At 41.7% G+C, this 447,697-nt stretch overlaps 1 protein-coding gene and 3 long non-coding RNA genes across 5 annotated transcripts; 1 reads left to right on the top strand and 3 right to left on the bottom strand.

Annotated features, from left to right (window-relative positions):
* Positions 1 to 18,081: 18,081 nt before the first annotated feature.
* Positions 18,082 to 49,637, bottom strand: LOC137152123 (uncharacterized). 2 transcript variants are annotated; one of them, XR_010919433.1, is made up of 4 exons: positions 49,498 to 49,637; positions 40,624 to 40,716; positions 19,364 to 19,592; positions 18,082 to 19,098 (listed from the first exon to the last, which is right to left on the bottom strand). It is a non-coding gene; the product is annotated as an uncharacterized lncRNA (long non-coding RNA). The 2 variants fall into 2 exon arrangements; XR_010919434.1 differs by lacking the exon at positions 49,498 to 49,637 and adding an exon at positions 42,855 to 43,026.
* Positions 49,638 to 72,091: 22,454 nt separating this feature from the next.
* On the bottom strand, positions 72,092 to 411,552 carry SLC35F1 (solute carrier family 35 member F1). Its single transcript, XM_067546648.1, has 8 exons — positions 411,195 to 411,552; positions 221,971 to 222,146; positions 143,507 to 143,634; positions 124,297 to 124,456; positions 119,686 to 119,842; positions 110,831 to 110,883; positions 104,781 to 104,935; positions 72,092 to 76,573 (listed from the first exon to the last, which is right to left on the bottom strand). The coding sequence occupies exons 1-8, from the start codon at positions 411,365 to 411,367 to the stop codon at positions 76,349 to 76,351; spliced, it is 1,227 nt and encodes a 408-aa protein (XP_067402749.1). The 5' UTR covers positions 411,368 to 411,552; the 3' UTR covers positions 72,092 to 76,348.
* Positions 411,553 to 416,934: 5,382 nt separating this feature from the next.
* On the bottom strand, positions 416,935 to 440,516 carry LOC137152119 (uncharacterized). Its single transcript, XR_010919431.1, has 3 exons — positions 440,451 to 440,516; positions 438,987 to 439,076; positions 416,935 to 417,615 (listed from the first exon to the last, which is right to left on the bottom strand). It is a non-coding gene; the product is annotated as an uncharacterized lncRNA (long non-coding RNA).
* On the top strand, positions 427,334 to 430,469 carry LOC137152219 (uncharacterized). Its single transcript, XR_010919488.1, has 3 exons — positions 427,334 to 427,465; positions 428,956 to 429,042; positions 430,431 to 430,469. It is a non-coding gene; the product is annotated as an uncharacterized lncRNA (long non-coding RNA).
* Positions 440,517 to 447,697: the final 7,181 nt, after the last annotated feature.

The raw sequence follows: 447,697 nt of genomic DNA, 5'->3' as shown, positions 1-447,697 counted from the left end.
ACAGGGGTCTGCTATCTCCAAGGTGAGTGCTCTAACCACTAGGTTATGGGATATTGTCATGTGGGTCTCCCTCAGTCTCTCCTGTTGAATTATTTATCCACCGTGGAACAGCTTCATCATTAGGCCATTGTGAGAGTGAGAATGACTCATGGAGCCTGGAGCAAAGGGCACTCACCTGGGAAGCCGAGGAACCCGTGCTCCTGCTCCAATGACACTTCACATACTTACACGCGCTGCTGCTGCTGAAGCTGTTCCATTGTGTTTTCACTGTTAATGGCTAGCATTCTTCCATGGGAATTTTGTTGTTTGAGGTTTTGGATTTGTACCTACAGGGTCCCCACATCAGAATAGCCCCATGGCTAGGGCACTCACCTAAGAGGTGCCAGAGCCTGCTCAAATCCCTTCTCATCAAGCAGATGGGGTATTGGAACTGGGAGTCTTCCCCGTCCTGGGTGAGTATCCTAACCACTGGGTACATCCTTAACAGGGGTGGGGCTCAGCACACACCCCTTTCTTCCTCATCTCACATTGGCTAGGTGAGGTGACTCCCTGCTCAGGGTGGTGCCTTTTGTGGATCCCATTCTTAGAAGCATCTCTCTCTAGTGTGTAGGGAACCTACCTGCTGAACTCTGGCTGTGTGAATCCCAATGATTTTCTAGGCACCTATATCCTTTTGGGAATCCAGCCTAGCACAGCAAATAGAGAAGGAAAAGGTGTGTATAAAGTACACCAACTCCAGAGCCATGAAGGGAAGGGAAGGGAACTATGGTAAAAAGTATTGTTGGTAATTTTCCTTAGTCATGTTTTTCTCACATTCCAAACCAACCAGCAAATGTAGTAATTCAGACTCCGGGCATACCTTAAAGTGCCACATTGAAGACCATCCAGCTGGCAATGGTTACCAAAAGTCAGCCTGGCCAGCAGCCTTGCAGTTCTCTACTGCAAAAGCCTCAGCTCTCAAAGCCCATGATGTTACAACCCCTCCCCTAGAGACAGAGAGACTTTATAAACTTCTTGTGATGAGTGGCCTGTGTAAACATAACACAATCCTTAGCCCAGCACACCAAAGTCTTAGAAACTGTTTTGCCATCTTTTCAGCCTTCAAAACACAAACAAATACTGCTCTGTACATAAATTGACTTCATGCAAGTGAAGCTCTTTTTTCCTACAAGGAGATTGGTTCTCAGCACAGACTAGGTACGACAACAGGACTGATTAACAGTGAGCCATGAGTTAATGACGGGGACAGATTCAGGTGGGGCGTCAGACCACTGCCTTGGGAAGCTTTTCTGTTGACATGATGCTGTAACTTGTGCTCAGGAGGGTGGCTTATTCACACCCCTAAACAACAGGTGGTAGTGTGTACAAACCCTTAGTAATTAACCTAAACTCTAGGACACTCCCACTTCCCAGGCTGAAGGTGGTGAAGAATGAATATCCTGCTTCTCCCCAGGACTGATTCTGAGATGGGGAAACAGTATACTCTGCAATCTCTTCCCTCCATCCCCCATCAGACCACTGCTTCCAGGGAATGAAGATCCCAAACCCACCAGGCCAAGGGCAGCAGCACCAGAGCCCCACGGAAAGTAGGGCAGAATGGGGGCATCTTTCAGCCTGGTATTTTTATCTGGGATGGAGGGAGGCTCCTTTGCTCTCACAAGAGGCCTTTGAAAACTTAAGATTGCTTCTCAGCTAGGCACAAAGCATAACAATGCTCCTTGTGCTTCTCCTTGTCCTTTATCCCCTAGGAGCCATTCTGGCTGGCTGAGCCTAGCCAGCAGTCTCTATGGGCTGTTCTGGCTCCTAACAAGAGGATAAGAGAACATGCAGGCCAAGGAGAAATGAGAGAGCGCAAGGGGGTGATATGTGGGGCAAGATGAGTCTGTCCAGGGAAGTTAAGGGGTTGGCCAGCTGTATGCTGAAGATCATTCCAAGATGGGTGGTGATCTAGGTCAGACTCAGGTAGGACATCTCAAAGTTGCCCAGAAATCCAAGCTGCATCAAAATGCATGCCCCGTCACAGGACTTGACCCAAAGAGGCTGTCCCTACTTGTGATGTAGAGTTAATCAAAGTGAAATGTGTGTTGGTCCCCACATAACACAGGTTCATAACCAATACAGCCAGAAGCTTCCTAGGCAGAAGACCTGAGGCAGAAGATGGGCCAAAGGAGAATAGCCAACTGGAAATGGCTTGTTGCTTAAAGCAAAGAAAGAGTATTCATCGATATTAGCTGCTCCTGAATGTTTGCAACGCCCTGTAAGAACTCTTTTCCATCTCTAGACTCCTCCAGAATCTCTTTGGCCTTGGACCTCTCAGAGAAGTCCTTTCAGTCAGTCAACATCTCACCTTCCAAAATTTGCACAGAAATCATAATGTACCATGCCTACCTTTCAAAGACACCAACAAATTCACCTCTAATATAATTAGTCAGTGTGTTATACATATTTCAGATCACTGGGAGTTCCCTAGCCCTGTCTGAACTTATAATGAGGCATTTCTAATTGAATTAAAGACTCTTTCCTCTCTATAAAAGTATGTATTAGGTTTAAAATAGATGCCATCTTCCAATAAGGTTGAGCAGTTCATAGAAGATTAACCTTATGAAAATATGATGTATAAATCTTACAATTAAAGAAATTTTAACATTTAGAAAAACAATTCTCAGTTTAAGTATTCTGCTATTGTACACCACAAACGCTGCAGCTCCAAACCTTTTTTTTTTTTTTTGTACAGAGCAAAACAAAATACGAGATACTGTTGCAAAGCTTAGTAGAACTGTCATCTTTTTCTCCTTGTGCTTTACTTGACTTATGCCCAGTTGCCTGTGGCTGCTTTTCTAATTTTTCCTCTTCATGGGAAAAGGTCCTAAGCTTATGGACCTAACAACTTTACTCAACATTTTCTTGGAAGTCCATGACTTAAGTCTACCTTTAAGGAAATTCTCTAGCAAATTCAATAGTTTCAGCTAATACACCTGGAATGTTTTATAAACAGCTTGGCAGTGTTACTGAAGAAAGCAAGCATGGGCATTAATGGACCTGAGAGTTAATTGGATTTGCTAGTCTCACCACCTGTGGCAGCTGTTGCCTACTGCAATGGCCAAGATAAAAAGATGAAGGAAAGAATAACATGACCATAGGAGAGGTAGAGTTCATTTCGTTCCTGCTTTCTGTTTTTAAAAAAAAAAAGACGAAAACATTTTCCTCTGCCTTTGTCCCAAAATTAATTGTTGTGATGGTGCTGAAGGTTTGCACTGAAATAGGGTTACTTTACATTGTGAACATCTCCCCTTAATATAAAAGAAAACAAAATTTTAATATTAAAACAATCTCATTTTCCTAAACTGAATCACAGCAATTTTTAATATATATCTGATAAAATGTGGCTAATTAGCACACTACTGTGTGAACCTGAACTGCTCAAAGCACGCATGGATCTGCTGTAGAGAATAATTTGTGACTGGCAGAGAGATGCACGGGATAACCATCTCAGATTGCTAAAATTCACAAGAGATTACTACTGTAAAGATGGCAGAAGCATTAGCTTTGCAGTTGGCCAGAGGCTCCAAAGTACAGAACTATTTCAGTGGGTTATACCAACATTTCCCAGGGTGAATTGCCACTATATTTCCACCTGTTGCAGCCTTTAATTAGTAGAAAGAGGTTCTCCAAGTGATACAGGCCATACAGCTACATTTGCAAAGGCAGCTAAGGGGCATGGCAATTCCGTACCTTAGCACCGCTTCTGCTTGAGATCTGGAGTCTTTTGTGGCACTGAGCTCTATACCGATTTCTCTATGCTGCCCCTTTTTAAATTTGCAGTGGAGCAGCTGCTAACACTGATTTCACCTTATACATACACTGATGAAAAATGTTTCCATTAATAATAATCATCCTAATTTACAGAGAATAAATGTAAGAAAAATGCTGTTTGAGAAATATAGTCTAATTTAAAGACAGTTAGTTACTTCATATATTTTAATGTGATGTTGACAATGTTTAACAGTTAACTTAGACAATTTAATGACAGACCCTGAGTCAAACCTCCCATAATTTTCTGCAACTGGGAACATTTAAATTAATAAAAATAAAAAAAGCTTAATAAGCATTGATATTATCCACTGAATTTTTTTTTTAAAAAGTAGAAGCAAATTCAGCCAAGCCTAAAAATAAGTTATTTCAGGGTTGAATGTATAGTGCCATTCTTTGGATTTAAAAAAAAAAAAAAAAAGTGTGAAACTGAATGAGTTCAGGTAGAAAAATCACACAATTTGGCCCACTTAGCATCTTGTATTCATGTTCTAGGACTAGCATAACAGAAAGGGTAACGCAGATGAGATTAGAGGTGCCTTCAAAGAATTGTGTGCGTCTTTTTGCATAGACCCCATCTGCATTCTCAATGTCTGACTCCTTCACACAATAATATTTAAGAAAAAATTAAAATAAAAACAATTCAAGTGACAAGCAACAACAATATAAAGCTGCTGGGTTGCTGGTGTAGTGGCAAGAGAAAGCATGAGGCCTAAGACCTGAACTAAAGTCAGGCCCTGCTGAGATAAAGCAAAGTCAGCAAGAGTCAAGCTATGAGCAAAAGTCAGACCCTGTTACAAAGCAGATACTTGCTTGCAGGTTCACTATCCGATACATGAACTTGGCAAGCACCCCTGGGCACTAAGTATTCACGCAAACACATTCCAGAAGGGTAGTACCAGAACACCCCAAAAGGTAAACACGCTCCCAGAAGATAATATAAGGACATGCTGACCCCTCCTAAAGATAAGGTCAGGATGACAGGGTGATGGATAGAGATGTTTTGCTTGAACCAACAGGTCCGTGTCAGAGTGGCAATACGCAAGTTGTTTGTATCAGCGTATCGGAGAGGTCATATAGAAGGTGTCTTTGTCTGGCCGAGGGGGGGAATGGAAAGTCCCGCTGTTCATACACATGCTAGTGTAACTGTAGACATTGATCCAGGGAGCTAGTACCATGCTTTGTTGGCAATAAACCTGGCTGAGCACCTTCACTACTGAACCAAGTCTGTGGTCTTCTTGGGCAGTTTGATCAAGGTCGACTGCGTCAGCTATCTGTGCAGAGCTGGCGCAACACACAAAGAGCGCGCGCACACAGCCAACAACTGACAACAGCTGGAAAGAAGTTACTCTCCTTGTGCAGTAATGATGTTTCTTTGAGAGGTGTCCCCCACTGGGTGCTCCACTGTAGGTGCGTGTGCGTCCCTGCACTGCTGATCAGAGAACTTCAGTGGTAGTGTCAGTTGAGCCCGCACATGCGCCGTCTTCCCTCGTGCTGTGCCACAAGGCTCGCCAGTGTGCATGGGCTACCTGTCTTCAGTTCCTTCTCTACTGTAGAGTCATAATAAGAACTCCAAAGAAGAGGGGAGGACGCTGGGTAGTGGCGAACTCATAGAGACGCACATCTTGAAGAAACATTGTTACTGCGCAAGTTGAGTAACTTTCTTTTTCTTCGACTGGTGTCCCTATGGGTGCTCCACTGTAGGTGACTATCGAGCAGTATCCATTTTGGAGGACTGAGATTTCGGAGTTGGGTTAGTTACCGATGATAGCACTGTGGAGCCAAAGATAGCATCAGAGGCAGAGTTCCCCGGTGATCACATAATGTTTTGCAAAGGTGCAGACTGATGCCCACACTGACACTCTGCAGATCTCTGAGATGGGGCATCTTTAAAGATGACAGATGAGGAGACTCATCTCATGGAATGAGTATGGATTGAGTCCAGAGGGGTCATATTACAGATTTGATAGCATTGTCTGATGCAATTGAAACCCACATGGAGAGTCTTTGGGCTGATATCACCGAGCCCTTAGATCTTTCCACAGTGGACAGGAATAGTCATGGGGACTTCCTGAAGACCTTTGAACTATCAAGGTAGAATGCCAAGGCTCTCCTGACGTCTAAGGTATGCAGTATGGCCTCCATATTGTCTCAGTGAGCCTTACAGTAGGAGGTGGGTAAGTGAATAGACTGATTCATGTGAAAGAAGGAGGTGACTTTAGGGATGAACCTCTGATGCGGCCTACGTGTAACCTTATCCGGGAAAAGAATACTGTGTGTGGGGGAATATGCCATCAATTCTTCTAGCTAAGGTAATGCCAATTAGAAAGACAGGTTTCATCGATAGGTATGCTAATGAGCCAGGTGGCTATAGGTTCGAAAGGGGGCCTCATCAACCCTTTCAGCACCAGGTATAGGTCCAACGGGGGGTAGAAAGTCAAGGTTGAGTGAAAAGATTTGTTATTCCCTTCAGGAACCTTTCAGTGGTCAGATGCAATAGAACTGAGTACCCTGCCAAGGGTTGGTGAAATGCTGTAATATCTGCTAGGTGGTCATTGAGGTAGCTCAGTGATTAAGAGTCGGGGCATATTCTGAATATGCAGAAGAGTTGCTGAGACTGTAGAGATTTGTTGGTATGTGCACCAAGTCTGGAACCTGGACCATTTCTGCAGGTAATTTGTCAGGCGGAGCACTTTCTACTATGTAATAGGACCACCTGTACTTCCTTTGAGCATGAGTTTTCTAGGTGCTGGAACCACGTAGAAGCCAGGCCCTGAGGCAGAAAATCCCCAAGTTGGGATGCATGGTGTGTCCCTTGTCTTGAGAGAGAAGATGCGGAGTGGCCTGAAGAGAAATTAGCGGGCATATCACAAACTGCATCAGGTAAGAGTACCAGCCACGTGGGAGCAATGATAATTACATGAGCTCTTCCTCTTTTTATCTTTAACAGGAGAGGAAAAACAGGGTTACTTACCAGTAACTGTTGTTCTTCGAGATGTGTTGCTCATAGCCATTCCATTATAGGTGTGTGCACGCTCCGTGCATAGATTCCCGGAACTTTTTTCCCTTAGCAGCCCTGCAGGGTTGGCTCAGGTGCCCCCTGGAGTGCCGCGCTCATGGCGCGGTATATAGGATGCTGCGGACCCCGTGGGCCCTCAGTCCGTTCTTTCTACCGACTCCGACAGTGGGGACGGAGGGTGGGTTTGGAATGGATATGAGCAACACATCTCGAAGAACAACAGTTACTGGTAAGTAACCCTGTTTTCTCTCTTCGAGTGATTGCTCATATCCATTCCATTATAGGTGATTAAATAGCCATACCTTGGAGGTGGGTAGGAGTCAGCGTTGAGCTACCCTTTCCAGGACAGCTCTGCCGAAGCCGCGTCCTCTCTCGCCTGTTGTACGATGGCGTAGTGGGACGTGAAGGTGTGGACCGACGACCAGGTCGCTGTTCTGCAGATGTCCTGCAAAGGCACTCTTTCCAGGAAGGCCGCAGATGAGGCCTGGGCTCTGGTTGAGTGCAATGTCACAGCTCCTGAAAGTGGCAACTTCACCTGCTTGTAGCAGGTCCTGATACGTGCGGTGATCCAGGTGGAGATGCGCTGGGTGGAGACAGGTGAGCCTTTCATCCGATCTGCCACTGCCATGAACAGTTGTGTTGACTTCTGGAACGGCCTGGTCTGCTCGATGTAGAAAGCCAAGGCTCGTCTGACATCCAAGGAGTGCCATCTCTGCTCCTCCTCCGAACTGTGCGGTTTAGGAAAAAACAAAGGGAGGAAGATATCCTGGTTACAATGAAACTGAGAAACCACTTTAGGCAGGAAGGCCGGGTGGGGTCTCAGTTGGACCTTATCTCTGTAGAAGTCCGTGTAGGGGGGCTCCGAGGTCAAAGCTTTTATCTCGGAAACCCTCCTAGCTGATGTAATGGCCACCAAGAAGGCTACCTTCCAAGAGAGGACGAGCAGCGGGCATGTAGCCATGGGCTCGAAGGGGGGTCCTGTCAACATAGTGAGGACCAGGTTCAAATCCCAGGGAGGCACCGGGTCACGGACCTGCGAGTACAGCCTCTCCACCCCCTTGAGGAACCTAACTGACATAGGGTGGGAGACAGGGATCGTCCTTCCATAGGCTGGTGGAAGGCTGAAATAGCCACCAGGTGCACCTTCAGGGAGGCCAGTGCGAGACCCTGGAGCTTTAGATGGTGCAGGTACTCCAAAATCGCCTGTATGGGTGAACCGCTTGGCGAGATACTCCGGGATTCCGCCCAATAGGTAAAATGGTTCCACTTGGCCCTGTACACCACCTGAGTGGAAGGTTTCCTGCTGCCGAGCAGAACCTGCTGGACCTGCAAGGAGCAGGCTCTCTCTCCCTCGGTCAACCACGGAGTCTCCATGCCATCAGGTGGAGGGAGTCCAGGTCTGGGTGCAGCAGGCGACCCTGGTCCTGGGAGAGCAGGTCGTAACGCCTCGGGAGCGGAATCGGCGTGTCGATGGACAGGTCGAGCAGCATATTGTACCAGTGCTGCTGCGGCCAAGCTGGTGCAATCAGTATCATGTCCAATCTGTCCCTCTTTATTTTCAAAAGGACTTTGGGCAGGAGCGGAATGGGGGGAAACGAATACAGGAGGGACCCCGTCCAGTCTAGAAGTAATGCGTCGGAGAGGGAGCCCAGCTCGCGACATCGGAGCGAGCAGAACTTTGGGCACTTCCTGTTCCAGGACGACGTGAACAGGTCCAGTTGGGGAACCCCCCACTTTCGGAAGATTGAAGACACCACCTCCAGGTGTAGTGACCAATCGTGGCGGGCTAAGAATGACCTGCTGAGGCGGTCCGCCTCATCGTTCCTGACCCCGGGGAGGTGAGAGGCAGAGACATGGAAGTCGTGCCTCACTGCGAAATCCCATAGTCGCGTAGCCTCCTGGCATAAGGCCGAGGAGCGTGCTCCCCCATGCCTGTTCATATAGAACATGGCCGCAGTATTGTCCGTGAGGACGTGAATCATCTTGCCCTTCAGAAACCTGAGGAAGACCTTGCAGGCCAGGCGGACTACCCTCAGCTCCCTGACATTGATGTGGCGGGCTCTTTCGTTCAGTGACCAAGAGCCCCTGGGTGCTCAAGTCTTGACTGATGTGGGCCCCACATCTGAGGTGTCTGTTATGAGAGTCACTGCAGGAGCCAAGACCCTGAAGGGGACACCCCTCAGAACCTCCCTCGGTTTCCTCCACCAGTCTAGGGAGGACAGTACCTGGGTGGGAACTGTGACCACCCTGTTCAATGAATGTCTGGTTGGTGCATACACTGAGGCCAACCACCCTTGAAGAGGCCTGAGTTTGAGGTGAGCCAGCCTCACTACATATGTACACGCCGCCATGTGTCCCAACAGCTGCAGACAGTGCCCGACTGTCGTCGTGGGGGACCTGTGCAACTCGGTAATTATGGCGGCCATGATCTTGAACCGAGGCCGTGGGAGAAAGGCTCTGGCCTGGGTAGCATCTAGGGTGGCCCCTATGAAATCTGTGTGCTGCACCGGAGTGAGCATGGACTTCTGCTCGTTGATGAGCAGCCCCAGTCTGGTGCATGTCACGCAGGTAAGTGTTAGGCTGTTCCTCACGTGAGCCCTGGACCTGCCCCGGATCAGCCAGTCATCCAGGTATGGAAAGATCTGGACCCCGTTGCAGCGGAGATAAGCTGCTACCACGGCCATACACTTTGTAAAAACCCTGGGGGCCGACGCAAAGCCAAATGGCAGGGCCGAGAATTGGTAGTGGGAGCCCGCTACCATGAACCTGAGGAATCTTCTGTGACTGGGGAGGATAGAGATATGGAAGTACGCATCTTTGAGGTCGAGGGCAGCAAACCAGTCTCCTGGATCTAGGGTGGGAATGATGGAGGCTAGGGAAACCATGTGGAACCTGATGCGTCTGATGAACCTGTTCAGATGACGGAGGTCCAATATGGGCCTCAGACCCCTCTTGGCCTTGGGGATTAGGAAGTATCGCGAATAAAATCCCCTCCCGCATTCCTGTGGAGGAACTTTTTCTACCGCTCCGAGTGAGAGGAGGGAGTTGACCGCCTGTATGAGCAGCTGCTCGTGAGCAGGGTCCCTGAAGAGGGACTGAATCGGGGGGAGAATCCGGGGAGAAGGCCGTAAAATGAAGGGCATAGCCGCTGAGGACCCAATGGTCTGAGGTGATGGATTCCCATTCGGCATAATAGGGCCGAAGCCTGTGGATAAAGGGTCAGGTGAGATCCAGGGGCAATGAAGGAGTGCCACCCTCGTGCGCAACGCCAAAACCGTTTATTCCCATTATTGCCCTTGCTTGGGCCTTGCTGGGGCCCCGCCGAAGACCAATGGCGGTCACAGCGATTGGGCGCCCTGAAGCGATCCCAACCCCTCCTGGGTTGAGTGGGTCTGGGGCCTGGCCTGGGAGGTGGCAGTGGTTGCCTCTCGCGGCCTGGAGGGTGTAGAGCCCTAGGGACCTAAGGGTGGCCCGGGAATCTTTTAGGGCATGGAGCTTCTCATCTGTCTTGTGAGAGAAGAGCCCTTCCCCTTCAAATGGAAGGTCCTGTATTGCTGCTGGACCTCCTGGGATAATCCTGAAGATTGCAGCCAGGAGCAGCGGCGCATGACGATGGCCAAAGCCATCACCCTGCTGGCAGCATCCGCCGCATCGCTGGCTGATTGTAATGCCGCGTTCGCCACTGCCGCTCCTTCCTGGTCTTGGCAAGTTTCATAACCCTCTTGTGCACCGGGAGGGCAATACGCAATGGCCCCATGAAGCCAGATGACCCAAAGAGAGGGTCTTCCTCCTCGGACATCTCTTTGAGGTCCATTCCGAGATTTTCTGCCACCCGTTCTAGCAGGTCCTGGTAGGCCCTGAAGTCAAAGAGGGGGCCCTTATGGTCCCTAACCGCCACCTCATCTGGGGAGGAAGAGGACGACTGCGGGAGGGGCCCCTTGGAGGGACCCTCCTCGGGGTCGGAACCCTCATCGGAGGGGTGACCCTGGACCGGTTGTGCCGGAGGCAGGGGTGCTGGCTGGGTGGATGCAGTACCCTGGCCCATCTGGGTACCCCATGGCCCCCAGTACGACCACTGCCAGGGGCCTTGGGGCCACGCCGTTGCCTGCCCCGGTGCTTGCAGAGGCTGGCGTGCCTGAGATCCGGAGCCGCTAGACCGTCGTTTGCGGCCCCGGGCTGCTGAACGGCCCCTAGATGATGATGAGGAGCGCCAGTGCCGACGTCTCTGATGTCGTCGAGGGGACGAGCTGCTAGAGGAGTGGGATGTAGAACTCCCCCTGCGCCTTGACCTTTTCTGGTGACGCTTCCCACCTCAGGAGTGGGAGCGGTGCCGCCTACGACTCCTCGAGACAGAGCGAGAGCGTATTTACTCCGTGGTACCGAGACAGTCGGTGCCGAGACAGTCGGAGCAGGCGGTGCAGCGACCTTCTCCCGCGTCGGAGATGGTGACCGTTCCAGGCTACGCACCGGAGTTGGGGATCGGTGCCGAGCGAGGCTCCGCACCGAGGCATCGGAACCGGAGCTGTGATCCCCGCACGAGGCAGAAGTGGATCGGCGCCGCCTTGTGCGTTTGCCTCTTGACCGTTCTCGGTGCCACAGTGTCGAGGCGCTCGACGACGACAGAGTCGGAGCCAGGAGCGGAGCCCGCACTCTCGACCCTCCTTGACCGTCTGGGGGGGAGATTTCAACTCCTGTCTCCTCCACCCACTGGGGCAACCCAGCGCGGGTTTACCTCGAGACGCGGGTCCTGGAGCTCTCACCTGAGGCGGGGGACAGAGGGGTGGGCAGGCCCATGAGGGCACATGCTGCCGCGAAAGCTTCCAGGAGTCGGGGGAGGCTCCCTGCGAGGAAATGCCGGTGCCGGAGTAATCTCCACGGCATGTGGCTGGGGCATCTCCTGTGACGCTCCCTGCTGTACCAGTCGCAGGGAGGAGTCCATATGTGCGGCCTCGGGCCGCTTCTTCTTCTTCGGCAGTGCTGGCTTCGGTGCCGGTGCTGTTGGGTCACTCCACACAGAGATGCTCGGTGCCGCCGGTGATCTCGATGGCTCGGAGTCCGGCCGGAGTGCGGACTCCATCAGGATAGCCTTCAGCCTGGCATCCCGCTCTTTTTGGGTGCGTGGCTTGAAGGCTCTGCAGATTTTGCACTTTTCTCGTCTGTGCTGCTCTGAGGCATCGGAGGCAGCGGTCATGAGGATCACTCACGGGAAAAACTTTAGCACACATGGTGCAGGCTTTGAAGCCAGTGGAGCCAGGCATGGCTCTAATGTAGCCCCTAAGGGCGCTTGCTTACTATCTACTAACTGCTAAAGAGTTGTAAATAACACAATCAACAAACAAAGAAAGCACTAAACACTAAGGGAGGCTACTTGCAATATGCAAGAAGCAGACGTTCCAGCAACCGTCACAGGCGGAAAGAAGGAACTGAGGGCCCACGGGGTCGGCCGCATCCTATATAACGCGCCATGAGCACGGCACTCCAGGGGGTGCCTGAGCCAACCCTGCAGGGCTGCTAAGGGAAAAAAGTTCCGGGAATCTGTGCACGGAGCACGCACACACCTATAATGGAATGGATATGAGCAATCACTCGAAGAGAGAACAGAGGGAAGATATAAAGAAAGTCCTTTTCCCATGGGAGAAGGCGAGCATTGTCCAGAGAGCGCTGGCTGATCCCTGTCCTGGAACAGTACCTCAGGCACTTTTTGTTATGGTAAGTGGTGAACATGTCTGTGGATGGTATTCCCCATTGTGCTAACACGTCATAAAAGACTGCCAGGTGTATCTCCCACTCATGGTCCTGTGGGAATTTGCGACTTTGCATCTCTCACAACATCACCCTGTCCACGGCTTACCTCCCAGGCACACACAACTCAATAGAGGACACCCATTCCATAGTTTTATTGCCTCCAAACACAGGGAGGGTTACGTGGCTCCTTCCTGGCAGTTGATATTATATGTACAGGTATGTTGTCCATTAAGACCTTTATATGTGATCTTGGAGGAAACTGGCACAGGCATTCCTGATCGCTCTCAACTCGAGGAGGTTGATATGTAGGAATATCGCTGTAGGTGACCATTTGCCCTTCTGTGAGGCCATTTAAATGTGCACCCCATCCCATGAGGATGGGTCGGTAGTAAGGAGTGACTAAATCGGTGCTTGACGAAAAGGGATCCCCCTTGCCTGTGTTGGCCAGGTTCTTCCACCAATCCAGGAAGTTCCTGATTCTGCTGAGTAGTGAGAAGTTTTAACAGACTGTCCCTATTTGGTCTGTAGATTGAGTCAAACCCTATCTGCAGGCATCACATGTGCAGCATGGCATGCAGAATCACCCCCATGCCTGGCTGCCATATGCCCCAGGAGTTAAAGGCAGATTCTGGCTGGCAGCTGAGGGCTGCATTAAGCCATGTCTATAAGTGATGCCAGGGACAGAAACCTGTCCCAAGATAGAAAGGCTTTGGCCTGTCACGTGTCTAGGTTGGTGCCTATGAACTCTAGATGTTGCACTGGTGTGAGGGTCAACTTCTGGGAACTGATCTGCAGACCCAATTCCGTGAATAAGCATATCGTGCCCTTGGTGGCTTGACGAGCCTTTTGAAGTGACCAGACTCTGAGGAGACAATCGTTCAAGTAAAGGTAGATCATTATATCTCAGACGTAGATGGGTGACCACCACTGAGAGGACTTTGGAGAACACTCTCAGGGCTGATGACAGTCCAAAGGGTAGGTTTTTGAATTGGTAATGGTCATGCCCCAGGGTAAACCTTAGGAAATGTCTGAGCCAGTTATACTGAAATGTGAAAGTTGGCATCTTGTAGGTCAAGGGCCGAAAACAAGTCTCCCTGTTCTAGCGATGGAATAAGATGACCATCCTGAACTTTGAGCTTTGATTAACTTGTTGAAAGCTCTGACATCGAGAATGGGTCTCCAACCTCCCTTCCTTTTGGGTATTAGGAAGTAGCGAGAGTAGAACTCTTTGCCTAGAAGATGCTGAGCTACTGGTTCTAAGACTGCCTCCTGCAGTTAGGAGCCAATCTCCTGCCATAGCAGACTCTTGTGAGATGGGTCCCTGAAGATGGATGGGAAAGAGCATTGTGAAGGGGGTAGAGAGGTGAAATGAATGAAATAACCGAATCTGACTATTTCGAGGACTCATTTGTCCAAGGTTATACACTCCCAAGCACTGCAATATGCTGCCAAAACAGTGGCCAAATGGGTGTGTAGATAGTAATGGGGAATGGTCTAGCAGTACCTCGACTTGCCCATCAAAAGTGGTGTTTTGGGGTGGAGGGCTGGGTCAAGGACCGAGTCGGAGGGCTTTTGTCTCAAGAATTTCTCCTTTTCCCCCTGGGATTCATAGACTTGCTGTGATGAAAAATGGGATGAATGAGGCCTTTGTTGATATTGAGGGCTAAAGCATCTCTTTTGCCCTGCTGTATAGATTTCTAGAGATGTGAGAGTGGCCCTAGAATCCTTCAAAGAGTGAAGAGAAGAGTCCGTCTTCTCATCTAAAAGGTTCATGGTCTCGAAGGGGAGGTCTTCCACCATGATCTGTACCTCCTTCAGGAATCCTGAGAGGTGGAGCCACGGCAACCGTCTCATCACTACGGCTGTGGAGATGGTCCTAGCAGCCTGTCAGCAGCATCAAGAGCTAACTGTAAGGACACCTTCACCATTAATTGCCCTCTTGGACAATGGCCTTGAAGAAGTCTCGGGAGGTCTCTGGCAATTTATTAATCAAATAGTTTAATCTGTTGTTTGTGTAGTCATATTTCACCATGAACGCTTGGTATGTCAGTTCGGAGTTATAAAGTGGCTGAGGCATATGTCTTTCTACCAAAAAGATCCAGGCGCTTCCAGTTTTTATCATATGATGTTGCCCTGGAGTGGTGGTGGTCAGCCACAGGAGTTCACCGTGTCCACCACGATAGAATTGGGTGGCAGATGGACAAATAAGAACCTTGAATCTCTCTCAGGGACGTAATTATTTTTTTCCACCCGCTTGCGTGTCGGGGCCACTGAGGGCAGTGTTTGCCACACCATCTTGGCTGGATCTAAGATGGCCTTGTTGATTGGGAGAGCGATTTTGGAGGTGGCTGATGCCTGAATGATGTTGATAAGCTGATGGTCCATCTCTTTAACCTCCTCAGAAGGTGTCTGGAGAGTATCTGCCACACTTTTTGCCAGGTCGTGGAATAGGCGGAAGTCATCTGCCATGGATGGTGGTGACGGCATGCCTGTTTTGTCTGGGGAATGAGGAGGATATGGCCTTGGGTGTGACCTCTTTCTCTATGTCCCCTTCTTGCTCCTCCACCTCTTGGGGTTCTGAGGCCCACGCTGCTGACTGAGGTAATTTCTCGAGCGATGCCCAGTGCCCCTGAGGCAAGAGGGGTCCCACTATGGTCACTGTGGTGGCATAGGGAGTGGTGGAGGTGATCATGGGTGACCACACTAAGATGGTGGCAGTGCCATCCAGCGGTACATTCCTGGACCCTGTTGGTATTGGGTCCCATATGGAGGCTGAGAGGAAGATACAGAAGCCTTAGGCGGCTCACTCTCTGATCCCTCACTTGACAGTGGAGGGGCATGGCCTGAGTGTGGGGAAATACCCCTTGGTCAGCCGTGGCTTGGTTCTGTGATCTTTTACCACCACCTGATCTTCGGATTGATAGGATTCTGTCAGTATCAAGTGTCTCAATCTCAGTGCCAAGGTGGGGGGAATAAGGACCTCGCTCTTATTGATCTCTCCCGTGCTAACTGGACCAATGTTGCTGGCAGTACCGACACTAGCTTGCGTACCGGGGGGCGGAGGATGGCTGTGGACTGTAGCTTCGGTGCCCATGGTCAAAGCATCTGTAGGCCTATCAGTAGTACTGGAAGTTGACATGAGGCGTGGGTGCTGGATGAGCTCTGTGCCAGCGGTGCCAAGTATACGAAGCAAGATGGAGATGGCTTTTGGTGGGTTATCCCTGAGCTCATTAAGGGGACTTCCTGCTCTTTTTTGATTTGTGAGAGGAGTCCCCTAACCGTTTCTTCAACCCACTATCCTTTCAAGTTGAAGGTTGAGGGGAAGATTTACACCTGCCGGAAGGCTGTGGTCAGAGAGCCGCCTCCATGAAGATGATTTTCTGGCACAGCTCTCTTTCCTTATGGGATCTCGGCCACAGGTGCTGGCAGAGGGAACACTTTTGTTGGATGTGGCCCTCACTGAGGCACTGAATGCATTGGGAGTGTTTGTCTACAGCTGGGATCACCTTGCTGCAAATACGACACTTCCTGAAGCCCAGAGAGCTCAACCCACCCTTGTCCGGGGGTGTCCCTCCTCTTCTGGGAGTCGACACAAGAATAAAGTCTTTTCTGTTTTTTTGGAGGGGGTGGGGCACAGCCAAATAAAAGTCAAAGAAGGCTAAAGGGTGTTTAAAAACCAAACAACAGCAGTTGAAAAGGAGAGTTAACAATCCGCTAATGGACAGCTAAAGGCTCCATCTCTAGCCAGGGGTAGCTGAGAAGGAACTGAGGAGGGTTAGCCCACGTGCACACTGGCATGCTAGCCTCACGGCATAGCACAAGGAGAGAGAGCAGATGTGTGGGCCCAGCAAATACTGCTACCAAAGTTCTCCAATCCGCAGTGCAGGGACACACACACTTACAGTTGGGGCACCCATAGGGACACTACTGGAATAAGAAACAACAAACATTGATGTAATAGATATGTACAGCTGCCTATGTGTCACTGCTACTGAGCTGCATAGGGCAGGTGGTATGCTAGTTTGGTTCAGAGATTTGTCTCAAAGTCCAAAACGAAGCACTTCCTACCTTCACCTACAGCCAGTCCTGCAGTTCCAGCTACATCAGTTACGCACATGCAATCCCACTAAGAGCAGAAAGAGGTCCCCAAATGGTAAAACTTTTTACCTTTCTCTGTCTAATGTTTACATTTTTCACTAACTTGCCAGCCATTTCTCTTTGGAACCTTAGTTATAGCAATCCAGTCTGCTAATTCAAATTTGCATGCAGATATTGAAATTAGCTAGTTACTTGAAATATGTACAGATATTAGGCGATCCTTTGCCCCTTACTTGAAGCATACTCCCAACGTAGGCAAGTCATTACAGACACTATGATCACTAACAAACACCGTGGGTACAGTTAGGTCATCGAACTAGCAGGAGGTTAATAAAGTTCCTCATGAAGTACAAACAAAAGGTTGCCCTGAGGAAATTAAACTTGTAGATTGTGTAGTTAGCACAGGGCTGGCTACAGTTGTAAAGCTGTACAGACTTGTTTTGGTGAGCTAAGATGGAAAAGACATCAAACCTGCCTGCATACTTTTGCACAAAATAGAAAGAGTAGATCATGGATTTGGATAGAGACCTGATCCTGTTCTCAGAGACTCCAGTGGGAGCAGTAGAAAAAAATCCCAATTTCAGTTCCTGAAGAAAGAAACTGAGTTTGCACTAGAAACAAGTCAGACCTATGAACAGGAAACAAAATCACTTTTTCCAATGGTCTAAGAATTCCTTACACATTAATCCCAATAGTGCTTTTAAAAAGCATCACCATCATTGATCAATTTTAAACATCACTGAGTTTTTTTGGTTTAGGCAACCTACTACAATATTGATTCCGTGATGACACAAATTAATTGCTATGCTCCTTTCCATAACTTCTGTATTTATGACTTCGGTGCTGTTGAGATTTTGTATTACAGAAATCAATTTGTATGACAGTGTTGAACAGGTAATAGATTGCTTTATGGTCATTCTGTAGACCATTTAATCATATCCAGCTTCATGATCTTAACGAATGCGTTTTACAGGACAACCTTCACTCAAACAATTAAAAAAATCAACATATTCCTAAATGTACATAAATTAGATTCATTAGAGGTAGGGATGGAAAATACCTACTCATCTATTTGGGTTCATCCATATTTAAGGGCAGAATCTGTAGAGTTTCCAAAGTGACCGACGTTCTGTCTAGTCCAGTATTTCCAACAAAGGCCATTATTTCTTTTGGCTCCTTAAATAAAGCCACATTTTCCATCTCTGCTCCCACCCCCACCCTGCCTCTGCCTTCAACTGAGCATCAGTGCCTGCTCTTTTCCTCCACTTCTGTATCAGATCAGCCCACATATCGCTTTCATGATATAGTTACACCACTTGAAGTGTTCAGCTCACATCTGCAACCCTCTTATCTGAGTGATGATCTGTTCATTTTGGGATAATATTCGAAGTGTTAGTCTAGCTGACAGCTTGTCGTCGTCTTAGCATCTGTGGCTAACAGGGCAGGATTCGGTTCTTACCCTCTTGTCTTGCTAATAATTCTATGTCCGATATAAATTATTGGCAGATTCAAGCCATTACGTCACAAACCATAGCAACAGTTCTACAAAAATCCTTTCTGAAAAATTTAAAAAAAAAAAAAAAATTGCCCAAAGGGGATGTTTTTTCTCACTCAGGCAATTGCTGGCTGGTTTTTTGCCCTGACTGATGAGAGTTTACATCTTTTATTGAAAAAATAAAAAGATTCTATCCACTATTAAGCTGTCCTATATTTGTACCAATGTCCCTACTGCCTAGACTTCTGCTAAGCAATGAAACATTATGAAGTGATTTAGATTGATGGCATAATCTGACTGGCTGAGACATGCTTTACTACATAACACCATGACAATCAGTTCATTAGTCACATTATCCTCCATTATATTAATCAGGCCATGAAAGAGTGAAGACAAGTAACGGGATGGTTAGTTCAATTATTGTTTAAACGTTTAATTAAAACTGATTATATCAGCCTTGAACATTTCTAGCCTCCCACTCAAACTTAGTCACCACAGTAAGATATACACAAGTATATTTTTGCATACAGCCTAGTACATTTTCATGGCAGTTTCAGAGGCCTGGATTCTGTTTGCAGCACTGAAGACTAGCTAGATGTCTGAGGTGTAAAGCAGCCTTCAAGACAATGGATGTGGCTCCGTCTGAGACATCATGGTGTGCAGTGCTGTCCATTTGAGCAGAAGCCGGTCTCGTCACAAAAACTGATATTTCAGCAACAGCTGTTCGCGTGATGTGACAGTTGAAGGAACGGGGGCTGAAGTCTTTAAAGCTTTTCTTTAATTTAAAAAGAAAATTGTTTTCTTGAAATCCTGGCTTTGCAGAAAATACTGGATTCACCCCAAGCTGCTGCTGCTACTCCAGCTTCGAAGGTCAGCACATGGAACAGCTTGAAATAGTTGATTGCCTGAACTGCAAAAGGCTTAAAAGATCCTGCAGGGTCATAAAACCCAGATGCCTGATCATACTGATTTTTAAAATAAACATAGAATAAAATAATTACATTTAAAATAAATCCTGTATTTAAAAAAATAGGGAGCAAATTAAAGCCTAAATTCTGCCCTGATCTACGTCATGCAGCCCTATTCATTTCGTTATGGTTGTATGCCTGGGAAATTAGGACAGATTGTGGCATAAACACATCTCTTGCTTTAGGTTTGTATGTTTCTAGCATGGGCTATTTTTTCATTATACCTACCTACTATGCATGAAGGAAAAATACTTCCATGGTCAAGTATGATGAGGTACTCAAAATACATAAATAACTGTTGTTTCCCTGCGATCTGCTTACACATCTCACTTCACTGTAGCATCTGAACACCTTGCTGTATGAGGCAACTGTCATGTAGTTCAGGAGTTCTCTCTGACTGGGATCGGCAGACAGCCGATGTCCTGATGGCCTTCCCTCCACGTTCCCAGCTGCTAAACTACATTTAAAAAAAAAAAAAAAAAAAAAGCTTAAAAGTCATTAAATATTTTCCTAATATTACTTTTCCATGTCAACGGCTGGTGATGGTGATTGATGTTGGACTAAGCATATGAAATAGCTGGGGTGACTATCTGAGCCATTCTATTCAATTTTTAAGAGAACAAATAAATATTCTGCATAAGGAGATCACAAAAAAGCTAGGTGAAAAATCCCCATTCTTTGCAGTCTCAGAGAAGCAAAGGACCAAACTGCCATGAAGACTGAACTATCACCCCTTCCGAGAGGTGATTCCCTCCTGTGCTGTGCAGAAATGCTGTAGTGTCTAGGTGCTAGATAAATGGAAGAATTAATTCTTAAGGACTGACAACCTGGCTCTCTTCAGGAGTATTAGAAATTCATTTAATTTTTTTCACTGATTTTTTTTTAACCCATGTAACATAGAATTGCAACAGAAATGCCCCCAGTTTCCATTAATGAAATGACAGGCTCAGAATATATATGAAATTATGCTATTGTAAAAGACTTCTTATACCACTGGATAAATCTTGTTGGGGCAAGTGGGACTCACCATCTTTGGCAAGCAGCGCACCTAGGAGGAGGAGGAAAACTCCAATTTCAAACCAAAAAGGTGTCAGGTTTGGACAGCCGACCTGTAAACCTCATCCAATAGATGTGATTGTGTGAACCCCAAAAGGCGAGGGTGCTCCCCGCAAGCAGCATACGACAGCCTTGTCTGACTGTAGTAACTGGGCAAGGACTGCTAAAGTTAAAAGAGTTAGTAAACGGGAATGTAGGAACATTGACTTGAAGAAGTTTGGAGCTACGTGAAGTCTCTTGAAGAATAAATATGGCATGTGTACAACAGACCAAATGGAAAGGTTGCAAAGCCAAGATGCTGATGTAGGGCTACAAAATTCGGGAGGTTTAATGGAATTATTATGATTGAAACCATACAGAGGCATAGGATAGTGGTTGTGAGAAGGTCAGACCAACTGACGACTGTAAACCTGTATTGTGAAGATGTAACTATCCATATAATAAGTGGGAGAGGATCAAAAGGTAAAAAGAGTGATTTGAGTTGTTGTGCCTTGCTGGAAACATACCACCCAATCAGAAGGCAATTATTGGAGTAGATCTAAATGCATATGTTAGAACTGTGAATGTGAATATGAAATAGTCCATGAAGGGCATGACTTTGGAACCAGAAACTCAAGAGGAGGAAACAATTCTACAGCCTTGTCAATTGCAAACAAACTCTTTCAGAGGAGGGAAAGCCATCCCATAACTTATACTGGTAGAGGATGCAAGTCCCAAATTGAGTTCCTTTTTTATAATAAGAGAGAGATTAGAGATAATCAATTGAAGATAGTAGCTGGCCAGTGCATTGTGGGACAGCACAGACTTTCCCTAGTGGTCTTCAGAACGCAGATACTTTGGAAGCACCTGAACCCCTGGGCACTGGAAAGGCCTAAATAGTAGAAACTTAAATATGGGAATGAAAAAACCTTCAAACAAGGAGTAATATATAGACTGCCTGACTACACACAGGAATGCATGAAGAACAACTGGTTCAAACTCAAGTCAACTTTTCTGGAAACTGCATATGAATTCCTAGGAGTGATGAAACCACTGCCAAAAAAGAATAAGAGACACTTGGTGGTGAATCCATTGAAGAAAAAAATGTAACCTTCAAAAAAACTGGTAGGCCAGTGGCTTGAGTAGTGATAAGATGGCATATACAGGAGCAAAAAAGGAGGCCAAAAGAAGTGACAGCTAAAAGTATGGGTTGTGATGAGCTATATAATCCACTAGGAGGACATGACGGAGAGAAGACCACCTAGAAACTCAACAAGTCAACAGAGAAAATGAGGAGGGATGTGAAAGAGTTAGCTTACATTAGAAATTAATATGGTGTATTACAAACAAATGGTGAATCAGCAACATTTGGACTGATAATTCTGAAAAAGTGATGACCAAGGAAGCCAAACTGGAAACTAGCCAGATAGAGGAAGAAGTTGCGGTGTGCATCTGTGCTAAATGAAGTACCAGTGGACGCAGTGAAGTCATCAGGAAGGGAAGAAATCCAGTATCTTACAAGTTTCTTCAACAGTATTCCTCAGAAAGGGACAATGCCAGGTGAATGATGTGAAAGATTTGTGGTGCCTTTTTTAAACTTAAAGATATAACACTGTGCTAATTACTACCCAATTAAGCTGACGTCCCATACTATGAAAGTATGGGAGAAGATTACTGAAAAGCATCTATGTAGACTAGTTGAAATTTGAAAGGGTCAGTATGGATTCATGCTGAGAAGAATATAATTGATGCCATATTTGCATTATGGATCCTCAGAAGTTTAGAGAAAAAGAGATGGCAACTGGGTATGATCTTTGTGGACATGAGGAAGGCATAGGATCATGTACCAGAAGAACTAGTTTAGTGGCATTTCCAATGGAGAGGCATGCCAGGAGGATATGTCCACCTTATCCAAGATGTGTCTGATGAAGTGACTAATGCTGTCAAAACTAAATAGGGCTACAGTAGAGAATTTCCAGTAACCATTGGCCTGCATCAGGGGAAAGTGTTGTTTTTTGTTTGCAGTTGTCATGGATGTGATAGGTGAGAATATACAAAGGGAACCACCTTGGAACATGCTGTTCGCTGATGACTTAGTGATAAATATGGAAGATTAAGACCCTGCAAGCCAACTTTGAACAGTGGCAACACAATTTTGAGTGGGCTGGACTTGGGCTTGTTCATGTTCATTCTATAAAAACCGAGAGTAGGACTCACGATATAGGATATCATAGGCAGAGAGCTTAGAAGAGTGGAAAAATGTAAATACCTAGGATCAATGGCTGCTGATGATGCTGTCCTCCTGAGTGAGGTCGAGCATCATACAAAAGTCATATTCTTCAACTGGTGAGAGCTGACTCCAGTTCTCTGACCAAAAAAAAAATGCCAATAAAGTTAAAAGGAAGAGTGTATAAGGCCTTGTCTACACTAGAAAAATGTCGACCTAACATAGGTTGACTTTCAGCCACCGTACTAATTACTGGGGTGGCTGATGTCCACACTACCCTCCCGGGGGCAATGTAGTGCATCCTCACCAGAAGCACTTCCACTGACTTAAGGGGGGCACAGTGTGGGGAGCTGAGTGCCCAGTCTCTCAGCTCCCTGCTGGGAGCCCCACAAGGCTCCTGTTGGGCTGCCCGTTCCCCACTGGGAGCCAGCCCTGGGCTTTCCCCCTCCCCATTCCCAGGCGGACGCCACCCAGGGCTTCCCACCCTGGGAAGTGGAGTCTAGCTGCCCCAGTTTCTCTTCTCACTCCCCCTGCCCCTTTCTCCCTGGAACACCCCTGTCAATTAAATTGCTTAGCTGTGAAATTGACACTGCTGCCCCAGCACAGCCAGGAGCAGTGTCTAGCTGCTCAGCTCTCAGTGGGCCTTTTTTGTCAGTTTCACCTCTCCAACAGAGCAGTGACATGGGCTATGGGACTGTCATTCTTGTCAATCTAAGAGGGACACAGTATCTAACTAAGCCAACATGAGCCCTATACCTCTCATCAAGGTGGTTTTATTTTGTTGAAAAAACTGGGCAGTTTTGCTGGGGAGAGATTCCAGTGTGTACACCAGCACTTTTTGTTCAAGAAAAGCTGACTTTAGTCCACAAAACAGCCTAGGATAGACCAGACCTAAAACTATAATTGGACCCTTTTTAATGTTCAGAACAGAGACTTGGCCAGTCACAAGAAAGGAAATCAGTATCCTCTCTACCATGGAAATGAAGATGTTGAGAGGGTCAAATGGTTGGACGCTCCATGATAGGAAATGAAATTAGGTTGCAAGTGGCCTAATGTGGATTGCTTCAAATTATGACAAGGTGTGAAGGAGGCTAAGATAGCTGGTAAGGGCATATCCAGCTGAGACTGGAGAGCTATGTTAGTAGAATGGCTCCTTATTATGGACAGATGACGACCAAATGGGAGACCAAAGACTAGGTATCAATGGACCTGAGAGAGACCTATCTGCATGACAGTCTGGCATACAATCATGAGTTTTGAAAGAAGGCTATGAAAGCCACCAACCCCAAATAGGAAAATGGCAAGAAAGAAGAAACAACCCCAGGAAGAGGTCATTTACCAAAGCAACAGATCAAGTCAGAGATCTTGATCAAATGTGGCTCCCTTTTACCAATGACCAGGGGAGAATACTAGTTGACCAAGGATCAATTCCATAACTCTCCCCTAAATAAGTGAGAAACTATACGGCACTGCATTGAATCTAATGGGTCCTTAGCTAGCTCTGCCGCCTCTGGCTGGGATGCAATTAGTCAGTCACTCCCAGCAGCAAAGCATGACTAATTGTTTTTCCCCCTTCTCTAGAAGGTCATGGGGCAGTCACCCCATCACACCTACCTATGTCAGTACTGCAGTTTTGTCAACAGAAGGCAACATCATCACACACTTGAGCGAGACAGTCCATCTTGTAGAGGGAAGTTATACAAATTGGGGGTGGCCAGTCAGAGAAATGTTGTGCATTAGCTAATGTAAAGGTGGGTTCCAATTTCAAAATTCAGATTTGTATTTCAAATGCCTTAGCATTTGGGAGTGTTTAGAACTGAGGTTTTCACTCAGACCCACCTCTGAACCTGACAGCAGCTTTACCATCACTTACTAAAATGGGCAAGAGCATTTGGCAAGTTGACAAAGAAGGGCTGGATTCACAAAAGGACTTAGGGCATTTTTAGGCACTTAAATGCCAGAAGCGGGTCCCAGTAGGATTCATAAAACCCCCACTTAGCTGCCCTCTGAATCTTGTAGGTGCTTAAAATACCTTGGTGCCTAAATCTTTGCAGTAAAAGTTCTCTAAGCACCTATGTTTCTGCCTCTGTGCATGTGAACTGCATCCCCATGCCAGGCATCCAGTCACCTAAGACTCAGAGCAATGCACAAACTTCGGGAAGTTAGACGTCCCACCACGTAACTCACCTGCAGGCATGACCCAGTAGGCATGATCAGACCTTGCCAATGGGATTGGGCCCCTAATGGCAAATTTACCCAAAACGGGGGGAAGAGGAGAAGATCTCCCTCATAACTTCTAGCATAGTGGTTACATTAGTCACCTGAGATCTGGGAGAGCCTTCGTCTAAGCCCTCCCCTTCTACCTGAAGAGGAGAAGGGATTTGACCAAGAATCTGCACATTCAGCTTCTTCCTCCTGGTATGGTGGACAGCCATCCTGGCCAGCACCAGGAGGAAGTTGATGAGGCAATCTTGCAACTTAGTGGGGCCATGAATAGGGTGTGTATAAAGAAGGAAGTGGTGGGGGAAAATGCAGCCAGCACTTGAGGAGGTTCTGGAGGGGCTGGAACCTGGCGCATTTGATGTAAATATGAACCAAGGTCTCCCTCTCACCAGGGAAGGAGCAGGTGTTGGGAGAGGTCATGAACCACGCCAGGTACATGGCTGTTCCTATTGCTCTGTGAAAGAGCCACCAACCAATATGTCCAGAGAGGGTTTGGGGCTGAAAATCTCAAGCAGAGGGAGGTGGGCTTCCTGTAGCCTGGACCTAGCTGCCTACCTCTGAGACTGGACAAGGTTTAGCACACCCTGCTTGGTTTGGCACATCCCATTAGCTAGTTTAGATGACAAACCACCTCCCATGGTGGCTTTTGTGAATCCCATTCTGAGGCATCTCTCCCTCCCCATTCACTGTTATAGGGAGCCTAGGCAATAAATTCAGGCTTTGTGAATCACCATGATTTTCTGGACACCTAGAAGTTACCACCCTGAATTTCTTTGTGAATCTAACTCAAGGAAGAAAACTTGTCATTCTCTCTATAGGAACAGCAGGGTGTTTGAAAAAAACAAAACAAAACAGGGAAATAATTTGAATCACTTTAATTTGCCAATAGGTTTAAGACTGACATCATTACAAATACGAGAATGAAACAGGAATCTGGTTAAATATGAAGGAATCTTTCTTTGGATTAATATTAAAAACAAAAACAACAAGAGTTCTGTAGCACTTTAAAGACTAACAAATTTAATTTCAGCAGGCATAAGCTTTCGTGAGCTTCAGCTCACTTCCTCAGATGCAGTGGGTAGAAATGATACAGCAAATAGGTAACATATATAGGAGGCAACATATACATATCCAAGGGCATAGATAATAATGGGGTAGGTGGATAAAAGCCGGGTACTTGAGGCCTAATGACTACCATTGAGTAGGAGGTGAGAATGGGTGATCAGAGCAAATTACTTCTTGTAATGAGATAGCCATTCCAAATCCCTGTTTAAACCCAGTTTGAATGTGTCAAGTTTGCAGATAATTTCTAACTAAGCAGTTTCTCTTTGAAGTCTGTTTTTGAAGTTTTTTTGTAGAAGTACAGCAACTTTCTGGTCAGCGACAGAGTGCCCTGGGAGATTGAAGTGTTCTCCAACTGGTTCATGGATGTTATTTTTTATGTCTGATTTGTGTCCATTTATCTCTCGTTGCTTTTGCTGTATACAGACTAATATGGCTACCCCTCTGGAACTCTTCTACATTAAAAAAAATGTTTCTTTAAAATAAAAATCAAATTGGGAAAAGATGGCCAGAGGACAGTTGTTAAAAATTCATCATATTAAATTCAACTGGAAATAAAATGAATTCATCAGAGGAATAAAGACTCGATGTCAGAACAATACCAAATATCTTGTGCCAAGAAAAGCTGAACTTCTTGCCTGTGCAATACAGCTTAATAATTCAAAGAGAAGAAAGTACATTTCATCAAAATCTTTCTAACAAGCAGATCCTATTCTTTTTCCAAAGGGAGATAAAAGAGATCAGGAAAAGACTAGAGAAGTTTCATCAAAAGCTTTGCTAAGTCAAAACCAACCTGTTTGATACCTTATGAAAACCTCTCATTCCTATAAGCTTCACTGAGACACAGTGTGTTCCAAAGACATAGACCATAATCAGCTGCCTCCTGTCCCTTGAGGAAGACAGCATCCATTAACGAGTATGTTTGGGGGAGGGCAGAAGAGGGGAGGAGAACAAAAAAAAAACCCCCACAAAAAACATACCTGAAAGCCCTACAGTGAAACTATATAAGCTATGGGCCAATTTTGAGAACTCTGGGCCAGTTTGATGAATGTATATGGATGCAGCAACGAACCTGCACCCTATCTTCCCATAGGAATGCACAGCTACCCATCCTGTCGTGCAAAGACTAGCACATGCCAAGGCAGATGTTTATGAGCACAAAATGCACAAACATTTGGAATACAGCCCTTTACATGCAGTTGCTGTACGTACCTCACTTATTGCTCAGTAAAGTATGCTGCCGGATAGGACCTGCAAAGCGGGAGCCTAGTAAGCCTGGAGCACCACAAGCATAAGAACGAACATGGCATTATCAAACTTTGGATAAGGTACAGAAGAACTGCAAAGATCTGAACACCTCAGGAAGGGAGGTTGTTCATAACTTGGAAATATTCGTAACTCTGAACAAAATGCGGACCCAGGAGCACAGCCAGGGGCAAAGCGTGGGCAGCACCAGTGCACGCATGGTGCAGGCTGTGGCCCTTGAAAACTGAGATGCTCTTCCAGAGCACAAGGTGGTTTGGCCGCAGTTTGGGCACCAGCTCCAGCAGGTCATGCTCCAGGCCACAACTTCTTTGCAATTACAGCAGCTTCTTTTCTAGGCTCAGACTGAGCTTGGAAGCTTGCCCCCGCCTCCAGGCCGAAGTGGGAGGTGGGGCAGACCCCAGTGCTGCTCCTGCTCTGTCTGCTCAGGCTGGCAGCAGTGCCTGTAAACCTCAGTGTCTTCTGGGGACAGGCAGCCCAGATGTGCCTACCTTTAAGATGCAATCCAGGCCCAGTACAGTATTTGCTCTTTTTGGGGGCGTGGGGAGGCGGTTCTGCTTGACTATTTACTTCTGGTTCCACATGGTGTGCGGTTGACTAGTCAGTCCGTAACTCCAGCATTGGTATCTTTGAGGTTCTACTGTAATTCTCAGGGCTAGTCTAAACTAGAAGCGCTACATTGGCACAGAAGCATCACTGCAGCATGTCTGGTGAAGACATTGTATGCCAACAGGAGACAGCTCTCCCATTGGCATAATTACTCCACTTCCATGAGAGGTGGAAAGCTGTATCGATGGGAGAACATTTCCTGCTGAGGTAGCACCATTGTGGACAGCGCTTAGGTCCCTGTAACTTACGTCATGCAGAGGGATGGCTTTTTCACACCCCTGATCGATGTAAGTTACATCGACTTAAGAGTAGTCTAGACCTGCCCTCTGTGCTGTCATCAATAATAGTCAGTCATCCTCTAAAAGAGAACAGCAGAGAGGGCACTGGAGTGAAAAGAGACCGTTCTCTTGAAAAGTGACTTTCACACTGAGGCAAACTTGAAAAGACATTTATGCAATTTACACTTTCCTTTGTAATGTTGTGTCTCTACCCTGTTCTCATTGCAGATCTGGGTATTTAAGTGTGTTGTTCTTCCTGATAACGTAGGTTCTCATTCTGGTTAATTCTCTAGTTAAGCGAGACCATATATAGCGATGGGAAGTCTCAAAGGATTTGGCAAATCAGTTTGGATAAACATCTTGGGAAATTCAAAACTTTTTTTCGAAACAAAGCCCCTGAAGCTCTCCGCCAGCCTATCAGAAGAATGTTTGGAGCCTCTGAGAAACCTGCAGCCATTCCCACCTCTCCACAATTGAGACTCAGGCTCTCGCATCATTTTTTTGATCCTCTAACACACTCCTGGTGCTCTGTGGCCCTCTCTCTCTCATCAACTTCCCCCCTTTCCCCCACAAGCCTTTTACTATTTCACAAACCATCTTCCCATTCCTTGGACAGGGTCCTAGTGATTATTCCAACTAATTCCAAGTACATTTCTGCCAGATTTATCAAGCCACCTCGCATCCTGCACACTTCATTTCCTGTTCATGATTCCCAACTTCATAACCAAAGAAATTATCCAACTTCTTGGACTTTATAGTGTGGGAACGATTAGAGAGTTTAAGTAATTAATCACCAAGGATAATTTAGTCTAGTGATTGCCCTGTCAGCTAAATTATTGATGCGATCACTAATCTGGTCACTCAAATAGCTATTCTATTTCTCTCACAAGGAAGATGTTTTTATAAATTAGCCATTGGTCTTAACTCTAATTTACCATTATAAGAACAACTGCAGGTTTGCTTGCCCTAACACTGCTATATTTGTACAAACCAGCCACGTATCCAGCCTGTAACTCTTACCATTCTAATACTGATCTCTGACACAGGGCAAAATAAATCAGACCTACATAAATAAAGCCTCTTTATGATAAGAAATCAACAGGCACACAAGGTTATTGGGATCAATGGCAAAATTGAGGTGAGAGGGAACCTGGTCAGCCCCTTTATCAAAGGGAAGAAGAGAAGTGAGTGACTCATCTGCTTACAATGAAGTTTTAGTTTGTAACAATATTGAGAGTGATCAGATGTGGTCAAGTTCCTTACAAGAAAGTGTTACAGCTGGTGATGCATGGACAATGCAATGTTTTTAATTCAACAAGCTGTAATAGCCCAAGTGCCTGCAATGAGATTATTTTGCAATATTCCAATGCTAAGCATTTAGTAATAATGTCTATTGACACATCCTCGCCCTTGCAAGAAAACCAACAGGAGCAAACTAGGAGACAGTAGAACCCCTTACATTGTGCATCTGAGGGATGGGATTTATCAGTCTGAGGAAAAGGCCACCCTAAACTTGGTGTATCCTACAGGATCCACGAGAAGCCGGGACCATGCATGCAGAGGGCCTAGGGTTCTGCATGATCTCTGGCTCTGAAAGCTGCCCTGCATCCTGGCTCCATTAGACCTGTGCTACCAACTATTCCCACACTCTCAGATGACCCCAGAATGTGGGGTGCCTCCACCGAAAGGATAAATTAGTCCCAATCTCTACTGCCTTTCCCAGGAATTTTTGTTTAGGGATGAAGGGCAGTAATTACACCTCTCAAGTCCTACCCCTTCCATTCTTTCTCCCTGGCTCATCCACTCTCTTTGAATGGAAGAGCAATTCTTCAGGCAAACCTGCCCATTATGGTAATTTACATCCTTTTCTCTTTTATAGTCAGATTAACAAGAGCATGTACGTTGCATATGCTAGCATTTGGGTAACCGACTCCATCTCTTCCTCACTGTATTTTCAGGACCCTTTTATGAGAGACAGGATAAAGAGTATTGATGAACTGCAGAGAGGAGTTCTTTCCATGGGGAAGAGTAAGTTGCTCTGTTCTTTAAGCCAACATTTCTGTTGAATGACCCAAATTTATTTCTTTTAAAATATGCATGAGGCTTTAATCTTTTCTGAGACAAGGGTTAGGTTCAGAGCAATCCAAGTATCTGTATACAAACAGACATTCAGTGTGTGTCATGTGAAGATATTCATAAAGTAACCTACACACGAAACAAGGCTTCCACTATAAAGCACAATCAAAACAAAAAGATTAGTTACTTTGCTAGCTAATCAAGTTCATATGCTATTTCACAACCTTGCTTTCTTTAAAAAGATGCTAGAAACAATAATACATTTCAGAAGTTTAGTTAAAAACATGTATGAGCTACTACACAACAAGCACAAATCTTCATCATGACTGTTACTGGCAATCTCCAAACCCATTGTTCTTTGAGTTCAGGTCTGGGAGACAGGAATTTCAGATTTTTCAATCAATTTCTGACACTAATAACATCTGAGGCCTTGCACTTAGGGTCATAGCACCACTGAATTCAGTGGAGTTACTCCACATTTACACCAGCATAACAATCAATCAATCTGGCTCAACTGGTCTTGCTAAATTAATAAGGAAATTTTTAAAACTCACAGTAGTGCCATATTTTATAAAATAACTTATTCAATGCAAAGCATACCACCTCTGGAGAACATCAAAATCTTCAAGCACTTTAGCTTCTGAATGATAAAATTGGTACCTCAAATACAAGAAATTAATTGCCACTTACACAGTTTCTTGTTCAATGTATTCTGTTTGAATTACACATCTTTCAGAGCAACATGTATTATTCATCTAATGGACTTCTACATGGAGCACAATTGTAGAATAACCTTTCTAAGACCTTTCCCGTTTGCAAGAATCTTAGGAAAAAGAATTGCAACTAATATCTTTTGCTACACATTTTCTGGACACAGGAGCATTAGACAAATTTTTAGAAAGTCATCAGGGTGAACCCTCACATATAAATACAGTCAGGAACAGCATATAAGGTCTTGATTCCCCCCTTCTCCCCCCCATAATGCAACAGAAATCAGCAGTAGTTAAGTCAGTAAAAGGTCAGACTAGCACTTCAAAGATCCCAATAAAAAAATACTGCAAAGCCCTGACATATTTTATGCAATATACACATGGTATAATGGCAAGGATAAGCTAAAATAATTTCTCATTTAAAACAGTAAAACAACGATTTATGAGAGAATCTACAGACTCCAGGCAACATATAAAAAGATGCTTTGGTTTCTACATGAAAGGCATTACCCGTTTGGATATTGGAGTGTTATGTATTATTTATGCAGTTTCATGTAACTTTTTTTCCTTTTGTTGTTTCTAGATCTGCTCCTAAAATACTTTTATGGAAATTCTCACATGCAAACACTAGGTGCATACTCCTGAAAGAATAGTAGCACCATTTCAGAAGCCAGCTCAGAAAAGTTGCTAACCAAAGAGCCTATTGTCATATTGTTTATATTATTGTAGCACCTAGAAACCCCAACCAAGATTGTGGTCCCCTTGTGCTAGCTGCTGTACAAACACATAATGAGAGACAGCCCCTGCCGAGAACAGCTTACAACCTAAATAGATAAGATAGAGAGAAAGGGAGAGAAGGGAAGTATTACTATCCTCAGTTTTAAATATGGAACCGAAGCACAAAAAGATTAAATTTGTCCAAGGTCATACAGAAAGTCTACATAGATCTGGGCTCTTGAAGAACCCAAAGTTCTTGCCATCCAGCTCAATGTATTAACCACAAGATCATTTGTGGCTCCCTGATGGAACCCGGTGCACTTTTCACCAAAGAAGTGCTTGGTAGTGGGTCTGGCTGGCACTCCAACACCAGCCAAAGTGTGGCCTCTATTAGAAGGAACTTCAGTCTGCTGTCCCTGTTCTCTTTAGTCCTGGGCCTGAAATTCTTGCAGATTCTGCACTTCACTGGCACGTGTCCCTCTCTCAGGCACTTCAGGCAGTTCTCGTGAGGATTGTTCACTGGTATCTTCTTGGGACAGGTCACACGATGCTTGAAGCCCTGGAACCGAGGCAGGCCCCGGAGCCCCCAGCGGGTTAGCAGCACAGAGTGGAGAAGTTACCAGTGGTTCCCAACCTGTGGCCCAGGGGTCAAAAGTGGCCCACGGGAGCTTTCAAAGTGGCCCATCACTCCACTCCCACTGGCTGCAGAAGAGAGCCACTGCCTAGGGACCCAGGTGGAGTGCATGGGGACACAGGACGCTTGCGGTTTCCCTGCTGCAGCCAGGGGAACAGGAGAGCCTCCTTGCTGAACTTCTATCTGGCTGCGGGGGGGCACGGCGGACTGCTGGCAGAGACTGGTGGCCGTTCAGGGTAGTAAAAATTATATCTGTGTCCCTCAAGCCAAAAAGGTTGGGTACCACTGAGTTAAACTAATCTAATCTATGGTACTTAACTATTTACACTACAATACTAACTATTTACACTTAATTACAGGCACAACCACCAAAGGCACTGCTTGCAGAGCAAGAGAGGAATAGCGTTCTAGCGACTATCACTGATGGAAAGAACTGAGGGGATGGTGGGGTGACAGTTCCCTATATACCGTGCCATGAGGGCGCCACTCCAGGGGGCTTCAGAGCCAACCTGGGACATACACTAGGAAAAAGCTTCAGGAGGCAGTGCATGCAGCATGCGCAGGCACCTACATAGGAATAGACATGAGCAAGCACTCAAAGAAGTACGTGTCTTTTCTATCTCTAATTTCTGTGAAAAAGTTCTAGATAAAAGAGACAGCAAATGTGAAAGAGCAATCCCAGAAGACCAAGGTGCAACAGTTTTACCTTACAGAAGAGGAGTCCTGTAGAATTGAGGAGAGATTAAACCAACAGCGTTCTATAGAAATTTTTCTAAAAATCTATACACTTTGAGACTATCCTTTCATTAGAATTGTTCAACAATCCTATGGAATTGAAGAGAATTATGAGCCTCACCCAAAGCTCATTGAAACCAACGGAAAGACTCCTATTGACTTCAACAGACTCTGAATTAGGCTGTTTCCCAGATGATGAAATGTATGTTTGCTTAAAATCTATAGAAAGATTATCATTCTCTATTACATTCCTAAGGGCTGTACCATAAATATATTTTCAGTTTAAGGCACTTTCACTGGTTCTTTGTGGGTAATAGGCCCTCAAAACTTCCTGGAATTATTTGACATGAGCTGTGTGAAATATACTAGGCATAATTTATCCATGGTGTAATTCCATTGATTTTAGAGGACTTATATTAGGAGAAAAATTGGTTCATCGATGAGTTTTTATACTATGATCAAACAATGTATTATGAAAAAGTGTCAGGGAGATTGCAACCACCACCTTAACCCCTACAACACAATTTTGCTCCCTTTCCTATCCTTTCATTTTGAAAAACAAAAGTGTGGTTTCTAGTGACATATGAATACAGGAATTGCCACACTGGGTGAGACCAGAGGGCTATCAACTTTAGTATATGAATGTGACTAGAATCAGGCGCATCAGAAGGTGGTGTAGAAACCTTGCAATAGGCAGATGTTCGATAACCTCCCCTTCCCCCAGTTAGGTCATCTCAAACTCTGATAAGAGACTGACTGATGCAGGAGATTTAATAGGCCTTCCAAAATTTGTTCGCATTAACTATTATAATACTGGATAGTCTAATAGTTAATGCTAACACATTTTGACATTTTTGGCTATCAAGTTTTTAGCCCTTATGGCTGTAGAGATATCTCAAAAATCTGAGCTGAATGTAAACTGATGCAGTGACTCCTGTCTGAAGCAGGAGACAACCTGAAAAACAGTAGTTCTAAAATGTGTGATCTGCCGTATTAATCTCAGTCAAGGCCTGTGGATGTTATGAACCTGTTGTCCATGGGATCTAACATTTTTCTATGATACCACAAAATGGAACATATTTGTCATGGAATTTGTCATTTTTCTGCAGTCTGCCCCATGTTGTTTTTTCTGTCTCCCTGCCCTGCCTCCAGCTGCTTCTCCCCTCAGTGGGAATTTAACTGGATTACAGTACATGCTCACTGCACTACTCCATGAAGCTAGGCACCAGGTCAATCCAAACAACCTTCCTTTCTGCAGTTGTCTGTGACTCTGTCCCTTGCAGCCTGACATGACCTATTTGGATAATGTCAGACAATGTCTCAGACCCACACATGAACCACAGGATTTGAAAGGAGTTGTTGCAGCAGCTGGCAAAGGATTCTGGGGCATGCATATGGCCATTAGAAGGAGGGAGCACTGAGACATTTGGAGGCCAAATGTGTTTTCGTACTTTCAACAGTCTGTTCTTTCAGACAGGTTGTATTGGTATCACTACATTGCACTACTGGAGGTGCCCAGGCCATGACAGGAAAATACTGTGGCTTTACAATTAGAATCCGGTCTATTTCACTCCACACCAACTTTGTTTGGTTCTCCAGGAAGCTTTAGTGGCATAAAGGAGGTCAGTAGAACTGTAAAAAGTATTTGAGGTTGTAAAAATTGTGAATTTTATTAAATGTAAACCCAATGCATGCTTCTTTCCTATTTTATGTGAAGAAGTGAGCTCTCAATACAAGCAGCTCCTCATACAAACAGAATGAAATTCACTGGTTTCACATGGCAAAGTTTTGAATCACGTATTTGAGTTCAGAGAAGAGTGAAGGATTTTCTTTATTGAAAGTGACTCTGCCCATGCAGAATACTGACCAGCATTGGCTTGCTCTGAATCCTTGCTTACAGGGGCAGAATAAAACATGGGTTCTCAGCCTGGAGGTTGCAGTCTGATTTCTGGAATTGCAACCATCCTGTTTTTCCCAGGTGGCTAAAAAGGAATGGAGGTGGGTTCCGGGGCATTTCTGGTATGGGAAGTGTTGAGAACTAGTGTTCTAGGAACCAGCGTTTATTCATACACATTTTCATATAATTTTAATAGATCCCTTCTTGTGTGTATTGATTGCACATTTGCAGTGGGGTTTTCAAAACCACTAAGTTGTGGCCTAGCTCTGCTCCCAGTGAAATCCATGAGAGTTTTAATACTAACTTCAAAAGAAGAGTTAGGTCAATGCTTAAAAGCCCACCCTTGATTTCTGCCAGATAGAAAGAATACTGCTCAGCACTAAAAAAAATGCTTTTTATCTGTAGATTTTAAGTGCTTTACAAAAAGGTGAGTACATCTGATTTTCTTCATTTTACAGTTGATGAAACTGAGGGAAAGAAAGGTCAAGTGATTTGCCTAAAGTCACACTGTAGGTCAAAGGAAGAGTTGGGAATACAAAGCCCAAGTCTCCCAATTTCAAGTCTGCTCTATCCTCTGGACTACACTGCCTCCGATTAGAAAGAAACAATTCGCAGATGTGATGCTTTATCTTTCTTAAAATCTGGATTGCAGTTGGATGCTAAAGTGATTTCAAAGCATTTAGGAGCTGGACAGTATTCATGTACCTTTTGTTAGCATTTGGATTTTTTAAAAGGAATTTTCTTTTACACTATTAAGAGTAAAATCAGTTAATCAATTATGAATCAGATACTAACAAATGACACTGGGCAGACATATTTCATTCCAGCCCCTCACCATATTGTGTCAGAAGCCAGCACAGAGAAGGCTACAAAAAAAAAAAGGAGACTGTTATAAGAAGACATATATTGATTATTCCTTCTACAGGCAACCTCATCCAGAAGATGTCACCAGAACACAGAGAGTGCTTAGTACTCATGGAATGAGAAACATTAATGGAAGATTTTATAATTAGATAAAAACTGCAAACCGATCATAAAGGGTGTCTGAGAAACTACTTTTGGACTCCCTGTTACCTTCTTACTGATAAATCAAACTTCATACTGACTTCAAATCAGAGTACTCCAACATTTTAAAAGGTATATTAGCTATCTGCTACAACTGTAACCTATGTCTGTATCCTGTCTTATGGGAAATATATCCAGATTCACATACAAAAGAATAGATTAAATATTTATTAGCAACATTCCAGCAATCTGCTCCACTGACTCCAGCAGCAGGCTCTCAGGTTACAGTTATATGTTAGACTTTGAAGATAAAAAAAATGATTCAATGATTACACAATTCCTGAGCATTAACTGGAAAAGTCTACAAGGGAAAGACAATGGTGATCAGGGATGTCCTTATTTCAAAAGGAAGCTAAGACAACAAAAATATTAGTTTCCATCTGAAGGAGATGTAACCTGGATAAAGCCTTCATCCTTGTATAGGAATCAAGACAATAATAGAAGATGAGGCTTTGTTTGTTTGAGGCAATGTCAGAGCTAAGGTTTGTTTGAATTTGATGGTACCAACATTTCTCAAACCTGCTCTTTCAAGATTTTGCCCCAAGATGGCAAAAATTTTGCCACATGAACAGCTATCATGCAATTTCCACCATCCTGAATGATGAAATCTCACAAGAACATCTCTTCCTCCTGTGATATTTCCACCTTTTTAGGATGAAATTTCATAACAGTTGTTTCCTGTTCAATTTTGTCTAATATAAGTATCTACCAATACATACAAACTGTACTCCTCACATGGAACCAGAGAGCTTTAGCCTATTCTCAACCAGAAAGGAAAAATGTGTCCTTTCCAATTTTGCACAAAGACAGAATCAAAACCATAGGAATAGAATTTGTATGTGATCTACCCTGAAATTCAAAGATGTTGGGATATGACATTCCAGATTCGGCACATTTTGTCAAAATACATTATCTAGAGGGATTCAGCAAAATACTGAATATACTACCGTATCAGAGAACAGTCCATTTTCTAAAATTACTTTTTATCCTTCTGCTGCACAATATGTCTCCAGAGCCATATTGAAATACTCCACTATATACATATGTTTATATGTATAAACTTCAAGATACATAAACACCTTCTAGTGCATTGTTGTACAAGAAAAAATGTGCTTGAAATCCATTTGCTTTTTCAAGGCTTTAAAATGTCATGTCAAATATTAATCAAACAGGAGTTACTTAAAACTAGAGACCTTCAGAAGAACATATTTACTTTGGTTTGAGGAAGTGAATAGTACAGATCTTGGCCAGGTAAGTTCACAAAGCAGGCAGAGGATCCTAACAGCTAATGAACTTTTGAATTAATACATGGAGTCAAGACATGAAGGAGAGCAAGGCAAGCTGAATAAAAGAGCATGGCTTGAATTAAAAGGAGAGGAGCAGTTTCTCCAACAATCACTATGAAAATTTTAAAAAGGAAAAGTTTAAAAGAAAGGGTTTCATCATATATATGTCTGCAAAAATCAAGAATCCGCTGAACTGGATATTTTTTATATTTTAAATTCCAGACTAGGATTAACAGGTGAAAGTCAACATCTTAGATACCATATAGCCTCAAGCTTCCCACATAGAAATGGTACAACAGGCAGAATGAGTCAAGAAGTTACAAGCAATCAGACAATGGTGTTATACCTGATAACATCATGGCATAATATGACTGGGTATTTACAGTGGGCTGCTGATTTCCTGCAACTATTCAAGTATTGGACTGGCTTAGAAAGACCCGTTCAAGGTGGCTGAGATATATAAAATGTTACCCTCTGAAATGGAAACTGTAATATCCTGGGACCAACATGGCTACAATAACACTGCATACAAAGTCTGGTTCAGACATTTCTGTTACTTTGTCTATGCCAAAAATGACAACAACAATTTTAAGTGGATGAGTGAGAATGGAAAGAGGAACATACAAAATTATTTAAACTGAAACAGGCACTGGAGATCAGGTGAGGGCTGAAGTTATACAAAGGCTGTCCCTGGTAATTAAGGAAGAAATTCTGCCCTTGGTTACACATTCATGGCCCTAACTCAGTACCTTGCTACATTGGGAGATCAGACTAAATGAAAGGTCACTTGCCTCACCAAGTGGTGCATATCCAGGATTTTAGCCACACACAAGCTCTTGTACCTGCAAATCAACCATTAATGAAACCGACAGAATGTACACATATTTATGTGCCAGAGCTGCTATCCTACTTTACTCACAAAATCATTTCTCTTTCTCCTTTGCACAGGCTAAAAGAGAGCGCTAAATGCACTTCTATTTATTATTAATTACTATTGCAGTACTACTTATTATTTTTCAAAAATACCCTGCAGCTTGTGCAACATTCTCTCTTCCTCATCAACAGTATCCGGTAACACTAGACAAGACTGGGCACTAGAAAATAAACTATAGAGGACAGACCAGCACCAGCAGGGTGATCAACTAGATAACCTAAAAGAACATTTCCATTTCCAATTTCTATTATTGTTGATATACACAGACTTCTACAAGCAGAGCTACTGCTGTCCAGACAGGCGAATAAACTAATATAGTTCTACAGTAAGGCTCAATCTCTGCTCTTATCTTTCATCAGAATTCCAACCCCATTCTCAATAGGTGTTACTGCTCCATTTACTGTTGAACACTGGCCAGTGAGTATATCATTCTGTTCCATGATTTGCAGTTAAGTGCAGAACTCATGAATGTTCTACTGGTTCCTTTTTGGTTCCCACAGAGAACGTTTTATCTCTTCAGTATGTTTTAACCAGCTAACCCCGCATCTCTGGCTGGGAGAAAGACTGTCTTGCTAACAGCACGCTCCCTCAATCTCCATCCAATCCCTGGCCAGTCTGTCAGCTCTTGCAGACACCCTCTGGGAAGCCTCCAGCCACTTGCTCAACCCTAACCCTTTTTTAGGTCCTGGGGTTTCTCTAATGTTTTACTGTTCTCTTTGATCTCTCTCTTCTCAGCCCCAACAAAATAGTTACGCCTCTGGGGCTGGGCAGAGGAGACACCTCTTCACTGCTATAAACCTGGCTATTGCATTTGAAGGATTGAGGTCATGCTCCTTATCTAGGCCATTGCTTTACCTTTCCTGCTTGGTTCCTCTAACAATCTCTTTTGGATTTAACTGCATAACAAGTAAGTAATCCATCATAAACAGACATGGAAGTGTACATCATATTCAGACAAAATAATACAGCTATTTCCCAGTTTGTAACGGGTGGAGAATTTTGTGAGGTGGGATCTTCTCCACTAAGAATTAGACTGAACCAGCACCAACTCATCTCACATACATGGCAATGAAGAGTCTTGATTTTAATAACTTGCAGTTAAATAAAACTTGGCTGTATTTGAATGTGTGACAGACAAATAATAGTGCATTATAGAACTTATTTCCTGAGTAACCTCAGGCAAGGCATCTTAATTTTATCCAGATAAACTGAATTTCCAGCTATCATGCAGATATGGAAGAAGAGAAGCAAATATGCACAATAATTCTGTTATATATAACAGAATATGCACAATAATTCTGTTATATATAAAAATGACGTTGCTAACATTTACTACCTGCCTCTCTCCCAAGAATTCACTTCATTAATCAACTTGCATACACAATGCCTTTCTGAATGTTTAATTTGGGAAAGATTTTAAAAAATACAACTGCATTGACATTTAAGCAGTGCTATACAAGCATTCAAGCTGTGATGGCAAATATATATTCTTCCATGTGTGCATTACCTTCACTATGAAAAACCTACAAGACAAGCTGGGACATTGATCAGTGGCATCTGAACACAGTTTTCCCAGGAATTCTTCATTTAGAGTTGATGTAAAGAAGACTAGATATTAGCAGTTACATTTATTTCCCCAAATATAGAATTGTCACATAACAGCATGCACTCTCTCATCTTTCCTCTGCTTTTATTATTTAGCTATGTTTTGAAAATGACAACCACACCTATGAATGGAAAGGAACAGCCATCAATTCCTATATACTCAGTTTGTCCCAGAGCCCTCCCATTCCTTAGTCTAAATGGAAGTGGATTCTGACATGCCTCCTGAGTCATACTCTTCCCTCATCCCAGATGACTGGAGTGCACACTGCTTTATTAGCAGATATAATTCCCCAGAGTTCACTTGGAAAGATTTCATCAGCTTCCTCTCGCTTTTTGGGGAAGAGGAATTAAATATTAACTATACTAAAATGCAGCTAACTCTGAAGCACCCCATTTCAGTTTCATCCTTTCCCTATGCAATGAAGTTATGTGAAAACCAGACAGTGTTTGAAAATCATTGAAAAAGAGTTATGGTAAGCAGACATTGGAGATTATAGTCATTACATTGTTCTAGTTCTGGCTATTATATCAGAGCTAGGTAATTTCCATATTTTCTTACATAAATGATTAAGTACCAGTATTTTAAAAACTCTGAAGGGCTTGTTACAATTCTCCTTTGTCAAAAGCCTTAAATCAAATAATTTTAAAATTATATTTTTAAAAAAACTGACATTTTTATGAAGAGTTTAATGTTTGGGTTTTACTCTTCATTTTCATTACTAACCCCCATTGAGAGTGAATATAAAATTACTCATCTGCACCAATGGCCCTTTTCCATTTAGCAAAATACTATTTTCCCCTTGCATTTTGACAAGAACTAAAATTTATGTGGCAGTTTTTAAACAACAAAGAAATATTTTATTGTACCAGGATTTTTAATAGTCCTGGGAACAGTATCTATTAGTTAGTTACTTGTGAAATGACAGAGGGATCACAAAAAATTGCTCCTATAGGCCATACAAATAACAGATTCTCACATTTTCTGATGATTGAGTGGAAAATTTAAAACAACAAAAGTTTGAATCCACAGGACTCTGTATGTCAGCCCAAACGGAGTCCTGAAGTACCATACATTTTAAAAATGGGATACAAATTTAAAGTAACTATGGACATATTGCAGCTGTTCACTTACCTGTTTTCCTTTAGAGTCCATGCAATCCTATTTGAAACATATTGGATAGCAGGTGAGGGCTGTCAGTGGTGTTTTGAACATTCAGAAAACTACCTTCAATAAAGACACAAGCGTCAGAATAAACCCACAGCTGACATGTTTATAGTAGTCTCCTTTATCTTGCACATTCTTGCTATTTGTGCTTTGCCTGCCTGCCTGCCAGAACTGTTTGAGAGTGATTATCAAAACCCTTATTTCTGATTTCAGTAGTCTGTATAGCCTGCCAATTAAGTCTTCACAGGCCTGTGGGAGTCAGATCTTGCCTGTGCCCAGTTCAGGGGCAGCCAAGGCATTCTATGCATGAATCTCAAGCATTTCTATTATTTTTCACTATGTTTAACCTTACTATGTGCTGAGTCTGGAAGAGTCTTTTGTATTAAAGTTTGCAGTCCATTCACCTACTTTTACTAGATTTTAAGATAGCTTGACCTTGCATGATGCACCATCTCTTGGCAAAACTTGCACTAATGGGAGTTCTTATGTTATTTTCTATTCCAGAGGGAGGGGAGGTCTGAACAAAAAAAAAAGGGCCTCTGGAACTTCTCGGTTCTAAGCTTGGCCCTGACATGGCTCCTTCTGTGACTTTAGGGAAGCAAATAAGGCAAGATATAATTATGTACTTCCAAGGGTACTTGAAGATTAATTAGTCTGACCTCCACTGTAAGTGACAGATAGTGTCCTGTGTTACATATCCTCCCTGAGACACAAAATGCCTCCTGGATCTTCTGGGTGCACAGAAGAGGTATGCCCACCTGCTACACCCTTTAAGGGTGGCCATTATGGGTAGGTGAGGGCAGTACCCTTGCCCCCCCCGCCATTGGAGTGGCTTGCACCAAAGATGGGTACTAGCTGGGAGCCATTCCTGTACTGGGGGGATAAGGATAGGCGTCAGGAGCATAAACATGCCTGGCTGCTGAATTGAACTGCCTATTTCCACATCTTGGCACATGTGCCTAGCGGCCATTAACAATCTGGCTTCTGCTGTTTAGCACGAGTTTAGAAAATGAAAAGCACTAAATATTTTCAGACCCCCTTCTTTTTAAAAAAAAAAAAAAAAAAAAAACCAACCAACCAAACCATCTGGCTTAATGAACAGATAGAACTGCAGCGCTCTCTATCGAAAGAGAGGTTATGATGCTAGCAGTGTAGTGCTGGCTTCCCTCATCCATCCTTCAGTCAACAGCCATGCCATTCATTATACCAGCCCGTGCCTGACAGATTTGGTCCACTTGGACTAAGCCAAGCTGTTACCTGGCAGCTCTGTGTTCTTGGGAAACCAGAACGCAAAACCCCTAGTCTCTCTGGCTCTCATGAATTCTCCCTTTCTCCCCCCAGCCCCTGCTTGAACCAGAAACCAAAGGCATCTCAATATGAAAAGGCAGTGGAAGACACACCTAAAACCCTCCCAACACGGGTGATACAACTCCCCTAGCCTCATCTACAGTGAAGATGGAACAAGAATTAGCATAGCGTATGGAGAACCAACCTCCAAAGCAGGGGCCGCACTGAACTCTGGGATTGGCAAAGCAGGAACGCACTGCATGATGGGCAATCTCTGCTCTTGATGTAAATAAACTCACACCTGCACACATCCAGCTCCGCAGTTATCAGACCATTCTAGTTATTGATATGCAAAACACTGAATCTGCCTGATTGCATTGTGAGCTCCCTTAAGGAACATTGCCCATAGCCAGGAATAATCAGCTCCTTTTGTCCAGCATAAAGAAAACCACTCTGGGATACTTCCTTGAGACATTGTTTACCCCTGGGATACTTCCTTGAGACATTGTTTACCCATAAACAAACCTGGTGGTCTACAAACATCCCTACCCAAGTTCAAACCTGTTCTGATACCTGGATCCAAATTCTGCATCATTTCCACAGGAACTTCCCCTCTTCCTGACTGATCATGTTGGGGGCTCTGCCTGTCTCAAGTGCTCCAGACCCTAAGCTGAACAGCCTGTCTCTGGGGAACCTTTGAGCTGCATGGAGTGGTAAGACACCCCCCCTTTCTCCCCACAACTCACTCACTCTCTCTCTCTCTCTCAGTTCAAGTATAACTTCCTACTTTTGTAATCAAACCTGAGCTAGCCTTCTCCAATACCCCAACTGTAATTGTGTAGTATTGTAAGCATTTGATTGTTTCTCTCTCCTTGTATGGTATTACTATTAGTAAAATAATTTTTATATACCTGGCAATAAAATAACTGTTGTAATCAAGCTGGTTGCCACTCTTTCTGTCTCTCCAAACTGCATTTACACCTTTGTGTTCTTGGCTTCCCTATCTTGCTCCGCAGCAATGCTTCTTTTACCTAAGCCAAAGATCTCTGGAGTGCCCATAAATCCTATGGGGTTTGCTCATCAAGGGGGTTACTGCTAGAATAACTGTAGAGTGAGGGGGGAGACAGCTGAAAAGTGCTGCTCTGCCTAGCCTACGGAGTCCAGGGGCATATAAGGGTGGCCGCTGAAAATGCTGTGTCACCCAGCCTGCTGAGTTCAGGGACATATAAGGAGTCAGCTGAAAGTGCTGATAGCCCGGTCCCCTCAGATGCACTCGGTTAATCTGGGTGTGGTTTATTTAAATCTGGGGCTGGAGGAACCCAGCTCTGAAAACCTTAGGTCCTGCAGGATAGCTCCATTGGGAGGGGATCTGTAGCCATATGAACACACAAGTAACACAAGCAGTACATTAATAGAATCACACACCCCAAGTAACAAAAGCAGTACATAATAGAATCACACACCCCCTCCCAGGAAGGTAGTCTAATAAATGAACATACCCCCAAGGTAATGGGCAAGTCTGGTAACAAAGCCCATCAAAGTCATTTGACTCAGAAGCAGAGTTTAAAACTGCAGATCCAGAAAATTGGTCTTAAAAACTACTCAACTCTGTGAAGAGATCATAAACGCAAGATTAAAGCTTTACAATAAATGCAAAAGTCATCTCCTGCATTGTGTTTCTCAATTATGCCATTTTAAATTCTCTCACAATGACAACAGGCCAAGTCTGCATATTGATATTCTACCCTATGCTAAAGCTGAGCAAGTAATGAAACAACCCCTCTCGAATAGAAAACCAGATACCTGTATCTAATATTGAATTGGGAATCAGTACTCCCTCCCAAGCAGCTACTACCTTAGAATCTTACTCATTTGTAATAATTAGTGGTGTCACCCACACTTTAGCATTTTGGGGCAGGACTGTGAAACATTTTTTGCTCGCCCCCCTACTCCCAAATATAGCTTAGTCTTGTCCTTCATAAATATAACACTATGTAAAGAGGCAGTGTAAAGATATTGGGAAAGGTTAGGAAGAGGACATCACAGACTTAATGGAGTCATTTTATACAGGAACTCATTTATTCTTTCTTTGGCACAGGGGCAACTTGCACTGTAACCAGGAAGCTACAACTAGTAACAAAGGATAGAACTAGAGCAAAAAACTCAGGCGGTGGGGGAAAAGGAAAAAAGATTTTTAGGTCCCTCACGCCTCCACCCCAGCCTCTTGGTCCAGAAGGGGAGCCCAGTTGTTTGTTCCCTGTCAACCTTAGTGATCAGTGCAACACTATCTGCTTGGATAGAAGGGAGCTTTTTCAGGAAGGACAGGCAAGGGAAAAATGGGAAGGTGTTGCATTATACATCAAGGATGTATATGCTTATTCCGAGGTCCAGAAGGAGATGAGAGGCAGACCAGTTGAAAGTCTCTGGGTGAAGTTAAGGGGGAGGGAGAGGGGCAATAATATATAGTGGTCTACTACAGACCACCAAAATCAGGAGGCAGAGGAGGAAGTTTATTTCTAGAACAGAAATATTTAAGATACAAGACCTGGCAGTAATGAGCAACTTTAACTACCCCAGCATCAGTTGGAAAAGTAATGTAGCAAAACACAAAATGTCCAAAAATTCTTGGAATACACTGGGGACATTTGTTTCAGAAGGTGAAGGAAGTAACCAGGGGGATAACCATTTTAGACTTGATTCTAGGGGAGGAATTAGTTGCAAATTAATGGTTGAAGGCAATTTGGGTGAAAGTGATCATGAAATGTTGATTTCATGATTCTAAGGAAAGGAAGGAGTTAGAGAAGCAGAACAAGGCCAGTGGACTTCAAAAAAGCAGACTAATAAATTCAGGGAATGTCTATGCATACAGTGCTGCAGTGTGTGTGGTGAAGATGCTCTTTATTGAGAGGAGAGAGCTCTCCCAATGGCATAATAAAACCACCTTCATGAGCAATGGTAGCTATGTCGATGGGAGAAGCTTTCCCATCAACATAGTAAGGTCCCGGGGAAGAAATCTAAGGGAAAAAGGAGTTCAAGAGGGCTGGCAGTTTCTCAAAAAGACACTATTAAAGTTGCAACAGCAAAGTATGCTGATATGAAAGAAAGATAGGAAGACTAGTAAGAAGCCAATATGGCTCCATCAAAAACTCTTCCGTGACCTGGAAATCAAAAAGGAATCCTACAGAAGTGAAAACATGGACAAATTGCTAAGGATGAGAACAAAAGAATAGCAGAAGCATTTAGGGACAGAATCAGAAAAGGCTACGGCATAAAATGAGTTATGCCCTCCCAAGGAACATAAAAGGCATTAAGAAGAGTGTCTATAAATACATCAGGAACAAGAGAAACATGAAGGAAAGCATAGGTCCTCTGTTTAGCAGGGCCAGAGAGCTAATAATGGATGATGTCAAGAAAGCTGAGGCATTAATGCCCATTTTGCTTCAGCCTTCACTAAAAACATTAATGGTGATCAGATACATAACACAATTAATATTAACAACAAGAGGAAAGGAACACAAGCCAAAACAGAGAGATAACAGGTTAAAGAATATTTATATAAGTTAGAGGTCTTCAAATCTGCACGGCCTGATGAAACTGACCCTAGGGAACTTAAGGAATTATCTGAAGCAATCTTGGAACCATTAATATGAGAGTAACATGAGAGCGGGCTTAGCGCTTGTCTGCACTTCCAGCCCTGCCGCAGTGCAGGTGCACTGGTGTAGCTGCACTGACGTAGCACTTAGTGAAGGCACTACCTACGCTGATGGGAAGGCTTCTCCTGTTGACATAGCACTGTTTACACTGGGAATTCAGTAAGTATAAGTGCATCGCTCAGGGGTGTGGATTACCCCTGAGCAACATAGTTATAATGCTATAAGTTTGTAGTGTAGACCAGGGCTCTTAAATCTTTGCTGAAAAGTGAAAGTAGGCTGAGACATCTGGGTTTTCAGTTAGAATTGTTAGATTGGGAATTAATGACCTGGAATTAGTGAGTTCTAAGGTACTACTGAAGAAGAACGCAAAGACGCCTTTTTTTTCCCCTTTTATTCATACCACTTAAGGTTGTTTAATCCCAGAACCTAAATTCTTAACCAAACTCTGGGCAATACATATACATTAGCTATCTCCTTCCAACTTCAGGGTTACCAATCTTCAAATAATTCATGACCCTGCTTTCTGTACAGGTAACCCACACAGTACATGTATATACTCACTTCTTTAGCGATTTGTCATTGTTTTTGAATAAGCAGAGCCAATTAGGTAGAAGTTCTATCATTTTCCTGTTCTAATGGCTTAGTTATTTGGCATTAAGCCTGACATCTTTTGAAGCCTTGCTATCTTGTAAAAGCAGAACAGTAACACACGATTCAGTTTCCCAGCACACAAGTCACAAGATTCACAACTCAGAGTTATAACTGGCAAAAGACTGTTGAAACCCTATTAAAATGATAATGAAATAATTTATCAATGCTTACAACAAAAAGGTCGTTTTACTTATTAATTCACTGGCGCTGGGAACAGTGTTTGTTAGTTAACTACTTTCTGCAGAACATGCTATTTTTGATGTGACCTATAAAAAGGGGAAGCAGAGAACAGAATAGCCATGGACCTTCCTGGCTTTAGCCTTCTAATAAAAATCGATTTCTTCGGAGCATACTGGATTAAAAACAAAATAAAACAAGACATTTGCCACCAATGCACAACTTTTTTAAACGTATAGCATGTGGGAGAGAAGTCCCCTTTTGTGTCTGAACATCTATGTTCTTTAAACTACAGTTCTCCAATGGCCCATTGACTGGTATATCCTATTTTGGTGAAAGTTTTAATATATGCACCAGCTCAGTGATTAAATAGCTATTATACTAGGAAGCAGAATTTGATTCCTCACCACCTGGACAGCAGGGGCTGAAGAAGGCTGCAGGTCCAACTCTAGCTCAGCTCCCAGAAAAGAGAGAGCTTGATGTCACTATAGCAATTCCCTTTCATGGATTTGTGGAGCAACAGTGAAGAACTCCAGAGGTAGCTGCATCTTTTTGAACATAGAGAAAGGGTTATTGGTAACCAGATATCTGTTCAGAAGTGCTCCTTGAAGAAGAGACTATCCTAGTCTTTAGAGAGACAAGGAGGGTGAAGTAATATCTTTTACTGGACCAACTTCTGCTGGTGAACGAGACATGTTTCTGAACTCTGAAGAGCTCTTTCTCAGGTCTGGAAAAATCCTAGTCTTTGTCCATTTCACTGTATGGAAACGTCAACATCACAAAACCATCTCTGTACCATAGCTGGCAGACTTAATGGGCACTGTCAGCAAAAAGGTCAAAGGCTGTATGGTTATGGAAGTCAAACTACCACCTTACCCCTAGTCACGCTGGCTGGACTGGGGGGGGGGATGCATTTATTATATTATGTAACATCAGTATGTCAAAATCATAATAATTCATGTAAGATATGCCATGTCTGGTACTGTTAGAAAGGTTAGAATATGCTAAGTAAGATGATAATACTTTTGTTCATGTGTTGTGTGTAATGGAAGTTATGGATATATATGATATAGCTGTATTTCAAATTGTGCTGAATGAGACACACCCTAGACAGGGTGGCGGCAAAACAATAGCCTGCTTAATGGCCCACTGAGACATTCACAGATGCAAGGGGCCCAGGGGAAAAACCAAAGGTATACCTGATGAGTCACGAGGACTTGCTCATGTGACTCTGAACTCCATTTTGTTCCTGTAAAATTCCACAAACAGCATGGAAAGGGCCAGAGGGTATATAAGGCAGAGGCCTGGGAATCCATTTTGTTCTTCAGTTGGAATTCAACTTCAGCTACCAACCTACCTCTGGATCAGCTCATCTACAACTGAACTGAAGCTGTGAAGCAAAGGACTAAGACCCATTCAAGTACTGGATGTATACCAGAGGGACTATACAAGCCTGTGAACTCCACAATTCTTCTAAAAAGCTGATGTTTATGGACTTTCAAATCATTTGTATGTATCTGATTACTTTAATCTTTTAACATTTATCTTATGGTTTGTTTCTTTCTTTTTATAATAAACCTTTAGTTTTAGTTACTGAAGGATTGGCTGGCAGTGTGGTATTCTGGGTAAGATCCAAACTTATATTGATCTGGTACTTGGCTGACCCTTTGGGATCAGAGGGAACCTCTTCAGTAAAGAGACCAGTTATTTAAACTCTATGCTCTTTTCTAGACCTAGTAGCTGATTGGGAGCCGAAGACTGGAATGCAGTAAAGGGGGCTGTGTGTATTTGTATACTGGTTTCTTGATAACCAGTGTGGGAAATCAAAAGCTCAGTCTGTGGCTGGTTGGGAAGTCTGGCTTCAGTGCCACCCACCTGTGCTGGGAGAATCTGCTCTCCTTTTACTGCCTGCCCTTACCTTGGCATTCTCAGGTGGCTGCCCTAGGCATGGAAGGGTCACACTCCTAACAATGGTATTTTCAGGTCTAGCTTGCCACATGTTGGTGTAACGGGGCTAGGGGCATTGTAAAATGGGACCCTACTCTAAGTTATCCAACTGGGACAAGCAAACCAGCCATCTCTCATTACCCCAGCATTACCCAGAAGAACAGGCTGGGCATAATTCTCTGCCTGTGGGAAAGGGTGGGACACCAGTAACTCCAGGGGATTTCCTTCCCCTGATCTACCTAGTGAGGCTTCCTACACCAGCAGGCTGGGTCCCCAGAACACAATGGGATTGGATTTAAGGCTGCAATCCAATTACTCTCCCTCTTGCAGGACCTCACAGATGCTCTGAGATCCCGGGACTGAGCCTGAACACTGGAGAAAATGGCTAAGGAGCTTACAAATCATCCTGCCTTGCCCTTTCATAACGGTACTTCCTCCCAGTTGCTCCTCTTCACCTCACAGCTGGATCTGATGTGGGTGAATGCTCCTGCTCTGTTACTAGATAGTTTCCCAATAAAGAACATACCCCTAACTGGGATAGTAGCTTTATATTGAACTAAACTGTTAAAATGAGGATAGACACAAAACACTATATCAAATAAAACATTTATCTTTCTCAGGAAGAGCCTAAAAATGGGAGAAAGATTGTTAGCAGTTTTCAAAATATACTAAGCAGTTGAAAGGTTTTAAAATATACTAAAGCAATCTCTACTTCCTATGCCCTGACAAAAAGAAACACCAAACTATTTACATGTATATGTAACCTTTCGGTGGGCTAGAGTTCACTTCTCCAGGGCCTAAAAGCCCCCAACTCCCAGCAAAAAGCAGCTGGAGACCCAGAATTCAATCTCTAAGGATTTTCAGCAAGGATTGCACAGGGTTAACCTCCCCACTTCCAAGTCCCCAAAAGAATTAAGTTCATTCCTTTTGTTAAGTACCAACTTTATAAACCTTATGATAAAGAAAAATAATTTTAGCTTTTACAACCTAACATGGCTGTGTTGTAATCCACATACTTGATCTTCACAGTTATACATAACCTTAAATAAAGAAAAATTAAATCTAAACAGGTCTGTCCCCACAGTAAAAAAAATTCAGAGTTCCCAAAAACTTAGGTTGAGTTCACCTGAGTGGGTCTTTGATCACCAAATCTACACAGTCTGTTGAGTCAAGAGCAACATCTTCCTTCCCCTTTCTTGTAGAATTTCTCAACTGGAATCCATGCAGACTCTTCCTCCTTCTCCCCTGAAACCACTGTTAGCCAATCAGCTGATTCACCAAGTATATACATTTAAATAAAAAACCCCACAACCAGGAACCCTGTTACAAGAAAAATGCAAAAGGCTTCACAGTTGGAGAAACAGCCTGCTTTCTGCTTCTCCCAACCCACCAGTACACAGGGCCTTTCGCAAAGCAGTTACCCTGACTCGGTGCCCTCATGCAGTCTGAGTTCAACACCAGGGCAACCTACTAAGCATACTAAAAACTACCACACCCAATTCCAGAAACTTCTGAGTGTGAAGTGCTAATTGTGCATCTGCTTAGCAACAAGGACCCAGCTTACCCACCCCACCCCCACATAGATCTCTTAAAGGGGTATCTCCCTATTAGGCACTTGGATTACATATAGATTTAAAAAAAAACCTCACTTTAAAGAGTAACAGTCTCTTTTGTGGCGTGGGTGATGAATCTTGGCTTTTCAGTTTGGTAGTCCTGGAAGAGGTTGAGATGAGCTTAATGCCACAACCACCAGGTTATGGCATCACTCAGACTTCCACACACAACTACAGCAGTGTCCAGACCCCACCCTTTTTTCTCTTTTTGTGCAAGCCCCAAATCTTCCCCTACAACAGAGACAGCTGGTTTGAAAGGTCCCCAGATATTATTCCCCAGCAGGTTTCAGCGAACGAAGACGACCCATCTCTCAAGCAAGTGACTGCGCCAGCCGAGTACTCATGGGGGGAGGAACAGGTTGTCAGCTCACTTCCCTGTAGTCAAGGGGCGAATGAAAAGGAAAGGAAACGAGAAAAAACAAAAATCCTCCTCCTCTGAGCCCAACACTCACCTGCCTGTCGCAAGGCGGGGCCATTGTTGGCCAGGCTGTGCAAAGCTCACACAGATCTTTTCCCCAGGACTGGATGGGAAAAGCCTCTGTAGAACCGGCTACAGTTATCCCACAAGACTCGTCACCTTCTCTCTGGACTCCCCCAGCTGGTGCTAGTCACAGTTCCCTGCAGGGCTGGTTTCAGGGCAGTACGTGGGGGGGGGAGGGGGGGCGTTACTGGGCTCCCTTCCTGCTGCTCCATTCCCTCTCTTTCACTGGGGTCCCTGTGACCATTTCTTGCTCCTTTTACACTGTGTCTGATTCCCCAGGCTGCTGCCTACAGGAACCCCCATTTCTAGTGCTTACTTTTAAGCATGTGCTTAATTACTTTGCTCAACAGGGATGAAATTAAACAATTGCTTAAGTGTATTGCTGAACGAGGGCATTACTTTCCACACAGTGCAGACAGGACCTCATTTTAAAAAATCTAATCTGAATAATGTACACACAGTAAACATGATATAATGCCATTTATCTACTTTGGAAGGATTAAAGGCTGAGTCAACCTTGTTGGCATGCAAATCTGTGGTTCTAGAAAATGTTGGTAGGTATTGCAAAGCTGAAGCTCAGATCGCTAAGCTACCCCTCCTCATGAATTGGTTGTTACTTTGGGGGAATCCTCTTTATGAGAACAACATACTGGACTGAGATGGGGCATGTAAAACTCACACTGGAACTGAAGGGGTTAAGAAGCAATCCAGGGCTCAGGCAGTCCTGCCCATCCCACCTGCAGACTTTGGTGGGATAGTGAGACCTAGGAAGGAGGTAGTCTTAAGGCAATCTTAGGCACTGGATATTGTTACTTCTCACAGGGCTCTGGGCTGGTGCCAGTAGAGTGGGAGGGGCTGGGCTCTTCTACTAACCACTTTGATATGGAAGGCATGAAAACCCTTTCTTCCACACTCCCCCCTTGGGGAAACCCAGAGAAGTAAAGACTTTGCAAACACCACAGTTGGGTTTGAACACTGGCAGGCGCTGCTAAACAGTCTGATGGTGCTCCTTCCCACTTCAGGAGGGCATGGGCTCTGATATCTTCCTTGGGACTCTATTACCACAGAGAGGGATACAGCTAACTGGTGACCTGACTGAAGGGTCAGGTTGACATCCAGCAAAAGGCAGAGACCACCACCGGATGTGACCAGTGAGAGACGCTGGAGTTGAAGCAAGTAGAGACCTACTGCCCTGGACACTAGATGGCACCTGAGCACCTCCCATCACAACTTGGTGGAGAACGAAGGCACTTGTCCCAAATCTGCTGTGCGGCCACAAGGGGAAAAAATCATGACTATAGACAAACTGTTGAAGTGGCTGATGGCCAGTCTGCAACAACAGATGGTCCAACCGCAGCAGCCATAGATCAGCTATTCCAACAAATGGCCACACAACCACAAAAGCAAACAGCACAACAACAGTAGCTTATCCAGGAGTTGGTGGCACAACAGATAGTGCAGCAACAACACCTGGTCCAGCAGGTGGTGAAGCTTTCACACGACCCAGGGCAAGCATAAATTTTGCAGCCAGGATCCTAACCTTATCCCAACCCCAAACCTTCCAGTTAAACTCACAAAGATGGGACCTGGGAATGACCCAGATGCTTTCCTTGTCACCGTTGAGAGGATCTCCACAGTGGCTTGATGCTGGCTTATTTTGCTGGCACCTCATTTTATCAGGCTGGCTCAAGCAGCATAACAGAGCCTCGATGCCGCAGATGCACAAGAATATGTATGGGTCAAGGTGGCCATTTTAGACATCCTGGCTGAGACCCACTGACAGTGCTTTACCAGAGAAAGATTTCCACCAACGGGGCCCAATCTTGGGCAGTGGCCTAGAGCCTTAAAGAGCATTGCTGGCAATGACTCCAGCCCAAAAAGCAGGCTGGGGAAAGGGTGGCCAAGCAGGCTGTGCTGAGCAAGTCACGCAGATTGTCCCAGCGTGGGTGTTGCAATGCAGGCCTAAGACATTGGTTTACACAATAAAGCACTAAGACGATTATGTGGTGGCTGCAGGAACACCCAGGCTGGAAGATGCTCATTCCAGGTAATTGCACACCAGAGTTCTACAGGCCTGGTGAAAGGGACAGCCTTCAGGGAACCAAAGACCAAGCCCAGCCCCCCCCCCCCGATGCTCCACAGCTATTGGAAGACCCTGGAAGCCTGCTCTCACAGGGAACAAAGTACTGGGAAAAACCTGAGCTCAAGGGAAGGCCTAGCTTAGACTCCCAACTTCCCCTAGGGCAGGCGAGCGACAGGGCAAGTCTCTTGACTGGAAGGTGTTTTTCAGTGTTCGCAGCATTGACCGGACACACTCACCTAGCCTATAATGTAGACACTGAGCCAGAGAAAAAAGTGTGAAAAAGGCTGCAATTGCTTCCATGGAAAATGAAGGAAACAGTCCGCCAAGAATGGCAAGCCATGTTGGACTGAGGGGTGGTTGAGGAACCCCATAGTGAGTGGAAGAGCCCCACTGCATTTGTGCTAAAACCCAACAGGTCAATCTAGTTCTGCATTAATTTCCGCAGAGTAAATGTAATATCAAAATTTGATGTGCACGCTATGCCTAGAGTGGATGAGTTGCTGGACAGGCTAGGGACCTCCAAGTGCATATCCACTCTTGACCTGACAAAGGGTATTGGCAGATTCCTATGACAATAGAATTGTCCATCCTGTCTGGCCTCTACCAGTTCAAGACCATGCCATCTGGCCCTCATGGAGAGCGTGGACACCTACCAAACCTGATGAACTGTGTACTTCGTCCCCATGGACTTTATACTGCAGCTTACATTGTCAATATTGTCATTTATAATTCTGAGAAGAAGGATCACTTAAGACACATAACTACAGTATTGCAAGCTCTCAAGGAGGCAGGTCTAATGGCCAACCCTGCCAAAGATAGGGTGGCCAGCTGGGAGGTTGCTTACCTCAGCTATATGGTAGGGTGGAGAGCATCTGAGTCGGCTCATTGGCAAAGTGGAAACCTTGGAGCAATACCCCATATAAACCACTAAAAAAGCAAATGTGGCACTCCCTGAACCTCGCTGGCTACTATAGTTGCTTTGTACCAAGCTTTGCCACCATTGTGGCCTTCCTGATGGATCTGATAAAGAATGTGAGCCATAAGAAAATTCAGTGGTCCAAGGCGTGCAAAAAGACATTCAAAATGCTGAAAGACCATCTAAGTAGGGAACCAGTTTCTCATACCCAGACTGCACAGTTCATACTACAGACTGACAGTGTGGGTTTGGGACTGTACTTTTGCAGGGCTTTGGATAGAAAGAACAGCCCATCCTTTACCTTAGCAGGAAGCTATTTCCCCAAGAAGTATCCTACTCTGTCGTTGACTAGGAGGCCCTGGCCGTGAAGTGGGTCTAGATACCTTACAATATTATTTGTTGGAGAATCCTTTTATTTTAGTGACAAACCACGCCTTCCTCCACTGGTTGAATCTGATGAAAGATACAAACCCTAGGATCATGCAATGGTACATTTCCTACAGTTTTCAAGTACTCCACCTATTAGGGAAGGACCATAAGAAAGCAGACTTTTTTTCATGAACAGGGGGAGAACAGAGGCCCCTGGATGGTACCCCAGCACTGAACTTGAGAGAGAGGGTGTGTGATGGGGTGTATAAACCCCACACTAGAACTGAAGGGGTTAAGGAGCAACTCAGAGCTCAGGTGGCCCTGCCCATCCTCACCTGCAGAGCATGTTCCACTGGAGGTGGAATTTGAAAGGGAGCCAGACATCTCAAAAGGAGCCCGAAAGGGCAGGGAGACCCACCCTGAGAGCTCCTGAAGACAGATGCTACAGAAACCTTACCCTGAGAGAACAGCCTGCCTGCTGAGCCCGGAGGGGCTGAAGACTCAGTTATTCTCCTTTTCTTTGGTAAAGTGTCAAAGTATAAGACTTTGGTGGCATGGAAACCCTCTCTCTTCTGGACTCCCCATTGGGGAAATCCGGAGGGGGTTGAGTCTTTGCAAACTCCACAATTGGGATTAAACACTGACAGGGGTCACTAAAGAGATTGAAGGTACTCCTGCCCTCTGCCCACTTTTGGGAGAGAGTGGGACCTGATATCTTCCTTGGGGCAGGCAAAAAAAAGCACTTCAAGGACAGCCTCAAAGCCAATATGAAGAAGTGCAATATTGACATAAACTCATGGGAAACTGAAGCTCTCAACTGACCAAAATGGAAAAGGACCTTTGGCAAGAATCCCAGTATTCTGAGATCCACTAAGACAACAGGAAATGGAGAAATGGGAAAGAAGGAGAGAACATGCCAGAGTCCGATTCAACAATCTAGATCTGTCCCTTCTACTGGGAAATGCCTGCCCCAACTGTGACAAGATCTGTGGATCCCGAATTGGTCTCATTAGATCCATCAGCAATAACGGCATATAATTTTATGGAAGACAATCGTCCTTGAAATCCAAGGGATCACTGACGATCTGCCTTGGAACTCTGTTACCCCAGAGTGCTGCTGGTGCAGACCAGGTGTAGAAACTATTAGGCTTGCAAAGGGTGTCTCTAAGAGTCACCCTCAAGTGTTTAACTATAAAGCTAAACATATCAGGCAGGCATTTTAAACATGCCCATTGCTTCTTTGGCACCTCCCCTCAGAACCTCTACTGACTCTGACCATCTAAATCACGGAAGGTAGCCAGTATAAGTAGAATACAGGAGAGTAGTGGCAGCAGCAGGAGCAAGGTAAATTGAGCTATGTAGAGACTAATTAAACCATTTTTCAAACTCAAATTGGGCAAAGGTCACAACAGTTTCAGTACAAGTGTGAGAATTCCTGAAACATGTTCAGTAGACACAATGCTGGGACACGAAGTGAATTTTTGGAGATGTACAAGTACACCCATACCCTTGGCCTGAACATTCATAATATCAAGGCTTCCTAAAAAGGAATTTCTGTCCGAGGGTTAGATATACATTTCAAACACAGAAATTTAGATGTTCATGAGGAAAAACAAAATAATAATCAGGATTGACTTGTACTACTTGTTGCTAATGACAGGATACGAAGCCTCTCACCTCTAGAGCCCTGCCCAGAGTGGTACTGGCAGAAAGTCTTTACCTGTTTACTATCTTATCTCTAGAGGGGGGCTAAGTGTTGAGTCTAGGCAGACACTTATCCAGCAGTGTCTCTTATCACATAACTCTCCCATCAACCCCTTTGTTAATGGTGAATGTCACTAGGAAACAACCCTTTCTTTGCTTCTCCCACAACAGACTCTGCATTTTTCTTCATTGTGCACCTTCTGAATGCAATGTGATCCTTGAGCTAGTCCACAAGGCCCCTAGTCTCTTCAAGATCCACTGCCTACAAGAAAATACCACAACGAATAATGACAAGGGAATTAAGGCTCATTTACTTATCTTTCAAAAAAGACCCCAAAACAGAGTGGGAAAATCTTGTATTGATGCAGTCTGTGCTATACCTATGGCCCCTTGGGAACAAGACTATGACGAAAATGTTTGTTCTAGATTTCCAAAAGCATTTAAAGGTTTCTTTAACTTTCAAATTCTTGGCAAGTTTAAATAAAGCTATAGCTCTTCTCAGCACCCTCAATATGCTAAGCTATTCTAAAACGAGCAGAAAAACTTATCACAGAAAATCTTACTATGTATGTAACACTTAGTTCTTTAAAACCACTAAACTAATTTCCTTGAAACTTGGGGTGTTCTTTACATCTCTGTGATGTCTGTACAACAAACACAAGTTTGAACAAAATCAGTTCAAGCCATTGTTGAGTTACACAGGAACAAATTCTCTCTTTGGAACACATCGACCAAGTGTTTGGTTCTACCTTTGTTTTTACAACCTGGCTGAACAGATTTTGCTGAAACCTTCCAAAATTATCTGCCTCTGGCAGGAGACCAAGCATGTGACTGGAAGGGAATGATGGGGGCTGTATTTCAAGCATAATGATAGCAATCACCACCACTATAGTACACACAGAAAGGTGAATTATATCCCTAACTGGGGATTGGGGATTTTTTTTTTGTTTCGTAATATTTTTAGAAATGTCCCAATCCTCACCCAACCCTTGAAAAATCTGTAACAACAACCAGGTTTAAATAATACCACATGATACTGTACTTTTGCTCTACAATGTGCTGCTTAGTTGTGGGGAAGATGTTTCCAGTAAAGAACTGGTATGAATATCTGACTATGCAACTTTCCCCAACCTCAGTGCTCTTCTTCTTTGTTTCACGTTTCACTTCTAGTCCACATCACCTCTGGATTAGTTTAGTCACATGCCCCCTCAGACTGGGAAGCATTAGGCTAATGTGAATGTGTACCATCCACTCTCTACTGGAGGGAATTCTAGACCTGCCAAAGGGTTTTCATTTTGCCTCTAATAGCTATCCTGAAGAAGATGTAAATTCCACTACTAGTTTTACTTTGATGAATTGCTGAGTTTTAAAAAAAAATTATATCACAGATGCCTAGGGGATATGAGATGGGCATCTTTGTGATATAATTCACATTTTTTTGGATGAACTGTTCCATTTAACTGTACAATGCTAACAAAATAGACTCAAAATGTGGGTTGTGTGTTACTAAAATAAAATTGAAAGGATTTTGTTAAACCTTTTAAAAGATGCCTGAAAAGAGAGCGTGAATCTAGTGTAAGTTCTTCTTTAACTGGTGTATTTATTTCCATCAGTGGCATAAATACTAGAAACCGTGTGTTTCTAACGCTGTAACAAGAAAGCTTTAACTACATTTTCAAGAACAGTTGTACTAGCCTGATGTGTTCTTACATATTTGAATTTATTAACTTTTAAAATCAGCTAGGAAAATTAAAAGATTTGTGTTCAATCATTTTTGCTGAGCCTCTATAATATCTGCATAGTGATATGTCAAGAGTAGTTGTAGTCATTCATTCCATTAAGAAAAGATTTGCCACTTACTTACATATATAAGATTTCCACTACATCTCCTTTAAAAGCAGTTGTGTCTGCTGGACACCCAGGCATCCTATTCATAAGCTTCTTTAGAAATAAATCCTCTGTTTGAATAATCACAAATGAAAAGTTAAATCCTGAAATTCAATTGCATTCTAAATTTTCACTGCAGTCCACTATGTTTTAATGAACTGAACATGGGGGGAGGGAGAACCCTACACAGCAATATAATCCTCAGCAAAAAAGGGGAATTTAGATACAGCAAACAGTTTCTCTCAAACAATTAAATACGTTTTTATATGAGTTCTTTATCTTAACTTGTAACCCTGCACAGCTGTTAGGTGTTTTGGCAAAATGAACTGTATTTTCACAATGTGTTAATCCCCAGGCAAAGAATCACCCTGTGAAAACACAAATTACAAGAAAAGAGGAAAGGTATGGAAAGCTATAGTTGGAGTCCCATTGTAAGAAAAGCCTCATCAGAACTAACATGTGGCCATCAATTAGAACTAAATTTACAGTATGTAGCTTATTTAATCCTTTGCCACCATCTCTTACTCCATTTGCAACCTCAGACCTTTGCAGACTTTGAGTTGTTTATAACTTGTGGTTTGCACAGAGTCATTTTGTGTTTTTGTCACATATCACGTCCCTCATTTAGGCCTTAGCAAATTGGGAAGCACTCTCATACAGGGCAGACCCAAAAAAAAATCAATTAAAGTCTATACAAGTAGTTTATGTACCTCAGTATCAAGTTTGAGTGCCTTGATTTCAGGTATATTCAAGTAAGTTGCTGCATAAAAAAGGCAAGATGACCAAATTAACCAATCACAATTAAGGAATTTAACCTCATTTTATAATCGAGGTACAGATGAATATTCCATTTGCAATGGAAAGCAAAGTGGCCATGTTTCCAGTGCTAATGAAAGCCTTAAAACATCCTCCCAGGACTTCTTCATGCCACTCAAATCCAGAACACTTTAGTGGATAGCAGCAGGAAAACTTAGCTGCTGTGGTCATTTACTAGTGGTCTAATTCCATCTTTTTCTGACCAACAGCATTGAGAGACAAAACTGGAATTGGTCTCCTAAGTGCTATATACAATCACAGTCAAGGACAAGCCTTTTAAAGAGGAACCATTATAATTAATGGACTTGAATGAGCAGCAGCATTTGTTCAGGTCAGCAACACTTCAGTGGATGTGCAGAATACACTCCATACTAGAGTGCATTTGAGAGATGCTTAAGTATAGTGTCCACCAAAATTCTACAGCTGCAGAGATTTGGTTTCAAGCCTTAGAAAGTAAATTACACAGTTTTCAGATAATGAATTTCTAACATCTTCACTTTGTTTCTAAAGTGAGATAGTCTTTTGTCAAGAAAATGAGTTATTTGAATAAGTAGCTCATTTTGAACATATCAGGGAAACCAAAGAACACAAAGGCCACCAAGCAGAATTTCCTAGAATCTGGGGAGACAAGAGCAGAATCCCACTCTGACATCTTCTATAGACAATAGCCAAGCAGGTTTAATTTACCTTGTTCTTTTCTTAAATACTATAGGGATGGGTGCTACAGAAATACTTAAAATGTTTGGTTCGATACTTTCTGATTCAGATATTTTATACACCTTATGAAAACAGATAGCAGTTACCAACCTTGATGTGTTGCATCAACATATTCTTTATTCGTTATTTAAATCTCATTTATCATCTCAAAACTGGATATGAAGCAAAGGGATCATCAAGCAAATCAATGTTTGCATATTAGAGTTCCAGAAAGGGTCAAAAACTGCAGCTGTCTGCTGTACGATAACATTTTATACAGGTTACTCCATATGTACAGGTGCCTAACCCTAAAGGCATCCTTAGGGGTGAGGGCAGCACAGGAATTATTAAAATCTAAACTCAGAAAGACCAGTTAAAGGGAAACATCCAGTTGACAGCTCAAAAGCGCAATACATTTCAAGAATCCTCTTTGTGTAAGTATTTTCAATGATTACCCTTTCTATCTAAATGCAGAATCCATTAGGCTGTCCCTATTTTAAAAATAGGAGCAACAGATATAAATGTGCAAAAGATTCAAGTATCTCTAGTAAGAGCAATTCAGTGCTTGCTTTTGTTTTATGTAAAGAACAAAAGAATTCCCATCCTGGGTCAGACCAATGGTCCATGTAGTTCAGTATTCTTTCTTCTGGCAGTGGCCAGTGCCAGATGCTTCACAAGGAATGAACAGAACAGGTCAATTGTCAAGTAAGCCCCCCTCATCATCCAGTCCCAGATTCTAGCATTTGGAGGTTTAGGGATACCCAGCCAAGGGGCTGCATCCCTGACCACCTTGGCTAATAGCTATTGATGGACCTATCCTCCATGAACCTATTTAACTCTCTTTTTAATGCAGTTTTACTTTTGGCATTCACAACATTCCCCCAGCATTGAACTCCAGAGATTGATTGTGTATTATGTGAAGAAGTATTTCTTTATATTTGTTTTAAACCTGCTGCCTTTTAATTTCATTGGGAGACACCCCCCCCCCCCCCCCCCGGGGTAAATAAGACTTCGTAAGTCTCGTTCTTCACACCATTCATAATTTTATAGAGCTCTGGCATATCCCCACCCCAGTCAACTCTTTTTTAAGATGAGCAGTACCAGTCTTTTTTAATCTCTCGTCATACGGAAACTGTTCCATATCTGAAATCATTTTTGTTGTCCTTCTCTGTACCTTTTCCAATTCAAACACTATATTTCTTTTTTTGGGATGGGGCGGGCAGAACTGCACATGGTATTCATCCGTGTGTTTAAAAATTAATAGCTAGACTATACAAAATGGGTCAAAGACAACATTTATCTTAAATGCTTTCTCCACATTATTTTAAATTGCATTCCTTTAAGGATTTTTAGATATTGAGGTGTATCAAATATATCCAACTAAAAACATAATTTGGAAGATTTTTATATAACTGGGTTGACAACTGAAAACTGTTACCACAGTGGGATGGCCATCCCACAATCACCCCTCTTTCCCCAGAATTAGGACTGTTGACTGTCTAATTAGCTGTCTCAGAAGAAAGAGCAAGGACTGAGTGGGTATGGTGTAGGTGTCATCCACAAAATGCAGTGAGCTAACAGCAGACCTGGTTTAGTTACAACAAATAAGTGTTTTTATATGCTGGGACTGAGCCTATGCATTTAAAGGAGCTGCGTAGAATGCAAATTATTTTGGTATGGAACTCTTCTCTGTTTAAACACTTGTGATATCAGGGCAATTTTTCAAAAGTGACTTAGAAGCGCAAATCCCATTTTCAAAACTGACTTAGGCACTTTGTATCCTAAACCCTATTGCGTTTCAGTTAGACCATCCACTACATGTTTTGGCAGATTGAAAATCTTTTCTGTTCATATTTAATATACAATTATTTGTAAGTAAGTATATACATTGAAAAACAACTTTCTGCACACAAAGCCTGAGTAGCTGTCTTTGTGCAGGGAACTAAGCTGTGGGGAGGGAGAGAAGGGTTAAGAATGAAACTCTCCACCACAACCCCTGAACACTGGCTGCCTCTCTCATTCACAGTCAACATCATCTCTTCAGGGCTGCCAATCCCTACAGAATATATCCGTGATGCCTCCAGTCTAAAAATCAAAGGTTTCTATTTGGTGGACAAGGAATTGGGTTCAAAATGGGGCCGTGACTGGGATTCTTTTAAACTTATTTTTATTATTATTATTTACTAATCTCTTTTTTTGAACTGAAAGCTCTTGTTTTGAATTTCTTAAATATATATATCTTCTGGGAGAGAATCATTCACATACTGCTTCTAGTTCATTTTTAATTCCTCAGAGATGTAGAACTGAGTACAAATACTGAAAGTTGAATAAAATATTAAGGCCCTAATCCTGCAATCTGATCCAGATGGGCAGATCCTCAAACCTCCACCAGATCCCATTCAGATCAACTGGGATCATCTTGGGCATAAAGTTCCACCTGCATGGATCACATTGCAGGGCTGAGGACTAAATCGGGTAAGAAAGCAGACTATCTTTATACACAGTCAAAAAGTACTGTGTGAGGGAATAGAGTTATAGTGCGAGGGGTCCCGTTCAGGTGAAGTCTGCTGCAATTATAGGACAATATGTCAAGGACTAGCTATAGGAGCTCAGTAGGAGCTAATGGAATAACATTACGATGTAAAAGGGCAGGTAAACATTGCAATGTCATTAGAAGTTGATGGGAATTATGTTACAATATGAATAAAAATCTGCACTTGATGAGGTTAATAGAAGTAAATGGAAATTACATTCTGCTGTGATGGAGACCTGTTACCTTATAATGTCAAGGGCAGAATCAAAGAAAATGGCAATGAAGAAGAACATCCTCCTTACTACCACCACAAATGTTAAGGCAAAATGTGTTTTCTTGTATTCGCGCCTAATCCTGTCGATGGCACTCAATACCTTGTGTCCATTAACTTCAGCACCTTGCAGGCTGTAACCTTGTCTGAAAAGTTTGTGGGGGCTGGACGCTGGGGACAACTGCCCTCCCTACACAGTATTATATGGTCCCAGTTCTATGAGGCTCCAAGGTTCCCGCTAGCCTCTCTCTCCTATCTCTAAATCAACCCACATGCTCCCTTCCCTACACCATAAACATCCCTCATCATTTCCCTTCCTCTTCTCCCTGACACCCTTCAGCCATTGCCCCTTTTTACTCCCAGAATCCCTTAATTCTCTCAGCTTCCTTTCCCAAGCCCATATTCTCCTCCTGCATTCCCTGAAAGACCCTAGTTGTTCTCTTCCCACATCACACATTTCTCCCCCAGAGAAGATGTCTGCCTCTTCTAACATCCCTCTACCAGCAAGATGTCACAGAAAGCTACAGTCAAGATGTCCACCCATTCCACCACCAAGATACTACTTTTTGCTCCAATTACCCCTCCCTTCTTCCCAGGGTCCCCAGTCCTCTGTCTCCTAGATTTTCCAGCTCTCCCCTTCAAGGCTGTGGCTCCCTGTCCCCTCAGCTCTTCCCTCTTCTGTGCCCAAGGTCCCACTCCTGTTGCTCCCTTTCCAACGAACTCGCACGCCCCCAGCCCTCCTTTGCATGTGTCCACAAGGTTTCCCTTGTCCTCTCACAGCTTCCTCCTCCCCAAGAATTATCTTCCCAATGGCCCCTGACTCCAAGAGGCCAACCAGGTCTCGCCTTCCCCCATCCCCACCCCAAGTTTCTCTGCTCCTCCAAGGCTTCCTCTTGAGGAGACAGGTAGGGTACCTGGTGATAGGGTGCCTTGGGGGGACCTAGGAGCCTCACAGTGGGGTAATGGCTGTTGTGGGGAATTTTCCTGGCCCATACACTACCCCGGTGGAATTGGCTAGCAAAAGGATCTGAGTGCCTACTTCCACTCCCTTTACCCAGAGGCTGGCCTGACCTTGAAAACCCTCCCACTCTCCTCACAACCCTGACAAGGTTGGGCCCAGGACTCTTGGGGGCTCAACTCCCATCCTTGTCACTCAGGACAGGGGCTCTGGAGTTCCCTTTCTGGGGATGCTCTCTCTGCACTGGATGCTTTCCTGACCCACTGAGCAATGTATATAGTTCAAAGCAATACAATGTATTACACAGTAATCAATGAAAAAAAAAAAAAGGAAAAATTAAAAAGGTTAAAGGAAAACACTTAACGCCGACCCCTGGCATGGGGACACCACACACAGCGTCTCTGGACATAAGGGAAGCGCAGCCTGTTTCTTACATGTCGCAGGCCTCCTGCCCCGGCCCTGGCTGTGCTGCAGGGATACTGCGGTTCGGACACTTGCTCTGGCGGTTGCAACACGCCCCCAGGCTCGAGGGGGCAGGGCCCTTCTTCCCAGCATCACCCCCCCACCTGGCTGCATCACAATCCCCCTCCCACTCCAGCCTGTGCCGCCCCGTTGCTGGTGGCATCTCCCTGCGCCGGGCCCTGCCTAGGGCTCCCTCACTCTCCCCAGCTGCTCACTGCACCCAGCTCAGATGGCTCCAGCCCTGCTCTGCTTCAGCATGGCTGCTGCTCTCTGCTCCCGGCCCAGCTCTGCTCCCTGGGCAGCTTCTCTGTGGCTGGCTGCATCTCTTGGTGCTGCTCTGCTCAGCTTAGCTCGGCTCCCTGGGCTGCCCCTCTGGCCCCTCTGGCTTGCCTGGCTCCAGGTGCTGCTTTGTCCTTAGCTGGGCCCTACTCTGCCCAGGCAGCTCCGGCTCACATGGAGGACAGGACCCCCCCGGCCTCCTGGCTCCCTCATTTGCCTGTCCACCCTGCCAATCAGGCTGACCTGGAGTGTTGGTCTCTCCCCACTGGCCTTGGGGGGCTCTGTCTCAGGCTCCTGATTCCTCATTGGCCCTGCTCCTGTCCTTTGACAGGGAGAGATGGCCCACTAAGAAGACCCACTAAGTTTCAGTAAGGGGCCAACAGTCCTCTTACATTCTGTCACTCACAAGGTTCCTGTCTCCAGCCCAAGTGCCTCCTCCACTTCCCCCTTCCAAGGATCAATCCCTCAGGCACCAGACCTGTCTGATAAAAGGGGGGTGGGGGGGAGAAGCTGCTGCTGAGTGGGCAGTCAATGCCCTTAACTCCTGCCTCCCTCTCTCTCAAGCCCTGCAAGTCAGGAGAGGAGACACCCAAGACAGATGTAGGGCAGTCCTGGAGAGAATCTCTCTGGAGCCTCCTGCAGGCCCAGGGAGGCTTCCACTCAGCTGGCCTGAGGCTGGAACATTGTTTCCTGAAGGTTCCCTTCCCCAAGCAGCAGACTCAGTTTGATATCTCTTCTTTCTGGTTCATCCCTACCCTCTTCTGACATACCCACCTGCCAAAACCAGTGGGGAGAGGGAAAGACATTGTAGTTCCCTGAAGTTGAAAGCTGGGGATGGGAGAAGGAGAAATGCCCCCTCTTTAAACCCCTTATAATTGGATCTGTGTTAGTGTCTCAAACAACCTTTTACATCCTGCCCTGCAGCAGTGCACAGTGCTCCACATAAATTCTGATTGCCCCACTTCTGAAGCGGGAAACAGTTGCAAATCCCTCATTTGTGGTCAATGTGCAGGCCTGTACCTGTAACTGTGATTCCTGTTACTGGCATGTCAGGCAAATCGAAGAGGTTTTCTACTCCCCCATTTAACCATTCATATTGTAAATCTCAGCCACTACATGATAAAAAGGCTAGTCACATCATGTACGTGCAAAAAACATTGTAGCAGCATGATGATAATGTTTTTCGATTCAAAATATCGACGCCGTGGGCTTTTCACTGACATCACATCATCTATATGCACAGCAAAGTCGATTAACATTCTGTTGAAATTACATGCTAGCTAAGTCTGCTCCTTACAATGACATCTCTCTTTTCAGAGCGGTGCGGGCCCAAGCTATTGTTGGTGCCAGTGCTGCAGTCACTGTCTTTACTGCAGTAGCTTACACAACTAAATTAAATTGGTGCTTATGAATGATGCCAGACTGACAGCTCTGAAGAGCAGCGTCCTACGTTTACTGAGAAAATTGGTACTCTAAAGGCTGCAGCCGTGCAGGCTTCCTCACACTGCTCTACAGCGGGGCCTCAGCAATTAGCTGGAATGCCCACTTTTAAGGGGGAGAAGGTTGCCCATACATTCCTTGGCCTCTCTGATGAGACTGACAATTTACTCTTGTTTTGTGTCCCCGTTAGGAACAAGGCTAAGATGACTAATTAAAGCCTTCACCTTTTTCAAATCTAGACACACAACACACATTTCCACAATGCTCAAACACGAACCTCAGAGAAACACCCTCTCTGAGTGCCAAGTGGGTTATTCTAGTTGATAATAATAAACACTAAGTTAATTCCCTCTTCTGGGCTTCCCATGCATTGGCTTTTCCATGTCTATTTTTTAATAAGCTATTCAGGTTGGGGTAGTCTTTATTGTTATACCCTGTGCAGCACTAAAGCCATTGCCAGAGCCCAACACCTAATAGTAATGATGGCCCTGATTGCCATCTCTGACGGAGGAGATCCTCTGTGTGCTCATCTCTTGCAAAAAGGGGATGGTCCTCTGCTTCCACAGCACCAGTCTCTCTCATAATCTATGCTTTGCAATGGGAGTGAGGATGAGGAGAGGATGAAGGGTGAGGAAGAGCAGGACAGGACAGGCCACTTCCAACCCCTCCCCCAGAAATTACTGCAGTCAGAAACACTAATACAGCCTCAGGCTATGTATGCACCATAGGCATCCTAAAGAGATTCAGCGAAACTGCACTGCCAAGGACCAGATTCCCTGCAAATTTGGGGCAGGCCCTGGGGCCTTTTTACAGAGCATCAAACCCTATCTCCCATAGGATGATTTTTGGGACGAGGGGAAGGGAGAGATTTCTTTTGCCTGAGCTACCTCCTGTGGATTTTTTTGTAAGAGGAGATGAGCTGGATCAATACAAGCTCATTTCAAATACCTCACTGCACAACTTCCAATGATAATGATCTTTGGTCAAGATCCTTTGAGGCTGTGTTAGAACCAGCGCTTTCAAGCAGAAGGCTGTGTTAGAACCCTGTGCTCCAGCCCCCTAATCATTTTTGTTGCCCTCCGCTGGACCCTCTCCAACTTGTCCACATCCTTTTTGTATTGGGGGGCCCAAAACTGGACACAATATTCTAAATGCGGCCTCACCAATGCCGAATAGAGGGGAATAATCACTTCCCGTGACCTGCTGGCAATGCCCCTCCTAATGCAGCCCAATATGCCATTGGCCTTCTTGCCAGCCAGGGCACACTCAAGCAGAGGACCATCCCCTTTTTGCAAGAGATGATCTGTAGTCCAATGTCAGTACCCTGAGGTGGCCAACCCTCTCAATTTTCATGTCAGAGTCAGTTTTAGCAAATAAGGAGAGAGCTGCTGCCCAGCTCGTCGGTCCCCAGTAGGTCACTTTTTCTTTGTTGAACCTCATTAGATTTCTTTTGGCCCAATCCTCCAGTTTGTTTAGGTCACTCTGTATCCTATCCCTACCTTGCAGGGTTCCCTGTACTCTGTAAGCAAAATGCCACCCCAACATCAATACAATGAGTTCTTCAATATCCCCTGAGCTAGGCTGCAGACACTCCCTCAATATCAGCAGGCCTGGAGTTAACTCTCTGCTTACATCTCCTGTGGCATCACAAGGTAAAGCAGCACTGGAGATTGAAAGGCACACAAACACGGAGGAGTATTGTTGTTTAATATGTGCATTACAATAGCACTTACAGGCACCAATCAGGACTGGGGGCAGGGCAGTTTTTCTGAGTGCTGTACAAACATATACCAGACACAAAAATGTTTGTATGAGACACTGACAAGTAGGTATCTGAGGCAGGCCACCTTAGTAAAGTGAAGGCAGGAGGGATTAAAGTGATATCAGTGGAAAAGTAGGGAAAAGCAGGATTGTTAAGGGCTTTGAGGTGAGTGTCATGCTGGGTAGATGGGGGGGGGGGGGGGAGAGCATCGGTTATATTGTTTGACATCAATATGTCAAAATCATATTAATTCATGTGAGATATGCCATGTCAGGTACTGTTAGGAAGGTTATAATATGCTAAGTAAGATGATAATACTTATGTTCATGTGTAATATGTGAAATGGAAGTTATAGAGATATCTGTATTTCAAATTGTGCTGCCTGGGCAACACCCGGATAGGATGGCTGCAGAACAATAGCCTGCTTAATAGCCCATTTAAGACATTCCCAGGTGCAAGGGGCCCTGGGGGAAAAGCCAGCATCACCAATGAGTCACCAGAACCTGCTCATGTGACTCTGGATTCCATTTTGGTTCCTGTGAAATTCCACAGGCAGCATACCTGATGAAGCACCAGGACTGTCCCATGTGACTCTGGACTACTGGCCCATGTGACTCTGGACTCCATTTTAGCTCCTGTAACTTTTCACAAGCCGCCTGGCCAAAGACAGAGGGTATATAAGATCAAACCAGATATACCATATTGCCTTTGTTCCTGTTCAGTTACTGACATACACCTGCTTCTGGATCAATTCATCTTGCAACTGAACTGAAGGACTTAGACCCACCCAGATACTGGATATGTACCAGAGGGAACTATACAAGCCTGCAACTCCACATTTCTTCTAGAAACCTGATGTATATGGACTTTCAATCATTTGTATGTATCTGATTTGCTTTAACCTGTTAACATTTCTCTTATGGTTTATTTCTTTCTTTTTACAATAAACCTTTACTTTTAGTTACTAGAGGATTGGCTGCCAGCGTGGTATTTAAGTAAGATCCAAACTTGTATTGATCTGGTGCTGTGGCTGACTCCTTGGGGTCAGAAGGAACCTTTTTAGTGAAGAGCATAGAGTTTAAGTAACTGGTCTCTTTACTGGACCTAGTGCTGATTTGGGAGCCAGGAACTGGAATGCAGTAAAGGGGGCTGTGGGCATTTGTGGACTGGCTTCTTGATAACCAGTGTGGGGAAATCAGAAGCAGTTCATGGCTGGTTGGGAAGCCGGGCTTCCGTGTCACCCACCAGCGCTGGGAGAATCTGCTCTCCTTTTGCAGCCTGCCCTGATCTTGGCATTCTCAGGTGGCTACCCTGGGCACGGACAGGTCACAGTGAGAGCAAGAAGTTTAAACTTGAGGAGATGAAGCAGAGGGAGCCAGTTTAGGGAGTCAAAAGAGGCAGAGGGGTGGTGTGATGTGCTTAGCGACATAGACAAAGAAGATGGTAGTAGCAGGTGTCGCTGACTGAATAGACGGAGGTGATGTGGGAGTTAGGAGAGAACACCAGGCAACTCAAAAAAATCAGCTACCCGATAGTCAAAGAAGTGAAGTGCCAGAAATCCAGTGGTTAGATGGCTGTATCATAGCCTGCTGTTTTCTTTCAGTATATAAAGCCATATTTTCTTTTGTTACATGCTGTATGCAGCCTAAACCTCAAGAATAAAGCTAGAGAGAGAAAAGTTGTTCATTGGAAGATTTTGTGTGTGTGCTTTTGTTGGGCAGGATGGCAAGTCCACTTACATACCTATTGTCCCAGTGTCAGTGTGAGCCCCCAGTTGGAACTTATGTCTGCCAACACCTCAAAGTCACTATGTGAAAGCAAATGGCATTGTTCTTTCACAGCATCTCATCAACTTGATTATTAATTGAATTCTAAATACAGAGTGAAATGTGGCAAATCTTTTTAACATGGGCTTAACTGAACAAAGTTTACATCCTGTTCTGTGAGGCTTCTGTTAGCCTAAATTTTAATTTAAAAGAAAAAAGAAGTAGTCTGGGGGACCTGAAAGAGTCATAAAATCCATCCAACCAGTTGCATGTATGTGTGACTGACCTATTTAGCTTCTAAAAAATCTATTTAATGCCAAAAACTGCATTAGAGAATTCAAACAAAAGCTCATGGGGAGCCAGGTAATGAGACTGCTTTGATTATTCTTGTGATTAGTCCATTCCCCCTTCTCTCTTAGGAATTGCATTTAGAAAAGTAGTCATTTTAAGAGCATGCAAATCTTGATTGCTAGTTTGCTGTGAAACAGGCAAGAAGCCAGCCTTCTGTGAAACTTGATGGTATCTGAGGAAACAACTAGCTGAGTTAAATATGTGCTCTCCAGCGTGACTTTGATCCAGTGACATACATTTCTAGTCATTTTACATGTTTCATATCCAACCCCACCTACTATCAGGTTAATTATTCTGGATGCAAAGTATCTCTTAACATTGTGTCATGATCCCATAGATCTTGAAGCTGGTCCACTGGGTTTCCATTCAGCTGTTATCCTTCCTGCTCACACTCACCAGCTTGCTACTAATCAACCAGGCAGGAGAGACCATGAAATCTGACGTTACATCAGGGAGGGCTTCCCAGGGCCTGTCTGGAGGAACACCATGAACTTGGATGGTCAGGAGAGTGTGCCCAACTGGGTTCCACCTGGTTGCTACATTAGACCCTGCCTTTCTCTCTGACTCCTGATCCCTGCCATGCTCCTCATCCTCGCCCTGACTCCTGACTATGACTCTGGCTCCAACCACTAGACCTGTCCACCTATGTCCCGACCCTGACATACATTTTGTAATTAAATTATTTACCACTTTAGTGCTCAGTGATCTTGCAGACTCAAGTAGCTGTCCATTATCCCACCCTCCCCATTATCCTTCTATTTTGGCAAGATCTTGTGTAGAAGTCAATGTGCTGTCTATGCCAAATTCAATATTTTGTCCCTGACAGGTGTGTACATATTTCAAATGAAGGATGGAAAATGGCCTTATACTGACAGCAGCATGACATTTATTTTATTTATTATTATTACTATTATGAAATTGCCTGAGCCTATGCTGACCATGAATGTGGGGAATAAAAAGCAATAGTTTGTATAAATGTATTTGACTGTAAAGTATTAATTGATGCATTATTAGGATGTGGGCAGCACTACACAATTGCCTGAGGGACACTGCACATCATCAGTAGCCACTAAAATGTTGACTGTACATCAAGGTTGTGAACTGAAATCTTAAAAAATACTAGTCTAATAAAATCAGCCTCTCCTTGGGTTGGAAATATAAATATTTGTACAATACATAGATATAGAATATTTATAAAATGACATGAATGAGTTTTAACCTGAAAAATAGTGGACTATACACAGCGGGCCAAAGTCTGCTCTCATTCATACTAGGAGAAATCCAGGGTAATGCCATAGTATTTTTTTCATTTAGAAACTAACTTAAGGGAATACTGTCAAGATGAGAAAAGAAAGTAAGTAAATTATTTCAAAGAAAATGACAGCACTGCATTAGACCGTTAACCCTGAATGCATTTTTAAAAAAGCGATTAACTTTCTACTCTTTGCCCCTGGTTCTTTACTTCTTTCAGTTTGGACCAGATTTTGGCCCCCTGTTCTGGCTACTTGACACCACCAGGGATTATCATTATGTGAGGGGAGCTCTAGGTAGCATAGAGCAGCCATGGTATCTATGCTATCTTTCTCCTAGCCCCTAGCCCAGAGGATGTTTCCAGGGAAAGGGGGCATGGCTAGAATGCCTCTATATGCTAGCTATCCCACGCTGCTGGAATGAGCCTTTGGGGCCATGGGCAGCCAGACATAAAAATAAAAGCACTCTTATCTTATGCCAGGAAGTGTACTCGTCCCTAGACAGCTCCAGATTCCAAGGACCACAAAGGCGTCATAAAGTTGCCTCTGCCTACCCTCAGCTCCCCAATCTGATCTTGTGCCAATTTGGACCTTGCACAGTCATGTTATAAGTGGGCAAACTGGACTGAAAGTGGGTGTAAAACGTGACAATTCTGATTTGTTAGCATTTTATATCCCTTTTGAGCTCACGAGCCACAGTTATAAATAGCTACACAATGCAGAGGAGAATCAAGCTTTTTGGTTACTTTTTTGCATTTCTTTAATCTTAAACGGTGAAACTAGGCTGGTCTGCTCAGTTGCCCTTCGTATTTGCAGATAGTATCACTTCCTCATGCATTGGCACCGTCCGGATAAGCAGTTGACTTTTCATTTCTGACATTGTGGGGTGCTGTTTAAATAAAAGCAAAACAAATTAAGAAAACCCAAATGCCTGTATCCACTGAGAAAAGTGATACTAATAAAAATGTTTCTTGGCATTAGGTTTTGACTAAATTTTTAAAGAAAACGTTGTATGTAAGTTGCTTAACAGTGTTCCTTCACTACTGAAGTATGTGTGACATTCTTCATGTGAAAATACTGCCAAGTGAACAATTATTTATAGAGTAATTTCAATCAATGACTATTATTAGGATTCATACAGGTGGAGGTCAAGTTCCAGCTAGAAAGTGAAGAGAAATTTCTGAGGTGGTGGATGCAGGGATGTACAGGATTGAAGGAAAATATAAAGCCATTGTTAGCACAATCAAACCACACACGCTTATCCATTGCGTAAATGTTGATAACATGCACAATTAACATTGAAAAATGAGATATAAAAGCATGCATTAGCCTAGAATCGCTGGCTTTATGATCTGTGGTACTCCATCCAGCTTCAAGTGGGCTGATGTGAGGGTGGGAAATGGCATCAGGTCACCAGTTTCCAGCCCTTTGTATTCCCAGCACTGGGGGAGGGGATGTGGGAAATCTGGTGATGGATTTTTCTTACAGGAATGCCATGAGAGTAAAACTGGGCAGACACACATCTTGACAAGCATCCTTGAGTTTCAATACATATTCCACACTGAATGCTTTGACTGTAAACTCTAGGATTTCTTCTCTCTCTTCTTCCTAGTCTGCTCCGAAGAATCTCTAGTCTACTCTTCCCCAACTGCCTCAGGGTCCCATCCCAAACCCAGTCCCTTTTCGCTTCTAGTGTCTAATTTCCTTCATCTTCTTTCCTTCTCCCATCTCTGGAGCCTTCACGGAACATTGCTGCAGTGTGGGAGGCTGGGGGTCAGTGAATGTAGCAACCGGAAGCAAAGAAGGAAGCCAGGAGACATGGCTGTAGATGCATAGCAACAAAAGCCACAGGAGCCCCTGACACATGAATATACTGCTCCTAATGAATTCTGGCTAGTTATAAGTTATTTCATGAAGCTGGCTAAAGTCAGGGTTATGTAAACATGGCTGTGTAGCAAAGATATGCTGCCTACACTTGAAAATCATCGATGGATTTTAATTTCAGAACTCCTGATAAATATTCACGTTTCAAGAAAGTCATTTCAGGCTATTTCACAGGCAAGGAAACAGGCAAAGAAACTAATAACCCTGCTTTCATAAAGCATTTATTTTATTTGAAAACATTATACAGGCATTACATTGCCACAGCCAGTCCATATAGGAGCATGCAAATATCAAAACAAAGAAAGGTTTGTTGAGCTTATTGGTGCAGGGTTTGGGGTTGGAGTGTTTTTGTTTGTTTGTTTTTGGTTTTGGTTCATATTTCCATTTCCAGTGTCAAGATTAGTGTGCTTAATTATGACATTTAACAATAAAATCCTACCCATGGGGTAAAATTTATATTTGTAGCTAGCTTGGGAATACTAATTAAAAATAAAAGGGAAAGAAAACAATACTACACGCTTGTCAAAATGTTAATAGCACAAGTTAGCAATACCTAAACTATACATTGAAACTTTTTCATATGACACAGTGGTGCAAAATTTTTAATTGCTTTGTCTATCGTTGTGTGTTTAAAAAGTTTATAGCTGGAAAAAAAGACAAGTTCTGTCTCCCAGTGCAGGTCTCCATCCAGTAGCAGAAAATTATATCAGTTTTGCTAAGGGCCACTCGCCACCAATGGGTAGTAGAGCTTCAGTTTGTTCAAGGAAAAGATACACAGAGCTGGTGAAGTCCTATTTCAACCAGTAGAGTAGCTGCCAGTTGGGTAGCTGGACCTTGCTGGTGTCCACTGTGGTCTGAAATTGCAGGAAATTAAACAGCTAGAAATAATAGTTTTCCCTGCTGGACCTCAGCTTTCATTCAACGGAGGATTTGTAAAGCTATACTACTATTTTCCTTTGAGGTGCATCCAGTTCTGGCAAATTGGAGCAATTCAACTCTCTTTAGCTGAAGAGAAAAAACAAAACAAAATAAAATAAAATAATAAAACAACCCCATACTGTTATCCCAGTGACATGAACCTCTTCATGTGCAAGACACATGGGATGGTTATTGAGTGTACAGTGCATATGTGAACAGTCACAATTTATTTCCATACAATTGAGTCATTTAAAATATCCTATAAAAATTCTTTCTGATGGCACCTCTTAGCCATCAGTTGATTGCAAACCCTTAAACGAGAGTCCTGTAGCACTTTAAAAGACTAACAAATTTAATTTCTGCAGGCATAAGCTTTCGTGGGCTGCAACCCACTTCGTCAGATGCAGGGTTACAGCCCACGAAAGCTTATGCCTACAGAAATTAAATTTGTTAGTCTTTAAAGTGCTACAGGACTCTTGTTGTTTTTGCTGTATACAGACTAACACGGCTACTCCTCTGGAACCTTATATGTATAAACTCCTGGGTCAGTGAACTGACCTGGATATGCCTTCACTCCAGTTGTTCCTAGTAAGACATTAATACACAGCTACAAATTATTGTAATAAAAATGAGAGAAAAGAGAAAAAAAGATTACAAACATTTGGCTTATAAAATAAATACTAAGAATGAAGTAACCCAAAATAATTAAGCAAAATAAAGGAACGTAAACACGGAACAAACATATGTGTACACACTCCTCAGTTTTCAAAGGTCTCGAAACTAACATAGGAATAATGCTCAGAGAAAGGTATTTAATTGGTATAAAAGGTAGCAAAAAGACCAGGAGATGACAGGTGCCCACAAACGCTCTTCAGGGTACCAGAGAGAACAATGACAATTGTAATGCGAACATACTTCTGTGGCTTGAACTGTACAGTCACTACACAAAGACTATGCATCAGTTAAACCCTGATTTGAGGACTTCAGTGGTGCCTTGGACTTGTGTGGACCCTTGGAACAAGGGTGAATTGACTGTTGACCTAAGTCCCATTTAAAACCTATTTTGAGAGCTTAACTGGAAATGGAGAGGCTCAATGCACAAAGATGAATTTGAACAATCTTAGTGTCACCAACTCTCATAATTTTATAGTGTGAATCTCACAATATTTGCATTTTCTCTTAAAGCCCCAGATCCTGGAGTCATGTTATATGAAAATCTCAGCTTTTATTTTTTTAAAGTTTCCAGCCTTCATGATTGCAGGGAAAAGCTTAAAAGCATGAAAACTAAAAGCTCCAAAGCCAGAAGTAAAATAAAAAGAACCCAACATTTCTTATTTTTAAAATCACATGATTGCTGAATAGGTGTGTGTCTGTGTGTGGGGTTTGACAGTATGACAACCCCCTCTTTTTCAACTGCAGTAGAATAATCATAGGCAGCCTAAGCATGACGAGATGGACTATGTCTCTCTTCCTCATCAACAGGAGGAATGAGATGAAACAGATATTCAGTAATTCGTTAGCATTTTGGCATGTCATCATTTTTATGCAAACCTCCTTAAAGCTGCTGCAGAGAAATTCTTTTTGTAGCTTTGCAGAACAGGATTATAAAAGACAAATGTTACTTCAGCAGAAATCCATCCTGCTTGACTGATTTGCATGGCCTTTTCAATCTCAAGAGTGTGCAGTTTCTTTTTCTCATAGAAATAGGTGAGTTGTATATATTTTTTACAGAAAGCCCTACATTTTAATTTAAAACTGACTTCATCAGAATAATATCATTTGACTAAAATACATTTCATATACCCACCAACAGAAAATGCAGCAATTTACCACAACCTGGCTTCAAACCCTGTTTTCCAATACAATGAATATATAAAAGCTATTATAATACTTCCTACTTCCTTGGCTCCTTCTTTCTAAAGATCTTAAAGCCCATTAAAACAATTTAGCCTCACAATACTCTTGTGAGGGAGGTAAAGAATTACTATCCCCGTATATACAGATTGGGAAACTAAGCTACACAAGGGACATGTCTTAGATCACACAAGAAGTCACACAAGAAGTCTGTGGTTGATCTGTGAATAAAACTGAGCTCTCTTGAATCTCTATTCTGTCCTTTACACACTAGACTATCGTTTCCCTTCCTTAATTTTAAGAGGAAAATGAACTGAGGATATATGAAGCAATGACTTTTGTCTTTCACTGTGCTCTTAAAAGGGCAAAAATCAAGACAGATTTGTAGGGTTCTGCTTCAGATTCAATAGAAATGTCTTAAATGCTCCACATTTCTGATGCGTTTCCTGCAGCAGAAGAAGAGCATACCCTTACTTCAGAGGGACTTTCATATTTTCTGGTGAATATCAGAAAACTGTTAAATTCTTCTACTTTTGTAGATAATGAAAAATAATTGGCTACACCCTACACCCTATCTTTCACGCTGCTGCAGTACCACCAGCAGATGGGTCAGTCTTATTCTTAATATTCATGACTTCACTACGTTACCATACTAATATTTATGATTGAGGCATAAGAAGATTCTGATGAAAAATTGACATATTTCCAGGTTGGCATGGTTAGGAAAGGGAACCCAATGCCTCCTGTACCACAGGCTTCACAGAACTGGAGGCTCCTGCATATGCACTGAGCATTTAAAATAACTGCCCTGGTCTGACTGATATATCAACTTACCAATGAGAGTTTCAATATGTAGGAAAATAGAAAATGCACATTTTTGTACAGATTTAATTTTAAAAGTAAGAAATTTGTTCTGTTTTGTTTCTGCAGGTTAGACACAGTACGGAAATGTAATTCCCTGTCACCTGGTACAGCACCTCAGCCACCAGGAAATTCTTCACGGAATGTAAAAAGGTCAATGGTTGAGTAATTCACTTATGTAAATATAGAAAGTCTAAAATGCTCATTTTATACCTATTCCTAGAATAGAGACTGATATTGTAAGCTGTCCCTCCTCTGCACTCACAGCAGAGATTACATATAAGGTGGGCTACCAGATAGATAGTACAGATGAACTCATTAATCCTTTCTCCCAACAGATCCAGATGCTAGCAAAAATGCGTCAGGGTGTAGCTACCTGGAGTATCCCGACTACTTGTGAAAAACAAACACATTTTAAAAAGAGAGAAAATAACAGTGATTGTACACGTGGACTTACTGTAAAAATGTGGCTTTTCCACAACTCTACGTGGCCCTAGCAATAGGTACACAAATACCCATTTGATTTCTATGTAATTTCAGCTTGCATTTTTAATATCTTCACAGGTAGTTTGATAGCAAGTGATTCGTACAGAGCATTCTGTTGTGACCAGCATACTGCTAATACCCTAAATAAGGGACTGGCACCTCTTTGCAAGGTCCACCCAGTGGCAATTAGATTGTACTTTTTACAAGCTTTCCCTATTTGCTACCTTGAAGCCCACCTGTGTAACCGTACCCAGTAAATACCTTTCTCTATGTACAATACAGGGATCATGGATATACAAACGCCACTGAATCATCAGTGGGAGACAAGTGCCTGGGTTTAGGCAACTCTGACATGAGGCTCCTCTTCTGTCTCCTGGCCTAGACTGGAATACGTTACTGAAGGTTCCAGCTGTCCAGTTGCTGGCAAGTCTACAACAGGTCCTGAAGGGTTTCGAAACTGCTTGTACACTCGTGGATCCTGGGCTACATATGTGGATGTGGAGGAGTACAGCACCAGCCCAACAAGGATAGTGAAGAATGACAGCAGATAAAGTCCTGAAAACTAAACATAAATAAGAGTAAAGTAATTAGAAAGCTGCACTGGTTATTCTGTGCTCATGAGAGCTAGTGGAAAATTGAAGGCATAGTTCTTTGTTTTTATATGCACAGCAAACAGGATTGTTAGTCTTTCTTCTCTGGCTGTAGATTTTGAGGAGATGCCATTGCTGGAAGTTTGTTTCCATTAACTTGTACCTCCTATTTTACCAAAAATAGGAGTGCAATTCTCCTGTGGCCCTAGCAATATAAATATGAGTCTGTCAGCTGGGACTCGGGAGATCTGGGTTTTGTTCTCAGCTCTGACACTTATCTGCTTAATGACTTTGTCCAAGTCACTTCACTTCACTGGAGTTCAGTTTCTCCATCTGCAAAATAGGGATAATGGTATTTACCAATATTTGTAAAATATTTTGAGATCCATGGATGAAAGGTGCAGTATAAGTATGAGGTTTTATTGTTTTACATAAGAATGGCCATACTTGATCAGACCAATGGTCTAGCCCAGTATCCTGTCTTCCGACAGTGGCCAATGCCAGGTGCTTCGGAGGGAATGAATAGAACAGGTAATCATCAAGTGATCCATCCTGTCGGCCATTCCCAGCTGCTGGCAAACAGCAATCCCTGCCTATCCTGGCTAATAGCCATCGATGGACCTATCCTTCATGAACTTATCTAGTTCTTTTTTGAACTCTAGTTTTGGCCTTCACAATATCCTCTAGCAAGGAGTTCCACAGGTTGATTCTGTGTTGTGTGAAGAAATACTTCCTTTTGTTTGTTTTAATTTCATTTGGTGAAATTTTGTGTCATTTTGTGTCATGAGATGGAGTAAATAATACTTCTTTATTTACTTTCTCCATACCAGCCATGATTTTATACACCTCTATCATATCCCCCCGTAGTCGTCTCTTTTCAAAGCTGAAAAGTCCCAGTCATATTAATCTCACCTCATATGGAAGCATTTCCATGCCCCTAATCAGGTCTGCTGAGGGCAGGGGATGGGGGAGAAGGAGAGGCAAAGGGGACAATTGCCCAGGGGCATGGCAATTTAAAAGGGCCTTGGCCCGGCCCACACTCCAGCCCTGCTCCACCCCAGGCCCCGCCTGTCCACTTGCTGCTCGCCAAATTGCTCCTTCCCCCCTGCTCTGTCTCTCAGCTGTCGCTCGCTGCTTGCTTCCCTCCTCTTCTCCCCCACTTACTCCCTCCCCGCTGCCTCTCATGGCGTCCCTCCATCCCCTGCTCAGTCCCCTTCCCCCCTCGCCCCCCCGTTGTTGCTCGCCGCCTGGGGGAAGGTGGAGTGTGGAAGACAGGAGGGGGATCGAGCAGGGAGGGGGCAGGGCCTGGGGTGGAGCCGAGGTGGACTGTGAGCGGGGCTGCGAGTGGAAGAGGCAGGATGGGACTGTTCTGCCCTGGGGCCTGGAATTACTGTCGGTGGGCCTGCCCCTAATCACTTTACTTGCCCTTTTCTGTACCTTTTCCCATTCCAATATATCTTTTTTGAGATGTGGCGACCAGATCTGCATGCAGTATTCAAGATGTGGGTGTACCATGGATTTATAAAGAGGCAAAACAATATTTTCTGTCTTATTATTTATTCCTTTCCTAATGATTCCAAACTTCTTTTAGCTTTCATACCATGAGTCTGTAGAGCAGTGGTTCCCAACCTGTGGCCCGGGGGCCAAACGTTGCCCGTGGGGGCTTTCAAAGTGGCCCGTGACTCCCCTCTTGCTGGCTGCAGAAGGGAGCTGCTGCCTAAGGAGCCAGGCGGAGTGCGTTGCCGCACGGCTATAAGACCAGTGCAAGTTCCTTGCTGCACCCAAGGGGATGGGAGATCAGTGCTCCCCTACCCTGGCTCCAGCAGAGAGCAAATCACTCAGCCTCAGTCCCTAGGTGCTGGGTCCCTGATGGAGCCAGAAAGAGGGGAGCACTGATCTTCTGTGCCCCTGGCTTCAGAAGGGTGCCACTGCCTAGGGACCCAGGTGGAGTGCATGGGGCTACAGGATGTGTGTGGTCTCCCTGCTGCAGCCCAGGGAACGGGAGATCAGCAAGGAGGCAGCCTTCCTCAGCAATGGGCAAATGTTTGGATGGTAGAAAGATGGCATAACTGGTGTTATGTTGTCTGCTTCCCCTACATCGGCAGAAGGGGTGAGAATTGCACAACGTACTCTGCTAATCTCCAGCTAGTGGAATGGTCCCTAGTGTGCCATTCTACCTGGCATAAATCAGAGCAACCATGGGGCTGCTCCAGCTTGTGTCAACTGGTCTAGGCTCAGAAGAGAAGTAAATGGGGCTTAAAGTCACCATTACGTTCACCACAAGCTGGACCAAGCATGAGCCCAATAAAGAAAATAAAACCTTCAGAATCTTTAAACAGTACAATTGTAGAAATGGGCAAAGATGTGATGTGAAGGGTGCATGTGCACCCCTATGCAACTTCCCTAGGGGGAAACACCCCCACCTCCAAAGCAATCACAAGTGGTCTAAATTCAAGACTCGCCAGAGGACAAACTGCATGGCCACCTGGTACGTCAAGGACATAGAACTGATTTTGTATTTAGCAGGAGTTCCAATGAAAGTGCAAGTGTTCAGCTGGGGTCAGGAATACAAGAGTGAATGTAAATGCCAACAGCTAACTACAATCCTGTAACCAATTATGGGCTAACTAATGAGGTGGATGTATTATTCTGCACAAAAGGGAGCTGCAAATCTGTTTCCTAATCCTAGCTGACTATGGGACTTTGACAGGTGCCAAATTTGTTTCTCGTGTTCATTTAGATGCAGTGCTAGAAGGCTAGACAGAGTTAAATTATTCAAGCAAGAGCTTGAGCAGTTCCACGTCAGTTCTTTATGCATGTAAGGAAATAATTTTGTCAAATGTGAATTCTCTTTAAAAGTGCTACCTGTTTCCTATTATTAATTTGCTGTCATACTACTGAGCTACAGAACATGTGTTGAACATTTCTACTTGTGGTTAATCCTGATGGCATTTTTCAGAAATAGTCCCTCTGAAGGGCTTTTGAAAATGCTAGAAGCATAACCCCTGATGACAAGTCTGTATCTGCTGTCATTTTCCACAGCGAGCGTGTAATAAATACACTTCAGAAGGGAATGCACCATAATGGGGAAAGTTTAAAGCATGTCAGAAGCACTGTAGATGGGAAGAAGGCAGGGCTCTGCTTTTCGTCAATCATTAATTGCTTTTTTCCAAGCTTGTCACCAGGTCTTCACATGTCATCTGGCAGTGTGATCTGATATAATCACCCAGCCAAAAACACAATGCAGAATGCGAGAGCAGGTCTGCTGAAGGATTCCTTCCATGTGTTACAACCCTGCAAGGAGTGGTTGGGAAGAGATCTCCCCCCTGTGGTAATCAAACCCTAAATCAATCGATCCAATGTATTTTTCCTCTGTTTCATTTTATTTTTCACTCCCTGGGAATGCCCTCCTTTCTCTCCTTTTCTCTTTATACCTGAATTCTGACACCTCTTGGCAGCAGTGGTGGGTTTGCTTTTTAGTGGAGTACTTCTGACTACAAATGAGCCCATACTAAAACAAACTTTCCAAAAAGATTTTAGGGTGGGGGGGAAAGTTTCAAGAATCTGAACCCAAATCCAAACATCTGAATGTCATAGCTTGTCTCTACTGTGCTATTAGGCTGAACAAAAACCCCAAACACCATCCAGACTTCCAGGAGTTTGACTCTGGGTTGGCAGCTGAATTTCATTTCTATTGCTATGTGCTAGGTAAAGAGCACCAGAAATCAAAGAGGGGAAGCAGTCGGAAGGACAGATGTGATTGCCCCCCATCCCCATTTTCTATGCAGGCCTGTAAGTCCCCTTCCCACTGCCAGATGCCTGGCTGTGTCACTGAGCTGCCAGTGCAATTGCCAGTTACAGACATAGTGGGGAAAAGCAGCTCAGGGAGTACCATCATCACGCAGATTGCAGTAGCCTTAAAAAAATGAAGCACAAAACTGTCTTGGGTTGAGGACCCTCACCGAGAACTCATTCCTATCCCATGGAAGCTGTGGGGTACAAATATCTAGGAGTAAGCCAGGAGAGATAAAGAGGACATGGGGAGAGGAGGCAGAAGAAGAAGGTAAGAAGGGAAAGGGGAGAGAACAGGGCATTTTGAAAATTTCATGTTTACAAAAATAGAGCATATTTTGATTGCATCCCTCTTCCCCCACAAGGTGGGGGGAACAAATTAACACGACATGTGCTTTTCCTTCTGAGGCCAGTGAGGGAGACCAATCATTGATTATCAGACTGTTTTTCCAGCAGCTTGAGGGCCTCATCCAAAGGCCACTGAAATCAATGGGAATCTTTCCATTGATTTCATGGACTTTGAAATCACAGCACTGTGAAGAGATTAAGGCACACTATGTTAATCAAATACAAATTGACTACAAATACTCTTCCCTGTGCAGTTTGTTAGATTCCCCAAATGAAATCTTTTTGTTTTATTGAAACTTGTATTTACTGGAGTGCTCTACTGCAGCATCTGTGTAAGAATTTTTTATCTTGACCGGCAAACCTCATCCCTTTACATTCAGTATTAATAGTCAGTAAAAGAGACAACTTCAAAAATAGCTGTTCCTTAAGCTATTTCTAAGAAATGGAGTTTGAGTGCATAATTTTGTAGTGCTACCTTGCATATAACTGAACCACTGAACTGTAAGCTCTCAGAGGTTGTGTAATTCCTCTTGTTGGGTGAAACATTGCTTGAAAAAAGATTCTGCTCTTCATTTTTCTAACTTATCTCTCACTTCCTATAGAAACATATTTCTCATAAGCCTAGTGAAAAATATAAAAATACTCCAGACTTGTAGATCTCACTGAGACTCATTTCCATCCATGATAAACAGGATAAAAATGGAACATTAAAAATGTAACATGGCAAAAAATTCTGTAGTTATAGTTTAGGTAAATATTTATAAGTGGCACCCACAGAGCCTCGGCAACTGGACACCTTACAGGAATCAAAACAAAATTAATACAAATTAAGATAACCAGTGGCAATGTCATCTCACTGAGAGGAAGGACAATCTGCTATAGTTCTTGTGTGACCTAAGTCACTTAATCTCTCGGTGCCTTAATTCCTCATCAGTAAAACAGGAACAATAATACTTTCCGTCTCCCACCATCTGTCTGCATTGTCTGTTTGGATTGCAAGATCTATGGAGCAGGGACTGCCTCCTAATGTGCATTTGTACAGGATCTAGCACAATGTGGCCCTGTTCTAAATTGGGGCCTTTAGGAGTTGTTGTAATCCAAATAATAAACATGAACCACAATTAAGTCAGAGAAGCAACTAAGCTTTGCCCTGACTTCTACAGCTTCCTAAATTGGGTTCTAATGGGTAAGGAGGAGTGAGTTCCAAAAGAGGAAGCTCTCTACCGAGAACATCCTGCCACTGATCCTGCAATGTTGAAGCAGAAGAGTAGCAAGTGACCCAGCAGTTCATAACTGCAGTGATGGGCCAGAGAGAGGGAGACAATCCCCCAGATAGTTTAATTACTTGTTTTAAGCAGAAGCCTCACACCTAGCATCCTGCCCTTCCAAAGGGAAGCATTAGCAATCTGTCAATAATGAACTCAAAACTTCTCTGCTGGCCTTGATCAGCGCAAAGGTTTATCTCATAGTTACCGGGCCGCAATTTCCTTTGAAAAGGGGTTCTCAGCCTTTTTCATACTGCCCGCCCCTCTGTCCACCCCCATTTAGCAATGTGAGAAAGGAACGGTGGCCATGACCCCTAGGTTGAGAACACTTGCCTTAGTTGACCTATGACCACACTTATCAAACACCAGAATGAAATTCAGCAAGAGAAGGTCATACGTTTATAATCTCCTGCCCTGACACTGCATCCACCACTCTGGCCAAATCAGTCAGGAGCAGACAGGTGTTTTTCAGTGATGTAGATGGACATTTCCTACCTGTGAGAAAAACAACTCTGAAATAGAGCTAAAGGAGGCTAGAATCAACATGTTTCATATTTTTGCAAGGGGGACCTTTGCTGATACCAAGGCAGATAAATGATGGAGGCTTAAAACGAACTTCTGTGTATTCACAGAGATAGATCAGAACCTCAGCGAGGTTAATGATAATAACATGGATGAGGGTAATACTTAGAGATCTCAACCAAGACTGGCTCCATTCATTATGCAGGTGATATAGATACCCATGAAAAAGAGACAGTTCCTGTCCTGAAGTTTGATTTCCAGCCTGAATGGGAACTGGAAATGATGTAATGTAATCAGGTTGAAGGAGTGCTTCAAGATGCTCAGTATTGACCACTTTCACCAATTAATGAACAGTGCTGGTGAGTTTCTAAGGACTCCCATCCAGATCTCTTTTACCAGAAAAAGGATGATAGCCACAGCATGGGCCCTGATGACATAAAGCAGGGAAACATAGGGACATCCTCATGGATCTGATGAGGATGCAGAGATCTCTTCTATCAAGAAAGGAAAAAATTACTTCTGTTATAGTTACCTTCCTGATCTCATCGTCATAATGAATGACCATTTTGCAGCTTGACCAAAAAGGTCTGGTTATTTTTAAAAACTACATATGGCTCTAGTTATGGCTGGAAATGGAAATTCCTAAAAACTGTATAAAAGTCTGTTCTTGAAGTACATCTTGCCTATTTGGATCCAAGAAACTCTAGACATTTTGTGAAGAAGCCTGATAGTAGCAAGGTTTCCAAATTTAGTGATTTTTGCATCTAAAGTTCTGGATCTATATCCAGAATGAACCTCTAAGCCTTTCAAAGTTTGCTCTTATCCCCATTTGGTATCTTTGTGCCTTAAAATAAACCAGTTGATAAACTGGAAGCAAAGGAGGGTCCTTGCTGAGGAGCAAATAGTGTATTGGATTTCATCGTTCCTGAGTAACTACAAAGAAAGCAGATGAAAATAAAAGGAAAAACTATAAAGAAGGAGGAAAATGCATTTCTGGGTCTGAAGAGAGCAAGTCATTCTTCACATATCATGCAGTTAGAAGGGAAATCAGAATGAAAGGAAATAAAAGTGCGTTTGTAGTGCAGCTAGAGGGAATTTCTGCTGCAAGGGGGAATTTGCAGACAAATGCTTCTGCCTGTCACTGCTGAACAGAGCCACATTGTTGCTGGCACTGGGGCAAAACAATAGCGTAAGTGACAAAAACAGACAGATGTGCTTCTGCAGAAAAGCCCAGGCAAACAAAGAAACTCAGTGATTTGCTAATTTTGGTTTTGCACTAAACCATCATGATAATGATCATTACCATTATTTTTATGGTTATGAAAATGCAAATTCTCTTTTATCCGGTCCATTGAACTGGAAATAGTCTGCAAGAGCAGAGCAGATTTTTCCACTGGGGTTCTCCAATTACAGTTTTATTTCATAAGAATAGTGGCAGACTAAGCCTCTTGGGGGTTGATATGAAACACCAGACTACCTACCTGCCACCCTAACTGCATTTCTTAAGTCTTGAGATGAGAAAATTTCTATTAAATGACTAGCCAAAGTCAGAAAACTTGGAGACATTATCTGCCTCATATTAAAATGATAAGAATTTGAAATGTAAGAACTGTGACCTTTTTTCATCTCCAGCTGGGAACTGTGAATTCTAGGCATTTCAGCAAAAATGAACAAACAAACCAGGCCGATTAATCCACGAAATGTTAACCCTTTTAGAGAAGTAACTTCCTAAGAATCATGCTGATGAAGAGAGACAAAATCTACACAAAACCTTTCACTAGGGCAGTGTTCACTTCATTCCATACTCCTGTTTACATTCTTGATCCTGTCATGACAGGCAGTCCCCAGCAGTGCTTTATTCTAATCAGCAATCTTGTGTAATTTGATGAGGAGCTCTGTTTGAAAAACTAATTCATTTTGCTGCATAATCTGCACAGCCGATCAAATGGGAGGCCAATGAGGGTTCCTTTACAGACTCGTATCCTTCCCCCTTGGGTAATTTCACACATGAGTACATGAACAGACTCAGCTAAGAGAACTAAAAATGAATTTCTCTCATTATCTTTTATATGGCAGATAGATATTTCCACTTGGTTTGATGAATTGATTGAGAGTTGGAGCTTATTTGTGCACTGTTTTCTATTTTCGCCTCAAATACAGCAAATGAACTGCACTATAATCAAATCCAGAAGTTGCAAGGAGTGAATTTTCTCTGTGGGATGTAAGTCTAGTCAGTAAGAGTCTACAGCTGATATCTGGAGATTTTAGATAAGTGGCCTAATGCCCTAATTTGCATATCTGAACATTATGCATTACCTTATTTACATGAATGACAGCAAATGTCCTAATTAACAGAATTTAAGCGTGACACGGCTGCAGCTTAGAATGCACTCTAAGAACATAGAAGTGCTCTGTTCTTGGCTCTCCCTGGCATCTCCCTGGGTTGGTGTTCAGCCCTTTAGCTTTTGGCCCTGGCTGTCCCTTGTCCAGGACTGGGTGGAGGGCTGTGTTTGGGTGGCTATCCCCCAGTGCTGGCTGCTGCTACCCTGGCTTGGGAGGAGGGTCTGGCTGCTTCCTGTCATTGGCTGAGGATGCTCTGGTTGGGCTGCTGGCCCCAGCTGCCTCTTGCCAGGGGGAAATTTTTCTCTCTCTGCCTGCTATTTCCTGACTTGGGAGGTGGGAAACTATGACCTTAGCCCCTGCGTGTGGTGGGCTCTGGTTGCTACCTTCTGGTAACTGGTCACAGGCCAGAGAATTGTTCTAACCAGAGCACTCCCCAGTGCCACTCTAGAGGACTAACTTCTAGGCTATGTCACAGTGGAGAATCACCCCCGCTGAGTTTTTTATGGGTCCTTCTATGTCCTCTACGACTTTAATCATTGGTATGCTGCACAAACCATAAAGATGCAGCCGAGAATGTCCTCTAAACTCTCCAAGTCAGGAGGTTTAACTCCTAGGAGGGATCAGTGCAGAGACCAGCTGCAGGCAGGAGCACTGGTCACTCTGCTGAGGAGGGCAACAAGGGCCGTAACTGGTGGGTCAAGTGTGCAAACAGTTTGTGTGATGGGGAGCCCTGTCTGTTAGTAACTGGACAGAAGCCACTGCAGGATTGCACACACAGCCCTGCGTAATTATTATATGGCAATGATTTCCAGCCAGGCTGAAACCCAGAGTGAGGACCTGCACCTCACCCTGCACTCTGAGTCAATTAGAGCAGGAGTGGGACTTGTAACCAGAGCCTCCCAGCATGGTTGTTTCACCTACCTGTCCTTGGGCAGGCTCATAAGAAGGTGAAATACCAGTCATGGCAGGAAAAACAAGCTCAGCCCAGAGGGTTCGTCTCAACAAAATACTGAGGTTTGCTTCTGCCAAAATCCAAAACAGAACCTTGCTTCTGTCAGAGTTCAAAACACTGAGATCACCCTTCTTGCTGCTCAGATAAAATGAAAAAGCTAAAGAGAATCCCTCTTCCCCCATCTTAAACACAGGAACAGGGCAATACCTTCTACTGACCATATCCCTTAGCACGGTACTCACTGCTGGTTTATATCCTCAATCCACTAAGAAATCAGGTGCAATACTACCGTTTATGATTGTAATGCACCCCGAGGAATTGTTACTTTCTCATTAATCCAACCTGCTGTGTCTTTGACATCTTGAGTTTCAGGTGGCTATTCCTCTCTACAAAACTGGCTGTTTGGGGTAGTGGCTTACTATGCATTGTAAACAGCTCATCCATCTCATTACAGGTCACTTTGACAATGTGATCAAGAGGCTTAGCAACTATTCAAAAATTGTTACAGATCAGCTTGAATATACTACTTATGGCATGTGCACCAGAGAGCCTGACCTAGTCATGTGAAAAGCTTTCACACTCTCATTTTCAGTATCCCTCACCCGATTTTTAAGGTCCCTTTTCTGCTATTTTAGTATTGTACTGTGTGTCTGATAGAAATGTAGGATGATGCAATGGATCATCTCCCATTATTGCACAATTGGAGGAATTCTCAGCCCAGTTTCCCTCCCTGATATACTGGTCTGCCTAGGGACACATTTTTCTCACAGCAATATGGTTATATGTTAACACTTGTAAAAACAAGCAAGCAAACACCACCACAACAGAACAGCTCATTTAACTCTTTATGACATGTTTTTTTCTCTTCTGTGTATAAAAGCTTAATTAGTCTCTTTAAAAAGGAATTACTAATATAGTCAGCAGTTTGCATGCTAACAATTAACTATATTTATTAAAAAGTAATGGATGTAAGCTCTACTTCTTTTATGTTCCATAAAGTTACACAACAGGGATAATGGGAGGAGAATACTCTTTGGAAATTCTAGGGGCCCTCAAGCTGACATTTGTTTTGGAAAAAATGCAGATTATTTTGCAGGCTCTCCTCAGATGTTCAGGATAGCTGTGGAGAAAACTAAAAGTAGTTGAAAAACTAAAGTTAGTTTTTTCACCTGTCACCAAAACGTCTGTTAAAGTTTGGGAAAATTCATGGTTCTGCTTGACTTTATTTGTGGAATAAAGCAAGTCTATCGATAGAAATGCCAACCTTTGGCCGTATACCAAATACACAAACACTTGTGAAAATGTCAAGCTTTCACATCAGTAGTTGCAGAGCAAAAATAGCTGATTGTGTGCAAATCTGTCTACAGGATCTCAGATTTCACAGATGGGATCATGTCAAAGATCATACTGTGCACTTTCCCTCCCACATACTTACCTGCTAGGACCATGTGTTTATGTGAGAGAGCTCCACTCTCATCCTATTTTCTTCTCTTTTCTTCTTCCTTTCCTGGCAGTTGAGTAGGGGGGAAGGCTAAAAAGGCTACTCTCTCTCCTCTGCCCTCTTCTTCCATCACATCATTGGAACTGGGGAAATGGGTCTGTGTTCAGTACATCTGAGCTGGCCAGCACTCTGTCTAATTCAAATGCACCAAGCAGAAGGCTACTGCAAACAGTGTTTTTACTCATACTTTCTAAGACCTTGTCTAAACAGGAGAGATTTTTTCTGTATAACCTAAAATGCGATTTTAAACTGGTGTAGCTAAGCCAGTATAATTCCCTGAGGGGACACTCTTATTTCAGTATATGAGAGCCCTTTTCTAGTATATCTGATGTTGCTTGGGAAGGATTTTAAGATAAACTGGAAAAAACCATTCTTATACCAGAATAAGTGTTAACAGAGGGCAGCGGTGTATACATATATACCTGCATAACAAAACTGATCAAACTTTCCCCATGTCAGACAAGGCCTAAGAACAGGTAGAGTGCTCTGAAGGATCCCAGACATTAGACACTGCGGGGAAAGCTCTTGTAAAGTTTTCTTCATTCCTTAAAGACAGAGCAAGTGGAGTGCTGATCAGTGGGGCCGTATCATGGGGAAGCAGTACTCTCAGAATCAGGGGGAAAGCATGAGGATCATCAGAAAGAGCTCCATGGAGCTATAGTTTGAAAACAACTTACTGTGTAGCTAAAAGACGACTGTAATACATCGAGATACTCATAAGTGTGCAAATTCTTTCACATTAAAAGGAACGAGGAAGATACTTGCATATGTAACCCAAGCTTCTGTCAGTCACTGTTCCTTTTAAACAGTAGCAGTCAGGGTCTTTTTTTTGGTTTTGTTTTTTGTTTAGTTTTGTCAGAAGAGTGGAACAGCTGTCCACCCTTGCAGCATGCTCAAGTATTTCCAAGACTGGGGGCAATTTCCACTCACAAGTATAAAGAAAAAAAAGGCACCACACTCTCCAGTTGTTCAACCAGAGCCATACCATGGGAAGACAGCCATACCAGAGGCGAGGTGCCCTGAGGGTTGATACTCACAGGCCTGCTTTCACTAATTGCAGCAAGAAGATAACTACAAGGAGAGGGATACCAGTCTAATCAAAGAAATGGGAGCTTGCTGCTTGTTCAGCTCAGGATGGTGTGGTGTCAAATCAGGGGTGCATGTTTTAAATGCACAGGATTTGTAGCCCATGTACCTTTTGGTATTGAAGAAATCTGTACATCTGATACTATTATTTTTTGTTTGTTTAGTATTTGCTCTATTTATATAATAATATTGCATTTAGATTTATGAAGAGTCATAGTTAACTCTCAAATTGTCTTCCTGTAACCTTGAAAATTATTTTTTAAGTCTGAGTAGCTCTGCTACATACATTGTAGTGTTTTTATTCCAAATGGGAGCAACTCAAGGTCCGGGTATCCCCGACCGTCCAAATTTGCATATTTATCCACAGGTAGGAGTTCCGCTGTTAAAACAGACTGAACCCACTCTCTGTTCCTGCAGGAAAATGGAATTATGGTAATGAGTACTTGCGTAATTAAAGTGTAGTGGGTAACACACACACTCCAGATACCTACAGTATTGACCTTCTGAGACAAAGCACACTCAATTAAATTAACATGCAAAGAAAAATCAATGCCAAAAATAGTTAGATTTTTAAATGCTTGTAATACCATGGGACTGAGCATCACAGAAACGCTTATCAATAATATATACTCACTCCCCCTACTTTTTAATTTTTTAATATTCTCTGGTGGTTCATTTTATCAGCTGTCAGTTGTCATGAGTGTTTTTTGTTTGTGTGCCTAGGAATTTAATAAAGCACCAGCTGCCTGCAGTAATCAGTTCTGTATTGCTGTATTTGAGGCTAATGGTGTTCAAAAGCAAGGTTACAGCAATTGATTCTTCTCGAGTCCCTTGGTTATACATTTTCTGCTGAGTGTTACAATACGTGCATATGGTATGGCTTCATTAGAATGGCATTCTTTATCTCAGTCATACAAATGGGGAGCATTCCCACAATGAGACACACAGAATCTGCAGCTGCAACTCATTACCTTTAATGTAAGTTACTGTATATGTTGTTAAGTCCCATAAGTTTTCCCTCTCTAAATACTGTCTGATGGAGGGATTCTTTCGGTTAGCCCCATTTGTGTGTTCCTCCAGCTGTCCAATGAGATGCCTACCATGGCAAATGCTCTGGCTTCATTCTTAACGCATGTCCCAGATATTTTCATATTCTATTCTGGATAACTTTCAAGACAAGGAGTGTTGAATTCTCTGACGAACCTCAGTGTTTTTTATAAATTAATTAATAAAATACCAAATAATTTCATAAGGCATTCGCTTTCAAAGGTATTTAAACATCTGTATCTGCCTACACTTTTTCTCATAATGAAGTTAATGGCGATGCCAAACAGGAGAGGTGACAGACTACATCTTTGTTTGTCACCAGTGTCTACGTTAAACCACTCTCTTGCATTGCTGTGAAATTTAGTTGACTTGCTTTCCAGAATTTCATGCAAATCTTTCTCTTTGTTTCTATTTGTGTGTATTTGCAGCAGCCCCGCCACTAAAATTTCCCAAATAAATCCAAAAACTCAAGATGAAATTGAGTCAAAACTACTAAGCTTTGCTTGGTTTTGGGTGGAAACTGCTGACTTTCAAATAGTGTCCATCCAAAAACTAGATTGTGTACAATGGAAATTTAGTTCATGTTCACTGACTCTTTTAATAGTCTCACGCAGTTTCATCTGCAAGAATTAATTTTTCTGAATAGGAACAAGATCCATAGAAGAAGTGGGATGGATCAAGAAGATCCCAGCTAATATCTGCACTTTCACATTTAGTAGAAACCATGAGCTTGTCTCCTCCACTTTCTATTTGACTCTTCACTTCAGTTTCCAAAATGCAGCTCATCTATTGCAGTATTTCCTTCAGAATGAAAAAGGACTGACCTTGCCTACTTCATAGTTTGTCCTACAGCAATTTTAATGGCGAACTGACCAACTTGGCAGATGAATTTTCTTATATCCAAGCACAAAACTGTCAAACAAAAAAAGAACTAGAAGGTTGTTATAGATAGTGGCTCGAAGCAATTGGTTTTACATTTTTAATGTTCATGTAAAAAATGAAAAAAATATTAAAAAATAAGTCAGATGTCTTTCCAAAGAGCTGACTGGTGGTTGCACAACTGCCAACCCTAAATTACACAGAATGGGCATTTTTTTAATTAGTCCCTAAACGAAGTTCCCTATCTTTCTCCATTTGCTGCCCCTTCTTATCATATTCAAAGATCCTAGTGATGATGGTCTAAATATTCTGCAGGTTGTCTAGCCTTGAAGTGTCATGATCCTGATGTAACGTGTAAAGTCAGCTTCTCAAGATAATTCAAATATACCTCTTCTTTTATTCATCAATATCTAAATTCATCCTCCAAAGAAGTAATGTGGATCACTCCTCACTTGATCCTTCTAGAATCCTAAAAAAAAAAAGTCTTTCACATGATTCTACATGCATAATCCAAAGCCTATTGAAGTCAAAGGAAAGACCTCAATTCACTTCAGTGGATTTTGAACAAGGCTTTAGCACTGTAAAAACAGTTAGTGCTTCAGACTCCCCTTTGTGAGGACAGTAGACCCTCCCGTATAAATCCAATTTTTGGAAAGTCTATACAAAGCTTTGCAAATATCAAAAAGTCAAAAAGTCATTAAAAAGTGACTAATACTGAATGGCACACTGGTTTCCATTAGAACAGAACTGGGATTTATGTATACAGTATCTTTCACCTCAAGGTAATTTACAAAGCAATGAGTTGAATTCCGCTAGTACAGTGCCAGATCACCTTCACTGATATACATGGGAAGGGGATCCTCATTAGCTAGAACCCCACACCTCTTTGGAAGGATGGCATGTGCTGTCTCTGTGACACCACCACTTCTTCATAGAACTCCAGTATATGGTCTTATGTGAGTGCTCTAATCAGTCTTGGGAAGAAGCTAGGGTAGGGGGATTTGCTGCAGAGATTGGCTGTCCCTGAAGAACATCTGGATTTCCACATGGAAATCTGTCTGGGTGTTAATAAAGTTTGGATTCTTGGGTTTCTGGGTCTTCGGTGCAGCTGAAAGAGACATAGCCACATGGTGCTAAGGGAAGAACTGGCAGTGGATCTGCATGGAGGTTCATTCAGCCTAGCTGATAGCTCCTATTTCAGTGGACTTGAGGGATCCTTTCATGGTGGATCCTCTGGTATGCAGGATGAGGGGCTTTCTTCTTTCCCATCTCCACACCTCACCAAATCCCTCCTGTACTAGGAGGCAGTTTACAGCTAAATATATAAGATCAACTTCATGGAGTTTTGCTTCAGTTCTGTCCCATTTCTTCAGGTTTCTTCGTAGGATTAGGTAATCTGGATTTCAGACAAGTAGTCTCACACAGTCTAAACTGTGAGAATCTGTTTAATGTAGAGAAAAAAATATTGGCTTTATATCTTTTAAAGAAATTTCATACACCAATAGGTTCTACTAGGACACACGCAACCTCAGTTCAAAATTTCAGCTGAAAATCAGCATCTCTTGGACTACAAAGCACATGATTTTGGCAATGTACCTTCCTTCCTTCCCAGAAGATAATAGTTTTGAGAATGTAAATCTTTCAGCTCAAGTAAATCTAAGCCAACAATTGTACAATAGACAATATAGTCAGTTAATTTAGATTTTTTTCCTCTTTCCAAATTGTCCATGAACAGACCAAATTTATACATTTGTTTACTACTTGTACTACTTCAACTCATTTTCATGCAAGTATTCTTTTGAAATAGTCAGTATCTGTGATGTGATAGTTGAACTGTCTAACTGATCAGATAAGTGACATGCTATTGCTTCTTTACCCTAACTGGCTAGATAACCTTCACACTATTTCTGCTTCAACCCAAAATTAATTTAGTTTCACCACAAATTTCATTTATGATTAAATGAATTTCAGTTTGCTCAAAGCTCCCTTTTTGTAGATATTTGTATGAACAAAACTGCACTTGACCAAATGATCATGAAAAGTGTTTATTTTAAAAGGAGTGCAAATGTAGTTCAGCTGAACTATTTACTATTCCATCTTTCAGATCATCCACTGTCTTGCATAAAAATCAAGATGACTAAATTACACAAATTGGACTCACCAAAAAGCACTTCAGCATCTCTGATACTGTTGTATTCTCTACAGTACCCCTTTGGGCCAAACATAGTTAAAAATCTCTTTCTGGTGGTGGGATTATGCAGTTCAACACACACACACACCTCTTCTTCAACAAGACAGTAATGCCTCTGTAATGTGTGGGACTGGAGCATAATATGTTTTTGTGTCAATTTTTAATGTGTTGGAGAAGCAACATCTTTCTCTCAGAGGACAGCAGAAAAATTAGCCACTCTGGCTAATGACCAAGGCCCATAGTAGAGAAATCATTAGAATTTGATATACAATTTTGGTGTATCAAAGTACAGAATGCTACTGTCATCCTTAGTCTTTAGCAATCATACACTCAACCTAGAATAATATGAGGTCTCATGCAAGATAGTAGTGGTATGTTGACTCCATAATTTAGATATGGAGTCAACATACCACTATCTTGTATCGGAAAAAAGGTAGATGTAGTACCCTGACCAGGGAGTAGATGCAATCATAGGCTTGCTATTGTGTTGCAGTAATTGTGAGCAGTCTTTTTAAACAAAAGTCCAAAAATACTGTAGGGCGCGCAAGAGCATTGTAACGCGAGGACAGCTTAGCATGGCAAGACCAGGCCCTGGAGCAAGAGCAGGCTTTATGAGCAAAGGTAGGCCTCCTGAGGCCAGGCCTCGGGAGCTGGAAATACCCTCAGGATGAAAACAGAAGTAGGCTGACCACAGAATCAGTTTACACTAGCTAAGGGCCAGCTTTAGCAGTAAAGAACTAACCACATCTTGTTGAGGATCGGTCCCTAGCTAACTGCCAATAGAAGAGGGAATAACAAGCATTAAGGCCCAATCCCTAAGTGGATTGAGATGTAATCAATGAGCTTATTGCTAGAATTAGGGGATGGGGTATATATGGGAACCACGGGTGACGCCCTGCCCAAAGCTCTCCGTAGATCCGTAGAGGTACCAGTGGATGCTACGTGGCAGGTCTGCTCCGTGGTTGCTGCTCGCTTATAGGGTGGTGATGGGCTTCCCCGCTCTTGTTGTGGTAAGTGCCTGATTTCCTGCGGCTTAAAATATCATAATGGCAACTAGTGGCCTGAATAAAACTAACTGTGTGGGCATTTCCTCGTCCAGCTGCTCTTTTCTCGCTACCGAGATCTCACATTATGAACCCTCCGTCTCGGCGGAGCACAAATACCAAATTGAAATAATTCATTAAAACATTACTGTAGCCTATAGTAATTGATGTTTATGAAGTAATTGCATCTGAAAAAGTGATTTATTGGAACTGAAACCTCCATATTACCTTCTGCATTACAGTTGCAGCCTATTATGCAGTATCATAGAATCATAGAAGATGAGGATTGGAAGGGACCTCAGGAGGCCATCTAGTCCAACCCCCTGCTCAAAGCAGGACCAACCCCAAATAAATCATCCCAGCCAGGGCTTTGTCAAGCCTCACCTTAAAAACCTCTAAGGATGGAGATTCCACCACCTCCCTAGGTAACCCATTCCAGTGCTTCACCACTCTCCTAGTGAAAACGTTTTTCCTAATATCCAACCTAGACCTCCCCCACTGCAACTTGAGACCATTGCTCCTTGTTCCATCATCTACTACCACTGAGAACAGCCTAGCTCTATCCTCCCTGGAACCCCCTTTCAGGTAGTTAAAGGCTGCTATCAAATCCCCCCTCATTCTTCTCTTCTGCAGATTAAACAAGCCTAGTTCCCTTAGCTTCTCCTCATAAGTCATGTGCTCCAGCCACCTAATCATTTCTGTTGCCTCTGCTGGACTCTCTCCAACTTGTCCACATCCTTTCTGTAGTGGGGGGCCCAAAACTGGACACAATCCTCCAAATGTGGCCTCACCAGTGCTGAATAGAGGGGAATAATCACTTCCCTCGATCTGATGGCAATGCTTCTACTAGTGCAGCCAAATATGCAGTTTGTCTTCTTGGCAATAAGGGCATACTGTTGTCTCATATCCATCTTCTTGTCCACTGTAACCCCCAGGTCCTTTTCTGCAGAACTGCTGCCTAGCTTGTCGGTCCCCAGTCTGTAGCAGTGCATGGGACTCTTCCTTCCTAAGTGCAGGACTCTGAACTTCTCCTTGTTGAACCTCATTTTTTTTTTTTGGCTCAATCCTCCATTTTGTCTAGGTCACTCTGTAACCTATCCCTACCCTCCAGGACAGTGGTTCCCAACTCTTTTGGCTCGAGGGCCACAGATATAATTTTTACAATCCTGGAGGGCCATCAGTCTTTGCCAACAGCTCCCCTGTCCACTGCTGTCAGAGGGAAGGAGTTCAGTGAGGAGGATCTCCTGTCCCCTGGCTGCAGCAGGGAAACCATGCGGTCCACCTGGGTCCCTAGGCAGCGGCTCCCTTCTGCATCCAGGGGGTGGGAGATCAGTGCTCCCCTCCCTCTGGCTCCAACAGGGACCCAGTGTCTAGGGACCCAGGTGGAGCACTTTGCCATGCTCCTTGCTACGGCCAAGGGGAGGGGAGCACTGATCTCCTGTCCCAGTAACTTCAGCAAGGAGCCTGCCCTGGCAACACATTCCACCTGTGTACTTAGGCAATAGCTCCCTTCTGCAGCCAGCAGGAGGGGAGCTGAAGACCACTCTGAAAGACCCCATGGGCCATGTTTGGTCCATGGGCCATGCACGGGCTGGGAACCACTACTCCAGGGCATCTACCACTCCCCCCAGCTTAGTGTCATCTGCAAAATTGCTGAGGATGCAATCCACCCCATCCTCCAAATTATTAAGGAAGATATTCAACAAAACCGGCCCCAGCACCGACCATTGGGGCACTCCCTTGATACTGGCTGCCAACTAGACATCAAGCTACTGATCACTACTCATTGAGCCCGATGATCTAGCCAGCTTTCTATCCATATTATAGTCCATTCATCGAACTCATACTTCTTTAACTCATTGATAAAAATACTGTCGGAGACTATATCAGAAGCTTTGCTAAAGTCAAGGTGTATCACTTCCACTGCTTTTCCCACAGCCACAGAGTCAGTCATCTCATCGTAGAAGGCAATCAGGTTGGTCAGGCATGACTTGCCCTTGGTGAATCCATGCTGACTGTTCCTGATCACCTGCCCCTCTTCCAAGTGCCACAATATGGATTTTTTGAGGACCTGCTCCATGATTTCTATAGGGCTGAGATGAGGCTGACCGGTCTGTAGTTCCCCGGATCCTCCTTCTTCCCTTTTTTGAAGATGGGCACTATATTTATCTTTTTTCAATCATCTGGGACCTCCTCCAATTGCCACAAGTTTTGAAAGATAATGGCCAATGGTTCTGTAATCACATCAGCCAACTCCCTCAGCACTTTGATGCATTGTATCCAGCCCCATGGATTTGTGCATGTCCAGCTTTTCTAAATAGTCCTGAATCTGTTCTTTCAGCACTGAGCACTTCAGTACATTTTGATGGCCAGAAAACTGCAATTATAAATTATTTCACAATTCACTGATTTATGATTTATGAATAATATATTTAAATACAAGATAGCATTACAAAAGGAGGAACAGTCCCTTGATAATGCACATTTCTCAGAGAACTAGTATCTCAGTGCTAAATTGTGAACAATCTACTGTCAGACTATGAAATGTCTTGTTAGGGAGCATGTTATTTTCCATTTTGTGCCCTCCCCTGAAGTTCACTTTAGAATTTTATACTATGAATCAGCGCTCTCCAGAGTCACACCAGAGGCTAACCTGGTATGGTGCTACCAAAACTAGCTCCTGTTTCCATCCAATGAAGAGAGATCAAAGCATGACAAGGAGTTCTCATTCAACTGAAAAATACTCTAACTCCCTTGAATTGCAAATCAGTTTTTTGAGCTTGGAAGTCAGATTTTTCTCCAGAATAGGTCTCTAATTGTTTGAAAAAACTTTTGAGGCATTGATTTGGAACTCTGTCTGCTCAGATGGAAGGCACATATACAGCACAATTCCACAGTGTTGCTTAATAGTAACTATATTATTTAGAGTGAGTCACAATGAGCAGGATTTCATAGTTGGGGAGAGAAACTAAAAGTAAAATGAATTATCAGGTTGCTGTATATCCTCAATAACTTGAATCACTAACTAATAATGGGATTGGTCATTAGCACAATTATTATTAAATATTTGTACAGGTAGCGCCCAGAAGCCAATCTGTTCAAGCTCAGAGGTAGACATGGTCCCTAGCTCAAAGAGCTTGCAGTGCATACTTATCCATAGAGAAAATGTAGGTTCCTGGCATTTGAAAAATTGGTGGATAACTGTAAACAAATGTTTGGAGTGATAATCATTTGACTGGGACAGAAAAGAAATGGTGAAAGCTTTGCCTGTTCTCAACCAAAAGCAGCACTGCAGTAATGACATGACCCACACACCTGTATTCATTTATAATCCCATTTCTTGTCACTGTTGACCCTTATACCCTGCATTATCTGCTTAGCCTTCCCTGACTCCCACTCAAAGTACAATAATGGACCAGATGCAGAGCACCTGTCAGATCTTGAAATTTAGTGCTCAATCCATTGGGAATTGAAGGGAATGGAAAGACTCTTCTTGACTTAAATCTGCCTTGGTTCAGGCTCTTAGATACAAATGCAACAGAAGAAAAAGCAACATATAGATTGATTCAAATCTTTTCTCCTACTCTGGTTTACCAAAAAAAACCAAACAAACAAAAAAAGCCAAAACCAACCCCAAAAGCAACACCTTTTTCTGAAACTGTCTGATCACTTTCAGATGTTCAGGAAATTCTTTCAAATGATCAATTTGCCTGACTATTGCAAGGGAAAAAATAGACAATATAACCATCTTTTGTGAACAGAAAAAAAGAGGGCTGTTTGAACTCTGTTGTAAAGTACTTTGAGGTTTCTTATTGAAAAAGTGAAGGCCGAAGAATTCCAATATTTTTAACAATTGCTGGCACCAGCTTCATATATATTCTTCATATGTTAAAATGGAGCATATAGGGGTCATAAGGCATCCTTCTCTGTAGTCCTTAAGATACCAAGAACTTTTAGATTTCCTCCTCAAGCAGCAGTCCATTGAAGTCAATTGAAAGACTCTTATTGACTTCCGTGGGCCCTGGCTTAGGCATTTAGAGACTTTTTTTTTTTTTTTTTAACTGAAGCGTCTAATTTTTCTGCTGCAGTTCTAGTTTTTTTAAGAATAGCTTCTTATTCAGGTCCAGATTGCTCAATTAAGCCAGAGCTCATAGATTCTTAGACTTTAAGGTCAGAAGGGACCATTATGATCATCTAGTCTGACCTATTGCACAACGCAGGACACAGAATCTCTTCCACTCACTCCTGTAATAGACCCCTAAGCTATGACTGAGTTATTGAAGTCCTGAAATCATGGTTTAAAGACTTTAAGGTACAGAGTAAGTGACCAGCAGCAAGTGAACTCTGCCCCATGCTACAGAGGAAGGCAAAAAAAACCTAGGGCCTCTGCCAATCTGCCCTGGGGAAAAATTCCTTCCCGACCCCAAATATGATGATCAGTTAAACCCTGAGCATGTGGGCAAGACTCACCAGCCAGACACCTGAAAAGAATTCTCTGTAGTAACTCAGAACCCACCTCATCTAACATCCCATCACAGGTCATTAGGCATATTTACTGCTAGTAGTCAAAGATCAGTTAATTGTACCATCATACCATCCCCTCCATAAATTTATCAAGCTCAGTCTTGAAGCCAGCTAGGTTTTTTGCCCCCACTGTTCCCTTTAGAAGGCTGTCCCAGAACTTCACTCCTCTGATGGTTAGAAACTTTCACCTAATTTCAAGTTTAAACTTCCTGATGGCTAGTTTATATCCATTTGTTCTTGTTTCCACATTGGCGTTGAACTTAAATAATTCCTCTCCCTCCCTGGTATTTATCCTTCTGATGTATTTATAGAGAGCAATCGTACTTCCCCTCAGCCTTCTTTTGGTTAGGCTAAACAAGCCAAGCTCTTTGAGTCTCCTCTCATAAGGCAGGTTTTCCATTCCTTGGATCATCCTAGTAGTTCTTCTCTGCACCTGTTCCAGTTTGAATTCATCTTTCTTAAACATGGGAGACCAGAACTGCACACAGTATTCCAGATGAGGTTTCACCAGCAGCTTGTATAACAATACTAACATCTCCCTATCTCTACACGAAATACCTCACCTGACGCATTAGTTTTTTCATGGCCACATCACACTGGTGGCTCATAGTCATCCTGGGATCAACAAATATGTCCAGGTCCTTCTCCTCCTTTGTCATTCCCAACTGATGCATCCCCAGCTTATAGCAAAATTTCTTGTTATTAGCCCCTAAATACATGACCTTGCATTAGGTTGCATTGGGGTTACTCTGGATTTACACTGGCTTAAATGGGATCAGAGTCTAGCACTCAGTTTGTACTTTTTTCTTTTTCATCATGTTAGAAAAACAGCTTTTTATTGTGTCAGGTTTCTTGAACTCTGCATGAAATACTCAACGGAGAAACTCTGATATTAAAGCTATGAAATATGTCCTCTTCTGAACCAATAATAAGAAAGGCATCTGAAACACTTACAATGCTCTAGTACTAAAAGGGTTTTGAATGTCACACATTTATTTGTGCATTCGTGAGTCCTTTGTAATCCCTATTCTATCTGCTTTTACAGCAGGATTTGTGGCTTTTTTGGTTATCCATGTAATATCCAAATTGTCCTGATTCATAAACTATTGCCATGTCCAGAATATCTGAATTCTCATGGCTAAATCTTGGATAAAACAGAATTTGCCAGAGCAGAATATAATTTATTGTGGTTGGCTTGCTCGGTAATCATATAATATAATGTGACTGGGCCTGCTGGTGCAGAACATAATCAGTATGCATGGTCTAGCTAGTGGAAATGTAAAATAAACTGCTTAGATTATTTAGTGAGAATACAATTTACTTAAAATAACTGAAGTACAGCATATGGCTTGAAAATGAAGAGCATGAAATTTTAAAAGCCAACATTAACATTAAGTTAAGGCTGAGACAAAAGGGGGAAAAAAAAAAAGGCAAAAAAGCCAAACAAAAAACCCATGAAAAATAAAAACTCAGGGATATTAGACATTAATTTCCTGGCATTGATGGTACTGGTGCATCAATGACAGCCAGAGAATACTGTATTCTACAATGGGGAAATTAATGGTTTCATGGAAATAGGCTTTGTCCAATAAAATTGATTTTCATCCTTTGAGGAGATTATAAATTTGGCTGATTAAGGTAACTGTGTGGATGGAATATATTTTGACTTTTATAAGAGTTTTGACTTAGTACTGCATGGCACTCTGACTAAAAATCCGGTACTTTGCAATAGCAATAAAGCACATGTTAAATGGATTAAATACTGGCTAAATAACAGATCTCAAAAAGCTGTCATCAATGGGGAATCATCACTGAATTCCTAATGAAGTTCTGCAGGAACCTGGTGGTGTTCAACATTTTCATCAGTTGTCTGGAAGGCAATATAAAATCACCAATGATAAAATTTACAGATGATACAAAAGACTGGTGGAGTGGTAAATAATAATGACAGGGCAGTCACACAGAGCGAGCCGCATTGGTAATCTGGGACCAGCCTATTCAAACAAAACACATTTTAATACAGCCAAACGCAGTTATACATCTAGGAACAAGAAATGCAGGCCATACCTACCAAATGGGGAGACTGTGTCCAGGAAAGCAGTGACTCCAAAAAGGATTTAGGGGTCACAGTGGACAAACAACTCTCAATCTGAGCTCCCAGTGTAATGCTGTAGAAAAAGGGCTAATGTGACTGCTGGATGTATAAACAGGGGAAAAGTGAAGAGGAGTAGAGAGATGATTTTACCTCTGTGTGGCACTGGTGAGATGGATGCTGGATAACCCTGTACAGTTCTGACATTCACATTTTAAAAACAATGTTGAAAATTTGGAGAAGGTGCAGAAAAGAGCCACAAAAGTGATTCAAAAGCTGGAGAAAATGCATTACAGTGAGTGACTCAAAGTACTCAGTCTGTTTATCTTATCAAAAAGAAGACTGAGAGGTAACTTGATTAAAGCATATGAGTACCCTCATCAGGAGAAAATACTGGGTGCTACAGGGCTCTTTAATCTAGCAGAGAAAGGCATAATGAGAACCAACTGCTGGAAGCTGAAGCTGGACAAATTCAGACGGGAAAAAAGGTACTATTTTTTAACAGTAAGGGTGATAAACCATTGGAACAAATTACCGAGGGAAGTGGTACAATCTCCATCTCTTGATCTTTTTAAATCACATCTTGTCCTCCACTGGGAATTCCAGTGTAGGACCTGAAAAGGAAGCAGGCACCCACTCCAAGCATCAAGCCTTCTCAGCTTCCTTACTCAGGCCACTTAGTTCACCTGCTTCCCTCTCTTCCTAGGGGGTATGTATGTTACCCAGTCTTAGTGGCTGTCTATATCTGGCCTCCAGCCAAATGAAGCACCATCCCACCGTACAACTGACTACGGAGGCTACAGTTCACTCACTGCAAGAGGTCAAGCAGGCCAGGGTCATGTAAGAAAAATCAAAAGAAACAACATCCAAATAAACAAACTGCCTCCTCCATCTCCCACCAAGGGGATACCTCAGCCTGGAAGGAGAGAGAGATTGAGGCAGGCCGTTTCCCCAAGCATCCCCAAGTTGCTGCCTCTTCCTCCTTAAGTATATATTCTGATATGCAGACTGAAAATATGTAATGCTGTGCTTAAATTGTTAATTCAGTAAGAATATGCAGCTACTGGACAGGGCTTTAATAAACATCGCTCTCTTACAAACAGAACATTTGGACTTAATTACTGATTTAAAAAAAAAAAGACTTCTAAAGCATTGGCAGAATTCAAATAGTATGATTTGTTTTTAAACCAAAGAACTGCAATTTGCATATTCAGTTAGAAATCTATCTCAAGTTGCAAGCCACAAATAATTATATTCTAATAATATATAATATGAATTTCTTACATTATTAATACTCCATTAGAGTTGACTCCAAGTTACATGCTATATTTTTGGTTTACTACAGACTGACACTTGGAGAATAGCCAATATAATACAGAGACACTGGTATATGGGGTTCATACAATACCTATAGATGGTGGTTTATTTATAAGCATATTGTCCTGTATATTGAGATAGCATGAGTCCTTGTTGTAAAAAAATGAAATACTAACAAATCAAAACACTTCAAATATAATCTCTTCCTCAGTTTGGTTTCTGAGGCTGTAAACCCAGTAAAACTCATTTCCTGTATTTTCCATGGATTTTCATAGATTTACTGCTGTAAGTGCAATAAAGCTGTCAGATGATAAAAGTAGTGGCACAGAGAAAAAATCATAACTGTTTCTTGAAAGCCTCATAAAATTATATTCTGTAAGGGGCACTAAACCACTCAGATGATTCTAATTTAGCATAAAGCCATTTGCTGTGAAGTGGGGCTTCACCCATTGGTCAACACAGCAATAAACAGAAAGAATAGTGCATCTGAAGAAGAGGTACAGCTGGGCTGGGAACGGAACAGCTTTTCCAAAACTAGAAAACATGCAGAGTACACAGTCCTAGGAGGAGAATTAATTTAGGTCATTTAATGCATATGTATTAGACTTCATTATTTAATGCAAGGAGCCCACTTCACAGCTCTCCTTCATATAAAAATCATGCCTGATAGTAAACCAGAAAAAAGGAAGATCAGATTAAGGAACAAAACAAGAGAAATTAATTTGACATGTAAAACTTTTTCAGACAACTAGAGATGAAATTTTAATCCAGTTGTTTTACAAAACCCTTTTTCTCTTTTTAAATGTTCTTACTCGGTGACTATGAAGATTGTGAAAGAGGACAGATTGACAGCACTGAGATTGGTATTGCATTGGTGCAGAGGCTGTGCAAGCTTCTCCATACTCCCCGAAGGGCTTCCAACTGGACAAATTATGTTACTATTATTACTAATTATATCTATTATGGTAGTAACCAACAGCTTTGACTGGAGACCCAGGCCTCGTTGCACTAGGCACTGTACACATACTTATGATAGAAAATGCATGCCCCCCAAGAGCGTATGAACGTGGATCAATCTGCATGATAACTCAGCTCTCAAAGTCAGGGCTGGGACTCTGGACAACGGTATCATAATATTTTATAGAAATGGAACAAAACTGGAATCATTGATCCATCCCTGTACTTTAGGGTTCAGTTAAAATGGGATTACGATTCAGCACCAGGGTTTGTTTTACAAAACCAAAATCACACTTTTTTTGTCCATCTCTATCTGGAGCAGACATGAGCCAAAACTAAAAATCACGTATCCAATTCTTGCTACCCTCCTGAATTATAATGATTTGGACAAAATGGGACCTGGATCTGATTCTCCTGTTGTGAAACATGGATGGCTTTGCTAAGGCAAAATCTGACCAATGACATTGCAAGACCAAATCCACTTTGGGTTTGCCCATCTCTGTTTTTTGTGATGTGGCCACTTGTCTGCAAAAAACTCCTGATGCCACTAAGCACATTTCACTGTAAGACTTCAAGCAGTCATCAGATAATAACAAATTAAAATCACTACTGATTTAACTGCTGACCTAGGAGTAAGGGACTCCATAGCCCTTTATCGGTCCTGTGCTCCAGCACGTGCCCTCTACAGTGTATTTTTATTTTAGATTTGGATTCTATGTGCAACTTTATTTGGTATCTGCAATGCTCTTGGAGAATCTTTAGCCTGAAATAATAGGCAAATGGGAAATTTTGTTCTTGGGTTGGGCCCTGAAGCTTTGCATGTGGACATTTCCTCACCGTTCAGATATATTAAACCCTGACTCTGGATTGTTTGCCAGGCCCATATCAGGAGGCTTTCACTTTCCTCTACTAGTTTTCAGTCCACCATTTTCCCCATTAAGACACCTCCCTTTTATGAATAAATCATGGCTACATAGCAATCGCCTCTAAGAGCATAGTGCCATTTTTAATTTGGCCACCGAGGCATGGTGCCATAATCCCTTGCAACGGGCGGCCTGGAGTGTGGCCTATGCAGTGTTCTAAGTATGAGAAGGCTTTAGAGCTAGAGGTTTGACTTTAACACAAGTCTCCTTCACAGTCTGACACACTAACAGCCAAGCCATTGGCACAGCTGACAAAAAAGACATTTTCACAGCTATGTTTTGGACGGTTAAGAGCAGTGGTTCCCAACTTTTTTGGCTCAAGGGCCACAGATACAATTTTTACAACCCTGAAGGGCCACCAGTCTCCGCCAGCAGTCCCCCCTCCCCTGCAGCCAGAGGGAAGGAGTTCAGCGAGGAGGCTCTCCCCTCCACCTGGCTGCAGCAGAGAAACTACATGCATCCAGTAGCCTCATGCGTTCCACCAGGGTCCCTAGGCAGTGGCTCCCTTCTGAAGCCAGGGGGATGGGAGATCAATGCTCCCCTCTTCTGGCTGCAGCAGGGACCCCAACACCTAGGGACCCAGGCAGAGTGCTTTGCTGTGCTCCCTTCCACAGCCACCTGGAGGGGAGTGTTGATCTCCCGTCCCGTCGGCTGCAGCAAGGAGCCTGCAGCAGTCCTTTAGCCCTGCAGCAATGCACTTCGTGCAGCAATGCACTTCACCTGGGTCCTTAGGTGGCAGCTCCCTTCTGCAGCCAGTGGGAGGGGAGTGGTGGGCCACTTTGAAAGCCCCCACAGGCCACTTATGGCCCCCTGGCCACAGGTTGGGAACCATTGGTTAAGAGGCATCATGCAAAAAGAACTCAACAGTTAAAGACTATTTCAGATCCAGTATGAAACACAAAACAAGCTCACCACTTTTGAAAAATACGATAGGGGACCTGTTAGTGGTTTATACAGTGACATGCCTCCAGTGCATCAATTTGGATCTGGTCAAGGATGGATGTGAAAAGGTGCTCACATCTGAGGGCTTTTTGGTGACAGTAATCTGGATGAAATGCAGTGATTTACTTCAGCACCTAGTTAACAGGTACCCACATCTTAACAACCACCATTCTTTTTTGTAGTTGGAGCAGGGATTAAGTAGGCAAGAATTAGCTTTTCCCTCAGAGGTGGTCATTCCAGAACAAAGCAGAAGCACATCAATTGGTTTACAGTGGGGGAGAGGGGAAGCCTGCACTTTTAATAAGTAACAACAGGTACATCAAAAATCTTCCTCTTCACTGCATAGACCCACCAAAAAACTGCGGTTCCCATTGTGTTCCTCAGTCTGATTCATCCCTCTGCACTGACACTACTTCAGACAGAGTCATCATTCAAAGACAATCTGATCAATTTACCTTGTAGTGAAAGAGGAACAATCCACAGAATAGGCTGTACAGGTCTGCTGTGAGCAGGGAGAGGTTGACTGCAGTAGCACTGGTTTTCTTAATGACCACTGGCATGAAGCTGTAGAGGCCAAACATACAGGCACTAAAGCCAACATACAGCAAACCTGGGGGAAGAGGAACAAGATAAAATGGTCTTCCACGGTCTAACGTGAATTTGTGGTGCGAGAATGAAGACCACGCTGTTTAAAAGAGAATTAAGAATACTTTTTCAAATAACATTTATTTAAATTATTAACCTGTGTATATATTTATAGACCTACTTGGAGTATTAATATAAAGATGTATGACACCATTGGAAACGAAAAACCCTGTAATAAATCATGCCATTGCTACAATGTATAAATCACACAGGACCAGATCCTCAGCGATGGAAGCTGTTACAACCCCACTGAAGTCAGTAGAGCTACATCAGTGTAAACTAGCTCAGAATATGGCTGATGAAACATGAGAAACATGTGCCAGAGCCTGTGTTCTAATAACTGCTTTGCAGAGATCTTGTCTGGTGTGGAATCAATAGCATAAGTGATGGGACACAGCAAACTACAGTTTTTTCATTCATTAGGCACAATCACACAATAGAGCTTGGTGTCCAATTCAGAATGAACTATTTACTGAACAAATTTCACCTGTTCTTCTATTGAATTGTCTGTGAACACACCACAATTGATTTAAATGTGCTGATTATTCAAAATTATTTCAATAACAAAGTCTCTGAATAATGTTTGGCATGTAGCTTGTTTGACAGGAGTTTGCTGTGAATATTCTAAATTAGAAATTCATGCTGTATTGGTTGGGCACATAGGTTGGGCACATGCTGCCTGCTGGGTGCCCATGTTTTTGTGCCCTGACTGGATGAATACAACTCTTTAATGCTGCTACACCTTAACATCAAATGCTATGGTTGGATACCCTGTCTGGATTGTTGTGAGGCAGTTTGCATTGAGACACTGAAGTTTCGCCATGATATTTAGAGTACCAGTCACTCAAGCAGGTTTTCATCAAAACTCTCTTTACTCATTCAGAAGATCACTAGGTGGGTGAGTGTGGCTGGCTTCATATTTACATGACTGAATATTTTCTTCCCCGCTTAGACATGCTGAGCAGTTATGCTGTGCATCTTGCAGATGCCCCTGCCTTTGAGCAGGAAGCAAGCTAACTACCCACCCCATGCAGATATTGCCTTTTCAACAATTTTGGACCAGTCCAATAACATAAAGTGTTCTGTAGTTCCCATAAGCTTTACTGTTAAAATAGTGCCTTCTATTAATTGTGAATTCCTCTTAATGGGAAATGAAACAGCATGTTCTGGGGCATCCCCCAAACTAGACCTAGTCGCTAAGATGCTGAGCATGCTCAATTCCCACTGAATTCAACAGGAGTTGAGGGGACTCAGCACATTGCAGGATTAGGCCTGTAAAATGGATTATACTGCATTTGCAGAGGAAGTACTGTCCAATAGACAGGGCACTGGCCTGTAAATAAAGAGACCTGAATTCTATTCCTGGCTTTGCCACTGATCTTTCACGTGACTTTAAGCAAATCACTCTACATCTCTGTGCCTCTACTTTCATATTTTTCGTCTGCCTTGTCTATTTAAATTGCATGCTTCTCAGGACAAGGACTGTCGCTTACTATGTGTCTGACGGTTCCTAACACAGTGGGACATCTAGGCACTAATGTAATATAAATAATACATTCTATTAAAAAAGTAATTTAACTTTTAAAAAAGAGTATCTGAAGACATACCAAGGAAGAATTCACACCAGCAATTATTTGGTGGTAAATCCCAAAGCAAGTTTAAAAAAAAGAATCAACTTCTCCACTCATCTGCATTCATGCAAATGATAATTCCACTGCTACTGGATGTTGTGATGTGTGCATGACCTAAATTTGGACTCATGCTAGTCTTTCAGAGGCACTGACTTAAAACTGCAGAGAATCTGACACCTAGAGTCTTGAAAGTACAAAATAGGGAATTAACTGATAATAACAATGATAAAGTCCTTCTGATTTTGTACCTTTTTTAAAAAGCTACTCAGTGGACAAATTCTACCATAATACTCATGTTTTTGATCTTATAGAAGCAGTTCAACAGAAGTATATTTTTGTATGAAACACATATAGAGCTCATCATGAGAGTCAGCAAATGCCTATAGTTACCACACAATGGTGTCTGAGATATCACAGTTTCAACCTATACTTTCAATATGAAATAACTGTTGTGAGTGTTGTATCTGCTGGCAAAAGGTGACTTTTTAATGGTTAGCACTATACATGGGCATCCATGGGATTCATATACAGTACTTAAAGGAGTGTTTTATGACAACTCTGTGTTGGGACAATGATTCCACAAAAGGGAGTTGGTTTGGTCTAATGAGACATTTTTAGATGTAGCATTACTAAATCAGCTTCTTTCTTCCTTGCTTAAGATCAGTTCAGGTGAGAAAGTTATTCCAGCCTCTAGATGAGCAATTCTCAAACAGTAATCTGCAGATTAATGGTGGTCCATGAAACACTTGCTGGTGGTTTACAGAGAGCTAATGAGGCACATGGTGCAAATAGTCATTGCAAAGAACAGTCTGAACACCTATAAAAGCAGCTAGAAATGAGGAATACATCACCTAGCTGTCTTCAATGGGTCTTAAGTATATGCTTAAAGTTAGGTGCTTTGCTGCATTGGGGTCTCAGTGAATAATAGCATTTTACATGATTTTCTTGATACTAAGATACTCTGTCAGGGAATTAACTGCATTTTCATAAAGTCGCTTTTTCAAAGGATGCTCCAGTTCCAGCAGAAGAATGCTTACACTGTGGTTGTAATCTGAAGGGTGAGTGTAAAAATGGCATTTCATTTGCACCTTAACTATACCTATAATCCACCTCAATTGGGTGACAGTTATTGGTGACAATGTGTGAGCCAGAAAGAATGCCATTTGACTTTCACATCCCAAGTTCACAAAGCTATTAGTGGCGAAATTTTTTTTTGTTTATTTGTAAACTGATCAGATTTGATCTGGAGGTTACCGAGAGACCATAAAGTTGGAACCCCAAATGCCGTTTTTACAGAGAGTCAGTTTCAGAGTAGAACTGTCTCAGCATGTTAGATGGCTTTTACCTGCTTGTTTTAGTCTTGACCATTGTACTAGGAAATCCAGAGTCTCACTGGTATTTGACAATCAAGGATCATTTCACACAACGATTTCTTAAACTTGCTTCTCAGAACAAACAACAAAGGACACTAGAGAAAAAGTCATATGTCTTGTGAGGGTGCCTCTCTTTGAGATCTAAATTTACTTCTCTCTCACATCAAACTACTGTTTTCATGTTTGTTATTGTTTTACTATTCACCTACTAATGAATGATAGTGCTCCCACTTAATTTGTACAGTCAAATCATTTCTCTTTGGGACAGATTTTCAGTTGACAGAAGTTGGCATAGCTCCACTGATTTAAATGAAGCTATACTGATTTATATCAGTTGAGGATTTGGTCTCGTGTGCTAAGGAACCATACAGGAGAAGAACTAAATTGCTGAGAGGGATATATCCTATTTAAATGTGTTATATGATAGCTAGGATGGATTTAGGCCTTCCTAATGCAAAAGCATTTCCATTTTACATCAGCTGAAAGTTAGTTCATACATTCTTAATGACACAATTATGGTAGATGGCAAGAGGCCACCTTTAGTTATTTATTAGGTTGCCCACTGTGACTTTTATCACTACCATTCAAAGGGCTGAAGATTTAACTGTGCTAGGCCACAGGTTTAAATCCACTGCACTGGATAACAGGACAAGTAAGGTTATGTCCACCTTGACATAGTCTTGTCAATCACTACTGGACAATCCTGCAATGCTGCCAACTCAATGGGAAATGCACCATGTACAGTGGAAGCCAAGGAAGAATTCAAAACTACACAAAGTTATCATCATCATTTTATCCAGGCTCTTTGGCAACTCAACTATATTTCCAATTATTGCACTAACAAAAGAAGTACAGCTTTATACCATCCTTGGCAGGTTGATTTCCTCCTTCTACCCTTATAAATTATGACTCATTTGGGAAGACATTTTAATGGCAGCATAGATCACTGAGTGTGACTTTATTTTAATGGCACGTTTAACTAATACTGAATTACAACAGAACTCTTATGGAAGCATATACGACATCCACATAACTAGGAGATAAAGTCACTATGATCATTGCTAGTACCATCAATACCAAATGAATTCATGACCATCAGCTTCTTAACACGAAGTATTACCAAGCACTGGTACAGATTTGTTAAGGATCTCAGACAAATGAAAGCAACCTGCAACTGGGTTTGTGTCTCGGCTGATACTTTAACTGCTTTGTCATTTAGTTTTAAATCTCGTGAAAATTTCCAAGACTGTAGTGGCAGTGGCTTCATGACAGATGCATTAATTTATTAAGGTTTAGGATAATTAGAGGAAACAATCAATAAAGCCTTACAGAAAGCAAAAAAATACCATGTTACTTATAGCTCCACTTCTTAGAGATTCCCTGTATAACCAGCTGATGTGCATGTTTCTGAGGTGATACCTTGATGCTCATTTTGAAACTAGATTAACAAGTTGCTGTTGCTGCATTATCAAAGTATGACCTCCTGCTCAGTATTCCAACCTCTCACATGAATGCAATGTTGTGTGTTACCAACATTCCATTAAATGCTTCGATTGTCATAGATACCAACTATGATGTTTTAGGAACTAGCTGTCCCTAAATGTTGATTTTTTAAAAAGAGAAAATTATTTGCTTGAATTATCAGAACGGAGTCTTAGACCCAAACTCATTTTCCAATCTGAAAAGGGAATAAGCAACACAGTACAAGGTGAATCACTGTATGAGTTTCATCGTCCGGCTATGCTGGAAGGACAGGAAGCACTAGATGTGATTTAATTAGGCCACAACTTTATTCTTAACTGTCGGGGAGTAGCTGGCAGATAAAAGTGTACACTGCAGGTTTTCATATATACCCTTCAGCCCTCCCCCTTACCCATCTTGGATCACAGCAAATTTGCTGCTGGGACCACATCATCCCCCCCACCTGAATGAGGATTGCGGGGCGGGATTTAGAGGAGGTGGGGGTTGGCTCTCTGCCATGCCAGTCATAGGAGCCCTGACCCCCCTCATGTTTCTGTTCCTTTAACAAATACCTCCTTTAAATCTTTTACCAATTCATTTTATCTGGTCCAAGTAAAAGAGGGCTTTTCCTGTCCGACATGGACCTATATAGTACCCCTTCTCTTAAGGTTACCTGGGAGGAGGGATGTGTCAGTGTTCCCATGCTGCCGAGCTCTGCAGCTGCTGTAAAAGTCGCTCCATGCCATTCTAGAGCCTTAATGAGGTACACATCTTCCTCCAACAAGCCAGACAAGACCTCCCCTCCTTCCCCACTTTAATCTGCAGTGCGGTCATTGTGCATGATGCTACCAAAAACTTACTTGAAATACAGCATATATCTGTTAGAACTCACTAAGTTCCCTTGGAGAACAATTAACTATTTGCACGCAGAAATGCTCCCCTCAGAAAAGGTTTTATGGGCCTGCAAAATCCAGGGCAGGCAATTTTCTTTTACAGTTTTTTGTGAAGTTTTGTTTTCTTTCTTTTGCACCGAGTGTAAAATGCTGGCATTTTACAGCCACTCCAGTTACTTGTCTCAGTGCTGCACTGAATCTTGGAGCATGAAGTCTACTATTGGTTTAAGTCACCCTGCTGCCAGAATGATCTACTTATGATATTCATATGCTTCTTCTCTGCCTAACCTAATGGTGCAGGGAATAGATAATATGGCAGCAGAGGGTGGGGGGATATATCATTTCAAAAGGTTATGAGGCATGCAGTTCCAACCTTTGACTGTAGATTGCATGAACATAGCAAACCTTGCCTTCTTTATCCCTCCCACACTCCTCCCCAAACATTATTCCTCCTGTTGCTTTCTTCAGCAACAGTCTTTAATAAGGTGAATTATCTTCTTACCTATTTGCCAGTCCCAGGGAACTTTTAACAACTCCTTGTGTTCCATTATTGCACTGGAAAAGAAAAGCAGGCAAAGTTTGATGAGAAGGAACAGAACTTCAATTTATTCCACTCTCACTTCAATTCGTATGGTGGACAAAACAATATGGATAGCCTTATAGCAACAGACTCTGGAAACAGCATTAAGGCCAAATGCAGTCAGACCTAGTTAATCCATTTTGGCTTTATCCCTATATCTTTGTGTTGGAAAGATCTTTAGTGCAGTAATCAGATTTCATAGCATGTAATTTGCCCTGGTTTACCTCCAAACCTCGGGCTGTTAATCCAGAGCTGTCCATCCCCCTCACTTTCATACTAGCTTGTCCTTTGTGACTTAATATTCTTAAAGCTCTTGAACTTTAAGGGTTAACAATCTATCTGCCTGAGTAAGACACCTTTCAGAGCTCCTTTGCAGTGTAGAATAAATAGTGATGGGTAAATCACAGACTTCAGGTGGCAGATTTCATAGGATGATCTTGGGGAAAACATCCAATGCCACGGTTTGTCAAACATTACGAGAGAAACCAAGCAATCACAGCAATAAAACTCAAGAAACAAAATTAAGGGTGGGCCAAACTGAAGAAGTCCAGTTCAGGATTTAGTTCCCAGGCTACCTGAATATTAAAAGCCCATTAACAACTATGCTCTTATTATTTGTATTACTGTAGTGTGTAGGAGCCCCTGTCATGGACCAGGACCCCATTGTGCTAGGCAAAAACACAGATCAAAAAAAGCAATCCCTGCCCCAAAGAACTTACAGAGACAAGAGACAGATACAGACAGATGGGGGAGTATGACAAAGAGGTCCCCATGTCCTAGGGATGTGCTCCTGTGGGTCAGACTCCTCTTAGCTTGTTCTCCACTCAACTAGCCTTCTCTGGTCTCTGATTTGGGGATGAAACCCTGCTGTGCAGGGCTCTTAAGAGTTTGTGCCTCGTAAAGCAAAGATCCCCTTTTCCTGTGATTTACAGAGAGGCTTAAAATAATTCTGAAGCATCTCCCAATCACATTTCAAAAAGCATAATATGCTGCTAAAACCTTTTCTTTATTATTTTTTGTTTCCAGTTGCATCCACCATGCACAAGGCACTGTACAAAGACAAAAGGAGGCATGTTTCCTGTCCCAAAGTGCTTGCACTCAAAAAACCCAAAACCAAATACAGAGATGTATGGTAAAGGAAAGGGGACCCACAGACAAGTGACAGGACACACTATGCATAAGACAAAGTTTTAATGACAATATTTTTGCTTTGCTTTTTAATATATAAGTATTTAAGGACATAAGGATGGCCATACTGGGTCAGACCAATGATCCATCTAGCCAAGTATCCTGACTTCTGACAATGGCCAGTGCCAGATGCTTCAGGAAGGAATGAACAGAACAGGGTAATTTTGAGTGGTCCATCCCCTGTCATCCAGTCCCTGCTTCTGGCAGTTGGAGGTTTAGGGACACCCGCAGCATTGGGTTGTCTCTCTGACAACCTTGGCTAATCGGCATTGATGGACCTATCTCCATGAGCTTATCTAATTCTTGTTTGAACCCAGTCATAGTTTTGGCCTTCACAACATGTCCTGGCTAGCATTCTACAGGTTGACTGTGTATTGTGTGAAGAAGTGCTTCCTTCTGTGTGTTTTAAACCTGCTACCTATTAATTTCATTGGGTGACCCCCTAGTTCTTGTGTTATGTGAAGGGGAAAATAACACTCTCCATATACCGTTCATGGTTTTATAGACCTTTATCATATCTTCCTTAGTCGTCTCTTTCCTAAACTGAACAGTTACACTCTTTTTAATCTCCCCTTGTATGGAAGGTGTGGGAGTACCACGGATTTATAGAATCATAGAATATTAGAGTTGGAAGGGACCTTAGGAGGTCATATAGTCCAATTCCCTGCTCAAAGCAGGACCAACCCCAACTAAATCATCCTACCCAGGCTTTACCAAGCTGGGCCTTATAGACCTCTAAGGATGGAGATTCCACTATCTCCATTCTAGTGCTTCACCACCCTCCTAGTGAAATTCTGTTTCCTAATATCCAACCTAGACCTCCCCCACTGCAACTTCAGACCATTGCTCCTTGTTCTGTCATCTACTACCACTGAGAACAGCTTAGCTCCTTCCTCCCTGGAACCTCCCTTCAGGTAGTTGAATCCCTCTTCACTCTTCTCTTCTGCAGACTAAACAAGGCTAGTTCCCTCAGCCTCTCCTCATAAGTCATGTGCTCCAGCCTCCCTAATAATTTTTGTTGCCCTCCGCTGGACTCTCTCCAATTTATTCACACCCTTTCTGTAGTGGGGCCCCCAAAACTGGTCACAATACTCCAAATGAGGCCTCACCAGGGCCAAATAGAGGGGATAATCACTTCTTTCGATCTGCTGGCAATGCTCCTACTAATGCAGCCCAATATGCCATTAGCCTTCTTGGCAATAAGAGCACATTGTTGACACATCATGATTTATGATATTTTCTGACTTATTATCTAGTTCTTTCCTAATGGTTCCTAATATTCTGTTAGTTTTTTCTGACTGCTACTGCACACTGAGCAGATGTTTTTAGAGAACTGTTCATGATGACTCCAAAATTTCTTTCTTGAGTGGTAACAGCTAATTTAGATTCCATCATTTTGTAGGTATAGCTGGGATTTTATTTTCCAATGTGCATAACTTTACACTTATCAACATTGAATTTCATCTGCCACTTTGTTGCCCAGTCACCCTTTGTGACTCTTTGCAGTCACTTTTGAACTTAACTAGCTGGAGCAATTTTGTATTACCTGCAAATTTTGCCAGCTCCATGTTTACCCCATATTTCAGATCATTTATGAATATGGTGAACAGCACAGGTCCCAGTACAGATCCTTGGGGGGACCCCACTATTTATCTCCATTCTGGAAACTGACCATTTATTCCTACCCTTTGATTCCTATATTTTAACCAGTTACTAATCCATGAGAGGACCTTCCCTCTTATCCAATGACTGCTTAGTTTTCTTAAGACTTTGGTGAGGTACGCTGTCAAAGGCTTTCTGAAAGTCCAAATCCACTATATCTACTGGATCACCCTTTTCCACATGTTCTAATAGGTGTGGCACGATTTTTCTTTATAAAAGTCGTGTTGGCTCCACCCCAACATATTATGTTTATCTACATGTTTTATAATTTTGTTCTTTACTATAATTACACTTTGCCTGGTACTGAAGTTAGGTTTATAGTCCTAGTAATTGCCAGGATCACCTCTGGAGCCTTTTTAAAAAATGGCTGTCACATTAGCTACCCTCCCATCATCTACAGAGGCTGATTTAAGTTAGTAATTGTGCAATTTCATATTGGAGTTCCTTTAAAATTCTTGGGTGAATAACATCCGGTTCTGGTAACTTACTACTTTATCAGTTTGTTCCAAAACCTCCTCTACTGACACCTCAATCTGGGACAGTTTCTCACATCTGTCACCTAAAAAGAATGGCTCAGGTGTGGAAATTTCCCTCCCACCCTCGGCAGTGAATACTGATGGAAATAATTCATTTACCTTATCTGCAACACTCTTGTCTTCCTGGAGTGCTCCTTTAGGAGCACCTTGATTGCCCATTGACCCCACTGACTATTCGGCAGCTTTTGGCTTCTGATTTACTTCAAAAAATTGTGCTGTTAGTTTTCATGTCTTTTGGTATTTGCTCTTTCAAATTCTTTCTTGTCCTGGTTTATTACACTTTTATTGTAATGTCAGAGTTTATGCTCCTTTCTATTTTCCTCACTAGGATTTAACTTCCAAGTTTTAACAGATGTATTTTCACCTCTAACTTCCTCTTTTATTCTGCTGTTTAGCCATTGTGGCATATTTTTTGGTCCTCTTATTGCTTTTTTTTTTTAATTTGGGGTATACATTTACTGTAAGCCTCTATTATGGTGTTTTTATATAGTCTCCATGTAGTTTGCAGGCTTTTCACACTTGTGACAGTTGCTTTTACTTTCTGTTTAGCTAGCTTCCTCATTTTTGTGTAATTCTCCTCTTTGAAGTTAAATGGTAGTATGGTGGATTTCTTTGACATTTTTCCCCCACAAGGATATTAAATTTAATAACAATGTGGTCATTATTACTGAGCCATTCAGCTATATTTACCTCTTGGATCAAATCCTGTGTTTCACTTAGGACTAAATAAAAAATTGTCTCTCCCCTTGTGGGTTCCAGGACAACCTGCTCCAAGAAGCAGTCATTTATGGTGTCCAGAAATATTATCTCTACCTCCCTTCCTGAGGTGACATATACCCAGCCAATATGAAAATAGTTTAAATCCAGCATTATTATTGTGTTTTCTGTCTTTGTAGCATCTCTAATCTCCTTGAACGTTTCACAGTTACTGTCACCATCCTCGTCAGGTGGTCAGTAGTATATTCCTACTGCGATACTCTTATAGTTCAAATATGGAATTTCTATCCATAGACATTCTATGGTGTAATTTGATTCATTTAAGATTTTTAGTTTATTTGACTCTACTCTTTCTTTCACATATAGTGCTACTCCCCCACCAGTGCAACTTACTCTATCATTGCTATATATTTTTAACCCTGGTATTACCATGTCCTATAGATTATCATCATTCTACCAAGTTTCTGCTATGCCTTATTATATCAATATCCTCATTTAATGCCAGGCACTCCTGCTTACCCATCTTTGTATTTAGATTTCTATCATTTGTATATAAGCACTTGTATGTTTTGCCAGTATTTAGTTGCTTGCCTTTGTGTGTTGTATTTAAATTGGACTCTTATGTTTGACTGTTCTTCACTAGGTCCTACCTGTATTTCATCAACTTCTTTCCTATCCTCTTTACTAGGATATATAGTTACCCCTTTAATGAACTCATCCCTAAAGGATGTCTCTGCCCAAATTGTGTGCTCCACGGCACCTGTCAGCTTTCCTCCAGCTCTTAGTTTAAAAAAATCCTCTACGACCTTTTTAATTTTACATGCCAGCAGGCTGGCTCCATTTTGGTTTGGGTGAAGCCCGTCCTTCCTGTATAGGCTCCCACTTTCCAACAAGGTTCCCCCATTCCTAATGAGGCTAAAACCCTCCTCTCTACGCAATCATCTTGTCCACGTTTGAGACCCTGCCGTTCCACCTACCTTTCTGGCCTTGTGGAACTGGAGTATTTCAGTATTACCATGGAGGTCCTGGACTTTAATCTCTAAGTATGGCCTCTACGGCCTCTCTGTTACCTTTCCATATGTCGCAGGTAACTACGTGTGCCATGACCACACACTCCTTCCGAGAACTGTACATAAGTCTGCCTAGATGTCTCTTGAGATCCACAACCGTTGCTCCCAGAAGGCAGTTCACCATGTGGTTCTCCGGTCATCACAAACCCAACTACCTATATTTCTAATAATCAAATCTCCCATCATTTTTATCTGGCTTTTCCTAGTAACTAGGGCTCCTGCCCCAGGAGGAAACCATGACATCATCTGGAAGAAAGGTTCCAACTCTAAGATCATTTCCCTACACTCCAGCTTGATGTTCCCTTCCCTGAGACTTTCATCCTCCTCAGCAACACAGACACTGTCAGGCTGAGGGTGGGACTGCTCTACTGTGTTCCTGAAAGTCTCCTCTATGTACCTCTCCATCTCCCTGAGCTCCTCCAATTCCACCATTCTGGCCATACTGTGTCTCTGCAGGCCATGAGTTGCTTGCACCAAATGCACACATACACCTCATGCCCATGCTGCATTCAGTACAATAAACACTCTGTGATGGACTTCTGCTTGCATTCTTTTTACTTTTGCAGGAGTATTTTTTTGGTTTTTGGGTGGAGTTATCGGCCTAGTTTAGAGTATGTTTGTTAGGTTATTTTTTCCCCTTTTTTCTCATTCTCTTTCCCATTTCTCCCCTACCTCCTGTGTGGTTTTTTGCCTAGGGAGCTTTTCTGGTGCCCTTTTAGTAGTTATGTTATAGTCCCTCAGCCACCACTCCCTGCTGCTGTTCTCTCCCTACCTTACCTTGGTATCTCACTCTATCTTATGCTCTCTCACTCTGTCATGGAGCTCTCTTTGCTTGAGAGCTGGACCAGAGAGCTGGACTCTTTGCTTGAAAGCCTTTTGCACTCCTGCTAAACTCCCTCACAAAATCTCCCTGTTCACTTGCTTCTCTGGTTGCTTTGGAGCTGACTTTTTAAACCCCATTCTACCTGAGTTAGCCCACCCTGTTATCCAGGGATCCTAAAGAGGTTAGGGTTCAAGAAATAGCAGGCTAGAGCCACTTGGCTCAGCACAGAGCCCCCAAAACAGATCATATTATAATCTTCAAGCACATGACAAGCAAACAAGAAATATTTAAAGAAAGAGAGACAAAATTACTCTACGTTTAGTCATTACAGTAGAGCTGTGTCTCCAGGAGAGGTTTCAATAAGGAGAAGGTTGTGGTTTTATGGAATAGCTCAGGAAGGGCTTTCCATGTTCAGGGGGCAGCATGCATAGAATAAGGCCAGGGAATGAGTGTTGGAGAAGCAAAGGGTGCCTCGAAGCTGCAGGGCAAAGAAGTTGAGGGCAAGGTGATGAGAGGCTAAGTGGCCAGGCACTCTGGAACTTGAAGTGCAGAGGATGAGGATCGGGGACAATGATGAGAAGAAGAGGGAGAACTGTGTGTCACAATCAGAGAGGAAGTTAGCTGGTGAGGAGAGGACTGACTGGTCATGATCTATAACCACTACATGGTAAAGAACAGGGACATACAGTTCGATAGGAGTGTTGTTCCACAGAACATAATTTTCTGTCATATATTTCTTCTGTACTGCTTTTGCCTAGACTGTAGCCTTGAAGCAAAGTTCTTGAATTTAACTTTCTTTAAAATTTTGTTCACCAGAGTAACCTCATGAGTTGCAGCAACTTGGTTTCCAGACAATCCTGGGGGACAGCCCATAAACAGAGACATACGTCTCATTCATACAAAGAAATGTATAATTCCAATCTTTTACAGACAAAGTGATCTCATTATTCCATGCACAGCATTAGATTTACAATATATCAATAGCAAACAAATACAATTTCCTCCTCCCCCACACCCTTCAGGATGCAACTCTCCAGACAAGATTAAGCTAAAAGACAATGAAATCCTGCAGCTTTACTACCAAACTTGCTCTCCCTCATTCTAGGTTTTGTAGTAGGTGCTTCATTTTTCAATCTGCGTTTTTCATTTCCACACGACAGTGCCCAGATTAGCATCCATTAATTTCTATCCCAGCACCCCATCAATGCCACCGAAAGAGGATCCACTGCTGACATGCTGGGCAATTGCCTAAGAGAAAAGACAGATTCCTTCTCCAGAGTGTTTTCATCTAGTTTAGCTCTTGATTGCACTGACATGGCTAATAATCATCCACAGCTTTTCAAGCTACGCTTCTATAAATGTAATGCAGCAAATTGGTGTGCCTTTGAAACAAATGGTACATTGTATTATTACTGTAATATAATAATATATAGCGCTTTTCAACCGAAGGTCTTACTGCAGTTTATAAAGGAGGTCACAGTATTCTCATTTTACAGATGGGGAAACTGAGGTAAAGGTGTAAAGTGAGCTCCCAAAGGCCAGCAGCAGTGCTGGGACCAGTACCCCAAACCCTGGAGTCACAGTCCAGTGCTGTATCCATCAGGCAACACCGCCTCCTCGACGGATACATGACAGTTTACATACCCTTAGTAAGACTAAGTCTCCGCTTTGACTGTCTTCTGTATCATTACCTATTGTTTACCATGCATATGTAGGCAATAAAAATGGTTCTCCCCAAGCAAACCAGACATTTTTACCAGTTCTTATTTTCTTTACGCGCTTTAAAAAACAATTTACTTGTGCAGTGAGCAGTTAATTTAAAGCATTTAAGTCATGTGCCCAGATGCCACAACAATGCGTGCACAAAAATAATAAACAAGCCTACTAAACAAAGATAGTTGGTTCAGTGGGACTTAATAGGGATTTATTATTGATCATTCTCTATCCTTGGAGGCTGGGCAGATCAACTGTGTAGATAAACAATCAGTTTTGATTAATAATTACAAGTTATTTTGGGCACCACAATAATCAGATCTGTATAACATTTAGCAATATTACCTGCTGATGGTTTGGGGTGGGATTTTCTTTTACCAGTCACATTTTCAAAGGCTGGAGCCTACCCTCCCGCTACAAAGTTTGTATCTGGGGTGCAAAATGGACACTTGTGCACATTACTGTCCATCTGTGTGAACATATGTGTGTTTAATAGGTGTGCTTTCAATTCATGAGCCAGTCTTTTGAACATTTGGACCTTCATGTGTTATTGCTGCAAAGTAACTGCTTTCGTGTTTTCTTTCATAGCTTTCTAAATACCATAAATAATTTACATGGAGTAAAACTATTAATAAATTACCTTCTGGCAGAGTTAGCATTTCCATCTGTCTATAATTCTAGGTGACTTTTTAAAAACATGAATCACAGTTAGGGATAGGGTTGGCCTGTGTCATTCCTGATATAGCCCAGGATGCTAGATTGCCATTTGTCTTGAAATAACAAATAGGTGGACACTATTTTACATCTGTCTGTCTACAATCGATACTTCTAGGACACCATTCACGGGCGTGCCTAGGTGCAAATTTAGACCATTATTTAGATCATTGTTGAAATTTACCGACCTGACTGGAAACATTAAAACTGAACAAGTAAAGAAGTAAACACAAGCATTTAAATAGTCTACTCTCCACAGGAAATGTCCATCTAAGAAGAAAGGGGTATGCTACCAAGAAAAAGCTAACTGGTGAATTAGTTTCAATAACCCCAGCCCACAAACCCTTCACTTACAGCTGAATTCCACTGAAGAAGGAGCCAAACAATCCAATCATGCCCAAGAACTCCACCCGACTCAGGTTTCGGACAATGTATTCCTCACAAACGTTGGAGATGCCGTAAAGCGTTGCTCCACCTAGTACTAAGAGATCCCCTATCAGCTTATTTTCACCTAGGAATAAAAAGAGAAAAAATACAGGAGGCTTCAAAATAATGATCATTTGCTTAGAGTTGTTGCAAACTCAAGACTCAAGACCTTGCAAAACCGTGCACTCTATAGCAGTCCACACCTTTGTCAACAACCTGCCTGCAAATATACTGTTGTTTACCCATTTGCATTCAAAATTTAAAGCAAACCGAGCAGAGACAGAGGGAGAGATTTAGTTGCTTTGTGAATGAGAGAAACTGGAGGAGGAGGAGACTTTGTAATGCCCAGAAGCAAAATAGCACATTTCAGAAATTTTGGGTTTTTTTTGGTGTGGGGTATAAAGCAATGATGACAGAGATTTTTACACTCTATTTAACAACTGTAGTGCTGTCTAATGCACTGGATACACAGGGCAAAACACACCTGCATGGGAGCCCATGACCTGCCTGTGACTTTTACTAAAAATAACCAGGGGAGGGGTTGGGGTGGGGGATGACAGCTGGAGCTCTGCTGTGGGGGCAGGCGGGCTGGAGAGCCAGAGCCTCACCATCACAGAGAGGGGTACAGCTCCGGCTCATGCCCCAAATGAATTGGGGGGAGGACGCACAGCACACGCAGCTACAGCTCCAGACCCGGCCAAAGGGGGAGGGCACACAACTCCAGTCCTGGCCAAAGCCATGGGGCAGCGGGGGTGCACAACCCCAGTCGCAGCCATTGGGAGTGGAAGGGCGCACAGCTCAGACTCGAGCTGCTGACAGCTGAAGCCGTAAGAAGTCACAGAGATCAGGTGAAGTCACAGAATCCGTGACTTCCCTGACCAAGGTGACTAAAACGTATTCTTACTTATAAGGGTGATGAACTTTGAGCATGTGACTAGTCCCAATTAATTCAATAGGACTACTGACTAGACCAGGCTGGAGAGCTTTCAAAGGAACCATGGTCCATCAGAATATGCAGGTCTGTCAACAGTGAAATGCTTTGGAAAACAGGGTAGATTTTTCTGATATTTCATTTTGGAAGAAAATGGAGGGGGACAAGGTAAAATCGACCTATTTCAACACTTTTGGAACACCACATTTTAATTTTTTTTTTTCATTTTTAAATGACTTTTCATTTTCATTTTAAAATATTTTTTATTTTTTCAATTTGTATTATAGTATGAACAGCACTATGTTAAAGTGCACTAGGGCAGGGGGTGTCAACCTTTTTCTTTCAGATGCCTCCCTTTCCCGCCCCCTCAACATGCTATACAAACTCTGAGGACCGGGGGCTCCTGTCTTCAGTCACCAGGTTTGGTCACCAGGGGGCTTTAGCCCTCTGGGACTTGGGGCTTCTGCACCTCAGAGCATTGGGGCTATGGGTGCAGGGGAGCATTGGGGCTATGGGTGCTTCAGCCCCATGGAGGCATCAGGGCTCTAGGCTTTAGACCTGCAGCTCTGTTCCCAGATTCAGCCCTACCGGGGTGCTGGAGCTCAGGGCGGCGGGCTTCAGCCCCGCATCTCTGCTCCCAGTTTCAGCCATGCAGGGGCAGTGGGACTTCTGGATTTGGCCCTGTGGGAGTGCCGGGGCTTGGGGCTTCAGCCGCTCCCAGTTTCAGCCCTGCAGGGGTGCCAGGCTTCAGCTGCAGGGCCCCGTGGCCCCTGAAACCAGCTTGTGGACCCCTAGTTGAAAACCACTGCACTAGGGAGCTTTTAGTTCGTGCCAGCAAAGTCTATACAGACCAACTGACATGCAACACTTTAGCGTGCTTCAGAAGTGTAGAGAGCATTACCACACCATGTAGATAACCTCCGAGGCACCTGGGTAACTTTACTCACATGAGTGCAATGACCCAGATGCCTAAGTCTTTGCAGGACCAAGTCCTATATTTTTATATACACAATTTCTCCTTCAGTAGATGCCTAGCACATGTTGGGGCACTGTTAACATAATAAATAACATCTTCATGAGAGACTATGCTACAGTGATTTCAGGTATGTCTTGTAAGTGTGTAAGTTTGCTGCCCTTAAACATAAACAGTTTGTGCACAAGAGGAGATGTGATTTATTGAGGAATAATAAAAGTACACTTATTTTTGGTTCATCCCCTTCTTTTGTTTGCCTAGCCATGGAAAATATCCTATGAACAGTGCAGCACTCTTTAATAGTGAAGAGCCTCCTGAAGCCTTTTATATTTCACTGCCTGCATTTTATTTATTTATTTAGTGCCTCTCTTGACCTCTTTACACAAATAGAACCAGCTCATATACTGTTTTCCATTAAAAGGGGAACGTAACGTAGAAGTCATCCCCTGAATCTTAATAAAATCATTTTACAATTTTAAAAGAGCTGTGATGCTTGGCATGAAAGGCAGATGCTTGCGGTTGAATTTCTTCTCCTTGCATACCAATAAACAGACACAGACAGTCCTTCAGGTCTAGGTCTACATTAGAAGTAGGCAATAATGCATGAGTACAGAATGCTCTGGGATCAAAATACCTAATATCCTTATTTGCACGTTACCAATGAATTTGACATATTATACTTGCATCTTGCAGGTAACCTGCAAAGTGACTACCTCAGTCTGAAGGCTTACTCTATTTAGTATGGGATTGTCTCTAACTTTTTCTTCCCCTAAGAAGCACAAGTGAAGTCAAGTGAACTAATTAGATTTGCTAGAGAGGAAGGGCACATAATGGATTCCACACAAATCCAGTTTCAATTTCAAAGTTTCCTCCCGTTCCTCCAGCCTCCTGTCTCCAAATTCCCTGAACAGGTATCTCCATAGCTGAACACCAGCTAAGGATCAGATGATAGAAACCCTGTTCTCTGGCTCCTTTGCCTCAGTGGCAGATCTGTTAGTACCTTCCAAAGGAGCTTGGAACTCCACTGGACAGACTCCTTTTGTGTACTATTCTCCCTCCTCCCTGCCATTTCTCACAGCTGCTTCACAGGTCCCTGAATCACTGCATGCCCTCTCCTCCCTAGTCCACAGCCCTGCAAATTCCCAGTTAGCCACAGCCCATCCACCCAGTGAGAAGCCAGGATGTTTCCTCTGGAGCCTGAGAGTGAAATCCTGACCTTGATGAATTCAATGGAAATTTTGCCATAGACTTCAATGGGCCCAGGATTTTACCCCTTATCTCTAGAAAGTGCGCAGCAGTTAAGGAATATCTCTTGAGAAATGTTTAAGGAGCACACAGGGGAGCCCTGCTCTGATGTAGCTGGGCCAAAATGTTTAAGTCACTAAAGATCTACTGGGCCCTTAGAACAATGAAAACTGCTTAAGTAAAAGGAATGAAAAAAATTGCAAGACACTACCGGTGTTTCTGTAAGGAGGTAGAAGCATTGTCTGATATTGTATTGTATTAAATGAGAAACAGACTATAATCTTGTAACTAAAGATTATAATGCATTACGCACATGCCCATGCAACCTTAACTTTGGTCTTTCCTGACATTTGAGTGTAGGTAACCTTGATGTTTTCTGAATATAGCTTTATTTTTTGTATACAATTATTCTTAATGCAGCTCGGACTTGCTGATTCATGGGACAGAGCAGATCCTCTCCTTTCTAGCTAAGACAGAGTTGTTTCTTGGGGAGGGAAATGAAGTGAAAGTCTTCAGGATAGGAAAAAGAAAAAGTGACAGGACAATACAGGCTGCTACGGTCACTATTAACCTGCCCAGTTTTTGTTCAGCAGCATCCTGGCAAGTGCGGTTTTTACCGCACTTACTTCGTGTTTAGAAAGCTGACTTTAAAACCCCACTGTACTATGCTCAACTCAGAATTCAATATTTATAATTTAGGACGAAAACTGTATCCAACTGACAATTTTTGAAAAGAACTTGTTCTCTTCCCACATCAGTGAGGCGGGCACTAGAAAAATCAATGCAATAGAAGATACTGATTGATGAAACATAACCCTTTCCATACTGCCCATCAGTGTGTTGTAATTGTAGCTAAACACGCATTATTCATATAAGCCCTGAAAAAGAAAGTTTTACATATAAACAAGCTATTTTCAAGCATGATGCAGGCATCTTCATAATTAAGCTTTATTTCAAATTTCATGCCTCACACAATAGGTATTGTTAATTTGGGGGTTGGAGGTGTCTGAGTATCTGACCGGTGAAGCAGCCTGTGTGCAGGTAGTGAGAAAACAGAGCAGAGGGGCTGAGAGAGAATAAGGGGCTGTAGCTCAAAGATGGAGCCAAAAAACTGAGCAAGCCTGATGCTGAGGCTTGAAGTGTTTCAAGTCATCTCCTTAAGTGGCACTGACAATCATTAGTTAGGGCCATTTTCTTTTTTGCCCCTTCCCTCAATGAATGGATGTTGAGCCATGGAGATGGTTGAAAACTCAGAAACGCATTTAACCCACACATGATTTCTTGGGGCCTTTCCCTTCTTTACCCCCTTCCTGACCTCTCAGATCATCTCAGTGTCACAAAGCTTTACCTGAATGAAAAATCAACCACACAAATGTATCCAAAGACTCACCTGCTCCTTGTTGTCTCCCGACAAGGACGTCCGCTCCTGCCATACAGCCCATGCCCAAAATGCAGACCACAATCCCAATGAAATGCACTGCCTTGTATCGGACCAGCAGGAAGAACCAGGACAGTAATATCACCACTGGGATGACAAAACAATCTAGGAGCTGTCAAGGAGGAGGAGAACAACAAAAAAACAACATTGCTGCACAGGTTACTCTAAAAATACTAATCTATTAAAGATTAAAGGAGCAGTACGGAAGGAGATTTACTGATAGCTTTGCTTACCAGAAACAGCATGGTTAAAGCAGAAGATAGGGAGCCAGGAATTCTGCATTTGAGTCCTGGCTGTGCCACTGACTCACTGTGCGGCCTTGGTTAGATCATCTAAGGTCAGATAGTCAGTAATGTTCATCATCCACAATTTGGGCCACCTTTGGAAAATCTGGCCACAAGTTTCACACTGAGAGAGCTGAGCATTTTTGAATATCTGGCCCTTATTATGGGTGAGGAGCACCTGAAAAATCTAACTCTGAGCTTTTCCAAAGAAACAAAAATCATTTATTCATTTCAGCTTTCTCATCCATAAAAACTGGGTAGTACCTCTTTCAAACGAGTCTTGTAAGAATGAATCATTAATTGGCTTGATTTTCAGCACAACCCACCAGCTAAAACGATCAGATCAAACGTTTGTAAAAGAGCTACCAGCATGCCAATGAGAGTCAAAGACTTTGGGCAAAATATTCAAAAGTGCTTTAAGTAACTTAGGACCCTAAGTCCCATTTTCAAAAGTGAGTTAGGCCCAGATCCTCAAAAGGACCAAGTTGCTTAAATCCCATTGAAAACAATGGGAGTTAGGTATCTAAATCCCTCTGAGAATCTCGGTCTTAGTCATATAGCAGAGTAAATCCCATTAATTTCCAAAGAGACTAAAGCTCCTTAGTGCTTAACTAATTTTGGAAAATGGGACTCAAACTCCTAAATCACTTAACTGCTTGTGAAAACTTTATCCTTTGCCTGTTAAAAGGAGAAAATAAAACAGACTGTACTTGAAACTGGTTGTTAGACTTAGGTTATGGTTTTATGTTTCCATAAAAACAGTGGTTCACAGTACAGTTAATCAGCACAATGATTTAATGATGTAGCATTATCAGGGAATAATGCCAACATTAATGCATGTCGATATTGCAGGTTATATTAATTTACTCTTAGGTCTTGTCTATATTAGGAAAATTGTGACCTGTTTTATAGCACTGGGGCCACTGTTTGTTTTTGAACAATTATTGAAAATTCCAGCAACAACAAGGTTGGAAGACAGTATGTCTGCACTACGGAGATTATACCAACATAGCTATGACAGCATAGCCCTGTAGTGCAGACTCAACCTACACTAACAGAAGCCCTCCCCTCCCCTCCTCCAGTGTAGGAACACCACCTCTATGAACAACACCTCTATGTGTTGATGGAAGCATTCTTTCAGTGACATAGCTGCGTCTACACTGAGTGGGGAGTCTGTTGGCATAAATACTATGCTGGGGAGGGGTGTGCTTTTATCCTACCCCTGACCAATGTAGCAATGCTGATACAACTTTCAAGTGTAGATAAAACCAAAGATTTTGAAAGGCATGAAGCAGCATTTGGCACCCAGGGGTCATTAAACTTCAATGGGAGTTGGTGCTGAATTCCACTTTGTGCCTTCCAGAATCTCCCCCCGAGTGTTTTACTGCAAGTTTCCTGGGTGGTAAGGTATTTCACTATCTTGCTTGTCCTTAAAGAAAGGTATTATTTAGGACTCCAGAGTATGCACATTGTTTGTGAAACAAATTGTTTGGGAAGTTTTATTCAGTGTATTTTCTGGATATTATTCCCTTAATTTTTTAAATTTTGGATGATGCAGAATGGCTTTTTTCCATTGGAGCCATGGGCCCACATCTGTATGTGTCTGCATTCTATTCACTCAATGCCAGTAACCATTATACTTATTAAATATTACTGAATAATTACTATATCCCATTAAATTTCTGCTGCCACTTCACAGGATTAGCAAAATATAATTTCTGAAGGGGAAAGGAATCCTGGATAGTTTTCAAGGAATTTCAGTGCCTAAAATGTTTCCTTATAATTAAGATATCTATGCATTCAGCACATCCATTGGTGCTTCACTTTGGGATGGAGTAAAAGAGCCAATTTTTAAATTTAGATCAAAAATGTTTTCTATAGCTTAGTCAAAGAAACAAGTACATGCAATACAACAACATTAATTTCAAAGGCTTCCTGCTCAGAAAGAGTAGCAGCAGCATTTTGAAAGAAAAAAAATTACAAGCATATATTAGATGTAATACACAACTACAACTGGACCCATTAAGGACAGAATTTCAGCCTAAAAACTTTTGACTAAAAAGCAAAATAAAATGCCAAGATGTGTTTCCATTGCTTGACAGCACTTGCTATTTGTATTATGCTTCTGGATTCATGTACTCAGATGAATAGTAGCGCTAGCACAAGCTTAACAATTCAGAATGGTATGTGAATACGACACTGGAGGATTTTATTGATATCTCTACTTACGATTTCAAAATGGAAAGTAAGCTTAAAAGAAGGTGCAGCTCTAAGTACCATGTGCAACGAGGATTAAGATTTACACAAGAGAACAGGCATTTCCCAGATCTGTCACATTAGAAATGACCAAAGGGGAACTGCCAATTAGAAGAGAGGAGGTGGGGGCAGAGAAATCCCCCTCCACACTGAATCTTAGTTCTTAAAGCAACTGCTGCTACACTACCTCAGGGCCAGTCAATGACAGGTGGCAGCTGTGAGGGGAAGCTCTCACCACATGACTTGCTTGAGGGCAGTGCTAATGAGGAGCCTAACACAAGGAAGGGAGTGTGCAATTGGAAGAAAATTCAATGAATGTTTTAAAAGGAAGAATTGGCTCAGCTGTTTCTTGTTGTTTTCCACTGGGAGTTTGCTGACCAATGATTTTTCCTTTTCATATTGATACAGATCAGCAGTTCTTTCTTCACATTAGTGACCTTGTTTCTAAAGCTTTCTGTCTCCCCTTTTCCAGAGACTTACAACACATTCCAGCTACGGCCATGCATGCACACTGTGTCTATACAGATCAGAGAATATATGTCAATGTCTATAATTCACAAATCTGATAAAATATAGTCACTATTCAAAATATTATCGGGGGGGAAGGGGGAATTCTTTCAAATGTCTGTTATTAACCTTGATCCAGAGGCAGTGCAATGGTTTTATAGAATCATCAACCAGCTAAAGAAGTTTTGTTTGGCACGTTAACTTAAGACTATAAGAATTGCCACACCAGAACAGATCAATGGATTGTTTAGTCTAGTATCCTCTCTCCCAAAATGGTTTAAATCAGAATAGTCACTAGAGGAATCCATAGAACAGAATAGCAGGGTCAAGGTAAATTGAACCAACCCCAACCTCAGCAGTGTGCACAAGGAATGCTTTAACTGTGTGCACCTGATATGATGACAAGTTTACCATTTTTCCATGACAAAAAGAAAGGTTTGATTTAATGGTGTCTGATAACCTGTCTGCTTAAAAAAAATGGGTTTGGGTAGAATCAGGTCATTTTAACGTACAAATATGGTATGTTCAGTAGCTTCTTTATAACATTTTAAATTAATTTTCCCTTTGTATGCACATTTAAAAAAATAAAAAATGGAAAATGGAAAAATTAGCATGACAAGATATGTGCTTGTCAAATATTAACCCAGGACCAACTTCATTTATTTCACACTAATCATTTGTTTAAAAAAAAAGTATACGGTGATTAGAATTTCCTGAAGATAATGACAATGTGTCCCTTTGAATTAATTTTGATAATGTAACAAAGAGACTGACAACAAAGAGACAAAATGTAGAAAATTATACCAAATGGGATATACTGTAGTCAGTCAAATTGCTGTATGATGACTGACCTTTATTTTCTAATAATAAGCTAAATACCATAACTGAAATTTGAGTGTGGCACAAGTCATCGTATCAGAGTAAGTACTTTATAGGCAGGAAAACTACAATGGTGCTTTTGGAGATAGGCGGTTTTCTTAATGACTGGAGTAAAAACTATTCTGCTCCATAAATCAATCATAATGATTTATTTATAATGACAAATCTTGACATTGAAAGATAGGGAGATTTTAGGGAGAGCTGATGATTGGGTGAAAACTGCTCAGTATAATCAACATAATTTGCTCTTTTTTTTTTTTTCCATTACAGTTTAATTGAACAACAAAAAGAGCCAGGCAGCAAGTAATACACAGCTTCACAGTGAATTTTGTGTGCAGGAATCAGGATGTATGTTCATTTTTCTCTTCTACCAAATAGATTTATTCCAAAAAAAGACAAAGAATGTGCCATTAGTCCCCCCCACCTCTTGCAAAAATAAACCTGAACAACTGCTTGGCAACATGCACTAATGGCATGTTAAATTAATTAATCGCCAACTGTTCTGCCCTCTAATTACAGATGTAAAATCAGCATAATTCATGGAAAAATATGCAATATAAGCATTATCACATGCATTGACTATGTGCTTATTGATGCTGCTGTTCTGTAGTTAAGACTGTTGGGTCAGATCCTGAACCACTGATGTCAGAGTTTTACTCCTGACTTCAAAGGCACCACAATCAGGTTGTTTGGGTGAGATCCATGAACAGACTGAGGCACTGCAACTCTGAGTGACACAGCATCTAAATTTTAGGTGCCTGGAAGAATCACAGGAACAAAACTGTGATCCACAAAGCTGAGTTAAGCATCTAGATTCCTTACACTATGAACGGGGAGAGAGAGGTGCTTAAGAATGCAAATTACAAAAGCCAGCAGGCTGGACAGAAAACCACCTAACCTAGCCAATGGGAGATGCAGAGGAGAGGAGTGTCCTAACTCCCGCTCCTCTTCTGGAGATGGGCGTGTAGGGAGGCACCTATCTCTGCTTAGTGATCCACAAACTGGAACAACAGTTTCATTGACACTCTCTCTCTCTAGCCCTATGATTGTTCCACTGTGGATAAATAGTAGTCAGTAGACCAGAGAGTGAGAAAAAGAATGAGTGTATAGTTCACTGGTTAGGGCACCCACCTGGGAGGTGGAAGACCCCAGATTCATCCCCCTGCTCCAATGACTCATTATTTATCTACAGTGGAACAGCTTCATCAAGAAAGTGTGAGGGAGCCCACAACAGAATATCCCAAAGCTCAGTAGTTAGAAAACTCTCCTGAGAGGTGGGAGACCCTCTGTTCAAATACCTTGCTCCCCCTCTGCTGGGTAGGGGGATTGAAATTGGGTATCCCAACATCCCAGGTGAGTGTTCTCACGGCTGGGCTGAAAAGTTATAAAAAGCACCACCTCTTCCTCTGGCCACATTCTGAATGGGAACCTATCTAGTAGTTGTGCGCAGAAGCTACTGGATTGGACCCTATATGCAAGATAGGCGGACAAATGCCAACCCTCTGGTGGTTCATGATTCATTCTGGGACTTGGGCAGCAAATAGGCATCGAGGAGCATGATCAGAGGCAAAACATAGATACCAATGGAACTTTTATCTTAAAAACTTAGGCACCAAGTAAATTTAGGCCTCTACAGGGTTAGGTAGGAATTTTGTGGAATGCAGATGAATCAAAACAGGGATTTAGGTGCCTATACCTGAGACTTAGACCCCTAAGGCTGAGGTTTAAACACATAAATACCTTTGTGGATCCCACCCTATGTACCTACTGTAGTGTAACGAGGGTCTATCTTGTTTCTACTGTTTTATCACAGAAAAGAGGCATGTGTGTACACAATAGCATACAGATGCTTAAATATAAACAGAATTTCAGTCTAAGAAGTGGCTTGTTATGCTTTTCATTATCATCTCCACTTCAGTTTGCACACCTCTCTTTGTAAAAGCACATAGATGCAATTCAGCTTTATCTCACACACACAAAAATAACTGAGATGTGAAATCTCATCTCAAATTAGCTTGTAGAGCTGATCTAAAAATTCTTCAGTGAAACAGTTTTCTCTCAGAAAATACTTTATATTGTCAAAATTGAAATGTTCCACAGCAAAGAGGTAGATTTTGATGAAAATTCTGATGGAAAATTTTCAGAATGATTTTCATCTAAATAAAGTATTTTGTTTTGGGCTTTATTGTTTTATTTTGACTTTCTTGCTTCATTTCACTCCAAATTTATCATTTTGTTTTGACTTTTAGTTTTTAATTTTTTTATTAATTATAATACAACACATTCAGATATAATACAAATACTAATATGTAATGTTTTTATATTGTATCAATGATTCAACATTACTGAAACAACATTTCAATAAATTCTTTTCAATGTTTCAGAAATGAAATATTTTGGCATTTCTGTCCAGTGCTAAATTTTGACCTTTGTCCTGATTTGAGGTGAAAAGAAATTTTGAAGTGTCAGAATTGTCCTCATGGCAGAAATTCTATTTCTCGACCAACTCTATTAGCTCTGACTTTCTGAAGCAAACAGAACTGGTAAAATGTGTCACTTCACTGACAAAGCTTCTATGATATTTGTTTTCAAGATTTAAAAGTTTCATGCAAAGCCAATCCTCATCTCCTTCCTGTCCAAAAAAATGTGTATCTATGCATTCTTCATCGTCAATCGTGAGTTATCACATCTTAACTCATTTAGAAAACAGTGTAAAACTCACTTTTGTACTTTTCTGTAACAGTGGACTCTGACATCCAACTTATAATTACTGCCTATGTTTTACTTGCATTTATTTTAATTCTAGCAAATGGAATACATGGTCCTTACCGTTGTGGAATTTTAATCTAAATCATGTAAAGTCTGTCCAGGTACCTCAGTGACAGAGAGAGTATGAATGCTTGTATAAATAAAATGGCAACTGAAAGAAGTAAGAAGAAAGAAGGCTACCATTGGTCTTTCCCTTTCAATTCTTCCTTTGCTTTACAAACCACAGGCAGAAAGATGTCATTTACAGGCATGGGTAGCTGCAAAGGCACTCTGATATTTCTAGAACTCGCTGTCTGAGGGGACTGGAAATGGAACGTTGGAGACTTTCATCTCTAGTTACTCATCAGAATCCTCCCCAGATCAGTGGTGGCAAGGAGTTACTGACAAATATGCAAAGAGTGCCTGGAGATAAGCTTGGCCAGGGAAACTCACTGATGTCTTTCCCAGCAAGCCTTCTGTTTTTGACTTTCATCTGCGATAATGTGCAAGAGGAACACAGAAGGTCAAATTCTCTGCTGTTGTAAATGGACACAGCTTTAGTAACTCCAACTGAATTTTGTACACTTACAGCAGCAGAGGATTTGACCCACAGGAAGTTCTGCTATTATATGTGGATATGTGGGACTCTGGATAACTGGCTATGCTGACTCTAATGGTTTTCTCAAAACAATTTTGAAGGATTCAATTCATCTTGTAAATCATGAGTAACACAGTCACAATGATAAAAAGCACAGCATTTTAAATCCCATTAATAAAACAAAGGCAGGCTACACCTGAAGGAAGCTCTATGTCCCTATTCCTTAGTCTTCCTACTATATGTATGTAAAGTATGTCACAATTCTCTACTCTGCCAGTTCAGGAAGCCTTACTTACATCATGCTATTTTTTCATTAACCAACATATCACACAAAGTGCTAAAATATATCTGATCCTAGGAGCATTATGAGAGTATATGCCTTCTCCTCAAACATTTTCCATTAACCATTGTTGGGGAGAGAATGCTGGCTTAAGTAGATCATGAGTTCCAGTATTGCAATTCTTCTGTTCCTAACCTCCCCAGTCTGTTCTAAAATTATTTCAAATCTTCCACCTCAATGCACACTGAGTCCAAAGTGACCACACAGAAAACAACATCTAGTGCCGTATGGTACTCGTATGATAAGCACTTATTGCGGATTCCTTTTCTTTCTTGGTGTGAGTTACTGAGGTATGGACACTGCCACAGGCAGTTGGAACTGTGATATACTATTGAAGCTTGCAGTGACCTGAAGCAGCTGAATGCTTCAGCAAGGAAAGGTACCTTGTACAGTAGTTCTGGAGTTCTTAAAGATGTTTTGTCCCTATGGGTGCTCCACTTCACGATTTATGTATGCCCATGCACTCTTGATTGAAGGATTTTGTCAGCAGCGTCAATGCCTATGCCCTACACATCCTCATGCTCCAGAGCAAAGATATACACAGAAGGGCAAACTAATCACCGTTCCAGTTCCTTCTCAATCTTCCTTCCTTCTCACAAAGTCCAGAAGAAAGACTCCAAAGCAAAGGGGATGGAAGGTGGAAAGTGGGGTATGTGTAGGGACAAAACTTTTCAAAAGCTCCAAAATTACTGTATAAGGTAAGTAATTTCTCCTCCTTCTTGAGAAATTGTCCCTAAAGTCTCTTGCACTTCAAGAGATTCCTAAACAGTTCCCCAGTTTTGGCAAGGCGGCTGAGGAGGAAGATTTAGAACTCACTGTAGATCAGCATCTCCAAAAGCCATGTCAGCTCTGGAAGAGCATAGTGCTGGGAAAAAGTATGTGCAGATGACCACATGGTGGCCTTGCAAATGTCTAAGATAGGTATGTTCTTCAGTAAGGCCAGAGAGGTAGACTGAACTCTGGTGGAATGGGCAATCACCCTAGGATGATGATGCACCTCTGAAACTTCATACCAGGAGAAAGATGCATCACAAAGCTCATTTAGTCAGTCTTCGGCTAGAGATTGGGTGTCCTTTCATTTGTTCTGTGAAAAGAGATGAAAAATGTAAAGGGAGCCCAGAAGGGCTTAGTTCTCTTGAGGTAAAAGGTGAGATCTCATCTTACATGCAGTATGTGGAGACTAGCTTCTTCTCTTCACAAGTGAGGCTTGGGGTAAAACTCTAGTAGATGAATGGCCTGATTAATGTGGAACTCTGAAGAAAAACTTAGGCAGGAAATGAGAATGGGGATATAGTGTCATGTTATCACAGTAGAACACCATGTACGGTGGCTCAGCCATAAGGGCCCTGAGCTCCCCTGTCCACCTGAGGTGATGGCTATAAGGAACAAGGTTTTGAGGGCCAAATGAAGAATGGAACAACTCCCCATAGGTTCAAATGGCGCTTTTCTCAGCTCATTGAGAACTAAGTTGAAGTCCCATGGTGGAGTAGGCTCTTTAACAGTAGGAAAAAAGGTTAAACAGACCTTAATGAACCTTGCAGTATTCAGGTAAGCCTAGACTGAAAACCCCTCAATGACAGGGGGGGGGGTGAAAAGCTCTGATGACAAAAGCTAGGTGAACTTAACTGAACTCAGAGGTAATCCTATGATTTTTAAATTCAGAAGGTAATCAAGAATGTTAAAAAGACAGGACTCAAGAGGAGGTAAAGCTCAGAGGCGGCACCAAATCTGAAAACATTTCCATTTCTGTAGGTAAATGTTCCTCATAGTGGGTTTTCTACCATTGAGAAGAGCTGTTTAAATTTCTGAAGCGCAGTCCTGTTCTGTGCCAGAGGACCATCTAGTAGCATGCCTTGAGGTGGACCAATGAGAGGTTGGGATGGGTCATGGATCTCGCCTCCTGGGTGAGTAGATCAACTGTGAAGGCAGAGAAGAGGCTGCAGGGACAGATGAACAAGCTCTGGGATACCTTCTTTAGCCACAATGGTGCTATGAGGATGGCCACTGATCTCTCCTGTTACAACTTCTTCAGGAACTTGAGCAATAATTGCATAAAAGGATATGCATATATATAGCAGAAGGGATTGCACCTCCTGTCTTAAAAGACCCTCATGAGAACTGTCTCTGAAAAGATATGGGGAAGGAGAGTAGGAGCTGAACTAAATGGAATAGCTCATGGAAATCACCTCCAGGATCCATATATCTGAGATGAGGAGCTCCCAGGAAGGTGGGAAATGGAAATGATTCCCATAAGGTGAAAGGTTGGTGCAATGTATGATCTGGAACAGGAAGCAGTTCATGACCCTCGACCAATGGGTCAATATGGTTGCTTCATAGAAGTTGCTGGCTGTGATGTAACTGTAGAGAATGGCCCCTTCTTGAGAAATCAAGGTTTCTTTCTGGGAGGTTCAGTTGCTCACAGGGATTGGTGGAGACTACTGAGCTGTCTGCAACCTACTGAATTTTCTTTTTGCCACAGGTGTATAGATACCAAGGGATCATAATGTTGCCTGGTAGTCTTTAAGTGAATGGAGAGACCCATCCGTGGCATCACTAAATAGTTTGGATCCCTTGAAGGGAAGATCTTCCACAGCGCTTTGTACTTCTTGGAGGATGTCTGAGGACTGCAGTCAAGAAGCTCGATGCCCGATTTTGGCTGTAGCCATAGAGTGAACAGCTGTGTCAGAGCGAAGCCTGAAGGGATGCCTGGGCTATCATCTTGCCTTTTGTGGTAAGAGTTTGCAACTGTTCTGTCTGCTCCTGTGGCAGATGTTCAACAAAGTATGAAAACACAGAATAGTTTCTAAATCATATTTTGCTATCAGGGCTTGGTAATTGTCCATTCTGAACTGCAAAGAAGCTAAGGAATAGCTCCTGCAGCCAAGGAGGTCTAGCCGTTTCAGCATCCTGTCAGAAGGGGTTGATCTAGACTGGTATTGTCTGTTCCTTTTGTCAATGGCCTCAATAACCAAAGAGTTAGGAATAAGGTGGGAGGAAAAAAAAATACTCTGAGCCCTTGGGAGGGAGGAATATAGTATTTTTTATCAGCTGCTTTCAAGTGGGTGATATGGTAACTGGAGTTTGCTACGCTGTAGGGGCTTGTGACAGCAGAGCATCACTGAAGGGCAAGGCGATCTCACCCGGGGCAGAGGCATGAAGAATGTCCAGCAAAGAATATCGAGGTTCCTATATCTCTTCCAAACGGGATCTGCAAGGTCCATGATCCTTTTCGTAAGGTTCTAGAAGGCCTTAAAATTGTCTGTGAGGAACGGTGATGGTAGTGAGGGTTGGAGGGGTGGCACGTAACAGCCTCGTCTGGTGAAGAGGATGATTTGTGAAAGGTGGTGTCTCTTCTACACCTGTCTCTTCTGGGGATTCCCTATGTGGAACAGGATCTGGTGCCAGTGGTGATTGTGCTTAACACACCCTCTTACATGAGGGCACCCTGTAAAACTGTTCACCATAGGGGACCCACAGGTTCCAGTAACTCCACTGTGCTGGGGTGTAGTGAAAGGAGGAAGGAATTTTTGTGGGTTGTTCTTGCCAGGTGGATTTCCTGCTGCGAATGTCTTCATTGAAATGAACGTCAAGGGAGGGAAGCTGGAATGGGAAGGTGGAGGAATCTTGTGTAGACACCTCTGAGTCAGAGGATGTGCGATCTCTTGTGCGCATCAGAGACAGTGTGGCAATACTGGGGGCTGTGTCAGTAGCAGGGGCTGGTGAAGGGCCGGTAATCACACTACTACTGGTGGTTGTGCTTCTGCAGGCAGATAAGTTGGCACTGGGGGACAAGTTGATACTGGCGGGAAATCCTTCTTGGTACCTTCGAGTTTCGGAGCCCTGCGTGGGGGCAGTGACTGTACCAGAGGCTGAGCCATATGGGAGGGTAAATTGACTCCGGAAGGTGAGTCAATGTTGAAGAGAAATCTCTCTTGGTGCCCCTCAATAGAGACAATTCATGTTCTTCCAGGATCCACAGGTCATCATAAGAGAGGAGCCTGGATTGCCCTGGGCTGTCTGGAAAATGTTCCTCGGGAGTCCACATATGGGAAGGTACTGGAGAAGGTACTAAGGGGCGGTCCGTGTGCTCTGTGCCATGGCCTAAATAAGATGGTACAGATGAAGTAAAACTTGGCCTTGGGGGATTTCTTGTGCTTCAGAGGCACAGCGTCCAAAACTGACACTAATACTGCTTGAGGTTGCTTACTGGAAGGCTTCTCGGTATGTAGCATGGTCTTTTTAGCTAGGGACAAAGTCTCAATACTAGAAGAGATAGAAGCCTCAGTGGCACACATGCCAGGTGGCAAGGTCTCCTTGGTTCCAGTTTGAGAAGTGACTTAGCCCTTCTCTTGGTTTCTTCCTCTGGAGAATGGGGTCTCTTCTTTTTTGATGCTCTGGACAATTTTGAAGGGTCTTCAGGGCCTTTGCTTACCAAAGCAAAAATGGTGACAGAGGTAATCTGGGCGGTGAAGCCAAAATATGGGGGTGGGGAGACTGGGAACTTGTGGGTCTCAGAAATCGCTCTATAAGAGGAAGTTTTAATCTGTCCTCCCTCAATTTTCTGCATCTGCTTTTAAATCCAGAGCAGACCTTACATTTGGCAAAGACCTGGGGCAAATCTGACAGGGTTTGAAGCCCAGGGTTTTGGGCATAACACTTTAGGAAAGGCTGTGGATAGAGAAGGATGAGTAAGAATGCCGGCCCCAACTAGGCAAAAAAAGGGAGAAGGGCGAACCCCCCTCTCCCCCAAAAGCACACATTTTTGCTAAATAACCAAAAATAAAGAAAACCTAAGGAAAAAAGAAAGAACAATTAAGAGAAGAAAACAGCAAGCTGTATGGATAGCTAAAATGGACATTGTGACATTCCATCTCAAGCTGCAGGTAGTTGAAAAGGAACAGGATCCATAATGGGTCTGCCCTTCCCTTGTGTGTGTGTGTGTGTCTGTCCTCGCTCTGAAGCACAAGAATGTGTAGGGCACAACTGCAGACCCACGGACACTGCTGACAAAATCTCTGAACAACTGATCCCTGTGACCAACAGTGCATCTTGATGTGGAAGCAGCCATAGGGAAAATAACTCAAAGAAGAGCATACTCCAGAGGTCTATAAATTCCAGGTTTTACTACTTCGTTTTTATCATGCCAATCAAAGGCTTAAGTGCCCAAGGAATAAATTACCAGATAAATCACCATTTAGAAAAACGGCTTTGCCTTTTGCAGTGGTCTTTTTTTGGTGGCTCCCATACACATATACTGTAGTATGGTGGCACAGAGCTTTGAAGAAGCAGCCTAATGAGTTGCTTGATGTAGAATAAGGAAACCAATTAATACCAGATAATACAGCAGAACACCATGCACTGCACGTAGATAGGACTCAGGGATTAATTAGGGCTGGTCCAAGTGGTGAGATAGTGTTTGGCTACCATGCTGAAGACCTGGATTTTGGAAACGAATGTGAAATTCTCAGTCTTTAGACAGTTGGGACCAGATTTTCAAGAGCTCAAGCCAGACTTTCAAGTGTTTAGCACCCGTGTATTCACATTTTATTTCCTGCCAGCATCATAGAGCATTTAAACATTAAAAGAGGTTGAATGCTCCACCATCTCACACAAAGATGGGGTATTATTACAGGGGCGAACCAGATTGGAAAGGGTATTTCATCTAATGAAACAGAGCCAGATCCCTTACTCAAGGTGAACTGCACTCTGCTCTGCAACCAATCTCATTGAAATGAATGGGGCTGCTTGCAGAAAAAGAGCACTACTTAATGTGAGTAAAGGGGAAGGGGAAGCAGAATCTCTCTCATAATGCTGTTCAATACAATGGCAAAGAACCCAGCTGGAAGGCAGAGTTAGGTATGTTTGAATCGCACACAATATGTTTAACAGAAAACTTTATAACACTGGTAAGATGAACATGATGTAATACCTTGTAAATATAGTACCAGGAAATTGAAGTTCAAAAAAAATATATTTTATGTGAATACTGAATCTAGACCTAAATAACAAAGAAATTCAGAACTTCTTATTACTTTGGGGGAAAGAATTTTATCTGAAATGGAAAGTGGTATCTCTAACTGTACTTAAAACATCTCTTGAATAGTTATTAAAGCTTCCATAGACCAGGGACATGTAAAAACAGCAAGGATAAACAGGGAAAGCAATACCCCATACAATCCTAAAAGCTGACTATATAAGCTTAAAGTCAGCCCTAAGGGAGCTGGTTCGAATGTACACAGGACTATTAGATGTGCTCTATACACCTGTTACAGCTGAAATGCGAGAGGACTGCACCGCCCAATGCAGTTTAGATTAATTTATCGAAGGCAGACTAGAAAATATTTTACAAGTTCATAGCCATTTGGGGATCATGACTCAGCTGTCTGAGAACATTAAATGTGTTCTACTTACAGTACAGTGGTGCGTCTGGAATGGCCAATTTGTGGTGTGTTCAAATTTACCTATTGGGTGATTTACTTTACACCAAACAATGCTGCCCTTTCTCTTGGTTTGCTGCAGGAATTTTTAAATGAAAGAACATGTTATGAGACATTTCAACTGGGAAGGAACAACTTTTCTATAGGGTAGCATCTGCTGCTCTCATGCTATGCCTCAGTGGCATGATGTAGACCGGCGGTTTCCAACCCGTGGTCCGTGAGACTACCACAGGGGTTCCGTGGAAAAACAAAACAAAACATCCTCACCAAGGAAATGTACAATTTCAAATAAAAATTAATTTCATATAGTTTCTAAAAACCTACTACTGTAATTTATTTTACAACTAGTAGCATGTGGTGGTCCACGAAATATTTGGAAGTTGTAAAGAGGTCCGCACACTCGAAAAGGTGGGAACCACTGAGGTAGACACACAAAGGACACTGAAACTATAAGAGGGCAAGATTGATGTTATGACCATTATGCCACAGTGTCAAGATGCCATGATGGACAATGGAAATGCTGAGTTTTGGGGTACACAACAACTGCCATATTGGATGCGTCCAATGATCCTTCTAGCCCAGTATCTTTTGCTCTAATGTTGGCCAATACCAGATGCTTCAAAGGAAGATGGAAATGGAAAATTATGTAATAATCTGCCCATGGTTCAAATTTCTTCCTAACTCCAGCCAGTTAGTGACTGGCTTATGCCCTGATTTGTAAAATGTAAAGCTGTTATACACAACCTACTCGACAGTGTGTGTCTTCTGACTTTTACTTTATTAAAAAAAAACAAGAGGGAGAATATTGTGGTAGTAGACTGCATACTGCTTTGTTTTCATCTCATGATGGTGCATTGGGGAGCCAACTAAACTGAAAAACATATAGTCAAACAGTGACTGTGGAAGAACCTTGAAATATTTAATCAGAAGCACATCCAGAAATTAATAATATGGCCCACATTCTTCTCTCATTTATGTCAGTGTAACCCCATTAACTTGAATAACTGGCAATTCTGAACAGATGTTATGAAAGGTGTATGAAAAACTCACTAGAAACTTCCTTCAATCCTAACTCAAAGGACCAAAATCTGTTAGGATACGTTTTAGGTGATGTGTGGGTGTGGGGCAGTGGGGAAAGAAGGGTGGCATTTTGTGTCTTTCTCACAGACACTGTAGGATAATGTACACAGAAACAAGATAGAGTTCCTGTTTAAACTGGAAAATCTGACACTCCTAAAAGGTATAATGCTGTTTGGCAAACACCACCACTGAGTATTTAAAGTTGTAAATGGAAACTAAAATGGCCAATCAGTTTTATTAAAAGTTTATTGTTATAATTAAGCTTTGGATTTTTGCTGAGAGCTGCCTAATGGTTCTTTTCTAAAAGTACCACAAGCTCTGTACATTTTCATGTTATTTTTGTGTGATGGAGCAGAGACTCCATGAGATAAAGGGTATATATGCTGGAAAGCTGATTTTCTACTGCAATGGTCTTATGTACCACTGCTATAAAAATATTGAAAGATTTCTCATTCGTTGAATTGTCATTGTCAATCTGTTAAAAAGTACAACAATGTGCTTATTCTCTACATGTCAGAGAAGACTTAGTGCAAAATTGGTCCGGAATAAGATCCTTATTAAACCAAGTCAAAGGGCTAGATTCTCAGCTGCTGCAAGTCATCGTAATTCCACTGACTTCTCATGGAGCTATGCTGATTTGCACCAGCTGAAAGTCTGGCCCAAGATTTCTTAGGACCATTTATGAAAAGGACTGAACGCCTCCTGCTATGTGTTGATGGCATTCCGCATCTCATATGATATATTCTGTTCATTGTAATAATCCTTGTAGGATCAGGTCTTTAGGAAGATACTCTGAAGAGAATAGTCCTGCTCCCTTTCTAATAAATGAGTTCCCTGGAACAGCTTGATTTCATCAATATTTTTACCAACTTTCCTCCTTCCTTCCCTGGTTAGCAACCAGGGAACTTTTGTTCAAGCTTAATGATGCACTATTATTATGATATTTCCTGGGTATAGTGAAACTTGGGCCACAATTCATGAAATGTGTTATTTGATTCACTTCTCATCTCAGCGCATTGATTTATGCTCATCTCACTCTGCCTGGTTTTAGGGCTTGTCTACACTTGAAAGTTAATTTGGATGATATTAGGGTGTGAATTTAAAGCACAATCACTATTTCTGAATGCCATGTGTGGACAAGCCCTAAAACAATCCAGGACAGCTATGGGAATGGGAGGCACTATACTCCCAATTCCTTGGCAGAAGGCTTGATTGCATTTGAGCTTCCAGCTTTTCTCTCCTCCAAGCCATGCAGAAAAGAGAATAGACCCCTTTATCACCTCTGTGTGGAAGAGCACTAAAGGGTCAGCTGTCTCTTCTATGGCATTTCTTCTACTTCCAGCCTCACCACCAGCCTCACCATGGACAGAGTGAGGATCCTGACTCTAATCTCTTTCTGTGTTCTCCCATTGGGGTAAGATTCATCATGGCAGAAACTCAGGGTTAATGAAACAACAGTAGGTTAATTAAATGCATAGATGAGACCACGTTGAGAGGAGCTGTGAACACCAGTTAGGATAAATGATGCAAAGTGGCATAGACAGATTAGAAACATGGGCAGTAAACGACAAAAGAAGATTCAGTTTAGGAAAATGCAAGCTCAGAAATATTCAGTGAGAGGTAGGAACCTGGAAATGAGTCATGTTGGAAGAGACATGGGGTCTCAGTGGGCAGCAAATCAGACAGGAGATCACAATGCAATGCGGCAGCAAAAAAAAAAAAAAAGCTTTTAGAAGAAGTGATTGTATCCCTAAGTCTGTTATGAGCAGGTCAAATTATTTCATCAAGTAATTAATTTGACAACATTTATGATTAGGGCTGTCAAACAATTAAAAAAATAATCACAATTAATCGCGAGATTAAAAAAAAATCGTCATGATTAATTGTAACTTTAATCACACTGTTAAAAAATAATAGAATATAAATTTAAATTGATTATAAATATTTTGGATGTTTTTCAACATTTTCAAATATATTGATTTCAATTACAACACAGAATACAAAGTGTACAGTGCTCACTTTATATTATTTTTTTTATTACAAATCAAAAGACTACGAGTCAAAACATGAAGGTGCATACGAATGTTTAGCATATCTGACACGTAAATACCTTGCAATGCTGGCCACTACAGTGCCATAGAAATCCTGTTCTTACTTTCAGGTGACACTGTAAATAAGAAGTGGGCAGCATTTTCTCCCATAGATGTAACAAACTTGTTTGTCTTAGCGATTGGCTGAATAAGAAGTAGGACTGAGTGGACTTGTAGGCTCTAAAATTTTACATTGTTTTGTTTTTGAGTGCAGTTATGTGAAAAAAAGTTATACATTTGTAAGTTTCACTTTCACAATAAAGAGATTGTACTATACTACTCCTTTGAGGTGAATTGAAAAATACTATTTCTTTTATCTTTTTTACAGTTCAATTATTTTAATAAAAAACAAAGTGAGCACTGTACACTTTGTATTTTATGTTGTAATTGAAATCAATATATTTGAAGATATAGCAAAATATCCAAAAATATTTATAACAAATTAAAATAGGTATTCTATTATTGTTTAACAGTGTGATTAAAACTGTGATTAATCATGACTATTTTTTTAATCTAGTTAATTTGTTTTGTGTTAATTGCTTGATCTGACTGTGATTAATTGACAGCCCTGTTCATGATACATTTGAATTAATTATTTGACAGAGACTCTTTTAATTACTTACCAGTTTTTAGAATTGGGTAAATAATTCACAAACTAGGCTGCTGAATCACATTTATGTGGATGGATGAGAAAGGTAGGTATATAGACATTCAGAGACCTACAGAAACCAGGCACAGGGGGTTGTATGCCAGTATAATTAGTGCAGAAGTTGGCCCGGGGACAGCTATACAAAAGTAGTAGTCTTGATTTTGGTTTTATTGTGATAAGATTTTTCCATTCCATTAGGTATAAAATAACAGAGTTATTTGTGTGTGTGTGTGTTTGTGTGTGTGTGTGTGTGTATTAAGTTCTGAGTAATTTTTCTTGAAAAGGTGCTACAGGTAACTTTAATTGTGTTGTTGGTGCTTCAAAGAAATCTGAAGGCTAAATTCTGATAGCAGATGTACTTGCTCATATTGATTTCAAATGTTAAGTGTAAACCTTAAAACTGCAAAGTTCTCCCCCATTCTTGCTTCTTATTCAGGAATAATTCAGTTTTTTCCCCTCAGTTTTGCTCACTCAGCCATGGAAGAGACGTTCTTAATTATCGCTGTTTTTTCAGGACATTAACAGCTGCTTATATAATTTATTGGCCTTATAGCAAGTTTCAGGCAAGCAACGTGTAAATAAGATACAGAATATCTAAGGGTGCTGGGCTATTTAGAGATTATATACAGTGGAACCATGTTTATTTTTGAACGATTGACATCAATGTGCATAGCCATGTCTAGAGATATATATTTTCCATTATGTATTTCTATTACTTGTTCTCCACTACGGTGGAAAAAACCTAAATCTTTAGTGTTTGGGTTTAAAATTTACAGGCTAGATCTTTAAAGAAGACTACCTGTTGTTGGGGTGGGGTTTTTTGTGATTTTGGTTTTTTCAGTGATTTTTGAGAGAGCCTGATGAGAAATGCACATGATTGTTTAATTGAGGGCAGCAATTAATCTACTCATTTAAATGATATGATTTGCACCCAGAATTAAATATGGAATGCAAAAAATGTGGTTGCAATTTTCCAATTGCAACAGTCTACAAAAAAGGGCATTTACCCTTTAAAATCTATTATTAAAGGACAAGCCAAATAGTTTAGGCCCAAACATGTGAGAATGAGTAATTTACATGACATTTTCTTTTTCCACAGCTTGCAGAATGGTCAGCATTAAAATTAGCAACAGATGAAAACAAAAGACAACATTTTATGAGTGTGAGACATCATAAAGAGGAAGACAGAAAAGGAACTGAATTCCTGATCCTCCCCTGTTGAAGTGAATGGGAGCTTTACCATTGACTTGGTGCAGAATCAGACCCTGGGAGAGAAAATCATCTGAGTACTTACCTGTACACTAGTAAGAGTTGTGTATTGGTAAGCTTTGACTACCAGGTAATTGGCTTCTATATCTATTATCCCCAGGATCATGTACTTCCACCATCTCCGTTTCAAAATTGCCAGCAAGTTTTCTTCTCCTATCAGAAGACAAAAAAACAAAAAATTACATATAAAAAGTCAGAACACACCCACAACAAACTATATCTCATGAGAGATTATACTATCTTTTGAAATCAGATTACTGCATAGATGCAATAGAACATAATCTGGATTTATGATTTAAATATAATTAAAACTGAAATATTTACAAAGGTATTTTAGGTAGGTAAAAACTAACACCTTATGTATCTTGCAAATATCAAATAAGTCAACACAACAAAGCAAACTGGTTGTTTCAGTTCACTTGAGTTTTAAAAACTTGCAGATAAAAACAATTGGCGCTTAAACAATTGTGTTGGTAATATTTCCTAAGAATATTTTGTTGTTCAGTGCATGTATGCAAGTTCTGGCCACAGAATAATAAACACTGTGTGAAACATGATGCAAGAAGTTCCCACTTAAAGAAGGATAGCAACAGCATGTAAAAGTATCAGAGTAACGAAGCAGAATAGTCATCAAGCTGATTATAAAGTTTAAAGGAAAGCTATTGTGATCTCAGGTGCTGATTCAAACACTTCGGACTAGTTTAGAGAAAGGTTGCACTGAGACAAACAGATTTTGCATGACTGCTTCCAGAATCAATTTTTGAGCAGGCAGATTTGTTCTGCAATGCCCTTGCAATGGGATCCTGTCAATCTCACAATACGTAATTCCTACTATGTGAAGACTGTCAGCACAACACGGCTTGCAGATCAAATCCGTAACTTCAGAAAGGTCAGACAGTTCTAATGCTAGGCCAAGGATTATTACTGTTCTCAGTTCAAAAGAAACCAAATATACACTCACTGGGGACAGACAAATCTATTATTTATATGCACTGTGTTAGCGCCTGTAGGCCCCTCTCATGATTTGGACCCCCTTTTGTGAAGAGTTGTACAAACCCATAGTAAGTGACGGCCACCGCCCAAACGAGCTTACAGGCTAAATATGGATATTAGAGCTGACCTGAAGCACTGTCATAAAGCTTGACCTGAACAGAAAAAGTTCCGTCAACCCTTTTATTGTCAGCGGTAACCAATTAACAATGGGAAAAATAGGAAAAATAAAAAATAAACTGAACATTATTGCAAATGGACACCAAAACTTTTGAAAAGTTTGAAACAAGTTTCATCAGCTTTCCCAACCACACACTCATTATTCTTCATTGTCACATGTGCCCCTGCATTTCTAGGTTCTAGATGAAACTGGTAACCGATGTGCTGCCATCTCCTAGGAAAAGTTGGACTCTTGGTATTTCTGGAACAACTTGGAGGAGGACTACCTGAAATCTCATGAGAATTCTAATCTACTGTTGCAGAAGAAAGAGGCAAACACAGCCGTCACTAGGGGAGGGTGAATCAAGGCAACTGCCCCGTGCCCCACGCTTTGGGGGGGCCCCGCGCTTCCGGCTGATCCCTCCTCCCGGCCGGTCTCAGAGCAAAGCTTGGACCTTGGCAGCAGCCGCCCGCCTCCCACGCAGCCTGGCGCGCAGCCAGGCCAGCTGGGGGGTGGTGGTGATTTGCCCCGGGCCCCGCACCTCCCTTAGGGACAGCCCTGGAGGCAAATACTTCAGAAAATCATCCAAAAGCTTGGACATGAAATCGGGTTTCATTGGAGTCTGAAAGAGTTATGCCACTGACTTCCATGGGGCAAGGATTTCATCCCGAGCATTTTCCTCAACCGCACCACTCATTCATAGAATGTTTGTTCATTAAGAAATACACTCGAAATACATACACACTCTTTACAATGGGGGTATCGCTAGGCAGCATCCTAATTATTTGCTGTACTGGCAGTGACATTGAGAATGTAACTTTTGGTAGGTTAGGAACAGACTTTGTTTACTTGCAGAAAGAAGCACAGAAACAGCAGGAGTCCAGACTGTGATTATTTTGCCCAGATGACATCCAATAAGTAATTTAAGAATCTGGATCTGAATGAGTTGGTCCCTTCTACCACATCAGACATTTCCATTAACCTTTATGCTTTTAGTGATTTTGACTACAAAAATGCTCCAATTTATGATGCTGTGTCCCATGCTATATTTGAAACATGAGATAACTTTAGGCCGCTATGTTGATTTGAGGGTGCAAAACAGCATAACTTATTCTTTTGAGTCTCCTTTTTTTAAACTGTAAAATGATGCATTTTCAAAGCAGCACTTTGGGAATTAGTTGCATGATTCCCATTAACATCAGAGCAAGTCATGCAGGTAAACCTTTTCCCGGGATTTTGAAAATTTATCTCCAAAAGTTACAGTGCCAAACTGATTTGACATGAAAAGGCATGTTAAAGCTTTGCTGTGATTTTTTTTCTTAATTTTACAAAAAGAGTTCAAAAATAATGAAATCAAATTCTGGAGAGCTGTAGATTTCACTGAGTCACGTACTGTGCTGCATTATTAGTGGGGGAATTAATGCTGACCTGTGTCAATATTAAAGTACTGTTTCTGCAAAGCACTTAAGCACCTGCAAGGCCAGCTCTAGATGTTGCACCATTATTTGCTGCCCAGAGTTGAAAACATTTTTGGTGAAGCTGGCCAAGTGCAGGAGGAGGGGGAGAGTGAGGAGTGAGGCAGCAACCAATCATTCAATAACAAAAACAAAACAAACAGCTGGCCAGAGTGGCCAAGCTAAAAAAAGGAAAAAAGAAAGAAAGAAAAAAAGGCTTGGTAAGAGAGTGATATGGTACTCCTGGAGGTTAGCATCCAGGAGAACCTTCCTCCTTGCCTGTTCCTAAGGATGGTCCTGAAAAACTGCTTAAATCCATGCCTATTCAGGGAAGCACATAAGCATGAAGTTAACTTTGAGGTGTTGAAATCCCATTGTATATGCTTCAATTCAGGGGTGTGCACAGGAATAAAAATGTGACTGCTTTTGGAGGGGCACTTTCTGTGCCACCCTGCAGCCCTGGGGCTGAAGGAGCTCACTCCCGCCCCCCACCTACCCTGGGGCTGGCTCTCTCCCCAGGGCCCTAGATCCAAAGGAGCTCATTTTCCTCCCCATGGCTGGAGGAGCTGGCTCTTCCCCTGGGACCAGAGAAGCTGACTCTCTCCCCATGGCCAGAGGAGCTGTCAGCTCCCACCCAGGCCCTGGAGCCAGAGGAGATCTCTGCCCCCATCAATTATTGAGGGTGGGGGGACATGCCCCTGCTTCACCCGTTTCCAAAAAGCAGAAAAAAGGGCTTTAGCTTGAAAGATCAAACGCTCTTAAAACATGAAGTGCTTCAGTAACTTCAGCTTGCTAATTCAGGGCAAAGTTATTTACAATTATATTAGGGTCCTCTGTCCATTTTATAAATAGTATTATTGGGAAGTGAGCTGAGCATCAGTGGAGTTGACACGACACTAAACTAGTTTAAACACGAAGGAGTCTGTTCTCTTATGGATGCAGTGGGGAGGGAAGTTTACACAGCTGACGACTATTAATGCTAGAGGGAGTTTGGTCATAAATCTCCTCACGCCAATGGAAGAACTTGTAAAATGAATGGAAAATTACAATAAAGGATGTAATAAAGATTTGTCAGAAGTAAAAAGTGTACTAGACCATGCTGGTAAGTCATGAGCAACAAATAATTTGCTCTAAAGCAAACCAAAGTGGGGCAGATATGGTGAAATAGATTACTATGGCTTTAAATAATTAAAGTTACATATCAGGTAAAAGGATTACACACAATCTGATCAGAATGGTTTAAATTACAGTACCACACAGTATAGCCTATCATTACCAAATTGGCCCCCAATGGACCAACGATGCCATGTTTTCTCTTTTCCTCCTCTTTTTTTGTGATTTAACGTGTATGCTTTCGATTTAGTAACACAAACTGAGAAGAGGAAGGTAAGTAGAGGATAATGTATAATACAAGACCTTGTGTTTATAATCCTGCATGTAACATATACTATTGTTTTTTGGGGGAAAAAAAAGAAACATTAAAAAAAAACAACAACGAAAGAATGGCAAAAGTCACCACAGAAGCCAAGGTCGGGAAAAGTAGAAATCAAGCCGAGAAGATTAAATGAGCAGATAGACTAGGGATATCTAGCCATTGCTATGTAACAACAGGTGCAGTTTGACAATACTGTACAGTATATTTCATATTACTTGCAACTGTACTATCAATCCATTAACATAGTCCCAAAGCTCACTTCTCTTTCAAATGCCAGAGGTTCAAGAGAAGCCAGTTCTGACAGACTATATTACCAGTTCACAGTTTGCTCCCTGGTTTGACCTTCACCTTAGGAGAAACAATCATCTGGCTACCAGAATCAGCCTGCAGAAACAGGTTCTGGTGTTTACTCAGCTGTCTGTTAAAACTAAAAGGAGCCAGGAGGAATAGTTATGGTTTTAACTCCATGTCTAAAATAAAGCTTCCCCTTGTGCACACATTATTCAAAAAGACTCTTTTTAGGGGATTCTACACCACGGTAATAGTGATGTTGGGGGTACTTCCCCATTGCCAACAGTTCTCAGTATTAGCAATGCCAGTATTAAAAAAAGCTAAAGGGGGGGGGGGGGCACATGCATGTAAAGGATCATTTGAACTATACAGACAATAAATGTAAATCCAAAAGATGATTTTTTCCATATTGTGGCTTTTACTCTGCACTTAGGCATAACAATAGCGATTTCCAACTCTACATCCCAGTTCACCCCCACGCTATCCAAATTCACTTCTGACATGGTAAGGCTTTTATTATGACTTTAACTTGTCCTTGTCTCAAACAATGTGAACTCCCCATGTAGAAATGTAATCTCTGGCAGCTCCAAATCCCAGGATGTTAACCTCTGCAAAGTGTTCCCTGCATGAGACTGGTAGTAATCTTAATGTTAGTAATATCCTCTGACATACATTTCTTCAAGGCCAGGACTCTTGGACATCTACTTGTCCTTCATATTTTACATTTGCAGAACATTAACTAAGAGTCTTAGGTTTTTAATCAATCTTTTCGGGAAGAAATTTAGCTGCCCTTCTGACACCTCTCTGAAGTAGAAGATGAGGAAGTTGCCTAAAACTTTCCCCAAAACATCATTCTGTAATCCACAAGGATAGCAGTTCATAGTGAACCTCCTCTAATAGCACCATTGTTCTTCACTGCCTCCACTGGAAGTCTGTATTTTCCTCCTCATTGTATTCATCCTGGTGTGGGGAAAAATAATTGCCTTACTTTGAGACTTTCTACGATTATATTCTTCTCTATGTTCAGCAGAGTCCATTCCTTAACTGGATATGCTGAGGCAGAAATTGTGGAGACCCCAGCTTGTGATAGGTTGTGTTAGCCAGTCTGTGAATTCCAGAACTTTGGAGACTGATCTTCGTTAATGCCCAATGAGCTAAGCCTCGGTCTCTCTGGTGTTCCAATTAGGCTTGAGGCTCAAAACATCTTTCTTCTCCAGTCAGGGCATTACAAGCAGAGATCAGGATCAAGAGATCAGAGATCAAGATCAGGAAGTTATTACTGCAAGTTTTGCTAGAAAACAGAGCAGAAAAATGGGGATATAGTTTGTGGTTCAGCACATGGAGTACAGACTTCATTGCAGGGTCCATCTGTTTTAATAGCCTATGTATTTCATTCATGATTTCTTAGTATGTTAGGGAGCATGAGAACTCACAGATCCCTAGCAGTAGGATACACTATAACAATATGCAACTTGTTTATTTATCTTTTGGGATGAGAGAGGAACAAAGTTGTTGGATACATCTATATTTTCCCTTTGTCATTTTTTCTTTAAGAAACTTTAAGCAGTTTAAAATCCAGAAGACTGAATCACTTTGCAAAGGACTTCAGTAACCCAGATAAGACTTCTTAACCAATGACCGGATGGGCAGACTGGTTAAATGATGGAGTGGTAGATCAATAGCCCAAGATGAATAGATATATCCATACCCTGTTTGTCACCAAACATATAGATTTTTGATCAAGTTGACATTGACTGAGGAAATACCTGTCGTGCCCAGAATCAGTCGTATCAATTGCTAAAGACATGTTTTTGCAATTATAAGAATGTCCAAGATCAATTACTGTAGGTTTTCCTCATGGAATATTGATCATTCGTTGAGAATCAGCAGCGCAGAATCCTTTCATCATGTTTAAAGACTTATACATAGAGACATCTCTTAAGGCAGGGGTGTCAAACATCCGGTCCGTGGGCCAGATATGGCCTGCCAACCTTTTTGGTGCGGCCCCTGGCGGCAGCGTGTGCTGCTGCAACATCTCGTGGCGTTGTACTCTCTGGCGGCATCGCACGACTCTGCTGGGGGTACAACACCGTGAGATGTCGCGGCGTCACGCGCTGCCACGAGTTCTGTGTACTCTGGCGGCAGCGCGTGGAGCGCTGTGTGCACAAGACACAGCACTCCAAAAGGCGGGAGATGGACAGTGTGGTCTTGGGGCATCGCACAGTACTATCATTCTTAATCATTGATCGATTTTTTTAATTCTAAAATAGTAGTTGTAGAAGTGAATCTACTGCAGTTTTTATATCGCTGATATCTAGCAAATAAAATATAATATGACATTAAAAAGGTTGTGCCTAGTATTTCGATTTATGGTATGTAAGGCCCACTTGAAGTACATTTAATTCAAATCTGGCCTGCCATAGCAAATGAGTTTGACACCCCTGTCTTCAGGAATCCCCTTGGCAGCTAGGCTTTGGCAATGTGTTTGTTGCCAGCTTCAGCTTCCAAACATAAATCACTCTGTCTGTGCTGTTTCAGTCAAACCTAGTCAGAGTAAGTTGGCTTTAAAAATGAATCTACAGACATGACATCTGACTGAACAGTGCAGACAAAGCGATGTTTGGATGGAGATGAAACCAGCTACACTTTCAACTGATATTCTCAGTTGTTGTTGCACATTCTCTCTGCCTCTCTGTTTCTTTTGCTTCCACCATCCTTTCTGGACTAACAAAAGAACTTAAAACAAAAACAAAACAAAAAACCCACTTATTTTGAGTGTAGTGTTTAACGAGCTGTCTTTTTCAGAGACAGTCCAAACTGCAAATTACCAGGTTCAACTGAGACAGCTCTGCACTGTGAACAGAATTGATGAAAAGAACTTATGAGGCAATTGTACAGCTGGGTTGGTGGTTGGTTTGGATTCACAGTGTCACCCACTGGCAACCTGGGCCAGTGTACAGAGATTCAGTAGGACTGAAATACAGAATTTATTCCTGACAAAAATCTCTTAATTAAACTGCATTTTCCTTCTCACAACCTTTTTTTGCTTTCATTCACATGCTGCATTTTCTGCCATTTGGTTCACCAGACAGGACTGCCCTCAGGTCATGGAAACTGTTGGGCACACAATTAGTATTTAGTATATACAATATACACACCCAATGGTGTGATTTACAAACAAATACGAGCACAACTGATGTTCCATAAGTGGACTATATACAGACAATGGCTGTAAAGAATCATGATGAAGAGGAAAAGGCAGTCATGTATAGCACTTGTCTTAATTTCATGATTTTTGTTTGATTCCTCCCCAGCATGGTCATCTATTTTACTAACATCTCCTTGATACACTAGTTCTTTACACATGCTGTATATTAAACCTGACCTATCTAAAGTGATCACCAACAAAGAAATATTTTCAGTATATGTGAGATAGCTATTTTCTTCAAGTATTGTCATGAGATACACCTGAACTGGCCACGCACACAGGGCAGTGAGCTGCATCCTCTGATGGAGCGTAGCAGAATGCCTGCTCCCCTCTCTGCTGCCACCCCCTGCATGCCAAAAAGTACCAGAAGGAATGGGGGGGGGTGTGTGAATTTGAGTCTGCATGCACCCCATTGTGGGACTGTATCAGTGGGACTGTGACAGGGTACTATTAATAGCACCCAGGTTCACTGATGTGGCTACAGCATGAGGAAGGCTGCAGGCTCAGCTATGAGCAATTAAACACTTTCCGTTGGGGTGATTAAGAGCACCTGGGTGGTAATCGCTGGGTAATGATGTAGTTGGGAGGCTATCAGTGGAAGGAACAGGAAGCAAAGGGGAGGTCAGAAGTTGAAACTGGGCTGAGAAGTGAAGGCTGTAGGGAAATCTCCTCTTGCTGTAATCGGGCAGTACACTGTTATACCTTGCAAGGAAGAAATAAATACACACATGGTGAATAGGATAACAAGCGGATGTGTGTTTGTGACCAGGAATCCACATGAACTGGGTAGGCAGTGAAATACATTGGTTAGCAACCAAGGCACCCTGTGACGTGTGGGTGCTTGTCTGGGATCATTTACCGTCTCAGCAGAGAGAAGGAAGCTTGAGGGGGAGGGTTGCCAACTTTCTAATTGCTGAAAACCGAACACCCCTGCCCCCTGAAGCTCTGCCCCCACTCACTCCTCTCCCCCTTCCCTCCATGGCTCACTCTCTACCTGCCCCCTCCCCCCCACGCCCATCGCTCACTCCCTCCTCTCCTGGGACTCACCTGACACCTGCAGAGCTAGGCTGGAGGAGCTGCCAAGGAGCCTGCCTGCCCAATTGGGGCATGGTGGGAATCAGTCCCAGTGGCAACAAGCCAGAACAGGGAGAGGTCAGTCCCCATAGCGAGGAGCCAGGGCTGGGGCAGTCAGGGCACATCTGCAGGAGGAGCAGGGGTGAGGTTGGGAGGGGGGCTGATGTGGTGGCAGAATCGATGGGGGGGGGCTGTGGGATAGAACTGATTGCTGGGCTGATGGCTGGGCAGATGTGGAGGTAAAAGCTCTTGCACTGGGGGGTCAAAATCACCTCAATAAATTTGGGAGTGTTGGCAATCTAAGTGTCTCTCTCACCCATACACGCGTGAGATAGGTGGAGTACAGAAATCAAAAGACAGGCCAAAAAACCACAATTTAAACTTTAAAAAACCCAAGACCAAAAAATTGGTTTTGGGCCAATCTCATGATTGTTGGGGGGGTCTGACTCATGGTTTTTTAACCTTTGGGGTTGACAATACTGCTTATTTCCCTTCCCTAGGGGAAGAGGCTATACATGTATACTGGTATTACAGTGTCCACCCTAAGGATATTGTACTGTTTTAACTATATTGGTATAGTGAAAGCAGTACAACTTGTGTGTGTGAACAGTTCTTAACAGAGGGCTTGACCAAAAAACAACTAGTTAATTAAATTAAAACAGTTCCAGGACATTTCAGAGTTATGGTGATGCTGAAACAGTTAGTAGCATTTGTAAAAATAACTATGAAACTTAATGGAAATAAAGCAAATATTATAGCTAATGTAATATTATTTTGTGTATGTGAATAATATAGAGATGTGTGTGCTCAGTATCTCTTAGATGCAAACTCTAATGCCTCGATCCAGCATACCTATATGTACCATGACTGGTAAAGCTTTTCAGGATCCCAGTCTAAAGTAGTATAACTAATTACTGGAATTTTCCTTTAATGTTGCATAATTGAGTTTATAATCCATAAAAACAGCAGAAACTAGTAAATCCAAACAGCATCCAAAATCATTCTCTAGATCTGAAATGTTAGTTATCTCACTCTGTTAAAACTGGATAGAAATATGTTTTTTCTGAATCTGCTGCTAAAATTGTAGTTATCAGTGATGTTTAAATAATTCTTCCATTTGTAGTTAACAGAGGACAGGCACTTCAGTTGATTTGGATTGTTCTTTAATTTTTTGTAATGCAGGCATATTTAATGCATTTCTAGAAAAGAAAAGTAATGTAAGCAAATGTTGGAAAACGTTGATTTCAGAGTGCATACTCAACTGATGAAAAATATTTCTATTGATAATAAAAATGTACAGAGAGCTAAAGAAAAAAGTGGACTAAAACTTAGAGTTTGAGTTAAAAGATATTGTATATTTGTTTTATATTGTAACTTTGTATATTTTTTACACGTGTTGTTGACAATTTGTGCTTTAATGATTATAAAACTAACTTTTTGAATCTCAGCACCTAAAGTAATTAAATAAAGATGGTCTATCCTTCTCCTTATTTGACCGCCCCCAATTTCCCACAACTGTGAAAATTTAAAATGATAAAAATAAAGAATGCTTAAAAATAAACATTGATATTAGCCATTGAAATTACAAAAAAATAGAAAGTGAATTCTGCCAAGCCTATGGACAGGTTACAAAATTATACCCATTTGGAGATGGTGGGAGGGAGTTAGACAGACCCAGGGAGGGAGAAATAAAATCATAGAAGATTAGGGTTGCAAAGGACCTCAGGAGGTCATCTAGTCCAACCCCCTGCTCAAAGCAGGACCAGCCCCAACTAAATCACTCTAGTGAGGGCTTTGTCAAGCTGCACCTTAAAAACCTCTAAGGATGGAGATTCCACCACCTCCCTAGGTAACCCATTCCAGTGCTCACCACCCTCCTAGTGAAAACGTTTTTCCTAATGTCCAACCTAGACCTCCCCCACTGCAACTTGAGACCATTGCTCCTAGTTCTGTCATCTGCCACCACTGCGAACAGCCTAGCTCTATCCTCCCTGGAACCCTGCTTCAGGTAGTTGAAGCCTGCTATCAAATCCCCCCTCATTCTTCTCTTCTGCAGACTAAATAAGCCCAGTTTCCTCAGCCTCTCCTCATAAGTCTTGTGCTCCAGCCCCCTAATCATTTTTGCTGCCGTCCGCTGAACTCTCTCCAGTTTGTTTACATCCTTCCTGCGGCTGGGGGGAGGAACGGGACACAATCCTCCAAATGTGGCCTCACCAATGCCGAACAGAGGGGAATGATCACTTCCCGTGATCTGCTGGCAATGCTCCTACTAATACAGCCCAATATGCCGTTAGCCTTCTTGGCAAAAAAGGGCACAGTGTTTAATCATACGCAGCTTCTCGTCCACTGTAACCCCAGGTCCTTTTCTGCAGAACTGCTGATTAGCCAGTTGGTCCCAGTCTGTAGCAGTACATGGGACTCTTCCGGCAGAAGTGCAAGATGTGCTGCACTTCTCATTGTTGAACCTCATCAGATTTCTTTTGGCCCAATCCTCCATTTTTTTTTCTAGGTCACACTGTATGCTATCCCTACCCTCCAGCATATCTACCACTCCCCCTAGCTTAGTGTTATCCCTTCATTCAGATCATTCATGAAGATGTTGAACAAAACCAGCCCCAGGTCTGACCCCTGGGGCACTCTACTTGATACCAGCTGCCAACTAGACATGGAGCCATTGATCACTACCCGTTGAGCCAGACGATCTAGCCAGCTCTCTATCCACCTTACAGTGCATTCATCCAACCCATATTTCTTTAAATTGTTGATAAGAATACTGTGGGAGACCTTATCAAAAGCTTTCCTAAAGTCAAGATATATCACGTCCACCGCTTTCCCCACATCCACAGAGCCAGTTATCTCATCATAAAAGGCAATCAGGGTGGTCTTGCCCTTGGTGAAACCACTCTGACTGTTTCTGATCAACTTTCTCTCCTCCAAATGCTTCAAAATGGATTCCTTGAGGACCTGCTCCATGATTTTTCCAGGGACTGAAGCTGACAGGTCTGTGGTTCCCTGGATCCTCCTTTTTCTCTTTTTTAAAGATGGGCACGATATTTGCCTTTTTCCAAATTGACTGGGACTTCCCCTGATCGCCACAAGTTTTCAAAGATAATGGCCAATGACTCTCCAATCACATCAGCCAACTCCCTTAGCACCCTTAGATGCTTTGCATCTGGCCCCATGCATTTGTGCAAGTCCAGCTTTTCTAAGTAGTCCTTAACCTGTTTTCACCACTTAGGGTTGCTCACCTCCTCCCCATATTGTGCTGCCCAGTTCAGTAGTCTGGGAGCTGTTCTTGTCTGTGAAGACAGAGGTTAAAAAAAAAGCACTGAGTACCTCAGCTTTTTCCACATCATCTGTTACTAGATTTCTGCCCCCATTCAGTAAGGGACCCACGCTTTCCTTGACCTTCCTCTTGTTGCTGTAGAAACTCCTCGTTACCTTTCACGTCCCTTGCTAGCTGCAACTCCAATTGTACTTTGGCCTTCCTGGAGGTCCCGCCCCAAAACTTCTGGGCCTGTGGCAACAATCCAGGCTGGTGCCCGCTGCTGAGGGCAGGGCAGGGGAGGCAGGGCTCGCTGTATGGCCCCCGAGGGTGGCGGGCGGAGCTGCGCAGGGAGCGGAGCTAGCAGCAGTGGCGGCTCCATTCAGGGAGTGGGCTGAATGGGGCATACGCTGTGCCAAGCCTGCGTCACACCAGCTGCTGTAACCTGTTTGCCAACGCAGTAATGCCCGCCCAGCATTGCTCCTGCTGCAGCAGCTGAGCGACTTGGACCCTCAGCTGCCTGACTCGCGGGAGGCACCAACTGTTGTCACTGCTAAAGCAGCAGCTGGGTGGGAGAAAGGCAGAACTTAGCAGGCTCGTCTGCTCCAGCTGCTCCACAGGCTGGGTGCTCAGTGACGACCTCCAGCTGCAGTTACTATGCCCCAGAGATGAGGGCTGTCTTCCCCCAGCACCGCCTGCCTCATCATCCTCTCCTCACTGCTCCACAGCCTCAGGGGTAAACTGGCTTTTTTCTCACCCTACCAAGTTAGTAGAAACTGGGGGGAGTGGGGGCAGGCGGAGAGGGGTTGGGGTCTTTGTGGCAGAGGGCAGTTACTTCATGCAACCAGACAGAACTGCTGACCGGATGCTGTCAGGTTTCCTTTTCGACTGGACATTCCAGTCAAAAACCAGATAAATGGCAACCCTACAGTGAGGGGCGACCTGCATGAAGACAGGAGATCTGGGCACCGTGGACTGCGCTGGCTAGAGAAACAACAAAAGGAGATGCAGAAGACTTAGTAGGGGGAGAGGCAAGCACTGTTGGGCTGGCAGGTAGAGCAGCAGCAACCATTACACGAGTTTATCAAGGAAGAGGCCCAGGGACAGCAAACAGCTCCTGGAAGGCTGGTGCGTTCCAGCGGGGGGACACTGGAAATTGAACAATGGGACTGTGATTACACAAGGTGGCCCCAGGGGAGAACCCTGCTTCCTTTTTATTAATCTTTGAGTGGGTGGCCACGAGCGCTGGATGGGACAAGGATGCATGGGCACTTTGACTAGCTCCTTATCTGGCCTGCCAGGCTCAGGAGGCCTATATGCCCTCAGTGAGCACCAGACCAAAGATGATGATATACCACGGGTCACTGTTTTACACAGGGTAAGGCTGTCAGCAGAGAAATACTGTCAAAAATTCAGGGCAGCCAGATGGGACGGCAGGATACACCACAGGGCCTTTGCGGAGAAGTTGTCAGATTGGGCCACTTGATCGATATGGCCAGATAGACAGGACATATTTACACAAAGCCTCCCTGAGACTACAAAGGAGCTTCTTCAGAGGCATCAGCAAGAATCATTAGAGGCAGTGGTAACATTAACAGAGGAGTACGTGGAGGCTGACTTTCCATGGAAAGCGCGCCATACCCCTACAACCACAGGCAAGGGAAAGAAGGTTGAAGAACCTCATGCTGCAAAGCTTGGGAGAGGGATACAAGGGGCAAACAAGGGTGCCCCAGGGCCCATGCAGCAGTTTGCTACCAGTGCATGGGCAATGGGCACATAAAGAGAAATGGCCCCCACATGGACTTTGGGTTTGCAGAGTTCTGTGGGTGGACAGGTGTAAAAGGGGGCCTGGGGTAAGGATCATCCCCGGCAAAATAGGCCAAAGAATGACAAGGGGTGTTGTGGACTCAGCAGTGGCATGTTCCCTCCTACGAAGCAACCTGGTTAGGCCGCAATGGTGTGAAGAGGGAGTGACAGTAACAAGTTATTGTATACATGGGGAAAAGTATGAGGAAGGCTGCAAGGTCAGCTATGACCAATTACACTTCCTGTTGGGGGATTATGAGCACCGAGCTAATAGTGTAACTGGGAGGATATATGTGGATGGAACAGGAAGGAAGGGGGAGCTCAGTAGGAAAACTCAGAGGGTGAGATTGGGCTGAGCTGAGGAATGAATGCTGTAGGGAAACCTACTCTTGCTGTAAGCCTGCCTTACACTATTCTACTTTGCACAGAAGGAATAAATACATACAACTTTAATGCCCTCAGGGCCAAAATGGAGTCTGCTCTGCAGGCAGCTCTGGCCAATAAAAGGTGCGCGTAGGAATGCAGCAGGGAAACCCCCCTTCCACTCCAGAGGCACCTGTTCCAAACCACCTGGAGTGAACACACACACACAGGAACAGTACAGGGAATATAGGAAAGGGAGGGTTACATTCAACACGAGGCCCCACAGGCCCAAGGATATCACAGTCCGAAGGAGCAGACACCGAGCAATGCATCTGCACTCAGAGTTCAGGAGTTGTGGGCAAAGTTCCAGTCCAGCAGTGAGTTTTGGGTGATCCTGGTCATCTTTGGTGCCAGTGAACTTTCCACAACAAACCCCTCCAGCGCCCTCTTCTGCCTCCCTCTGCAAACCCACACAGAGCGAAAACCTCCCCATGTAGTTAGCTACAGCCTCCTCCTTCTTCCCAATGCAAAGTCACAAGCCCCAGTACTCACAGCTCCATACAGCTCTGGGCAGCAGTGATACTGGGTCCAGTCCCGGTTTGTCCTTCTTGGGTGATCACTCCCTGGCACGGTACTCCTCCCGGTTCCTGTCCTGGGGAGTCCCCGGTTGGCCGTTCTGTCCCATGTAGGCTTTGGACAGATTCTTGGCTGCTTCACTATGTGAGGACCTGCTCGCTATAGAGCCTCTTGTTTGAGCTCCAGACAGAACACACCCTGTTGCTCTCCCTGTCTCCATGCTTCCTCTGCCCCCCAACAGCTCTTTCTGGAACAATCAGCACTTCCTCGCCCTCAGGACAACATTTTTAAGAGGCCATGCTCTCTAACCTCCAAAGGGGTTACCTACACGTGTGGTGAATAGGGTAACAACCAGATGTGTTTGTGATCGTGAGACCTAATGAACTGGCCAGGCAGGCAGTGAAGTACACCGGGTAACAACCAAGGTGCCTGTGATAGGTACCAGTGAACCCTAATTAAGAAATGAAGTGAGTTTTGATGAAGTGTGCTTATATTGTTGGGTTTTGTTAGCAGCTATTTAATTCAAACATCCCATAAGCAGATTGAAGAAAAGGTATTTTTATTAAAGATTCGACAACTCCACTTTAAGGACTCAGACAGCTCCCAATCCATTTTTCTGGGTCCTACAAGAGGACCTACAACAGAAACATGGAAGGTAAGACATGACAATTCAAGGTAAAACAGAAGCAGAAATAAAAATTGTTTGTTTGGGTAGAGGGAACATTTCGTGCTCTCTCTATTCACCATGAATAAACAAAAAGAGGCACAAATCTACTTTATTCCTATTCATATTGCCTTTAGAATGTAAATCTAAAAGATTATACAAATATTTAGATTATATGATCTTGGGTAGGGGACCATCTTTTTTTTGTCCTGTGTTTGTATAGCATCTAACACTATCAGGTCCAAACAACTAATAATAATAATCTGAAAACTAGAAGATATAGTCCAGTTTAAGGACAACATTTTCAAAGATTCCATTGGATGTGCAGTGGTGCTTGCATGAAAGCACAGAATAATTCCTCTTTTGGACGATCTGGGGTGTGGGACCATCTGTTTTTGTTCTGTGTTTGTCTACAGTACTATTACTACAGAACAGAGTCCCTGAAAGAAGGATGAGTTTAGGGCCTATGTTTTTTCCACTATTTTCATAATTGATTTACCCATGGTTTTGTGATGTTCCCCATGCACATACTCTGAAGTCCCTTAGGTATGAAAGCTGCACCCTTGCCTCTGCTGGCTCCAATTTAAAATCAACAAGCAGCCTGCTTTGTAACAGAGATGATTTTACATCACAAGAAGGATTTACCCCCAGGAGGTTACCAGATTAAAAATGAATTAGAAAGAAAATTAAAAAAGAGGCCTTAGCTGTGCAATGCCTACCAAAAACACACATGAACATGCAGAAACCTTCTCACATTCATCTACACAGCTGCAGAGGTGCCTTTGACAAAGAACGATTAAAACCAACAAATTTAATTATTTGTGCATGGATTTGGTATCTGGGTAGAATAATAGATCTGAGCCTTCAGAGTTTAAATATATTGCCCTTCTTTTCATCTGCCATAGTCACCCAATTTATTTCCCTGCAATCTAGATAACAGCTTGCTATTTAAATGAAGGTCACCAGAAGTCCCATGCTCCCCTTCTGATGTACATCATGGAACACAGCATTAAGGACGTAAATGCACGGAGGAGGATTGCTTGGAGGAGTAAGGCTACATAATGATGTTTCTCCACTGTCTCCACCCGCTGGATGGGAGCTGAACACCATGTGGGCACTGCTTAATTAGTAATGAAAGAGGTGCCCGGGCTCAAGCAATGTTTTTACGTTCATAACTGATGCAGCAAGCCCAGAGATGCTGGGGCTATGAACTGCCAAGCCTAGAGGTGCAGGGGCTCAGCTCTGTTGCAAATTAAGCATTGCATGTGGGCAAGATGGAACCAGGATCATCCTGTCAAAGTGGCAGGTATCCTTAGGAGGCAATCTCAGTCGTAGGGTACTATCGCTAGGAGTAGTGACTTCCCCCTCAGCGGCCTGCATGTATTTTAGAGGGTTTGGACATGTACCTGTCTGGGCACTTAATCAATAATAGCATAACATCTGTGTTCGCTAAGTTGCCAGTCCTGCTGGTGGGGAGGTGAGGGAGGGACAGTGTAGCAGCTATGGGGAACTTCACCCCCATTGTAACCTGAACTCTAAAAGATAAAAGGTCTTTCTTTTGCATTCCTGTGGCTACCATCCATGAACAAATCCTGGCTTGGTTCCTGCCTGCTTTGCAGAGCTGACAGCCCACTGGACCCAACGGGAAGATGGGGCAGGCTTGCAGCTCTTCAAAAGCTGCACAGCTATGGAGGTCTGTGGTCTCAGTCTGATTTCCCCCTCCCCCCCCACATGGCCCCAGGATGGTTGCTTACTCCTTCATAGTTTGTATTATTGACAGGTCAACAGCAACAACGACTGTTTGTTTTATTGGACTAAAGATAACACTGTCACCAAATTATTCATGCTCATAGAGAAAAATCCATCTCCTTACAGAGCTGTTGTTCTTGCTTTTCAAAACACTCAAGTGTATTCATGACTTTTTTATTCTGTTCTGCTTTCATTATGCACCACACTTTCTTTAAGCCTTTTGGGAGCACAGAGAACTTCTCAGCTTGTTTTCTCCACCACCAGTACATATTCAGCTCTCACATTTTCCCCTTGCTTCCTCCACAGCAGAATCAAGGTAGAGGTTGAACTTGTGTGCGTGTGGCTTTTGTCATTTACAGTGAGACACCTGTCTAACCAACACACATTTGCTATGTATTGCATAATGAAGTTCAGCTTTTTTTTAATTATATTCTAGTGTCTTCCCCAATAGATAGTGCTCCTGAGGCCTTACATTCTTACAGCATACAAACCTAGCTCTGGGAAAGGGCTGGAAATGTGTTCCGAACTCTTTAAAAAGAGATCCTTGTTTATCTGTTATCAAAGCAGTTTTTTCAGTGTTTGGGGGATTCTGGTGTATTTCTAATAATTGATATTCTGTTTATGGTTCTTGCATCCAGAATTTTTATCCTATTTGGTGGCTAGTCAGGTAATAATGCCTTCAACTCTTTAGAGTTTGACTATTTAAGTATACTATAACTATTCCCACTAACTCTGAAGTATTCATTTGGCTAGCAGTTTAGGAAATGCTAGTTCATATAGCCCTTGATCTACTGACATTAATAGGAGTTACTCACGAAGCAAAAGTGGTATGCACCCTTTGCATCTGTTACATTTGACTTAGATCTCATTCTTTTCTACAACTTCTCTACCTTATTTATTAATCAGCAGCAGCTCAAGCACATCCAACAAAGTGTTCATTGTTATTAGAAAGTGTTGGCATGAAATATCAGGCGAGGAGTGTACATGACATGCAGTAAGAACTCACAGATAAACTACTTTGACAGGCCGTGCAACATAGGAGATACTTATGTTAGAAAACAAGTCTGGCTGGTATGGGGTACAAGGTCAATAGTCTTTAAAAAAAAAAGTGGCAGCTCCTGGGGCTATATCCACGTAGGTACTTTGGTGCTTAACTGCATCTTTAGGCACCTAAATCCACCACTGAGTCCCAAAACTACTGCTCAGCTGCTGCCTAACCACATAGGCACCTACAGTCCTCAAGGCATCTAGGTATCTACTGGTGAGCACACAAAATTGCCCAAGTACGACACTGCTTCGCAGCTAATGAGCTGCTCAGAATGTTAAGTCATGCCAAAGCCCTGGGGGGGCTCATACTAGGTGACCGCCTTCCTATCTCCCCAGCAGGTCTCAATCCCATAGGCAAGCTTTGAGCACCCTTCTGGACTGCACCTTGCACAAAAGATAGCCAGGGATGAACAGATTAGGAATTTTGCAGAGTTGGATGGGCATGTGTGGGGCTGTCTCAAGGATATTCAATAGCCCAGTGGTTAAGATATTCACCTGGGATGTGGGAGACCTGGATTCAAACCCCTTCTCTGCTGGATTTGAAGCAGGGATTGTATCCAGGTCTCATGTTGCAGGTGAGTGCATAACCAGTGGTATTTTGGGGTGGTTTTCTCCATCTCTCCTGTTGAAACTGTTCCACTTAGTATAAATAATTAAATATTTCCTGAAGCAGGGGCATGAATCGGACTCTCCCACATCCCAGGTGTGGGATCAGGAGAGAATCCAGTGATTTTTCTTCATGTGGGAACAAATGATGTGTTCTAGTGAAAATCTAGTAGTATCAAGGGAGACTACACCAGGCTGGGGAAGATGCTTAAAGAAAGGGAGGCTCAGGAGATCTTCAGTGGGATTCTACCTGTCCCTAGAAGAGGAGAATAAAAGTGAGACCAGATGATCAACAGCTGGATCAGGCAGTGGCACTATAAAGAGGGCTTTGAGACATTTGACCACTCATAGGCATTCATGGACAGAGGACTTTTCTCATGAGATGAACTCCACCTGAAAAGGGAGGGAAATAGACTTCTGGGATGGAGGATGGCACAACTGATTAAAAGAACTTTAAACTAGGAACTCTGGGGAAATGGTTGGGAGATGCTCGTGTAATCTCCATGCCTGATTCCAATATTGACTGTGAGGAAAAAATCAAGAAAGAGTATACAGCAATGGAAAAAGGAATAGCAGTAGGTATAATAGACAAGAGGAAATATAGTACTAGTACCAATGATGTTAGGTAAGTGATACCGGCAGTAGAATGACTGTACCCAATCGGGTGAGGAATCTGAGCAATGACAAGCAAAAACTACTAAGATATTTGTACACCAATGCAAAGAGCCCGGGCAACAAAATGGAGAAACTAGAATTACTCGTGCAGGAAGTGAAACCAGATATTATAGGGATAACAGAAACATGGTGGAATAGTAGTCATGACTGGGGTACAGGTACTGAAGGGTATGTGCTGTTCAGGAAAGAAAGAAGGAAGGAAGAGAAGAAAGGCAAAGGTAATAGAGTAGCACTATATATTAATGATGACTAAAGAAATTAAAAATGGATAACACAGGTTTTTGTGGCTCAAAATCACTTTGGAGAAGAAAGCTACACTAGGTTCCCCTGAGATAGTGCTTGGGGTATGCTGCAGATCCCCAGGATCCGATGTCAATATGGATAGAGACCTTTTCAGTGTTTTTAATGAAATAAATACTACTGGGAATTGTGTCATTATGGGAGACTTTAATCTTCCCAGATATAGATTTGAGGACAACTGCTACTAATAGTAGGGCCCAGATTTTCCTGGATGTAATAGCTGACCGATTTCTTCACCAAATCGGTCATCGAACCTACAAGAGGTGATGTCATTTTAGATTTAGTATTGGTGACTAGCGAGTACTTCATAGAACTGGTTGCAGGGGACAACCTTGGTTCAAGTAATCATGAACTAATTCACTTTAAATTCAAGGATACACAAAAATAAATCTTCAACTAAAGTACTCGATTTCAAAAGGGTTAACTTTAAAAAATATGGGGAATTAGTTAGGGAAGTGGACTGAACTGAAGAACTCAAGGATTTGAATGTGGGGAGGCGTGAATTACTTTAATTCAGAATTGCAGAAATTATCTGAAGCCTGCACCTCAAGCAAGGAAAATAATTCATAGGGAGGGGTTGCAGTTCAAGCTGGATGAGCAAGCATCTCAAACAGGTGATTAAAAGACAGCAGAAAGCCTAGAAGGAATGGAAAATGGGATGGATCAGCAAAGAAAGCTACCTCTTGGAGGTCATAAAATGTAGGGGGAAAAAAAGTGAGAATTGCCAAAAGCCAAGCAGAGTTGGACCTTGTAAAAGGTTCTATAGCCATATAAATAAAAAGAAAACAAAGAAAAGTAATGGGACTGCTAAACACTGAGGATGGGGTGGAGATTAAAGATAATCTAGGCATGGCCCAACACTTAAACAAATACTTTGCCTCAGTTTTTAATAAGGGTAATGAGGATCTTAGGGGGAGTGGCAGGGCGGCTAATGGAAATAGAAATGATCACATCCGAAGTGGAAGTCTAACACAAACAGTTTATTGGTGGCAAGCAGTAAGTGCCCAGATAACCTTCATCCTTGAGTATTAAAGGAACTAGCACATGAAATTGCAAGCTCCATAGCAATGATTTTTAATGAATCTTTAACCTCTGTGATCGTACCTGATGACTGAAGAATTGCCAATACAGTTCCTATTTTTAAAAAAAGGAAAAAGTGATCTGGGAATTTACAGGCCTGTTAGTTCCAAGATCTTGCATACAATTGAACATTTTGAAAGAGAAAGTAGTTAAGGAATACAGGTGAATGGTAACCGGGATAATATACAACATGGTTTTACAAATGGCAGATTGTGCCAGACGAACCTGATTTCCTTCTTTGAGAAGGAAATTGATTTTTTAAATAAAGGAAATGCAGTCAGTCTAATCAACGTGGATTTCAGTAAAGCATTTGATAATTTCCCATGTGGAATTGAAGAATTAAATTGAAGATGGGGATTAATATAACTGAAAGATTGATAAGGAACTGATTAAAGGATAGACTACAATGGATCATACTGAAAGGTGAACTGCCAGGCAAGAGGGAGGTTACTAGTGGAATTCCTCAGGGATTGGTCTTAGGACCAATCTTATTTAACATTTTTATTAATGAGCTTGGCATAAAACGTGGAAGTCTGCTAATAAAATTTGTGGATGACACCAAGTTGGGAGGTTTTACCAATATGAAGGAGGACTGGAATAGCATACAAGATCTGGATGATCTTGTAAACTGAAGTAATAGAAATTAGATGAAATTTAATAGTGTAAAGTGCAAGGTCAAGCACTTAGGGACTAACAACAAGAATTTTTGCTATAAGTTTGGGACATATCAGTTGGAAGTGACAGAGGAGAAGAAAGACCTGTGTGTACTGGTTGATCTCAGGATGACTATGAGCTGCCAATGTGATGTGACCATGAAAAAAGCTATTGCCTGATGCATCCAAGGACTGCAAGGTATTTCCAGGAGAGACAAGTAAGTATTAGTACCATTATACAAGGCACCGGTGAGATATCTGGAATACTATGTGTATTTCTGGTCTCCCATGTTTAAGAAAGATGAATTCAAACTGGAACAGGTGCAGAGAAGGGCTACTAGGATAATCAGAGGAATGGAAAACTGACCTTATGAGAGGACGCTCAAAGAGCTTGACTTCTTTAGCTTAACTAAAAGAAGGCTGAGGGGAGATGTGATTATCCCTCTGATGTATTTATAGAGAGCAAATACCAGGGAGAGAGAGGAGTTATTTAAGTTAGGCACCAATGTGGACACAAGAACAAATGGATACAAACTGGCCATCAACATGTTTAGGTTTGAAATTAGATGAAGGTTTCTAACCATCAGAGGAGTGAAGTTCTGGGATAGCCTTCCAAGTCTCAGAGCAGTGGTGGCAAAAAACCTAATGGCTTCAAGACTGAGCTTGATAAGTTTATGGAGGGGACAGTATGATGGGACTGCCCACAATGGCATGCAGCCGATCTGCAACTGCTAGCAGCAAATAGCTGCAACAGCTGGTGATGGGACCCTAGATAGGGAGGACTCTGAGTTACTACAGAGAATTCTTTCCCAGGGGTCTGGTTGATGGGTCATACCTATAGCTCAGGGTTTAACTGATCACCATATTTATGAGCAGGAAGGAATTACCCTCTGGGTGAGATTGGCAGCATGGTGCTTGGGTCATTGGTCACTTGTAAGTTTAAACTAGTGTAAATGGTGGATTCTCTGAAACCTGAATCAATAACTCAGCCACTGGGTGGGTGAGGGTCTGTGGCCTGCAATGTGCAATAGGTCAGACTAGAAAATCATGATGGTCCCTTCTGGCCATACAGTATGTGAATCTGAGACTGATCTGTTGGCAATTCCTATAGTCCTAGGTTTTAAAATGCATGAGATCCCTAATGTCCATGAAGCTTAGGCATAATGTGAGTTGTAAAAGTCTTCTCTGAAAGATCTGTACACGGATCTGGTTCCATGCAGTTTGTCTACCTTGAAAATATGAAGGAATGAGAAAATCCTAGTAGGACTCAAGCCTTAGGTTATAGGGAGTCTTCAGTAAGTGGATCAAACAAATCCTGATGCCTCTACCACCATGCTGTCCCTTAGTATGTGCTATAGTTTCTTTTACAGTGTTATTTTCTGATACATATTTTGTGCTGTTGCACAAGCTGTAGCGATAGGTAAAGATTTGAGCCAAGATATCAGAAGAGATTCTGTTGTCCTTCATCTCATGTTTGGTGCAGAAAGGAGACTGATCCCAATAGGTGCTCAACAGGTCTCGGGATTAGGACATGAACAGATGAACCCCCTGGAACTTGAAAATATACATGCACTTCTTCCTAAGTGTCAATTTGGTTGGCAGCCTGGAAAATGCCAGCATTTAAATGGTTAAACACAGATGCTGTTGAACACAGAAGGGGAAAAATATCAACAGCTACCAACACCACCCTCTGTTTTATTTACATTTTCTTTCTGTGATACAGGGCAGCTCAGCTTTATCTTGCTAACTTGTTGTGCTGGGTCTGGCACAAGTGCGGGCAATAAGATGGATATCCCAGTGTCAGGCCTTGGGGTCAGCCTGCAGCCATTCAGGAGAGCACCTGCTGTCATAACTTTGACTGTGCTCATCAATGGCAAAAGTCCTGAGGCAAAGCGGTTGCAGATAAGCCCTCACATTCTGTGTCATTAGCTATTACGCAGCTCTGTGCTCAAACTCACAACACTGACAGATTCATCTGCTGCAGTCAGGAAACATCAGAGCCAATTACAGGGAACTTCTGAGAGACAAGCAGGGTTGTGCCTCACTTATATGGGAGGAAAAAGAGGCAATTGTTCTTGTCATTAAAAAGAACAAACACAATTTTCCCCAGGCTAGTTTACCCTATACAGACAGAAAGTTTAATACAAATATTTTCTCTATTCCCCTTTAAATTTTGAAGCAGATTGTTTCACCCTTACCTTAAACAGGACAATGGCATTTATACTGCAAGTTGGTTGATATTAACTGATATCACAAAATTGGATTAGTTTTGCCCACTAAACCCTACACAGACACACTCAGAGTAATACACCCACATGTACATACATATAAAATAATCATAAGCTGTTTCATTTCACCATGCTGCTGTGATCCTAGTTGGATTTAGGTAGTACAATCCATGTCTTCTCTCGCTCCATCTATTCTATCAAGGCATTTATAATACAGCAGTCCCCTTCCATGGCTGGTATTCTTCCTCCTAAGGCTTGTCCAAATGAACATTTACTTTGTGGCAAGCTGGGGTGTGAATCTACCCTGCACTAGCTTGCTACACACCTAGTGTGCATGTGGACCCTGCTGCATAGTGCGTTTTTGAACTATCCTGCTTTGAAACAGGAGTAGACTAAAGGGCACAAAGGGACTTTTAATGCAGTAACAGAGTTCACATAGGCACTTAGTGCACATCAAGCTAGTGTGGGATAGATAATTAGCAGCCAGCTGGGGTGTCAAAGTATTCATTTAGACAAGCCCTTAGGGACAAATGGGGCCCAATCAGGACCAGAATTCCTCTGCCTGGGGACCTCTCTACCTTGCTTCCTGGCCATCTGCCCATCTGGCACATTTCCACCCTCTGCAATGAGCACTCCTTCTTATGGTGTGAGCATGCTGGGCAATAGGGATGTTAGTGGTGAAACATCTTCAACACCCATTCTTACTTCTAGGCCCCTGCAACTGGCACTTGTCCCAGCATTCCATTGTCCTTCCCTCATTACTTTGCAACTGACCTCCCCAAACTTGGCAATGGTCCAGAACCAGTACAAAGATTAAAAATGCAGTTTTACAGCCAGTAGAGGGTCAAGCACCTCAGCTGCCGGCAATACTGTGAGCATACACTCTGCCACAGGTGCCCTTGCTAACCGTGCAGCTTCTGCCTGCCTCTCCAGTGGAGCTATCATGGAGAGTCAGAGAGAGTATGTCTACACTGCAATGTATGCCTGTGCTTGAGGCTGGGCTCAAGCCTAACTCCCCTTGTGTCTACATTGCAATTGCACTAACCCAAGGACCCATGACCCATGCAGGGCTAGAGGGTCCAAGCTGGATTCAAGCTGGGATGCAGGGTCCAAGCCTATTGCTTTGCAGTGTAGCCAAGAGTCAGCCAGAAGTATCCCACAATTCCATGGGACAACTTCTTTAGTTCTCTCTATCCCAACAATCTGGAGTCCACTCTATTGAAAATGGAAGCCAACCCCTTCCTTTGCAAACAGCAGCAGCTCAGGTCAGCTTTAACCCATTCTCTTCTGATCACTGAACTGCAAGCACACCATCAAAGAGCCTGCTGGGTTTGCAGTGGAGACCGAACCAATCAAAGCTTTTGCAAAAGTAAGCTGCTTCCTAGTTAACATGCAGGGCAGGCAGTAACGTTTTCCCACAGTGCACCATTGGTCCTGGGGCTAGAGTGACCATACTTCAGGGGCCGGGGGCTCTAGGGACTCTGGGATATGGTTACTTTGACTTGGGTTGGCACACTGCACTGTGGATGCCAGTGGTTTGAGCATGGGTTAGAAAAGTCTTAACACAGGGTTAAAATACAATGTAGATGTTCAAGCCCAGGGTTCCCAAACATGGGTCATTTGACTGGAGTCCCACTAACCCTGGACTTACATTGCAGTGTAGACATACGCATCAAGGCCACAAGCAATGCCATCATCATCACATCACAAAAAGTTAGGAACCTGGTGATACCATTATACAAGCTGCTTCCATAAATATACACATATATGCACACCATAATAATACCACCAACAGCTGCTTAAACCACAAGAGACAAACAACTTCCCATTTTCCTACCATCTGAAATGGCTTCCGAGACTGATCTCTTACATTTAGGTCCTCTCCATTAGAGGACTCTTCCCTAGAAAATGAATAGAATCAAATTCTGCTCTCCATTACCCTGGTATAGTAACTCCATTGGCTTCAGCAGAAGTAACTTGGAATAGGATTGGGCCATTATTCTTTCCCTACTGATAATGTTTCCCTTTCCCTACAGGGAGAAAAAATCTAAAAAGACAAAGATATCATAGGATTTTCATCTTACAGCTGGGAATGGTGGGTACAACAGTCAAGACAGTAAAAAATCCCTTCACTAAACCAAAAGAGAATTCAAACTCTAATCCACTGAGCTACTGTCAACATTTTTCTCCTTCACATTTTTACTTCTTTTTTTTTTTTTTTTTTTTTTTTTTGGGGGGGGGGGGGGAGGGAGAAAGACCTCACTTTTTCACTTGACTGCTCTGTTTCAAAGACTATCTTGTAATCCTGGAAAATATTTTGGTTTCAGGTCTGAATTTTATTTAGATGGCAGTGATTGCATGTGAAGAATAATACCAGAGATCTGAAAGGTGCTTGGAGTGATGCTTACTCAGGATGTTCGTGTAGAGGTGGGAATCTCCCACTAAACAGAGAGCCTACATTTCAAACTGCATTGCATATTAACAACACGTTGCTTTGAGAGCCTCAGCTGAAAGGCCCTATGCACCTGACAAACTTTAATAAATTCAACCTTTCATAGATAATTATCCCCATTTCACAGATGGGGAAACTAAGGCAACAGTCACCCACTGAACACTTGGAAAGCCAGGTCAAAAACCGAGAAGTCCTGACTTCCAGGTTTGTGACCTAACCCCTAAGACCCTTCTCTTTTGGTAAACTTATGGGCATCAATATATGAATGGCCAGTCCCTAATAAGAGAAAATGAACTCTGTCAAGACTCCCTTTACAGTGAGTTACACTGTGGTCACCTGAAAGTGTTATACCTGAATAAACACATTCCAATTATTACTTAGCCCTGGATTGGCTGTGTGTTCATTTCCATTCTAATGCAACAGCTGCCATGATGGAAATCTATCCCTGCCACACATAGTGGTTGGTCCAAAAATTTTCAACCTAGAGACTCTCACTCATGTAAGGTTTGCTAGTTCTTACGATAGGCAGAACTCTGATACAAGATTGTCAACTAGGTTCTTATCATGAGAAGAATTAATACAAAAGTCTCTCACTATTCTTCTTTTTCATGGCCCACTACTGCCTGTATGTCTTTGTTGCTTAGCAACATGCCTCATCTTCGCTGTGCAAGCAAATAACCTTTCATATATATTCTCTCTGGTGTTTTTATTATTACAAATTCAAAAAATGCCCTTTTCTCATATGCGTGTTTAATTTCTCCCTCTGAGATTCAAGACAGCCCAATAACGTTCAGATTGCTGTACTCTGAGCTTTCATTCTTTATCTACCTCAATGTCTGGCACTTTAGCAAAATATAGAGAGCCTAAAAAGGGAACAAGTGTTTTGCCAAATAATGCATTGCCTCCTTTAATTTTATTTTAGATTTAATTCACCACTTCTGACCATCAACCTGTGCCTCAAAGCACAATTTTGATACATTGCTGGCACTTACATACTACATCCCAGCATCACTGAGCTACTTGTAAAAGAAATAAAGAAGGAAACAGCCAGCTGTAACCATAGGATCAAAGTCATACTTGCTAGAGGAAGAGAAAGATTATGATGAATGTGTTAGCTGGCAAAAAGGTCTTTCCTAAATAACTGTAAACATTGATCTTAAAAGTCTTTTGTACTTTTAAATTCTCACCAAGGATATTACTGAACAAGTGTTTGCAAAGTTTGAATAGTTCATACTCTGTCTAATTCTCTTACAAACGGAAGGGGGGGAAAAAGAAGACAGTATTTAATAAGAGATTATCCACTTCTACTTTGCTTTTCACTCAGTACTTTTACCAGAGTCTTTTACTACTATTTTATAATGTTACAGAATTTTTTCCCCCCTGAATTGCCTGTTTTATCCTTTCAGTTCACAGCAGCAATGCTATGTGCAAGCATTGTCGCTGTGGAAACATTGATCTTCTTTAAGATATTAGACCTTTGCCTCCAGCTGTCTTGACCAATCTTCTATCTATCAACAATACGACTGCCTGGTTTCCTCATAGATAGTGTGAAAACTGCTGTAAATGGGCATCGCATACTGGATCACAGGCATCAACAACATTTTAAGATGTAGTCCAAAATATCCTAATGTAAAAGTGTGTGCTCCTGCAGACATTTGGCAGCTGGGCTGGAAAACAATTCTAGGTGCTGTTTTTCCACTGGAATTTAGACCCATGTTTGGTCCAATTTAATCAGCAGAGACCTCAGAGTGATACACGTGTCTCTTCTGAAGAATGCTTAGCTGAAATCTTGGATACATTCATGATCTGCTTACTGTCTACCAGCTGCCAGGTCAATGCAGGGGGCTCAAGCTGCAGGCAGTAGCGTTCATTGGTACGGAGCACAGTTGTTTAAGCAGTGCAAATTAAATCAGTAGGAGAGGACCACACTGCAGACAGATGGTTGATGTTTGCCTCCCCTCACAAGACAAATAATCTGATACTACACAGAAGACAATTAACAGCTTCACTTTGAGTTATATGGAAAACAAATTAATCTTGCAAAATTATTACAACACACACACACACACACACACACACACACACTTTAATATTTGTAATGAAGATTGAGTGACAAAGAGGGGACATTTATCTAGTTAATTCGGTAGAATTAACTGCCAGATTGTTATGAATAAATATGTACACAAACACTGAGCTGAAGTTTCCCTGGGCAGTGGGAATTAATTACTATTATTCTACAATTGCATATGTGTGACTGGTGGTGACGTCTAGCGTCTTTGGGCCATTGTACTAGTTTATCTGACTAACGTGGCAATGTGAGCTAGTGCCCACCCATATTTCTTTCAATACTGTGAGCTCTAATCTACACGGGTGTTTGGTGCAAACCTCACTGCTCTGTAGATTAGAGCACGTGTCTCATAGGAAGACAGGCAATTGCAGTGCAATAGGATTCAATAGAAACACTCGCCAGGACGAGAAGTGTGGAGGTGATCAAGGGCGCAGCTGAGACCACCAGTCATATATTCTCAAATATCAGCATAGCTGCACATACAAATGGCTAGGAGCCACATACTAGAGAATATACTAAACTGACTATAACTGTCATCTTAGCACCCTACAAGCCAAAGAGTGGTTCCTGTCTTCTACAGTACAGCACCTTTTACAAACTAGCTAAAGATTTCTCAGTAAGATGCTTTCCCAATACTCTTAGCATCAGCACAACGCATGGAGTTAGTGGTATTTATGCCATTATAAAAAATACTTATAAAAATATATTTATGCAGAAATGTCCCTTTTTCAAAGAGCTTATTACACTTATGTCATACAGGAGACTTTGGCCTTCTACAAAGTAGATATGAAGTATTTAAAGTGCTTTCAAGCAGTGCTTGAGTGTGCAGTACTATGACAATGTGCATTTGTGACAGACAGTGGCTGTGGCTCTCCCGAAGAGCAGGGGGGTATTGCTACAACTCCCGTTCCATGCCAGCCTCAAAGTGCCATGCGTTGCCTCTGGCTGCCTCCCATGCCACTGTTCTAGCTCCTCTGCTGCAGTGAGGTCCAGCAACCTACCTGTGCTGCACAGGAGACAGTCCTGAAGCCTCTCTGGGTGTGGCAAGGCTCCAATACATCAGTACTGAGACCCCTCTGGGCACGGCAGGGGCTACATCCCTGCTACCTGACTCAGAGCAAATATCTCTATTCTCCCACCACTGTCTGGGGCCTCTGCTGGGCTTTTAACCCACGCTTCCTGCCAAGGAGTGTGCAGCATGCCTGATGGGGAGGGGCCTCTCTGGCCCTTGAGGAAACTGAGGGCTCCCCCTCTGGCAGGAGGGGCAGGTACACCCCATCACAGTATTACATAATAGTTTGTGATAACCTTGGATTCACTTCTAGTTACCACCATGAATTTATTGAAGCATTTGTAAAAATCCTGTCTTTATCTGGCTGACCTACTTTGGGGCTGGGAGTAGTGGTGCCAATGGTGGTGAGACCCAGAACAATCTGCTAGTGCATCACAAGATAACTCAGGGCTACCTCGGGAACCGGGGTGGAATATGCAGGAGGGTGCACTTTACCACTGCTCTGGTAAGGATAATCATGTACCCAGGATTAACACACAGCACACGGCAACATATCTGGGGGTCTGATCATATCCCCAACCCAATTAACACCACCTTCTGGAGGTTGTGTGGTACCAAGGAAGCCCCCCTTAGTACTTTCAACTGCTAAACTGAAATCTTGCCTTGTGGCTGCACAAATGTACTATAAGAGATCCCATGCACCCCCTTCATTCCACCCCTTCCAAGCACTCACATGCACAAGTCAGAAACTGACCCCATGCTGGATCCATACTGGCATTAAATAAACAGAAACATGAAAAATTATCTGATGATTTTGTCTGTGAATTTCTTTTCTACTGTCAGGATTTTTAAAATCTTTTCTATTTTCTTCACATTTAAAAAGTGTCAAACATTTTTACATGTATCAGGCCAAACTGTTCATTCCCCCATTCCACAAAACCAACAAACCAGGTGCCAGTTTTTGTGTTGGTTCTCACAGAAGGCAAACCTTATGTTAAATTGCCAGCAGCCGCTCACTTCTGCAGTATCTAAATGGCTAACTCGCCAGAACTGCTGTTTGCCAGATTTTGGAACTGTTCCAGCTCTGTATGACTGCAGGTGTCCCGCTGCTGCTCTCCTTTCAGTTAGAAAATGCAGAGGTTGTCTAGCTGCCAGTGCAACTAAGGCTCCTCTTTAGCCCTTTACTGGCTGAATCTTATATGGAAACTTTTACAGCTGATTTATTTCCACAGGAATGTGTAACCTCATTCAGGACAAGTAAGGAAAGGAACAAACAAAACAAAAAGAAAGACATAGGTAAAGAATATGGGTTAGTTCAAGGAAACAAAAACCCAAATGGATCTTTGTTTCTTTTTCATTTGCTTCTTCACAGTTTGCACTTCCAGGTCTGTCTGTGTGCTGCTCAGAAAACTGCAGAATGCTTAAGCATCATGAGCCTGTCCCATGTATAATTAATTACTCCAGTTAATAAAAGCTGAAGTTCTGAGGAACAGGAAAGCCTAACAGATTGGTAATGGATACAGGGTTTTTCGTCTGTGCCACAAGTACATAGTCAGCTTAGGTGAGAAGTGATAAAAAATAATTACCACCTGACAGGTTTTGAGTAGCCTATGTGAAAGGAGTTTCAGTCCAGTTCTTAGCAGGACTGATGTCCACCTCAGAAAAACAATCACCACCATAATAAGCAGAGGGTAAAGCTGGTCTCATATTTAAGACACTGAAGAGGGACCCAAGAAATGAGATTTCAATTCCTGGCTCTGCCACAACTTCATGTGGGACTTTGGACAAGTCTTAATATCTCCATAACTCAGTTCCCCATCTATAAGACAGGGATAATTCTTGCTTTCTTTTGTCCTTTGTATGTCTTGTCTCTTTAGACTGAGAAAGGTACTCTCACTTATTCTGTATATGTATAGCATCAAGAAGGTGGGGGGCTCTAGATGTCACTGGAATACAAATAATTATTAATAATAAATAGCACTTTCAGGATACCCACGAATGAATGGCATGGGAATTAAACTATCCACCAACCCTCCAGGTGGTCTCTCCAAATCGGGGCTGAGGCATGTTTGTTAGGTGGGGAGATGTCGATGTAAGGAATCTTGCACTGCTGCTGCCTATGACAAAATTAAAAAGAAATAAAGGACTTCCATTTGTCGATAAAGAATTGCAGTCTCCAGTATTGTCAGCCGGGCATATTTCACTTGCCCTGAAATCACTTAAGAAAGTGAATGGATACAGGGTGTAATTTGCATGTATTAACTTATCTGCAAGAAGTGACAGGCTTTAGCTGTCAACATTTTGTTCATCACCCAAAATGTGCACCGATCTAATGTACAGAGATACGTGACAGGTCGTATCAGGTGAGAATCAATAGCTATAGGGCTTTATAGCATCATACAATTGGCCTTATTCTGATGGGGGATCTGCTTTTCCCAGATGAGTTTAATCACAAGAGATGACACACATCTTTTCATATTGATCACCAATAAGACAGCTCCAGAGGCGATTTGAATAATTATACCAATTATGCTGTTGGCATAAATCTTGGATGATAAGGCCCTCCAGCACTGACATTGACAGGCTGCATTATCTGGTAATGACAAAACAACTAGACTGGAAAGTAAGTTAAACCAAGATGTGTGAAACAATGCTGAAAGGTGTCACTCTAAGCACTGCCTGGCATTACAAAATCCAGACCTGTAGTTAAAATAAGATCACAAGTTACAGGAAGAAGCCATTGCCAATTTACAGTGAGATCCACTTCAGGTTTTCCTCCTTTTTATTTGCAGATAATTAGACTGAGGAGACTGTCTATCTGACCATCCCAAGCAAACTTCATCAACTAATCTTTTGAAAATTTTATGATCAGATATGCAGACTGGACAGTCATGCCTATTTGAATGGATTTTGTGTATTGTACTGTATGAAAGAAAGAGACAGACTTCACCAACTCAGAGGATCCAATCCTTAAGTCCCTATTCAAGGCTGGAAAGGAATATTTTGGATAAGTACTGGAATTTCCAGCTATAATCCTGACAAATGCAGTAGTATAAAAAGCAGCATTACCAAGAGTTGCATGTCTAGATTGTAAATTAATGATGAATGGCCTCAAATGATTTTGGTGGTTGAGCTCAGATCTTAAATTACTCTTGGGGGTTGGACTTGAACTCTGAGATAACAGATTTTCTTTGACTTCTAGGATTTTCTGCATCCAGGTCACCGTCAAAATCACTAAAGCACTCCTCTTCATGACATTTTCACTGTCTGCCTCAGCCAAAACCAGGGATTGCAGAAGCATATGATTATTTTATTTTTACTTTATTTAAAACATATTTCATATGCATTATTACAGTCAATGAGATGCACTGATTTTGATGGGACCAGGAATGGATCCAGAAATTCATATGGGCTAGGTGTTTGAGAGCCCACTATGCAGAAATTTGCATAACCACTGCTTAGCTCCTAATCATGGAGGAAGGATGGTTCAATGAGTAAGCCTTGGGAGACCTGGGTTCAAGTTCCTGTTCCACCATATATTTTCTGTGTGACTTAGAGAGAAAAAAAGATTTTCACGGTGCCACAATTCCCTATCTGAAAATCAGGCACAATAGTACTTCCCTACCTCACAGAAGTGCTGTAAGGATAAATACATTAAAGATTGTGAGATGCTCAGTTACTGTGGTAATGGGAGACATGCATGGGTGTCATGTGAACACCCAGTTCGGGGAGGCTAGCCACTGGCCCTGCCCTTTCTGCCCTCCTCCCCCACTGGAGCCCCTTTCCCCTACTGCGGCCAGAGGAGCTCCACCCCAGTCGGCCTGAGTCCCGGCCCACCAACCTGCCGACCCCAGCCCACCCCAGACCCAGACGGCCCCAGCTTTGGGCCAGTCACCCTGAGTCTCAAGCTGCCGGTTGGCCCTAACCTGCCCTAGCCTACTTTGAGGTAGAGGCTGAGCAAGGGCAGGAAGAGGATCGGCACCTGGGCTGGCACCATGGAGAACGCAGCAGGGGAGGGAGAGCAGAGTCTTGGGGCAGAGCGTAGGCAGGGCCACACCTTGGGTGTTTGGGGAGGATTAGCCTCCCCTGGCCTGTGATGCCTGCTGCCCATGGGGACATGTAAGAACTCATGATGAGAGAAGTGCATTAGAATTTGAGAGACATCCTTGCTGAACAGCTAAGCCAGTCATTTTCAAGCCTGATTTGTATAATCCAACTGCTCAACTCTGAGCCTGTCTCTGGACCAAGTCCTGCAGTCCTTCCTCAGGCAAAACTCCCAATGAAGCCAGCAGTGCAGAATTTGGTCCTGTACGTTAATCATGTAATAGTTTTATGTTGTGCCCCAATTTGCAAATGAAGAGACAGAGGGACAGAACGGTTACACAATTTGCAGAAGGTGAAACAAAACAGGCATTTAGATATTGTGATGGTGATGGAGGGGGCCATATAAACTCCTAGAAGAGGTAGCCTCATTAAAGTCAATGGCAAATCTCCCTTTTTTTTGGTCTTGTGCTTTAACCATAAGTCTGTCCCATCTTCCATTAGTGTTGAAGTCATAAGTTAGAGAAGAAACAATATATACAAGAACTGAAAAAAATGATAAAACTCTGCAATTGCTTATCTTACAGAAATCTCAGGAAGGACAATCTCAGATCATGTAAAAGTTTGCTGAATAAGGACCTATTATTACATGGAAATACATACAGTATTAGGTGTATGCCTCAGAGTAACTCTCACTGGGCCATTAGCTAATGAAATTGAACAGCCATTAAATGAATGCCTTTACAGTCCCTATAATTATAATTATGACTGCATTACCTAGCCTTGTCTGTTCTAGATCTTGAACATTAATACAGGGATTCTGTTTAAGCGTTAAGTGAACAAAATGGCTCAGAACTGATAAGTATTGCAATACCTTCAAAAGGACTGGTGCACCCCTTATGATTATCTGAACTAAAAGAACTCTTCACTCTGTCTCTTTTAAGATCATTGTCAGAGGACCCAACTTGAAATAATTAATTCTGGACTGACTTCAGGACAATAGATAATGTAAGTATCTAGTCATCTGCACATGAAAAGAAAGAAGACGGGTTAAAATAATGAAGAAAAGGAAAATGGGCTATTGGGTAAAAGTTAATAAGGATAATAGAAAGGGTTAAACAAACTGAGGACAATAGTAGCTTGAAAGTAAACAAAGGAAAACCAGGAAATGCTTAATAAAAAAAGGCTATAGGGTCCAATTCATCTTAAAGTTAATCTGGTGCTTAAATGCTTTGTTGAATAGGAATGAGCTACTGAATCACAGCCAAAACGATGAGAAAAATGCAGGAAGGGGCAAAGTTTACATTTTAATATTAACACAAATCTTAAAAAAACAAGGGCAGAATGAGGCATTGTTTAAATTAAAGATAATTTCAGTCAGTGGGACTAGCACCTGATACTTAGCACTGGAGTTGATGGGAAGAGTTTGTAGGATCAGGTAAAATCGAGGAGGCGGGTGGAGGAAAGAGGCTGAGCAGCACTTTATCCTCCTTTACCCCAGCACTCATGTAAGCACTCAAACAGAACTATTTACATTGGTGCCAACTCCTGCTGCTGCTGCTGCTCTGGGAGCTAGGACAGGCAATCACAACTCCCATGATGCAGCAAGTGCCATGTGAATGAAGAGGGACCTGTGTTCTCTTGAGTAATACTGGGTCGCATGTCGGAAGGACACCCTTTCCTCAGTTGCAGCTCTTTGGAGTGTCACTTTAGCAACCAGAAGAGGAGCTGGCTATGATATACCCAGGGTACAATCCAGACTAATGAGTAGCTGTGTCACCCATACCGTCTAACGTGGGGTGCCCTTTACAATGCTTTGCTGCTGGAGCCTCTAGCCTGGACTGCTCACAAACATGGCTTGTTAAGTTAGGCACAAGTTGCATTTCATCTTTATTTGTCATGTAACCATTGCTGACTTTCATACCTCATTACTTGCAAAAGCAAAGTTTTTCTCATACCATGCTCTCAGAAGTCTATCTGACCAAACTTCTTAGGCCAGGATCCCTTCTCCAGTTCAATGGCTGCTTCCTTTGTCCCTTTTGGTGCAGTGAGACAGAGAGAGGGACAGAAGGGCTACCGTGGGGTATTTGTCTCTCTTTTTTCTAGTGTCAGTCCCCCTCTTGGAAAACATTTCCAGCTGAGATTCTGGAGATAAAAAATCTATGGAGAAGGATGTTCCCTGCTGCTTTTCCTTACCTGTTTGATGTTTCTTTGTCTACCTTTCCTGCTTGATGACTCTGTTTACTGCTTAAATGCAAATAAAACAGAGCACACATTCATTTGTTTGAGACAGACCTATTAAGATCACCATACAAGGGAATCTTATAACTTCACATACAATGTTGCTGTACATTTTATGAGGACCAGCAAATTATGAGTTTTCAAATGATATCTCACAAGGCATATTTTGTACAAAGATTCTTACAACAGTGTGTAGGCTGTGGACACAGGGGTACATTCTGTTACTCTTGCATCAGTATAAATAGTCCTGTTTCAGAGCTCCAGGGAATGCCCTTGCTGATTCTACTACATCTATCAGTGGCTCTTCAGGTTCACTTACTCTCAGTGAGATCCTGGAAAGTAGTGCTGGGGAAGAGTAAACAGGGAGTAACTCCTCTGAAGTTAATGGAGTTAACCAGCGAAAGTGAGATTACAATTGGCCCAATATTTCTACGACTGACAATGCTCCTATCTGCAGCTCAGGTTGCTTATTAGATGCATTTACACATACTAATCCGGTCTTTCAGCTATCACTGTAGGCCCTACAAGGTTATGCCAATTAAAATAAAATTTTCTTTTTTTTTTATGGTAAACGACAAGCTTCTATCTGCTCACATGATGATAATGAAAGCAGGAGACAATATAATCAAACTGCAGGAAAATTTCCAACTCAGAGACCTGCTCTACCACTTCTGGCATTCCAAACCAACAAACAGACCCAGAAATTGTTTTCATGGCTAACGTAATTACTCTGTAAAATCTGTTGTTTGTGTAGCGTAATGTTTCTTTCACCTGTATTAAAAATAAATTGCTGTCTGTTGAAGAATTTATCAACCCCTGACTGCCAGTCATTGCACGGTTCAAACTTTCTACCGACAAAGCACCACTTTACTCTATGTCCACATTTAATCAACTGCCAAGTCAATAATGACAATGTATCATCAATGCCGTTCTCTCGCAAACTGATAAAACTGTTTGGAATTAGAGACCACATTAGAAATATGGAGCATTAAAGACAAGAATGGGAAGATTCAGTTTCAGTATTTCCCTTCACCTTCTCCTTACCATCATGATTGCCTTCTGTTTATGGACAAAATGCAAACTTGAATGCTAGGAACAGCAATAACAGAGTTGAAGTCTCATGTGCGGCCATCAAAATTTAATTGGGAACGTGGCTGATTCCTTTGAGGTTGTTTTGTAAGGGTACAAAGTCCCAATTGAACACATGCCTCTGCTGAGTGAGCCAGAAAAAAAGTTTAGCCAGGCCGGGAACAATGGCCTTAATCAGCCAGATGCACACTATTCAAAGGGATTTTTTTCCCCTGCACAGCCAGGTGGGGATCTGATTGGCATTCAGATTTTGCAGCACCTCATTGTGGGAGAGAGGTCTTCTGCAGTCATTACTCTCCTATGGTGTTTGTTATTGACAGCACTTTATACTGGCTCTGGTAGAGAATAAAAATGTCCCTCTCTAGCATCATTCACTTCCCCCTTTGCTGCACATGGTGTCTGTTCTTCATCCAATGTACATGTGCAGCCAACACGCGGAGGATTGCTGAGAGTAGGTGACCTCCTCTGAATATGAAATAGATGTTCAGAGCGTTGGTTTTGCTTTGTTGCCTTGGGGTAGAGGAGGTCAGTGGCTCACTGAAACATTGGCTTGGTCAGCGTTTTGCTCATGAAAGACTGCAGTGGCTTGTGATGTGTTAGCCCACAGATGGTCATCTTCTGACTGGCATATAGAACTGATATTTAGTCACACATGTGATTTTGATAGCTGGGAGTTAAAACTACTGAAACACTGCTGCTCAAATACTGTGCACCTGCTCTTAGCTTGAGATAATGACTGGGTATCTTCCAATCTAATGTGCACCACAGTATTTAGCTCATGTGTAAGGGAGGGAGAGGGAGCAGAGATTAATGTTGCCCACCATATTTTTGGAGTTTAACCCTTTCAGTTATGGGTGTTGTGATTTCTCATGGCTGAGGTGCCCTAAACACCAGCTGAGAACATCTGGAAATCCAGATTTCTGGCATTAGGAGGCAAACTCTGCTCCCACTGCAGTAACTTTGATTTCCAGACACAGTAGAACTGGTACAGCTCAGTTGCAGCAGGGGCAGGATTCAGTATTCCCAACCCCCCGCATTCAAAAATAATGAGATTATTAGTTTTAAGCCAATCAGATGGTTTGCTTTTTAAGCTTTTTATTTTCATGTCTTCTGTTTTTTGAAGGTTAGCAGTCCCATTATCAGGCTTTCCTCCACAACCAAGAGGGCTAAAAACAGGGTTATTTACCAGTAACTATTGTTCTTCGAGATGTGTTGTTCATATTCATTCCAATATAGGTGAGTGCACGCCACCGTGCATGGGTTCCCAGAACTTTTTTCCCCTTAGCAGACCCCGTAGGGTTGGCTTAGGCGCCCCCTGGAGTACCGCGCTCATGTCGGTATATGAGGCACCCTACGGCCCCTCAGTCCCTTCTTTCTGCCAACTCCGGCAGCGGGGACGGGGGGGTGGGTGTGGAATGGATATGAGCAACACATTTCGAAGAACAACAGTTACTGGTAAATAACCCTGTTTTCTACTTCGAGTGATTGCTCATGTCCATTCCAATATAGGAGATTAAAAAGCCATACCTTGGAGGTGGGTAGGAGTTACTAGTGAGCTGCCCTCAGCACGGTTCTGCCGAATCCCACGTCCTCTCACCTGCTGAACGATGGCATAGTGGGACGTGAAGGTATGCACCGATGACCAGGTAGTGGCTTTGCAGATGTCCTGCAGGGGCACCCATTCCAGGAAGGCCACAGACGAGGCCTGGGCTCTGGTTGAGTGCACTGTGATGACACCTGGAAGTGGTACATTTGCCTGCTCGTAGCAGCACTTGATGTTTAGGAATGTGAAGGACGGATCTGGGAGAGAGGTAGTGGTGCCACTCGCAGGCGCACCATCAAAATTGCTTTTTATTATTGGGCCTGTTGGAAAAATATCCAAATGAGGTTCGTTAGCCCTGCACCAGATAGAAAAGAGATCCAGGCAGGTAGTTGGGCAGTCTCCAAGTTTTATTTCTGCAGAGGTCGGACACTTCCCAACAAGTGGTCAGTGTGAGACCCCGAAGGCATGCTCTCTTGCATATTTATACAAACACAAACAAAGAAATTATATATGCATAAATTCTTAATGCTTATTGGTACACTCAAATTATTATTGTTATTACTATTAACGTTACACTTTATACTTCTTCTAACTATAAACATATGCATAACATAAAAATAAGGGCAAAAGGTTTCAACTTATCTATCAACATTGTCTAGACTATGTCTCAAGACTGCAAAAAACAAAAACTAAATTATAACTGACTCCTCGTTTCTTCTGTTAATCTTTCTCTCTGACCTTGGCAGGGATAAGCACCATAAACATATTGAAAAGGAGCGGGAGGGTGATTTCAACAGAAAGCAGAACACTAAAAACAACAAAATGGAGTAACTGTGGTCAAGCAAACAATTATTTTCTTTCAGGCCCCTTGGGGGGTCCTTGCTGGGAGGTTGAGGACGAGTTTGAATGATTACGTCGCCCGAACCCCCTGTTCCTTTCTCTGCCCCTGTCAGGCTGAAAGGATCTAGGCGATGGACTAGGCTGTTGCTGTGGCTGACACTGAGGCTGCGGCTGAGACTGACACCTCGAGGCCTGGGGAGTGTAGAGGCCCAAGGAATGCAGCATGGCTCGCGAATCCTTAAGGGAGTGCAGCTTCTCGTTGGTCTTATCCGAGAATAGGCCTGCCCTGTCAAAGGGCAGGTCCTGTATGGATTGCTGCACTTCTTGGGACAGCCCCGATGACTGCAGTCACGAAACCGCCTCATTGCGATCGCAGAGGCCATGGACCTGCTTGCGGTGTCCGCTGCATCACTGGCAGTTTGTAGTGCCGCCCCTGCCACCGTGATACCCTCCTCCAGGACCGTGGCAAAGTCTGCCACCTGGTCCGGGGGCAACCTCTCTGTGAACCGCCACATGGAGCCCCAGAGGTTAAAGTTATATTGTCCAAGGAGGGCCTGGTGGTTAGCTATACAAAACTGCAGGGCCCCCATGGAGTACACCTTCCTCCCAAACAAATCAAGTTTTTTGTTATCTTTGTTTTTGGGAGTGGCCCCCTGGAACCTCTGCCTGTCCCTCTGATTTGCCGCATCCACCACCAGGGTTCCCGGGGCTGGGTGGGTAAAGAGGTACTCAAACCCTTCTGCCGGGACATAATACTTCTTTTCGGTGCCCTTAGACATGGGAGCAACCGAGGCAGGGGTTTGCCACAGGGCCTTGGCCAGCTTAAGGACCCTGTTGTGTATGGGCAAGGCCACCCTTGATGGTCCCTCTGACCCAACAACACCAAAGAGGTCGTCCTCCTCCTCTGATAGCTCCTTAATCTCCAAATTGAGGTTAGAGGCCATCCTTTTCAGGAGCTCTTGGTGTGCCCTGAAGTCCGTCAGCGGTGCCCTGTGGTCTCTAGAGATCGCCTCATCTGGAGAGGATGTAGAGGGTCCTTCCTCTGGGTCTGAGTCCTCCTCCGAGGAATGGCCCTTACCCTTTGTCAGGTGTGGGGAGCACTGGCTGCGCCACTGAAGATGGGACTGACATGGTTCTTTGCCTCATCTGCGCCCCCCATGGGCCCCAATAAGGCCACTGCCAGGGACCTTACGGCCAACCCAGTGCCAGCATCGGCACTGGCTGTGGAGCGTCTTGGTGGCCTTGGGTGTCCTTGCCTTTCTGGGACTCCGAGCCACTGGATCAGTGCCGACGATCCCGTCTATGGCTTTGAGTGCTCCTAGTCGGGGACCATCCTTTAGACAACCCCAACGAGGTGGATGAGCATTGGTGCTGCTGCGAGCGGTGCCGACGAGATGACGCACACCCCGATGAGCTGGACGCCGCCACCCGACGCCTTGGCACCGATGACTTGTGGCGCCGTTTGCCCTTTGGGGACTGGGAGCGGTGCCATTTGTGGCTTCTCAGTGCCGAGCCCAACTATGAAGACCGAGATCTGCAATGGACTGAAGTGGCTGGGTCTTTCGGTGCTGGGCTCCATGTTGGAGATCGGGTCTGGTGCCGCACTGGCGAAGGGCTCGGTGCCAGGGTGCGGGAGCGAGAGCTGCATCCGCTGCGCGAGGTGTTTTTGGATAGGTGTCTCCTCAAGCGCATTGCCTCCGGTGCCGGGGACCGATCTCGGCGCTGAAGGGAGGATAAGCTCGGTGCCTGAGCCCGACTCGGAGCTGTGGGGGGAGCTTCCACGCTCTACCCTCGGTGACCGTCTGGCAGGAGACTTCTCCTTTGGCGGGGGTCTTGACTAGCCTCCGGGGTGACCCACCGCGCATTTACCCCGGGACACCAGCCCTCTCTCCCTCGGCTGAGGGGGAGTGGAGGCATGGGCATGGCCATCAAGGCAAGCCTCCAGCGTCAATGGCAGCTCCAGGAGTCGGGGGAAGGCTCCCTGCATGGAGGTGCAGGCTCCGGAGCAAGCTCAACGGGCCGTGGCTGGTGCACCTCCGAACTCGACACCACCCTCACAGGCGGCACGGGGGAGTGCGAGCGCTCCGCATGCTGGTGTCTTCTCTTCTTCAGCACCGGGGATGGTTGGCGTTGAGTGGACCCCGGTGCCGGCGGAGTGCTCTGCACCGAGGAGACACTCGGTGCCGAGGTGGAATATGGCGGTTTGGAAGCCGGTCAAAGCACCGCCTACATCAAGATAGCCTTCAGCCTAATGTCCTGCTCTTCCTGAGTCCTAGGCTTGAAGGCTTTGTAGATTTTATATTTCTCCCTCCAATGCTGCTCCCCCAGGCATTTGAGAGAGTGATCGTGAGGGTCACTAACTGGGAAGGACTTGCCGCAAATGGCGCAAGTCTTGAAGCCAGGTGAGCAGGGCATGGCCTGGCCTTAAGTCCCTAAGGGCTTCTATTCTAATGCTAACTAACTTAAACACGCTACTTAACACTATCTTAACACTTAACTACTGAAACAACAATAACAAAGACTATAAGGGAAATGCTACTTGCAAGAGGCAAGAGACGTTCCAGCAACCATCACGGGCGGAAAGAAGGAACTGAGGGGCCGTAGGGTCGGTGGTGCCTCATATACCACTCCAGGGGGCGCCTAAGCCGACCCTACGGGGTCTGCTAAGGGGAAAAAAGTTTCGGGAACCTGTGCACGGTGGTGTGCACTCACCTGTATTGGAATGGATATGAGCAATCACTCGAAGTAGAACATTTCCTTTTTATTTCCAAAATTCTCACATAATCACTTGACTCCAGGAGCTGCGTCCTTAAGGAAAATAACAACTATCACAAGACTTGGTATAACATTCTGAGAGTTGGCAGCACTGCAGGACATGTGGATCTGATGACCAGCACAGATCTGTTATGGCTCCATATGTACTCTTGTGCATGGTGGTAACAGTGAATCTGCTTTTACATGCATCTCTCAACCATTATTCTCTGCTTAAGTGCCCCTGGAGCTGCTGTAGAGAGGATTCTTTTCTCCACTAGCCCTACAGACACCCGAATAAACAGTGCAATAACTTAGGCTCTGTGTTTGGGGAAGGCTTTGTTTCAAGGATGTAAGATCACAGATGTAAGAACTCAGTGAATAACAGACCTTATTTTAAAAGGAAGCCAACACACCAGTTAAATATTTGAGATGATATCATTTTCATATTGAAGAATTCTGCTCTGGCTTCCTTTTTGTGGGGCTCTAGTGGCTTCTGACCTTGTCTTTACACTTTCATTTATCTCTACATATTTTAAGGGCATTCACAGTTTTATTGTGTAGATCTCATTTATATAGGCATTTTGCTTAACAAATTCACATTCTCTGTTGACCACCAGTTTCTTAGCTATTCTGGCTGCAGGAGTATTTTCGGAACACTACAATCATCATCATCTGTGCCCCGGATAAACACAGCTATGAAGACTTCACTCAACCTTTTGGAATTGTGCTGCTGATTACATGAAACATGAAGCTTTAAAAACTAAGGTCTAGGTTCTCAACTGGTGTAAATCAATGTAGCTCTACTGAAGTCCCTGGAGATATGCTGATTTACATTACCTGAGAATATGGCCCTAAAATCCTATATAGGAATTATCTTATGATCTGCCAGAATAACATAAAACCGCCACATTGTGCAAACTTACAGAAGCATTGAAAAAAAAATTCCATTTTTCCATTACATCTCGCAAGTAGTTATTGGTGAATCAGGACTTCAGAACTTTTGTAAAGACAGTGCAGCAAAACAGAAGAAGAATGGCAAAGCAAATCATAGCACAAAGGAGTAAAGCATCAGAGACCAACACTAGCGAGTAATAGTGCAGGAGCAGCACATATCAGAGGTTTGTGGGGGCTCGGTAGGAATTCTGTTGAGGAAAGGAGAGAGAAAGAGGAACTAACTGTACTAAATGTATGAATGGTTTATGTATCATTGTGGGCCAGGGATTGCATGTAACTTTGGGGGGATGGGAGGGGTGCTAGACCGCAGGCAGAAACTAAGAACAGTCGGAGGTGGTACAAGTGAATCACTCATTTTGTAAACACCTCCAGAAGTACTGCTCCCTGGGGAGGCTTGTATATACAGGTTCAAACAGGATTTTTTCAGAGACTAAGACAAAGAAAGGGCTTTTAGCATAAAAAAGCTGCATATAAACTGACTCAAGGTCACCTTTTTGATTCAGCAAGTGGACAGGATCATCTGTCCGAGGGGGCCCCAAGGATTGGAAAATCTGTGGCCTACTAGAGCCCCATAAGACTGATGGGTGACCTCTGGTACATTCTTAGCATGTGTATGGAACTTTTATTGGTTTTTTTTTACATGTTTTCTCTATAACGCTTTATATTAAGAATAAAGGTGCTTGTTTAGTAAGAGCTGGCAATACACTGGTCATAACCCTATGAGAGAAAGCAAAACATTGATGCTGGTCATTAGACACACTAGCTTGCTGGGGTTATCACAGTGTAAGGTAGAGAGCTGTGCAGCTTTAAAACCCCACTCAGGAGGGAGAGAGATGCGGGTCTCTGCCCAAGAGAGGTGATGGCTAGGAGCTAGAAATCTTAAACATGTGGTTCTTCAGGGGCACTGAGGGTGAATACTGGTGCAGTTAACCTATGACAATGCCCACATTCTCTCTCCCTTACTTTATGCAAAACTCCTGCTGCAAGGTCACCTGGGCGGTGATGTCTGAGTGTGTCAGTGAATGGGAGCAGAAGCAGCGAGAAGCAGTGAGAGTTTAGATAGGCAGACAGTTATCAGTCATCTGGCCGTTAACCCACCATCGGTTTCTTCCTACCCATCTTGATTAATCCTACCCAACTCTATGAACAGTGCAGTGATGGTAGGGGGTGAAGTGGAGGGATGATCTGGCACAGATCCTATGCTGTTGGCCCCCATGGAAGAAAAAAGGACTTGCACCTTTGAACCTGCACCTCCAAATCTGGATAAGAGAAATTGTTATTACTACTGATAACTGATAACATGACCCGGCCATGGGATGGGGAGAATGTGATTTGCTTCTGCACACACACACAGCCCTGCTTCAGGTCTGGGGAGAGGAGAAATTCCCTGCTGCAAACTTTTCCTTCCCCACATTGCAGGTTTAGATGAGCTGTATGAAGGAAATTTAATCATTGTCTAAAATAGTTGGGACAGAGTAGTTTGTAAGAGGACTAGGACTAGGGGCCAGTAGAAAAGCCTGCAAGAGAGAAATTGAGAGCTGCTGAGCGGGACAGTTGGGACAGTGTTTTGAAGTGCAAATCCCTCCATCCCAAAATGTCAGATCAGTGACAGCCTAGTAATACAATCTGTCACCAACAAACCGATGGATCAAATTTTGAAACAGGGCCTCTAATGCACCACCTACAAAAATGAAGTGGTTACTTGTTTGCACGCATAAAACTGTGTTTGTCAGGCACAGCAGATGCAAACAAGCTCAATATTAGAAGCTACTCTTGAAAGATACTGGAGATCGGGTCCAAAACAAATAAAAAAACAGACTTTGTAGACTGTTCGTGGAACTCCAGTAACTTCATCCAAATAAGAATGTTGAGAAAAACCTTCAACTTTTAATAGAGTTCTGAGTACATTTTAAGCACTACAAATTATATTGGCTTAGAAACTGTTGTGACATTAAAATCATGTTCCATTTTTATTTTGCTTTGTACTGGCACTCATTTGTTAGTTCTGAGTTCTGTAAGCAATCACTAAGACATGAGAAGCAATGAAATAATGTATGCCTCAGTGCATTATTAGGCCTGAGATTGAAAAGTAAATGATGTCACAATATGCATGATTACAGAGCACACAGCACAAAGGCGTGGGCTTGCAATTTATGACGGTTTAAAAATAAACTTTTATTACAATGAAAAAAGGCTTTTAAAACAATTATTTCCCTCTGGCACACTTTAGGGTTGCCACCTCTGGAGGTACAAAAAAAAAAGCAGGATATCCAGGATGATCCTGAGCCCATACGTTTGTACTGAACCCCCCACTGACTTCCCAGGACAGCTACCTCAAAAAAAGTGATGATCCTGGGAAGACCTGGACAGGTGGCAACCCTAATTGCAGTGCTGCCAACTCTTGCGATTTTTGTCATGTCTTGTGATATTCTATCTCATTCTTAAAGCCTCAATTCCTGGAGTCAAGTGATTACATGAAAATCTCAGCTTTCATTTAAAAAACAAGCCCTCAAGGTTGTGATCCAAATATATCCTAAAGGTTAAAAAACCAGAGGTCAAACAACAAGAATGAAAAATGTATCATTTATAAAAATCTAATTTTTAAGCCAATCTCACAAGACCCGATTCACAATTTCTGAATACTCGGTGTTGGCAATATGGTTACTGGGAACACAGAATGAAAACAAATTCCCTGCATAGCCACAGTATACAGTAAGTGCTACAGTATATACAAAATACTACTATTAGGTTTATATTAGAGGGAGGCCTGAACCAAAACCCTACGTCCTAAAACTTGGGAACTCTGGGAATGCTTGAACCTAGTTCCAACCTTTGTGCTGGTGAATATCTCTATAGTTAGCTAAACCAAAATCCTATATCCAAACATCCTTGGATTTTGAAGAAGTGCAAAGTTTGTGGATTTGTTCTGCATCTCTATGTTAATGTAAGAACTTAGTTCACTAAATACCAGATAATATACACAAAACCCTAAAACCCAATCTAAAAACCAAATGAAAACAAATCAGATCTACAAAATACTTTTTACATGATACAGCTATATCCCTTTGTTTCTGTTATGCAGTCAGTTGTCTCTTCCATGATTATTTATGTCCAGGTCAGAAGTTAGGGGAACTGTGTGTACTGAGCCAGAGAAAACTACTGAGTCCATCTGTGATCAGTAGCTTCAATTACAATGAATATAAAGGGATCATTTATTAAATCATGTCTCTTCTCTGCCATGAGAGACACCTTATTTCAAGAATAAACCAATAACAGAACCCTAGATATGCTTTGTAAAAGCTATCTGGCCATCACTGCTATGTGATTGAGAGGCTTCAAACCTGTCAACCCAGGCTAGATATCAGCCCTGGTACTGTGGAAAATGGGGAGTCAGATGTAGGACCCTCACACATGCAGATCCAGCAAAAGCTGAGGAGCCTTCCATACCAAGGAAAATCTCAGTTGACCCCTGTCCCGGTGCATGAAGTAAAAGGCTGGCAACTGGAGAGGTGGAACAGCTATTACTCTGATGAGGGAAGGCTTCTGCCACAATCCAGGCACTTTCAGAAGTGGCTGCTCCACTTGCAGAGCACACCCTAATTGATGAAAGCTATTAAGAAGACTGGGAAGTTTGAGGTGGGTTTGTCCTGAGAGCAAGTTTTGGCACCACAATTCCAGTTGACAAATCATTCCACCCGCTTGCATCAAGTGAAGTGCAGATCATTAGTCCCAGACTGAGGGAGCCTGGAGCAGAAACCAACTTTTTATATGGTTTGTTCCATCAGGCAAGCTGTACAGAAACTTTGCTTGGGAACATGGCTAGTGCCTGCCCTAGACTGTCATCACCACTCACGTTCACCTCAAGTTGAGCTAATTGAACTTAAATTATCCTAGTCAAGGGAGTTCACTTACTATTGACTAACCCGAAGAACAACCAGGCTAGTGTTGATAATACTCTCAAACTGCAGAATCTATAGGCAAATGCATATTTTATTGCCAAACACCAGAGCCAAAAAGCAGCTGGAGGGCATATTCTTCATGGCAAAATGCCAGGTAACTTTTTTTTAAAATGTGACTTTTTTGGACTCAAATCTCTACTGTCCTCAGCTGCTCTCCACCGGTCACACAGTTTCAGCTGCACAATACTGAGGTGCTTTCATAACTCAGTATTAAAGAAGCTATGAAGTGCAACCTTTGTTCATTATTTAATTACACTACATAAATCTGCACTTCACTGACAAAGTTCTAAGTATTTGGGTGCATCATCGCAGTTTTTTTTCCTGTTAATTTTTCAGGTATATTTGTACTCTCGATCTGTTAGACTGCACCGTATTTATGATTTGTTTTTTAAAAAGATCATTCCAGTTCACTTGGTCAAATAACACTTTGGAAACTTGTTTTGAAAACTTAACTCTTCAATTTCCCCTCAGTCTTAATGTGTTAAATTGGCAACATTTGTTAGACACTGATGGCCTAAATTTTAAGAGCTGACTAGCCATTTTGGTTGCGTTTGGTTTTAGGTGCCCAACTTGAGACACCTTAGAGGGGTCTGATTATCAGAGGGTGGGTGCCTAGCACTTTCTGAAAATCAGGACTTCTTGAGCTGTCTCCAACTGGATATACAAAAACAGAGGCAATGACTCTGTTAGAGACAATAACTAGTTATTTTGGAAAATGGAGGCCTAGTGTTTCTAAACTACTGACAGAGGTTTGGACCAGATGCTAAGTTAGGTTTGTTGTTCTATGAACAACATGGCCAAAGCTCAGTTTAAGTAAGTGTACTTTTTATATCTTATAAATGTTATCTATATCTGGGTATGATATAGCAGTTCTGACCCCCTTGCTGTTCTTGTATTCTTCAAGGAGGACTGTTGAAAATAATAAATAATCAAAAACAGGCTAGCAAAGGAACCATTTGACCATATAAAACATGATAGCTACTGAAGCAGCCACATAACACAAAGAGATAGCCATTTAAATGATCAGGTTACATAGGCATAATTAAGGCTAATGTGGTTCCCTTCCCCAGTTTATAGCTCCAGTATGTTATTTGGAGCCAGGTCAATCCTAATTACATCTGGATTAATTTAAATAAAAGGTGCTGGTTGACTGTGATCTGGAAATGGATAAGTTGATGCTTGAGGGGAAAAATGTCTTGGGTATAGTCTGTTTGTTCCAGTAGCAAACATTGATGAAATTAACAAAGCCTCAATTTGCCATTTTCTGTTGTGTCATTTAGGAGAAGATAAGTAAAATACTCATAATAACCTTTATATGGTATTTTTCACCTGTAAACCTCAGAGTACTTTACGCAGGTAAATAAACATTAACTCTATTTTACTGTTGGGAAAATTGAAGCAAACAGAGGTTATCTGAATTGTCCAAGGTCAAACAACAGCCTAATGACAGCTCTGGGGATAGAACCTAAATCTGACTCTCAGACAGAGCTCTGTCCACTGAACCAGTGGTTCTCAATCTTTCCAGTTTACTGTATCCCTTTCAGGGCTCTGATTTGTCTTGCTTACCCTATGTTTCATCTCACTTAAAAACTACTTACAAAATTAGAAAAAATACAAAAGTGTCAGAGCGCACTATTACTGTAAAATTGCTCACTTTCTCATTTTTACCATATAATTATAAAATAAATCAATTGGAATATAAACATTGTACTTACATTTCAGTGTACAGTGTATAGAGCTGTATAAACAAGGCATTGTCTGTATGAAATTTTAGTTTGTACTGACTTCACTAGTGCTTTTTAGGTAGACTGTTGTAAAACTAGGCAAATACCTAGATGAATTGACATACCTCCTGGAAGAGGTACACATACCCCTGGTTGAGAACCACTGTACTGATCCATGCTGATTTCCATAAGGAAAGACTCTTTTACTCACTGCCCTAATGTCCATGTTCTTTTGTAACAAGCAAGTGGAGAAAATTCTTCATCAAGGTTGGGTATGTGGGTGGGACATTTGTAATAATCTTTATTTCATTCCCAGTGGATGTTCTCGTTGTCGTCGTCATCTCTCTTTAGTTTTAACCATTCAACAACATTGATGTAATTTCCAGTATTTATTGTTTGGTTAAGAGACCATCACTTTCTTTAATCTGGTGCTTCCTCTGCCATTGGGAGTTCAATACATTGTTCTCCTAGCATACGTTTTATGACATCATGTTTCATAGCAACAGTCTTTTGGGATGCCTCCTCCATAAATTCCTTCTTTTCAAAGACATAGTCAGTTATTTGTGGGGATCATCAAAAATTTGAGACAGAACTAGAAAAGATAAAGTGCTTTAGGCCGGAACCACAATCTGCAGTCCCTTCTTCATCAGCAAAGAAAAGTCCTGTCAATACTGGACAAGAGCAATATTTCTTTACACTTCTGTAATTCAACACAAAGCTTCCAATCTCAGAACCTAAGGCAAATGAAAATGCAGTCTACCCATTTAACTGACCAATTCAAAGACTGGTCAGCTTGGAAAAAAAACTCCTCCTAGGAAGCTTATTATACCCAGCTGGAGTAAATAAGTCAAATGAGCCATTGGACTGAGGAACAGAAAACACAGTTTCATGGTGCCAGTCTAATAGGACCTGCACCTATCAAGATGTACCAAGCATTAGTAGCTGCATGAACTGGTTATTCTGGTGTTGGACTCCAAACAGAACTGGCAGAGTGCAGACCCATGGGAATTGGACAGCAGAGGTTCTCAAACTTTTTCACAGTGTGGGCCGCATCTTAATAGAGATTGTCTTATGGAGCATTGCCCTTCACATTCGCAGTTGGGAGCGCCTCCCTTCCCAGTCGCGATTGCATCACATCCCTGTGTCAACTACAGCAATTGCTTCCACAGACAAGCAATATTTGGAAAGTAATTATTGTACTGTTAGTTGCCTGTAATGAGATAAACATTTTGTCATTTTTGAAAATAAGTTAATCATATTGTCCAGTTTTGCTCATCATTTCACCTTCTCCTGCCAATTGCTCAATTCCTCTCAGCTGCACAAAAAAGTGCTTGTGCCATGCGACCAGCCAACTCTTCACAGATTGCAGTTTGTTGACCTCTGTACTAGAGGACATGAAGAATCTCTGCCAGAACTGGCTGAAGACACCGAGCAATTAGGACATCAGTTAAATCAAAAGGCTCCTGAGATCGCTTACTGTAAGACCAGTTTATAAATGCTTAACTTTGTAATGAACCAGGAATTGAAGATAAAACAAATCTAGTATATTTTCCAAAGAACAGCATACTCTATGATTCAAAAGACTTGTTTCACCCAGAACCCTATAAATTGTTATAGAATTAAATGTTGGCATTGTGAGTAAGAAAGCCAAAAAGCAGGAAGAGAACAAAGCACTTCATCTGCATTCAAGAACAAACAGCATTCCACTGAGGCAGAAAACTCTAAGCAACTAAGTTTGGAGAGCATAATTTGGTACTCTTAGGCACATAGTAGCTCCTAACTGCATAACAAAAACTTGTAAAATCTACAACATTGAAGAAAGCTCAACCATAGATTGCAAAACAGTGCAATGCACTTCTATAGTGGAGAGAGGAACAAACATCAAACAAATGTATTTCAACCCAAAGACTTCTGTTTCACTCATACAATCGATTAAAAAAATTAGACAGTGAAGAAAGTACTCGATTTCTATGATAGAAACTGATTATGATGTTTGGATGCCAATATCATTATAGATTAATGTATTTTGGAATTATACTTTCTACTTGTCTGACATAAGTAGCAACTCATGATCTGAACAGATGTACTTACAACAAATACCAGTATTAGTTCTGCATATCCACGCAGTTGGCTGTTCTCCACATCAACAAGAGTCAAAAAAGAGAAGCAATACTACCAGCAGAATTTGTTACACAAACTACATTACAGGAGACTCAAGGAGTCCTGGAACCTCTTCAAGAATGAAATATAGTAGATAGAATCTGTTTGTAAAGAGCATTAGTAGAATTAAATAATAACTATTACCCAGTGAGTCATGAATCTAACAGAAAGAAGATAAATGGTAAAGCCATTTATTGAATTCCCTGACCTTAATATGTATCACCATCATATGCAAAGCACTGTAACAAATGGTGGATTAAAATATAATAGAAGTTGAGCTTCAACATTGACTAGCTCTATGTGCCCAAGAACTAATATTCTTATAGGAGATTTAGCAGTACCCCAAAGGGCCTATGACTGAGACTATAAAATGAGTGGCTATATATAAAAGGCTGTTTGCTTGTTTCTTCGGAGATCTATGCTTATATAAACTTTCTTTAAATAAAACTTCTTTACGTTTTTGCCTTTGCAGTTTCCAGTTAAGCTAATAAGAACAGTTGAGAAGTTCAGTGACAATATGCAAAGGCACTTTAAGCTTTAAATAGATTAAATAGAGACAATCATTAGAGACTGTTCACTTTTTCAAGACAGTATCCTCATCAAATAGAGATAAAATTAGGTCTTCAAGGTAACTTGATTTGCTGAATAAATTGGAGTTCTGTATGAAGTATTGTCTTATCCCAAGTTTTCAGTTAAATGCAGTAAAATAACCTGGTTGCTTAGAGAGTTCCTGAGTGAGATTGTGATTTAATGTAGGTATTTTTAAAATTTTCAACAAGAGGAAAGCTCAGAATGGACTGCACTGTGCCTTGTAAATACAGCTCTGAGCTGGGAGCAGTGCAAAGGCAGTGAGCTCCCTTATGCTCAGTGAAGAATGCAAATTGATATTGCCTTTTAAAGCATGTAACATATGCCACAATGGCCACTAGCTCCACTGTTCACTGCATAGGGTGGAGGTGGAGCCATCACTCCACCTACTCTTTTTGCCCCTCAATATCCCCTTTAGGATGCTTTGCTTCCTTGGAGAATTAGTGAGAGCAATCTCTAAGCAACCTTGAGCACAGGGATTGCTATTCTGCCCAGCCCTTACCTAGACTTTTGAAGGGAAAGCTCCTTATTTCCTAACCCTCACTGGTCCCCATCCGTGCGTATCTGCATAACAGCTAGACAGAATCCAGCCTTATATAACAAGTCAAGACCTTTATATACAATGGGCCTTTTAATTTTCCTCTTAAATGGAAACTGTCAGCTTAAAAAAACCCCACACATTTAAAAAACAAATTTCCCTTACCTGTTCTACAAATAGTACTTTAAATTATTAACACAGAAGGAATGTTTAAAATTGATTTACAGTTCAACGCTATGCTGTTTGTTTAATTATCACATTTTACACTCTGGCTGCTCAATGAAAATACACTAGTCAGTATCATTGTTTATAGTCAGCTTCCAGTCTATTTCACTGCTCTCAAATTCTCATGCACTAGTACCGTGCTGCAGCTTTTGGCTTACTCCAAGGATTTTTTTTGCTGGAAAAACAAACCCAAACAACCCATTGCCACCAGAATTAAAGGGGGGGAGGGGGGGAGAGGTGGGAAAAGGAAATATTTCAGCTGGACCAGATCATTTGTGGGAAGGAACCAGAAGCAGTAGGGAATTCAAACCATTTCACCTTATAGAGTTGTCTGGAAAGTGCCTCTTCAAAGTGGGGAAGATACTATGGCAAAATGATGATCTGAATAATCTCCTGTACAGAATACCATAAAACTGGAGACACACACACACACACCCCTTTAAATTTCAGAAACAGATGACAGAATAACATTTCTGAAAAACACTGGACTCAAATATAAACCAGAAGTAGCAGCACTGAAGTAAGATTTACACTGGTGTCAGACTGGTGTAAGCAAGAGAAGAATCAGACCTGATCATTTTTCTATTATGAAAAATCAGCAAGTAAAAAAACCAGTAAGGAAAACAATTAAGTGAGTATCACCCACAGGAGGGGGTGGTGTTGGGTTTAAAAAGGGCTCTAGAGGGCCCGGCTTTTCTCCACAGAGATTCTGCTCAAGTTCTAGTCCAACTGACTGAAATGCCTTGGTTTAGAGGTTGCCTTTAAGCATTATTACTGATGTCATTTATGTGAATACAAGCTGTGTTCACAGCAATAAAATAAAGCCAAGCTTGGGTAATATTAACAGCCCTACTAATTACATTGCTATAAAAGGTTTATGGGTGATATAAATTTCAATATTATTACTATCACACTATGGTACTGGTTTTAACTATAGGAAAACATTGCAATACTGATCTCCCTTTGCTCTACTCCAGAAGATGGAATGAAGACTACGTGGAGGGAGCTGATGGCAGTTGTAGCTCTGTAGCTATGTGCCATAGTGATATCTCAATAGTATGGGATAATCTTGGCTAGTTGGGAGGGCAAGACAGTCCACCTCACTTCTCAGGGAACCACAGGCAAACTATGGCGACTGTGTTAGTCACCGCTGAGATAGGCTTAGTCAGCAGCATTAGTCAATTTACTATTTCCCTGGGTCTGCCACCACCCTCTCCTGCTCCACTAGGGTCAGGTAAAGTATATACAAGCACATTTTCCCTTCCTTGGAGCAGCTATAAGGCAAACTGATGGTACACTGATCCTTTATGTCCTTCTAGTCTGAATATTGTCGACCATAAATATTCAAAAATTAGAAGTTGGACCCCAAAATTCCTGAGATTAGTTTAAAAAAGCCATGAGATCTAAAAAACATGAAAATGTAAGCTTCTTATTTGCCTTTTGATTTAAGCCTTTAGGTTTCATGTTTACAAGCTTTTCTCTGCAACCATGCTAGAAATTTTTAAATAAATGAAAGCTGAAATTCTCACATAACCTGACTCCAAGAGCTGGGGCTTTAAGAAAAACACCAAATATAAAAAGATTCATAATACAACAGTAGAGGTGGCAATGCTGTGCTCTACACCAGTAGATAATTGCTTGGCCCTTGTCTTCACCATGCCTGCTTTGTTTCCCCAGTTGCCCAGGATAGAAGATAAAGATAAAAATTTGTGCTAAATGACTTGTCCAGTGTTACACAGTGAGTTGGCAACAGAGATGGGAATAGTACCCTTGGGACTTGAAATGTGATCTTTTATAAATTATAACATACAGAATCTAAATACGATGCCAGATACCGGGCTATAAACAGAACCTTGTTTATAAATGATCTCCTTGCCTTCAGATGAAAAGACCTGGAAATGCATGCAGCTATGATGAGGGAGGGAGGGAGGATGCATCCTTGTGAGATGACTTACAGTCAGTATGGAACTCTCACTTTACAACACTACAATCAAAAACTTTGTGAAACTCTATCAGAACTTCTGATCACAAGGGGTTATTCTTTCAAAGAAAAATTTATCAGCTTTGTTTCCATGGCAGCAGCCATGAAAAGATTATCCCACGTGCAGAAACTACACCAGTGTTCAAGGTGAAATATTTAATGCATCAAAGCCATATACATTATTATTTCTTTACTTTATATTTTAATTCCAAAGAATGAGCTATAACCTCCATTTGCTTTGGTAGGGCACAAGAACTCAAAAACGAATAATAATTTTCCACATTAATGAATTTCCTGTCTGAAAAAGGGTATTTCCCCTCAAACTTTACCTATGTGAAATTCTTATTATAGCTTATGCATAAATGAAAGCTTTGTGCTGCTGGGGTAATTTGTGATACAGAGATCACCACTTGCTGATGTAGTGAAAAGGCAATTGCATAACAGAAATAATGCACTGCTCTAAAATGCAGCATAGCAGTGTCTCTCTCTCCTCCCTCTCCCAGAAGACAAATATTTGACCCCAATCCTGAAGTTCTCAGTCAGGCAAAACTCCCACTGATTCATTCAGTCAAAGGACTGAGTGACAGCATCAGGTTTGGGCATGATGGCAGTATTGCTGTTAAATGACAAAAGGGCTCTGCTGTAGTGCCCCTACTTCACCGTGTTGTTCCTTCCAAAGGGTTCTAACTTCCTCCACTAGAAATAAAAACCAAACTGTGGGGGGATCCGTGTTAGAATGCACCTTTTTATCAACACGGCAGAAGTGGATCGAGTAGGGAAGGAGCTATGATTTAACTCAAAAGAAGCAGCAGCACTTAAGGAAGGATTTGAAGGACCAAGTTGTGGTCAGTTAGGGAGGGCTTCCATAGGGGACCACATAGAAGAAAGCACAAAGATAGTTATGGGCTAAAGCAGTCAATCAGGAGGATGCAGAAAGAATAGCAAATATGGTAGGCGTCCAGCTTGGCTTAACAAAGAAGTCTTTGGCGAACTTAAACACAAAAAAGAAGCTTACAAGAAGTGGAAGCTTGGTCAGATGACTAGGAAGGATTATAAAGACACTGTTCGAACATGCAGGAATTAAATAAGGAAGGTCAAAGCACAATTGGAGTTGCAGCTAACAAGGGACGTGATGGGGAACAAGAAGGGTTTCTACAGGTATGTTGCCAACAAGAGGAAGATTAGGGAAAGTGTGGGCCCCTTAGAGAATGAGGGAGGCAACCTAGTGACAGAGGATGTGGAGAAAGCTGAGGTACTCAATGACTTTTTTGCCTGTGTCGTCACAGACAAGATCAGCTCCCAGACTACTGTACTGGGTGGCACAGAATGGGAAGGAGGCGAACATCCCGCAGTGCTGAAGGAACGGGTCCAAGACTATTTAGAAGGATTGGACATACACAAGTCCATGGGGCCGGATGCAATGCACCCGAGGGTGCTGAGGGAATTGGCTGAGGTGATTTCAGAGCCATTGGCTATTATCTCTGAAAGCTCGTGGCAACAGGGGGAGGTCCTTGAGGACTGGAAAAAATCAAATATAGTGCCCATCTTCAAAAAGGGGAGGAAAGAGGATCCAGGGAACTACAGACCGGTCAGCCTCACTTCAATCCCCGGAAAAATTATGGAGCAGGTCCTTAAGAAATCCATTTTAAGGCACTTGGAAGAGAGGAAGGTGATCAGGAACAGTCAACACGGATTCACCAAGGGAAAGTTATGCCTGACCAACCTGATTGCTTTCTATGATGAGGTGACTGGCTCTGTGGATGTAGGGAAGGCGGTGGATGTGATATACCTTGACTTTAGCAAAGCTTTTGATACTGTCTCTCACAGTATTCTTATCAGCAAGTTAAAGAAGTATGGGTTGGATGAATGGACTATAAAATGGATAGAGAACTGGCTAGATAATCAGGCTCAACAGGTAGTGATCAATGGCTCCATGTCTAGCTGCCAACCGGTCACAAGCGGAGTGCCCCAGGGGTCGGTGCTGGGGCCGGTTTTGTTCAACATCTTCATTAATGATCTGGATGATTGGGTTGTTTGCACCCTCAGCAAGTTTGCGGATGACACTAAGCTAGGGGGAGTGGTAGATACCTGGAAGTTAGGTGTAGTATACAGAGTGACCTAGATAAATTGGAGGATTGGGCCAAAAGAAATCTGATGAGGTTCAACAAAGAAAAGTGCAGAGTCCTCCACTTTGGAAGGAAGAATCCCATGCACAGCTATAGACTGGGGATCAACAAGCTAGGCAGCAGTTCTGCCGAAAAGGATCTGGGGGTTACCGTGGATAAAAAGCTGGATATGAGTCAGCAGTGTGCCCTGGTTGTCAAGAAGGCTAATAGCATATTGGGCTGCATTAGGAGGGGCATTGCCAGCAGGACGCGGGAAGTGATTATTCCCCTCTATTTGGCATTGGTGAGGCCGCATTTAGAGTATTGTGTCCAGTTTTGGGCCCCCCACTACGAAAAGGATGTAGACAAGTTAGAGAGAGTACAGCGGAGGGCAACAAAAATTGTTAGGGGGCTGGAGCACAGGACTTATGAGGAGAGGCTGAGGGAATCGGGCTTGTTTAGTCTGCAAAAGAGAAGAATGAGGGGGGATTTGATAGCAGCCTTTAACTACCTGAAAGGGGGTTCCAAGGAGGATGGGGCTAGACTGTTCTCGGTGGTGGCAGATGACAGAACAAGGAGGAACGGTCTCAAGTTGCAGGGGGGAGGTCTAGGTTGGACATTAGGAAAAAGTTTTTCACTAGGAGGGTGGTGAAGCACTGGAATGGGTTACCTAGGGAGGTGGTGGTATCTCCATCTTTAGAGGTTTTTAAGCTGAGGCTTGACAAAGCCCTGGCTGGGATGATATAGCTGAGGTTAGTCCTGCTTTGAGCAGGGGGTTGGACTAGATGACCTCCTGAGGTCCCTTCCAACTCTAATATTCTATGATTCTATGATTCTTCTATTATTACTGGAGGATCAGAGGGAAAGGGGTCTCAGTAAGAAACAAAACCAGAGAAGTAGGAAGGGGCAGAGTTGTGAACGGTCTTGACGGTGAGGACAAGAAGCATAAACTTGATGTGATGGAAAAGAGTGGAGTCTGTGGAAGGATCCATTGATCCTAGATTTAAATTAACACCATCAAATTAAGCAGGGGGGAAAAAAGAGAGCTATGCCTATGATTATGCTGCAAGCCTGTTCAGTACTTTACCTTTCTGATGGTCCAATTTTCACATCATGCTGAGATCCCTAGCTTTGCTCTAGCTGACATTGAGGTCTTAGTCTCAGTTGCTGTTCCTCCTATTCTCAGTTTATTATTCTCTAGTTTCCTGCCTGTTTTTCTGTCCATGCAAACCATCTCAATGGGTTTAGATAGGAAAAACTAGTGTGCCTGCAAAGTTATGCCGAGGAGACAGTGCAAATAACATTCCAATATGTACCCCTGATTGACACATTAAACCATTTTCTGTTCCACTTCACTTTTTGGAAAGTGTGTGCAAATTAAGCACAATTCTAAATTCCTTCAACATATCAGGACCACTTCCATTTGTCCCTCACTTAGAATGGAAAGACACTTGTGCCTACATTTCCACCAGGCATGTCCTCCGGTGCAGGAGGAAGCCCAGTTTCTCTGCTGAGTAGAAGGATATCCTGCTGACGAGGGAGGCAATACTACAGCAGTTCTGTGAGGGAGAAGTCATAAGGGAGGAGTCATAAACCTCATCTTTAAGATGTACTACCCCTTGTAAAACATCACAGATTTGTGAGATTGCTAGGGACAGTCTGCCTTTATAATAGTGGTGAAACCACAGTACTTACCCAGCAACATGCTAGATTCTACGTCTTCCACAAGCCCAGACGTCCTCAGAATGAAGGAGTCAAGATATGTCCCTGGCTGCTGTGCCAATATGTCTGTGATTAGGTGATTTGGCATCCTGGAGAACCTGCATATTGATGGAATGGATCCCCTTCCTGCTCCTATAGGCCACTGTGATGGAATACATCCCTGTATTCACACCCTACACACTACTATAATAATCTTTGTACAAGGTATGCCTTGTAAGGGATCATTTGAAAATTATTAATTTGTTTGACAGTATTGTTCTGGTAAAATATGTGTAGCAACATTGTATGTAAAGTTATAAGATTCTCCTGTATGATGTTTTCAACACATGTTCCAAACCCCACAGCTTTGCCCAGGCAGAAGTCAGGTCTGTCCCAAACAAAGGCAGGAATGTGTGCTTGCCTTAATTCGTATTTAAGCGGTAAGCAGAGTCATCAAACAGAAAGAGAAAACAAAGGAAGTTCAAACAGGTGAGAAAAAAACCCAGCAGGGAACATCCTTCCACATAGACTGTGTCTTCTGCTCTCAGCTGAAAATGTTTATCAAGAGGGGAATGAAACTATAAAAAGAAGGGACAAATATCCCAAGGCACCCTCCTCTTTCTCCCTGTCTGTCTCTGGCATTGCACCTAAAAAGACAAAGAAAAAACAGCTGTTGGACTCTTGGGGGGGAGGGGAGAGGGAAAAGTTTCCTTACCTGAGCATTTGGTCAGTAATCTGCTGGAGCACGTGGTGAGAAACTTTGCTTGAATCTCATACCGTTTGTTAAATTAGGCACTAGTAAGTGTTTTATTTTTCTTGTAACCATTCCTAACGTTTATGCCTCATTACTTATACTTGCTAAAATCTCTCTTTGTAGTTCATAAACTTGTTTTACTGTTTTATCTAATCCAATGTGTTTAAATTGGAGTGTCCGTGTACTCTGTTTAAAATAAACTGGCATATTATTCCCTTAAAGGAATGACAGACTTCATATGTGTAATCTGATGTGATTTCAGAGCCATTGGCTATCTTTGAAAGCTCGTGGCAATTGGGGGAGGTCCCTGATGACTGGAAAAAGGCAAACATAGTGCCCATCTTCAAGAGAGGGAAGAAAGAGGATCCAGGAAACTGCATACCAGTCAGCCTCACCTCAATCCCTGGAAAAATCATGGAGCAGGTCCTCAAGGAATCCATTTTAAGGTACTTGGAAGAGAGGAAAGTGATCAGGAACAATCAACATGGATTCACCAAGGGCAAGTCATGCCTGACCAACCTGATAGCCTTCTATGAAGAGATGACTGGCTCTGTGGATGTGGGGAAAGCGGTAGACGTGATATACCTTGACTTTAGCAAAGCTTTTGATACAGTCTCCCACAGTATTCTTATCAGGAAGTTAAAGAGATATGGGTTGGATGAATGGACTATAAGATGGAGAGAGAGCTGGCTAGATAATCAGGCTCAACGGGTAGTGATCAATGGCTCCATGTTTAGTTGGCAGCTGGTAACAAGCGGAGTGCCCCAGGGGTCGGTGCTGGGGCCAGTTTTGTTCAACATTTTCATTAATGATCTGGAGGATGGGATAGATTGCACCTTCAGCAAGTTTGCAGATGACACTAAGCTAGGGGGAGTGGTAGATACCTGGAAGGTAGGTGTAGTATACAGAGTGACCTAGATAAATTGGAGGATTGGGCCAAAAGAAATCTGATGAGGTTCAACAAGGATAAGTGCAGAGTCCTGCACTTTGGACGGAAGAATCCCATACCCAGCTACAGACTGGGGTCCGACGGGCTAGGCAGCAGTTCTGCAGAAAAGGACCTGGGGGTTACAGTGGATAAGAAGCTGGATATGAGTCAGCAGTGTGCCCTTGTTGCCAAGAAGGCTAATAGCATATTGGACTACATTAGTAGGAGCATTGCCAGCAGATTGAGGGTAGTGATTATTCCCCTCTATTTGGCATTGGTGAGGCCGCATTTAGAGTATTGTGTCCAGTTTTGGGCCCCCCACTACGAAAAGGATGTGGACAAGTTGGAGAGAGTCCAGCAGAGGGCAACAAAAATTGTTAAGGGGCTAGAGCTCAAGATTTATGAGGAGAGACTGAGGGAACTAGGCTTGATTAGTTTGCAAAAGAGAAGAATGAGGGGGGATTTGATAGCAGCCTTTAACTACCTGAAAGGGGGTTCCAAGGAGGATGGGGCTAGACTGTTCTCGGTGGTGGCACATGACAGAACAAGGAGCAATGGTCTCAAGTTGCAGCGGGGGAAGTCTAGGCTGGATATTAGGAAAAAGTTTTTCACTAGGAGGGTGGTGAAGCACTGGAATGGGTTACCTTGGGAGGTGGTGGTATCTCCATCTTTAGAGGTTTTTAAGCTGTGGCTTGACAAAGCCCTGGCTGGGGTGATTTAGCTGAGGTTAGTCCTGCTTTGAGCAGGGGGTTGGACTAGATGACCTCCTGAGGTCCCTTCCAACTCTAATCTATGTTTCTATAATTCTGATATATTTGCACTGTCCAGGAGAAGGCTGGGCAGTACAGGACATATGTTTCTGGGGGAAGATCTGGGACTGGGGTGTGATGGTGAGAGCCAGGGTGTAACTGGCTGGCTGCAGTTACACACAGACACAAAGGACATGGATTGCATACTGGTAGGCTGTTTGTGAGTGGTCCAAGACCAAATGGCACCCCATTAGGAGCATCTTTAGCCCATCCCCCACCATTTATTAAGCTTTTGAATACCTTATTTTTATTGCATTTGTAGCCCATTTCACGACTTTGATCCACAATTTGAATGTATGATTTATCCCTGTCATATAAGACGCTAAATTTGCATGCTATGATCTGTAAATGCCATATATAAGCAAATAAAAAAAAGTTTCCTCTAAGCTTATAGCAACTTTTCAATTTTAAGAATAACTGAAATGTACTAACATCAAGAAATTGAACTGTGCACCAACATTGGTTAGATCAATATTAAATAGTGTTACAGTGGGTGACAGCCTCAGAATGTTAACCCTAGTTATTTAGTTCAAAAGGTCGCTTTTCTCGCTTTTGCCCTCGTGAACTGAAGCACAGCACCAGAGCGATCCAAAGACTGGCCAATGACATTTTCTGGCAATAAAATAGCAAGCGATGTCAGTCTTTTGTCAGCCATCATCGATTGAAATATGTTTTAATTAGCCTGAGTTTCTAAAAGCAGCACTCTACACTCACAACTGTGACCAGCAGCATGAGCAGAATCCTCAAAACTATCCACACATTAGGAAAAGCGTCCTTCAGCTCTGCATCATGAATGAATTAGAGAACTTGATATGGAGAGTGCTTCCCATCTGGCAAAATGTGATGGATGTTGTCCAATTCGACATAGAGGTCTTTACCATTGACGTCTGAACATTCCCCATGTGTCAGCGTCCGGTGAAGGTCCATACAGTTGTTCAAGAGTGTTTTCCTATCCATTGGCATGCAAAAGGTCATACAACTCCCTCCGCCACCTCCAGATCTTTTAATGGCGCTTCATTTGCCCAAATATTTCTTTGATTAACAGTTGGGCAGTGTCAACAAGCGAACAAAAATCTCCCTCTTGAATTTTTATTCCAAGCTTCCCATCACCTCATCTCTGCCCTTGTAACCAAACGGTCTGTTCTTCCAATGAATACATGTTTCCTTGATGACAGGCTCCACTCCTAAGTTTTCCGCCATTTCTTTAGCAGCAGTGATGGCATCATCAAATCCATTGTCTCTATACGCCACAGTGAGGGAGCTTCTCATCAAAGTAGTAGCCGTTGCTATGTCCATTGACTGAGTTTGTAATGCCTTGATTACAACGTTTACTTGGAACAGGATATCATGACAAACTATAATTGAAACCAGAAGTTTGAAGTGAGTGATCTGGTTTGCCAGGCTCTGTGCTTTGTGTTGAATTCCAGCATTGGCTTAACTCGACTGTGCCAGTTCCATCAGTGCATCATAAATCTCAGTCACTTGAAACCTCACTGGCCTTATGCTGTCAATGCAACTTTCCCAGTAAGTATCACTTAGCGGCTTCATGGTCAGATTTGTAACACTGTCAGTGTGAGAATCTTCCATCTGATAGTTGATGCTGAAAACAAGATGCATATCCTTTGCAGTACTTTGAGGAGAGATACTGAATCTAAAGAAGATTGCATCTGAGACAACCAGGTTGAGGGAATGCCAGCCACAAGGCGCAAAGAAAGTTCTTGGATTCAGTGCAAGGATCCTTGCCTGGACACCACTATTTCTCCCCTTCATGTTCGCACCATTCTTGTAGTTTTGGCCATGCCAGTCCTGAAGCTTTATTTTATTCTCATTCAAAACGTTCATATATACCCGCAAGGGCATGGCTGATAATATTAGGTGGTTTGAGGAAAATGTAGTTCTCAGAAATTCTGGAAGGTTCCACAAGATTCTAAAAAAGGTCCAGAACATTCTAGGAGGTTAGTGAAAAATGAATCCACATATGGAATATCTGAAACATTTTACTTCCAACATTATATTTTCTCTTTTGTCGCTAACAACAAAAACAGCACCCCAAGCTTGGCACTCCCCCCAAGCCCGGCACCCTAGGCAATCGCCTGGGATGCCTGCTCCTAAATCTGGCCCTGTTACTACAGCAAGGCATTGTAAGGCACCCAAGGTTGCAGGGCGGGGTGACACAGCACCCCACTAGTCTGGACTCTGCATGAGTATGTCATAGCCACCTCACTACCTGGGAAGCATAGTGTGAAGGGAACAAGTGCACTTCATAGCACACCGAACCAGGCATGAGAACTATGTGGAGTCATGAAACTCTCGACCTTGATGCTGTCTGGACATAGAGGAAGTTATTAAAATAACCCCTTCTGAGAATGGCATTCAGGAAGTACTCCAGGCAGATAGAAGTATCAAGCTGGCTTTCTGAGTTTTCCACAAAGATTCCCTGAAAGGAACTATTGCCATGGATTGTAGGACTTTTGTCACTAACCACTAAAAGTATATAGAACATGATTACGAGGAGTGACTCACTCTCCACATCCTCTTCCTAGAGGTGCCCGACTAATTGTGTTACAGCTGTATCTTTGGAACACTTGCTCTACTGGTAAATAGAAAAAAGCTAATTCCTGGCCTGTGTAGCCTATGGGGGGGATAAGGCTGGGTTCTATTACATCCCCAGTGCAACACAGGCCTTCTCTTTTTCTCTTCTCTGAGCCCCATGTTGATCACAATGTGGGCAAAGGAGCACTAAAGAATACTGCCAAGGGAATTCCTGTTAATTTTTTGGGACTCTGGGTAAAATGAGCGCCTAATAAGGCAACTTGGTGCAGGTGCATTTTCTGGTGCAAAATATGTGAATTTCATGGGCCCTTCCACTTCTGTGAGCTACTTCGAGAATTTATTTGCAGAAGCATTTTCTGGCTACACCTCCCTCATCCTCCCAGAAGCTACACTTCCCAGGCTTAATTTTTTGGGTCCACATTCTAATTATATCTAGGGTTATCATGTGTCCAGGTTTTTTGGTCCTCCAATCTCTGTCCAGGCAGATTTTTGAAATATGAACATATGTCCATGATTTTTCCTTCATCTTCCTTTTGCCAACATCTATTCTGATAGAACTGCAATTCCCGGTGTGCCCTAATAGCAGCATGTGTCTTTACGAGATTTGCCTCCCTTACTTCTACGCTGCTGCTGCTGGTGGCAGTGCTGCCTTCAGAGCTGGGTGGCCAGAGAGCGGTGGCTGCTGGCTGGATGCCCACTTCTGAAGGCAGCACTGCTGCCAACAGCAGTGCAAAAGGGTGACATGGTCTGGTACTGACATAGAAACTTTACCCCCTCTTTAGCTCCCCCTTCCTCTGGCAGTGTCCTCTATCTGGGAACTTGAAATATGGTAGCCCTAATTATACCCAACTGACACCTTCCTTTGAAAAAGTGGTGTGGGCACAAACATTACTTGTTCCTGGTTACTGCAGATACAATGGTTCAATTTGGTAACACGATGTTTGAAAGTTTAGCTCAAGAGGTCTTCTTAATTTCTATGATAATAAAATTATCCCCACCCTAAACAATTCAGGAAAAGAAAAAAAAACCTTTAATCATTTGAGGCTCTGAAGTTTATGCTATTAAGAAATGTATAATCTCTACTTTAAAAGGGATAATATTAATGCATAATAGAAATAATTCCTTCAGTAGGAATTAATTTAGCAAGTTCCTTACACGGAAAAGGTTTATTAAAAAATATAGTTTTTCTGTTTTCCTGCTCATATTGGATGAGGTTTTCAATTAAAAATTTACAATCAATATCCAGCTTAAAAGTCTGCAATAAAGACACTCAGTTTAGTTTCCACAGCTAGACAATTCTACCCTAACAAATGTGAAGACCACGAAGCAAAATTGCAAAAGGCACTGCAGATATCTAGACCCTATTGCTTTAGATATGGTTCCTCTCAAGTAGTCAATAAAGTTTGACTCTGGTTTGTTCTTCCTATGGAGTGATGACTGCAGAAAAATAGTATTGTAAACTACTGCACTATATAACATTACTTTCTATCTTATTGCTCTGGCGGAGACAACATGCAGGTAACAATTTCTGTTGTTTTGCAATTCCACACCTTTCTAGTGGTACCAATCATTCTTCTCTCTCTTCCCAGTTTTTGACTGAAAAATTTTATTTGTTGCTTCTCAACCTGCTGTTTACTTCTGTATCCAGGATTCTAATAATCCCATTAAACAATGCTCATCCGCCACAGGCTAAACCCTGAAAAATAGTATGCAGCATTCAGGAGACTATCTTTTAACGGTGAAATTCACAGGACACAGACAGACTCTCAAACACATAATCTGTGATCACAAAGTGGAAATAGAAGCAGAGAGACACAGAGAAATCCAAGGCACATTGAAAATTCAGAGAGAAATGGCTCTAATGAATGTGACAGAAGAGATTGAAAATGAATAATCATTTCTACTTCACTGTTCAAAATATTAAGAAATATGGAAGAGACCCTTCCTCAGACTACTGACAAAATGAAATCTATTAAAAAGTATGGAAGAAGAATTGAGCATTTTCAGAGAAGTGAGTGAGACAGCAGATAGAATATTACTTAGCCATAACTATTGATGTAAACCTTTCTCTGTTCGCTATAATTTTATTTAGACAGCACCCTCTACTTCTTACAGTTCTATGCCAATTTCCACCTTGAGGGTTACCCCTGACTTCCCTAGCAGAAATATGACGCAGTTATCCTGATAATTGGTGGTGATCCATTGTTTTTTAATCTAGAGAATATTGACTCTCAAATAATTCCATCACCCAAAAAGACAACACTTCTCTATATAGACTTACACACAGGCAGAATCCTCAAAAAACTGGAACTGAAAGCTACATAGGCATTACAAATACAATAGATGTGTTATCTAAGTCAGTCTGTCCAGCATGTATTTCTGAGCTCAAAGCAAAAGTGATTGTTCTCTAGTGTCTATGGGAGCCATTTCTCCTCTACAATTATGCATTATTTCTGTTGATGTTAATGGGAATAGTAGTGTGTACACCACAAAAACGTTATGGACAAGCACTCAAACTTTTGAAGGTGCAGCTATGCCTAGCTGTTAACATCATGATGATGTAATGTGGAAAGCACTTGATAAGTGAGATCTCTAATTTGAAAGAAAAAGAATCTTTCATAGATGTCATTATATTATTGGCAAAAATACTATACAGAAAACATCTGAAAAGCCTGAAACGGCAGCACCAGCACTTTCTTCGGGAAAAGCCTCAACATAAAGTGGGGGATTGCCATACTAATGTCAGTGTCCTCATGGAGGCCAACATCTTCAGTGCTGAGGCCCTGATTATCCAGCACCAGCTGAGGTGGAGTGTGCGTGCCTGATGCACACTTACCAAAACAATGGCTGTACGCCCAACTCACCAAAGGAGAAAGGAAACAAGTAGGCCAAAAGAAACACTTTAAAGACACCCTGAAGACAAGCATCAAGAGTTGCGGTATCGACATCACACACTGGGAGACAGTAGCCCAAGATAGGGCTAACTGGAGAAGTCTTGTCAGAGAAGGAACAACCATTTTTAAGGAAAATTGCCTGACAGACAACTGTCATGCAGCAATTGTGGCCCAACCCTGCCTTCCAACACCACCTGCAACATCTGCCAATGAGTCTGTGGCTCAAGGATTGGACTCCTCATTCACCAAAGGATCTATATAAAATAAAACCCATGAATCATCCTTGACCACTGAGGGATTGCCAACAATAGTAAATGCCATGGTCATCTGGATGTCTTTGAGAATGCTGAAAGGGATGTTGTTCTGACAGTCTGACTTGAATTCTTATATTGAAACAATTGTACATTATTTTTCTTCAGTGTGCCTTTTTCCTTTAAAGAATCATGGACGTGCTATTTTCTTTCTCTCTGTCCGTTTTGTCTTACTCCATGGTCATACTGTAGAGAAATATCCTACTGGTAAGGGCAGGTTACTCTATTTTCTAAAAATAAAAATAAAAACCCAAACCTACAGATATACAAAATCCCCACTAAAGCAACCATGACTAGATTCCAAATTTTTTATCTGCAATTCAAAAATTTCACAGAACATGGGAAAAGAGCAGGCATTTCTCAGAGCGCTGATCTCAGCCCCTCACGTGCTGCCTGTCAGTGTCTGTGCACAAGCGTTGCCAGTCACATAAAAGAAGCACACAGTAACCATTCACATTGTAGCACGTCTGATGTTGCAGCTGGCATGTGGGGCAGGAAGTTTTCTAATGCTGCTGTTGTTTAGTAACTTTCCATCAGACATATAGTTGGCCATTGAAGTTAATGGCAAAATTCCCCTAGGTTTCAGTGAGGTCAGGATTCCACCCAGACTGAACAATTATTATCAGTTTAGGATAGGTAAAGAGTATCACAACCAAAAACTCCACCTAAGAACATGGTGTTCTATAATTGTCAAAAGCAATGCAGTTCCATTACTATAAGCAGTATTGATTTTTACCATTACTATAGTTTTTTTCCTTTCCACTACATAGTCATCAAAATAACACAACACACTGATGCAAGGACCAAAGTTGAGACTCACATCCCAGTGGGATGGGAAGGCTTTTGTGACTGCAAGCCACCTTTGTGCCCTTCAGACCATGGGTTGCTCAAGAGACTGGATAGGCCCTTGGCATAACTTAAACAGGCTCCCAGAACACTTAGGGCAGCCTGGGGAGGCTGCTCTAACTTAAAGCTGCAGCACTGCCTGGAATCTCAGCAGGTCTGCATGCTACAGCCCTGTCCTTGACATGTTCCTCCCCCACCCCCACTCCACCCTCAGCATGCACCATACATCAGGGCTTGTGGCCAGATAGTAAGCGTGAAAAATTGGTACAGGGCTGGTGGGCAATAGGCAGTTATATAAGAAAAACCCTGAATATCGGGACTGTGCCTATAAAATTGGGACATTTGGTCACCCTAGTGAAGGGCTCCTTGGAGGGCAGCCTTATGGCTGTCTCCTACAGAGTCTCCTTGCTTGGTGAATCCTTCCCTACCCAAACCTGGGGCCACTTTATGGTCACTCCAGGCTTCTACCGTGTGTAAAGGGGTGTGAGGGGGTGTGAGGATCTTATCCAAAAGATCTTTGGTGCAGGGTGCTGCAATTACACTTTTCGCCCACCAGGGGCTGCTGTGGTGCCAGAAGAAAGGGCAGCTGCAACTGTTTCCGGTTGTGAGTAGTTGAAGGGTGGTTCGGTGCTGAATGGCAGCTGCAGCCCCCGCCAGGTGGTAGGGTCTAAGTGGGGGGCAGAGAGGAGGAGGCTGGGCCAGAATTCAGGAGGAGCAGGAGGGGGTGGGACTACAGAAGGGGGGGGGGAGCTCATGGAGACAGGGGGCAGAGCCCCCCAATTTTCTGTTTAGCCCACCTGAGCCTCCCTACTGGATAGAGGCTGGCACCACCCCTACCCTCACCCTTCAGAATTATGAAGTAATATCAGTTGTCTTGCACAACCCTATTGGATGAAACCACAATATCTTTTTCTTTATGGGTCTGATACAATTCCCATTGAAGTCAATGGAAGGATTCCACTTGACAACAGTGATCAGGCCCTACAAGAAAGGTTAGATGTGGGCCAAGAACTAGGTCCTAGGAATTCCTACATTCCAATCGTGGTTCAGACATTGACATTCTCTGTGCTTTTGGGGAACCCTCAGCTTCTCTGTTTTGGTTGCCAAATTGGCAAAACTGGGAAGATCATTATTGTGTTTCACTCACAGCTATTTTGTAAGCACAAGTGTTTACATTTTAAAGATGAAAAGCTTATTAATTATTATAATAGCACTGGCATCCAGAAATGTAACAGGAATATAAAGGGATCATACTTTAATAGTTCACAGAAGAGCCAAAACAGAGAGGGAAAAAAATGAAAATATAAAAAGACTGAAAAACTCTAAATCCACTGATTTAGAGAATATTTGTAAATTTCTGCCCCGAAGATACATTTACTTGTAACAATAATTATACAGATTATGCTGATAATAATGCAGTTAAAGAAGGAGGAAATTACTATTTGTGTTATTGCTTGGCAGAAAGTTTGTGTCATAACAACAAATGGGAAATTGTGAAATCAATCTAAGCCCTTATCAGCTGCCATAGCTTTCTCTTCCCTTGATTCACATTATCTTTTATAGTCCTTATTCTAGGTGACAGAGAGGATAAGATACTTTGGTTTGCAGGGAGCAGAGTTACTATCAGTTGCATCACAAGTATTCTCTTTATACTACTAGCATCTTGTCAACAGAAGCCAATCAAATTAGAAGAAGAAAATAGGCAAGTGGGCCAGTTATCCCATGTGATAAACATTCTGCACTTCCAAGCCTGCACAAAAAATATGATCTGCATAGGGCTGTACTGCAGGTCTTGTGTACAGCCTTCTGTAAGGTTTCTGCAAAACTGGATACTGCTGAGTCCTTGATTTAATGAAAACATAGAGAGGCAATTCAATTCACTGCAGGGACCACTTTGTTCTTTCATTATGATTCTTTTTTAATGAGAAAGACGATTGCAAGGATAAACTCTATTCCTCTGAATTTTTACACTAATTATATACAAAGCACCATTCTGGCAGTGCGGGACTTATCTCCTTCAGGCAATACAGTTATCTTGTAACCACACTTCAAATCTCCCATATGAACACTGAAGCTACGTGCAGTGAATGTGCATTGCACTATGCTTGCTAGCAGCTTGAATTGATGAATGTTTAAATATTCCATAAATTGCAGGCAAAGACTGATGCTAGATAAAATGGGAGGCAACCCTGGCCTCACATTTAGCTTATAGCAATAGAATCGGAGGTGCATTATTTTAGCAAAACCATTAACTATCCTCAGTAGGGTGGGAAAGGATGGTCTGTTTTGTAAAAAGCAGCAATTGAGATATCTATGTAGCAGAAGAAAAAGAGATGGAGCCGTATACTAACTCTATAAAGGACAGTTATCCCTTAATTGCACAGGAGACATACTGTGTGGAGTTGCACTATATTTGTGATTGAGCCCCCACCTTTAAAAAAAACAGTTTATAGTATGATATAGAGCAGGGCAACCTTGGAAAGCTAAAGAACCACTTTATCCTCAAATGGAATCACAGAAAGCCACAAAATCATCTCAGCACAAATTTCTATTCTGTTCATGTCCTTATACTGTATCCGAGTGTTTTCTACACATAGTTTAAGTGACACAACTAGCATCTGGCTTGCAGCATTTTCAAAAGTGTGGCCTCTTTGATCGGAATCATCTGTGACTACCTGACTGAGACAACAACTCCTGTAGTTGATGACACAAGTGTTCAGACTGCACCCACAACAAGAACTGCAGGCTCAGTCTGACCACTGAGGATGTGTATCCTCAATCAGGTCATCACTAAGGATTTGTGACCTCGATCAGGTAGTCATAGGTACAAGTATTGAGATCTACACCACAATTCAAAGGCTGCCACATTTTACAGGTGCAAATTGAGTGTGCAAAAAAGGTGGCCAGGCCTCAAGCTGGCTGAAAATCGGGGCCTATACAATCATGTTTGCACCATGATGTAGCACCACTATCACAAGTTGACCTAGCATAAGGACAAAAACAGTTATGCCAGGATTATATTTTGGTTCTCCTCAACTCCATTAGACACATTAGAATCTCCCCCTTCTTGCTCACTTATATCTCCTGATGACAGAGGCAGGTGTGTGTGGGGGGGTGTTAACCCTTCCCCCCCTCCCTTCTTTTCCTGACCGCTGAGATGGAAGGAGGGACACTAGTATCGCCTACCTACTTGTTCAGCTCTCCCTTGTGTCCGAAAGTGATCCTCTGAGCTGCACTTCACTTACCCTGCAACAGACCAAGTGAAATGAGAGCTCTGGTCTCCACCTGACCTATATGCAGGACCCCACAGAAGAAGTGTCACTGATACAGGGAAAACACCAACATGGATGCTTGGTTAGATCTTGGTTCTATTGATTTGGGATCATCATATGTATTTTAGCATTTATACCGTTATTGAATGGCACACAGCATTCAGACACACCATTATTGTTCATACTTAACTGCTGCCACCAGGATCAAAGAGGATGAGCCCTTTCAATTTTTTACTGCTATCTGTGTCTCATGATGTTTGTTACTGTAGGATGTACATGATTTACTCTAATAACATGATGCAACAGGATGGGAATGTTATGATGTGACACCATCTCTAGGATCAAAGGGAAAACACACTTTTTTAAAGATAAAATGCATGCTATGGATTTAGACAGATGTCTCTAATCTAAGACTCAGGAGGACAGAGTCTGCAAGTCAAAGTGATAAAAAAGAAGGTAGGTAAAGCAACTCAAAATCACCAACACATATGCATAATGTCTTGCAGCAGTATTTCTCTCTGCAAGTACATATTTATAACCTTCTAAACCTGCTGGCAAAGCAAAAGGCACCTGATGAAAATTGACTAGAGCTCTGAGATATTTGGCCCCTTGTGTGAGTGAAAAGGATGCAGAGGGCTATGTAGTCCTGAAGTGTATGTCTTGGTGGTATAAGGGCAGTTGACAATGACGAGCCCTCAGGGTAAAAGAAAATTCCCAAATGAGAGGAGGCAAAAATAATGTTAAAAACCTCTAAAAAAACCAACCAGACAAAACAAAACAGTAGCAGGTGAGAGCTAATGTTTTTACCCTTTACTCTCACATATGGTGTGGAATAAATCTTGTTTCATTGAAATCACATCAGCTCCTGTGCTGTGGCTGAAGAAAGTAAATAAAAGGGAAACTTTCTATAGTAATTAGAAAAGTATATCAAAGGAATAGAATCCCCAAGTCCTTTACAAATTATACATACCGGAATCATTTCATCAACTACTGAATTGCAGCCCCTTCTTGAGTGGAACAGCAATTTTTTTAAAACAATGCACAGCAACATCATCCAATAGTTTAAGGCAGGAAATGGAAAAAAAAAAAGTACCTTATTCAATTGAAAATACAGGGAAAATTTAAGCAGACACAATGTAATTATCCAAATTGGATTGGCTAGGAAACTGGATCTATTATTACTATTGTTTAGATTGCAGAAGTGCCTACATCATTCCAAACACAGATAAAGACACAGTTCTTTGCACCAAAAAGAGTAAAAACTAAAATGACAACTCCTTCTTCTGGAAAATCCATGGAATTTTAAACAACAAGTTGTCAGGAATCAGAATTGTAGTTTTATTTCTCATCCACTAACTGATTTTTATCTGAATAACATCAGGGATCGTCAAATTACAGGCAAAGACTGCCAACTGGCAGACTGGATAAATGTATCCCATATAATTTGGCATTCATGGCTGAGAGACTGTTGAAGTTACAGGAAGTGCACTATCCACTGATGACTACAAAATAACACACAGTAGGGGGAACATGAAACATTGTTGAGAATTCCAAATACTAAGATGTCATTTTGGTGCTGATCCCAAGTGGTAATGCATGTCTAGGTATTTATTTTTTAAAATACAGGGTAAGACTATGACTTTAAGCACAGCCCTGCATTGGGATAGGAGGAAGGGCCCTTTTGCAGTGGGAGCTCCAGAAAGAATCTTGTCTAACTTGACTAGTATCCATCCTGGGTGTCAAGAGCACTGCTTGCTGCAGTGGGAGCTCTGCTAACCTTTGACAAAAATTGCAACATGTTCTGTTGTCCTGTGTGAGGGTTGGGTCATGGCCTGCCCCATGAGGGAGGCCAGTACTGCTGCTGTCACAAGTAGAGTTGGTCAGAGGAGCAAAACTCCACTTTTGAGGTTTCAAAATTGTCTGCATTCTGCACTGGAGCCAAATCAAAACCTTTTGAACATTTTTTGCAAAACTGATCCTGTATTGAAACATTCATTTTTTAACTGAAAACCTGAGCTCTTCAATTTGGATCTCTCGCTCTCTCCCGAAGTGACTAGAGAGTCCTCGACCGCAGAAACCTTCCCATCAAAAACTTTATCCAAATCAATATGCCTCCGCACAGGGCCCCCACATGGGGGGGGGGGGGGAGGGGGAGAGAAGGGTACACTTTACTGGCCCAGGCTGCAACCCCCATTATGTGTGTGGGAGGGGGTCTGTGTTACAAGTTTGTACTGGGCCCAAAAAAATTATGCTTGGGCCCTACTTCCGCAAAACGTTTTGGCTTTGACAAAACAGCCTATTTAGACAAATCTACATTTTATTGAAAATGTTCTGTCCAGCTTTAGTCATAAGCCTTATGTAGCACCTACATGTCCCAGCCACATTATTATGTGAGACCCAAACTGTTTAAACAGAGGTGCCAACTGTGGTGAAAGTTCCTTGGATATCCAGTGACTAGCCTATGTGATCTGACCTATAGGATCTGGCCCTTCATAAGTTAAAAGATAAATGCAGTTTTATTACTCGAATGCACTTGACCAAGAAAAGACATTTTTTGTTGTTTTGACTGTTCATCAGACAGCAGATGGACAGTACAGTGAAATAGAGTGACTTCTGTAAAGGTTGTATTTTCATTCAAACACACTGTTTGTACAAGTGGAGGGACCCATTTGAGTAGCAGGTATATTAGGAATGCACACATTAAGACTGCACACTGAGGTCATAGGTCAAATCCAAGAAGGAAATCGATAGAAACATGTGGAATGACTTCAGCTCTTACTAGTCTCACAGGAGTCTGTAACTCACTGTTCCATGGCACAGGTCAAGTCTGCTTATATGTCAAATGTAAGATGTTACAGTGACTCTAAGGAGAATTATATTTCCATTGACATATGGCATGACCTCATCACTTAGGATGGTAGAAGGAGGATTCATCCAGCTATATGTACATTCATACAACCCTTCTGAATTAGCAAGTTATTGTCCTGATTTTGCCACCCCTATGTATGCTGGAAAAGACATACTGAGCAAATTGTCCTATTTAAATCATTGCAGAATAAGGTGCTACTCTGTATGAATAAAGGCAGAATCCGGCCCTCTGGGATTATTTGATATTTTTTCCCTTCCGTTCAAAATAGATACCTACTATTCTCTCATCCCTTAGTTATTTTACAGTGTTAGTATATGTACTGTATTCCCTTATAACATACTTGGTGGCTTTTAGAAGTAATTTATTTTTGCCTGCAAGCTGCTGATACCTCCACCATAGGGTTGATTGCAGACAATTAACATTTACCTCTTGGTCCACTGTGGACAGTTTCCCATTTATTGCTTTTTCAGGTGCTAACACTGATCTCCCCCAGGTTTCTTTTCATGGCTCCATTTCACTGACAGAAGGATCATTAAGTCTCTCTCTTGCCCTCATTTTGTAATCACCTCTAACACAAATGAGTAGCCACAAATGTCTAGAAAGGATCCTACTAAGCAGAATCCTTTTCTGATTAGGGGACAGAGCTGAGATAAAATGTGGTACAACCTTTTCCCTCAACACAGAAGATAAATAATAGGCTTTGGCACACAAAATAAAAATGTTCCAAGTTACCCTGGAAGGAAGTACTACGTGCTGTAGATTTAATTAATCTCTATCACAGTTTTGGAAAAATCAATTAGATTATACATAATGATATAATCATATGATGTTGCTTTAATAACGTTTACTGTTATAACCTCGATTTATCTACATACACACAAAGAAATTGAAAGAAAAAATTCAGAGCCTAATGCTTAAATGCTGGTACTTCAGTAAGTGTGTTACTAATGTTAGCTATAATGTGTGCATTGTAAATAATGAATAAGCTTAAAGTTATAGAAAATGGAAAGCTGACATATGATTTTGTGGAAAAAAAATACTTAAGTGAACACAAAAATCCCCCAAACAAAATAATTGGGAGAGTTGAGAATGATTTTCTGATGGAAAAGGCAGTTTCTGAAAAATGGAAATTTTCTATGGGGAACACTTGATTTTGCTGAAAATATTTGATTTTCCCAATAGAAAAAAGCAAAATGAAAAAATTGTTTTGGGACACTGATTTGGGACATATCTGACACACATTGTTTTGTTTCCAATCATTTCAATACGAAATTAAACTGGATTTCCCTATCAGGTCACTGCCTAATAGGAGTTGTAGCCATGGGGGACTACTCACATAGTTAAAGTTAAGCAGATGCTTAAGTGCTTTGCTGGACTGGGGCAAAAGAATTCAGCATCTTTTAGGATTAGGCCCGGAAGAAGCTTGAAGGTTAAAGAGAGAATTCTGTCATAGGGAGGATGGAGGATCTCCAAGCCTGAGCAGCCATATCCAGTGATGGAAAGAACAGTCTCAGCTAGATTGTACTTTAAGCAAATTTGAAATTCTGTATCTGGTACTCAGATATGAAGGTGTTGGACATCCTATGAAAACCTAAGACCGACAGACAGCTAGATCCTTAAACATATCCAGAAGGAACGTGGAGTAGCCCATACCTTTTCCTTCTACAGGAAACCAATGTTTTCCCTCTTCTAGATAGCTGCAGATTTCTAACATTTCTAGAAAGCGCAATCCTAACTATCCAAGCCAACTGCTGTTGTGAAAAATGTAGAGTCATGAGAACACGAGGCCGTTTTTATGATGGTGTTTTGCTATGTAGGATAGAGTAGCAGGGACAGATTATAAAGTGGCATAAACTGGTGTGGCTTCATTGTCTTCAATGTAGCTATGCTGATTTACCCCACCTGAAGATCTAGCCCTGAGTATTTTGCTCAAAAAGGAAGTTAAAATGGGTGATACAGTTCCACAGTGATCTATTGGGTGGAACTATTCATTGTGGCTGGACTAGCAGTGCCACCCTAACAGGTAAGAGGGTGAGTGGGGGCAGGAAGGCTGACCTGGGTAGGAAAAAAAAAAAAGGAAGTGAACACAGAGGCTAGTGAGACTGGAGATAGAAATGGGCCATTCAGTAAAAAGGATTTCCCCCTTTACTAGGAAAGATGGTGGACAGTCAGAGAAGGCCAGTTCAAAGGGGATTCAGGGAAAATCTAGATTTGGAAGAGCTCATTAAAGAAACAGGAGTCACATCCAGGGAAGTTAAGGATGCCCCCAAAGAAGTTACTGGAAGCAAGTGTTTCAGTTCTGCAATGAAATTCTGTTTAGCTTCTCAAGTGAATGCTTCTGTGCCTGTATATTCTTCCCAATCCATTTATCCACTCAGAGAGAAAACAGAAGAAAAAATAGGGATGAAGTTATTTTTGATTTCTAAAGAAGTTTTGATGGTTTGATTTCTGAAAGAGAAAGATAGGGTCATTTAAGAAATCTTAAATTTTGCATATGGAGTAGAAGAAGCTTTCTGATGTTCCAGCTCTCAGAACTGTGTCAGCCTATACAAAATTAATATAATTGCTATGTGGTTTTCATCTGTTAATGATGCCAAACAATTAGAGCTGCTAGAAAAACTGCTTTAGTCAAGCACACACAAATAAAGAATTTAAATAAATACATAAGCAAAAGGCAATGTTGGGCTTGTTAGGAACAACGCCCCTAGGGTTGCCACCTTTCTAATTGTTGGTAACCGGACCCCAAGGCTCTTCCTCCTGCTCCCTCTCTTCTCCCCTGAGACCCCACCCCTTCTCTGCCTCTTCTCCCCCCCATTGCCCTGTCATTCCTTGGATTGTCTCCACCTCCCTCCCCCCCCAGCTGGGCTCCCTCTACTCTGGGGCTGGGATGGAGCTGCTGCAGCCTGACAAGGAGCCTGCCTGCAGGTAGGAGGTGCTCCTGGCTAAGCAGGGGCTGGTGCAGATTAATGATCTGGTGCCTCACCCTGCCCCATGGTAACTGCACTTTTGGGGTCCGGTCACTACATTTGACCAGACACTGCCAGGTCTCTTTTTCGACTGGATTTTCCAATAAAAAACCAGGCACCTGGCAACCCTAAATGGCACCCAGACCCAGAAGCCAAAAACCAGACTGTCCAGGTAAAACCGAGACAAATGGCAACCCGGCATATTGAGGACCGACAGAAACCTACTGTGGATTTTAGGTCTGTTCTGATACTGTTTAACAGTGTAAGCATAAGTAGAACTGTGCATGTGTAAGAAATAGCAGAGTCATCATGTCTGTGAGAAGAAAAGAAAGTAACTAAAAAAAAGCTAAAAACAACGAGTTTGAACTAACACTAACCCTGTACTGACAGGGGAGGAGAGTTAACATGGAAATGAGAGACTCGTACATATTTCTAAGAAAAGGTAACAAAAACCTATGTATAAGTTAGTGTAACAAAGGGAGGTTGAAGCTATACTGGCTGGTGCGGGAGGCGGCTGTGATGAGATCATCCTAATAAGCTTCCCACTTGTAAGTAATTGACCACCACATGCTGAGTGTTTTGCCTTAATAAATATTCGTTAGATCCATCCGCTGAGTAAGTGAATCTCAATCCAACAGGGTTCTGTCACAAAGCAGTATTAAATGGCCAATAAATGAAAGGGCCCTGTGCTGCTGTAATGCTCTGTAGGAACATTATGGAATGTGCTTGGATTACCGTGCTCCCTGCCTCTGTGTCCATTCCTTTACTGGGATTTTTCTGGGATCCTGCCAATTCGAACCAATCCTTCTTGGCAGTCCCTGCTCCAGGCTATTCAGTGGGTGCCCTCCAATTCTTGCTATCATTCTTCTGTGACCCAACTTTAAACAGCAGCCCTCTTTAAACACCTTCCCTGACCACTGTCCCAGAGGATCATCCTCCCTCAACACCTATGCCCTCCCTTCTAGAATAATGCTGCACCTGGCAACAAGTCCTACCCACTGCCTGCTTACTTCATGAAGGCTCTTCTCACTGGCACCCAACACGGTTAAGTGAAGGAAATGAGAATGCATCCAAATCCCTCTACATCCGGACCTGCAACATTTGGCTGAAGTCCCCAGCTCTGCTACAGATTTCCAGTGTTACCTTGGATAAGTAACTTATTCTTTCTGTGCTTCAGTTGCTCATCAGGAAATATTAGCATCTCCATTTTATATTCTCTGACCCTTTATCTCTCTTGTTTAGTCAGCCTGTAAGCTTGTCAGGGCAGGGACTGTCTCTTACTGGAATGATCATTCCTGGCTAGGGTGCGTTCAATATTAGCTTGTGTATCAACAGTTTAATCCACAAAGTTAAACCTTTCTTTTCTTTTAGACTAGATACCTGTCCCTCTGTGGATGGGTCAATTACCAAACTTTCATACCTTCACCAGAAAACTATACCTTTTTGGCACACTATATTTTCAAACTGTGTTAGGACCTTCTGGGGAATTGTGTCTTCAGCACTGCTCTTGATAGAAAGTTTTAAACAGTCGCAAAACTCAGTGTGTGCTAGATGTGCTAATAGTGTTCTAAATCTAAATGTGGAATGGCACCACAGGTCATATGTTCCAACACAGGGTAACTTTTAATATAAAAGATATCACCCCACCCACCTTGTCTCCCCAAACTAGGGTAATGCTTTCAAACACACCTAAGTGACTTAGGAGCCCAAATCTCATTAAAAGTCCTTAGTCACTTAGGAGCCTAAGGGTATGTCTATACTGATGGCGGCAAAGTGTAGACCAGGCTTAGTCTCATGTCACTTTTGAAAATGAGACTTTTGGGGTATAACAATTTTGTAAACTGTGTGATAGTAGTTATGCAAGAAACTGGAAGGAACGTGCAAGAAGAATGTTCCCAAGAAAATATTTAGGCAGGAAGGATACAGATTTTTCTTTTTGCTTTCCCACAACACTACTGTGTTTATTATTTAGTAATCTACTCCTTTTCAATGAAAGTTTGCTTTTTCCTTTCATCCAGAAAGGATGTGTTCTGGAAAAAAGGATCAGTTAATATAAACAGAATAAGAATGTCAGTAAGGGTAAAATTTTTAAAAGCATCATTCAATTCGACTTAGGCCTAAATTTGTTTTTAAAAAGGTATTTAGGTGTTGCAGTGCTTAGCGCTGCAGCACCTCACTGATTTAGGAACCCAAAGCTCATTTTCAAAAGGTATCTAGGCTCTGAGACAGTCACTGGAATTTAGGCTGTAGTATTTAGGCCTAAATTGAATTGAATGAAAGGCAAGGGGACGTAGGCTCTTGAGTGACTTAGATGCTTTTGAAAACAGGATTTAGGTGCTTTTGAAAATTTTGCCCAAAGCGACTATATTCTACAAAAAACAATGTTCCCTCTTTTGGCATTCACACCTTCCAATCAACTGTTGTGAATGGGACTCATCCACCCTGATTGAATCACCTTGTTAACACTTGCCCTCCTCTCTGTGATGTAACTCACCCATCCTTGCATGTGTATATATACCTACCTAACTGAAGTTTCTACTTCATGCATCCGACGAAGTGGGTTTCTGCCCATGAAAGCTTATGCCCAAATAAATTTGTTAGTCTTTAAAGTGCCACAGAACTCTTGTTGTTTTACATTCTACAAAATAGCTTACAGAAGCTATCTCCTTTCCAGAGAACGGTACTTACCTTGTCTGACAGCTAGTGTAGTAGTGTAGACCAAGAATAGGAGGATGTAATTGAGGAAGCTCTGAAAAACAGGAGTGTTGGCATGGAAATCCTCTGACAAATACTTGCTGGTCAGGCCAATGCCACAGATAAGAAGGGACAAAACCTGGCCGAGAGCCACAGACAGCAAGAGCTCCCTAAAAGAAACAAGAAAAAACAGACATAAAACTCTCAGCCAACCAGGAAATTCTTCTCCTCCAAGGAGGAGCATAAGTCCAAATGAAAGTTTTAAAACCTGAGAAGAAACATGATGGCCTTGATCTCTACTGTACCTGGTAAGAGTTATCTAATAAGTATTGCCATCTCTTTGCTCAGCATTTACTGAAAACTGCCCAAACATACTGGCTTTTGTGTTATATAAACCTCTTGCTTATGAAAGAAGAGTACTGAAATGTCATGTACACAACACAAGGGATAGATTTGGTGAATATGGGCCCATTTAGTTTGAAAACTGCCTCACCCCTTCCCAAATTTGCTTGTGTGTTTCTCAATGGAAAGACCCAGGAGTATAAATTCACATTTGCAATACATAAGAACGGTCATACGGGGTCAGACCAATAGTCCATATTTATCTAGCCCAGGATCCTGTCTTCTGACAGTTGCCAATGCCAAGTGCTTCATAGGGAATAAACAGAACAGGTAATCATTAAGGGCTACAATGCAAGTATATATCTGTCCCAGTATTTAGTATGTGTGTCTCTGTAGACACAACCAAATGGAGAAAAACATGGGATTTTATCATGTTCCTGGATCAACATTTTTATAAAATAAAAAATATGAATGTACTGTCCTCTTTCTTTTTTTCTCTCTCATCTTATTTACATTTTGCTTTCATTTCTTTCCTTGTACTGTGCATCTTTTCTTTAGTCTTTTTCACCACCTTGTTTCCCTCCTCTGCTCTTTGCAGTTTTGCAGATTTTTCTCTTTGAAAACATTCTTTTCATCACTTCTTTTTACTCCAAGAAACTTCCTTGTCTGAATTGGCCTCTTGCTTCAATTTCTCTTTCCATTCATCATTCTCTCCCACCCCCAATTGACTTTTCTTCCTCCACATTCCTTCTTTCTTCTCCCCTCTTCCCCCAAATACTTCTGCCCTCTTCCCCCTCTCACACTGTCCATGTTCTCCCTCAGCATCCTCATCATTTTCTCTTCCCTGCCCATTAAGTCCTGGTTCTTTGTTATCTCTTTGTACCACAGTTCACTTCAACCCAGATAAAGAACATTCAAATGTTACTTGCTTGTGCTTTAAGCCTTGTCATAGGATATTCTGCACATGCAACATAGGAATAATTTTTTGAAAAATTTACCTTTGAGAGTTTACTGTGAACACACCCAGACACACTATTTTGTCCCTACTGTTGTGCTGGTGCCAAGTCTATTCCATCTCTGTGTCCTGCTCCATGTGGGGACAGGCAAAGGCAGCATGTCAGAGTATAGAACCACAGCATGGTGGCAGGGGTTTTAGACTATCACTAGGGAGTAAGGGAGGGCGAACAGACACAGTCTAAAAGTGACTATTTCAGGCACACTATTCAGCTGGGATGAAAATCTTTTTTATATGCCACCACCTCCAAATATTAAAAAACCTTTCAAAGCTGCTTCCCACTTTCTGCCACATCTCCTACAGAGTGGCTGAATATTTGGCAATTGTGATAGATCTAGGCTATAAGGATCCCTTTCTTGGTAACCTCAGGTGTCAGATTTGTTTCCCCCTTTCTCAAACAACCCTCCTGCTACTGTGTCTTGATGCCAGTCATAGTATGAAACAACCAAACAGGCACAGGGAAGCACAAGCTGTTGGGTCTCCTAATGCAATTTTCACCCCTCAAAAGCAGTCTGACAGAAAGAGAACAACCTCCACGGTGCTAAACCCTGCACTCTTACAGGAGGTTTTTGGATTAGTGGAATCTAAGATCACATAGCCACTCCCTCCCCCTTCACATCATTCATGCAGATACAAAACATGCCTTTGTGAAATAATGGTATCCAGCTGGGATGGTGTCACAGGATGACTGGGCCCTTTGATTAAAAATAGATCCAGCTCGCCTGTTCTAGAGCAGGTGCTCACAGCTGAGCCAATTAAGGGGGCAGGGCCACACCTGGGCTGTAAGTGTCAGAGGGAGTTCATTGCAGACAGAGCTACAAGGAACTGTGGAGTAAAGCTATGGGGGAGGTCTCCTACAGTAGTTCCTGAAGAAGGGACTGGGGCTGGTTAAGAAGACCAAGCTGCAAGATTTGTTTCTCCTTTGGAGAAGGCAGGACAGTATTTGCATCTTCTCCAGCAGCTCAGACAGCAGAAAGAGACACTATCTTGGGAGGCTGTGTCCAGTTTAAGACTGCGTGGAAGATTTGTGTGTTTGGAATTGTGTATTAATTTAAAAAAAAAAAAACAGACCCTAGGAAGGGCTGTAAGTGGATGAGCAAGACTGCAGGGAGTTCTGTTTAAGGAGCCCTGAAGAAGGGCTAATCTTGGCACATCCTTCTTTTAGGGACAGGCATGATGGCGTGGCCTTCATGAGCAGTATGTGCATAAACTCACACCTTGGTGCTCTACTTCTCCCAAATATGTCACCTTGGATTGACAGGCTATTCCAAGTCTCACTTAGACAGTAACTAGTTAATCTGGTGGGGCTTTATGTCAGAACCATTGCCATCCACAGGATAAGCTTCAGTTCTGCCCACAGTCATTTCTGACTATGTAGAAATGAAATATTTTCCAACAGCTGGTTCATTAACATTTCATCCTGCATGATACTGAATTCACAAGTGACAATTCTTCTCTTAAGACACCTATACAACTGCCGACGGTCCTATTTATAGGATGTCCTCTACTTCTAAATGTAACATTCTGTAACAATATTAATGGCTACTCAGCAGTTTTGCTGATGTTTTCAGTGCAACTGTATATTCTGTATTGGTCTTTGTAGCTCCTGATGGCTCAATATTCAGTTAATTCTTTGTCCTCAGCCCCTAGGTGGATGTAGTAGAATAGCTTTTCATCTCTGTTACGTGTTCATCTCTTGTATTAGCTATTAAACATCCTTAAAACACCTCTTACTATTGCCTTCACAGCATGGTTGGAATTCCCATTGGAGACAGAAAGGCAGTTAAAAGTGCAATAGAATTAGAGATGGCCAGGAATCAAGACTCCTCCTCTGAAAGTCCCCAAACTTTGGGAACAGTTTGGATGTGGATCAGAATATGATCTCTAAATAGAATTCACTTTTTGAATATAAAAAATATACAACAAAAACCTTTGTGTCCCTAGAGTCATTAAATCCCTTAAAGCACTTTAACAAAAAAGTCTGTCATAATTAGTGCTACGCACTAACAGGAAGTTCTTCTCTAACCCAGGAAGTGAAAACTAAAATAATATAGCCACACACTGCAGCAATATATCACGCACTCAGAAACAACATGGTCAAGCCCTACTATTTTTTATTCCCCCCCCCCCCCCCCCCCCCCCCCCCCGGCATATTCCATCTCTAAAGTAAAAATAACAATACTGCTGGGTATGGCGGCACAAGAGAGAAAGACCGTAGTCTGTTAGCATCATAATTGCCATTGATTCTCTTTATAGTCCATCTTCCTTTTTTTGTTTTCCACCTTTCTTTTGTTTTAGTCTTGCTTCTGAGTTTGACCACACAGCTTTCCAAATATACTGCACTAGTTGGAAGGTGAGAGAAGGTGTGGAAAAGGTGACCCACAAGGTCTTTTCCATCTCTCATTTCTATTATTTTCTGTTTAGATTGTCAGCTTTTCTGTGCAGGGACTCTTTTCTACAATAGTGAATATAATGTTAGTATTTAAAAAATTAATAATAATCCTTAAATGGTCATGCATTTATTGGAAGTAGAAAAAATTCATATAATCCTTAAATTGCATCAGCACTCAAAATACTGACTGTACAAAAAAGACTGAAGGGTTATGGATAGCTAGTCTGACTGTGATTTCCGTATCCACTTTGTCTTCTTAACTGCTGGTGTTGCAAACGCAAACTGGGATCAGAAAATTATGTTGTGTTTTTCCTCCAGTCCAAACTTAGCTTAACATTTTGTGGACGGCATGTGAGGCAGAACAGAATTCAGCCTGCTCTTTGATAGCTGCTCTGGCTCTGCAGCATAAATGGTAATCAATATTTGTTGGATTCATTAATATGCAGAAATGGCTCAAACTATAGTTAGTTCTAAGACTAACTTCAAAACCTCTTACCCCAAATACAGAAATGTCTGCTAGAATCATAAATGACTTGCTGGCTCCATTTATCAGCATGGAAGGCTTTACTCTCCCTGTTCCACTCCTCACTAGTGAATAAACACTGAACACTGTCAGAAGGCTGGTTCCAGGGAGTGAACTAAATCAGAGAAACTAAAAGTGGGGTCAACAAAGCAGGCTGCTGGCATGGTGAAAGCCTTCAAATGAAGACGTGTTATTCGGTTCCTTTGGCTGGGCAGACATATGGTTCCTGTCCCTTTAACAAAGGGAAAAGGCTAATCTCTCTCTTTTTTTTTTTTAATTGGTGAAAATATCAGCCACTATCCAGAAGCAAAAATAACATACCATGATATGGAATGACGCACAGACCGGTTGGCCCTAGTAACAAAGTTAAACGCCTTCATTGTGCAGAAAATGCTTTACAGGACTATTTTTCCATTTCATTTCTGTTCCTCCCACCAACAGTGGTCTAATAAAAAGTGCTTAGCTCCAGGATTTGGACAGAGTCAGTAACATCTCCTTCAGTTTTAGGGTAATACTTAAACTGTGGAAAACTTGGAAATATTTGTATAGATATCATCTGCCCCTCAGTGTGTGATATTACCCTGCCTGAAAGCATAATTAGATCAAAAGGTTAAAGAAAGCAGGCAGAAAAGGTAAAACCCAGTGGCCTAGGTAAGGGGTGTCCCCTCAAGCACAATAGCGAGGTTTACAGCCATCAAGAAGGACTCCTCAGCACCAACCCTGGCAACATGGCTGTTTGCCAAGCCTGAGAATCTGAAGAGATCAAATGACACTGGTCACTGAAAGGACCCACCTTACAGAAGAGGTGGAAGTTGCCAGCAGCTGCGGACTGACACAGAGACACTGAATGTGAATCAGAGATCTGCAGTGGGGAAGCTGAAACTTGGTTACCAAGAGAAAGGAGTATATTAAGGCTAAGTCATCTCTACCCAGGGAATTGAAGGGGGCGTCAAGCATAGATAAGCATTTTTGTTTATTTTAAGTCTGTTATTTTAAATCCATTTCTTGAGGGCTGTATACTTTTTGGCATATAAATCATACTTTGTTTTGAAGAATCTGCTTCTCTGCTCCTTCAGGTTCCTGAAGGGAACTTGTGCAGCTGCCAAGTCCACTGGGCCAGCTATGTTACACAGCTGGCAACCCTGGGTTGGTGTAACCAAACATCCAGTTGGAGAGTGGTTGGATCACAGGGTCCCACCCTGAAGAGAAATAGAGGCATTGTCCTACCACTTGAAAGAGGACTGAAAAGGGTCTCAGAAGAGGCAGCCTACCCAGAGACAGTGGCACAAACATTGAAAAGTTATTTCTTTGGATGTGGAAAACCTATTTCTTTCTCTAAAAAAAGAAACACCAAACAAACCGAACAATGACCTAATATGTTCTCTGGGTACCGTGATTTACTTTTTAAAATCTCACAGTATTGCTGAAAGATGCAATATTTCAGAAATTCAGTTTTTACTGCAATATTTTCCTAAGCTGCTTTACATGCTTCCAGCCATACACAGTATGTCACAAAAAGAGAATGGCTTCTTCTCTTAGCCCTTGGTAACATTACCAGGATCTCAGTCATACACCCCCTCCATTAAGCAAGTCTACTCATTCATAAAATGAAGAAAAGTAGTAGGTCTTGATTTTGGGGGCTCAGTATGCTGCATCAAAAAGACTCACTACAAAAACCTTAAAAAAGGAAAAGGGACTTTAGGTGTTCCCCCCCAGTTTTGAAGCCTATTCTCTTACTATTTGTGTGTTCTTGTATTTCTCTACCCCTTATCCCATTTAAAAATCATAACAGAGCAAGCCATCATAAACTGTTTCCCTTTTCCCACTCAGACCAAGGGGGACACCTCAGTCTCCACTCATCCAAATTGAGACATCAGAAAATTTTCAATTTGTTTCCGAGTTCTACTCACCTCCTGCTGAATACCTCACAATGAGGATTCTCCTCCAACGATACTGGGGAGGAGACTAGTCTAGTCTTGAAATCTGCCAGTTAGGACCTGCTTCTTTGATATTTTGCTGACAGTTGAATTCAGTGCTGTATTGGACTCAAACTCCCTCTAGATGCAGCACAAGTCCATTTCAATCTAACCAACACTGGCAATTTATTGGTACCAGTCTTACTCATGTTGTGGCAGCAGCATCTTGAACCATGAGATAGAAAGTCAGAATCACATTCAAACCACCTAGTAGTGCTAGGCAGCGAGTCCTAAATATGTTGAGTTTGATTTATGGTGTGTTAAAAGAGATACAAGCAAATCATTCTTTATTAACTCTAACCTCATCCCAATGTATCAATTTCCTGCCATTCTGCAATTTTAGTACATCACAGCTCAGCATCACCTTATTCTCTAAACTCTAAGCACTGCATTACAATTTGGAAAGCTAAAAAAGTTACATATTGTGTTAGAACTCCCATAAGAAGATGAAAGCTACGAGACAATATCAGAATGGCTTGTAACGTGGCATAGTTCAGTGTTCTGCTGGTAGAAACAAAGGGCCTGATTCTGATCTCTCATTTATACCAGTCTAAAGGAGTTAGTGCTATTAAAGTCAAGGGAGTTACATCAATGTTAAACCGGTGTGAGAGGAGAAGGTGGCCCAAGCCTGGCACAGGAAGCCCTTGTATTCTGCTTAAAACATCTGTGCTTGCAGTTGGTATTGTGTTTTTTCTTTGCTACTCTGACATACTGGTGTGTCTATAATTGGTTTTTTTATTTCCAGTTATTAGCCATGTGGACATTGGAGTCTCCCAAAGGCAGAAATTCCAGTATCAAACCACTCTTTAAGGTTAACTTCTCAGCCCCTGGCACATACACACCTACATGATATACAGCTGTTAGATAGATTTCCTCAGGTTCTCATGCAATGCAAAGTTTCATATCATTACAGCATTCAGTTTGAACACCAGACCAGTACAACTCTTCTCCATAATAGTGAAATGCTTTTTATGACCCAACATCAAAGTGGCATTACATTCTGAAATGCTTATAGGGACACCATACTGTGCTGGTGATATCTGACCTTTCTTTGCTGAACCAATGACCTATAAAAGGTGGCTGAGAGGTTTGAATACTCAGCCCTGATTATTTAGTTTGGGAAATGCTTACTTCCACTGTGTTATTGACACACAGTTCTATTTTGAGTACCATCCATGCCAATTTCCTTTTTAACTGATTCCTCTATTCTCTATTTTACTTGGCTTCATTCCATTGAATCACCTACAGCATAACTTAGAGGGTGAAAGCTTCAGAAGAATGGAAGCTCCATGGTAGATGAAGCTACTTTTAATCTCTAGAGATAGGAAAAGTAGCCATCACTCAACACGACTCAATCTCTGTCAGCCTAGGTCTGAGCCTGGCAGATCATCTCCTGACCTTTTTTCTCATTGGATGAGCAGCAGTCTATGTAATAGTTCCATAGCATGGTGTGAGAACAGGTCTGGAGGTAGAAATACACTTGATACTGTTATTTATCAAAATATTACAAGGATGTATTTTAAAAGGAAAGAAAAAAGTCAGAAGAATCTCATTTGGAGACTGGTTACTGTTAACCCACAGAAAAATGAATAAGGGCCTGCATTTTATTTGAGTGCATGGTTTTACCAGACTGCTTTACTTGAGTGCATTTTAATGTATTAATGTAACATCATAAGAAAAAAAAAGAGATCACTATCTTTAAAAAGTCTAGTTTGATTTCAGTAGGAATTGGGGGTGTTCACTTGTGACTATCAGACCAGTTTTATTTAAAGTGTTTAAATAGCACTCTAACTTTAGGCACCCATCTTTAATTTCAACTTCTCTCTCTATGTCAGAAAGAAAGGGAAAGGAGCATAGTTTGAAAATCCAAATGTCAGCACAAAAATAGGATGTTGCTGCTGCAATATGGAAGAGCTCTTAGGTCCCTGTGTTACGCCAGACTTAAATAGGGGCATATCAAGAAAATAAACGTTACTACAATATTTTGCCACATTCACCTTACATGTGTATGCAGCACTTGAGAAGTTAAATTAATAGGATGCTTCTAAAACCTTCCTCATGCCAACCAAATCATCTGACCAGTTATTTTTGAAAGCATGGGCTGCAGATTTCTCATAGTTTTCAGTGTCGCATACATGAAAGCCTCTCACCTGTTCTGTTTGATTTGAGACTGGCTATACATAAAGGGAGAGAGAGATTTTGCATTTATTTAGCAGTGTTTTTCCCTCTGCATTCTTAGTTTTACACCATTCCTGTGTGTGCACCACACAGGGGAGAAATCCTGTGAGATGGCACATACAAGCCTCCCAATCACCACACCTCTCTCAGCAAGGTAAGTATTATAGCAGAAATCTCCAGTTAATATATTAAAGCATCTGTATCAGTTTATGACAATTTACATAAGTGATCACGACGTCCAAGAATAAAATGTTCAAAGTAATGAAGAGCAAGCAGATTTCTGTGCTCAAGTGCTGTTAACAGTTAATGGAGTTGGCGCACATACCATATTTAGGATATTAATCAACTATTCCCATCATGTTAATTTTCAGTGATTACATTAGGCGATGTCCTGTGTACAACTGGCAAGGTTAATATCTAAAGGCCCCTTCTGCTTCTGACAGTGGCACAAACAAGTCTTTCAGAACTGTAGAATGGTAGATCATAGCCATCACTGGACAGTGAAATACCAAAGCCTGGATTCCACCTAAACACAATATATTAAAATAAGAATTTTACTCAAATATTTACATACAACTCAATTAGTGAAGTTCATACCTGTCGAGAAGGTCAATACAAGGCCTTTCGACCACTTAAATCCTACTGAATCCCTATTTTGAGGTCTTAAGTGGAATTTAAGTTGTACGTAGGCTTTATGCTGACTCCCTGCACAAGGGTGAATTTCACACACTGAAAGTTACTGATCACCTGCAACTCCCTCTGATTTCAAGGAGAGTTGTGGGTGGTCAGCAGAATTCCTTAGGGTTTTGAAAATAAGGGGTTAAACATCAACTCATTAATCCTCATAACTGGGCAACATAATGAACGTCTGGCACTTTGATCACCCCGCTGACCTGAAAAATTTTAGGCCTTGAATCATGGCCTAAGGTTTAAGGAAAAGCAACAAAGTTACAGTGGGAAATTGCTATTAGAATAAAGTAATGGCCAAGAGGTTTTAGTGTTCTGTTTTCTACTATATATTGTCTAAACTAGGAAGGACTTTTTCCAAATGGTTTAAGCTCTTCTGTAAAGGTCAGAGGTGGGTCAGCAATTTCCTTTCCACTGCACTAGTTGTTCTGTCTTCTCCTGCCACCACTTTCTCCAGGTCATCATCTTCTCCTTCCTGTCACCTTAGCTAGGGACAATGAGAACTGAATCTTATAAATACTTCATTCCTTCATCAGTGCAATGAAACCTATCTTAAATGGCCACACAAAGGGCTGACAAAAAAATCAACTGCTTAACAGAAGTGGCCTCTTAATAGAGATAGAACAGAAACGTGTACTCTCTAAGCACAGGGAATCTTTAGGACAGTCTATTAAGACAGGAGATTTCCTAAAGGCTTCCTGCTTCTTGTATGTTTCACTGCACTGTAATTCCTATAAATGGACTTCCACTAATGAACTTGTATCTAAACAAGTTCGTTTATGATTTTTTTCCTCTCTCTCCCACACACACACGCAAAAATAAATGGTTTAAAGCTGTTCCTTGAAAACGTAGATCTTGGTCCTCCCCTTCCATATAGTTGCAGTGCATTGCCATTGCACTGGGAGAACCTGCTGCCGTGATTGCAAGCACAAACAGCACTTTTCATCATTAAACAAGAAGCATGTTGAAAAACAGTAAAAGAAAGTGCAGGGAGAAGCCCTCGGGGCTCTTATTTAGATTGCCCCTGAATTCAATTTATTCTGGACAGAATCAGACATTTTTTTAAAGTAACATGTCAACTGGCATCCTTATCCTACCACTGAGCTGTTCACTGGGAAAAAGCAGGTTATTCCTAAAATCCATAATACTTTCAGTTTTAAAATTGATGGTTCTCTGCCAGCTAGAGACTTCCTGTAGATTAAGCTAGCTAGAGACTAGAGCAGGATTGTTTCCAAAGCCTGTGAAAATGAGTTTAGTGGAGGTCTATTTACATGTGGTTCTTGGTAATTTACAGTACTAGAGAGCACTGAATAGACAGTGAAAAGATTTGCACCTATCTGGTGGTGTGTGATGCAAAATTGTAGACCCTTTGTCCAGCACAATGACTTTCTTTTCTACTGGTCAATTAGCCTCCTACCAGCGAAATGTAAACCACAAAGTTCTATGGTGCAGCATTCAACTGGCCTCAGAGCATTGATGTAGACGTCTGGCTCACTGAAACTACAGATTCCACATCAAAATCTTCATCTTGATGGGAAGAAAAAACATGATAATTTGCTTTTCCGGTCGTGGATCTTGGAATGCTTTACAATCAGTAAAGAATACTTATTTGAAATAAGTAACATTCATTTTACAGATAGGTCAGCAGAGGGATGGAAAGGTTACATGACTTCCCTAAGTTGTGCTTTCTCCATACTGAAAATGAGAGTGGCTGAAATAGGCTCAGATTTATCAAAAAGGGGTTCAGACAGCATACTAACAGCTCCCTGAGATGGGCAGAGTCTGAGCACCCCAGTATTGCAATTAAAAAAAAGATAGCACCCATACTTCTGTGATGTTGCTAACATTAGCTTTTACTCTATTCTAAATGAAGTAGTTTGAGCCGCTAGCTCTTAAAGGAAGATAGCGTATAAAGTAACTAATGGCTGCCTGCCTCTTAGAGGAAACAAAGCTCTGTCACTTTCCATTGGTTCGATCCACTACCAGCAACTTTTATGCCTGAGGCTCAGGACGCTATAAATACAGCAAACTGGTAAAACATGATTCCACCAACTGATAAATGTCTTTGGATAAAACGAGAAATAGTTTTAAAAGTTTCCAATCAGCTAAGATCATCAGCTACCATTTTTCTAACAGGTACACTGAATGCAGTAACAGGTGTGGGTCATTTCCAGAGGTGGGGTGGGGGGAAAAGCTCACCAGTGCCCTTATAAATACAATATCTCTTACTATTTCCCCTTTGTCAAAACTGCATAATGGGTTAGTGCTGTTTAAAATTGTGGAGAAGCAGGTCCACAGACGTATTCCTACAAATATGAAGAGACAGCAGATAGTGAAGGAGGCAAGCAGCATCACAGCTACTGATACGTTCACCATCTACAAAGACAATCTCAATTTAGGACTCAGATGGAAACTAAGCTGGAATGTGACTGATTCATCAGGCAGAGAAGGTACATATGACCTAATTTATTGTGGTCATAGCCACCAACTGTGATCCTGGAAAACTACATAGTAGCCCTGGAAAAAGAATACTCCTGCAGGAATTCTGCACCAATGTGCAATGCAGAATTTGAGCAGAATTAATGTTCCCCACAGAATTTTATTTTTTCATGCAAAATTTCTGATTTCCACCAAAATGCTGTTTCAAATGTGTTAATTACGTATACATGTAATGTCTTTGCCCATACATGAGTCTGAAACCACCCCCCTTCCACTCCCACCTTCAACCCTCAGCACTCCTGTGCCTGGCATGGGGGCGTGTATATCACCACTGGAGACGAAGGGGTGTTGGCTGGCAAACCATGTACACGACCCAATCCACACAAACACACACTTGCCTTGACTCTCACTTTACCCCGGCTTTCCCTTCCCCATGCTAACCACCTGCTATCTTACAACTAAACTACTGGTAACTCACCAACCCCCCCTCCTGCTACAGTGGCGTGACCTAAAAACCTTACAATAACCATATAAGCTTGAACTTGGACAAGACATGACAGACACATAAAAATTCTTAAGGATGCTAGCACCCTCTTAGGCCAGGTTGTTACAAAACTTTTGTATAATATACTTTTGTATAATGGCTTTGTTTAAATTAAATGTTTAATTTCACTAAAACAGAAGATAACTGTTATCAAAAATACATCAAGTTCTGTAATAATATGCCTAGTAAGGAATCCATTAGTCAAAAAATATTTCCTGAATCTTTTTTTGTTGTCTGTATTGTTACAGACATACTTGCTGACAGGTATTTTGAAATATATTACCAAAATAATTGAAACTGGCATGATTATATCATGTTATTTTGACAAATAAAATATACAGAATTTTGAAGAATTTCAAAACATTGTGCACAGAATTTTTATTTTTTTTGGTGCAGAATTCTCCCAGGAGTAAAAGAAACATCACAATGATTATGTGTAATTTCAGATCTGAACAAAAAAAGTTTTGTAATGACTCTTCCCAGCTCTAAGAACTGTCTCACACATCTCCTATATTTCCCCAAACATGAGTGAGTCAGAATATTTTGACCTTATACATACCATTCTCTGACAAATTAAAAGGAACAGGAGATGTCATCCTCTCAGAAAGGGAAAAGATTAAAAGCACTGCAAGTAGGTGTGTGTATATGCCAAGAAGAAAAAAATTACATGAAGAAGCTAGTTGTGGAATAGAGAGAAAATTTCACTTTTAATTACTTAAGCTGCATACTAACACAGTGAAAGAAATTTTCAGATGTGCTGAGTCCCGGCAAAAATCTTTGCTGGTGCAACTTGCAGTTGCAAATGTTGTGCTTGAATTTTTGCCCCTGTAAAATTAATTGCATGCATAACTCTAAACACAAGCACTTTTAACCACCTGACACCCACCCACAACCACGTAGTTGAAGGGGCATGTAAATAATTGAGGCCTATCTTATAGCATTCTCCTCCTCAGGACTTGCTCAGACTGAGCGAGTTCCCTAACTGAAGAAATTCTGTCTGAAGCCCTCTCACAGAATCCATGGATCCATTAGTTGTTTTTTTTTTTTTGTCCCTTTTATTTCAAGCCTTCTTAAGAAAGTGAGATCAAAAGCTTCCCAGACTCTTCCCTCAAAGTCTGCACAGGGTAAAGTAATCCCTCCGCAGGTCTGTCCTTCACTCCTGTAATTCATCAACCCAAAATGTCCTGGCTCTTAGCTCCGAACCTTAGTGATAACAGGACTTCCCACAGTCTCCCTTCTGTCCATTTATTTCTTGGAGCAGTTCCTCACTGTAATTGCTCAAGCCACAGTCCATTGGGCCCACAGCCCCTGGCCCCTCAGTTTTCTGGCAGGCATTACACTTCCCCCTTCCATTTCCAGCTACCTTCTTTTATGAGGATCAGCCAATTAAGTTGCAGGTCTTTTTCCCAGGTGCAGCGGGCACAGCCTTTGACCCCAGAGGAATGGTATCCCTTATACCTTCACAGGGCCACTACTCAGATTTGTGTCTAGAATAGTTACCGGTTCAAAAAGTGGCAGATACAAATTTTGTAGACACAACTTTGCACTTGATAAAGAAATGGCTGACTTTGAGAACATTAGAGCTAGTAAGTGAATCACAAGGAGGAATTTTTATATTAACAAATACACTCTGTTCAGTGTCTTTTGTTATTAATTATTATCATCATTAGTTTGCAATAAGATAGTACCAAAGGACCACTGAGTTGGAAGGTATAATTTCCAGCTCGAGGAAACACCCCTCTGGTAGCTCTGATGAGCTTTAGCACCAAAAATAGAAGTGTAGCTGTGACGGGAAGGGCTAGATGCCTTGAATATGATCCCATCCAAGACAATAGGTATGTAGTTGGGGTTGCTGGCTCCTCCCACTGGTCCCACCACTGCAGCTACACTATTTTTCTTACAGTAGCTCAATCACAGCAAGCCTGGGTATGTCTATTCAAGCTGGAATTTATACCTTCCAGCTCCAGTGTAGACCTACCCTAAGAGATGCTTCTTTCCCCAAAGAGTTTATAATCTAAATAGACAAAACCACATAAGGAATAGGGGGAAGGGATATTCTGTACAAGTGGAGAGAGCAATATGATGGTTTGCAAACATCCATCTAATTTAATGATCTAATTGTTGTTACATCTAAGTCTTTTGCCTGACTAGTGGAAAGTATTTTTAATGTTTATAATAATTTACACTCTTTTGGGAAAGCTACTCATAGTGTTTTTATTTATATTTCTTCTAAATCTATACCCAAAGGAGCCAAAATCTGTTCTAAGATAGGCATTTGCAACTTCCACTTGCTTCAAACTTCTTTCTTGCAAATTTCTGCCACCAGCCATATGCTAAAAATAGGTAAGAAACTTGGGGTGGAGGGAAACCCTTACATTATGCCCCAAAAGTTTGTCCCTTAACTGTACCACTGTACACCGAAAGACCTAAGAGATATTCACATTACCATTTCACTGAAGTCTGATCTACAGAGGGTCCCAGGCTGGTAATAAGCAACATTTGCTGCTACATCTTTCCCCAATCACTAACCATTTCAAAGGAGATATTTTGTATACCTGCGGCTAATTCTGACCTAGCCTCTTCAAGGCCCTGCTTCCAAGTCTCTCTTAATTATTTCCTACTTTTGGTTGCTATTCCAGATGTTTCATTTCTCTGCAGCTTCTCAGAAGGGAATAATCCTCCAAGTCGTTGCCTCATGAAGCTTGTGGGGAACACAAGAATGGGTTACCCTTAAAAGAGATCAGGTGTGAATTGGTGAAAACTTTCAAATGTTTGGCTGCCTAAAGTGTATCTCAATGATCTGAATCTTTAAGGCCTGTAACTTCCCAGGTTTGTTTCCTGGGGGAATATTTTGTGTCTCAGGGTCTTCTTGCATCTCCTGCTCTTCTGAATGCATAGATGATAGAAGTAGCCAACAGTTCATCTGCACAGGGCAAGAGGTCACATTGTTTCCTTTCAGATGGGAACCTCACCAGTTACTGCTACCTTTTTCACATCAAGGCTGGATTACTACAATGCAACACCTGAAGACAAATAAAAAATTTCAGCTAGTGTGGAGCATGGCTTTCTGCTTTGCCAGTGACGTTTCTCTCAGGGAGCACATTCCACTTAAGTTTTATGATCTGTACTGGCTTTGAGTTTGTTTTCATGTGCAATTCAAGGTGTTGATTTTGATCATGGAAACCCTCATGGTTCAGGGCTGTTACCTTAGAAACCTCAGCCAACATTTAAAAATAACGACTAGTGATTTTGGGTGTCCATCTTCAGGCACCTTAAAGGAGCCTGATTTTCACAGAGTGGGTTCTCAGCCCCTTCAAAGTGGTCTCAAGTTTGGCACCCAAAATCACAAGCTGCTGTGGAAAATTGTGGCCCTCCTTTCTGCTTCTGAGACACTGTGTATAGTGAGCCTTCAAGAAGCGCAGCATATAAACTGCTCCTATATTTCTAAAGAAAGGGACTACTTCAAAGTACTCCTTCCCAAATAAAAATGAAGTGTGGATGTGGCTAGATCATGTTTCTACTGTTTGCACCACAGGATCGGCATGTCCTTTGTTCACAACACATACTAAAGACAGTTTTTATACCGTGGAAACCATTAATGAGAGTATAGTAAGGGCAAGTACACAGTCAGGCTTTTGTGTTTAAATTCCTATTTTATGGAAGTGTTAAAAAAAGTATTGTGAGCAGGAACCAAAATTAAAGATAATTTGCCTATTGCTAAAAATAAGTCTTGTTCTCTTAATAATGAGAGACCTTCAAATTTAGGTACAAGTTAAGAATAAGATGGGTCTGGTTTATTGCTTTCCCCTTAGGCTCCAAGATAAATCCCTGCCTTTCTCCCTGCCTTTCAATGCAGTTAGACAGCATAACTCCTTCTGTCAGCACTGAAAATGTATTACAGACTTGACACGTTGATGGAACACACATTTAAAAAAAAAAATAGGGCACTGATCTCATTTTGCTGCTTTTAATAGAGTTTAAAATTGCAATGTGTCTAAAAGGGTTTATTCTTAGTACAAATAAAAAGTTCAAAGGTGATGGCGGGGAGTGTCAGTTGCAGATTTCTGGAGGGTCAATTCAAAGTAACTCCTGGCCTATGAGACAGTGCTGTGGTGATAAACACACTAAAGCCTCTGATTACCCAAAAGATGATCATGATGACTCACTTAAGGTAAAACGAAACCTTTGAAGAATAAAAGGTATAAGGCCTTCTTGTAGGAGATAAACCAAGTCTGACCTTTTGATAGAGTATTTATTTGTCTACATTCACTACTTTCCAGCTGGTTTTACTGCAATTCCTCCATAATCTCAGCATCTACATTTTAGATGCAACAACTTGAGGTGTTGTCAATCATGTAATGACAATTTACTGGGAACAGAATGAAGTATATTTATTTATTTATATACTTATATTTATTTATATATGTGTATATTTATTTTCTTCCTCCCACATGGAGTGACACAAAATGTGTTTTAAAGATGCAGCTGAGGATTCCCCAGTTTGGATGAATCCTTGAGTGGTGTAAACATGCTTTACATCTCACTCCCTCTGTGGTATAGATGGCATGACGAGGATGGGTGGTTGGCCCGACCACAATACCCTTTTATGATCCTGTAATCATAGAATGGATCATAAAGAAGATGCTTCCACTGATATAAATTAGACTAGCTCTTAGGATGCTCTAATTTATGTTGGGAGCTGAATCAGGCTCATGGTGGTCCTGGGATTAAGGTGGACAGAGAGGTGTCATTACACCACCTTTGCTTCCTTACACTTCAGGTATGCCAACCTCAGCTCCAGAACACCTGAGGACTGAGGATATACACATTAACAGGGCCCCACTCTGCCAGTATATAGGTACTAAACAAACACAGAGATAGACATGGTCTTGCCCAAAGAGTTTACAAATAATCCTTCCTCTGTGGTGTCTGAGCATGGACCAGTGATATAAATCAAAGTAATATGAAGAATTATCTTGAATTCTACTGCAAAGCACCTGCTTGAAATTGTTTGTGGTACATCTCCAAAACCTAATAAAAGCTCACTGAAAAAGAGATGCTTCCTGGTTGCTAAACACATTTCTCTCCAGAAAGGGTTCTTTTGCCTCTCAGTCACACACACAGACACATAAACAACCTTCAGATGCTTTCATTAGCATCGGCATCATCTGACTCGTTTGCTTTTTTCCTCCTAGCTTCCCATACTGAGACCGGATCTTTCTTCTGTGATGGAAAGAGCAGAAGGAGGGCATGTTAGACCAGCAACAGCAGAGCAGGTTGCCAGCTGGATAGAGGAGAAAATGGGAGGAAAGAAATGAAGGTGTAATTGGGGAGTAGAAACAAAGGGAACGGGAAAAAAAAGTAGTAAAACATGCCCCTAACATTACCATTTTGCTTGTCTATCTGTGCTTGTATGACTTGCCTATTTAGATTGTAAGCTCTTTGGGGTAGGGACTGTGACATCATCTGTGTTTGTACAGTGCACAGCACATTTTGGGCACCAGCATAACAAATTAAAAATAATTATTACTATAGCATCACCTACTGGTAGTGTCTTTTTAAAAAGAAACAGGAACACAGTATTCTTCAATAGAGTTTACCCTGCATTCAAGGACGTTTGCAAGACGGAACTGAACACTTTTAACACTGACATTGCAGCAAGCAACAGGCTTGTGTAGCAAGCCTCAACAGGCATGTGTAGCAGACCTCAAGTGCTAGTAGTGTGCTGGCTTCATCCTCTGGCCCTGCACCTTATACCGGCATTATCTGTGGCAAGGACTGTCACTCAGGAATTTGAAAGAGAAGGTGGGTGAGGGTTTATTGGACCAACTTCTGTTGCTGAAAAAGACAAGTTTTTGAGCTACTCAGAGTTCTTCAGGTCTGCAAGAAGAACTGGACTTTTTAGCCACTCATGAATGACACACAGTAAATGAACCACTTTGGCATTTTACCATCATCTTTCAAGACACTCGTCTGCCATTATTACCCTGCAAGGCAGGAGATTCCCTCCAAGAAAGAAAGAATTTAAAGACTCTACTTATAAGCAAAGGATGGAACTTCAGCCTCAACTCTGAATTTCCTTGCCATTCTGAGTTTGTCAGATCATTAAATGTGATTTGAATATAATGCTGTACGTTTAGTTTCCTATTGATTTATTCTTTCATAGTTTAAAAGAGACAAGAATATAAAGAAGGGAAGAAACATTCCTCTGAGAGGTGTGAGAGAATTAAATGATACTACTATCACATGCAGCACACCCATTACTTAAGGGATTATGTTCAAATAGGTTGTGTTTGCTATGCATTGGTATGCACCTTACATTTTGTTCTTTACTCCAGTAGATTGTTTAGTTTATGCATGAAATAGATTATCTTGGAATGAACATACATGACTGTAGAACAATTTAATTACTTTAAAAAAATCTGTGAAGCTCATTAGCTTTGCATGTTATATCATGGTTTACTTGCGCACTGTGTTGATGTTTAACTGAACTGTAATTAAATTACTCTACAACTAATAGTTTTCTTGAAGTTTTGAGCCAAACTTTTGCTCAATCAAAAGTTTTGTTCAGATTCAGTCCTCTTGCACAGCAGATTTTTTTTTGGAGTGGAGGGGAGGGGGAAGAGAAGAGGGAGAAGGAGGGCTAAGCAAGAGGGTTTGCAGATGCAACTCATATATCTTCACATATAAAAACCATCATCTGACATGGCAAAAGTTAGATACAAATACATCAAATGTTTAGCTTTTCAAGACACAGGTGAAACATAACTTTTTTTTTAGTTTGTCATTGGTGAAAATTTTTTCCCCTACACACCCCTCTCCTTTGGGTCAAATTCTGCTCTCGTTGTCACCTGTGAAACCCCCTTAATGCCAGTAGGGTTGCACAGGAGTAAGGATTTGATTCAGAGCTGACTGAAGTCAATGGGCATCTTTTGCTATCTTTGACCATCAGACCAGACCCTAACTGAGAAATGAATTTCCCTACATTTTGGAACACAAAGGATTATATATAGGTGTGTGTATATTTCTATATATACATCATGCACAGAACCGAGCATTGAAAAACTGAAGTCAAGTTGAAGCCTACATAAAAATTGGGCCTTAAATATTGTTACACAGATTTGTTGAGTACTAGTATATATTCAAGGGAAATATCAGACTTCACCAAGGTGTGCAGTAGAGTAATCTGATGTGCAGAATATGATCAGTGCTGTGTTCGGGTACTTAAAAATGTTTATTTCTTTTGCTAATACTTGTTATGTACCTTCAAGGATGTTTGAGAGATCTCAATGGAGGAGACGAGAGACATTAATCTTATGCTAACTGTGTGCTTGTGTTTAATTTATATGGTTTTACTATTTAGTATCTATGTCAACCACTTAATTTGCCTGCAAATCATTGCTCATAAAATTTTAATGAAAGATGCTATACAGAAATTCATCAAATCATTGAAATTAGAGCTGGGAAAGAACCATTATGTCATCTTTCCATCCTCTAGTAGTTTAAGTAGTTCAAGAGATGGAGCTTCCAGTACTTCCTTAAAGAGATTTTTCCAGTCTGAGAGGTAGCATGCTCTAGAGAATACGTCACTACACTGGGAAGCAGGAGACCTATGGACAGATCCTCAGCTGGTATACATTACATGCCCCCTGCCTTCTATTTCCACTTCTGCCACTAACCTACTATATGACTGTAGTTAACTTCACCTCTCTGCGCCTTGGTTTACTCTCCAGTCTCGGGCGTTTTGTCTATTTAGGCTGCAAACACTTTGAGGCAGGCACTGTCTTATTATGTGTCTGTGTAGTACTTAGCACAATGGGACCCCAAGCAGGTTGAGGCTTCGAGGCATGACTCTGACACATACAATAGGACAACTCGCTGTCAGGAAGCCTTTCCTGATATTTAGTCTACATTTTTCTTTCGTAATTTAACTTTATGTACCCTCTTAGTTATCAATTAGCTTCATTTTGTGTTTAGGATTATTTTTAACTATTGGCATTTTCTCCAAGGAATCTATATTCTTAATCTTTTGTGGTTCTTTTGCAATATTTCTGTGTCCTCCCAACACCTGCCATCACAAATATTATTAATGAATATGTAAATTACACAACTAAAGCTGGGTAAAGCGTTACTTAAGGCATGTGATTTGGGATTCTCATGCTAAAAGAACATACGGGCTCCATTCTATTTTAACCCTCCTATGTTCCTAATAAAGGGTCTTCTTGTTCTCTCCACCTCCGCAGATATAGTGACAGGAAAAGCAATTTGATCCAGGGCCTGGGGGGCACAGATAGGGGAAGTGCTACTTTCCCTGCCCTGGCAGAGTCCCCTCCATGGGATCGGACTCTGAAGGTAGGAAGAGCGTAGGGCTGGAGGTACAGCAGTAGGATGTAAGGACTCTCATTTGACTTGTCTGCCCAGCAATTACTGTGAAATGCCTTCTGAGGGAGAGTTCCATGGGCACTGGCTGGCCATGGTGAACCCCAGACTACACAGCTCCTGAGGCAGCCATACTACCAAAGGGGACAGTATGGCAACTGGGAGGCAATGTGGAGGTAGAAGGCCTCTGGATGAATAGCCCTGGGATTCACTGCTTTTGATGGCTGAGTCCCTGCTATCTCTGTGAGGGAAAGGGGCAAATCCCTCTTACTCTCTTAAGAAAGGATTGTTATAGTTTCTGTGTGTGTGTGTGTGTATGTAAGTACATATAGTTTGATTTATGATGATTTTCCTTAATTCATTAAAGCCTTTTCTTTGAACTTTCCCATCTACTTTCCCCACTTTCAGTTAACCCTTCTGTTGGTAGAGATTTTTGGCTTTTTGTAATAAAAGTGCTTTCATTGTTCTGATTTTCAGTTTTATTACAACTTTGTGCTTTCTCTCTTTTAAGGCTTCACAGGCACAATTTACGCCAAGTCTCACACTCCATTCTCTCAGCTGCTGACTGAGAAAACAACTGTAATTGGATAAAACCTCACCAGGCATTTGAAATTGATGCCATTTATCACAAATCTCTTCCTCTTTTGTCCATTCTTTTCCTTCTGTCCTGTCAGGCAAATTCCTGAATATACTTCTGAAAATGTGTGTTAAAAGAAACATTCACTTCAATGAACTTGTCCTGCAGATACAGTTTTGTGGCTATAATTGTGATCTATCTGCATGGGGCCTTACATGTAATTCCCATTGTTATTAATATACACATGAATCCCCAGATCCTGAAATCAAAATATACCACACAGACCAAATTTACTTTGCAAGAAGTCAATGGAGTTGTGCCTAATTATGTCACCAGTAACGCTGACCCTATGTCTCCATTTCCAAATACTCTTACCTTGATCAACTGAAAGCGATCTGACTGAATAATAAAACAGGATAAAAAGGGACCAGGATTTTTTTTAAAATGAACTCTGTGCTAAACTTGTGAAGGAAAAATGCCACAGCAGCCAAATGTTCTAAAGGTGTTTTAGGATTTACTGTAAATAGCAATCACTTAGATTTCTATGGCAAGTGCTTTTTTGTTAAAATCATCAGGAAAGCAAACAGCAAGGCTGATTTCATATTTGCAGTGTTCATAAGTCTGAGATTCACTACAAGGGTGTAGTAAGAAGTGAGAGCTTAAGGCCTGTAAAACAGGCTAAGGCTTAAGGCCTAAGTGGAAAAAAACCAAGTTAACAGAAACCAGCCTGTGAACTTACGACCTAACTGAAACTGGCACAGAGAAAGTGCTGATACTGCAAGCATTCACATTTCCAAAATATTACTAATATTCAAATCTTACTAAAAATATACAGCAGGTGCAGAAGGCACCAAGTCATCTTGAAACCAAAGAGATAACTGACTCCCTGAAATGACCCTTTGATGAATAGAAATGTCTAATAAGGTGATAGATAGAGTTGTTTTGCCCAAATCATCCAATTAACGGTAAAGGATGGTATTAGATTACGTCAAGAGGGTGGCAACTACCTACGTTGAAGGGGACAGAACAAAATTGCCTGTAACAGTGTATAAAAGAGGGTGTCAGAGGGAACGACTTTGTCCGGCCTAGGGGATAATGGACAGTCCCGCCGTTAAGTTGTGCCGAGTCCATTGTAACGGAGCACTCGTATTTGAAGTGTAACGGTAGCTATTCTATAGGCCAATTCTGATTGTGCTTCAACTTCAATAAACCTGGCTTGGGTGCCTTTGTTGCTCAGCTAATCCATGATCGTGTTGATTCATTCGATCGTGAGGCCTGTCTTGGCTATCTGCAGAGTTAAGACAGTACCTACACAGGGGACACACTCACGCAGCCTACACTGACAAGCACCCACACCGGTAATAACACCGATGACACAAGGGTTAGAGAAGTATTTTCATGGAAGTAATATAACTGACAGCTCTTTGCTCAGCTAATTGTGAAATTTCACTGAGAACTGCCCTTTATCAATGTCCAGCTGAACTGCTGCAGCAGGCTCTCTCTGGCTGTCTGAGGATTTATCTATACTTAAAATGCTTAAATCCAAAAGGGACCACGGTGATCATCCTCCAGCATAACACAGGCCATGGAATTTCACTCACTAATTTCTACATCAAACTCATAACTTCTGGTTGTGTTAAGGCATGTCTTTTAGAAAGATATCCAGTCTTGATTTAAGGACTTCATGTAATGGAGAATCCACACATTCCTAGGGAAATTATTCCAATGGTTAATTAATTTTGTTGCTAAAAATTTGCACCTTATTTCTAGTTTGAACTTGTGTAATGTCAACCTCTAGCCATTAGACTTTTTTATGCCTTTGTCAACTAGATTTAAAAGCCCTCTATTATTCAGAAGAAAGAAAGAAAAAGAATGAAAGAAAAATCCCTTTATTAACTTGCAGAATAACTGGAAAAATGAAAAATGTAGATCAGAGTTACCATGCAAGAAAATCGGCTTTTCTCAAAGACTCATAATCCACTGAAAAAATGTAGCTTGATAACACCATAACCAATTGTGCTCAGTGATATCTGGAGACAGCTTAACAAGAATGCCAATCAGGAAAGCACTCAGAAAAGCTCTTTGCTTAAAGAGGGTTTTTCTGTGAAGCTGTATGTTAACACTATAGCTAACATGTATTAAAAGAAAATGAAAGTGAAAAGAATCACGCTAAGTACTTATTCTAACTTTTTTGTTTTTAACTAGTTTGTGCTCCTTAGCATTTTCACTAAAACAGCATAGATCCACATATTATAAAACCAGAAGGGACCACTGAAATCATCTAGTCTAATCTCCTGTATAACACATCATAGGACATCCTTGAATTAATTCCTGTTTGAACCAGAACATATCTTTTAGAAAACCATCGAAACCCATCGAAAACCATCGAATCTTGATTTACAAATTTGATTTACAAATTTCCCTTGGTAAGTTGTTCCAATGGTTAATTACCCTCACCGTTAGACATTTTTACCTTTTTTCTACTATGAATTTGTTTAGCTTCCACCTCAAGCCATTGGATCTTGTTCTACATTTGTCTGCTAGATTAAAGAGCCCTCAGATTTCTATTCCCCGTGTAGGTACTTATAGACTGTGATCAAGTCAGCACTTAACCATCTCTTTGTTAAACTACATAGATATAAGCTTCTTGAGTGTTTCACTGTAAGGCATGTTTTCCAATTCTTTAATCATTCTTATGGCTCTTCTCTGAGCCCTCTCCAATTATCAACATCCTTCTTCAACTGTGGACACCAGAACTGCACACAGTATGCCAGTGGCCAGATACAGTGTCCTAATGTAACCTCTATATTTCTACTCAGTAGTGCCCTATTTATACATCCAAAAATTGCATTAACCGCTCTGGCCACAATGTCACACTGGGAACTCATGTTCAGTACATTATCCACCATCATCCCCAGGTTCTTTTCAGAGGCCTGCTTTCTTTCTTTTTAGATGTATAACTTAACATTTGGCCATATAAAAGGCATATTATTTGTTTGCGCCCAGCTCACCAAATTTTCGAGGCTGCTCTGTTTTTCAGTCACCTGTCCTCTTCATTATTTACCACTCCCTTTCTCTTTGTGTCATCTGCAAACTTTATCAGTAATGATGTTATGCTTTCTACCAGGTCATTGATAAAAATGTTAAATAGTGTAGGGCCAAGAACTAATTCCTGTGGGACCACACTAGAAATACATTGACTCGGTGATGATGCCCCATTTACATTTATATTTTGAGACCTATCAGCCAGTTTTTAATCCATTTAGTATGAACCGTGTTGATTTTGTATCATTCTAGTTTTTTAATCAAAGTATCATGTTGTACCACGTCAAATGCCTTACACAAGTCTAAGTATAGTCCAACAATTCTATAACCTTTGTAAACCAAACTTGTAATCTCATAAAAAAAGAGGTTATCTTGTTAGTTTGACAGGATCTATTTTAAAAAAAATTTTTGATTGGTATTACTTATATTATCCTCCTTTAATTCTTTATTAATCAAGTCTCTTGTCAGCTATTCCATTATTTTGGCTGGGATCGACGTCACCCTGACAGGCCTTTAACTACCCAGGTCATCCTGTTTACCCTTTTTAAATATTGACACAACAGTAGCTTTCTCCCCCATCCTCTGGAACTGGCATATTGTTCCAAGACTTATAGAAAATCATCATTAATGGCTGAGAGAGTTCCTTAACCAGTTCTTTTAAACTCTTGGATGCAAGTTATCTGAACCTGCTGATTTTAAAATGTTTATCTACAGTAGTTGCTGTTTATCATCATCCTTAGTTACTGTTGGTATGGAAAATATTCCATCATCATAATATGATATAACTATATCATCTGGCTTTTTTCCAACAAACCATACATTTGTATTGTATTGAAGTCATCTGCCTTTTCTGCATTATTATTGACAGTTCTACCATTTCCATCTAGTAATATACCAACACCATTTTTAGCATTACTTTTGTTCCTAATATACTTGAAACATTCCTTCTTATTGCCCATAAATTTGCTGGCCCCTAACTTCTTCTCGTGTCCTTTTGTTTCCCTTATCAATTTTCTACAATTTTCAGACTATGATTTTTATTCATTACTATCAATTTCTCCTTTTTTCCATTTGTTACATATGGTCAAATTTTGAGGCTCTTTTCTACTACACAACTCTTGAAAACATGACTGACTGGAAGGTAGAAGATTTTAGGTGTTCTTTTGGAAATGTTAAGAAACCTCTTTTTAAGAAATCGTATCCTTAAATACTATAAAGAGAAACCCACTAGAGTGCCAGAGAAATGACTAAATAACAATTAAGCTTAATGCAGTAAACTCTACTTAAGATGAAAAAGTGTTGGGACCTACACTATTTCTTCAAATTCAATAAACTTCCACTCCTAAGGAGATCTGACTTTACAATAGTACAATGGCCTGTAGTAATCTTTCAACTATGTGGAGCAAATATTGTTTTCCAAAAGTCAATTCTCATGTGTGATGATGCTCTGCTTCTATTCATCAGTAGGGATTTTGTTTCTCAGACTGGAAATTTATATTTTCAGTGTTTTCCAAGATAGGAAAGAATATCACATCACTTTTTATAAAGCTTCTTGATTGTAGGTTAAGAATGTTAACAATATGTGAAATCTTAAAGATACAGGAAATCTGAAAGTCCTGCCTTGGAAATAAAACACTTGTTAGAACTCATTCTCTCCTGGCAAGTTGGAGATTTTGCACTTAAATGCTCAAGATGCTCACTCTCTTGTTGTTCTATTACATATGATGATATTCACCACTAATCAGAGGGCTAGGATAATATACCACTTACAATCCTGTTTAAGATACCAGAATAGGGTTTAAGTGGAAATTAATGAATTGCATAGGCCTTATGCTGGTCCTTCGCATCACAGATTAAAGTCTGGCCCCACTGAAATGACTGGAAGTTTTGTTACTAACTTCAATGGGGCCAGTATTTCACTCATAATTAGAGCCCTGCAAATCCGCAGATATCCGCTTTATATCCATGGACCATTTTTTGCAGATGGTTGATTGGATGCAGATCTCAAAGGTGGGGAAGAAGCTGTCCGCAGCTCATAGCCTTTGACGCTGCTTCCCTGTCTTTGAGATCTGGGGGCGTGGGCTCCCCCTGCCGGCCACCAATCAGCTGTTCGGCAGCTGCCTGGAGGGGCTGGCCCCCAAACAGCCGATCTGTGGCAGCGGCTGCAGTGGGGCTGGCCTCCAAACAGCTGACTGGGGGGCCCAGAGCTGCAGGAGCATGCGGGTGTGGATGACCTAGAAGACAGACTATGGATGGCAGGTCAGATGTCAGTTGATTCTAGCAGATGCAGATCCACATTTTTGTATCTGCACAGAGCTCTACTCATAGTGATTCTTTGGCCACAACACTCTCTCTTTTTACTATGGCCCACATTACAATTTGACTTTTTCTTGTGGCAACCTCTGAATGTTCAGCCCTTATTTCTTGATATAACGACTGACCTGAAGTTACAATTAAATTGTTCTTTAGTGACTTTAGGGAACAAACCCCTTCCCTATTCCTTAAAAGGACATCACTAATCAACTAGAATCCAAACATTTTTTTTTCCCACGTAAGTATCATGGCTATTAGCCTTGATCCTTGAGAAAGAAAATGTCACAGAAAAGAAAAGCATCCATTATACACCCTTACAGGGAAAATCCTACTGCTACCTTTCATGCTGTCTGCCTCTCATTTTGGGTCAGCCCATGGTTAGACCCAGAGATGTAAAGGGGACTGTGGCAGTACTCTCAACTGTATGCTCACAAAATGAAATGATCCTGCGAGGCACTGCTTGACATTTCCTCTAATACACTGAGTTCCCTCAACTCCCATGTAAGTCAATGGGATTTAAAAGCATTCAACAATTGGCAGGAGATGCTCAGCACCTTTCAGGATTGGTCCGTAAATGCCTTCTCCTGAATCAGCAGTATGTGCTTAGCACGAGTAATGTGAAGGTCACTGAATCCATGTTTCTTTCTTACTACAAAATATATCGACTAGCTTCAATGCCCTTAAGATGATCTGTCAGAGTTTGGCCCAAGTCAAGATTATTTTGAGGGAAAGGCACAAAACTAGGATACAAATCATTGTCCCAAATGGTCTCAAAGAGTTGCTGAGGCACCAGTGTGTTATACTATTTCATTAGACGCCGGGGCAGAAGGTTATAGGTATTTCACCTTTTGCAATGTAGCTGTGAATAGTTCAGAGTGTTTATGCACGTGGGTCAGTCACATCCTATTTCCTTTACTCATGCAAGTAATTGGCTTAGATGAGTAAAATGAGGAGTATTTAGGCCTTATACTATATATAGTAGCTTTTTTTTTTTTTTAAGGTTAACTAGGTGCCCAGTGCTAAGGAAAACAAATGGTATGTACCATCTAAAGAAAATGCACATTCCAAAAAAAGAAGACATCACTACAATTCTATGAGAGCCTATGTGACTATCCCAAAGAAAAGGAGGAGAACGACTATTCTCAGTTCCCGTTTCTGGGAATTTATTAACTGGATATGCTGTAAGGGTGTCAGAGACTGGCAGTCAGGAGGGAAAAAACCAATCTAGTTACTGACCCAGCGGGCTCCTGTGCACATCCTGTTGTGTTATTCTTTAAGATGTAATTAGAATCCTTTCAATTCCTGATTTTACCACCCCAGGAGAAGCATTTCCCTACTTGACACTGTCAGAATTTCAAGAGGACAGAGACATATACAGCAAATCCAGTCTTCTCAGTCCAGGTCTGTGTCATATTTACCTCGTTGCCTTGACTAATCACCTGCTGCTACATTTTTCTCATTTTCAAATAAACACGTTTCTTCTGATACTCCACAAAATTTAGCACCGAAGCAGGAGATAACTGCAGTGCAACCAAGTGAAGTGTGAAAAACTTAGTATACTTTACAAATGGATGTTGAAAGACAATGTAACCAGTATTATAAAAGGACACAAAAAAGAATATAAAAAGAGGACCAAATTATATAATTTCTGCTACACAACTCACTAGAGCTATGTAACTAGGAAGAGGTGAACTGGGTTGGAGGAATAAAATAAGGTCTAATTCCAGTTTTCCATTACCCCTCTGGATGGAACTGTTTCAAAACATTTTTCAAATTTGTATACATCCCACTGATTAACCCATCCAACCATGAGAGTCGTCATAGTCCCTTTTTCCAAACAACCATCCAACAGGTCCCTGTTTACCCTTGCCATCCTGAGATTATGTATGTCTGTAAAAGCAGATACTGAGTGATTGATCAGAGATGTTGAAAAGAGGAGCTGATTAACTGAGGTTTGTGTTAGTTTATCCATATCAATGGATGAAATTCACCGCTGTGCAAACTGCCTGTGACCCATTTAAAATCATCAGTACAGATGCTTCACAGAAAGGTGGAAGAAACCCATCCCAGGCAGCTGGGATATAATTTCCAACAAGGTTTCATCCTTAATCCTCAATTCCTAATAGTTATTGACTGATTTAAATCCTGATGTATAAGGTTCAATTTATCCCTTCCAAACTCTTTGTTTGCATTAATTGTTACAACTCTGGATATTCTTGTTATTTATATAAACACCAAATCCTTTTCTGAATCTCATTAAATTCTTGGCCTCTGTGACAACATAGATTTGTAGATTATAAACCCAGAATGGACTAAAAGGACTATAGCAATCATATATTATAACCTCCTGTATAACACAGGCCATTAGATTTCCCTGAATTAATTCCTATTTGTACTAGAACATATGTTAGAAACACATCTAATCTTAATTTTAAAATTGCCAGTGATGGTAAATCCACCATGGCCCTTTGCAAATTGTGGCAATCATTAATTACACTCACTGTTAAAAATTTGTGCCATATTTCTAATCTCAATTTGTTTATCTTCAACTTCCAACAATTGGATCTTATTATACCTTTGTCTGCTATCTTGAAGAGGCCTCTCTTATCAAATTTTTGTTCCCCATCCCCTGTAAGTACTTACAGAATGTATCAATTCAAAACAGGTTGAGCTCCTTGAGTCTATCACTATACAGCATGTTTTCTAATTTTTTAATCATTCTTGTGGCTCTTCTTTGAACCCTCTGCAATTAATAAACATCCTTCTTGAATTTTGGAACTAAAATCAGACAAACTATTAGTGATAGTAGCAATAGTAGCAATGTGTAGCAATGTGGCAAAGAATACCCCAGTCTAATTATGCATTGAGTTAAAAAGTATTCCTTTTATCAGCTTTGAATTTGCTATCTTTCAATTTCTTGTTAAGTTGTGAAATGGAGAACAGACGCTCCTGATCTCCCTTCTCTATAGTATTCATTATTTTATATATTACCATGTCCAATCTTATCCATCCCCTTTCTAGACCCTCAAAGCAGTATATTTTTACAGTAATGTCATTGCAACTTTAAAACTCTGAATTTTTGGCTTCCAAGAATAAATCTTATATCCCAAAGGATCACAAAATGCTTTACAAACAATATCTGATGGACAAATAAATATACATTAATCACTTCACTTCCTCAATTAAAATGCAGAAATATGGCAGCTATTTAACAGCACTTAGTAGCACTACAAAATAATTTAGGGCAGGGAATGATACAACCATATTCCACTAAAACTACTGGAGAATTTAGCAAGTTAGAATGAAGTTAATAACTCTCTTTTCTTAGTTTAATCTCTGTGCATTATTTAGAGATAGTGGAGTCTGTGCAATGCTTCAAACTGGGACACATAAAACGTCTGCCTACATGTGGCAAATGTTCTTTAATGACCATCTTTACCTTATACTGAATCTTTTTATACTAGTATGTATAGCACAATCAGCTACTGAGAACAAAGCTGTCGTGTTGTTTTAATGTTCACCACAGTGGAGGTATACCAGTACCAGCTAACTATAACAAAGTACATTCTAATAGTGTCATACTTCTATTTTCTAGGTATGAATGAAAAAATAAATGAGGAAACTGGTGGAAAATTGCACTTACAAAATAAATTTAACATACTAAATTATTTTATTATAATACACAGTTGCAGCATAATTTTCCCTCAGATGTGACACCAAATAAAATATCACTGTGAGGCATTCTATAAGGAAAAGTAGTAGTTCATTTTATTGGCTTCATATTTCCTTAGGGTATTTCCACTGTGAAAAGCCTACTTTGAAATGGGATCTTTCTGTTCCTCACAAGTTCTGATGAAAACAGTAAATCAGTTTTACAGAAGTGTAAGCTGAATTCCCAAAGGTCTTGAAGTCAGTTCAGAATATGCTACCGGGTAAAATAGTATATTTTTTAAAAGTTCTTAAAATATTGATTGTGGCAGGCATCCAAAAGTAAATACCACATACACACACTCAAAAAATGGCAATACCATATGGGCACATTAAATAACAGAAAGGAAAACGACAAAATGCAAAGGTAGAATGAGCATCAACAATAGAGCAAAGATTTAGATCTCTTGTCCATCCTGAATGGAGACTTTTTATGTTTCACATGATTGTGGAACTATTATTTCACACTATTTACAGGGCCAGATTCTGATTGCTTAATCATTTTGATGGCACCATTAACACCATTGATGTCTGTTTTGATACCCTTATTCTTTCTTGACTGCTTGTGGAATAAGGTCCTACTTGACATGAATAATGGTATCCAAATTTGACCATCAATGAATTTGGAGAAATCAGGTTTCTGCTTAGTGGTCTGTGAGTTTTATTTGACAGGTTGGTTTTCCTAAATGTACTTTCATCACAATTATGGAAAATGATTAATAAACATGATCATTTGGACCACATTTCCTAAGTGCCATTTGCCTGTGGGCTAAGTATATGTGTTCTGCCAGGATCTTTACTGATGATTTTAAATGGCCTGTCTTTGGTTTCTTACTCTGGAAACTAGGACCCTGGGTAAGTATTATATCCTCCTTACTGTTTAATAAAATGCTACATTCTCTATGGTCCACTCAAGGTATTTTGGAGACAGGATTTCACTGGACAGTAAGGATGCATTCATATCAGTAGTTAGCATACTTCCTAAATAGCAGGCTTTTCTTTCACAATTCATAAGGTACAACACTAGAGGCCAGCTTGTTAGGCTTCAGATTATTCAGTTTGTGTAACTGAACCACTCCATTAGCTGCATTATCTCAACTTCAGCCAACTTGAAAATGACACTTTCCTACTTTAGCTGACACCATAATTGGCCTTGCGAGATATCACTTATACTATGGGTTTGGAAAAGATAAATATAATGATATATTTGCCTTTCACATAAAACAGAATGCATGTGTGGCGTGTTCTGAAGAACTGGTAGGTTGCATTAGACTTCTAGCCTGTTTGTCACCAGGGTATATTTATTTTGCTCACTGGCGGCATCTTACTTAAAAGGTCATAGAGCCCAAATCAAATTTCCACTTGATAATAATGATAGGCATTCACCTTATGTGCCTTCGTTGTGAACAGTTTATGATTTAAAATGGAAAGACTAAGAAATTCCCCTTAAGGTTACCCCTCTTTTTCTCTTATATGGCAAGATTTTCCTGATGACCCACCCCATTAGCAGGTGTTGGAATCTTGCATTAAGCTACAGAATTTCTGCACTCGTGGCAGACATTGCCCTCGAACTCCACTCTCCACATAAGGAAGGTAGGGGTGACACCTTTGGGAGAGGCAGCTAGGACAGCAGAGGTCTTGGATAAAACCCCTCTGGGCTGCCAAGTTCCAGGAGGAGATAACACTACCCAACATGAGCTTAGGATCTTTGTGGTCTAATAAGGATGATGTAGAGACTCTGTTCACAGACTCTCTATGCCTGGTGCCACTTACATTAACCTATGTCTGGGTACTGAGGATAAGATAAGAGAAGAATCAGATGCTTCTGGAAGTTTCTTCCACTTACCTACCTTTCAATGTATGGTAAGGGACACACCCCCAATTTTTTTTACTAAGAAGTTGTACTGGGCTTCTTGTGAAACTCTCTACTTCCTTGGAAACATGCCCTGACCCATCCTACCTTCCAGTTGCCATAACACTGGCATATATAATGTTCCTGTCCCCAGGTTATTGAAAGCCAACCTCTCCACAGATGTGCAGCACAACCTCAAGACATATGTTGTACCCCTTCTGCTCACTATGCTTCTAGGGCTACAATAAGACTAATTTTTTCCTCCTTCTTCCAGAATCTATATCTCAACTTGACCCACCTTCCAGCTTCTGGAACACTCTCTGTCCCCTAGCTCCCCAGCTTGCCTGCCCTCCCAATGGCAACAACTGTGTCTCTTTTTCACCTCTCAGCTTTCCACCCCACTTCCAATGAAGCTCAGAGATGAAGGGGTTAAGTGCTGATATTTGGAAAGAAAATACTGTGATGGTATGCAGAATCCCTGGGGTACCGCCTGGTAGCTGGGATAATACTGAGCCCTCTGTCTGACCAGCTTCGGCTCCCTCTCACACTGTGATGCTGTGGCAAGCCACAAACCCCTGGCAAGTACTGCACTTACATAGCCCTCCACAGGCAGGGACCACACCCAGCTTATTTCAATGAATGTTTTCAGTCACTCAGGAACCAACAATAGAGATGCTCCAGCAGGCTCCTCAGCCCAGGACCCAGGAATCTATAGTGTTTAGCCCTGGTCAAAAAGCCTGACCAGTAAAGATTATTACCCAGTCCACCCTTCCCTCATAGTGGAAAGAATGTGACCAACTTTTGTTACAGAGCAATTTGTCTTTAAACGCTTCACTCAAAAACACACTGGTTGAGATAAAACATTAAACAGGTTTATTAACTATAGAAAAATAGATTTTAAATGATTATAAGTGGCAAGTGTAAAGAGATGAAAAGTAGTTACCAAATGAAATAAACATAAGGTCGCAGTCTAAGTTCTACACACTCACAAGATTTTGAATTAGCAATGTCTCACTTTTGTTAGCTGGTACAAGCAGTTTCTTAAACACAGGCTGAGCAACCTTCCCTGCCTGGGACTCCCCTCCCCGCTTCCAAACTCCTATTGTCTTCCAGACCTCCCTTCACTGCCTTCAGGTGTTCAGTTGTATGGGAGTGGAGCCAAGTGATGATATCACACTCCCTTTTTTATAGTCTGTTTCAGCTTGTTAGGACAATCGGGCTTGTAACCTGTGGGGTTGTCCTCATTGGTCAGTCAAGCCCCACTGCAAATGTGCTTCCTACAGTGAAGCCTTCACTGTAAACAATTCCTGTTAGGGGAATCTATTGTTGAAAGGGGTGAGAGATAGCCATTAACACTGTCTGGCCATTCCATTGTTGTGCCTGAAAGGCTGTTTGTGGGAGTTTCCCACCTTGCAACATGTTCTAATAGAATGTTTAACAATGTTTCTTCCATAACTTCACCTACAATGACAGCACATACAATCTGACAAGATATTAATGTTAAGCAGATCAAGACTTTTAAAATAATACCAAACAAGGCCTACCTTGTACAGAACATATCATAATTACATGACGTTGGGGTTTTTTGGGGTGTTGTTTTCAGACACAAGGTGTCACACATGCTAAATACCCTGAGCAGCAGGGGAGCTTGAATTTTGGCCAGTGTAGCTGGTACATTATGCAGCACTGAAGCAGTTAGTCAAATTTGCTGTGTGAACATGTACAGCCAGTCTGGAAATAAATATAGGAGATGAGAGAAGGAAGATTTAATTTCAGAAATCCAGCACTCTGACAGTTATGCATAGTAGATTTGTTTATTTAACTTTTTAATTGACAATTTTTTCTAATTTATACTCCATTTTTTTTATCTCAGAGAATGGCTAGTTTGGCTAAAATGAAGCTGAGCACCAAAATTTCATTATATATCTAACCCTATATTGATCTAAATCAAAGACTAAGGCTATGTCTACACTGACGGCAGCAAAGTCGCCACCGTCAGATAGACTTATTTGGATCGACTGAGCTGTCAGTGAAGACCTGCTCAATCGATCCAGAAGTTGACGTACTAAAACCACCTCCTCAAGTGGCGTAGTGCTGCGTCAACGGGAATGCGGTTCCTGTCGGTGCAGTGCAGTGAGGACGGCGTGCAGAAGAGAGGCACAGAAGTCGACGGGAGTTACACAAGTTCTTTGCGTACTTTGCGTAACTCCCGTTGACTGCCGCCGAATTGCTGAGGTAAGTGTAGACCAAGCCTAATTCTGGTTCCATTGTGTTACGTCTTCTGGCAGGTCCTCCACTGATATGTTATAATAAAGCACTAAGACATAGCAGGGAATGAATATATATCACACCACAGGAGACATTATAAAATATTAAATTTTAACTACCCAAAAAGTGCAGTACTTGCTTGGAGATACCGTCTACAATGTCTTTTGCTATTACTGCGAAACAGAATTTACACTATACTGAAAAAAAATTAGGAAGATGATTAGACCTGTGTACTAATTGGTAACTGTAGATTGGGCTTGTATTTTCCAAAGTGACTATTAGTGATTTTTGGGTGGCCCCATTTTTGGGTGCCCAACTTAAGACACCCACCTCGTGAAAATCTGGTTCCTGAAAGTCATGTCAAAATACTGAAGCACTTAAAATCACCAGTCAGAATGGCTGAAAATTTTGCCCATGCACTGTGGATATGGCATTAATGATGGCCAGCAACAAAACTTCAGTGTTGTTCAGAATTCTGCTTTGCTTTGGACAGCAGGTATTTGGTCTCTGCTTCCATTGCGTATTCTGTTACTTTAGCATTACAGTTTCAGGTTTGGAGAATGCTGCTGATTTAGCAGCAATGCAGAAGTTCACAAGAAGCTGAAAGTTGGGTCCAATTGAGGGAACCAGAGAAGAGCTCCTGACTGAGCTGAAATCTCTTAACAATAGAACACTTTAGCAAAAACTAAACAAGGAAGAAAAACTGCACCTTGGCCAGTGCACAGTGATGACAACGAACTGCTGACAGTCAGCCCAAGGTATTTGGGCATTCCTTTTTATAAAGCCGTTTGTGTGTGGGCAATCATGATATTATAAGGACCAGTGCGTGCCATATTCTGTTTTATTTGTAAAGGAGAGTCTCCATTTCCACTTTTGAAATTGTTCATATTCTCACACCTACAGTGCAGGGAACACAATTATTGAGCAATCCTAAGTCATGCTGTCTCACGAGAGGCCAGTGCGAGCAGACAGGCAATGTGTAGGCATTCAATTGTCACAGGTGTGACACTGTCTGAAATATTAGTGACCAAGTGTAGTATTATTTAATAGCAATATAACAAAACATTACTGATTGTTACAAGATATACCATGTCAGGTACCATTGGAAAGATTATAATTTACTAAGTATGAAAATATATGTATGTATGTATCATCTTTGTACGGTAAGTTATGGATATGTGTCATATATTTGTTTCCTAAAACTTGTGCTCTGCTACTGTGTTACACCCCCCAGGTAGATTAGTGTCAGCATTGTTGACTCTTCGAGGGCCATAGCTATACAATGAGTCCAGGGAGAGAAGCCAGAGGCTGTGCCTATGAGTCATCAGGACATGTAAAGACATGCCTGTGAACAGGGAACTCCAAGTGTTTTTCCATGCACATGCGCTGTGGGCTTGTGTTTGAAACAGGCCACACGGCAAAAGGATATAAAAGGCAGCTGCACAATCTCCATCTTGTCTTCCATTCCTGCTTCTTGCCTCTGGATCAACTAGTCTACATCTGAAGTTGTGACACAAAGGACTGAGAAGTACTGGATATACTGCATTCAGGTACTGGATGTACTGCAGAGGAACTGTACAAGCCTGCAAACTCCAATACTGCTAAAAATCTGATATATATGGACTTTGAAGTTATTTGTATGCATCTGATTGCTTTGATCATTTAACATGTTTGTTTCTTTCCTTTTTTAATAAACCTTGAGTTTTAGTTACTGAAGGATTGGTTGGCAGTGTGATCTTTTGGGTAAGATCCAAACTAATGTTGATTTGGTAATGTAGCTGACCCTTTGTGGATCAGGAGAACTTTTTGTAAAGGGAATAGAGTTTTAAATAATTTACCTCTTTACTGGACCTAGTTGCTGATTGGGAGCCAGAGACTGAAATCCAATAAAGGGGGCTGTGTAGTTTCTTGTTTTTAGCCTTTTGATAACTGTGTGAGGAATCAGGAGCACTATATGTGACTGCTTGGGGAATCTAACTTCAGTGTTAGCCACCAGTTCTGTGAGAATCTCCTCTCCTTTTGCTGTCTGCCCTGATCTTGGCATTTTCAAGTGGGCTATCTTAGGCAAGTATGCGTCACAACAGGTGCTAGACTAAGATATTTTTTTTTAAAGGCAAAGAAAGGATTTTAGTTTAATAACTTCATCTAACGTGGAAATGGAGTGTCTAAGTCACCCCACACCAAACTCTAGCATGTTTCTTCTCCCACAAAACTCCTGAGCAACACAGTTCACCCTTGGCCTGAAGATGTTCTTTTTCTGGTATTGGCTCTTACATGTTCCTTGATAGAGATTCTTCTCTAGTTACAGTTTTGGATTTCATCTGCCCTTCATTGGCTTTTTAATGTACTAAATTTTTAATAATCTGAATCCAAAATTTTCCAGAACTTGAATCCCAAGTTCTCCCAAATCATAAGTGTTGAGATCCAGGTACATTCCCGATACCCAGAATAGGCTTTTAAAAGGGTCTATTGTTTATACTTTAACAATTGTGTAGTGAAGCTGAGCAACTGCAGGCTTATTCATTTCCTTCCACCATCTGGCGGGCTATGGTGCAACTGCAACAGCATTCAAACTTGCACCTCAGTATGATAGCCTGATCTATTTATTATGACATGCTGAATTTCCTCTCAGCATCCCCAAAAGAAGATCTTGAATAGCACAGAAGATGGCACTTGTCAACACCAAGATAAAGTATCCTGATGATCAGCCAGTATGGCACTGGGCATTTAGAAATTAGCTGTAGAGAAACCAAGAGCTATTTTTTTCCAGCTTCTCCCAGCAGGAGCTGCAGTAGTCAGCACTGCAGAAATGCTACTTAGGAGAGCTGGGACATATGGAAATCCTGATTCCAAACAAAATGAAGTAAATAAACAATGAATACAATTTAACACTATGAGAAGCATAATTTTCACAGTGTGAGACAAAATAAGATTTCGTTATAAAATAAAACACAAAAATCATTCTTCCAACTACAGTAGGGGTTTGCTAAAAATACACAAAATAATACTGGAACATAAAACTAAACTTGTAGTTTTCAGTATGTGGCTTAAAAAGCATAGTGTAAGCATGCAGCTAAAGATAAAAAGAAACTGGTAATTGTAGCCAAACTATTGACTGCTTTAGCAGAGTCCTTCAAAAGCCACTTTCTGGCCTTCCATAATAAACCTGAGGTGACATAACATACACGCCAAAACATGTGGAATGAAGGAATACTTTCTCATCAGTAATTTTGCCTTCTCCTAGTTGCTCTGTGCCAGCACATATAATGGGTATAAGTGCTCCCACCAGCAAATGGAAACAAGGAAAAAAGCAAAGTTGTTGTGATACCCCTGCCCTAATAAAAGAGATGGCTAGCCTGGTCAAATCTTAGCTATGTCTACAGTACCACATAAGTTATACCAACATAAACGCTGGTGCGGACAGTGCTATGGCTACCACCACTCATTGAGTATGGTTTAATTATGTCAATGGGTGAGCTCTCTTCCATTGGCATAGAGCAGCTAAACGAGAGATCTTACAGCGGCGCAGCTGCATTGGTACAGCTGTGCCGCTGTAAGCTCTCTAGCATAGACATGGCCTTACAAAGCAAGAACATTCCATTAATTTTAAATTATAAAGAACAATTTTCAGAGAAAACAGCTGCAAATGCATTAGTACCACAAAAAACAAGGTAAAAGGACCAGCTTAGCATAGAGGAACTCGGACAACCAATACAACAGACGGACAGGTATGAGATTACCATTCTCCACTGTCCTGTAGTGCCAGTCTAAGCATTTGGAACTTCAACAGCAGTACTCACCTCCAGAGCAGGTAGAGGTTAGGTTATTTAGAAAAAATCTGAGAGTTTAATGGTTGAAAGCAGGCAGGACCCTTCCTGCCAATGGTAGAATCTACATATATTGTCATGTCACATTTGTAATGCTGTGACAAGTAAGGTATGAAAAAATGCCAAAGTTACTGCCTTAAACAGATCTGGAATGGTAATATCCTCCCACCTGCCCTGGCTCAACACAAAGGATAGAGGCAGCTCTGATGGAGGGAACTTTGATAGAAGTTTACCTCAGTCCCAATAAAGTTTTTCCTTTATGTAGTCTCAAATCCAGAAAGATTCACAGATTCCAAGGCCAGACCATTGTGATCATCTATTCTGACCCCTAGATAGCACAGGTCACAGAAGGCCCCAAAATAATTCCTATACCATATCTTTCAGAAAAACACCCAGTCTTGATTTAAAAATTGTCAGTGATGGAGAATCCACCGCTATCCTTGGTAAATTGTTTTAATGATTAGTTACGCTCACTGTTAAAATGTTACACTTTTCTGAGTTTGTCTATCTTCAACTTCCAGCCATTGGATCATGTTATACCTTTCTCTGCTAGATTGAAAAGCCCATTATTAAATATTTGTTTCCCATGAAGATACTTATAGACTATAATCAAATTCTTACTGTCTTTTTGTTAAGCTAAATATATTGAGCTCCTTGAGTCTATCACTATAAAGCAGGTTTTCTAATCTTTTTAATCATTCTCATGGCTCTTCTTTGTATCAAGTAGGACAGTGAAGAAGCCCAGGTCACCCAGAGAGTCAAAGCAAGAAATATAACTATCAGGGTAGCCCTAACTACTTGCAAAGTCCCATCATTCCGCTGAAGTAAAAAAAAAAAAAAAGTCATGGAGGGGAAATGATAGATACAGAAAAAGCCTTGCAAAGGGAAGTACGCTACCTACGTCCAGCTATTATCGTGATAAGCATGCAAAGAGACCTGCATATGCAAGGCTTGGGAAAGGCTCTCCAGTGCACAGCATCCCTATATGTGGGCATAAGGATGTTGACAGTCCAACAACCAGCCTTGGTAACAGTGAGCAGCCAAGTTACCATTCCAGTGAGTCAAATACTGTACAACACCCACCGTGACAGAGGATAGTGAAAATGAAAAAAATTCTGTGAACGAATTAAGCCCAACAGCAGGTGAGTGACCAGAAACAGAAGGAATAACAAGAAAAGAAATAATGATGTTCAACTAGATGATAGGCATCTTGATATGAACTACAAAGTAAACACCCCAGACTTCTCAAACAATACACACTGGCCTTTCTAGGCATTAATACATTTGACAGAGGGCTATGTGGGTAGTGGAAGGCATTTGGGTAGGATCACAGCAGGGTGTCAGTGGACAAACTAAAAACCATGATGTCTGCACGTGTGTTGTCTGTGACAGGTGATATCAATTCAGTAAAGAGCAACAGAAACAAAGGAACTGTAAGAAACCATTCAGCTAGAGGGCAGTCATGACAGTAATTTATACTGAATACTAACAGTTGTGTCATCACACAGGAGAACACTGCAGCTTAGCAGTTGTGATCTCTCTACTGAACCTCGCCTTCAGGAGTGCAGAGCATCTGACATAGTACTGCTGACATAACAAATACGAGAGGTACCCCAACAGTGGTATCTTTTCTCTGTCCCAGTGTACTATCAAAACTGCATAAAGTAAGGCTGCCCTGGGCTGCTGGACTCTTTGCTCTCCTAGCACCTTTTCACACTTTTCTTTTCTTGGGGCAGATGAGTTTCTTCTGGCCAGGCTTCCTGCTTAATTAAATTATGTTCAGATAAAGACTGTTCCACATGGGTTACTGGATTCTCTACTCACTTTATGGTGCTTCTGCTCATGTGGTGTAAAAGATCTAATGTGGTGGTAAATGCCACACAGCAAATTCCCTTGACATAGGGGAATTCTCTGTGCAGCACATGTGTGCCAGTTCTGAGTCTGTGCCTTTGCCTCTATTTCCCCTTAAACACAATCCTTTAAGGGTCACTGGTCCTGGTTCTCCATTTCCTTACATTGTTTTCACACTGATATAATTCCATGGACTTCTGAAGAGTTACTCCAGGGTAGTAAAAGGATAAGTCAGAGGGGAAGCAGCCCCATCAGCTCACTTTTAATAAAAGCCCATTACTGACCAAATTATCTGCTGGTGTAAGCAGTCATAGCTCCAGCAATGTCAATGAAGCTACACCCAATTACACTAGCAGTGAATCTGGCCCTACATATTTAGTTATCTGATAGATTGTAATCAAGCATTTAGTCTGACTTTAATAGGCTTTGGATCAGGTCCTTTCAGCAGTGAATAACACTGATATAGTCTGCAATCTTCTTACCACTTCTAACACAGTGAAATTCTAATTTTCTGGCTGCCAGAAAAGCCAGCAGACACTGGGGATTAATTTTTCAGGAATCAGAGAAATGTTCCTTCTGAACAATCTTGTCTCTTGCTTTTGTTGCATTCTGACAGCCATTTCATTTGCCTTAGTATCCTCCTTGCCTTTGTGCTTTAAAAATTTGGAGGTAGGGTGAAGAAGGGTGGTTCAAATAGCAGAGTAAATGGACATCACAAAAAAACCCTGGAAATCATTAAGTAGTCTACATTCAACAGGATGATGAAATTCTTGCAGTCTTACTGAGAAACAAAACCAAAATTCATAAATAAAAACAAAATCCCTTCCCTTCCCTTCCCTTCAGAATCCCATCAATAATGGCTGACAACTTGCCTTGCTTGTTAGGGATGGTTGGTATTTTCATGGACCAGGAGGCACAGTGTAGAGTTTAGTTCTGCCCAGGTTTTTCTCTTCACATGCTGCATGTACTACAAGGAAATCTAACATCTGTCATTCTTGGATTCTCTTGTGGCTTAAAATGGATGGATTCAGAATGACCAGTGCTGTATCTCTAACTCATTGGAATTATGAGAAGATAGCTCCCTCATGCATGATTGTGTGTGTGTTTTAGCAAGTAACATATTTCATCTTTAATGAAGAAAACAGACCTAAACCATGCTTTGCAAAAAATAAATATTTCGACACTAGTCATAAGAACCGGAAAAGTGGCAGAATGCTTGAATGGAGCAGCATATGTAGAGTTAACAGTTGCTTGCAAAAACAGGAAGAAAAACCTGCTCGCACAGACTGAGAAGGTTACTCAGCACTGATTGTTTTTTCTTTTTTTCATCCTAATTAACTGCAGTAAAAAATGCTGAACAAACCAGGTAGAATCGCCCATCTACCTATTTCACTCTGCCTCTGTGTTAGAATTTCAAGTGCAGGAAGTTATAGGGTAATGGTAAGAGAGATAACCATGAGGTGAAGATGTGCAGAGACTGAAAAGAATTCAGCAAGATAGTGATGATGGTGATGAGATGATGACGAACTGTGCCCGTCATTCTGAACAGGAAATTAAAAGATTTCCCTTGTGAGGCTGGATATGATGCAGAACTTAAAAAAAAAAATCATGCTTTAGTGTACAAACACATATCTTTTTAAATCTTCGTATTTCTACCAGCTGGTATTACAGTCCCAACCATGGACAGTTTTACAACTGGAGTTTTATTAAACTTAGCATAAAACCTAACAAACACAGCTTGCACAAGCCTCATTGTTACTTAGTCCTTTTGTAGGAATAAAATTGTAATGGTAACCCTGTAGCTTAATTCAGAGCTTTTAATTGTAATTGTAACTCTGTAGATTAATTCATAGCTTTTAATTCATACCCTTATTTGTGTCAACCTCTATATGGTTATTATTGATATCATGTAACATTTGAACTTCTCTCAGTCATACTCCATATTGTGAATGTAAAACCCCATTTTGACCCTATGTACTCCATCTTGTGTCAAACCCTTTCTAAACCTTTATATGAATAAGATAGTTATCTGAACAAGGTATGAATGGAGGGTGTATGTGTGTGAGTCAGACCCAAACTGCCAGCTTGTCCTGATGAAGTTGTCCTGATGAAGTGTGAAGTCCATCCTAGGCTGAAGAGTGTGAACATAGCCCCAAAAAGCAAAGAAGGATCCACCCCAGAAAAACTTAATCAAACTTAATCAAAGACATCAAAGAACAAGCTGAAAGTCACGTCTGCTATTGTACCAGCAATCAAGGATCACAGAGAAGCGACGTGACACAGCAGAACTGAAAAACCTATAAAAGACTGGGTGAGATTTCAAGGCTTTGGGGGGAAAAACAGCGTTCTACACATCATCTAAAGAAGAGCGTCGGTGCGCGCCCGACAAGGACCCTGCTCTCCTCGTGCCCAGCTTCCCTGGCCAGGTAGCTGCCACGAGCCACGAATTCCAGCAACGAACCCTAGCTACAATCTCAAGCCACAATCAGGACTGGTAGCTATATATAACTATAGAACGCTTTCTGGTATGTTTGGGCGCGTGAATGTGTGTGTGTGTGTGTGTATATGTGTAGGTTTAAGTTAGTTATTACTTTAGTTTCTGTCAATAAATGCGGCATACTGCCTTTTCCCCTTGAAAAAGTCCCGAGTGCTTAATTTTGCACAACACTTTTAGAGCACACAGCCCTTGCAGCTGTAACTAGATTTATCCCCTTGAACTCCCATAGAAGACCTACAATCCTTAAAGGGACAGGTACAGGTAAATGCAATCCAGACATTCCCTTATGGGGAAAACACTCCCCCCTTGTAAAGGTAACGTCATCCCGCCATTTCGATTAACAAATTATAACATACAGTCCATTCATTTGACTTATTAGCAGTAGTCCAAGAGTTCCACAAGCTCATAATTGTCATTCTCAATTGAGTCTTTAGGTCTATCTTGTTTCTCAAGTTCTGGTAATAATGGTGGAAAATTCTGTCTCTCTCTTCAAAGTATTTCACATTAATTAGAAAGTTTCTGCAGCAATTGTAGTTCTGCTATCCTACAGAATAACCATTTCTGAGCAGCTGACATTTCCAAAGATATTTCTATTTTATGGAATAACAATTCTTATATGATCAATAGTATAACTATGTAACTCCAAGTCCCTGAGCATATGGCAAGCTATTTAGAAAAACGTCTATTAAATTAAATAATAATAAACTACTCAGAAGTATATAACAGTTTGTTCAGAACAATATCCATACTATAAGTCAATATCACGTCATTTACAAATATTACATCAGTCTTGCATAGAATGCAGGATAAGGTACAGGAATAGCTACTTGGTATTGCATGTGACAAACAAGGGGACAATCCCATGGTGCATTCACTGGTCCAACAGTTGGATTTAGACACTGACAAATGTGCCTGACTATTCATAAATCACTGTCTCTGGGGCTCTTCCCTCTCTAGTCAGACAACCTTGTGTGTCAGTGGATTGTTCTGGTGATCTGTTCTCTTGTGTGCTATGGATTTCAAGTTCCATGTCACATTTGGCATTCATATCTTTTAACAGCTGGTGTGAATGTCGCATCAATCTCATCAGCAGTTTCCAAGTTTTACAGGATCAACAACATCCTCATTTCCTCAATACAGACAGTATGTTTCTACCTCTGGATTCGGAGACTCTGTGCCACAGACAACATCCAGTAACATCCCATTATGTAATTCATCTTTACTGTCATCATCAGATCACTGGAGTCCAAATTCCTGTACTCATTCTGCTCTCTTATTGTGCTAGTCTCCATGTCTTCCGCTGTGACAGTTTAGAGAGTGGTCTTTTACCTAATGATAACAAATCACGGGGAAGAAAAAGACTGTCTGTCAAATGATTTACAAATACCTAGATAATCCTGGCAAGTGGTCCACATCCACACACCACAGAGGAAGGTGAGAAAATCCAAAGTAACTGCCAATCTGACCTGAGAGAAAATTCCTTCCCAACCTCACGGAGGGTGATGAGTCAGATGTTGATCTAACCAACTAGCCAAACAGCTGAGAGAGAACGTTCAGTAACACCTCAGAGCCCTGGCCCACACTGCCCAGTGCCACAGCTCCAACCGTGGCCATTCCTGATGCTTCAGAGGAAGGAGATTAAAAACAACGCCCCCTCCCCAGAATACATTGGGGGGGGGGGGAGGGTGGAATCCCTTCCTGATGTCTACAGTGGATGGCTGAAAGCCTGAAGCATGGGCTTTTAGGAATGTGAGACATAAACTGGAAATGAGCACCAGGACTGTTGAGCCCTGCCCCCTACCATGCCAAGCAACCCCATCATACAATCACACTCATAAATTTGCCCAGATCTCTCTCACACTAATTAAGTTGTTTGCCCCACAATTCCTCTCCCCTCAGGCCAAAATCCCATAGAAACTCTGCTGTTAGCTGCTAGCTGTTTACTCCACTTCTAAATGTCCCATCTCTTTATGTAGTTCTGGATATACCCGCCTTTTGTAATTTTCAGGTAATAACAGTTGATTTCATAACTTGGTTTTCCAATAAAGTATTCCATCTGTAGCCAAATGCAACCAATACCATTCATACATAAGGGCAGCGATCTTACACATCCTCCTGTGTTCTCTTGGTTATTCAGCTTGTACCCCAAGAACTTATAATGAAAAATTATATCAATTGCTGGATCTTCATTTTTAACTGTCAAAATGTCTTCTCATGGAATACGCTTTATGTTGCATTAAATGCTCATAGAGAAGTCTTCTACAGTCAAAGAATTTGCAGTAACAGCTGTTAACCAAGACACCTTGACATTTCTTTTTACATCCAATGACTCTAAGACAGCATTAACAACATCTTGGGTTGTCTCTTCTGTGCACTCTATCATATATTTTCCAACATCAAGAGGCATTCCAGATAGAGCATCTGCTGCCACATTAGATTTCCCTGGACAATCTCTAACTTTGAAATTGGAGTCAGCTAATTCTGATGTACACCAGTGGGCAGTGATGTTCAGCCTCGCAGAGGTGAAGACAGGTCAGCCGTTTGTTATCATCGTAAACCATAAAGGATTGTGCATAGTAAAGGGAGTCACAAAGTTGTCAGTTACAACCCATATCAAAGCTAAAAACTTCAGCTTTCCTGAGTGAAGGTGATATTTCTTCTCAGCTCCAGTTAGTGTTCTTGATCCACAAGCAATGACTCTTTGTTTACCTTGTTGCAAGACCTAATTTCTTATTGGAAGCATCTACATGAAGAATAAAGGTTAAGACAAAATCAGAAAAAGCTATTATTGGTGACTGTACAAGGTAATCAATCAACTAGTTTAAAACTTTGATGTTGATCAGTCCACGTAACTGGGCATTAGGAAAGTATCTGTCCAGATCCCTTTCCTTGCCCTTTGGCTTTCTTCTTTTTTTAAGTCAACTTTTGATGGTGTTGTGTGTTAGATTCTATTGGAACAGTCAACAAATCATAGAAGAGCTTTGCTAACCACAAAATGTTTTGAATGTCCTTTTGAGAGTAAGTGAGGAACACAGCATCTTGTGAAGTTCCTCTGTGGTGCTTGCTGGTTTCTCTGAAAGAGCAGGAATTGCCAAGGTGACAGCGTGACGTTCCCCCCCTGCAATCTGCACTGGTGTGTAGCTGTGTCATCCCAATTCCTCACTCCTGGGCCCCGACTTACCCCGCTTTGCTGTGTGAACCACCCACTCCTGGGTTGGCTCATGCCCAGCCTCCTGTGAGTAATCCGTCTCTGACTTAGTGAAGGAGTGCTTCTGGCCAGCCACTCATGGGATAGACTCCCAGCAAACATCCCCAATCCCAGATGCAACCCCGGGAACTGCTGTCTTGCAGGGTTCAGTGCTGCACATTGCACCCTGAAAGCTCATTTACATTTGTCCATCAATTTATCAAAGAAATTGATATGCAACAGCTCTGTTACTCTCAGTGAGGTCTCTGCACACACTCAATCCACATGCACTGTTTTAGATAAAACAAACATACATTTATTGACTACAGCAAGATTTTAAGTGATTCTAAATCAGATTAATATAAATCAAGAGATTAATAATCAATCAAGGAGTTGGTCACAACTAACTAAGAAATAACTCGCATCCTAAACTAAGCCTAATATTTCAATAGCTTTTCAGTCTGATGTTAGCTTACCCACAGCTAGTTGCAATGCTGCTTGCAACCAGCTCCCTTCCCCCCTCATGGGTAGATTCGCAGTCTTCGGTGTTGCTTAGAAGATGGATTCCAGGGGAGAGCCCTGAGACAAAGATGCCTCTTTCTTTTTAACAAGTTTCCTCGACACCCCCTGGGGTCAGGTGATCGTCTATGTCTGGCAATGGGCGTGATTTTTCCCTCTTGAGCCAAAGTGCTCAAAGGTGCTTAGGCCAGTCCATTGTTCCTGTATGCATGCCTCTGTGGGGCGTGTACCTTCAGCTTTGTGTTTGTCTGCATCTATTCAAGCCATGTGAGAGACACATTTGGAGATATGATGTAGCAGAGTTTCATATCTGTACGACATTGCAGGAAACATGCCACCATAACAATCATGTTCAGTATGTCATGAGCATTCCAAAAACACCTTACATGACATACTTTGCATCGGACAATACATGGTTACACTGTAAGGATGAACATGAATGATACACAAATCACACCATAAGGGTGTACATGGGGTACAGCCTGTCACAGACAACAGGATCCATCTTATAACCTTCGGCAGACATCACCATTCCTAAGTAACGTACCTCTCTCTTAAAGAAGTCACGGTTAGAAGTATTCATCTTAATTCCTTGCTTCTGTAACTGTTGCAATATTCTCCTTACATTCTCCATGAATTCTTCATAAATACCACTGTAAACAAGGACATCATCCAGATATGGAGTATAATCCTCATCCCTAACTTCCACAAAGCAATCTTCCAAACCCTGCTGGAAAGTAGCAGGTGCATTTGTTAAACCAAATGGAATTCTAGCCCATTTTAAACAGGCCCCAGGAGTAATGTGAGGTGACAGCTTAGTCTAGCCATGGAACTCTGAGAATAGGCCTTTCTTGATCTAAAACAGACAACCAACATTTAATTCATTCAGAACATCTTGGAGTCCAGGGATGGATTGTCTGTTTGGTATGGTTTTACTATTCAGTTCCTGATAGTCTACACAGAGTCTAAGATTATAATCCTTCTTTTCGACATGTACCTCTGGTGATGAATAGGATGATTTTGATTTTGTGATCCATACCCCTGATTAGGAAATCTTGCAGATATTCCTTTATCTTTTTATATATTGGATAAGGTATTGAGATGCATGTCTTCTATACAAATTGCTGATTGTTGATATGCATCTGCAGACCTGGGGATCTGTTCCATATCTCATCATGTCAGGAGAAAACTTTAAAATCATCTTTCTATATTTGCTGGACCATTTTCCTTTGCAGCTCAAGCTCACGGCCAGTTCAAACAGATCTCGATCAGCCTCTCTACCTAAAGGCAGTTCTCCACTTTGCTGGCTTAATTCTTGATCCTTGGTATTACCGTTTCTCTCTTTAGATACACTTGTTACCTGTAAGGTTTTATCTGTTGAGTATCCACTGGAATTTCAAATTTAATCTGTTGTAAATGTTCAAGCACAATTCATCCTTTCACAATGATGTCACGTTTTGATGGGTTACTCACAGAAATATTTATCTGGCAAGATAGTCCTTTTAGGTATTTTGAATAGTGTTTCTTTTACGTCCAAATCCTCAGGCCACTGAACAGCAACATCTGGGTCAAACGTTGCTGTTAAACTTTCAGTATCCACACCTGTATGAGCCCAGCATACAGCAGTGGTTTATCCTTTGGGGATAATTACATCCCTTCTCCCCACTTTAAGCATGCACATGTTTTCTGTGAATTGCAACAATGGTGTTTTACTATCTCCTCAACAACATTGTAGCCAATGATCAAAGCCTCTAATTTGGGTGGACGGACCAGCACAGGAACAGTCAAATTGTCATAATTTTTGCTTAATTAGACCTGGATTACAATCTATTCTTTGTAAGAGACTTTTGTTCCAACTGAAGCTTTAAAATCAAACCCATCTTCTATTTCCAGTAATTCTTCAAGATTCCTGAAGTGTGCGCCTGGGAGATTATCTTCCACCCACTGACTTGAGACCATACACACCTATGCCCCAGTGTCCTATAGCACTTGAGTTTTTATTTTATTGAGAAAACACCACACAATGCATCTCTTTCCAACTCAATTAATTACTCTGGTTGGCTGCTTGGGCAAAAGTAGGCTGCTCCTGGCAAACAAGATGCAGTGTCTCTTGGGATTTTCGGCACAGCATCCTGACTGGTAGTGTTCTTTACTGGTCAGAAATATCGCCTCTGTCAGATTGCTTGCAGCTACCATGTCCTCTTCCTCCTCCCTCCCGTTGCCTGTCTGCATGTCTGCTCCTGCCATTATAGGCACTTTTGTTACACTCCTTGATAGGTTCTTTAATATGTTAATTTCAGCTTTCACACCTTTAAATTAATTAGTAGTGGCCTGTAGTTCCCTTATCTCATTCATCAATGAGTTACTTTTGGAGGCTTCTTTTCCCTAGGGAGGAAGTGCTGCTTTACTCTCTGACATATGCTCTTCATAAGGCGATCGCACAGAATTACAGGATCCTGCCTTAGCATGTACTCCACTCCCCAATTTTTGATGTTTCTCTACCTCATAACTTACAGCAGTGTGCATCTTCTCAAACAAGTTCTCATCTGCAACCCAGTTATCTTTTTAATAAAGTCGCATCACAGATGGAATATTGTCATACCACAGTTCTGTCAGGACAGAATGGAAAAACACGTTTTGTATGAGGACGAGGTCAGAGCTTAGGTTAGAGACAGCTCGTTGTGAGGCAAACAGTACTTTTGTCTCAAATCAAGTGCTTGGACTACAAAATCCTGATGCTTCTCTTCTGGCTCTGGTGCTGCTCTTGAGAGCTGCAGGTAAAGTTCAGTTGCACCTTTTTCCTGATACGACCTTAAGATGCACCTCAGTTTTAGCAGGCTCAGATTATTTTTTTTCCCCCAAGTAAATCCTGAGGCTCACTGGTGGGCAAACTTCCCTAATCACAACTTCCATTAGCTCTTCCTCAGTGCACCCCTTTCAAATCCCACTTTCAATTTGATAAATCAAACTATTTAGGCTTAATTTAAAAGACAAGGTGGGTGAGATAATATTTTTTTATTGGACTAACTTTTGTTGGTGAAAGAAACAAGCTTTTGAGCTAAACAGAGGTCTTCTTCAGGATGAGGAAAAGTACTTAGTGTGTCACAGCTAAATACAAGGTGGAACAAATTGTTTAGCATTATTTGTTACATATTTTAAGGGACCTTTCAAGAGGAAGTGACCCATTTACAACCCTGCAGTCACAGAACAAAAAAAGGGGGGTGAGGGACTTACAGATCGTTGTAATATGACATAAATCCAGTGCCTTTATTAAGACCATGATTTTTAGTGTCTAGCAAAGTTATGAATTTAAGCTCCCAAGTTCATCTTTTGACGGTATCACACAAGTTTCCTTTGAGGACAAGGCTTAACTTGTCCTTTTGGTGGTAGTCCCAATTTATCCTGTTATTTTAAAATCTTTCTTTAAAATTGATTCTGTTTTCTGGGGTAGGGTGACAGATTTTCTTCAGCGAGTTGGCTTTTAATTTCTTTCTAAACTGTATTCTAAGTAATTTTAATTTTTCAGCATACTGTTTCTGAGTTGTCTCTAATTCAGTCGTTTCAGTTTGCTCCTCTTTTGATGTAGTAATAAGGTGTAAAATCTTATCTTTTACTGCCAACAACATAGATAATACATGATCTTCCAAATCTTCCCACTCATTTAAGTGGCTTCTTATATATTTGATTAAAACAAAACAGCGTTTTCCTACAGTTTCACTGCAACTTGTCCCAGAAATGCTCAGAGAGACACAGATTTCTCTGATATAAACATTTTTCTAGCTCCATGTGAAAGTCCTCTAATTCTCTCCCAGCCATAGTGCTTGCAAAACAATTAAATCTTCCCTGGCAGCTTTTCCTGGAATAATCTACAGCAGCTTCCAGGTAGGTTCATCTCTCAGAGAGGTCAGAACGTTACACTTCAACCTCTCCTGCCTGGCTTGCCAAACATTACACTCCCAGGCCATGGAGAATTTTAAAACTGGAGTTTTATTAAAATTAGTATAAAAAGTCCAAATAAACATGGCTTGCACAAACCTTATTGCTGCTCAGTCCTTTCAGATCACACACAACTTTGCTGCTGCCAGAGCTATCCCCTTTTGACTCCTTCAGTAGACTTTCAATCCTTAAAGGGCCAGGGCACAGGTAAATCTAATTCTGATATTCCTTTGTGAGTGATACACTTGGCATCCAGATGCCTCTTAATTTGTGCATCAACTATCATCAAGAATATTTTCCTGTGTTTCACATGTAAAGACCGTTAGGAGTTGTTATTGTAAGCCCCAATCCGATGATATCTGAAGAGCCAGTAAAGACCTCAAAGGGATCAATCAATTACCATAAAAATCCCATTAACCAGATTCCCTATAAAAACAAAAGAAACAGAACATACTAACACCAATCATCCCCTTTGCTTCAGCAGCAAGGGATGCTACTCAAGTAGATCTCACATATAAGGTGCGGAGGACGAAAGTAATTCCTGCACAACATTGTGTTCTCTTTCACACAGCCCAGCAGAAGCCCCATTACCAGGGCTCCAGAAGGATCTGATTTGTAGAGAGAGGCGACATGGAGAGATGATGACAATCCTCTTCATGGTAGTCTCTCACCCAGAGATGGTGGATACCTGCTCTGGTATCAGTGCCTAAATTAATATTTCTTTGAAGGAACATTCAATGTAGGCTCTTCTCCTGTACTACTTTGAGAGGATGAGGGTTTATGCAGGATCAAGGTTGTTGACTGAGGAAAGAGAGGGTGGAGGAACAGTGTGGAGAGGTCAGCCCTCTGCAGATTAGGGCTTGCAGGCCTCCAATCCCAGGAACTACAGGATTTGGAGGCTTCACCCACTGCTTCATTTGCAGCTAACAATATTCCCTCCTAGCTGTACACGTGTGTGCTAGCACAGAGGAAATGGAGAAGCGCATGGATGAGTGCAGTCATCTGTACACTATCTGTTTAGAAGGAACATTGCCTCCCTTAGCTTCAGAACAAGATCTGTAAAAATATTCCAGAGGTTCAACATCCTGGAGTTTCCTGTCAAGATTTCCAGCGGACATATTTGGCCCATAAACCATAAAGAGAAATCATTCAGACGGAAACATTTCCAGTCAAATCCTGCTCAGACTAAAGTTAATGGCAGAACTCCCACTGATTTCAGTAGAAGCAGTATCAGACCCTCTGGGGATTTAAACCCATTTTGCTAGGGTAAGTTGTTTCTGTGCTCATTCTGGACAAGCTGAGTAAATATTTTAAGATTTGAGCAAAACTTCAAACAACAGAAGCAGAATTTGCTAATAATATGATGCGACGTGCTCTGAGTGTAATATGCAAATACTGCTACATGGTGTACATGTTTGCACAGCGGCTTGCCTATTAAAAATGATTATGTGAGCTCCTTACATGGGTAAGCACACCATGATACCCATTGGGATTATTTTACCATGTGAGCCTTACCTCTTTCAAACTACGGCAATTCACAACTTATTCGAATTTGACTAAGCACTGAAATAATAAATGGAGCAAGAGGCCTTCACTGGCACCCGAGGTGGATTCATCAAATTTCTTCTTACCATTTCCACCATTTTTTAGCTGACCCTACGTCAGAGAATGTCAGTCTAAGGCCCAGTAGTAAGGCAGCTCTCCCTCCTTCACCATTTCAAATGCTATTTGCACTTCTTACATGTAGGAAAGAAGGATGGAGAGCAGTAATGCAGAGGACTGGAGTCAAGAAGTTGGGGTCAGATTCTGAGCTGCATCAGATCGGTACTCAGTGCAGTTCAGCATGCGGAAGGGCAAGCACAGCTTTTTCACACCTCAGAGGATTCGGGATGTAGCACAGAACTGGCCCACAGTAAATTAAAGCAGTCCTATCTCACACTTTGCTGCCCACATGCCAAGGGGCTGGTCTGGCAGGCAGGAATACTTGGAGTACAACGTCACTCCAGCTACACTCCCTCTTCCCCAGCTGTGCTAGAGAACAGGAAGAGTTGGGCTAGAGCTCCTGCGCTCTGAGCCACACGGGGATTCCCCTTACTGCTAGGGAACGCCCAGGTAGCAGTTCAGGGCACCGCTGGAGGCAGTGGGTCATGCAGCAGTCCATGTGCCTTCTCACCCCGACTGTCAGCAAGCTGCAAACCATTTGTCCGTCTGGAATGGAGTGGCAAGCTACAAACTGTTCAAAACGTTTGAGGTACACCGAATGTTCGAGGCATGATTCGCTGTTTTCATCAAACTCAACAACATTGCCCAGAAATGTTGCCATTTTTCTGCTCTCCCGATGGACTTCATGCCTCTCCTGGATCTCTTCTCTGCCACAAGTAAAACTGTCTGTCCCCACGTTTTTTTTTTAACATGCACTATCTGTGCTCCATCTACCTCTTCTGGCTGTGTGCCTACACTGCAGAATTCTTCCTTGGACTCCCTCTGCGAGCTGAATACCCTCTGTGCAGGCTAAAGCTGTCTCTGCCTGCTTGCACATGATCAGTCAAGATGACTGCTTGATTCCCCCTCACTGTTTTGTTTGAACAGCTCCAGCAATAACTGCAGAACCGTACTTCTTTGTTCTGTCTTTATTTGCCTGCATCCCCTCACTAGCTAGCTGGCTTTACCAGAAGCAAAATGCAGCAGTAGTCCGCAGTTTTTGTTTCCAGCTGAACTTTTTCCTCTTTACTTTTGTATTATTGCAAGCTATTTCTTCTTCTCTTTGTCCAGGTAATGGAAGCCCTGGACACTCATGGGATAGAAGGTCCTCATTGCCAACATGTTATATTTGGATCCAGCAGAGAAGGAGCCAGACACACACAGAGAGGGAGCTGATACAAACACAGTTCTCTACTGTGGAGACTTTTTTGTTCTGGCAGCAAAACCTAAACCAATCTTAAAGTGAGGCTTTGCACTGGGGAAGAGGGGAGTGCTCAAATATTTAAAGGGACAGGCCATCACAGGCTGCACAGGGGTTACAAGAATCTCCTGAGGCTGGTATGTGCATTCTAGTTCACCAAAGAGTGTCATGTGAGGTCTCGAATAAAAGCCTGTGCCATGCTGGTCATCAATATCACTGTGAAATGTATGTACAGATACTATGTAAGGAACTACATATACACACTTAAATTAGGTTCTTAAAGTCAGTATCTAGCGACTTGTCATCAGCAAAGGTGAAAACCAGGTTTTCTATCCAGACAAGAAATGTTTATCCATCTATCTGTAAGAAGACATTTTGTCACCCGTCACTGAGGAAGTCAAAGGACAGCAAGTTGCTTCATGAAAAAGGAGACTCAACCAGGCTTGGATGAAAATGCTGGAGAGAATTTAGGGTGAAATAAACTTCTTTAAGGCTCCTCACTGCCCTTTATCCAGGGCTTGTGGCTAAAAGCCACAATCCAGCCTTTTCCATATAAAATCAGTCAGAGAGAAAACAGTTATAAATGTGCCCTTTGGGACTAGGGACTATGGCCATAACAAATGAAAAACTTCTTCCCTGCACTCACTGTGAACAGGACCATTTCAAACCTGCACTGATTTGTGTTTACTGCACTTAGTGAGTTCATTTCTGCACTCTGTCCTTGCAGTAGATTTTACTGACTCTCAGCTGTTGAACAAATACAATAAAATACTTGAACAGCAGCAGATTTCATCCCAAACTAACCTCTTCTGAAGGGAAAACAACTACAGAGTCAGGTCTTCTTTGCGGTCTAAATCAATTAAACAAAAAATCTATCAAAACTGAACCTAAGGCCATACCTACGCTACAGACTTCTGCCAGAATAGCCATGTCAATCAGAAGTGTGATTTCTGACCAGCTTAGCAGAAGACCCTCATGTGGATGCAGATGTACTGGCAAACTGCACTTTGCCAGTATAGCTTCTTTCCCTCTAAGGGGCAGGGAAGGAGGAGGAAGAGGAGGAGTGTGACGGGGCACCTGCCCTGTACTGGCCAGGAAAGGATTAAGAGGGCCCTTGGAAAGGCAGTAAATAGAAAGGAGCTGTGTGGCAGCCAATCAGGGCCCAGGAGGCCAGGATATAAGGCAAGACAGCGCAGAGGAAGAACAGTGCTTCTGAGGAGCTTGAAGGGGGAAAGACTGGCAGTACCTTGGACAGAGCAGTGGCTGGCTGCTGGGAATCCGCAGAGCCAAAGGCCCTGAAGCAAGGGCAGAGATGGTACTGGGGTTGCGGGGAAGCAGCCTAGGGAAAGCTACAGAGGAGTTCGGAGAGATGCAGTGAAAGGCTGCTGCACCTAGGGTCCCTGGGCCAGGACCTGGAATAATGGGTGGGCCTGGGTCCCTCTCTGAGCCCCTGATTGCCCCAGGACCGGTGGCAGGAGTGCAGTGTCCACTATAGGAAGGAGCCTAGAATGGACTGCAGAATCCCTGGAGCGGGGGTGGTACAGACTGTGATGCAAATGGAGGGCAAGTCACGAGAGCCAGGGATGAGCGGAGATAGGCACGAAACACAGCAGAGAGGCATCTGCCTGGCTGAGGGCTGATTCCCCAGACAATCAGCAGGAGGCATTAAGGCAGGGAGTCACACCGTGCTACAAGGAGGAATAAGCTATTCTGGTAAAAGCACAGCTTTGCTGGTGTAAGCTGAGTCTACACTACGAGTACTTTGCCAGTAGAGTACTGGTTCCTCTACTGGTAAAAGGCTCCTAGTGTAGACATGGTCTCAGTTATGAAGGCTTCAGCAGTGATAGATGTCTGAACTTGAGCTCCTCACACAGTGAAATGGGAGTTCAAGCGAATTCTAACAAATTGCCCCAGTGGCCATGTTAATTTCAAGTACTGTTTTTCATTACCACTTGCCAATTTAAAATTCCAGATTGTTCTTAAACTTCATTTTACAAGTCACTCATCTTGGCTATTGGGAATCTCTAATACGCACACACTTTTGTCTGGTCATTGCTGTACACCTGTCAAAATGCCTTCTGCTCCATTGTATAACATTTACCTCCTTCCTTGGTGCACTTTTCTTGGAGTCAGATTTTTTTCCTGTTGAAGTTTGTACTCAGTTAGCATTAATGTTAATGAGTTTCCATGTACGTAACGAAGGTCAAATGTGACTCCTAGAGAATGAGGTTTTATATGACAGAAAAGTTTTTAGAATTTGTTTTGAAGAAGTTACTGCAACTGGAAAAGTAGTAGTTTTATTTTGTCTGATTGGTGTCTGGCCTGGGATAAAAATTAGCAATGCCTAGACATTAAGAACCAGCTTGGGTTAGCTAGGTTTTAATATGCACTCTGGAATAACTACTGTGTAATTGGTAATTGTTTTGGATTGTTATTAAAGCTTTTAGCTGACTTTTACACTAATCCGTAAAAACAAACAAGTATTTTGTTTAATTACTATAAAGAATTATTGTTGTGGCCTTATCAGCTGCTGCTGCCAGCTGAAAAATTCTCTAAACGATATTTGTGATTTGAACAAACTCTCCTATACAAGTAAATCAACTTACAAAAATGTCACTATTAAAGCCAGCCCAAGATAGGTAGTTAGTCTAAACATACATGTTATGTTTTACATTCAGGCCATGAATGGATCTTGCCTCCAAACCGAAGTTTGCAAGAGAGCCGAGGAACATATGTACCATTTATTTACATCAGTAGTAGAAAGCCAAGTAGAAGGAGGGCTGAGGAAGTTTCTAGACACACTCCACAGTAAAGTACAGGGAGAGAGAGAGTAACTTTAGGAACTATATTGTTTTCCTTTTACTACAGTACTGCCCAACCACAAGTGCCTAAAAATCATAAGTCAGGGTTCTAAAAATCAAGGGGATGGCTTAAAATCATGAGATTTTTAAAAATAATAGATGTTGGCATTTTTATTATTGGATTTTGGATTTTTGAGCCTTTTGTCCATATTTTCAAGCTTTTTTTAATCAGGAGGACTAGAAACTTACTATTTTTCAAATGAAAGCTGAAAGTCTCACAATCACATGACTGGGAGCTCAGGGTTTAAGAAAAACACCAAATATCACAAAATTCACAGTAAAATCATGACAGTTGGCAACATTCTCATTGTGACCCTATCTGTGATTCTTTCCCATTGTCACATGAAAGAGCTGTCATGCACCAGCTACCTTTTAAAAGGGTGTAAGGGAGTGACAGTAAGTAAAGACAATAGTCTGAAAGTAGCACTACTGACACAGTATAGAAAAGCCAGATTTATGAAAGAAATGAAGACAACGGTGTGTGCTTAACAAGATTTCAGTAAGTCACTGCATTGAATAGAGAATAACTTGATAGTTCTAGGAACCAAAAGCCTGTAAGTTACTATTAATTGTTAGTACAACAAAAAGGTATTGTATTAGCCGTGGCAACGCATCAACTCAGTTTGGTCACATAACCTTACTACTACAGGGTAAAAGAAAGGAAACTAGGTTCTGTATGCAGAGAAATCCTAGTAGAGACTGAAAGATGTGGATATTCCTGTAACTATATGCTTGTGCTTAGAGAACAGCCTTGCACTTAGAACATCAATACTGTTTTTTGGTTTTTTTTTTAAAAACACCATTTGACAGTTTCTTGAACAAATACTATATCAACTATCTGAACAACAATTCACCATGAAGGTGACATGCCTGGTATTCAATTCTCTGCACTAGCATTAATGTTCATAAAACTGATGGTGCAACAATATCACTTGGGCTTATTGGATTTAAGAAGGAAATGTTCTTTAATACTGATTATTTGCTCCCATTTATTTAGGAGGTATGCAGTAAAGCTCTGGGGTGATTTTAGAGGGTTACTTTAAATGCTGTTTGGAACTCTCATACAATATTGCTTACTCCAACCTTCAAAAATCATGAATCAGCACCCAAATTAGATTGGCTTAAAAGTTTTATGAGATTTAAAAAAAATAATTGGAGGAGGGTGTTTTCTGAGGCTCTACGGTGCACTCACATGATGTTTTCCAGCTTTTCTCTGCAAGCAGAAGGATAGAAACTTGTATTTTTTAAAATGAAAGCTAAGGTTTTCCAATTATTCCAGGGGTTGGGGCTTTAACAAAAGAATCAAATATCAAAAAACTCATGGGGAAAAAAAACATGAGTTGGCAACACTGCTCATGACCCAAATGTTTCTTTTGTTTTGTTTTAAACCTATGAGTAGTTAATCTGCAGAAGATCTTTGGTTCCTCAGAACCAAATTACACTAAACTTCAATGTAATTTGCGAGGCAGCAGCTGAAGAAGAACAAACCAGTCAGACAGCAGTTGAAATGTAACTGTGTTGTTCATGAAGTTGCACTTCTTGACAGATTTGGGTAGTGAGGGCCTTTACCTGCAAGTTGGTTGTGTGTGTGTGTGTGTGACCTAAATACCGTGTGAATAAATGGGTCTTAGAAGCATATCAACCATTCCCATCTGGTTCCATAAGTCAGCAACATAAGCAAACAAAACAGGACCTAAAATCAAACCTAAAAGCTACCAGGATTTTCCCTTATATGATAACTTATGTAAATACTTTTTTTAAAAAAAGAAAAAGACATTGTTTCACTAGCAATTGAACACTAGTTTGACAACAAAGTGTAGTTTCTATATGGCCATGCTTATGGGAGAGCCCACCAATTAGCTGTACTACCTTGATTCCATCACGTAAAGGGACATGACCAACTAGAAATCTATTCAAGTACAAACAAGTTCACTTATTTCAGGTACTACACTTGCCCCTCTGCCACCTGCTAATGTTTGTGGTATTAAAAGTACACTTCCAACTTAAAAAATAAACTGTTCCCCACTGAGGTGTGAAATACCCCCACAAACAAAATGGCTGAAATTCATCCCTCAAAACCAGAGGTAACAGGAAGTAGTGCCAGAACATGCAGAACTACAAATTGCAGAGCATGTCCCAGTTAACTATACAGATATTGAATGATGGCTTTTCCATTTGTCGTTTCTGAATATTTTCTCTGGTTCTAGTCAAACTGAAAAAGTCTGATAGGACAATTCCACTACAATAGGGAAATAAACTGACATGGACAGAGCAGAGGAGGAAAGTAGTAGCTTGCTTCAGGAGGCTCCAAAAATGTGCAATTAACAAAGCTGCTGTTGATTCCAATAAATCCTGGTAGACTTTGGAGAGAAATGTAAAAGACACGGTGCTGTCTCACTGGCAGATATATCACTAAAACATGACAGTCAATTTTCAGTAGACATAACCTTTTTGTAAAATGCCTTCTTTACAGAACCAGGGCTAACCCCACATTTGCTCCACATTCTGTTCCAGCTGATAGCCAGCTATCTCCTGTCAGAAGCTTACCTTTGCCCCTTCCATGCATGTTGATTTTGATTCATTTTTTGAATAAATGACGAAGTGCTACTAAGAAATAGCAATAACAACACAGAATTCTTGACTTAGTAATACACTACAGAAGTACAGCCATAGGCACCTATTCAACAAAGCATTTAAGCATGTACTGAATTCATCTCTATTCATCACTTTACTTCATGTTTAACTTAAAGCATGTATGTAAGTCCCATTGATTTTAAGAACATGTCTAGTTAAGCACATGCTTAAGTGATCTGCTGATTTAGAGATGGACTGCTGAATCAGCACCTTCTAATATAAGCAAATCACAACACAAAAGGTACTCATAAAAATGAATTGTACAGTTACTGCTGAGCAATAGAATAATCAAATGGTGGGTGAATACTGAGCTGCTTCCCCCAGAGTGGGGAACTCTACTTATATCTCATCACTCACAGACGTAACAGAAATCTATATAGCTTTGTCAGGAAAGTAGTACAATCACACTAAATATATCTATTAATTCATAAAAGCACACACACACATTACAGGAAATGAAAGAGAGAGGTGTGTGTGTGCACATGTGTATAAAAGGACCCATTTATTGGCCACAAAGCCCAATCTTTTGGACATCCCAGCGTTATTCCCATTTCAACAGCCCACTAGTGCCATTTTCTGTGGGGGTAAAGGATAGAGCTATGTGGTTTACAGCGAAGGGGTAGCACAGTATCAGTATATGCAAATCTAACGTTTTAGGGCCAACCTATGGCTGGCACTGGACAGGTGAACAAAGAAGGAGAAGCAGGTACAAGAAATCCTGTTTTGTAGCACCCCACTTCTTAGTCCTCCTGCTTCCTGTGTGCGAGGATTAAAAGAGCTTTTGGTGGCAAAGCATGAATAGGAATCACACCATGTGTCCTGTTAAAGTGACTAACATTTACAAAAGGCTACCATCATGTTTTCCTGCATTGCCCCATTTTCTGTCAACGTATCTTCCCCCTAAGTGCCCATGGCAGCAGCTTTTTTCCACATTTGGTATGCCAGGGTGGAGTGGTGCAGCTGCTGCACATAAATCATTTTGTGATTTATGTCACAACTGCACATAATGCAATGGAAGGTTGCATTAATAGAGGCACAGCATGCAAGTCATGGGAGGTGACAGTACTGCTCTACTTGACACCGCCTCAGCTGGAGTACTGTGTCCAATATTGGTCACTAATGTATAGAGAGGATGTAGAGAAACTGGAAAGGAACCAGAGTGAAAAAGATGATCAGGGGGATGGGATGCAAGCCATGTGAGCAAAGACTGAAGGAATTAGGTATGTTTCGTTTGCAAAAGAGGAGATTAAAGAGCAATCTGGTAGCACCCTTCAAATACTTGAAAGGCTGCCAAATAAAAAAGATGGCGTAAAAGTTATTCTCTCTCTTGCCACAGAGCAGGGCAAGAAGCGATGGGTTCAAACTACAGCATAGCAGATTTAGATTAAGTCTCAGGAAAAAATTCCTAACTGTAAGAACAGTAACCGACTGCCTCAGGAGGCTGTGGAATCTCCTTCACTGGAGGTTTCCAAAAGGAGGCTGGATAGCCATCTGTCTTGGATGGTTTAGACATAACAAATCCTGCATCTTGACAGGGGGTTAGACTAGAAGACCCTTGCAGTCCCTTCTAACCCTATGGTTCTACGATTCTAAGTCTTTCATTTCCAGGCTACAATGCATTTTAGACATACAGCCACCAGGAATCCAAGCAAATCAGAGCAAACTCCTACCATCTTCTCAATCACCATTTCAATCAACTCAGGCAAACACCAGCATATGCTACAAGCATTTTCATCTCATTTCAAACCTGGCTCAGCCTCTAATAGCTCAATCAAGGACCAGCAAAACCATTAAAAGTCAATAATCACAATAAATATCAGCATCAACATCAACAGCACCCTTCAGCAGGCAGCCAATTTACTGTACTTTGGCTCGCTTGCATTTTGTAGCTCAGTGAGAGCATGGAGGCTAGAGGCGGGAAGCCGTACATAATACAAGCTTGCCTTCAGAATCATGGCCAAATCTCTTCATTTGCTTTCAGAGCAGGAGCACCAGTGTGGCTATGAGAGAGATGCAAAAAGGTAAACGTGGTCCTCTTATGTGATTCATCTGTGGTGATCATGTGACAGGCCTGCCATAATTCACTGCAGCCATAAGTGTACAGTTTCTTTCTTTCTTTCTTTCAGCTATTTTGTTGTTGCTGTTGCTGCTGTACAAACACTCATTTTCAAATCTCCAGTCAGTAGCAAAGATTCAAATAAGGTTTTCAAAACACAGCCAACAATTCCAATAATTTCTTGCTCTTCACTGTAATTTTATTCATTGATCAATCCATTTACAGAGTCTAGACTTACCCTTTTGAGGGCTGATTGTAGCATGGTTTCTGACCTCCTCTTATTGAATATACTGTAGTTCTCTCTCTTTGTTGTTGTTTAAATGAACATACCTAAAGAATAAGCCTTTTAGTGGCTGGCCTTGTAAGGGTTTTGATGCATAATCATTTTATTTATACAAAGACTGACTTAACTTTTAAGATGATATCCGTGAAACCTAAATAAGCATTTTAGAATATTTGTTGTTGCTTGTGAGTCTTCTGCAGTCTTATTTAAACAAGAAAGCCTCCTTTTCACTGTCCATTGCATTGCTTAGGCCAACTTTAAACTGACTACCAACCAGAACTTTAATTATGTTGCCAAGAGAAATTTAATAAGCTAGAAAATTAAAATGTTGTCCAACTTCTTGATAAATGGTTTGAAGTAATATTTTTATTGACTGAGAACAAAGTTATTATGAATTTCACTTCGGTCAAATGTAATGCAAGTATGTTTTTTGCATAAGTCACTCTTACAAAGAGTTGCATATGAGCATTCAGGCTCCAATTCAGCAAAGTAGTTAAAAACGTGCCCAATTTAAAATATGTGAGTGGCTCCATTGAAATAAAAGGGATCACGCCTCACTTAACTGGGGCTTCAATGTACAAACAAGGCCTTTCAGTTTTTTCCTGAGCTATTGTAATGATCAGTGCAGACAGCACCTCCACCAACAGATGGTGCTGTATCTTTACCATAGTGTTAAGTTGTGGTCTTGTATGTTGTTATGTTGCTGGTCTGACCTGGAGGGTTAGCAGGAAATTCAGTTATGCCAATGTGTGTGTGCTAGAATTGGTACAGTGTTCCAGTAAATCCTTTTATTACAATTGGTGGCAGTGGCTCCAGAAGGTTTTGCCTAAGAAGAAATGTACTCGTCATGTAGATGACACTGGAATTTGAGAGCATTTGACAGACTTTGAGCTGTTGCTCTCTGTGAGGAGTGGACAGATGAGGAAGCAGCACAACACTGGATGGTGATGCCAAAGCATTTTATTAGCAGCATCCTAGTGCAGATCATGCTTCTTATAGACTGTAACACAAACACTTATACAACTGCTATGTGGGGGGGGGGGGGGGAGGGGGACGTGGGGGGGGGGGGACTGTCTGTTTTGAAACACCAGAAGGAAAGGCAAGCCAGGAGGCAGCAGGGAGCCTAGTTATTTGTGTGTGTTGCAGTGACTGACTGATAGGGGCTTTCCCTGCACCACCCTGGCTGGGAAATGGCTTGCGGAAGCAGAACCTGCTGTTCTGAATCTGGACCTGGCAATAAAGAGGGGGCTTATGCCAAGTGGCAAGCTATGAAAAAATTCCGTGTGAAAAGATAGTTTATAAATAGTTTAACAGGGGAACTCCACAACCTGCTAGTGAAGGAAGATAACATGCTCAATGAACCTAAGAATCAGATTACATGCAGCGTTCAAAATGTGGAAGATGTTTCCTTAAATCTGTTAATTCCCAGCTCCAGGGTGACTCCTTCATAACTCGTAAAGAAAAGATTCCTAGGGAAGTGGCTAAAAAATTGGTGGAGGCCTAGGTGCAACCTACTGACAGATGTCCCATGAGTCAGGTGAGAGAAACTGTTTCCTAAGGGGGTCCCAGGCCAGATGACATTTGCAGGTGATGCAGAGGCAAAGGCCATTGGAGACGGAATTGCCTAAGCAGAGGGAAGCTACATCATGGGAAACTAAAGTTCTGATGCAGGAGAGCCACCATTAGCAATTATTAGAATGGCCCATGTGAAGAGCTGCCAAGATACTTGTTACTATGTGTCTGGAGACATTGATGGCTAGAACACTACAATGCTGTTCAAATCAGGATCTGAAATAAGTCTGAACCAGGAAGAAAACCCACAGTGGATGGGAAAGATTTGTACAGCAGGAGTTAAATTGGTGAGTATTATCTATCAGCCACTGCAGACTGTAGGGGAAATCCAGTTTCCACTGAACTTGGGGTCTCTGGACTTTTGTTGTGTTGACCAGTATCTCTAGTACTGTAGCCTTGGGAGTGGCTTTCATCCAAGGGCATCACAAGAACTTTTCCCTGGACAATATTAATTAATATTCCTGTTGGATGTGGGTAGGAGGAAGTGTGGATTCTGAGGGGCAATTCTTGGGAGCTTAGAGGTACCTCCACCATGCCTACAGGGTGACAGAGAGAAACAAGGTCCCTGTGGTGGCTTGGAACAAAGTTGTGGTGAAGCCAGGTCATAATGCAATTATATCCCTAAGGATAAAGGACTGCTGCTGTGAGCTGTGGCAGTCTTTGAGGCTACCAACATCCAATCAGGATTGTTTAGCAGAATTCTGTTTTGAGCTGGATCAAAGGGTGAGTTCTAGGTAAAAGTAATTAATATGGCTGACCAGGAAGTGCAGCTAGTGAAAAATCAGACCATGGGAACACTGTCCAATGTATCTGATGTCTCAAAACCTCTCACAGGGGCAGCGATCAAGAGCTATGAAGCAGCCCAGTTAGTAAAAGAGCTTGGGGATGACTTGACAGAAGCAGCCATAGAAGACAATGAAAGGAAGCAACTGAAAATGTGCTTTTATGGCATGCTAGTGTTTTCCCAGGCATAATGAAGAGCTTGGGAGATGTAACTGGGTGCACCATCAGATTGTGCTTAAGACAGGGAATGTTTCTGTGAGACAGTCCGCAGTGATTTCCCTGTCTTATTGCCATGAAAGAGAAGCTAAGTCACATGCTGGAAGGTGGCCTGATTGAGCAATTTACATCCCCTGGGGCTTCCCCAATTGTAATTGTGAGAAAGCCCAACAGAGACTTGAGGATGTGCATTGAATACAAGAGACTTAATTCACAGACAGTTCAAAATAGCTACCCACTTCCCTCTATAGAATACCTTGGACAAAATGACAGGAGTTAAATATTTTAGTAGTTTTGATTTGATATCTGGATTCCATCAGATTAAAGTGGCATTTGAGGATTGAGAAGAATCTGCCTTTGTGACACCCTGTGGGTTGTTTCAATTCTGCAGAACACCTTTTGGACTCATTAATGCTCCAGGGATGTTTTGGAGGATAGCAAATGATCTAACACAAGTTTTGAGAACTGAAGACATCCTCATTTAGATGACTTTGTATGTTTTCAGAAAATATGGGAGGAACATCTAGTAGGAGTGGAAAGGATTCTAAAGCTTTTTAAGGAGCTTAAGGATATCTGATAGATTTTTTTGACTGGACATGGCTACACTTGTTAAGGACTGGGTACTTTCTTGTCTTGCCTGTCGGGAAAGGAAAGCACCAGCAAGGAGAGGCAGAACCCTTTTTAGGGAACTGTCCCAACTTTGTAAACCCTGGGAGTTCATACAAATTGATTTGAAAGGCCCACTACCAGACACATGACTGGAAATCAATATTTGCTGATAGTCTGTCTTTTTCAAAGTATGTTGTGACACAGCCACTGAAGGATAAAAGGACTGAGACAATTATAGTTGCACTGATGACACATATAGTGTTGTAGTTCAGCCTATTACGCTGCATCTACAGTGATCAGGGGGATGAATTTGAATCATGGTTATTACACGAGGTTTGCTGACAACTCCAGCTAAGCAAGGTGAGGACCACAGTTGCCAATCCTGCAAGTAATGGGGAAATGGGGAGAATAAACTGTACTGTTGCTTCCATGCTTAGAGTCTGAGACCTTGTCTACACCAAAACTTACTTTGGTGCAATTTACGTTGCTCAGGGGTGTTACACTGACCTAACTGCTGGTGTAGACGGTGTTATGTTGGCGGGAGAGCTTCTCCCACTGACATAGCTACCCCCAGTTGTGGGAGGTGAGTAATTAAGCTGGCTGGAGAGCTCTCTCCCATCGGCTTAGAGCATCTTCACCGGAAGAACTACAGCTGCATCTAGTGCTTCTAGTGTAGATGTAACCTTAGACAGTGAAGACCAAGAAGACTGGCATATAAGGACATTTTTTGTTGTTTTTGCATATAACACCTACCAGCACTCAATTATACATTACTTGCCTTATAAGCTTATTTTTGGACACAACTCCATGCTTCCCTGTGATATGATGGATCAGGTAGCAAGAACTGGCAAGGCCCCCTACACCTATACATGTGGATGACATGATGGAATAGCAGGAACTGAGGACTACATTTCAGAAGATGGAAGAACAGATGAGCTGGAAAAGAGCATGCCAGGCATAAGATACCAGGAAAATGGAAAATCATGGCCCATCCAGGATGGAGAGATGATGTGACTATGCAACTGGAAAATGCAGCCTGGAAAAAATCCCAAACTTAACTCATTTTTGGATGGGACCTTACACTGTAATTTAAAAAAAAACCAAACTAAACAACTTATCCTTTCTGACGCACAAAGCAAGAGCTTGACTTGCAGTGCACTGAAAGCTGCACAGATTCATTCAAGGAAAAGAGATGGCAAACACTGACGATGCTCATAGACCATCCCAGAGAAATGCAAATGAGGATTTAGAGGTACCCTGGTAGTTCCTGTGGCTCATAGTGGGAGACTGATTGTGAAGGAGGAATTGCCAGCATGTCTTGGGGACCTCAACACATTGCAGTCTTCAACAGATAGTCTGTCCACAATGAACATGCCTAATGTAGAGAACATGAACCCTTCACTCACTGATGATCTAAATCCAACTACAAGTGGTATCTCCATGAATAAATATAGGACTCAAGCAGGCTGACCAACTCAGAAACAGACTACCTAACAGAGTTATTGTTTTAAGATAGCACCTCTACCAACAGATGGTGCTTAATCTTTATCTTAGTGTGCAGTTGGGTCGTGTTATTATGTTGTTTCTGATCTGGAGGATTTAGCAGGAAATTAGGTCTTCCCTGTGCATACTGGAGTTAGTACTTGTGGTGTTTCAATAAATCTGTTATTTTATATGAGAGCGTTACACTATCCATAGCTGAATCACTTGGCACGGCAAATCCTACCCCAGAACAAAACATGACTTGTGACCGTACAAGGTAAAGAAATTCTAAAGCAAGGTGGGATTCTTTGTGTGGTCAATTGAATATTAAATACCCAGAGTGCTCTGTGGTGTCCAAGGTGATTGTATAGCAATTTAAATCAAACTGTTAAAGACTTAATAGTGAGGTACATAAACTGTGGGTTTTTATTGATCACATCTGCAATGTATGAGTATTCACAAGGGCTCCTACTTGCAAGACGATAATGTTATATTCAGCAATATCCTGGGGAACAGCACCATGGCATTAGATTAAAAAGAACTCTAATTAGATGTCAGGAGCCTCTTGCAGCCAAACACCACATAAGCAAACATACAAATGTTTTATGTACACAGATAAACACTATATTATTTTGTGTTTTGCTGTTGGTCTTATTTGCACATCTAATTATGGTATTAGTCATTTTACTGTTTTCATTACTCTTCCTCATGCACATGGTACTGCAACCATGTATCTTGGATAGCTCCTGCAGTAAAAATATGGTTTATGTGACTACAGTCACAGTGCACTGTTTAATAAAGTTAAAAAAAAACCAAAACATAAAATTAATTAAGGAATTTTTCATGGAGGGAACATTACATTTCCACTTCTAATGGGGATGTGGCACTTAATACACCATTACCATATTGTTAAAACTAATGTCCAGCAGCCCTAAGATCTGACGGAGACTCTAAATTACTGCCATTACTAAAGACAGATTTTTACTTTCTAAGTAAATCTATTTGATAATGTTCTATTTCCTGACAGCTTGTGTTTCAATCAGTGCGGTGAAACATCTCCTAGCATTGCGAAGGGATAGGATTCAATAAAAGTTTAGTTCCTTTCTGTTCAAAGAGAAGCCTTCTGAGCTCTATGATTCCAACTAACTGCAAACCATCAGCTTTCTATAGAGAACCTGGCTGCATCGTCTACATAACCTGAATCATAAGAGTAACATATACCTACCCGGGTGTTTCCAATCACACAAAAAGTCAAAACTGCAGAGTGCTGCAGTGAATTGCAATGCTGGCTTTGCTATGGCAATCGCTCCTTCCAAAGGGCACAGCAATCTATTCTCACAGCAATAACAAAAAGCCAGAAGGATCTTAGGAGGAAAATAATATTTTCAGTTCTTCAGAAACACATCAGGCAAACATGTTTTGCATTTCTGCCGTGGTTCCTACTATCATCTGGTGGATCTGAGAAACATTTTATGTGCAACATTGTCTATATGATATCCAAAGTTTAGTTTCTTGTATAATCCAGGAAAGGCCATAACTATTTCATAAACTGAGGATCCTTTTTTTTTTTTTTTTTTAAACCCCTTAGGGGGTGTCTACACTGCAGCTGGACATGTTGCTCAGTGCCAGCAGACAAACATGTGTTAGCTATGCTCCAACCAGCACGCTAAAAATAGCAGTATAGCTAGGTGCAGCATAGTTAGCAGATTCAGCTGGCCACCTGAATAAAATCCTGCCCAGACCCCTGGGTACATTCTTGCCTGGCGAGCCCAAGCTGCTGCCCACGCTACCCACGGCTACACTTCTATTTTTAGCTCCAGCAAAGGTAGTGCACATCTGTCTACCCGTGCTGCGAAGTGGCCCTGACTTGGAGGGATTCCTCCCCTCCCCCTTGGCATGAAAATGTAAGTCAGTCTCCATTCTCCTTGACCTCTGCAACCCCTTACTCTTCCATCTCAGTCATTCCACACGTCATAGCTGTTTTGCCACTTCTTTCTACATAACCTCTCTAAAATCCATCCTTTTCTCTCTATCCATGTATCTACTGCTCCCATCCAGGCTGCCTTCTCCGACCTTGATTATTGTAACTGCCTCCTCCCCGGCAACCTTAATACCTACACCTCCCATTTTACATCCATAAAAAATGTATTCACTAAAATCATCTTCCTTGCCCATTGCTCTAATCACACTACCAGTTATTTGAAGCCTTCCATTAGCTCCCTTCTCCACCACATCAAGCTCAAACTTTTTGTCCTTGCATTAAAACTATGCTTGGCAGAATTTGACTTTTTTTTAAATAATTTTAACAGATAATATTGATTGTTTTTAAGCATTTTTTTTCAATTTTTTAGATTTGAAATGTTCACAGTTGAGGAAAGTTATGGGGGGCGGTCAGACAATTATTTAATGACAGTAGATGTTGAGATTCAAAAAGTGAATAGTTATAAAGCTTTAAAACACAATGTGTCAACATCGCATCAAGATATGCATAGTAAAGATCCAGAAAAAAAAGGTAATAACGTCTAGAGCAGCACTTAACTTTGCCTACCTGTAAATTTCAATTGTTATTGATGGAAATATTTTTAGTCGGTTCCTGTGTGTACAGTGAAATTGATATTTACTGATAAAAATCTAATCCTTCCAAGCCTACTTAAAAGGCCTTGCATAACATAAATAAAATACACCACTTTAAATATCCATTTTTTTTTTGCTAAGTCCTTTAAGCTTCCTGTCAGCCAGAGAGCAATGACTGCTTTAGCTGTCTTTGTTCTGTCCTCACCCAATTTTTGTGTTCTGCACAAGTTGCTTTAAGCCCATATCTGTTTTCTCTTAGGAATGCACAACCTTCACCTCCTCTAATGATTGCAAGATCCACAAGACTGGCAAATCAGTCATGGTGCTTTAGCTTCTCACACACACACCCCTTTCACAAATAAAAAGTTTCCTTTCATTAACTACAATAATTGGTTTTGCTACAGACACTTTGCTATCTGTGCTTCCGTTTCCATTCCCTCACCCCCCACTCCAGCGTTTAGCTCAGTAAAATATCTTCAGATACTAATATATTGTGCCTAAAAACCCAATTTCCTGGCCACGTCATATTGCTGTGGAACCACAACTTGCATTGTGCAGTATTTGATTAAAATAATTGTAGACACAAGCCTTCACCACAAATTCAAACTGAACCAGTTTTGGGGTTTGAAAAAGTTCAGTTAACCTCTTCCCCTCCACACCAAACCCAATTTTTTTCCTTTTTACAATCCTCTGCCATTTGTACATCCTGTTTCCAGTTTGGCTGGAAGTAGAAAAAAACCTCACAGGAAAGTCTATTAAGTTATTTCTAGCTTCAATCACCCTTCCATGCCCCACCCCCCAAATTGCAGAAACTAGGATAATTCCTCTAAGTACCTGAATTTTGACTGCAACAGAACCAAAACTATGTATCTTTTGAAATTCACTCATCACTAAATTGAGTTCATTCTCTCGTTCCAGTTGTTGGGATGGATAACATTTATTTTTATATCATCCTCTCTCCGGTGTATATCTGACTTCATTATTTTATTTACTGTGTTAAGGTCAGTTGATGCAGGTGAAGAAGAATTCCAAAGAAGTGTTATAAAATGTATATGAATATAGAAAAAATACGCCTACAAGCAACTTTGCAGAAGTTTTACTTATTTCAGCACCATTTCTAAGGATCCATTCAAGCAATAGTACCTGATTTTTCACCCATTCCATACTTACAATGTCCTAACAGCTTTTCATACAGTTATTATGTGACAAATTTATTTCTTCCAACCTTGCACACGGTATGTGATGACTTGCACATGTATTTGATGGTATACAGTGATTTTTAAAAAACTTTTGCTGTTATACATATAGTTCATGTTGGTATTTACATTCCAGGCGCCTTTGACTTATTAGTCACAACAATTTATTACAATGTTATGGCCCAATCTAACACCCATTAAGCCCAATCATGTAAAAACACAGAAATGACTTTACTCATATGACTAATTCAATTATATCATAAATAAATAAATTAATTAAATTAAATTACCCATTCATTTAAGCGTTCACATGATAGGGCCCTTAAGAGGTCTCACAACACAATAACGATAATACTACTGTAATTTATGATCAGATATAAAGGTGTCTCCAAATAAAAGAAGAACCGGAAATTTACAGAAAAAAGCAAAAAAGAAAGTAACCTGAAAATAGTGATTGATAAAAATAATTCTTCCCCCCTTGAGATTATGGGTATTTTTTCTTAATTTAATCTACAGGATTGGTTTGTTTTTTGTGCCCGAAAATTCTTCCTTATTAATCAGGTCTGTGTGGTAGGGTCCTCAGTGCATTTTGTTAGTTTGCTACTCTCATCTCTGCCCTAAAAGAGAAGGCTATACTTGGGGCACATACTCCAGATGATCAGACAATATTCTGAATGACTCAACTGTGTTTTAAATGCTTCAAACCTCTGTCCCTCTTCAGTGTGCTACAACTGTCGGTTCCTTCTTGTTATTAAAGACTAATGTCAATGTCATTCTGAAACTGGCATGCAAAATATGCTTGAGTATCTGGCAGTTTCCTTAAAGCTAGGCTAAGAAACAAGAGACCAAATTACCCCCAAATTCTAATGGGAATTCTTCCACTGATTTTAATCCTGTGGGTTTTGGATTACGACCTTAATTCTCCTGTGGGCAAGAGGGCGGGAGTGGGAGGGAAAAGGCCTCTGTCACACCCAATGGCTACAACCAAATATCTGAGCAGGAAAATAGACAGTGAAATTAAACTAAACGCATAACCCGATTCAACAGATACGTTGTCTTGCTTCAGATTTTCTTCTTTGAGAAATTAACATTTTTATATCTGAATTGAAGAGAATCCCTCAGGCACTAAAGAAATTAACTATTGTTCATTTTTATTAAGTTATAAAAAGAAAATTAAAGGCTCTTTGCTGCCAATTCAAGATACTACAGACATGCTGTAAAGCAAAAGGTCCCTTGAGCTATTTCTTTGCCAAAGGGATCATTGGTTCAGTGTACTATTTTTCTTCACAGCACGGAGGATGTGTGACAAATGTGTAAATTTTGGTAATATTTTTATGATTCCTTCAGTTTGTGCTTTGTACTGCTGTGTGCTGAGTGTGAAGGGACGGCACAAGGTGTCTGATTCAAAAATCAGCTTGGTTGGAAAGCGGAGTCGTTAACAAACTGAATAGAGCCTACACACGTGACTGGAGGGTTCTGAAGAGACAATGTAACCCCCCATGGCCAGGATATTCACACCTACTGACCAACAGGAGATTCCCCCCACCTGTCTGCAGGGAAGCAGAGTACAGGCCCCAACCCAGGAAAAAAAGGGGAAAGGTGTCAGGTGGCTGTGGTAAGAGCTGAGTTCACAGAGATACAGGGTTCTCAATTGGGCCTAAGGACTTGTACCCACTTTCAGCGCTTCAGTGGAGCGGCTGCACCATAGCGCTAAGTGGAGATGTTACCTATGCCACCAGGAGAGTTTCTCCCATCAGCATAGGTACTCCACCTCTCCAAGAGGCAGTAGCTATGTTGATAGAAGAAGCCCTCCTGTCGATATAATGCTGTCTACATCGTGTAGCAAACATTACTTACTATGCATCTTATCCTGTCTCAGTCTACAATGAAATCCAGTCAGAAAGGATTAGTTTATTAGTCAAAACAAAGATAGATCTGGGTAGCGGGGGGTGGGGGTGTGTGTGTGGAGGAGGCGGTTGAGGAAAGAATAATGTCGTAATAGTGAAACACTGGGCCAACTTTTACACAAGACTTCGGTTGTGAAATGAAGATGTCTTTTGTTGCCTGACATTTTAGTTTAAAAAGCAAAGCCTTTGTAACTAATGTCATTTCCTATTGGAGGACAATATACTTCTCAGTTTTGGGAGCAACTAGGGTCTGGTCTATTCCTAGTTTTTGAACTGGTATAACTATTTCGGTTGGGGGGGAGGGACTATTTTTTTTTTAAACCAAAAGAGTTATAATTGTACAATCCCTTGAATGCACACAGTTATATCAGTATAAAGGTGTCTTACACAAGTGTAGCTTATCCTTGTTCATCTGGTATCAGCTATACCAGTATAAAATACTTTTATACCGATATGGATACAATTGCACAAGGGGGATTGTACTATTTTAGCTGTACGAATAGAATATAAGATTTATTGCTATGATTTTAATGTCATTACTGCAGTAATCAGGAATGAAACTATATCGGTACAATTAAAGCAATACTACTTACTCTTGGGGAAAATCTGTGCAAAAAATTAAAAATTCTGCACACAATATTTTAAAATTCTGCAAAATTCTTCATATTTTATTTGTCACCATTTTTGATGATTATGGTAATTTATTTCAAAATACCAGTCAGCAAGTATATCTGTAACAATAGAGACAACAAAAAAGATTCAGAGAATGTTTTTTGACAAATAGATTCCTTACTAGGCATATTAATACAGAACTTTGAGTAATAATTCATGTAAACTACAATACAGAAATGTATTTCCCAGACCCCTCAAAAGCAACGCAAAGGCTCGGGGGAGCCAGCGGTAATGGAGGAGCTGAGGGATAGAGAAGTAATTGCTGGGAAGGAGCTTGGAGAGTTGTTGGATGTGGATGGGAGAAGTATGGAACAGGGGTGTTTTTTTGGGGGGGGGAGGAGAGATTATTAAGGAGTTGAGGAGCCTACCCTATGCAGATCCTGGCTGACCCCTACCCTTTCCCATTCAGTCAAGCACATCTACCCCTCTCCCCATGTTTTCCTGCACCCTACTCAGTCACCCCTCCTGCCCCATCACCTTGCCCATTCCTCAGCCTCCCCCACCCCGTCTGTGACCCCCCCCCCCCAGCAGCCTCATGTGCCCTGCTCTGTCTGTTCCCACCATATCCTTTGCCTCCTGCCCTGACCTCTGCCCCCTCCTCTGTGGCTGGCTGCTCCAGTCTTCTGGTGCTACAGCAATCCCTGGTGGGTGAAAGGTGTAATTGCAGTGTCTCTCCAGCAGAACGTATTTTCTGTGGGGGAAAAAAATCTGCAGGGGACATGAATTTTGTACATGCACAGAGGTGCAGAATTCCCCTAGGAGTAACAACTCAGTGCATAGAGAAGACCTGGGTGTCTCCAGGGAAGATCTGACAAATAAAATCAGAGCACTATCCCGAAGAAGCCACTTTCAGACAAAAATGTTATCTGTAATAACTTGGTTCCCTATGTACATGTTTTTAGAAGGTTGGGAGTGGGAAGAGATGTACTAAAATGGCTTCCAAAATTGGTTAACCTTATATATCTCAGAGTCAAGTGAAAACCAATTAGCTGGACAGAACAATTTCAAAATAAATGAAACAATAGACATCCCTGCTTATTTCTCTGTATAATTCAGAGGAGATTTAACCCCTTGACTCATATAGCGGCTTTAAAAAGAGTAGTGTAAAGAGTAGTTATCCACATAAGGAACTGGGATCCAATGTCCATATAGGACAGGACTTTAAACAGAAAGTTCCAGTTTATTCTCTCAAAAGTTTTTCTGTGCAACAAGTGATAATGAAAAATATGGAACTATTAATACACTCTGTAATATGATTAACACCTGTTAATTAAAGAGATTTGATGATTATATTATGTACAATGTTTCTCTAAACAAAAAAAATAAGCTCTCTGCTGTAATGGTTATCATTTTATTTCTGATATTTATATTGCAGTGATTTGTAAACCCACTAAAACTTCCTAAATAAATAGTTATTTTTTAAAAAAAGAAAAAGAACTCAATCAAGGCAGGAAACTTCTGAAATAGTTGTCACTTTAAATTACAGCTTTCAGCAAAATTTTAGATTTATTATGATTTTAGCTTCACAACTGCAATAATCAAGAATGAAATAAGCCAACATTCAAGGAAGAAGCAATTCACTCCCGTTTGCTCTGCTTGTCTCCATTTACTTAGCCAACAAGCAAGTGTTTTCTTCAGAAGAGATAAAACCAATATGAAAAAGAAATTTATTTAAAAAAAAACGCAAACAGGTTGTGCAATCTATTCCCTTAAAAATAATAAACAAGGTCTGTCAAAATGTCTGAGCTAGCAGCTTCCCTTCATTAAATCTAATTGCTATGCAATAGCACTTTCAATTGATGCATGCAAAGGAAAGTAATTTTATGTTGATGATGTGAGCCTCCAGCCAGCCTAGAATAGGAGGCTGATTCCCCTTCATCTATTTACATTCTACTTTGGAATGTAAAAACTGTTAGTTGATAACATCAGCTTCCTAGTACAACTTAGGCTGAATTCCACACTAGTGGCAAATGAATATAACTTCCCTACGCGCTTTGAATAATAAGAGGTAAGCATTCTTTGCTAGTACTTGGCCAAAGGCAGCACTTTGAGATCTTCTCCCAGCTGCTGGTTGACAGTTCACACACTGATCAGGTAGACAGATTAGACAGAACTTCTTTTATTTGAATATAGATCTTTGCAAGCATCAGGGTATTTTACAGAATACACTGCATATACTGCATATTCCCAGAGAAAACTTAACTGTTAGCATAGAAATATGCTGTCCTTTAAAACAATGTTAATATAATTACATTTATATATATATATATTAAGGGAGCCTTAAAGGTGCACTAATGAGCACTCATAAGTAAGGAAATGCAAACATTGTAATTTATCTTTGCACTTTTGAGCATACAAATTATGATATAACCCCCATTTCAGGAAAATATCTCAGCATGTGCTTACATCCCATTGAAGCACATTTGTAAGCCTCCTTCCTAAATAGAGATGCTGAATTGGAGACAATTTTAACTGTATGATCATATATTATTCCTCAGTTATCATCATAAATGGTTATTACATGCTGATACACATCTTCTAGAAGTGTGCATTGTTCTGTGTAAGCAAGATAAACATAATTCACAAAAGGAACCTCTATGGAAAGTACACAGTAAATTGTACTTCCACAATGTTCTGCAGATGAACGAAAACAAAAAGTATTACTGAAATCTGGCTGATATATATAGCCTACAAAAGTTAACTTCATATCATGAATTTCACTTAAGGAGGCTGTGGTGATTCTAAATCTATATATGGCCATCACTGTAGTATCTGAGTGACTCGGAATCTTTAATGAATTTTATCCTCACAATACTCTGTCAGGTAGAGGATTATCCCAGTTTTACAGACGGGGATCTGGGGCACTGGGTAGATTAAGGATTTGTCTATATTAGAGAGTTTTACCCATTCAATGATCTGCCAGCATCCGCTCTGAGCCTACGCAACAGAATTAAAAAGTTTGACCAGAACGGTTGCTTCCATGGGGATAGGCATTGTGGGCGTGGTGCTGGAGGACTGCTTATGCCAGTACAGCTACTTCAGCATCCACACTGGCCTTTTACAAGTATAACAGTCCCAGTTGAGGACTTATTTTGCTTGGGGAACTGGTTTAACTTCACTGCAAAAGTTCAGGGTTTTGTCGAGAGATCTCAAAATTAAGAGTTGATACATGGTAGGTTGGCTAACAGCAAGCAAGTTCCGCTGGTGAAACTGTGTGTTGTAGACCAGGCATAAGTGCCTTGCGCAAAAGCTCAAAGACGATGGTGGTAGTATGAGCCAGGAATTGAACCCAGCTCTCTTGAGTCTCAGTCCAGTGTTCTAGCCACTGGATGGGCCATGCTTCCTACCCTTATTGAAAAGAAACTGGATAGCACATAGGTTATGTAATTATTATTATTAAAGTTATGAAAGGAAAAAAGTTATCACACTAAAAATCTAATTATTCAAGAGGAGCAGGACAATTCACAGAAGTATATAAAAAAAGAAATATTAGGGCACTATGCATTGGTATTTCCATAAGGTTGTATAAAATATGGTTATATGATTTGAGAAATAATATCTTGTCACTCATTAAAGAACGTATCATTATGCACAATGAGGAGAGTTCAGGTTTTCTGTATATTTCTTGACTTTTGAGTGCTTAACTGTGCAACCTTAGGTCTCGACTCAGCAATTTGTTATACGTGGGAGGACCCCTGCACGAGCATGGGGTCAGCTGCAAGATCAGACGCTTAATGTTCTCTGCAGATATTTTTTTACAATGTAGTTTCCTATGGGGTTATTTGTGGTATGGGTTCAGGGCTGGGGTGGTTAAGAAAGCAGAACACACACCACATCACATGCATTTAATAGGTAGAACTGACAGAAATATGGGAGGTAGGAAGGACAAGGGGGATTGCAACATTTTGGAAAACTTTGAAAGCATTTTCAGTTCAATCATTTTTCCATAATGGTTCCAAAAGAATTTTCTGTGGAAATGTTTGTTTTAAATTTTAATTTTTCAAAAACAATCCTACCATGTGACTAAGTTGACCAATAAAAATTGTCAGTACAAACCTATGAAATAATAAAGCAAAAGCAAAAATAGATTTTGCATAAATTTGTTTATTTAAAATTTGACTAAAATTTTGGAGAAGGAAGTTTTTGAAAATTTTAAAAGTTTTGTATAAAAATTTCTGTTTTCAAATAAATAAAAAAATCAGACTAGTTTTACTGATATTTATCTTTGAGATGGAGACCCTTAAGTCTGGTCTGCCAATTATATGAATGCCAACAATATAGTTTTCCATAGTATAATGAAATAACCCATACTTATCCTATCGACAAATGGGTTTCTACTATGTATAAGCAGGTACCTGGTAAATCCTTTCATTGTTGTGAACTCAATTACATGCTGGAAAGAGTCCCCATATTTGTCTGCAGGCTAATGAAAACTGATTACTGCTGGATCACTGATACTGAAATTCCAACACACTGGACTCAGGCTATGTCTACGTTGCCCCTCAGCTTGGACTACAGGTGTGTAAATAACATTGCACAGAAAAGTGCTGCACTGTAACCCCCCCCCCCCCATGTGGACGGAACTAAAAGGTTCCTAGCTCACATTAATGTAGTCCTGTTTGAAGAGGATTAAGTTAATGCAAACAAGGAACTTTTTAGTTCATGCCCTAAGTGTCCACATGGGGGAGGTACAGCACAATACTTTAGTGTGCACTGCTCATCACATCTCTGTAGTCTGAACTGCAGGGCGGTGTAGACAACCCGCAGACTGAGTGGGCAAAGGAACCTAAGAGACACATAATATGTCTCCATGGCCTAAAATTGCACAATGTGATATGGTGTCAAAGTGCCACTGTCATGGGAGGAGATGCCACCACCTGCTCCTCATTAGAAGGAGTAGAGAAGCGAAAGAAGAAATTGTCATTGGCTGCTCTGTGCAAAGAAGGAATGGTGAAGATTCCAACTGCATTTTCCATGGAGGGCTAAAGATTCTACCCATCTCATACCCATCGATATATATGTGTGTAGATTCCATCACTGGAGCAGAAACACAGATGCATTCACTCGTTGCTGTTTTTCCAAGGGAAATGTCAGTACAAGGTTGCTTCTGGGAGGAATGGAAAGATGGAGATTTGATTTCTCACAGCCTGGGTCTTTCCCATCCTTCTGTTAAGGAAGAATGGCACATCTACCTGGGGCCCCCTTTGTCTTGATGACCATAGTGCTTGCAGGACACATGCTATAAACTGGTGATCATCAATTATTTTCTCTCTTTTATTCCTTCCACATGAAGCCAATAACTCAGTTATACATCTCATCTGAAGGACAGCACTTCTGGTAGCACAATGTATCAAAACTTCATGCTGGAGAAGTGGTTTGACACTGATTCAGAAGGAACAACACTACTTAATCATCATCCCTACTTCCTACAGCAACTTAGCAGTGCCAAGGAGAGCTCCATCTAGGTACTGAGCGTGACCTTGCTCAGAATGTTAGAGTCCCAGTTTAATGTAGTAGGTCAGCAGGATCATGTTTTAATCAAGGTAATGTTTTGTATTTTCCTTTACTGATGGGCCTTTAAACTAAATTAAAAGTCACATTAGTATTTTCCATCAGCTGTATCCAGATTGTCATTCCTTGTTTTAATTTTGTATTGTCTGTCTGCTTTTTGGACTGTAGCTTCCAGTAGTCTGTCTTATTTTATTGACATGGCTACCATTATTAGAAATTCCAGAATGGTGCTAGTACACAAACCAAATCAGTCCCTCCAAAGTAGGGGTAAGAACATGAGGGAGAGCGGTTTTCTTTGTTTAAAAAAAAAAAAAAAATCAAAAGACCACATGCCACCAAAAATGTCAGGACAACACAGTAATGTGCAAAACCTCCCACTGACATTCCACTTTTGTTTGCTAGTATGTGCCCATTTACTAGGAAGGAGGGTCTTGCCATCAACAAATCTTACCAAAACATTTGCTTATGCCAATACAAATGGCAGGGGTAAGACCGAGCTGGTATGTGACAGCCCTTTTCCAGGTCCCCAACAGCTTCTGCAGAATGTAAGTTTTTGTTTTAAGTAATGTTAAGTTTCTAGCCCCCTCTCACGGTTGTGAAGATGACCTTCCAAATGTGAAACCAGAATGTTATCTGACTGACTCTGCAAAGTAAAACTGGAGCTTTGAGAGGTGTGAACTGCCTCCATTCAACTCAAAGACAAGATGGATGAGATAATATCTTTCATTCATGAGTGGCAGTGAGGCCACTCTTTGGGGAGGTTGGGCTGGGGGGACACCAGCCATCCCCTCCGCCGAAGCCTGGCCCACTAACCACCTCTACCCTTCACATGACGCTATGGGAGGAGTCGGGCCGGCTTGCCCTTGGTGCCGCAGAGAAAGTGGCGTAGGGCTGGTGCGGGCGGATGGGGCCCGGGCTGCACGCCCAGAAAACAAAGAGTGCCCCTCCTCCCTACATTGTGGCGCAGAGTCCAGTCATCGCGAGGAGTCCAGGCAGGCCCTGCTCCCACTTGGCCCACTCCCCCATCCGCCGCTTGTGCCTCTTCGCCACTAATGAGCCTCTCTGCCTTGAGTAGTCTCTTAGCATATGTGCTAACTAGTATGAAGCTAAATAATCTGTTCCACCTTGCCTTTAGCTATGATGCTCCGGGTACCTTTCCCCTACCTTAAGAGGAGCTGTGTATGGTTTCAAAGCTTGTCTCTCTCACCAACAGAAGTGGGTCCAATAAAAGATATTACCTTACCTGCTGTGTTGATCTCATATCCTGACATGGGTAAAGCTACACTGCATTTATCTCAGCCAGGGGTTAACTATTAAGCCTAATGATGGCACATAAAATGTCAGCATTAATTACACTTTTGAACCTTTTAGAAGATGGCTTCAGCATTGATTAATGGTGGATTCTCTGTAACTTGAAGTCTTTAAATCATGATTTGAGGACTTCAGTAACTCAGCCAGAGGTTAGGGGTCTATTATTGGAGTGGGTGGGTGAGATTCTCTGGCCTGCAATGTGCAGGAGGTCAGGCTAGATGATCATGATGGTCCCTTCTGATATTAGAGTCTATGAGTCACTTTTGGAGTGTGGAAGAGCTTAGAATTCAGTGTGGACACCTACCTTTTCTCTCCTCCCTCCCAATCAGACTATGGAACAGTGCCAAGAACAGTTCTAATCTGGGGCTGTTCTTTCTTATTCTGCAGTCATGCATAAATGAGAACTGAACACACAGAATGCATTTATTGGCTTTGTTTCAGGATGCTGTAGTCTCCCTTTTTCCCGCTTATAAATTATTCTCCCCAAATAACCATCTCACTGCAGTTAACACAGTAGTGCAACATACTACAAAATGAATATTTTAAAAACTCCAAAAATAAATTCTGTGGGAACTGAAAGAGTCACTTTGAATCCAAGACTCAATAACAGACAAGCTAAAATTGGACGGAGAACAAAATAAATCAGTAACATCAATAATGACAACCCCTAAAACCACAATATTATGGCAATGGAAATCAATGGAGGCCCTAGGTAAGGCTCCAGTTTTTGTCAGACACCCTGAAAATAGGAAAGTTGATTTTGTCTCCTGCACTAAGCTCCAAAAACAAGGGAACTGGATTTGATGATTAGATATCTCTGAGCAGCACTTATGGCTTGATCCAAAGCCTGCTGAAATCAATGGGAGTCTTTAAGTGAGTTAGATTAAGGCCTCAAAGCACACTGGTTATAAGACTTGAGGGGTACTGATATCATCTGAAGTCTGTGGGCATTGTAAGTGCTCAGTATATCTGAAAATCAGACTATGTCTAAAATTGGACATTCAAAAATGGTAACACGCAAAAACTGGAAAGGTCATTTTTGAAAAATTGGGCCACTACGTATCATTCCCAAATACTGTACTTTGTTATCTAGCATAAATAAATACACCACTTAACTTTTACACTTGCAGACCACTCGGTATTGTTATTTCAAAAGGCTGAATATGGCTTCTATATTTTGACAGTGACTTTCCATGAATTGCATATTCTGCAGTTCAGACTTTCATTACCTTTTCATTGCACTGAAATTAAATTAAAACTGATCAAATGATAGCTTAAGGATTACATTCTATTATAAGAGGATGCTTTTTCACTTAGAGCTACAATGATACACTGCCAGAGCCTGATATAAAAATAGTAAAGTAAGAACATGATTAAAAAGGAATGCATGATTACAAAGACAAATGGAACATTTTGTAAGTCAGCCATTAAAGGTACATATAGTCCTTACAAAGTAAAACACTGATGTATTGAAAAGGTGTTTCTGGCCAGCCTAGTGGCTTGACAAAATATATGAATGTTGTTAAAGTGGCAGAACCTCTCTTCTGTAGATATGGAATGTTACAAAGGAGCTTTGTATTGTACATGGCTGCCAATAAAATCGAGACAGGACACAAGCATAAAATGGTAGCTCGAGTTGAGATGCCACTCATTTTTCCAATTAACTCCATCTTAATTCCACTTGGATTGACCTGAATCTGAAGTCCTCACTTCCATGATGTGATCTACCATGCCTGCACTGTCACCATTCCAATGGGTATTTGCATATTTTAAGGGCCATCACTGCAGCTAAACGTTTTCGGTAACTAAATAATTTGTGTCTCAATATTTCTTATAGTAAGTATAGGGAAATGCAAAGAATATTGCCGATAACGTGGCAATTTTATCTAAGTATCTTAAGTAGAACTGGCAAGTTTTTAAGCTCACTACCAAGTATGTTTTATTGCAATAACCATGCAAAACATTTCTTATAACACACAAAACCTTGGGAAGCTCAGCTGCTTCTATATTTCATGCCCAATGCAAAACTCAGCTCATGTTCACCAGAAGCTTAGCTAAGGATCTCTTTCTCAGCAAACCTGGGCTGATTTATAATTTTGTGGCAAAACATAAAAACTCAGCGATTTATGTGGCTAGAATGCAAAGTCCACACAATCCTGAGCTTTTGCACAAGGCACTTATGCCTGCTCTACAACACAAAGTTTCACCAGCGGAACTTGCTTGCTGTTGGCCAACCTGCCATGTATCAACTCTTAATTTTGAAGTCTGTCGACAAAACCCTGAACTTTTGCCAGTGAAGTTAAACCAGTTCCCCGAGCAACAAAAGTTCTCAACTGGGACTATTATACTGGTACCAGGCCGGTGTGGATGTTAAAGTAGTTGTACTGGCATAAAAGCAGTCCTCCAGCACCACGCCCACAATGCCTGTCCCCATGGAAGCAACCGCTCTGATCAAATTTTTTAACTTCACGTTGGATGGTAAAAATGCAAGTATAAAAAAAGAAATATTAGGGCACTATGCATTGGCATTTCCATAAGATTGTATAAAATATGGTTATATTATCTGAGAAATAGTATCTTGTCACATCACAAAAGAATGTATCATTATGCCTAATGGGGAGAGTTCAGGTTTTCTGTATATTTCTTGACTTTTGAGTATGTAACTGTGCAACTGGAGTATGACCTAGAGAAACATTATGCAGGACAGAGAAAGAAGCCAAATCCTTCAACATGGCACTCAGAAACCTGAACAGACCAAAATAAGACCAAAATAAATGGCAGAAACTGGTGGATGCCTTATGCACTTGAGGGTGCAGAAGGATAAAGAAAAACAAAAGACATTTACTATGGTTGCTACTGAGCATTATCTGATTGTTCAAAATGCAGTACACATTTATATTGATCATTTCTACCCACAAATATTTTATAAACTGAAATCAAGAGCAAACAAAAACTCCAACACACATATTCTGAAATTCTCAACATTAGTCACAGTTGTAAATAGCTGTGAGGGAGGAAAAGTGGTATCTCCTCCTCCTTTGCACAGTAATTAATAAAATGTTCTCTATCAACCAGAACTGGAAATAAAACCATACAGGCTTCTAATAATAAGTGTGACAGATATGGCAATTTCCTGCAATATTGTTGAGAGACCTTATTGTATTAAGTTTCTGTATTATTTTGGGCTGGGATTGTATGTAACCTCTGGAGGGCGGAGATGTGACACATGTGAGACTTGGGAGTTCAAAAGACTTTCCTGAAATTGTGCCAGACAAGTATGGACTTTAGGGACAATAACTGTTAAGTGAATTTCCTGGGCAATCACTTCAGAGAGGTTAATGCAAATTCCCCAATTCCGGTTATGCAAAACACTAGCCTTTTTGAAGCTACACCCTGAAAGAAGGATCACTGTCTGCTGATAACCTGTTAGAGAAGGCCAAGATCAAAGGCCCAAACTATATAAAGAAATGGTTGAGATGCCAATCTCAGTTCTGGTTCTGAATCTAAGACGGATGAACTTTGTTACCACAGGGAAAACCCAGCTGTGTGTTTTGAAGGGCTAAAACGTATCTGAGTCCTATGTTAGAGTTGGGGGTAACCTCTGGTAAGCTTCTAAATATGTGTGTAGGTTCCTTTATTTTTTTAATGTTTTTCTGTAGTGCTTTTCCATTAGGAATAAATGTGCTTGGTTAGAAAGAGCTGTGTGGTAACTTATCTACAGGCAATACACTGTTCATAGCTCTAGGAGAAAAAGCAAACTGCAAGTGCTGGCCTCTTTAGGCAGTCTGGCTTGCTGGGGACATCACAGTGTAGGCAGGAAGCTGTGCAGTATTAAAATCATGGTCAGAAGGGAGTGAGACACAGGTCTCCACCAAGAGAGGTGATGGCTGTAAGCCTGAAGTGGGTGCACTTGGTGGTCCACAAAGAGGGAATACAGGTGCAGTTGCCCTGAAACTGTGGCAGTGAGCTCCAACTGTAGTTAGATCACTAAACACAATATAAATGTTAACTTCACTTGAGCTTCACAAACCATGTATCACTGTCACAGAAAGACAACCAGTTTACAAGCTGCAGAGCAGAGAATAATAAAGCAAAAGTTATTAGTATCTGATATGGATCTCAGCTGGGAAATAGAGGTCCTACATCAGAAGTAAAGTTTTAACTGACAGCCTTTTGATAAAATATATTTTCAATTTTGTAGAAATTTCCGCTTTACTGAAACAAAGTAATAGAAAAGTTGGGATGAGCTGAGTAAATGCCTGTGTTTGTAATATAAGACTTAGTTTCTGCAGTAACAACAGTCCTAGTGGATGAGGTATCAGTGTGTATCAGTAGCATTTCCTGAGGACACAGTTTACAGTGCATTCTTACCTGGAGGAGAGATTATTTCTCATACAAATTTTGTCCATTATGAAGTCTCCCTCCATTATAGCGTTATCTTTAAAGTGCCAGATGTCAGGGTAAGCACTGGGTCTGCAAGCAATACCAACCAGTCAACTCAACAGGAAGAAAGGTGAAATACATGGGTGTTTTGCTTATCTGCACCACACAATTCTTTAGTAAAAAATGCACAAATAATAATAATACAAAATTCGACTTCAGCTGCTGCCAGCTTTAGCAGGTGTGAAAGAAGACAGGGAATCTTGGGTGTAGATGAAAGTGAATCAATTATATCCATCCATCCTGCTGAGCTAAGATGATATCTGCTTTAACTCGAAGGGTTCCACTTAGCCATGAGGCTGCCTGTACACAGCAGCCATGCTGTGACATTTCTTCTATTATGGTGCTACAGTGGAAGTTGTAGGAGGAGAAAGGCTCAGTGTTGGGATGTAGAACAAACCAACAAGTTATGAAGAGATTTATCAAACACTAAACATCAACAAATGTCTGAATGTGGGGGATGGAATCTAAAGAGCTCAGGGGTCTATTTATCTATTCTCCTCTTCTCTGTGTGTACATACGTTAACTTCCATTAACGACAAGGGGAGTTTCATATTATTATGTGAAACATAAATCCCCTAGGTTGTATCGTCAAAGCCATATTTTATTACTTTTCTCCTTCCTTTATGAGCATCCTTCTAAATTTTCATTCTAAAACATATTTTTGATTTTTCATTTTATTAAATAACATTTATTGTATTGAACAACCTATTGAATTTAACAGCAATGCATCAGGGGACTGGAGTAGATGACCTGTTGAGGTCCCTTTCAGTCCTACATTTCTATGATTCTATTATTCTAATACAAGCGCTCATATATTCAGAAAAGCACTGGAAATAATTCAAAACAGGAAAGGAAAACAAAAGATTTTGCCTAAAAAACCCAAAAAACCTTGGGTTTAATTGTACCTCTAAAACATGTGCCTATCTCAAGGGCAGCTCTGCTGGCTTATGCGGAAGAAGAAATACTTCTACGGATATCTTTCTGTCCCCTTTATGGTAGCTCTCCACTCTCATTTAAACACAAATGGGGAGCTGTATGGTCCAGTGGCTAGGGCACTGTACAGGGAGTCAGGAGTTCTGGGTTCTATTCCAGCTTCTACCACTGATGTGCTGTGGACTTTAGGCAAGTCACTTCTCTATACATCTGTTTTCTCTCCCACCCTTTACTTTGACTTTTTAAATTGTACGCTCCTTGGGGGGGAGACCGTCTCTCACTATGCCTTTGCACAATGTCAAGCGTATTGGGGCTTCTAGCCGCAACTGTAACACACATAACAGATAATAATGAAAGTGAAGTCACTTAAATAAATTATAAAACGGGTACAACATATCCAGTATGAACTCAATTCACCTTGTGCAGAGGGCCTGTACAAAACCCCATGCACCACTTAAATCTTGGGGCTCTTAAGTGGCAGCAACAGGTGTGTACAGGAATCTTTTTGGCCTAAATATTTTTCTATATTAAAACAAAAGCTCATTCAATAAAAAGGATCAGTTATCTACTAAGCCCTGATAAAGACACATTCTGTAGCACGATTACTTTATACCTGCTCTTCCAACCACACACGCACTGTAAACCACAATAATCCTGTCCTTTCCCAAGCTCATCAAAGGCTACTACCATTTAATTATAACATTTTAATGAAAGGTTTGGGATTGGTTAACAAATATAGTGACAGTTCTAGTATGTATTCAAAATCATGAATCATCCAATGAACATTAAAGGAAACTTAAGAAAAGAGTCTACAGAATGACAGTATGAGACTAAATATCTGGTACCTGACTCAGTTTTTCTATCAACTCTTTCATACCAGAACCAAAACAAACAAAGTAAGCAAGAATTCCACATCCCCAGCATACTCACTTCACATGTCAACACAGCTATAAAGGACAATCTCCCTACACATATTAGCCCTCTCAGTTTCCATCACCATCCTTCATCATATACTCCAGAAAGACCAGTATTTCAGAGTAAATTACAGGAGAGCTCCCACAACAATTTGTCCACACCTTCTCCTGTTGTACTTGGAAAGGAATTCAGATATGGCCTCAAACACACAAAAATCTTTCACATCATTTTATCCACCACCTCCCACAAGAGCAAAGTGTTAGCCATAGGCAAGAGATTTAGCAACCTAGATTTCCAGTGAGAAGATGGAAAAGAGATTTTCCTGTGTCCATTCCCCTACAAAGCTAGTCATTAACTGAATCACTCGATAACACAGAATGGGAAATAATTCCACTAAATCATTTAAACAATTCTAAAATAACCTGGGCCCAAAATCTGTGGACAGCTCCACAGAGAGCAACCCCCTCCTTGTATTTTTAAGTTACTGGACTAGATCTAGCAAGCAACCCACTACTACAGAGACCTGGAGTGATATATATCCTATGAGCTATTTTATATATGAGTTCCTCGAATGTTTGTTGGGATTTGGACAACGAAACATTTTTCTTCCTATTAGATATCCTTATTAATATGACAAGATTACATCAGAGGAAATGGGACAAAACCCAAAACATAAAAAACAACCCAAGACAAAAAGATATGAATGCTCTTGACTGTCTGCACCTGGTTCTATGGTCCTGATGCTCTTCTGTACAGCACTCAGTAGTGGGCGGGGGGGCAGAGAAGGAAAGATTGTGTCTCCTGCTGTGGTAAGGAGGCTGGCAGCATTGAGAAATTCCTGCTTCCACACTCTCTGCTATTGATTCTGAGGCTTCTCTGCTAATAGAGCCTTGACTGAGAGCTATTGTCTATATCTTTTGGCCAGAGAAGAAAAAATGTCGCTTTGGAAAAAAATGGGGGTAGAACCTAAAAAAACTTTAAAAGGATTCTACTGCTTGGCTCTGCCACTTCTGGTTTCTGCCAGGTGGCATGAGAAGGGGAAGGAGATAGGGCAGAAGGGAATTTAAAAACTGAAATTTATATTGATCAGGTATGCTTTGACTATAAACCAGAAGTGTTACTTGCATAACTTCTGAGATGTTTATCAGAGTTCATGACTCTCAGACTTAATGATCATGAATTAGAAAAACGAAGGGAAAGGGGGGTGGAAACAGTAGAAAACATTTTTGATTTTCCATCCTTTCACACAGTCTTCCTTCAATATAACAATTCTTTTTGTCCAGAGTAAGCCATGTTCTTTACTCTGTAGGATATTCTCCTCTAACGTCTACTCTTGATGAGTGATAAAATATCTAATTGCTCTCTTCTCACTATCAAGTGTCTTTTCAAGTGTCTTAGGTGATCTGAATAAGCGCACAAAATAACAGTGCTTCTACTGCTTTCAGAGATCATCATTAAAGCCGCCTGACTACCATGGTAATACCAAAGACACGTAATTTTGACTGGTTGTTCTCCACCGATGATTTCAGGGAAATTATTCAGCACTACAATCAGTGTCAGCTGATTGTCATAATAACTGAACTGTCAACATAGGATATTCCAAAGCCTTTTATCCAAAATTAAGCAACGGTTTTGAAAAATTGTTAGACAAAGAATAAAGACTATATAATACTGTAATAATAACCAAACAATAAGACTTTAAAAAGAAGGCCTCTTAAAGGGTAATATGATCAAGAATTGTCACCAACAGCCCTTCAAGATTCCTTGATATTGTGTCCTTTCAGCACTTGCCACTCTGACATAGGTCCTCAACTCAGCAAAACATCTGGCACATAGGACTTCAGACTATGGAAAGAACAGCCCTGCCTGTTACCATTCACATAAAGTGAATGTGCCAGACAAGCTGAAAAACTGTTTAATATTACCTGCAAAGGGAAATGCAGGGAAATGTATAAATGAACAAGAAAAACAAAGAATAAGAAATTTGTAAAGCTGCATGTAAAACTCAAAGCATAACAGTCTTTTCCAAGTTTTATGAAATGAGGCTCTCTTTTTTTCCTGGCAAACTTGCAGATCTTATCTACAGTATTAGACTATTCCCTGAGTCTCCAGAATGCCTATAGGTAAGTTAGAATACCTTGCAGGAGAGGAAGAATGCTCCTTCTATTAGCAAACTAGCCTGGGATTTGGGAGACATAGTCAGTTCCCCTCAACTTCCTGTGTGACTCTTGCACCATCAATAAAACAGGGATGACAGTATATCCTTACCTCACTGGGGTATTGGGATAAATGCATTAGGAAGATTGTGAGGTGCTCAGATACTATGGCAATATGGGCTATATAAATACCATATATAAGTTCCTATTCCTCTACTCAGACAACAGAAGATTTAATATTTTTAAAGTACCTAGGAGCTTGGGAATACTTTATATTATTATTTTCTTTCACTGTAACTATACATTTCATTTTAAATCCTTAAAAGTCACCTTACTGCTTTTGTGTCATAAATAAGAAATGTTTTTTTTAAATTTATTTTACTTGTATGTTTTATTAGTGTGAGGAAGAAATGGGAGACTTTAAACCTGTAGGCAAAGAAATTGCATTCAACCATGCGCACTAGAGAAGCTAGCTTTCCTGTGTTAATGCTGGCTAAGGGCCAAATTCTGATACCCTTACTCACACTGAGTAGTACTATATTCCAAAGTGGTCCTACTGATTTCAAGAGGGCCAATTGTGGAGTAAGGTATTGTTCAGTGTGAATGAGGGATCAGAATTTGGCCCAAAGGCCCCAGTCCTGTAAACCCTACTTACACTGAAGTCCTGTATGATTGAGAGAGGAAACCAAAGGGAAAACTTGCTTGCAAACTATGTGCCATATTGTGCAACTCATACTGCTACTCATTTACAGGAGTAGTTCCACAGGCATCAATGGGAGTATTGGCCTAAATAAGTGCTCATTACAGTTTCCATCCAAGTTTTCCTTTGGGTTTCCTTCCTCTCAATAGAGTCTCAGTGTTATGGTGATTTTCCTGCATTTACATTACTTTTCATTTCAGACTATTTGCATCCAGATTCTAGATCTTAAATTTAACTCTCTAATAGTTTCTGGAACATTTACTGAATCCTGTTTATCTGTCCTGGTAAAATATTCCCAAGATATTCCAAAAAAAGAGTAAAGCCTGTACTTGACCATGTAGGAGTTTCTTACTCATAGACCAAATTCTCCAACAAGGTGTGTATGTTCAGTCACTCTTTACTATAAAATAAGCCACATGCATGTATCCAAAGGGGAAACAATGACTCTCTCTTTTCCTTCTCCTTTGTCTTAGCTCATCTTGTATTTTGGTGGACAGTCTGCCTTATTAACTTGATCCACTATTTCTGGAATATTATTCCATGATGGCCATGGGAAAAAAGCCCCTTAATATAGAAGGTTATTTTAATAGCTCATTTATATCCAATACTATTCATTATGAAAAAAATACGTATTTTTAAACTGTGAATTACATAACTATTTATTTATATGAATTTTTATCCTTAACAGCTTTGTTCTATGTAGTGTGATTACTACTTAGAGAGAATTTAAGATACACGTTATTGATCTGTGAGAACAAACAGCCCCTGCAGAAAGCTCTTTAGGTTATTATGTAAATTACATCTGAAAAACTATATTAAAAGAATGTTAGGATGGTAAATTCAAGCATTCAAACGTTAGGAAATATCAAAATTCAGTGTTGTATATGTAACCTTAATTTGTCCCCCTCGTGTGTATGCACTATGATATGACCTTTAATTACATGAGTACACTTTTTTCCCCATGGATCCGTATCTCTTTCAGTATATAGATGGAAGCACTCCAATAATGAGCAGTTATTTCATGTTTTGCTTTCTTCTCATCATTCAGTGTTTGGCCCTAGGCCTTATTTATTTCACACTATTCAAACCCTGCTCTGAAGAAAGAACTATTCCTTCATGAGTTTTCCTAAAGGGCTCATCATTGCAGCATTTGAGTGCTTCACAAACATTAACAAATTTATTTTCACAACACTCCTGAGGGAGGTAACAGGGTGGTATTATCACCATTTTACAGCTGGAAAACTGCACAGAGACGATGTCAAAAATGTCTGCTAATTTTGAGTGCCCAGTGTGTGATGCCTATGGTCTATAAATGTAGATTTTATTTGTTCAGACAACAGCTCTCACTGACTTCAGATGCAGTTGTGAGCGCTCGGCTCATCTGTAAATCAGACCACAGGTGTCTCAGGATGGGCCTCTTGGGAATGAGGAACACACAATTAGTGACCACTTGTCAAGAGTATGGTTTAAGTAACTTGCTCAGCATCACACAGGAACTCTGTGGCAAAGGCAGGAATAGAATGCAGTTTTCCAGAATACAATTCTACTGCTTTAACCATGAGACCTTTCTTTCTCTTCCTGCAATACTCTGCCCCATTCACTACGCACCTTCCAACTTCTGCAACAAATGAGGCAGGGTCCTACAGATTTCTTCACTACACAATGAGTAAATATAAGATTATAATGATTCCGTGACTTTCAGAGACCTCCATGACATTTTCTGCTTCAGCCCCGAGGTAGCAAGCCAGAGCTGTCAGCTAGCGGGGGCCCTGGAGCTCCAAGCTGCAGTGAATGGAGAAGATTTCCTAAGCTCCAAGGCGCCATGGAGGCGGGTGCGGGACCCCACCCAATCCCACAGCGGGGCTGGGGCTCTAATCCTGCCCCCGGCTCAGGCTTCAGTCCTCCCTCCCTGGTCAGCCCTATTTTGTCACAGTTATTTTTAGTAAAAGTCAGAGACAAGTCACGAGCTTCACTGAATTTTCGTTTATTGCATGTGACCTGACCCCGACTTTCACTAAAAATAACCATGACAATATCTTAACCTTAACAAGGAGGTTAAAAAAAATATTGCATAGTTCCCCATTCAGGGAGCACTGTCTATCCTGTGCACTGAATAAGGTAGAAGTTACACAGAAAAAAATCATTTGTGATCATGTTCTGAAAGACTGTATCATAATGCATACACACAAGGGGGCTAAATTAAGGTTGCACAGACAACCTTGAATTCTGGCATTTTCTAACTTTTGAGTGCTTGACTTTGCAACCTTAACATTCTTTTAATGCATTTTTGGTTGCATTTTCCTAAGTTTAAAAAAACAAAACTAAGCACAGAAATTCCATTGTGTAGAATCATACTGACTCCCACATGGGTCATCAGCTGGGGTAGAACCTTTATATCCACAGCACACACCTCTGCCACTTGAGCTAAAAGAGACAAGTAGATTGCCATCCTCTATGTGGGCCAGTGGAGACACGTATCTTACCAGATGGTTTCACAGCTATTTGCTGACAGAGAACTGTTGAGACTTGGGAATCCTGGGTTACATTCCAGGCTCCGGAGGTGAGTTATGTGAGCTAATGATCTGACTGACTGTATTTAGCAAAAATGTAAAGTATTATTTATCCAATATTCCACACTTTTTGTAGCCATTATAGACTGTCATATTAGGCAATTATCACAAGGCATATTGTAGTGCATAATAAAAATCTTATGAAAAAATGATAATTGCACACAAGCTACCACTTTGCAAAGTTAAGCAACTTGTCCATTAACATTGTCCTTCTTTCCCCATAATAACAAAATGTCTAAATTATTAGAGGTTTATTCTTTCCTCAGTGCAAGCACATAAATGTAAGTTACACATGAGTGTCAAGAGAGACTAAACCAATTAATGTGGTGAATTTCTAATTCATTTTATATTCATCGCATTTTAAAATGGACAAATGTGTTTAGAAGGTCAATTATCAGCTTTCCCATCAGATTCACTTAATTCAAAGAGTCAACATCTAAGACAATGAGAAATTAGGTTAAAAAAACCCCAAAATCTGAGGCCTCAAGTTACTTGGGGTTTTGTCAACAACACCTACCCACATTTCAAAGAGGCATTATTTTAGACAATGTTTTTTCGTGTTACTATTTATCCTCCAAATTACTATCTGTGCAACAAATTCAAGAGGCAGATGGAAGTTGTTTATTCCCATAATTTGGGGGGTTTTACCAGTGTTTTCTCTGGACTCTCTTAACATACTAAATGCATTACCACCCTGTATGGGAAGTGGCCGGGTGTTTGTTTGTATTTGTTTGTTTTTGCTGGCACTGAAGGTAATTTCTGCTGTATGCTAGGAATCCTCTGCAGGGCAGTAACACTTTCAGATTACATGAACCATATCAGAAAGATGATCAAAGTTTTGAAACACCAGACTGTATTTAAGTATTTTGTTTTAAAGCATTGGTGTACTCCGTGCTCTCTCTTTTGTATGTTTTATTGAGTTAGTGCTCAATAAAAACACAACAGGTATTAGTTCTAGAGCAGAGAACCTGACATTTAATCCAACCAATAAAATCCTGCTTGTTCACAGCATTTAGGGCAATCAGGTAATCCAATAAAGAGTCCTTTTTTGTCCTCCATTGTCTGTAATTACTGCATACCTGTCAAGACCAAGAAGCACAAATCTTGTTCTGCACACACAGTAGAACAAATGGAGAAGGATTCAGTAAAGAAGACCTGGTTTAAAAGCAATCATTTAGATGGCGGCTGAAGGGAAAACAATTTATTGTGGGAGATCAGCAAAAGAGCACTGTATTTGTTATTATGCTGAACTACCTGGGTGCAGATCTTCATGGCCAGTGATTCAAAGCTTTACTAAAAGTAGTTGCTTGATAGCACCTTCTAATGAGAGAGAGCCAGAGCCAGACACACAGACCCTGCAGTAGCACATTATTATATTTTTACAGGTGTGATACATCATGCACTAAATGGCTGCCAGTTCTGCTTCTTTAAGCACAGAGCTTTTCAGAGAGGTACAGTTCAGTTTCTTCAGAATTTTGCACTGTACAATGCTAACTATAGAGCTGAGCTTCCTATGGGAATCACAAACAGTATTACACAGAGAGGATTTAAAATAAGAATGCTGACAATGACTGAGCACAGAAGATAAACTAAAAACACTGAATAGCACAGCTTAAAAACATTAGCAATATCCTCAATACCCTACGGTATAAGGAAACAAAATGTGCAATACCACAAACTTTGAATATAGGCAAGGGCTATTATTTTGTTTGATTCCACACATTTAAAAGATGGTGTTAATTTCTGACACTATCAGTTTTCTTAAAGTGCATCTTATTCTATTTGTGCCTGAACACAACAACGTTGATATAGTCTATTGCAACCTATAGAAATGAAGTGTGACAGTGTCATCTCTCTGTAAATCCCAGAAATTAAATTTATAACATTGTATACAAGGGCTTTCAAGGGCCTACTGAAGGAATAACAAACACTCATCCTATTCAGTATCATTGCACTTTTCTCACTTATCCACAACAGGGCTGCAGACTTCTGCATTTGACATATACAGGTTAATGATTCACCCTTGCAACTCAAAAGCACTCATGGTCTGGACCAATCTGAAGGTATTCTGAACTGGATTCATTAACAACAGGCAGGATATTGACTCAGATACAAATCGTAAGAGCAATCTTTACAACTGTTTTCATTATCTGAAAGTATTTAAAACCCTTACTCCCTAATTCTAAGAAGTTAGAAGCCAGTGATAGGCTTTGCAGATAGACTAGCCACCCGGTCATTGGTAATAACTCAGGTTGAGATTTTAATATGAAAGCTACTTGAACCTAAACAAAACCCAATTTTTCTGAAAAACTCCACTTAATAAAAATAAATGTCCAGTACATAAATGTCAGAAAAAGACACTTCCCTGCATAAGTAAGTGTTTGAACAAGCCCCAAGTCTCAGCCAATGTTACTTGAGCCAACATTTCAGTAAAAAAATAAAATCTATACAGGCGGATTTACACTAGCAAATATTCAAATACCTGCTGTCAGTCCTTCAATAACCGTATCTCTAGTAATGTAACAAAAAAAATCCAGTTCATATTGCTGTGGCAGAAGTCACCAGGTGGCGCCATTACATATAGTCTTCCAAGTTCTTTTTCTTAGTGTTAAAGCAGGTTTTGACTCTTGGGAAGACATATGGTACTGTTAGTAGGACTGGTCAGAAAACCAGCATTCCATTTTATGAAATATTTTAAGGTTTTGTAATTAATTTAATTCCACATTGGAATGAAACCAAACCTTTTGAAATTCTTTGTGGAAAAACTAGAGAGGGACCCCCAACTTCAGAATAGCTAGTAACCTGGTGATAAGTGCACTGTCTGGGGATATGGGAGAGCCCAATTCAACTCGCTGCTCTACCTGATTTGGAGCAGTAACCACCAAACTATGAAGTCATTCTTTCTCTCTTCAGTACAATGAATATTTAATTATTCCTATAAAGTAGAGCAAGCTTTAACAGGAGAGAATAGCTCTTTAGCCCAGTGAACCAAACCGAGCAGGGATCTGAACTGGGTCTTCAACATTCCACGTGAGTACCCTAACCAATGAGCTTTGATAATTCTGGGGTGGGTGTATTTGTGTGTGTGTGTGTCTCTCGCTATATATATATTCCCTGCTCCCCATAACTTGAAATTCCATCCTCAACCTGCGAAACATTTTGGAATTTTTTTCGTCAAAACTGATACGTTTCCATGAAAAGTTTTGTGTTGACACATCATTTTATGACAAAAAAAATTATCTAAACATTCCCAGCTAGCTCTCGTTGGTAGGCTTTGATTTGTCCACAGTGCGTAGAAACAGCTTTTGGAGAGGGGTGCTGAGTGAGCAGCAGGAGTATTATTTTTAAAGAGCATCATTCACAGTCTCGGGAGGATATAGCATTATCAAGACCCACACTTATATCTTTATTTAACATTTAATGCACCAAAATTATTATAAGAACTCAAGTTACAAATTAGTTCCCTGCAAAAGCATGTAAATACAAAATAATATAAAGTTCTGTTCTCCCCTCAAATTAAACTCATTAATCAGCAGAGTGCTAATAGGAGCATAGAACTCCTCCCAACCTTAGATGTGATCAGCACACTAAGCACCCCTGTATTCACACCCTACACTCTCTTGTAATAATCTTTGTACAAAATATGTCTTGTGAGCTATAATTTGAAAATTCATAACTCACTGATGATTAATATTTTTGTGTGATATAGTACAAATATTAGAGAAAAAATATATAATATATATATATATTATTAGAAAAAATATATAGAGACAATATAGAGAGAGAAGCTTCGTCTGGGTTTTACTTTTCAGAGAATACATTGAAAAGGTTACTGGTCTAGAGAGATGTGTGATTAGCAACTGAATCAACTGACGTGATAAACAACTGAATCAACTGATTGTATACAACATTACTGTATTATAAAAGTGTATAGAGTAAGTCTTTTCTGACAGGTAATGACACACTGGAGATTAATATCATTGTGATATATATGTATTAACACTATATAAGGAATTATGGATACTCATTGATATTAGACTGTACAGTCTGCCCAGAGAAGAGGGAATGTTGCAGCTATCTATCCGTGTCCTATGTAATTAAGCATGGTGAAATCAAACAACAGAAGCCTCATTTACATAGAAATCATACAGAGGATGGGAAGCCCACTGGAAGGGAAGAACAGCATGAGGTTATCCTGCCTCTTGAAACAAAGTCATTGAACTTTGGAAAATATAAGCAAAAACATAAGCCATCTTTGGCATTAATTACTAGACAAACACGAGGGAACAGAGCTCTTCCAAGCTGAGAAAGACGGGTTCCTTCAACCAAAGAGGAGCTGAAGTCTCTGAAACTGGATATAGGTAAGAAACCTGCTTAGGTAAATATCTTTCACCTAGAAGACAAGGGAAACCAGCCCCTTGTCCTTTTCTGGAAGATCCTGACTGAGAGAAAGTCAGCCATGGCTGGGAAGAAGAATGGTGTGAGAAACCTTGAATGAAGCATGTATCTTGCTAGATTAAGTTTTAGACTTTAGATGCGTTTCCAATTTTATTTGTTTGTAACCCTTTCTAATTTTATTTCTTAGTATTTTAAGTGAATCCAAGTATATCTTCTTTTGTTAATAAACTTTACTTTACTTTACTAATAAACTTAACTTTACTGTTAATCTAAACCAACAATGTTGTATTTGAATTAAAGTGAACGTTAACGCCAGTTAATGTGGCTAGCTGGTGGGTTGTGTGTCTTTAGAGAAACAAATTTTATTATTTCTCTGAACTGTCCAGGAGAAGTTTGGACATTGCAGAGCGCACAGTTTTGGGAAAATTCAGGACTGAGAATGTGTTGAGGTCTCACTGCAAGTAGTAAGGCTGGTGGAAGCTGGAGTGGGGCAGTAGAGAGGCTGAGAAATTCAGAGCTGCTGAGCCAGGGCTGTCTAGCATGCTTGTATGCTGGTTGTGAACATCTCAGGTTGGGAGTTGCAGCAGCAAAGCACTGTAAGGCATCCAGACTTACAGAGCAAGTGGTGACACGACTCCTGATATATTTGGATTGTACCACTGAAGACAGTCACAGAGAGGAACAATTTTGTTGCTCATTACTGATTCTTCTGCATCTCATGACTAACCCCTTAAAATCATGAAAACAAAACGTACTTAAATCCTGTTTCCAAACACATCCCACCACTCTGAGGTGTCTGCCTGCCCACCAGCCTCTCCTCATCACCCTAAACGTGGCAGAAGGAACGGTCAGATCTTGATTGTTTCTTAATAGTGAGATGTGGGGAACTTTAGTGATGATGTAAAATCATGGAGGTAGTGCTCACTTCTACCCAAGGAGTTTGGGCAAGAACTTAAACACAGTTTTAGTGTTGTTCAAACTATTAGAGCAAGGACCTCTGAGCCTTCAGGAGCACCCCCAACAACAACCATGGGGAGAAGAGCATATAACATCAGTTTAAACAACAAGCCCTGGAGCCAGAGCCACATGACTCAAGATTGGCTGGGAGACAAGCCTTCCGAAGGTTACTAGCAGCAAAGATTTTCACTTGGGGGTACTGCTTGTCTTTCTCCTCCTTGTTCTTTTCATCAGTGATGGTTTAGACAACAATGTACACTGAAATTAAGAGCAGAAGCATTTAGACCACAACTGTCTTCTTGCAGGAGCATTGTAAATACTGAGGATTGACAGCAGGAACTTAGGACTCCTGCAGATGTCAAGGAATCTGGATGCTAAATGGCTGCTTTTTATTCTCAAACTTAACAAACATAGTACAACCATCAATGGCTCTTAAGATTGTGGAAGACTAACCTAAAAGTCACCTGAATTTTCTCTTACAAGTGAAGGGGCTCTGTTTACTGAGATTTTTCAGCCAAATTCGGCCTCTCGAGTCTTCAAACAATTTTAGATTCTGATTGCATGCAGCAATAAAAATGTGAATGTGTCATCCAGAATTCCCATGGAAGTGAGAATTCTAGCTTCAGGAATTTTTCCATCCACAATTTTAAATGCAAGAAGGATTGCAAGTGGGGGTGGGGGGCAGAGAGAGAGGGGAACAAAGCTGACCTGAGACCTTTCAAAGGATGTCTCTTTGAGTTTCCTCAGATCAAAATTCTTGTTTTATGTTCATGCATTATACATGAGAAGATTTGTTCAGACTTTTAATTACCCCTTGGGCAACAACTCAGACCGAGCTCCTTGTGTATGTTTTCCATCAGGTTTCTGAGCACTTCTCTTTGAATTTTTTCCCCCTCTAGTTAGCAACATGGGTGGCAAGAACTGCAATAAGGCTCTGAATGTATCTATAATTTGATTTCTGCATAGCCATCCATCACCTACCTGCTTTGCAAAAACCATTAACGGACCAGCTGCATTAATCCATTTCAGTGGCACATCATGCTGAACAGCTCAGTGAGGGCCCTGAAACATCTCCCAACTCCCTGAAAGTAACCAGGCAAAAATGGGATACATCAACAAGTAGTCCTCATACAATAACAGGGATAAAATAATTTCAGATAAGTTTTGCTCAGGGCCTTCAGGAAGATGCTGATTTTGAAAATTTTTAAATATCCATAAGATGGGCAGTGGATTTAGAATATGTTAGAAATTAATAAGGGCATGTAGTAACTGTCATCAGCAAAGTACACAATTTTACTCCAAGAAGGCAAATTTCTTTAAAGTACAGCATAAAGAGGTAAGTAACATACAACTGGTAGGCACTAGAAGACAGAGAGAGAAAAAGATGAAGACAGAGGGTTAGCGTGGATGTTACAGTGCTGCCCATAGAGCATACCACAAACTGGAATTGATTTGCATTTTTCCTGTTAATTAAAGAAGGGTGAAAATCTGACAGTTCAAGATAAGAAATAGCGGCATCATTCACATATATCACTGCACCTTTATTATTCAGTAAAATATCTCTGCACTGGTTACAATTATGGACAGAATACACTGTAAAGGTTGTCACCAACTCTTATATATTAGCACTTTCTATCTGATTCCAAACAGAAAGCTATGTTAAAAGAGTATTAAGATTCCACCGAGAAGCAAACAAAAATCAGAAAATGTCAAAAGTTAATTGCAAACTTAGATGCTCTATATATGTGCAATTTTATCATTTGGCATTTAATGACTTTTGATTGCTTCATCGCAGAAGCATAGCAATCTCTTAATGTAGGTTTTTTATTGGACTTTCTTAGGGCTTTTCTTTCTTTCAAGATAGCCATGAGTATTCAGAGTGTATAAAGTCTTTGCAGGATCAAGTCCTTAATTTCTACTCAACTCTGAATCATTATTCTATTGACTCTATTCAGCTGAAAAAAAAATATGTAAGTGGTCAGGCAAACGATCACTTCTTCTAGCTGTATATACAGGGCTGGATTTAGGGGCAGGCGACCCAGGTGACTGCCTGGTGTGCTGGGCTTGGAAGGCACCAGACTCGGGATACTGTTTTTGTTGTTAGCAACAAAAGTGAAAATAGAATATTTGAAGTAAAATATTTTAGGTATTCCATATTTGGATTCATTTTTCACTAACCTCCTGGACCTTTATAGAATCTTGTGGAAACTTCCAGACTTTCTGAGAACTACATTTTCCTCGAACCTCCTAGAATGTTGTCAGCCATGCCCTCATGGGTATATAAGGGGCAAGGCATCACCAGTCAGTCAGTGAGATATAAAAACAAAGTGAAGAGAAGTGAGAGCTCAGCTGTGATATTGTGAACCTTGTTTTATGGTGTAATTGTGAAAGTGTACTTGTGTTTTAAGACTTGAGGAGTGTAAGTAACAACCAATAAAGAACATATTTAACGAGATGCCAGAGATATCTACTGAACCCCTATCTGTGCAAAAATATAATGATTTATATTCTTCTTTGATGAGAAGCTGCTGTGATTTTGTTATGGCCTATAGAGACAACGGATTTGAAGATGTCATCATTGCTGCCAAAGAAATGGCAGAAAACTTAGGAGTTGAGCCTGTCATCAAGGAAACACATATTCATCAGAAGAAGACAATTTGGTTATGAGGGCAGAGATGAGGTGATGGGAATCTTGAAAGAAAAAAAAACCAAGAGGGAATTTTTTGTTCGTTCGTTGACGCTGCTTGGTGGCCATCAAAGCAAGGTTTGAGCAAATGAAGCACTATGAAAAACCTGGGCGGGAGAGAACGGTTGTATGACCTTAGTAAGCTCCCAGCTGACAGGAAAACACTCTTGAACAATTGTACGGACCTTCACCAGACACTGACACATGAGGAATGTTTGGACATCAATGATAAAGATCTCTATGTCAAACTGGACAACATCCATCACATTTTGCCACACGGGAAGCACTCTCCACTCCACTCTCCAATTCATTCATGAGGCAGAACTGAAAGGTATTTTTTCTAATGTGCGGGTAGCTTTGATGATTCTCCTCAGGCTGCCGGTCACAGTCACGAGTAGTGAGCGCAGCTTTCTGAAGCTCAGGCTCATTAAAACATATCTTCAAACTACGATGGCTGATTTTCTCACTTGAAAATGCCACTGGCCAGTCCTTGGATCTCTCTGACGCTGTGCTTCAGTTCACGAGGGCAAAGGCGAGAAAAGGGACCTTTTGAACTAAAGGACTAGGGTTAACATTCTAAGGCTGTCACCAACTGTAACACTATTTAACACTGGTCCACCCAGTGTTGGGGCACAGTTCAATTTCTTGATGTGAATACATTTAAGTTATTCTTAAAATTAAAAAGTTTCTATAAGCTTAGAGGAAATGAATTTTTATTTGCTTATATATGACATGAATAAATGCATATTTATAGATCCTAGCATGAAAATGTGACAGGGATAAATCTTGCATGCAAATCATGCATCAAAGTCATGAAATGGTCTACAAATGCAATAAAAAATAAGTTATTAAAAAGTTTAGCAAATGGAGGGGGGTACTGAAGATGCTCCTGGCCTGGGGTGCCATTTGCTCTAGGGCCAGCCCTGAATACATGGACCTTCTTTGATTAAGATCCAACAATTTGGACAGATAAGTTCTATTTCCATCATTATTCTGTCCTGTGTTCCAGCAGCTAAGATGGTTTTGTTTGGTAGATCAGAAGAAATTGCATTTATAGTCCTTTTTATATAAAGGAATCACTGGCAAACTTCCTGGATATTTTTGATTTATATTTTTAAAATGGGAAATGTGTTATAACTTAAGAAACAATCATCTCTGTCAATGCTGAAAAAGCTTGAAAGTTGAAAATTGGTATTTCATGTGCTGTGACATCTGAGTGGAATAGACTTCCATTAAACATCCTTTGCTTTATTTGTATTCTTTGACTTTTTGAATTGCAGGACAGATCACCACAAATGGATTGGAATGGATGCAATGGTGAATGATATTATATTAGAAGGCATGAAGATAACAAAACAATTTCCATTATAACCCCCCATTTTCATATATTGATTTTTTTTAAAAAAAAGTTAAGTTTCAGGTTGAAATTTCCTGTGGTTGGTCTCTGAAAAGATTTTGTCCCGGCTTTCAAAAATCAACTTTGGGCAAAATCTCTTCAAATCAGTTTTGAGTTCTGAAGATGAGGGGGAAAAAAACATAAGCCCCACATCACCACCGCCATTTTTCACTTATTAAAAAAATATTGCCACGTTTTCATACAGCAACTCAAGATGGTCTGAATTTTGAAACTTGGCATTTGAAGCTTACTCATTGAGGGCCAAATCGCGAACCTTGTTGCATGCTTGTGCAGGGTGAGTAAGAAGCCCTCCTCTTCTCTTGCACTTGCAACCTGTATCTTGATTATTCTGTATCTGCCGCTAGGTGGTATGCCCTCTCCCATGCCTTAGCCCTCCCCAACATGCTCATCAGTACAGCTGATCCTGGAGGGAGAGGTAAACTGCATCAAGAAAAAGGTTAACATTCACGTATCATGGAAAATTTTAAGTCAGGGCACTTGTGCAAAGTTCACACTTAGTGCTGCTCTGAATTCAGAGTGGCTGCAACATCCTTCAAGGGACTGTTTGACAGCCCCTTCTTCCTAACCACACTAACACACCAAGATTATGCTGCCTCTACACCACCTGGTGATTTTGCTATGGCAACTACCTGGTTAAGATGGCCTTCTGTATACTTTACACTGATGAGGAAGTGCAAAGCAGGTGAAACAGTAGACTGGTATCAGGGCTAAGGGTGGACAAACAGAATAAAGCGGCCTCAATTCCTTAATAAGTTCACCCAACAGTTCATCTGGTTATGCCACTTGGCTTATGCTATCCTATATATTTAAAATTATTTAAAAACTACATCATCTGAAGGCCACAAGATGACTTGCATCTTAAGGATTTACTGTGCCTCTATCCGCAATGTCACCATAAAGATTTCAGGCAATTTTGGCTCTTGTGCCCCCAAATGACAGTTTGAGCACTTACGACAGGTATAAATATTCAGATTGGTAAAAACGTTTTTCCCCCCTACTTAACATTTTAGTCATCTTAAGTGTTTATACTAACTTAGACTTTTAAAAATTGGTAAATTAAATAGAAAAAGTTATATTAATGCAACAGCGAGTTAGCACAGTTAAAGTCAGCAAATGTCAGTGAATTCAAGTTAATCTTCCACAAGTACTGTTAACTCAGCCTCATTACACATATAATTAATATTTTCTAAACCTGGTTTTCTGGTTGATTATGTAGCTTAATATGTTACTATTTTATGCCATCAAACATATACAGTAAAATATGCAAGATGTGCAATGTGAGTGTTCAGATTCTTGCTGGAACCTTATGTTCTGATTTTTAGTGAGTTCGCCTATAAAGCCTCTTTGTTGCATTAAAAATGTTTTTTATATCGCTACTGTTTTGGGACTGAGAGCAGCTCCACTCCAGCAGCTGTCTTTGGTAGACTACAGAAAGAACCCTCTTTTTGCTGGTTTATAGAAGCAAAAATCTGTGTTAAATTTAACATCTTGAAAAAAAGTGGGAAATGAGCACTCAAGAAAGAACCCTCTTTGTCAGCTGCAAAATTACAAGTTCTTGTACATGTGCAGCTCCTTTTTTGACCATTAGGAGCCAATCTTATGACTGACTGCCTCATGTGAGATGACTTCCATGGGAGAGTGCTTGGCGTCTGGTAGGATGAGGCCTTTCAAAAGGCAGACTTTGATGCTGCAAAGACTCATGCACCTGCTTAATTTTAACTTTTAGCTCTGCTTACAATGAGATTACTCACAAAGTTAAGCACATATTTTCAGGATCAGAGTCCCAAAAGGTAGTCTCCACTTTAAATTGATGAGAATTTGATGTGAAAGCTATTAAAAAAATATCAATTATTTTTCATAGGAAATTTTTTTAATGAATTTTTAAGTTTTCAGTTTGTACTTTCATTGAAAAACTGGAAAATGTTGACCTTAATCAAGCCATCATTTAAGAATTTCCAAGAGATTCTTCACAGATTCTCTTTTGTTTCCAATGTGCCTGTGAAATTGACTTTTTTAAAAAGTATTTAAATTCAAAAGTAACCACTATAAAACAATACCAGGGATGATTCTGGAAGTCTAATAAAGCAATAGAAATAAAATCAGAGCTATCTGAGCATCCGAGGCAGAGGGTTAAATTTTAAAAGATCATTAGCACAAACAAAGTAAATGTGAATATGGTATTATTGGAATAGCACGAAAAGTAAAATGTCCAGATATTTGAAATATGGGGTACTACACTATTTTCCAAGGATAACAAAAGGAGCATAAACATAAAGCAAATACATAGGCTGCTGATACATATAATCATGGACAAACGGAAACAACAAATCCATTAAGAAAAATGGCCAGTAAAAAGTAATATTTCCTGAATCTGTAAACTTCAAAAATGGAAATGAAACATTACAGTCTATTAATAAACATTCCAGTTTATCGTTCTGGGTTTATTAAAATTATAACAAACTTTCTTAACAGTGTATTTCAGAGATTGGGTTTAATTCTAACTCCTATCCAGTCTGATAAACATATACATTTAACTGTTATTTTAAAAGCCTGTGCTAAAGAGATGGGAGTTGGAACCTACACAGACTATTCATAATCCATTAAACTTGGGGGCTGTGCTGCAAAGTCACTTCTTAAAATTTTAGAAGCTTAAACTTTTCTCCAATATTTAATCCACAACAGCAGCAAGATGGCTGATCCTAGGTCTGATCCAAAGCCCAATGAAGTCAATGGGAGTCTTATCATTGATTTCAGTGGGCTTTGAGTCAGGCCTGTTGTTGATGTTGTGGCAGTGTGAAAAAGTAAAGATAGAACAAACAAAAAAAAACTTTCTACAGCTATGTAGACATGCAGTCTCTCAGTACAGGAGTGCATTTCTGAAAACTATAAAGGTCGCACAAGATGTTTGAGGTCCTGACAGAAAGAGGTCATCTTGAGAGTACAATATTATCTTAATTAGAAAAAAAAAAAAACCTAAACAAAAACAAAAGACATGTCAAAAAAGTTGACAACTTTGGAGAAAAACTTAAAACAAATAATGGTGTCCCCAATTAACTGTGAAAACGAGCCTTCTGTAGTCCAGAATGGTGGCCCAAACAGCATTGTACTTGTTAGGGCGCGCAAGATTATTGTAACGCGGGGCCAGCATGGCATGGCGAGAGCTAGGCCATAGACAATAGCAGCAGGCTTTTTAGCAAGAGTTAGGCCTCTCAAGAACCAGACTTGTCTGGAAAGCCCCTAAGATAAGAGGAACCAGCCCCAAGTCTGGAAATACCCTTGAGACGAATATAGAAGTCAACTGACCTTAAAGTCAGCAAGAAATTAGCCGCTTTAGCAATAAAGTATTAGATTCAGCAATAAAACTAATGAGTTCAGCAATAAAAGTGGTAGTTTTAGTGATAAACAACTAACGTCACCTTATTGCAAAAAGCCCCTAACTAACAACCAATAGATTAATGAAAAACAAGATTAAGGCCCAATCCCCAAGTGGATTGAGATACACATCAGCTCTTGCCTGGCAGAGCCCATTGTTGGGAGCAGGGAATAAGGGGTATAAAAGGGACCCCCTGGACACCGCCCTGAGAGACTCTCTGTGGATCCAGTAAGGCGCTGTCGGATGCCTCGGATAGGTCGGTTCCCTGGTCGCCACTTGCTTCACAAGGCGAACAATGGGTCTCCTCGCCTTCATATGGGTAAGCGCCCTCTTCCCCACTTAGGATGCCTAAGGGATCCTTCTCCTATGAGATGCAACCCTGAGCCTTTGTGACCAATTATTGCTATACAGCTAGGGCCTCATGCAATCTTGGTAGTAGGTACTATTTGTGCTTTCTTAATAGCGTGATCTGCGGTACTCTGGTTCTCTAGCAAATACTATTACTCTTCCTCCTTCTCTCAACATTGCTAAATTTGCTTATGGCCCTGCAGGTGGTCATCGTGGTGGGTGTGCTTCTGGCAGGCCTACTTCTCTCTCTTGTGATTGCTAAATGTTGTTGTTGTTCAGATAAGAATAATAATTGTACTTGTGGGCACTTCCCTTTAGTCTAATGGAGTTCCGGTCTTTCTCATATCGGGTTGTGTACTTTTCGGGGTCTTTGCTGTTTGGGTAATAGTGCTTTGGCTCCTATGTGATATTTGTGAAGATTTGTAATCCTTCTATTTCAATGAGGAAGTTAATTTGTAACGTTGCTTTAAGTTTTGCTTTAATAAAAGCTGTGCTTGAATATTTATCTGGTTGTTTTCTCCCGCCACTGAGATCTCTCATACGAACACTCCGCCCCAGCGGAATACAGTACTGAAAATGGCTTACAGGGAATATGGCTGATGAAAAGGGACTGCAAAAGCATGAAACACATTTTTAGATATACAAACACTAGAATCCTCAGTATTCCTAAAATCAATCATTGATTTCTTTCATTAAAAATTTCTTATAGTCAGTCCTGAAAATTAATGTAAAAGAAAACCTTTTAAAGCTACTGCCATCCAATGTGAAATATAGATAAGAGCTCTGGCAAGAAAGCAACTGTGGCGGTAAATGTTTCAAATGTGAGAGGCAGGGATTAAATCCTGAAGGCAGCATGAACCAAATCGGAAATCAAGTTCCAATGGGAGCAAAATATCCATGTTTTTCCCAACAGCACTCAGACAGATTATTCTGGCTGGTTTGTAGCCAAGACAGGTGGCACAATCTGTTTGGGAAAAGGGGTCCCTCAAGGTCAGTGTTATCGTCACATTCCTTCTTTGTTTTTGAAGGAAGGCAACATCTGCCTGGAAGGTGAAAGGCTAGGACCCAGAGCAATTCCCTCGATAGCTCAAGGACAGGCAGGACGTATGTGTACCTTTCTTCCAAAAAGCACATATAAAAAGGCTCCTGAAAAGGGTGCTGCTGCTGCTGCTAGGGAAATAAGCTATTCTCCATTCTCTGAGGGATTGCGCTAACAAACATATGGTCTTCTGTTTGCTCATTTTCCATTGTGAAACTTGTTTGAATAAGCAGCTGAAGGACCTAAGAAACTTTATGAAGAGACTTCACTTTATGTTTGTGCTAGAATATATAATCTGGCCTCTTTCCCCATAGGTATTATTTATTTATTTCTGTTACAAGAAGGGCTTCCTTTTGGGAAAACTTTGGAAATGGGCTTAGACAGAAAATTTCATAGATGAATGTACTGAGTCAATCACTCCTGTCCCCAGTCAGGTAACCTGCCAGGAGAAAATCTATGTTTTCTAAGACTACACTTAAGAATGTGTTATTAGAAACCAACAGAGCTGCCCCGTAACATGAGGATTTTGATGAAGAGAAGACTCTAATTTTCTGGTCCAAATACAGCTCTTTTACTTGTTGACTGCTGAGAAATACAAACGAGCTATCATTGGTGACTGATTTGTAATCCCTTTTGTCCACCGATATTTCCATTGGCCTCCGACCAACAAACATCCCCAAGAACTGAGGACAGACTAAAGTTATACTGTAAAAGCAATCTTGCCTTCCATTTTATTAAAAGCCCTCCAGATTTACTGTGTTTCAACCAGCAGCACTACAGGGCTTCTTGCTAATCCTCCACCTTCCAGCAAGTCCTATGGTAGAACTGCTTTCATGGGTGTTCTGTGCTAGCTGCAGGGGGCTTATAATGGAACTTCTGTGATTACAGTCGCTATCTCTTTTTAAAATTACAATTTGCCGATCCATATGTTGGGACCCATTGAAAATTTGCTAAAATATTATTGATGTTAATGAAACTAGAAAAGCTGCACAGTAATAATTTTAAGTGTTACTTTTGAGACCTAATTATCCTCTGAACATTAAGGCAGATGAACACCTGTATGTATACTCTTTACCTAAAAATGTAAAGCCAATAAAAACCATTTTTAATAAAGTCTCTGAAGCTTATTGGGAGCCACGTCACTGCTGTCAGTCTTATTTGAAGGAATAACTAAATTTGCAGTGTCTTTCCCTGTAACTGAGGAGTTTCAGCTTGCTTTCCCTGACCTCCGCTATCTGTTTTTTCTAAGGGGCCTATCGTTATGGGATCCAAGTATATCTGAGAGAGTACATAGTCATATCAATAGAAACGCATATTGTTGAGTATAATTTATACATAAGTAACACTAATTTGAATAGTTTGACCAATAGAAGGCTCAGTAAAGTCCTTAAAGATCACCTGGAAAAGATCTTTTAAAAATAGGCTTATTTCCTTCTTCTTTGCTTCTCTATGATATATACAGACTACCTGAAAAGCAACTGTTGTTTAAAGAGGTTTATTTATTCTTGGGATTTTTATTTCTCTTTAGGATCATCAGCTCTGGTCTTCCCTGATTTTACTGGTGGACATGTTAGGGGGATCTTTGAGAAATGGAGTTAGTTGCTCATCTTTTACAATTTGGAGAAACAACATTTTTGTTAAAAATTTGACAAGCCCTCTCCCCCTCACCCCTTCACATTTAGATGTGAGTGCTCAACAAGCTCCCCAAAAGATGTATGGAAGACTACAGTTGGTATTTATGATATTCCTTAAGTTTAAAAAATGGGAGAAGGGTTTGGGAAATATTCACAACTTCTTTACACATTATAAAAAACTACAGATAAACAAAAAGATACAATACTATTATTTTTCTCTTGCAAGTCATCTTTAAGGCCAAGTCCTCACACCATTAGAGATAATGGAAGCCATGGAATTCAGACATCAGCATTTAGGCATTAGTGAAGTTCTCTGATATAGTTGGAAAATAAAAGCAGTTTCTGAATATATGCTGAGGAAAAGAAGTTTAGTGAATCCTTGAGCCAAATGTTTTATTTGGCAGAAGTACGCTCTTCCCTTTTAGCCAACACAAATTATACAGCATGTGGGAATCTAAATAAACTGTGCAGATCTTCCTAATGAATGGGTGGGGGAAAGCCTTAATGGCTTGAAATAGAGCGTAAATTAGTTTTAAAGCCGTTTATGTTGTAAAATTAAAAAGCTGGATCCTTAACATCATGCCTCTTAATAGCAATATTCAGCTCATGACATCATCTTAATTTGCTTGTTCTATGTCTGTTTTAAAAGTCTCACTCTCCAAATTTCCACTGCTTCATAAGTGTCGTGTATAAATATGTAACAAAACTAATTAGAGCAAAAAGCTTTTATAGCTAGCTATATTTACTAAACTCATCAGCTCACAACCACATGGGCAGAACTACTGGGCCAAATTATGGCTTTATGCCGCGGGTCATGATGGGAAGGTAAGAGGACTGAGAAATGGCTACACAACAGCTAGAGTTTTCAAAGGCATTCTGGCTGATTTGGCCAGAATTTCTCTGGGGTAGTGCACAGAGAGTGGGAATTTTATGACCTCTTACACAGCATAGGGTCTCTTTCCTGGCCCTGAACTCCGGCTTGTGGTGGATAGAAGAAAAGCTCTTCTGTAGCCCTCCCTCTTTTTTTCTCCCTCATTATCACCCTGATTGTAGTTGGCCCCCATTGAGGAGAAGAAGCTGGAAAGAGTGTATGTATGTATGTATTTGAGCGTGTGCTTGCCTCTTGGTGCACCTGTAGGGCTGACCACAATCTGAATTAAAATATGTTTATTAGAGTTGGCCACAACTGAAGGTATATGGTTCATGAGAAATTTTAAGATCTCAGAATTTGATTTCATTATGAATTGGGCCAAAACCAAATTTTTAAAAATTTCTCATGAACCAGAAATCCCTCCCACTCTACCAAGTCCTTCTGTCCTGGCCAATGGGACAATCTGAATGTTGCAACTAATAAAATAAAATGGTCCTTAATAGCCACTCTGAGGGGAAATTGGGTTGACTATAGAAAATGGAAATCCAGAACCTTGTTCGCTTATTCTGATTGGTTAAGCAAGCTGACCAATACACAACTAATGGAAAAAGTGACATTTTCTGGGTGAAATAATTAGAAGAAATAGAAATCTATCCATATGAAAGAACAATAGGATGTCTCACTTTAGGTCTTGAATTAGTCATTACCTGTCTATGTTTAATTCTAGTTTTTATTAAACATATGAGAGAGATACTGTAATTAGTATTATAAACATTTATATTGCAGTAGCGCTTGTAAACTACAACCAGGTTAGGTTAATTGTGCTTGGTACTGTACATCTAATAAAAAACAGTCCCTGGCCCAACTGTAATTTCATCAGCATTCGCCATGATGAACATTTCAACTGGCTCTAATTGGGACATATAAGGAAAATGTACATCAAAAAAAATTAAGCATCCCCTAAAAAGTAACATGGAGGGATCCATAAAAAATAAAGGCCTCTTTTTGTATCCTCTCCTAAGCCTATCTTATGTCCCACAAATGTACAACAGAGTATGTTTCATACATCTAGATTCGCTGATATTGTATAAGCGCCATCCCTAGTTTATGATACTGCTGAGATTATAGCAGTTGCCTGGCCTAATATACAAAGCAGCTCTGAGAAATGATCGGTGGGATGTATGCTATATGTAGATATAAGTTTTGTTAACAAAGGGATCTTTTTTATTAAACATTATCACTAGCAGCTATTTAATTAATACGGAAATTCAGGAAGCTACAGTGTAACCTTAGGGGCAATGATGAAAGGAAGTCAGGTACTTCAAGTGCCACCAGATAGACCATTCATTCAGTAGTGGGATGCAGTAAAGGAAGATATCAGCTGTTCAACATATGGAAAAGCTTAGGCCTTCGTAACAGCTGTGTATTCAGGACCCACATGCCTTTATAAAGGCTGCAATAAAATAAGCCTTGTTACCATGACTGTCTGGGTTTGCTGAAGTTATTCTCCTTCAGGTGGTATAATAGGATTTTTAGCTACTGAAGGACAATTAGAAGTTGAACTATGTTATGTCATGCAGCACCTATATGGAGATGCTGTCACATTTAATTTAAGGAAAATTATTCTATAAAAATCATACACGCTCAAGCTACTTCAGAGTTAATTAAAATTCTACAAGTGCTTCCTTTACCTAACTCGAGTGTGTTTACTCCATTATTCACAGGCATCAACGTTCACATTAAATGTTCTATTAATTGAATATCCAAGTATTCATTAAGGAAACTGTAATTTTGATTTATGTGTTGTGGGGAAGTCACCAATTTTCTTTTTAATTCCAGCAGCAGAATAGACATGTTCCTTCATAAAGATTTCTTGTAAAAAAAACCCTAACCTGTAGTTTTGTTATTGCAGAATAAATAAGCGGATTTTAAAGAGAGAGGAAGTTGAAAAGTCAAAACCACAAAAGCAGCCTCTCTATATAAGAAAAACAGTATTTGAGAAAAGAGCTTCTAGATCTGTACCATAAGATTAACAATCTGTAGTAAACCTTACTGCCACAACAATCATATAACTGAATCTGTGATATATCACTTCAGGCAAAGGAAGACCAGCACTTCTACTTAAACATGCACAGATGAATGCCCTTGGCCATTGTTTAAACAATGGACGGTACACCTTTTTTACCCAGAGTGTTTATCAGGGATGTTTTGCCATATTATTCTATTTCTCTCTCCACTACTCCACTGCTTTGGATCTCAAATATGCTCAAGAACCTATGTGCTAGTTTCCTTTGAAGCATGACTGCAAACAATGTAAAGGATTCTGGGCCATGTTTAGGAACTAAAAGTGCCAACTATATGCAAACAAAGAGCAACAAGATGGCTGTTTGAAGGAAGAACAGCACATGGCAACAGCAGGAATTCACCATGGTCTCAGCTTTATTTTCAGGGGTTTCCACGCAAACACAAGTATAAAAAATACCAAGTGCTCCAGCTTTGCAGAACTCATTGAGCATTCAGAAGGCCAAATTCTGCTCTCAGTTACATTGTGTGACTCCAGAATAATTCCATACAAAATCGATTATGTTCATTTGGATTTACACTGGTATTTCAGGGTAGATTGGGTCAAAGCTTGCAAAATTCCTTTACTTTTAACATTTTTCTCTTCTGTCTTAAATCCTTTCTAGAAGGGATTAATGAAATGCTGGCTGGCCCTTCTGACAATTTAGACAGCTGCCACTAGAGGTCTATAGAGGAACTGAAAGGAAAAGAGAGGAAAAGAGATGCATATAACAAACAAACAAACAAACAAAAAAGAAGAAGGGGTACTCATTCATAGACATGGAGTAGGACACACATACTGTTGAAACACACTGTAAGAACCTGTAGGGTTGGAACAGGAGAGGCTCTGGACTGCTGACACCTCTGCATTGCCAGTGGAGGCTTAGGCTAGGTGCCCATGGGAGGGCCTTGTGGGGCTGGGCTCGGCAGGAAGTACTGCCCAGCAGGACCTGAGTGCTGGCCCCTCACAGCCCACGATTGGTGGTACCCCAGTACTTAAACAAGAAAGCCATAAAGGGGAGCTGTCTGAACAACAATACAGAGAGCCTGTCTGTCTCTGTTCCAGACCCTGGCTTGCCATAAATCCTAGTCTCTGGCTTCTGACCATGGTTTGTCCTTGACTTTGCTCTTTGATTGCTGTCTGTAACCTGGCACCTGACCGTGATCTCCTGGTTACCTGATCCTGCCTGCCTCTTGATGCCTGAACCTCGGCCTGTCCTCTGACCTATCTCAGATTTTGACCTCCCAGTGCCTGACTCCTGCTCTGACCACTCTTGTCCTGGCTGTGATGCACACTTAAGTTACAATGAGGAGGCACACACTGGTAAGCTGTTGCAAGGATCAGCTGGGGTTTTTAGGATATTGAAACTTTAACCGATCAATTTAGTTTTTAGAGAGCTGGTCAGAAAAGGGGGTGAAGGGCAGGGAAGCCATGAACTTCATTTTCAAAAAATTTAATTCTGCTTTTTGAGGAAATTTAATTCTTAGTGAACATTTTCAGCACAACCTTTTCAAAAAAAAATGTCAAATTAAATTGAGTTTGGAGGTCTGCTGCCATGGTTTTCCCTTGATGAGCCAGCCAATTATCAACCACGAAGAGAAAAGAATGCCTCCTTTCTGTTTTCATAGGCTTTTTTATGTGATAAATCCTTGCTTGATAGTACTTCAGATGGTATTAAATGGGGGAATAGAGAGTCAGATTTAGGAGGTAGCTCTTAAGCTTTGTTAAAGTCTGATCCTGTTTCTTAAGACAAACTCAGGCAAAGGAGCGATTAAATGGAAAAAAGAGCAAAACATAAGAAAATGCAGTTTCTGCTTCTGATGCTTTTTCAGTTCCTAGAAAATCACAGCCACTGCACAAGATCCAATTATCTAGGATCCAGCTTTACTTCCCTAACTCGGGAAAACATTTGGCTAGATTGTTATTTTCCTTTGGCTAATTTAAAAAAAATAAATAAACAGAGATTGGACTGCTCATATGTACTTTTAGCTTGCCAGACTGGTAAAGCAAAGCATTCATTGCAAGGTTAAATTTGTCCTGCTTGGCTGAGCTGCACTCTTCTAAGACAGAAGGCAAAACAAGAAAGGTAGGAATAAGCTGAGAGTGTAAATTGTCACACAGAGGCATTAGCAGGGACACTAGGTTCACATGGCAGGATTAGCTCAGAACAGAGCCACAGAGATGGAAATGTATCCAGTTGCCTCCCATCTGATCTATTCAGAATATCTTTCAAGATGAAGAAAAAGAAAGATGAAGTAGCCCCTATGCTGGTGACAGTTCTCCTGGCAATTGTGCAGAGGATGGTGCTCCAATCTCCTTACCACCTTGAGCTGTTTAATTTTCCAAGTGTTCCCAGAAAACAAATGTCTAAGAAGTGTGGCAAATTTGCTCCATCAAATGTGACCAATCAAAACAAGTTTCCAAAGGGCCTCTCATTTTAAGGATATTTTGGCCTGTTATGTAAAACAATCTTGTAATCTCACCAGAAGCCTGAAAAACTACTAACCAACAGATCTTTGAGTTCAAACAAACCCAGTTCACATCATTTATTTGACAGCTCAGTGCTTTCTTTCAACAATGTTGCAAACCAGGATTGCAGGTTAAAATCACTTTCCTGCTACTTTTCACCCACTTTGGGCAATTTATCCCGGAGTATTGTTCAGAACACACACAAAGGCTTTGGGGACACAATGGTAGACTGGGAACATACAGTGGGGGGAAGAGGGAAGAAGGGCACTGTAGGCTGAGTGGGTGGAAGATGCAATTAATTAGTAGTGATGTGGATGGGCAGGAGGGGGACAATGAAGACACACATACGGTAGAAGTCTGGAGGTGCAAACAGGCTCACAAGGGAAAAACCCTACACCATCCTTGATGCCTGGGAAGGGTATAGGGGAGCTGCCACCTATAGATATCTGCTAGGGGATAAACCTGCCATCTTCCCCTGAACATACCCAAGGAGTTCTTCCCTGAACTCCCCAGAGAGGACAACTACAACTAGGGACCAGCCTCCTGGGGAGGAGGACATTTTAGAGACAGAAGATCACAGAATTTCTTGGGACACACAGAGCTCCATAGATTCAAAGGATTGTACCCACTCCTGATGTTTATCCAAACCCAAAGCTTCTGAGTCCCTGAATACTGATATTAAAACAACCTAGAATTCCCTAGAATGTGCCACACCTATCCCTTCAGGGCAGGGGACTCTTGGGTCCCAGATTATCTTGAGAACTGTCCCTGGAAAAAATACTGAAGTGTTAGTAATCATGCTCTTCTACACACTCAGGTCTTTCTCTGCTGCTCTGCTTTCCCCTCTCACTTCTGAAATGCAGGATCAGAGTGCGGAACCAAGCAGCCATCCAGGGAGCATTCCTTGCTTTATGTCACACAGCAATGTTCCACTGTGCAGTCAGATCCCTGCTCTGACCGTGTTTCAGACTGTGCGTGTATGGTGCAAATGAATAGACTAAGTGCAGGAGAGGAGCAGATCAGCAGTGGACAGGTATGCAACATTCCCATGCTGCTAGGCAGTTTGGAGGGAGGTGAGGAGTAAGGGAGCTTGGAAGGGATGACAAAGAAAAGGGGAGAAGAAAGTAATATTCTCTCCACCCTACAATAAAAATAACCTCTGCCTCCCACCTATCCCAAACTTCAGCATCTACTTCTCTACCTCAGTAACGATGAAATATATTCAATATTGTGTAAGTAAATGGCCATACTAGACTTTGTTATATTCTGCACTCTCTAAAATCGTTCAGACTGTTAAAGAAACATTTATGTCTTTCGGACCATGTTGAATTCTCTCCGGATTATGCACCAAAAAATCAGGTCAGAAATGCCAAAGCATTTACAAAATATTTTCTGTGAGCAACAAAACCCCACACTTTGCATGAATGCCCATACAGCCAACTACTGTGAAGGTGCTTTATCTGAGCAGCAGCACAGTTTTGTTTCTATTTTCATTACTCATGGGCCAAATATTGAGGTCCTTACTCCTTCTGAATTTAGGCAAACCTCCCTTTAACTGAGTTAGGACTAAATATTTTGACCCTATGTCAACATTTTTATTTGCCATGGTTATTGCTGAGTTTGCAATAAAAAATGAAGTGTATTATAAACAACCCCTGCATCCTGAAAAATCAACCAACCAAATCTTGCCAAACAAACTGAGCGAGTGGATCAATGATCTACGCATAAATACGTTTCTGCTAAATGGAATTACCTCTTCTGTACTACTTGCCTCAATACAAACAAGTCTAATTTTACTCAAGTGCCGGTGTTATGGGGCACCAGAACTTAGTCAAGCAACAAAGTGTAGAAAATTAGCTGCGTTAACATGCACTGTATGCACAAGCTTAAAGTGATCCTTTACAAACTAGGAATAAAAGGCACTGGGGCTGTAGTAGTGTGGTGTGACCTGACACATCCAATTAAAAAATGAGAAATTGTTTTAATGATTAAAATATTCTGATTATTGCTGATTATTGCACTAAAAACAGCAAAAGAGAGTGATGCAAATCACAGACGTTTGCTGTGAGGTAAGAAAAAAAAACCCTTCAAAAGCCCTCAATTTGTGCAAGGCCTTGAAAACGTCTATTAAGGTCAAACGATCGATATGAGAGTATTGACAGCACTGTCTTGTAAGATCAATGATAGCACTGTAAAAACCGTAAAACAAAGATACATAACCATCAAAATTAACTTTTCACTCTAGCAATTTACTACTGCAGGTGGAAAATAACAAAAAAAACCCAACCCACTAATATATCCTACAGTACAGGCCCAAATTACCACAATGTACAGATTGTTACTGCAGTATTCTGTGGAATAATATAGTTTTGGTATAAAGGGGACGCATACAGTGATAGCAGGTCCAATGGATCAAGTTCAGAGGTGATATAACTCACATGTTGTTCAGTGGCTGTTAAGGTTTTGAATGGCTTAGGGCCCCATATACTCTGCTATTGTGAATTCATGGAATTGTCCAAGGAATCGGGCATTCTGCCAAACTGCCAGGGAATTCCATTTTCTTGGGCTCTGGAATCTACCATTTTGCCACAGCCAAGAGCCTAACATTTATTTCTCTCTGCCCTGCCAGGACCTGGCTGCAGCTTCTGCTCTTTGCTGCCTTCACCACAAGGGCGAATGCAGGACTTAAAGCAGCACACTTTTCTTGCTCATATAAGAGGGAGCCAGGAAACAGGATAACAACTCTCTTGGCTCATCAGAGGAGTGTGTGTACATATGTGTTGGGGATAGAGTGACTAGACAGCAAGTATGAAAAATCAGGACGGGGTGGGAGTTAATAGGAGCCTATATAAGACAAAGCTCCAAATATTGGGACTGTCCCTATAAAATTGGGATCTCTGCTCACCCTTGAGGAAACCACGGCAGCCAGGGACTGAGCCGATGAGCCATGGACAAGAAACAGAATTCTGTGGAGCTGTCCTTAATTTATCTAACACATTTTTTGATGATTTTCAAGACCCACCCACCTTTTTGTAACACTGAAACTAATAGATAATTAAGGAACCCACCCGCCCCCAAATGTGTTATGTAATTTATAGACGGCCCTTATGCCTCCTGGGATGCAATGTGTGCAGGGTTAAGTTAAGACAATCCAGGGCCTGAAGAACTCCAGGAGATGACACTCCAACTTTAAGGAAGTCTAAACTGGTACAATTTACATGTGGAAGCACTGAGAGAGAGGGGTGCAGCAACTGAAGTAACTAACACAAGTGTGTTAAGTTGAAGTAGCTCTCTCCCTGCAACTTTAAGTGACACTTTCTACATACTCTTGCAGCCTCCTGATGTGTATATCTCACTAGTTCAGATGCGTACAGCTCAATTCTGGCATCACTTACATTTGTGTACTTAGGGGCAGCCCTAAACCCTTTACAACATAACCTTCATTCAGATAGGGACGCCCCCAGAAATTTTTTCCCTGGTGGAGCCATCATCAATCCCCGTGGAGCCATCCCCACTGCAGCTGCTAGCCCCAGCCGAGTCCACACGATGCTTAGTCCACGTTCCAGCTTGGACCTGACCAGATGCAATGTAACTCCCCAGCCCTGAGCCCTGATTTACACTACAGAATTACTTCAGTATAACTGCGTTGTTCGGGTCTGAATAATCCACCCCCCCAAGTGAGGTAGATATATGGACCTAAATAATGCTATAGACAGCTTTCCCATTGCCTTAGAGTGTCCTCATTAAAGCACTCCAGCGGTGCAACTGCACGTACCAAAGGAACTGTGCCAATGCAGTGTTTTAAGGGTAGACCAGCCCTGAGAGGGAACACAGGGTGCTGAAAGCAGGGCAAGGCTTCGGGGGGGAGGAGCCCCGGTGCAAGAACCTGCCCCCAGGCAGCAGCAAGGAGGAGCAGTGCTGGCGAGTCCAGTGCCCGGTGTGTCCACTCAGGTTTGGCCCTGCAGCCCCTCAGATGCAGTTAGACTCACTTACACCTGCTTACTGACATGTCATTTACATTGCTTTAACTATAAACCTCTGAATCTGTCCCAGTGCCTTTTCTATTTCAGTATTTAATTAAGCTTGGCCTTGAATCTCACAATGCAACTAGCCACTTGTTTCTTGCCAGAGCTCCTATCCCTCTCATTTCTTCCCACTACAATGGCCTTAGCAAAACAACATGAAAGAGCTTGATTTCAAGCACTTTAGTCAATGAGTACATTTACAGAAGTGCACTGAAATAATACCCCCAGGCTATTTCACATTAAGAGTAATACAAAAGCCTATTGTGGATGAATGATAGAAGCATAATTAGCAAGAGTTCACATTGCCCAAGTTGCTATTATTTAGAGGAGCCCTCTCTACTTGGAGTTAGGCTTTTGACCTACTCTGAATTTCAGAGTCAGTGGTAACTGAGGAATGAGTGTATTAAAAGAGCAAACAGGCATAGTATGAAATCACAGTGATTTCATTAGTTGATAACATAGCCAAGCCCTACTGCAGTTAAGAGATTTGGCAGCCAGCAAGCTGCATTTATGACCTGAAGCTCTGTAGTGAAGGGGGGAGAGTCTCACAGAAAGATCACTATAATTTTGCTCACGTTTTACTGTGCTGCTGAAGAGATGGCTCTGCACCTTGTAAATACAGGCTACTACTGCTCCAGGGGATTCCGTGTCAAATGCCCACCATCATCAGCTGAGAATAAGCATAGGAGCACATCTCCAGAATCAGTGCGTAGATTACCAGTACTACACAATTTCATGGTTTACTGGGCAAATGGCAAATGAGTAACTTCTCCAATAATATAAACTGAAGAAATGTAGAATTAAGAAGTAGGGTTAGACTAGGACTGCAGAGATACTGTCCAGATAGCTAGTGATAGCATGGGAACTTGGAAAACATTGGTTTGCAAGTTCACTCCAGTTGATTTCTATCACTGGCAAAAAAGTTCATTTCAAAATCCATGCCAGACATTGCAAGCAGCTGATAATGCTGTCTCACTAGCTGCATATCTTTTCTAATTAAACACAAATCATAACTCAAACACGACATTACTAATGATTAGCCCCCAACTTCAAAATGAAGGGAAACAAACAATGCACTTCTTTCATTCCTTAGCCATGATGTCTCTGCTTCAGTAGCTGCATCGCCATACTGAACATGTTCCCTACTTTCCCAGTATCGCTTATCTCAGGCCCAATCCTGCAGTGAGCTCCATATGAGGGCTTTGCCTACACATAGATAAGTGGAGGATCCAGACCTAATATCATCATTTCTCACCACCCAACAAGCTTACCAAAGAATCTTTTTCACAATTCGGGGGATTGGGTCAGAGACCTCTTCATGTGGGACCTGACCCAGAGGCAACTGAAATCAATGGAAAAACTCCCATTTGACTTCAGTGAGTTTTGGATCAGGCCCATGCTGAAGCATATTTAGGTTTCGCAGAATTCAATTTTTTAAAATATAATTTTGATGAATAATATCAAATTTTATTTTAAAGCATTTTTTCTCTTTAAATTTTCACTGTTGTGGGAAATTATGGGGGGTGTCATACATTATCTAATGACAGTAGATAGTGTGGTTCAAAAAGTTAAAGCTTTCTAACCATTATAACACAAATTGTCAACATCATCCTTAAATCAAACTCTATTAAGTTCTCAATCAGCATTTTTTCTTCCGTTGCCTATCTGCAAATTTCAGTTATTAATCAATGGAAAAAAAAATTCAGTTTGTGTGGACAGTGAAATTGACGTTTACTGACATTTACTGATAAAAATCTAATCCTTCCAAACCTAAGCATACATTGTAAAGGAGACTCTGTAAATCTCTTCCACAATAAATTTAGTTTCCACAACTCCAGACACACACACACACACACACACAAACATTTTTCAGACCATAGCCTTAATTTTCAAACTGGTATGCTAAGCCTGAGGCCTAAGCCATGCATTTAGCCTCACAGAGAAACATTTAGGTGCTTAAATACCACCATTAGGCATTTATATGCCAATATGAACACCAAGATGTGTGATTGATAAATTAAGTGTCTCATGTTTTCTGTATGGCTGTAGAAAGTGGTGCCAGTAAGCCTACGAGTTAGAAAACCAGACCAGGTACAATGAAAAACCCTCATTTGTTCCACTGGGTTAGAAAATTGGGCCTATGTTTAGAATGATTTTCTTTCTATTTCACAGTATGCCAGAGGACATCTGTGACATCCTTCCCGGTGAGAACAAAGACATCTTTATTTCCTTGTTGGTTTACCTGTGGTGATGGCAGGGATTAGGTTGGGAATTTGTTCTTATGGGACTTCTATGATCTGTCTGATTATTGGACCATGTTGTCATTTTGAAATTCTGGATTTTATCTACACTTTTTAAAGAAAGTCCAGAGATCTTCAGGTATGAGTGCCTTATCAATTACATTTATTACTATTACATTTTTATCAGAAGTTTTCCTTTGACTGTTTCCCTCAGCCTCTCTGAAAAGTCACTCTAGGGTACTAGGTCAGTCTCTCATACGTTGGGGCTGTATCTTCTCTACTAAAAAAGAGTTATATTTGAAATCTGTGGCTGTTCAGCATAGGCTGGAATTTTACAATGTTTTATTCTTTGAATAAAATTAAGATAACATATATTTTTGTCGTATCTGAATAAAGGCAATGGAGCTAATTCTTCTCTCACTTACACTTGTGTAAATTAGAAGTGGCATTAGAAAAGTAAATGTATTTACTGAGGTTAACCCCTGCAAGTGAGATCAGAATCAGGACCAAGATTTTTTAATTTGTTTTTAACATATATCATTCAAAATAAAAAAGTTCAGTGCTTTAAAAGTCTATGTCCCTGCCAACTCCTGCTCTGTTTTGTTTTCTCACTTTCCTATGGTTTAAAAAATATTCTGAACATTTTCTCTTTGTCTACTTCAGGAGCTCATTTTCTATTCTCTGCAGAGTCTTATTTCATAACATAAAAGATCTTATGAATGACCTCCTGAGGGGATAAACAAAAATCAGGTGTCCCATGCTGTTTCTTTTAGATCTGTCAGCAGCCTTTGATACTGTTGCCTATGAAATTTTCACATGTGTATGGACCGTGGTAGGGACAGACAGGATTGCACTGGAGTGATTCTGTTATTTTTCTCTCTATAAGAACCCTGAATATTGGGCAATTGCTCAACTGAGAGGACTCTCTAATGAAGGATACAAGAAGGATCTTGTCTGTCAATCCTCCTATTTGATATGTACACAAGGCCACTAGAGAGATAGTTTGGGGTGAAGTATCGTTATTATGCTGTATGGGAAAGTTTTTGACTAAAAACAAGAGAGAGACACCTCAGAGTAACCATACCCCAGTGGTCAAGGCACTCACATAGAGGTGGAAGACTCAAGTCCCTGCTCTGAATCAAGCAGAGCAAGGAGTTGGGTCTCCCATTTCCCATGTAAGTGCCCTGGCCACCTAGCTACTGGCTATTCTAGGCTCTTGTTCTCTCTGTCTCTGTCCGTCAACCATCCTGGACCTTAGAAAGTTGTGTCAGAATTGGTGCAATCCCATGAAAAGCTTCAGTTTTGACAAATCAGTGTTTTCCAACAAAAAATAGTTTCGTCAAAAAATTCCCGACCGGCACTAGTGATAACACTCATTAGCATTATGTTTCTTTCATCAGACCTTGCTGACTTACTTTCCCAGCATCTGGTTAAGGAAGAGGTTCAGATAAAAGTAGCTGTCTGAAGTTTCATTCCAGATAAGACAGAGTTGATGATGGTGGACTGGGAAAAGCAATTTGAAGTAGTGGCAGCAATGTCAAACTGCACAACTAAGCAGGTATGCCTTTTTCCGTTCCCTTCTTTGTTCATGTGTCCGGGCAGAGTTCTCCTGGGCAGCGTCCACTGGCTCCATCGACACCTTCCGGGAGCGGTGGGCGCTGTCCAGGGCTCTCTGCTCGGTGTCCCCTTCCGGTTCCCTTCGTTTATACCTCTGACCCTCACGCCCTTTCCTGTTTTTTACATTTGTTGTCCCAAGCAATTAGTTACATTCTAGGTCTAGTGGTTCCTCCCCTTAGGCTGGGGGAGGAGCCTTGAGCGGTGGGCGGGCTGACGCCCGCCCACCTCCTGGTTTGTAAATAGGATTATCAAGTTTTGAACTCTAGGAGTCCTGTTGAATCCCAGGCTCCTTCTAGCCCTCCAGACTACAGAAGTAGCCAATACTTACTTTTTCCATCTTCACTTGGCTAGGACCTTTGTCTTCAAATAGATTACTGCAACACGTTTTCCTTGATACCTGAAGACCTCTCACAGCTAAACTACTGCAGAATTTAGCTACCTACTTAGTTGAGTTTTGCAAAGGGAACACATTACCTCTGTTCTTCAAAAATGGTATTAGGTTCCAAAGTCTATGTGGGTGCAATTCAGGGTATTTTGGCTCTTTAGTTTAGGTTTGAGTTATGAGTGTCAGAGAACTCGCCTCTCAGTGCTTTCTCCGACAGTGAAATAAGCCGGACACTGGAGCTAACAGCTTCCAGATTTGAGCCTTAAGGAGCCTTCAATTCTGGAATTTGCTCCTCCTACTGGCTGGCAGAGATCAAGCCCACTGACTTTTGGGGAATATTACAGGGCTCAAATATAGTTCAAAGTATTTATAAAGTGTTCTTACCTTTGAACCACTAGGTAAGCTAACCTGCTGAAGACAGAGCTTTTCCCTGTACATATAATGGTTGATATTGCAAAAAATAGTACTATCTTAGCTTTTTAAAACAACAGCTGTATCTTATGCTTTCGTTAGTAGGACACTAGTGAAGTGGGTCATATCTAATCTTCTTTTAGTTTGCAGCTGTATATATTGAAGACATTTATTGTCCTGTTTTTGATCAATTCTACTGTAAATACACATAAATTATATTTTTTTAAAAATTATTGCTGAGTCCACAGCAACCAGCAGCTCAGAACAGCCGGTAAGTTCTGCTCCTTCCCACTGCTGCTCTGATACATGAGTGATCATATGAGCAAGGGAATGACACATCAGAACTTCACAGCATTTCATGCCAGGACCTTCCTGAGAAAACAACAAAATCCCAAGGTAAGAACAGGAGGATGTGTGGTGTGGAAAAGTTGGCAGCAGCCTTTTAATCTGAAATACACTCGAGCCTTTACAGATGTTTATGCAGTTAAAAACTGAAGCATTTTGCAATTTTAAAAAAAACTAACTTTTTTGGTTTTTTACTATATTGTGATAGGTTTCTTTCTTTCTTTCTTTCTTTCCTAAATTAGAATGTGATTGTCATAGCTCTGTTAAAGATTACATTGTTGGTAAGGGGTGGGGGTTTCAGAGGGAAATAGCATGCAAAATGTCATAATTATCATCTCACCCCATATGACCTTTGGATTCAAATGCCATGAATCAATGTTTAATGCCACTTAACATTTTATAAAGTTTTCTCCGGCATGTCACATATGCAAAAGCTGGCACCTGGACCCAGCATCAAAGTCTCCCAAACTGGGGTTAGGGTGAGCTCATCACATCATGATAAAAACTAGTCTTTGTTCTCACTGTGACATCTTGCATTAATAGGAGATCATTTTCTCACAATCACCACCATTCATCCTGAGTGCAATGGGGTCTGCATCGAACAACTCCTCATTGAGCTGCAGAAAACAAGGAAATAACTGCCGAGTTTTCCCGGTTACGCTATTGATAGTTAAGCGCTGTTCTCTGTGGGGACATACCAGCTTAACTCCAAAAGGGCTGTGACCTATTTTCATGATTATTGCTGCATTAATGAACAAATTGTTTTAAAAGAGGCGTGTTAAAAAAGTCTCAAAAAAGAGAGAGGCTACTGCAAGAGCAGGCTGGTTAGATAAAATATCTAGCTCAAAGGGCTAGCTGCTGTAATCATGGACTGAGCAACAAAGTAAGCGTGTGTGTACAAATGTGCAAGCACATACAGGCTCAGACATTGTCTCAGTATTCTAGCTCTGATTTCTTTCATCTCTGAAGCTGTTTCAAAGACTCTTCGATTTGGGGAGTATTTAAAAATACATTTTGTACACATGCTCAATTGTACTGTGGCAGCAGAGAATGATATAACAAGTCAGCAGCACTAAAATACACAGTTTATTTTCAGGACTTAGTTTACGTTTTGTGTTTGTTTTATTCAGGCAAGCACAGATCAAGACAATATCTGGTTTTCATTAGGGTTCTCCATTTTTACCCATTAGTTGGTATCAAGGGCAGCAAGGACAACAGGAGTTCATGAGCAAAACTAGATTAGAATGTGCAATCCACCAAGCTCTCAGGCCTTTGTTTTATATATAACCACCACACAGGTTGTGAAATTCCTGACAGTAAGAAGGGTTGAATCTGGTGAGGGTGATCATCCCTAAGGAAGGAAACTCAGAAGTGCATTCAATTTCCTCTGGTTATATATTATATTTATATAATATCAGGAGGGAACCCATTCTTTGCACATACAGAACGTGTAAAACACCAATCTCTACTTTGAGAATATACGTATTCAAAAACTAAGATTACTGGGAGAATTATTGGGCCACATTTTCAAACATATAGACAAGATTCTCTACTATGGAAAAGATCTACATAGTATAGCAGAGGTGTGTGGTTGTGTGCATGAGTGTGAGAGAGAGATCCTGATTCTCTGTCTAGTACCGCACAACAGCTTCCAAAGCCAAGGTGCAGCATGCTCCAGCCACGTCCCTCTCCAACACAACATGCACCTACAATGGGACTGCAAAGAGAAGGTAGTGCAGGAACAATTCCAGCTCAATGCCATTTGGTTACTTCCAGTTTGGGTGATGCAGGCAGTATTCCCTCATTTTTACCAGGACAGAGACTGCAACCTTTAAGATGGAGAGATACTACCACATCTCCAAAATAAACCACACACATCTGTAGATCTGGAACTCAAACCCTGGTCTTAGAGCTCCAAGTCACAGGTCTCTACCAAGAGAGGTACAGCTAACTACTGTCGAAGAACTCTTTTATGTTTTTTCTAAATTGTGTGAGCCAATACAGAACAGGATGTTTACACACATTTATAATCTGTCTTCCTATTTATGCTGAAGCCAGTGCAAAAAAATTGCCTTTCAATATTAGTTGGAACAAGAGTGAGCCTCTAGCTTCAGCAGGAAATCAGCAGGAGCACAAAGGGGCCCAGAATGACACCCAACAAAAATCATTAACCAATTTGTTGAATTACAATTTCTTTTTCTCCAACTATAGCTAACCTTGAGCTTAATTGTTTGCAAAGAGTGTAACATCCTGTAAACAAGGACAGTGAGCTAATGTAAGCAAACACACACCTGTGTTAATAATACTTGTAACAGGGCCTGCAGTCTCCTGAGCACCTCCTCATAGCCACAGGTCTCTTTGAGGCAAGCTACCTGTTCCCCCTTCTTCAGAACTCCTTACAGCTCACTCAGTCCAAAAATCACCCCCCTTCTAGGAGTCCAATTTATTTAGTGCTCTGGATATACACTAGCTTGCCAGCCCCTAACCCCAGTGTCTTTTTCCCCTTAGGTAGGGGGGTCCCCAGCCTTTCTTCCCAGGGCTGCATTCCAGTTCAAAACCCCTTCAAGTTGGAGTTTGGCTCTTCAGGCCCCAGTCCCTATTCAACATCTCTCTCCCAGAGCTGAGTCCTAATTCAGAGACACTCCTGGCTGGAGTTCGGCCTCCTAGCTCTTACTATTCAACTCCCCTAGTAATCATGGTCTTCCCTCAGGGGCTTTTCCTGCTCCGTACAGTTTTCTGAACCTCCCACCTCTCGACATCTCCCAAGGGAATCAGCTGCCCTCCATCAGTCCCCATCCAGGCTATTAACATGGTAAAATGGGCTGGAGCAGTTCCTTTAGTAATCAGGGTTAGCTGGCCCCAGGCCTTCAACCCTTAAGAGTAAGCCACCCCCTTACAGACTTTACATCACTTTCTACAAAAGAAAATTCAGCAAGGGTGTGGACTTACTGGGAATGGCACGAGCAGAGTTACATACTGTTCTATACTGTTCTAGTGATTTGCTGTCCTTTTATACTCTCTGGGCACTGGAGAATAACTCCAAGTTCTGTTTGGCACAGCCATGCTGTGCTTTTCCCTGGATTTGGCCCCTAAAAGTGAAGGGGATGGGCAAGCATTACGAGTGCCCTTATATCCATTATACATGACCGATTAACTAGGGGACCATATGTTATGGCCATCTGAGGAGTATTCCAAGGCCACTCTCAAAACAGGTGAGTTTCTTGGCATGCATTGAACACTACACACAGACGAAATCGGTCAAATATTTCAAATCAAAGTTGTTGGTTTTTTTAAATGACTTGTCACAAAAATAAATTTAAAAATGGGTTTTATATTTGAAGCTTGTTATACTCTCAATGACTGAAAAGCTACCACCTCTTCATAAATAGGGATAATAAGCCATCACAAGAATAGGGTGACCAGACGTCTGATTTTATAGGGACAGTCCTGATATTCAGGGATTTTTCTTACATAGGTGCCTATTACCCCCCTCCCCATCCTGATTTTTCGCACTTGCTATCTGGTCACCCTACACAAGAAATTGCAAATAAAGAGAGTGGCAGCAAGTATCCTAACACAGAATATGGGACGAAATTCTCTCCAACGGATCCTCAGCCCTACTTGTTAAGTCAAGTGCACATAATTATTCTATTTGTAATACATGAGCATGTGGTATACCTGTATAAATTATTTGCTGTTACTGCTGGGGAAGATGATACAGCTTCCTAAATCTGGCATAAGCTGTATAATAGTAGAACTCTGTGTTAAAAAAGCATGTCTTTAAGACTTCCCAGATTCACTATTTTATCAGAAAAACACAGATAAATTCCTAAATGTTCAAACAGAACCGCAGTTTATGGACTCTGCTCAGACTGATGTTGTTTGGAAAAAAGAAACAATAGCTTTAAAAATAAGTTGGTGGTATTCAGCGAGCAGGCTTTTATTTTTAAAATACTGGTTGTGAACAGAAAACAAATATATATATTTTATAGTATATTATATTTCTTTTACTCTTGCATAAATGGCTTCAGCCAAATCTAGGGAGGTGGTGGAATCTCCATCTTTAGAGGTTTTTAAGCTGCGGCTTGACAAAACCCTCACTGGGATTATTTAACTGAGGTTAGTCCTGCTTTGAACAGGGGTTGGACTAGATGACCTCCTGAGATCCCTTCCAACTCTATGATTCTATGATTCTATGAAATCTGCATCAGAGGCAGCATGGTAATAGATAAAACTCTAGACTGAGAATCAGGAGAACTGTGCAGTTCCTGGTTCCACCACTGACTGGCTGTGAGACCTTGGGCAAGTCATGTCACTTCTCTGTGCCCTGGTTTCCCTGCCTACCCTGTCTTGGCCATTCAAACTGTAAGTTCTTCAGGGCAGGGAGTGTCTTCCTGTACGTGCTTGTACAGCATCTAGCACAATACAAGGGTTTTGGTGGGAGCTCTAGATGCTAATGTCATCCAATATAAAATAATAACTGCTTCACACATTGCAGATGATAAGCTGGTCGTGCTGAAGCTGATGGTTTTCAGCAAAGGCTCTTGAAGGCCACAGGATGCTAGATATTTCAATATTTTTAATTAATAATACATCAGTTCAAACAGCTTTAACAAATCCCAAGCAAAAATTGTACTGTTTTTTCTACTATTTGTTTTCTTTTCCTTGGGGTTTGCATATAGAGAAAACCAGTATATGTGGCTAAGAAGTCCCTAGTTTTGAGAGGATGGAACCATCAATAGCCACTTGACCGTTTTCTCAAGCCGTGACAGTTTATAATGCTTTATTACTGGGCATCTTGTCTGATAATTAAACAATTTGCCATGTGCCGTACCTCCCTATGACAATTTTCTGACCTGGTGCAGAGTATCTTTCAATTCAAGAGAGTGACTGATCTAAAAGCTCTCAAAGCCAGATGAAATGCAGAGGGGTTTACGTTGGTCTCACATCTAACCTTGCTTAAAACAGTATGCTTCCCATTGTTACTGATGCTTACCAACGCAGCCTGGACTTGCAACACTCTCTCCCTCTTTTCAAATAATAAATTGCTGGACAATAGTGATGCCTCACAATGTATCGTAATCTCATGCAATTGTAATCTCTTTAGTCTGTATCTGACCCAGTTTTCCTATTTGTGCTGTGAATTACCATGCTGGAAGTGACTGTTGGGCTCAGAACTAATGGGGACATTGGCCTCAGTTTTCAAAAATGACTAGTGATTTTGAGTGCCCAACCTGAGATACCTTAACAGGGCCTGATTTTTAGAGGTGTCGGGACCTGGCCTCTGAAAATCAGTTTAATTGTGTCTTAAAACTGAGACACACAAAATCACTACTAGCCACTTTTCAAAACTGAGGCCGTTAATTATCTTAGTCTCTGAAAGGAGGCTGCAGACTGTGTCCCACTTGCACACCGAACACTTGTAGTCACACCATACCAAAGATTGCTTTTACAGCCCTTCTTTTTCCATCCATTCTCGGTTTTAAATCTGGGTATGCATCTGGGTATGCCATGTCTGCTGCAGTGCAGAAAGTAGGGTTAATACAGTAACAACAGTGATTCTCAGTCTTTACTGCCATCTGAACCTTGCTCCCGTCCCACTTATGAAGAAGCTGTCAATTCACTGAAATCCTAACAATGAATTTTGGCAGCAGGGAGAATGAGACCATTTTCAGTGCATTCTGTCAGCACAAAGATATTGCTATAATTCATCTGAGGAGCTGTAATTGTGTGAAATCCTCACAATTACAAATCTCTTTAATATATGGAAATTCTCTCTAGCCATACTGGATTTAATAGCCGAGCACAATGCGGGCTACAACAGAGACTGCAGCAAAGAGAAATTAAGTTCCACCTGCCATTGGTCCACATTACAGAGCTCAGTGTTGTACCGTTCTTCCATGCCAGAGGGTGGAGCTGTCACATGACATAAAGAAGACTGTTCCTTGTTCTTTTCGGGCCCAATCCCAGGAGGTGCTGACTTCAGTGAGAGTTAAGGGTGCTCAGCAGCACCTCAAAGGAACAGGATTCCATTGCCCATTTGTTAAGAAATGATGGAGAAATGCAATATTAAATCTATTCATTTTGCTGCCAACATAAGGCAGCAATTCAGTACAACCAGGGAAGTCGTACTCAAAATACAAGCATGTTGTGGTCTACCCCATCCTCATAAAACCCACCTTTGATCCCACCTACCTCTCAACTACTTCTCATTTTCCTTCTTCCGTTCACCCCTTAACTGAACTTGCCATTGACCAACATTGCCCAAGTTGCCAACTTCATCTGCTATTCCCTGCAATCTGGCACCACTATCACCAAACTCTAGCAATTTCTTCATAGCCAAATCTCAGATCTCTATTCAATATACCCTCTCCTTGGCACCTTCTCAGGGTACCCTGGCTAACTTCTTCCTACCACCAAAACAGGGCAGGCATTCACAAGTGCAGTGAGAATGAGCTTTTGCACCTTGGCTCATACAATTAATGGGGTGTGGGCTGTTGCCTCCTGTAGCAGCAAAACTTCGAAGCTGTCTGAGGAAAACGAGTAATTCTTGCAGATCCAGTGTGATAAACAAGGCACTTAGCTTTCTTTGCATGAATGGATTCATTATGTGCAGATGTTTGGTGCACGTCTACAAATTTTTATGGATGAATAAGTCACATCATTATTGTGTTATTTGACCAGAAATGAAGCATGGCCTAATGCCATCTGCAAAAATACGTCCTTTTGATTTAGAACCTCAGGCAAATGTGAAGGTTAGAGGCAAAATGAACTGGGATATACCAGGAGATGCTAGATGACACCTGTAATGAGTAACAATTAATCTGAAAGTAAAAAACTGAATTCTTTATTACATTATGGTCTCTTTTAAATCCTTTAATCTGTTCTGGCAGTTTTACTACAGCATCCAAAAAACAACCTTGAATTGTACCCCAATAGAAGCTTTCAGAGAAAAATAAAAATAAGCTAAGCACAAAATATTTCACTGTACCATGAAAACAAGTCCAACAGCCATGGCATCTTGTGAATTCTGTTTATGCCTTGGATTAAAAAATGACACAACACATACTTATATGGGAAACTAGAGAAAAGTCCTACAATGCAATTATTAACTGGCACCCATTTTTCCCAATTATGTGACAAAGAGTTCCTTATTTTCAAATCTTATGGTGCTAGAATACAAAATCCTCTTTCAATGCTACTGGAAACCGATAAATTAGACAAAATATTGACTCTGAATTGTCTTCATGTACTATAGGGAATGCAAACCAACATTGGCTAATTTTGACAAGATACAGTCTAAACTGGAAAATCTTATCCAATCCCAGAGAAATATCCAGTGTGGCAGAAGCAATTCTAGGGTGAAGTAGTTGGGGAAACACAGTCAGGCCTGAATAACTGTTTAGTCAATATACTTTTGTTAGCAGAGAGATACATCATCATCAGGAAAAGAAAGGAGCACTTCCTTCCTCCCTTGCCCTTACGGAGACTGACTGATAGACCCAAATATCTGAGTTCCAGAGGGGTAACCATGTTAGTCTGTTTTTAGCAAAACAGCGATAGTCCTGTGGCACCTTAAAGACTAACAAATTTATTTGGGCATAAGCTTTTGTGATGCATCCGAGTAAGTGGGTTTCTGCCCATGAAAGCTTATGCCCAAATAAATGTGTTAGTCTTTAAGGTGACACAGGACTCCAAATATCATGGTTCACCAAAATGGAAAACATCACATGAAATGAGTTGGGCCAAATGCATCCTTGGTGTAACTCAGCAGATTTCATCTGGTGTTAAAGCAGGAACAAATTTTGCTCTCTGTATCTTCTATAACATATGGGTATTAATCTAAATATTTGCTAGAGAAATTGGATTTTTAACACGATTTATAAACTTTCACAACATTGGTTCCCAACAAAGAAACTCTGTAATAAACCAGTATCATGCTTCTAAATCTCAGACCTGTACATCTTCCTAATCTAGATTTCCCTGCATTCATTTTGAATACGCACTTTGTTCAACAAAGATGGTCTGTTCACCTGAGCACAGCTAAGATTTTGCTGTTAATCAGACAGTCATCCTTGAACACTTTGTTGAACCATGTTCTGGGTAAAGAATCCCTGGATATTCTCCTGAAGGCCATTTCCATCCTTCTTAACATTAAATTCCTTTCCCTTAAGTTTGTGAGTGAATTTTTTTCTGTAAACCGGCCAACCCAGTTTTGCAAAGGGAGAGCTTTGCATGAGGCAACCACAAGTCATGTGATAATAAGTTAGAAGGTCTCTTTGTTTAAGATGCATAATTCAGTTATGCCTCAGTCTGGGAAAGTGCTTAAGCATGTACATCATTTTAAGTACTTGAGTATTACCACTGAAGACAATGGATCAGATCAGACTACTTGTGTGGTTAAAGTTAAGAACATGTTTTAATGCTGTCCTGAACTGGAATATGAGAAATTAAAGTGATAAGTAAGAAGAGACAGATAGGTAGATAGATATAGAGATAGATTATATAGTTAGAGAGAGAGCATGAGTAACAAAATTCAAACAATTAGTAGAACAAGTCCCTTATGTAAACATCATTCCGGCACATTTATAAAATGCCAGTGCTATCTAAACAAGGTAACAGTAATGGCAATGACACCATCTCTGTGAAGCAATATTTCCATCACGTAACTATCTTTAAACTAAATAATATTTATTCAAACATCAGTACTTGATACACATCTCTTCCACAAGCTGAGAAGTTTTATTTATATTTCATGTAATACTATTCCCCAAACTTTTAAGGTTGTGTCAGTTTAATACCAGCTACATTATTCTACAGTTGCTGAAAAAATTACATCATAGCTCCTATTGATGGTATGTTAGAAAGTTTGTGTTTACATCCTATCTGAATGTGAGGAGATGGGGGTCAGGTTTAAACTCATTACTCAGTTTTTATTCAGTCCTTGTTCATGTAAAAATTCCCTCTGAAATCAATGTGAGTTTGCCTGATTAAGGACTGAGTAAAAAAACTCTAAAAACCAGAACCTCAGGATTTAGTTCTTTCTGTGCAGTGAGCTATGATCAACTGTAATTTGATACAGGTAAATGGGTGTCATCAGAGTCTCATATCTCAGTTGATGTTACTGCCATCAGAGCCGTTTGGCTCAGGGATTTATTTTTTTTCAATAATATTTGGGGATTTAAAGGTTTACTAACCTGCACATGAATTATAGAGAGAGGGGGAGGAGAGTAACGGGAGAAATTTACTAAGGCAGGAGAGGGGATTGAGAAAAGAAGGTAAAGGGGCAGGATGAACATGGCTTATTTACCTCCAGCATCATCATCATCCCACTGAGAAGCGAGGAGAAGGGTCAAAAAAAAAAAAAAAAAGAGGAAGAAAGGAAGGGTGATAATAGGCTGAGCTTCTTATGACATCACACTCTGATCAGGAAGAATACCATATCCCATCATCCAAGAATGAATTGTTGATGAAGCAGAAGATATGGAAATGAAAAAAGAAAGATGACTGAAGAGAAGAGAAGATGGGAGAATGTGTGGCAAAACAGCAAAGAAGTACGGATCATGCTTAGCCTGAGAGGGTTGCTAGTATGGTGTCTTTTCCCCAGGACTTTAACCCTAAGTTACCAAGAAGCCAGCACTTTCCTATTGCAATTTACAGTCTTCATTATGGACTTGATGTAGGAATCACCTGGTGAAATTCAATGGTCTGTGTAATGTAGCTCAGATTAGATGATCATAATGATCACATCTGATTTTAAAAGTTTATGAACTTCTATAAAATCAATAATGCTGTAGTATATGGAGTGTCTTTTCCTTTGTATCTGGTGTTGCATGTAGGTGTATAATTAACTAGAATACAATGAGCAATATAAAGCAGCAAGATGGAAATACGAGAAGAGAAATTAATTTTAATGGTGCGTAGACATAACACAATTTAACCAGATTTTTACAGGTAGTGATGACTAATTAAATAAATGTCACTGTTTACAAGAACATTTGTTAACAGAAAACTCCCTGTGTATGTGTGTTTGTGTGATACACAAACTCAAATTATCAGGCTTCAATTAAAAATATGTTTGCACAATGCTGGAAGCTCATTAAAAATACAAGGTCCAACTCTTGTTTGAGATATGGTGGTGAAGGGGGCGTAAGTTGGGGGAAATGGACTGATTGTACAGAAAATGATTTAATCTCTTTAGGTGAATGAGTTCTCTACGGGAGAAAGACTCACTAATAAATAATTACTTCAGATAAAGTTTGTTTAACAAAATGATACTATGAAACTGGATGATTAACTTCTACTGAGGCACACATATTGACCTGAGAGGAAATATTGAGTGAGGTGAAGCAGAGGTCAATATTAACTTTGAGACACACTAAGCTTCCTTTGGCCTGTTCCTCCAAGCCCAACATGCACAGAACTCACCCTCTGGGAGTTCCGAACATGGAGAGCTTAAAAAATCAGGCCCGTGGTGTAAACAAAAACATTTTCAAAGGCACATAAGAAAGTTAGGCACCCACTGAATTTAAATGAGAGTTGGGCAGCTAACTCCCTTATGGACCTTTGCAAATCCTAGCCAAAGATAATATATATGTTGTTACACACACATTCTGAATGTCTTCACTGGAAATATGTGGACATCTGGCCAGTGTGAGTATGAATTTCTTAAGTGTTCAATAAAACCCTCGACATTCTAGAGATTGTATGATATCGGAGGGCTGGATACCTGCTGTTGATTGCAGTCAAGGCAATGAAGAAGTTGATGTGTATAATATGATTGGCTATTGCATGAGTTTACGGTAAACGATCATATACTGAACAGTCTTCAGGATGTAACATTTATGCATGCTGTCTCATTGTTTAACACTGTTGCAATCTCAGGATTATTGACCCTCTGAGGAGGAAAACAACACAAACTTTCTGCCGGGTCTTATAAAAAAGCAAATGAGCTAGTTGTATGTAACAATAATATAAGTTATCAGAGTGTCACACTTGTAACAGCTAGTTATATAGGAGAGAGAGATGGGGTCATTGTGACACAGAGGCACATTGGTGGTTTACCATTCTCTCAGCATTTTTGTCAGGCCTGACATACTTATTGCACCTAACACATGTTGCCATGATATGTATCCATAAGGTAGCATATAATACATTGTAGGAAAACTAATAACTCACTGATCATTAATATTCTTGTGTGATGTATGTATGGGTTGTGTACAGAGAGTTATTTATGACTGTGTGCTAGAATTACATTCTTAAAGTGTGTTTGGCAAGCAATGCATAAGCCCAGTCTGTCTTAGACAAAGGAACATGTATTTGCTTGCCTGACAAGCCAATGGAGGTACATTTACATAAAGGCTAAACAAAGTCATCAAACTAATGATTGGGGGAGATAGCTTTTTAACTATAAAAACAGGAGGTCTGAACCTCAAGCACTAAGCAGGGAGGTCTGAACCTGATAAGCAATTGCATTGACTAATTGTATACAATATTACTGTATTAAAGAAGTGTATCTTTTATGAAAGCCTATGTCACACTAGTGATTAATATCATTGTGATTATGCATTAACACTGTATGAGGAATTATGGACACTCACTGACATTATGCCTAAAGTCTGTGAACAAACACAGGGAGAAACTGGTTTTCTCACAGATAGGAAGGAATCACTTGATGGTTACCTGTTCTATTCATTTCCTCTGAAGCACCTGGCATTGGCCACTATCAGAAGATAGGCTACTGGGCTAGATGGACCATTGGTTTGACCCAGCATGGCCAATCTTATGTTCTTAAGGAAGTTAGCTATCTACCTGTCTCCAGTGTAAATTAAGCAGTGTGGAATCAAAACCATGGAAGCCCCATTTACATATGAATCAGCCAGGGGATGGAGACTGCACCCCCAGAAAGCTTTCTGGCCTTTTGAAGCACAGTCAGTGAACTTTGGGAAGACAGCATGGCATCTACACCCTGGCAGGAGAGAGAAGCTTGGTCTGGGCTTACTTTTCAAACAACGCATTTCAAAGGTTTACTGGACTGTAAAAAGAAAGGAGAGAGAACACCATAATTGTCCATCACTTGGGAGATTCAAGGGGCTGGAGCTCTTGAAATCACTGGCTTCTTCAATCAAGGGGGCTGAAGTCTCCGGGAACTGAATACAGGTAAGAAACCCACTTAGGCAAAGATTGTAACTGGCTTAAATTAATGTTTAGTCTTGGAAGTGTGCTTTTACTTTTATTGGCTTGTAACCCCTTCTATCTTAATTCCTTATACTTGGTATCACTTAATCCTATGTCCTTTTGTTTAATTTGTTTTACTTTTATTATAAACCAATTAAGGGCTGTGATTGAAATAAGATTGTCAAACCTCAGTTTAATTAATGAGCAGCTGTTACTGTGTCTTTAAAGGTACAACAAACTAAATAACATCTATGAGTGTTCCAGGAGACAGTGACACCAGAGGGAGACATCGCTGGGGAATTGAGGAGGGTTGAGGTTCATTGTTTGTTACCTACAAGGCAAGGTTTGGACTGGCAGAGTCCTGAAGAGTTCATTGGCAAGGCAGTCAGGGAGTTGTCATACAGCTCAGCAGCAGCAAAACTCTCACTTGGTGAGGCTGAGAGGGTAAACTCACAGTTCTGGGAACCCAAGCAGATTGTCACATTGGCAGACGATTCTGGGGAAATTTGGTACTGGGAGGGCACTGGGATCACTTTGCAAAAAGAAACTGGGTGGTGAAAGCCAGGGTGTGATCTCCTGGCTGTTGGGGTCAGGGCTGTGAGCCACAGCAGCATGGTGGGGCAGGCAGTGAAACAACTCCTTACTGGTCTGGGTAAAACCCCAAAACACAGTCATAAAAGCAAAATATCAATGCAGCATAGAAAGTGAGAACAGGCTAGGCAGGTAGGGATTTTATTTAAATCTTCTCCCTTTTAAGCCAGTAAAGGGGGCCAGATTCAGCTCTGACATAAGCTGGGTGGTCGACTCCACTGTGGATTTTCAAACAATGTTGTAAATCACAGTCAACCACCCAAGAAGCTTCCAGCTCACCACAGCTTGTCCACGAACTCTAAAAATGTCAGCTGCCATTTTGGCTTAGCTTAGGACATTCTTCATGCCTAAATCTAAGTGCTTCCACTGTCACACCTTGAAATACGAATCAGGGCTGAACTTCGATAGGGAGAATCAGTTTAGGACAGCAAGGCCTATACAAAATGGGATAATGATTGTTCCTTTTCTGTCACAGTGTCACTTAGGCCTGGTTTACGCTTCCAGCGAAACTTGGCATAGCTTGAGTATCTCCGGTCGACTTCCTAACTTCTACCTACCGCGGCGTCCCCACAACGCTGTGCCAACGGGAAATGTCCTCCTGTCTACGCAGCGTTACTCTTTTTGTGGGGGTAGATTAACTGTGTTGACTTCCAGATCAATTGAGCAAGTCTCCATTGCCACTCAATCGATCCCGCAGAATCGATACGACGGCGCCAACGGTGCCGCCGTCAATATAGACATACCCTCAGAGACCTGAGGCTCCATGAGTTAAAAGGATATAATGCGTTCACTCTGCACAGCTGGCATGGGGACATTATTTCATAACAAAGCAAAATAATGTATTACATTTTATTATTACTAACACCAGTTATTCATCATTTCAACATCTTGGACTGATTTCAGTATGGGTTTGGTCTGATTGTAGCACTAAAGCTGTTAAGAGTCACTTCCTCTCTGTCTCTAGCAGTCTACCTCTCTCTGTTATAAGTATAAATTATTAATGATCATTACTGCTAACTCAGATTGAGATCTGGCACAGAACCCTGGGGGTTTTCATGAAGAGTGCAAGAGAATCTTTAACTATCAAAAGCAGGCCTCACCTCAGTTTTACGTTTGATCTGAAAGATGGATAATAAAAGACTCCTTCTTATAACAACAAATACGCTATCACTCTGTTAAGGAAAGCACACAATAGAATCACTGAGAGGACCAGCTAAGGTCTGTTTCTCTGTGTCACAAAGAAACAAACCCTTGTAAAGCAAGTGAAAACTAGAAACTTACAAAATAATGTAAAACTTATAATTGTTAAAATCTGAACTTCTTTTCAAAAAGATTTCGTTTGTTATTAATAAATATTTAGGAGCAAATTTTAACCTCCTTACATTGAGTGGTACCTGACTTTGTAAAGACCCAGAAATTTTGCAGTACAAGTAAGGGTGGCTGAATTGTGCCCCTTATAAAATTAGTACTACAACTGTGCATTGTGTTTTACCAGGTATGCTACTTGGACTGCAGAGGTTAAAATCCAAAGGCCAGTTTGTGAACCCCTTATTCGGATTGGTGAACAGTTACTCACAGGGCAGTCCTACTGACATCAATGGAACTACTTGTGAGAGTAACTGCTTACCAGTGTGAGTAATGTGTTCAAAAGCTGGCAAGAAAAATAAGCACAAGAGAAAGCACAAAGACAACTGTGTTCAGGAAAGAGACGGTGGGAGAATCACTGTTGAGGAGGGATTGCTTGAAGAGGAGGGATTTGAAAGACAGAAAAGGTGGTTGGCAGATGATAGTCCATTCAGTGTTATGAAATTAGTACTGTACTTCTTTCAAAATATATATGTTCCTAGCCAATTGGAGTTCAGCAACAGTATAACACTAATCACCAGATCTCTCTGTCAACCATGTAGCCCCTGCACTACTGGCAGGCAGGTATCTAGTTTTTGCCTATTTGTGTCACCAATATTTCTTTACCAATAGCACAGGAATAAATAGAGAGGATGAAAAAGAATTGTGCATTTGCAAATATCTTCTCAGCCATTAACAAAGATGTGGAAAATTCTGCTGCTTTTATCAACCATCTGCCATTCTCTGAACCACCCAAAAGTTATTGCATGCAATTCTAGGTTATGACAATGGAAGTTTGTATGTCTCTGAATATTGCTGTCACCAGTGAGACTCAGAAAAATTTAATTTCAGGCAGTTTAGAGAATAGAAAGACAGATAAAGACAGTCAGCAAAGGAAAGGTAACAATCTCCTATCATGGTCAATGAATAGAGTTATCTTATATATAAACATATTATATTAAAAGGCAGAGAACTAACAAGAGATGGTTTTTAAAATGTCCCTCCAATTTAAACAAAAAAAGGGATAATGAACAAAACCCAGCAACACTCTCCCTTTATATGCAGTATCAAGAAGGCCAGCAGTTCATTAAGGAAAACATCCAAGGGACTGGAGACTAGGCACTCATACAATGGAGATAAATGAATAGGAGATAGGGGCTAGTAATTAGAAAGGATAAGGAATAATTTTACCTTTCTCTGTGCACATCATATGCAAATTTTCTAATGTTTGTTTTTGGCAGTGTATTGGTTATGCTAAAAGAAAAGAGGAAGCTAAATGGTTTTAATTATTGCTTATTTAAAAGGCCCAAGTAATACACAACATTCAAAGCCCTTATTTTCTCTCTGCTTATTATCCTGCTGCGACTAAAACTCTCTCTTAGTCTGAATTCAGACCAGGATGTTTGCATAGTGCTCAATATGGAAAGATCAATTCAGTACATATTGCACTGGTTTTAAATGATATTAAGAGATCACTTTATTTGTCACAATGGTTTAGGGCTCATCTACACATGAAAAACTAAAATAGCTATTCTGGAATAACTATGCTGGAATAACTCACCATGTGGACACTCTTATTCTGGAATAAGAATGCTTATTCTAATTTATCTTAATCAATAACATGGGGAATTATTCCAGAATTATCTGGAATAAGTATTTAGGTAAATTACCAATTGTAGACAATCCCATTTAGGCCCCAAAATAAGCATCTAGATTTTCAAAGGAACTCAGAGTCTCTAATGTATTGAACAGTTTTCCAAATGTATCTCTAAATGTCACAGTAAGAGAGGATTGGAGTTGAGAAGACAAAATGCTCCTTATTTTGTTGCCTAAATAAGAGCGGAGATCTTTTGAAAATCTGGTCCCAACCCCGGATGCTGTGTGCTTGAAATCTGGCCATAGATAACAACAGCGTTAACAAAAGCCCTGCTCTATATAGATAGATAAGGTATGTCTACATGGCAATGAAAGACCTGCAGCATAGCTGGGGCTGGCCCAGGTTAGCTGGCTCAGACTCACAGGGCTTGGGGTCACAGGGCCTATAAAATAGCTATACACTAGCAGTGTAGACTTTCAGACACAGGCTTGATCCTGGGTTCCAGCCCAAGGCCAAAAGTCTACACTGCTATTTTATAGCCCTGCAGCCTGAGCCCTTAAGCCTAAGGTTTGTCTACACTACAAAGATAAGTCAACCTATGTTAGGTTGACTTATAACCACTGCATTAATTACTGCGGTGACAGATGTCCACATTACCCTCCTTGGGTCAGTGATGCATCTCTTCTGCAGGAATGCTTCCACCGACCTCAGAGGGCACTGTAAGAGGCTGAGAACCCAGTGTCTCAGCTCCTCTAACAGTTCCCGGACTCCTAGAGGGCTGCCCTCCCCCACTCCCCGATCCCGCTGGGAGCCAGGGGAAGCTGCCCGAGGCTTCTCGTCCCAGGGTCCAGCTGCCCTGGCTTCTTGCCCCTTCCATCCCCCCTACTCCCTCCCCCCCCACAGGAGCCTGGCAGCCTTCTCAATTTTGGCTCAGCCATGAAATTGACAAGGTTGTCCTGGCTCCCAGGGGGGAGTGGGCAGAGAAGCCATCAATCCCAGCTGGCAGTGGGGTCCGGCTGCCTGCTCCCAGCCAGAAACAGGGTCCAGACCTTGGGGCTGGGAGCAGGGTCCAGCCACTCAGCTCTCCAGGGGAGCAGAGCCGCGAAATTGACAAGAATGACAGGCAACAGCCAATGTAAGGAATGCAATGTCTATACTGACACTGCTTCGCTCAGCTACACTGACATAAGCCCTACGCCTCTCATTGAAGTGGTTTTATTCTGTCGGTATAGCAGAGGAGTTACATCGGTGGGAGGAGCATTTCAGTGTGTATACCTCCACTCTTTTGTCAACAAAAGCTGACTTTTGTTGACAAAACTCTGTAGTGTAGACCAGCCATTAGTGTTTATTGCAGTGTAGACGTACCCTTAGAGACATTATTGGTGAGGATATCAGCAAAAGATGGCTCTGTGAAAAATTAGTTTTGAAGAGATATTTGAATGAGGAGAAAAATGGTATTGGGCTCAGTGGAAGTTGGAGGGGGCTTACAGAACATGACTCAAAAAAGAAAAAAGAATGTTTTTCTAGATGGCAAATACCACTGAAAATTTCAGGATGAGACTAGTTCTCTTGAAATATGTTCTTAGAAATGGTGTGGATATTACTGAAATCAGCTCGAATGAAACATTCAAAAAATGAGGAATTTGTGAAGGACACCAAATCAAGCTGGATTTTCCTAAACTATACAATAAGAGTTTAGAAAAGTTACAGAAAAGTGACTTTTCTTTCAAGTGAAAAAGCAGCCTACATATAGATACATTGCTTCAAAGGTCAGATAGGCAAAACACAAGGGAGACAAGATAAATACAAGTGTTGGCTTCAGTTCCATTAACTGGCTGCCCTGGACTTGTAGCCTTCTTCTACACTCAAAGGCAGAAGTGCAATGCAGCAAAGTATGAAAGATGCTGTAAATGGAAAAGACACTATTTCATCTGGGTTCCTTCTATACGGGCCTATACCTTCTAGGAACCTTAATGTGACTACATATTTTTGTACAGTGTAACTAAAAGCCTCTTCTTTGGGAGTAGTATGGATAAGCATGCAGTAATGTCACAAGATTGTATGTCATGGATTTTAGTGTATGAACAATCAGCATGAAGCCACATTATTCCATAGATCATTTAAATGAGGATTTATTTATTGCATGACATTTTATATAATTAAATGCCTAAGCAAGTTACAAGAATTTTTGTGAAAACGCTGTTTGTATACTTTTCCCAATGTGGTGTGATTGATTAGGCCAAAACCAAATTGGGGTAGCTGAAGATCAACTATCAAACAAAAAAATAGTGGATATGAACTCTACCAATGTCTTTGGCTTATCATCCTTTGCAGATAGCCACATAAAGGTGATAGCTATTATAGAGGAGACAAAAAGTTCCTTAAAATAGGGTGAATCATACATACTTTTCAAGCACATTGTAAGGATGACACTCATTTTATTCCCAAAGTTCAACACAAATTTGGTGTCTCCTCATTTTTATTGCTCAAAACTATATACGTGAGAAATAAAGAACCATGAAACTGTGGTTACAGAACGAGCCATTTACACAGGAGGAATGAACCTCTCAGCATTTTAAGTTTTCTGCTTGAATTATTTTGTGTGTCCCTCATTTTGCGTCTTTGTCACAAATAGCAAAGTGCAAATGTGGGACACAGAGGAATGGCTTCAGATAAAATGCAATCTGGATTCAAACCACTCCTCCTGCTGCAAAGTAAAAAGCAGTCCAGAAGGATTTACAAAATCAAACCTGCCTCCACTTTTGCCCATCTAGATAGGAACCAAAACAAATTATCTACAACCATCTGAAACTTTGGTGGTTAAGATAAAATGGATCTGGATCTGAACACCCCTGACTTTGGACTTGCAAAGTAAAAACTTAACTGTGAAAGTTTTTCCAAATCTAAGCAAGTCTGGTTTTACCCATTCCTAGTAGATACTGATATTTTATTATTCTCTTTTCTGGAAAATTGAAGTAAGAGTTCAGAAGAATGATTTCTATTTCACTAGGAGGCTGGTGAAGCACTGGAATGGGTTACCTAGGGAGGTGGTGGAATCTCCATCCTTAGTGTTTTTTGAGGCCTGGCTTGACAAAGCGTTGGCTGGGATGATTTAGTTGGGGTTAGTCCTGCTTTGAGCAGGGGGTTAGACTAGATGACCTCCTGAGGTCCCTTTCAACCCTCATCTTCTAAGATTCTGTGATTTACTAACATCTGTTCTTTAAATACCTGTGAGATTTTCATAGGCACAATGCCTCACTCCCATTGAAAGTACCTAAATTGTTATATGTGCTAATTTCTAATAATAACTGAGCACCTGATCTTCTGTCACGTTGGAGCACCCCCATATTCCTAACTGACTTCAGTGGGAGTTAGGGAATGCAGCACCTTGAAGGATCAAGCCTTTAAACTCTAATTATCAAGGCCAAAAGAGCAAACCAAGAAATTGCCATGCCATCAAAGGATAACGTTCTGTTATATAAGAATCAATTCCTTGCAGGGAAATTTAGTTCTTGTGACTCAAAGTAGTAACACTCCCCCTCTGGTCAGAGGAATTCTCCCAGAATTAATCAAGCACACTAACTGCGAGCTAATATTTAATGACTGTAAAGTGTGTCACCTGCCATGCTACAGAAATTATGTTACGCAGGGTTGTTCCTAGAAGTTAACACTGAGACTCATAGTGATTCATCCTGTGATAGTTCCAAAACTATATTAAAGGGAAAAGGAATGTATTACTGAACTCTGTTTTCAATCCTCACTCTCTCATTGCATGCAAACAAAATAGCCAGCATTAGACCTTTGTCACTTTCTTTTCTTTTTCTGACATCCTATGAGACAATCTCAGTGATTATGCCCTTGCACTAACATGCGGCCAACAGTGCCAACTCTGAACCACATTCAATAGGCAGGCAGGCAACTCTAAAGTCCAGGCACCAACCAATTTGGGATGCATGAACTCCTGGCAGCAAAATAATTATTTCCTCAGAGGTTCTTATTGTCTTCAGCACACCATGAATTCTGTTCAAGTTAAATGTCAATTTATCATTCTACAGTACTTGCTGCAGTTGACAGTCTGGGTACAATCGTTAAAGGTGACGGAAATTATTTCTGCTCTTGTACTTTCGGATTTTTTTCCTCCTAAATAAGTGTAGTGAAGGAAAGGTAGATGAGAGCTTTGAACTTTTTGAAATCTCAAAGTGCTTCTTTTGAAAAAAAAAAAGTAATATACCTCTTCAACAGACCTCTCAACTTGTCAAGGCCATGATGTAGGGCAAAGACCCAAAATGAAGGACCCAGAAAAATTATTAATGAAGGAAACTTAATTGACTTAAAATGCTATCTGATTCACTCCTTTATGGTAAATAAATATCTGTGGGCTCAATTCTGCAAAAAGCTGAGCTTTCTAGTCATCATCCTGCAAAACACTTATGCACATGCTTAAGTTTAAGCACAACAGGACTTCATATATGTTTAAAGTTAAACACATACTTAAGTGTTTTGCTGGATCAGGACCAGAGTTCTCAGCATCTGGCAAGATTGAGACCACTATCTCAGTTTCATGATTCTTTCATTTTTGATGTAAATAATTTTCAACAATAGATGCAACTTTGGGCCTAAATTAAGGTACTTCCCTCCAAATGAGGAACAGTTTCATAAAGTATGTTCCCTAGTGTCACTACAAATTATTTCAATATGTTTCACAACCACATCTGTTAACTTTGAGATAAAAATCAACAGAATCTCACCAGATTAATAAAAGGAACAAACACTTATGAAGAGTGGTCAAAATGGCTTGTTATTATTTAAAACAAGTCATTTTGACCACTCTTCATACAGTGTTTGTTGCTTTTATTGATCTGGTGGCTTTCAGTGCATTTTTATCTCAAGTAAACAGATGTGGTTGTGAAACATATTGAAATAATTTGTAGTGATATTAGGAAATATTTTTTATAAACTGTCCCTCATTTTAAAAGATTAGAATTGTTAAAAATTCAACTACACAAAAAAAATGTTTAGCAATGAAAGATATAAGTAAAGACCATCAGGGAAATGTGCTTCTCCAGAGAATCCAAAAGTTCTGTACCTCACCATGAAAATCTTGCAATTCAATTCACTGAGTGGAAATCTATTGAAACTGGTGCCAGGACGCAAGCACATTCTGGCAACAATGTAGGGAATAAAGTAAGGAGTAGAGCTGTGCAGAGAAAGGTAATTCTGTTTTGCAAGGATTTCGATGTTTCTAAATTTGGTTTTATTCCAATTAGGAACAAAACCCCCAAATTTAAAAATTATTCACGAAAGGAAATGGAGCGCAAGCTCCAGGACAGTCTGCCTGGTGGAGCTGCCAGGGATCCTGGAAGTCATGGGGCCCCCTGTTCCAAAGCAGGCTGCCTGGTGGGTTGTCCCAGAGCTGCAGATCCTGGAAACCTGAACTGCTGAGGAGCCAGGTGGGCGAGTTGTCAGGAAACCTGGATTCCATCAGAACTTCAGTGAAATGTTAAGATTTCACTTAATCTAAAAATGTGTCACTAGAATTTTTCCAACCATCTCTAGTAAGAAGACTAAAAACAATCACTGAACTTAAATCACCATTTACATTGACTCCCACCATCTGCCAGTATAATTCAGCATGCTGTAGCCTAAATCTTTATGGGAAAGTACAGTGCCCAGTGCAATAAGGCCTCAATCCTGAATGAAGGCTTCCAAGGGCTACTTTAGTGCAAATAAATTTTATTGGACTATTATTATCATTTTATTTAATTTTTAAGAGGGACTGATAACCTCTCTGTCAATGTTGATAGAGTTCTGTCACAGGGATTTAATTCGCTATTACATTATATTGGTTAATATAAAGCTTTTTATGGGAAGACTATCACTCCATTAAAAGTCTATATATTTATAGAGTAATTGCTATGAAACTTATTTAGTTTCTACAGAGCGCTATTGATTTCAACCCCTTAACATTGGCTAGCACTTTGCCATAAAGCAGTGATTCCTAAACTCTGGGTCCAGTCAACACCATTGGATGGGATTGTGATCCTGATTGAAAGGTCCAACTGGTAGCCCATGGTCTAATCGAGTCTATGAGATTATTCCTTCTGTCCCCTGAATGCATCCAGACCTTCTCTACAAAATAGTGTTCCCCAAACAGTGTGACCTCACACGCACTATGCACACTATCCAGTGGCTGTGCAAACATCCAGCTGAGACCTGAACCAAGATCCTTATCATCTGTGGACAGCAGTCTTATCAAGAGAGCATCCTCTCTGCTTGAGATGGTAGAAGCCTGTGCTAGGCTTTTCTGAGATGGGAATCTGCAATGGCTTGTAAGCTGCTTAAGGCAGGGACTGGGTCTTCTTCAAGTGTATGGCATCCTGAGCGCCTTGTTGGGCTGACACTCAATGAATTATTGGAAGTCACTGTCTTTTTGCATTGGGAAACATCTGGCTTTTCAAAAAGGTTTTCATGAACTCTGTGATCTTTAAGACTGGATGATTTGATGGGGAGTTCTTTTTTTCTGGCCTCTGGTCCTTTAGTGACCAAGAGTGATTCTCTTGGTTTCCAGTTAGTAATGGGCAAGAAAGTCTGGAAAGAATAAAAGCGCTCATGTCATGTGCCTCATGACTGAGGAGAGACACCACCTGGATGTAGTGAATGTGAATGGCATTCTTTATTGAGGCTGCAGGATACATACAGACCCCTCTCTGGCTCCCAGCTGACTAACATAGCCTGTGTGGGCTAGTGTCACCACACAGGGCCTTCCTAAGTCCAGGCCTCATTTGCTTAATAGTGAGTGTGCTAATTTTTACCAAGTTATTACCATAAATTCTTATGATTTGTGATAAAAGAGGCATAATGGGCTCATTTTTACACAGAGCATCTGGTTCAACCTCTAGCAGTGAGTCAAGTGATATAGTTATAGATGAAAAACAAGAGTGCAAGAAACATACTCGCAAATACGACGAGGCTTTCTTGAGAATGGCTTCTTCAGTGTTTTTGTCAATAACAAAGACAGGTCAGAAAGCCTGCTGCATCATAAGGAGTTATTTAGTAAAAACATGAAGCATAATAAATGTAAACAATAGTTGGAAACCCTTCATAGGGAACACAAAGGGAAACTAAGATAATTTTTCCAGCGCTGGAAAGAAGAACTTACACATCACAGGTGCAATTCAAGAGAGCCTTGTCTGTCTCTGGCCAAGCTCAGAAGGCGATACTGATGTAAACAAACTCAAAGCCATACCACTGTCCAACAATACAATGAAGCAAAAGGATTGAGGCGATACCAGCATATGAGGAAAACATGCTGCTGGAGTGTCTGAAAAACATGGATGCTTTTGCTTTTCGAGTTGATGTGAGCAGTCGGGGTTGTGATGCACACTTCTCAGCTTTTGCACAATACACATGGGATGGTGTAATTCTCAAAGACATTCTGTTCTGTCTCTCTCTTCCCAGACATGAGACATCACAAAGAATATTTGACATGCTCCATGGCTGCATGCAAGACAAAAATTTGAGCTTGCAGATGGGTTTTTGTATAGATGGAACTCTGTCTGTGGTAGGGCCACAAAGCAGGTCTGCACGCCTTTGTGAAGAAAGGTGCTTCATTTGCTGCGTGGACTCGCTGTCTGATTCACTTAGAGCAACTGGCGTCCAAAGATCTGAGTTCAGAGCTAAGTGAAGTCTGGCAACAGGTCTCATCCACTGCAAACTACATCAAACCTCAGCCTGTTCACAGACGTTTGCAAAACTGTGTGAAGACATGGGGTTCAATGATGACATGTTCCCCATACTAAAGCTTGCTGGCTCTCAAGAAGAAAAGTACTGGGACAATTTTTTGAACTGAGAGACAAGCTACGTGCTTAAGCAATTGACTGCAAAAATAGTGAGTTTGTCTATTTTCTATGTGACCAAAAGAAGCTGTGTCTTCTTGTCTTTGTCACAGACATCTTTGGGAAACTGAATAAATTGAATGCAGTCTGCAAGGAAAGAACACCCACATCCTTCAGCTGAGTGATCGAATCACAGGATTCATGAAGAAAATTGTTTTCTGGCAGAATAATCTATTGAAGACAAACTATTAATCCTTCCTGCAGCTTTGCAGGTTCCTGGATGACAAAGAAATTATTCAGCCTCCCACACAGCTGAGGACTGAGCATCTTAGCTGGCTAGAGGAACACTTTGCATCCTTTTTCCTTGACTTGGACTCGATAAAGTAAGATTGGGTGCAAAACCCCTTGCAGCGCAAGCTTGATGCCAGGGATTTGCCAGCAGCTGAAATTGAACAGTTCATCGAAATTTCCTGTGATCAATTCTTGCAAGGAACATAAGCCTAACTTTCTCTCACGGAGTTCTGGTTCAGTGTCAAGAATGAATATCCTGCCCTCTCAACACCCATCTTGAACTGATGGTGCCATTCACAAGGACGTCCATCAAGTCTCAGTATCAATTCACCATTGATATCACATCAGAGATTCAATGTGCAATTTCTATCACTCTGCTGGACTTCGAGAAGCTGTGTCACAACATGCAAGCCCATGTGTCACATTAGAGATGGTGAGTTCACTAAACAATGTACTTAATGTGTAATTCCTTGGATTCCTTGGTCACTATGTTGCTTTGTTGCTGTCTAGGGTCACGGGAATCAATAAGTCTAAAAAAGGGGTCATGAAGGCAAAAAATGTGGGAACTCCTACCACAAAAGACGTCATAACAGAGGGGTAACTACTAAAGAAGTATATTGTTAATCCTTTTGACCTGAGCAGCTAGTCAAAGTTCAGGGCCCTGGGGATGTTCCAGTTTGGAGTAGAAATTAACAATAGAGTCTGGTATTTTTGTGGATGCAGTCTTGTTTATTTCTAAGGAATGTAAAAATCCTGTTTCTCTGAATACGCAAGGAATCAAACAGGGGATAGTGTCCTTGCTCACAACACTCAAACACTCTTTTCAGCCAACTCCCCGAAAGCTCTCTCTCTAGGCTTTTCCCAGGCTAGTTGCTAGCTACTTATTCAGTGTCTCTCTCTTTCTTGTTTCTCCTTCAGCTTGTCTCGCTCTTTCTCATGCACACACCTTTAGTCAAACAATACCCAGTGAAACCCTCCACCCGCATGGTGCTAATTTCTGGGCAGGCTCACATATCCCTTTGTCTTTGGTGAAAGTTTGTGATTAACTTATCTTAAATATAGAGTGGCGGGTATGCTTGTAACAATATGAAGAGTATAGAAATTTTATTTTTATCTAATAAATTATACTAGGGTTAGTTGAGGACTAAGTAGCATATTTTATTTAAGAAGAGCTACTTACAATATTTTTTCCTACCTATGTATTACTAAAAGGCTAAGCTTCTCTACTACTGTATATTAAACACACAAAATACATTAAAATAACATTGTTAAGGTTGCAATGTCAACCCCTCAATTATTATAAAATGCCAGAATTAAGGTTGCCTGTGCACATTCATTCTGTGTGCTGGATGAGGGAGGGGTCCTGTGGAAAAACTAGTATGTGATCATGTAATTAAAGACTATCATAATGCATACACGCAAAGGGGCCAAATTAAGGTTGTTAATTCTGGTATTTCCTAACTTTTGATGCTTCACTATGCAACTTTTATATTTTTCTTTTAACATAATTTTTTGTGTATAATTTCCTAGGTTTTTAAAAAAAAACAAACTGAAAAAACAAATTCAGTTCATGGTGTCATATTGACACCACATGCATAATCATCAGCGTTGGAACATTTAGATTCCCTGCACAGACCTCTGCCATTTTAGCTAAGAGAATACTGATACCTGCAGTAGGTTGCCACCCCGTATATGGACGAGTATTTTAGGAGGATGGGACACTTTGCCAGTGGGTTTCCAGAGATACTTGCTGACAGCAGAAGAATGGTGAGACTCAGGAATCTTGGGTTCCATTCCAAATCCTGGAGAGGGGTATATTCTAGCGGGCAGAGACTCTTCTTCCCATGCCCTCCATGTGTGACCCCTTCAGTCACATTCCTCCAATCTGTCACTGTCCCAGTCTTGTCTCTTCCTGGCTCCTTATTCCAGTCCCATTCCCTTCACATAGCTAGTCTCAGTCTCTGTGCCTCAAAGTTTCTCATCCCAGTCTCAATCTCCTTGCCAGTCAAGTCCCAGTTCCCCTCTTCTAACTCCTCATCTGATCTGATCTGTCTCTCTCCTCCACCTATTTCCTTATTATGGTCAAGGCCCATGTATTCCACAATTCCTGGGCTGCAGAATTTGCCTTGCCACAGACTTGTGCTCAAGAATCTAAACTTTCATTTAAAAAAATGATGATGCAGTTAGTTAGTTAGTTATGCACTAACTAAAAACTGTGGCCTACTGGAAACTGAAAATGAGGGGACAAAATAAAAAATGAATTGCATTTAAATTCAAAATCAACACTGTACTAATTGTGTTATTCAATTTTAAGTTAAAATCAAACCCCTTCATTTTTCCATTTAAATTAAAGTGCTGCAGGTTTTCCTTTCTGCCACAGAATCCAAGGACCTTGCCTCAGCAGTTAGGTCCAGCTTCCCACAAAGTTATGGTCAGGATTTGGATCTGTAGGAAATGACCATGACAACAAACTAGATTTACTTCTTAGAGGGGCTGACTTGGAGATACATTGTGCAAGGATCTTGCATTCCAAATAAAACTGAAAATAAAAATAGATCAGCACTCTTTGAGGGTGAGAGTCGATAGGACTCCGTGTGGAAGAAACGCAGACTGAAGGGAAGTAAAATTCTAAAAAGAGTTTTAAAACTGGCCATTTTCTGGAGAGTAAATTGTAGATTCGTATGCAGCAGAAACCCAACCTGTAAGACAATATCTTTCACGTGAAAAAGTTTCTTTAAAAACTTTGGGCTTGATCTAATCTAGGATTTATTTATTTTTTTAAAAGTAACTAAAGGCAGGGTAACACAAGATGGGGGAAGAGATTCCTCTATGACAAAGACAAAAGCTGCACAAATCTGATCTTCACTGAATATTGATTTGTATATCTTTCTCCATATATACTGCATTTCTCAAGCATTTTACTTGAACACAAGTCTATAAAATACATGAAAAAGGTTTTTTTTTTTTTTAAATATAGGGCATGTAATAAATCCATAAAACTGCAGGATATAAAAATATACTCTTGCAAAATCTATTGCTTCTCTTCTACAATAGCTGTTGTTAGAAAGTTTGAAATGCATCTGGTGTCTTGAAGTACTTTATTAGTAACTCACTCAGTTTGAAAATGCACAAACTAAATGGAAAAGCACTGAACCTTTATCTAATGTACATTTTTTATTTTAAACTAAAAAATGAGTGTGAACCAAGTGTAACAATGCAAATTGACTCCTCTTGATGGATCTGTGGATACCTTAGTCCATTACTTAAATGAAAAAAGCAAGCTTTGGTCAGTACTGGAAAAATAATTATATTTACTGGGAAACCCCTTGAGCACAACTTAAAAGAGTTCTCAGATTAAAGAAGTTGGATCTTTTTGATCTTCTGTTTTCCAAAAAAAATCATAAAATGAGGAAAAATAATAGCACAGAACATACTGAGTATAAAGAAAATTTCAGCCTGCATAGGTGTCCTAATGACTAAAAATACAAGCATTGTTCTAGGCAGGATTGTGTAACAGCTGGCTACACCTACTTCCATCGTTCGTGTTGCAGATAAAATGGAAAATCAAAATCCTGATTATTTCTGATTGTTAAAGACACCATATATTTTTTTGTTTAAACGAAGTGTTGGCCTGGTATTCTGGCCAAATTCCAACTTCAGTAATTACTTTGAGGCACATCCTGTTGCCCTTAAGATGCTTTGGGCAATTTTAACTTACTTTCATTTTGCTCCCTGTGATCTCACATACCCTGGTGTAATTTTTTTTATTATTATTGTGGTAGAGCTCTCAAAGGCCCCAAATCAGAATTGAAGCTCATTGTATTAGAATGAACACATGGAAAGACAGTCCCTGCTCCACAAAGTGTACAATCTAACCTATAAAACAATGAAATCTGGAGTAATCCCACTGAATAACTACATTTTAAAAGATAATCAGTCTTCCTTAACATGAAAGACAATCATCTGGTCATGATCAGTCTCTCCACAGACTATGGAAGTGGAGCCAAATTCAGCTGATCAACCCAGAATAATCTCAAATGGACTTGGATTATTTTTCCTAACCAGGTAAATGAAAACTAAGTAGTTCTCTAATATGCAATAAGAGAAGCTCCATGCTTCAAATTATAAAACACAATCAGAACAAACACTTTTAAACACAGGATACTTTACATGTATCTAACAGGCCATATGTGCTTTGGCAAACTGATAGGCTTTGACAAGGTCTCTTTATTATTTGTTTTACAGACCCCAAAAATGTGATAGACAGAGCATACAGAAGATACTGTCCATTTCCAAAAGAGGACACAAGCTAGATAAAGACACAACATAACAAATGGATGCAGGATGAACAAAGATGTCCGGGGGGAGGGGAAGAGGAGGAATGGAAGCCAATAGTTACACTGACATGTTATTTTTTATACCGATTTAACAACTTAGATTTTGTTTTTTGCTGGTCGTGATCAGTGAGGTCAAGTGGGGCTAAGGGATGATGGAAAGTACAATGGTCTGTGAGTATGAGGGAGAAATGAGTTAAAGGGAGAAGGGAACAAGGAGAAGGAGGAAGAAAAGGATCAAGGGGAGGGAAAGAGGGCAAGAAGCATAATGGGTAGGGAGAGTGAGAATGAGCTGTGGTAGGAAATCAAGTTACAATGGTAGGAAAAGAACAGGATGAAGATGGACTAACAATCAAGTCCAGGACTTCACAAAGTGAGGGATACAAGGCTACTGTGACTTGAAAACAATACACAGGCTGAAAATGATGGCCCAGGTTGAGGCAGAGGAGTAGAGGGGAACCTACTGCGTGGATCTCCACACTGAATTTTCCACAAATTGCCCCATCAAGAGGTAGGGTTCCCTTCACCCTGCAGGATACAGATTTTAAGGCCAGACAGGACCACTATGATTATCTAGTCTGACCTCCTGCATAACACAGGCCAGAGAAATCCACCAAGTGATTCCTACATCAAACTCATAACTACTGAGTGAGTTAGAACATCCATCACAGGTTCTTTTCTCAAACCCTGAGAATCTTTTGAGGGATTTGCCAGAGGAACGACACCATCTGTACAGAGACCCTATGCCTCTGCACTGACTTCTATGTCCCCAGAATTCCTCTTAGCTATTCTCCCTCCCTCACAAAGTTTCCTTTAAATGGGGTTCCTCAGCAATGATTAGCCTCCAGGGAGAAGCTCTTGCAGAGCTCAGCAGCATATTTATGTGACAGTGTTTCCATTGCAAAAAAAAAAGAAAGAAAGAAAGAATCATATTGATTTTTGGTTTCTAAAATTCTGTTTTTCACAAAGCTTAAATCCTGTTCCGCCAGAGGGATGGACGAGCTGGTCCTCTCCATCTCTAATATCTAAGAACCTACTCTCCCTATTCTGGAGTATGGAACACTTGAGTATTAATTCAGCCAGAGCTTGATCCAAAGCCCACTGAAGTTAATGGAAAAACAGGCCCACAGTATGTACTCTTCAGATGCTTTCTTAAAAAAAGAAACAAAAAAAACCCTGCTCCTCTCTTGCAGAATACATAATTGGCTAATGAGAACCGTGTACTCTTTTTGGTTATTTTATGCATGAAAATTAGCCATACTGCTTTTTTTAATCTCTTTCTGAAATGGAAAGATTTTTAAGGTTTGGGGGTTTTTTACCTTGAACAAAAAGAAGATATGCAAGAGTCCTTTTAAATTCATTTTTCTTTGAAGCAGCACCTCAGGGCATTGTATAATTAGCTACTCACCCACCCAGGGAGCAAATGCTGCTGTATTTCTAGACAAACAGATTTTTATGAAAAGGGCAACAATTCAGGGAAGATATAAACTATCATAAATCACCACTTCCTCCCTGCCCAGGCTAGTGTTTGGGATGCCTCAAAGTTCTGGAGTAGTGCTAGGGCCTGATCCAGCAAGGAACTGAGCACCCTCAACTCTCAGTGACTAATGCAATTTGAGGGCACTCTGAACTGCTCTGTGTGTAACCCCTTTAGAAAGGGTGCTCCTGAAATATCAGACTGAACTACTAGGGGACTGCCCCTCTGGACTACAGCAGCAATGGCTACAGAAGCTCAGGAGTCCATTTCCCATCAGGTCCAGGGAAGAACTGACTAGCAGCACCACCAGAACCAATCTTAAGCCAGAACTCAGAAACAAAGGGGTTGTTTTTACTTTCACTTTGTGCTGTGTTTTAGAGTATGTGTGACTGAAGAGGGGAAAAAAAGCATCACAGCCAGGGAGGACCCTGCCTTCCACATTCTTAGCCAAGGAAAGATTTTGAGCCCTTTGGGGATTTCTGGGACATTGAACAGTGTCACCTCTGCAGAGACCAGAAACCCTGGAGGCTGAGCAGCCAGACTGATGGCACACTGGAATCGACACCAGACAGCCACAAAGACAATCTATCCATCCTTGATGTGGACACATTGTCAGGACACCCGTGTCTATTTATTTTGCTGCTTTGTTTTAAGCTGGCCACCGACTTCAGTGCTGCACCACCCATCAAAGACTGAGCCTAAACTCACCAAGTGCCTAGGCAGTTGCTGGGAGGAAGCACAAGGTGGTTTGTACTGGCAGTAAATATTGCAGTGGTAGAGTTTTGACTTTTTTTATTCTCATCTTCTCTTCCACTGTCCCTTATCCTGAGTTCCCCCTATCTAATAAAGGCCCAGTTACAGTTTTATTATTCTGGGAATTTTGATAGCTATTTTATTTTTTGTATTCTAACTGACACTTCTCTGTAACAGATTGTATATTAAATATTTTCCCAAGGCACAAGCCCTCTGTGTTCTCTGCATTAGGAGGGGTTTCCTTAGGTCCAGGCACCAGGGGCCCTTATAGATGAACCCAGGACCCAGACCCCTGAGGAGAAAATGAAAAAGGCTCAGCCACACCTCAGGGCTAAGGTTACAACTGGATAAGGCACATATTTTGGCATAGTATTGTTTCAGGAAGGTCTCAGACTACTGGGGGTTCTGGATTCTTAATGCTTCCTTCTGAACTATTATTTACTTCAAGTAGTGTCTAAAATGTGCTAGACTCTTTCCAAATACAGAAGCCATAGTCCCTCCACTGAGAAGCTCAAATCTATTCTGCAACAGAGATGTCTTCTCCTAATGAAGCATATAACAAAATCAAAAATGTGCATTATGTAAACTATGGTAAGGGAAAAAATAAGTAATGCATTACAAATTACTATGTTGCATTGGCAGTGCTGGGGGACGTCCTCTGTACCGCATATTAACTAACAGTGCCAGAGACATAGTGACTCTCTGTTGTCTTCAAAGACTTCACCAATACAGAATTTACAATACCTATAGATATAATGTATAGATAATACAGAATTTACAGTATATACATACACACACTGTATACTATATGCCATGCACATACAGTACTTCCAAAAGAACTACTGTATATAAAATTGTATTTGTCTTTCCCTAACACCAGTGTATACATTTACTTCATCAGTTTTCCTTCCCCTCACACTGGAAAAGAACAATATTTCCTGTCTCCCACTGTAAAATATTAATTCTTTAAAACAGAAAAGCTATTTCATCTGATGCTACTGCTGTTCAAACTCTTCTTGAGGATCACTTCCTGTCTTTGTGCTCTGTATGCTGTCTCCGTTTTCCATGCCAAGAAACCTGCTACAATGCCAGGGGACAGAATTACTTCCTCTTTCTGTCCAATTCACAAGAAATTCAGCTGGAAACTACTTCTCTACTATTTGTGGATAACCACTTGGAAAGTGATAAAAAGGGGTGAAAGCTTCAATGGCAGGATTCTTTCCATTCCTGCCCAGCACTTCAAGGCGAAACAGCTGTAGCAGCATTATTTTTATTACCAAGACTATATCCAGTTCAGAGCTTGATAAGCAATGATAAATTCTCTAGTACTAGATGCAGAGGATCTGGATGGACAGTTCTTTGTATGCTCTCAGCTGGGTATACCGTTCTTAACATCTTTGCATGATACTTATACATTGTCTTTTGGCTGTCTCCAGTCATGCCAATCTATCTGGATGGCATGATGCCAACTCACACAAGGTGGGCAAACTCCTAGCCTCCAACATAGGTGCCAGGCCCATCCTGAACAGCACTGTGGATACCATTTAATTTGCAGGAATTCAATCCCACATGCCAGCACTGAAGCCTGGTAACACATGCCTCCATATGCATAACCCACCTGTTGATTCACAAATGCCAAAAAAGAATACATCAATAGCCAACGGGGGGAAAAAAATCAACAGAGTTCAAAGGCACATCTGCTTGCCACTTGGAACATGGGAGCAGAGGTTTATAACTCTCAGAAATTGCCAGTGTGATTTCATGTTGTCTTAGAGAACAAGTCCTCTAGGGAATGTCTACCTCCAAAGTGATATTCTGGATTACTTATGTTTGCTTGTGACATTTACAGTATAATAACATATGTATTTATGTGCATAGAGATGTGTCTCTACATGCTAGGCATCAGTATTTCATGCAGGAGTATCTTTTTATTTCAATAAACTATGAGGCAATATAACCCATATTTTGTGGGGAGGGGGCTGAGCTAAAAAAAAGCTCACTCCCCTTTCTTCCCCCCATATTGCAACTCTCCATTTGGAAACCCATTGAGCCCAATCAATGCAAACGCAGTGTGCAGGCTGTGAAAATTCCTGTTAGGATTTATGGAAGCATCTGGAGAATTTTTGTAAAGCAACTGAGAAGCCATTTCTGATGCTTATCTCTGATCTGCCCTTCAGATTAAATATCAAATTGGAGTATTTCTGGAGTGGAGTACTCTTCTCTCCGAATATACCCATATCTCTCTTATGTTAATACAACAGCCAAGCCAAGGAAACACCTCCAAAACTGTCTGATAGGCAAAGGAGTGAGTATGAGTTTTTGGTGGAGTGGATTAGGGTTTACCACTGTATTTATTGGTTGGTATGCTAATTGTTGTATTACATTGGGCTACTGAGTGATATTTTAAATGTTCTCTATTTAATTGCTAGAAGGTATATGTAGGTGCTCCTTATATTATATTAAAAACAAATCTAATAAATAGAACTCCACCCCAAAACTGGAAAAATTTAATTTAGATCTAAAAAGAATCCATGGAATGTGCATATTTCTGTAGATTTAAAGATAGGAAGGCTTCAAGCCACTACAGGTACACCATGCTTAGTATGTATTTATGGCCTCAAAGCGTCTAGTTTTTTTTTAACTTCAAATGTTTACAGCTTCTACTGGGACAAAGAGATTGAAAGAGACTTTCTCCTGTAACAGGCTGCTGGCTAAGCCCTGAGGGTTAAGCTAACTGCCTGCGGCTGGAGCCCTAATTAAAGGGGGAATGGAGCCAACTGAGTGAACCTGCAGGGACTGGGCTAACAAGAAGCAGCTGTGAGGCTCATTAGACAGACACTATAAAGGCTGCAGGAAGGTGCTCAAGGGGCTGACCAGAAGCTCACTGAAGGGAGGTGGTAGGAGCAGTAGCTGGAAGGGACAAGGGGTTAGCCTGGGAGGGGAGAAACCTCAGTTAGAGAAGATCTGCCCTGATCTGGTGGTGGAGACTGTAGCCCTGACCTGAGACTGTACCTGTCAATAGTTGGTGGGGGGAAGAAAAGCCTGTAAATAAAGAGCATGAGTGGGAGCATGGAGCTGCATCTGTGTGTGGTTTCTGGGGGAAGAAGCACGGAGCAGCAAAGGGGGTGAGCATGGACCCTTTACATTCCCACTGATGGACAGAGTTAATTTGATTATGTTGACTTTCCAGTTATGTATTTATATCCTTCTGAGATAATACTGTAACACAGAGGCCCTTTGGTGCCATCTGGTAATGTGTTCACTGTTCTTCACAAGCAACTCCTGTCACAGACCTGACAAATTTACTACACTTAACACACCACTTTCATGGGATTTATCCATAAAAGATAGCATATGAGGTTTCTACTGAGAGTTTGTAACTGATGGATACTCATAATCACTCTGAGATGTGGGTATGGATAATATTTAAAAAAAAATGAAAATTATGGAATAAAAGTGAGTCACCAGGGAATAATATGTCTCAGCAAGAGCCAATTCAAGCAGGGAGGAGTTGCCATCCCTCCTGGCTTGCCAATTATGTAACATAGTGCTCAATTGTCCACCACTATAACAATGCAGAAAAGTCAGTCAATGGAAAACCATCAAAGGCACGCTATAAATATCAAAACCACTTGGCAGTGAAAAGGAACAATAGGACAGTGAGGGGATCACCCTGTCTATGAAGAAATAAAAATGACTGATTCAGTCTATCAGATGCTGGAGAAGGACACTCTGGATCCATTCACTGAGGAGGTAGCTTGATGAGCAGGGGTGCTTCATGAAAGACTGGCTCTTGGCGGCTAGCAAGCGCTGCAAAAGACTGAACTTTGGGGTGAAAATCTTCTTTATTAGATAGGATAAATAACTATGAATAAATTATAGGCTCTAGTTTGTGTTTTATATGTAACCATTGTTTCCATCACTTGTGTATTTGAATCTCTATTCTCTCTCAAATAAATTTCCTTTTGTTTTACTATAATTGAACTCAACTACTGTTTGTGACGGAGGAGCAGCAGGTAAAACCGGGAAACTGGTTACACTGTTCCTCTGGGAACAGAGGATCTGTGATTTCTGTGGGCATCCAGTGACCAGGGGCTGGAAACCAAAGGGGGACACTTTGAAGAGACATGGCGGTTGGGATGCATCTATCAACCTGTGGGGCAAAGGCAGGGTTGTTAATGCACAGAGAAGAGTGCTTGAGTGGCTGACAGGCTGGCTGTGTTAGGGGGCTAACACCCAGCTGGCTCACGTAATATGCCCTCATGCTGGAGGCAAGCTGCAACAAAATGACTCAGCCCTTGGGGCATCCTGAAGAATCACAAGTAAGGATACAATTTAGTCACGGATTCCATGACGTCATCGAACCTCCGTGACTTCTTCGGCTTCAGCCCCCGGGGGTGCGGCAGGAGCTGGAGTCCCTCTCTTCCCCCAGCAATGGGTCGTGGGCTGTCAATCCCCCGCCAGTGGTCAGCCCCCCCCAGTTATTTTTAGTAAAAGTCACGGACAGGTCACAGGCATCTGTGAATTTTTGTTTATTGCCCGTGACCTGTCCGTGACTTTTAGTAAAAATAATCTTAACCTCAATCACAAGCAACTTTTTATTTCTCGTAAGAACATTAAACAATTTAAAACATCTTTTGCTGAACTTATTTGATGAGATCACAAAACCTGATTAGAATGAGCTAAATTATAGTTGGCTAAGAAAAGGAAGATGCTCTTTTCCCCAAATTTATAGCTTGATAATTGGGTATGTCAATTAAGATTTAGCCAAGATTTGGCAGACAGTATCCCAGAGTAATTACTGCAAAGCCACTGAGGTAAAGATATGTGCCCTGATTTCTCCAGAAGCACTTACTCATTTTAACTTTTCTAACTGATCACTTTGTACATCAGCTATCTGTCCTCTTTGTATGACTTTGCTGTTTAGTTTCAAGGGAATATATTTTAAATCAGCTGGGATTAAAGGGGCGCTCTCAGAACTACATCATGTTATGGGAAATCTGAATTTCTTTCATGATAAAAGCCTTTGTATTCATAGGCAGTTTCCTTGTTTGGTCCTAATGATGCTGAGGACATCAGTACAACACACAAGGATGCGTTGAGGACATTGCTGGTGATCCTGTATAACTTTCTGGAAATTCACTTCCATGTAAATTGCAGGCTGGGTATTATCTAAAACTTACCCGCAGCTTCTGAAGTCCTTGGTAAAATAATAAACTTCTGAGTTTTACAGGGATTTTTCCTATAGCACATTTATCCAGTAGCTTGGCCAGTCTAGTTTTAAAATGTCACAAATGATGACAAAGGAATAGACAATATGGCCCAACTTGTTTCATTCACTATTTTAGTGCTGCACCAGTCCAATGTTTCCCTTTTAAATGGCAAACTAAATTCTCAGCTGGAGTCAGATTTTTCTCATCTTAATCAAAAAAAGATTTTCTTAAAATTAACACTAACACACCAAATAAGGGCCTGGTCGAAAGTGTTGAGTGCCTCTTACCTCCCAATGACTTCCGTGGGAGTTGAATGTGTGCAACATCTCTCAGAAAGCACTCAGCATTTAATCCTGTGAGATGTTAAGTGTCTGTTAAATACCAGTGATGGCAAGGTGGATTACAGGTACAAGATTTGTGGGTTGTGAAGGGCACAGAATTATCCACCCCAGTTAGAAAGTAAGTCTAGAACCCATGATCTCCCAGGACCCAGCATAATGCATCCAGTAGGCCAAAGAGTATTTGATGGGGGAATGCAGAAGGAGGAGGAGGAAGACCAATTCTATCTGTGTCCTGTCTGGATGTTCCATGTTGTACATTAAGTATTGAAGTAAGAGGATGAGGTGATGCATGTGCAGTGATAATGGAATATTGACAGATTTTGTTGTGGTGCCAAACACAAAATGGGATATATGAAACCTACATGCAGGAGTGATTTTCAACAGTTTATAACTCAGCCAAATACAAACAAGTTTTTATGAAGCAAGCAAAAGACACATCCCTGATCCCAAAACTATACTCCTACCAAATTTCAAAGTCCTGCTGCAAACAATGGAGCAGTAGTGTGCTCAAAAAAATTGCCATCTTTGCAAAGCCTCCTTTATAGCCTCATTCCCTATGAGAACAATATCTGGCAGCCATTTTGAAAGACAGTAGTTCTTTGTGGAATTCCCAGAATTAGTCGTCAGCCCCTGCTGAAGAAGAAACTATCATTTATAAAGAATTAACAGCAAAATATCATCATTAATGTCTTCAACATTTCTTCAGATGTAGCCAATGCACAAGATTTCAGTGAGTTTTATATAAGGGAAGTTTTACGAGTCTACATTATTCTGCTACTAAGATCATTCATGAGAAAAAAGGGGGGTCAGACATTATTATTTAAAATTAATTTTAAAATGAGTCAGTTAAGAAATTTAACAAACTAACAGATTTACTTCTAAATTGTCAGATAATACAGTCTGTACTCAAAGCACTGTAAACTTGGGAAGGATATTCTGTAACTCTTCATACATAACAAGGTGGTTAAATCCCTGTTTTAAGAAGAAGAAAAAAAAACAACTCCACTCAGCCTTAATGAAAGAACTTTGACTAGCTCTTCTATTATAAATAGTAATTATGGAGCAAACATAGAGCTGGTGAAAGCCAGTGCAACTACACTAAATCTGTGGTGTTTCACTCAGTTATTCTAGGTCTGAATTTGGCCCTAAATCAGCGGACAGAGAACAGAGGTACATACTTTGTAGTCAGTTTTTTGTTTTGCTAAGAGTAGAGGGTTGTTGGGTCAGATTCCTATAGAAATTTAAGTTATTTATGCTTTAAAAATAGCATATATAATTTGCTTCCCACTCCCCAATGTTTCTCAACCTTTTAAGTAGCAAGTACCCCCTAACTTCTGAAAATTTTAATAAGTACCCCAACACTCAATTCTCCACGGGATTTTAATGTGAGCCATATGTTGGAAGAAGGGCTGAGTATATAAGGCCATGATATGACAGATGTCAGATCTAGTGTGGGTAAGGTTACCACCTTTACACCAGGGGTGCGCAACTCAAGTATGTACCTGGGCTAGAGGTGATGTTGGCCAAAGCTAGGAGGCTTTGAGCGGCATGCCAATGCTGGGGAATATAAAGCGCCGCGCCAAATTTTTTGCCATAGATTTGAGAGGAGGAAGGGGTGAGAGACAGAGACAGGAAAAGAGGGTAACTCGTAAAATCTGGGGCTGTCATTGTTGTCAACTTCGCTGCTCAGCTAGAGCAGTGAAATTGACAAGTTTTCTGGGCACTGGGCTTTGAGCCAGGGAGGCACCTGGGCAAGTTGCAGGAGGCTGCCGCCTGGCTGCCAGCCTGGGAGGTGGGCGACCGCCACCCAATCCGAGCTGGGGCAGAGGATGCTTCCACACTGGCTGGGACCCAGGGATGTGGGCAGGCGGCTGCTGCCCATCTTCAAGCCGGGGTGCTGGAAGCTGTCCCTTGGCTTGGAGCTGGGGCATGGGTGGCTGCCACCCAGCCGCAAGGCCAGCTCGCGAGATGCAGGAGGCTGCCACCAGGCTCCCATCTGGGAGCTGGGACTCAGCGGGAAGTGGGAGGCTGCCGTCCACCTCCCCTAGAAGCTAGCGGCTGCTGCCTGCCTCCCAGCTGGGAGCTGTGACTAGGTGGGAAGTGGGCGGCTGCTACGTGCCTTCCCAAAAAGCAGGCAGCTGCCACCTGCCTCACAGCTGGGACCAGGTGGGAAGCGGGCGGCTGCCACCCGCCTTCCCCAGAAGCTGGGGGCTGCCACACACCTTCCAGCTGAGAGCTGGGAGCAGGTGGGAAGTGAGCTGCTGCCGCCCGGCTTCCCCAGAAGTCAGCAACTGCCATCTGCATCCCCTTCACTCTGTTTTTCTCCATGTACCCCTGCCTGTGTCTCACGTACCCCAGGGGTACGTGTACCACAGGTTAAGAAACTACGCTCTAAGTAGCACCCCTTCAATGGCAGTGATCTCAGCAATGGTTTCAAATCCTAAAATTCTATGAAAAATTGTATACCCTCTCCATATTAGTAACAACATGAACCAAGTTCATGCGGCTTAAATAATATTTTGTGATTAGGAAAATGTTAAATAAGATGTAAATAATGTTAAAAACCTCAGTGTAGGCTCTAAAAGCTGACCGTCCAATGGCTCAGATAGGCAATGGCTGAATCAGATGGCAGAGTTTGGCGGTAGCCCATTAAAAAGGCCTGGATGCACTTACACAAAGAAATAATCATGCTTTCAGCCGCGAGTTTTATCAATGAACTGACCAGATTCCAGGCACTGTTCCCCGGTTGCCTAGTAAAGGGGCACACATTGAGGATTTAATCACAGTTTACATGCCACAAAGGAGGGAACCGGAACACTTCACCGCACAATGCAATTGAACAGCACATCAAAGAAAATAAAGCCATAGTTCTGCCCAAACTCATATATGTTCTCTTTTCTGTCTAAAGCAGGCAAAAAGAACAGTGCTACTCTTCTCATGGGAAGTACATATTCACCCATGGCCACCGCGAGCAGCCATTCTGGAAGGATGCAGCACTCATTCCAGTCACTGGTTGGAAATAAAGGGCTTGGGGCGCTCTACACTGTTAAAATTGGAACCCTGCTGTTCGGAGTCTAATACCTGCTTGTGAACAGGGATGAAGTGTTTTATACATTATACCCCTATATTGAATAAAACAATTAGAAAGTGGCATGTCATAATGATGTAACAAGCTAGGGACCTGATTTTAAATCCTTCTTCCCCGTCTTTAATAACCCTGGAATTATAGCTTTGGTAAAGGGCTCAGAACCTTAGAAATTAGAGACGGTAAAAATGTTTTAGACTAGAGCATCTTTTCTCTTCCATTGCCACTGCCAAGTTGCTCCCTCCATACATGTTCTGCAGGGCTTTTTTACAGTCTAGGTTTAAATGACCCCACTTCTTTCTAAGGGAGATCAGTCCAATCTATCAAATCTCACCATCAGGCTCTTTTCCTATCATACAGCCTTAATTTTCTTTATTTATCTCATTGGTCCAAATTATATTCTTTTGAACTACCCCAAACATTTCCTGATATAAGTAGGGAGGCCAATATTTGCAGGAACTAAACCATTACTTTTAAATTATTTTGTCCCTTTGAGATTAAAAATTACCAATAGACAGATTCTCTCTCATATATTTGGAAAGGTAGGCTTCTAGAGTATCACATTTCATAGGGCATGCTGTTTCAGTTATTCAGTCTTATTACAACCCTGGAAGGGCAATCTACCCTATATAAAAATAATTCCTCTTTTAAGAAAATGTTGCAAAAGAAGAGGGTGCTAGGAGTTAATAGAAAACAATTTTAAGAATGATATTGCAGAAACTCCCAGACAGGCTAGCTAGAAGACAATTTGGTGCAAAAGTTGGTGAGCGACTATGGAATAAATTAATCTTTAGTGTACTGCAAGTAGATGCAATTCCTACTGAAAGCACAGCAGTGCTGAATGTGACCCTATATCACCTTTGCAAAATCCTACTGACCCATCACCCTGCCTAAGTAATTTTTTTGATGGGTAAGTTAAATATGATTACTAATTTTTGTACTGTTCTCATCATCATGGTAAAGGGTTGGCAAACAGGTTTTTTGCCTGAGCTGGTAAATTTCCATTACAATTATGCAAGGTTTCCCTATATGGATATTAAAGCATTTAAAGATAAAATTCTCACTTGATTTTGTCGCACCCATTAGCAATTTCACAGGATGGGCCTTTGATCTCTCCTTTTTCTATACGTCCAAACTCTAGTCATTACTTGGGCAAATTTCCTTTTATGATATACACTGCATTGACTTATTTTCTATATACTAAAGATCATCTGTTTCAGATAATTAGTCCCAAATTGGTAAATGAATATACTTTAGTTAATGTTAGGCTGTCAATAGTTTACATTTCCTAGAAACAATTATGTCTGCTCCCAGAATTCTATACATCTAAATCTAAATTCTCTGCTATTCTAAATTACTAAGGTTATGTCCCTTGGTCATTATTGTTTGTCTGTTTCACTATGCATGAATCGTATACAAGCATATCAAGACATATTCATACTATTGCATTTATAGAATACTAACATACTAGTGAAATTAGTGGAACTTGTGCTCTACTTTTAAACAAACTTTAAAAATTATTGATGGCCCCAAGCCACAATCCTCAGATATGGATCAGAACTTTCCCAAAGTTTGCAGATGCTTGAGTAATCCATATGATTTATAGTTTACACTGCAGCATTTGACTTTGTTTGGCCCAAAGAAAGGGAGAGAAGCAGTGGGGAGGAGGCATGGGTTTCAGTTGGATATGATATGCCTCTGCAAAATGCAGTGAAGGGTGACTCAACAAGAAGGGTCCAGAAACATCCAGAAATATGTTGTGGTAGTTACTGGACATGCTCAGTAGCTGTTTCTGAAGCTGTGTAGGAAGTTTTCATGGTAGGCAATCCATATATAGAAGTTAAAAGCTCAGCTTAGTGGCTGATCTACACAGGACCCAGAGATGTGTATGCTGTGAGGGCTGGGTCTGAATCCCTGTACCATTTTGAATACAGACTACGGATTTCTGTTTCACTAGCAACAGATAGGACCAGTCAGCTATTAACCCGAGGGATGGAAGCTGTGGAGATCCCCAGACTCTGGTTCTGAAGTATATGAAAGGACTGAAATGCTGCCACTCTCCTCAAACTCTGAGGAGTCCAGGTGACACACATACTACATACTATAACCACACTATAAAGACTGAGAATCATCTCAGAGAGAAGGTTAGAGGGGAACATCTGTGTGTGTATGTTAAAGTATGGAGGTATAAACTGTGACAGACATGACAGCATCCTGCCAGATCTTTGGGAGACCTTACTGAATTAAGTTTAAGTATCTTTGGGATCCATTGAATGGTTTATGTATTACTGTGAGCCAGGATTGTAAGTAACCTCTTTGTAGGGGGGAAAGATGTGATGTCAAGCCTGGGAATTCAAAGGACTATACTGAAAATGTGCCAGACAAGAATGGACTTTTGGGACAAATAAGCTTGAAGGGGATTTCCTGGGGAATCTCTAGGGAGAGATTAATGCAAATGCCCCAACTCTATTTATACAAAACATCTCCTTTTGAAGCTATACCCTGAGGAGAGGGTCATTGTCTGCCGATTTCCTGCTCCTGGAGACTGGAGATCAATGGCCTGAATGGTACAAAGAAACAGCTGAACTGCCCAGCCTTGTTTCTGGTTCTCAATCTGAGACAGTTATGAACTTGTAACCATGAGGAAAACCCAGCTGTGGGTTTTGCAGGACTGACACCCACCAGAGCTCCAGGTTGAATGTGTGTAGATTCTTTTATTGTTTTATTATGTTTTCTCTAGAATGCTTTTACCTGGAGAATAAATGTGCTTGCTCAGAAAGAGCCATGTGGTAACTTTTAATTGTGAGCAATACTCTGCCCATAAGCTTCAGAAAGACAGCAAAGTGCTGTCCTGTTGAGGCAGTCTGGCTTGCTGGGGATTTCACAATGTAATTCAGCGAGCCGTGGAGCCTTAAAACTCCAGTCAGGAGGGAGAGAGACAAGGGTCTTCACCCAAGAGAGGTGATGGCTAGTAACTGGAAGTCTGAAGTGGGTGCCCTTGGTAGACCATGGAAGAGGAATACAGGTGCAGTTGCCCTGAAACTATGGCAGAGAAGCTCTGTTGAAACCTTATATGTGAATACATGTAATGAGAACAAGGGAGGCTGAGGAGAAGAGTCTGTATAAGGAACATCAGTGGATTTCCTGTCCAATAACTTTTGTGTAAAAGTAATTCATAGTATTCCAGATGCAACTTTACAATACCATCTGTGTGCATTAAATATTTATGAAACTGTATAGTATTCTTTCTGTTCAGTTGACTGTTAACACCTTTTTATCAGGGTTTTACATACCATAGCCCGGAAGTTTGTAATGCTTTCTGAAACATCATGAAAAAACAGAACTCTGGCCTGTGCATCTGCAAAAAGTTAAATCGAGGTACAGGAAAAAGGAAGTGTTAGAGGTATACATTCCCTATGTAGATACACTTGGATCTGCGCTTCTGGTTCAGCATGGCAGGGATACACACTAGCTATGCAGTTTGGTTCTAAATCTGGATGCAAACTTCCCCCAAACATCACAGACATTGGATGCAGACCAAGTTCTTTAAAAAATAAAGAAATCCAAAGAAATATCAGATCCATAATACACTCTGCTACCACTAATCTCTGCTTTTCAATATTGGCAGAAAATCTATGTAGGAGTCCATTCCTATCATAAAAGGCTGCAACTGATTTACTATAGGAAAACTGAAGAGGAACAGAAAATGGTGTCATTAATAGGATTGTTTTCCCCATTTTTTGGTTAATAAGTGTGTGTAGTTAATGCAAGCAACACCTTTAATTCCAGGTGTGCCTGAAACACTTACTATGCCTTTTTCTCTGCAGCAACAGTCCTGAGAGCAAAAGATGACAGAACAGGACTATATTTGAATCCTGTCAAAGTTATTCCTTAATCAGGGTAACTGTTGGGTAACTCCCTTCATGAATGCTGAGAGATCCACAATCTTAGGAGCATGAGACCAGAATCTCAGATCAAGAATCTCAATCTGCATGGCAGCAGAGACTACAGTCAGAAGGCAACATTTCTGAGCTAGGCCTATTTTCCAACAGTATTATGCTAATCACAAAACCAAACCTGTTCTTGTTTTTACATTTTTAATTAAACACTTTCCTGAAGTGAGACATTAATAAGTTGGATCACCACCACAGGGAAACAAAACTTGCTTGTGGCTGTTCCTCAAGTCAAGTATGCAACTTTATAGACTGCCAAACATCTTCAAAAGCGCACGACAAAGTCAGTGGAGAGGGTAGGGGCCAGTGATTCCTCAAAGCTGGCACCAAGAAGCTGTTATTTCAGACACAAAGAACTGAACTACTTTGCCCAAGAGGTTTGCCCGTTCTGCCCCCATCTAAATATATTTTCTTCTTGAGAGAGAGAGGCTGCAGCCTGCCTGGGAAAGGAGAAAAGCAAGCCATAGGGTAGAAAGGGCAAAAGGAATGGCACCACTTGCATTCATAGGGAACAGAGGAAAATGGATAACTGACCATTACTTAACAAAATAGAACATAAAAAAAAAAGTTGTTCACAAACACTGACCCAACCCCCACCCCACCCAAGCGAGAGAGAGTGTGTGTATCCATTGGAATGCAGATCACATCTCAGAAGCCATTGTTCTGTCCAAAAAAGAGAGAGAGAGATTCATTCATTAAAGCTGCAGCAGATGGCTACAAGGCAGACAGGGAGCAGCATGAAGTAGGGCCACCAGCTGGCTGCAACCACACGGACAACATTCAGTCGCAGCTGCACTTTTACTGCTCCTTTCAATCGTTCTGCATTCCTGAGAGAGATACTTAGCGGGGGATCCCTTAGTTTTAATAGGCACATTTAGGGACGGTCCAGTCAGCAAGGGAAACTGAGTTCCTCCCACTCCCGCTATCATCACCCCCATCAACATTATTCAGCTTCAGCAGGAAGGAGACATTAGTGTGGGGTCCCCACTTCATTAACACAAAATCTGTTCAATACTTTAAAAAAATCCCAATAGATTTACTCTCTCTCTCCCCATCTTCTCTAAAAGTTGGATGACGTGGCATTTTTGTTCCCTGTAATATGCAAGTAACCTCCTTGCAGAGTAGACTGATTTAAAGAAACAATCCACAATCATGATTTCATCCACAATCATGATTTCAGGTAACCAATGCATTCAAAACTGGCATCTCTCTCTTTAGGCCCAAGACCACTAGGGACAGGTTGGGACATCTCATTTAGGTTTTGTTGTTTTTGATTATCCTTCATTCCACCCACTGTCTCCTGTAACTTCCCATCACTGTGAGACGACACTGACATTTCTGTTAGTTGCACTAGGAAAGCAGCTGGGAATTACCAGACCAACTGACAGGAATGGAAAGTATTGTATCTCTAGCTCTCAAACTGCGTTGCAATAGCAAGTTTCTTTTTGCCTCTGCTGGCAATACTACAAGCCTGCCTACATAATTCTACATAATTCATAATTGGTTTCAAGATACTGTCAGTGAGTAAACTCCACCTGGGCTTTCTGTTATTATATTGGTCCACATCATGAAGTTCTTATTCCATCTTTACCCAGGTAAAGCTCACATTGAGATTAATATGAGTTTTAACTAAGAAAAGACTTTAGGATATGTCCTATTATTATTTTACAGGGCAAAGAGGACAGAAAATTCTCAGGGCCTTTGCAGGAATATGGGATGACTGATTAATAAGATGTGCAAAACAATATAGAACACATACAGTCTTATTGACAAGCTCATGACAAGCACAACTATTGTACCTAGAGTGGTCACAACATCTTTGATTAAATGAAATTTTGGTTAAATACGCTGTTTTGTCATTAAAGCCAAAACATTTTGCAAAGATGTATTCGTTTCAGTGATCTTTTCACTGAGAATGTGGATTGAGGCTTTGGTGGGGGTGCTTTGAGTGGAAATTTCTGTCCATGGTCTATAGACAAGCAATTAGAGCACTTGACCTGTGATGTGGAAAAGCCAGATTCAAGTCTCTGCTCTACCTAATTCAGAGTGATCTGAGATAAAAAAAAACTCCACTCTGAATCAGGCAGGGTCTTGAACTTACTTGCTCCCCATCTCCCACAGGAATGTTTCCTGAATATGGGATCCCACTCTGATGCCCTTTAAGGGGGATCCCCACTGTGGAAGGGGCTTCCTGGGAAAGGTAATACAGCTACAGACTGTAATATCCATGGGGTAGTTGGGAAGAAGAGGTGTGCTCCACACTTCTCCACCTAACTTGGGGCCACCCACTTGCCCGCATCCCCACCAGAATGATCCTAACCTTGTAGAGAGCTTGCTGTAGAGTCTGGGAGATAGAAAAGTGAAAGGGGTAGAGAAAGTGGAAATGACTGTGTCCCAGAGTTGACTGTCCCTCCTTCTGCATGGGAAATCTGCTCTTGCAAGGTTCCCTCCTGCACTTGATCACAGAGGCATAATCTAACTGAATAAGTTCTGTCCATCTTGTACTAAAAGAAAGATCTTAGACACATGTTCAGTTTGAGGCTCTATTCCTCAAAAGTGATTTTGAAATTGAATGCACACTTGTAGGTACAGTGGCAGACTGCCCTCTTATTACCCTTTTACCAGAGATGGGTCTGCAACAGAACCACTGATCTGAAAAATACTAAGCTTCTGAGCTTTGTCAAAAATCAAAAACAAACAAAAAAAACAAAATAAAACAAAAAAACTGGCTTCAGGGCCAAACACAGGCTCTTGGGCTCATCTTCACTTATTTCTCATTAATTCTTCTGGAACGTGACCAGTATTCAAGGTTCATATAGGAAGGATTTGCTATACATAGGCTGGAATAAGGACTATTGGTCCATCTAATTTGATCATCAAACTTCAGCAGTAAGCCGTAACACCTGACATTTTTGAGGAAAGTAAAATAAACCAGCTTCATAATATACCTAGCCAATTGTGCAATACTACATATATGTTGGAGAAAACATTGATACTAATAGCGATTAGTTTATGATGCGAAGCATGACATTTGGCATATGTTCTTAATGTGCATAGCCACTAATGTTATTGGTACTCATAAAGTTATCCAGTCCTTCATTAAAATCCAATCATGATATTTGACTCAGTGACCTACCATGTCAATGAATTCCACTTTATGATAAATCTCATCTAATGTCTATAATAATAGCAAATGGAGAAAAGATATTAAGAGCAATAGGCGAGAGAGAGAGAAAGGGATTTGGAAGAAACTAGTGATATCACAAAACTACTACCACACCTTCTGAATTCTAATTTTCAAGAGCAGCTTCTAAAAATAGTGGGTAAAGTTTGGCGTGCACACATTTTTCCATGTACAAATACTTGGGTATAAATCTATGCCCACAAAATTGTGGGCATGTAGAATTGTGTCTACTAACTTAAAAGATCGGGTTGAGGTATGTGATAATTTGAACTTCAAAGTCTATCATGTAGGGGTTTTTTTGTTTTTTTTTCTTTTTCTGAAGACGATTATTAAAACTAAAAAGGTAGTATGTTTTTAACCTCTTAACGTTCCAAGACATGCAGAGTAGACCTTAATGCCCTAAAGAAAAGAGAGAAGCTATCAAACTTATGGATAGATTTGCAATCCATTTTACCAATGCACAGATGAAAACAAAATTGCCTTTAAAATGGATTGATAACAATTGGCCTTAACCTTCCAGGAATTTGTTGAGAGAATGGTTCCCATTCTTATCACAGAATGACTATTGCTCATCAATCTTTAGATTTAGGAGTTCATAATTTGCATAATCAGTCTCCCCTATTTCTCTCCCATTGCCCCATCTGCATGTAACCACACAAACACTGAATGCAATTTTGCTGTAATTGGTTTCCATTCTGTTGTAAAACCTAAAAGAAGAAAAAAAAATCTCAGCAAATCGTTTCATGAACCAAGATTGTTTCATTTCTAAGGTATGCATCATTTCATATTTGCATGGAGAATATACATAGAAGTATGGAACCCACTAAGTCCAAGTATATTTTGCAATTTGTATCTCACATAAGTCCCCTTTGTCTGTATACAATGCCTAGCTAGTCTCTGCCGCATCCCAAGAGGAGAAAGGACAAAAAGGATAAAGCTAGTCAAACACAGTACAAACCAAGTACATTTCATCCCTTTCCATAAGAAGAAAAAATCTTCCATCCGCCTATCTTTTTGGATAAAATCAAAAACAAAGGTGCTGAGAGGTCAGATTTAACTAGTGTTCTGGGTAATTTACATGGATTTGTATTCTACACTATTCCTTAAAAGGGGTGATTAATCACTATAGTAACCACTGTATCCCATGAAATGCACTTGCTCTGAAATAAGTGAATATAGTATACCCTCTTACTGAAACACGCACATCAAAAGGGTAACACGAACTCCTCAAGAGTTCACATTGTTGGTGGGGGGCAATTAATCTTTTATAATAGACCCTCTTCATTTGGGGTAGGGGATTCACTCCATAGCCCACTTCCTAAAATAAATTCTTGCAACTATATTTCCTCTACATTTTGAGATGTTGAATATGCAGGAAAGAAAACTGGGTGTAAATACTTGGGCATCAGATGATTTCTGGTTGAAAGGAAACAGAATGCATTATATGATTCTGTCCTTGTCTGTATAATGACTATATTTAGTTTTACTAGCACTTTATGGATCTTTCATACAAATGAGTCTGTCCTGCCCTACACAGTATACAGGTGTGCATCACCATCATTCTGATTATAAAATCAGCTAAAATGCTTGCCATGTAACCACACGTGCACAATAGCTAATTTAACAAGATACACAGAAATCACTGCCAACCTATTACAAATCAGAACTGAGCCATAATAATTACACATTTTTTTTTTTTTTTTTTTTTTTACACAAAAGGCAAGATAACAGGTTTTCCCTCCTTGACATTCTATTCATATGCCGCAGAAGCTTATTTTGGTTTCATTCCATCTATGCGAGTATATTTGGTCACAGAAACAAAAATAGATGAAGACTTCATTGTATTGCATCTCTCCACTCCCAATATATACGATTCAAGCATGCAAGTAAGATCTGCTGTGGAAGCTTCTTCCTTCCCCTGCTTTTGACAGCTAATCTAGAACAGAAGTGTATTAGCACTGCAGCAACTGTACATTTTTTTTTATTACTAGGACCTGCACTTAGAAGAGACAGTTGTTTTGGCCTTCCCAGTTTGAAAACAATACCTCACCATGCCTATGTGATGTGATACACAAAAATCTTCTTGCCAATCATATGATAGTCTGGCTGGTACCTATTCACAAACTGTTAAAGCTTTAGCATGGGGCAGATGTGCCAAGGAACCACTGGTTTTAGATAAGGAGAGCCCAAACTTTTCCCAACCACAGTCAACATTATCAAACTGCCAGAAGCCCAATGAAGACTACACGGTGCCAATGTGCTCTTGCTCCCTCTTGACTGGACTTTGTAGATCACATCAAGATCACATATCATCACACAAAAAAAGGAGCCCAAGGTTTGTCATTATTTAGGTTTCTAACTTAGTGGCATGATTTTGAAAAGTGCTCCAGCTGAAGTCAGTGGGGGATGCTGAGTTCTCAGCATCTGAATCTTAAAGTACTTAGGACACTAGATGACCATCTGTTTTGTAGGAAGTAACTAAGCACCAGGCTCTGGAATAACCTGACCAGTCAGTCTTAACACATGTATCATTTCATCGGGGCAAGGAAAAAAAGGAAATTTGTCCATGTTACTTCTGCCTCTGTGTGGAAAGTATATCTGAAGGTAAGATCAGAGATGACAGGCTATCTGTCTCCCAGATACAGCAATCACACGTGATTAGTAGTAGATGAGCACAAAAATTCCAGCCATATTGAGCTGGAGCCTGGCAACAATTGTGTTTCATTTTTTAAGAACTGCAGGAATGTTGTCAGAACTTCCCTGAAGTCTGTACAGTATGTGATGGTCATAGATGTCCTCGTTAATATCCGGAATGATACAATTTGTGGTGTCTATATTCCATATGCCAGCCAAGGGGAAAGTGAGTTTGTGTCATACAATAATCCTAGGATTGAGGGGAAATGAAGCAAATGGAGCAAAGTGCAACTGCCTACTTTTTAATACAAAGGTGCAACCCAAAGAGGCTATAAGTCTCATTATGTAATGTTCCACTTGGAATAATATGGATCAAAACGAAGCACTACAAATTAAGGCCTGTAGTCCTGATGCACTTATTAGTTCATATTCATAGTCCATATTTCTGATCAAGGTAGGTTTAGGCCACCTTGTCAGTCTCTGTAGGTCACACTTTCTGCATTTCATGCTGTAAGTGGCATGTATTTTCAATTTAATATGTTTGCTATGTGCAATAACCTCTGCTTGCCTCCTTACTCAACCTGCCTGTGCTTTATCAAAACACCACTGATTTTACTCACTGTTGGGTTTGTGAAGAGTGGTTTTGTGAATAGTTATACAGCAATGACCGATCAGCTCTTCCTTTGTTAATAAGTATTGGCAACTGAAATTAAAACAGAATGCTTTGGGCACATAGGATTGATTCAGAAAGCCAGAAGTAATACTTGCACAAACTCTGCATAATAATATATATATATATATATATATATATATATATATATGCATGCAATCTATGAATCTATGCACCCAGAAGGAGCTCCTTTATGACCAATTCAATGGATGATCAGACTCTTTCCCCAGTTTAAGTCATGGCCCTGCTAATTGGAGCACTCCTTCCAAGTGCTGGCTTTGTAGAATGGAAGTACATGGACGTTTGCTCTTTGAAAAAACAGAAAAGGGGGAGAAAAAAAAAAGACCAAGAAGTGACCATGGGAGTCAAAAAAGCCAAACCATCTGCCCATTAAAATTAGCCATTCACAAAGCACAAAGCAAGAGAACAGAAAATCTGAAAATAACGTGTGATATCACACATAACTTGATGAATCAATTCAGCAGCCACTGATCAATTTCTTTCCTAATCAGTATAGCAGAAATTAGTATGCAGCTCTTTAGAGAGACAGGTATGTTTCATAAAGAGCAGACTGCCACTTGCACAAACTACATACCATAATTCAGACACCCTGAAGGAACTCTCACGTATCCGTCACTGTAAAAATAACATCTGTATAGGATAAGACTCCTGCTCTGTTTCTGAGCAAAGACCAGATGCAAATGTTATTTATACAAGACTTTGCATAATATCAGTGCCTATTGAAATGAGGGGATTAAATAGAGCTAGCTAAAAATAGGTATAACAGGGAGAAGTGCTGTCCAGGCTTCCCCAGTTAGCTCAGCAATGCACTTCAGATAACACCTACAACATCCTTGCTGAGTGCCATGGTTACTGAGTTACTGTAGCTGTCCCCTCTCTGAATGCACCCCCTCAGATATCAGGCTTCATACCTTTCTCTCTCCTGGGATGGAATCACATGATTCTTCCACTTTAGACCAGATGCTGGACTACTGTACTGTGTGTTTCAACCATGCCTTCCCAGCCATCTGACTGGATCTGACATCTGCCTTTCTTCCCTTTGGGAGTCTGTGAGCAGTGTCATAGTGTAATTGGACAGCCTTCTTAAAATCATTGATTAATTATAACAGCTGGAACAAAGCATTAAGAGAAAAAGGATTTTAAAACAACAGTTTCTGCATGCACCCATCTTACCTACGGGGTTGCCATCCTGTGAGGATAATCTAGGCAGGCCAAACATCTTTAGACACCCCACTGGGTACAGGCTCAGTCTGGTTTCCTAGACCAGGTCCTCAGTTATCTGCCCTTTTGAGAGTCTTTGAGAGAGAGAATCCAGAGTTCCTTTGTTTTTGTCAATTCTCAAGCTTTATCCCTGCTTGTATAAACCAATTCTTGTATCCAGTGTCATTGCAGCCGTGTTGGTCCCAGGATATTAGAGAGACAAGGTGACTGAGGTAATATCTTTTATTGAATCAACTTCTGTTGGTGAGAGAGACAAGCTTTTGAGGGTCAGGAAGCAGAATCTTCACAGCTAATAGTTCGGGTATTGTCTCTTAACAACCCTTAGGTGTTTACCAAGGAGTAGTTTATCTTGAGCCATTGTTTCCTTGCTATATGCTTTTTCTTTTAGCCTCCTATTAAACTAAGCCAATATAGCCATACAGGAAACATCCCAATGACCAGGTCACCATACAGTATTCATAAATTACAGAGCAGCTCCAAATCCATCACACGGTGTTGCCCCTTTGCCCTAGTGATGGGGTATTCAGTCCAGAATGGGTTAATGGAGGCCAGATAGGCCAATTAACGTATGAGGCTGCAAGCTGGGAGAAATAAGGCTGAGAAGAAAGCCCCAATTAGGAGAAGCTCTCCTGTGTAGGAATAGGCAAGGCTTCTATAAAGCCCAGGAGCTGAGAGCAGCGAGGGACCGCAGGGTAGTAGTCTGTAGTCACTCTCTGCAAGACAGGAGGTGTGTTTGGGGCTACAGAACAAGTAGCCTACAGTTACTCCCTGAGAAGAGGGAGTTGTGATGCTGGCAAACCCAGAGAGGGGGGTCAAGCCAGAAGATAAGGAAAGGGCTCAGGGGAAGGCAGAGAGGTCCAGGAGGGAATAGAGCTTGGCTCTGACTAGTGGGTCCCTAAACTAGAACCCAGAGTAGAGGGCTGGCTTATGTTCCCCTAGCAGCCATTGAGGAAGTGGCATCATAGGGGCACTGAATGGGAGAACTGCCTAAGACTGCTAGTGAGAAGAAACTTAGATATCCCAGGGGGGGAAACATGCATAGTGAGCTGGTCAGAGAGCCAAGTTGTGAAAAAGGAGCACCTGGATTTGCAGAGACAGGTGAAGAGAGCGCCAGAGAAGGGCACAGCACCTAGAAGGAACTAATCCCCAGACCAACTAGGAGGGGGAGCACCTAGCTACGAGTGGTACCCGTTAGTCCCCTTATGAGCAGACACTGACAGACAATGACAAAGAGTATGGCAGTTTTCTGATGGGAATAGCTGTCTATGAAGTGGTAGTTTTAAACTACCACACTCTTTTCCCTAGTAATTTGCCTTCAGCGAGACAGTGCACTTAAACCTTCTTCTAACTCCTGCCACGCTCTCATCCCCTAAAAGTGGGATTTTCAAAAAGCGCCGACATTGGCCTAACTCAGCTTCCACTGACTTCAATGCTAGACCAATGCTGAGACACAGACAGCAGCACAGACTAACCACCCAAGTACAAGCCTGCCCAACCCCCTGGGCCCATACTCGTGGCTAACCCATGCGGCAATGTCCACACTGCTATTTCTAGCATGCCAGCTTGAGCAGAACTAGCATGTATCTATCTCTCCAGGCTGGGTGGTGTAGACATACCCAAGAGGTTAAAGGATTTGTCTAAGGCCACAAAGTGTGACAATGGCCGATCCAGGATTCTAACAGCAGCGCTATGGTCCCTTGGTATGTCCACTAGACCACAAACCATGGGTGGACTTTGGGGATGCACAGGGGGGCACTGCCCCCCCAAACTGCAGCGCTGTAACCAGAGTGGGTCAGGCCTGGTGGCAGCTCCACACACACACACCCCACACCCCTCTCAAAGACCCACCCCTGGACAGGTCAGAGTCCAGAAGCAGCCGGATGCTGGGCAGTACCGGGCACCTGCTACTGTGGAGCAGGCGGCCATGGTGCTCTCATCTGCTGCTTGTGCCCAGACCTGTGGCTGCTTCACAGCTCCCAGCCCCTTTTGACTACTTGCGAGGCTGGTAAGAGCTGCCCAGGCAGAGGGACCCGGCAGCAGGGCCGGCAGAGTCCTTGGGGAGCAGTGACTGTGTGTGGGGGGGCTCCTGGCACACAGCCCGTAGTTCCTCCCTCCCTACACCCTGAGCAGTTTTCAAGCTTTCTGAGCTGAACCCCACCCTTTGAGTTATAATTTTTGGTTGTGTACCCTCCCCTCCCAAACCTAGACAGGCTGGGTGGCCTGCTGAGGTAAGTCTGGGAGTGGAGGTGGCCGCACAGAGTTGGCCCAAGCCCCACCAGGCCCTATACCACCTGAAATATGGAAGTCAAACTAAGCCTATGCAGCAAACCCCTTAGTTATAAGCCCTCCCTCCCCAAAACAACCAGCAAATACTGTAATCATTTGCTGAGTTGTGGTTTGTCCATAAAAGAAGCTATCTCAACAACTTATAAAACCAGCTCCCATAAACTATTTTAGTCAAGCACAACCAAAATGATACCAATCACAGTATTTTTGGTATTAATCTAATACCCTAGAATTTCACCGTTAAGTTATCCTCCACCTTGCCTGGTCCTCTTTGATGTTTGTTTCTAAAACACATTTATGTAGCCAGATTTCTTTTCCCTTAAGTTCACTTGTCATCAGGCTGGTCTTTCTAGCTTGCAGATGTTTATTCTAACAGAGTAATTAGTATTCTGGCACTAGTAGCCTTAGCAGCAGGTAATACATTCAACGAGCACAAAGTATACCCTGGTTAGCTTAGTAGTACATTGTGTGGGATGGATATGACAACTTTCACTAGGAAAGAACAAAGAAGCCTGGTGCAGGAGGGAAGGGTTCAAAGCAGCCTCATCTTTCCTTAAAAACTCACAGGTTGAAATGTTTTCTCCTAACACTTTTTTGCCCCTTGAGATCTCACTTCAGAAAATGTTGGTGTGTTCTTTGCTTGTATTGGGATGGGATTTAAAAGCTAGGCAGAGGTCAGTTTGTTTCCATAATTCCTTTCCCTGAGGTTATAGAACATCTCTCGTGCATCCAAATGAAGGATTTGTGGGGGATGATGAGGGATGATGTATCCAACTGCACCATTATTGCGATTATTATACAAATAAGGTCAGAATAGTATAAGGATTAACTTCTAATTACAACCTGCCCTATGCACCAGATATTATGAATTGACAATGGATGGACTAGATGACCTAATAGTCTTTTTCACTTCTAACTGTTATGTCTCTATGCCTCTCTTACCTCACTATGCTAAATCCCAGTAGGCAACACCTGAGGGTTGTCCGTAGAAAGGGCAATCCTACCCATATCATGCAGTTACTCACACATTACATTTGGCAAGTGACTTAGTTCTAAGTTAAATCTGTATCTTTGTTCCCCCTCCTGCCCTTGGATCTTGCCACACAAAGCCAGCCAGAATGATCCCATAGCTCCAACCCTGCAAAACACTTAGCACAACAGTAGTCCCAATATGATCAATAGAATGATGCTGACATGCTTGAAGTTAAGCATATGCTTAAGTGTTTTGCTAGATGGGGGCCCACATGCTTGACAAGAATGATCTAATGCCAAAAGAAAGACAATGTAAGACAAACTAGACAGTTTCTATACTTTAAAATGAATCACTGTAGGATAATATCAATCATAGCTATGGTTGTTGGATACATTAAGACCATTCATAAAGATCATCTTCCACCAACTTTTATTCTTTAATTGTATTGACTCTTAGAGGTCCCCTTTTAAAATGTCTTTATATGTTTTTTCCAGGTGCTAAAAAGTAAGAGTAAGTCTAATAAATAATAATTAATGTAACTGAATGATAACAACATCTTCTACTAGCATGATGAGACTGACCAAAGCAACCAAGATTTTCTTAGAGATGTACAGACATTTGCGCATTTTAAACTCAAGTACTCAGTGTGGGTGAGACTATCAGTTAGTTACATGTTGATGCAGTTAGTGAATGCTCCGCTAGCCAGGTGCACGATACCTGATTTGAACTGGGTATTTGTGGCAAAGCTACACACAAACACATACATTCACAATGGCACATATCAAACTTTGAAAATCAAGCCCCAAGTCTTTTCAAAGAACTAGTCTTCCAGCTCCACATCTGTGCAGCAGTGTGTGTGTTATAATGGGCTTCTTGCTACATTTCCAGTTAAAAGGAGATCCAGAAAGAAGTATAGGAAACACCAAAGGGAACCTGAAAAAGCAGAATTGCCTGATATCCTAGCATCTACATCCTAGAATCTATCCACAAGTTTTGTTAATAAACTGTTGATGACTGGCTTATCATCAAGATTTTGCAGATCCATACAAAAGTGGTGCAATGCCGGCAGATTTGATAAGGCTCAATCAGTGAGACAATGGAGTCAGAGCAATAATTATCCTGGGAGAAATTCTTCCCTCCATGTTAGGGAGGCAGGGAAGGGAAGGGAAGACACATTACTCACAGTCAGTCAGAATTCCTGTGAAGGATCCCCAAGATGTCCTCACTAGAGCAGTAGCTCTACCACTTTCAGAGAAGGCGCAGTATGCTCCCTGATCTGCACATCTGCAAGGGTTATATCAAGGAGCATGGACTGCACATCTTAACAGAACACTTGCCTCTCTTCGCATGGGGCACAAAGAAGTGGGGAAGTTCCTTGCAACTTGCACAGTTACATAGGGGCCAGTCAGACTCTGGATTTCTGTTAGTTGAGAGGATTCAGTAGCCTCCCTAGCTGTTAATGCAGCGGGGGAGATCCTCAGTTGATATAATTAGCATAGTTCCATTGATTCTGACTTACACCAGGTGAGGATCTGGCCCAATATTTTAAAATTACTCCTTTAACCTTACCTATTCTGTTTCTCTGTTGCATCTCATCACACAAGTCTGCGCCACGTTCTCCCCTCAAGACTCTAAAAGGTGGTGACACAACTATGGTTTCATTTTCTACTCTACACTTTCCCTGAAAGTTTCCCCACACCTTTATTCAAATCAAAAGGAATATTGTAATACACATCAGGTCCAACTGGTGTGATGGTGCCCAGCAAGAGAAAGGGCAAATGTGACTTTAAGGCAGTCAGCGCAGGCTCTGGCATCAATTAGAACAGCACAGGGTGTTGCTCTAGCTTACAACAGCCTCCAAAGGGCTGCCTATATGCCGTGCGGCAGCCCAAAAATCTCCATGCTACCATGTGCTATGAAGATGCCCCCTGCCACCCACAGCATGTCTCCTACTCTGAGGCTCAGAAGAGCAGGGTAGTGGGTTGGCTGTAAAGCAATTTTCTTCTGACACTTTGTGGCACCTCTATGGCCCCTGTATGCTGTCAAGAGTGGTGTATATGGGCTAGGCAAAGGGAAAGGAGTGTCTCCCATCATATTTTATTAAAATGTCCACACATTTCTTACTTTGCAAGTCACCTCTCAGAGCATTTGGCAGCTTCTTCCTCCTGAACCTTTTAATAAAACCCTGTGAGGAACTATGTATGTGTCTTCCATTTGGCCTTTATATAAACAAATCATTAATTCCAGTGGTTTTACCATGTAGTGGTTACAGCAAAGGACTGGAGACCAGGAGGATACTGGATTCTATTCCAGGCTGAACTGCTGATCTGCTATTAAAGCTAACGATGTAATTTCAAAATGCAGTGTGCCTTTTCTCTGCATGGCTCATTGTTACATAAAAGCCATTATAAAATGTGAATAAAACAATAATAATATTCAGAGCCCCATAAAAATCCCTTATTGTCTTTCATAAAAGCTGGTAGGGGAGCACATGTGCTTCTGATAACTTTCTTTCCAAAAGTAAGGTGGAAAACATCTGCCATCAAATAGCTCCTTAATCTGTTTTCTAGTAAATGAAGAAAAATGTCAAGTCACACTGAAATACTTTCCAGCTGGAACAAAGTAATGAAAAAGAATCCAACTCATGAAAACAGCATCATTTTTAAAATCAATGTAGCTTAATAAAATATGGTCAAGCAGGCTTCTGGACATACACATGCCATTTTCTTTGACAAATGAACATCAGAGCTCAGCAATCAAATGGCCATATTTATAAATGTTTTCAGTGATGCTTCCTTCTATCACCTGTTAATATTGGCTTACAGGTCACAATTAACTTTGGAGCTGGGGAGGCAATAATTATGGTCTTGTTACTGGACACAAATTAGCACATTTATCAGCATTAGAGCTGCAGCGATCTATCCACCTCAGAGTAGTCTGCTCTGGCAAATGAGCGCCTCAAAGCCTGCAATGCTTATTGCCTTGGGAGCGTAATACCATTTGCTCATCAGATCAAGGTTTTGTTTTGAGGTTGAATGTGGGCACTAAAGGCTGCTGATGGAAGAGGGAGGCTAAGAAAATAACTGACCACCAGCCAGCAGGAAACTGAAATCAAGCGTGGGATCTGCTACAACAAGAGGCTGAGTTAAGAAGTAATCACTGCAGTAATCACAATGTTATTTTGAACAGTGGTGTCCAAACTAAATCATTTGTGGATAGACCCTTGTGTTTGGATGCAGGGATATCCTTTCCCAGAAAATCATAGAGATAATACTGGGTGCGATGCAAGATGTCCCAAAAGAAAAAAACTCTCTTCAGAAGTATAATTAGGAGGCAACAATACAAGTCACTGCAGCAGGGATGGGTCAGAGTACCCAGTCTGGGTGTGGGAAATAAACTCCACAGGTGGGGAACACCCCTAGTCCTAACACCCATCACTCTTCAGTTCAACCAGTACAGAGGAGGCTTTGATGTATGCATGTCAAACCCATGCCAGCATCTAAGCCAGGAGGAGAGAATAAATAGAGCTTTGTGAAGGGGTGTTTACCCTACACAGGTGGTGAAAGGGGTAATGTGGACTGGAGAGGTCAATTAAGCTGGTTGAACCTGGAGGGTGGGCCAGGACCAATTAAAGATTAACCCTAGCTGGGGAGGATCTGGGTGGTTTCTCTAAAAGGAGGTCCAAGTCCCAAGAAGGACCAGATCAGAGCAGCTATCAGCAGAGTTGGCATTAGATAACAAAAGAGCTGCTACATCACACCCAGCCATGAGGGGGCTCCCTTGGAGAGGGTGTTCTCTTCCCAGAGTCTCAAAATGCTGAATGTATTTTTTTTTCTTCAGTCGTGAGAGTGACCAAGAGGGAAAGCAGAAAGCCCGAGCCTCAAAAATAGCACTCTTTTCAATGAAAAGGAAACAGAGAGACAGACAGAATTGAACACAGATTGAGCACACTGAAAATAAGTTGTTCACAAAACTCATTCCACGGCCACAAATACTTATATCTTTCATATTTTACAGTTTTACCATTTTATGGGCCCCCATACAGCTAAGTGTATCACTTTTTTTTTTCTTTGCCTCCAATGACTTCAGTTGAGCATGAACTCAGCTCACAAGCCTGACAGACTTGAAGAATAGTTTTAAGCTTCTTCATCAGGCTCTTTTCCCCAAATTCTCGTGGTGATTGGCCCTAATCAGCATTCAGGTGTTGATTCATAAGGCTAGATTTAAAGGAAGGGAGCACCTCACTAATAGCCCCAGTGTTTCTCCCTGCCTGCAGCATCAGCAATGGTAAGGACAGAGACTCCAGCCATCTCAAAAGACAGTGTCACAAAGAACTCCTCTGATCATTGCTGGCATCTGGTCTTCGCCTCATTAGCACATTAAAGCGGCTCTGTCCATTTGATCAGAGCCCACTCTGTGCAATCCACCAGAGTTCTCTATGGAGCCATTTACACTGCTACTCTTTTGAAACCGCCTCTCCCCTCCCCAGTTCAAGAGGCACTAACCTCTTCCCATAGCCTGAGTTATAACCAGTGTCAAAATTTCTTTCTTACCACAGGTACCCAGTAAGTACAGACCTTCTGATGTCACAGTTCAACTGCAGAAACACACACAATTTGTCTTTCAAATTACCCCACTAAAGAACAGCCTTTTTCTAATCAAGTTGTAAGATTTTTTTATTTTAGAATGCAGTGCATTAGGCAGGCTTCTGCCCTAGTAAATCACCACCCTTTGAACAGAATATGACTGACAAGACATACTCAATGTATGGTGCAAATTCTCAGGAAAAGGGAAAGACAAGGGCAACAGAGCATTATGACATTAAGTCTAAAAGGGCCCCAAGCCTAGTGAGGTGTGTTTTGGTAGTGTAGGAGAGGGCAAAAGGACAGGATTTGGTAGCTCCCATGATAGGAGAGGGCAAAAGGACAGGATAGGCTGGATCCCACGAGATTTCCAACCCCCACAGGACTTCCAGGGTAGGCTTGAGGTCTTGTGGGATTTGGCCTGTGATTTGGAGCCATAAGGTCTTGCGGGATTTGTCACGAAATTTGGAGCCATGATAAGAAAAGTGCTCAGGGCCACTTTCTATGTGCTGATTTCCAGCAGTCCACCCACCTACTATCCCTTATGTAGGTCCCTGCAGGCTGTACTAGCTTCCATTTTGGGGCTAGGAAAGAATATTTCCCCATTCCATCAGATTGGTCAAGGCTGGTTGGGTTTTTTCACCTTCCTTTAATGAAACTAAGGATTGGGTTTTGGGCAATCGGAAGGCTGGAATTCTCCTTCTCCCAGAGGACACAGTTTGGACTTATGTGGCAGTCATATACTTGTCGCAACTTTTGGCAGGTGTCCAGTGCAGGAACTCACTGATTTAGGCTCCAGATCCAAGGGTGCAATCTACCCCATCCTCCATTTGGGTTTTGGGTCAAGGCTGGTTGGGTTTTTTCACCTTCCTTTAATGGAAACTAAGGATTGGGTTTTGGGCAATCGGAAGGCTCTCCTTCTCCCAGAGGACACAGTTTGGACTTATGTGGCAAAGGTAACATAGTGGGCATCCCAAGTGCATCTCCTTATGAGATGGGGGCATCATGTCTAGCCCACTGGGAGCAAGTGCTAACCAGAGGTTGGGATACTATCCGGGGAGCTAGCCCTGCCAACATGTTTGACAGCAGTACTATCTAAGAGTCGAGGTCCCCTCTCACCTCAACTTCCAAAAGGAGGAGGGATGCTAGCAGGTGAGTGGAGGCACCCAGAGACTCTCCTAGTGTAATGATAGGCTCCCCCCCCCCCCCAGTAGTTCTGCATATTTAGAGATACCTGGTTGCATTCCAATAAACTCAGACATATTGAAGTACCCTTTTTGGAGGGAAAAAAGAGACTAATATTATACTAACAGCTACATATTTCTCTTATTGCAGCACAAATCACTGGGAATTGTATCTTACCCAGGGGGATGATTTGCTTTCAAAATGATGGCTACAGGTGAAATAATGGGAATAGGGAACAGTAGAGAATTTTTTATCAGATATGTTTTCCACTGGTCCACTTTTCAAGATCTAACTATTTTTCCCCCCAGTCATTACATCTGGGTAGTGGGAGACGGCGGCACAAGTCCAAGAAATAAAACTAACAGCCAAATATTGTTTTTTAAATGGTCAGTCTCGGACACTAAATCAGGAACTGCTGTTTCTACAGCACAGCAAGCATTCCCCAAATTACCCACCCATCCAGATACACAGAGCTCACATCTGTAATGGTCAGGTGCAAGTTTCATCCCTGAGGAACAATATAATTAAAAAGTCTGCAAAAGAGCAAATGTTTGCTTTATCTTTGATCCAAAATGTGCATTTTCTTTGGCTGCATGGTGACACTACTGAATATTTTTTCTAAAGGTGAAGCAAATGCTATGTGAAAAGGCCTCAGATCCATTCTTAATCTGCCCTTATTCTAGGCAGACTTTAATAGCTGTTTGCCTCTTTTAAAAATAAAAATCCCAAAGAAAACTAATTCTTTTGTGTTGAACAAAAAGCTTAGTTCTTTAGGGATTCCAAAGAGGACTATATTTGATCTCCAAGTTGTTTTTCATTAAAGCAGAAATGCCATAAATTATTTGGATTGTTGTTTGTCTCTCTAAATAGTCAACTAAATGATGTTACTGCTTTGGGGCAGTGAAATAAATTGCCTTGGTTTTATTATTTCTAAATACATAAATCATCACTAATTTATCATAAGAATATGCATTTTTAGAAGATTATTTTTCTGGGGATACAGTTTTTGTGGCTTGCAATGTAGTTGTAGGGGCACGTAACATTTCATGCCCTCATCTCGAGAGTCTTGGCATATCTTGGCATATAGTCCAGGTTCAAAGTTGTAACAGTATTGTGCCAACTACTTCCTTGATTCTAAGACAAGGAATGAATTGGGTCCATTATATATTAAAGGAAGCAGGATTTTGCTCAGACTGTACCCAGACAGCTGTATTTCTTAACAAGAAGTATCAAAACAGAACTTATGTACAGACTTATGTACTTATTTTGGCAATGTAATTAGTTCTTTTCTAGCCTATATGAATTATCCTCTTTAATACAATTTCATTTTCTCATTCTCCTAATAAAGGTCACGGTTTCTTCTGTAAGCATGAAATGCACTCATGTGCAGACGGCCATCATGAGTCCTACCTCACCACTGTAAAAACACAGTAAATGGCACAGGATTCAGGGGCAGGTGGAGTGCCTAAATTAGTCTCAACCCAATTTTTGGTTTCATTTTGATGGTGTCTCTTTAACCTTACAAAATGACTTTTAGGAAACTTTAAAAACCATAGAACTAAAAAGAGAAAGTTAAAAGGAGTACCAGAGAGCCTTGAAACAGAAAGATACACCACTGTTAGATTCTGAAGCATTATTCATTTGTGAAAGTACCAAGAGATGGAAGAGAGTAAAACAAGAAACATATACACAAGATAGGTCTAGCTTGATCAGAAAGTTTCATATAACATTGAAAATTTACTTGGAGTATCTTGCAGTGTTGTTGTAGCCATGTTGGTCCTAGGATGATATTTTTGTTTATAGAACTTAACCTGGAGATAGTAAAAATAATAAGCAACAAGATACTCCAGAGACACACAAGGTGGGTGAGCTAATATATTTTATTGAATCGACTTCTGTTGGTGGAAGAGATAAGCTTTTGAACTACACAGAGCTCTTCCTCAGGGACCTCAGAGGTCTGTGAATCTTGAAAGTTTGTCCTTTTCACCATCAACAGAAGATAATCCAATAAAAGATATTACCTCACCCACCTTGTCTGTCTTTGGAGTATCTTGTTATTTATTATTTTTATTATCTCCTGGTTAAGTTCTATAAACAAAAAAATTATTATATACCTCAATTAAAAGATTGAGAAAAATAAAAATAAGCTTCACAAGTCAGGTCAGAATAGATGCAGAAGCAAGAGAGGGAAATATATTAAGCCTTAAAAGAAAATAAGTTTTTATTACATGTCCTTCTCAAATGAAACTGTAACACCATCATCCAATACCCACCAGGGTGGTGCTTGGGTGTCACTCTGGAATGCAGAGTGTTTTGGTTTTGCTATTGTACTTTATACTGCCCAGAATGACTTTGTTTGAATAAAATACCATTGGTTCAGCACCAAACATAAGAACATAATGTAAGAACATAAAAGCTACTATAATGGATCAGACAATGGTCTATCTTGCCCCAACAGTGGCCTGTACCAGAGTTTCAGAGCGGTGTATAGAACAGGACAATTATGGAGTGGTCCACCCGTCTTCCACTCCCAGCTTTCGGTAGTCAAAGGTTTAGAGTCACACTTAGCATGGGCTTGCATCCCTGACTATCATGGCTAACAGCCATTGATGGACCTATCCTCCATGAACTTATCCAGTTCCTTTTTGAATCCAGTTATACTTTTAGCCATCACAACATCCCATGAGAATGACTTCCAAAGGTTAATGCATTGTATGAAAATTACTTTATCTTGTTTATATTAAACCTGCTGCCTATTAACTTCATCAGGTGACCCCTGGTTTTTGTATTGTGTGAAAGCATAAATAAGATTTCTCTATTAATTTTTCCCACATCATTCATGATTGTATAGACCTCTATCATAACCTACATATTAATTGTTTTTTCAAAATGTCCAACTTTCACCCATTCATCTGGTTCTGTGTCGGAATAGAGAGGCCGGAGTAATGTGGCTATATAGAGAAAAACAGAGATTTCAGTTTTTGATCATCATTTCAGTAAATACTTCATCTGAATCCCTCAAGGGGACAACCAAACAATAAATGTCCATCTTTCAGTAATGTTTATCCTCTCTTTAACTCTTCTAAGGCTGTGGTTTCCCCCTTTTCAGCCTGAGGTTGAAACATATTTCAAAAAGGTCAAAGAGCACCAATCAGTGCTTTCAGGGAGATTCTCTGTCCTGCTATGCTCCTTTTACACAACTCAGATGGTACAAAAGGAGTGGTGACAACCCACAAGTCCCATGTTGGAGGACTATATACACCTCTAATCAAGTTATCCCTTAACCTTCTCTTTGTTAAGTTAAATAGATTGAGCTCCTGGAGTCTATCACTAGAAGGCATGTTTTCCAATCTTTTAATTATTCCTGTGGCTCTCCTCTGAACCTTCTCCTATTTTTCAACATCCTTTTTGAATTGTGGGCATTATAATGTTTCCTCCTCCTCTCCTGTGCTGCCCTGGATGGTTATATGGGAGAGGGGAGTACTTGTTTACTAGGTGGTCCTCTAGGATCCGGCAGAGAATTAGTTGAGTTCCAGTCCTGGATTCCACAGCCAAAAGGGAAAGAAAGCAATGGAACAGCTGGAACTACCCTCCTTCCTCTCCTTCAATGCACCATGTGGTCAGCAGGGGAGCTGCTGAGCAGCTGTAGCAGGAAAGGAACAGCAGCTGCTCAGAACTCTCTCAGCTCACATGAAAACTACTCTTAGGGTTGCAAGACAAGCATGGAAGATGGTGGGGGATGGAATATCCCCCTACATCCTCAGAGCAATGGGCCCAATTCAAACACTTCAGTTTAAAAGTTGCAGGACATGTCTCAGGAACACATTTTCAATTCAGGATCAAACAATTTCCCAGTGGCGTACGGAGGGTCTCTGGCGCCTGGGGACGAAAGCCTACATTTTCACCCCCTGCTTCATGCCCCCCCACATAGGGCAGGAGGGGCCCCAGCGCTGCCCCCCAGCTGCCCTGGGGAAGGGGGGTCTGTACCTGCAGGGGGGGCATGAGGTGCGGGAGGGCGCAAATGCAGGCTTGGCTCCACTGCTTCCCCTCCCCGCACCCGCCTCTCCCGCTGCAACTCCGCAGCCCAGTACTGGCTCAGACGGGGGCAGCCTCCCCCCCGGTCCCTCAGAGCCTCCTGCGCCCCTCACCCCCTGCGCTTCATGAAGTGCCAGCCCATTGCCCCCCTGCAGGCTGGTGCCCAGGGGCCTGGCCACCCCATCCCCTCCTTCAGTACGCCACTGCAATTTCCCCCCTTAACACTAGTGCCTTGAGGGCCACTCTCACTGGATACCACTGCTTTAAAAGTAACAGGGAGGTTGTTCAGAATATGGTAGATCATTTTCAACATTTATGGCTGCTCAGAATTTATGTTCAAAGTAATTCTAGTAAACCCCACCTTCCATTACCTGTTTCCATCCTCTGTGATCCCTCTTTTATGCTGAGCACCCTCCAATTTTTAATTTTACTTTAGTTTTCTGTTATTGTCCATCTTTCACTGAGGAAGGCACCCTCAGGGATCATTGAAATAGATTTTTAAAGCCATCCAATCCTGTTTTCAATACATCACTTTCCTCTTTAACAGTTTAGAGATTTTCTTCCAGTGTCCACATTGCCTTCTAATCTTGAAACCTACTGGGTGAATGTTTCAACTTCACCTTCCAACCTTTCCTCCATCTGCTTCCGCAGCTTGTAAAGCAATTTTAAAAGAAACCTTGGAAAACAATTCAGGATTCACCAGGTGACTGAATGCGTGTGTGAATGAGAGAGAGAGAAGATGCACAGCTGCTAAGGGTGCCCTTCCCCTGCTGGCAGTTTCCTCTCTAACCAGGCCAATTCCAGACTGCAAATAAGTTTTTTGCAAACTCAGCTGGTGCCAGCCTGTTATTTTATTTGTTTTAGGAGACTTCTCTAAGCAGGAAAGAGAAGTCCAGCCCAAGTAAGTTCAAATAAATAACCTTTCACAAATGTCCCAAACAAATGGTAGATAAAAAGCACAGATAAAATACAGTGGGCACCACTTTTCCAACAGAGTAAAATTTATTGATGCAGAGCCAGTGGTACTGGCTTCTGGTTTTGATATTTGTATTCCCTCCTTCCCTTTCTACATTTGCATTTTACTTTTCATAGCAAATGAAAACACAAATGCTTTGTTAGGTTTCATGCAGAGACATTTGCATGAGCGCCATGACATAATAGAGGACTGAGCCCTTAATTTTTTCCTGTTTAAACAGTGATTAAAACCCAGGTAAAATTTGCATTGATGCTGCAGAATGGAGCAAAGAATTCTTCTAAGCTAAAACAAGGCTATCTTTGACCTCCACAGAGACAATAACCTTTAAATTTTTTGTATAGACTGTGTTTTAAAATAATGTCAGAAGTGTTAGTATATTGTCATTTTATTTAGGTATAAATTAAAATAAATAAAATATTGATTTGGCCCTTGAGAAATGCACTAATGGGCAAGATTCACATATACAAAGCCCATATGTGAGCAGAAAAAACTATATGGGATGGAAGAACAAATCCAGTATCTCATGGTCACGGGCTGAGCAGAGGCCACTTTGAAGCCCTTTTTGTGGCCACTATATCTGTGCCTAGGCTGAAATAGGGGTGCATGTGGCCTGTGTAACTGACCCACTTGTCACTAGGGCTGGTCAAAAAACAACAAATCCATTTCATGAAAAACATCAAGATTTCAAAATCTGTTCACATTGCATATTGGAATGAAAAAGGAGATCTTTTGAAATTTTTCATGAAAAAACAAGAGATCCCCCTCACACCAGAATAGTAAATAGGCTGGTGGTAAGATCACTCAGTGGGGATGTAGGAGACTTGGGTTCAAGATTTGCTCAGCATTTATGTTCAAAGTAATTCCCGTAAACCTCACCTTCCAGGCAAGTGTCCTGACCACCAAGCTATTGGTTTGTCTGAAGGCTCTTCCTTTCTCACTCAATCTCTCCTACTGGAGCTGTCCTACTTTATATAAACAATTAAATATTCATAACCAGCCAGACTGAATCTATAGTGTGGTAGTAAGAGTTCAAGTTCCTGTCCAAATGAGATGAGTATACTAGCTACCAGATTACGGCTATTTGGGTGGGGAGAGGGGGTTTCTGTCTCCCTCAGACATATTGTGACCTGGAGATTTTTTTTTTTTTTTTTTTTTTTTTGAGAATAAAGTTTTGCACTGGTCACACCCACACACCTTCATTGCTTCCCTCCCCTCGCAAATTCCCATCTGCAGTGGCTTATGCAGAGTTACCAAAGAGCCCAGATCTATCAAAAAGGGGTGCAGAGTTCTCCTGTGCGCCTACTGCCCATATAACACAACCATCATGGTTCAGATGGGTTGAGGCATTTGGAGAATGTGGCATTGTCTCTCTGAGTCTGTGCAGATAAAGGTCTATTTGTTTCAACTGTTCTTCAATCCTCTCTCTACATGCTTCAATATGTAAGTACAAATATATTTTCTCCCTAAGAAATGCTTTTAAGATCCTCCTAGAATTATCAGAGTTAATTAATCAAAAGTAATGGCTGTGTTCCCTGAAAAATCAGACAAATACCTTCAGGATTGATGGCAAGTCATCCCGTCCACATTTTTAAAAGCTTGGAAGAGCAAAGGCACTCCATCTCCAAAAGCAGTATATTCAGGAGATGGGATTGGGTGTTTTCTTAGGCGTTTACCCACGTTGCACGTGTCCCAATGTGGTTGTAAAGTGAGATGTGAACATTCATACAGTGCACAGCTGTCATACAGCAACCCACAGGGTTCATTTGTGTAGCCCGCGCACCCCAAGCCGTCTTTTTAACAAATAATGTACATCACGGACGGCTCGCTGCCGGCCCCGCCCCAGGCGGCTAAGTAGCAGCCAAGCCAGCTGTGTGGCCCCAGTGCCGGGCGGCCTGAGCGTTCCCGAAGCCCGCACCCACCCCTTCCCAATCCGGCCTGGCCCCAGGCTGCCACCCTCCGCCCCAGCACCGCCCCCCGCTGCCAGCGTGCCAGCCCGGCCTGTCCCAGAACCGGCGTGGACCCAACCCGGACCCGAGCTGGCCAGCCCGCCCCAGCTCCCTGAGCGCCGCCAGCCCGAGCGCTCCCCTCCCAGGCCCAGCAGCGCAGCGCCGAGCCACTCGGCCCCAGGTTGGGCGGTCCACCCCAGCTGGGGGGCCGCCTGCACCCGGCCCCTCCCCACCCACCCATGCTTCAGCAGAGAGGCTTAAACTTCACGCAGAGAGCCGGGATCAGGGTTTGAATCCCCAAGGCTGGAGCTGTGAGCGCTACACGCTGTGCCGTTGTGCTGCCCCTTTAATATGATCCTTTTTTTTTTTTACAGTGCGGCCCGCCAAGTGAACAATGTTGTCTTCAATGGCCCTGGTGGCAGATAACTTTGACACCCCTCTTCATACACCCTCAGGTGTCAGCAGTGCTGCAGTTGCCCAGTAGGGCAAGTAAAATTGCATATGCAAAACGGATAGCTTCAGATCGCCTGCTAGCAAGGAGTGCTGCTGAATTATTTCTCTCCCCTTCTTATGGGGAAATGTAACCACAGCCATCGCTTTGGATTATTTAAATACCAGATTTGATCATATCCAAGGTAGAAGAAACAAGTAATTCGTAAAGAGAGAACACAGAAATTAAATAAATCGATCTAGTGTTTCACTGGATTCATTCTACATTTGGTGCATCATCTAACCCATTCTTCTTCCAGCCATAATGTCTCAGCGTGCACAATTCTGAACCACATGCACAAGCAAATCTGCCCATTAGTAGCTAACCAACACTTCACTTCTGATGTCAGAGCACGTATCTTGACCATGCAAAGTGGTTTAAGTAACTAATCCAGACCCATTTAAAATCTCCGGAGGCATTAGATTTTGTTTGTTGGTGATATTAGATGTGCACACACTCACACGCACAATAAATCCACACACAAATAATGACTAGCCAGATCACCTCAGCTATTGACAATTTTACAGCTCTGTTGCTATATCCGCCCAATTCAAGCTCATAGCTACACTCAGCTAACCTGGTGTCATTCCTTAGGGATTTCTCCATTAAAAATCAAAACGGCAGAATGTATAACATGGAGCCGAGTGTTATTTCTTGTGGAGAGTTACTCTCGTATTCACCGTGTACAAACAACAATTAAGCCCTGGGAGGCTTATTTTATGGAGTGCTCCCCCTGATGGAGTCACTGTCTATGTTAACATTAGCTTCTTCCTGCTCAGAAGGGAGCGGGAGTGGGAAAAGCGAGTCCAGGGTTAGCCGGTGCACGGTGCAGAGCCCCCTGGTTTTTCCAAGCGGTTCTGTGTGGACAGAGAGCCCGGAGGAGCAGCGGGTTCGTAGCCCGGGTGCTTTCCCCGCTACACCCTGGGGGGGACAACGCCACTTCCACCAGCTCCTCTCTCTCTCTTCTTAACATTTGTGTGTCTCTTTGGGGCGCCTCGATCCCCCTGCCCGTGTGGCTGCAGGACTTGGCGGTGAGCCCCAGACATGTGTGGCACCTGCCCGCACAGTGAGGGGGCTTCCCGGGACGGGCGGGCAGCCCTGCTGTTTAAAAAGCCTTTAGCGCCCAGACCGCTCCCTCTTCCGCTGCTAGGGGCAAAGCTGCGGGAGCAAATGTTCTCAGCGGCTCTCCGGGCTGGGAGGGGGGAATAGGCGGTGAACTGCGCACCCCGGCTCCCACCCCACGGCCGGGGGGACGGACAGGCGACGCCGGGCATGGGGATCCGAGCCCCCTAGCGGCGCTGTTTGCAGCGCAGGCGATGGGGAGCTTCCCGGTCCGTCCGTCCCCCCCCTTCCCCTCCGCCCCCGGCCGCCGCCGCCGCTCGGGGCCAGCCGCTCCCCTCCTCACCTGTTCAGCACTTTGCGGAGCCGCTGGCGCACGCCGGGGGAGGAGGAGGCGGAGATGCTGCTCCTGCCGCTGCCACCGGCGCCGCCCTCCGCCGGCAGGTTCTCGATGGTGGCCACAACACGGCTGGGCTGCGGCGGCTGCTCCGGGGAGATCATCGCGGCGGGGCTGGGCATCAGAAGGCAGCCGGGCGCATGCTGCGCCGCGCGGCCGGCCGGGCGACACTTCCGCGCGGGCGGCGGCGGCTGCGGCTGCTGCTGCCGGGGCTGGCTCGCTGCTTCTCCGCGCCGCGCCAGCTCCAGAGCCGCGGCTGCCGTGCCCCCACTCCTGCTCACTGGGCGGCCATGGAGCGAGGGGCGGGTTGCCGCTGCCCCCGCCTCGCCTCCTTCCCAGCGGCAAGGGCTGGTCACAGCCCACCGAGTGGCCGCAGTTTGGAGCTCACCCCCTCCCCCCCCACGCCCCGCTCTCTGGACCAGAGGGAGCCGCTGCTAAGCAGGACTGAGCCTCTTTGTGGAGGGGCCCCCTCCACCCCACACCCCGGCTCCTCTCACACACCCGGCGTGCCGCGCTCAGGTGCAGCCGCGGCTCCGAGCCGGGCACCGTCCCCGGCTGGCTGGGCTGTGCCCGCCTCCGTGCGCGGGGCTGGCTGGAAGCGAGAGCGAGTCAGAGGCAGGGACTGAACACAAGAGTGCAGCAGCGGGAGCGGAGACAGAGCCACTGGCGGGCAACGCGGCCCCGGCCTCCCCCTCCCCGGCTCTCCACACCCACCAGAGGGAGCACGTGCAGCGCGGGAAGCCCCTCGCCGCTCCCCGGACGCCAGCCCCCGGCTGCCGCGCGCCCCAGCCGGAGTTGTCTGCCGGGAGTTGTAGTTTCCACCCGCAGGGGGTCTCCTCCGCCTCCCCCACCCCCGCACACACACCTTCAGTACCACCAGCCGCGGACAGCGGCAGCGCCTGCCCAAAGTCCTAGGAAGTTTAAAGCCCCCGAGCTGACACGCGGGGAGCCATCACAGCTCAGGCAGGCCGGAAACCCGCAATCCCCGCTCACAACAAGTGTCAAGGTGCCCTTGGGCATCAGAACAAAAACAAGACTTGGACATTTTTCACCAAAAAAAAAAAAAGGAGAGAGCAGCCACCCCCCAAAACAGCCAACTGCCCGATGGCCAGGGCACCCCCAAACAGCCAACCACCCAATGGCCAGGATGCCCACCCCAAAATAGCCAACTATGCAGTGGCCAAGGCATCCCACAAGACAACCAGCCACCCACTGGCCAAAATGCCACCCCAAAACAGCCAACCGCCCAAAGGCTAGGGCACCACCCCAAAACAGCCAACTGTCTGGTGGACAGGGTTCCCTGTGACATGTCATCCAGACTAGTGGGGAAGGGGACTGTGTCGTCCTTGCCCTGCAACCTCAGGTTCCTTACTGTTGTAGCTCCCAACCTGGACCTCTCCCAAAAAGCCAACAGCATGCAGGTCACTCCCAGATGTTTTTATGTAACTGCAGCCTGCCAGTAACACTGACTTTCACCAACCTTGGTTATACTGCAGGGTGCCTGCAACCCACTCCCAGTCCTAGATTTCCCACCCAGAAATGTATATCTTGTATTGCATAGCCCTATCCTGGACAGTCCAAATACATTGTCTGTTATTCCTTTAAAGGAATAGTATACACACAATTTGCCACGCTAAGTGGAGTTACTCAGAGACTTCAACTTGGACACACTGGATTAGATGAAATAACAAAACAAGTTGCTTAACTACAAAGAGAAATTTTAAGTGAGTACAAGTAATGAAGCATAGAAGTCAGAAATGGTTACAAGACAATAAAGATAAAAATGCTTTCTAGTGCCTAATTTAACAAATTATATTAGATTCAAACAAAGTTTCTCACCAAACGCTTCCAACAGCATTATTGACCAAATTCTGCAGATCAGGACCCCTCCCCCAGAGTCCAATGACTGTTTCCTTTGTCTTCTCAGGTGCACATAATGAAATGGGCAGGGAGAGGAAGTGGCCTTGGGGTGTTTGCCCCTCCTTTTTATGGTTTCAGTCTCTTTGAAAAGCATTTCCAGCTGGGATCCAAAAGACAGGGGATCTGGTGGAGGAAGAGTCCTCATACTATTTCTTTGCTAAGTTACAGATCTCTTTATCACTGATCCCCTTTCTTGCCAAAGAATGGTCACTAGATAGGTGATGACCTGTCTGCTTTGTTGTCACCTAGCTGGGGCGTCAACTTTCCCTTTGAGAAACAGGTTTAGCCACTCCCCAGATTTATCTGGGAAACACACTATAGTCCTGATTTCAACTTATGTTCATAACTTTACATATAATGTTGCTACATGCATTTTATCATGATATTACTGATCAGCAAGTTAGGCATTTTAAAATGATACCTCTTAAGACATGCCTTGTATAAAATTATTACAATAGTATGCAGGGTGTGAATACAGGCCCCAAAACTGCCCACTGCCCAGTTGCCAGGGTGCCCTCTCCAAAACGCCAACTATCTGATGGCCAGGATCCCCCCACATGAAAAAACAGCCAACTGCCCAATGGCCAGGATGCCTGCCCCATCAAGAGAGCCAAACACCTGGTGGCCAGGATATCCCCTGCAAAACAGCCAACCACTGGTGTCTAGGGCACCTCCCCCAAAACAGCCAACCACCCAGTAATTAGGACATTCATTTGGGATGTGGGAGGGTGAGTGGGTGTCTCTCTTTATTCCACTCTGGACCTGAGAAACCTTCCAGATGGAATTTGGTCAGAACAGATGTTTCTGCCAAACATTTTGATTTAAAAAAAAAAATCAGAATTTTCTGACTAACTCCAACCCATTTTATCAAAAAATTCCCAATCACTCTAACAAAAACAAAAACTACTAGCACCAATCCCGACACAAAGGGCAACTTTAGGGAGGGACTGATGAAAGGGGGCTCTCAGGAAGGGTAGGAAGTTTCAGATCAAATGTGAGAGGGAGTGAACAAAAAAAGGCTTCACTCACAAGATAATCAATTTCTGCCAATTTTGCTGTCATCATCATCCACATAATAAATATTAGTAACAATAATACTTTACCTCAATAGAAAACCTTTTAGTAGAAGAAGAGCTCAACGTGCTTTAGAAATAGCACTACACTAATATGCACAATATCCAAGTGAGGTGTCATCCCTATTATACAAGCAGGCAAACTGAGTCAGAAAGACCCCCATTTTCAAAAGGGCTTTCTCATTTTAGGTGCCCACAGTTAGACACCCTGATTTTCAAAGGTGCTTTGAGAAACTCAGAACTAGAGAGAACTTTTGAAAATGTGTCACTGAGTAGCTTTCCCAAGGAGATAGAGTGAGCGTCAGGTACAGCGCACAGCAGCCCCGACTACCAGTCTCCTTCTGTAAACCTGAGGGGTGAAATCTTGGCCCCACTGAAGTCAACAGGAGATTTGTCATTGCAATGGGCCAGAATTTTATCCTAGATGACAGTATGTTAACACCGGAGGATTTCATTTATGTTAGCTCATTTTGTTTATTCTCTCCCTTACCTCTTTCTTATAATTTGACGTACTGGATGTGGTCCAAAATAAGCTGTGAACATTTCTACGCACACATGAAGTAAAACACTCACTGGGTAGTATACATAAGAAACTCCATATAGCAGTATAAATAGAAGCATTTACATAACAAAGGAAGAAAAACATACAAAAAAAACTGTCAAAAGAAACAGAGACATTAATCCCAAAACTTTACCTAATGTATGATTCTTCCTGCATCAAGCTGTGGAACTCCCCCCAGGTAGGAGTTCAGAGGCAGTCATTTCCAAGAGGCTGGAGCCCTGGCTACAAAGAAGAGCTGTCAGGGGGTTGCAGGAAGCCAGAAGGATAGGCAATAGCACGGAGGCCAGGATCAGTTTGCACAAAGGCTATTTGCCTCTTGTCATTCATTAACAGCTGCACCTTTAAGAGGTTAATCCCCTAACCTCCAGGGCAAATCGACCCTTTTCACTAAACCCAACTCCCCGATCCTCTCCTTGCTCCCTGGAAGAATTCAAAGGAAACTGCACATTGAAACTGAAAGACTCCATTCCCCTATATGGAAATGGCCTCATGAAAGAGAATGAAGACTTCAATCAGAATGAAACATCCTTGATACTGTTGCCCCTTCTTCCAACATCAGCATCACATTCTGACACCAGCACTGCCCTTCTGCCAAGCAGTTACTGATGTCCGGGGCCTTAGAGATAGATTTTCCAGTGGAGGAGAAATCAATAATGCTGAGTCTGATTATATTCTAATTGTAACTTGACAAGTCCTAGAACAGAGGTAGGCAAATCGCATGCAGGGTAATCTCTTCTATCAGGAATCTCATCCTAACACCAATGTTCAATTCCCAGAGAGGAAGTCTGCCTCAAGAATTGACTGTAATCAGAGACCAATGCAGAGAGCAAACTTTCTTCTTGTTTGCACATAGCTCCCTCTAACTGCTACTAACAACACCCTCACCACAGCATATCTTCCCAAGACTGAACACTTGCTTGCACAGTAAGAAAAAGAATGTGGAAGACTATATGTAACAGTGCCACCTGGTGACGCTTGCCATAACAATATTTTATAATTGTGTTTGTCAGTTGTTGCTTTAAATGTGGAGAATACACTAAACTAATTGTAACAAGTTTCTCTCTCTTCCCTGTGGGTGAAGTAGTTATACAACAACCACATACCATTGTGTCATAGAGACTAAGTGGCTGAGTCATCTTATGAAGAAAATGGTTTATCCAGTCTAGACAGGATAAAAAAAAGTATAATTGATTAGGTTCTTTCTCACCTTGGGGAAAACAAACACATAATAAAAATTACTGTAAATAACAGCATAAGGATTTTAGTTCACAATAATATGAGGCTCATTAGCCATCTCAGAATCAGAACTTCCTAACCTAGTTTAATGTCTTCAGAAGAGTCTCTCTCTCTCTCTCTCTCTCTCTCTCATGTTTTAAAATCTCATTTCCTGTGCTTCAGGTTCTCTTTTGTTAACCTTAGTTTTTCACTGGGTTTGACTAATATCCTAGGCATTAGTGGCTTGGTGATTACCATTAGCTTTTCCACAGGTGTATACATTTGCCTATTTGTCCTTTTCCTAGATCTGGAAAGAAAGAATGAAGGAATGCTGCACAGATTAATAAAACAAGAAAAAAACACCACAAGAATGTACACCTTTCATACACACTCATCCCACTCAAAATACAAACACTCAGGACAGGAAAGATAACTGACTCTCAAAGTGAAGGGGCGGGGGAGACAACAAGAAAGACTGCAGCCAGCTGCAGACAGAGACAGACCACAGTCTCACACACTGAGGTTCAGTGCAAAAAAACCAATGCGAAGGACTACTCTAACTGCTGAAATAGAAAATACAGAACACGGCATAGTTGTATGGTGCGGTCTTTGCTCAGCCCAATAACAATTTCAATCTTCATGCTCTTTTCAATAATCCATATTACAATTACTCTTACTTTGTTTTATTACACATTTCCTCTCCTTCTTATTACATAATTAAATGTCAGCCTGAAGTACTTCTTAATTTAAAGGTATCTCTACTTGTCCAGAATTAATAAGTTTTAAAAAAAGGTTTTCCATGGAGCAATAATAACCCTTCCTAATCTGCTACTGTTCAGTAACTAGTGAGTGTATAGATAACAAATAAAATGCAGTCATTTTGGAATTAAGACTTGAGAAGTGCTGTCCATTTTTCAGGAAGAATTTTAATTTCAGTCATTTTAATATTATTCAGAATTTACCTTTACTGTACAAGCACAGAGTATTAAGTCTCTTAAACTATTTTCATTCAAGTATCCTTACTTATACATAATGTTCTACCAATTTCACAGCTGTAAAAAATGTGTCGCAGACCCGTGAAATCTGATCTCACTTATGCTGCTGGGAGCACCCCAGCCAGAGGCCCTTAGCTGCTAGTCCCAGCTGGGCTGGGGTGCTCTCACAAGCAGCACAGGGGAGATCAGACTCACCTCCCTGCCACCCCTCTACAACAGGTTTGTGACCTCCACACAACCCCATTTTGGGTCCGGACCCCCACAGTTACAATACTGTGAAACTTCAGATAAAAACATCTGAAATTGTGAAACTGACCAATTTTCAAATCCGATGGCTATGAAATTGAATAGAATAGACTGAATTTGGTAGGGCCCTATTTATACAATTGGACCCATTTAAATTAATGGAACTACTTGTGTAAGCTACTGTTCAGTGTGTGATGTGAGCCAAGAAGAGCAGGATGAAGAGAAAAACTAGAAGTTTTTTCCACCATTCCAATTTCATCATACAGTTCTGCTCCCACAAGGCCTCTTTCTTCTCCTATTGTCCAGAGTGTCTCCGGATAACCAAGTATATAATATCGAATATTGGAGCAGGTACAAACCTAAGGAGACAGTGAAGAATAGATCCTAATGTTTGAAGAAATAATACATTTAGTTTAAATAAACATCTGCAAAATATTTTTAAATATTGGGATGTGGGTTGGTAACACATAGCATGAAAGAACAGCAACTTGGTACAATGTTAAAAACCCATCCTAACTGCCAAAAGCTTTTTCTTATGCTTTGGTGATTGTGATGGAAGTAGAGTAGAGATGTAATAATATTATGAATCCTGTTGGAGCTGCTAGATAATCTAAGAATGATGAGTTGTAACAATGCCATGAACACTCTGATCTAGTTAAGTGAGGGGCAATTATTGTATATTGGGCTAGAAGACTTTCTTTTATGAATGGGTTGATCTAGCTTAATAAGGGGCTGTGGGAAGAACCAACAGGAAGGCAACACAATGGCTCCCCAGATAAGCAACCTCCAGCCAAACACTTGGAGAGGGGGTACATTACAAGACAATGGCATGCTTCCAGGCCCTAGGCTGCTGTGACACAACTCTTTTGTTAAGATGGGAACTAGAGATCAAAAGGACATTAAACAGTTAAAGCACACTTCTCAGGAGAAGAAGTGCAATCAGTAAGCAGTGAACTCTGACAGTGAACCAAACAGACTCTGGAGAGGTCAGAAGGAGGGGGGCCTTAGGGAAAATCAGGGGGGTATATAGGCTGGTTTATTGTTTTTAAAATGTTTTCTCTTAAAAGCTTGTGTTCCAATAAATAATAGTTTGCTTGAAGAAGGCTGTTTTGTCTCTAATTACCATTGTCATTGCTCCCAGAGGGAAAAAGCTGCAAGGTCTGAGCCCTATGTGAACATAAGTACGTTGATGGGAGATACTATGTAGCTTGCATATCTCCCGTCGACTGCCGCCGCCAGTGTAGACCAGCCCTAAGTCAGACCTGCTGAGGTAATCATGGTTAGTCTGCAGACCTGAGTCTGGTCTGAGAGTGGGAGAATAGCAGGATTCCACCCCAGTGAGAGGTGATGGCTTGAGGCCTAAGACTAGGGAGCATAAAATGAGACCCGGAGGGGTCAGAGGTGCAGTTCACCCAGTCACTATGACAGTGAATTCCTGCCTAGACTATCAAATGCCTCCTCTTCGGCTTACCTTCACATCTCCAGCTACCTAAAATCCTGCCACCAAATTCATCTTTCTCTCCTGCCACTGTGACCACATCATTTTCTCACTACCTTTGCCTATCATTCCACACTGAATTCAAACTCCTCATGTCCTTCCTTTCTCTTTACACACCCCTTCATCTTGTTTCTGCATCTTGTTTCTGCCTGCATCTTGTTTCTACTCGTACTACTCCCAGCGCCTGCCTGCATCTTGTTTCTACTCGTACTACTCCCAGCGCCTTTACATCCTTCTTGCAGAAATGCTGCTGCTCATTCCTCCCGTGCCTGAAATATTATCCCTTATCCTGTACATCCTTAGCCTCCCCTCCTTCCGGCACACTTCTTTGCACTGTCTCTCCAATCCAGAGCCATCCTTCCATGACAATGTAGGAAAATTCAAATTAATTTTAAAAAGGAGGAAAGGGAAACTACCATAATTTGTACTCCACAAAACAAGAACCCTCATAATTTTATTTTATGTAAGTCTCCCTCCTTCTTCTTTGATGGAATCTCTCACTTCATCTTTTTATGCCATGTCTGGCTTAGACTGCACGCTGTTGAAGGCAGGGCTCAGTTTTGGCTGCACTGCACTCTGTGTAGAACCAGCGGATGGGACAGCAAAGGTGGCATTACACTACATTTATGATTCCCTAATCCTGGGGTCTACTGTAAGCCCCGCAGTTCTGATCAGGTTTACAATTATTCTGATGGTTGGGATCACAGGAGCATATATACAGGCTCCAGCCACATCCTCTTTTTTCTCAGCTACAGCCCATCTGCTGGGAGCTCAGGAGGGAACGTGGCATAGAGCTGATATGCTAGCTCTGCTACCACCAAAGGAAATCTTCAGGAGGCTGTTTTAAAGGGCTTTACAGAGCAGCACAAAGGGGCTGTACCCGCGCTGAGAGTATGTAGCGAACTACACACATACACCACTATATAGAAGTGCACAATAATATAGAAGCAAAGAAAGTAACAAAATACTTGACCAAGATGCATTTTGATTTACTCCATTCCTGTAAATGGCCAAGGTATTGCCCTGCCTGTAATCTTGCTAACTGTGTGCTAGAGTTGCAGCTAGCAAGGGACGTGAAGGGTAACAAGAAGGGTTTCTATAGGTATGTTAGCAACAAGAAGGTGGTCAGGGAAAGTGTGGGCCCCATACTGAATGGGGGAGGCAACCTAGTGACACATGATGTGGAAAAAGCTGAAGTACTGAAATGCTTTTTTTGCCTCTATCTTCACAGACAAGGTCCCAGACTACTGCACTAGGCAGCACAGAATGGGGAACAGGTGAGCAACCCTCAGTGCTGAAAGAACAGGTTCAGGACTATTTAGAAAGGCTGGACATGCACAAGTCCATGGGGCTGGATGCAGTGCATCCGAGGGTGCTGAGGGAGTTAACTGATGTCATTTCAGAGTCATTGGCCATTATCTTTGAAAACTTGTGGTGATTGGGGGAGGTCCTGGACGATTGGAAAAAGGCAAATATAGTGCCCATTTTAAAAAAGGGAAGGAGGAGGATCCAGGGAACTACAGACCACTCAGCCTCACCTCAGTCCCTGGAAAAATCATGGAGTAGGTCCTCAAGGAATCCATTTTGAGGCATTTGGAAGAGAGGAAGGTGATCAGGAACAGTCTGCATGGATTCACCAAGGGCAAGTCATGCCTGACCAACCTGATTGCTTTCTATGATGAGGTGACTGGCTCTGTGGATGTGGGGAAAGTGGTGGACGTGATATACCTTGACTTTAGCAAAGCTTTTGATAGTCTCCCACAGTATTATTATCAGCAAGTTAAAGAAGTATGGGTTGGATGAATGGACTATAAGGTGGATAGAGAACTGGCTAAATCATTGGGCTCAACGGGTAGTGTTCAATGGCTCCATGTCTAGCTGGCAGCCGGTCACAAGCGGAGTGCCCCAGGGGTTGGTCCTGCGGCTGGTTTTGTTCAACATCTTCACTAATGATCTGGAGGATGGGGTGGATTGCACCTTCAGCAAGTTTGCAGATGACACTAAGCTGGTAGGAGTAGTAGATACGCTGGAGGTTAGGGATAGAGACCTAGACAAATTGGAGGATTGAGCCCCAAAAAATCTGATAATCTGAAGAAGTTCAACAAAGACAAGTGCAGAGTCCTGCACTTCGGATGGAAAAATCCCATGCACAGCGACAGACTGGGGATTGACTGGCTAGGCAATAGTTCTGCAGAAAAGGACCTGGGGGTTACAGTGGACAAGAAGCTGGATATGAGACAACAGTGTGCCCTTATTGCCAAGAAGTCTAATTGGCCAGCAGATCAAGGGACGTGATTATTCCCCTCTATTCAGCACTGGTGAGGCCGCATTTGGAGTATTGTGTCCAGTTTTGGGCCCCCCACGACAAAAAGGATGTGGACAAGTTGAAGAGAGTCCAGCGGAGGGCAACAAAAATGATTAGGGGGCTGGAGCACATGACTTATGAGGAGAGGCTGAGGGAACTAGGCTTGTTTAGTCTGCAGAAGCAAAGAATGAAGAGGGATTTGATAGCAGCCTTTAATTACCTGAAAGGGGGTTCCAGGGAGGATGGAACTAGGCTGTTCTCAGTGGTAGTAGATTACAGAACTAGGAGCAATGGTCTCAAGTTGCAGTGGGGCAGGTCTAGGTTGGATATTAGGAAACACTTTTTCACTAGGACGGTGGTGAAGCATTGGAATGGGTTACCTAGGGAGGTGGTGGAATCTCCATCCTTACAGGTTTTTAAGGTGCGGCTTGACAAAGCCCTGGCTGGGATGATTTATTTGGGGTTGGTCCTGCTTTGAGCAGGGGGTTGGACTAGATGACCTCCTGAGGTCCTTTGCAACCCTAATCTTCTATGATTCTATTATTCTATGTTCAGTAGCAGGTAGGCTTGTTTGCTCAATCAAGACTCAAGTACATCAGACATCTTTGTCATCAGACAAACTATCAGTTCAAATTTTATATATAAACAGTAAAAACAAAAAGGCACAAAACTCAGGATGCTTAAAATGACTGCAGCACAACAGCTTTATTATTGGGATCCTAAAGCAAATGCCCCACCAATCCCTTCGCATTCAATACACTTGAAATGTTTTAATCTTTTTTCAGTGAGGATTGGTCACCAAAAATTAGCAAGCTCTCCTTGTCAAAGTGCCCTGTCCATTTTCACATTATTTTTGTCATGCTGCTCCATGGACATCACGGGCAGGAAAGAAACGTAACTGCATACCTGAGTGGCAGCAGGGAGGGATGCCTGATTCAGGCAGACTCATACTGGAAGATTGATGTTTCCAAAGAAAAAAGATAATCTACATTTCTTTTGTAGGTAAGGAAAACACATATGTAAATTCTAGGAATCCACTCTGGAAATAATTTGAACTTTTTTTTTTGTGAGGAAAAAGTCAGTTTCAGGTTCAAGGCTTTTATTTATTTATAATTCTAAATTACTAAAATCTTAGCAGCAGACATGATTAATAAGGTCAGCCAGGTTTTGGAAGAGATCACCTGGTGAAGTCATGATGTCATCATCATTAGTGGTGTTCAAGATAAAGCTAGATAAATAGAGAGTGGACTTAGTTTAGTATTTTATCCTGCTTGATACCAGGGATTACACTTGATGATCCTAGAAGTTATTTCCCACCATATTATCTACATTCAGTTTTACAGTCTAAGAATATTCTAATGGTTGGCAAAGGACTCACTGAATGAACACATACATAGGAAATGAGCTATGCTAGATAGGGTTCATTGATTTATACAATGTGCCAAATTCACTTCTGGTGTAGTAAACTCCATAGATTTCAGTGGAAACAGAGGAGGGTGGAATGCTGCTTCATCTTACATCCTAATCAGTACAGTTAAACTACTTCCCCATTAAGAAATTGATGGTAGTGTCCCAGAGATTTATATGGGAATTGCATTGGCTTACATCAGGGGCGAATTTGACCCTAGGTACTTAAATGGCTCTTTTGAAAATGTATTTTCTATTCTTTGCATGCCCAGTTGCCCCTTACTGCACAGTATGAGCTCAATACTACCCTGTATTGGGGGAGGAATGAAGGGGGTGTATCAGAACCTATTTCCCCTGCACCAACAGCTGGGCAAGATACCTCCTAAACACACAAGAGTTGATGAGCAAACCAAACATATCACATCCCCAAATGGCTAACAAGTTGGGGGTATTCTTCTCCCAAGACAGCTAGAGCCTGAGATACCATCAGCAATAAGAGCTAGATGGCAGAGAGACATATTGTTGGTGCTTAGAGCGGCAACAAAATGAACCCCACCATAAGGTGCTTCTGCCCACATTGTGGATTACTCTGCTAAGCAGGATCCCTGTAATAAGAGGATGCATTGAGCAGCATCTCTGCTTTCCATTGCTGCATCAGCCAGGGCAGGATGTATCCTTTAAAATGCATTCTTTGGATTTTTAGTCCTTTGAGTCATACCAGGGACAGGATTATATGTGCTGTGAATACTTCAGTGTGCAGACATAGTCTCAGTAGCTCAGCTCAAAAATGCTGGAGCAAGAATAACAAAAGCATGCTGGACATGCTACACATTTCATAGTACAGAGAATTCACACACTCTAGGGCTGATTCCTGCCAGCTGTGAGGTATTGATGCATGATTAATTATGTATACCACTGCCACCTACAGTCATATGATAAAGCTACCCAGATATTACAGTTCTTTCTACCTGCTGAGTTAGTCAATCCTCTCCTTCGGCTCACCAAACACAGGGCACATTTACAGATTCAGATTCAATAATTTCCTTCATTGGCTCTCTGAAGTACCCATCAGGCTGTACTACCTCGAACAGAAGGAGCCTGTAAAATCAATGCCATAGGCCCAGTTACTCAAAGGTATTTGGGCACCTAAATTCCAAAGAGATTCGGGTGCCTAAATAACTTTGAGGAACTGGGCCATAGTCCTTTGAAGTTTACCAAGATGTATGCTGAGTTTCATATCCGGGAAGCTCACAAAGAATGCAGTAGAGTAAGAGGTTTGCCATTCCGCTAATACCAGCAAAGTAGGTTTATCACAAGACTTACCTTGATTTTTTCTATATCCGAAGACAATCTTTATTCCAAAAATATTGGGCCTGATCCTCAGCTGGTGTAAATTAGTATTTATTTCAATGAAGTTATGTTGATTTATACCAGCTGAGGATCTGGCCATATTTTCTGGCTTACAAAAAACCCGGGAATTGTAAGATTTGTGTCTCATAACCAGCCATCTGCAGGCTGACAAACAAAGCTTTGAATGATTTGATATAATTGCAGGTGTATGAAATAATATCAACAATCATGCCACTTGCACATATTGATATATGGACCAATCTTTGTAGAGAAGAATCTTGAATGGTTTCAAATTCTCATTCCAATGCAGCTACTGGCAGGGCCCCCACATGGTGGGGGGGAAAGGATACACTTTACTGGGGCCCAGAGGTCCTGGGGGGCCTGGCCCAGGCTGCAACCCCCATGGGTATGTGTGTGGGAGGGGGCCCATGTTACAAGTTTGTACTGGGCCCAAAAAAATTATGCTTGGACCCTGGCTATTGGATGCTCTGGCCTACATCTCTACTCATATTAATCTTTGGGTGAAATTCACTACCAAACAGAGAGCTAGCACAAGGGCTATGCATCATTTAAGTTCTACATACACCTTCAAAATATTGCTTAAGTGGAATGTAAACATCACATAGGTTTCGTGCTGGCTTTCTCTATAGGGTTGGATTTCACCCATAGTTGGTAAGATATTGCTTGCCTGCTTTGTAGGCCTCTTTAAAACTCAGGACTTCTCTCCTATGTGCTAATGTTCAGCATTTACAGAAGGTGTTAACTTTGAGTTGTTGGAAGAGAGCCCCCAGGGGCTGTGCTCCCTGGTAATAGAAAAGTCAGCTGTGCAAAGAACAAGGTAAAAATGTTTACAGGCCTGCTACTAGCTGACTCTTCACAGCTGTAAGGTTATGTGACACTCCAATGTAAGCAGCGGCTGCAACTATTTTAAAGGTCTTAAGGGTTTAAGGTACACCTTATTGTGACAAAGTATACCCAGAGAATTTCAGGCATGACCCTTCTTTTCCCATTTTGCTGTTTTCAGAGTGAAGTTTGGAGACAGAGAATGTAGTCTGGAAGTCCAGTTGAATTCTTTACAATTTTTACCATGTGCAAGAGTGTCATCATTACTGATATTTTTGACCCTGGGGACTCCTTGAAGCACTTATGTAGTGTTTTGGAACACTTTCACAGCAGATGAAAAGTTCAGTCTCCCCTAGCACTGGAGTCTGTGTATGGTGGAACTAATGATGAGAAATGACAGTTAAATGGACAGAGCTGATTAAATAGGAAAAATAGGCCATAGACGTCAAGCTTCCTGCTTCAAGTAGAATCATCTTGTTACCAACTTTTCTCCCACTCCCCCTTACGTGCCTATACTGGCTTGTCAGCTGCTGTTGCCTTTTTGGCTGGTTCTGTCCCTAGTTCCACAGTCTGCTGCGCTCTTTTCATAGTGGAACTTCAAAATGAAACTTAATCTTAGCAAACTTCATTTTCTTCATTCACTTCATTCACAGCACAGGGAAAAAGCTAGTCTCAGTGTTCTTCCCCTGTGCTGAGAGCTTAGCCAAGTTTGCGCCAAGGCAAAGTGAAACTTAATAACAATGTGGCTTTCTCTAAATTAGAAGAATGGACTGGTTTAAAAAACTATATCAATCTTAATGACAGAAGTTAAACTGATGTAAGCTTACCTGGGAGGAGTATTGATCAAAGAATATGGGGAATAAATACAAAGAACAGAAAGTCCTAATATATAAACACAATTATGACTTAATTGGCATCACAGAGACATGGTGGGATAAATTTCATGGCTGGAATATTGGTACCGAGAAGTATAGCAGGAATTCTGGCAGGGAAAAAAGGAGAAGGTATTATATTGTACATCAAGAATATATACACCTCCGGAAGGAGGTGAGAGGTAGGCTAGTTGAAAGCCTCTGAGTGAAGATAAAAGGGGAAAAAATAAGGGTGATGTCATGGTAGGGATCTACTAAAGACCACCAAATGAGGAGGAGGAAGTGTATGAGGCATTTCTAGAACAAACAACAGAAATATCCAAAACACAAGATGTGGTAGTAGTGGGGGACTTTAACTACTCAGACATCTGTTGGACAAGTAATACAGCAAAACACAAAATATCCAATGAGCTCTTGGAATGTGTTGGGGACAGCTTGTTTTCAGAAGGTGGGGGAATAAACTGGGGGGCAGACATTTTAGTCTTCATTATGACTAACAGGGAGGAATTAGGTGTGAATCTGAAGGTGAAAGGCAATTTGAATGAGAGTGACCGTGAAATGACAGATTTCATGATTCTAAGGAAAGGAAGGAGTGCGAGCAGCAGAATAAGGACAATGGACTTCAAAAAAACAGATTCTAACAGACACAGAGAACTGGCAGGTTAAGTTCCAGAGGACTGGAGAAGGGCAAATATAATACCTATTTTTAAAAAGGAGAGCAAAGAGGACCCAAGGAATTATAGACCAGTGAACCTAACATTAGTAAGGGTTTTCACACAGTCCCACATGACATTCTCATGAGCAAACTAGAGAAATGTGGCCTATATAAAATCACTATAAAGTCAGTGCATAACTGGTTGAAAGTTTGTACTCAATAAGTAGTTATCAGTTTTTTGCTATCAAATTGGGAAGATGTGTATAGGGGGTTCCCACAGGAGTCTGTCCTGGGTCCAGTACTATTCAATATTTTCATCATGATTTGGAAAATGAAGTGAAGAGTATGCTTATAAAATCTGAGGATGACACCGAGCTGGGAAGAGTTGAAAGCACTTTAGAGATAGGATCAGAATTCAAATCCACCTTGACAAGTTGGTCTGAAATCAACAAGATAAAATTCAATAAAGACAAATGCAAATTCCTATACATAGGAAGGAAAAATCAAATGCACAACTACAAAATGGGGAATAACCGGCTAGGCACTAGTACTACTGAAAAGGATCTCGTGGCTATAGTGGATCACAAATTGAATAATAGCCAACAGTGTGATGCAGCTGCAAAAAAGGCTAATGTCATTTTGGGATGTATTAACAGGAGTCTCATGTGTCAGATACAGGAGGTAACGGCCTCACTCAACTTGGCAGTGGTGAGGAATCAGTTGGTATGCTGTGTCCAGTTCTGGGTGCCACGCTTTAGGAAAGATGTTAGACCTGAAAGCAGTTTTCAGCCCAACCGAAACCCACAATAATTAACAGGCATGCATAACAAAACCTCAAGGACAATGGCTAGTCTGCCTTTCTATGAGAACAGCACATTTCATACACCCCCGCTCCACTGCCCTTGTGTTGTACCCTCTTATCTGTAAAGATTCCACCCATTCTCTCCCCCCCCACAAGGATAGTTAGAGATCCTGTTCTGTCTCTGTCTTTATCACCCCTGTTGTTACTGAGAAGAACAAGGTCTGTATTTGTAAGTAAATAGATAAAAGAAATATAAATGAATTGTTTAAGTGAGAAAAAAAAATGTATGTAAGTGATCTTTGTAACACCATAAAGTTGAAGCTGATTTTTCAGACTTCCCGATATCGTAAAGAAACCACTTCAGTCCCGTCTGTGCTGCCTGATTCTCGAGAAAAAATCCTTCATGCTTTACAATTTGGCAGAGTGAGCAGGGTGCAACTGGGATCCTTGGAGTGTTTCCCACAACCAAGGACAGAGGTGAGTACATTTTATACTTACCACCTGTGGAGCACACCTTGGTCTGGGACTCCCTGAGATACCCCTTTGCACCCCCCCCCCTTTTTTTTTTTTTTTTAATTATAAAACGAACCATGCATAAAGCACACAGACAAGAGGACTGAACAGGGATTGTGTTTTGGGGTTGTAGTTCTAGCCACGTTTTTGGGGTGCAGGGATCACTTCGGCGAAGGCTGCACTGCCAAGTACTGGGCACCAGAGTGTGCTTTAGTAGTGCTGAGTACAAGGGTGTTGTAAGGAGCGGAAGAATATTGTAACGCGAGGGTAGCATAGCGACAAGGCTAGGGCTGAGTTAGCATAAGTAATAATGGCTAGACCTAAGTTGGCATAAGTAACAATAGCTAGGCCCAAAATGACCCAGACATAACCTTGGGATGAAAGCAGAAGTAGGCTGACTGCAGAAGCAGTTTAAGCCAGCTAAGAGCTAGCTACAGCAGTAAACAAGTGACTGCAGCTTATAACTGCCAATAGAAAAAAGAATAACAAGTGTTAAGGCCCAATCCCAAGGGGATTGAAATGTAGCCAATAAGTTTATTGCTAGGATTGGGGGAGGGGGTATTTTAGGACCACCCAGGTGCACCCTGCCCTGAGATTCTCTGTGGATCCGTTGAGGCACTAGCGGATGCCTCGGGTGGGCCGGTTTCCTGGTTGCAACTCGCTTCATAGGGCAAAAAATGGGTCTCCCTGCCCTCGTACTGGTAAGCGCCTGGATCCCTAAATTGTACTCCTAACAGCTTAGCAGCAGCCCAAAATCTGTAATTTAAGTGCTGCGTGAATAAACTGCTGTTTGGGCACTTCCTGTCTGCCTGTCTCTTCACCAATGAGAACTAAAAATATGAACTCCCCACCTCGGTGGAGCACAGGTGTGCTTGGCTGATTCCCCTGAAACTTCGTTTAAGTGGGTTTTAGGAAGCTGGGTGACAATGTAGTACAAATTGCCCCAGGGTGCTTCAATGATGCCCTCAACGGGAGGAAAAATCATTGAATTTCTAAAAGAAAAACATGCAAAGGTTCAGAAATCTATGGTAAAAGATGGCTGGACGGTATAAGTGTGGAAGACAGTTTGTTATGGTGGTCTGGTCAGACAAAAGGAAAGCTAGAGAAAGGAGTTGTAATACTTTACAGTGAATATGCAAGAAAGGTAAAGGAGTTAGAGGAACTTCAAGAGGCTTTCACATCAATGCAAAGCCAAAAGGCAGATCTGAACCATAAATTAAATAAACTCCAAATGGAGAATAGTACTTTAAAGGTTGAAATGAAAGAATGTAACTCCTCTGCACATCATATTACTGCTATCATGCAACAGGAGGATCAAAACGATTTTGGTTCAGATAATGATAATGGAAATAACCAAAGATAAATTAATTGAAAACAAATACAAAAATGGAAGCTGGCACACAGGGAGGGAACTCAGGATAATTGGTCTCTTCCTCTTTCTCCATTTAACTCAGAACCTGATGCCAGCACTCCCCTGGTTCTGTTCCAAGTAACCACACAATGGACAGGACAGGGAGATAACAGAACAGCTCAGCATATTTGTAAGTATACTCCTCTCAGTACTGGAGAAATGAAGGGCTTATTAAAGGCTCTCCCGGATCTAAAGCCCAAAACCCTAGTCAGGGACAGGACCGCGGCCAATTGAATCCCCGCAGTACTCTGCCTTTTCAGTCTGGTCCTGGCCCTGCTCCTACCCCTCCCCACCCCCACTTTGCCATGTTTTATCTGTGGGGGGACTGGACATTGGGCAGCTGGATGCCCAATCCGGACAGCCCTGGGTAACCAACCCCAGCCGGCAGCTCAGCCCACTGCCAACCCCTGTGCACACCTGAGCAGGGGAGAAATGACTAGACTTTTGAACTCCATGATCCGCTAGGATTCAGTGGCCCCCTTATCTGTCAGTGCCATGGAGGTGAATATAAACCTCTCGAGACCACATTTGCAAGCATGGATAAGGGGCCGGCCATGCACAATTCTTGTGGACACGGGAGCGTCCGTTTCCCTTACTGGCCTCCCTCTCCCCATTACTAAACAATACATTACTATTTCAGGGGTAGGAGGCACACGTATCACTGCCCACAGGAACCACCCCAGAGCAACAAGGGAAAAAAAAGATCAAGAAAACATGTTGTGAGCCCAGAGGGGCATTGTGGCAGGACCAAGGAGAGGAGTAAGTGCAGGCCCTGTGGATTCAGATCCCTGGGACTGTACTTAGAATAATAACATCTGGACTAATAAAAATGTTGTTTTGGAAAATAAAAAATGATTAAAAGAAAGAGTGAGAAATTAACAGATGAAAGTTGTAGAAAATGTTATAAAAAATAATTCTTGGTTTCTTTGCAGCCATTCTGAAGGAAAAATGGGCCCTTTTCCCAAAGGAATGGTCTGTAAATAATCCTGACTAAAAATAATTTGAATATGGATTATTTAGTTTAAATCACTAACTGGAAAAAGGAGGTTTCCACTGGAACTTAACTGCCTCCAAATGTATAAAAGGGAATGTAATTTGTGTACAGCTGAGTGAAAATAATTAGAGCAGTGCAAGGAAAAAAAAAAGAATTTGTGTGTGCAAATATATTGTGTAAATCTGTATGGTTTTAAAGATCTAAACCAACACTCTTGGTTTGTAAAAACCCTGTTTTGTAGGTTTCAGATAAATTGGTTTGCTTAGCATTTAACCCTTTGGGTACGTCCATGTTTTATAAAGTTCAGCATCTTCTAAAGACCAAAATTGTGGCTGGCTGTGGGAAAGGCAGCCAGAACCAGAAGAATGGGGAAAGATTTTGGATCCTTTTTTTGGTGATAAAGTAGCACAAAGGAACTGCAAATAATGGACATATCTAGGCAATAAACTACTTGAAACCAAAAAGCTCAAAATTCAACCATCCAAGAAAGAAGTATTTTAAGCAATAATCTGCCACCCCCAAAGGGGGTAGAAAATGTTCTTTTTGTCTTTCAGAACGTCAAGAAAAGCGGGTGACAGCAAAACAGCTGAAGAACAACACCATGAATTTATTATTGCAACAAAGATTGTTTAGTGTTTTGTGCTGTTTGTCTTGTTACTAACATTGTGTGGTATACTATATTAAGCAGAAGAGAATCAATGAGCATTGTAAACAAATATATATATCAATGTGGACTTAGTCCAAATAGGGTTGGGAAACCTTAAAGCTATATGAAATATGTGGCAATAGTTAAACACTATGACATGAAATGTATTGGATTATATCTGGGAATATTAAGGTACTAGCCCACTTGTTAAGGCAAAAGAAAAGATCCTTGTCTGATACATATAAACCATATCGCTCTGCAGCAACAAGTCTCTTTCTTCTATTGCCACTGGTAAATTTGTGACTCTCACCTGGAATATCTCTAACTCTTTTCAAGAATTATCTTCCAGGTTTCCTTCCGTCTGAGAACAAATTATCTTGCGGCTTGGTGCCTGCTCATCTCTGCCCACCCACCCAGGTTACCGTTCTGGGAAACTATACCTGTATTTGTAGATACAGGCATGAAAATGGTATATCACTTGTTTTTGGGAAAATAATAAATCTAGAAGCAGGATGGACAGAACTTTCACCTTTGCTATGGGAACCTGGAATGGTGAGACAGTATTGCCAAGAACATTGTTCAAACCCAGTCAGACGCCTGGGATGTTCGGCTGTAAGATGCTATAACTTGACTACCTGTGGTTATATCCCCTTGTAGCCGGGAGGGGTGGTCCCCCTCTGAGGAGGACCCAGAGAGGGAGCCGGAGCCAGACCCACCCTGGCTGACAGAAGCCTGCCCCAGGGAAACACCTGACCGGAAGCCAGGGGCGGGACTAGGCCTTTAAAGGCCTCAGGGGCCCCACCTGACCGGAAGCAGGAGGGCGGAGCTAGGCCTTTAAGAATCAGGCCGGCGAGCTCACTTAGCAGGAGGCGGCTGAAGCGGAAGGATGTGTCTTCTCTGGAGCTCCTAGCCAAGGCCGGGCCAGGGAGCCGGGCCGAGAGGGAGTGGCCGGCCTTAAACCCAGACTGGGGCTCGACCGAGGCCTCCCCCAGGTACCCTACGGCCTGGGAGTTGGAGGGACCGCCAGAGACCCCCTCGGCCTGGGAGCCGGAGGAAGGCCCATCGGGGCTCCCAGCGGACTACGAGCCGGAGGAGAACCCCCCGGAGACACCCGGGGCCTGGGAGACAGAACCAGACCTGCCAGAGCAGTGCCGAGCCTGGGACCCCGAGGACCTACCGGCCCTGCCCGAGGCCTGGGGACCGCAGGACCTGGAGGAGCTACCCTTCGAGGATGAGCCCATGGAGCTCCCTGAGCTGCCGCCCGTGGACGAGGAGGGCCTAGCAGGTCTACCGGACCTCAGCGACCCAGAGGAGGCAGGTACCGGGGGTTTCGGGGAAGATGAAGCCCAGGGATCGCCACAGGTTAGTGGCTGAGTCAGGGGCAACCTGGGTGGCGTGTTGCGGCCGGAGCCCCGCCGACCCAGTGGCAAACGCTGTTACCACTGCCAGGGCCCTGGGCTGGGACGCAGTGGAGACGGGCGGGCCTGCGTCCCCCTTCCCTATCCTCCGTGAGGAAGCCTTCCCCGCCGTGCCGTTCCAGAGAGCGGCTTGCTCACTTGCCAGCCCTGCTTGAGGGCCTGGCCAGAAACTGCTGCCTTGCCAGCCCTGCCTGAGGGCCTGGCTTCAGACTGTTTGCCTCGCCAGCCCTGCCTGAGGGTGTGACCTTAAGACTGCTTGCCTTGAAAAGGGCACAAGACTGCTCCCGGTGGGAGGTAGCCGGGAGGGGTGGTCCCCCTCTGAGGAGGACCCAGAGAGGGGAAAACCCGGACGCTGCTCCCCGGTTCCAGGGACACGTCCAAACCCCTCTACCACCTGCCCTGTGCTCCACTCCACCCCTCCTGATGGTATTATTCATTTGGGATCTAAGAAGACAATTCTACATGATGTAATTATGGTTTCTGTTGAGGTTAAATATGATTTGTCTAAGTTTGCTGTACCATTACAAAATGTATGTTTTGACCACCCTAATTCTTTACAATGGCTACAAGAACAGTTAAAGTTACTAGTGTACCAATATACTGTCCGCACCCAGGCAGTAAAAAGACAAAAGCGAGGCATTCTAGGTGACATTGGGGGAATATCTGGAAACTCAGATTCCATGATAAACTCAGTTAATGCCAATGCAGATAGATCTTACAATGTCTGGGTTAAAAGCCAACTATCTAGGCCCTAAATTACACCCATGCTGGCTTATTATACTCTTTCACTGCTATTAATGCAGCCATGGATGGATTCTATATAGCAATTAAAAAGTCCTCCAATATCATTATCAATATGATTATATCCCAATCTGAGGAATGTGCTTGTGATATGTTAGCTCGTGACTTGTTCAATATGTTAAAAGAAGATATGTTAGATATATGCCTTGGTTTTCCCCCACTCCCACACACTCTCTTCCTCCGCCATTGCAAACTTGGCAAATATGTCCGCTCAGTTAATTGTTGCCTCCCCCCTACCTCCTGAAACCTCTTCCACCCCCTCTTTTGATTTTCTTTTTACATATCCTTTTGTTATCCCCACCCATATTTTTCCTTCCTCTTTTCATTTAAATCTATCATGTGTGGTCTAACAACACTGCCTATCGGATAGGACTTTCTGGCTTTGTTTCCCTCCCCCAGTGGCGGCATGCTCATAACAACTTTGGACTGTTGTACAGAAACTGCTGACTGTATTTGCTTTTGTTCTACCCTCCGACCTTTAAATACTTCTTCTTCTACAACTTCGGCCCACTGCAGTGTCCAGCCAGCTCCTCCATGTGTCTACAGATTACAGACTCCCTCACTCCAAATGACTTTTATTTGCCTGGCCGCATTTTCACTGGAATGACAACACTTCCTTGGTGGTATGGCAATCCCAAATAGCAAAGGAGCTGCTGGCTAAAGTGGTCCTTGCTGCTGCCTCTGGGTCTGCCACTGTTCATAAGAACACTGATCAAGGCCATGTAAAGGTCCAACTCTCCACCCAGATTGTAACCTGCTTGGAAGATTCAACTTCTGGCCCATCATACAACCTTATCACCTGGTGGACTATCCTGCATATAGCTGCGGCTGCTGTTTCTCTTTTTGTCCTGTTTTCATCTGTGTGTATGTGCTGTTACTTTAAGCACATAATTAATAACTTCACTATGCTTTTTACTCTTGCCTCCACCCCCTGTTTTCCTCCCCCCTCCAAAACACCTCCCACCTATAATCCTAAAGTAGATCACAAATATCAGAGTATTTAAGTGTTGACTATATCTTACTTATAGGTTCGATTTGTCAAACAGGAGGGAACTGTTAGACCTGAAAGCAGTTTTCAGCCCAACGGAAACCCACAATAATTAACAGGCATGCATAACAAAACCTCAAGGACAATGGCTAGTCTGCCTTTCCATGAGAACAGCACATTTCATACACCCCCGCTCCACTGCCCTTGTGTTGTACCCTCTTATCTGTAAAGATTCCACCCATTCTCTTCCCCCCCCCCCCCCCCCAAGGATAGTTAGAGATCCTGTTCTGTCTCTGTCTTTATCACCCCTGTTGTTACTGAGAAGAACAAGGTCTGTATTTGTAAGTAAATAGATAAAAGAAATATAAATGAATTGTTTAAGTGAGAAAAAAAAACGTATGTAAGTGATCTTTGTAACACCATAAAGTTGAAGCTGATTTTTCAGACTTCCCGATATCATAAATAAACCACTTCATCCCCATCTGTGCTGCCTAATCCTTGAGAAAAATTCTTGCTTTACAATGTGGACAAACTGGAGATAGTCCAGAGGAGAGTAACACAGATGATACAAGATTTAGAGTATGTCTTCACACAGATTGATTTATCCGGATCGATTGAGTGGAAGTGAAGACGCGCTCAATCGATCCAGAAGTCGATTTAGTAAAACCACCTCCACAAAAAGCATAGTGCTGTGTCGACGGGTACTCATTTCCTGTCTGTGGAGTGTAGTGGAAATGGCGCGCGGGAGAGGATTTAGAAAGTTGACATAAGTTATGCAAGCCACTCTACGTAGCTTGTGTAATTCCTGTCGACTGCCACCGAATTGCCCGTTAAGTATAGACCAGGCCATAGACAACCTGACCTATGATGAAGAGTTAAAAAAATCTGGGCAAGTTTAGTCCAAGGTTGCTGTAGTGTATTTTGTGTCTTGCTTTATGTATTTTGTGTCTTGCCTAGGTTGCCATAGCAACAGAGCTTAGCTTTATTGCCATAGCAATAAAGTTAGACTATTAGGGGATAGCTCAGCCTGTCCAGGATGCTTTTAGTGTTAGTTCAATAAATACTTTTCATGGCTTCATATCTCTCTGTGTTCCATGCTGATTTCTCTCTGAATACAAGTACTTTCCAAGGATTTAACATAACAAAAGTGGCAACGGAGGATGGGATCCACCTGTGCTGTACCGGCGAAGAAGTAAAATTCAGTGTAAGAAGAAAACCTTTTTTGCTGTTTTGGTGGCTGGGCTGTTTACACTGACATTTCAAACTAAAACAGGCTCTGCTTTGTTCTGACAGAAGTGAATCAGACAGACAGGGAAAAGCAGTGCTAGTGAATGGAAATCCCTAGCAATTGTGTGTGAATGACCCCAATACACATGAATAAAAGACACTAAAAGACAAGAAGGGGAGGGGGGAAAGGGGGGAACAGCAATAGCTACCCTTATGGGGCCCCGGGACCTTTTGATGAGACTATAGATGAATGGAACTCATATACGGAGCGTTTACAGCTTTTTGTTATTGCAAATGAAATTACAGATGCAAAGAAGGTGCTCATTTTCTTAAGTGTTGTAGGAGCTAAAACCTATACTTTATTGCACAGCTTAGTGCACCCTGATAAGCCAGAGACAAAATCTTACAGTGACATTGTGAAAATCCTGGAGGCACATTTTTCTCCAAAACCGCTGCTAATTGCAGAGAGATTTAGGTCCCGCAAAAGAAATCAAGAAGAAGGTGAAACAAATGTGCAATCTGTAGCTCTGAAGATGCTTGCTGAGCACTGTGAATTTAATGATGTGTTAAATGACACACTACGTGAAAGGTTAGTGTGTGGTCTGCACAATGAAGCAATACAGACAGAGGCCCAGCTCACCTGGCGGAAGGCCATTGAAATTGCAATCTCTATGTAGATGGCTGCAAAGGAAGCCCAACAGCTCAGTGCATTGACCAGAGTGCATAAGATGTCACAAGAACCTACCCACAAGACAGTGGGGAGCCAGGAATGTTACCGCTGTGGAAAGCCGGGTCACCATGCATCAGGATGCTGGTGTAAAGTCCTAGTGTGTCGACAACATGGCAAAAAAGGACACACTGAGCGTTCCTGCAAACAAAGAAAGAAGAGTCAAACAGAACAGGCAAACCGGAGAAAAAGAAGCCTGCTGTCTGGCGGACCATAAAGGAATATCTGCACGTGGAAGAGCAGACTCAGGATAATCAAAGTGACACCAGTCAGAAGAAGAAGTGCCACTCCATGTCTTGTCCATGGCAGTTGGCTCACATGAATTCTGGGTAACCCCGCTGCTAGAAGGTAAACCTGTTCACATGGAACTTGACACCAGCGCAGCAGTTTCGCTGGTCTCAGACACTGTGTATAAGGAGAAGCTAAAGCATCTCCCGCTTAAGCTGACAAAAATTGTTCTGAAGACGTACACTGGAGAAGCTGTTCCCATGTTGGGCACTACTGATGTTAAGGTGGAGCTCAATGGACAGACTGCTAAATTGCCACTGTTTGTAGTGGAAGGCAATTACCCAGCCTTAATGGGAAGGTCATGGCTTAGGAAGATCCAGCTGAACTGGGCAGAAGAGCAGAGGATGGCTAAAGAAGAAACAGGTCTGGCAGCTGTATTAAAGAAACACGCTGCTGTTTTTGGAGAGGATCTGGGAAGTATGAAGGGAATCACTGTGAAATTGAACATTAAGCCTGACATCCAACCAAAATGTCTGAAAGCCAGAACTGTGCCACATGCCATCAGGCCAAAGATTGAAGCAGATCTGGAGCACCTGATTAAAAATAGAGTATCAGTTACCCTCAGCCAATGGGCAACCCCAATCATTCCAATATTGAAGAAAGATGGCTCCATTCGGATTTGTGGGGATTTTAAGGTCACTGTTAACCCGATGTTGTGTGCAGAGCCGTACCCTCTTCCCTGCATTGATGACCTCTTCGCTAGTGTGGTTGGTGGCCAAAAGTTCAGCAAGATTGATCTGAATCAGGCATATTTACAGGTGCATGTTGATGAGAAGTCCCAAGAGCTCTTGACTATCATGACACATAAAGGGCTGTACCGATACTGTTGCTTTCCCTTCATAATAATGTCTTCTCCAGCTTTGTTCCAGAGGGCTAGGGACCAGATCTTGAGTTGCTTGCCAGGAGTCCAATGCTATCTTGATGACACCCTGGTCACTAGCAAAAATGAGGAGGATCACCTTAAGAACTTGGAGGTCTGCCCTACAAAGCCTGGAAGAGTATGGCCTACGAGTCCACAAAGACAAATGTGAATTCTTCCAGCCCTGTGTTGAATATTTGGGACATATCATAGATGCTACTAGCCTTCGTAAGGCTCCTGTAAAAGTCAAGGGTATTGTGGAAGCTCCACCTCCTCAAAAAGTAAGCCAACTTCGCTCTTTTTTAGGGCTATTGAACTATTATGGAAAGTTTATTCAACAATTAGCAACACTACTAAAAGCACTACATGAACTCCTTGGCCAGAACAAGCTCTGGAAGTGGACTGAAGCCTGCATATAACAAGGCTAAACACTCATTGCTAAATTCAGAGGTTTTGACACATTTTGATCCGTCCTTGATTCTACAGTTGGCCTGCGATGCCACCCCTTATGGAGTGGGAGCAGTCATTTCATACATTATGCCTTTAGGAGAGGAGAGACCCATTGCTTTTGCCTCACACAGCCTAAGCAAAGCAGAAACTAACTATGCCCAAATCAAATGTGAAGCACTGGGAATCATTTTCAGAATTCAGAAATTTCATCAGTACCTGTTTGGATGGAAGTTCACACTTCTCACCAACCATCGACCTCTAACATCAATTTTTGGACCACGCACAGGCATTCCACCATTGGCTGCTAGTTGTATGCAACAATGGGCATTGTTGCTTTCTGCACACACATGGGATCAAATATCAGAAATCCACGCTGCACTGAAACGCAGATGGTCTCTCAAGGCTGCCTTTACCAGTTAAATATCAAGATATTGGCCAGAAAGAAATCTTCTACTTTGAGCAGGTAGAGAACACACCCATCACTGCTACTCAAGTAAAGAAGGCAACTCGCGTTGACCCAGTACTGTCCCAAGTTATTGATCTAGTGATGCATGGAACATCTCTACAGGACTCTCAGGTCTCACCCGACCTTCTTCCCTACATGTCCAGGAGGATGGCATTATCAATCCATTCTGGTTGCTTGTTGTGGGGGATGCACATCATTATTCCACCACTACTGAGATCACAGATGTTAGAACAGCTACATTCAGATCACTGTGGAATAGTGTGCATGAAAGAAATTGCACAAAGCTACTTTTGGTGGCCAGGCCTGGACAGTACCATTGAAGAAAAGACAAGACCTTGTACTTCATGTCAGAGTGTGAGGAACGCGCCTCAGTTGGCACCCCTACACCCATGGGACTAGCCTGAAAACCTGTGGCAGCATATTAACGTTGATTTTGCTGGCCCATTTGAAGGAAGCATGTTCCTGGTTGTTGTAGACGCCAATTCTAAATGGCCAGAAGTCTCTGTAATGCTGTCCACTACTGCTGAAAGTACTACCCAGAAATTGTGTGAAATCTTTAGTCATTTTGGTCTGCTAGAACAACTTGTGAGCGACAACGGACCGAAGTTCACTTAATCACTTCAGCACCACCCATCCATCAATGAATTAGCTGAAAGGTTTGTGCAGACCAGAAACAAGCTTTAAGATCTGCCAGGGGACATTCGTCCATTCAAAAGCATCTGGACACCTACTTACTATCCTGTAGAAACACACCTCATGCTACGACCAAAGCGTCCCTGGCCTCTCTAATGGTGGGATGACAACTGCGTACTTGCTTTGATCTGCTGAAACACGCCAAAGCATAAGTTGTGCAACATCAGCAGCACAACCAAATCATCAGACGTGTGCACAGAGCAAAAGACCAAATCTTTAATCCTGGACAGCCTGTTCTAGCTTGGAACTATGCTTCTGGAGCTAAATGGGTCCCTGTTACAGTCATCGCCCAAACAGGACCTGTTTCCTACACTGTCCAGACTGCAGATGATCTCACCTGGTGGTAGCATGTAGATCAGTTGTTGCCAGGTCATACATGTCCCAAGGACACATCTCCAGTTGAACTGCCTGACCTCACCATTACTGGTGAGATATCATTGAGTCAAGAGTCACCCATTCCTGACTCCCCTTCTCCATCCACCTCTGCAGCCGATACGAGCAGATACAACATCCTCACCTGTTTGAGCTACGAGTCCTGAGTCCACTGTTAGACTCGCACCAATAACACCTTCCAGTGCAAGAACACCAGACGTCCGCCATAATCCACCTAGGGAGAGAAGTTCTCCTCAACATTTGGATCTTTAACCAGGGCAAATCCACATTACGGGGCAGAATAATCCCTAGGGTTTAGCCGGGAAATAAGGCAGTCTATCCTCATTCCCTAGTTTAGGAGTGTTCTGTTAAATAGGCATTTTCATTAAGTGGGGAGAACTATGTTGTGTATTTTGTGTCTTGCCTTATTGCTGTAGCAACAGAGCTTAGCTTAGCCATAGCAATAGAGTGAGACTACTAGGGGATAGCTCAGCTAGTCCTGGCTGGTTTTAGTATTAGTTCAATAAAGACTTTTCATGGGTCTGCATCTCTCTGTGCTCCGTGTTGATTTCTCTCTGAATACAAGTACTTTCCAAGGATTTAACATAACAGTTGCCAACCAGCCGTAAATTTATAGTCAGTAAAAAAATGTACAATTTTAACACTGTCTGTAAATCTGTAAATAAATGAAAATGTCTGTGAAATTGGGTTGAAATAAAAAATATATTTTTACATTGATTGTCTTTGTTCAGAATCACTTCTTGTATCATAAAACTACACTGACCATGACTTTATCAATTTCCTGTTTTCTATTATTTGCACACGCCCAAAGAACCCGATTGATCAATTAACTGCAGCTAAAACAATTGTGCAATTCCAAATTTCTGTATACAGAATATTGTGAATGACTACACACTTTTGTGACATTATTATATTGTTTATGATATTTTTAGTGATGTCAGTAAAAAGTTTACCGTGTCAATAAAAAAAATCATCTTAAGATCTCATGTCAGTAAAAACTAAAATGCAAGGTTGGCAAGTTTAGTCTTCAGAAAAAAGACTATGGTGGGCATCTGATAAGAGTCATCAACTATTTTAAAGGTTATTATAAAGAGAATGGTGATCAATTGTTCTCCATGTCCACGAGCATTTAAGGTGGGACAAAACATAATTGGCTTAATCTGCAGCAAGGGCGATTTAGGTTAGATATTAGGAAAAATCTTTCTAACTGTAAGGATAGTTAAGCACTGGACTAGGATTCCAAAAGAGGTTGTGGAATCCCCGTCATTGGATATCTTTAAGAACAGATTAGACAAACACTTGTTAGGGGTGGTCTAAGTTTATTTGGTCCTGTCTCAACGCAGGGAGCTGGACTATATGACCTCTTGAGGTACCTTCCAGTACAATAGTTCTGTGATTCTATGAAACTGATATGAACAAAGATTGAACCATCTTTACTATGTCTACAATAATGATTTAAATAGTTTTCAGTCAATTTAATTAAACCAGTTCACTTTTCTAGTGTAGAAAAGGCTTTATATATTGTGCCAAATTTATCTCTGGTGTAAATCCATTGACAAAAAAAAAAAAAAAAAGATTTGTTGCTTACTTTCAGATGGTATTTTCTTTTATTTAGTTAAGAGTGTAAGTTCCAGATGATGACAAAACTCACACCACCACTGGAGAAAGAGCCACAGGAAGAGAGTGAAGTTTGTCTATAAAGAAAGAAAATTAACTGTGGTAAAAAAAATCCCATTTTCTAGTGGTAAGACTAAAACCTCCAAGACCTTTGAATGTGGGAGAGAATGAAGTTCCATACTGGTTGCCCAGAATTACACTGGTCATTTTAATGGCTCTGTTGCATTACACGTTCATGTAAAGTGCTGTCTGCTAATAGTCTTTTTTCTAAACTCTGTTTGAGGCGTAACTGTCAGGCCATGTTCTCCCATACTCCCCATCAGTCTGGGCAGGGTTGAGGAGCAGCACCATAAAAATTAGCACAAGACTAGGGAATCCACAAAAGTAATGGCAGGGTTTCCTGTGGGATCCTGTGGAAACATGCCTTCCAAGCCCCTCCATACCAACAACATAATGCAGTAAGTTGGTTTGTCACATTGCCAGTGGCTGGCTGGTTGGTACCGGTGCTCTGTGACCACTCCAACGTAGCTCACATATGGTGACAGTTAACATTGCTCTGAGCAGCATACCAAATCCCTGATTTTTACATATGGGAAGGATGGGATAAGCCTGGTTTTTATGTGTAGGCCATATAAGAAGGGGAACATATTTCCCTGATACTTCCCTAACCTCCTTGGCAACTTCTTATTTTCCCCCACTATACAATCCAGTGGCTACATGTAATTTATACTGAGAAGATTGAGTAGGTTATGCAGATTGAGTGATGTCTGTTGTTTTTCTTCCCTCTGCACTACACAATGGGACTTGGAGCATAAAAACATTGATCACTGGATCCTATAGAGATTGCAGACATGTTGTTTCTTGTTCTGGAAGTGACTAATAATAAAACTGTCACTAGAAGTAGCAGGGATGCGTTGATCTGTAAGTAGAGGTTTCATTGTTGGTAGCAGTAGCTCCAAAGTTCAGAGAATCTACACTAGATGTATACAGTGGTAACTGATTACCATGATTAATTCACTACAGTCCAGAAAGAGCAACCAAATTCATCAGTGCAAAATGATTTTAAAGTCTGGGTATCATCATGCATTTACACCTTAGTTACCATGTGTTTAAAGTGTTAGTGAGCCCTGCTGTTAAGATCTATTGTATGGCCTGGGTTTATTTTGCATTCCACACTGCAGGTTTTGCCTTGACGAGAAATCACTTGTGCTTCCTGATATGGGCAATTGTCCCATTAGAGATTGCATTTACTGCAGCTCATCCTACTATAGTATACGCTCTTTCCTCAGTATTCACTCTCTTAGGCCCGGTCTACACTTACCTGGTGATTCGGCAGCAGTTGACGAGAGTTACGCAAGCTACACAGAGTAGATTGAGTAATTCCCGTCAACTGCTGTGCTTCCCTTCTGCACGGTGTCTTCACTGCACTGTGCCACTTGAGGGGGTGCTTTTACTGCATCGACTTCTGGATTGATTGAGTGGGTCTTCACTGACCGCTCAGTCGATCCAGATAGGTCGATCTGACGGCAGTAACTTTGCCGCTGTCAGTGTAGATGTACCCTCTGTTTGTGCTATATGAATGTGTAAACTGTGCAAGGGTGCTGAGCCTAGTGTATGCCTCTCTCTTACAGCTGAGATACTTCTCTGGATTATTTTATAGCTAATGTTTTTGGTCTGTCCTTTTAATTCCCTCACTGTTCATGGTGAAGTGCAGTTTAGGATAATCTGACTGTATCTATCACTGGCAAAATCACATGTAATTGCTGGCTGCCTGAATTTTATGTGAGATGCATTTAAAGTTGTTGCCAAGATTTTGTCTGGATTAATAGAACACGGACAGAAATCTAGCTACATGTTGCAGATATGACCATGACCTTTGGTAGCTCATGCAGCAATGCAATTATTGAGTTTTTGAATCCATTCCTTCATACTAAGCCTAGGCGTAGAAAGTAATAAATGTTCAGAAGAGTTTACATATAGGGGAACAATAGATCATGCATTGATTTGATTATGTGAGAAATAGGCCCAAATAGGAAGGCCTGTTGACTGTATTTAAGATTGGGGGTGAAATTTAGCCCAGTGCAGAAGGTCTCCATAGGGTTAAATAGCATGCAGAACCTTGTGTGGGCTTTCTGCATTGGGCTGAATTTCACACTAGGGCCAAGATTTTCAAAGGTGGGTCCCTAAAGTTAGAGTCCTAGGGGGGATTTTCGAGTGGCATTGAGGCAGCTGACTCACTTTGAAAGTCAGTGTGAGTTAAGCACCACAGTGCCATTTGTGCCTTTGAAAGTCTGTCTCCCCCTTAAGTCAATACTCAGGCACCTAAGTAAGTGACCTGATACTCAAAAGTGCGGCTCCACCTGACTTCATCCCTGGAATTAGAAGCATAATTTTTGGCATCCATTTCTGAAAGTCTTGGCCTAGCCTCTTAGGTTTATGATGCTTAGAGCAGCTGAAATGGGATCTGTATAAAAATATCTAACTGAGGAGAATTCAGGGGCTCCCTGCCTATAGCCTTCCTACTGTAAATTTCTTCTGTTTAGTTAAGCTTATAGGTGGAGGCAGCAATGAATTAATATGTATCTCTGTTATATAGAGTCTAATATCAATTCATTGTACTTTATCCCTCCCTATCCTAGAAGTAAGGCTAGCAACATGCTGAGATTTTAGTGGTTACTGTGATTGGTGAAGAGGTTCTATCTATGACTGTGCAAGTGAGCTGCTTTGTGATGTTATGACATTTAAACTGTCTCTGCTTCCCCTGTATAAGAAGATAATCACACTTATCCACCTTTCAAAAGTGCCTTAAAATCTTCATACTACATTACAATAAGTACTGAATTAATATTATTGTATTACATTATTATTAGTATTATTTAGTATTATTATTGTATTAAATTATTTTATTAAATTATTAAATTAACAATGACATGGGGACTTTGAAGTCAGTGCAGAAAAAAAAAGCAACCAGATTCTTACAAATGCCTTTGTGTTCTCAAAATATCTGCTGAAAGCACAGCACTCTTAGTATGCTATAAATTCGCAGCCCTGGCTGATAATATTTTCCCCAGTGTCTTAAAATATATTAAATTAATTATTGACTAGCCAGTCTGTGAAAGGGCTATTGAAGCACGACCAGCTTACCACAGCACTTTCCCTAACTAGTGGCTGCCCTAGAGAAGCTAGACATTTTTTTAAAAAAGAAATAAAAAAAAAAGAGTGCTCTCTATGACACAGTGAGACAGGTTTATTGAGAACTAGATTTTTTTTCTTTTTAAGAATGACCACTGGGTCAACAAACTAGAATTATAACAGAGGGGCTGTACAGTCTAGGAAAAATCTACACAAGACACACACAAATACATCACTTAGTTAAGCCTAAATACAAAAGCCTTAATATGAATTTTTATGTGGCATTTAAGGCATTGAGAGCGTTTACTATAACAGACTGTGACTGTTCATTTTTATTATTCAGTCAGTCACTGTGGGCTAGATTCTGGTTAACCCTTAAATGGGTGTGCAGTAGAGTTGAGGGATGAAGGGGAAGATGTTCATGTCCTAACACCTATATTCGGCCATCATTAGGACCAAGGAGAATCCCAGTCCCAGTGTTCAGGACAACTCTGGGACTTTCCCCCAAATTATTCCTTGAGGGGCAGAGAACACACACAAGGGAATGATGAGCAGGTGGACCCATGGTTCTGTTAATCCCCAATCCTGCTCCATTAGCCAGCCATGCAGGAGGAGGGTGGGGGAAGATGCTGAACTCCTTAAAGGGATGTAGTAATGTGTGTGCTCCCCTACTCAGCAAGGCATTTTTAAGAAAGAATGCCTCCTGCTACTTCCCTGCACTCCATGCTGAAGCTCTGACCCACATGCTCTGTGTAGGGCTGTGTCTAATAATTGGCATTATAGCCTTTTATATATGATCATTGCTGACTATCAACAAATGCTTACCGAAGCCTTCTATTATCACCATCACAGACTAACAACAAACTGTGGAGTCAGAAGCAATAGACTTTCCTCAAGGTATTTGGGAATGGTATAGAAGGAAACATTAATTTCCTCTTTTAGCGCCAGATCTATCTCCTTTGAGATAGAAGTCGTAAAGCTACCTTAAATTGTCAGCTGGGGATCCCCCAGTATGGGGGCATCCCAACATGGTGTAGACCACCAGCTGCAGAATGGTTCCTTGGGGTCTTTTACAGCTGGAAATAATTTATAGCTGTGAAGCTGTTCTACGTGTCATTCTAACCTCTGCTAGCTACTTTTGTCCCTCTCAGCTGCCCTAACCAGAGCTCTGGCCCAGCTGAAGATCTGTGTCTTAGACTTTTGGAAACACTATCATTCCATCCCTACAAAAATAAATTCTAGCTGTTAGGAATGGCCCAAAGAATCCATTTAATATTCCCATTCATAAAGTATAAATAAAATGGTGGGAAATTGCTGGATGCTTTTAGTTTTGGGTTTGTTTTGTTTTTTAACATTTTAATTAATAATTAGCAAGTGGAAAATTTACTCATTGAGATGAGGGGTGAAGAAAATTAATTTTGACATCACTCCTGCAATGAACAAAACAGAATATACAAATCCACCACTTTCATCCTAACGCTTACTCTGATAGTAGATTCTTACATATTTCATACACCAACAAACTTTGACAGAGAACTCTAGAGTCTATGCAACAATCTCCTCTACAAATTACTTGCTGAGATAAGCAGCTATTTTCCAGGGAAGAACTACTTAGGGCAGGTCTACACTAGAAGCGCTACATTGGTGCAGCTGCACTGATGCAGCTGCACTGCTGTAGCGCATATGGTGAAGACGCTCCATGCAGACGGGAGAGCGTGCTCTTGTTGGAATAAATACTCCACCTCTGCAAGAGGCGGAAGCGATGTCAGCGGGAGTGTGTCCTCTGCTGACATAGCACTGGTGTGGACAGCGCTTAGGTCCCTGTAACTTGCATCCCTGTAACTTTTTCCACACCCCTGATCAACATAAGCTACATCGAATTAAGCGGTAGTGTAGACCTGCCCTTATTTATTTATTTATTTATTTTTGCCAATTGTGCCTTAAGCCAGATAGCCACTCTGGGCAATTATTAAGCAGCTTTCATACTTACTTCAGCATCTCAAAACAGCAGCAGCTACACAGAGTTGAAAAGATTTATGGTAACAAACCAACTCATTGCTTTTATTGGCTCCAGCAGCAAGTCTGCATGCGTGGTCATTATTGAGAATGATTGAGAATACTTCTTACAATCTCTATTCTGTTCCTTATGGTGACTACATTGGGGTGGGGGCAGAATAAGAGGAATGAAGCTAAGTTTGATCTTACTACAAGGTCATTTAAGAGAGTCCTTTAAAAGGTCATTTGAGAAATAAGTAATTCCAGTTGTGCCACTCACTGGTTACATTCCATATGATAATGTTCGGTTTTTATTTCCTCCCAAATAAAGACACTTAATAAAATGAACAAATAGTATGGATGAAATGAAGAGCATAGATTCAGTACTGCTCACGCAAGATTGTTCACGCACACACATATGGCACCCCTTGTGCCAGAAGGGGCCACTGCACCCAGAATAATTTGATATACCCCAATGGAAAGATGGCTGGCATTTGCATCACTGCCCTCCACAGACCCTGGGGCCACCTATAAAGGACTGCTTTATACTGCAACTGGGGATCCATAGGAAGACCTGCTAGCAGAGACTAAGTGGGAATGTGCTGAATCACTGCACCCCCTCGCTACTCTACCTTTGAGCTCTCCTCAGCCAAAACTGCAAACTTTTGGGGTTGCACTGACTTCAGTGCAAGAGAAAGTGTGCAAGCGCCTGGCGTCACAACGACCCTGCTCCAGACAGATGTTCTGCCACTAGAAGCACTGCACCATAGACTATGTCTACACTGCTGTGCATATTCAGTTACTAGACTGTGTACACGCTCACATGTTCTCTATATCCACAGTGAGTGTCCACATGCTGTGCTGGACCCAGGTATAACCCTGTGTACACTCATATACCTGCATCCACGCTGCCACTGTTACATGACATTACCACTACCATTTCTGGGGCAGTATATCCCAGGGTTCCATGCATCACAGAGAGACAATCTCCACACCACTTTTCTGTGTGGTGTTAGTACTGTCCCCTGCCTTCACACATTGCTGATTGCACTTCTTGCTCCCCGCTCCCTCCTGCCAAATGGGGTAGAAAACATGGAGCAATTGGATGATGATCTGGTTCTGCTTCTACTCCAACACATAAATATTTGTCTTGCAATAAGAAGCAGGAGATCAGTGAGATGCTAGATGGAGTTTGGGCAGAACTTGTTGACATGACAAAGAGGACTGCATTTGGGGGGGGGTGTGGGGGGAGAATGACAATCCATTCTGCTCTGACATAGGATTACCATATTTCAGGTTCCCAAAAAGAGGATACTGCTGGAGAGATGGGGGAGGGGGAGGGGGAGCTGGAATGGAGTTACAGTTGTGGATGTTATAGAAGGTATCTACGGTGGGGTTATTCACTGGAGGTGGGGTGCAGTGTCACTCCCTGTCATGGTGGCAGGACAGCTGGTGCAAGTCCAGGACTCAGCAACAGCCGTCAGTCAGCACCTCCCTGTGGGACCCCCTCCCCAGGACTGGGAGCCCAGGGCCTGGATGGGCAGGATCCAGCAGTTGTGGCTGTAATGGAATGGATCAATCAGCTGTGGATGCAAGGGAGGGTCCAATCGGGAAGCAGACCAATTATGGCTCTTTCTGAGTCGCACTGTCTGCTCTGCAAAAATCCCAGACATTTCCTGTTATTTGAAAAATTCACCCAGATGGAGCCTCAAAAAAAAAAAGAAAAGAAAAAAAAGCAGAAATGTCCAAGGAAACCCAAATGCAGGGTAGCCCTACTCCTATGGAACAGCTATGATCAATGCCAGTATAGCTATGGGTGGACCATTGCTTCTGATGCAGGATAGTCAGCCTGGAGTGGCCAGATCACATCATTTTGGAAACCAGGGATGACCAGCAGTGGCTTCAGAACATTGAAAATTAGGAAACAGACCTTCGTGGAGCTATGCAAGGAGCATGTGTAACACTGACAGACCCTGGTCATAGTCAGCCAGGATCAAACCTGGGATCTCTGAAGCGTAATGCAGGAGCTGCTGCTGCAGGAGTTAAAAGACACATCTATTAGCCAAGGCTGTAGCAGGCTCATCAATCTCT

Source organism: Emydura macquarii, unplaced genomic scaffold, assembly GCF_026122565.2.
Source record: "Emydura macquarii macquarii isolate MOO-44397 ecotype Brisbane River unplaced genomic scaffold, CSIRO-AGI_Emac_v2 contig_1146, whole genome shotgun sequence".
NCBI lineage: Eukaryota > Metazoa > Chordata > Testudines > Chelidae > Emydura > Emydura macquarii.
Note: the sequence above shows the minus strand (reverse complement) of the source record. Positions and strands in the feature narration are given on the sequence as shown.

What these genes read in the sequence shown, in the direction of transcription:
- SLC35F1 (XM_067546648.1), bottom strand. Translation starts at nt 411,367, where the DNA reads ATGCCCAGCCCCGCCGCGATGATCTCCCCGGAGCAGCCGCCGCAGCCC. An exon ending in TACACTAGCTGTCAGACAAG is followed by an intron (nt 143,635 to 221,970) that starts GTAAGTACCGTT and finishes GTCTTCTGATAG; the next exon opens with GAGAAGAAAACTTGCTGGCA. An exon ending in TGTTCCTCTTTCACTACAAG is followed by an intron (nt 76,574 to 104,780) that starts GTAAATTGATCA and finishes ATTTATGTTTAG; the next exon opens with TTTTCAGGACTTTATCTGCT.